This window comes from Elgaria multicarinata, chromosome 10 (genome assembly GCF_023053635.1).
Source record: "Elgaria multicarinata webbii isolate HBS135686 ecotype San Diego chromosome 10, rElgMul1.1.pri, whole genome shotgun sequence".
Classification (NCBI taxonomy): Eukaryota; Metazoa; Chordata; class Lepidosauria; order Squamata; family Anguidae; genus Elgaria; species Elgaria multicarinata.
The window spans coordinates 86,795,045-87,371,760 of NC_086180.1; the positions used below are offsets into that span (position 1 = coordinate 86,795,045).

Genomic DNA, 576,716 nt, shown 5'->3' on the forward strand with positions numbered 1-576,716 from the left:
TCTTATAGATGGAGGGTTCCTAGCACTACCAATCGGAAGGCTTTGAGCAGCTATTTTCTCATTAACAGATTATCTGCAGGAAAAGACAAGACAGATTAAGTGATGGGAAAATATGGGAGGGTTACAAGGAGACATCAGCGATGTCTGGAGCCCCCTGTAAAATTTCGTGAATGAGGCAGGGCAATTGCACAGCCTTGTCCAGAAGACCTTGAGAATTTGAAGTGCTTTATCTCCTTACGACACACAGCCCTGTAAACTAGGCCAGTATTTTTTATTCAAAATAATTATACATGGGAGGCTGAAAGTGAGAGAATAGTGGCTTGCCTAAAGCCACAGTGAGATTCTGCTTCAGGTGAGATTCAAAATGAGGTCTTTCTGGCTGATAGTTCAACCTCTTCATCGCCAAGTGATACAACTTTTAAAAAAGTAAGTGTTGATCTGTGTAGCAGAAATGAAATGAAAAGTGCAACACAGCTACTAATCACGAAGGTGATTGATCAGTTCTAGACTAGTGAGCTGGAAAAGCACCTGGAGCTGCTCAATAGATGATCATTTTCCTTCTGCTGTACATAAGCAGCTTGTTAAATAATAACCATATTTCCTTGGACTGCTCTCTGTGGTCAGGTACAAACACACTTGAGACCATTAAAATGGGATAAAAACAGTTAAGTACCATATGCCTATAGCATCAGAAATATTAGGTTTTATTTTGTTCTTAAATACTTCTTTTTGGTAGCTAGTGATTTTCACACTTTTGCTATAATAGAACTGAGAAAGAAATCCATGCTCTTCACACTGTGATACGAACTTCTCTTAGTAAATCATTCATTTAATTGGGCTGAAGTTTCCCTTCTTTCCTGCTCTTGGCATATCAGGTTTTTCTTAATCGCATACACAATTCATGCTGCTATAAACCCACACCTGTCATTGTGTCTTTGAGCACATAAGAGGGCAGAGGAGGGGAACCTCATCCCCAAGGACTCCATCTGGCTCACCTGGGGTCTCAGTTCAGGCCTCCAGGATTTCCAACATGGATATGGCCCCTTGCCTTGGCCTCATCCCTGGTTTGGCGGTTTCTCAGATTTTGTGCGGTTTTGCCCCATTCTAAAAGGTTGAACCACTTCTTCTAAGGCTTAGTTACTGGCAGGAAATGCTTTAAGCTACAATGTGCAGATATTTTGGCCCTCCGCCTCTCTGCCTTTGGCCCCATGCACCGCTGAAATGCACCCCCTGAGAGCGTCTCCAAAATTAAATTCCCCATCCCTGGAATAGGGTGTATAGCACAGCATCAGTTAGCTAATGTGTATTTTGAGGAACCAAGGACTGGGTTCCAACGACTGGGTTCCAAGAACTGTCCACCGATTGATTGCACAAATGCATGCCCCTCAATTGATTACTCTCAATTACTGATGGAAATGCAAACAAGTTACCTCATTTCCTATTCACAAAGTTTGTTGTGAAGTTAAGAGGTACAAATCCTTTCCTAGTTTTCTCTCTTACCTGTCTTTTCAAGAATCCTCTTTCCCTCTTTAATAATATAGCACCAACGGTATCTCTGTGATATACAAGGTCTCTCATCCATAATTTAAGGACACTCAATATTGATAAACCTGATGTCTAGGTGACTGATTAAAGGGATGGGAGGCTTTTTGCTCGACAGCAACGGATGTAGGATAAGATTAACTAAAATGGACACTGGTAATAAACAGACTCTATTGCTACCTTTAGTTGCAACAGACTCTGGCTGCAACTGAAAGCAACCAACAGAAAGAGCTGAAGCCTTAACATGACATTCTTTCAGAACTCTGTTGAAAAATATATTCTTTTTTTTTAAAGGAGTAATTGATGTTGTTTATACATTCTAAAGCATTTCCAGCAGGTAAAGTAATTTGCAGCCTGAATTGGATTCATCATCATCATCATCATCATCATCATCATCATCATCACCATATTCTGAAATATTATTAATATGTACTTACATATTTAAATAGCACTATCAATGTACATAGCACTTTAGAATTTTACAAAAACAAAAAACACAGGTTTGTACCTTATATAACATCAATACTACCACTATATAGTTAGAAAAGAGGTTCAATTAGCACTTGCACAAGAGAACCCACTGAGTTCAAGGCTGAGCAAGATTTGAACCAGGGCTTCCAGCTGCAAACAAAACACTCTGCCCACTGCCCACACCAAAGATACCAACATACATCCCATATTCCAGTTCTTATAGGCATAGTCTCTCGATATATTGTGTGAATGTTGCCTTTGAACATACTGGACAAAGACTGCAAGAAAGGAAGTGATGAGTGCATCATTTATAACTGGCAAATAGAGGGAGAAAACGTGGAGGCAGTGACAGACTTTGTATTTCTGGGCGCAAAGATTACTGCAGACGCTGACTGCAGCCAGGAAATCAGAAGACGTTTACTTCTTGGGAGGAGAGCAATGACAAATCTTGATAAAATAGTTAAGAGCAGAGACACCATACTGACAACAAAGGTCCGCATAGTTAAAGCAATGGTATTCCCCGTAGTAACCTATGGCTGCGAGAGCTGGACCATAAGGAAAGCTGAGCGAAGGAAGATAGATGCTTTTGAACTGTGGTGTTGGAGGAAAATTCTGAGAGTGCCTTGGACTGCAAGAAGATCAAACCAGTCCATACTCCAGGAAATAAAGCCAGACTGCTCACTTGAAGGAATGGTGTTAAAGGCAAAACTGAAGTACTTTGGCCACATAATGAGAAGACAGGATACCCTGGAGAAGAGGCTGATGCTAGGGAAAGTGGAAGGCAAAAGGAAGAGGGGCCGACCAAGGGCAAGATGGATGGATGATATTCTGGAGGGGACAGACTTGACCTTGGGGGAGCTAGGGGTGGCGACGGCCGACAGAGGGCTCTGGCGTGGGCTGGTCCATGAAGTCATGAAGAGTTGGAAACGACTGAACGAATAAACAACAAAAAGCTAGTGACTACGCAAAATGTGCCTGTGTGTGAGTGTGTGTGTTTAAATCTTAAGAGGACTTGATGTAGTACACTCAGTAGTGCAGAACAGAGCCAGCTCTTTTTGATTAGCAGAGATGCTGATGTCATCTGCCACCCCCTCAGAATCCCCTGTTCCCTCTGAGCTCAGCTGCAATCCTCACCATAGCTGGTGGGGAAAGCAAATTCCCCAGGCAACAATATATAGTTGAGAACTAATCCTGTTGTATTGCAGAGTAATTTGGGGTGGCCTGTTCTTGAATGGACAGTTAAGACTTTGCAAAAGACCCATTGTTAGAAGAGATGAAAACTGCTAGAATTGGTTTCTTAATATGGATCAACACAGTGCATTTTTGGACTACACCACTGAGTACGCCGCAGAGGAAAGAATGTGAATTTTTCTACATCCATCAAATTTCTCAGTGGCATTAGGTATGGCACTATTGTCTAAGCCGGCATTTGCCATATGGGGGTAATATTACTGGCTTACTTTACATGATTCTTGTAAACATTACTGGGATAATGTATGCAGGGCCGGTGCCAGACTATTTTGCGCCCTAGGCAGGTGAGCTGCTTTCACCCACACCTACCCCAGCGTACCTGGGCGTGGGGCGCCATCTCGCCCGCCCAGCCAAAGCGAAACCAGGACGTTGGGCGGGGCGGGTGGGCATGGCTTCACTTCGGCTGAGGGGCACCAGGATGCTGGGGCATGCAGGTGGCTTCAGAACGGCGCGCCCAGAAGCCGCTCTCTCAGAGCCGCTGTGGGAGAGCGGCTTCTGGGTGTGACGTTCGGTGCCCCCCTTACCTTGGCGCTCTAGGCAGCCGCCTGAGTGGCCTCTATGGTAGCACTGGCCCTGAATGTATGTAATGTGGTTTGACTGCTCAAGAGCAAGGTGTAAATGCTGAATATAAAGTTTATACTTTTATATTTAAATACTTAAATCTAAGTCTCACCCTGCATTAGGTGGAATCCTCCAGTTTTGTCCACAATTAATCTTGGTGTCATTGTCTCTGCTGTCAGGTCTTATTGTTGGTTGGCACAGAGGGCTTTGACTCATATAGTGCATGAAGAGACTCTGGGCACTTTGGCTTCTACAGTGAGAATTTAACAGTGCATGCATGCACAGTACTTAAATGTGTAACATGAAAACTGCATTATGCCCCTTTTTATCTTGCAGCTGTTACACGCTGCTCTGGTTTATTCCCCCATCATCACTCTTGAACTCTCTCTACTACTGAAGGTCAGACCCTGAAGTTACTTGTGTTGATGCCATATCTTTCCTATGTTCTTGTGAATATTTAATCAGCCAAGTGAGGGTGGCATTGAGGGCTTTTACAGCAGCCGTTGGAGATGACTGTCTGCAGTATAATCTTCCAGAGGCTGCAGTGTGAAAATGAATCCTTGAAGTGAACTCAAGGACACGGGAGCAGAGAAAAAGATTTTCACTTTTTCAGCCAATTGCAGCACATGAACTAGTGACAGTGAATCTGGTTTTCAGAAGTATTCCTTTTCTGTCGTCGTTCGCACCACCACCAATGGTGTACTCGTATGCTTCCCGCATGACACTTCAGGAATTTTTGCATAATGTTAGACCTAGGCCTCTAGGCTTAAATTTGAATTTGTAGATTGCTTATAACTGTAACTGTTGTTCTCAGATGCTAGGTACTGAAATGGGATTGCGTGCTTATGTTAGCTAGCCAGACTGCCAAAAAGACAATTATAAAGCCGTATCTCAAATAGAGACATTCCAGACTATGTTATCGTAACAGAACAGGCTGTGATGTTCTGAAAAATATAGATATTGAACTGAATAGTGTCTGGACTTACTTTTAAGCATAATTAATGGGAGAGAGGTGCTGTTCCTCCTGCCGCCACCCCCTCTCCCACACAAATGATCTTCTTCATAGAAGGAGATATTCACTCCTCATGCTAGGGCTTGACCTGGAGCCAGGCTGCATTCATGTGGAAGCTCCCCACCCATATGTGCAGTGTAAATCCAGCCATTGAGATTTCCATGGTGATAGCAGGGCTCTTTCAAGCAGCTGCAGGGGAGGAGGCACTCTCACATGTGAACCATGAGAACGTAGGGAAGCCAACCAGCATATCCATTCATATTTGTTTACATGTGACAGCCATTTTATTTTAAACTAAGTGTATGCACACTGCCTCTGTTACATTAAAAGATGTCAGGAAGTCAGATTCCGGCTGGACATCAGGAAAAACTTCCTGACTGTTAGAGCAGTACGACAATGGAACCAGTCACCTAGGGAGGTTGTGGGCTCTCCCACCCTAGAGGCCTTCAAGAGGCAGCTGGACAACCATCTGTCAAGTATGCTGTAGGATGGATTCCTGCATTGAGCAGGAGGTTGGACTCGATGGCCTTTTAGGCCCCTTCCAACTCTACTATTCTGATTCTATGAGTGTGCCTGTCATGACACAGGCCTCACACACCAGGCCTTGACGTACACAAGCCAAGCGCCACCACATGAACAACCTGAGGGTAGGGTAAAACACAAGCTTTCCTTCATATGAGAGGGTAAAGGCTAGAACCTGAAAAGGTTTTACTGTGTACGTAATAAGCCGAAGGTTATATATAAGGTGTTTACGATAGTAACTGTGGAGCAGGTGATAAAGTCAAGCAGACACGTGGTTTGAGGTAACAAAATAAAATAAAATGTTTATTTTTGTCTAGCTGATCTTAGTTACTTCAAATTCAAGTTAACCTGCTTGATCTACTAGTTTTAATAAAGACAGTAATCTTAAGTCTCTTAAAAGCTTATCTCCTTTCACTCTCCACACCACTGACAATCCCAACTAACTAACCAACCACTCCTGCTCTAGACTCTCCCATTTATACTCCTCCCCCTTTCACAGCATCATCAGCCACACCCACTCAGTCCAACATTCTGCACTCACTAGACATACAAAGTCCAGACATACCTAAGGGAACAGAACTGTGGGGTAATGCCGCAGCGCCCCAGAACTTTCTGTGATGTCACAGATAAGGATCTAGGTTCTAAAACTCCATCGGCCTGTGAAGAATTAGATCCTTGTGAATTCCAGTACGAACTGGCCTGAGCCAGACTTCCCAGACCTACACTAATCTGAAGATTGGAAGTTTAGAGTAGTTTCCAATGATAATGTAGCACTGGTGCTTATGATGTTACTAATAGAAGCCAATGCTAGCACTACGTCATTAGCACTAGCACTGCACCATCGTTAGATACTACCTTTAGCTATCCATTTTCTGAATGTTCTGACACAGTTCTTGGCTCAAAAAATGTATCAAAATTCATTTTATCAAGCAGGTGTTTTTTTCGTGGGAGGGGGATCCTTTAAAAATGCACATTTTCAGTGAAAATGGGAAGGATCCAATCCTGCCCAGTAGCTAGCAGAGCTGGCTGCTGACTCTGGTCCCCATGTGCCCAGTTCCACCACTTCCGGTCAACATCTCCTTTGGGAGGCAAGCCCCCCAAATGAACAGAAACACTTATTATTTGAAAGGGGCAGGTCGGCAGAGATCTGCCAACCTGTCCCCTTCCAGAAATGAGTGTTTCTGCTCATTTGGGGGCTTGCACCCTCAAAGCACTAAATCATGGTTCTGCAGGGGCTGCTTGCAGACAAGAAGCGGAGGGGCAGCTGGCCGTATGCAGACCAGGGCCAACAGTCATCTCCGCTAGCAGCAGGGCAGGATTGGATTCTACCCAACACATTTAAAAATATGTATTTTGAGAGAAAAGTTTTACAAAATTAAATATGATTTTTTGTGCAGACTAAAAAGCATTGACAGATTAATGCAGAAATGGGATGGAACAGACCTAGAGGTAAACACATCTATCCATTCCTAGGGCTGGGTTTATGAAGTAGATATTAAGAAATGGTTGAAGATGTGAATGCCAAAATGACCACCCACTTCGGTGATGATATTTTGGATCCAAATGCATTGAAAGGAAATAGATTTTATATGCTTATATCTGCAAATAAGGAGAGTCCTGAACATTAGAATTCAAACATTTTGTTATTCCTCTTCAAGAGTTGTACCCAACCATCAACCTCAAACCTCTGAGAGGGGGCTGCCAAGGAAATTTGCTGTACAAAGACAATGCTGATGTTTCTTTTGCACTTCAAAAGAAACATTAAGAGAGTTTAAAATTAATGATGACTAAGCAACAGCTAGAAGAGGTCAAAGTTATATTAATCAGTTTAACCTTGACAGCTGTTTGGTAATTATACTAATAATAAATCAAGTTACTGGTACCTTCTACTCCCCATACCTTTATATTTTTATTTGTACAGATTATAATCCTATACTAGTGATGTGTGTTTAAATATCACGAAAACAATTAAGCTTGGGCAGGGACACATATCCCACAATTCTGTGCGACTGCTGAAAAGATACGTAATGTATGACTGGGTAGAGAATTTTTCTTCTAAGAATTTCAGCTTCCACTTTATTTTATTATATTTATTTATTACAGTTTTATACCGCCCAATAGCCGAAGCTCTCTGGGCAGTTCACACTTTAGTCCTTATGGTTATGAAGATATGTTTGAAAATGTGTGGACAATGTCTGCTGAAATTTCAGAAGTCAGAAAGGTGGTAGAATATGATTTCCAGTACCTGAGGGCATTCGTTCCTTATTCCAATACTGGAAAGCCAGAATGAATTATCCTAAGTTTTCTAAGCACAGAGTACATGCAGCTTTAGGTAACTGAGTGCAAGATTGAGGCAATGTTCTACAACTTTTATTGAGACCATGAGTATTTATTTATTTATTTATTTATTTATTTATTTAATTAAACATTTTTACTAGGGTGACCATATGAAAAAGAGGACAGGGCTCTGTATCTTTAACAGTTGTATTGAAAAGGGAATTTCTGCAGGTGTCATTTGTATATATGGGGAACCTGGTGAAATTCCCTCTTCATCACAACAGTTAAAGCTGCAGGAGCCCTGCCCTCTTTTAAATCTGGTCACTCTAGTATGGCTCCTGCACCTCTAACTGTTGTGATGAATATATTCTCCATATATACAAATGACACCTGCTGAAATCCCCTTTTCTATGCAACTATTAAAGATACAGGAGCCCTGCCCTCCTTTTCATAAGGTCACCCTATTTTTACCCCCAAAAGACTCCTAGAGTGGCATACATATGATCAATAAAATCAAGAATTCCTGCCACAAGCTTGCAATCTAAAAGACAATGAAAAGATTTTTAAAAAAATACACAGCAGTTCTTAAAGTTAAACAGTAGTTCTTATAATGACCAGCTGGAATGGAGACATTTCAGGAAGAGGAAGGAGCGAAAATGGAGCTGATCTCTCAGCAGAATGGTCTGCTTCCCAAGTTTCCCTTTGCTGTAGTAGCCTGTTGTTGGAGTGGCTGCTGCCAGAGAACAGATGAGGGAGGTTAGGGCCAACAGAGCTGATCCTTCAGCAGAGCTGATGGAATGGCCCTGCTTCATATCTCTCCCCACGTTGCAGCCTGATGGAATATATTGCACCCTGGTTGTAGATCTCTATTATCATTAATTTCACTTTCAATGAATTAATTAGAAATTAAAATTCCATAGGATTGGCAGACTGTGCTGGAAAAGTCCTGTGGATGAATCTGGGGGTTGTACTTCCATGCAATTTCCAGATGTCCAGGTTAATTGGCATGACTCCCATGTCCTCCAGCTCTGAGAGAACTTACAGAACCTGTCAGAACTGCTGGAAATCCCCCTGTAATTCCAGAGAGAAAGCCACCCAAACACAACTCGTTTTTCCCCCACCTGGATTATGTTGATCAACTCTGAGGCTAGTAGTATGATCTCTACATTAATTCCCCCCAATGAAATATAATGCATATTTTCCAGCTTAGATATAAATCAGAGTCAAAGAAGACTTCCCCTCCAATCCCCCTTCCATTCATTCAGCCCCAAGCTCCTTCCCATCCACCAAACCTTTCCCTATTCCCTTTGACCCAGCTTAACAAGTTGACAGAGGCAGTGGTGGTACTCTGGGGACATGCCACGGGGAGAAGCGGGAAGGGATCTTCTTCTTTTCTCGCTTCCTGTGGCTTGGTACCATCCCCAGAACACTGCTGCTGACTGCAGCAGTTTGAGAAGTGGAGTCAAAGGGAAGAGGAAGTGGCAATTGGGCTTGACGGAGGGTTAAAGCGCTATGCAGGCAGCTGGGAGGGAGACAGGATGTACTTCATTCTGGTTGCCTCAACATAGCACATGCGATTTCCTGATTGCTTGGAGGAAGTAGCTTGGTTATTTCAAAGGCACTCCACTGCAGTGGTTTGGGGTGCATGTTGCCATCACTAACACTGGCCTTAGCTAGACCTAAGGTTTATCCTGGGATCATCCCGGGGTCGTCCCTGACTGCTCCCAGGATCCCCTGTGTGTCATTTACAGTAGATGCAAAGGGATGACCCCAGGACGATCCCAGGATAAATCTTAGGTCTAGCTAAGGCCACTGTCTCATCTTTATTTATTTATTTATTTATTTATTTATTTATTTATTATTTAAAATGTTTATATCCCACCCTATATCACTAAGATCTCAGGGCGACGTACAGCTAAAAACATACAGTATAAAACAATAAATATACACAGATAAAAACAAATTAAACCATGATCCAAGTTAATATATAATTTAAAAGCAATAGATACAGTTAAAACAGTTAAAACAATGTGCCAGTGAGTTTAACCATCAAAGGCTTTGTTAAAAAGCCATGTTTTTACTTGGCATCAAAATGCAATCAATGTTGGCGCCAATCGGGCCTCCAAGGGGAGGGCATTCCAGAGTCGGGGTGCCACCACAGAGAAAGCTCTCTCCCTTGTCCCATCATAGCGTATGTGTTGCACTGGTGGGATGCAGAGAAGGGCTCCTCCAACAGATCTAAGGTCTCATGCAGGCATATATAAGGAGAGGCGCTCCCTCAAGTATCGAGGTCCCAAGCTGTTTAGGGCTTTAAACGTCATTACCAGCACCTTGAATTTGACCGGAAGCGTATAGGCAGCCAGTGCAATTCCTTTAAGTGTTATGCGGTCTCTGTAACATGTACAAAGTCTAGCTGCTGCATTTTGCACTAGCTGCAACTTCTGCGTCATCTTCAAGGGCAGCCCCACGTAGAGTGCATTGCAGTAGTCTAATCGGGAAGTTACTAGTGCATGCACTACTGTGGCTAGGTTGTCCCTGTCTAGGAAAGGCTGTAGCTGGCGGATTAGCCAAAGCTGACCCCAAGTACTCCGTGCCACAGAGTCCACCTGGGCATCCAGTGACAATGATGGGTCTAGGAGTACTCCCAAGCTACGTACCTGCTCCTTCAGAGGGAGCGCCACCTCATCCAGAACAGGTCGCTTACCCAATTCCCGGACTCAGGAACCACCAATCCACAGAGCTTATCAGGATTCAGCTTCAGTTTATTGGCCCTCATCCAGCCCATTACAGCCTCCAGGCACTGGTCCAGCACCTTCACAGCCCCCGCTGACTCCAACGACAAGGAGAAGTAGAGCTGAGTATCATCAGCATACTGATGGCACCCAACCCCAAAACCCCTAATGACGGCTTCATATAGATGTTGAACCGCATGGGGGACAGAATAGAACCCTGTGGCACCCCACAGCTTAATTGCCATGGGGTGGAACAGGAACCCCCCAATACCACTCTCTGGAGTTGGTCCCGCAAGTAGGAGTGGAACCACTGTAACACAGTGCCTCCTACTCCCATCTCACAGAGCCAGAACATTTGAGAACTACAAGTTCAACCACAGCTTTTAAAGCTCAACTAAAAACTTTTCTTTTTCCTAAAGCTTTTAAAACTTGATGTTGTGCAGACTTCTACTGTTACTTTCTACTGTTAGTTTTTCCCTACCCTGTGCCTGCTTACCCTTCCCTGTACCTGTTGGCATTCTCTTCCCCTCCTTATTGTTTTACTATGATTTTATTAGATTGTAAGCCTATGCGGCAGAGTCTTGCTATTTACTGTTTTACTCTGTACAGCACCATGTACATTGATGGTGCTATATAAATAAATAATAATAATAATAATAATAATAACAGTAAGATACCATGATCAATGGTATCAAAAGCCGCTGAGAGATCCAGGAAGATCAACAGGGTAGCACTCCCCCTGTCTTTCACCTGGAGTAGGTCGTCAGTCACAGCCACCAAGGCCGTTTCAGTGCCGTGCCCTGGCCTGAAACCAGACTGAAATGGGTCCAGATAATCTGTTTCTTCCAGGAATGTCTGAAGTTGCCCCTCCACCACACGCTCAAGCACCTTGCCCAAAAATGGGGATATTAGCAATGGGGCGGTAGTTCTCACATACCTCTGAGTCACATACCTCTTGGTTCTCTCTATGCATGAAATTCTCCACCTCTTAATATCTCTCTTCTTTTAAAAAGCTGTTTAAAGCTTATGTTTTCTGCATTGCATTTTCTTTTATAAACTTTTAAGCTGTCCTTGATTTTGGATCAAAGTTCCTATTTCCAAATTTCGTGTGCTCCCCTTGCCCTCCCTCCTTTTGCCTTCGCTGCTTTACCCTTCTTATTGTATTAGTTAGTTTTCAATTGTGTGGACCTTTAGGCAGAGAATTGTCTTTTAAAAAATGTATTATACAGCACCTAGTAATTTTAGGTCCTTTATAAATAAAATATGATCATGATGATCCCCATTTATCTACACCTCGGACTTTCTCTGGCCACAATCCTGCAAAAAAGACGCATGCACAAAAGTTCCCATTGAAACCAGAGCATACATCAAACGTTTGGAGGTGCTTCCAGCCTATTGAGCAGACATAGTAGTCATGACTCAGCCAACGTGGAGCACTTTAAGTCCTGCTCATTTCATTGGAAGTATTAAGCACACATTTCAGTCTCCCCTGATGAAATATAACACATTGTGGCACAAGACAGGAAAATCAATGTAAGTGTAAAGATATGCAAAAGCATGAAATATGCAGTTAATACAAAGCTATGTAATAGTGGGACTACCAATAGAAATCTATAATGAATTGCAGATCCATAATTTTAGTGGGAGAGTTCCCATTGAAATTAATGGGACTTAAAAGTACTTAACTTTGGCTAGATGGTGGCCATATTATTTGATGACAAAGACGATTCATCATAAACTGAAGTTGATGGAGAATTACGGATATGCAATTTGTATAGATCACCAGCTGTAGCCCCATTGTTACCTAGTATTATATTAACTGCATATTTCGTTTATCTGTATATCTTTACACATACATTGATTTCCCTGTCTTTTGCCATAACGCATTACAAATCTATATCTCGCTTTGGGTGACCATTCTTGCCTTCATATTCTGCTTCCATATAGAAGGTTTGTTACTGTTAATTCCCGTTATTTAAGGTCTTTCATTTTTAAAGTTCAATTACTTTTACCCGCTCCCTCTGATTCAACCATTGCTGTCCTTTTTTATAACAGAACTTGTTCTCCAGGGTATTTATAACATTCTCCAATCTAGCATTCTTGAGCATCCTATATCCCTACTTGTAAATAATGAATGAGGATATTAAAAGAGCTAATTTGGTTCTTGTCCATCAACTGAACTGCCATTTATCATTTGCTTTTTTCTTTTGAAATTGTATTTGCAATTTTTAGCACACACGTGATAGTTCTGTGCAAATCAAAGTGTTACGAGAAGACAAGAAGAGGTCTTAAAAACAGAGCACATGAAACAATTACCACATGGAGACCACTTTTCTCATGAAACCTGCCACGGTAAGGCAATCCATTCTGTGCAATGGCATAAATATGCCTCATTTCCTGTTTTTTCACTGACCCTGTTTAGACGACATGCTAAGCCATGGTGGTTAAGCATTTTGAGCTATACGTTGTGGCTTAGCGTGTCATGTGAACCATGACTTAGCATGTCATATGAACCATTCCTAACGACAGTGGCTCTTCTCGATCCTCCCAGAGTGCAGGACACGGAATAACAGGCTCAAGTTAAAGGAAGCCAGATTCCAGCTGGACATCAGGAAAAACTTCCTGACTGTTAGAGCAGTATGACAATGGAATCAGTTACCTAGGGAGGTTGTGGGCTCTCCCACGCTAGAGGCCTTCAAGAGGCAGCTGGACAATCATCTGTCAGGGATGCTTTAGGGTGGATTCCTGCATTGAGCAGGGGGTTGGACTCAATGGCCTTGTAGGTCCCTTCCAACTCTGCTATTCTATGATTCTATAACCACGGTTTAAACACACTCACTAAGCATTTGCTGTAAAAAGGTTAGTGGCCTAACCATGGTTATCTGAACACACCCTTTCTGTAAAGCTGCATTAAGATAAATCTTTTAAAGGATGTGTTTTGCTTTTTTGCTAATATTTAAGCCTAAAGTTGGTACTGAAATTTTGCCAGAAGCAAATTTGGAGGTTTCTCTTCAGGTGGAATATTCAAAGAACTTTGAGGAAACTTGATTTTTTTAAAAAAATAAGACAATTAAAATTTCTCAAAGTGTTTTTAATATTCCTGCTCAATCCAGGAGGCAAGTGCTCTGAATGCAAACATAGTATAATCTAGGCCTTTTCACAATCATTGAGAAGAAGAATAGCACACCAAGTTTGGAAATACTATAGGACATCTCAGCATTTAGTATGTTAGGGCGTGGTTACCACTTTCTTTCCACATATTATTTGTTTAAAGTATTTCAATATTGTTCTTTCATACAAATTTCAAAAGCGATTTGCAAAATTAAAACTACCATTAAAACATAAAAAAATAATACACATTTAAAACCAGAACACACACACACACAAAACAAAACAAAATCTGGTAATGGGGCAAGGGCAAAGCAACTGTCAAGATGCCCAACTCTGGGCAGCAACTCAGACGCTGACCTAGACGAGGAGGGGCCATCAAGATCAGAAAGATCAGCAATAAGCACCCTAGAAGAGCTAGACCGGACCAGGCACAGGTCTGACACTGGGCTTGAGCAAGACCCTATCCTCCAAGATCCCCCTACGCACAGTGATCTCCAGAAACAGCAACCTCTGAAGTCCTCAAGGAACTGACTGCCTCTCAGCTAGGTCCCATGTTCTCTACTACTCACAGACTGAGTTCAGACAACATGATAACCAATGGTTGACGGTTGCATTTCCTCTTTTTTGGTACTATGTAAGTGAGGGTATCGACACGGGCTTTTACTCTGAATCTACTCCATTCCCAAGTTGATTGTATTCGATGATGCATGGCCCTCTATGTAGTTAGTGCAGCATTTCTTGCTCGAAATCTTTTCTTTTCTTTTCTTTCAAACTCATCTTGTGATGGATTTTCCTGTCACTGTGGATTCAGAGCAATTTGGGGGTCTGTGTGACCCCAACTACCTTCAGCATGGGATGGTAGAAGCAGCACTGATTGGCCAAACGGAAAGATGCATGGCATGGGGCGTGGGTGTGGTGAGAGCAGAGGGCTAAACATGGCTACCCAAAAGTAACTCATTGCCTTCCATTGCACTTTGCCAAGAACAGGAGTTGGGAGGGGAGCCGGCCCTGCTGTTTTGTAACTGTGCCATTGCAAATGTGGTGCCAATAGCTGCCTTTCCACTCTTTAAAGCTGCACTATTTTGCAACGGTGTGATTGTGTAGTTGTGCACTTTCAATATAGCGTAGTTAGGGCTTTCCTACTCATTTTGATTTTTTACTTTGCACTAATTTGCAGTTCTCTGATGTTTGTGATATGTAGCTTCTCTGATGTTTGGAGTAAAAGTAGGTAGGAAGCTATAACTCTATGACAATTTGCCAAAAGGGGCAAAATTGTGGTGGTAGGGTGTTCTCATAGGGAGCCTTCAGAAAGCGCCCAGGATCATTTGAGTTCCCCCCCTACTTCATGGAAAAGTGGGCAAAATGAGAAAAGGGGGTTGAGCTATAACTCTGTGACAGTTTAGTGGAGATGTGCTCTCATAGGAAGCCTTCAGATCCTGCCCAGGATAATTTGGGATTTTTCCTTCTTCATGGAAAAGTGGGGATTCCCCCCCCCCTCAATATTTCTTTTCTTTTTTTCTTTGTACATTTACGAATTTCTGAATGTGCACATTTTCAGAGTTGCAAACAGGGAATTTGTACTCTTTTCTTTGCAATTACACAATTGTGCATTTGCACTGAATTGAAGTAGTGATGAGAGGGAGGCTGACATTGCAAGCAGGGAGAAATAGCAGAACAGGAGAAATGGGTTGAAGCTTGAATTCCCTGACAGGGACATTTGCGCTAATGGGATGTTCTTATGGGAAGTGAGTCACTAACCTTCCTTCAAGAAATTACTGTTTCTACTGTTAGTTACTTTCCTTTCAGAATAATGTATTATCGGGGGGGGGGTTAAACAGGGGCAGGAAACAAGCCTACCTTATACATGGGGCTGCACCTGCCAACCCAAACATATGTTTATTTCATATGTCTGGATTGTGGGGATTTTTTTTGGGGGGGGATATCCATCATGATGTAACACAGACGGACCAAAACTCCTAATACTGTGGATAATACCAAGATGCACTTTCTTTCCATGGTCCTAAAGATGACATCAATGGCCAGCCTACTGGTTCACCAGTACAGACCAGGAGTAGTAGTAGTAGTAGTTTATTATGGTCACAAGACCAGCAAAGTAAAATAGCCCTGTGAATACAATGATATAAAAGCAATAAGAGTTGATTAAAAATTAAATTAAAAAGAAGTAAAATTGGATCATTAGATTTTTTTAAAAAAAACACCAATTGAACATGTCTCACTCATAATGATACAAGATTTAGCAAGTAAAAACATTGTCAGACATTTAACATCATCCCACACCGCCAGGCGATTGCGGCAGTGCAAAATCTAGCCACCATGGTAGTTACCTGTGGATTCTGGTCAGCCAAGATATAATCTATATAAAATACATCAGATCTCCCCAGGTATTCCTTGTAAAATAGGAGTCATAAAAATATGCCGGAAATCGTGATAGAAAGAACAATACAGAAGTATGTGGCCCAGAATCTCTACCACACTAGGTTCAGAGGGACATAAGCATTCAAAATATGGGGTACTATTGTATTTTCCTTCCAGAAGTGCAGAAAGTAACACAATAAGCTTGGCTAGCATAAACATTTTCCTATATTTGGGGACTGTTAAAATAATCAAGTAGATCGCAGATAAAAATGCCTGCCCCCTATCTCGAAATTCAGGGTTGTTATGTGATCTTGGAGCTGGTTGTCTCTGATGTGCTGGCTTATGTCCCCTTTGTTCTTTGTACGGCCCAGGGCCAAGATGGCCTTTCACGTGGAACCCAAATTACACAGTTTCTCTTCCACCACCCTTTTCCATTAGACTGAAATACATCAGTTAAAGTCAAAGGAGCCAAACCTTGAGGAGTGAATATCATTTTTAGACAAAGCTTTAACTTATATATCCAAACCCGGGAAGACTGAGAATAGTTCTCAGGAATTTTGTTTGGGTGGATTCTATAGCAGCAAAATTACTGTAAACACCCAGTTGCACACCATATAGCATTTGTGTTAACACCTTGGCATTGAAAACTTGTAAGGTTGATGGTATGTGCTGATCTCCTTTGGCATAATAGAAGGAGATTCCATTGTTAGGAAAGTTCTTTTTTGAATGTTTTCTGTCCAGCTGAGAAGAACCACTCATAACCATATATAAAATTACTTTCTTCCTTTTATCAGAGTGGGGGGATAAGGTGGTTATGTGTTGTTTTTCTCCTGAGGAAGATGTTGCTGTGAGTCTTTTTTGTTTGTTTTTTCAGAGCAAGATGTGGTTGTGAGTCATTTCATTTTGGTGGGACTGGGGTTGTAGAAAAATACCTCTGTTTTGTTGTGTTTTTACAATTTATTTGTAACTTGATGTTGTGGGTTGGCCGCACCAGTCACGTTGGCCACCAGCTACCACTACCTCCTAGACTGCGCTGCCCTAAGGTGAATTGTTATGCCCTGTTGTACTCTTGGTCAAGGTCAGAATAAAACAGCAACAATTAATACTCAAAGGCCAATTGAAATAAAATAAATTGATTGATTGATTTTGGAAGATCAATAGAGAGAAGGCTGCATGAACATCTACTAGTTGAGAGTTTCGTTTCATAGTACCAGGGCTGCTACAGAAAAGGCCTCGTTCTTCTGATGAGGGTCTTATCAGAAGATCTTAAGTGCCACAGATGGGCTCATATTGGATAATATGATCGCTGAAATAATTGGTACCCAAGCTGTTTAGAGCTTTAAAGATGAGAACCAATATGTTGAATTAGGTCTGGAAATGAATTGGCAGTAAGTGCAAGTGCTTCAAAACTCTCTCTCTCTGTGTGTGTGTATGTGTGTGTACATACCTGCTAACAACTGGGCTGCTGCATTCTGCCTGAGGTGAAGCTTCCAAACCATCTTGCAGCATCATGTACTGGCTCAGCCTTCCCCAACCTGGTGCCCATATGTTTTGGACTACAACCCCATCATCCCTAACCATTGTTCAGACTGACTAGGGCTGATGACAGTTTACTCCAAAACATCCGGAGGATACCAGTTGGGTAAGTGTGTACTAGTTTATTATAGTAATCTAATCCAGGCATGGGACAGCAGTTATTCAAGCTTTGTTGTCTTCCAGATTTCCGCTGGGAGGCAAAAGACAGATCTAGAAATATTTTGGACCTCAAATCCCAGAATTCCTGACCATTGGCTATGCTGGTAAGGACTTGTGGGAGTTGAAGTCCAAACCATTTGGAGATCTGTCTTTTGTCCCCCATCCAAGACCTGGTAGAAATCTGGAAGACAGCAAAGCTTGAATAACAGCTGCCAGGTGTCCCATCTTCTAGCAGCCAGCATAGCTGCCATATTGATTGAAGTGTCTTGATGGCATTCTGGTTGATGACTAATACCTAGGAGTTCTACAGCACGGCTTGGTCCAGAAATACTCACAAGCTACAAACATGGTCTTTATTGGGGTGTGTGATACCATCCAAAATAGGCAAATCCCAATCCAAGTGGTCTACTGTGTCCCCACTATCGTCAACCCAGCCTTATTTGGACTGATCTTAAGTTTATTCCTCTCATCCTTTCCACCACTGAGCACAGACATGTAATCAAAGAGACTGCACTGCCTCAACTGGGCATGATGAAAAGTAGAAATAGAGTTGTGGACCTAAATTCAGAGGTATTGGCACCACAGATGTATGTGGATGCTGCTGCGTGGGTTAATTAAAACCTTAAAATATTCACTATGAAACAGAGACTGTCTCTACATTAAGGAAAAACCCTAACCCCTTACCAGTCTTTTTTCTCTTGGGCCTTTCTGCACTCACTACAGGTGTGAAGGTGTGATTTGTAATTGAAACTTTCCCCTCTGGACAATGTTTCATAAAGCTCAAGGAAACAGTGCCATTTAGTGGTGAAATTAATCCTGCAATTATTTTAGTTACTGGATTATCTCTGGGGTTTGAATTTTAGTGAGATTTCCGGGGGGGGGGGGGAGGCGCAAGAGATACCCTAGAGGTTGACACCATCATGTAATGGACCTGCAAACCTCCGTGAGTGGCTGATCATGAGTGTGCAATAAATCGCTCATAGAGAGAAGCTCAGAATCAGAAAATGTGTTGGGGAAAATAATGATTTACCTGACTCTTCCCCTGTTCCCCAAGTGAAAACACTAGTTTATTCTCTTGTCACCATCGGGCTCCACTCCTGCAAACCTTCTCCTTTCTGGTGTTCCATTGTTACACCTCAGTCTTCTAGTACAACGGTTATTTCCCTTCCCTTCCAGCTTAGCATGGCTTATTGCCACCTACCATCTGCCTGTATCTTGACATGTCCTTTTCTGTGAATCTCAGCTCCACCATCCACAGCTGCCCAAAGTCCTCCTGCTCCCATAAATGACTCCACTATTTCTTCCTCACTGCCAGATAAAGTTGGAGCTCCCCGCTACACATATCTGTGCTTTCACACTCCAACTCAAAGAAATCTATTTCTATGACTGCCTTTGGGCCAAATCAGACATTACTTTAAATCTTTTTCTAACAGTTACATCTTTTTTATTTTTACTCTAGAGTAGATATGGGGCCCTGATTCAGATCTTAAAAGCCTTTCTGCCCCATACTAGGGTTCCAATCCAGATCAGGGCCTTTGTGTTTACTCCAAATTAAAAATTAAAATATTATCTGTTTTGGAACTTAGATCACATCTATTTGTGATTGAAGCAAAGCCTAAGCATGTGTAATTGGATTTTGTCTCCTCTCTTCCACTGTGTTTCCACTCTGTATAACCTAATGGGATCTGAGCTGGCGGTGACCGAACAAGAAAGAGATCTTGGCATTGTGGTGGGCAGCTCGATGAAAATGTCCACCCAGTGTGCGGCCGCTGTAAAGAAGGCAAACTCCATGTAAGGCATTATAAGAAAAAGAATTGAGAATAAAATGGCCAGTATCTTTCTGCCATTATACAAACCCATGGTGCGACCACACTTAGAATACTGTGTGCAGTTCTGGTCACCACACCTAAAAAGGATATTATAGAGCTGGGAAAAGTGCAGAAAAGGGCAACTAAAATGATTAAGGGGCTGGAACATCTTCCCTATGAGGGAATGTTACATCAACTGCGATTGTTTAGCTTGGAAAAAAGGAGGCTAAGGAGAGACATGATAGAGGTGTACAAAATGATGCATGATGTGGAGAATGTGGATAGGGAGACATTTTTCTCCCTCTCTCAAAATACTACAACCCGGGGTCCTCCCATGAAGCTGATTGGTGGGAGATCCAGGCCAAATAAGAGGAAGTACTTCTTCACACAGCACATAGTTAAATTATGGAACTCACTACCACAAGATGTAGTGATGACCACCAATTTGGATGGCTTTAAAAGGGGGATTGGATAAATTCCTGGAGGCGAAGGCTATCAATGTCTACTAGCCCTGATGGTTGTGTGCTGTCTCCAGTATTCGAGGCAGTAAGTCTGTGTTGCTGGGGAACATGGGTGGGAGGGTGCTGTTGCACCATGTCCTGCTTGTACATCCCTGGTCGATGGCTGGTTGGCCACTGTGTGAACAGAACTCTGGACTAGAAGGACCCTTGGTCTGATCCAGCATCAGGGCTCTTCTTATGTTTTTATGTGGAATTTAGATTATAAATTAGCCACATATTGCTTACTAGGACACTAGATCATGCATAAAGCATTATGTACGTTGATGGGCTTATATAAACAGCGCTCAGCATCTCCTTTACAGCAGAAATACACTTTGGAAGCATTTCTTCTGCAAGTACTACTGTAAGGGATGCTTTACATATTTGTTGGCCTGTTACAGGAATGGATGTGTGCTAGCTTTACCTCAGTTGAAACTTTTCACTCCACTTGGCCGGGCTACGGAGTTTGGCTCTTCCACAACCTTTACAACAAACAGTGGGATTTAGCCTTGTCATTTATGTCAGCACTAGCACGTTATACAAGAGACAAATATCCTTTACCTTGATCGTTTTTGATATGGATGGTTATAGATTGTCTTACTGTGACCGTGCAGTTAACCTGACCTTGAACAACACACTTTCGTATTTTCTTTCTGCCTAATAATTGTGGCACAGCTATTTATTTGGGGGGGGGGGGTTGGGCAGGAAATGGGTGGCTCGTGTTTCTCTCCCCCAGGTCACCCCTTTCAAAACAGATTTCAGACGGAGTGCCTTGCTGTTCTTTCCCCACCTGCTTACACGCTGATTCATTGATGAGGACAAATTTCTGTGTGTAGAGTTTGGCTTACAGGCCCCGCCTCTGACTGAATGGTCTGTGAGGTTGCAGCAGTGTCTGCTGAGGAGGCTGCTGTGGAAAGTGGATCTTTGCCGTCCTGTATCCAGTTGGACTACAAGTGTTCATCACACCAGACAGCCTGTCTATGCAGTTACAGGAGGACCTGAGTGTGACCACCCTGTTCAGCATTCCCCTGCCATTCCAGTATTTGACTTGCATTCTTTTTTTCTTCACCTCTCTAGTCTTTTAAAGGAATCTCCTTTTTCAAATAAATCCAAAGGAGTTTGTCTGGCTTTAACAAGGCAGCTTCTGAAAAGGCAGACTGTGAGAGAAACTGGGACATAAGTTCTCTGTCAGAAACTATTCACTTTTATTAGCAAAACTGTTCTGGCTCTCCTCAGAGGACAACCGTATTGCATAAGATGAGTGGATGTCGAAAACGGTGTAAACGTGAAATACTGAAATTTGCCCAGTATCTTCTCAGGCTAATCACAGGTTCTCTCCATACAGGTAATGACTGTTCTTTTCTTTATCGTGAAATATGTGGTGTGATAATGTTGTACTCTCTTCATTTACAATGCTTACTTCATTGCTCTGTTTTGTGGTAGTCTTTATTTAGTAAAATGTTAGGGAGGGGGGCACTATAACAAATTTATTTATGGGTTGTTTGCTGCAAACTATGCAGGCATCTGTAAGTTGTGTTAAATTATATTTAACCTATAATTACATTCAAATTGGAACCCTGCTGTTGAATATGCAGATGTGTTTCCATATTGTTTGGAGGGGAGTGTATTGAGAAATGTTGTCCATTACGTTTCCCTCTGTTTGGCTTATAAAGGCAGGCTTTAATGTATGAATGATGTTCATGTTATCTTAGTTGGCAAGCAGAGCTGGTTTTGAAATATAAATCAGCTGCTGGATGTTAGCAAGACATTAAAATTCTCTCAGGAAGAGTTTTGAAACGATTGGGTTTTAGAGTATTTACAATCTGTGAAATTTCTGTAATCTTTCTCTTGGCAGGAGAGCTCTTGAAATTGGAATCTTGTAAGGGGTAGGTGTGTATGTGCTTGTGTTGATTAATCTCTGCTTTAAGGTGGGTGAAAATAACTGTGAGTCCAGGTGGCAGCTTTTTCTTTTTAAAAATCCTGAGTTTCAGAAAAGAGGCCATCTATCCTTCTAAATGAGACTTTGGAAAATATACTTTCCCCGTTGTGATATGCATGGGATAAGGCGTTTTTGTCAGGTGACAGAGATAAATAGTATAGCTTATATAATGCTATGCATGTTCCAGGTGACACTAACAGAAACTGCTGTTTTGGGGGCAATGTATTTTCTCTTTCTTGTTAAAATCATCAATTTGAGTTGTGAGTATATAAGCATGAAATTTGAAAGAGGTGTGTGTGTATAGAATTAATATTTATAATTGCATCTCCACATTAATGGAAGAGACCACTGTGTGCCAGGCTATAATGAGTTTGTACATAACGGTTATTATTCTTGAAACCTCATGGCTGGAAAAGATTCAAATCAAATCCCAAGTTTCCTTTTAACTATCAAAATAAAATACTTTATATCACCAGTTGTGTGCAGAAAGGCAAAAGGACTTTTAAAATTGTATGTATCTTTTGTCCCGTATTTGCTAATCTCTCTCTCTCTCTCTCTCTCCCTCTCTCTTTCTTTAGAATGTGGTACACTGGAATGTTTTCATTCCAATGTACAACACGTGTTAAATTACCATCATTGCTGGCATAATATTATTATTTTTTACTTTTTAGGGCATTGATAGCCAAACTAGGATATATCTTCTTGGGTATTTTTATGTATGTTTTATCACATTCCTGTAGGTTGCAGTACAAATTAGTTGTCAGAGTATTTGGAGCTAGAACCAGCAACTTTTGGATCTGTGCTCTGCTGCTCCTTGCGGTGAGCACCCAGGGCTGCCAATTGAAAAGTTCCCAGTTCTTTGATGTCCTTCCAGACCACCCAGAAATTCTGCTGGTCTCCCCTTGATCAGTTAAGGATTTGCATGGTTCTGGGCCAGGCTTGTACTTTGCCGAGTCAGCTTTGTCTTGCTGGTGTCCATCCCTGACTCTTATTCCCTGGTCATTCCTTCTAGTCCCCAGTCCAAGGGATTCATGCCTCCTGTTCCTTGTCCTTCCAGGGTTTTAGACTGCCTACCTCCAAGCAGTGGGCTCAATCCAGCCAGAGTTTAAGACATTTAAAAAGCCCCATTGAAGTAAATGGGACAAAGCTTAACTCTCCTACTGAAATCTGCAGGGAATTGAAAGTGCTTAACTTTGCCCAGATTGTGACCATTGTTTTCAATAGGGTTGACTGGAAGCAGGCACAGAATTTTGCTGTGGGTTATGCTTATTTCAGAGCCTCGTGTAGCGCAGAGTGGTAAGCGGCAGTTACTGCAGCCGAAACTCTCCCCACGGCTTGAGTTCGATCCCAGCGGAAGCTGGTTCTCAGCCAGCTGGCTCAGGTCAACTCAGCCTTCCATCCTCCTGAGGTCGGCAAAATGAGTACCCAGCTAGCTGGGGGAAAGGTAACCGCGACTGGGGAAGGCAATGGTAAACCACCCGGCTACAAAGTCTGCCAAGAAAACGTCAGCGAAAGCAGGCGTCCCTCTAGGAGTCAGCAATGACTGAAGTGCTTGAACGAGAGGTTCCTTTAATTTTTTCCTACGCTTATTTCACAGATAACCTGAAGCCTGTCTTCTCTGCTCTAATTTTTTTTATGCTGTATGGTTTTATTGATTTATCTTTTAAAATTGAATTAATAATAATAATATAATAATAATAAATGACATCACTTTTCTTGAACTACAGCTTGAATTTTAGACCCCAGTCCTACCCTATGCGTGCGCACACACGCACACACGCACACACATGGCAGAATGTAAAGGTGCTGCATAGGAAGTCAGTACAGCTTTGAATTGTCAACCAATCTGTATTTCTTTTCTTTTTTAATTGTGTTTGTTACATAAACAAAACAAAACAAAAATGGAGAGCTTTTACATAGGGTGACCATATGAAAAGGAGGACCGGGCTCCTGTATCTTTAACAGTTGTATTGAAAAGGGAATTTCAGCAGGTGTCATTTGTATGCATGCAGCACCTGGTGAAATTCCCTCTTCATCACAACAGTTAAAGCTGCAGGAGCCCTGCCGTCTTTTAAGTCTGGTCACTCTAATATAGCTCCCGCAGCTTTAACTGTTGTGATGAAGAGGGAATTTCCCCAGGTTCTCCATATATACAAATGACACCTGCTAAAATTCCCTTTTCAATGCTACTTTTAAAGATACAGGAACCTTGTCCTCCTTTTCATATGGTCACCCTATTTTACAATAATCATCATCATCTGGCATCCTGGCACCCCAAAGGAACACCTACCTGGGCCAATGCCACCCACTGATCCACTTGGTATTGCAAAACCACCGAGCTGAACGGCAGCCACGGACAAAGTGGCAAGGAAGGGGCCGGGCTGGCTAACTGGATTGCGGGGGAAGATGACAGGGGGGTTAACCTGCTGCATTTACCTTGCGAGGAGGAGAATCATAGAATCGCAGAGTTGGAAGGGGCCTATAAGGCCATTGAGTCCAACCCTCTGCTCAATGCAGGAATCCACCCTAAAGCATCCCCGACAGATGGTTGTCCAGATGCCTCTTGAAAGCCTCTAGTGTGGGAGAGCCCACAACCTCCCTAGGTAACTGGTTCCATTGTCGTACTGCTCTAACAGTCAGGAAGTTTTTCCTGATGTCCAGCTGGAATCTGATTGATTGTCGCAACTGCAAGCACTTTCTAAACCCTCCTCCTTTCGAATCAGAGCTCTGCTTTTGCTCCTCTGAAGGCCTTAATTGAGGGGAAACAGCAACAGGATAATGTGCTCTAACATCTGTGCTCTGCCTAGACATTCTGCTCCCTAGCGTTCTAAAAATAAATCACAATAAGGAAAAATATTTCTTGCCCTTTTGTGAGTTCCCAAGTTACTCTAGTCTTTCAGATGCCTGTGGATGCCACGGCCATTGTCTCCCCACATTCCCATCACCATTCTTCGTAGACTCAGATCCCATTCATGATCCTGATCCCAACACCATTCTTTTCCCCTCCTCTGAATAAAGATGACTGTCAGAGAATCTCTAAACACAATGAGTGATGTGGCCAAATTTGTCCAGATACGTGGCTTTCATAATACTTCCCTCAGCTAACAGGTCAAATTTCCCCTAATTCTTCTCCAGCTTCAATTTTTAAGTCAAGCTGGAGAGGAATCCCACCCACCCCCCAACGCCAATTTGATTCTGCCAGCTTCCAAACTTCATCTAGCGTGACCATATGGAAAGGATGACGGGGCTCCTGTATCTTTTACAGTTGTATGGAAAAGGGAATTCCAGCAGGTGTCATTTGTATGCATGCAGCACCTGAAGAAATTCCCTCTTCATCACAACAGTTAAAGCTGCAGGAGCCCTGCCTAGCATGACCAGATACAAAATAGGGCAGGGCTCCGGCTGCTTTAACTGTTGTGATGAAGAGGGAATTTCTCCAGGTGCTGCATGCTGAAATTCCCTTTTCTATGCAACTGTTAAAGATACAGGAGCCCTGTCCTCTTTTCCATATGGTCACCCTAATTAATCTGACTTACTAGCAGTGCAGCTCATGATGGTTAGCTATAGAGGATGGCAGTAGCCAGCACACTGCATAAAGCACAGCAGACCACAAGGCCACAATGCGGTCTAGTTTTCAAAAGGCCTATTCACATTGCAGTAGCCATTGGGAAAATCACATTTCCCAGGAGCTTCTATGTCCTATGTAGTATACTAGACATCAGAGACAAGAGCGGGGAGAGAAACCTCTCTCCATCCTTTCTCTCTCCCTGTGGCTTTCCGCCATCGCTGCCAGTGCCCAAACCAGAGTGCCATTGCAGCTTATAAGTGCCGTGAGAAGGAAGGGCGGGGAGTTAAAGGATCGGTGGGGACTTGGGTAGGTAGAAGGGAGAGATTTCATGTTGGCTCAGAAATTAGCTGGGCTACTTCGTGATGTCCAGCTGATTTCTGAGCCAATCCAATGTGGGCCAGAATTGGGTGCTAGATCCACACGTGACAGGAAGTAAGTTCTATTGAAATGGATAGGGTTTGCTTTGGAGTGAATTAGGATGGGCTCCAACAACTCATAAATATGTCCCATTATGTTCAGTGGTATTTATCACTCCTTAATAAGTGTGATTGGGATTGCTGCCTAAGTCTGCAGTTCTGCCCACATTTCATTGGGAATAAGTCTCATGAAGACAAATCTGATCCCATTGAAATCAATGTCATGTTACTCCCAGGTGAGTGTGCAATGTCATTTCAGCTGACTATGAGGGTGTTCCATTTTCTTCTAATCAACTCTAAATAAACTCTATAAGGTGTGTGTTTGTGTGTATGCAGTATCCACCTACCAGAGATTCAAGGACTAGAAGAAAAACAAGGACCACTCCACTTTGTCTAGTCTTGGGATGTCTACTTGCACATTACCAGAGTAGATGTAGAACCAAGTGCTCCCTGGTTTGAGGCAAACTATAGCTTGCTATTTTGTCTAAACAGGCAAACCGTACTCTGCACTTTTCCTGCAAACCAAGACTGGAAACAGGATCAAACTGTGGTTTTCAGGCCAAGCACAATCAAGAGCTAGCTCCCTAGTCGACAGGCTGACTGAAGATGCTTCTGAGTAGTGACCCAGGCTCCCTACTTCTACTAGTTAGCAGTTCCTTATATATACTGGCAAGGGGCGGGGGACACTGGCAGCGGAGAAGAGGTGGGCAAAAACATCTGGATGGGCCCTCAATTCCCTGAGATAAGATCTCCACATTGTTTATTAGTACGGTAAATTTTATGCAGTGCTTCGTAAATAAATTCTTGCAGGTTAAAATTAGCACTAATCAAGATGATGCTTTACTTTCCAAAAAAGGAGAGCAAAATAATAATGTGAAACGTGTGCTTAATCAGTGTTAAAACTCTGAACTTGGTTCTTATCTGATACGTTTCCCCTGAAAACTGTTTCCAGATCACAGAATGAGGTACTACAGTTGTCTGTGAAGTATCAGTTGATCATAATTACCATGAGCAGGCATTGGACGACCTCTTTTGTGAAAAAGCATACATCCCATAAATAGGACACGATACAGCTACAGCAGTGGGATAGCAATGTGCTTTACTTTGGCTGAATTATACCCATAATATACAATCTGCATGTAAATGCTGAATCTCATAAAATGAAAGACAGAGATCCTGAGCAAATAATAATAATAATAACAACAACAACAACCAATAGAGACCATTGTAGAAAAGCCTCCACCCACCACAGTTACAGCTTCCAGGAGAGAGGGAGTTTTGCAGTAAGAAATGCCTGAAACTGCACAAGAAACTAAGGGGCCTGTGGATGCGATGAGGGCAGGGAGATGATGAGATCCTGGACAGGAAGTTGGAATCAGGCCTATGCAAGGAGAAGCCCAGGTAGAATATTAATAGAACTACGTTAAGTGCTGTGCTCTGTGCCAGCTTCCATTCATTTCAATGGGGTTTGCAGAGGAGAATATCCCAGTGCTTTATGCCTTCTTTATATGGCCTTTCAGAGGTATGGTAAACACATCAAAGAAGAGGGGGGCTATGCTCAGTGGCTGGTCCTCACCAGCCCAATCCCTGATGTCTGCTTGTTCAGTGGGATGTCTGAAAAGGGGCGCCTATGTGCATAGAACTTTATGTGCGTAGGCACTCCATGTAATCAGAAACCCTAGGTACTCAATCATGTGGAGTGCATATGCACATAGATGTGTAGGCATCCCTTTTCAGACTTCCTGCTGAAGGCACGGATGTTGAGGTATGGCATCACTGGCTGTGTTTAGTTTACACCTGGGTGGTTAGACCTGTGTCCATGTTTCTGTAGTACCTTTTACATCAGTATTATTCTTTTGCCCCTAAAGTTAATAAGAGTAAGAACGTAAGAAGAGTCATACTGGATCAGACCAAGCGTCCATTAGCCCAGCACTTGTTCACACAGTGGCCAACCAGTGGTCAACCAGGGATCCACAAGCAGTAGACGGTGCAATGGCACTCTCCCACCCATGTTCCCCAGTATATAATGAATTACATACAATAGAAATTAATTAAAGGAATCTTTTAAATAATCTGAATAATGGTTTAAAATGCTTTAATAACAGTAGTTACCTCAAAAAACCACCCGTTAAGACAGAAGTTAAATCAAATAGAATTCTAAGATAATTACATTTTTTCATGTAATTATTCTGGGGTTTAAAATTTTTTAGCTGAGTAAACTAATGAGCAATAGTGAAAGAAAACAATTCCTTGTCTTTTTATCACTGTCTGAGAGAGATGAAATAAAAATACTATTTTCAGTAAGGAAATCTCTCTCCTATCCACCACCCTAAGATGTTGAAAAATAATGTTTTCCTCTCTCGCAGCAGCTGAGAATTTTCATGCCCATCTATGTATCTCAATGCATATTTATCAAGGCAGCTGCTTCCCAGGCTGACAGAAGGTAAAAATGATTGACTTAGTAATGACAGGAGTGAGCAACTGACAGTATGAGGAACATTAACACAGTTGTGTGAATAGTTCATAATCATTTATATACTTAGTGATTTTCAATTCCCCTGCCTGCCCGCCCTGACAGCATCTTTCCTGACTATGAAGGTATTTCCCAAATGACGCCTTGGACAATTTTCTCCATTATGATCCCTTTCTCTCCACAAATGCACACCATTATTTTTGATCACTCCAGAGACAAAGCATACAGAATAGAGGAGATTTGGGTTGAGAATTCCACCCCTTTTTAAACTTTAAAACAGGTGTAACACTAGGGTGACCATATGAAAAGAAGGACAGGGCTCATGTATCTTTAACAGTTGCCGAGAAAATGGGATTTTATCAGGTGTGATTTATATGCATGCAGCACCTGGTGAAATTTCCCCTTCATCACAACAGTTAAAGCTGCAGGAGCCCTGAGAGTGAGCAGATACAAAAGAGGGCAGGGCTCCTGCAGCTTTAACTGTTGTGATGAAGAGGGAATTTCACCAGGTGCTGCATGCATACAAAAGGACACCTGCTGAAATTCCCTTTTCAATACAACTGTTAAAGATACAGGAGCCCTGTCCTCCTTTTCATATGGTCACCCAAAGTAACACACACATACACGCAAGCAACCAATGATCATGGAATTCCAATGTCACAGCTGGTATGGCTCTCTGCAAGAAAAAAAATGCCATGTTTCTGTCATAACCCCACTTTTATAGAGCTCCCTGCCAACAGACTTGCCTGGCTCCTGTTCAGTACCAGGTCCAGGTGTTTTTTAAGGCCCTTGGGCAAGGCCTGTCCCAGAAGTCCCCCATCTTGTGAGACTTCCAGGATGACTTTATCCCAGAAGTCTTGCAAGATGCGAGACCGAGAGCGGGAAAGGCAGGGAGTGGCAGCTCGGACTGGGCGCACTGCATCCCACCACAAAAGCAGTCATTATGCACCCCTCCTCCTATTCGTAGACACTCCCCATGAAAGCTTGTTAGCTCTCTTGTTAAACTTTTCCTACTGGTTCTCCTGAACAGAAGTCCTTCCTGCTGTGGCCACATTTTCTAGTACTAAACCTTTATTGGTGAGTAAGTGTTGGCAGTAATGTAGAAAAGAAAAAAGAGTGGGTAGATTTTTTGCCAAAAAACAGAGTTTTGTGGGAAGTGGTTGCTTGGGATAGGATATGGTTACACTATGCCATTGAATCTAGGCCTATCCAGTGGAATTTTAGGATGTTTTTAGACTGTTTTTAGGTGTTTTAACAATGTACATTTTGTTCTTAATTCAGTTTTATGTATTTTATCTTTACTTTTGTTCCCTGCCTCAATCAAGATGGAGAGGTGTGTAAGAAATAATAATAATAATAATAATAATAATAATAATAATAATAATAATAATAATAATAATATTTGAACTGTTGGTCCAAATTGGTAAAAACAAAGTTGTGCTCTTAACATATATCCAGCATTAGGAAAGAAAATTGTCCTTTACAAAATGTCGCTCACAAGACTATTGAGGCAGCCAAGTTGGCTAGGAAGAACCTATTCATGCCAAGAAAATGTAAAACACCATAGTTTTAATAATGCCCCTCTGTCCTGGGGTGAATAGGAAGGTTGTAACACTCTAATGAAGTGTTAATGTGATATTGCTGCATCTTAATTAGGCCAATGGCATTTTACTCTAATTGCAGTGTCCGAACATCCATTATCCATGCTCTCATTAATTGAGACTTTATTGTAAGACACATGTGCCATGGTGTGCCCTGCCTCCTCTTGCAGAGGCCTTCACGATGGGCACACGTGAGATGGGTTTCTGCTTGTGTTGCTTCTAAACTCTGAAATGTGCGCCCATGGTTGTCACTCTCTCTGCTTTTTGATGTATCTCTTTAACTTGGCCTTTCAGTTGTAAGGTTATGTGTGTGTTTTAAATGATTTACTGTTTTTATTAGATGATGGTGATGATTCTTATGGTGGCTTAGCCAGAAAGAATGTCTAAATATACTAAATAATATTGTTACTGAAACAAATTTGGAATTTGTTTCAGTAATTTCCTTGAGAGGCAAAACACCTGAGGAATTTCTAGGGAAACCAAAAGAATTCCGATAAATTACTAAAATTTCTCAGTAGGATTACACTTATCCCTAGAAGTTAGCATTCTGAACATAGATGTACTATTTTGAAAACAAGCCTTAATAAAAGCATTATTATTCAACAAAGTGCAGTGGGTCCGGTTTTGATCAGCCAAGGTTAAAACATCTGCTAGAACATATTTTCGTCTCTCCTGTCCTGAAAGAGTCTCCTGTACTGCATATGCTCCAACTCAAATATAGCTTTCTTCTTCTCAGTGCCTTACAAATTGTAAACATCATCTAAAAAGATCCCTAAGGGATTATGGATGTGAAAGGGATCTTTTGATATCAATCAATGTACCTAGCTTCTCATCACAGTCAGGTATTATTACTTGTGGCAGATCCAATTTTAAAAGAAAATAAAAGAGTGAAGCCTCTGGAAAAAAGGAACACATGGTATTGCTTGCTACAGATAGCACAAATCATATAGTTTAATTTCTCTACAAAGTGTAAAACAGGTGGCCAGCTTCCAAAAAACCCCAACTCCCTGGACACTGCCTACTCTGTTGGCTTTTCCCATCCAAACTTAAATTGTTCTTTCTGAGCTCTGTGTCACACTCTTCTAATCATTTCCTTTTATTGCTCCACTTTCTTTTCCTCAGGAAAACATCTTAGATATAAATAAAGTTTGGTGGCCAATGTTATGGTACTGAAATACAAGAAACAGTGTTGTGATCAAACGTGGGAGTTACAGATCCAACGTTCTAGTTTAACAGAGGGCCAAAACAGACATCACTTTAAGCTGTGGTCACAGGTAAGGGGAGGTATGGTGATGGGGGAACAATGGGCCAGATGAGGAGAAGAGGGGCTAGATTTCTTACAGCTATCCCCTCTTCTGGTTCTTCCCCCAACCGGATGGTTCCTGGCGGCCTTACAAGCTTGCCCTCGGGTTTGGTGGTGCTTCTGCTGAACGCCAGGTCAGTCCAAAATAAAATCTCCCTCATCCATGATTTGATTGTGGATGAGGGGGCTGACCTGGTATATATCATGGAGACCTGGGTGGGTGAACTGGGAGGGGTTACTCTCACCCAGCTTTGCTCTCCCAGGTACTCGGTGCAGCATCAGCACCGACTTGAGGGCCAGGGGTGTGTGGTTGCAGTGGTCTATAGAAATATGATCTCCCTCTTTAGGCTTCCTGTTCATTCTAGTGCTGGTCTTGAGTGTCTTTATTTTGTGTTGGGTACTCAAGACAGATTAGGGATTCTACTGGTGTACCATCCACCCTGCTGCCTGCACTGACGGAGGTTGTCTCAGATCTGGTGTTGAAGACCCCCCAGGATGATGGTTCTGGGGGATCTCAACCTCAATGATTGTAAGCCTGCAAACTCAGAGGCTTACAATCATCCTATGCAGGGCAGGAGAAGTAACAGAGGTGATCTTTGATTCCCCATCGCCGATCATTGGCCACTCTGGCGGGGGCTGATGGGAGTTGGGGTCCAACATGATCAGGAGAGCTGAGGTTGCCCACCTCTGATATAGCCCAACATTATGTAATCAGACTTGCAGTGGCTCTCTGAGAGCTCATTGAGAGAGGTTTCCCATCACCTTTTAATTGGAGATCCCCACCTAACGATTAGAGGGTTTGGGTGGAAAGGTGAACCCCCTGCACGTTTTGGAGTGGGGGCAAAATTCATTGTTGGGAGGCAAATCTCACCAGACAACATCAGTGCTTCTCTCACTACCTGCCATATTTTTACTCAGAGGTGCTCTAGTACAATGCCATGTGGTTATGAAATGTTGCTCTGTTTGGAGCAACATAGTGAAAAAGATTATAGTGCTCTAGTCAGTGCTGGGAGACATCTTTTTTCTTTTGTAAACTCATAAGTCCCCATCCAAGTTATGCTATGGCAGCTGGTGTCCTTTGGGAGTAGCACTGTTGGGTTCCCTCCAAACACATGCTATAAGAACTGTGCAAAGCAAAAAGAAAGAAAACGTCACCCTCGGATATACCTTCAATTTTCACTGCCTGCGAATGTGGCAATGAAAATAGGAGAGGGGTCAGCACTAGTTGAGCATGGATCCATGATTTTGTTCCTTTCCCAAATTGCATATTGGTTGCTATGGGCTTGAGCAGACATCATGACGTATCTCTGAAACCTGGAACAAAATGTCTGCCCCCAATTTGCCAAGCTATTTGCAGATGATGAATTTGGAATGGCCATTTCAGAGCCCTTTTGGAGAGTTTAATTTAGTCCCCAAATGGCTTAGAATGGTGCCAGGGAATCATTTACCTCTTCTTTCCTTTTGCACAATTGTTATAGTAACCCCCCATACCTTGTAACGAAGAGACTGTTTTGGTATTCATATTCGAAGTCTTCCATTCAATAGAGAGCAGCCAATGTGAGTGCAAACTGTTCCTCCAGAACGTTTATTGGAGAAGAGGTTTGAAGCTCCTCAAAGAATCAGTGTAGTCTATTGTGGGCATCTAATTTAATTGTATGCACTGCTGTTTACAGGAAATTCAGAAGTGAGTTATTACATTAAACAGCTTTTACGTGCAGAAAGGTAGCATTGTCATCATGTTCAGGCCATTTCCAAGTAAAAGGTAACACATTTTCTAATTTGTTTTGTTGTGATGCGTGTTAAGCTATTGAACCAACAAAACGTTTAAAATAATTCCATTCAGCTGATGGCCTTGTGCAAGTCACAGTGTCTTACCCTACACTACCCTTTTACCCTCACTGTTGTGAGGATACAAAGGCTAAAGTTGATGCTGAAATTTCACATATAGCTAAATCCTGAAGTGCTTTTGGGGGTTCATTCTTTAGCAAAATCTCTGAGGAATGTTGAAGGAGTGCAAAAATGAGTTCCGCTAAGACTGATTTTATAGCATTCTAGAATGCATGGATAGCCTCCATGGATATAGGCTCTCCTCTTCAGAAATCTGCCTGACATGAGAGAGGGTGACAAATGTGATGGAGAGGGCAGCACTAGAGTTCTCCCTCTCCTCAGGTGTTAACCTTTACCTTGTTTAGGATGCCTGAGGCCAGAGATCCATCGAGATAGGGACAGGAGTCTAAAGAACTTTGGCTTGTGTTTAATATTAGAAATTAGAAATCATGTGTCTAACATTAGAAATTATTGGAAGAGGTTAAGGGGAGTACTTCAGCTTATGGGAGTGTTGTGGTAAATTCCCTGTAAGTAAATAGAAGAGGAGCCTAAAGGACAGGGGAAAAGGTGTGCAGAAGAAAGCATTGAGCAGGGGGTTGGACTCAATGGCCTTGTAGGCCCCTTCCAACTCTGCTATTCTATGATTCTATGGAGATGTGAAATATCTGGTTTTACATTCTTCTCCTTGAACTAAGAAGAGCTTTAGACTCTCCTAGCTGAAGAAGGATCCTGCTAGGAAGAAAGAAAGCTAGAAAGAAAGAAAACTAGAAATTCCGGACATGTTCAGGCCTCTGACAACTTTTATTTTATATACAATTCTGGAAGTCTTGAGGTTACTCTGATTTAATGGTCTAGATAGATCACACAAAGTATTCATCTCAATTCCTGGGTATACTTTTTCCCCTTTACAAAACATGTGGTATTGGTCACACCACAATATGTTAAACTTTCCATGGCTTTTTTAAAATCCCATTATTTTTCTAATTCTTGCTAATGTGGATTTTTAGAATTTGTAGAGCTTTTGCTGGGATTCTCCAAAGCTGCAAACATATGTAATTTTCCTAAACATTTTAAAAGTGCTACAGAACAAGCCTAAAACCTCTCTCCCAGATCATTGGATTCAGCCATGTGAGGCTTTATTTGTCATCCCATAGTAGCATCCTTTTTTTTTAATTTCTAAAAGGAATAAATGCTACATTAGCCACATATTACTTCTCCGTGTGAACTCTTTCTTTATCCTTCATAATAAATCTTGTGTGTATAAAAGGATCATTCTCTAAATAATTTTTCGTCTGAGTGCATGAAGAATAAATGTCTTTCTAGGTCATCCTGTGTAGCTTCCAATGATTCTGCCCTTTTTAGGTGAAACAGAATCTTACATGATGTACAAGTATATCCACTTAAGACTCAGTGCTATGTCTGCATTTTCTTTTTTTGTTCTGTTACAGACACAGTGTGGAAGGGAAGAATTGCCAGGATCCCATTATCAATCAGGGACAGAGGAAGGAGGATTTTTTTTGCTTACCAATATGCTGTGGAAGTCATGAATAGGAGTAGGTAGGGCAAGCCTGCATAGTCGCCAGCAAGCAGTTTGGCAACAGTGACTTCCTTGGCATATGAAAACAAGCTGTAGGGTACAAGGCAAGTCCCCTGGACTGCACTAGCCAGAGGGATCCATGATGCAAAGAAGGTAGTGATGCTGCCACCCTTTCATACAAAGGAGCCTTAGGGCTTTGCTAGACCTACCTTAAAATCCGGTGGTGAGGAGGGGCCAGCCCGTGCAAAATGTAGCGCGGGCTGTTGCTCCTATCCACATGTCAGACATGATGGGGTAAAGGAAAGCCCTGTTGCGTCCTCCATTTTGTTTCACTCTTAAAGGGCCGGGTGCACAGGAGCACACCAGTGGCAAAGGTAGGCATTTTTGTTTTTAAAAACAAGGTTCCCCGCTCCCCCGATTCCCCCCGTGATCTCCAATCAGCCTGATACTGCGGGAAATACCAGACCAAAAGTGGTGCCAGTTATCCCAGGCCAAGGGAGGGTTACCCCTGCTTGAGCCCGGGATCCCCTGTGCGTCATCTGGATGCACAGGGGCGGGCCCAGGGCTCACACCGGGCTAACTCGTTGTCTAGCAAGAGCCTTAGAGTCCTGTCTCATAATCTTTTAAATCTCTGGGTTAATTTGGCATACAAGGCGGTGGGTAAGTTGTTTCCGTCCAGCTATTTCCAGAGATTTGGGGTGGGGTGGGGTGAGGAATGCAACTGAAACCTGCCTTTTTTCATAGAGGTATGTTTGGTAAAGTTTTGTGGGGTGTGGAGGGCTTACCGATATGACACAAGGCAGTAGAGGTTTTCCCTTCCACCACCACCACCCCTTTTAAACAAAACAATCATAGCTTTGCAGCCCATTGGCCATCTGGCTGACAGAATACCCAGATGGGAATTCCCAGGAGCATTGTTGGTTAAATAAATAAAATATCAAAGAAACTTTATCTTCAGATAGAAATGAAGTAAATAGGAAATTGTTGACAGACTCATGCCTTTCTCTATGTGACTGATGGTGGTAAAGAAAACTGAAAAGTATAGGATCCAAAGGGGCTTCTTTGGGACCTGCTCTGAAGCAGAACCCTATATAATCCCAACTTTTGCTCCAGCGTCTGCAGTCTCACAGCAGGAAAATGCTGGAACAAACAAGCTTGCCCTAGCCCAAGTGCCCACAGAGCAAGCAATACGTTTCGTGAAAATGAAACTTGAAGGGAAAGTGAAAATGTCATACTGACTCAGAGGAGTCTTCAGTGTTACAGGGAGGAAGTGTAAGAATATGAAGTGTAAAATGCTCTCCATGCAGCTTAATATCTCCACAGTGGAACATGTACCATCTCTTCACATGGTACAACCTGTGAGCTGGTTCCTTATATGGAGATGGTGCATCCCTGCACAAGAGGGATTCATGAGTTCCTCTTCAAAAAATATAAAGTATGGAGAACAGGAAGGAGACCAATGGCTTGTGCACATATCCATGATAGGTTAGATTTATCCAGGATAATTTCCCCCCAGAATCGCTGCCGTTGCATATTTATCCCAAGGTGGATGTGGCCATGTCTTTCCTGTGTCCCATAGTGTTAGGATGGGTGAGAGCGATGAGCAGAGAAGCTTCCTTAATTTGGGCCAGACCATTGGTCCTTCGGCACCGCCTACCTACTCCTACTGGCAGGGGCTTTCCAAGGTTTAAACAAAGGTAATTCCCAGCCTATCTGAGATCCCTAACTGCACAGGATATGCTGTGCTACAGAACTGAGTTTCTAGTTAATCTAGTTAATTAAAAAAAAAAAAAACACCAAAATTGCAATGTATGCGGGACATGGATGTGTCCCTGAAAGATCAATTTCTGGTGTTGGCTTTATTTTAAATGCACATCACAAGGAATGGTTCTATTCACCAGCATAAGCTTGCAACTTAACCCTTGCTGCCATAAATGCTGTATGTCATGTTGGTAAAGGTGCTGGTGTCAGTGCTCAGAAGAGTTGGAAATATAAGCCAGGCTATGTCATTGGGCATTTCCTGTTTCCCAGTGGCATTGCAGCACATGTTCTGTTGAGCTATTGTATGGCAAGGCCAGATAGCCCTTCAAGGTCCCTGCATGTTTAATGGCAAGCTGTGCATTTTAATCTGCTTTTCCCATGCTCAGGAGAACAGCAGGGAGCAATAGACTAAGGGGTACAGAAAGGGAGTGCCGTGTTCCTTTTGGGACTGAACAAGCTCGCTACTTGGATGCAATGTGCCATTAGGTCCACTGTTATGAGCACCTTCACCTATGAGAACTCACTGCCTACTTTGCTTTGCATCACTTCTGTTTCTATGCAACTGTGTCCATTTTTTAACCCTCCCTCCCCACTTCTCTCTGGATGCTCAGATGATCAACATTGGAGATGCATTAAGAATCACTTGGACTTGAGCAGGTATCTTGTCCAAATGTAAGCCCTCAAAACACTGAACTAGCCCTTTCTGGTAATTTCTCCTATTTCCCTCTTGGTTTTCAACAAGGTGAATTCTTTCAGATCTTAAAAGAGGGAGGAAAATACACTTGACACAATTTTGAAGGACTAAAGATTATCCAAATGCATGCAGGTAAGAATGTATTTTCCTGGAAGGGTGGATCTATTGCTATGTGTAAATAAAAGCCATCTAACACGGCTGGTCCGATTCAGCATCTGTCATGTGCTGTTTATTGCACTCTTCTCCTTGTTACTGGCAGAGTTTCTCTTTTTAAAGTACGAAGTGGCTAACTATCTGGAAAAGTATGACAAATTGCCCAGTCATACACACAGCACAAGAGTCTTGAAGTATGGCGATTAACCTTTTTATTTAATTAAGTTTTTTGTAGAAAGGTAATTGAACAACCTGAATTGCCAGATGGGTTTCAGTAATGTTATGGCAGAATAATATGTATACTGTGTATTTTCTCAAGCATTTTGTGGCAAAGACAATATAGATCAATGTTTTCTATGGTGGTTATTGTATTGCAGAACAAATATATAACATTGAGCAGTGAACTGAAACCATCATCATCAACATGTATTGCACAAGTCAAAGGCCATGACAAAAGAGTATAAAATTTGAAAGGTCAGATAACCACTTTGGGCTCCTTGGGAGGAAGGGCAGAATATAAATCAAATAAATAAATAATCAAATAAATATAACTGGAAAGGGGGAAATATAGTGTAGCCATAGGCCCAGGTACCTCTTACAGCCTAACATTATCATTTAATTAAATAACTGTGAGCCAGTGTCAAGCAGTGGACAGCACAGTATATCAGAGCTAGATCAAAGAAACTTTGTTTCGAATCTCTTTCAGCCACCAAATTCAATAAATGAACTTGGGTGAGGGTACTGTATTTCTTCAATTCTAAGACTCACTTTCCCCCCCATATTTACATCCCCCCCCATGTTTACACTTCCCTGTGCCTGTTTGCATTCTCTTTCCCTCCTTATTGTTTACTACAACTTTATTAGATTGTAAGCCTATGCGGCAGGGTCTTGCTATTTACTGTGTAATCTGTACAGCACCATGTACATTGATGGTGCTATATAAATAAATAATAATAAATAATAATAATATAAACATCTCTAAAAACGGGGTGTGTCTTAGAATCGCAGGTGTGTCTTAGGGTTTTTTTTTTCTAATGGTGGTACTGAAATTAGTGTGCATCTTACGATCGATGGCGTCTTACAATCGAAGAAATACGGTAGTAGTGGCTAAAGTTGCCATACAGCTAAATTTCTCTACTGCTAAAGTTGCCATGCAGCTAAATCGTTATAGCGCTAAATCGGTATACCACTAAAGTACCAAAGCAGCACCTGGGGCTTTCTCATGCAGCTCCCTTAGAATCATAGAATTATAGAATAGTAGAGTTCGAAGGGGCCTTTAAGGCCATCAAGTCCAACCCCCTGCTCAATGCAGGAATCCACCTCAAAGCATACCCGACAGATGGTTGTCCAGCTGTCTCTTGAATGCCTCTAGTATGGGAGAGCCCACCACCTCCCTAGGTAATTGGTTCCATTTACCTAGGGTAAATTGTCATACTGTTCTAACAGTCAGGAAGTTTTTCCTGATGTCCAGCCGGAATCTGGCTTCCTGTAACTTGAGCCCATTATTCCGTGTCCTGCACTCTGGGATAATTGAGAAGAGATCCTGGCCCTCCTCTGTGTGACAACCTTTCAAGTCTTTGAAGAGTGCTATCATGTCTCCCCTCAATCTTCTCTTCTCTAGGCTAAACATGCCCAGTTCTTTCAGTCTCTCCTCATAGGGCTTTGTTTCCAGACCCTTGATCATCCTCGTTGCCTTCCTCTGAACACACTCCAGCTTGTCTGCATCCTTCTTGAAGTGTGGTGCCCAGAACTGGACGCAATAGCAGGGCCTTCTCTGCACTTCACTTGTAACTTGCACCTTTTTACTTTTCAGGGCCTAACAACAACTCCTGCTACCACTTTCAATGGCAGTAGTAGCTATAGCAATATAGCAATATACCATGGGAGTCTCCTTTCTGTGGGCACCTGTGGTCCATATGAATTGACAGCCTGCCTTCTGAGCTCAAATTCTTTCCTGACATGGGGAGGAAGGAGTTGAGGTAAAGCTGCTGCTTTAGTATAGTAATGCTTCCTTAGATGTAGCTTACATTGTAGTTCTCTTCTAGCAAATTTGGCTTCACAGTCAAAATAGAAGAAGAAGAAGAAGAAGAAGAAGAAGAAGAAGAAGAAGAAGAAGAAGAAGAAGAAGAAGAAGAAGAAGAAGAAGAACGACAACGGCAAAAGTTCACAATTATTCCACTAGTCACATCAGTCACCAGCATTGTGTCAAAAAACTATACAGAAAACTTTTAGAAACTAGGCCTACGAAAATTCATCCACACCAACATCCAGAAAGCAGTCGTAATTAAAGCATGCTCAATTGTCAGGGAATTCCTGAATCTGTAAAAGGCAGCATGACTTGGCAAAGCCCAAAACGTCTGTCTAGAAAAAACGCCATGAGCGAGAAAGAGATAGTTTGTTTGTTTGTTTGTTTGTTTATATATTACCTGTCTCTCCCACTGGATTGAGGCACAGAACAACATTTAATACAAAAATACCATATAAATAAAATGCATAAAACTGATACAATATTAAAATAATAATTGGACATCTTAAAATTCATCTGGGTAGAACTGCCAGAAGAGACTAGTCTTTATGGTTGCCTTCAACTCAGAGAGAGCATTAAGTTGATGAATCTCTCCCAGCAGGCCATTCCACAGTCTGGGAGCAGCAGAAGAAAAGGTTCTCTGGGTAATACCTGTCAGCCTAGTTTTGGCTGACAGAAGTAAATTCTTCCCAGAGGACCTGAGTGTGGGGGACAGATTGTACGGGGGAAGGTGATCCCGCAGGTAACCTGAACCCAAACCATGTAGGGCTTTAAGGGTAATAATCAACACTTTATACTTCAGTCGGAAACTAATTGGCAGCTAGTGGAGTGATTTTAATGTTAGTGTGATATGGTCATCCCTAGGTGTGCCGGTGACCAACCTGGCTGCCATATTTTGAACTAGTTGAAGTTTCTGAACTAGGTACAAAGGTAGCCCTATGTACAGCGCATTGCTGAAGTCAAGCCTCGAAGTTACCAGTGTGTGCGTTACCGTCTTTAGGTCTTTTAACTCTAGGAAGGGGCATAGCTGGCGTATCAGCCGAAGCTGATAGTAGGCACTCCTGGCCGTTGCATCTATCTGGGCTGTCATTTGGAGCGACGGATCCAGAAGCACCCCTCAAGCTGGGAACACAGTCTTTCAGGGGGAGTGTAACCCCATCCAGAACTGGTTGACACACCTCCAAACCCAGGTTGCGGCCTTTGACAGCAAGCATCTCCATCTTGTCTGGATTCAGCTTCAGTTTGTTTTTTCCTCATCCAAGCATTCATTCAGAGGAGACACACTATCCTTAGCTGACGCTGTTGCTGAAGGCATAGAGAAATATATTTGGGTGTCATCAACATACTGACAGCACCCTGCCCCATGCCTCTGGATGATCTCTCCCAGCGGTTTCACATACATGTTGAACAGCATTGGGATGGATAAGATGGCATGGGGTTTTGTTTGTTTTTTGGCATTTTATTTTAATTGTGCATACCTTTTTTTAAAAAATATAGGATTTTAACAGTTACCAATGAATTTTATCATGACAGTTTCTTTAGGCATGAAAAATAGAAATAGGTTGTGGGAAGCCCTTGGGTTGCTGTTCCAGAGAGGATCTGAGGTGACAAACTAGGCGTTAAAATGTGCCTGGCAAGAGGCAATAGCCAAGCATCTCACTCTCTTTTTATCTCTCACATTAGTGTCTGATGAATGCTCATTTGGCTTCCTGTTCTGCCACAAATGTTGTTTATATCCCAGCAGCTGTTATAATGTTGATTGTGGAGAGATGTTTTGCCTTAGCAGGGAGAAAGTCTGGACGGAATACATGGGATACCACTTAAATCTGCCTTCCTAACATCTTCCATTCCACTGATGCACTAATTTTAAGAGCAGCTGATCTGAGGAGAATTCTTCTCCCTAATGACCAGAATTTTTTTTTTTTTTTTTTGGTCTTCCTCCTCAGGAACAGATGTTCCTGATTCTAGTTAGTGACTTTATTGCTTTCATTGAGGCAGGTAGAGAGACATATTTCCACAGTGATTCAAGGGTTTTTGTTACCTAGTATGTGTCAAGACAGAGAAATGTTTCAAGATGAAGAATGGACTCAAAAAGTAGATGTCGGTTACTGCAGCACGAAATATATATACTCTGTTAAACCTTGTGATCATTTTTATACATTAGAAGCCCAAGGATATACAAGTTTTTGTTCCAAGAGAGGAACAGTGCACACAAAAGAAAATTTAATGACTGAAACCTTTAGAACCTTTTGCCAATTTGCTTAGTTAACTTAAACCCTTCTTTCTGGGTGCTTATTCTCTTCCTTCTTCAACTAGACTAATATTTTTTTAGAAACTTAATAAACGAGTGGAGGGGAAAAGCATCAAAGAAGCTTGATGTGAAAAAGTAGTCCTTAGTGATGACCTACTAAGGATTATGAACACAAGCATATCTGTAATAGTAAAATACTGGCACTGCAATATAAGTTTTCAATGATAGAAGTTCACTCAGCATATAAACTCATCATTTTAGTATTTACAGCACTCCAAGCAAGGGGCAGCTTATGCAGTTTTCTCTTCTCCCAGGCATTTTAACAGCATTTAACAACGTTTAGTTTGTTTTTAATGGACTCCAGAATTGTTTTTAAATGGATACTGTTTTTATACTGTTTTTATGTTTTTTTTTAAAAAAAATGTATACTTTTAATGTTTACTATTTTTAATGTTGTAAACCGCCCAGAGAGCTTCGGCTGTGGGGCAGTATATAAATGTAATTAAATAAATAAATAATAATAATAAATAAATTAGTGTAATGAAGTGTCCGCCTTACTTTGAGCCTACTACTTCAGGCGTGTTTGTCAAGTGGGGTGGGGGAGTGCCTCTTTGAGTCCTCTCCCATTTAAAAAACACAAAAATGCCTAAACACCTGGCATTCCAACACAAAATGGGTTGGAGTTCATTATTGAGCTGACCTTGAGGCTGTCAGGGTGTCCTGGGGCATCACCACAAAGTAACTGCCATGAAAAGCAGTGGACAAGTAAAGACCAAAAGACGAGTTGGTTCTGAGCCCCAACGTATTAAACAACTCCTTTAAAACAGTTTTCAGCATCAACAAAAAACTATTTCACAGAATGCAAATTCTTCTTTTCTCCCACCAGCTAACTTATTCCATCTTTTTTCTGTCTCTTTCTCTCTCACACACACACAGACTCTCTCTCTCTCTCTCTCTCTCTCTCTCTCTCTCTCACTCACTCACTCACACACACACACACACACACACACACCCTATGTATCCCTACATAAACACATTTTCTCTCTCCCTTAACAGTAATTAGCGTTAAAGTGCTGCTTGGACTGTCAGGCCAGAAATAAAAGTTAAAAAGGGTCTGTTGCTGGAAGGGCAGTGGGCAATTCGTTGGGTACTGTTCATTTTATTTTATACTAGTGTTTGTAATTCTGCTTTAATTCTTTATGGTTGTTTTAATTAACTTTTGTTTTAATCTTGGATTTATTGTTAGCTATAAATCAAATACATAGAGAGAAATCAAATACATAAATGTGAATATATCTTTACAGAGTCCACTTACTGGCTTTCCTGAATCTCCTTGGGGGTGTATGTTTCTATGCCTATTCTCAAGAGCCCCCTCAATACAAATAACTAACGTGTGGAGAAGGCAGCTGTATCAGGCTTGTGTAGTCTAATGTTGCTAGTAATTCTTGTGCTGAAAATCTTTCCATTTAAATATCCTTTCCCCATAGTATTACTAGTCCTCCAAAGGACATAAATGAAAACAAGGCATGACTGACCAAAGGAACCTCTCGTGCAAGCACTGAGTCATTACTGACTCTTGGAGGGATGCCAGCTTTTGCTGACGTTTTCTTGGCAGGCCTTATAGCGGGGTGGTTTGCCGTTGCCTTCCCCGGCCGTTATTACCTTTCCCCCAGCTAACTGGGTACTCATTTTACTGACCTCAGGAGGATGGAAGGCTGAGTTGACCCGAGCCGGCTGCCTGAAACCAGCTTCCGCTGGGATCGAACTCAGGCCGTGGGGAGAGTTTCAGCTGCAGAAACTGCTGCTTTACCGCTCTGCACCACACAAGGCTCTAGCTATTGTGAAGCTACTAGCTATCTCAGACACAGACCATACTATGTCATCCCTTGCTAATTAGGCACTATTACTATCACTTCTGCCAAGTCCTCTTAATGGTACATTCAAAATAATTGGCAATCAGGAATCATCTAGGTGTAACCTATCATAGCACAGCACACCCTTGGCCAAGTGAAGTTGCTAGACTGCCAATGTCTTTTACATTTACTTTCCCCTTTGTTTTGTTTTAAATGTCACTTTTTCCTTAAGGGCTTGTACTACTGGCCTACTTAACCTCCCCAGATAATGTCCTTCTGCATTAGCCAGCCATACTATCCAGGTAGTTTATTTTATCTGACAGTGTTGGCAGGTGATTTACCATCGGCCTCTGCTTTTTCATTGTATGTTAGGAGCCAAGCAGATGTGACTGCTACCACAATAACTAGTGCTGCCTATTACACCACCAACTTCTCCCAAACCATTGTACAGAATTTTGCAGAGCAATGGAGACCATCAAACTAGTAACACAGCTTAAAGGATAATTAAACAAAATAATAATAATCACCTTCTGCTAATATTTACATGAAGATTCAACTACGTGATTATATTTTACAGTCTTTCATGACACAGGCAACTGACTTTATTAAGAAACATTTAAAACTTTAAAGATAAATACTTTCTTTGACTCCACAAAATAATCTTTCCCTACAGTAGGGAATAAAAAACTTGCAAGTGAATTTAATTGTTTGTGACAGCAAAGTAACTTGTCAGTTCCAATATTTTGTTGCATAGGAATTCATCTGTTTTTTCCGCCTATTCTTTAGTTGAAAGGCTAGGCAAGAAGAAGAAGAAGAAGAAGAAGAAGAAGAAGAAGAAGAAGAAGAAGAAGAAGAAGTTGAAAATAGAGTTCTTGATGAGAGGATAAAGGAGGAGTGAAGTTGTGAATCATAGGATGGGAGGGTTAATGAAAATATAATTTATCCAAGAATGACTTAACAGTATTTTGAAATGTGTGTGTATGTCTGTGTGTGTGTGTGTGGGTGGGTGGGTCTGTGTGTGCTTATAACGGTGAAGCCTTTTGACACAGATTGGATGAACTGGTGTGATGGCTGAGAATGTTCACTTGCTCAGGGAATTTAAAAGTTGGCTGTTCTAGTTCTGGAGGATTGTTTTCTGTTTGGGTGGGATTAATGCCTGCTGTAGTGCAGGTTGAGAACAAAGAAAAGAACCTAATGGGTTGCCTCTATGGCAGCGGGTTGCTACTGCGATAAGCAAACCCCCATGCTTATGCTGTTCCAGGTGGTGGCAGCAAATCCCAACGCAGCGAAAGCATGGGGTTTCCAGCGGCCAGGCCTGCCCTCTGCCTGGGCGGATGGTGACCTATCAGGAGACACCATCTCCCCTGCCATACCTCCGGCGTGACTCCGGGGTGAGGATAGAGAGCGGGAAGGTGGGTTAAGTCCCCAACGTTTTTTCTTCGCAGCTTTGCGGAAAGTTCCGCAATGACTGCAAGGTGTCTGCTGTGTCATATAATCGACGCAGCGCCATCACGCATCCACTCCGGGGTTTTCAGTGTGTATAGACAGCTCTTAGGATATAGCGCAAGAAGGCTGACGTAAAGCTACAGAGCAGACAATTAACTGAGAAACAAGAACCTGACAGAAGGGTATGTAGAGAAGAGGACATTAAAAAAAAGACAGAGAAGGCTAATGAGCGAGAGAGCTTTGGAAAAAAATCTCAGTGTTTTAAGTCAGCGGTGGTCAACTTGTGGCCCACCAGATGATTTGTCCTACAACTCCCATCAGCCATAGCAGCATAGCCAATGGTAAGGGAAGATGAAAGTTGTAGACCAAGGCATCTGGAGGATCACAAGTTGCCCACCCCTGGCCTAAGATCAGCTGTATGCTGTTGGAAAAGGGAGAGAGGAGTATTGGGGAGGTTGGTCAAGAGGCCCAGTGACTAAAAGAAGTAGGACAAATAGGCAATGATCTCAAAATCACTTATGAGAAACCCTGAACAGTAGAGGTAACATCTGGACCCCCTGTGAAATTCTCTGAATGAGGCAGGGTGATGGTGCTATAAAAGTGTTTTCTGGAAGCGCCCATAGAACTGAAGAGAGGCGGAGGAGCCAAGGAGAGAAGTTGGATTGGGTTTGAGTACCTTTGGCAGAAATAGGGAGAAGGAGTGTTTTTCCACTTGTTTTGTCAACAGGCAATGGTCCTGTTGGGATATTCAGAGGCAATTAACACACCAATGGGTGGGGAAAAGAAATTTATTTAGCTAACGCATCCTAACTGAGCAAGAAAAAGCCACATAATACATTAAAAGCATAAAGCATGTGTCCTTTCAGCTACAGCATGTATGCTTCATGCTTGTTATGCTTTTATGCTATTAGGATGTGTTAGCTAAATAAACTTCTTTCTTCCACCCATCGGTGTGTTCAATGCTTCTGAATATCCCAACAAAACCATTGCCTATTGACAAAACAAGTGGAAAAACAAGTGGGCAGTGAAGGGACATTGAAGGGCTAGGTATTGTGAGCAGGGTGTCAGAAGAGCATGGTCTACAGTAGACCCTAACAGGGAATTTCTTCCAGTTGCAGCTGTCACTGCAGCATTGTGAATTGGCAAACCATTCCTTAAAGGAGCAATGAGGAGCAAAAAGAGTGTGTGTATGAGAGTGCGCACTAATCAGCCAATTCTTCATCTGCAGGCATCTAGTATTGTGTCTCTAATATCTTCTTCTCTCTTGCACATTTTCTCAAAGACAAAACTTTCCTTATATAGCTGCAAATATGTGTGTGTTCCAACCACATCTTTTATCTCTCAATCTTTAATGGGAAATTAGGTTTATTTCTGACCTTTGTGTGCACTTACTTTTTTGATAAAGAGACATTTCTTGTCAGTTGGATCCAAAACGTGCAGCACATGAATGATTCCAGTAATGTAAGCTAATAGTATTACAGGTAATTTAATTTTTGTTGTATTCTCTGCTGGGTAAAATAAGGCAGCCGGATAATCTGTTACATAGGTAAGCCTGTCAAAGAAATTGAATATATATGGGGGGATTATTGAAGGAACTGATAGAAAAAGCTCTTTAAAATGGTATTTTGATAAGTTAATACTACGTCGCATTTCTGCCCTCTTGATAGTATACTGTTGGTTAATTTGGCAGTTGTTAAAGGTCTCTCTTTCTATAATTAGAAAGCCAGTGTGATGTAATAAATTGGGGGCAAGCCCCATTCAGCCATGAAGAAAGCTTAGACAGGCCACTAGCTCTCAGCTTAGTATACCTCACAGGCTTGTTGTGAGAATAAAATGTCATGAACACTACCATGAGCTCACTGGAGAAATTTGGACATTATCGGTTGAGGACCAATATGGTGAAATGATTAGAGTGTTTGAAAACTGCTCAGAGAAGTTCTCCTATCGGGCAGTATTTAAATATTGGGGGGAAACAAATACTAGACTTCAGCAGAGGGACCTGGGTTCAAATCCCCATTCAGCCATGAAGCCCTCTAGATGATTGTGGAAGAATCACCATAGTGGGAGAACCTATATTTGCATGGAGAAGATCTCAGGCTCAACCGCTGGCATTTCAAGGAAGGGCTTGGAAAGATCCCTCTCTAGTCTGAAACTCGGGGGGCGGGGGGACAACTGTCTTTTCTTCAGATCTAAGCTACTTCACAGCATTATTTCAAAATGAATGAGAGGATACCAGAAATTAAAGCCTCCACCACTGATCCTGGCTCACACATAAGAATCTAAGAGCCATGCTGGATCAGACCAAGAGTCCATCTAGCCCAGCATTCTGTTCATACGGTGGCCAACCAGGTGTTGACCAGGAAAAAGTTAGACGTTATTTTCTCAGTTAATATCTGTATCTCTCAATCCTTGAGGGAAAAAAATTACTTAATTGAACTTTAGTTTTGTGTTTAATTGTCAATGTCTCCAGAAAATGGTTCCTTTGCGTACCTGAGGGCCAAAAAGATGACACAGGAGATTTGTGATTGAATATCACAGCATTTTCATTTTGACTGAAAGAAGCTACAGGAACTCTGAATTCAATCACAGCAACAATACTGGAGAAAGGGGGTGTAAGTAACCCTTTTTAAGTAAGTAACCCTATATTAAAAATCTAAATAGCTGCCCGTGCAAACCCCCCCCCCCCCCGCTTTTAGCCCCACATCAGGTAAGGTACGAGTACATACTTTTACAGGAAACATGAAAACATCCAGTTATATGACCTCTGGTGTTTTTCCCTGGTTTAGATCTAACCATACATGGGCTACCTCTGTGAAGGGGGTTCACAAGTACAGTGGGCTGTGGGGCAAAGCATTTAGCTTCTCCCCAGAGGTTGCATGACTTCTCTTGTCTTGAGGGATAACCTCTCCAGTGGAGGTTCCTTATGTGGTTAGAACAGGGTTCCATTGAGCCCTTTGGGTATCGGTCTGTGTGCAGGCACTGTATCCTTGAGTGGCAAAGGTTTGGTATGCTAAATATTTAGATAGTGTTAAGTTTGTTGGAAGCTGCCTTGAGAGCATGGCCAGCCCAAGATACTTTGCTGCCTGAGCACAGGTCAAGATGGCGGCCCCTCCCATTCCATATACAGAATCTGACCAGACTGGCAGCTGAATCTTACTTTGACACTGGAGTCTAAAGTGTATCCATCAATACACCTGACGGCAGTAGGCTAGCTTAGGGAGTACAGAGTAAACCATGTGGCACACAAGGCACTGTGCCCCAAAATCTTCACTGTAATTCTTCAGTGGTCAGCGATTAAAAAAATTATAAGAAGCTTTTCTATGGTTGTTTTACCAAATTGGGGGTGGGTGGGATTATAAAAACAAATCACTCAGATTGTCATGTTGGTTTTCACCATATGGTGACATTTCTCTGTAAGTCAGATCATGTAAGTTTACTCCAAGAAATAACTTTGGAGTCACTACTGCTTATGAACAATCACAGTTGGTGACAATTAGAATATGCAGTTGTTGTAACAATAGACAGGAATGCCATATTCTTTTAATTATAAAAACATGATACACCGATTAGAAACCTAAGCAAATAGCAGAAGCCTACTTGACAGTTGGAATATATATTGAATGTAATTCCTGAAGAATCATCAACCCATGGCCTCATAGGCCCCTTCCAACTCTACTATTGTATGGCAGACAACTCCTGGAGGGATCGGGCCCTCATGAAGACAGGAAAGCCATCTTCAAAACCTCACTAAATATGATGAGATAGATGATAAATAATACTTTTAAATTAACAATTTTAAACCCCTTGTTTTAGACTTTAGAACATTCCTCAGTTCTGGTTTCCCCATCTCAAAAAGACTATTGTGGGACTGGAAAAAATGCAGAGAAGGGAAATCAATAAGCAGGAATTTGGAGGACCATTTAAACCAGGGGTGGGCAACATGCAGACCACTGCCTCCAGTGCAGCCCCCACTGTACCCCTTCCTAAATGTCTGGAGGGGGGTTGTTTTTAGAAAAAAAATGTTTTCCATAGTGTAGGGTGACCATATTTTGGAAACCAAAAAGGAGGACAAAATGGCCGCCCTCAGGAGGCGTGGCCACCCCAACATGCCCACCCCCAAGCCGGTGCCAACTCAACATGTCCGGCCTCCAAGGGGGCGTGGCCTCGGTCACATTTATTTATTTATTACATTTTTATACTGCCCAACAGCTGAAGCTCTCTGGGCGGTTCACAAAAAGTAAATGATAGCAACCAATGAGTAGCAAAAGCACACAACTACTATAATAATATACTAAATACTAAAAAAGGAACTTACACTTATATAAAACCATTTCTTTATTTTTTATAACATAATAAACAACCACAACAGTCATAGTACTAGGGTGATCATATTTGGGAAACCAAAAAAGAGGACACCTAGTGTGTGTGGGGGGGAAGCAGCTTTCTGAGTCCTGCAGAAAGTACGTTATTCCCCCGCCACCTTAAAGAACCCGATTGGAGTGGAGGAGGGGAAAGGATTTCATTCTGCACCACCATCCACTCCAATTGGGGCCTTTTCTATAATGTCCACGAATGACCCACTTTCCCCTTTAAGACCTCAATTGGAGCTCAGGGTGGGGGAATGATGTGCCTCAAGAAAGCATGTCATTCCCTCCTGCCATGCTAATGGCAGCCTTAAAGGGGAAGGTGTGTCATTCCAGGACATTATTGAAAATTATAGAAAATCCCCCCTGACACCATGGAAAGAACAAAAACCAGGACAAATCCGGGGAAATCCTGACAGTTGGTCACCCTACCATAGTGGCTACAGAGCACTAAAAGGGTCAGGTTTAGTTTAATCGCAATTTAAATTTAGTCCTGAGTGCTATGTTGTAATTTGCTGCTGAATTTGGTGGCAAACCAGTGATGATTTTTAAATTTTCCCTCTCCTCCTAGTGCAACCTGTCGGGCAAAAATGGGCACTTAATCTCTCTCAGGTGGCCACTTTCTAGTTCAAAATAAAGATTAACAGACAACGTGACAGAGGTTTATAAAACAATGCATGATGTGGAGAAAATAGATGGTGACAACCTTTTTTTCTTTCTCTCCTGTAATACTAGAACTTATAGTCAGCAAATGAAACCGATGGGCGATAGATTCAGGACGGTAAAAAAAGCGTTACTTTTTAAAATGCAAGTGAACATATAATTAAATTATGGAATATGCTGCTGCAAGATATGTTGATAGCAAATGTGGGAAAGGAAAAGGAGAGCAGATGGAGAGAGAGAAATCTGCTCTGCTCAAGCGCCTAATAGCTTTTCGTAAGTATCCTGGAGGATGGATGCATGTAATGAGTTGGTGCTGTTTTTAAACACCTTCGATGTGCTACAAGGGGATATTTCAGGACAAAGGAAAAGGAAAAACTCACATTTTCTTTTTCACACTTTCCAAAGGGGGATCTACACTACTGCTTTAAAGCGCTTTATAACAGTTTTGACAACTGTTGGGGCCCAGGACACACTGCATATACAGGTTTCAAAACGTTTGCAAAGCGTTTTAAAGAGCTTTAAAGCGCTTTAAAAGCAGTAGTGTAGATCCCCCCCAGATCTCCCATCCCTACCAAATAGCAACTGGCAGCCAGCCCCAGGCCCAAGTCTTTTAGTAGGCCTCCCTCGTCTCAATCTCCCCTGCTGAGAGAACTGAACTACAGGCTCCTGTTTCAGGCTAGATGGAACCCGGAACAAGAGCATTCCTAGAGAGCGGAGATACAACATTTGTTATTGGTCCTACTTGTCAATGGCTACTAGCCATAATAGTCAACTGGAACTTCCATGCGGAGAGGCAATATAGCTTGCAATACCATTTGCCGGGGACAAACAATGTAGGAGGGGTATTCCTTTCCTTTTTTTTCTGCATGGGTAGAGGAATTCTTCCAAAGTTATCCATGGCAGGATCTACACTACTGCTTATAACAGTTTATAATGGTTACGACAATTGTTCAGGCCCAGGACACGTTACATATACTGTTTTCATACCATTTTGAAAGTGTTATATGCTACTTGGTGTAGACCGGCCCAGTATTTCTTCTTGAGTTTTGGAATGTTGAATGTCCTGGTCTTATTTCTGAATTGGAACTGAATTTCAAGACTCATTTGTATTTATGATACATCACACAGAGTGTTTACATAGAGGAACTGTGATGCTAGATTGGATTTTTATTTTAAATGGTGCTTATCTGAGATTGCAGGAAGGAAAGGAGACCGTTTAGGGAAATAACTCTGCTGATTGGGAACAGACAATAAAAACGTATTTAGCAGTGTGAAAAATAAGACTGAAAAGTATCAGCTTAAAAAGCTTTAAGGTCGAGAATGGCCTGGTTCCAAAAAACCAAACAACTACTTCTGTGTGCCTAAGGGCATGAGTGGGTGCATGAATATTGGTGAGCTAAAGGGATGATGAGACTAAGGCCATGGCTAGACCTGCCAATATCCTGGGGATCGCCCCGGGATCATCCCTGTGCGTTCACATGATGCACGGGGGATCCCGGGAGCAGGGAGGGATGATCCTTCCCTTGGCCCGGGATATTGTCCTACCCTCTCTCTTTTTTTCTTTTTCTTTCAACAGTTTTTCCGCAGTCTCCCAAGAGCGTGGAACGTGTGGGTGGGTGTCGTGGTTTGCCCTGGCTCTTCATGGAGCAGGGATTTTTTTTTAAAAAAAAAAAAACCACCTTAATGTTTTTCCTTGAGTGTTCGTGTGCTCAGTCTCCTTTAAAACAAAATGGCGGGCGTGACATCCTCTTCCTCCTAGGACATCGCACGCCACGTGTAGACAAGGGGGAGATCTCCTGATAACCATATTGCGAGATCCTCCCTCCTCTGTCGCGCTAGACCCAGTAGGTCTAGCCATGGCCTAAGGCTGCAATCCCATTAAACTCGGAGGCTTCCGATCATCCAATGCAGTGTGGGAAGAGGGGCAAAGGAAATCTTCACCTGTCTGTCCACTTGTCCTTCATGTTTTCACTACATGGGCTTTTTTGCCCAACTAGCAATGGCGCTTTGGAGAGGGAAAGAAGAAAGCTGGAAGAGGTTCATGATACCTCATATCCTGGCCGCTCCGGTCTCATCCCCTCCCCACCCACCACAATGCCCCCTTTTCCTCCTCTCTGAGGTAAATTTTCTGACCTTGAGGTTACTGCCATGGTTCTTTTCACACCGGTTGTGACGTTGGATCGCCAACTAACCCTTCTGAGGTCATAACACTGTCTCTACCTTGGAGGTGTGAAGCTTCATTGATGCCTTTGAGGGACCTCCCTCAAAACAAAACAAAATACTTTCAGGTGATAGATTTTCCTCAGGTCCACAACAGGGGAGGAAAGGGTTAAATTCCCTCTTCCTCATTGCTCTGATACTGTTAAAATGTTAGTCTCCATCCTAGATGATGCAATTTGTATTTTAAAAATCTTCACATTAGATGCAAAATCTCATTTCAAGTCTAGTTTGTCCTTTGGAGTGAATGAGAAACAACAGTTCTTATTGGAATCAGAAAGAGGTTGGCCATTTAGATCCATGCCAAATGAATTAGGTTGCAGTCTTACAACATTATTCCAAAGCATGCTTCCAGAGTTCTCAAAATCCAAGGGAGATTTTATCAAATTCAGTCCCAGAGCTGTTTCTTTGTTCTCTTAGGAAGTCCTTGAAAATCTCCTCAAAAGTGCCCAAGTATGAGCAGAACCCAAAGAATGCTAAAACTAATGGTCAGTAATAGTAGATTGTTAACTTGAGAAATATTTACATGTTCCCTTCAGTGAACTGCAATAATTAGGTTAGCACATGAGAAAAGTGCAGCTCAACATATTTAGGGGTGGGTCCAAAGGATCCTCTGAAGAAGACTCCTTCCATTGGAAGGAAGGAAGGAAGGAAGGAACAGACCTCACCATCTCCAGCAGTGGATCGGAAATTGATTCCATAGGCCCTCCAAGTCTTTTGGATGCCAGTTCCTATCAGCCCCAGAAAGCATGGCCAATAGTCATGAGTGCTGGGAGTTGTAGTCCAAAACATCTAGTGGGCACCAGCCTGGGGAAAGCTGCCGTCACCTAATTGGAGGCTCTGATTATTATGTGTTCATGCCACGATGGGGAGTCTACAAATTAATCTTATGAGTTGCTCTACTCATACAGCAGCTCACAAAATGGGCTGTTTTTCTGGCTCATAAAGCAACAAGTATTGATTAGTTTTTGAAAACCTGAAACAATAGTCTAGCCTAGCCTTCCCCAACCTGCTGATCAGATGATTTGGACTGCAACTCCCAGCATCCCCAGCCAGCATGCCAAGATGGCTAGGAATAATAGGAGTTGTATTTCAGCACTCCTGGACAGCGACAAGTTCGTGAAGACTGGTCTTTCAAGTCTCAGAATGAAACCTTAGTGAAATTGCAATCCCTCCTTGTGGCAAAGCACTTGCCAAGAAAAGGAAAAGATTGTTCTTCTAAAGGTACACATGTCTTCTTCTCTTCCTATGCCTCCAAAATACCACTAAAATAGGTGGGAGAGGGGAAAAATATTTTACAAAAACAAGCTTTCTATTTTGGGTAGGGTGACCATATGAAAAGGAGGACAGGGCTCCTGTATCTTTAACAGTTGTATTGAAAAGGAAATTTCAGCAGGTGTCATTTGTATATATGGAGAACCTGGTGAAATTCCCTCTTCATCACAACAGTTAAAGCTTCAGGTGCCCTGCCCTCTTTTAAATCTGGTCACTCTAGTACAGCTCCTGCACTTTAACTGTTGTGATGAAGAGGGAATTTCACCAGGTTCTCCATATATACAAATGACACCTGCTGAAATTCCCTTTCCTATGCAACTGTTAAAGATATAGGAGCCCTGTCCTCCTTTTCATATGGTCACCCTAATTTTGGGTCATCCCTTAAAAAATAAAGAGAGTATAAACTATCTTTTATAGAAAGAGCAGCATGGATATACTATTTATTACTCATCTAGCTGCTAAGAACACTAAATGCTGTATAAGCCCATATACAAGCATGTTGTTTAAAAACATACTTTTTTTGCACCTAAAAATGTTCATCTGTTTGTTTTCAAGGACACTTTTTTTTTTCTCAAACAATTTCTAAGATAATTGTCAGTTCTATATCCTTAAGTTAGAAATGTCTATAAGTGCAACATAAATATATATGGCAAGCATTTTCTTGGGGCTTTGTAGTTTATGAGCTACTTTGTAATTATGAGCTACTTTGTAGCTCATAATTCATTCAAGGTGCTAAATCAGCACGTAACTTCCTGACTTTGAGAATTCTGCCTTGCAGCAAAGTATGCAGAATCGGATACCTGAACCTGCAGCATGGATTTATAAATTTGTCTATTTCTTTTTAATTTATGAGCTCAGCTTGTCTTACTTTCACAGCAAAATCCTATATGTGTTTACGCAGAGGTAAGTCCCAGGTAAGCACACTTAGGATTGCAGCCTAAAATACTTTAGTTAACGAGGCCCTTTGTTTTTAATGGGATCTCTCTAGAGAAAGTCGTTGAAGGATCACAGGTTCTTCAGCACAGTTGCCATTAGTCATTTCAGTGGAAAGCTGAAACCCATGCCTCATTAACCAATGCACTTTTGAGATCCATTCTGCTGAGTCAAAAAAGTGAAAGGCTTGAATAAATAGGCAAAATATCATGGGTAGTTTGGCATGCACGTCTGAATTATATTAAAGTATAAGTGCAAACTTCTAGAATTTCAATTTGGAAAATTTAAGGTTGTACTGTCCAGGGGCCCATATTTCTGCTGAGGGGGAATTAATTAGTGAAGAAACATGCTTCCTGATTCCATGTTCATTTTTACACTGCCGGTTTACTAAACAATCTTTTTTTTCCTGTCTCTCTCATGTGGATTTGTTGTTTATTCGTTCAGTCGCTTCCGACTCTTCGTGACTTCATGGACCAGCCCACGCCAGAGCTTTCTGTCGGCTGTCGCCACCCCCAACTCCCCCAAGGTCAAGTCCGTCACCTCCAGAATATCATCCACCCATCTTGCCCTTGGTCGGCCCCTCTTCCTTTTGCCTTCCACTTTCCCTAGCATCAGCCTCTTCTCCAGGGGATCCTGTCTTCTCATTATGTGGCCAAAGTACTTCAGTTTTGCCTTGAATACCATCCCCTCAAGTGAGCAGTCTGGCTTTATTTCCTGGAGTATGGACTGGTTTGATCTTCTTGCAGTCCAAGGCACTCTCAGAATTTTCCTCCAACACCACAGTTCAAAAGCATCTATCTTCCTTCGCTCAGCTTTCCTTATGGTCCAGCTCTCGCAGCCATAGGTTACTACGGGGAATACCATTGCTTTAACTATGCGGACCTTTGTTGTCAGTGTGGTGTCTCTGCTCTTAACTATTTTATCAAGATTTGTCATTGCTCTCCTCCCAAGAAGTAAACGTCTTCTGATTTCCTGGCTGCAGTCAGCGTTTGCAGTAATCTTTGCGCCCAAAAATACAAAGTCTGTCACTGCCTCCACGTTTTCTCCCTCTATTTGCCAGTTATCAATCAAACTGGTTGCCATAATCTTGGTTTTTTTGAGGTTTAACTGCAGCCCAGCTTTTGCACTTGCTTCTTTCACCTTTGTCATAAGGCTCCTCAGCTCCTCCTCATGTGGATACAGAAAAGAAAATAGGAGTAAAGATACTGTGTTCAGCTCTCTTTGGACCCCCAGAATTTTGACCTAGTGCTGGTTGAGCATCCAAGAGCTGAACACAAAGAGCTCAGCATCCGTCGGGCCCAGATCCTCTCCCCAGCTGAAGTCTATTTGTGTTGCAGGAGAACATCTGCTTAGACCCAGGGCTCATCTACACCAAGCAGGATATTGCACTATGAAAGTGGTATATAACACTAATGCTTTATAGAGGTATTGAAGTTCGTTGATAACTTGGGGCCCACTGACACATACCATATACCGCTTTCATAGTGTTATATCCTGCTTGGTATAGACGTGTCATAGGCCCTAACAATTGTCAGTGCACTTCAATACTGCTATAAAGCAGTAGTGTGGCTCCTGCCTTTTATATACTGCTTTCATACCACTTTCATAGTGGTATATCCTGCTTGGTGTAGATGAGCCCAAGGTGTTCTCTTCATATCTCTTATTTTGCTATTTTCAATATTCATACTAAATAACTTATAATTTATAAAGTTACAGAAGGGAAATTGACTATTAAAGATAAAGGGGGTGGGTGGGGTGTCCCTCCATATACAAATGTGTGACTGAAATAATAGCTGTGGAATCTCTTACATTTTTCAGAGTAAGCATTCACTAATATGTTGGATGCACAGCAGCATCACAAAAATAATTTATTTCCTTCCATGCTACAATGCGGTTCAGGGTGAGAATTAAAGGCTGGATGCAAACAAATATTACACCAATTGGCATAGAGTGGCAGACAAATGTATTGACCCTGTTCAGACAATATGCTAAGCACGGTGGTTAAGCATTTTGAGCTAAACATTATGTCTTAGCACGTCATGTGAACCATGACTTAGTGTGTCATGTGAACCATTCCTAACCATGGTGGCTACATAACCACGGTTTAAACGCACTCTCTAACTACTGCAAAAGGGTTAGTGTCATGTCTAGCCCTACTCCCCCTAGTTTGGAAGAAGGTGTTTCAGGTAATCAATCAGAATCACACTCTGAAGTAGAGGAGTCGGCGCCAGACACAGGCCAGCCTGTACCAGTGGGGGAGAAAGCTCTCACAGGTTCTATACCAGCTGGTGGTGAACTCTTTCCAGAGCTTATCTTGTCAAAGGCAAATAATACACAGCCAGTTGGAAGCCAACATTCTTCCGAAGGAAAGAACACCAACAGGTTAGCCGATCCTAGAGTACGCCGCAGACTAAAAAGGGCAGAGCGAAAGGAAGGCGAGAGAAAGTCGGCCCGGCTCGCATCGCATCAGAAGCCACCTCAGAACTAGTCTCTCTGAAGTTAACGCGTCTTGGAAAAAGGCTTTCCATTCTTCTTAAAAGGACAATTGTCTCACTTAGTTTGCATAGTTTTGCCTAGGGGAAAGTTCCAAGAGATTAGACCCTCTTCAGGCGGGAAGAGATGTTTATTGCTTAAATAAAGCGTTGTGGATTTCTCAGCACGCCTTGTTGTGCTACAGTATCCTGGTTGTGCTTTTGATACTGTATTTTGTATTTGTGTTTTTAATAGGGGTGTGCACGGACCCCCCCGCTCCGCTTCTCTTCCAGACCCACGATTTGTGGATTGGGCCGCTCCGCTACGCCCCCGCTACGCCTATGTCCACTCCGCTGCGGAGCTCCGGATCCGGATCGGAGCTCCGTTTTCCCCCCATAGGCTTGCATTGAAAGCTAAAAAAGTATACAACTTTTTTTCTGTTAAAGTTAGAAACCTAAAGTTTGGCACCATGACACCTCATGGAGGTATACACACACACACCAAGTTTCAAGCCAATCCCATCATCCCCTGATTTTTGGGGAATTTTTGGAAATCAGGCACCCCATTCACACCCCTTTCGATAGCTCCGTCAATTTGCACGTTAGAAACCTCAAACTCGGCACCATGATAGCTTATCCAGGGATAAACATGCACACCAAGACTCAAGGCAATCCCATCATCCCCTGATTTTTGGCGGGGCTCTAACCTCTAACGCACCACCCATAACCCCAATTCACACCCCTTTCGTTAGCTCCATCAATTTGCATGTCAGAAACCTCACCTTCGGTCCCACATGGATGCTAAGTTTCAAGCCAATCCCATCATCCCCTGATTTTTGGGGAATTTTTGAAAACCGGGCACCCCATTCACACCCCTTTTGATAGCTCCGTCAATTTGCATGTTAGAAACCTCAAACTCGGCACCATGACAGCTTATCCAGGGATACACATGCATGCCAAGACTCAAGGCAATCCCATCATCCCCTGATTTTTGGCGGGGGCTCTAACCTTTTAACTCACCCCAAATCAAGTCCCATTTTACAACTATGTCAATTTGCATGTCAGAAACCTCACCTTTGGTCCCATGACAGCTTACCCATGTGTTCACATGGACGCCAAGTTTCAAGCCAATCCCATCATTCCCGGATTTTGGGGGAATTTATGAAAGTCAGACACCCCAGTATCTGCAGACAGCTCAATGGGCCCATTTCAAAGGAAATCCCAACATGCGATGAATGGGGAGTAGAGATAAACCTAAATATAAATCTTTTTCCACACTTGAAAAATTGATTTGGAACTTGAGCACAGGAAGGACTTCTCCCCTGAGTCAAAGCAAGACACACAAAAACCATCCCTGCGAGGTGGGCAGGGGAGGAGGGAGGGAAGGCAGGCAGGCAGCAGACATTTCTGGAGGCACAAGGAAGTGAGCCAAGGATAGTTACAAAGCCAGTAATGCATAAAAATGGAATAAATAAATAAATAAATAAACAAAGGAGGGGTGGAATTAAAAGCAGCAGTGTTGCTGAATAAACAACAAGAAGATTTTTTTTAAAAAAAGGCTATATCTGTCTTTTACCAGTAAGAGGGGAGTGGACGTGCCCAAGAGGAGGGGGAATCATCTGCCAATTTGACTGGTCCTGTCTAGGTACCAGTCTTTAAGAAGCAAAGGATCACTTCAACTCATGATAGGCATTCTCTGATTTACCTTTGGAGGGCTCTGATGGCCCTCCAAGGACAGGAGAGTGCACAGGGCACGTCCATGCCCTAGGGGAGCTCATCCCCTTGCACCACATCTATTCAGTTGTTCCCCAAAGTTAGGGTGGGTAGCAGTGCTGTGCTTTTTCTATCTCTTATTATTGGCTTAGTATATGATTTCAGGTTGTGTTTGTGCATTTGGTGGGGCTACTGTTTTAAAAAAAACTGGGAAAAGTCTGTTCAGACTAAGAAAGAGAAGTTCCCAGAATCCCAAGTTACCCATTTTGCCTATCCCCTCCTCCAACTTTGGGATCATGTGATCATGACCGGGAGTTGACTCTGCCCCTCAGCCCTTCGAAAAAGGTATTTTCCCCGCTGTTTTACCCGATTTTTCCAAAAATTCTAGCAAGCGAACCACAGTACGCAGAGAGCTGAGAGTAGGCTCAAAATGACCCCCAGCCACGACTCTCTAAGCACAAGAAGTTTCAGAAAGATAGCTTAAAAAACAACACAGTTATCCCCTATTCTTTTCCGCAATGCAATCCTATGGGCGAAATTTTTCAAAATGGCAATCGGATCAGTCCGCGAAAAGAGAAGCGCTCCGCGTATGGGCACTTCTCCTCGCCATGCTTCTATGGGTCCCCGGTCCGCTTCTACTCCGCCTCTGGGCAAGGCGGAGCAGGCCAATTCACTTCTGATTCTCCGCTTCTAATCGGAGCGGAGCACATCCCTAGTTTTTAACCTGTTATTAGTTTTATTATGGTTTTAATTTTTGTGAACCACCCAGAGAGCTTCGGTATTGGGCGGTATAAAAATGTAATAAATAATAATAATAATAATAATAATAATAATAATAATAATAATAATAATAATAGTAGTTGTTATTGTCTCCCAAGAAGGCAGGAGGTTTTTGAGAAACACATCAGTAAACAATCTAACCATGGCTTAGTGCGTTGTCTGAACAGGCCAATAAGTTGCAAACTGCTTTTCTTAACTGAATTATCACTGAAAATCTATTTTAGTAGAATGAATTTATGGAGAAGGATGGGGCTAGAGTGACCTTATTCATTTTTCTCGATTTCTAAGCAGCTTTTGATACTGTTGATTATGGTATCCTCTTAGCTCGGTGAGTTCTGTGCATTGTTTTACAGTGCTTCAGTTCTTACTTAGGGAGTCAGTTGCAGAAAATAACACCAGGTAACTATGCCTCAGCCCCCTAGCAGTTGGACTGTGGAGTGCCACAGGACACTATTCTGTCCCCAATACTATTTAATATTTACATGAAGCTGCTGGGGGTGGTCATTGTGAGGTTTAGGGAAAGGTGTCACGAGCATGGGAATGATGCTCAGCTCTGTTTCTCTATATAATCTGAACTGGGAGAGGCTGTGTACATCCTAAACCAATGCCTGTCTTGTAGACAAAATGGCTCCCATACACCAGAATTCCAAATCCGAAGCTTGCAGAGGCCTAAATGAGAATCTGGACTGTGAACGTTAGAGGACAAGTCTTTATCAGTCTGAACTGTACATTTTTTTCTTATGCTGGTGGCATGTAAAGTGCATAATTCAAAATGAGGGCCATTATCAAATAGTTAACATGGGTTCTGCACTCATGTAGAACTCCCATAAGCCCCAGATGGTGTGGCCAATAGTCAGGGATTGTGGGAGTTGTAGTCCAAAATTTTGGGAAAGCACCAGGTTGTCTAAGCCTGGTGTGGACTAAATATGTGCAGACTGGGAGCATGCTAGCAAATTGGGACGCTAGCGTGTATGGGGTTTACTTAGAGATGTGAAGGACCCGAAAAAACTGGAAAAATTAGGGGAAAAACTGGTTTTTTCCGAAGCCTCTTTTGGGTTTTTTTCTGAAAAATTGGGGAAAAAATGAAGAAAAAAATGGATTATGGGATGTTTTATTTTAGCATGATGAATAAAATGTTTCAGACAAGGTGTTCAGATATTTACTTCTCCAAATGATTTCTAAAAACTGTACAGTATCAGATTATTACAATGTTTGTGCACCAAGGACAAGCAAGTCCTAGGTTGCAAACTGAGGCTACAACTCTCAAATGCAAGAGGAAGATGCATTTCTGCCTCTAGGGGGCAGCACTGCAATTGAAGCAGAGACTGAAACTACTAGTGATAGCTACAGGTCAGGAAATGAGTCTGATTAAATAATTTGCATATTAATTGAATCTTGGTTCCCCCCTTTTTTCTCAGTTCTTTTTATGGGAATGGGTGCTTTATGTCTTGACACTGGGGGACTAGCAGAAACATAAATAATTTTCTTCGTTACTAATGGTTTTTTTTTTAATTGATTTTTTTGCCTGCCCCCATAAACTGGCAGAACCAAAGAGGTTCCTTACAGTTCAGGTGTTCCTAACAGGCGCTTGTAGCTCCATTTGTTACCAAAAAAAAAAAAAAGGTAAAAAAGTAAATTAAATTTGTAATAATTGTTTGAATACACTGTACTTTTAATATACCAAATGTAATAATTTTATGCCAAACCAACTTGAACACAATTACATTTTATGTTACTAAAGTAACAAAGTGACTTTCAATCTGTAAAAAGTGCTAATATTGCATTATTTAAATTTTCCCGAAAATTTCCATTTCCCCCCGAAACCCCCACCCCCCGGAAAAAAACCCTGAGTTTTTTCCATTGCTTCAAAATTTCTGGAAATTTTACATCTCTAGGTTTACTTTTATTTTTTACATGTTTCGATTAGATTTGGAATGAGGGCGCAGTTCCTATTAGTACAGAATAGAGCTTGGCCATTTTGAACAAACTACTCCAGTACTGTGACAACTCCATTGGTTGCTCGTCACTTTCTGGGCCCAATTCAAAGTGCCGGTGCTGACCTTTAAAACCCTAAACAGCTTAGGACCAGTCTACCTGAAAGAGTGCCTTCTCCCATATGTTCCTGCTCAATTGCTAAGTTCATCTTTGGAGGCTCTCCTCTGATTGGTGCTTGCCGCAATGGTGAGACAGGTGGGTACCAAGGGAAGAGCCTTCTCTGTAGTGCCTCTCCCCAAGCCTTCCTGTCTGTGAAATGTGCCTGGCATCTTCACTGTCTGTTTAGATGAGAAGTTAAGACCTTTCTCTTTCAAGCAGCACTTAATTTCTAATCTAATGTTCTGGTTCCTAAGCTGGCTCTTTAATCGTTTAGTCGTATTTATTGTTTTGATTATTTTATTGTTTTGGTGGGTTTTGTAACCTACCCTGAGTCAGTTGGGCAGCATGTAAATTAAATAAGTAAATAATAAAGTGTGCTTTCAGAAATGAGGTTCTGTTTACCTTTTACCTTTTAAATTGCATGGGACTCTGCAGCATTATATAGTGGTTAAAGTGTTGGACTGAACTGAAGACTCAGGGCTAAACCCCTACTCAGCCAAAAAGCTCATTGGCTGAACTTGAGCCAATCACTCCCACTCTGACTAACCTACTTTGCTGGGTTGTTGTCAGGAAAAATGGGTAGAATGAGTACCATGTGCATTGCCAGCTAGGAGAAAGGGTGGAATGTAAATGAAATACATACAAATATTTTTTAAACTCCTGCAGCATTATGCAAAGTGTATATTTAGCTCTTAAAGCCCTTTAGCTAACACACACTTTAATGTTGCATTTACTTCTTTTGTTGATAAGCAAACACCATTTATAACAAACTACACTATGTCAAGCTATTTATTGTTAAAACTTTTTTATGGCCTTCAAAGATATTCCAGGAGTTTTCCCACTTGTAGATAACTTCCTTTCTTTGCAGATGAAGCTTAAATGACATACTTGACGTTTTGTTGTCATTAGGATTCGGCAGATTGAATTTTATTATTTGCTTAAGGATTTTTATGTGAAATGAATGGCTTTTGTGGAAAACAGTGAGCCCAGGGGCCTTAGTGCTTATAAATTGAATTTATTGATGCACATCTTGATTTAAATTGCTTTCAAACAGAACAGCCCCCTACCAAACCCTAAATAAATATGTAGGACAAGTTACTGTTTAGGCTGAATTTTCAAAGTTCAGCTCTGCTGACCCTTTCTCGCCTTAAATGCTTTCTTGTATCATTTGTTAGTTCATACAGATTCAGTCATAGGATCATAAGGTGACCACACTATGACTGGGTTCGGATGAAACAATAGTCAACCCTTGACTATTGTGTTGACTGTTGAGCCTTTTCACACAACCGTTGGTTGTTTTCTTGAAATAAACAAAGCAAATAATCAATGGTATGCAGAGTTGACTGTCTGCACAACTATCCCTGCAGGTGTTGCATTGGGGATCTCTACATGTTCACAGTCAGGTCTCTCAAGTCCCTTTTTGGGCACAGTAAAAATTGCACTGAGACTAATAATTCACATCAGCCAGTAGTCAGAAATACCTGTAGGAAAATAAGTTTTTAACTCTTGATGGAAAGAAGCCAACAATGTAAGTTGATGGTTTTCCCTAGATAGGATAATTCATAAAGTGGACATCACCACAGGAAATAGTATACTTTTTGCCCCTATTAATTTCACCTCAGTAAACAGGAAAAAATTGGAGCAAGACTGCATTATCAGATCTTAAAGGCTTGTTATTTGGCTATTTCACGTAAGGAAGAAGAAGACCTTTTATGTTAATTGGCCACTGGCCAACCTGACTTTAGTGGAACTGAAATTTAATTAATAATTATATACTTCACCTTCTACTGAGTAAAATATATTCTGTCACTTTTTAAGATAGGATATTGTTTTGTGGAGGGGAATGGTGGAAGAACTGTGGGCGTTTCTTTTCTTGTTCTTGATTCCCTTCTTTATCCTGGATCAGGACCGTTCTTTTATTCATCTACTATTTAAATGTATGCCTGCCCTTTCCACAGAATGATGCCCAAGGGCAGCTAACAGCAAATAAGGAAGAGAAATAAATCCCATTGACTTGACTGGATTCCGTACTTCCATGTGGTTATCAAAATGTTAGCTGATTACCACTCCCTTCTGCCAGAATAACTGGCCCATAAGCAAGGAGAAAGCCAGGTACAGCTACAAGAATTTTTTAAAGAGTACAACAAAGGCCTTAGCTAGACCAGCCTTTATCCAGATGACGCACAGGGGATCCCAGGATTAGGGCGGGATCATCCCTCCCTGCCCCCTTACACTTGGGGCCTGGTTTTGCAGCGGTCCTGGGCTGAGCCCGGGACCGCAGGAGGTGTGGCCCATTGCTGCGGCTTGACCCGGCTCTGCGTGATTACTCGCGTAGAGCCAGGAGCCGCACACAGGGCGCAGCGCTCCTCAGGAGCGCTATGCCCATTGGGGCTAGGGTGGGGGGAGCGTGGAAATATTTTTTTTTAAAAAAACCAAAACCCTTACCTTTCCGCTTGAGCGCTCGTGCGCTGCCAGCCCTTTAAGGAAATAAAAAAATGGCGGGCGCAACGCCTCTCTTCTAGAGGTCATTGCACCTTGCGTGTAAACGAGGGCATGATCTGGCATTATTCACAACGCGAGGTCTCCCCTCCTCTCCCCCGGACTTTACTGTAGGTCTAGCTAAGGCCTTAAACTTATCCCTGTGCTTCAAATAAACAATACATCCCCCAAATTAAGTTCTGCTAATTATTCCAGAATAATATATTTTTATTTCAAAGCTTCCCACCTATCATTTGTGTCTCCAGCTTTGTTGTTTTTGCCATATTTTTTTACCCTCCTGAATTACAGGAATGCATTTTTATTAGGTTGTCGAAATGTTTATTCTTTTGGTAGCACATCAAAGTGATGGGGTATGTCAGAATGTCAGATTTTTATAAACTCTAGCCAGATCTAAAAAGCATTTAAATAATTCAGAACAGAAATGTCCATGTGTCTCAACAGCAGAAAGCTTGCTAGATTCCACTTCAAAAAAAGATGTATTTAGAATGGAAAGGATGGAAGAGTACTGCATCAAGAAGACAGTGTTTAAAGCTCTGTTTCTGTTGCATTGAAAAGAACTTTTAAAAACATAATAGTTTAAAATGCTTTTTATTAAGAAAATGCTTTTGCTTAAGCTTGACTCACCAAGCTAATTGCAGCCCATCTGCTGTGTTTCTTGTGGTGTGCCCAGATGCTTGACTACACCTCTTCTTCCTTTTATATTGTATTTTATATCATGTTTTTATACTGTTGTTTTATACTTTGAATGGTTTTAATTTTTGTGACCCGCCCAGAGAGCTTTGGCTACTGGGAGGTATAAAAATGCAAGTGAGGTGGGCCTATAAATGGCTGGTGGGCCCCTTTAATCTAGATGGTCATGTTGTAATCAGTAATACCTTTGTGGGGCATTGCTGTATGAAATAGATTTATTCTTTGAATTGATCTTGAAATACCACACATTTCCATACATTCTAACTAAGCTGTGTACAGTCTTGTTTGAATACTGGTAAATATGGTCCTACAGTGGTGGCCAAAACTATGGACACTTTTTGAAATTTTCATGTTTTGCAACTTTGCATGCTTATACAAAATGTTCTGCTTCACAAAATTCAAATGTTTATATATCAGTTGAAAGACGTGATTCACGTAATACAACAATCCTGCTTCTTTTCTTGGGTGTCCAATCAACACTTTTCTTTGGTGCCATTGCTCTGTTTATGATGTACGTACGTACACTTTTAATTTGAGAAATACTTCAAATATTCACGCAATCTCCAACTGCGCTTCAGTTACAGAACAAACAGCAAAACTGACTTTCCCCAACTTGGAACATGATGTATCGCAGCTACTGCCATGTGATTGGTCCCCAGAACAAGGACTGTGATTGGCCAGTAGGGTTTGCAATTCCAATCCGCTTCTTCACTCAATCACACCTGTTTGTTTTTAGACTAAAGTAAGCATAAGTTTTTTTGTACTGCAGATATTTGCATTCTGTTTTTTTATATTGAATTCAGCATTAAATTCTCTTTCAATTGATATATAAACATTTGAATTTCGTGAAACAGAACATTTTCTAATAAGCATGCCAAGTTGCAAAGTTGCAAAACATGAAAATTTCAAAAAGTGTCCACAATTTTGGCCACCACTGTATTTGTCTTCCTATCCTTCCCACCACCACAAAGCAACGTTGTCTCTTTATGTTAAATTGTGTGAAAGATGAGGTTTTCGCCAGGTGCAGTGGTTTTAATATATGCATGAACAATGAGAAAATTCCTCTGATCGACAAATATTAAAGTATAGGAACATTGTCCTGCCTTGTGTGTGAATCTTGGAGAAAATGGAGAAACAGGTTCTCAGGATGCAAGAAATTATTTATTTCAAAGCCCAACGCGTTTCGTCCTGTGTTCTTTCAAAAGCCTTCCTCAGGGGGCTGTAATATTAAAAATGCATTAAGTTACATTTGTGGGACAACACATAACATAGAGATATATTTGTATTTTACGGTTAATTAGGCACATTGCCACAGGGGCCTATGCCCATATAGAAGTCTTAAAACTTTTAATATTGCATGAAGGCACCAGGGCCTGTACACACACATATATATAAAAAGCATACAAAATCATATAAAAACCATTTTTAATGTAAGTATAATATACAAATCCTTACTTGTTAAAAGATGTCTGCAGAAATACTTCTAAAAAGGTGATTGTCTCCTATGATATTCAATGGTGACTGAGAAAACTGACATTCAAAAGCCCTCCTTATGTTCTTGGTTTTGTTTTTTTGTAGTGTGTGTGTGGGGGGGGTTGGACTTGGCCAGATTTTCGTTTCTTGTAGAGACAGACGTACAAGAAATGAAATGAAAAGCGAGTCTCTTGTTTCAGGTTGGGATTGAAGGTGAGTCCAAGATCTGAAAAGATTTGAAGTACTGCTGTTCATTCCATTTGAATATTCTGTTATCATGTATCACATTGCAGGGAATAACCAAGGGTGTTAATTCAGATTTCAGTGCACGGTTGAAACTTCAGTGCAGGGTTGAAACGCGGAGATACTTTTGCCAGTTGTTTGGGACTGGACTTGTTGGCTCAACACATTTCCAATAACCTTTTCCCCTTTTGCTGCATCACTCTCCAAGCTTTCATGCCTATACACACCCCAGAGGATGTCTAATCTTGTTACATACTGAAGATGTGATTTGATATGGGGAAGGAAAACATCAGGGGCATAATCTTGGGATGTTTTTGCAAGCCCTGGTCGCAGCATGTTGACGAAGGCAGCACCATCAAGAATGGTCACCTGCACTATAGGATTGGAGAAATTTTCTTTCACAGGTGTGAGTTCGTCCAAACAGTGCAACAAGTCAGACGTTGTTCCTGTTCTCAGACTCCCCATCGTTGACAGCGCTGGGGGATAGGCTTGATTCTCATGGCGAAAGAAGTAATCTAGATCACCATTGCATATCTGGGATGCAATGTAAAATCTATTATTATTTATTTATTTATTTATTTATTTATTTATTACACTTATATATCACCCCCATAGCCAGAGCTCTCTGGGCGGTTTACAGAAATTCTAAAATTGAGATAAAAACAAGTATACAAAATTTAAAATTTTAAGACACAGAACCTACACACATAAAGCATTAAAAACCGTTAAAAAATTAAACATGTGAGTGATTAAGATGTACTGCCATATGCCTGGGCAAAGAGGAAAGTCTTAACCTGGCGCCGGAAAGATAGCAGCATTGGCGCCAGGCAAGCCTCGTCAGGGAGATCATTCCATAGTCTGGGGGCCACCACCGAAAAGGCCCTGTCCCTCGTTGCCACACTCCGAGCCTCTCTCAGAGTAGGCACCCGGAGGAGGACCTTAGATGTTGAACGTAGTGACTGGGGGCCTTGCTAGACGAGGCCTTAGCGCGCTTTGAGACCCGGTTTCCCTGGTGTGCATCCAGATGACGCACAGGGGAATCCGGGCCCAGGCTGCACTGAAGCCTGCCTTAACGCGCCATAAGCGAATTCGCTTACGTCGCGCCTTTTCCGCAGCGCTGGCCTGAGGCCGGGGCTGCGGAACATCTAGCAGGGTCTGTGGCTTTTTGTGGCTACTCGCTTACTCGCTAGTAGCTGGGAAAAACCACGGACTGGGCACAGTGCTGAGCGATGTGCCCATCGGGCCGGGGGGATCCCAGGGGGGGAGATAGGGGGGAAGGTCGGACTGGCAGGAGAGGGGAAGGGCACAGGGCGACACGGGATGACGAGGGAGGGCGACACGGGACGACGAGCTATGGCGAAGGGTGGCACGGGACGACGAGGGAGGGCGAAGGGTGGCACGGGACGATGAGGGAGGGTGAAGGGCGGCACGGGATGACGAGGGAGGGCGAAAGGTGGCATGGGATGACGAGGGAGGGCAAAGGGCGGCACGGGGCTACGAGGGAGGGCAAAGGGCGGCACGGGACGACGAGGGAGGGCAAGACGGGACGACGAGGGAGGGCGAGACGGGATGACGAGGGAGGGTGAGACGGGACGGGGAGGGATGGTGGAGGGCGACACGGGATGGGACGGGGAGGGAGGGCAGGGAAAGAGGGGGCAGGGGGCTTACTTTAAAAAAGGGTGGGGGGCTAAAAAATTTTTAAAAAAACCTTACCTTGTCCAGAATCTTCGGGCCGCATGTGGCCCCTTTAAAAACAAAAACAAAAAACTGGCTGACGCTGCAGGGCTTCCGTAGTCCCTGCGCGTCGGCCATCTAGGAGGCTGGGCAGTGCGCGCTAAAGTTAGCGCGCCGTTGCCCCGCCTCCCTGCCGGCTTATCCGGCCGGGTCTAGCAAGGCCCTGGGTATATTCACATCGGGAGAGGCGTTCCATCAGGTATTGTGGTCCCAAGCTGTGTAAGGCTTTATAGGTCAAAACCAGCACCTTGAATTGGGCTCTGAAACATAAAGGCAGCCAGTGCAAGCGGACCAGAGCAGGTGTTATATGGTTGAACCTTCTGGTTCCCGCAATCAATCTGGCCGCTGCATTTTGCACGAGCTGCAGCTTCCGAACCGTCTTCAAAGGCAGCCCTACGTAGAGTGCATTGCAGTAATCTAACTTGGAGGTTACCAGAGCATGGACAACTGAAGCCAGGTGATCCCTGTCCAGATAGGGGCGTAGCTGGGCCACCAATCGGAGTTTGTAGAAGGCACTCCGTGCCACCGAGTTCACCTGAGCCTCAAGTGACAATGATGGATCTAAAAGAACCCCCAAGCTACGAACCTGCTCCTTCAGGGTGAGTGCAATCCCATCCAGAACCGGTAGAACACACCCCATCCTGCCAGCAGAATCACCTACTAACAGCATCTCAGTCTTGTCTGGATTGAGTTTATGTATTAGCCCTCATCCAGTCCATTGTTGCAACACATTATTATTATTATTATTATTATTATTATTATTATTATTATTATTGTTATTATTTATATCCCACCTTCTCTCCAGTACTGGGGTTCAGGGTGGTTTACAAGATTAAAACATATACAATTAAAACATATAAATATAAATTTACAAAAGTTAAAATAGAATTAAAGCCACTGTAAAATTAAAAATATTTAATTGATTCTAAGAATAGTTTTTGGTAGGCAGAATCTCTGTATCCAGAAAGTTGACTGGGAGTCAAACATGGGGAAGTAGCGTCACCTTCATACCCTCCTTGTGAACTGTATGGGGTTGGATCTGGTTGGATCATCTACATTTTTGGTCTAATCCATGACAAATGCTTTGGCAAGAAATATAGGTGTTCTTGAGGGATAATTACATGTGTTCTGGAATATAGGATGGTGGTAACAACCCCCACCCTTCCTAATAGTAACCCCTGAGGAAAGCTGTACTGCAAATCGCCACCACCACAGCAATTTCTAGGAACACATACAATTAAAGATTTGTAGAAAGCAAGGTATCCCTGGATATCAAGGAAGCAGACAAGAAATGTGGGGAGCTCTGATCGGTTCCACTCTCACAGTCTTGAGGTCACCCTAACCTGTTTGAATATAATTAGCATGTTTTCCTCTGTGCAGGTTTTGTACATGCAAATAATGTGTATTAGTGATTTGAGTTTTGCTCACAGCTGTATAGACGTGGGGCGGAGGAGTTTATGATATGACTGGTCATATTCATGTAGCCTAATTCTTTTTAAACAAATTATTTCAGTCAGCCTCGGTGGTTTGGCAGTGTGCTGTAAATAGAACCCTTTTCTGACAACGTTGGGGTCAGTAGAATCTGAAGCTGCAGTAAAAACAAAAAACTGTAGTAATCTCTGGCTCATGTCTAAAGGGAGTACAAAGCAGCTCTTTCCATAACATTGGGGAGCGTTTGTCATAGCTTTTGTTGCACATTGGCACGGACAGCCGTGACATCTTGTCTGCAACAATGTGCTCGACTACTTTGGCTTCTACTCTGAGGATCTTAGTTGGATTTCTGGAAGTTTGCGATACTCTTAATTTTTTGATCATGGAAACAAATTTGATCCATTCTGAGAGGTGAAGAGTCACAGAAGTCTGAGAAGTCTGTCCTGTCATTATTGAGCATTAAACATGCTTTGCAGTATTGCCTTTCTATGCTATCCAGTCGGTTTGCAATCCCACACTAAACTTCAACTGCTGCTGATGACTGGTACAGTAACGGACACACACACATGCACACACTTCTGAACTGGTGCAATCTATTTGGCATCATGTTACTTGTGCAATACCCAGGATGTTCTGCTGGTCTTTGCACCTGATCCTATATCTGAAGTTGCCAATCCAGCAGCAAATTGAATGAGCCATTAATAAGTGTCAGACTACACGCTATGCTAAACATGTAGTTTAGACCTGCATGCTTATCTTTTCTCCCTTGGGTAGCAGACGTGGGAATGCCTGATCAGAATAGAGGGGGAAGGCTTTTAAAAACAAAAACAAAACAATCCCATGCTGTGATTGCAATGAAAATCCTACTTCTCAAAGCTGTTACTAGGATTTAGAGGGAAGCTGCCGCTGGCGCCACTAAGAAGTTACTTCCCAACACAAATAGCAGGTGGGGGGGACTTGGGTCAGGGGGGTGATCCAAACGGGCGATTTGCCCCTGGATTGCTTTGGAATGGCAGCAGGGGATCTACATGATGCAGCTGCCACTCCGAAGTGATCCAGGGGCAAAGCCCCGAAGCTCCACACTAAAGAAGTCGAGGACTTACCCCGACTTTTTAAGATTGGAGCAAAGCTCCGCGCCTCTGTGGATCCTTGCTAAGGAGAAATAAATAAAATTTAAAGGGGGGGGGATAAATTTATAGATTTATATATTTAAATCCTTCACATTTACAGCTAACCAAAACAACAACACGTCAGGCCCATTTTCCCATTAAACCCACCACTAACCAGAGAAGAGGGGGGCGGAGACGCTCCCAGGTGCCCCGGACCATCCTCGTGATTGCTCGGGTGGGTGGGCACGGCAGCTGGAAACCCTCAACTGTGCTCCTTCCCATGTAGATGCAGAGAAGCATCAGTGCAGCTGCACCCCAGCTCACGCCACCTGTCTCAGCCTTATCGAAGTCCTATAGACAAGGGCAGGATTACTGTACAGGGGAAGGAGGAGTCAAAACCTTTCTCCCACACAATGTTCCAGATCCGTAGCAGGGCTCCCCTCACCTGATACTTCATAACTGTCAGGGCTGCTTTAGGGTGGATTCCTGCGTTGAGCAGGGGGTTGGACTCGATGGCCTTGTAGGCCCCTTCCAACTCTGCTATTCTATGATTCTATAACCACGCAAGGCTAAAATACAGAATGTCTAGAAGTCCAAAGCTTTAATGCAATTGCTTTCCTTAAACAAAACAGAGTAATCTTTATACAGGAAATGGTTATCTAGGTATTTAGAAAATTTAATTGAATGATGGGAATGTAACAATGAACCTTTAACATAAGTGAAGGATTGATCTTGGATCAATAAGAGCAGGGGCATGTAATAGCTTGAGGCGGCGGACACTCAATTCTTTAAAGTGCAGTCATTAAAGATGTATGAAATTAATTCATATCGCTTTATGATAATACACTAAAAGTAAGTACTGATTAAGGATGACCTCGTGGTACTAACTAAATGTTGAACAGACCTCATGTTCTCTCAGCAAGTCTTTGAATCAGATTAATACCCCCCAACTGCTCCAGTTTTCATGGCCTGAGCTTTGTTATTGAGATGAATGGGGAAAGCAGACTGTAGGTGGGTCCACAGCCCCAACACAGAAAGCACTTTTAAAGAAGAGGGCAATCATTCCTAGCGTAGAGGCCAAGGTTCCAGAAATTTAGTCACGCTCCAAAGTGAGCCATTAACATTAACAGTTATGTTTTTAACTGTGTGTTTAATGCATTTGTTTTATTATTGTTTTAATCAACTTTTATTTGTGCTTGTAGGCTGCCTTGAGTGCCATTTTTCTTGGTTAGAAAGGCAGGGTACAAATCAAATAAATTCATAAATAGTGAACACCCACACTTCCAGAAAAAACACAGGAGCCCAGAAAAGAGAATGCCTCATTAGGCCAAGCATCCTTTTTCCAGTGGCCATTCAGATGCTCCAGGCAGCCCACAAAAGCAACTGCCTTTCCCCTGCTGGCCCCATCTCCCCACAAGTGGTATTCACAAGAATATCACTTCTTTGTGAAGAATGTGGGGAGAAAAGGAGTAGTGTGTTTTCCTTCCTCTCTTATTTATTTATTTATTTATTTATTTATTACATTTCTATACCGCCCAATAGCCGAAGCTCTCTGCACGGTTCACAAAAATTAAAACCATGAAGAGCATAAAAACAACCGACAAATTTAAAACACAAATACAAAATACAATGTAAAAAGCACAACCAGAATAAAACCACACAGCAAAAAGTAATATAGGTTAAAATATGAGATTAAAACAGCAAAGTTTAAATTTAAGTTAAATTAGGTGTTAAAATACTGAGAAAATAAAAAGGTCTTCAGCTGGCGATGGAAAGAAAACAATGTAGGCGCCAGGCGAACCTCCTTAGGGAGCTCGTTCCACAACCCGGGTGCCACAGCGGAGAAAGCCTTCCTCCTAGTAGCCACCTGCCTCACTTTCTTTGGCAGGGGCTCACAGGGAAGGACCCCTGAGGATGACCTTAGGTCCGGGCAGGTACATATGGGAGGAAGCGTTCCTTCAGATAATCTGGCCCAAACCATTTAGGGCTTTAAATGTTAATACCAGCACTTTGAATCGGACCCGGACCTGGACTAGCAGCCAATGAAGTTGTAGAAGGACTGGCGTGATATGATCTCGCTGTCCAGTCCCTGTTAGTAGGTGGGCTGCCCTGTTTTATACCAGCTGAAGTTTCCGGACCGTTTTCAAAGGCAGCCCCACGTATAACGCATTGCAGTAATCCAAATGAGAGGTTATCAGAGCATGGATCACTGTAGCTAGGTTATCTCCGTCCAGAAAAGGGTGCAGTTGGTATATCAGCCTAAGCTGATAAAAGGTGCTCTTTGCCACTGAGTTCACCTGTGCCTCAAGTGACAGTTCTGGATCCAAGAGCACCCCCAAACTATGAACCTGATCCTTTAGGGAGAGTGCAACCCCGTCCAGGACAGGGTAAACTTCTCTTGCAAAAATGCAACATGTGGTGGGTGACCCATGTTCTCCATGGAAGAAATGAAGGTGGTTTCCCTCACTATTACAGGAGATGGAGCAGTAGGGAGGTACTACTGGTGCTTCCTGCAAAAGGCTGGTTTATGGGAGAGAAATGAATCCTCTTTTTCCTCCACAGAGAATGTGGGGAAGGAAAGAAGCTGTGGTTTCCCTCCCTTCCCACTTGGCTTTGTAGAAGACAGCAGTAATGTGGTTCTTGCACCTTCTGCAAAGGCAAACACCCATTCTTCCCCCAAGCACTAATAATGGACAAACACCAGCAATGGCTTTGTTAGTTATTGCCAAGAAATGTCACCTTTCTTTCATGACTCTGTACACAGAGTCCCTAGGTGGCCTCCCATCCAGAAACCGATGATGATAGCTTTAGCACAGTCCCTGCATCATGCACTTTCTGGCTCTGCCCTGGACCTCTGCCAAGCAGGTTAGTGCTATGGTATGTGGTTTCGCACTCTGATTGCTGTGCTGGTGATATGATTGAACTAGTAACCAGCAAATTTGTTAACACAGTACATGCGTAGCTATTGGGTTGACTGATTCATTATACCAAATGCTACATATGACAATGTCCTATGCTGAAGCCTTCTGACAAGAATTGGAGCTTGAACCAGGCACCTGAGGCTAGAATGGCCATGTGTCCTCTTTTACAGAGAACAGTTCTCTATCTGAAGGGCTGTCAGAGGATTACACTCTATTGGAAGGCATCCTCTATTTGAAGAGCTATTCTGTCCTAGTACAGTTTAAAGATAAAGAACTAAAATAAAAGAGAGCTTGTGTGTGTGTGTGTGTGTGCTGACATGGCCCCATCAGCACTTAGCACCTGGTAAGCAGCATAAATAGACAAGCAGCATGAAGCCTCCATTTTGTCAGCCCTAATATAAATATCAAAAGCCTGACTTCCTCGGCTTTAACAACCGCTTTTGACAGCAATAACATCTAGCTCCAGCTTCTTTCCAGCCATTATATTCAGCCATAGTGTTTTCTCATATGTTGAAGTCCTTTCCTTTTTTTTTAAAGGCTCTGCTGCCACACTGTGGAGGGGAAAGCAATTCTACACATAAACACATAATAAGTCTGTCATCCGGTTTCAGAAATATGTTGACAATTATACTTTGAGAAGATTCTGTTTGACAAATAAGTGGAACGTCAAAATTTGAAAAAGGCAACATTTCCAAATAATATGGTAGGAAGAGTCAGAAATGATGATATTTGGGTTGGCATCCTTCATGGAAACAGACAGACCAGGATTCTGGGCTGGAAGTGTTTACCACAACAACAAAGTCAAAAAGAGTTGACAACCTCAAAAGGAGATATTCTTTTCAAAAACCAACAAACTCATGCTTCCTGACCCAAGTGGATGCCACAATAATTTTCTACAGGAGCATCAAGGCATGTATTTATTTCAACACTTCGCTAGTGTAAGTTTGGCAAGAAGGGTGGAGGAGGAGGAGGAGGAGGAGGAGGAGAGAGAGAAAATAAGCTTAAATAATTGTATTTCAGAGGGTTCAGAGATGTGGTCTGATTTTAAAAAAGCCTGTAAAATTCAGTGTTTGAGGCCTGCCCTGTCACCATTCCAGATACAAGTCATGTTTAGACCCTAGTGGTGAGAGGATACTTGATTTGAATGGCAATGTTGCTGTATGAAGCCCCAGTCAAATAGGGCCTTAGCTCCGAAGGCATCCATTTGTTATGTACAGATACTTCTCAGCCTTTCCTCCAAGAGACTCACGCCACACAGATCCATATTCAACCCAAGAACTTGTGCATTCATTATGGATTGATGTTAACTGGACATTTTCAGTTCATAAAAGACAAGTTAGATCTGTTTTTCTTTAAACATCCAATTTTGCTGAATTATATGAAAGCATCGTAAGAGCCTGAATAGCTGAAAGCTCTGTCTCAGCCTCAGGTATGTTAAGCATTCCAGTTACACCCTGATAAGGCAAGGTTCATGACTGTGGAAACTCTGTAAGTGCGTTCACCTGAATGTGCTTACAGTGCCCACTTCGGACTTTGCACTCAATGTACAAACATCTAACTGGAAGCTGGGGCCATAGGGACACTTGTGGTGGGGTTTTCATGTGCACGCAGATCCCGCTATACACTGTAGCCCTACAAGTGAGCAGACATACAGGTGAATTGGGCTTATAATAACATGGCTATATGATGATAACCCAGACAATGGAACCAGTTACCTAGGGAGGTTGTGGGCTCTCCCACACTAGAGGCCTTCAAGAGGCAGCTGGACAACCATCCGTCAGGGATGCTTTAGGGTGGATTCCTGCATTGAGCAGGGGACTCGGTGGCCTTATAGGCCCCTTCCAACTCTACTGTTCTATGATTCTATGATCCACCTATTCCACTTGAAGAAGGAATATTTCTTGCCCTGTGATATATCTAAATCAGCTACTGAAGGGGTGCTGCTAGTGGTTATTATGTTTCAATAAGTATCATAAGTATCCACTAGCAGATTCTACTATAGGAGGTACCAGGGCTGCCAATTTTGATGTTAGATATTCACCAGGAATTTTGTATTTGAATATTCACTGAATGTATAACATTGGTATAATGCAAAGTACTAACCAGGAGGGAATCTACACGTCGTACTGAAGGCGCATGCATGCGCCCCCAGTACGCCCCCAAAAGATGGTGTAGATTCTGCCTACCTGCAGCCCAGAAGAGACGGAGGAGGAGGAGGCTGGGGAATCTGGCCGCATCCTTGCCGCTGCCGCCTCCCCGCCGGCCTCCTGCTGCCGGCGAAAGAGCCACCCGGGTCGGAGAGCTCGGCAGAAGTGGAAGCCGAGCTCTCCGACCCGGGTTGCTCTTACCCCGGCAGCAGGAGGCCAGCGGGGAGGCGGCAAGGAGGCGGCTGGGGAACCGGCCGCCTCCTTGCCACCGCTGCTGCCTCCCCGCCGCCGCCTCCCCCCCGCCAGCCTCCTGCTGCCGGGGTAAGAGCGACCTGGGTGGCTCTTTCGCCGGCAGCAGGAGGCCGGCAGGGAGGCAGCGGCGGCAGCAAGGACGCGGACGGATTCCCCAGCCTCCTCCTCCTCCGTCTCTTCTGGGCTGCAGGTAGGCAGAATCTTCACCATCATTTGGGGGGCGTACTGGGGGCACATGCATGCGCCTTCAGTACGACGTGTAGATTCCCTCCAGCATTGGGATAATATTCTTTCCTTCTTTTTCTGGTAAAACTTTGCAGGCTAGTGCAAATATATATTATATTGATGGACTGTGTGCACGTTTATTGGGGGGGCAGCAGGAGGGGAAGAAAACTTTGCAACACTGCCATTCTCAGTTGCCCCAAATTCTGCCATTTTCTTAGAGGATTCCATCCATTTTGGCTTGTTGCCCCTATACCTGGAATGAGTACGTGATGCTACCCCACTCCCACTTCCAGATCCTTCCGCAAAAAAATCCTTGTAGTGTTTGTCTTAAGCCTTTAATCCTCATCGCCATCTGGAAGTAGGATGTTTTAATAACATATACTATATTTTAAATTCAGTTTTATGTATTTTATACTTATTGTTGTTCCCCGCCTCGATCCAAACGGAGAGGCGGGTAAGAAATAAATTTATTATCATTATTATTATTAAGCAATATCAAGACATCCTGGGAGTGCAGTTGCTCAAATAGATCCCTTGGTATCCTTACGTTATCTTGCCTGCTCTGTGTTCCCCATTACCAAAATTTAGATTTTAACCTAGTTGGAGGCAATGATGTGTCTTTTATTTATTTATTGCATTTTTATACTGCCCAATAGCCAAAGCTTTCTGGGCTGTTCACAAAAACAGATACTATACTTGATCTTAGCCAAAAGGCCAAGAACCGAGTTATGAAACTGCACCATGTACGCTAATGGAACAGCATAGATCAGTAAGACTGCATACAGAAGTCGCATTATTGAGCACTGTGCAGTGATCCACCCCAGTGTGACCTAAACTGTACAGTCTGAGCTCCGTACATAACTGCTTCTGTCATAAAATTGCATTCCAGCATTCCACACCATCAGGTTGAGTCCAGAAGTGATAATTCGTTCCACTCCACCAAAGAAATTTATCTTACTATTCTTGGTCCCTTTCTTGGGCTTTACATGGGCCATTTATCCTTCTGAAGACTCAACAACACATTCATTATTCAATACATTCTTCCATTATTCTTTGTGTTTAGCAATTCAGAACTGTCTGTTTGCCTCCCATATATCAATAAAAGCCAAGGTATCTCCAAGGTATCTCATCATACTCCAAGGTGTCTCATCATACTCCCATGTCATGTCACATACACCAACAGCTATTTAGAAAAACAAAAGAACCAGTGAAGAAGAATTTGAGGGGTGTGTCATGTATGTACATTGAAACATAATTATACTTTTCCTTGCTTGCTATACAAAAATGAAAAATGTAGACAGGAAAAAGTTATACATGACTTCTGGAAGCTTTCACTACCAGATAAACATTTCACTGGCCAAACAGCAGTACTACTCAACGTTGATCCAGTCAAATGCTAGGCATCCTCAGCGACTCTTTGCGTCCTTCAAATCTCTTCATTGGCTTCCAATTCACTTCAGAATCCAATATAAACTCCTGTTGACCTTCAAAGCTTTTCACGGTCTAGCTCCTTCCTCTCTCTCCTCTCTCATCTCACACTATTGCCCCGCTCGTGCTCTTCGCTCCTCTGATGCCATGCTTCTCGTCTGCCCAAGGGTCTCTACTTCCCTTGCTCATCTTCGTCCATTTTCTTCTGCTGCCCCTTACGCCTGGAACGCTCTTCCAGAACATCTGAGATCCACAAGTTCAATCGCAGCTTTTAAAGCTCAGCTAAAAACTTTTCTTTTTCCTAAAGCTTTTACAACTTGATGCTGTTTGGACTTTATACTTTTATACTGTTAGTTTTACCCTACCCTGCGCCTGTTTGCATTCTCTTCCCCTCCTTATCGCTCTACTATGATTTTAATAGAATGTAAGCCTATGCAGCAGGGTCTTGCTATTTACTGTTTTACGCTGTACAGCACCATGTACATAGATGGTGCAATAATAATAATAATAATAATAATAATAATAATAATAATAATAATAATAAAGGAATGTTACTAGCAGTGCCTCATCCACCGAATCTTTGACTTCCTCAAGTCACCTTGGCCAATTGCTGGACTGGAAATGTCATCCTGTTTGCATCATGTTGGCAGAATAGATATAGTTTGCCCTTCCAACATTGGGGTTCCTTTCCTCTCTTTTTTTACATGTAAAAGCAGAACATAGACTAAACCTTTGAAGCTAGAAGGTGGTTGTCTTCTTTTTTATAAAATGACCCAAAGCTTGTCAAAAGAGATCTAATTCAGAATACCTTCTCATTAAAGATTTCATAGCAAAATATAGTTGTCTCCATGTTACTGTCAGCCCCTCAAATACTTAAAAGGTTATCACACAGAGGAGGGCCAGGATCTCTTCTCGAACCTCCCAGAGTGCAGGACACAGAATAATGGGCTCAAGTTAAAGGAAGCCAGATTCCAGCTGGACAGCAGGAAAAACTTCCTGACGGTTAGAGCAGTACGACAATGGAATCAGTTACCTACGGAGGTTGTGGGCTCTCCCACACTAGAGGCCTTCAAGAGGCAGCTGGACAACCATCTGTCAGGGATGCTTTAGGGTGGATTCCTGCATTTAGCAGGGGGTTGGACTCAATGGCCTTGTAGGCCCCTTCCAACTCTGCTATTCTATGATTCTATGAATCAATCACTCAGTTAAGTTACTTGCAACCTTATCCTAAACACTCTAATGCCTTGTCCTAGGCCACCTGTTGAATTCATAATTGTGGTAAGATTTGAATTAGGGACTTCCCAGCGCACACTGTTAGCCATGATGTTATCTTAGCTAGGGTGACCATATTTTGGAAACCAAAAAGGAGGACAACATGATTGGCCCCCAAGGGGGCGTGTCCAGCACCAAGGGGGCGTACCCACCCAAACATAGCCTTGGTCACATGTCTGATTTTACAGCACACATATATGACAAATCTGTTCTACATAACATCTTTATCTTAAAATCACTGAAATAAAGAACAAGTGAGAGATTCAATGTATCTGAAATTAACTTCACTCACTCCTACTTTTGTGGGTTTTGCTGTACTTTGAAGCTTTTGCTGTACTCTGTGTGATACATTCTCCCCTTCCCTCAAATATCTTTTCTGACTGTATCTTCACTCATTGCAAGCTGCTGTTGTTGTTAACAGGGTTTGCTACTGGCCAGCAGGATGGCTGGCTTTTTTAATTTCAATTTTTTAAAAAAGCTTGTGTATAATTGTTGCAAGTTTCTCTACTCTAACATTAGGGTGGGTGTTGTGGCAGTGAACACTACTTTGCCCATTCACACTTCTCACTTATATACATTAGCTTCTCAAGGCTTGTGTTTTGGCACCACTACACACATCCAGACTTTGAACTCCTGTCTACTTCCTGCACAAACATGCGACTCTGAGACCCTCTTCCCAATGCCCTGCGTTTCATGCCAGCACCATGGGGCTAAGTTACAATAGATGTCTCTGGGTTGTCTGTGCAGCCTCTGTTGTCTCTCACTCTAAGTCATTGCAGACAAACCAAAGCCTCCAGCCTCAAACAATCTCTCTCTCTCTCCCCCCCACCCCAAAGTCTCCCAATGGTCCAGCTAGGCTGCACACTTGTGGCTTGGGATATTGCTTATTGCAGGTTATTGCTTGATCATGTCTGCTGATTCTTACATCATCATCATCATCATCATCATCATCTCCTGCCTTTTGCCCAATACTTTAAAAACCTCTGCCACCAGCCACCTCCACCTCCATTCCTCCTGCACAACTTTGATGTACTCTTAAAACACTCTGCGTGGCAAGCCAGCCTCAGGGCCAAGCTACAGGTGCATCTGGGTTGCCTTCAACCTCTCTCTGCCTTATGCCAGCCTGTCAACATTTCCAGCCTCAAATAATCCCCCACCCCCCTTCTCTCTCTGCCAAAGTCTCCCAACCGTCCAGCCAGGCTGTGCACTTGTACCCTGTGGCTGGGGGTAGGGCAACAGCTTATAGCTTGGTTGCATCCAGTGACTCTTGTTTTTTAAAAAAAACTCCACTGCCAGCCGCCTCTGCCTGCACTAAAACTGGACTCTGAGACACTCTTAAAAAGGCTCTGTGTGGTACAGCAGCCTCTCAGGTTCAGCTACAGCCATCTCTGAGTTGTGGCTTCAGTCTAACTCTGTCTCTAAGAGATATGCCAGCCAGCCAAAGCCACAAATCTATCTATTTTTCTCTGGTATGCACTTCAAATGTTCTGCATTGCATCCCAGCAGTGCAGTCAGAGCCTAGCTCACAAATGTACAAAGGGAAGTGGAAGGGAAGTGGTAGCGAAGCAAAGCAATGATATGCCAGGTTCCAACATTCACAGCAACAGGGCATCCACAAAGAAGAGAGCCTCTTTCTCGACTGGCACCCTACTGTTGGTCGTGAGAGTTTTTCTCTAAAGATGACCCTTCATCGCTCATGATGTGGAAATTTGAGAAAAAGGCCTCTGGCCCATTCTGTTTTGCTCTGTGGGTGGCTTTGACTGACCTCTCCTTTCCCACATTTTGATTTGTGGATGCCTTGCCTCTGCTGAGCTCCAGGTACCCGACTGCACACCAAATCTGCAATAGGAAAGGTGCCCTGCTTGCCCAGGACTTCTTAACTAAAGACTGGAGATCCCCTTAATGCCAAGGGCTGAAACTGTTCAATGTGCAACACCCCAAAGAGGAGGTTTGACAACCTGAGTTTGAAGGATATGGCTCCAGCAGTTTAAAAAACAATAATTTTAAAATTTTGAACTTCTAAAAAAATCCTTTTAAAAAAAAGGATGAACAGATCTGATTCAAACTTGGCATGGCTAAATCTCTCCTCAAGAGCTATCATGGTGCCAACTTTCAGCCCTTTATCTGTAAAAATGTCATTTTTAAAAAATAATTTTAAAACCTCAAACTTTAAAAAAAATTCTAAAACTCAACGGATGAACAGATCTGTTTCAAACTTGGCATAGCTAAAGTCCTTGTTTAGAGCAATCATGGTGCTAAGTTTCATCTCTTTATCTTTAAAAATAACATTTTTTAAAAAAAAATACTTTTAAATCCTCAAATTTTAAAAAATTCCTTAAAATCAATGGATAAACGGATCTGTTTCAAATTTGATATGGCTAAAGCTCTACCTAAAAGCTATCATGGTGCCAACTTTCAGCTCTTTATTTTTAAAAATGACGGCTTTAAAAATAATAATTCTAAATCTTATATCAACTTTGCTGTGTGGTTTTATCCTGGTTGCGCTTTTTATACTGTATTTCGTAATTGTGTTTTAACCTGTTGGGTGTTTTACTGTGGTTTTAATTTTTGTGAACCGCCCAGAGAGCTTCGGCTATTGGGCGGTATAAAAATGTAATAAATAAATAAATAAATAAAATAAAACCTCAATTTTTTTAAAAAAAAAATCTTAAAAATCAATGGATGAGCAGATCTGTTTCAAATTTGGTGTGGCTAAATCTCTACCTAAAACCTATCATGGTGCGAAGTTTCATCTCTTTATCTTTAAAAATGACGATTTTAAAAATAATAATTTAAAAACCTCAATTTTAAAAAAATCCTTAAAAATCAATGGATGAACGGATCTGTTTCAAATTTGGTATGACTAAAGCCCTACCTAAGAGCTACCATCATGCCAAGTTTCATGACTTTATCTTTAAAAATGACAGAGTTATAAGCATTTTTGTTAATTCCCATTAGATCTGCTCTTTGGCTGGGGAAGATTGGGAAAATCCGAATTTCCTCTCCCTCTCCTGGATTTGTCACCAAAAACCTGGACAAATCCAGGCAAATCCGGTCATATGGTCACCCTATCTTAGCTCTTATTATAGAATCATAGAATAGGGTGACCATATTTTGGAAACCAAAAAGGAGGACAACATGGCTGGCCCCAAGGGGGCGTGTCCAGCACCAAGGGGGCGTGCCCACCCGAACATAGCCTTGGTCACATGTCTGATTTTACAGCACACATTTAAGACAAATCTGTTCTACATAACATCTTAATGTTAAAATCACTGAAATAAAGAACAAGTGAGAGATTCAATGTATCTGAAATTAACTTCACTCACCCCTACTTTTGTAGGTTTTGCTGTACTTTGAAGCTTTTGCTATGCTTTGTGTGATACAGTCTCCCCTTCCCTCAAATATCTTTTCTGACTGTATCGTCACTCATTGCAAGCTGCTGTTGTTGTTAATAGGGTTTGTTACTGGCCGGCCGAATGGCTGGCTTTTTAAAATTTCAATTTTTTAAAAAAGCTTGTGTATAATTGTCACAAGTTTCTCTACTCTAACATTAGGGTGGATGTTGTGGCAGTTTACCTAAAGACTGGAGATCCCCTTAATGCCAAGGGCTGAAACTGCTCAATATGCAAAACCCCAAAGAGGAGGTTTGACAACCTGAGTTTGAAGGATATGGCTCCAGCAGTTTTAAAACACAATCATTTTAAAACTTTGAACTTTTAAAAAAAATCCTAAAAAAAACAATGGATGAACAGATCTGATTCAAACCTGGCATGGCTAAATCTCTCCTTAAGAGCTATCATGGTGCCAACTTTCAGCCCTTTATGTTTTAAAAATGTCATTTTTAAAAAATAATTTTAAAAGCTCAAACTTTAAAAAAAAATCCTAAAACTCAATGGATGGACAGATCTGTTTCAAACTTGGCATAGCTAAAGTCCTTGTTAAGAGCAATCACAGTGCCAAGTTTCATCTCTTTATCTTTAAAAATAATTTTTTTTAAAAAAAAAAATTAAATCCTCAAATTTTAAAAAATTCCAAAAAATCAATGCATGAACAGATCTGTTTCAAATTTGGTATGGCTAAAGCTCTACCTAAATCCTATCATGGTGCGAAGTTTCATCTCTTTATCTTTAAAAATGACGATTTTAAAAATAATAATTTTAAAACCTCAATTTTTAAAAATATCCTAAAAAATCAATGGATGAATGGATCTGTTTCAAATGTGGTATGACTAAAGCCCTTCCTAAGAGCTACCATCGTGCCAAGTTTCATGTCTTTATCTTAAAAAATGACAGAGTTATAAGCATTTTTGTTAATTCCCATTAGAGCTGCTCTTTGGGGGAAAATCCGGATTTCCCCTCCCCCTCCCGGATTTGTCATCAAAAACTGGACAAATCTGGTCATATGGTCACCCTATCATAAAATAGTAGAGTTGCAAGGGGCCTACAAGGCCATCGAGTCCGACCCCCTGCTCAGTGCAGGAAACCACCCTAAAGCATCCCTGACAGAGGGTTGTCCAGCTGCCTACAGTGTATAATTACATATATAATTGTATAATTACATGTATAATTACATTATACGCTGTAGCCAGCAAATCCTTCATATTGTGTAAAATCTACTACTGTATTCAGAATTATGTAAATTATGCTGCAGTAAACACTGATGCAGAAGTTAGAGCAGTACTGAGAGCTCAATTAACCTAGATGTGCAGAGACAATGGGGCTGCACTGTGTTGCATTCCGTCTCTCCCTTTGAAGCACATCTCTGAACCACCCAAAGCATGTGAATCAAAATTAGGAAGCCAGGGAGCACAGCTCTGAAATATGTATATTGCCAACAGATGTGATGCAAGCAGTTAAGGCACTGAAGCCCTGTTACTTAGCTGTAGAATTCTCCTGTATTTAGTTTGCCACAGTTTGTTTGTTTTTAATGCACGCTGTGACAAAGAAATCCTGAATACCAGAGTGTAGCATGAGGAATCAGCTCGTTTGGGGCTGACGTTTGTGAAGATGGGGGCTGTGATGGTGACCTTTTTCATACTAATGAAACAGAGGAACTACAGCAGAGGTAGGGGGATTACTCTCCACTTTTGCATATTTGTAACTGGCACAGAGTGCGCTGTCTACAAAATGTTTTAAAACCGATATTTGCTGGTGTGACTTTTCACAATTGTTTCAATTTTCACTAGATATGGGGTTAGTTGAAGCGTGTGTTCCTAGAGAAGTTTGATTGTTTGGAATCCCAACGGTAGCTGGACTTGGTCGTTGAATTGTAACATTTGAACAAGATTAAAATTCGCAATGGTGCTTTTTACAAAACCATGCACTGATAGGTGAAAAGCCCTGATGCTTTGTGAGTGTTTAAATTTAAACACCACAGCAGCGGCCTAGAGGTTAGGTATCTTAATTTAAAAGACTCTGTAATTGAATTAATTGTTTAGGTCACATGTGAAAGGAAAATAAGGGTAAATGTTTGTATCTCAGATTAGGATGCCATGAATTAAAAGAGCAAAATAAACTGTATTGATGCTATTCTCATCCTTTGATGACAGTTAATTATAATAATGAAACATTTGGGAATAGCAGCTTTATTAATGCATTCAGCTGGCATGCACAATGTTTTCACCTCAAAGTATCTCTCATTCAAATTAAACTATGCTGCTAGCCAACTTAAACTATAAACACTGATTATATCAATGTGAGTTTGCATTTGTGCCCCTTATTCTTCCATTCTCTAATTATTTGAGACAAGGTTTATCCACAGTGCTCTGTTTAGAGCACAACAATAGACATAGATATACCTTGCAAAATAAGAGTTTAATGTGTGATGAACTTTCCTGTAATTTTTTAAAAATTGCCTTTAACAAGTAATTAAGGAAACAGGGTAGTATAGATTTTAAAATTGTTATAGATTATTTGTTGTACCTCATCCTTATAAGCACCATTGTAACTCTGCATGCTGGATTATGGCACTGAAACTTGAGGAAGGTGTTCTGTGTTTTACAGCCTGCTTTCTCGCTAGGCTATAATTTTCAAATCAAAAGTTAAATGAGATTTCAGTTGTAATGTGCTCTTTTACTTGAGAGTAAGTTCCATTGTACTCTAGATAACAGTACAATGGATGTCTAAAAAGATTAAGGTTGTATTATTTAGATATATCGTAGACTCTTGGTATATTTTGATCAACAAGCAACAATGAATTTTGTCTACATAACCCTAGGGTGACCATATGAAAAGGAGGACAGGGCTCCTGTATCTTTGACAGTTGTATTGAAAAGGAAATTTCAGCAGGTGTCATTTGTATATATGGGGAACCTTCTTGTGATGAAGAGGAAAGTGAAATTTCCTCTTCATCACAACAGTTAAAGTTGCTCTAGTATAGCTCTTGCACCTTTGACTGCTGTGAAGAAGAGGGGATTTCACCAGGTTCTCCATATATACAAATGATACCTGCTGAAATTCCCTTTTCTATGCAACTGTTAAAGATACAGGAGCCCTGTCCTCCTTTTCATATGGTCACCCTACATAACCCTCTCTTCCCGGGGAAGCTAGGCTGGCTCCCTCCATGATGGGCTTTAGGAAGCAGGCTAAAACTTTTTTGTTCCAGCAGTCCTTTGGAGAATAATCTGGCCCTCCATCTATGTTAATTTACACGCATTTATCTCAAACAGAGCCCTCCCGTGCACCCCATGCCTCATGGCAAATCTCCCTTATTTTATGGAAATGCGTTTCACCATTATATGTAAATTGTATGAAGAACTTCTTTTAGCACACCCCATTCTTTCTTCCGGTCTGCTCCAGACATCACTTGAGCGAAGGCAGAGAAGGTTTGACTTTATGATAAATTTATGCTCAAACATTTACACATGTTAGTGGAATATATAGGTTAAATAAATAAAACTGACAGTTCTGCAAACCAGCCAGTCACATATTTAGGTCAGAGCATTTCCAAAGCAAACACTGAGTTATCTTAAAAGAATCACAATATTGGTGTGGGAGTTAAAGTACGATGAGTGGGAAATCTTATTAAATGCAAAACTGGCAGCTTAGAGTTTCCAAGAGCAAGATTTAAAACAGTAGTATACAATAGGAAAGAAATGAATCCACAGATAGTATTAACCATTTCTTCTCCATAAGAATGATCTAGCTTGTGAGCAAATTAAAGGAAATTGTAGTAGCAAAAAAGCCTTATTCACCGTGGTTAAAGCCACGGTTTAAGGTATCTTCTGAACACAGCCCGGCTTTCTGGCTTAACCACCATAGTTAAAGCCATGGTTGAAGGTGTCTTCTGAACTCGGTCAATGAGTTAAAAGTGTTTCAGAAAGTAATAGGAATGTTGACATACAATAAAAGCTCTGGACTGGGTTGTGGGGTGAGGTTGTCTTTCCTTGTATATAGTACACATTCCTCTGCAAGAGATCTCAGTTCCTAGTTTACTGTGAATTTTAATTGGCTGTGGAGTTATATTAAATCACTTCATTGAAGAATAAGTCAGTAGTTGTATGGTTAATATTTTTATTTGAGTTCTCAGGCACTTTTAGGAGAGGAACTGCAGCTTGGTAGTAGAGCTCCTCAGAGAGGTCCGCCTGGCGCCTACACTGTACTCTTCATCGCCAGATGAAGACCTTTTTATTCTCTCAGTATTTTAACACTTAATTTTAACTTAAATTTAAATTTTACGGTTCTAACTCTGGATTTTAATCAAATATCAATTTTTGCTGCATGATTTTATCCTGGTTGTGCTTTTTATACTGTATTTTGCATTTGTGTTTTTAACCTGTTGGTTGTTTTATTATGGTTTTAATTTTTGTGAACCTCCCAGAGAGCTTCGACTATTGGGTGGTATAAAAATGTAATAAATAAATAAATAAAATACATGCTTTGTATGTGGTAGGTTCCAGCTTCAGTCTCTGGCATCTCCAGTTAAAACCTTCTGTCAATTAGAGTAAATAGAATCATAGAATAGCAGAGTTGGAAGGGGCCTACAAGGCCATCGAGTCCAACCCCCTGCTCAATGCAGGAATCCACCATAAAGCATCCCTGACAGATGGTTGTCCAGCTGCTTCTTGAAGGCCTCTAGTGTGGGAGAGTCCACAACCTCACCGGGCAACTGATTCCATTGTCGTACTGCTCTAACAGTCAGGAAGTTTTTCCTGATGTCCAGCTGGAATCTGGCTTCCTTTAACTTGAGCCCGTTATTCCGTGTCTTGCACTCTGGGAGGATCAAGAAGAGATCCTGGCCCTCCTCTGTGTGACAACCTTTTAAGTATTTGAAGAGTGCTATCATGTCTCCCCTCAATCTTCTCTTCTCCAGGCTAAACATGCTCAGTTCTTTCAGTCTCTCTTCATAGGGCTTTGTTTCCAGACCCCTGATCATCCTGGTTGCCCTCCTTTGAACATGCTCCAGCTTGTCTGCGTCCTTCTTGAATTGTGGAGCCCAGAACTGGACGCAATACTCTAGATGAGGCCTAACCAGGGCCGAATAGAGAGGAACCAGTACCTCACGTGATTTGGAAGCTATACTTCTATTAATGCAGCCCAAAATAGCATTTGCCTTTCTTGCAGCCATATCGCACTGTTGGCTCATATTCAGTTTGCGATCTACAACAATTCCAAGATCCTTCTCGTTTGTGGTATTGCTGAGCCAAGTATCCCCCATCTTGTAACTGTGCCTTTGGTTTCTATTCCCTAAATGTAGAACTTGGCATTTATCCCTATTAAATTTCATTCTGTTGTTTCCAGCCCAGCACCCCAGCCTATCAAGATCACTTTGAAGTTTGTTTCTGTCTTCCAGGGTATTAGCTATCCCACCCAATTTTCTGTCATCTGCAAATTTGATAAGCATATATATATTAATAATATTAATAATATATTAATAATATTGGGCCAAGTGGACAAGTAGTCTGAGGTTGTGTGTGGCAATTATCTATGCTTCTGTTGTGCTAAGGCCCACTATGAGGTGTGCAGAAATACTGTACCCCAGTTAATAATGTTCATCTGGGGGTGACTCTGCAGTAACTTGATAGAGGAATGGTGGAAGTCCTTGCACTCTACGAATCATGTGGCCTGAAGTATGAACCAGGACCGGCGTTTGAATGCCTGATTGTATGGAGACCAGATTTGTGTGACCTTCCTCTGGTGTTTAGAAAGAGAGAAATGGCTTGAGCTGGGCCACTGTACAATCATGTGCTTACATAGAAGTCTTGGTTCACACCATGTGGCGAAAGGGAGGGATATGTGATGTTCTCTCTCATGCTATTGCAGTGCTACCCTTTTAATCCCATATAAATTGGGATGTCAATGCTCTCGTGCACTTTGCTTTATTTATTTATTTTAAAAATGTAAGATAGTGGCCATAAAATGGTCGTGGACAAGAGGCTTCATTATGTAGGAAAACACATACGTGTGTCTGGCAAAAGCTCCCTGCTAGAACTACGTCTTAGCATGTGGCCTTTTCTGCTCAGAGAAGACTGAGTAGAAAAATAATGGTGGAAGCAAAACTAAGATGGCTACTGTTCTGCTGTTTATCTCCATGGATAGGATTGGAGATGTTGCTGAACTCATTCTACTGGGGCCTCACAATATTTGTCCCATGTATGGTGAGCTTTACAAAGCCCAAATTCTTCTTCAGCTCTGCTTAAAATAAAAGTCAGAGAAGAATTTCCACACAGCACACAATCTCTAAATCCCCTGCCCTCTAAACCTTACTTAACTGGCTGTTGCAGCCATCAATGACAAGCAGCTATGGGAATGAGGAAGAGAGGGAGGCCTTGCTTTCGTACCCTTGCTGGTGCCTGGTGCGCTGCTTACTATGATGTAAGGCCCCTGACACTTCAGTAGCCCAGGAGGCAGCTACATTTCCAAAAACTTGTGCAATGCACCAGGTACCAGTGTGTATGTAAGGGAGATATCTCCCTCTCTTCTCTCTTCATAGGGCTGCTTGCTGGTAGTGGAGCACGAAGTTTTGAAGGGAACAGGAGGGGTTGGGGGATCAGTATTGAGTAGAAGGGCATGGGTTTGTGGTGGGTATTAGGTTGATTTTGATTGGATTAAAGATTAATGGGACTATTTCCCCTTTTAGGGTGGGAGATAGTTTGGCTTGTTTCTTAATCAACCCATTAAGAGCCTGGAGAACTTACCCATTCCTAGTTGTGATGAACGTCTTGCATTTGCTGAGGGAGATGGCAACCCAATTTAGAATTTGTAACTTCCCAGTTGTCCTAACTAGAACATATGTCAAACTTCTGCCCCACAGAGTCATATGAAACGGTAATTATTGTAACTCATGCCGACTCAAAGATATGAAATAGGCCCAATTCGTACATTCTCAGAGTGTCTTGTGTGAGCTCCTGTTACATGTTCTGGTCCCGTGTTGCTTTGGTAATAATTGCAGAGAGAAACCCAATTGTCTTGGACTCCTACCATGTGTACTATTTATATATTCATTAATTTATTATTAATATTTATATACCATCTTATTTGCCAAAATGCCATCAATTATTATTATTATTATTATTATTAATTATTATTATTATTATTTATTACATTTATATACCGCCCCACAGCTGAAGCTCTCTGGGCGGTTTACGACAGTTAAAAATGGTAAACATTAAAAAGTATACAAAATTTAAAAACCATCTAAAATATAAAAACAACAGTATCCATTTAAAAAACAACAATTCTGGGGTCCATTAAAAACAAACTTAACGTTGTTAAATGCTGTTAAAATGCCTGGGAGAATAGAAAAGTCTTGACCTGGCGCCGAAAAGATAACAATGTTGGCACCAGGCGAGCCTCATCGGGGAGATCATTCCACAGTTGGGGGGCCACCACCGAAAAGTCCCTCTCCCTTGTTGCTATCCTCCGAGCTTCCCTCGGAGTAGGCACTCAGAGGAGGACCTTAGATGTTGAGCACAACAATTTTAAACAATAAAACCTTAAAACAATAAGAAACAAGAAAATTAAAAAACTGTGAAATATTCAAATGACTACATAATTTAAAAGGGTAGATTAAAAAGATGCACCTTCACACCCTTTCTAAAAGCCAAAAGAGTGGGGATCAATTGTAGTTCTTAGGGAGCGTGTTCCACTGTTTGGGAGCAACACAGGAGAAAGCTGTTACATGTGTCAAAACATGTTTCTGTGGGTAGCAGGTCTCTCCTGCATATGTTAATAACCAGAGAGGTTCATAACAACTGACAGGTAGTCTGTTATTTTGCCAGATCCTAAGCTAATTAGGGTTTGAAAGGTTAAAACCAACTTCTTGAATTGAGCCTGGAAATTAATTGGCCTCCAGTGCAAGTCTTTCACAGCAGGTGTTCTATGTTCCAGATATCACGCCCTGGGCTATTTTTCCGTCAGTGAACTTGTCTTTCAAGTTTCTGGCTCCCCCAAAAATGAAAGTACAGGAGTGAATTCTGCGTGTGCATTAAGCTTGTACTTTTCCAGCTTCATCTTTTTAAGCAAGGTGCATTTGCTACAATTTGCTAGCGTTTCCACAGGAGGGATTCATTTATCATACAAGTCTGCTTTGAATGAAATTCTATTTAATTGGGATAGCAGGCTATATAGACTGACGTGAGAGGGCTGATTTTTTTTCTCTGGGAGTTGTACCATTAGAGGGCACAATACTTTAATCTGAAACTCTAATATACTACAATCCAGAAGTTTTTCTATTCATAGTAAGTTCCTAAGTGTTTTGAAGTGAAGTTTGTGGAAATTAAAACTCTAGGTGGTAATGTAGTCTTCCTTTAATTTATAATATCTGCAGAGCTCAGAAGGAATGAATGTTAATTTTGCAATTCAGTGGCAGTAATCTCATCGGTTATGATGTAGGCTAATAGTTCTTTAGATATAATATGCTGTATTCCTCAAAGCTTTTGTCTCCACATCTGCACTATAACGAAATTTGCATTTTAATTAAAGCAATCAAATGAGGGATATTAAACCCTGCGGCAAGGAACATGGCTTTCATATCCATATTCAGTGAAGCTTTTAAAAAACACAGTAGTTAAGACTTTTTGAATGGCACTATAGATAAGAGCTATTTTTCTTTATTATTATGGAGTTCGTGTAAAAGATGTTCCATTTTAATTAAGACATGTAAAGCTACAACTTAACATTTATGATGCTATTTTAAGCTTAATTGTAATAGTGCTTTTATTATCAAAAAGCAACCTAGCATTCAGTACAGCAAGGGACTTTTTGCAATAAATAATAAAAATTATTGAATACGTTATAAGAAATGTTTGCCTGCACTATCAATTCAAATATAACATCAAAAATAAAAAAATAAACTATTATAAATAAATTTGATTCCAGGGATTTTTTAAATCTTAACATTATTTTAATTTCTCTCTCTGTCTTGAGTCTCTTACGTATCATATTTTGCATCTAAAAGTTTAGTAGTGATTACATTAGTAGAATACGCTCAGCTAGTCTTCATATTCAATAAGTGATTTTTTAAATTATTTATTGCATTTTTATACAGCCGAATAGCCGAAGCTTGCTGGGCGGTTCACAGGATGGATCCATTAACAGTTTGCTTTGAAAGTTTTCCAGACTATGCTATTCCCTGCTCCAAACCCTGTTGTAATAAGCCAGGAGTTTTGTTTGGTTTAGTTGTCCTTGGTAAAGCCTTTCCTTGGCAGCTAAGATTACTGGACAGCTGTTTTGAGGAGACAACAAAAGTTCCCCTTCTCTAGTAGTCTGCTTTCAGGGAGGGGGAGTGGAGGAAGTAACTGTGGAGTTGCGAAAACTGCAGATACTTCGGAGGTATCATACACTCTACCTTCACTCTCTCTATACATATTTCAACAATCACCAACGGGGTGTTTCTACGACACCACTTCAGTCAAAGCTTTATTTATTTATTTATTTATTTATTTATTACATTTATGTACCGCCCCATAGCCAAAGCTCTCTGGGTTGTTTACAAAAGTTAAAAACAGTAAACATTAAAAATATACAAAATTTAAAACCATCAAAAACAACAGTATAAAAACAACAGTATCCATTTTAGGCAGAAATCCGATACCAGCTGTCTTATGTCCCTCATAACAGCAGCTGTCTCCAACCTATGTTCTGCTGCCATCAATGGGCTTAATTGGTCAGTATTGTAGGTACAAACTCAGCAAGGATCAGGGAGGATCAATAGAGTTCCGTCTGATCGTATAAAGCAACTGGCTCTGGCTTGGTTCCTCAGTCTGAACATCGCATCACTCAGCTGCAGACTGAGCTGCTGTTGGAGTCAGCCTCCCCCAGCCTGGTGCCAATAGCTATCTTCGTTGAGGCTGATGGGTGTTGTAGCCAAATGTAACTGGATGGCATAGGGTTGGGGAAGGTGTCACTAAATCCCAGTGTAGGCAAAACTGGCCTTTGCGAGATGGAAATGATAAATATAGATGGCGGCAGGGCTGGCTTGTCAGGTCCGCCCCCTGTGCTTACCGCGGACTTACCCTGAACTTGCATCTGCCCCCAGCAACACCTACTGGCTTAACCTGAACCATGGACACCACTGCCAGACTGAGACACAACGTGGTGACCTCAGTGGAACTAAAAAAATCGTAGTAAAACCACATTGCAAAAAAAGTGCAGTTTCGGGGATAAAAGCCCGATGTGGCAGCTGTGCCATAGAAACAACGCAAGGCCACAACGTAGGGCCACTGTGCAGCGACGACGGGATAAATAGGCCATGTAGACACACTCACCCAACTCTGAACAGGGTGTGTGTGTGTTTCAGACCAAACTGTAAAACCCAATAACTTGTCAAGCAGTGCAGCGTTCCATACTGCTTGGCTAACATAAGAAGCACGGGGTTACATGAGAGGAGGAGTCTGTACTGGAGCTCCTTCAAATTGTCATATTATTCCAGTTTGGGGGACATGTGAGGTTGGCATGGGAAAAGCTGCATTGTGGGCATCTCCCATGTAACTCCCGTGGTATTACCTTCAAAGCACAGAAAGGAATCTTGCTGCAGCACCTACCAACCCATAGAAGTAATGTCAAAGGTGGCCTTTAATGCCCTGAAGCCATAATCCATTTAACTCTAGAAGGAGCCTGAGATGAGAGACATAAAAGTCACACACACACATGAAATACACATTTAAGGGAAGATCTTAAAAATAGAGAACTATACAGAATAAAGATGAATAAAAACAGTGAACCTAGCATCTTTGTGATATTTGGGATTTCAAGTTTTGATTTATTTGTTGTTGTTTTTTGCTAAGAACATGTATTCAAATCTCCTGGTGAAGCAGATTAGAGAAATAATGCTGGAAAGTGTTTGTCAACAGTACCTAATTCCAGATGGATTTTCTTTCTTGCAGTTGCTTTGTGGAAAAACTTTGCTATGCCTGCTTTTGCATTTGGTTCATCTGTTTTTCGGATGAGCTGTAGAGGGCAGCAAAGAAGCTATGAAGAGCAGTTCTGCATTTGCTAAAAATACAGGCTAATAACAAGGCCCTGCAGCGAGCCTGTCAAGTTAGAAACCGCATGCATGAGGCATGCTTCTCTTCTAAGACTTCCACCACTTGCCCAGAGGCTCTTATGAGATTAAATCACTCTTGGACTGTTGAGAGCCCCAAGAAATTTTGTCTGTTGAAGTTGTGCAATGGTTTTGTAGTGCCTCTTCTGGCTTCAGAATGAAGCCATGGTTTTCTTATCCAGCTGGCCTTCAACATTGCTCACTATTTTAACACTCTGACCGAGATGGCTGTCACAACCATGACATAACCGGCTTGCAGGTTATATCTACAGTTATGGTTGTGTTAAGAACCTAAGAAGTGCCCTGATACTGGATCAGACCAAGGGTCCATCTAGTCCAGACTTCTGTTCACACAGTGGCCAACCAGCCATCGGCCAGGGATGAACAAGCAGGAGATGGTGCAACAGCACCCTCCCACCCATGTTCCCCAGCAACTGATGCACACAGGCTTACTGCCTCAAATACTGGAGATAGCACACAACCATCAGGGCTACTAGCCATTGATAGCCTTTGCCTCCAGGAATTTATCCAACCCCCTTTTAAAGCCATCCAAATTGATGGCCAGCACTACATCCTGTGGTAGTGAGTTCCATAATTTAACTATGCGCTGTGTGAAGAAGTACTTCCTTTTATTTGGCCTGAATCTCCCACCAATCAGCTTCATGGGATGACCCCTTTGGGTTTTAGTATTTTGAGAGAGGAAGAAAAATGTATCCCTAGCCACATTCTCCATACCATGCATAATTTTGTACACCTCTATCATGTCTCCCCTCTGCCTCCTCTTCTCCAAACTAAACAATCCCAGCTGATGTAACCTTGATGGGAGTCACCGTCAAACACATCTGTAGGGCATTAGGTTGAGGAAGGCTTGATTATCCTGAGTGGTGCTGCAGTGGTTCCCCAGGTTTTCAGACAGGAGTCCTTGCCACACCTACTTGAAGATGCCAGGGATTGAAGCTGGGCGCTTTTGCATGTAAAAAGCTCCAAGCTCAGCCCTCTCCGCTTAATCCTAAGTACATGGGTACAGCATTGCACTCGTCTAGTCTGATCTTATAAACATTTATTGAGAAGTAAGTCCCACTATTTTCAATAGGACTTGTAAGACACCTTTCATCTTCATAGAAAGTATGTGCATCTGTTGGCTCACCGGAAAGGTGTCTCTAGTAAGTCCTATTGAGTGTAGTTGGACTTGCTTCTGAGTTAATGACCATAAACACACTCTATCCCAGATCTCATCAACTTCACTCGCTTCGTGGGGGGTTTCTTCACCAGTGTTGGGCCCCCAACAGCACTCAGTGTTGCTTGAAGGCAGATGGCACAACCTGCATTAATAGGTGGGTCATGGGTAGGGATCTCCAAGACTCCTTTGAGAAGCTTTATGTGGCTTTTCAAAATGCTTTTTGCTTCTCCCAAAATTCCGCAGATGTTTCACCCAAATGAATTATCTAAATTCACCTTGAAATCTTGCTTAAGAAGAAATTTAGTGGTAACTCTAGTCCCACTGAATTCAGGGGGCTGTACTTCCTAGTTAGCATGAATATAACTGGGTTGTGACATAGGAGGTGGTGGTTTTTTGTTTGTTTGTTTGTCTTGTGGGGGGGAGCTTTTGTTGGTTCTGTATTTCAAACAGATAAGGGTTATGGACTAGATTCACATTGTAATCTAGCAGTAGTTTGTGAAGAAATTGCTATATGCCAGTTTGGATGCCATAAGGCCACAGGTATAACAAAATGGACTATACTTTGAGATAAATTTTATTTAAATACTGCTTAATGTAATGTATTGAAATTTTAAAAATAAAAACAAAACCCCAACGACTGTCTTATCTTGACAATGATACTTCCTGTACAGGCATGTCCAATCCTGTTCCTCCAAACTACAGTCTTTCTCACAGACTCACATTCACATAGCAGCACCATTCTTTCTGTCCCTAAGATACACTTACTGTATGTTTTGTATATGTCTGAAGAAGTCCATTAGTGATAGCACTCTTCAAATACTTAAAAGGTTGTCACACAGAGGAGGGCCAGGATCTCTTCTCAATCCTTCCAGAGTGCAAGACACAGAATAACGGGCTCAAGTTAAAGGAAGGAAGATTCCAGCTGGACATCAGGAAAAACTTCCTGACTGTTAGAGCAGTACAACAATGGAATCAGTTACCTAGGGAGGTTGTGGGCGCTCCCACACTAGAGGCCTTCAAGAGGCAGCTGGACAACCATCTGTCAGGGATGCTTTAGGGTGGATTCCTGCATTGAGCAGGGGGTTGGACTCGATGGCCTTGTAGGCCCCTTCCAACTCTGCTATTCTATGATGATGATGATGATGATGATGATAATAATGGCCTTCATAGAATAAATATGCGAATATGTATGTAATATATATGCTTTGAGCTCCTGAAATACATTATATAAATGCTAAGTATTATTATTAACCAGCACACTGTGAACTGGTTGCTTTATATGCCTTTACTATTGTTGACTAACACCAAGCAGAATAAAGATTTTGTGGCAGGTGAGAGGAAAGTTAGTGCACATAGAAAGAGAGCTGTGAATGGGATACCTTGATTCAGGATTCAGAGCTCTGTTTGGCACAAACTGAGGGCCAAATTAAATATTATTATTATTATTATTATTTATTTATATAGCACCATCAGTGTACATGGTGCTATATAAATAAATCACATCTATCACACAGCAGATGCATATAACAATCTACAAAACTTTAAAAACAACAACATTTGTTTAATAAAAACAGCTTTTGGAAGCTCTGATTTTGTGAGGAATGATAGGAGAGAAGCTGCTTAACACATTCGCCCTAATCAGTTTTTTCTGCTCAAAATTGCACGACTGCAGGGGGAAAGATATGCTCGCCTGAATCTCTTTATTTGTAGCCTGAGTGAAGATTGATTCTGAATAGAAAACCAGCCAGCGGGAAAAGGATCAAGCAACCACTCTTCCACTCTAACGCAAGGCCTTCCACGGCTGCTTCCAACAGTCAGGAGACTTCCATCTGCTCTATAATATCTAATTTGGCTCCGGCATTTATCCAAGGGATGAGAGCCAGAGTCAGCATAGGCTTCCACAGAGCGTAGAAGAATTCTCCTATTATTATTCAAGACATTTTTCAAATACTGATGAGAGCAGCATAAATTCCATACCCACACACCAAATTCCAGCTATCCCAATCACCTTAGATTTTCATGTTTGTCTGCTCATAATCACGGGTAATTCATTGTCCTGGGGGGTGGGTGGGGGGAATCACAAATTTTAGACTGCCTGCTGTATATGCGTTAGAAATCTAGCCTGTTCGTGCTCTTTTTAATTAATCAGGAGCTGCTGTTCCACTCCTTACTCAGAGGCCATAAGGCCTATTTGGGAGTTTCCTCTCATGTGATTAACAAGCTCTTGAGGGGTAGAACGGCAGAGCCTCACCTTCACGGTGGTTGCCAATGGACATAGAGTAAGCTCCCTTCTACAGAGATGCCCCCAACACTGGGATGGGACAGTAGGTGAGAGCCAACAGGCACCATACCCTCCCGCTATTGTTTATTGTGTGATTCTGTCCATGCCCTATGCAAGCATTCAGCCTACTCACATGGGGGCTAAATGTGGAGAGGCGACATGAAGCATGCACGCAAGCCCTGCCCCCAACACACACACGCACACATCCAATTGGTGCCTGAGCTTCCTGCTTTGAGAAGGAAGGCCTGGAGGGAGGAGGATGCTATGTGTGTTCATGTGAGCAGGAGCCCTGCTTTATCGGGATTTGCAATCACATGGATGCTTCCTCTTATATTCAGGCAGTTGGGGTTTGTGCTTGGTGCCCTGTGGCAGTGGCTGAGGTCCTACAGCTGTGCCAACCTCTTGATTGGGGGGAGGGAGCTTTTGCTTTGCAGCTGGTTGGACAGTTGGCATAACTGGTTGCTACTGGTGAGGAGGCATTTTCACCTCGTTTGTGTGGAATTTTGTTTATTTTGCTGTGACTTGACTTACTGAATTGCGCATTCTGTTGGTTATATCAAGAACAACCTCAGAGAAGGTACTCTTTCTGCTTTATGTCCTGTTTTCTGCTTGTAGTATGTTTGCATTTGGAATTGTGGGCCACGCCCACTGGCCTGCCAAGCCACACCCACTCATGTGTTTACAGCCGTGTCTCTCTTTTCCATCTGGGAAATGTTGGAGGGTGTGGAATGTATCATTTGTCATCTACCCAGAAGACTGATTTGTATTCAGAATGATGTGTCCACAGAAAAGAACAGCTGCTGACAAATACAGCTTTGATTTTTCAAAGAGAATTGGTTTTTCGGAAGAGTGTTTCCTAATTAGACATTAATTGAAAAAAGTGATTATTGTTTTTTTGATAAATGACCATACTACTGTTGATAAGAGTATTATGCTATTTTCAGAGGGGAAACATTCCTCCAGAAATAGCTACAATGGGAGCAATCTTGCTTCCTTTGCACATGGAGAGCAGCAAGAAATGTGAAGTCCCCATTAGAGAAACTGCCTTTGGCTTCTGCTACCTTAACACTTGGCTACCTTAACACTTGGCTACTAGTGCTTTTCATGCGTGCTCTGTCATCACTGAAGTATAAAACTACAGAAAATACATGACCTGCATATAGTTTTGGGATGTGACCACTTGTTGTGAAGTCACATAAGATTACAGTTAAAGAAGGTATTGCTTTGTTAACATATGCATTTTAGGAGGGGTGTGAACTACAGAAAGGGAAGCAGTAGAGTCAGAAGTGTGAACCAGAAGGAATGGTGGAGGATAGAACAATAGCTCTTAGGAAAAGAGGGGATTTATCAAAGGCCTTAGAGGCAGCAATAGCGATATTAGGGAAATTAACTTTCCACATCTAGGTTCTGATAAACACAAGGCTAGATGCTAAATAATGTACCATAAACCCTCTGGCTTTAGATAAGGAGTGAGTTACGAGCCCTGTATAGGTGTTACTTGTGTGAAAGAGCAATGGGGGTATAGTGGGTTGAATTCCACACAAATTCTGAGGTGTGTAGATTTATATTCAACTGTGATAAAATCATTTTTCAATATTGTAAATGTGCGAGTCAGCTTTTGGCCCAAGTAGGGCCTCCAATAATGTTTTAAAGAATTTTTTTTTTGTATAAATGTCATCAAAATTTGTAAGAGCCTCAAACTGTATTGGAAACAAAGTGGTCAGTTTCATAGTATATCATTCCAAAATTTGAATTGTACTGACGGATGGGTGGGTGAGTGTCGCCTGATGTGATTTTGCACATGCTTATATAAATAAGTCTCAGTTCAATCCCATAATAAGTCTCAATCAGTGTGTCAGTTTTTCAGAGAGAGCAATTTTCCATATTCTATTCAGCCAATTAAAATTCTCCAGTAAACCATCAGTGCCTGGAGATTTGCCTGGTTGCAGGTGTTTAATAAGAGTCTATGACCTCTCGTTCTGTTACGGGTTGGTTAAGCACCAATCTATGTTCAGCCTGAATTGGTTTTATGTCCAGGGTGTTTACAAAGTTCTCCATATTCAGAGAATCTGGATTCTCAGATGTATATAAATTCACATAGAATTCCTGAAACATTTTGCTAATAGGCTTAGTGTATGCTGTTGTTTTTGTCCCCCCTCCTTTTTTTTTTTTAGCTAGGATAATTGTTCTAGACTTTAAGGGTTCTAGATAGAACCTTTGCTCCCATATTACCAAAACCATAATAATGGTGTTTCAGATAGATTAGGGAGTATTGAATTTTGCCAATTTTGAGGGCTTTAAGTTCTGCCCATTTAGCTATTCAAGTTTCCTATTTGTTTGTCTTCCTCTACAAGGGTTCCCACTTCCTTTGCTAATTCTTTATTCCTGTTTTCCCATTTTTCTAAAAAATGTTTTTGAGAGGGAGACCTTTTAGATGAACAGCGCTCTCAAAACATCCTTCAAAGTATCCCACAGAAATGACATATTTATTTTATTTTATTATTTATTACATTTTTATACCGCCCAATAGCCGAAGCTCTCTGGGCGGTTCACAAAAACATAGAATCTGTATCACACTGATTATCCATACAGACATTTGCTATGTTTTCAGTAATTTTCTCTTTAAAAGGCTACTTCATGAGCAAGTTTGGATGCAATCTCCACATAAATGTTTTGTCAGTGACATGGGAACAGAGACATCAATCAAATCTATGCCCATGTCATTTAAAGCTGGTAGAAGAGTAGTGGACACAGGTTTCTCTACACCAGGCTTTTTATTCTACAATTTTACAGGGGCTTTGGCCTTCAGATTAAACTCTTGGTTAAACTCAATTCTCCCCCCACCCCCGCGCTGCCCCAGGGGAGTTCCTTTATCTGCAAGTTATATATGTTTCATTATACAGCCACTAGATGGCACTGAAGTTGTAGTACAAATCACCAATTTCTTTATAGCTCATTATCCCTGTTACATATAAAGCTGCAGAAATGGTCACAAAGCACAAGACAGACCCTGAAGGGTGATGACGTCATGTAAAGGATCTGCAAACTTTCATGAGTAAACAATCTCAATCACAGGATAAAAGACTCATGTGAGAATCTCCAAGAGGAGATCTCCAGTATTCTTGAGTATGACCCATGCCTTATTATTATTATTATTTATTTATATAGCACCATCAGTGTACATGGTTGGTGTGTAATAGGTATAATTATGCTCATTCCGCATGCAAAAAGGTTTTTTAGGATGGTGTATACCTTGGGTGGTCAAGATATATTGGCACTTCTATTGAAATTATGATGAAAGAGAGTGAACGTGTCTCCACCCAACACTTATCTCCCCTGTTTTAAAGTGTGCTAGGGTATCAAACGTGGCTGACATGAAAGGAAGATGTGATTAATTTGGGGCGTAAACAGATTTGTGTAAGCTGGAGGTTTGCTAGAGTACCTTCCATGAAAATAAAGTGCTCCTTCTGGAGTCTTCTACTTTTAGTGAGCAATTCTTGGTTAGGATTATAGCCATCTCTTGTGCTTTAGATGACACCCTCTCCTCATGCAATCCACTGATCCCAAAATATCAGGTGAGACAGGATTACTTTGATGCCGGGTGACATTGGGTTTCCTGAAGCATTATAATAGGTCACCACTTCACAAGAACATTTGTTACTCTGCCTTTTAACAACACAGCCCAGGCCATTCACATTCCAGATGTGATTTTTAAACCATCAAGGTGAACGGGGTGGAAGCGTCTGCCTGCAAACTTCCTCCCACGGCGATCTGCTGTTGCCTATTTCTGTAACAGAAACTGTTTGTGTAAAAAGTTGAAGATTAAAGTGCACTTTCTAAGGTTGAAAGGGTGGGCAAGCAGAAGAGCTCTAAGATTGGGTATCCATCTAAGTTGCGTCATAGCCATGCAACCCTCTCTCCCCCCTCCAATGTTAACACCATATTCTAGGGCAAGGGTGGGCAACTACAGGTGGTCCAGTGGCCAATTACACCCCCCTCTGGAACCCACTGTAGGCCACAACCCATCCCTCATCGAAATCACTGCTGCTGAATTATCACCAAAATTCGGCAGCAATTCAGCGGTGGTTAAATGGCTGCATTTTTACTTTAAGGCAAGGCATGAAGGGAGCATGTGCCTTTTTAAATGCACAGTCATGCTTTTGGAAGTGCCAGGGAGTGCAAATTTGCATTAAAACAAGATGTGTGAAGATTTTGCAATGTTGTGGTGATGACTTGTAGGGCAATGCGAGCCAGAAAACTGCCCGGGGGGCTGTATACACAGCACATGGACCATGTGTTCCCACCCCTGTTCTGAGGTCTCCTGTGGGTGTACCTTCAACTAGGAGAACTCTTATTTCCTTACATCATCATGTACCTTTGTGTCAGACAGTAGCTTGTTTGATAGGCTTTGAAGCAATGACATTTTAGTCTTGTTCTAGTTGCCCGGTTCTGTTATAGAGCCTGCTTGAAATTCACAGTGTCACTTCAGATGCTCCTCCTGCTGATATTTTTGCATATGATTTTGATTAAAATATTTCAAAAACATCATTAGGGAACTATCCTTCCACATCATCCATCTTGTTTGCTTATTATGATTTTAATAGTATGTGTGTTAGCCAGACATCTCTAAGCCTGTCAAGTTATTAGTGGGGGGAAAGGAAAAAAAGGTAAGCTATTGTTTAGATAGCAGGTGTATTAATAAAGAGTTGATTGAAATAAGTAAAAGTTTCATTAACTAGACAAGTACAGTTTTCCATCAGTGTCAACCATGAATACCTATTAATGCCGTGGAAAATTACCAGGCAGAGCTGAAATAACAGCAATTATTGAAGGCTTTGTTTTATATTTCTCAGGAGAGTGGCACATAAAATGACTGTGGTTATTTCAATGACATGAGGACTCTCCTTGCTATATAACAAATAAGCTTCAAATTTGATTTCAATTAAATGTTGTGATATGCAGAATTACTATTTCAGCGCTAAGGGATTAATTCGTTTTGACTGAATATGCCCTTAGCCAGGCGCCCCCACCCAAAGCACTAGAACTTAACTTGTGAATGGCATTCTGAAAGCTCTAGTGACAAGCCCATCAAATTGTAGGCAAGTATGAAATCCACAGAATGGCTCAGTTTGCCATTTTGTTTGACATTTTTAAATATGTGAGAAGGCAGAGAAAGAAGATTGAAAAAGTTGCCGCTGATGTCACAACTACACCCTTTAACTCTGCCTTGAGAGAACCTTGTCCTTACTGCTATTTTGGGGGGCTGGAGAAGGCATTTGAAGGACTCTCTCCTAGTAAAGGACTCAGTTTCTCCAACCACATCCTTTTTAGCCACTTCTCCCTCCCAACCTTTCTGAAGGTTCATCTCCTATGAAGCAATGCAGAAGAGAAGTGGGCAGAAGACTAGGTAAACATCTGGAGCATCATTAGACATTATTAATGCTCCCTGGTTTTTGAATACTAGCAATCGATTTCTACCATAAATGGAAATATACCATTAGGATCTCAACAGAAAGCAGTGCAGTTAGACTTTTTTTGTTTTACATTTCACGTCTAATCCCATTCTGGAATCTTCTAACCCCTCTTCTTGTAGGCATCAGAAAAATATAGTGTCCTAAACTCAAAATGTAGATTTTGTGTCAAAACATTATTATTATTATTATTATTATTATTATTATTATTATTATTATTTATTTATGAAATGTAAAATGCAATTACAGATTTGTGTAGTTAAGAGAGTAAGCTGTAAGTCTGCAATTCAACTCCTACTACAGACTTGCACTCAGGTAGTACCCTTAGGCAAGCCAGTATCTCTCAGCTTTATCCCACCCCAATATTGGAGTAATAATAGTGGCCTAGCCACTACACCATACTGACTACAGGATCATTTAAGGATTACTGATGTAATGCATATGATATACTTTGAACACTTAGGAAATGTGCTAATCTATATTAATACTAACAAATAGTTAAATAAAAATGTGATTTGTTGCAAATTTCTGGTGATAAGCTTTCCAAAGATGCACTTTCTAAACTTGTGAATGTTTTTATTTTCTTTAATGGAAGGAAGTCCATTGAATCCTGGAAGTCTTTTTCACCAAGGGGTGTGTGTGTGTGTGTGTGTGTGTGTGTGTGTGTGTGTGTGTGTGTCCAGTGGTTAGACGTTTTCTTCAAACTGTACAACCCACAATGAAAATTAGAACATTCCTGGTGTATGATTAGAGGAAGAGGGTAGTATGCACTAAACTGGCAACCTTTCCAGGTTCGGTCCCCCATAGTTACACTGTCTCAGTTTGAGTGGGAGTGGGGCAGAATTAAACGCAAATGCTTTCCCCAAACTATTGGACCAGGTATCTGTCTGCAACAGGCAGGAATGGGGATGGCTGTGATCATGAAGTTCCTGCCATGAAGGAATCCTAGCCCTCAAAAGAGGGCCCTGTAGCATTGGGTATTGAGACAATAGTTCCAAGAAGATAAACTAATGGGAGGAGAAGTGAATGAATATGGAGCACCAGCAAGTGCAACCTCAAGGCAAAAATCTGAAGATTTGCTTTGAGGGTTCAAAACTGACAATAGGCTTCTCCACATTTTTCTTTAGGACTGCTTGTTTTGGGCTCCCATCTCATTGGTGTCATGGTAGTTTCATACATTTGTAGGAGTTTCCACATGATGGTGTTAGTATACATGGTGTGGCTCTTAAATGTGCCCTGACAGCCATATGGAATCCCAACCATGAGGAATAATTTGTATGGCGTCAACTACTGTAAACATGTCTATATGTAGATGTTTATTTTGCCTCATCCTGTAGGCTCTCAGTAAGTATCAAAAGAGTAACATAGGCCTCATCTGCACCATGCAGGATATTGCACTATGGAAGCGGTATATAAAAGGCAGGAGCCACACCAGGCAGGATATACTGGTATGAAAGCGGTATATGGTATGTGTCAATGGGCCCCAACAGTTGTCAGTGCACCTCAATACTGCTATAAAGCAGGAGTGTGGCTCCTGCCTTTTACAGTATATACCTTTTTCATACCGCTTTCATAGTAGAATATCCTGCTTGGTGTAGAGGTTCACTGACATTTTTCTGCTCATTCTTAGCATAACCCTGAGTCCCAGGACTTTTCTGCACAATCATTCCCCTACTCATGGTTGTTTAGGGGTTATTTAGATGACAATGTGATTTCCCCCCCACCCCCCCACACACATATTTTTGCTTCTAACCAGCATTTTCAGTGAGGGTGGTTTTTTTAGAGCAGGGAAAATGTGGTATTTAATTGTGTAAGCAAAAGGAAGTGTCATTTCCTCTTGTGTATTTGTGCTATTCCGCTATACTACAGTGCCATCTTGAGATAACGTAATAGAAAAGCAGGAAAGAAAACATTCTTTGTGTAGAGCTCTGATCTCAGTTCGGTGACAAGACTGAAAATAGATACAGTGGCTTAACAGCTGATTAACATTGTGTGGGAAAGCTCTCAGGGATCAGCCCAAACCAGTGGACATTATCAAATTTTTGAAAGGTACTCAAGTTTAGATTTCACTGAGTGTAGGGCGACTGTAGTGGGATACATTTCCATAGCTTTGGAAGGAGGGCATTGAAAATGCCTCTGTGTGTACCTTTGCAGTTCAAACCTGATGCATCGGTGTTCCAAGACTTAGCTATTACCCTCAGGATCAAATTGCAATGGAACCTTTTCTTTTTTTAACCCCCATGCAGGAGACAAATTTTGGGAAACAGGCAGCTAGGAGAATGCCCCTGATCGGTGTTCAGTACACTTACTTTGGAATAAAAGAAGCAGGTCAGCTACATGCTACATATTTTATGTCACATGTGGTTTTACTCAGGCTAAGTACTTAGGATCACAACATGGCAAAGGTGTAAAGGAGGGGGAATTGTGTTCGGCATCATCACAGCTGTGGTGGACACTATTCGATATACGCTTGCAAACTGCATTCCACATAGCACTTCAAATCACGTACAGGGAGGTAAGAACTGCATTTTTTTTCCAGTAACAAGACAATTTGATTTGGGTGCTGAGAGAATGCAGTATTACTGTAATTTAGACCATGAGGGCTGAAAGTCAAATTAGCAACATACGTTTTTCTTGCATCTATAAAATGAGATTTGGGGCCCTTTAAGACAAAAAGCACAACATTTGAATAATGTCATTTGCAAATTACTGTAGCTTAAAGAGGGCTATATTGTAGGTCAAATTAACCATTTTCATTTTCTTTAGATTTCATCATCCTCTCTTCCCACCTAGCTCCTTGTTTCTGTATTTAAATTATGGTTAATGTAGAAGACTAAAATAGATAATGCAATTGCCACTTATTCTTTGCTCTCATTGTGTTGTGCTGAGCTATAAATGTATTTAATCTGGACAGAACTGAGGAGGTAAAGCGTAATTTAATAGCAATCAATCAGAGATGGCAAGCTAGTGGGAGAGACGATAGCCCTACGATTTGTAGATATTAAAGCTTTTTTAAAAAACCACCACACATGTTACATTAGTTAAGTTCTGTTAACATTTCTCTCTTGAGACCCACATTTTGCTGCATGTTTACCAGACTTTGGCTCCTTTTTAAAAACAGCTTCACGAGGAATAAAATTATTAAACTATCATGGTAGAGCCAAAGGTGAAGGTGGGCAAAGACAGCCCTGCTATTAAATCAAGAAACTTATGCAAGCCTAGGCTGCCTGAAGTAGAGAAATCAAAAAGGAGAAACCTGGAGACCATTTCATAGCATCATAGAATAGTAGAGTTGGAAGGGCCATCGAGTCCAACCCTCTGCTCAATGCAGGAATCCACCTTAAAGCATCCCTGACAGGTGGTTGTCCAGCTGCCTCTTGAAGGCCTCTAGTGTGGGAGAGCCCACAACCTCACTAGGTAACTGGTCCCATTGTCGTACTGCTTTAACAGTCAGGAAGTTTTTCCTGATGTCAAGCTGGAATCTGGCTTGCTGTAACTTGAGCCCATTATTATGTGTCCTGCACTCTGGGAGGATCGAGAAGAGATCCTGGCCCTCCTCTGTGTGACAACCTTTTAAGTATTTGACGAGTACTATCATGTCTCCCCTCAATCTTCTAAACATGCCCAATTGTTTCAGTCTCTCTTCATGGGGCTTTGTCTCCAGACCCCTGATCATCCTGGTTGCTCTCCTCTAACTAACCAGAGGTGGGAGAGGCTTGTTGTCTTGATGGAGACAAACCCATTCACATGACTGCCTGCAGCATCATTTCTACAGCTTGTGCTGACTTCTGGATGTGGGCATGGAGATAGACAGGTGCTCACCAAGTGCCTGTGCAGACCTCTGTGGACGTTGATATCCTTCATGCTGTTGAAGGATATCATTGCAGAGGGATTTTTACACATGCTGTTGGCCTGCAAATGATCACCTCCACATGCAGCATTGGTGGTAAGGCATCTCGAGCAGAGGGTTGTGGCAATGAACCATTAGTCAGCCAAAGTTCAAAGGTAGGTTATGTTCTTTGTATGCCATGATCTCTCATAGCAGGGCTGAGAAAAGACCCCGGAGAAGCACTGCTAGAACAAACAATACTACAATAATGGGCTGACTTGATATAAAGCAGTTTCATCTGTTAATACATTTGTGTGGGATTGTCAGGTCATATTTAAGTAGCAGCGGTAAGAACAGACCATAGAACAACGGACTGGTTTAAGATTGGGAAAGGAGTACGGCAGGGTTGTATACTCTCACCCTACCTATTCAACTTGTACGCAGAAGACATCATGCGACGTGCTGGGCTTGACGAATCCAAGGCTGGAGTTAAAATCGGGGGAAGAAACATTAACAATCTCAGATATGCAGATGATACCACTTTGATGGCTGAAAGCGAGGAGGAGCTGAGGAGCCTTATGACAAAGGTGAAAGAAGAAAGTGCAAAAGCTGGGTTGCAGTTAAACCTCAAAAAAACCAAGATGATGGCAACCAGCTTGATTGATAACTGGCAAATAGAGGGAGAAAACATGGAGGCAGTGACAGACTTTGTATTTCTGGGCGCAAAGATTACTGCAGACGCTGACTGCAGCCAGGAAATCAGAAGACGTTTACTTCTTGGGAGGAGAGCAATGACAAATCTTGATAAAATAGTTAAGAGCAGAGACACCACACTGACAACAAAGGTCCGCAGAGTTAAAGCAATGGTATTCCCCGTAGTAACCTATGGCTGCGAGAGCTGGACCATAAGGAAGGCTGAGCGAAGGAAGATAGATGCTTTTGAACTGTGGTGCTGGAGGAAAATTCTGAGAGTGCCTTGGACTGCAAGAAGATCAAACCAGTCCATCCTCCAGGAAATAAAGCCAGACTGCTCACTTGAGGGAATGGTATTAAAGGCAAAACTGAAGTACTTTGGCCCCATAATGAGAAGACAGGATACCCTGGAGAAGAGGCTGGTGCTAGGGAAAGTGGAAGGCAAAAGGAAGAGGGGCCAACCAAGGGCAAGATGGATGGATGATATTCTGGAAATGACGGACTCGACCTTGGGGGAGCTAGGGGTGGCGACGGCCGACAGAAAGCTCTGGCGTGGGCTGGTCCATGAAGTCACGAAGAGTCGGAAGCGACTGAACGAATAAGCAACAACATCTATTTGTCTGACAGCTGTCATAACGGCTAGTAGATTATTCTCTGAACCCAGTGTCCAAATCTCACCTCAGCCATGAACTCAGTAGGTGGCAGTCTCACCCTCAGCCCCCAGCTCCATATTTGCATTATGGGGATAATAGTAATGACCTTTCTGGGTTATTGTAAGGATTACTGAGATAATAATGTCTATGCTGAAAAGTCTCTGAACTGGTAGAAAAATGCTAAGTATTATTACATGGTGTATTAATAACCCTTTTTGACATAATGTGGAAGTTCTTTAGCAGAGCTTTGGTGGGTTACAAAGAGATGTCACAAGCACCAGCTGTTGCTAGACTCATCTTCCCTTCCCTTGTAATCTCCTGCTCTGTGTTAATTTTCTTGCAGAGGCCAAACAAGACTTTTGTCTTTCCTACCTTCTCTGCAGGACATAATCAAGCCAAAGGAGCATAATTAAAATAACCCTTTAGTTGAGTGCTCTTTATTCTTATCAGTGATATTTAAATTAATGTGTTTCTCATTAATCTCCAATCAGTGTTCAGGGGCAACATAAGAGCTTTCTAAGATTTTGGGTTGTTCAGTGCCCTTTTAGAATAAACAGTAAAATGCCCAGATGCTTAAAAACCAGAGCTTTTCTGCAGGTTTGTACGCACAGTTGGCTATAATGGGTGAGGCAGATTTTTTGTGCTTCATAGCTCAGATCTGACAGGGTCCTTCTCTTCTTGCACTGCTGAAAGACCCAACACCAGTAATTCCCAGAATGTATTCTGGGACACATTAATGGGAGAGCCAGTGTGGTGTAGTGGCTAGAGTGTTGAACTGGGAGTCAGGAGATCTGGGTACTGCTCTAACAGTCAGGAAGTTTTTCCTGATGTCCACTGGAATCTGGCTTCCTGTAACGTGTTTTGCACTCTGGGAGGATCAAGAAGAGATCCTGGCCCTCCTCTGTGTGACAACCTTTCAAGTATTTGAAGAGTGCTATCATGTCTCCCCTCAATCTTCTCTTCTCCAGGCTAAACGTGCCTAGTTCTTTCAGTCTCTCTTCATAGGGCTATGTTTCCAGACCCCTTATCATCCTGGTTGCCCTCCTCTGAACACGCTCCAGCTTGTCTGCATCCTTCTTGAAGTGTGGTGCCCAGAATTGGACGCAATACTCTAGATGAAGCTTCTCCAGTGCTGAATAGAATGGAACCAATACCTCGCACAATTTGAATTGACTACCTGGTCTGTAGTTATGGAATCCACATGGAATCCACAGTACACTTTGAATTTTAGCAATCTTAGGTAGAGAATAAAATATGCCTGTGAATACACTTCTTTTCTGGACTTTTAATTCCTATCCCTTAATTGCATAAAAAGGCTTTAAATTCACTTGAAAACTTGTCCAGTGGTTCTGATAGCGTCATCTTCCTCTAAAATCAAGCTAAAGACCAAAAAGATGAGTTATCAACTACAAAAAAGGTTAAGGCATACTTCTTCCTTACTAGAGAAACTCCCAGTTTTCTGAATTCTCAATGGTTAGTGATTCCCCATAGAATGAGGACAATTGTTTTTTGGTGAGGTTTTTTATTATTTTTATTTCAGGGCACACGTGTGTAATTTAGATTGTTGGGATTCAGACGCATTACTGTAATAGGAAATTAAAAAGAATATTACAGCGTTATTTAAAATACTTTCTAACAAAAATAGTAGTTTTTGTTAAATTAGAATTTCATTCATTCAACAGTATCTGAAAAATACACTGGTGTTAAGGTTTCCGTAATGTTGGTTTATTTTAATTTAATTTATACATAAAAAAGGCAGTAGAATTAAATTTCTTTAATTGGTTGACAGCCCTAATTTCCCCTACATGTTGGTTGCTTTAATGTCTTCAAAGATGTGTTTTTATAAGATGAGAAATTGCTAGTTCTAGCTGTCTGTTTAGTGCCAGAATGTCAAGCAGACTCTTTGTTTAAAAAAATCACCCCTTGACAACAGCTTTGTTTTGTGTGATGCCAGGAGCCAGTCTCGTGCAATGTATGTTGGAAAACAATCACCTTATCTTGTTAAAACGCTCTGCAATATGACCTGTAAAAGACAGCTTGAGTGGGGAAATGGAGCAGAAAACCAAAATAATATGGATTTCTTTTTTGCAGAATGCAAAATCTAGCTGTCAGGACAACCAGCACCAACATAGATGTTTGCTGCACTGAACATAATGTATATTGAACCAGTTCTAGTATAGCCTCAGGTGCAGAATTCTTGTTAGATAATACAAAGTTTTATTATAGTACTGTTCTCTGGAGGCAATATGAATTAGGGTCTAGTTTGGGTTAGCGCTGTAGAATCATATGCAGTAGTTTTGAGCCTAGCCCCAGAGAGCTGATAAATTCAATCTGAAGTAATGATGAAATAATGAATAATTAGTTTTATACACCTGTTGAAAGAGCCAGGCCAAATTTTTAGGACACACTGAGAAGTCTTATTCTCCAAGCTTCAGTATGTCAAATGCTAGACAACATCTGGGTACACTGTGTTTACTTATCTCTACCATTGACTGTGTTTACTTATCTCTACCAATGTGCAACAGAACTCTGTGAAAGAAAATCCCACTCATTTACCATCTTCTAATCACCCTGCCTGTTTGTGCTAATTAATCTATATTAAATTATCTTGAATATGTGCCCACTATTATTATTTAATAATAAATGTTGTTAAAATTGCTATTTTCCCTATAGCCATAGGAATCAAATGATCTATGCAACCAACATGGAAGGTTGTATAGATCCTACAGTCACAGGAAGTGTTTAATGTCCTCTCCCCCTTGACCTCTGCCTGCTTTGCCACTCCTGTTGCCATTGGTGCCCTGCTCTGATATCACAGTGGCTCTGGGAATCAGTTATATCATAGTGCAGAGGCCCCTAATGTGGCAGGCAACTCCCATGGCACCCATGAAGGGGTCCTCAACTTGGTGCCCGGGCACACTGTCCAGGAAAGCAGCCAATAGACCAGCTAATTAGACAGAGCTACAGACGTGGGCAGCATGCCCAGTCAAGTCCATGAATTCGGCCAAAAACCCAGCAAACAAACAGTGGAGTTCGTCTTCAGCTGTGCTATGAAGCAACACAGTTAACTCTTTAATATCAGAGTGCAAGACTGTTAAACATGAGGCAGAGTCCAGTTCCGTTCTGAGAGTCAAAGGCTTACGAGAGGCAGAGAGAGTCCAAGAAAACAGTCCAGAAGTCCAGGGGTACGAGCAAGTCACGAATTCCAAGGCAGTCCGATGTTCAACCAGGATACAAGGTCACGAAGATCTGAAACAGGAACCAAGAGCTTTCGCCAGGATGCTCAGTTAATCTCTGGCAAAGTTCCTGTTGCTTCCCTGCTGTCTAAATACGCCTCCCTGGCAGCTACAGGTGTTCCCTATTGACCTAGTGTTTAGCATAAATACACAAAGACCTGTGCTGGGCTTCCTTTTCCGCCCTATGCTGCCTAAACAACTGTGCAGGTAAGTTTGTTGCTTCTCCCTCTGTGTCTTCAGAATTGGCCAAACTCCCTGCTGGTTTAATTACCGGCACGCTGTTACTCAACTCTGCCTCCCCTTCATTCTCTGAGTTGGCCCCGCTCCCAGCTGGCACCAGTTCAGCAGCCGTGACACTAGCCTCTGTCTGCACCGGTTCTGCTTCCTCCTCCTCTGAGTCCATCCCCAGAAACTCTTCAGAGGGCCTAACGCACACACCCAAAAACCCCTTCTATTATTCCCCCCCCCATTTTTACATGGATTTGAATATATCCATAGGAATGAATACATATGAAATGCATACAGCTTTCTAGCAATTATACATAGGGTTCAGCTGCAGTGACCAAATATCCAAATAAATATCCATCTGAAGGTGGTGTCTATATACCACCTGTTCAACTGTTGAAAGTGTATGCAGCCATAGACATGATCCACAAATATGGGGCTGTTCTTGAAAATAACGCTGCCAAGTTTCCCGTCCTCTGTTTTGTAATATGTAGTAATGAAATGTAAGACTTGACGGCATTTCCCCGCCTCCCCATCCCGCCCAACCATGGTGGCTTATGATCTGTGGCAAAGGACAAGGAAATGGCCGTTATGTTGCACAATGTCTTTCCAAAACTACATGTTACAGAGGAGAAGAGGGAGAACATTGGGTTTCATCCCTGTGTTATTCTTAATTTCTTAGTCACATCTAGTTAGGCTTTTTTGTGATGTTTCTACTGATAGCCATCAGTGTTCTTCTAAGTGAGGTTTCTAGTCAATGTTACAACTGCATGCACAAATGCCAGATGGTTAGTAAAGAAATGCTGAATATCCAGGGTCTGAGGATCTTTACATCCTGGGGTGGGTGAGTTCCTATATTACTAACAGAGGGGAAATCCGCCAACAGGTGCATAATATATGAAAGTCTGGACCCTGGCCTGGCCTGCACAAAGGCATAATTTGTTTTGTGTTATTGGAGCTGTTATAGTCAATAGTACAGCATTCCCAGTTTCGCCTTAGGGTAAGTTTACAGCTTGTGATCGTCAGTTCAGTATAATGAAAGGTCAGTTCTGTTCAATTGGTTATTAAATAAGTGCTACAGGCTCCTTGGACACCCACTATATTATGTATGTCTTCTACCGAGATCAGGCTTTTAATAAATCTTGTTGAATTTACACTGAGGCTTTCCTCTTGGAAGGAAATGGTCATTTTTGTAATCACAGACTAATAGCACACACTCTATCAACGTGTATCGCTCATCGTGTCATTTGTGGCAGTGGCAGCTACTCTATAAATAGTGTTATTTATACTCTATTAATAGTGTGATTATTTTCATGGCTTGCTGGCACAAACCTGAAACAGAATATGGAGTTAAGGAATCGGTTCTATCATCTTTGATGGAGTTACAATGGAAGCCTGTATATTTCGGAACACCTTTCTCTTGTCTAATTTGCTCACTGTGCTCTAATTGCAATGGATGAAACGTATTTCGCAGTGTGAAAACTATTAGCCCACATCATCGGAAGGAGCAGACGGGATTTAAATAGCTTTGCATAGCCAATAAAAGTAGGCAGGTGCATGCCAGCAGCTTCCTAATTGAAAACTGAAAGGGGAAAATGTGAGTGTAAATGCACTCCCAACTGTTTGCATAAATCTGAATACATTTGCATAGCTTTGGAAGTAGCAAATGAAGAGTGAAAGGCAAAGGGAGGGAATGAATGGAGCAGGTACAAGAAATGAATCCTATATCTCCTCTGTCTTCAGGTATATCCATGTGATGATTAATATAAACGTAGACCCAGCTGCATCTCCTGCTCTGTTACTGTCCATCATTTCCCCACTAGTGATTATCACATTTGAGATTCTCCATTCTATTCACCTGGCTCCATGCTTCTATATAAACTATTGTAACTTTTCCTTCTACCATCTCTTGCACCACAAGGATATTTCAATGCATTTTAGATGTATCATTCTCTGTCAAGTTGTTTTGTTCTAAAAAGAGGGGGCCAGGGGGACTTTTTTGCTGCTATCTTTTTATTTGTTTCTGATGGGATGTTGTCCAATCATAGGCTTAATTCTCAAGAGCTGAATATACAAAGTAAAGTCTCCAATGCCAAATCCCTCCGATGCTTTGAGACACCAGAATTTTTAGCAATGGACTTCAATAAAGAAAAGCTATTTTATTACTACCCTCAGTGATAGGACCTAAAGGGAGAAGAAAAAGCAGAACTTTTCTTTATTAGAGAATATACCTAAAATTAGGGATAGGCAGATTTGCATCTTCACTTCCTACCTCCAAGTCTGTTTCATGCCAGTTCCATGCATATATATTCAATTGATGGATTTTTAGCAGGTTTTTTTTTTTAAAAAAATGTGCATTTTTGTGTGCATTTTTCAAATGTTATGAATTTTTGTGCACATCTGCTAAGGCATGCTTTTCTGAATGGACACATTTTTCTTTGCAACTTTTTAAATCTGTCCATTTTTTTTCAGATATGTGTTTCTTGTTCTGCAGAACACATTGCAAGTTCTGAAATGTACGGATTTTCAAGCACAAAGTGCATCCAGTCCCCATCAGTTTCTAGGTGATGCAGAAAAGAGAAATCTGCAAAACAAATGGAGTTGAAATACACTTTATGTTGAAAAACTGATGTTATTCATGTGCAAATCTAACTGGTAACATATAATAAAAACATATATAAAATCCGAATTTCACATTAAAAGTTAATATAAGAACATGTGAAAAGCCATTCTCAGTCAGATTGTTGTTGAACCACATATCCAGACCATCAACACCTTTGTTGCTCTTGAGAAACATCCATGTTTATTAAATTCATGAATGAAATTAGAGAGATAATGTTTCTCTAACCCTATTTGAAATTGAATAAAACCACGAATTTCCACCTGATATTTCATTCCAAATCTGAATTAAACTTTCTGTTATGTCTAGTGAGTCTGGATAAGAGATCTCATCTCTATTTTGCCATGTAACCAGGTGACTTTGGGCGATGTCAGTAAAGATGTGGGCATCTTATAGCTGGAAATTTTCTCAAAACATCTTAAATTCCTTTATAGAAATTACAGCACAATTACTGTCTGAAGCAAAGCAATTTATGCAACACATTAGGAAGGACCAGGATTATGAAGGTAGATAGACTATATTATTTGAGATTACAGTTGTGCATGTTAAATGACTGAAAAGTCCCATATAAAATCTTCCTAAACGTAGAAGCCTTCTCGTGGAGTAGGCTAATTTAAGGCACAATCCTATTCATGCTTAGGCAGGAAAACATCCTCAACACGCAACATTCCCCAGAGTTGTAGGACTTTTTTCTGTCTAAAGATGCATAGGATTGCACCCTTAGATTTTCCCCCTCTCCTTTATTTGCCTGTTTTTGATGTGCAAGGAATTTTGCACCCTGAACTGGTACAATCAGCATCATGTGAGGTTACTGATCATGCATGCATGAATGTGTTTATTTATTCAGATCGTAGTGTATAATAAAATCATATTTCCAGAAAACATAAACAATAACCTGAGGGAAGCACAAACTGAAATATAAATATGATTAGTTACTGTAGGACAGTCAACTATGTATGTATCTAAAACATTCTGAAGCATCTTAGCAGTTGCAAAGGCAAGAGACACATTTTTTTTCCAGAACATTGGTATCTCTGTTGGCTAACCAAAATCTTTAAAAAAAGTAGTTTGACTAATAGGCCCTTCGAATGAGAAAATATTTGGATCATATTCTTTTATATTGGGCACTGCAGTTGGTAATGTTGTAGGCCTTCAAGAACCCCTGCAGTACAAATGCAGTGTCTCAGATCATTTGGAACTTTTTTTTGTAGTGACTGTCCAAAACTGAAAGAGGGGTCTGCTGCCATTACAGACCAGTCGGGGCTGTCATGACTGGACATTTGGTGAAATTCAACTATTTATATTCACATTTAGAGTGAAATTTAATCATATAAGTCCATGGGCAACCTCAACAGCATTTCACAATAGGTTGCATAAAAGTGTCTTTCAGTCTATTTTAAGCTGTGTCTTACTTATTTTTGGTTCCAGGCAAATAAAATATTCTAAAGGAAACCCATAACATAACTTTTAGTATATTTTCATCCCATACTTTTCTAATATGTGTATGTTTATTACAAAGTTGTCTGTTACTTTTCAGATAAATAATTATTACCATGCAGCTTAGCTAAATTTATTTATTTATTTATTACATTTATATACCGCCCCACAGCCGAAGCTCTCTGGGTGGTTCACAAAAGTTAAAACAGTAAACATTAAAAGTATACAAAATTTAAAAACCATCAGAAACATAAAAACAACAGTAAAGAATTAACTATTTCTTCTTGTATTTAGATATGATATGGCCTTTTGCACAAAATAAATAACTTTAAAAAAAATTAACAAAGGAGAGATGAAGAGAGTCTTGACAACAGAACGACAATTTGCTTTCAAAAATCATATGAAAGGATCCTTTCGTGTCTCTACTATTTTTTAAAATTTAAAGATCCCCATGAGGCATTCTATCAGGTTTCTTTGAAGACAGAAGAAAATAAAGTTGAATTCTTTTTGTGAATTCTTCATCTCTTTTGATATCATTTCTTTTACAGTAATAAGCTAGTCCACTTTGAAATACTGAGTCAGGACAAGCAGTCTGAGAGAGAGCCAAGAAGAATAAGAGCATCACAGAATTTTAGAGTTGCAAAGAGGCTTGGTGGTCATCAAGCCTGACCTGCTCATTTCAGGATCTGCAATACAAAGCAACTACAACATCCCTGGCAGATGACCCCTGATTAAATATCTCCAGTAAATTAGAGCCCCTCACCTCCTAAGAGTCTATTTTACTCTTGCACTGCTCAATACTAGTTTTGGCTTAACGTTCAGCCAAAACTAGTATTGCAAAACTAGAACAACAAAGAAAACATTTGTTCCACCTTCTCCTTGACAGCTCTTCAAATATTTGAAAACCATTATCATGTCCCCTCCTTATCTTCTCTCCTCCAAGCTAGACATACCCCCTGCATATTTATTTGTTTGCTTGTTGCACTGTAGTAATGATATTGTTTAGTTATAAGCCGTACCGAAAATGGAAGGAACGTTCAAAGTTGCGCACCAATATTCTCTCACAATTTCCTGGCTGCCAGTGCAAATAAACACACAAGGTAACATATTGTTTGATTTAATTTATAGACCATTCGTTTGTCCAAAGCAGGATCTCAGGGTGGGATACGCAAAAATCTAATATTCGGTGCAATGAAAATAGCATAAAACCTGAACGTCAATTCAGTAAAACTGAGAGATGTAAACATTATTTCAAGCAACTAAAAAGAATTATTTAAAAATTATTTAAAATGCTTGGTCAAATAAAAGTGTTAATCTGGTGCCAAAAAGAGTACAGTGTTGGCCCCAAGGTATTTTCCTGTTAGAGGGTATTGCAGAGTTAGGGTACCACATCGAAGGCCCTTTCATAGATGAAAAAATGTACTTCTCTTAAAAGTGGAATAAAGGGTCTCCTCTGATGATCATAAAGCTATAGGAGGAGGTGCTCCTTTCAATATAAGGCTTTAAAAGTAAGCACCAGCTTTGAGATTGCCCTGCTCACAAATACCCTAATATTTTTCCTTGCTTGTCTTTAAATTTTCATATCAAATATTCAGGCATTTTATCACTGATTTATGGTTTAAACAGCAGGTTTGTACCTGAAAAAGTCCTGATTCATTTGACTTGAGTGACATTTGGGGAAATGTTTCTAGCACCTTATTTTATGCTGGGAAATTTTCAGAAGCTGCTATTTAAAGTGTTAAATTTTCAACTAGTACGTAGCATCTATATCTATATCTAATCTGTGGAGTTATTTATTATCCTCAGTGAAGATGCTATTCCCCCCACCCCACCCCACAAAATATATGCCTTTCCTCCTATTGCAATGGCACAGTAGAAATAGGGTTGTGTGTATGTCACAAAAAAAAAACTATTAAGGCTCAACTAGACATAACCCAGTTTGGCTTTTGTGAATTCCCTATTAAGCAGGAACAAGGGAGATTTATATTAGGAGAAGTTCTGAACTATTCCTCACCCATACTGTTCTCCTCCACCATTTTTCTCCCATCAGGCTTCTGGTCATGGAGCCTTACTAGGAAAAAATGATGCAGAGAAGGATTTGAAAAGGGCTATTTTGGCTTGTACTGGGAGTTGTAGGCCAAAACATCTGGAGGCCCACAGATAGCCCATCACTGAGCAAAACTGCATTCCGTCTCCCCCAACACTTGCTTGGTTGGGAATTGCCAGCAACCTATGTCTGATATATATGTCTGCCACTGTTACATCTGCTTTGACCCTTAGATACCACCCCAAAGAACATGAAAGATATAACACTGCCAGCATGTTATTGTGAGAGAGGTACAATCTGAGAATTAGTGGAATGATTTAAAAGAATCTACTCCTGCCATTTATCCCGGGGTGGTCACAAGGTTGTCCCTGCGCATCCAAGGCCGTAGCTAGACCTAAGGTTCATGACAGGATCATCCCGTATTCGTCCCTGTCTGAGCGCTGGATGCCCTGTGTGGCACTTAGATGAACAGGGTTGACCCCAGGACAATCCTGGGATAAACCTTAGGTCTAGCTACGGCCCAAATGACACACAGCTGATCCTGGGGTGATCCTGGGACATACACTCAGTTCTCCTGGGATAGCTGGGACTGTTTTTATCAAAAAAAAATTCTGCCATCTCGGGACCATCCCGAGGTCCATGGGCAGTGTGGCTCTCCCTCCTGGGGTCCTCCCTCTTCCCCACAAGTATTAGGGCTCAGTAAATGGGCATAGAGCTGTGCGGGGGGAGTTTGGGGTGAGGGGGAGTGCATTTTCCCCATTTTTAGGATTGCACTCAGCATCTTCCAGTGACAAGTATGTGGGGTTGTTGTTGTTTTTTTTAAAAAAACACCTTTCCTTCACACAAGTTCGTGCCCACGCAATTGTGCAAATGTTTCCCCTTTTTTTTAAAAAAAAGTCACCCCAGACCATCCCTTTTTACTTCTGGGTCAGCTTGCTGGCGTGTGGTCCCTGAAGGATGATCCCAGAAGTGGAAATATCTGTGATCATCCCTCCCCACTGGGCTGAAGGTGTAGATGAGACCTTAAACAGCCAAAGCAGGATGACATGGAGTTGGTTCTCCACAATTAACCTTCAGACATTGCTTGGCAACCACACCACTCAATTGTGGCAGCTTTCCATCCAGCTCTCACCTGACTCTACTTTCTCAGTCCCTTCCCCATTTCTTAGGTAGGGAGATAAAGATTGTCAGTCCTCCTTCAGGCCCAACCCATGCTCAAAGTTGTGAGATTACTGAGTCTCTCTCCATCAAACATCCCTTCCAGCACTGTCTTCAGACAGCAGACCCTAGAGATAGTAGGGGAGACAAGCTGAAACGCCCAGCGCCTTGATGTTAGTCTTTCACTAATAAGCGCCTTAGGGAAACAAGCTGATTTTAAACTGGTTTCTGATTCTGAATTGTTTCCCTAAACTATATTTAAAATTGGGAATTCCAGGTTCAGGCATAACGGCAAATCGGACTAATTGAAAATGGAAGTAAAAGCTTCCACTATTGCAGCTCGGTTACCCACAACCAATAAGTAAGAAGTGCCAACGCTTCATTTTTATATTTAAAATGAGCAGATGAAAAGACCCTTTAGGTAATGAGTACTGGTCTGTTTATTCCATATATGTGTATCTATGTTACTCAGCTTAGTTAACTAGATGGAACGTGTGTGTGTGTGTGTGTGTGTGTGTGTGTGTGTGTGTATAGTTATTTATGTACTAAGGTCTATAAGCATATATCCAAGTGCGGCTGGAGGGCTGCTGCAAAGCCTGAGAGTGTTTGTTTGTCCTGCCCACTCCTACAGGTACTAAAGGGACCAGGGTGCTGGAGGGAGATTGGCTGGAGGGCTGCTGCAGAGCCTGAGAATATATCCAAGTGCAGATCAGTGGAGGGAAGCCTTTGGAAAAACTCTCAGATGTGTATGGCATTAAATATGTGATGGAGGAGCCTGCAGTTAACACTTTTCAGTGCTGAGCCTTTAGAGAAACTCTTGACTTTCTCATAACTTCCTCTCCCTTGTACTCACTCATGTATTCCTTTGATCTCATACCTGCAGGATTTGCAACAGAAGTGTCTTATTTTTTGATCTCTCCAGTTTAACCTCTTGTATTCCCACTTGCTATAAACTGGATATATCTTCTAATGCTAGCATTTTATAAACATTGCTTTGAAGCACATTTCTTGCCTTCTGAGAAGATACTTTTAATATAATCATCTATAAAGACCCAATACTGCAATTAACAGAGAAGTTCTTTGCCTGGCATTCTATAGCAGCAGTTGACTATGTATGGCAACAGTTCTTAATTCTGTGTGTGTGTGTGTGTGTGTGTGTGTGTGTGTGTGTTTAATACACTTGCAATTCAATGTCTGTTAAATTACTGCAGCCAAGACCCATCTTTGACCACATTTGTCCACAACTGCACAGGGAATTGTTAGGGAGAACCAGGCTTTATATGGAAAGCAAAGGTACCCAAGTTGGTCCATTAGGGTGCGTGTGTGGGGACCCCATCCAAAAGCCTTGGTTGGATAATACACTTCCTTGCAACAATTAAAATATTGCAAAGTAGCAAGCAAGCTTTTGAGTTCCCTGAACTTTTCTTCAGCCTGGAAGTAAAACAAATCAATTGGGGTGGAGATGGGAGAAGAGAAAAAGTGGGGTTTGATGCTGAAGCCTGTTCTTCGAACAGCACAGGAGCTGTTAGGTGAACATAATTCGCATGTGTTAGGTGTAAAATAGATTTCAGGTTGAACCAAGGGCTACTGCTACTGAGACAAAAATGTTCCCCATTTCTTTTGAAAATACAAAACCTGCAGTTACTTTAATCTGTCTCTGTCATTATGGGTGCCTTGTGTGGCAGAAAGCAGAAGTGAAGAGAAACGTGGTAGTCTTTATATTAGGAAGGCTGGCAATTAATTTTAGATGGTGCACTATGAAAGAAGCCAAACCAAGTGATATCAGCTAGTGGGTGATGTCAGGAAACTTTGAAAGTTAAGTCTTAACTTCATGTGGTGTATGAATATAAATGTATATAAATACATCAAAGGTTTGGCCCACTTCAGATGCTTATGTGGAGCAGGGGAGACCAAATCTAATTACCCCTTTTGCTGTTCTACCACCATACGTTTTCCAGTGGCAGTGGTGACAGCAAGGCTTTTCTTGGTGGCTGCCAGTTGATGTAAGTGCTGCTGCTGTGAATTATGCTATCCTATTTCTTCGATTCTAAGACGCACTTTTCCCCCCATATAAACATTTCTAAAAATGGGGTGCGTCTTAGAATCTACGATGATGTGATAGCCACATAGTAGAGGCAATGGGGAAAGGGGCCACTCATCAGACGATCGGTGCAATCCAATCCATATACTGACTGGTTTTTCTTTGAACAAAGTGGATTCCCAGAATTACTTGGGTCTGCTTTCATGTGGGGTAAAGCAAATGGGTCAGTTCATACGATCAAATCAGCCCACCGTGGCTTCTTTATATGCACTGCTGAGCTAAATGCTTACGTGGGATAAAAGTGAGAGACACTTGTTCCATTGATCAGTGTTGATTTTACATTGAATTTGATTGATTAGGGACATGGAAAATGTGTGTGTGCGAAGGTACTTCTAGTGCTTTGTATGAAAGTGTGTTACCAGGATATTGGGGCATTTGCTTTTCTTTTTATAGTATTAATTTTAAAATATTTTGTTCTTGCCTTAGTGTGCTTGATGTGGTTAATGACAACATGTAAAGCAACATATATATCAAACAAACAAAACTACTGTAAGGTTTAAGCTTGTGTTTAGCAATATCACCAGCACTTTTTAATGTTTTATAAGGGGTGGCTCACAGATTGGACATAACAGCAGGGATTCCCCTTACTCAGTGTGTCACTTGCCCTCTTCATTGGGAGGGTGAGCAGCATGCTAAATCCTTACCCAGCTGAAGGCACCAGAAAGAGGAGCAATCCCCAGTGCCTCAGCCAGAGAAAGCACGAGTGTGCCAAAACTGGGAGCGAAGGGGACCATTTTGCATCAGCCTGGGTGGAGTGACACCTAGTCAGCTCTGCTTAGCCTGCTCCACGTCCTCCCCAGGTGCTGGATGGATTCCCTGGCCAAGGATCCCTGCATAGGGTGAAGCTGTCTCCTTGGCTGAAGCACCTGGTGCACAATTAACCCAACGACTTGGCCAAGAAAATGGAGCTCAAGGCTTAGCTTTGCCTGCCCCATTTCCTCCGCAGTGTGAAAAGGTGTAGAGCAGGCAAAACCACCCCAGCTAAGTGGCCAGATGGAGTTGCTGGATGGAGGTCGTTGCATTTTCCACAGAAGAACAAACTACTGTCATAGGGCGTTACTAGATGAGGCTCTAGCGTGCGTTACCTTCCGCAGTCACGTCGAGGCTTCCAGATGACGTTCACGAGGATCTGCCATTATCCTGCGGTGAAGCCTCTTTCTCCCGACTTTAAAAAAGTGAGTTCTAGTGCGCCTTTTCCTGGCGTCCCACGGTAATTCGGAGTACGTGTGGGAGGATGTGAGGTCACTGCGGTCCGCACTGGTCAGGAAAAGGCATGCTAAGGGGGAGTGGTCAGCGGCTTCGGTCAAGCCGCGTCCGCCATTTGCGCGCAGTCCGCCAGCTGGGGCAGCGCGGCGGAGCGGCTTTTTTTTTTTACTCCCCCAGTGACAGTTTGCGCAGGAACGGAGGAACGGAAAAGTGGCTGGTGACTCCTTGCGGTGGGCAGCTACCGTGGCCGCATAATGGTGGTGCTGTACGCTGCCTGTTAGTGTGGGTACCAGGCTGGCAGAGGGCAGAGCTGTTTGTGGGCTGCTGCCATGGCTACGGCCAGATGTGGGTTGGCTCCTTGGGATAGGGCACAGGGCACAGAGGCGGTCATCACCGCCGACACCTCAGAGGCATGATGGGAGATGTAGGCACAGAGTGCCCATGCAGACGATTGACCTCGGGTCATATTACACCCGCCACGACCCCCATCAGGAAGTGAGCACATCAATGTTGACCCTCAACAGCACCAGCAGCACTTCAGCTGGCACTGCCACTGCCGCCGCCGCTGCCGCCGGGGCCGGCGGCGGCATCGCTGATGGCTGCGCAAGTTTGTGGTCTTTCGGACGTGCGCAAACCGTGCAGCGAGCGAAAAAAAACCCCACGGCAATCAGGCCGGTGTGGCTGCGCAACCGTGCTCGCGGCGGCAGCAGCATAACCGGCGCAAACTTCCGCCACAAATCGAAGGCAGGTGTGGAGCATGAGGCGTCACGGCTGAATGGGAAAATCCGCTTTCACCGCTCCTCAACGATGGAACACCTGGTAGGTCTAGCAAAGCCCATAGAGAGCACAGCATACTTGTGACTAGAAACAATGTTCAGTTAACGGGGATGCTACGAAATTAATTTTGGTATCTAGGAAAATGCATGTCATGATGTATGTTTTATACACATGTAGCTTATGTCAGCTTTGATAGAGCAGAACAAATAAAAGACTTTGGGCTCACCTACACCGAGCAGATATTCCACTATGAAAGTGGTATATAAAATGTAAGAGCCATATGACTGCTTTATAGCGGTATTGAAGTGCACTGACAACTATTGGGGCCCATTGACACATACCATAGACCACTTTCATAGTGTTATATCCTGCTTGGTGTAGTTGTGTTATGGGCTCCATCAGTTGTCAGTGCACTTCAGTACCACAGTAGTGTAGATCCTGCAGTGCACTTCAATACCGCTATAAAGTAGTAGTGTGGCTCCTGCCTTTTAAGTATCGCTTTCATGCCACTTTCAGCGTGGAATATCCTGCTTGGTGTAGATGAGCCCTTTGTCACAAGAATGTGAGGTATTTATTGTTTCTAAAATAACTGTAAAGTTGTTCATTTGTTGCATAGGAGCCAGATGCCCTTTCTAAAAGTAGCAATTACATTAGAGGGACATCACATTTCTCAGCATTAGTTGTTTTTAAACAGGGAAAATAGGGTCTTCCCCTCTCCTGAAAGTGCTGCCATCTCTATCGTAACTTCTCTGTGCAACATGGTTGTTTTAATGTCACGTGAACCTCATATTTATTTAGCAAATGTATATTTAATTTATGTTTATATTACTTTTGACATGATGGTGGTAAGCCATAAAGCTTCCCTGATGAATGGCCAAGGAACCTAATGAGTTTCCTGACTATGTGGGCAATTGTCCCCAGGTCTCAGTGGTCTAGATCTAACACTCTCTCCAAGTGACGAGCCTGGTGTTGACAAGTGATGTTGGAGAATGAAGTCATGCTATGTTAATGGCAAGCTGATTGTAATCCTTTTTAAGGAGGTCGCTCCATTAAATGACGCATCTGAGGAGCCCTGACAGTCCTTCTTCACTGCCAGTGTGGCCATGGGATTTGCATCAGTAAAGGAAAGGGTGGGAGGGTTCATAGCCCCTCCCCTCCCAGCCGTTTTCCCACTGAAATACCTTACCAATTGCTTTTACTCCCACTAGGGTTCTGGTCCTGTGCTTTCACAGCTTCAATGGGTGTGAAAATCTACAGGGGTAAATTCAGCTGGTGCAGGGGGTTCAGGGAGAAAATCAATTAGTAGGTGAAGAAGAGTTAACAATCCCCTTCCCTCCTTTCATTTCTTTTTTATTTATTTATTTATTTATTTATTACATTTTTATACCGCCCAATAGCCGAAGCTCTCTGGGCGGTTCACAAAAATTAAAACCACAGTAAAACACCCAACAGGTTAAAAATCTCTTCGATGGCTTTATAGCCATTGGTTTATAGCCATTGGTTTATAGCCATTGGTTTATAGCCTTGGTTCAAAATCTCTTCGATGGCTTTATAGGCCTTATTTATAAAGCCTTTATAGGCTTTATAGCAACAGTGAATATAAAACACTTTAAAAACTGATTAAAAACATAGCATACATGATTAAAACATCCTTAAAACATTCTAAAACAGTCCAGAGAACAGTCCTCTCTTTGAAAGGCTGTCAGAGGATTGTCCTCTATCAGAAGGCCTGCTGTCCACTTTAAAGATAAAGAACCATAAGAAGAGAGAGCAGAAGAGGGACCGTGAAGTTGACTATCAACACCTTGACAGCAGTCCGAAGAGGCTGTCACCAGGTCACCTGGTCATACTCTTCCCGGCTGTGAAATTATTTTTCTGTTTAAACTATAATAATTATCTCCAAATTTGCATGTATTTGTAGAAATTAATATATGCAAATTTTATGCAAATCAGTATAATCTTTTGTCCTCCTTTTTTTGTTGATGCATAATTTGCTATCTTATTACAGACTAAAACAGTAAAATATCTAGAATCAAGTATTTGGCTAAATGGAACTTTCTGCCTGAATAAGGTAACAGCTGTACATTTAACTCTATTTCCCTTTAATTCACCCCCTCTTCTTCCTTAGATGTAACTGTCATTTTTTGTACACACACAAAGATAAAGCATGTGCTGCACACAGCAAACAGATTTTCTGTTTTCAGTTCAAAATCCTTTGGTATTTCTGGATTAAAGAAAAATTAAAACGAGACCCAGTGCAGATCTACAACTATTTATTTCTTTTTGTCTTTAATCCTTTCCGTCTAATCCTCTAAGTACACAGTTTAAGAATTGTCATGGTAAACTATAAATACTTCAGTGCATTCAGTCAACATGAGATTTAAAACTTCATTGTGGGATAAACATATCGGGACATTCTTTGGTTATAGAATGTCATGTTTCAGGATTCAAACTGTTAATTTGTGGTTGGCATTAAAGCATACAGCTGCTTTTCAAAAGAAACACACACATTTCTATACAGTATTACTCCCATAAACTTATCTTGAACCCATGGTTTATTTAGAATTTTAGCAACTATTTGAGCAGAGACAATCTCACCTTACCTTTAGCCATATAAAAGTTCACCTAGCATGGAGCCAGAGAATGGTGGACTTCGAAGGAATCCTCAAATCGTTATGATTCGTTTGATTTTATGATTTAGCAGGCATATTCCTATCATTTAAAGAGTAGGTGGAATTTGCTACATGTGTTATGGATATTAACCAGGACCTAACAAGGCCCATGCAAAGTACATCCATTGAGATGCTGATGTTTTTCCCTTTGGAAGGCAGCACTCACACTTTATGGATACCACACTGAAAACTTTCCAGCTCTTGGAAGTGGGGTGGACTTGCCACCAGAAGTGGGAGGTTGAGAAGTCCCCATATCATGTGCAACCTTTTGGATACTTGTTAATATCAAGAGTTCATCTGGAAATGAGTGTGGTGTGTTAAGTTGCAGTTTCTATTTTATTTACAATTGCCTGGTTAGTACATAACCCCAACCCATATTTTGGGTTGCTGAATTCTGGATTGTCAGGATGCGTGAATTGAACTGCATTCCAAACCGTGGTTTGTTAACTACTAACAACCCAGAAAGAGAACCATGGTTTGTTGTGAGCTCTGGATTATTTAGAACATTTTATTTTATTTTATTGATTGCATTTCTTTATTGCCCAATAGCTGAAGCAATTACCTCTGAACCCAGAACAAAACTTGACATCAAACTTGATCACAATCTTCTACATTGAGATCCAAACGGGACGAAAGAGCATGTAGCATAAAATGAGCTATAATAATTAACATAGTAAACGGAAATTTATTCTAATATAAAATATTTTCCTGTATCATCTTTCGTGCTTCCAGAATTAATCAGGGATTTTTAATTCCAGTATAACGTTTTTTCAAGTTGTCCCCAAATACAGACACAAAACATAAAATGCTTCCTTTTCATGAGGCATTGATAAAAAGCTTTTATCTCTGGACACTGGCTATTTAAAAGTTCAAATGTGTATCATCAGAGCATAACTTCTGGGGCTCATTTATTAATTAACTTCTGTAAACTGTCCAGAGAGCTTCGGCTATGGGGTGGTATATAAATGTAAATAATAATAATAATTAATAATAATAATAATAGAAAAGTGAGTTCAACACATAACTTTGATTTTATATTGGATGTCAATGTGGTATAACATCCTGGCTGACATTGGCTTAGTTGCTACCTGAATAACATCCAGACATCAGTTTCACAAAGCCATGAAATTCAATAAAAAGCCTACAGTTTACAAAACAACGTTAAGGCTCTACAGTTTTCAATCAAGCAGCAAAAAGCAGGGAAATTGGGAGTTAAGGCTCACAAGCCTTAACGCCACATTCTCCCTAAGGAGGCAGAAAGTGCTAGTGAAATTCTCATTCTCCCAAAGCAGAAAAATGTGAGGACAGAATGGAGAATATGGTATGCAGAGGTGACTGTGGGGTTGTGGAAAATAATATAATTAATATTGATATAATTGATATAATTAACCTACCACTTTAAATCATAATACGAACCTCGTGTGGAGCAGAGCGGTAAAGCAGCAGTTTCTGCAGCTGAAACTCTCCCCACGGCCTAAGTTCGGTCCCAGCAGAAGCTGGTTTCAGGCAGCTGGCTCAGGTCAACTCCGCCTTCCATTCTCCTGAGGTCGGTAAAATGAGTACCCAGTTAGCTGGGGGAAAGGTAATAACGGCCGGGGAAGGCAACGGCAAACCACCCCACCATAAGGCCTGCCAAGAAAACGTCAGCGAAAGCTGCCCTCCCTCCAAGAGTCAGTAATGACTCAGTGCTTGCACAAGAGGTTCCTTTCCTTTCCTTAAATCATAATATGCATTATTCATGTGGTCATTATTTCAAAATCTTTGAAAGCTTTTTAAAACAATTTATGAGAAAAGTTTAAAGGCTTATAAAAACTTTGAAATGTTTCAATTATTTTCACAATTTTGCTGTGCGGGAGGAGGAGACACATCACTTTGACCTCTATTTTTGACTGTTAGTCTGAAGCTTTTGTGTGTCACATCAGCACCCGTTGTATTGAAAGTGACTCAGACAGTCTGTTTACAATTTGCTTCCCAATTCTATTCACATCACTGCATAACTCTCCTTGAAAATGTATTATCCCTCAAGTGAATAGATTTTAAACTAGTTTAAGTATCACGGCTTTCCCCCAAGGACCTTGGGCAATCACAGTTCTGCACAGATGCTGAGGATTCTCTAGATGACATCCCGTCAGATTTAGGAAAGCTAGTAGTTGGGCTGGGATGCAGGTATGCCATCAAGCCAGGAAGCACAGATCAGCAGTCTGAGAGCAGCTCAGACTAAGCAGCCCACCAAAGTGAAGAGCTTTGTACCATAACATTTATAGGATCAGGTGGAAACTTATTGGCTCCTTGTGTTACCTTGGAGAAGGGCTGTAGCTCAGTGATAGACAGAAGGTCCCATGTTCAATATCCAACATCTCCAGGTTGGCTGGAAAAGACTGCTGTCTACTGTCCTGGATTCCTTTCTGGAACCTTGGAAACTTCTGTCAGTCTGTGTACCAGGGATGGGTAACCTCTTTCACCTCAAAGGCTGAATTAAATTTCAGAGAAGCTCTGGAGGGCCACATTCCAGTAGTAGTAGGGCTGAAGGCAAAAGGGGTGGGCCCAAAAAATACAAAAGATTCCAGCACATTTTAGGGTAAAGCTTTTACTGCCGGTAACTAAGCCTTAGGAGATGCATTTCAACCTTTAGAATGGGGAACAAACTGCACAAAAGCAGAGGAACCTCTAAATGATCGGTGGTTGAAGGGAAGGGAATGGGACCAGTGGCGTGGTCATCTGTGGAACCCTGGAGGACCAGATTGGGACACAAGGAGGGTCAGATTTGGCCCCTGGACCTAAGGTTTCCCAGCCTGGTGTAGACAATACCAAGCGAAATGGACCAATGACCTGTCTTGATATACGGTGGATACCTGTGTTCTATGCTTAGTCCTACTAGTAGCTGTGATAGTGTACTCTACCCATCCATAGCAATGAGCTGAAGCATAGCAGAAACAGACCAGCAGCTCCTTCCTCTAGCAAGCTATCACGGTGATGTAGTAGCACAGCCTTACCCAATCTGATGCCCTCCAGAAGTTTTGGACAACAACGTCCAGCATTCCTGAACGTTGACCATGCTGGCTGCGACTGAAGACAGCTGAGGTCCAAAACATCTGGGCCGGATCTACACTACTGCTTTAAAGCGCTTTATAACAGTTATAAAGCGCTTTAACTGCTTTAAAGCGCTATAAAACTGTTATAAAGTGGTTTAAAGCAATAGTGTAGATCCTGCTCTGGAAGATACCATGTTGCGGAAGGCTGGTATAACAGGTAAAGTGCTGCTGCTAGGGTCCATGGTTTAAGATCCCCCAATGTCTTACAGATTCCCCAAACCTATTATACATCTACAAATCCATGGAAGTTAAGTTATTTGCAGCCCATTTATTTACAGCCCACAACTAAACATGTTTGTTCACTTTGGTTTATTCAACTGAAAGTCCTACTGGTTTCAGGAACACTTTCTAGAAAGGATCTTTAGGATTGCGTTCTGGTGTTTTACAAGACAGCTGCATTTAGCATGTCATATTATTAGTGAGGCCTGTGTAACTTTGAGATATTATAGTAGTATTTAGTGGAAATTAATATTTTGGGGTAGTGCCCTCAAGCAGGTAGAAATCCAATTTCATTGGGACAGTCAAGGCTATGATGCTAGCCATGGGAGCCACTTCCTTACTTCCTAGATTCCTTACTGGTTGGAAGTGTAAAATTCTCTTCCCTCTAGAGGATACATGCACAATGTTGTAAGTTACCTCTTGGCAAACAGTTGTCTGAATATTTGCATATAGCTTATACAGTAGCTTATAGAGAAGCTTAGAGTATTGGTTTTCAATAAAGGAATATTTAAGATTTAATCATAAACTTCTTGACTATTTGCATGTTCCCAGTCATCCTTTGATGCGAAGCCTTTTAGTCCCTCAGTATCCAATGCCAGTCCACATATTAGTTAGCTTCTGTTACCCAGGCAACTGGATATCCACAACAATGCTACAGTATCGGCACTGCTGGCATAAGAGGGAGGAAGAAAGAATATTCCCAGTTGTGCAGCTATCACTTCAAGACGCATCATATTCTCCAGGGGACGTTTGCTGGATGACCTCTTGGGCCCTGGGGCGACCGGTACTTTTCTCCACACATGGCTGTTGTTGTGTGTCAGAGTGATAATGAGCAAACGGATAATCCTGACAGGCCGGAGTTTATCCGGCTGCCACTTCTGGCCTCCGTTAGTGTAGATCGAATGCATTCACACTCTGTCAGTCAGGCATCCGGTCTCTCTCTCTCTCTCTCTCTTTTCCCCCCTTCCCTTGCTGCTGTAGATTTCTTAATGTAGTTTAATGGCTTTACAAAGAAAGCCAGGCAGACGAGTTCTTTCCTCAGTGGCTGTGCCAGACCATGACCTAGCTCAACATGAACCTGGAAGGGCTTGAAATGATAGCCGTCTTGGTTTTGATTGTGCTCTTTGTTAAGGTGTTGGAACAATTTGGGCTGATTGACTCTGGCTTAGAAGGTAAGAGAGTGGCTTCTAAACTTATTTTTCGTTTCGCTAGATCGTGAATCTTGAGCGACATTATGAAGGGAACCTGTTAATAAGACTTTTACGATGCTACCTGAGTTACCCTCGGAGCAACACCTACACCTGATGCTTCTCTCCCCCCCTCCTCCCCCGTTCTTGCAGCTGAACTGTGACAGACATTGAAAATATTCCCAAGTGTTTTAGGGGAAGAGGGATGTAGTGGGAAGAAAACTTTAGAAAAGGATCCTGATAATTGTATTACCCAGGTTTTGTAGAATTTGTATTAACAGGATTCCCACCCGCCCCCAATTTTTTAAATAACAGCAGCATATAAATTGTGCTATACTATTATAGCTCATAACATAGTGTGAGAGTGAAAGCTGTGGCAACTATCTAATCATTCTGCTTTGATATTGTGTACAGTAGTCATTAAAATGTTTAAACTTTGGTTGAGGAAAAATTATAATTGGCTGGCCAGAGTCATTTAACTGCATATTTTCATTGCCAAGTGTTTGATTTGTAGTGTGTCTTATCCTTATCCTCCTTAGAACTGAATTTTCAATGCAGAACACATGTGTGGAAAAAAGAGTAGCTTTTCAGAGTTTTAGTTTGAGTATAGCTTTGTCTGTTGTAATACAAGTTGGTAAAAAGTTGATCTTTTTTGTTTTGTTGAGCTCCATCTTTTGCATAGTTAACTCAGCCCAGAAACTGATTCTTAGCCTAGCATATAATGTAGGGAGATGCATTTTTGGTACCAAGTTCTTGCAGATATTGTGTATAATACAAGTAGATACTGTGTATAATACAAGCTTGTGGAATATTTTGAATGCATGTGAAATGCCATGGCATGCATTCAAAATATTCCACAAGCTTGCATTATACACAATATCTGTGCACATGACATCAAGAATCTGCTCTGTGAGTAGATTAAGGTTTTATAGTGTAACCAGTAAAAACAAAAGCAGCAAAATGTAAGTTTGCTGCTTTGGCTTAAAGTAATCCTGTTTATATAACCCTTTAAAGAAATGTAATCTTTTCTATAAGAAATTGTACATGAGAGAAAGTTCGCAGCAGGCTGTGTTTTTCTGTTCTGTGCTGTGCATTTAGGAAACCCACATATAAACAGCATCACTCAACTGCAGCTTGAGTGACGATGGTGCCTTCAATAATTTTGGTACCCAGCACATTTCTATAAAGCAGATTATTTGGGAAGGCTTATGTGTCCATTAGAAAGAATGCTTCCTATTTTGGTATAAGTAACTGGGTGTTTACTTTTGTGTAGAAATTTCTATCACCTGCCTTCATTTCACTAACATAATGGACTATGACAAGCCCATTGATTTCCTTCAGAAACACCGTGTTAGAAGTTAAGTACATCATGAGAATTCAGATGTGTAAATAACTGTACTTACATTTTAAATTAGGCTGATCTGTTTTTGTGTTGTTGATTTAGGTGTGAACAGTTGCAGTACTCCTTCCAATGTGTTTCCATAGTAGATTCGAAAAGGTGGCTTTCGTTGTTTGTAGGAGTGTTAAGAAATGGCACACTGACGTTGCTTTGAAGAATTCTGTACGATTGCCAAGTTTGTTAGGCAGCTCAGCTGAATGCTTTTGCTGGCTGTGTTTCTAGTATTCCCCTGGATATGTTTCGCCTCTTCTTCTTAATGATGTTCTTTCTATGAGACTTCCAGCTGAGGGAAAGCTTTGGAAGGAATGTTTTCCTAACACATTCTTGAAAGATTTAGAACTAGTGGAAAGATGTCTGGGGGAGTTGGAATGTAATTTCAATGTAAAATGCATTACATTTAGTAATAGAATTGTTTCAATCAGTATAAAGCAAAGAAGAATAACAGTCTTTTCTAGAATGTGTTCTGGAGATGCCAATTTTACTTTCCCCCCCTTCAAATTTGAAGCTTAGCCTACCTGAATTTAGTAAATTGAAAAATTAGGACAATGTGGTTAAGATATAAAGAAGATAACTTATTAGGACTATGCATCCAATACATGTGTGTGCTTTTTGTGCAAAACTTTTGAACTTTTAGAGTATATATTCATTTGTAATCACTTTTTATTTAAAATCGATCAAATGTTGAACAATCAATCCCTCAAATATTCTTCATATATATTATTTCTTCTAGATGTCAGTTGGTTGAAATAAATATCCTCAGGGTAAGCTTTCTTAATAAGAACATCTGGTCTTGAAAAGCAAGAAGCTTTGTTATGGTGCTAGGGTTGGGACCCAAATCCATTGACCAGCCAGTTATTTTCAAGAACTTCATGTACGTGCAGCTTATTGCCACATGCGTTATGACATCTTGTGAGAGCAGTGGAAAGAGCGAGGGGGCCTTGCTTCCTAGCTCTGCAAAAGTCAGTGGGCTTGTCTTGATGAGGGGTTTGCCCCGGAATGGATCCACAGTGGCGGCAGGTCAGTTATATGAGCCAGCGTGGTGTAGTGGCTAGAGAGGCTGGGAGTCAGGAGATCCGGGTTCTAGTCCCCACTCAGCCATGGAAACCGACTGGGTGACTTTGGGCCAGTCACAGACTCTCAGCCCAACCCACCTCACAGGGTTGTTATTGTTGTGAGGATAAAATGGAGGAGGAGAGACGGAGGATTATGTATGCTGCTTTGGGTTCATTAGAGAGGGGAAAAGGCAGGATATAAATGCAATAATAAATAAATAAAAATATAAGCTCCCTAAGTTGGTTTGCCTGGCACCTACACTATATTCTTTCAGACGGCAGGTAAAGACCTTTTTATTCTCTCAGTATTTTAACAGTCTATAAATTTAGTTTTAATTTTTCTGTTTTAAACAAGGCATTCCCCCCAAGCTCTGAATTTAAAAAGTTGGAGACTTACCACAACTTTTTCCTCAGAGCAAGGCGCAGACTCGCATTTGCTGTCTGTCGCCTTGCTCTGGTGTTACAGCGGAAGCGTGGCCGGGGCAATGGCGCTCCCTGATTGGGTGCCATCCCCTGGGGAGGGGGCAGTCCAGCAAGCCGAATGGCCACTGGGCCGCCTCCACAGACCTTGCGTAGCTTCCCATAAAGAAACAATAACTAATACAAAAGTTTTTTAAAAATTGATCGCAGGGCACATCGGGACAGTGGGCAGGTGGTGGTCCATCTCCGTGCTTCCCTATAACTGCAACACTACGCAGTTAAAGAGGTTTATTTAAAAATAACAATTGAGCAATGTCTTCCTCCTACCCTCAAAGAGTAGCGCGTATACAGTAGGGGATGAGAGGGAGGTGGCGGTCCGTCTCTGCGGCTCCCTATAACTGCAACGCTGCGCAGTTAAAGATACAATTTTTAAGGGGGAAAAATAAGCAAGCTGCTCCTCCTCCCCTGTAAAGATGTGATCTGGCGGTGGCAGGGAGAGGATGACGCAATCACCATATTTGGTTGGAAGGCAGCCTCCTTCTTCTCGCAGCAATTCTGAGCTCAGGCCATTAATCTCTCTCTCTCCCCCTCTTTCTTGCTCTCTTTAAGAGGCTCTGTCGTCCTCACTGGTGGTTGGTTCATTTTCTTCCCTTGCTCTTATCCGTTTTGCACCACCACAGCCTCAGTGGAACCTGGCTGGCTGGGATCTTTCAGCGTGAGTCCTGTGCCAGAAGGAATACCCAATCACAGCAGGCAGGGGCTGGAGCGAGAAGGAGGAGGGGGAGTCTGAGACCTTGCAGCCCCCCTCTCCGGGGAGGGGATCGAATCAGGCTGCAAGAGGGTCTGGCAGCCTACCATGCATGGGCGCTCCAAGGACTTCCAACCCACCCTTCTGCTGTCAACTTGCAGACTGGGTGTGTCAGAAATTGACCAGCGTTGAACACTCAACCCTGCATTAGCTCTTTCGTGTAAGGACAATGCTAAGGAGAGCAAATGCGGGGGTTTCAGGGCTCGCAGCCCTAATGTGCCGCTGTCAAGACACCAGGGTCATGCATCTTCTTTTTAGGAGCAGGTATTCCCCTGCTTTAGTACTGTCCCTGGAACTTCTGCTTTCTCCCCTCCCAGAACCTACCTTCTCCTCCTTGCTCTGTGCTGTAACTGCAGGCACAACAGAAATTAAGGCACACTTAATATGATTTAGGCTCAATCCTATATATGTTTAGACAGAAAAAAGTCCTACAACTCAAGTTGTAGGACTTTTTTCTGTCTAAACATGCATAAAAATAGGATCTTACGTTATATTATGTATATATTTTTATTGGGATACCTGCAAAAAAATTAAAGACAATTGTATGTACTTACATTGTTTAATTTTAGGGGGAGGGGGAGGAAACCAAGGTACTGAAAACTGCCGACACGTTAATTAATTTTAGCAACCTGAAGAACTGTGCATGATATGTTGACAACTATCATCTATTTCAACAGAATATTTCAACTCTCTTCCACTGACATTGTTGGGACACCTTCAGTTTCACTGTCACTACCTATTATTTCTAACTTACACTGAGACATTTATGTATTTCAGTGACATGTAAGTATTGTCTCATTGAAACCGTCAAGCTGGCCTAATATTGTATTTGAAATTGGCATCCATCATTACCAAAGAACTTATGAAATGGAAATTTTAATGCAGAAAAATAAAGCACTGGAAAAATGTGAGGTGGGAAATTTTTCCATGGACATCACCGGCACCAACTTCATTCAAAGAAAAAACTGGAGTGTGTAAGCAACTGGGTGAAATGTCAACCCATCACAGATAACAAGCCACAGTGGGTTGTCATGTCCACCAAAGTTTGACTGCTTACCGCAGGGTGGGTTGTGTTTGGACAACAAGCTACCCTGAGAACCCATGGCTTGTTCTAGAAGTTGTCAATTGAACCTAGCTGAGCCAACTCACCTTGCCGTTCAGCAAGAGCAGCAAAACTGGGGTCATTCTTTCCGTTCACATCTGCCCAAGTTGCTTTAAGCTTCCCTCGCAGTAACTGCAGCAATAATTCTTCCGAATGGGAGCCTCAAAAAAGCAGGGGAGCCTAGTTTTCTCTTAAAGGACTTGCTGAAGACACTGGAAAGTATGGGATGGAATCAGGGCACCCACAAGTGTCAGTTCAACCCTTAAAATCTTGCTAAGTGACTGAGCTTGTCCTTTCTCCCCAACTGCTACTGTCAAACCGTGCACAGATTAGCCTATATGCAGTTTTCTTTGTATAGTTCATACTGCACCTGGTTCTCTTTGACAGCTGAAACATACAAGGATATTGCCAGGGCAATGTTGCACATATCTGACAGCTGCAAGTGCATACTTGCACCACTGTGAAAAACCAACAATAAAATAAAATAAAAATAAATTAAGAAGACATCTCCTGTGGTGAAAAATATTATGGTCCCATTTATGGAAATGCCTAGGAACATATTCTTCTTTCAAGCTGGGGCAGGGGATGGGATGGACACACATGGCAGGTTCTGTCGTGCAGGACACTGGGATACCAGACAGAGGATTGAGGGGGAAGGAGGGGGAGAACAACCCATGGTGAGCCTGATAGTTTGTCAGGTTCACCATGGGCTGTTCTGGAAAGAAAAAAACCACAGCATAATTTATTTGCAGGCTGGTCATGCAAACATGGCCAGTGAGTTATTCTCTGCAGTAGGCCCAGTCAAATTCACTGTTACAGAAGACCCATGTTTAATGATATTTCATAAGCATTGTAATCAAGGAGTAGGATCCAGGGTCTGTCTTCTGCAAGAGGAAGGGACTTTGCATGAGAGGAAGGACTCCATTCACAGATGGTCCATCCATTTGATTTTGGGGGATCCCCCACACACACCACAGCTCACCCCCATTCTTCTGTGTAGCATTTGTAGCAACTGTGTCACAGAAGCCATGCCTCCCCCCCCCTCCATCCTTCTGTCATGCCTGTTTTCATGTTATGACATTACATGGTCTCCCACTGCATGTGATTGGTCCGATGTAAAACGTTTTGATGTCAGGACAAAGGTAAATTATTCTAGACATGAGATGCGGAATGGAAATGGGGATTAAATGTGTACTTCCCACTTCCAACATCTGCCATGCTTTTAATATAACCTATAGCTCTAGTATGACTGTTGACTTCCAAAACTCACCAGGTGGTGAGAATCATAGAATAGTAGAGTTGGAAGGGGCCTATAAGGCCATCGAGTCCAACCCCCCGCTCAATGCAGGAATCCACCCTAAAGCATCCCTGACAGATGGTTGTCCAGCTGCCTCTTGAATGCCTCTAGTGTGGGAGAGCCCACAATCTCCCTAGGTAACTGATTCCATTGTCATACTGCTCTAACAGTCAGGAAGTTTTTCCCAGAATCAACCGGAACTAGGTTGTCTGGAGAGGACTGAGTGATAGATTCTGCAGCCATTACTCATCAAGCCACAAAATCATATATTCCTGATGAGCAGTGGTTCTGGCTTCTGGTACATGGTGGAATGAGCTCCCCAGAGAGGTCCGCCTGGCACCTACACTGTACTCCTTTCGTCGCCAGCTGAAGACCTTTTTATTCTCCCAGTATTTTAACACTTAATTTTAACTTAAATTTAAATTTTACTGTTTTAACTCTGTATTTTAATTTTATATCAATTTTGCTGCGTGGTTTTTATTCTGGTTGTGCTTTTTATATTGTATTGTGTATTTGTGCTTTTAACCTGTTGATTGTCTTGCTATGATTTTAATTTTTGTGAACCGCCCAGAGAGCTTCAGCTATTGGGCAGTATAGAAATGTAATAAATAAATAAATAAATAAATAATGGTCAGACAACCTAGTCATACTTGATTAACTACGAACTTCCCATTTCAATGCGAAAAGATGGTTGTCTGAATCAATCCATATATTTCCCAATGTCAGGGGTCAGCTTCAGCATTGCAATTAATAGTTAGGATTTGTAGTTTATAGCAAGGATTTGATCAGAAGTAGTCTGGAAGGGTCTGGAGCCTATTGAAGCTCTGTAATGTCAGAATCTCTGTGAGTTTGTCTCTGTCAGCATTCTCAGAGCAGAGCCGTGTGGTGGGTCAACTTAAAGGGGGCCAACATGACTGTAAGATACATCCTCCAGATTTGACAGACAGTGGCCTTTGGCCTTTCAGCAAGGCCCTTGTCCAAACAGGGCATATCTGCTCAGCCCCGCAGTGCTGACGTTTCAATCTGGGTGACCTTTCTGCAAACCCCTTCTCACCTCTGTCAGGTTCTCATGGAGAACTTCCAGCCTTCCTGTTTGCCAAGGCCATATAATATTCTATTATTATTATTATTATTATTATTATTATTATTATTATTATTATTATTTATATAGCACCAACAATGTACTTGGTGCTGTACAGAATATACAAGTAAAACAGCAATACCCTGCCTAGAGGCTTACAGTCTAAAATCACATTAAAACATATGAAAGGGGGAAGGGGTTACACAAAACAGAAATAAAGGACTAATCATAGCAATGAGAACAGTAAATCAGGCTAAAATACCAAAAGCTATGGAAAACAATGCATTTTAAAATCTAAAATGGAACTCGTAGTTCGTAGATTCTCTGGAAGAGCATTCCAAGCAAACAGGGCAGCCAAAGAGAATGGGTGAAGCCGGACAAAAGAGGTAGAAACTCTTAGGCAGGAGAGCAACATAGCATTTGAAGAACGGAGGATACGAGGGGGATGGTAGAGTGAAATGAGAGAAGAGAGATAAGAAGGCGTAAGACCATGGCATGCTTTAAATGTCAGCAAAAGAAGCTTATATTGAATTCTATAAGGAATTGGAAGCCAATGGAGAGATTTCAACAAAAGAGAAACATGCGATGAGCCAAGAAAATAATCTTGGCTGCAGAATGGTGAAGAGAGACCAAAGAGGGAAGATGAACAGAAGGAAGACCAGTCAAGAGAAGATTACAAAAGTCCAAAGGGGAGATAACCAAAGCGTGTACAAGAGTCTTAGCAGAAGATACAGATAAGAACAGACGGATCCTAGCAATGTTATATAGGAAAAAGTGGCAGGACTTAGCTACAGCCTCGACATGTGAGGAGAAGGAAAGTGAAGAATCAAATATAAAGCCAAGACTACGAGCTTCTTCCACCAGATAAAGTGTGACATTATTAACTGTAACAAAGAATGAAGAGTGAGGGGACGGTTTAGGAGGGAAGACAAGCAATACTGTTTTTGCCATGTTTAGTTTTAAATGACGCTGAACCATCCAGGCTGAGATGTCAGACAAACAGGCTGAGATCCTAGCCTGAACGTCAGACTAAGTTCAGGAGAAGAGAGATACAATTGTGTATTGTCTGCATACAGATGATATTGGAGGCCATGAGAACGAATAAGATTACCTAAAGATATCATGTACTGAGCCCTGTGGCACCCCAACTTGAAGGGGAAAAGAAGACGAGTGGCCATTAGCACACACACTAAATGAGTGACCTGCAAGATAGGAGGCAAACCAGTCATAGACAGATTCGTGGAATCCAAGGTCACATAGGGTAGCCAATAGGAGGTCATGATCAACCGTATCAAAGGCTGCAGTAAGATCCAAAAGAATAAGAACCGAAAACAAGCCTTTAGATTTGGCGATAAGAAAATAATTGGTAATCTTAGTAAGAGCTGTCTCAGTAGAATGCAGAGGATGGAAGCCAGACTGAAAAGGATCCAAGGCTGAAGAACTAGAAAGAATATGAAGACACCGAGAACAAACCACTCGTTCCAAGACTTTTGACACTAATGGCAGCAAAGAAATAGGGCAATAATTAGCAAGAGAAAACATGTCGAGAGAGGATTTTTTTAGAATGGGAGAGACTGAAGCATGCTTAAAGGCAGAAGGACATGTGCCAGAAGACAGAGAAGTGTTAATAATGTGGAGCAGGTGGACGGTGAGGAGGGTGACTCCTCCAACCCCAAGCTCTGCTTTGAGAACACTGACTGAGATAAACTCACACAGATTCTGACATTCCACAGTCTCAGTAGGCCCAGATCCTTCCAGATTACTGCTGATCAAATCCTAGCTATTAACTACTAAGGGAAGAAACCCAGCTGTCTGAACACTAACGCTAGAATGGACAAACATCTAGTTAAAATGCCCAGAAGACCCTAGCTACTAGAAAGAAAATATTCAGAATCTGGCATACTTTCAAGTCTTGCAATTCCAATATTAATTCAAAAGCAAACTTTGAACTCAACATCTAAATTTCAGAACTAAAATGTATTGTTAGCATTTGAAATTTGACTGAATGTGACCTGTTGGAATTCAAACTTTTGATGATAAATGCTAACTATTTCTTGAAAATACTGATGAATATTTGACTAGCAAATATTCACCCATCTAGAAAAGAAACTCAGACAATATAAATTTGTGGAAGAGAATTTTGAAAATAATTACGGGGATTCATTATGGTTCTGGTTTATATAGTACTACTGACTTTAGAGAATTCAGATTACTGGACACAATCACTTTAATTCATATATGAGCTTGCTTCCTTTATGAAATTTATTTGAGTTCCATTAAATCCTGTAGACGTCAATGGAATTTGTGTGTACAATTTTACTTTAAATTTAGGTGTGTAATTTGTAAAAGTCACATACTTGTTTTAAAGTATATCAGTTATAAAGTATGGATCACAGAGTGCTTTCTTAATATATGTGAGCGACCCGAAAGCATTTTCAGGCACATACTTGCATTTGGAAAAGTCAATGTGAAACAGGATGCAGCTAGTTGTGACCGCAGTGATTGGAAACAATGCTCAGAAATCTAGCTGTATCCATGTAAACCTTGGTTATCACATGCATTGGGGGCTGTTGGTGTGGGTGCTCCTCTGGCTAAGCTCCAGACTGTCCTGGGTGTAGAGAACCTAGGCTTTGTGCTCAGCCTAAAGACTGACATTCTTACTGTACTAAATAGAGATATCAAACTGTCTTGCTTTGCATGTGACTGAACTATTACTCACAAGAAGGCATCTTCAGCTAGCTGACCAACAACCTGCTGCCTCCATGGCAGAACCCCATATGCTCCTTTTTCCATTCAGCATTCTTCTTCCCTCCGTGCCCCATATGATGGACCAATTCTTGCATTTGGAGATTTTGGCAGATGGAATCACACCCTGAACTTCTATAGCATATAAAGCTAGCATGTTAGGGAATAGGTTTCAGCCGTGAAGTCTGAATCCCTATGTAGCTGTCATGGCTTTCCCCCCTCATTTTTTACTCTAGAGTAAGAGTAAGTGGGCCCAATCAAGATAGGGGGCTTTTAAGATCTAGAGTAAAAATGAAAAAAGAGACATAAATGCTAGCTAAGGATTTAAAGTAATGCCTGTTATGACCCTTAGGTTTCACTGTGTAGAAAGTTTTGTTTGTTTGTTTGTTTACCTGAAAGACCATTTAAATATTGACTTCCTCACCTCGACATATGGTGCATCCAGCCATGCCACTTGTCAAATTGTTTTATCTAACATTCACACCAGTGCAATGTACGAAGACTTATTGTGAGTATTTGATATGGCAGAAGAATTCATTATATTTTTGTGCACAGTTCCTCTGGGGCCCAGAAAGTGGCAGTAGTACTTTATAGCTAAATGTCTTGGAATAATAGGGGTGAATCATTAGAGTATGATGCTTCTGCAAAATTCCAAGGAAGTTTCTAAAACCATAATATTTGTGGTTCAATTAGTAGCCCATTGGGAGGGTCTCACTTTAGCAACACAGAGCTGAGAATTAACAGTCACTGAGATCAAAACAAAGAGATTTGTAGAAAATACTGAAGGCACAACCCTATGAATATTTAGACAGAAAAAAATGCCTACAACCCCCAGCATATTCCCCATGCTGGGATTTGTAAGTATATTTTTCTACCTAAAGATGCATAGGATTTCATACACACCCACCCAAAAAAAACCAACCCAATGCTTTTTAGCTGCATTCCTCTCTCCATCATTGGAATTTCTGCAAAATGAATTATAACACCAAGTCATTAAAATATGTAATACAAAGTCTATTTTTAAACAATGCCACATATATTGATCCAATATACAGAACTTCTGCAAATGAGATATTGTCCTTGTTCAGATGACATGCTAAACCCTGCTGGTTAAGGGATTCTGGTTAAGCAGCAGGGTTTTTGCTAAACCCTGGTCACTTCGTAATCACAGTCAGACTGACTTCACTAATCGTGTACTACAACAGGGTTAGCGGCCGTAACCCTGGCTTAAAGTGTTGTATGTGATCTCCCTGGGGCTTGTGGGCCGGTATCATAGAGTAAGAGTGGCCTTAATAGGTTAGGATGCTCTAGCCAGCAAGCTGGATCTCCACTGCCGATTGCTGCCATGCTTCTATGGCCACACTGGGCGCCATTTTGCTATCTTTATGCTGATTCCTATGTGCTACATGCACTTCGCAAGCCCATCTATGGTCCCGCATCGATTAATTGCTATGCTCCCTCACGTATCCAACTGAAAGGCCTTTGGAATCCCCTCTCACTGATGTGCCCTCCCCCCAGGGCCTGTAAAATTACTATTCCTAGCCATCAATTGCTGATCAAAATGGCTGCAGGGGAAAGGGAAAGCAGCCGTCATGTTCGTAACTGTCAGCAAAGTAAATGGCAGCAAGTGTCCTGGCTGGTTAGAGAGGGGTTAGAGAGGGGGTGGGGATCTCTGTGAGGGGATCTACACGTCGTACTGAAGGCACTTGCGTGCGCCTCCAGTGCGCCCCCAAAACAATCGTGTAGATCCTGCCTTCGAAGAGACGGAGGAAGAGGCGGAGGAGGAGGCGGCTGGGGAATCCAGCTGCGTCCTTGCCGCCGCCCACCTCCCCGCCGGCCTCCTGCTGCCGGGGAAAGAGCCACCTGGGTCGGAGAGCCCGGGTGGCTCTTTCCCCGGGAGCAGGAGGCCAGTGGGGAGGTGGGCGGCGGGGGCGGCTGGTTGAACAGCGTGTGTGTGTGTGAGAGAGAGAGGGAGAGAGGGAGAGAGGGAGCGGCAGCAGCAGCAACCGGGAGAACTGGTAATTTATGCTGTCGCCAATCACAACTCCAAAATACCAACATCTCCCGCCTTTTAAGGGAAATGCCCCTCTTTTTTGACCCCCCACACACCTGACACGAGCAAGGCAATCCTATATACATGTCTACTCAGAAGCCCAATTGGGTTCAACAGGTTTTACTTGCGTGTAAGCGCGCTCAGTATTAGAATCCCGAGCTGATCAACAGCAGCTGGGAATCTCCCCGTTGAGAATTGAGGAGAATAGAAAAGGCGTCTTTTCCCGCCTCTCAAAGGCAGGGTCTATACGTGGAGCTTCGGGGTGCTTGCCTGCGCCTGGAGTGCGCCTTCGAATCGACGTGTAGATTCCCTCTGAGTCAACACATTCAGCATAGTGTTGAGGAAACAGGAAAGTATAGAATTGGCCGCTCAAGCGCTTCTACCGCAAAGGATGCTGGGATTTGGGGTAGAGCATTCGGAGGACCTGGGAGCATAGCTGAATGATTTGTGGTTAGCATGTGGTTTAGGAAATCGGAAAACAGGCCGGGCTTATGGTGTTGTGTGCAACAGCATTGCGTGCGGTTAGTGCAAACCACAGAGAACCACAGTTTTGCTAAGCACAGCCCCTGAAATATCATCTGAACAAGGCCTTAAAAAGGCTCTGCCATTTTAAATGGGAATAAGTGTTTACAAAGAAATGTATTATTGGCAGATAAACTGGCTCTTCTTATGTTCTTATCCTATTTAAGAGAAGATGTGTAAAAGAAAAAAATACTTCTTGTTTAAACATAAAGGAAGGGAGGAAAAGCACTGTTTCTGCAAAGATTAGATATAGCTGCACAAAAGCTGTAAAAAGGGAATAATAGCAAGCATACTTGTACATGCTTACTGAGAATTAAATCACACTTTGTTCAAAGGGGCTTATTTCCATATAACGGCACAAGTTTTGGCCTTATTCTTCTACCATCAATCTGTTTTTGCATTGAATAGCTGATAGTTACTAACTTTTCAATCATGCTCTGCAGCTGTGTCTTTAAAAGTGTGTTAATGCACAGATATTAAAAGACACTGATGTTGATCACCATGTTGTGAGTTATTTTACCTGTGGTCTTATGTGAATCAAGCTGCTCTTAAAGGCACAAAAACTGTATTTTTTCTGAACAGTTGCAACTCCAGCTATTGTCTAATAGGTTTTATTAACAAGCATGTTATACTTATGTTTTATATATCTGTGAACTGTTTTGTCAGTATCACAGTGGAAGCTATGCCTATGTTAGATGGTATTATTTATTTTATTTATTTATTTATTACATTTTTATACCGCCCAATAGCCGGAGCTCTCTGGGCGGTTCACAAAAATTAAAAATTAAAATGTGTTGGGTGATGAACTTTTATAAAGAAAAGTGACCTTATTACCACTTTCTAGCAAATGTAATGCATAAGTGGAGATGAAGGAGCCCTATGAAGAGAGACTGAAAGAACTGGGCATGTTTAGCCTGGAGAAGAGAAGACTGAGGGGAGACATGAGAGCACTCTTCAAATACTTGAAAGGTTGTCACACAGAGGAGGGCCAGGATCTCTTCTTGATCCTCCCAGTGTGCAGGACACGGAATAATGGGCTCAAGTTAAAGGAAGCCAGATTCCAGCTGGACATCAGGAAAAACTTCCTGATGGTTAGAGCAGTACAACAATGGAACCAGTTACCTAGGGAGGTGGTGGGCTGCCCCACACTAGCGGCATTCAAGACAACCATCTGTCAGGGATGCTTTAGGGTGGATCCCTGCATTGAGCAGGGGGTTGGACTCGATGGCCTTGTAGGTCCCTTCCAACTCTGCTATTCTATGATTCTATGTCAGACTTCAGCAGTCTGTGGTTGACGCTGATATTCTGCTAACAATGCCACAATCACTATGTGTGATCCAAACAGCAACCCACTAGGATCATCACAATGCTCTCCCCACACTGTGATCTCCATGAATCATCCGTACTGGATAAAAAGCACAGTTTGTAATATGACTTGCATGTCATTCTGTTTTTCTAGGGATTATTATTTTGCATTCCTTTTTCTTGATGCCCACAAGAAGGATAGGCAGGTTCAGCTAGGATTTAAATCTAATGTATTTAGGAGGGGTTTTGTGCGATTATTTGTTTGTTTTTAATCATGATGTTTTGTAGAGATCATTTTTGCTCTCCAGAATTTAATTTTATGTTTCTGGTTTGTTGGAAGTCTTCCAAAGCTTTAGAGGATAACAAGCCGCTTCACATTGTGTAAATATCTTCATTTGATCAATAAACAAGCAAAAATCTGCCTGCTCTCTCTGGATCACCAATAACCTAGTTGGATATTTTTCTGGGGGGAAAGTGCCCTTTGCAACTATGTGAAGTTTTACCAAGCTAAAGGAAATATCTCCTAAATGATCAAAATGTATCAAGGTTCCGTCTCTTCTTGTCTCCTGGTGCCTAAATCATAACTGGCAGATATATTGCCAGGATTCGATCATTTTTGTCTGTCTCTTCTGCCAAGACTCTTGTTCATGCATTGGTTATTTCTCGGTTGGACTACTGCAACCTTCTTCTCACTGGCCTTCCTTCTTCTCACATCAGTCCGTTGGTTTCTGTTCACCACTCTGCTGCTAAGATCATCTTCTTGGCTCACCGCTCTGACCATGTAACTCCACTTCTGAAATCTCTTCATTGGCTTCCAATTCACTTCAGAATCCAATATAAACTTCTCCTGTTGACCTACAAAGCTTTTCACTGTCTAGCTCCTTCCTATCTCTCCTCTCTCATCTCACACTATTGCCCCGCTCGTGCTCTTCGCTCCTCTGATGCCATGTTTCTCGCCTGCCCAAGGGTCTCTACTTCCCTTGCTTGGCTTCGTCCATTTTCTTCTGCTGCCCCTTACGCCTGGAACGCTCTTCCAGAACATTTGAGAACTACAAGTTCAACCGCAGCTTTTAAAGCTCAGCTAAAAACTTTTCTTTTTCCTAAAGCTTTTAAAACTTGATTTTGTTCTGACTTTATACTATTAGTTTTACCCTACCCAGTGCCTGTTTACCCTACCCTGTGCCTGTTTGCATTCTCTTCCCCTCCTTATTGTTTTATTATGATTTTATTAGAATGTAAGCCTATATAAATGGTGCTATATAAATAATAATAATAATAATAATAATAATAATAATAATAATAATAAAGTCTTTTGGTGTGTGCTTTGCAAAATGTTTGTTGTTGAAGGTTTCAGCACAATGAGCAGGCATCTCTCAGAAAAGCCTGTTTTAATTCTACTACATGATATGTGGACCTTTTAAAGAAACATTGCATACACTTTTCCATTTCTCCATGGGATGGATTCCAGAAGAGTGACTATGTTAGAGGTTCATCAGGCGAGGCCGATGGAGTTGGGATATGGAGGAGCTTTCTAGACAAGGGCTGCTGTGGGTTATTTGTTCTTTTCTTTTTATTCAAACTACACAGTGTTCTACAATAAAATCAAATAAAAACAGTAAAATAAAATAAAAGCAACAATTAAAATACAGGAGAAGTACATCATAATTCAGGAGCAACAGACATACAAGAGCAAACCCAGCTAACCAGGGATAGCTCTCTCAAACAGCCAAATACGCCAATTTGTTAACAGTTTCCTTAAAAAGCACCAAATGTTTGCAAGGATTGATTTGGTCTCTCTTTCTGTGTCATTTTAAATCCAAGAGCTGGAGCTCTTCCGGTTATCACTTTTGCCCCCAGTAGACAGCATATACAGGAAGAATGGACATTCTTCACCATCCTTCAGTCTTCCCTACCCTGGGTGGCAATGGCTTTCCACAATTTCAACCATTGGTCTTTTCCAAGCAATGACCTTCTGCGTATGGAGCATGACTCCATTCCTGAGCTACAGCCCTTTTCTCAAAGAAAAGGAATGATTCCCCACCTGTCCTGCGTCAGCTCCGTCACACATTTTTCATCCAGGCTTCTGTACGGAGCCTGTGTTTGTGAAAGCTGTATGTGGAATCAGTACTCTGCATTTTGCAGGCTACAGATAGCGAGGGTAACACACAATAGAAGGTCAGATGAATACATGGTCAAAGGTGAGTCCAGCAGGTGCAATTCCCCCTCCCCACCCTCCCCCCATGTAAAATTGACAAATGCGCCATCTGCATAGGACAACAGTGGTGGGTCACAAATTTTATTTCTTACCAGGCTTGTTCAACAGAATAACACATTTACTGGCTTTCACACAGACGGCCCCATGTTTTTCAAGAATCTTTTGGTTTTTTCCTTCTAAACTATAGATTATTTCAGCCCAAATTCTACTGTGTTTCATTAGCATAGCCTATTAGGAAATGGTAGTAACTGATATATTTTTTCCTATTGAAATATCCATGTTAGGTTTCTGACCTTTTTCATTAAAGTCTGAAATGATTAACAAGGGTTTATCCTCATCTGCTTTTGCCTCATTAAGTAAAGGATTCAGTTTTAAGCTGTTAAATATGATACTTTGAAAGATAAAACAAAGTATTGGGTTAGTAAAACTCTCATTAAATGATGCCTTATCTGCGCGTGAACAGGCAGATGGAGAAATAGAGAAGGGTTACAAGCATCAGAGAAGTATAATGACCAAAGGTGCAATCGTATGCATGTTTACACAGAAAATTACTTTTTTAAGGATTACTTTTTTCTATTTATGCATAGGATTGCATTCTTAAAGAATAAGCTATGAGAACTCGGAAGGGCCCAGTTCAAAGATCACTTCACTCAGCCACAAACCCATCAGGTGGCCTTCCATCAAACCAAACCCACGGTCCCTCTCAGCCTCAGCCCTTACCCATCCTATGGGAATAATACTTCTTGTCTACCCGTGCAGACTTGTTGTACTGATTTTTAAAGTAATGCTTGAAAAATACTTGAAGCACTTCGTAAATTGCACTATATAGATACCGAGTAACAATATGACTCCTTAAATTGAAAAGGTAGTTATCTAAGGCCTTAGCTAGACCTAAGGTTTATCCTGGGATTGTCCCGGGATCATCCCTGTTCATGTAAATGACACACAGGATATCCCAGGAGCAGGCAGGGATGACCCCTGGACGATCCTGGGATAAACCTTAGATCTAGCTAAGGCCTAAATGATATTGTCACCGATTTGCTCATTTCCTCCCTCTCTTTGATTTTAAACCTTTTTCTTAACATTGTGACGCGATTCTAACCTATTGTTTGTGCTAAGGTATGCTATATGAGTCCAATGTATTACAGGGAAACACAGCAGTGTTTCCCTGTGTTAAGGATGCTCAGTAAAAAAAGCATTCCACCATGTTAAAAGGAGTTATTGGGGGGTGGGTCATTCTAGCATCCTAAAATGAAAAATATTTCACCAATCTTTCTGAAACGAAGTCCTGCCAGAAAGAAATTCTGGTTTTACATACCCTGCGCGTTTCAAGAAGATTGGTGAAATATTGAGGGCAGGATGTCACTTTAAATGACAAAAGGGGGGAAGCCTCTCTGTTCCAAACTGGCATAGAAATGCTTCTGGGCTGGCGACCATTTTTTTGCGCACTAAAAGCTCCGAATTGGGAGCCTAACGATGCAATCCAGTTGTAGGAATGTGTTGCCCTATCCTCCCCATTGATAGAACGGTCTTTCTTTTTTCAAAAGACCATTCCATCAATTTTTAATTAATTTTTTAAAACCCCTATGTTTCCCTATGGGGAATCTGATAAGGCAACGCATGTGCCTCAGATTCCCTGGAGGGAGGGGGGGAGAAGCAGGGAGAGTGCGGCCTGCGCTCAGCCGCGAGAGATTTTCTTACCTGCTCCATCGTTGCAGTCCAACACCTTTGGAGGGCACTAGGTTGGGGAAGGGCTGCTCTAAACAAAAAAAGAAGTAGGTGGCTCTAAGTTGTTCATCATCAGTTTTCCACAACCCCACAGTCACCTCTGCATATCCTATTCTCCATCCTGTCCTCATGGTTTATCTGCTTTGGAAGAATGAGAATTTCACTGGTACTTTCTGCCTCCTTAGGGAGGATGTGGCGTTAAGGCTGGTGAGCCTTAACTCCCAATTTCCCTGCTTTTTGGTGCTTGGTTGAAAACTGTACATCCTTAACGTTGTTTTGTAAACGGTAGGTTTTTTGTTTATTGAATATGTATACTCCATCAGCTGTGAAGGATGTGCATGTGTTATAATCATATTGTGTGCGGAGTACCCCTATCGATAATCAACTGTGGAGTTGACTATTAACCTACCATTGACTATTGTATTGTCCGAATGCAGTCTTAATGTAATTATATAACCTTACATACTTTATGGTCTTTCATGCATGCATATGTTGAATAAATGCAACACAGGCACATCTGTAACAGACATTATTTGCTTAGTTTATAAAAGACTTCCTCCGTTTTGAAAGATTCTGCTACCATAAACATCTTTTCCTTTCTTGTCAATGCCTTACAATATAGGAGAGTTCCGGAACATGTGGGGATAGTAATACTATGTTGATCTGTGAATCTATTTTACTCTTTCATTAGCAAACAAAAGGTAATGACTTACAAACCACCTTTTGAGTTATTTTCTTTAGGCTACTTATGTTGGCCCTTCTGAGAGAGATCAGTATTGAGAGGAATACTGAAAAATCATAGAATCATAGAATAGCAGAGTTGGAAGGGGCCTAAAACGCCATCAAGTCCAACCTCCTGCTCAATGCAGGGATCCACCCTAAAGCATCCCTGACAGATGGTTGTCCAGCTGCCTCTTGAATGCCTCTAGTGTGGGAGAGCCCACAACCTCCCTAGGTAACTGATTCCATTGTCGTACTGCTCTAAAAGTCAGGAAGTTTTTCCTCATGTCCAGCCGGAATCTGGCTTCCTGTAACTTGAGCCCATTATTCCATGTCCTGCACTCTGGGAGGATCAAGAAGAGATCCTGGCCCTCCTCTGTGTGACAACCTTTTAAGTATTTGAAGAGTGCTATCATGTCTCCCCTCAATCTTCACTTCTCCAGGCTAAACATGCCCAGTTCTTTCATTGTATGACAGCATACAATGTCAGAAAAAAAAATTATGCATAAATGGATGTAAAAAGCTAGCACTGTGTAGCAGATAGAATGCTGGACTTGGACTGAGGAAGCCTGGGTCCAAGTTACCTTTCAACCATTAAGCTCGCTGGGTGACCTTGGCAAGTCCCTTAGACATATCTCACAGTCTCTCAGACTAACCCATGTCATCCATTGCTGTGAGCAACAGTAAGGGTTGTTAGGCTAGGGGTATTGCTCTGAGGTCCTTCACGTACCAATATATGGTTCGGTATGATGTCAAAACAGGTATTAGAGGCAGGCTAAAGGAAAGTACTAAGAGCTGAATATTTACACTATGTGTTAAAGAAATCCATATATTGATGTGTGCTATTAATCTTTGTTATATGCATACAGAAAAGGTAGGAATGGATATAAACTTTTTTTTAAATGTCAGGATTCACCTCTTGAGTATCTTCCACATTTAATAAAGCTAAGTGCCTCTAAAGTACACATGAAGAGCCTTTCCATTGCCACTTAGTAACAACCATCAGCCTCCACGCTTGTAAGTTTAACCTTTTAGGTTAGGAGTATTTTTTTTTATTTTCAGAGGTTCAAATTACTGCATGACTCTATTAATAAAGAATCTACAGAAGATAATAATTGAGGACATTACAAATACTCCCACCCACCTCCAAACATTAAAGAGACTGTTGGTACATTCCATTTAATCAGAGGCAGGAATTATTTTTAGTTTGATTACTGGATCACAGTTTCTCTCCCCCCGCCCCCCACTTTCAATATGTTGTATTGAAAGTTGCAAGATGGATGAAAATGTTTAACCTCCTTATTTGTGTCATACTAGGTCAGGAGTTACAGGGTTTTTTAAAAGAAGAAGAAGAAGAAGAAGAAGAGGAGGAGGAGGAGGGCAGGCAGTTCTCCATATCTATTTCTGACTAGCAGTTTTAATTAAGCATTTGTGCCAAAGGTTGATTGTATGTTAATCAGCTCAAACAAACCAGAACTTGAGAATCTTGAAGCGCATCTAAAGGTTTATTTTTAGATTCAGAGTCAGGGATGAGGTGAAATTAAAATTCTGTATCTCAGCAGCAGCAACAGAGTGATATTTTCCACTCCGGAGACATATTTTCCACTCTGTGAGTTTTGGGTTTTGGCTTAATAATGGTCCAGTTCACACATCACGACTACCCACAATTGTAGGTTGTTATGCATGATGCATAAGATGTATCTCTTTTGGGGGGATTAAATAGCAGGGTGGAGGTGGGAAGTCAGGATTGGGGTCATGGGGGTTAACCATTTGCCCTTACTGCAGTCACAACACCAACACTCCTGAAGCTGGTATTTGCCATGAGAGGAAAGTTGCTGTTGGCACCAAGTTCACAGCAAATAGTGATGAGTATTGGTTGGGACTACAACATGGAGTAAAAGGTCTACCGCACCTTTACACCATGGTCCTGATCCTAATTATTGCCCACATAACTGCTATTTAATAAACAAATAAACAAACAAACAAACACATGAAATGCTTCATTACATTTCACATACCATCAAGTTTGGCCTCTACTTATTTTCCCCTTCAATCTACAGTTGGGTGTTGGGTGTATTTATGGGTACATTCTAACTGATTCAGGGCAAGCATGAATCCAACATGAACTGAATAGGTTCATCAGAATATTCTATAACATGCAGGAGTTCCATAGCAGAGGCCCTGAGGTTCCTCAGCAGGAAGGTTGATGTGGTAGGAAAGGAAAGGAACCTCTCGTGCAAGCACTTGAGTCATTGCTGACTCCTAGAGGGACGCCTGCTTTAGCTGACATTTTCCTGGCAGACTTTGTAGCGGGGTGGTTTGCCATTGGCTTCCCCAGTCGCAGTTACCTTTCCCCCAGCTAGCTGGGTACTCGTTTTACCGACCTCGGAAGGATGGAAGGCTGAGTCGACCTGAGCCGGCTGCCTGAGAACCAGCTTCCGCTGGGATCGAACTCAGGCTGTGGGGAGAGTTTCGGCTGCAGTAACTGCCGCTTACCACTCTGCGCCACATGATGTGGTAAGGCTTCCCTAAATCCCTAAATCCAGACAGTATGGAGAAAACAGACCAAGTCCAACAGACCTATCAGCAACCATTATATAAAAAATACTTTCCAGGAAGGTGTAAGCCCTAATCAAGCATTATGAACGCATTAGGCTTACCCTCTATGCCTTTGACCTCCCCATCAGAGGACTTAGAGGATGGGGCCAGTGCATAAGGACTTCAGGGGCAGGGGCAGTGCAGTCTCTTTAATAAGTGTTTGTCTAAGTTGGCTAATTGTTGGACGTGTCACACAGCTAATGCTTCCTTTAACCATACATTCTGGCAATGCCCAACAGTTGCCTCTCCTGGGGAGGAGATTATTATATGGATAAACTTTGTATTGGAAATCTGTTTAATATTTACGCATGTACACATTCTTTTAAATTAGCTTAAATTAAATTGCATTGTTAAATATCTTTTATACCGGCTTAAATCAGAAGACTGTGTTTAGACTGTGTTTCACCACCACCACCCCGGTCCCAGAAAGATGGTGCTACAAAATATCTTGGGCACAATGAAGGCCAAAACTTTATCAAAGGAAACAGAATGGGAATTAGCTGTGTATCAAACTATTAAGTATGACTCTCAGCTAAGTGGGAAAGAGGACTCTGCAAAGCTGTAAAATCCTTCCAGCCTCCTTGTAAGTACTCTGATAAGTAAGTAGCTTTGTGGCCTTTGGAACCTAAATGCAGACCTAACCACAAATGTTGCTTCCAGTGACCTCACTCCTGCTATGGCTGCAAAGGGGAGGTACACAGAGGGAGAAACAGCCTTTCCCCAGACCTTAGGTAAGCCCTGCACAAGCCGAGCATTTCAGCAAAATTCTTTAACGCAGCTCTAACCTGTATGTTTATGCTGCATGTGACTTCCCACCTTTGTCTTTCTAGTTTGTCTGCTTGTTTATATCAGATTTTTTTAAGTCACTTACCTATATTGACTATAAGAAAGGGAGCTTACATCTTTACAACAAATACTAATAAAAAACATTTTTAAAGACCCCCCCCACACACACACATATCTAAAATCATATACATCAAGTGGCAAAACGATAGCAGCAGGCTAAAACCAATTTCAAAGGCAACATGATTTGAAATGCTTGCTGAAATAAAACCATCTAGAAGTGGACATTGAAGAGACCTGATTAACTTCTCTCAAGAAACTCTTCAACACTCTGGGTGCCACAGTTGAAAAGACCCTTTCTGTTATGCTAATAGAGGAGGGATACAAAGAAGAGCCTTAGAAGTGGAAGCGAGTGAAATAAAGATTAATAAAGAATGAAGTTTGTTTATTTATTTATTTTTATACCACCCAATAGCCGAAGCTCTCTGGGAGGTTCACAGAAATTAAAACCATGAAAAGCATAACAAAACAACCAACAGTCTAAAAACACAAATACAAAATACAATATAAAAAGCACAACCAGGATAAAACCAGGATATCAGTTTTTCTCAGAAACAGACTCTTTGGATCTAAGGACATGGCTACGGTTCCATCCTGAAAGTATGCTGTCTGGCCACTCAAGCTAGTACTGTTTCATTTGATGTGCATTAAGAATTTCAATTAATTTGCACCTCATCAGCAAAACATAAAACAATTCTGAAAGCTATGAATATTTTGCATATCAGCCCAGGTGATGTTGCCAAACCAAACCAAACCAGACTAAAGCAACCTGTCAGCTGTCAAGCCATGACAATCGGTGAGGCACAATTCACAAAATTCACCATCTGTGTCTAAAAGCATTTTCACAACCTGTGTTTAGATTTGCTTTAGGCATAAGCTTTAAAGCTCCTCTTTAAAAGTTACTGACCTAATGTACGATGTTGCAGTTGTTCTGCTGATACCATATGCTTCAAAACGTGGACAGTGTTTAAAACTGAACTGCTGATTTGCTGAAAAAGCAACTGAAGCAGATTATGCAAAGCTAATTGAGCAGAATCCATCATTTGATAGTAAAGCTGTAATAATTACAATGACTATAGGATCTTTAATACTCATCTCTAAACCTTCAAGTATGGCTTCTCAGCTGTGGAAGCCCTACTTAAGAATGATTTGCAGATGTGAGTAAAAATGGGAATAGTGTTCTCTAACTTTTTGTGTCCCCAAATACATGCAAAGATATTTCAGCAGTGGAATTCCACATTTCTTCCCACCGATCAGTTTAGGTTAGATGGGTGGAACTTTGAGTCTTATATTTACATGCTTTATTGACAATGCAGCAAATCTTACCAGCATAACAATATTTAGCAAAGTAGTGAAAGAAGAGAAGTAAGGGTTTGCCTTGTTGCAGTATCAGGGATGGAGGGCAGTTTCTCTTCCATGGCAAAAGTGTAGTGCTGACTTTTCCTCATAAGAGTGTAGTTGGGTACATAGTGGGGCAGTACTAAAGCTGTTCTACCTGGTGGTCTTGTCATTTCAGAGCCCAAGCAATCTAAGCTGCTACCTTTTGCCAAGCCCCATCCTGGATTTAGTTTCTTGGTTGATGCCCTGATCCAGAAAAGCAGGTACTTCTCTTTGAAGTCATCCTGATCTTTGGAAGCAGTTAGATTTCCTTTGAAGCCCAGAACAAGGCTCCTCCCAAGTTTATTTTTAAAATGTATAAACTGCCCTTCCAGGATTCCACAACATCACAAACCAACAAGACCATTTTTAAAAAAGATCAACAACGTACAATTACACAAGCTCAGAAGAAAGAGAAGGCTCTCATCTCTGCCATGCTGAGCTTCGGGGTCACATGCCAAAAGGGAGAGGAGCAGTCAGTATTAGACATCTTTGGGATTTCTCAGTCAGTGCATGTGTAATGTTTATTAGACTTTGCACATTTGTGACAGGTATTGCATAATGAATTTGAATCTGCTGGTGTCCCTGATTTATTCCTTGGTACTGGAATATTTTGCACCTTTCTCTGAGTCATCAAATGATTTGTAGTAGCTCTTTATCAGAAAGCTAACTATACTTTCCACAGCTAAGAACATTCTCTCATGTGTTTATGTAGACATATGGCCTTTCCTATCCAAAGAAATCATGATCAAAGTTGTTCAAAGATAGATTTATTGAATCTTGCTTTTACTGAACTGAATCTGTGGTGCATTCTATTTTGCCTATGATGTTGAGTGCACTGTACGTGGTTCATGATGTGTATAACTGTGCATGAATATGTCCTGGCGTGATCTTTCTCTGGGGTGGGGGGAAGGGGAGGCCAGGATTATGCAGATCAGGTATCTACATCACCCACTGGATTGTAGCATGTGTGTGTGTGTGTCTCCGTTTCTGTTTGTGGGAATACTTTTGTGACCATGGTTCAACTGCATATACAGTATTCTTCAAATGAGTGTATGAATTGGTCCTAGTGAACAAAATAAGGGAGATACTGAGACAGATTATCCTCTCCATAAATATTGGTATAAAATACATAAAGGGGAGGCTATACTTATTGATTGATTGGGAAGCTATATTTCCCAATCAATCAAAATTCTAGTCTCCCTCTCTCAATCTCCACCAAATAATCACATCACAACCTGGTTAGTACTGAGTGGCTTCAGCAATTACCTAAGCCAGTTCTTTTGACCATACTATCCCCATCTCAGACTACTTGAAGACAACTTCCCTTCCCTTCCAGTGTTCCCTTTCCTGATTCAGATAAGAGGCAGGAGCACAATCAATGGGTATTGCTTTCATGTCAATTGTAAGACTTAATCTGACTTCATTTTGTAGCAGGTATGATAGGTATGGTATTCTTATTTTATATGTGTGGTTCAAATATGCTCATGTAGACTGTGCAACTGCTTGTGAAAGATTTGTCCTCAATAAAGAATCAAGCAGATGCACTAAAGTCTTAATAGAACAGCATGTTTATACCATTCATCCTGTTTCCCCTCGTTTTTAAGATCCTGCAGTTTTGATTGTTTGGGTTACAGTCTTGGAGGGGATCTACACTAGTCAAGTTAGAACGTGTCTTACTGTTTTTAAGTGTGCGTTCAGTTTGTGATGTTTTATTGTTCTCCGGTTTTTATTTTGAACTTCTCTGAAATCAGTCATTCTATTTGGTATGATGTGGCTGTTTTCATCGTATTAAATGGGTTTCCTGTAGTTCTTAATTAGCCAGTCGCATTCCTGGGGGCATGTTTATGTAATTTCCGTGCCCAAAGTTGGAGCCGTTTTTTCTTTCAAGCCTCTTTTTTGCAGCCACTTCCAGTTTCACTTTTGGGAGGCTGCTGGCTGGATTGTTTGTAGGGGGAGGTTTGTCTCGGAGAGACGAGGAAGTGGAAGGGAAAATTACAAACAGATTTCTTTTCTTAGTGTGGCCAAAAGGAATGCATTCCCACAGAAAGAGAAAAGTAAGTAAACGTTTTAAAAACTGCTACGTTTTAAATAGTTCAAAAACAAAACATTCAATGACTGTAAAAACATTTCATATACGAGTGTAGATCCCCTCCTGGTGTCTAACTCTATGACTACTGGGGAGAATCATAATTTATTATGGATTGTGAGAAACACTTTTCACTCTCATTCCACCCCAGCACTGAATTGCTCATATCTTGGACTTTAATGGTACACTGGGAAGGAGTCTAGTATCTGCTTCTCAAACAGGGCGCAATCCTATGCATGTTTTGACAGAAAAATGCCCCACTACTCCTAGCATGCATCAGCCAGCACTCTTCACAGGCTATAATAAGCATTATGTATAAATATAAATTATGATATATAAAAACTATTAGATATGCCTGAATATGCCTAAAATAATCACACATGTCATCCAAACTGAAATGATAAAATAGCCATGCCATAGCAGCTATAGGTGGGAGTGCGTTTTGCATGCTCCTCCACATAAGAAACAGCAACTATCTAGCCCAGCGTTGTTGACACTGAGCCTATTTGGACATCATGATAGCTCAGCATGGCTTATTTTCCCTGTGGGGGCTGTCACATTGTAAACAGAGCAATTGTCTTCAGATGGATTCATTTGGGTTCAGCAACCAGGAGTGGCCATAACTCAGTGATAAAACATACACTTTATATACAGAAGGTTCCTGGTTTAATCCCCACATCTCCAAGTATGGCTGGAAAAATTCCAGCCTAAAACCCTAGAGGGCTGCTGCCAATCAGTGTCCCGGTTTGCATGACACGACTGCTCACTGTGGTTTAATTTACCCACAGGGCTGTCACATGGGTTACTTGGCTTGCCATGGCTTGTGTCATGTGAAACAAGGCAATAGGGTTAGACAACCCTCAAATAACCCTAAAACAACCCATATGTTATTTGAGTAAGCCTCAAATTACCCCTGCTGCCTGGATTGGGCACCTGTGGACACCATGCAAAAACTGCACCACAGGTGCCAGGCACAATGCAATAACCCCTGCAGGTAAATTAAGTTGTCATATCATGCAAACCAGATGACTTATTCTATTTTAGGCTTGTAGACTTGAATAAAATTGACTTTTAATGCTTATGCTAAAGGTATTACCTTTTGAAAGGCAGGACTGGGTAACATTGAAGATTTACACCTCTCTGGAGTATAATTCTGTCATTTTTACTATAAGTAGGTCTGTAATTGACACACAGTAGTACTTCAGCATTAATTACCAAACCCTTTTACAACTGCAAAAGAGTACTTGTAACCTTTTGCAATTTCAGGCCATTTTTCCTTAAGTATGATCTAGCTTCAACCTGAATGATCCTTGTCAAAAGCAAATGAAATTCTAAAGTGAGTTAATACTTTAAAAATAATTCCATCATGTGGTGCTAGTCTCAGTTGAGAGAACTGTGTTTTCACTGAACCTCTGGTTTTAAGAGAATCTTAATTTAAATTTAACATTAAATGCTTTCTTACTTATACAGAATAGACCAATCATTCCATAGCTGTCCTAAAGTTAAAAGAAACACTTTTTTTCAACTACAACTGATGCATGAGGGACAATATAAAGACATGGAAAAACGAGAGAGAATAATCTCAGGATGGTGAAAACAAACGTATTGCTGAAAAGCCCGATGTATTTCGGCCACTTGCTTTTTATCAGGCCTTCCCAATGTCCGTTAGTCACCATTGCAAAACAATTTGTTTTTAATAATTTCTGCAGATGTTGTATAGTAGGGATGTGCTCCGCTTCTAATCGGACCGGTGAATTAGAAGCGGAGCGGGGGGCTTCGCCTGCCTTTAAGGCGGAGGTGAAGAGGATTGGGGGGCCGGCGGAGCGTGGCGAAGAGGATCGAGATGAAGGCGGATCCTTCGCCTCAATCCGGAGCTCCGCCGGAAAGGTAAGTGGGGTTTACCGGGCCCTGCTGCTGTCGCCCATGCGGCGACAGCGGCAGGGCCCCGTAAAACCCCCCCTCCTCTCCCTTACCTGCGTCCATCCGCGGTCCGTTGGCTTCTTCAATTGAGCCCGCGGTTCAACCAGGAAGTCTAGGCCACACTTGCGGCCCATACTTCCTGGTTGAACCGCGGGCTCAATTGAAGAAGCCGACGGACCGCGGACGGAGGCAGGTAAGGCCCCCCCTCCCCCTTGGTCTCTTACCGGGCTCTGCCGCCATCACCGCACGGGCGGCGACGGCGGCAGGGCCCGGTAACCCCCCCCCCGCCCTCCTCTCCCGGCCTTACCTGGTGCCACTCCCCTCCACTGCGGAGCTCCGATTCGTAGCCGGAGCTCCGCGGCGAAGAGGAGCGGAGTATGGGCGGAGCAGCGCGGAGCGGAGCAGGCCAATCCGAAATTTTCGGATCGGCCCGCAGGGCGGAGCAGGGGGTCCATGCACACCCCTATTGTATAGTCTCTTGTAACTATACAACTAATTTTGTAAACTAATTTTGTAATTTTGTAAACTAATTTTTCAGGAATAAATTAGTTTACAGCACCCTGAAATTATTCTTTTTGTGTGTGTTCATCTTGGATGCCCACTTTGCACACCAATGTAAAGATATGCACATGCATGTGTTCCAATTATTTTTAATAGAGTGAAAGAATAACAAGACGACCATCTGGAACTCTACTTCTTCATACCCCTGCTCTCTTTCTCTCTCTCCTTCTCTGTTATAAATTATGGATGCCTGCACCTAGGTTGAGTTAGGTGTATGAGCCTCTTGATGACCAATGGGCATTTTTGCACCTGAAATAAAATGTCAAAGTGACACTCTCTATAATTCATTTTCATTTAATGACACACTGGTGCAGTTCAGATGTAACAACTGGCCACAGTTTGTCGTTATATAGCAAACGATAGGTTGCACAAAAAATAATTGAGCTCAAATCAAAATCCTAAATCAAGATCAATCTGTGGTTTTGGATCTTGGTTTAATGGTAAACTATAGTTTGCAAAGAAAGAGGCATAAAATGGCAGTTAATGGTGAATTAAAAACAAGACCTGGAAGCTTCTATTTTCTGGTAATATTTGTATGTCTTGTCTCATATTTGCTCTAAATCTTTTTTACTATTTCACTGTGTGGGTATTGAAATTGGCCAAAGAAAAAAGTATTATCGTTGAGGGAGAAGGTGAAATCTATTTCTCTTTGGAATGAAGGCTTACAATTATGAGAGCAGGTAGCAGAAAATATTGCCTACACTTGCACTGCTGTTTGAAACAAGTGCTTTGTTTTGCTCACAAAAAAAGGTTTACTCTGACTTTATAAACTACACTCCCTGGAGATTAGAACATATTACTATAAATTTTGCTGACTGTATTGGTGATTATGGTTTATTGCATGTTGTGCATGCCATTCTTTTAATGGAATTGCTTAGAATTGAAAGTTGGCAGTTGATGGGAGTTTTAAAATATGTCCTTTTCTCTGGCCAGAAGGTCTGGCTTCATGATTCAGTGGTCCCCTAGGCAAAAGATCATCAATGAGCTTCCTGAGTTAACAAAGGGTGGAAGGTGAAATATGCAGACAGTCCATTGCCCAAATGACTCATTCAGATCAAGGTTTGCCTTTCAAGATTACGTGTTATCTTCAACGTCTATATTTGATTACACCATAAATTCTTGTATTTTCTCAGATACAATTTTCTGCCAAACAACATAAATTATATTATTTATAATTTATGTTGTTTGGCTGAAAATTGTATCTGATAAGCACATGAGAAAATATAATTTAATATAAAATATAATTGTATCTAATAAATTATATTATTTATAATTTATGTATAAGATGTTTTTAGGGCCATTGTGAAACATACAGAAAATGAATGAAACAATGGTACATTAGGTAGATCATGGAAGTGTACAGTAGATACATCAAACAGATGTATTAAACAACTGCTTAGGGTCACACAGCCATCAGTTCCTCAAGGAAAGGCAGATTTTTTTAAAAAAAAAAAAGTTTTGAAGGCCCTCTTAAAGGTCTGTATTGAAAAGCCAAATGAATGTCAACTGGAAGGGGGTTCCATAACTGTGAGGCTAGTACCAAGAAGGCCTTTTCTCTCATGCTTGCCAACCTAACTAGTTTTACCAGTGGGTATATGAGTACAGAATTAGGCATCTGATCCTTTCAACTGAAGGCAGCAGCATCCTAAGGGAAAACAATGACATATGGTGACTTCATTTGTAGATTTGTCCATCCTTCTCTGGCCTGTTTAGTGCGTTGCCCACAAGGTCCTCACAATTGCCCTACCATAACACCCTCTAGAGTAGAGCTGGTCGCTGAAGATTTAACATCAGTAGATGCCAGTTGCTCATAATTATGGTTTCTGTTGTTGTTCTTCATTGAAAGAAATTTGATATGCATCCTTATTGTAGAATAATTTACCTATGACAGTTGAATGGGCTCTTTCAATGCCATGCATGTTCTTTCTGATCCCTGTTTCCCCATATGCCTTAAATCAACTCCCCAGATAAATAATAAATGTGCTGCCATTCTTTTGAATGACATCTCCTAATAATAGGATTGCTAACAATGCAAACAACCTTCTAGCGCCATGTGGGAAAGCATCCGGAAGTCTTTGTTGGCATAAAATGTTTACACAAATATGTAGTTTTCCCCAGTGTAGCTTTAAATAATTAATCCATAAGAGCCCAACCTGAGCAAAGCGCTGAATTAAATTAGCTGTTTATACAGTCCTGTCCTAAAATCCTTCCGTTGCTCGTTCTTTTAAATTCACATTGAATAAAAAGTAAAGAAACTTTCTCTAACCAGATATTGACAATCAGCATCTACTAAACGATTCTTTTGCTGCACGAAAGGTAACTTCCTTTAGTCCACTGCAGCAAAAACAACATTCTGACAGAAGAGGGTTCTGGCCCGTGAAAGCTTTGTTATTTTTCTCTCTTTAATTCAACAGTTTTAAACATCTGAAATGTAACAGTGCAGTAAAATAACTCGCATTCCAAAACTTTTAATCCATAACAAATTCATCCCTCCGTTCCTCAATCCAACCAACCTTTTCTCATAAAGCTGTGCTGCCCCTTTAAATGTTCTTCCACCCTCCCAGAACCCCAACCTCAGGATTCCCAAACCATCTACACTTAACTAAGTGAATAATTTGATTAAAAATAGTGGAGTGAAAAGAGTACAGCCAAAAAAAAGGGGGGCAATTTTCTGAGATTCTCTGTGAGCTTCCCCAGTTAAACAGAGGTTCTACACTGCCTGTCAATCCCTAAAGAGGTCAAGGAAGTCCTGCCAAGTGTCTTCAAACTTATCTGGATTTTCTCTTTTTATATAAATCACTTTTTCATCATTTGCTGCAAGGGTAAAGAGATCACAAGACCATTGATCTATAACTCGTCCCATTTCGGCCTTCCATTTTTCCAAGGTAGGCCTCTTGGCCACCAGCACTGCCCTTTGAAATTTGGGGTTTGCTTTAGGTCAGGTGGGAAACATTTTTGAAGTCGGGGCCTCATTCTCTTGGGAGAAGTGTCTGGAGGCCTCATAAGAATGGGTGTGGATGCCCCTTCTCTCTCTCTCCCTCTGTCCCTCCCTCTGTTTCTCTTTCTCCCCTTGATTATCTATTCTTTTTCTCATGAAAATGCCACACACAACATCCATCCACACACCCCATGCAAACACCTTCTCTTCTCTTTCTATTCACAGTGGCATGAAGGTATGGAAGAAGCTGGGGAGGGGGGCGGTTTCAGGGCTCACAGGTGCATATAGGGAAGGAAGGAGCTCCATGAGGCCCAAGGGCAACAGATGAACCACAGATTTAGGCTGAAGACCAGACATAAGCCAAAACCTTTTTCCAGAACTGTTGCCCAAAAATTGGGGTTCATGCTCCTAGGAGGACAGTCGGATCTCCCACTAAGAGGCACAGAGACTTCAGACCAGTCCAATGCAATTTTATTACAGTCAGCTGAGCGGGTGAGCTCTCACTTAGCTCGTGCTGTGGAGAGTCACACCTGAAGCATACAAGCTCCTCCATTATATAGCTTAAGCAGACAAAGGCATTCCTAACTGACATCTCTACCTAAGCGATGCCCCATCTGCGTGAAGCCAGATGTCCTAGGTAGGAGACAGACTGGCTGGAGTCGGTTTGAGCCAGAATAGCAGTCACATCTCCTTCACTCAGGTACACTTACTAATTGGATGGATTTATGACATAGCCCTCGATAGGGCAACACTAGAATGTCAGCTCATTAACACCTCCAGATACCTACCAGGCTACATAGCATTCCTTTGGCACACATAAGCGCATCTTAGGATGAACTCTTACTGAACCTAAGCTCAAAAAACCTGCACTGACTCGGTCAACATACTCAAAAGGCAATGCAGTTTAAGCAAAGATGGCCCCGCTTTGGCTAGCATAACGGCACTATCACTCTGCATCATATGATATAAAGCCCGCTCCTGCTGCACCACATCTCCAGCGATCGTCTGAAGAGGTCAGTCTAAGGTGCCAATGTAAGCAAGACTCCAAGACTCTTTTCCCCCCTGAGTAACTACTCTCTGGCTTTTTAAAATCCATTTATTTGCTATCTTGCAACTGCTCTGAAAAACCTGTAATTTGGATTACAAAGCAATTGCATGTCAAGATTTACTCTACTATATTAGTATACCTTTGGGTTGCATATTACAGAGATGGAGTTTTCCCGGACTGGATTTTAATCTTTGTAAGCTGCCCAAAGAGCTTTAATTATTTCATTGGTTATAAATAAAATGAAATTGATTATAATTACAGAGATATCTGGTAAAATCAACTGTTAATTTAAGAAGGGCACAAATGATTATTTGTTTGGTAGTTATCTAAGAAAGTAACTACTAAATTTAATTTAAAGGTGTAGAATTGTATAGCCTTTGTGCATAAAAAAAAGGGCAAATAAAAATGTCCACAAAACCCCCTTTTAAATATGCTTAAAATAAGCCAATGGATTGGCTTCATATTTTTTTTACTAAAAACTTTATTTGGAGATCTATGGGCAGGGACCAGTATTATTATTATTTTATTTATATTATTGTATTTTATTAATTTATTTATTGTACTTTTAAACAGCCCAATAACCGAAGTTCTATAGGCAGTGTACATACAGTACACACATACATTAAAAACATACAGTAGTAGGATTAAAATAAACAAAAACCAGCATGGAATAAAATGAAGATGAAACCAACAGCAAAGACTAAAACCACTATAAAAACATAAAACCAAATTGAAAACAGTAGTAAGAACTATGGTGAAAAAAAATTGCCCTCTGTCAACCTTATCCAGTTGATAAGTTACAACATATTTATAACTGTTAAATGGGGAAGTCCTGAAGGTGCCTGAGTCTAATTAATCTTGACACTGCTAATTGCAAATATTTCCCTTTTCAACCTGACCGTTATGTTTTTCCCCTTATAATGCACTTAATGTCTTGATTATAAGGAAATCACTGAATTGATACCTTTTTGAGAAACATTGGCCAAAGCAGGAACCCACACAACTGAGGCCCAGAGGTCTGATTGTCTGGGTCAAGATATAAACACTTTTGGTTGCCACATTTTAGGAAAGGGCAACCAAAATGATCAAAGGGCTGGAGAATCTTCCCTATGAGGAAAGGTTATCATGTTTGGGGCTCTTTAACTTAGAACAAAGGCAAGTAAGGGGGGACTTGATAAAGGTATATAAAATGATGCATGGTGTGAAGAGTGCATAGGGAGGAGATTTTCTTGCACTCTCATAACACTGGAACCTGAAGTCATCCAATGAAACAGAACAGCAAGCAATTCAGGACGGACAAAAGAAGTTCTTCTTTACATACGGCATAGTTAAACTATGGAATTTAACCCTAAACAACTTGGGACCAGGATACCTGAGAGAGCGCCTTCTCCCTTACCAACCTGCCCGGTCACTGAGGTCATCCCGAGGGCCTGCTCCTGGTGGTTCCACATAGATCCAACCTCCAACTCGAGTCCACCAAGGGAAGAGCCTTCAGTGTGGTGGCTCCCCTCCTGTGGAATTCCCTGCCTCTGGAGGTCAGGCAGGGGCCAACCTTGTACTCCTTTCGGCGCCTCCTGAAAACATCTTTATTCCAAGAAGCCTTTCCTTAATATGCAGCCTTGAATCTCTGTTTTTGCTTCTTTAAAATTTTGTTTTAACTGTTTTATTCTGTTTTTATTTTCATTTTATCTTGTACACCGCTCCGAAATTTTTCAATGGGGAGCAATATAGAAATATTCTAAATAATAAATAATAATAATAATAAATAATAAATAATTTGCTACCACAAAATGTGGTGATGGTCACCAACTTAGATGGCTTTAAAGAGATTAGGTAAGACCCATTTGTATATACTCAGTGGGATCTCAGTTCTCCAAGTATTGGTCCTTCTGTTGTCAGAATCACACCACCCACCCACAAGGTATCTTTTACTTATACAGTGCTTAGAAAATTTTAAGTGCTTTACAAGTGTTAAACAACAATCATTAGACCTCAGAGACACCGTGATGCAAGCTTGTGAAAAGCCAATCAGGAAAGCTTATCCTAACAAGAGCTTTCCGTTCATTATGTGAACGAAGGCTGAACTGGGTAGCTATGGCTCTGCCTGGTAACAAACATATTAGCATTTATTGGAAATTACACTTTTGACTTTATATGACCCTAGGGAACACCAGTAAATACTTCCTAGTGATGTAGATGACCAACAGGGTTAAACAAAGAAAAAACAACTTCGGTTTTATTCTGGTTGTGCTTTTATACTGTAGTTTTAAGGTTTTATATTTTATATTGTATTTTATGCTGTATTGTAAGGTTTTAATTTTTATGAACCTCCCAGAGAGCTTCAGCAATTGGGTGATATAGAAATATAATAAATAAATGTGTAAAAAAAAAATACATGCCTATATCAATTTAGACTGTTTTGCAACTTTCTAAAATACAATTTTGTCTTTTTAAAATGGAAGGTAGCATTTTCAAACTGGCTAAACCTAGAAATCAGGAGTAAATGAAGTGGCCTTTGCTATTGTGTCCTCTCTTAAATGGTTCCTTCTCAAATGAGCATCACCCCTTTTGGTGTCACGCCCTTTGGGGACATCAATATCTATTTTGGGCCTGGGGGATATCCACCCCGAAAATTAGAAAACATCTAATTAATCCCCAAGATATTTATTGCATCAGATGGAAGTGATGTTGCTGCAGACCTTCCACCATGATGTCTCAGGGAAGCAGCAGGTAAGGGAGCAGAGTTTAGTAGATTTTAAAACATTGTTGCCTGCTCCTCTGTTCTCCTGGCTCCGTTGCTGTTGTTTGCTCATCATGCTGAGGAGATAGGTTTGCTATGCCATGAAGCCCCTCAAATAATCCAATACCTAGAAGTAGCCACTAGAATGCAGATATCACACTGTTCTATGGGCCACGGCTATTCCATTGGGCCACTCACCAGGCTCTCTCTTCCCCCCCCCCCAAAAAAAAATCCCTCAGCTAGCAGCCAAGACTGGGGAAATAGAAAATAACTCTCAGTTAGTGATATTCCTCTTTCCAAATGATACTTCAGGTTATAAACCACAGGCTAAAAACAGTTTCACTCTCATCCTTTGGCTCATACCTCTGCCTAAGTGTTTGTTTTCAGCTAGGGTGACCATATGAAAAGAAGGACAGGGCTCCTGTATCTTTAACAGTTGCATAGAAAAGGGAATTTCAGCAGGTGTCATTTGTATGCATGAATCACCTGGTGAAATTTCCTCTTCATCACCACAGTTAAAGCTGCAGGAGCTATACTAGAGTGACCAGATTTAAAAGAGGGCAGGGCACCTACAGCTTTAACTGTTGTGATGAAGAGGAAATTTCACCAGGTTCCTCATATTTCCAAATGACCCCTGCTGAAATTCCCTTTTCAATACAACTGTTGAAGATACAGGAGCCCTGTCCTCCTTTTCATAGGGTCACCCTATCTTCAGCACCTGGAGGAGAGGGGATGCAAATCTAGGGTGACCAGATGCACCGGGAAAACCCGGAGACCTCTGGCAAGATGAGGCATCTCCGGGGCAACCGGCTCTGGCCCCCAAAACTCCGGGACAAACATGCGCCACCCGGCATGTTCCCTAGCCCTACCCAGCCCCGATCTGGCCTTGTATTTGGCCTGCGCAATCAGCCTGAAGCTGGAGTTGGAGCCGGGGCTGGAGTTGGAGCCAGGGCAGAGCTGGAGCTGGAGCCAGGGCTGGGGCTGGAGTTGGAGCCAGGGAGGGGCTGGGGCTGGAGCTGGGGCTGGAGAGCCGGAACCGGAGCCGGAGTTGGGGCTGGAGCTGGAGTTGGAGCCAGTGCCCCTGTGAGACTGGAGCGATGAGTTTTGCTGGGCTGTTAGCCCGCCCCTGTCCTCCTTTCTTTCCCCTGGAATTAGAAGCTGTGGAATATTGTTGTCGCATAGGTAGGATACGTTTAATTTTACCTTCTATTAAAGACAAAAACAATGTTCTTATAACTGTGACTGAGAGGGCAAAAAAAGGATAAATTTAAAAAAGGAAGACAGAAAATTGGTTGATTTTCGGGACATGCCCAGACTTGCTCTCTTCAGCCAGCATTTCTTCAGCTGCCATAGGCACTCATGAGGCTTGAATTTTTGGGGGGCCATACCAGCTTGCTTGCTTGAGTCAGCGCAGCCCACCTTGTTGTCCAGCAACTCCCTCCCAGCCACAGCATGCCCAGGTCTCCAAAAAGAGGGCATCTCTTCAAGTAGTGGTTTTAAAAGTTGCTCAACTATATAAATTGTGTGTGTGTGTGTGTGTATTTTGGACAGGCATGTTTCTCTGCACTTCTGGGAATTGCTGCTCTTGTATGTGTGTGGGGTTTATTAAAGTAATTGAAGTCCAAATGAAATGCCTCTAGCTGCAACCTATAGTGGAGGGGGTAGATTGGATTTAATCGCTGGCTGCATTGATGAAATAAATTGTCACTGATTTTCTATACATTCTTTGGGAACTGGTTTTGATGAATTAATTGGGTGAGTGTGTGCTGGGAGTGGGCTTGCCTTGGGTGTATTTTAAAACAATTATTAGTGGGTGAGCATGTTGGTGTGTGTAGATTTGCATTTTACTTTTTAGCCCCGGTTGTGTGTGTATGTTTCTCGTTTGTTTGGTTTTTGCCTTAGTGCATGTGTGGGATGCTGCTGCTCACAATGCTTTGGGAGAGTAGATGGGTGTGTTGTGTTTTTAATGGTGTTTTTTGTTTGTTTGTTTAGTTTGCCTTGGGTGTGTGTATGCCTGTGTGGATTTATTATGTTGATAAACGTTATTTTTCCTTGTGTGGGTTGCTGTGGTTTATTATTATTTTGCCTTTCATGAGTGTGGGCTGGATTTTTGTTGTGCTCCTCCTGACCCCCAGTTAAGTGTGTGTGTGTGTGTGTGTAGGTTTATTTGTTTGTTTGTTTGTTTTTAATTGTCTTAGGGAGGGTGGGTTTGGAATTGCCATAAAATGATACCTCAGTAAAGTTTTCCATTGTATTTCGTTGTAACTGAATGGGAATATCTGAAAGTTGTTTTAAGAACATCTGGAATGATGGGGCAGTTGCCTCAGTAAAATCAGTATAATATATTGGAGATATCTGGTTTTAGTAGTATTCATGTCAGCATACTAGTTGCATTTAATCTGCAGCTGCCATACACATTTGTCTAACCAATAGCAAGAAGATGAAGACAATGGTGTATGAAAAAATCCCATGAAAAAGAACAATTGGTTGTATCCAATGTTAGTCTTAGACCCATTGAAATGAATGGAATTTAGACTCTGAATACAACCCATGGTTTTGAAAATCAGCTTGTTTGTCTTTTGGCATGATTTGAAAGACAATTGCTCTACTCTGCAAGCATGGGCTACTCGTTCAGCTATACTAAGTCTCCTCTCAGTAGCCATCTGTACTTATCTTGGCATGTTCACTTTTTATTCTCAATTATCTGTGAACAAACTGTTGTTGTGGCATGGTAGCTAATGTCTCAAATGTTGTACCAGAATCGTTCTGTCCTAGTGAGATAGAGTGCATAGCATGATTTGGCCTGACTTCCTTGAGTGTGTCTGGACCTCCTAGGCTCTGAAAGCATCTTTCTGGAGAGCACCTGTTGGTGGCATGAGCCACGAGGCCAGGTTCTGTGAGTGCATGGTTGTCCTTGACAGGAGAGGCTTGCACTTGCTACTGTAAGGTGAACAGACGTGAAGAGGCTGCAATCCTGTATTCATTTATCTGGAAGTAAGCTTTATTGAAATCAATGGGACTTGTTTCTGGGTGGGGATGCCCACTTAGGGGCTGTTCATGTTGGTGGGCACACACCCTTGGGGGTTGGACAAGTTGGTGGACACGCCCCCTTGGGGCGGCCATGTTGTCCTCCTTTTTAGTTTCCAAAATATGGTCAGCCTAAAATAGCCTCAGTTAGGTATCTCAGAGATGGAATGGGCCCTCTTCCCAGCACATTCCAAAATGGCATCCTCCACATGCAGTCTAAAGTGCTGCAGACCATTCTGCTACTTCAAATCTCCTCTGCCTCATTCTGTTCATCTGTACATCAGGACTTAGGAAGGATTGGGCAGTGAGGACAGAGGGACAGGCCCTCTCTGCTGTGATGTTTGAGAATCCCTCAGCTTATTCATCTTTATTGTGTTTTAGAAAAACCTACTTGTTCCAGTAAGTGTGTGGTGGTATTTAATGTTTTTGTGTGCTGCTGCTGATTTTAGATGGAATTTTAAGATTTCTGGCTATTTTTTTCTTGTTTTTTTATTAACTTTTTAATACTTTACATATCACCTTGGAAACGTGAAAAGCATTAATACACTGTGTTGTTATAAAGTGACAGTGCAATCCTACTCATGTCTACTCAGAAGTACAACCCATTGGGTTTAGTTTTGCTTACTCCCAAGTAAGTGTTTATAAGATTGCATCCTCAACTATTTTATGATCTTACATTTTGAATCATTGTGTTATTCAGAATATGTTGCTGAATATAGCAACGCTACCGTATTTCTTCGATTGTAAGATGCCATCGATTGTAAGACGCACACTAATTTCAATACCACCAACAGAAAAAAACACCCTAAGACACACCCACGATTCTAAGACGCACCCCGTTTTTAGAGGTGTTTATATGGGGGGGAAAGTGCCTCTTAGAATTGAAGAAATACGGTATTACAAATGTGATTAGTATGATATCTCATCCATTGTAATGGATGAACTCATCCTTTGAAATGTGATAGCCCATCCATTCTAATGAGTCCTTATTATTGAACCAGTTTGCTAAGAGAAATAGGGAGGTTGGCAAACATTTTTGTTTATTTTTTAAAAATCATTTTGATTTTATTTTTTTCACCAGCAGAGAGCAGCAATGTTATGCCGTGAACTTCAGATAAAACATTCAAACTTCTCCGCAAGTTAAGCTATCCTTCCCTCCCTTTATACCCAACTGTATATAATGTAAATGTTGGCAGTGAGTATTCACAGTTTGCTGAGAGGATGAATAGAGAAGGTCAAAACATCTGTTGGGCTAACTAATTTAACTGAATCAATTAACTTTAAATCTTGTTGTAAGGCTTCTTGGAAACTTAAGATAGAGAGTTGGGGAGAAATAAAGAAATAAATAATATTAGTTATTTATTACTCTGTTATCTATTTCCATTGATTTATTATTAATAACTAATAACTAAGTATTACTCTGGCTTTTTATAGAAGTAAAAGAGAGACAGATTATAAGATAGTGTGAGAGAGAAGACAGCTGTTTTTAAAAAAGAGATAATAGACTTAGGCCTCATCTACACCAAGCAGGATATTCCACTATGAAAGCGGTATATAAAAGGCAGGAGCCACACTACTGCTTTATAGCGGTATTGAAGTGCACTGCAGGATCTACACTACTGCTTTATAGTGGTACTGAAGTGCACTGACAACTGTTGGGGCCTGTGACACATCTACACCAAGTAGGATATAACACTATGAAAGTAGTATGAAAGCGGTATGTGGTATGTGTCAATGGGCCCCAACAGTTGTCAGTGCACTTCAATACCACTATAAAGCAGGAGTGTGGCTTCTGCCTTTTCTATACTGCTTTCATACCGCTTTCGTAGTGGAATATCCTGCTTGGTGTAGATGAGCCCGAAGTGAATCCAAGACAAACTCTGATCACGGGTTCACAAGTTTATTCAGTGATTAACCTGATTAATTTAGTGGACAGCTTCTTAACAAACCAATTTTAAACAGATTGATTATGAATTCAATATGGAGATAGCACTACTGGAGATTTATTTATTTATTTTATTTATTTATTACATTTTTATACCACCCAATAGCCGAAGCCCTGTGCCATACTGTTGCTAAACAACAACAACAGAAAATATTACAAAATGTTTTATATTTGCTAATGCTCTGTGGTGGAGATCAGGGTCTAATCTACACCAAGCAGGATATTACACTAACACTATGAAAGCAGTATGAAAGTGGTATATAAAGGCAGGAGCCACACTACTGCTTTATATTTATTTATTTATTTTTATTTATTTATTTATTTGTTGCATTTATATACTGTCCCATAGCTGAAGCTCTCTGGGCGGTATTGAAGTGCACTGACAACTGTTGGGGCCCATTGACACATACCATATACCACTTTCATACCACTATATCCTGCTTGGTGTGGCTCCTGCCTTTTATATATCACTTCCATAGTGCAATATCCTGCTTGGTGTGGCTCTTGCCTTTTATATACCACTTTCATAGTGCAATATCCTGCTTAGTATAGATTAGGCCCAGGTCTTTGAAAGAAGGCTTGTTACATTGAGAAATCAGGAGAAATCTATGTCACCATTTGGCTTAATTAGTGGTAGTAGAAAAACTGGGAAGCATAATACTGACCTTTTTGCATGGTGAGTCATATATCATTTAGGCGTGGATAAAGCACTGGACTTGATAAGAAAAAAGTGTTTTTATTCTCAATTAGATAAGGACGTTGAGGAGAATTAATGCTTGGATGATTAATATAACCTGGGATTTTATTTTTATTTTATTAGCAAGTCTGTCAGCTTAGTACAAAGTAAGGTACCTTTGGATACAATATTTATTGATTTTCTGTCACTGGAACTTAACTGGAAAGGGCTAAGCCACATACTGGCAATATCCAATTCTGGCTTGGATATTGTGCGACCATTATTTTGTTAGCCATAGTTAACCAACCAGATCAAGGAGATGTGTATCACGTGTGTGTGTGTGTGTGTGTGTGTGTGTGTGTGTGTGTGTGTGTGTGTGCACTAAAGTATGAAGTACTAAGGTTCAAGAGCTGGCAGGGTCTAGCCCCCACACCATCCTCAATTCATGAAGCAGCAGGTACATGGTAAGGGGACCAGGTAAGGGGACCAGCAATCAGTCAAATTTAGAGGGTCTAATTGGTTTCCCTCAGCAATATGTTACTCATCCAGAAGGAAAGCAGCAAATATTGACATCACAACTTTCAAACAGCAACTTTGGCCTTAGCTAGACCTAAGGTTTATTCCAGGATCGTCCCGGGGTCATCCCTGTTCATGTAAATGACACACGGGATCCCAGGAGCAGGCAGGGACGACCCTGGGACGACCCCGGGATAAACCTTAAGTCTAGCTAAGGCCGAATTCTCCAAGATCACCTTGGAGGAGGATTCTGGTCTGTGGTATTAGTGTCCTGGTTTCAATTATGTAAAGGGGTACACACCATCTCATCCTTATATGAAATAGAGCATAGTTATCTCCAATCTCAGATTGACATTTGTCAGGAAGAGTTCTTTGGAGAGCTCCCTACACATGAGGAGGGATCCTGGTCAATAAGTGGGCCTCTGTGCATGTAGGAGTTCTCCATGCCTTCATCTGTATGTGCAAAGAACTCTTTCTGATAATTGACAAAAGGATGTTCATCAGGGAATTGTGCTGTGGTGCACAATGATGGCAGTGGGTAGAGCAGTTGTGGTGTTGGCCAGGGCTAGCTCTCATGGCCACGTCTCCATTCTATGTGTGGAGGGGATCATATGTATTCCATTTTAGAGTTCCTCTTTCTCAATACAGAGAGTAAATAATTGGTGCCTGACCGATAAAAATCCATGGCTTTCCTTTTCTTAAACGTTTCACATTTCTTCGTTATCGGCATCAGTGAGTTACTAGCACTTGCTGTTCCTTGCTGATCCAAGTAAGGAGATTCAGATGTGCAAATCAGATGCACAATATAACCTCTGAAAGAAAACCATAATTCGAACTGATCTCTAACATCTGCTCAACTTGATAGTGAAGGTACAAATAGCATTCTCAAGGGACTCCTCTCATTTCACAGCAGAAATCTCAATGGGGCAGAACTTGGGAGAAAAGGATCTTCAGTGGCTGTTTCATTATTAGATTGTACTATTTTACATTTCCCTAGAAGTTTAGGTCTGAAGTTATTCTAACAGCAATTGTTACATTGTTTACCGTCTTATCAAATTAGCATTTTTTAAAATCTGCAATATAGTGTGATGTGCCCAAGGCAGTAAACCAATTAAAACAGAATTCATAGCTGACATGATTGATCATTTTTACTAAAGCTCTCTCTCTCCCCCCCCCCCCCCCCGTTTGAGGAATTGTGGCACAAAGCCCAAGGAGCTTTTAGATCTGTGCTGTATTTGATGGGATTAGAAAAGTATTCTCAAGCTAACGAAAGTATTCAATATGAGTTTCTATCTTGGCTAAAATAAAAACCAATGTAACACAATAATCACTTTAGTACAGGTCATATTGATATCTACTTTAACATTTTGTTCTCCGTAGCATGATCTGCACTTCATTAGGAAAATCATTCTCAAGAGTGATTTGGAAGTATTTCTTTTTTTTTTTTTAATAATTTTATTTTTCTACAATACTTAAACATACACATTACATCCTCTCATAAAGAAAAAACAACAACATACTACATAATATTGAAACGTTGAATACGTAATATCTTATCTAAATACATAATCAAAATTAACATAGAAGTGCACCCCCCACCTCGGGATCTCATTCCTGATTCCAGAATCTCATACTTTCTTCTGCTGGTGGTTTCCCACTTCCTTTAGAAAACACAAATATTAGGAACTGTTTCCAAATTCCTTCAAAATCATTTGATTTAGCTATACCTCTTCTCCATTTAATATTACTTGTCAATTTATCATTAATAGCTATATCCCATACTTCTTTATACCATTCTTCAATAGAATATTTCTTGAGCCGTCTCCCTTCCCACCCATTATACCACCCTACCTCTATTATTGGGGCTTGATGATGATGATGATGATGATGATGATGAAGAAGAAGCCTAAATTATGTTGTTGCATCTGTTCTCTCTTTTAACCTGCAAATACATCACCAACAGATTTTGTGGTGCTCCCCTTCATTAGCTGGAAAAAGAGAGCAGAAGAGTGTTGACCAACAGTAGGCTAAATCTCATTTCATAAACGAGCTACACCATGTGGGACCAGATGGGACCATGTTAATTCTTCTTGAGCGTGCCATTTCCTCACTGTGGATGGTAGCTTAGAATCATTTTCTAAGCTAGCTACTATACCTAAAAAGCAGTTCCACAAGTCCTAACCTGCAGGAGAAACAGGAAGTGCAAGAAACCTTTTTTTCTGTGCACTTCTCTATTGTGCTCTCTTGCTTCTCCCACTGTTGGATATGTGTGACCTTCATTTCAAGCCTTTCAAAGAAGTGTGAAAACAGAAATCACCAGTTACTCATGCTTTCTGTTCACCTTGCAAGTTTCAAAGTCTAAAGCTGCTATTATTTGTGGGGGGTGGGGGGTAAGCTTTCTGGAAACAGGTTTTATTTTTCCTATTCCTATTCTAAAGTGTTTTCTTCTTAGGACGGCTACAAAACTGAGATGACCCAGATAGAGAGTAAAACCAGGATTGATTTGGTATGGGGTTAGAATGGCCATGTGTTCTGCTTTACAGTGGACAGCCCTCTATTTCAACATGTCTTCTATTTGAAAGGTTATCCAATCCAAGTTCAGTTTAAAGACAGAGAACCCTAACAAAGGAAATAAAGAAGCATAAGTAGGGCTTTGAAGTTGCCCATCAACAGTGAAGCAGGGACAACAGACTGAGCAGGCACACAAAGCTCCTTGTTATAGTCTTCCCCACTGTGCTGAGATGTCTTGAATTTTTAATTGTTATAGCCTTAATCTATAAATTTGCATTTATACATATACATATACATTTTTATGCAAATATGTCCTCTTTTTTGGGTCTCTATGTGGGATTTATTTATTTTACCCATTTATTAGTTGTCTTTCAATACCATAGATTTCCCAGTTTAGGTGAGGGCAGGGGAGACTGGGGGAATTGAATATTCACACAGAGGAGGGCCAGGATCTCTTCTCGATCATCCCAGAGTGCAGGACACAGAATAACGGCCTCAAGTTACAGGAAGCCAGATTCCAGCTGGACTTCAGGAAAAACATCCTGACAGTTAGAGCAGTACAACAATGGAACCAGTTACCTAGGGAGGTTGTGGGCTCTCCCACACTAGAGGCATTCAAGAGGCAGCTGTCAGGGATGCTTTAGGGTGGATTCCTGCACTGAGCAGGAGGTTGGACTCGATGGCCTTGTTAGGCACCTTCCAACTCTGCTATTCTATGATTCTGTAATAGTGTGTGTGTTGGCAAGCCCCCAGAGAACATGTTGAGGTAAGGGTTGGTTTGGTACAGTCCCACAGTGCTGGGGAGACTGGCAGCTGGCCAAGGAAATCCTCCAGCCATTCTGGGGTCAAATTCTCTCAGAGATGGTCAGCTTGTGTCAAGGGTATACTAATGTGGGGAGCTCATTCCTGCATATAGGAAATCAGATGTTCTAGAGAAGGTTAAGTGCCAACCCTTCTGCCTCACATGCCCATTTTCTATATTAAGAGAATGTTTTATATGGAGATGCATTCAGTTGTATAAGCCCAGACATAAGTGAATCACCTCAGTGAAAACCTGGCCAAAAATACAGAGCCTGAAATATGCTGAGGCTTTCATGGGTGTGACGGTGACAAGGCACAGGGGTGGCTTTGTGCCTGGTTTGCAGAGTGGGAGGTGGCAACTATACACTCCCTTAAGGCTACAATATTTCATATTACAGTTAACAGTCTTACCAGTTGAATAATGTAATAAAGTTGTAGCCTAGTTATACTCCTCTTATGGGACCGTGACTTCTTTCAAGAGAAGGAATACATGCATTAAAACTATTTTAGCATACTTTAGGATTGTCTTTAGTATCTTAATTTTGGCAGGTATCAAACATGAAATTGCACCAGCTCCTGACTGTCAAATATTGAATACTAAGTACATTGGCCTCTGTTGACAATCTCATAGCACTGGCAGGAATATATAAGATGTCAAATTATAGCACAAAACATGTACATTGGCAAAGAATGAATTCTTTTCTCAATTTATCCCCCAAATCAGATAAGCTCAACACCAACAACAAAAACATCAATATAAAACATATTTTGACACCCTCATAGTAATTAGCTGTAAGAACTCTGATTTAAGTTATTTTGGAATCAGTTCAACTGCTGAGTTGTTACAGAATGTTTATGAACATTCAAACTTATGAAAACGTTTTTAAAAAATGGCAGAATACAAGGACTGAGGACACTATGTGAACAAAGAGAAGGTATTATACATAAAAATACAGATCCCTGAAAGTTTGTGAGTTCCCCAGCCCCCTGGGTATATGTCGGGCTTCAATGGTTTTTTTGGGTTTTTTTTTTTTTTTTACAGCTCTTCATTTCTCTCCATACATAGCAGATGGAGAACAAACTATTTTTTAAAAAAGTAAAAATACAGGATGAATTATTCAAAATAAGAAATGCAAATTTAAGTTGCATAATATTAAGGTTACAGAATTTAGCTTTTCCTAAAGCAGAATATATGAGTTTCCTTGAGGTAAGATTGTCCTTGTTAAGCACACATTACATGTAGTTCTTATCTGACTTGATACATGAAAGGCACTTTTGAAGACCTCCTCTCACAGTATTTTCAGATGAAGAAAAGCACAGATTTTAGTGAATCAGGGCTTCCGACTGTGATAATCTAAGAAAAAGATTCAGTGCATGGGAACGTTACATAGGAACCCAAGAGCAGGACTGGTGTCTCAGATCATCTACTACAGCTTCCTGTTCCGAATAGAACACAGCCAGGTGCTTCCAGGAAGCCTACAAAAAGAACTTGGATTGGTGACCACCTTTGTATTCATATATCCAAAATTACTTCTTTTCTTGGAGCATCAATGTAACGTTTGCAATAATTTAGCCCAGGGACACCCCTAGCAATTCATAAAGAACAGATGGAGCCTCACAGAGCAGTTGAGAAATATTCATTGCTGCTGAGAAGTGTGCAGTTTTATAAAAACATCAAAATAATGAACAACATTTCGACAAAGGGGCAGGAACTTGCAACAACTAAAAGAAAATCTATGGCAGATTTTGATCCTTCTGTGATTATGATAATGAACATTAAGGGGTGGGGATGTCCTCCCTATTCACTTTAATATCCCCTGCAGACTAGAAAAACCACTAAAGCCTTTAAAAAGAACAGTATTTAAAAGGCTAAGTAATACACAGAGTTTTTGCTGTATTGTGCCTACCTTCATGCAACCCTTTGACAAATGCTTTTGCTTGCTTTCATCTTTTTTCAAATATGTCTAAACCAAGAAAAGCATACTCACTGACAATCATTCCAGCTAACAAATCATTGCCATTTCAAATTCAGCTAAGGACAGGAGAATTGCTTTGTTTATTTAGAGCAGAGGTAAGAAACAAGATGCCCGTGGTCACCAGTGCATAGTCAAACACTTTTCTTGATGCTGACCAAGTTGATCTACCTCTCCAACTTTTAAAAATTAACATTATTATTATTATTATTATTATTATTATGGCACCAACAATGTACTTGGTGCTGTACAAAATATACAAATAAAACAGCGATACCCTGCCTAGAGGCTTACAATCTAAAATCACATTAAAACATATGAAGGGGGGGAAGGGATTCACAAAGAAATAAGAGAAAAATCATAGTAATAAGAACAGTAAATCAAGCCAAAATACCAAAAGCTATTGAAAACAAATGAGTTTTCAAATGCTTTTTAAAATCTACAATGGAACTCGTGGTACGTAGTTGCTCTGGAAGAGCATTCCAAGCAAACGGGGCAGCCAGAGAAAATGGGCGAAGCCAGGCAAGAGAGATAGAAACTCTTGGGCAGGAGAGCAACATAGCATTTGAAGAACGGAGGGTACGAGGGGGATGGTTTCATTCAACAGTTTCATTCAAGCAGCTGGAATTGCTTCAAAGCAAAGTGAAGGCCCCCAGCGCCTGCCATCTTCCCTTCCCATGAACACCTTGGCTCAGAGACATTCTTAGGAAACGAAGAGGGTGCGTGGGTGCTGGCCAATACTATCTCTGTTGTGAGTCCAGCCATTAAGAAAACATCTCTTGTGTTAAATTTTGGACCCAGTCAGGCATAAGTAACATCCCTGCGCTAAGTTTGAAAAAGAACTATAGTAGCCTTGACCAACCTTTTGTATGCACAATCTTTTATCAGCACAGACTTCTCATTGGCCCATTCCTTGAATCTCACCCGAAATCACCACTTTGAGAAAAAAAATGTATAAAAGACTTGTCAACTGAACTCAACAGACAAACAAAAAAGGATGTGTCACAATGCAACACTGGGTTGCAACAGAGCTATGTTTTGCAAAGACTAGCATACTTAATGCATGAGAAATGGCTGGCTGTCTCCGGTAGTTCTGCAAAGTTTTGTGAATCCTGATCTCTACCTGCTAAGATTTGCAGTGATAGAAGCAGCATGCCCCAAGTCTTCATCCGTTTTCACCTTGAAAAGCTTCTCTCGTTCTCCCCTTGCAAAGGCTTCAATGTTGTACCATTGTTCAGAAACAGATGGGCCGTTTCTCATGTATTAGATATGCTAGCCTTTGCAAAACTCCTGTGTTTCAGTGTTGAGACAATTCCTGAAGAAAACCTAACCTGGCGGTGGGGTGGAATCTATATGATGGTGCTTTGCCTACTGCCTACTGATTTCTCCCAAATCCTGCAGCATTGCTGCTGCAAATTGGCATCAGTTGGTTACATGGCAGGAGTGACCAAGGATTCCATCTCATAGTAAAAGTTTCCCTAACCTTTGCTAGGTGTTTAAAGATGATTCTTCACAGACATATACCTTAGGGGGCCCGAGCAATGCCGGGTATATCAGCTAGTCTCATAGTAAAAGTTCTCCTAATCTTTGCTGGGTGTTTAAAGGGACACGGTGGGGTCAAGAAAGCCTCCTCAAAATCCCCTTCCTGACCTTTTTAACCTCAGGAATTGCTGCTAAGGCTGTAATCCTAAAGCTAGTTTATACTTATCCCATTGGAGTCAGTGAGGCTGGTAGCAAAAGCAGCAGGAGAAGGAATTCTCTTTTTTTGGCATGTAATTGGTCATTGTATCCAAGATCCACTGAAGGCAATGAGCTTTTATTGAACAATTTAGTGATATCAGACAAGAAATACAATGGATAATGAGGAAACTATAAGCCATCTCTTTCAATGCTCCACCTTTCCTTTGATTAATAGCCACTATTTCTGTAAGGTCAAGGTGCAATTCCTTCTAGAAATAGTGAATTTATTATAGATTTAATGGTAATATAACATTCTCTGATTTTATGTTACACAGATTTCTTTATGGTACAAAATTAAATCTACTGAAAATATAATTGTGACATATATCCATTTCCCCTTTGTTTTCAATCAGTGTTTTCAATGACATTTTCCTTCATCTCTTACCTTCATGTACTGTTAAATAAAATCAGTTTAATTTCACCTCTTAGCTATAAAAGTGGGAACAAAATGTAATAAAGTCATCAGCCTGCTTCAGATTTCATTGTTAAATCACTTACAACTAAACTTTTGAAATTTAAATCTTTTTCAGAGAGAAAAAGATGAGCCATTAAAATTTAAAATTACCTTAAAACATGAATTATTTAAAATGTTTCTTCCTGATGTTTTTTCCTTCGCTATTGATTTTTAAACAATGTACTTTCAGAAATGAGGCAGTTTAAGAGATAGCTAAAACTGAAGAATGCCACATGTCTAATGGTTGTCATGTTACCTCTGCATCATAATGAACAACCAGGTTCAATGGTCCATGGCAGGAGGGGACCTGTGGCCCTCCATATAAACCAACTCACATCAGTTCCAGCCAGCAGAGAATCATAGAATAGCAGAGTTGGAAGGGGCCTACAAGGCCATCGAGTCCAACCCCCTGCTCAATACAGGAATCCACCCTAAAGCATCGCTGACAGATGGTTGTCCAGCTGCCTTTTGAAGGCCTCTAGGGTGGGAGAGCCCACAACCTCCCTAGGTAGCTGATTCCACCGTCGCACTGCTCTAACAGTCAGGAAGTTTTTCCTAATGTCCAGCTGGAATCTGGCTTCCTTTAACTTGAGCCCGTTATTCCGTGTCCTGCACTCTGGGAGGATCGAGAAGAGATCCTGGCCCTCCTCTGTGTGACAGCCTTTTAAATATTTGAAGAGTGCTATCATGTCTTCCCTCAATCTTCTCTTCTCCAGGCTAAACATGCTCAGTTCTTTCAGTCTCTCTTCATAGGGCTTTGTTTCCAGACCCCTGATCATCCTGGTTGCCATATGACCAGGGCATATGATCATCCTGGTTGCCCTATTGGCCATGCCCATCCAACAACATTTGGAGGGCTACAGATTCCCATCTGCTAGTCTATGGGATAGATTAGATTTTTCTTCTTCTTCCCAATAGGGTATACTTGTGATTGGTTGTTGAGGGTAACAAAGGCCATAAACCAGTATATTGTTAGATGTGCTTAAATGTGCTTAAATCCAATGAAAGCCCTAATTGGCTTAAGACTTATTGGCTTAATCATGCCTGCCATTCTGCTGGTTTTAATGGAATGCCATGTGGCGCAAAACCTCTAGGACTCATCCAGTCTCATGTGCCCAAATTCTTGTGAGCCAGGACTTATTGGGCCAAAATTCATTAAAACACACACACACACACACACTTGAAATTTCCATGCAATCACATTTAGATATGCACATAAGATACCTTTGTTCCTCTAGCTGTGTTTACTGCTCCCATTTACTGCTAAAAAATATAGACATGAGGTTTGGAATCTTGTTGTCTATGGTTCTCAAGCTATCCAACTTAAGGCCTCCTAGGATTTCTCCCTATAAGAAGACACACAGCGATAGGCATACCGGCAGTTCCCCCTCCCCAACCTGGTGCCTTCCAGACTATATTTCAACTACAACTCTCATAATTTCTGGCCCGCATGACCATGAGAGTTGCAATTCAACATGTCTAGAAGGCACAAGGCGGGGGAAGATTATTGTCATGTCTAGCCCCTGGGTTGGAAGAAGGTTTTTCAGGTGATCAATCAGAATCAGACTCTGAAGTAGAGGAGTCAGCACCAGAAACAGGCCAGCCTGTGCCAGTGGGGGAGAAAGCTCTCACGGGCTCATCACCAGCTGGGAGTGAACTCTCTCCAGAGCTTATCTCGAGCTTATACACAGTCAGTGGGAAGCCAACATTCTTCTGAAGGAGAGAGCACAGAGAGGTTAGCCGATCCTAGAGTACGCCACAGACTAAAACGGGCAGAGCAAAAGGAAGGTGAGAGAAAGTCTGCCCCGCTTGCATCATGTCAGAAGCCACCTCAGAACTAGTCTCTCTGAAGTTAACGCATCTTGGAAAAAGGCTTTCCATTCTTCTTAAAAGGACAATTGTCTCGTTTAGTTTGCATAGTTTTGCCTAGGGGAAAGTTCCAAGTCAGTAGACTCTCTTCAGGTGGGAAGAGATGTTTATTGCTTAAATAAAGCTTTGTAGATTACTTAGCAGGTCTTGTTATTGTCTCCCAAGAAGACAAGAGGTTTTGAGAAATACAACAATTAGGTTCAAGAAATTCAACTCAGAGAATGAAACAGGTGTATTAGCCAAGTATATATATAACAAAACAACAACAACAATTTTCTAAGTTACATATTTAAACCTTATACACACCCACCCATATTTAATCAGAGTTAGCAAAACTAAGTTCTGGTCCCAATTCAGTCTGGTTTAAACACAGTTGACATCACATTTCTCAGACAGAATATGAATTAAGTAATACACGTCCTGTCCTAAATGTCAAGTTGCCTTTAACACAATTCAAATGCCCTTTAGTTAGCAGAGTCTTTCTTGTAAAGTTCATGGAACAACTTAAGATTTGTTTTATATTTAAAACTTAAATTTAAATTTTGCTGTTTTAATTCCATATTTTAATCTATATAAATTTCTGCTGTGTGGTTTTATCCTGGTTGTGCTTTTTATATTGTATTTTGTATTTGTGTTTTTAGATTGTTGGTTGTTTAATTATCCTTTTCATGGTTTTAATTTTTGTGAACAGCCCAGAGAGCTTTGGCTATTGGGCGGTATAAAAATACAATAAATAAATGAATATATAAATATATTTTAATCCACAGCTAAGCAATTCTCAATTCTATCTTGAGTTGAAAAAAACTTTCTAAAAACACATTCTGGTTAACATATTCTTTGTATTTACTTCATGCAAAGTCCAACTGAATTTCACAGATAATGCTAAATGCACATGTCAATCTTTATTGGAAGTTAAATGCATAAATGGGAGAATTATATGTATACAGATCCACACTCAAGAATTGTTTGCAGCTTGTTAAAAGGATGCTCCTTTTCAATGGTACTATTGAATATTCTCAGAATTAAATATCCTTTAAGTTATCTCAAACGAGGAGATAAAAATCACTAATAAAATTTAGGTTAAGGATGTTTCAAAATCACGTTAATTGTTTTACATTCTTAGCATAAAAAACATGGGTGCTGTGATAATAATAACCAAGTCTGATCAAGCTATTTAATCATAGAATTCCCAATAGTTTTGATGAAACGTTGTCTAAATTGCATAGCCTACTTTGAAATATTTAACCTAGAAATATAAATTTAGCTACTTAGGCTGCAATCCTATACACGTTTACCTGGGAATAAGTCCCATTGAACTCAGTGGGGCTTACTTCTCAGTAGACATGACTAGGATTGCTCTGCTAGAGTTGAAGATAATGAGTGGAGCAGGTAAAAGTATTCTGACTACCACAGTAAGCAATTTAATGCCAACACTATTTAACATACAGCTTTTTTGTATTCCACACTCTTGAAAAACAGAGATGAAAGCCAAACCACACCTAACAATGGAAAATCTGTGACCAGATCTTCTAACAGTTTTTTTTTTTAAATGGTGAGGGGGGGCAATTCAGATTGGGGCTGCAGTCCTTGGAGAGTACTTCTCAGTTCCCCCTCACGAAGTAAAGAGCGGCTTCACGGGGGCAATTCACACGGGGAAAGCAGCACAGAGGAAAGGGTTAAATCCCTCTCCCCAAGGAGTGTGGCTACAATCTGAATTACCCCCTTCCCCCATGACTGCATTACAAAACACACATATGATCCAATCATGGCTCTCCTGATGTCTCAGCTACTTTTGCCCTAAAGTTGACAGAAATCTCATTAAAAATAAAAGTATAATGGAAATTAGTCACTGATATGAGAGGAAGTAAAGAGGTTGACTCAACAAAGAGTAAGAGTTAAAAATATTCCCTGCACACGGTAACCCTATAATCTGTAGTGTACATGGGGGGGGGATTGCCCCTTTTTGATAATGAAGAAGATTGAGTATCTGGGTCCGGCAGAAGGACCCAGCAATGAGCAGGGGGTTGGACTCGAAGGCCTTATAGGCCCCTTCCAGCTCTACTATTCTATGATTCTATGACATAATATTGTAACAGACCTCAGGTTCCTAGATATGTAACTAGGGCCGAATCTACATTACTGTAGCTCTAACGTTTTAGATAGCTCTGGATGACATCAGTGATCACGTGATGTGTTCCTTATAACGTTATTCAGAAAGGTTTTGTACCGTTTTACCTTTTGTTGTAACGCTTCTGCGTCATTAGACTTCTTTCAATGTGCTCCGTTGTTACAATGTCTTCTGTGTCGCATTGCGAAACTAATGTCACATGATCCCTCACCGGGCTTCCTGTCTGATGTAACTTCTTCTACGCACCTTCAGTAACCATTGTTAGAACTGGTGAATGGAATGTGTTAAATCTTTCTCGTTTTTAAAACATTATTTCCGTGGCATTACATGCAACCTACCTTGGGTAAAAACTTTTTTTTAAAAAATAAATATATTAAAGGATGCACATATGCGCATCCTTAATTTAATTTAAAAAAAAAGTTTTTACCCGAGGTAGGTTGCATGTAATGCCACGGAAATAATGTTTTAAAAATGAGAAAGATTTAACACATTCCATTCACCAGCCATCCCTACACTTTCCTCAAGAGACAGACAACTCTGATAATCCACAAACCATTCTCTCTGAAGAACTCCCGCCACAAAGATTTGAAATTAAGAGCATGTGCAAAAAGGAATGTTAGCTAGAGAGGTGCGGAAAATACAAAAACAAGGAAGTGTAAGGTGCAGAGAAAGGACAGTCTGGGAACAGTGTGCTCCGCAACAATGTTAAGTAACGCTACTGAGCAATGGTATACAAGGTAGCAATACAAGTTACAACGTTACAAAGGCTCAAAAAATAGATATAAGCAGAAGTGTAGATCCACACTAGATCTAAACAATAAGGCGAGACAAACACATTTTAAAAATAAATAAACAAAGGCAAGGCAAGTACAGAATCTACTTAATAAAGAAAGGGGAGTCTAAACATATAACACTGATGCCAGCATTTAAATAAATACAGTTTCAGCAAATGGTAACAGTAATACAGTAAGTCTGTTGTGGTCCTGTTCCTCCTTTCCCCATCCTCCGGAGGTGTCCCTTCAGAAAACACACAAAACCCTAAAGTCCTGTTTTCTGCTTCAGTCAGGCCTGACACAGCACAGACCCAGGAACAGATGCTTCTTCTATTCACAGTAAGTGCTCACTTTCTCTGTTAGATCTGCTACTCTTGGTTTTCTGCTGGCTCAGGTGCTAATTCTTGACTTTCTCATCTGTTTTTATTTTTTCTCCCGCGAAGACTTTCTTTAGCTTCTCTCTCAGTCAGCCATGACTCCTTCTTCTCACTCCTGCCCATCTCCATCTCCCACCAAGATGGGGGATACTTGGCTCAGCAATACTACAAACGAGAAGGATCTTGGAATTGTTGTAGATTGCAAGATTGTAGATTGAATATGAGCCAACTGTGTGATATGGCTGCAAGAAAGGCAAATGCTATTTTGGGCTGCATTAATAGAAGTATAGCTTCCAAATCACGTGAGGTCCTGGTTCCTCTCTATTCGGCCCTGGTTAAGCCTCATCTAGAGTATTGCATCCAGTTCTGGGCTCCACAATTCAAGAAGGACGCAGACAAGCTGGAGCGTGTTCAGAGGAGGTCAACCAGGATGATCAGGGGTCTGGAAACAAAACCCTATGAAGAGAGACTGAAAGAACTGGGCATGTTTAGCCTGGAGAAGATAAGATTGAGGGGAGACATGATAGCACTCTTCAAATACTTGAAAGGTTGTCGCACAGAGGAGGGCCAGGATCTCTTCTTGATCCTCCCAGAGTGCAGGACATGGAATATCGGGCTCAAGTTACAGGAAACCAGATTCCAGCTGGACATCAGGAAAAACTTCCTGACTGTTAGAGCAGTGCGACAGTGGAATCAGTTACCTAGGGAATCATAGAATCATAGAATAGCAGAGTTGGAAGGGGCCTACAAGGCCATCGAGTCCAACTCCCTGCTCAATGCAGGAATCCACCCTAAAGCATCCCTGACAGGTGGTTGTCCTGCTGCCTCTTGAATGCCTCTAGTGTGGGAGAGCCCACCACCTCCCTAGGTAACTGATTCCATTGTCGTACTGCTCTAACAGTCAGGAAGTTTTTCCTGATGTCCAGCTGGAATCTGGCTTCCTTTAACTTGAGCCCGTTATGCAGGGGGTTCCTGCATTGAGCAGGGGGTTGGACTCGATGGCCTTGTAGGCCCCTTCCAACTCTGCTATTCTATGATTCTAAACTGATCCAGCCTCTGCTTCCCAGTTTCCCCCTGAGCACTTTCCCCGTTTGTCTTGTAACTTAAATAAAATAGAATACATCTGACTATAATGGGGAAGTATAGTGCCTGCTCAGTCAGCTGCTGTCCATGGGCTCACTGTTGATCAGCAACTTGAGGACCCCTTTCAATGCCTTCCTTCTTACGGCTCTTTATCTTTAAACAGGCATTGGACTGGGCAGCCCTTCCAATAGAGACCACATTTAAATAGAGGTCTGTCCTCTGACTGCCCTTCAAAAGTAGGACTATCCTCTGCACAATAGGACATATAGCTATACTAATGTGAAAGCCCAAACAAATACTGACAGTGAATATAGGCTCAAGTTTATCCTCTCCCTACCACTCCCCCCAAAGCAGAATTTAGCCTAATATAAGGCCTCGCCCTCTACGTTCAGACCTCTAGCAAGAGTTTGCTAGGCAGAAAGAATGGCGGAGTAAAAGAAAAAAAGAGGAGTTGGCAGAAACATTGGGGTGGGGAGAAGAGGGGAAAAGCGAAACAGGCTGGCCCCAGCACTTTTAGCTCTGACCCCATTCACTGCCTCGCCCCCAAATTACTCCTGTACACAAAAAAGGTTTGCCCTCCTCTGGCCCAATTCATACAAACAGAAGACAAGGAGCGTCATCAGACTAGCATGTTATAGCACGCCACTCATGGTTGTTCACAGATCCTTTTGACTCTGTCTGCCTCCCATGCGTCTGCCGCTCCTTCTTCTTGTTTTTCCATCACAAAGGAAAACCCAGAAAATCACATTTTTCCTGGCTGTGACGAAATTTGCCACCATTTCCTGCTGGGTGCAGGAGAAGCAGCGTGAGAAAAACACCCACTGAATGGGCCACGTGGTCGTTGCTTCCTCCTCCTTTTTTCCCCATGTGAAGAAAAAGTAAGTTGCGCATCCCTATTGTGGGACACAAGAAGGAGGCAAAGCGACGGTAGGGCAACACGATTTCACCCATCTGATGACGCTCAAGATGGATAACATGGGAAGTTATAACTGTTCCTGAATTGTATCACAGTGCAGATAGCAGGTCACAGGGGGTGGGGTGGAGATTTGTCCCAGTTTTCGGCACTTGGTTTTGTTTGTTGTTGTTTCTTTTACACAGTGAGGTCAAATGCCAGTATTCAAACTGCACAAAAGCATTTATCAGATAGTTGTCACTGCCAAAAGCATTGTTGCTTCAGGTGCTGATTGAAGTTGTTTCCTGTAATGCGTGCCTTGGAGTTCCACGCCAAAGCAAGACTTACTGGGTTGCATTCATCAGTGATTTCTTTGTGCACTCTGGACAACAATGCGCTGTTCAAAAAGGAAACAACTTTGGCCTTAAAATGATTTCCAGTTAAAGGAGGAAAACACGTTTAGGTTGGTTTCATTTGCGATAAATGTATTAAATACCCATGAGAGAGAATGGCTGGAATTAATTAAATATTCTCTGTACAGATTAGACAAACCGGCTCAGAAAACATCTTAACCTCAGATGAAGGTACTTTGGTGGTGTATGTTTCAAGTGGTGTTTGCAACCAACTTAAGAATCAGGCAGGGGTTATGTAAAATAAAGTTTTTTATTTAACCAGGCATGCTTCTAACTCCTCACACAGGCGCTGTAGGCATGACGCAAAAGCTCACCATCGATTATTTAACCCATGGTGAGGCTGCAGTGCATGGAGGTTGCATGTGGCTGCCATTTTTAATATGTAATTCCAGCTCAGGGGTACACTCATTTATTATTATGGCAACCCTGAATGGGTTTTAGCCAGGGGTTATTATGTCACACGAGCTCAGCAAGCATGGGCTGTGCTACGGTTCAACCATATATGGTCAGAGGGGGCAGATCATTCACTTAGACACAAAAAAATTATGGGAGACAGTAGTTGAAAATAGAGAGTAGGAGATAATTTCTGCAGAAAGAATTGCAGAGTAGGAATATCTCATGATTCCATAACCTAACACAGAATAACTTTGCTCCATCTCAGATGTGCCATGGAGGAATAGCATGGCCACCTTTTCCAAGCAGAGTGTGCTTACAGTGGTTAGTATAGCTTTAGAAATTACCTAGAAGTTATTTTGAAATTAGTTTAGGTTGGTATAGCAAAAAGTTAAAAAAAAACAAAAAAAACCCACCATGTTCTGTTGGCTTTCTATTAGTCATTACTCAGGCCGTTGCTAGACGAGGAGTTAGCACGGTGTGAGGCCCGGTCTCCCTCCTGTGCATTCAGATGACGCACAGGGGATCCCGGGGTCAGGCCAGGCTAAGTCCTCACTTGAACCGGGATAAGCGGATTCGCTTATGGCCCAGCTTTTCCGGGCCATAGAAGGTCTAGCAGGGTCTGTGGCTTTTCCAGGCTGCTCGCTTACTCGCAAGTAGCTGGGAGAAGCCACGGACTGGGCACAGCGCTGGAGCACTGTGCCCATCGGGCTGGGGGGGGAATCACGGACCGGGGGGCACGGAGGGGGCCTCAGACATGACGAGCAGGGACAGGGGACGGGCATGACGAGCGGGCAGGGCCTGGCGGACGAAGGACAGGGAACAACCATGGCAGGCGGGGACAGGGCCTGGCGGACGGGGGGGAAGAAGGGCAGGGACAAGCATGGCGGATGGGGGATGGGCACGGGCGAGCGGGGGAGGATATGGCAAGCGGGGGGAGGACAGGTGAGTGAACGGGCAGGGGGGCATCAGGTATTGTGGGGGGAAATCAGGAGCAGGGGGAGCGGGGAACCCTTTATTTTTTTTTAAAAAAAAGGACTTACCTTTCCGTTGGTGCGCTCCTGCGCACATGCAAAGAAAATTTAGGACGCGATGGGGCTTCCCCTTACCCCATCACGTGTTACGTCTAGAAAAGGGCTACGGCGCGCGCTAGGTGCAGCGCGTCGTCACCCCAACTCCCGACTGGATTATCCGGTAGGTCTAACAAGGCCCTCAGTCTTCTTCTTATCTTCTTATTGTATCATATCTAAATAAAAGGAAGTGTTAGTTTGTATGTCCTTGACGGACTCAAAAATTGTACATCTGATTGTTTCAAAATTTTTAGGATTTGTTCTACCTCTATCATGAATGGTTTCTGGCATAATAAAAATGTTGATCACCATCTTGAACTAAAAAAGGCGGGAAACCAAGATTCACATTCAGCACTCCGGCAAGCAGATTTTAAGCACACAACATTCATGGTTTTTAGACATTAAAAAAAAAAACACCACTCCGCAAATATTGGGGTGGATGGGGAAAAGACCATGTTAAAGAATGAAAAAAAGAGCAAGCACAGTTTGAAACCAGGGAATTTTAGTAGGCTGAGTTATAGGCCTGCCCCCTCCCCTCTTCTTTGGGGCAGCTCCATCTAAATAAATAGATAAGGGGATGGAGTGGATAAACGCCTCCCCTCAGGGGACTATAGGGATGGACCATCACAGGCACCGTGCCTAGGCATCCCAGCCAACAGGCATGCCTTCAGACAGGCAGGTCGAGCACAATATGTGCAACTCTGCATTCGGACATCACGATAACCCATACTGAGTTAATAAGCTATGCACAGTAGCTTATTTTGAAATAGTCCACGATTCTCAGCCACATGAACAAGCTAATTAGCTATTGTTTGTAGCTTATTAAGCTGGGTATAATTTGACTCACCACCACCTGCCCCTTATCCTGTGGTGCAGTTTCACCTCTAAAGCACTGGGTATTTACAGTCAGGAGGCACCCGATCCAACATCAAAACCCTGCACACCTACTCTCCAAAGAGTGAAAATCCAGAATGCACCAAAAAGGGGATGGCAGCTATAGAACCTTGGGGGGGGGGGGGGGGTTGCAGGAAATAAGCCACATGGATTAAAATATCATGTTGTCCAAACTCAGTCTCTGTATAAACCCAAAGGCAATTCCAACCTGTGTGAAGTCGAGTCCATTCGCTAGTATTGCATATTTCAAACGATGGTATCTGCTAACAATCTGCTTCTAAGAAGTGTAAAAGTATATTATCACAAGGAATTGTCTTTGAGATCTAGGTGATGGAGGCTACTCAAATGGAAATGTATTGCTTTCTCAGAGTCTCCTATAAGCTGCACTGATCTGTCCTTAATCAATTGCGTCCAGTTCTGGGCTCCACAATTCAAGAAGGACGCAGACAAGCCAGAGCATGTTCAGAGGAGGGCAACCAGGATGATTAGGGGTCTGGAAACAAAGCCCTATGAAGAGAGACTGCAAGAACTGGGCATGTTTAGCCTGGAGAAGAGAAGATTGAGAGGAGACATGATAGCACTCTTCAAATACTTAAAAGGTTGTCACCCAGAGAAGGGCCAGGATCTCTTCTCGATCCTCCCAGAGTGCAGGACACGGAATAACGGGCTCAAGTTAAAGGAAGACAGATTCCGGCTGGACATCAGGAAAAACTTCCTGACTGTTACAGCTGTACGACAATGGAATCAGTTACCTAGGGAGGTTGTGGGCTCTCCCACACTAGAGGCATTCAAGAGGCAGCTGGACAACCATCTATCAGGGATGCTTTAGGGTGGATTCCTGCATTGAGCAGGGGGTTGGACTCGATGGCCTTGTAGGCCCCTCCCAACTCTGCTATTCTATGATTCTATGAATTCTGAAGCTTTATAGGCAGACCTATTGTGTGACCTTGAATGATATTGTGAAGTCATTATCATGACAATTTGTCATGACAAGCACAATCAATTTTTTAAATGTTTTCTCCAAACCTGTGGCCATATAAAAGTGCAAATGAGGCAAAAAGGTGTTCTCTATTAAATAAGAGTAGGCAAGATGGAAGTACATGGGTACCTAATTATTTGCACTCTTTCTGCACAGGTTCTGTGTATGCTCTCCGCATCTGTAAGGGAAAGGAGTTGTAAGTATGTCAGTGAGTAACATAATTTGGCAGACTGACATGGTTCTTTTCTCATAGGCATTACCAGAATAAATCATGGAGAAATGACTCCTACCCCACTCTGCTAACTTGGATCTAAGACCTCGTCTACACAAAGCAGGATATTCCACTATGAAAGTGGTATGAAAGTGGTATATAAAAGGCAGGAGCCACACGGCTGCTTTACAGTGGCATTGAAGTGCACTGACAACTGTTGGGGCCCATTGACACATACCATATACTGCTTTCATACCGCTATCGCCTGCTTGGTGTGGCTCCTGCCTTTTATATAACACTTTCATAGTGCAATATCCTGCTTGGTGTAGATGAGGCCTAAGAAAGGGTGAGACCTGAGAAGGCTTTTCCCCCCTACAATAATTTTGAATCACAGCAGTGTCCCAACAGTATAAGAGTAAATACTTTTCTAGGAATGTCTTGTCTTGTCTCTGAGTTGTCCTTTGCAGTATGATAGGCCCTAGATGCCTTTACAGCCTCATTTTAGAAGCTTTGGCTAAAATGTGGCCAAAAGGAGTGGATTTGCTAAACTGAGGGCAGTTCTAGACCTATCCCACTCCTAAACTCCAGAGAGGTTTTTTTTTTTAATCTGTATAATTTAATATCTATATTTGCAATTGTGTTTAATCTGTGTTAACCCAAACAATAACCATATGGGGCCTATTTCATTCCCAGTGAGGCAAAGAATGTGATTAACTCTCCCACTAAAATAAAGAGAACTTAAAAGTACTTAACTTTGGCTAGAGGCTTGCCCATGTATATCAAAAGGGAAGATTTACAAACCTGCTGGCTGTTTGGAACACTTATCCATAATAGTAAATAAGCGCTTTTCACTTCAGGAGCAGAACATCATAGATATTCATGACAGTCCTCTTTTTTAGTTTCTTCATTTGCTAAGGGAATAAAGTATTCTTGCTTAAGAATCCACAAAATTCAATAAAAGGAAAATACACAAATATGCTTTTAGCTCAATATGAATATGCTTTTCATACTGAGATCTCTGTTTGGATATTTCTTCTGGTTTCTTATTCACTTAGTTACAGCTGGACGTTTGTGCCTAAACTTCCTGAAAACAAATATACACCATTTTATTCCCCTGCCCCCTTATTATTACTTTTTGTTTGGATCAGAGCTGAGCTGAAACAGGAACTTTTCACCTTATGTGGAACACATCCCCTTTTGATGACTTTTCAGGGTTCTGCAGACAAAACTGTTTGCAGTCTTCATTCTGAAGTGGGTTGGTGAATGTCTTCATATAGCCAAATCTGGTGACATGGGCATCATTACATTACCATGGTCACATCTTCAACCCTGGTTGACTGGGATAACAAGTGGAAGAGGCAAGTGGAAAGTAGCGCTAGAGCACCAGCAGACAGGTGCAAAAAGGGTGAATTCTGGGATGTTCAGAGGGCATTTCAAAACACCAATATTGTGCCTACAATATTCACTGGAGAACATCCATGCAACATTGATTGATATGCAATAAAATTGACATGTGAAGGCATTCCCTTTCAGCCTTTATTGCTATTCTCTAGGTTAGCCCCAGAAAGTTCTAGTTGCTGAAATGTAATGTCAACATTGGCCTGGTGAGTGAGACAGCATCCTGGTGCACACTGCCTGATCGCTGCTGCTCCAGCAGGAAGCAGCTAGCATGGACTTTCTGTCTGTGATTGCTTATCAGTACATGTGAATTCAGAACTCTGGCCTTTCCCTTCCCAAGCAAACCAATGCTAGAGCCCTTGTTTTGTTGTTGTTGTTGGATTATGATTCTGGCTTGTTGGGGGAGAGACAAGTTGGAGTTCTGAGTTCGCACATCATGGTAAGCAAATCATGGTTGGAAGGTCCATGGTTGTGATCAGGCAGCATGCACTAGCATGCTGGTCATAAAGCCATGGTTCCCATGTGCAAACTCACCCACTAGAGCACTGAGTCATGTTTTCTACGCTTTGAAGGAGCTGAGGAAAAGGTTTGTTGCATGGCGTGCAAACCTGGACACTCTGGGTTATTTGTGAGTTAAACAAACGAAAGTTAACCTAAAACCTAATTGTAGGACTAACTGTAGGTTAACTTTGGCTTGTTTAACTGACAAACAACTAATAGATGTGCATGTCACAGAACATCTTGCAACTGGGCCAACCAGAGATTGATTATGTGAAGAAGAAGTTGCTTGTGCAAAACACACAGCTCGACAAATCATACGCTAATGAAACCATGATTTGTTGCCATTATGTGCAAACCAGGTCAGTGACTCTGAAGCACTTCTTTTTCTGGCCAGACAGAAAAAGGCTCCAGCCTGCATTTTACAATATGGAACTGAAGAAAGCTTTACTGAAATGATGCCAATTTATGACAACATATCAGATCAGAAATTTACCAAGCTACCACTAAGGGAAAATGAAAGAACAGTTACAGCAGTGTATCAAGGTTAAGTTATAATTTATTGGAAATCTGAGAGATGTTGCATCTCATTTACTTATAATGCAGCTTAGTGTATACTATTGCAAATAAAGAGAGAAGCATTTCTTAAAGCATTATTCCAAAAAGCAGGGGTAAGCTATTGGAAGACATATGTGCATCTCAGTGTGGGATGTGGAGGGTGGGGGAATTTCTATGAGTGATTGCCTATTTTCACCATCCAAACTTGGACCAACAATATGTTTTATTACCAACAGATGCACCAGCCTTTCTCTTAAGCAAGTTGTGCAACTCAAGGAAATGGCTGTCTTTAGAATTTAGTACTTCATCTGGCTTTCAGTCATCACAAAAAATATGCAATCCTGTATTTTAGGGACCATCTTTTCCATGTGCCTGGAAGAATGAGATGCCCACCAAGCGGTGGTAATGTGTAGGAACATTTAGAGATAAAGATGAGCTATAGCTGAGTGGGTGGGAAAGGACTAATTCCAACTTCTTCACTTCCCAGTTAGTGTTGCCTTTCTTCTCTTTCTTTTGTCCCCTGCTTCCTTTCTCTTGCTTCATCCCTTGGAAACTTCCTCTTTGTCCCTAGTACTCCAGGAGGGGATCTACACTAGTATATGAAACGTTGTTTTTACAGTCATTTTTGAACAATTTAAAACATAGCAGTTCTTAAAATATTTACTTACTTTTCTCTTTCCGTGGGAATGCATTCCTTTTGGCCACACTAAGAAAAGAAATCCGTTTGTTCTTCTCCCCCCATGTCTGCCAATTTCCCCTCCCACTTCCTCTTCTCTCTGAGAATCCTCCACTTACAAACAATCCAGCACGCAGCCTCCCAAAAGTGAAACTAAAAGTGTCTGCAAAAAAGAGGCTTGAAAGAAAAAAACGGCTCCAACTTTGGGCACGGAAATTACATAAACAGGCCCCCAGGAATGCGATTGGCTAATTAAGAACTACAGGAAACCCATTTAATACGATGAAATCAGCCACATCATACCAAATAGAATGACTTATTTCAGAGATAAAATAAAATAAAATAGAATAAAAACCGGAGAACAGACAATAAAATGTCACAAACTGAACATCATGTGGTGAAATACTACCAAACGCACACTTAAAAATGGTAAGACATATTCCAACTTGACTAGTGTAGATCCTCTCCAGGTTCTGCGTTGCCACTTCATGGATTGCTGGTTGTTCCTCACCATGTCCATCCTTGACTATATGATCCCAGACCTATTGAGGATGATAGTCTTGCTCTCATGTAGCCTTGCACAAAGTTGTTATTGTGGTTTATTATTTTTGAATTTCATGGTTTCATGTTTGTTTCACAAAGTAAATCATTCTGAATGAGATGGCAAATAAAGATGAATTGCCAGCATGCAAAAGAATTTCACAATATTTCCCCCCTACTCCATTAGACATAATAATACCGGTTTACAAACATTAAGAATATTCCTTTTCAGATTTGCTATTCATCTAGGTCCTTCTCAGCACCAGGCATGAGAGGGGCATTTAAATTATGAAACAACAATGGTATCAGAAGACTGAAACAAATTGAATATCCCCTTGTTAATTCAATTCAGACTTGAAACTTGAAAGATGTGTCACATTAAAGCTTGTGTAATTGTCTGGTGGAAGTAGGTGAATAGCATTAATTCTCAATTTGATCTAATAAATAAGCTTAGGGAAACCTAAATGGAAATTAATCCCCCTTTCATGAAAAAGGCCATGGGCAGGATTCCTTTTCTTGTAATAGCAATGCACGAAAAAAGACTTCTTTCCACTTGCAGTCCCAGTTCACTTTCCATTGAATTATATGGCCCAAAAAGAAAGATTTTATGGCTCTGGTTTTCACCCAGTGTGACTTGCAGCATTGTTAATCATTCTACTGGCTGCAACGTAATTGTGGGTAGGTAAGTAGCGTTTTTGGGATATCAACTGTTGGAGAAATTTAAGCAATGAAAGTTGATATACTGGTTGCCTAATCAGCTAATTTATTAATTCACTGGGAATGTTGAAATGTGCAGATGAATACAGAATTGCCTCCACCAGTTCTTATTTGAATAATACTATGTTTCTCCTTAAATTCATGCCAGCAACTCCCAGGAAAGAATTAAACTGCTCTCGAAGCAAAATGTTTCCTCTCTCCCTATGAAGAGAGACTGAAAGAACTGGGCATGTTTAGCCTGGAGAAGAGAAGATTGAGGGGAGACATGATAGCACTCTTCAAATACTTAAAAGGTTGTCACACAGAGGAGGGCCAGGATCTCTTCTCGATCCTCCCAGAGTGCAGGACACAGAATAACGGGCTCAAGGTACAGGAAGCCAGATTCCGGCTGGATATCAGGAAAAACTTCCTGACTGTTACAGCAGTACGACAATGGAACCAGTTACCTAGGGAGGTCGTGGGCTCTTCCACACTAGAGGCATTCAAGAGGCAGCTGGACAACCACCTGTCAGGGATGCTTTAAGGTGGATTCCTGCATTGAGCAGGGGGTTGGACTTGATGGCGTTATAGGCCCCTTCCAACTCTACTATTCTATGATTCTATGATTCTTAAGCAGTCGTCCCGTCCCCGTCCCCCCCACTGGCAGCAATTCAGAATTGTGAAAATACGTGTGTGACAAAGATGTGGTTAAAATAGAGACAGAAAAATGCAGCAATTTATGATTTGCTGGTCAGAAGAATATGATCTTTTCAAGGGTCATTGGAAATGACCAAGTCCCATCAGAGTCAAGAGTGAGGAGGAAGCAAGCATTTCTGAGTATGATACAAGATGTAGAAGCATGAATACCTCATTTCAATGTTGTGCTTTACTCCAGAGTAGGCCATCTTTTAGTGAACTCTGGTGATTCAGATCCCTGGTAAGTCCTTTCCTTTCCCTCCATGGTTGTAGTCATTTAGAACAAAACTGCAGTGGGCTGGCATGTTAATGAGGAGGAAACAAAATGGTGGGCAACCCCAAGTAGCATTGCAATGAGACCACCATGTTTCAAGTAATTCAAATTGGTCAAGATGTATTATCCTTGGAGAGGATGGGTGGAGAGAGTTTCTTCTTGAAATGCGATGATACAGCTGGACAATGTTTTCTACTACCTGTTGGGTAGTAGAAATCACTGTTACTGCAACAAACTGAAAAGTGTGTGTGTGTGTGTGTGTAAATGCCGGGTGCATCCTCCACCAGTTCATCAACTTCGGTTAATAGATACTCACAAAATGCACATAAAGCACATATTGTGCAGCACCTTTATTGCTTATTGTGGCCTTTAACTTTTCTGACATCTCCTAAAAGAAAAGGTCTGCTGATTTACAGTTTCCAAACAGGTTTGTACCAAACTGATGCTGTATCATAGTGAACTCTTGAATCTTCCAGTGTTTTATTTAAAAAGCCAGCATGAAACAGCTCATGTAGCACTTTTCAAGATTGGTTTTACTCGAAGCTGCTGGAGCCTGTGACCCATCCTGCTTGAGAAATTGTTTCTAAACCTGGGGAAACAAAAATATTAAGTATTTTTTGTGCCTTGCACAATTATTTAGTCCTTGTTTATTGCAAAAATCCAAGCATTCACTAGAGTTTATTGGAAAGTTTTATCATTGCCAATAAAACCTGGGGGAGATTAGGAGCTTTGATGGAATAGATAAAACTTAAAACTTTATTGAGAAAGCTTGATAATATTGTCTATATTATTTCTGTTAATATTGCAATTGTGTTCAGTCATCTCAAATAACCAGGAAAACCTTGTTGAGGCTGACATTCTACAATGGTTTACCAAGAGATCACGGACATGATCTTGGAAGTGAATAGCATGGCGTGATTTCTCAATATTGGCTTTTAAACAGGTTGGGCTCATAGTTCTTTGCCTTCCATAACCAACAAAGGCATCTTGCTGGCCTGTCTGAATCTTAAGCAAGCTATACAATTCACCCAGAATGTCAGCCAGGCAATGTGAATTGTAAGAATTGGGAATTTTACAAAAGCATGGGCTATGCTCAGAAGCTAGTCCCTACACAACTTGTGATTCACCAAGCTGAATATCAACCAAAGGTGGAGTACACCTGGGCTCAATAAACCTTTGCTTGCTATTTGCCTGAAGTGGCATCAACAGGTCCTGGCCGGCTGCAAATATACAGTTCAAGGGTTGATTGAGGCTTGGTGGGTCTGTCTTAAACAATTAAAATTGTGTTTTCTCAGGATAAATCACTGGTAAATTATGCCTAATGAATTTAAATGTGTGGTCTGCAACAAGTTGTTGGAGGTACAATTTGAGAAGGGAGTGCGTAGAAACAACTTCCAAGGCCTGTGCTGGAACTCTTGTTGAAACAGACCCCAATCCCACAAAGTAACAATTGTGTGACATTATTGTAGGGTGACCATATTTGGGAAACCAAAAAAGAGGACACCTAGTGTGTGTGTGGGGAAGCAGCTTTCTGAGTCCTGCAGAAAGTACGTTATTCCCCCGCCACCTTACAGAACTCGATTGGAGTGGAGGAGGGGAAAGGATTTCATTCTGCACCACCACCATCCACTCCAATTGGGGCCTTTTCTATAAAGTCCACGAATGACCCACTTTCCCCTTTAAGACCTCAATTGGAGCTCGGGGTGGGGGAATGATGTGCCTCAAGAAAGCATGTCATTCCCTCCTGCCATGCTAATGGCAGCCTTAAAGAGGAAGGTGTGTCATTCCAGGACATTATTGAAAATTATAGAAAATCCCCCCTGACACCATGGAAAGAACAAAAACCAGGACAAATCCGGGGAAATCCTGACAGTTGGTCACCCTACATTATTGGTTATAGGGTAAATTCCTTGACAGTTTCCATCCTGAAGATAATTGTGGAGAATAGAGTTCACATGGAGGTTGTTTATTTTTAAACTATGTCTGGTTCTTTGCTTACCAGAAAGAAAGAATGGTAAAAACTGGTGCCTACTTTGGAGAGGGGTGTGTAGTATTTATGGTTTCATATATCTGAAGAACTTCCTACAGCCAGCATACGAAGAATAACCTTTATTTCAAGTGAGTCACGATACATACAAAAACTGCCTCTCCCATGTCAGGTGAATGCATTTATACAAATCACTAAAACACTCACTCAAGTCAATTAACCCAATCAGCACACAATCATTACAGGGTGGTGGTGGAACCCTGCATAATCTGGTATAACAGTGTAATATGTTTCAAAACTGAGAAATCTTTGTGGTAGGTGATTGGGGGATTTACAATATAGTTTGAAATTAGAAGGAGATATTTGGATTGCTAAATTGATTCCTAGTTGAAATGGGCCTAGGCTGTTTATATTCTTAAAATAAGTTAGATAAATTTTGTAACGTTCCAGAAAGTGTTCTTTTTTGATTCCTCATATGGTAGCTGTGTGTCCATTGGTGGATATGCAGTAGGGAGTTAGGAGGAACATAACACAACACAAACCTAAATGCAGCTATTCAAATATGTTTTAGATATTTCCAGCGCAGTCCTATACGTATCTACCGAGAAATGTGTCCCACTGAACTCCAAGATTATTCTGAGGGGCCGTCTACACGGTGCCACTTTCACTGCTGATTCCTCAAAAAGTCTACAGCATTGTAGTTGTGAAGTGACAACCACCACAATACATGTGCAGGATTGAACGTGGAATATCCTGCCCTGAAACTTTGCATGATCCGTTACACAGCTGTAATGGATATTGTTGTTTTTATGCTTTCTATGCTTTTAAATTTTTATATTTGTTTTCAATGTTTACTTTTGTAAACTGCCCAGAGAGCTTCAGCTGTGGGGTGGTATATTTATTTTATTGATTGATTACATTTCTATACTGCCCAATAGCCGGAGCTCTCTGGGCGGTTCACAAAAATTAAAACATTCAAAGTATAAAGCAACAGTATAAAACCACACTATAAAATTCAGTATAAAAGCTTGAGCAGATAAAAACAGCAGCAATGCAAAATTACAAATTTAAAACACCAAGTTAAAATTTATTTATAGACTGTTAAAATGCTGGGAGAATAAAAAGGTCTTCACCTGGCGTCTAAAGGCATATAATGTAGGTGCCAAGCGAACCTCCTTAGGGAGCTCATTCCACAGCCGGGGTGCCACAGCAGAGAAGGCCCTCCTCCTGGTAGCCACCTGCCTCACTTCCTTTGGCAGGGGCTCGTGGAGAAGGACCCCTGAGGATGACCTTAGGGTCCGGGCAGGTACATACGGGAGGAGTCGTTCCTTCAGATAGTGTATAAATAATAATAAATAATAATAAGTGTAATAAATAAATAAATAAATAATTCCCCCTTTCTGCTCAACTCCGAGCAGTGAAAGGATGCCTCCGCACACCTACACAGCCTCTCTCAGTTGTGCTCCTTCATAGTTGCGAACCTTTGAATCAACAGGCTTCAGCAACTGCACAACTGCAAAATAGTGCAACAGTAAAGAGAGGAAATGCAGTGATTCAGCCCACATTTGCAACTGTGCAGTTTCAGAACAGCAGGGCTGGCTCCTCTCCCCACTCCTGTACTTAACAAAGTGCAATGGAGGGCAATGACTTCCTTCCAGATAGCCATGGTTTAGCCTTCTGCCCCACGACATCCCCACCCACGCAACTTTCCCTTTGGCCAATCAGCGCCGCTTCCACCAGCCCACTGAGGACACACAGACTCCCAAACTGCACTGAATCTTCAGTTACAGGAAAATCCGTAGCTGCGCAGAGGGGCATGCAGCATCTGACATGATTGACTTGGGAGGTGGAGTAGAACCAGAGTAAAAGCTCTGTGTAGATGCCCCCAAGATAAGTGGCTGTAGGATTACAGCCCCAAGACATTAAAATATTAAAAGAATATAGATTTTAATAAAATTAAAAATAAGTGCCAAGCCACACAGATGCTTGTCAGTTGTCTCAGTGATTTTGTGCTCATTGACTGGACCATGGGAAAGCTGGCAGCAGATTAATGGGCAACCAGGTAGAATGTTGGCTGCATACTTTTCATGATATCTCCGTAAGTAAAAGACTGGAGCTTTACTTTAAAAAGTAAGGAATGAAATCTGAACATTCAACAAAGGGGCTGGGAATATCACACTGACAGTATAGCACTTCTATGGCTCTGGTCCCGGATAAATGGAGATGACAATGCAGGCAGGACTTTTCTTTGTAGTGCACAGAATTCTGCATCTCAGTTTAGGAATTCATAAGTGCTCTTTCCCACATCTGCCTTGATCTGCCATGGGAGATATGCATGTGGAAACAGCCTTCCATGTGCATAGGGAGGTTGTGGGCTCTCCCACACTAGAGGCATTCAAGAGGCAGCTGGACAACCATCTGTCAGGGATGCTTTAGGGTGGATTCCTGCATTGAGCAGGGGGTTGGACTCAATGGCCTTGTAGGCCATCGATTCTATTCTATTCTATTCTATTCTATTCTATTCTATTCTATTCTATTCTATTCTATTCTATGATTATATGATTCCTGCAATGGGCAGGGGGTTGGACTCGATGGCCTTGTAGGCCCCTTCCAACTCTACTATTCTATGATTCTATGTGCTTCCACATTACAGGCTCAACAGGGACCCATCTAACTTAATAATAATAATAATAATAATAATAATAATAATAATAATAATAATAATAATTTTTTCTTACCCGCCTCTCCATTTTGATCGAAGGGGGGGAACAACAGTAAATATAAAATACATAAAACTGAATTAAGAACATAATATATATTGTTAAAACATCCTAAAAACATTCTAAAAACATCCTAAAATTCCCCTGGATAGGCCTGCTGGAAGAGATCAGTCTTGATAGCGTTCTTGAATGCTAATAGACTGTTAAGTTGGAGAGTCTCCTCCGGCAGGCCATTGCACAGTCTGGGAGCAGCAGAAGAGAAGGTCCTCTGGGTAACAGTTGTTAACCTAGTTTTTGCTAGCTGAAGTAGATTTTTCCCAGAGGACCTGAGTGTGCGGGGTGGATTGTATGCGAGAAGGTGATCCTGCAGGTAGCCTGGACCCAAACCATGTAGGGCTTTAAAGGTGATAACCAACACTTTATACTTCACTCGGAAACTAATTGGCCACCAGTGAAGAGATTTTAAAACTGGTGTAATGTGGTCACCCCTAGGTGCAGCAGTGAGTGGAGGCATCTTTTTATGTGCTTTGTGCTGCGCCAGGATGATCGGTTGTAATACACATGCCTGCAACTAGAGATGGATGTATTTCCATTTCAGGGGGTGTACAATTGCAACATTTAAAAGTGTACACATTTAAGAATGTAACATGAAAAAGAGGGTCATGTTTAGAAGCTTATGTGTTATACAGGTACATTCACTGGAGAGCCAGGATTGGCTGCAGCTTTCTACCAAATATTGTACACTTGGTGACAAAGCTATGTTTGTTGCCACGTGATGTGTGGAATGGCCCTTAATTCCTAACTCCACTTCCTGAAATTGCTGTCTGCTTTTTGATTCCAGGATTGCAAATTTCCCTGATAAATAGCATGCTTCTTTATCCAATTTTTCAGAAAATATGTTTTGTTATCAGAGAATTTTTGGAGAGCTGGAATTGTTGGTCGAGTTCTTCAATAGGGATGCCAAAATTGTCCTTACAGCATTGTTTTTTGAAAAATATTTGTGCAGTTTTGACAGTTATGTACTTGTCTCTACATTTCAGATAAATAGATTGAAAGCAATTGGAATATAACAACTGAGTCAGTCTAAAGTCCATTCTGATTGTCGCAACAGGAGGCTAATCTGTTCCTCCTTTTTTCTTGCTCTCTTGGCAAAGCAACAGAAATACTAAAGCTTTTATGTCTCTGACATACCTTCCTCATTGTTCTTACTACTTCTGGTTTTCAAAGGAGAAACTGAAATGTGTACCATTCCTCCTTTTGTGTTCCTGATCAGTTAATGTCACTCTAACCTGTATCAGGACAAGTGGTTTTTTTTAATCTTATCCAAACTGTATTCAGATAGACAGAACTTTGAGAGAGCCTCAAAGGTCCTCCTTCCTCAGTGGTGTCTGGTTGGCAAAATAGACTCTGTAAGTAGCTGGTATTTTTCTAGTATTTTCTAATTTGTTCTGGTATACTTCTTTCCTTCCCTATACCAACCGTGTTAGTAGACGAAGTTAACCACAGTGTTGCGAAATCCAGAACTGGAGAGACCTCATGTACCTTTGAAGTTCCATGGAAGTTGACATCCAGTCCCGTGCATCTTCTGCTTTGACCCAATGCTGTGTTGGGGAAAGCCACCTGTGCTGAAGTTCTGTGGTCCCACTTGTTATAAGAACAAAGGTTGAAAATAAAACATCCTATCAAACATAGTTCATGGACAGGAACCTGTGGCTCTTCAGATTTTGAACTACAACCCCCATCATGCCTGACCATTGGCTGCGCTGGTTGGAGGTAGTGGGACTTGGAGTCCAACAACATCTGGAGGGCCGCAGGTTTCTCCCTCCAGCCATAGTGCAATCATGGACCCTCAGCCAAACTTACAAAATTAAAAGCTTAACATTCAAATGGATAAAATTCAAATCAGAGTTCAATACGATTGCAACAAATAGCAAGTAAACTGAGGTACAGCAGAAATCCCATTAAGAACAAGACAATATGAGTTCATGAATAATACGTGATGAAGTATATGGGATTTTACAGAATTTACTGTATTTTAAAATGTTGTAAGCCCTCATGGGAGCAGGCATCAAGCCTGCCTGGACAACTCATATACTGGCCTAGAAATTTATTTTTTTGAATCCTAGATCTGTATGAGGATTTCCTGTAGCACATGCATATGCTCAAAGTTCATATCTGCTTGGCATTATCTTTCACATAAAATGAATCCTGGTATCAGACGTAGCTTCAGAGGCTAAGCTCTCATGATGCCTGGTTCAACTTAAATCCTGAAAGTGCTGTGAGTCCAGCCTTTACACATAACCCGACACTTAACAGACTTGTTATGAACATGCCTTGTTAATTATTTAATAAATGTATATGTTGAAGCAAATGTCAAAAACAAGTGAGGCCCAGTGAAAAATGCCAGAAAGATTTGTGTAATGATATTTGGTTTTGATATTTAAATCCATGGCAGGAAAGACCTCCTTTACTGGTAAATTATGGAAATGAAGATGACATTTGGACACTTTCTGAAGACACTGAGATGACTTTGAAGTTTACTGGTAAATATCAGAATTTTCTGACATTTCCCTCTGGCCCTTTAAATTTTTTAAGATCCGTAGTAAGGGTCAAGTCATTCATCATTTTTTGTGACTTATTATGCCATATATTTAGGAATTTTATTAAAGCTCAACTAAAAACTTTTCTTTTTCCTAAAGCTTTTAAAACTTGATGTTGTGCAGACTTTATACTGTTAGTTTTACCCTACCCTGTGCCTGCTTACCCTACCCTGTTTGCCTTCTCTTCCCCTCCTTATTGTTTTACTATGATTTTATTAGATTGTAAGCCTATGCGGCAGAGTCTTGCTATTTACTGTTTTACTCTGTATAGCACCATGTACATTGATGGTGCTATATAAATAAATAATAATAATAATAATAATAATAATAATAATAATAAATAATAATATATGGTATAGTAAATGTCCAAAATGTGTTAACTAACTACAGAAGAGACTGTTGACAATTCTTCATGACTGTAGTAACTGTCTGTATACAACACTAGTAACTGTTGACAACAGCCATTAGGTAATTATGACCCTGTTCAGACAACACACTTAAGCCATGGTGTGTCATGTGAATCATGACTTAGCGTGCCATGTGAACAATGGTAGCTACATAACCACAGTTTAAACATGCTTACTAAGCATTTACTGCAAAAGGGTTAGTGGCCTAGCCATGGCTTAGCATGTTGTCTGTACAGGTCCTATATCAACATAGTCTTACAATTGTTGACAGGTGCCATATTTTGGGCACACACTGTAGCACGTGGTGTATTAAACAGATTTATTAAATCTCTTTATTTCACCTAACTACCCTGATGCTTATTTTATCTCCATTGTTTTGAATGGCCTCTGGGTGATTCTCCCCCCCACACAACACTTTGTAGAATGGGATCTATCTCCCTATCCTGTATAATGGATGCCAGGCTTCAGCTAAAGCAAATGTAAATCTAAATGAGTTTTACATGAAGAAGTCAAGACGAGCCCCCCAGCAGACAGCCATGTTTGAAAGCTTTTTTATTATTAAAGAGGGAGGGAGGGAGGGAGAGAGAGAGAGAAAACATCATATATGCAATATTTATTTGTTCTACCTGCTTTCAAAACAACCTTTGCCAGCAGGGATCCCTTTTCTCCAGCTACACTCAGCCCAGCACAAACTTTTCTTCTCAAGCACGATCCACAGAGATAGGAATGTGTGTGAGAGAGGAGTACAAATGATTTATTGTTTATGAAGGTGTATATGTCAGTGCACTGTGAGGTACAAATCAACTCTCCCAGGAAAAATGGTTGTTAGTAATACAGTGCAGCCAAAAGGCTGCCAAAGGGCTTGCCTGTGAGTTATACAAAATATTTTCCCCTCCCCAGGATGTAGTATATTCTCATTTCTATTTGACCTTTTAAAACATGTTTTTGTTATATAAGATGTAACAGTGAGCTCAGTGGACAGCTGAAATTTTCCTGGTTTGGTGAACTGATCTTGATACAGATAAAAAAAAAAAAACAGGGGAGGGAGAATGAGCCCCATTCCTCTTCTCCCCCCTCCATTTATTATTTTTTAAATTTACAGGGATGTGCGGAGCTCTGCTGTGCTCCCGGAGGTCCACCCCGTTCCCTGTCCAGCCGATGGCGACCAATCAGGGGGCGCCATTGGCTGTGACACGCCTCCGCAGCCAAAATAGTTGAGGGTAAGTGCCCGATTTTTTTTCAGTGGAGTTTCTGGGGTTTGCCCCTGGATGGCTTTGCAGTGGCGGCTGCATCATGTAACCCTCCATCAAGACAAGTCCCAGGAAGCCTTTAGAGGAGGCAGGAAGAATTGTCCAACCCTCTCTTGCATATTGGTGTAAAGTGGCTTCCTTGCTGGGGAAGTTCATTCCCCAGCAGTTCCCGTCAGGAGTCAAAACCCATTGCTGATTCAGTCCTGATGGTCAGATGGAATGGGTTTCCTGTTGGTGCTTTGGGCAAGAAAAAGAAAGAAAGAAAGAAAGAAAGAAAGAAAGAAAGAAGGAGGTAAAGTAATCAGCCAAATGAACCTCCCCTGTGGTCCTCGCTGCTGTCATCAACTGGAAGTTTATTTTCCTGACTGCTTGTACGGTGATTGCCCCTTCTCCCCTGTGACTGTGTTACTTCCCATGGCCTTGCTTGCTGACCTATCCAACCTCTCTACATCGTGTACTGTGGTTAAGGCAATTGAGCATGCGGAGAAAATTAAGACAACACATCAAGGCTAAGCCAACAACAAATTTATATTTTACTAAAAGTTTTGAAACACCGCAATTTCACTGTTACTGTGATGGTTTTTCTATTGAGGAGGGGCGATCTTAAAGCTGTTTTAGCAGTTAACTATAAAAGTAATTAGAATACAAAAATCATATGGAAAAGCACATTGATCTAAACTTAGTCATTGGTTCCCTACTTATGCCAAGTTATACCAATAAAGACATTTCACCAGATGCTGCATACATACAAATGACACCTGCTAAAATTCCCATTTCTATACGGCTGTTGAAGGTACAGGAGCCCTATCCTCTTTTCCATATGGTCACCCTAGTATTAAGTTTCTATTTCCCATAACAAACTAGTTTTCTCTCCCCACTTACATTTTAGTTTCCTGGGTTAACCTTTTAAACCCTTTGGCAAGAACAGCCTCTAAACAGCAAGCAACCATTTTACAACCAAAAATAAAATAGAATCATAGAATAGTAGTGTTGGAAGGGGCCAATAAGGCCATCGAGTCCAACCCCCTGCTCAATGCAGGAATCCACCCTAAAGCATCCCTAACAGATGGTTGTCCAGCTGCCTCTTGAAGGCTGCTAGTGTGGGAGAGCCCACAACCTCCCTAGGTAACTGGCTCCATTGTCGTACTGCTCTAACAGTCAGGAAGTTGGCTGAATACAAAATGGCTGAACAATTTCATTCCTTCACAGAATCCTGGTGAAGAGAAATTCATCATAATTTTCTGTTGCTTAAGTATATATCTATTTAGCAATAATGTGAGCTTCAGGATAACACCAATTACTATTCTGGGACATTATAATTCCAGGGAATGTTTCCTGTACTTTTGATAAATTAATAATTAATAATTAGTTAAGTTATATCTAATATTACACTCCAAAATAATTGGTTGAGTTGAACAAAATTATCTATGTGCCAGTTTTACATTTCTGGACATTTTTAGTATGCTATATTATAAAGAGTAGAAAGATACTCAAGGGGTGTGGCTCCTTGGCATGCATAAAGTGAGAAAATTACTCCCATCCTGCTTGTAACCATAATTTGTACAAAGTAAGGCATCCTACTTGAAACTGAAAACACATTTGTGTGTAAAACCCTTGCAAAATATTATGAACAAAGAAAAGGATCTTGTACTTTAAAAGAAGACCAAAGCCATATAATTTTATCTTTAGGACAGAACAGGATACTTAGTTATTTGGAAATGAAAACCGAAGATTGTAAGATGAATTTGCCATACACTCAGTTTTCTGTTAGTTTCAAAACTAACAGAAGATTGCTAACAGAAGATTGCTTGCAATCTGACAGTCTCTGTGGAAATAGTATAGAAGTAAGGGCAATCAATTTAAAATTTCAGAATATTGTGATTCATTAGCTGTTTCCCATTTTGGGGGAGAAGGGGTGATTGTGGTGGAGTAACTATTTCATGATGAACTATCCTCCCATGCTGGTCAATTTAGGCTTTTATGTGCCCTTCTGTCACTTAGAAAACCTTTTATAGTACCATTATGCAAATAGATGCTGTGCCCTCAACCTTGGCAGTGTATTCAGATACAGCGGAAGTGAGTCCAGGTAATGGCAAACTGGAATCAAATAACTGAGAGAAATGGCCAAATCCAGCTAAAGTTAGCCAGACAATTTATGTGACATTGGGGGTTCTGTCACTGCCCCTTGCAAGGACTTATGGATGTGTAGGATTTATGGCAAGCCCAGGACAAGGACCATCAGTATGCACTGGGAACCAAGGCATGGACCGGGAACCCCTGGGCATGGCCCAGGGCAGATTGCCCCAATTCTCACCGCTCTAGGCAGCCATGGTCATAACTAGTGTCAAAAGCAATTCAGCTTGAGTTAGCTGTGAGGAATTTGTTCTACTGGCTTCAGTGGGATTTAGGATGCAATTTTATACACCAGGGATTGACAAATTAATAGTGCTGTATGTCAGGGTATGGCCATGCCTTCATTTGGTTCCTGGTCAATGTACTGCGTAGCCAGTGTGTTGCTTGGAACCCTTCTTCACATTGCACCAGCTTCCCCCCCCTCTAACCTGTTCTGTGTTTTCTTACTCTCTGTACATAATAGCATTAAGAATGTAAGGAGGTGCATTATGCTGTCAGATGTGACTAGTCCATCTAAGCTAGTATTTTTCTTTCCTGACAAGCAATGACTCCCCAAGGGCGCAGGCTTTGGTCTTTCTCTGGTCTGCTAACTGAGATATCACTGTTTGAACCGGAGAACTTACATGTGTAAAATAAGTTTTCTACCACTGAGCTGTCCCCTTCCATATGGAGAATACCTGTAAATCATAGAACCATAGAATAGTAGAGTTGGAAGGGGCCTAAAAGGCCATCAAGTCCAACCCCCTGCTCAGTGCAGGAATCCACCCTACAGCATACAGAATAAAGATTCTCCTGAAGTGTTTTAAGAAGACCATCCAGTTTAGTCACAAAGGCTGCTAAACTTTTCCCATGTTCTTTGGACTCACCAGTTTCCTCTAATCTTGACATTTGAGCACACTTTTTTTTAATAAATGTTATGGAAACTGGAACATGAGCCTTGTCACATCCATCGCTGTATGAGATTCAACATTTGCAAACTGATAATGTACTCAGATGTTTCTCCAATATAGTTGACATAATTGGACTGGAATAGACTTGAGATAACCACAGGTAGCATTATTCACTGAAATGAACACACATAGGAAACTGAGAACATGAACAGATCTACATTTTCACTCTTGAGATGAGTGAGTATTGCAGTAATTTGTTACATCTGTATAGTTTTTAGACCAAGGAACAGATGAATAACCAATAAGAATTAACTAGTACAACTGAATGAAATGGGAGAATTCTAAGCAGACATTGTTTCCCAAATATCCTCTTAATATTCTAATGCTAATTATGCTCAGCAGTTTCTGTTATGCATATCTTAGCTACAATCCAAAGAACCAAGTAGCTAAAATACAACTTTGCAAAACCCAGGGGCACAGGGTGTTCCAACCCCTCCCAATATTTGTGCAGATAGGACCCACTCGCAAAGAACACTATATTCATTAAATAAAAAACCTACAGTTTACAAAACAACATTTTGGAAGGCTCTAGAGCAGCCTTCTTCAACCTGGGGTGCTCCAGATGTGTTGGACTGCATCTCCCAGAATGCCCCATTCTGGGAGTTGTAGTCCAACACATCTGGAGCGCCCCAGGTTGAGGAAGGCTGCTCTAGAGCTTTCAACCAAGCACCAAAAAGCAGGGAAATTGGGAGTTAAGGCTCACAAGCCTTAAAGCCACATCTCCCAAAGCAGATAAACCATGAGGACAGGATGGAGAATATGATGTGCTCTCGACTCCCAGTCCAACACTCTAGCTACTACACTACATTGAAGTGATCTTGCTGCCGCTGAGAAATGTAGAAATGGGGAGGAGGGGGTGTGCCTTGATGGGCACAGAGGAAGATGTCCAGGGGCACTTTGTGCTCGTGAGCGTCATGCTGTCTATTCCTGGTGTATATGTTTGTTTTGCATTTATGTGCTATCTCTCCTTCCGGTCTTTCCACACAACCCTTGTGCTAGCATCAACCCATCAGGGCCGGATCTACACTAGTCTTATAACGTTGCTAATGTCCCTTTCTAACGTGGTTCTCTGTATTGGTTCTCTGTAGCTGTAACGTTACTGCAGGGCACATTGTTAAATCCTTTCGTTGCTGGGTTTGCTCTGCCCACTGCCTGCCTCATTCCTAGCTAGCAAGTCATAAGCACACACAAATCCCTCCCTCCCAAAACATCTTTAAAAAAGTCCCAGAGAATTGCTTGAATGCATAAGAGCCAGCCACTTTGCTGAAGCTAAGCAGCGTCAGGTCTGGTGAGAATTTGGATGGGAGACCAAATTGAAAAGTTTTAGCAGCAGCCGCATTTAAGCCCCGCTGGTCATGAGTTTTGGGCTTTGGACCCTTGTTAATTTTCCTGCAGGGAGCTACAGCTCCTTTGCAAAGAGGGGGGAAATGTTTTTTAAAAATTATAAAAAATCAACCGATGACCCAATTTGATTCAAATTTTAAGGCAGGATGCATGGGAGTACTTCACAATAAAAGCAGATTCTAAGGTGGAAAACCTCTGAGTCCGTTGCATACAATTGTCAGTGATTGCACAGTATAAGGCTGGTGTGATTTATCTGCTGTAGCAGATAAGATAGCAAACGGGGTGAAGGAAGGAGAACAGGAAGTGGGCGGAGCAAACTCAGCAGCTCTGGGTTGCGAGAGGAGAATTACCGGTAGGACAAGGCACATGGATCTGCAGCCACGCTGGAACTAAGAAACAGAACCTGTAAGTATGACTCATTTACAACGTTGGAGACCCAGGGTCACGTGACGCTATGCGTCACAGTAACCCATTCAAAGCGTTAGAATAACACCAGTGTAGATTCCCACCAGGTAGCTGTGTTAGCATCAACCCATCAGGTTTTCAAATAGTGCTGCTGAATGTGAAGTTGATTTGATCCTGGATGAGAATACTGGCCTGATGAGTACCACTGGGACCTGGCTTGGGAGATGGTAGACGTGTAACTTCCTCTCACTTTTGCCCACTTGGTTTTTCAGTGCAGAAGCCCTCTAGATTTAATGGACAGGGAAGGGATGCAGCCCTGGTCTATTGGGATTCCCTTTTCTTTTCTAGATGCTCTGCGGTGCAGTTTGCAGAGTTATTGTGCAGGAAATTGAGCCTTCAAGGCAGAATTGGGATTCCGTCGGTGCACCACTCACCCTATCACCCAACAGTCTCCCTGCCTGAGCCTTAGTGGTTGTTTCAAGCAAGTTTTTTTGAAACGCTCAGGCTCATTGTTAGCCATTTTGTGTTTTTATAGTATTTAGTATGTTATCTTTTTAATATTTTAAAGCCATAGAGTATTCTAATAAGAAAGAGGGCTAAAAACATTTTGAAGAAATAATAAATAAACAGCTACACCACAGCCACCTTAACAGGTGCAACCACAAGTCCATTGCCTTACACTCATTCATACACTCATTCTAGTCTTCTGTTCTTGGCAGGAAGATAGTGACCTGCAGGTGGAGGCAACTACATGTGGTTCCCATGCTTTGAACAGATTTCCCTCTGGTTAGGCCTCGTGTGGCGCAGAGTGGTAAGTGGCAGTTACTGCAGCCGAAACTCTCCCCACAGCTTGAGTTCGATCCCAGCAAAAGCTGGTTCTCAGCCAGCCGGCTCAGGTGGACTCAGCCTTCCATCCTTCCGAGGTCGGTAAAATGAGTACCCAGCTAGCTGGGAGAAAGGTAACTGCGACTGGGGAAGGCAATGGCAAACCACCCCACTACAAAGTCTGCCAAGAAAATGTCAGCGAAAGCAGGCGTCCCTCTAGGAGTCAGCAATGACTCAAGTGCTTTGCATGAGAGGTTCCTTTCCTTTCCTTTTATGGTTTAGGCTAGGGATGTTGTCTGACCTCTGCAGGGCTGGGAAGGTCTATTAAGATAACCTGCCCCTGGAAACTGACAGATCCAAATAATTTCCTCATGTCTTTGGGGGATTCTCCTGACTGTAAGAATCAATATGCAATTGCTCCTAGAGCCAAGCCATCGCCTTGGTTAACTGAGAAGTTGGAAGTGTAACAAGTGGAGCAACAGCAAGAGCACAGCTTGTTGACAATTTAGACCAGTGGTTCCCAAACTTTTTCAGGTCACCGCCCCCTTGGTTCCACAAACTCATGCCCAGCGCCCCCCTACCCTACACTATAAAAATCATTATTCGGAATAGTGGTTTTCAACGACCCACCAAGGAAGATAATAACAATAAAATTCAAAACAGTAACAATTAATTGAATACTTTATTCAAAATCCAATTGGTGTGCCCTGTCATGCTGGCTGCAAACAGAGGCGTTCGCTCTCGTTTCCCTCCCTCCCTCAGCAAGCCTGGGGCTGGTGCTTCCCATTTATTATTATTATTATTATTATTATTATTATTATTATTATTATTTATTTATTTATATAGCACCATCAATGTACATGGTGCTGTACAGAGTAAAACAGTAAATAGCAAGACCCTGCCGCATAGGCTTACAATCTAATAAAATCATAGTAAAACAATAAGGAGGGGAAGAGAATGCAAACAGGCACAGGGTAGGGTAAGCAGGCACAGGGTAGGGTAAAACTAACAGTATAAAGTCCGCACAACATCAAGTTGTTGTTTAGAGGGGATTCTAGGAGTTGAAGGACTTTTTTCTGTCTAAACATGGATAAAATTGTGCCTTTAACTTATCATGTCACAGTAGCATGAATACAGGAATCAAATAGGATTTCCTTCTTCAGTGGAACACACTTACTTAGGAGTAAGCACCATTTTGTTATAGGAAAGGATAATGTATTTTAATTAAAATTTTAAAATAATTATCTGCCACCTGGTACAGAGTTTTCCTATGGAAAACCTGGCTGGGACTGAAGTAGAGGGGCACTAATTTTACTGTACCTATTGTCTTTAAATATGGTTAAATATCCCACAGTTACCTTGCTATTCTATTTCTACAATTCATTTTCTCCTGTTTTTTCTTCACCCTCTCTTCGTTTTCAGGCTGAATCCTATGCACATTTACCTCAGAGTAAGTTCTATTGATCTCAGTGGGGCTTACTTCTGAGTAGACATACTTAGGATCATGTTGCAGCTCCGTTTTTATGGTGACACAAGATACACGCATACCATGTTTACCAAAAGAACGCTTGAAAAAAAGGGGGTTGGACACCCTGAAATAAGCAAGGGCAGATAGGAATTGTTTCAGCAAGCATTCTGGAAAAAGGTGCTGCTGAATCTTCTTTAGCCAGGAAGGACCTGGGGAATTGCAATTCTCTCTCCCTCTCCCTTTTCTTTTCTCTCCCAATCCTGTTGTAGTCCAGATTTTTTGGGGGTGGGTGGGAGCACACACACAGACACACAGCATCTCTCTCTCTCTCCAACCCCCTCCCTCCAAGCCCCCCCCCCCCTCTCTCTCCAACCCCCCCCTCCCCGCAAGCCTCACAATAGCTGCCGGGCTGATTACGACAGGAGGGCAGCAGCTCAGAGGGGAGATGGCCCCAATCTGCAACTCCTGACAGGGGAAGGGAGCCTGGTGATACCTTGCAGCAGCACAAGCAGTCCTGCTCCCCACCCAGCCTGCCGGCTGACTGCTGTTCTTGGCAGCTGCTCTGCCGGCCTCCACGTGCCTCTTCCTCTCTGCCGCAGGGCTGCTGCTCCCACCTTGTGCAGCAACTATCGCGAGAGGTCTGCTGGGGCATCTTGTAGGAGGGAGCAGCTCTGGCGGAGGGAGCGAGCAAGCAGGCGGCGGTGGTGGCTCCAGCAGGAAAGAAGCCCTGGGCCCTCCTAGGCAGGAGAAGAGTGGACAGAGCAGCTGAATTCGCCGCTGTTTCCTGCTCTACTGCCTCCTGTGGGCGCTTCCCCCACCCCCTACTTTTGGTGGGGCCGCTGTGGGCTTGAGATAGGAGGAGAGAGTGGCTGCGTGAGTGAGAAAGTCCTTCCTGAGCAGGAGCGGTGTGGGGAGAGCAGCTGAATTTGCCGCTCTTTCCTGCTCGGTCCCTGGGTTTTAGGCCCTTCTGGAGAGACCACCTCGAGCGCCCCCCTGCCAGCGCCCCCCTGCCTGCCAGCGCCCCCCTGCCGTCCCTTTGCCTCTTAACGCCCCGCTATGCAATCCCACTGCCCTCAAGGGGGCAGTACCGCCCACTTTGGGAACCACTGATTTAGACCAAATCCAACTAAACATTGCTTAGAGCCTATTTTAGGGCCTAATCTTTGGTGGTAACAACAGTGGGGGGAAACTTCTGTGCCACTATTGTGTCTTCTTGGTCCTGTCCAGTGGACCTCTTCCGAGTGGTTAGAAGTGTGTTACATCTTGGCTAAGTAGAGGATGGATTAGAACTCTCAGTGCCCCATTGTGAGCAATTTGCCAGATAAAATTGCTCATATCTGGTCTGTTTTAAGTCTGATAATTATTTCAGAGTTGGTACTGGTTGGCACTAGTATTCTGTCTAGTCATTTTTCTATACTTACTTTGCAGTTTGTGCAGCCTGTGGCTCTTAGAGAGGTGAAATCCACCATATGTGTGCTTGATCTCTGACCACCTTAGCTTGTAAAATCAGCTAGAACAGGCCTTTTGGAGTTTGAGTTGCAGGCAGGCCTGGTGTTACAGGTTGGCATACTGAGGCCCCGGGGTTTCAGGAGGACCCACTGCCTGCGGACAGCTACACACTAAACTAGTAGTTAATTCAGCTGTGGAATACATATTCCCAAATCAATTTATATAGGACTAGCTAATATGCCCGGCATTGCTCGAGTCCGTGAATAACGTTTATAACATTGATTTGATATTATAAATTTCTATGCAACTTATTCATCTTTAGGTTGGTTGTTGTTGCTTTTAGTTTGGTTAAGTTAGTAAATTGTTTTGTTAGAATAAAGAGGAAATGGTGTTAATAAGAACTGTTATTTAAATTAGAGCTTCGTGATAAACCACATTTTTTGTTTTACCTGAAAAGCCTACACTTTCCATCATGGCTTGGCTGGAGCAGCCATCTAAACTTCAAATACAATCAGGACACACAACACCCTTTCCTCCAGCTAAAAACGATGCAAACCTAAAAATATGTTTTCGAAATATACCCGGCACTGCTCAGATATCTGATTAACATACTTACTGTCAACGATGTCACGCTTACTCCGGTCAAGGAAGCTCGTAGTCTTGGCTTTATATTTGACTCCTCGCTCTCCTTTACTCCTCACATCGAGGCAGTAGCTAAATCCTGTCGTTTCTTCCTGTATAATATTGCCAGGATTCGACCATTTTTGTCTGTCTCTTCTGCCAAGACTCTCGTTCACGCACTGGTTATCTCTCGGTTGGACTACTGCAACCTTCTTCTCTCTGGCCTTCCTTCGTCTCACATCAGTCCGCTGGTCTCTGTCCACCACTCTGCCGCTAAGATCATCTTCTTGGCCCGCCGCTCTGACCATGTCACTCCACTTCTGAAATCTCTTCATTGGCTTCCAGTTCACTCCAGAATTCAATATAAACTTCTCCTGCTGACCTTCAAAGCTCTTCACGGTCTAGCTCCTGCCTATCTCTCCTCTCTCATCTCACACTATTGCCCCGCTCGTGCTCTCCGCTCCTCTAATGCCATGCTTCTCGCCTGCCCTAGGACCTCCACTTCCCTTACTCGGCTTCGTCCTTTTTCTTCTGCTGCCCCTTACGCCTGGAACGCTCTTCCAGAACACTTGAGAACTACAAACTCAATCACTGCTTTTAAAACTCAGCTAAAAACTTTTCTTTTCCCTATAGCCTTCAAATATTGAGTTTGTTCTGACTCTATACTGTTAGCTTCTCCCTACCCGGTGCCTGTTTACACTTCCCTGTGCCTGTTTGCATTCTCCTCCCCTCTTTATTGTTTACTACAACTTATTAGATTGTAAGCCTATGCGGCAGGGTCTTGCTATTTACTGTGTTATCTGTACAGCACCATGTACATTGATGGTGCTATATAAATAAATAAATAATAATAATAATAATAATAATAATAATAATAATAATAATAGGGAAGTGGATCTACCACCTTATGGTGCTCGGGGCCCCCTTTGTCTGTGAGGTAATCATCTTAAAGTAGCAGCCTGGTGCCAGGCCTGTGAGTTAACCTCTAAACAAATTAAATTCATTTCCCCTTTTCTCTTACCCTCATGGCAACCCTGCAAGGTAGGCCTGTCCTAGGCCTGTGAGGTAACTTTAAAACAAATTAGTTTCTTTTCTCTCTCTTTCTCTCTCTCCCTCAACACCTGGCCAGGTCCTCCTGGAAGCTGTCATCATGATTTTCCTTGTGCCCACAGAAAACAAAATCTACAACTCCCAGCATGCCTTTTGCCCAGAGCTGTGACATCCTTCCCTTCTGCTCCCAATGGAGCCTAGGTAACAGAGGCAGCCAACCCAGGCGCTCTCCCTTCAGGCCCAGGATGGTGAGTCACTTCCAGATAATGGCTCCCAAAGCCTGATAAATCTTCCCTCCCACCCATGGTATGCTGGGAGTTGTAGGCATAAGCCTAGCTCCTGAATAATGTGTTAAATCTTTGAACACCATCTGAGGTGTGGTGGAAGACAACTGGGGAGCAGGCCATCTTAGTCGTGGCACCCTGCTTAGGGATTTCTTTTTCCCAGCCTGGCTTGCCTAGTGATGGCTTCTAAATGCGAAGTGATTTTTTTAAAATAAAATAAAATTCCAAGGCCTTTTAACTTGATGAGATTTTTTATGTTGGTTTCCCCCCGCCCCCCGTTATAACTAAACCACAACATTCCAAGACTGATTCAAGAATTACTGAATAAAGTTTATGATTTTTATGGAAAAAATTGACTTTACTATTGAAACAGAAGAGTGAATGGAGGAATGACTGACAGCTGAGGCTAGAATGGAATGGTGGGTGGGGTGAGTGGCAGTTGGGGAAAGTCAGTTAGAAGGAGAAAAAAGGCAAATAGCGAGAGGTCAGGAAAGTGGCGGCCGAGTTAGGACTGAGAGATAGTGATGACAGTGCTACACCTCCCAGCATGCCTTTGGCGCCCTCAGGTGCCCATGTCCTCTGAGAGACGCTTTCCTCCTCTCGTGGCTGATGCTACTCCTTGACACAGCATAGAGGAGTTGCATCACTAAGGAGGGGAAGTAAGCAGTTGTCAGTGGACATGCACAACTCTGGGCAAGTCCTACTGGGACTGCCTCAGCCCACACTTCTCACCCATGAAGTGCTCCATCAGAAGCCTGTACTGAAGGGCCAGGACTGGGCTGGGCACTTGCCCCTCTTTGTCAAGCCTGTTTCTGGGCATGCGCAGAGTGCTTCCCTTTCCTCCTTCCTTCCCTCCCATCCTCTTAAGGGTGAAGGCTATGCATGTGCTTCCCTCAGTTTCTGAGAAAACCAATATCAGGATGGGGTGCCTTTGAGCATGTCCAGAGTTTGGCCTCTCAAAGGCACACTGTTGTATCTAGTTATGATTTTAAAACCACACATGGCAGGTGTGAGGAAGCACTGCAAATGGATACAGCCCATTTATGTGGGTTGTTCCTTTTAGTGGAATTGGGTTGACTGACTTTTGGAATCACAATGGCCACCAAAGGCCAGTAAGTCTGGCCTCCTACCTAGTTTTTTATTAAATTCTTTCAAAAAAATGCTTAAACCCCCAAAATTCATGTTTTTAGATTTTTTTTCTGATCCATGTACACGAAGTCCTGTCTGGGTGAACAACATTAAGGCAGTACCATACGAAGTAGGTAAACATTTGGAGACGTACGTGATACACACATACTTTCCGCTTTATCGGTAGAGATTATAGTCCCAAATCAGTCTTGTGATTCTTCACTGACTATCTTTCTTAGTCAGTTAGTGGGTGAAATAATAAATCACTCTGTGGTAGTTTTCTTATCAGCTATTCCTTTACTGATAGAGGAAACAATTTTCAGTCTCAGAAGTATTTTTATTATTAATATGAACCTAGAATCTGGAGCAGCATCAACCTGAGTAAATATAGCTTTTCATCTCTCCCTTGTGGCATGTCACTATTGCTTGTCCTAGTCTGCCTCTCAGGACTCTTTTGAGGTAAAGTGAGATAATTCCATGTATATCGAATCATTTTGCTGTCTGGTTTGATGATGTGTGGTTTTTTCTTTGACAATGGAGAGTTTGATCATGGACAAAACCTCTCTTAAGTTAAAAAAAAAAAAGGAAAGGCCAAAAGATGGAAGTGGTGTGGTTAGAGGAAGAAGTGATATAGTACGCAGTGGTCAGTACAAAAAGGGGTGTACTGATAACTCTGTTGCTCAGGACCCAAAAAAATCTAGAGCTAGCCCTGATTGCAGAAGAGGTAAATGTCTTTGAGGGAACGTGACTTTCCGATCCTCACCTCTGAAAAAAGAGTCTTTCTCCTTCTGATTTTATAACTTTTGCCCTGTTTCTAATCTGCCTTATTTTTATTTTTTTAGTAATGTGCTAGAGCCCATGGCACAAGTTAGCTTCAGAGTTTCTTGTGTGAATACAGATTATTTGGATCTTTCCAGTCTTGTTTCTGGAATGATTTTGGTACCTTAGCTATTCTGGTAAATTACCTGTGCCAGCAGTTAAACAGGCTGGGAATTGCTCCCCACTGAGCGTAGACTTCGGGGCAAACACAGTTTTGCCTCTGTGTAAGGTGTCAAAGGCCAGGACAAAGCCCCATTTGCATCACATCAGTTTGAATCCTTGGTTACAGCGTCAGTACGTCTGCAGCTAACACCTACTAAAATCCAGCAGCCAACGTATTCTGATCATCACAAATGAAAAAGCGGTGAACTGATTCGATGATTAATCTGGTATTTGACAAGCTCCAAAGGAGTGTTCATGTCAGCTAGAGCTGAAGTCTGAGGCATGAGTCTGCAAGCCCTTGATCAAACCGTGCTGCATGCTCTCTCTCGTGCAACTTCCCAGAGAGGCTTCCTTTTTTTCTGAACTGACATAGCAAATTCTCGAGTTCTGAAACGAATGCTCTCCTGGCAGCTCAGAAGTGAGAGCGCCTGCTGGATACAATGCCATGTCAAGGGATGGTCCATCCACTTCAGCTCTCTGAGAAGAAACACTGGGATCAAACAGCATTGAGATGCATGAAATGAGGGGCTTCACTTAAGACTTTGCCTCCACCTGCGTGGTCAGTTAATTTCCTCAGCCCATTCCACCACGTCTGCAACTTTTGTGTGTGTGTGAAGCAAAATACTGGTAAAATCCTCTCAACTTTCCTTCAGATTGCAAACTGGCTTGACAGCTGACTGGAATGATTTGTTTGCTCGAAGAATGTTGACTTTAGAATGGGAGTCCGAGGGTCTGCAAACAGTGGGTATTGTTGTGATTATATTTGCGTCTCTGAAGCTGCTCCATTTGCTTGGACTGATTGATTTTTCAGAAGGTAAAGTGGTCGCTCTGGTTTGTGCTCTTTGTAGGTAGAGAGTCTCTGGTCTTCTCAGAGAGGCTGTGTAAGTACGTTAGCTGTCTTGGGTGTAAAATCTGTTGTTAATACCATTTTGCTAAGCAGCTTATGATTTAATTAACCTATGGGCTATAAATCTTGCTTTTATTGCCCCTATTCTAATCAGTGCAGTTTTAGAATATTACCTTTTACAGAGAACCAGTTGCAGGGAATGAGACTGAAAACAGCATGTATAGGCATCCATCAGTCAGAACAACCTTTTCAAGCTAGTAGAAAAAGTTCATAACTGAAAAGCTCTCTCTGCATATAGATTGTTGCTTTGTAAAGTAGGCATATTTCTGTTTCCATATTAATGTTAATACTATTCAGAGGTTTCTTCCACGCACAACTGATTTCTAAAAAAACCCTTTGTCTGCATTCTACTGCTTTATCACTTCAGAACAGGAGGAGAACTGTAAGTCTGGTATTAATCTGTCTAGATCAATATTTTAAACCACTTCCGAACACTGGTTGTCATCGTGTAAAAAATAATATTGGTTTACATAGTATTTAGTTTATTTCTGTAGGAATGGCCACCGTATTTTTAAGCAAATGTTCCTCTTGGTTTCACTATGGAGGTTGCTTAATTACTCTGGCAAATTGTGAGTACAAAAAGTAACACCTAATAATGTATTACACTTTTTCATTGTTATTTAATCTGATCTTAAAAATTAAAGCATGCACAAGTCAAATTTATCTCTCTGGTGTTGTGGGAAACTGAAACCATTCAGTTTTATAATGCATTAAGGCCGCAATTCTACACACATAAGTGTCCCACTGAATTCAATGGGGCTTACTTTTGAGTAGACTTTCTTAGAATTGCATTGTAAGTCTCCCTCCCAGGCACTGCCGGTGATTATACTACAAGTTGCACATGCACAGAGTATGCCACAAATGTCTAAAGTTATAACTCTTCTTGTTTTCTTCTCTTTTGCATTATAGGATGGTTGTTGTTATTTTACTAATGGTAATTTGTATAATCACTTCATAAAGTGAAGTTGGCAGCCTTTCACTTTTTAAGACTTGTTAAATAATTCAGCCTTTAAATTGCAACTAGTGTGAATTTCTAACAGTGGCAAGAACCTATCTTGTCACTAAAGACTATGCTTTTATAGAAAGCTTGAAGGAATAGGTATTTTATAAAAGCTGATAAATATTCATCTTCGGCTCTGTTTTGTTAATTATTCTATCATACGGTGTTAAATTTAGAGATATGCAATATGACATACAGTATGAAAAATGACAGATACACAATATCAAAATCTATCATTTGAAGGGGGGAAACCTTTTAGAAAAGCTTTGTATTAACTATAAGAAATAGTACAAGTAATAATTTAGTGGTATAAACATTGGAATGGTAGTGCCAGTCCTTAAACAATTTATTCTAGAGCAGTAACCACAATCAAGATAGTAGGGCTGTTCTGGCTATAGTATGGAGGCTGGGGCCTACACAACATGTAATTGTACTAGATTAACAATGGCTATGACCCACTATCCCCTTGGCCCAGCCATGTACTAAGGACAGGAGCCCAGCAAGTAAAGCTTGAGATAAGTATCTATCAGGGGAAAGCCCTACGTCTGTTCATACATCTTGTGGTAAGATGCACATCAGTATGAATCAGGCTGTTATATATGCTGAAACTCAAGCTGCAGAACTGCTGGCTGGCCATAGCCTGGGTTTCTGATGTGCAAATGAATGCTTAGTAGGCTTTTTTTCTTCTTTGAAGCTGAAAGGTGAGCTAATGGCTCCTGCTAAGTCAGTCTTTTGCCTCTCTGACCTAAACTGTTGAGTGAATGAACTCTTGTGCTCCACAGAATATAGTGATTACAAGGAAGTGAATTAACCCTATCCTCCCCACCCCCCCACAAAGTAACTGTATGTGCACTCAAGGCCTCTTACAACCTTAAATAAAAAGTGATGGAGGACTAATCTTATGGCCCCTGGTCAGAGTTTGGGGTGGGGACATAGGGTACTTTGGATTCCTGGATCTGAGATTGGAGATGGTGCTCTGACGTTGGACTCAGGGATCCAGGTTCCCTTTCGCTCTCCCCCTTGAAGCCATCTCAGAACGAACTGCACTGACTGCCTCTCTGAGCTCGCAAAAGCAACCTCAGAAAGGAAGGGAAAGTGTCAGTGGACGGGGAGAGGAGGGGACTGAGGAGGCTGCCTTACAGATAAGATGGAGGGGAGACATGACAGCACTCTTCAAATACTTGAAAAGTTGTCACACACAGGAGGGCCAGGATATCTTCTCGATCCTCCCAGAGTGCAGGACACGGAATAACGGGCTCAAGTTAAAGGAAGCCAGATTCCAGCTCGACATCAGGAAAAACTTCCTGACATTTAGAGCAGTACGACAATGAAACCAGTTACCCAGGGAGGTTGTGGTCTCTTCCACACTGGAGGCCTTCCAGAGGCAGCTGGACAACCATCTGTCAGGTATGCTTTAGGGTAGATTCCTGCGTTGAGCAGGGGGTTGGACTCAGTGGCCTTATAGACCCCTTCCAACTCTACTATTCTATGATTCTATGATCCTCAAGCCTGCCCAGCCTCTTTATCCCCCTCTCTGATGTGTTCCAGCTAGACAGGCGAAAAAGCCCATCTAGCCAGAATACGAAGCAGGAGGAGCACGGAGATGAACATTGCCTCCGCTGCTTCTCCTGCTCTGCCTTGGATGGCCTTAAGCCATCCTAAAACAGTAACAAAACAATACAATAGATACTGTGCTATTGCCCAAGGAAGAAACATCAAGATAAAAGCTTTTACTGAATAAAACTGGATAAAAGCTTAAGCAACTACATAAAACCAAAAACACAGCAATTACACTTGAAAAGATACAAGACTGACTAAACGGAATAAGTGTAACTGTATTTTTGTATATATTGCAAAAAGTGCTAACAAATTCTGTTGCACTAGTGTAAGTGACCTCTCGTGCAACCCAGTAGTAGCTGTCACAGTGGGATTCCCTGGAAAACCCATCACACCAGCTAACACTATTGGCATTGTACTACAGGTCGCTTACTCTAGTGCCAAGTAATTTATGTTAATGCTTATGTAATATAGGATACTGCCCAAAGTTGCCTACCATTGTTCTAGTCTATGATATAAAGCTTAAACAGTTGAACAGTTTGGGGGAGAGAAAAGTAGCCCAGTTAACATTTCAAACTTCTCTAGTTATGCTTACATAAGTCTGACAATAGCTCTAACTGTATGATTTCATGTCTGATTCTTGTGTTTGTTTGTCTGTTGTTTGTTTGTTTCTTTTTATGGATCTATGGATCGCAATAAAGAAAGTAGTAGTTACATAAGTAGAAACACATGAGAAGATTCATTGGGCAGTCAACATGCAAGTAACAATTGTAAGCTCTGTCATCTAACCAGCTTCTTACTTTCATAATAGCAAAGGAATTGTTTCCTTAAAGCAAGTTTATAAACTTTTGATAATGATGCTTTAGAATAATTTGGAAGGAAATATTGCCAAGTGGCAAATATCACAAGCATGACCACCACCACCAGTGGTTTGCTACCAAAGATTACTACTGAGAGCCAATATGGTGAACTGGGTGGAGTGTTGAACTTGGACCTGAGAGGCCTGGGCTCATCCATTGATTTTACTGACCAATCAGGGGTTGCTAATCGCCAAGCCATGCCTCTGTCCTGACTCCAGAGGACAGCAACAGATGGCGATGCGCCATCCTCACTGCGCTCTGGACAAAAAAGTTGGGGTAAGTCCTCAACTTCTTTATTTCAGTGCTTCAGGGGAAAGCCCTGGGATGGCTCTGCAGTGGCTTCTGCATCTTATAAACAACACAGCACCACTGCGGAGCCACCCTAGGGATTTCCCCACATCTAGACAGCCCCCCCCCCCCCCCAGCTGCCAGAAGACTGTGTGGGAAAACCATTCTGGAGACAAAGGGCCAAAACACACATTACTGTAAATGTATGTCTAACAGTGATGTTGTCTTTTCATATTTACTCTAGAGTAGGTGCAGGGCCTCTGATCTGAATCTTGAAAAGCCTTCTTACTATCTATACTAGGGTCCCAATCCAGATAGGGTGCTCTGTGCCCACTCTAGAGTAAAAATAAAATAAATACATGACTGCTTAAACACACATCTAAAGTAATGTCTGTTTTGGCCCAGAGCTCCAACAAGGATTTTTCTGACACCAGAGCCATTATTTTGGCTCCACTAGAACCTCCAAAACAGCTCCCTCTATGAGGTTAGAACTCCAACCTGTTAGAGGGGGAAATGAATGCCTTGGGGACATGCCAGTCAAGAGGGAGGGAGTGGCTGAGGATATAAGGGATCCTAAGTTCTTCCATCTCTTGACCATGCCCCTGTTGCAGGGAAACATTTAGACCAGTGGTTCTCAACCTTCGTAATGCCGCGACCCTTTAATACAGTTCCTCATGTTGTGGTGACCCCAACCATAAAATTATTTTCGTTCTTCTCTACACGATCCATTGTCATGGGATGGTTTGCTAATGAAAATACATAACAATAGCTTTAATAATACAAAAGATGATACATGACATAGTTCAGTCAATACAGTTTCCTAAGACCATCGGAAATATGTGTTTTCCCCTGTGAAAGGGGTCCCGATCCACAGGTTGAGAACCACTGATTTAGACACATTCAAGAATACATCTTAAACTGTCTCTCCCATCTGTAGATGGAAGAAAATTACTGTCAGCCCCAGCTCCCTCTTGACTTCTGCCCTGTCATCAAGGGTTGATAGGGCAATAGAAAAACAGTGAAGCTGAAACTTAAGGGTATACTTCCTTTTCTATGCAACTATTTTGGCTCTGGAGTGTTAAGGCTTTTGGTTAAGCAGCAGGGTTTAAGGTGTCTTGTGCGACGTGTTTTGCTAAACCCTGCTCACTCACTAACCACAGTCGGACCGTCTTCAGCAGGGTTAGCGGCTCTAACCATGTCTTAAACTGTTGCATGCAACAGCATGGCTTGTGGTTAGTGCTAACCCTAGAGAACCAGTTTCACTAACCGCAGAGCCTGAAGTGTTGTCTGAACAGGCCCACTGTGAAACAGAATTAAAAAAGGGAAAGTATTAAAGAAGGAAGATGTATTTTATTTGTTAAATTGTATGTTATCTCACATTACTATCAATACCTCAAGGAGGCATTTCTGTTTTAGATTTATATGGAAAGCCACTAAGGAGCAGTGGTTGAACATGTTTCATGTATATCATCTACCTGATTACACAGAAGTTCAGGCATGTTGATAATCCTCTTCGTTAATGACTGGGACTGTAGCTATCATGGAGGGGAGAAAGCTGCCAGAACATGACAATAATATTTCAACTAACGGCTGTCAGTTTTGCATGTTTGATGCTGATCAACTGTCTTTGTTGGGAAGTTGAATTCGTGAGGAGAAAATGTATAATTGCATCATAATTGTGGGATTTGATTCAAAGGTTGTAATCTTTGTGGGTTTGAAAAGCACAAGTGTTCTATAATTCCTTGAAAAGCAATACTTCTTAATCAAAAGAAAGTGGGGGAGGACCATATGCTAGTTTGTATCAGTTCTCATTAATTTGTAAGGGATCAAGCTAAGTTGGTGATAACCTGTTTGTTCTTTTCCGTGAAGAATTTCTCAATAGTGTGATATATTCTGCTATAAATCACAGTACTAGTAAAATTATTGGCTTATATTACACATTTTGCTATTATCTAAGCAAAAATATTGGATTGGATTGGTTTTTAGTACCTCTGGTGCTAAGAAATGTCAAAAGAAATTTCTTTATTTTTATCTGAAATATAAAATTTTTAAAATGTTCAAAAAAAACTTTCAACCAAACTTGTACAATGCTCAGCGTTTCAGATCCGGAGATCCTTCCTCAGGAGCTGTACAATGAAATAAATTACTTTTTGAAGTAATTATAAATTTAAAACCTTCTAGATATTTTTTTTACAAAACTGCAGTTGTGTTCATTCTGTCTCCATCAAGAGTCAAACTGTTTTGTGATGCTGCTGATGGAGACAGAATGAACACAACTGTGGTTTTGTAAAAAAAAATCAAAAAAATCTAGAAGGTTTTAAATTTATAATTACTTCAAAAAGTAATTTATTTTGTTGTACAGCTCCTGACGAAGGATCTCCGGATCCGAAACGTTGAACGTTGTACAAGTTTGGTTGAAAGTTTTTTTGAACATTTTAAAATTTTTATATTTCGGATAAAAATAAAGAAATTTCTTTTGACATTTCTTAGCACCAGAGCTAATAGCCTCTTTTTCTTATAGCCTTTTCGTGGTGCTTTCCCCCTCTTTTTTCTCAATTGGTTTGGTTTTTGCAGCAGGGCTCCTGTAATATGGTCTAGTTCACGCATAAACCATGGAGGAAGTGGTTAAATGGTTCCAGGATTGTAGAAATTCAAATTTCAGAAGTGTGTGTGTGTAACATAACTGTGAATCCTCCATATAAAAAAACTCATAGGGCAGTGTACAAGTGATGTTGCACTACCGGAACTAGGTTCTGAACGGTGTGCCTGAGAAGAATCCAACTAAAGTTACATTTGTACAAGCATGGTTATGCAACCCATTGCACAACCAGTTGTGCATAAGTCCTGTGCAACCTGTTGTGTGTTGTGTTGTGCAGGTATAATGGGCAACCAGTGGTGCAACAGAAAAATTCAGTTCCACTTCGCTAATGCCATTTGAGTTTGCGGAATGGCACCATTGGATACTGCCCATAAACGCTCTTTGCATATTTCTGACACAAAGGTAGGGTGACCATATTTTGGAAACCAAAAAGGAGGACAACATGGTCGCCCCCAAGGGGCATGTCCAGAACCAAGGGAGCGTGCCCACCCGAACATAGCCTTGGTCACATGTCTGATTTTACAGCACACATTTAAAACAAATCTGTTCTACATAACATCTTAATGTTAAAATCACTGAAATAAAGAACAAGTGAGAGATTCAATGTATCTGAAATTAACCTCACTCACTCCAACTTTTGTAGATTTTGCTGTACTTTGAAGCTTTTGCTATACTCTGTGTGTTACATTCTCCCCTTCCCTCAAATAACTTTTCTGACTGTATCTTCACTCATTGCAAGCTGCTGTTGTTGTTAACAGGGTTTGCTACTGGTCCCAGATCTGTTTCAAATTTGGTATGGCTAAAGCTCTACCTAAAAGCTATCATGGTGCCAACTTTCAGCTCTTTATCTTTAAAAATGACAGTTTAAAAAAATAATAATTTTAAAACCTTGTTTTTTTAAAAAAAATCCTAAAATATCAATGGATGAACGGATCTGTTTCAAATTTGGTGTGGCTAAAGCTCTACCTAAATCCTATCATGGTACAAAGTTTCATCTCTTTATCTTTAAAAATGACGATTTTAAAAATAATAATTTTAAAACCTCAATTTTTAAAAAATTCTTAAAAAATCAATGGATGAACGGATCTGTTTCAAATTTGATGTGGCTAAAGCTCTACCTAAATCCTATCAAGGTACAAAGTTTCATCTCTTTATATTTAAAAATGACAATATTAAAAATAATAATTTTAAAACCTCAATTTTTAAAAAATTCCTTAAAAATCAGTGGATGAACGGATCTGTTTCAAATTTTGTGTGGCTAAAGCTCTACCTAAATCCTTTCATGGTGCAAAGTTTCATCTCTTTATCTTTAAAAATGATGATTTTAAAAATAATAATTTTAAAATCTCAATTTTTAAAAAATTCCTAAAAAATCAATGGATGAACGGATCTATTTCAAATTTGGTATGACTTAAGCTCTTCCTAAGAGCTACCATTGCGCCAAGTTTCATGTCTTTATCTTAAAAAATGATGGAGTTATAAGCATTTTTGTTAATTCCTATTAGAGCTGCTCTTTGAAAAAATCTGGATTTCCCCTCCCGGATTTGCCATCAAAAACCCGGGCAAATCCAGTCATATGGTCACCCTACACAAAGGGGCAAAACATGTTGAAAGGAACTGCGAGTCACAGCTTTAGCCCCGCCCCCAGCTACATGCAACTCCTACTAGTTGTGGCCTTGCTGTTTATGCATTAACGGGAACATCTAAGGCAGGAAAACCTTCATGCATAGACCTCTAGACGTAGAGGCTTTCCCACTTCCTGTAACCTTGTGTGATCGAGGTCCCAAGATCTGGGGGAATCCTCCACATGTAGAAGTATATGCTCAAAAAGTGTCCCTGCCTCCAGACATCTACAGTAAAGTATGAAGGTAGGTGTGCGGTGGGGCTAAAGGTGCAACCCTGAAATGAGTTTCAAAATACTTTGCCCCTTTATGCAAGTAAGACGTAAGGCTCTATAGAAAACCAAATGTCAGTGAGATGTGTTCTACTTGTAGGTCAGGGAATGGCATACAATTCAGTTTCTCTAGAAATGGGGTATATTTGAAATTTTCTAGAATGATAAATATAATGGCAATACAAGACCCTGTGCACTTTTTCATTGATCGGAATGCTATGTATTACCCGTTTCTCTTTAAAAACCCCACTGTATACTGTTTATGAAACTTACTAGGCAATTTTATTCTGTATATTGTTGGTCAATGGTCTTTTATGGGTTTTTTTTAAAAAATGATGATCCAATACAAAGAAAGACAGAATAAAGGGAAAGGAAGGAACATGGTCAGGTGGGCTACCAGGTCAAGTGAAGAGGGTGGAAGGAACACAGTTTGTTCTCCAACCATATTCAAACCCAATGATTAATACAAGGGCCCAGGCAATGCTTTCTTCACAGTACTGGTTGGGAGGGGGCAAAGATGTTGATACAATGCAAGAATTGGGGAAGTGGATATCATGGAGGGAAGGAAGAACTTGCATCTTTACTGCCACACATCTTTAGGGAGGCCGCTTTTCACTGAGGATTTCAGTTCTAGTGCGTGTTGAGATCAGGAAATTAGATTCGATGAATGAGACATATGATGTGCTGAACATTTGTTAAATATGTTTGTTAATTAGGCCCAGCAAATTCCTCCTCGGGGTTCCTATGTTCTATATTCTAAAAAGCAGAGTGGATGTGCCAGTCCAGGCCTGGTTGAGCTTAACCACCATGGAATTAAGGCTTTAGGGTGCAATCCTATGCATATTTAGACAGAAGAAAAGTCCTACAACTCGCAGCATGGGTGTCTGCGGAGTGCCAGGAGTTGTAGGAGATTTTCCTCTTTAAACATGCATTGGACTGTGCCTTTAATTGTATACTTTCTACAGATCATCTTCAGAAGCCAAAACATGTAGTTCCTGAAGCAGCTGTTTGTTTCTGGTAGGAGAGAGCAGCCAGAGAATGTTGTGAACTCATTCTCTTGTAGTCTCTGGCTGGGTTCTTGTTGTTGCTGTGGGTTATCATGTTGTCTAAATGCAGCATGTTTTACTCAGGGTGGGTTATCATATTGTCTGAATGCAGCACGTTTTCCACAGGGTTGCTCATTAATCATGCAATGTGGCTTTTTAACCTAGCCACTTTGGAGAAAACATGCTGTGTTCAGACAACATGATAAGCCATAATGGGTTAGCATGTTGTGTGAACCTAGCTACTATCTGCTCAATTAGTATGGAAATTCTGAAAGAACATTCCTTCCTTTAGAATATCCGAGCTGGGACAAATGCTGGAAGTAGACTCACCTGTCCCGTGTCTAAAGCAGCTATCGGAACTGACAGCAATTCCAGATCTACAGAGGCTTCGTTCAAGCACTGCCTCATTTAGAAGTGTAGATGTGAACTGGGCTTCAGGATTCAGCTTTTCTCTTTTCCCTTATATGATCCAAAAGTAGGACTCATAGACAAGATCCACAGGCCACCACTTGACTTTGCACCAAAAACGCTTCTCACTTGTGCTTCTCTGCTTCTGTGTGACATGCAAACTGGCTCTCAGCATTATGATCAAGGCAGCAAAGCACTTTATTTGTAGCCTTGCAAAATGTTAGTCCCCCTTGTTATGGTACAAAGCAAAACCTTCAAAACTATCCTGTAGCTATTTGAAATGTCATCATGAAGGGCTAAAGATACAGCAAGCAGACCTTGAGTTTACAAACCCTAAAAAATGCAATTGGGATGTTTTAATTAAGATGCACCATGTAATCCAAAGCTCTATGGCTAAATTGTCTTAATTAACTGTGTGATAAAGGTCATTGTCACTTCCAATTGCACAATAACAATGGATATCGATATTTATTAAATCAAGTTTGTACTCTCTGGTCTTTAAGTATTGAACAAAGATAGGGTGACATCATATGCTTTTTCTCTAACTTGCTGTTTCATTTAAGCATATTGAGCACTCTGAAGCAATATCCTTACAGAACAAAATCAACTGAAAGCTTTGGGGTTTTGTCTGATTTATTTTAGTTCCTTTATTTTGCTAATCAAATTGGGTTGATATTTGTTCCACCAATGTACAGTTTTATAGAATTAGAAATGAAAGATAAAACTGTTCAAAGGTTGAAATCAATCTTTTGACTAGGAATGGTGCCAAACTCCATCTCAACTAGAGCTTGGGCCAACCTCAATTTAGGCTGTTACTAGACCACGGGTTAGCGCACAGGGGATCCTGGCCTCAGCCAGGACTCGAGCCGCCCTGGCACCGTGCTAACAGGAACCGCTTGTAGCGCAGTTCTTCCCACGGTCCCGGCCTCAGGTCGGGCTGAGGCCGGGACCACGGGCGTGTGGACTGGTCCACCGTTTTCCCCGACTACTGCACTTATGCACGAGTAGCTGGTTGGAGATTCCAAGGTAGACCTGTTCAGGGCTTAATTCCAGATTTAAGCCACCATGCCCCTCACACGTAGACAACTGACCCCACTCTAACTCCACCATCTTCACTGAACATCATTTTCATGACCGTTTTTGTTGAGCAGATGGGAAGAAGTGCTCAGAAGGCTGGTCTGCGTGTCATTTTCTTTATGTGACTTAGGGCCTTGCTAGATGGCAGGTTAGCCCGGTGCGAGGCCCGGGCTCGTCCCTGTGCGTCCAAATGACGCACAGAGGATCCCGGGCTCAGGCAGGGCTCAAGCCGCCCTGGCCCCGGGCTAACCAGCACTGCTTTTGGCCCGGTTTTTCCTGCAGTCTCGGGCTGAGCCCGAGGGTGTGTAGACCATTCCACCGCTTTCCCCGGCTACCGCATTTACACGGGAGTCCCCTGGCCTCCATTTCCCGCCCGCCCCATGTCCCCTGGCCTGCGATCCCGCCGCCGCTGCATCCCTGGCATGTGATGCCCGGCCCTGCCATGTCCCCCGGCCAGGCATCACAGGCCGGCGACATGGCAGCGCCAGGCATCACAGGCCAGGGACGTGGCAGCGGAGGCCAACACAGGCCGGGGACTCAGCGGTGGAGGCCAACACAGGCTGGGGACTCGGCGGCAGCAGGATCGCAGGCCAGGGGACATGGGGTGGGTGGGAAATGGAGGCTGAGAACATGGGGTGGGTGGGAAATGGAGGCTGGGGACATGAGGGGGCGGGAAACGGAGGCTGGGGACATGGGGGATGGCAGGAAATGGAGACTGGGGACTTGGCAGCGGCAGGATCGCAGGCCAGGGGACATGGGTGGGTGGGAAACAGAGGACATCGAGAGATCGGGGGGATTGGAGGCCAGGGGAAATCATGGGGAGGGGAAATCGGGGGAAGGGGGAGCAGGGGATCCAATTTTTTTTAAAAAAAACACCTACCTTTTCCGGTGGTGCGCTCCTGTGCACGTGGCCCCTTTAAACTAAAAAAAATGGTGGACGTGACGGGTCCTTCTAGCAGCCCGTCACATCTTACGTGTAGATAGGGGCGACGGCCCCCGCTACTTTTTGCGCGGGCTGGCCCCTCCTCCCACATGGATTCCCCAGTAGGTCTAGCAAGGCCCTTAGGTGCAGTGATACTGTATCAACCTTTTCCATAGCGAAGAGCCTTGAATGCTACAATATTTGAGAAACAGTCATTTGTTAAGATACACACTCATTATAACTGAAACGAACTGTAGGTTAAGAATTCACCTCCTATAATTTTTGCTGCAATAATATTTCAAATTGGGTTAATAAGCACTGAGACATTATACCTGTCATGTTTAAATAAGTGAAACAAACCATATGCCCTTTATTCTGAGCAGCAATTTCACTTAGAAGCTATTTTTAACTAGAAAAGACCATTGGCATATCAGTAGCATGCATTCTTAACAGGTGTAGCTCTCTATTTACAGTAGTTCTTCATCACCAAATCGCCTTGAAGAAATAATAGTAGTTTTTATTTTTAAGGCAAAGTTGTAGGTGAGCAAGATAAAATGCCTTTTGCTGCCAAAAATACAAGTCATGGTACAATGATCAGGTTATAATAATAAAGATAAGGGCGAACTAAGGAAGTATTCACAACTAGATATGTTTGCAAACATTTCAATGTATTTGTTTGTTAGTATAATTGGAGCCCTTTGCCAATCTGAAATGGTGATGATGTGAGACTCAGGCTTAACCATTTTAAATCAGTCCCTTGAGGGCAAAGAGAAGCAGCTTTTTGTCCCTAAAGAAATATTGGCTGCATTCAATAGAGCTGGAATAGCACCAAGCTCTGAACAAGGGCACTACCATCCTGTTTATAGGCCCTTGGCCATAAGAAAAGTGCTGCTGGATCCATCTAGAATCATAGAATAGTAGAGTTGGAAGGGGGCTATAAGGCCATCAAGTCCAACCCCCTGCTCAATGCAGGAATCCCCCTTAAATCATCCCTGACAGACGGTTGTCCAGCTGCCTCTTGAAGGCCTCTAGTGTGGGAGAGCCCACAACCTCCCTAGTTCACTGGTTCCATTGTCGTACTGCTCTACTTGTCAGGAAGTTTTTCCTGATGTCGAGCTGGAATCTGGCTTCCTCTAACTGAGACTCTAGTCCAGTATCCTATTTCCAGGGGCCAGCCAAATGCCTCCAGGAAACCCTCAAGAAGGAGATGGAGGAAATATGCTCCCATGCCAATCACTGGTTCCCAATCACTGGTATTGTCGAGGTAGCTAAGTTTCTCTTGTTAGAGAGAAGACAGCTGGAAGATTTTAGTATGCGAAGACACAGCCAAAGACAGCGAAGATAACCAGAAACCACAAAACACTTGAGTTCTTCAATAACATTTACTGAGGCTTAACTTAGTTTGATAAAAAAATATATTTACAGCATACGTGGCACATAACACAATACTCACAGTAACAGCGTATACACAGGAGAGAAGTAAAATACATTCATGCACTAAGCATATATATACAACAGATTACCTGTGCAACCAATTAAGCCAATAATTGGCAATCAAGTCACCCCACTAAAAATGCCCTGTCAAAATCCAGGTGGCTGACCTTGACAATTAACAGCCTTCTGTAGAATATTCTTCTATGGGCAAGCCTAAAAGTGTGGATAATGGAAATCCTATACCGGACAGGTATTTGGTGGCAACACTCTCCCTGAAGTTAGAAGTTCTACTCAGCCCTCATGGCTAATAGCTGCTGCCAGCCCTATTCTCCCTGAATCTGTCTAATTCCATTTTAAACCATGGATTTCGTGTATTGCTTTTGTGAAGCAGTAACCTCCTGGAAGATTGCACTGGGACCTTTACCTGGTCCTTCCCCTCATCTGATCTACCTGGAACTAATTGTTGTTGGAGTCTCACTATGGGGCAGTCTCTTCCACACCTTTTTCAGCACACTTATTCAGCTCTGCTGGGGCTGTAAAGTTTCCCACAGTGCAGAGGGATAAAAGGTATGTCCCCACTGTCCTGCCCTGCCAATAAATCATCCCATTCATGTTCAAATAGAAAATAAATACAAGTGTAGTTTGGTCATGTTGAATTCTGTAAAATCCACATCAACTGCAGGCAGAATCTTCCCCGTCTGTGAATCTTCAGAAAGCAAACTGCCTAGGCTAAGGAGGGATAATAAGTAATACATCTTAGCTTGCATTTTTGTGTGAAGACATCTCTCTCCCATCAGATGTTGATACAAATTTAAACTGTTTCATTGATTTTTCTCCCCACTGGCCATTTTAACCTATTATTTCATGATGCCTTCTTCAATAAACCCTATGCTTCCTTGCCTGAATGAGAGCAGCAACATTTCATATTAACGTGTTCACCCATGTCCCCACCTGTTTTCTAAGAGAAGGATTAAAGAAGGAAAGTAATCACTTGTGAAAGCCACATAAGGTTGTGTGTAGCATTAGGATACATGGTGAGCCCTTTCACAGGAGAATACTGCTAGAAGCCGCTGTGTCTTTAAAAGAAACACATTCATGAGTAGAGATATGGAAACTCCAAAATGCGAGGTGCATTCGGAATGTTTGAAATTTGCCTCCCAGACCATTTTGGATCAGATGGCAAACTATCTGGGGTCTAGCCGAATCTTAAAATATGTCTGAATAAGCTACAGTTCCTGTTGTGGCATTTCCTGGAGACTTCTATGTCTGTAATTATACAGGGTATGTATGTATGTATGTTGGGGAAAGGGCAGGGCTGGATTAAGACCTGCTGAGACCCTAAACCATATCAAGATTCGGAGGTCACACACTAAAATCTTAAAATCTCTTCACTGGCTGCCAATTAGTTTCCGGGAGAAGTATAAAGTCTTGGTTATCACCTTTAAAGCCCTACATGGTTTGGGTCCAGGCTACCTGCGGGATCGCCTTCTCCCGTACAATCCGCCCCGCACACTCAGGTCCTCTGGGGAGAATTTACTCCAGCCAACAAAAACAAGGCTGACAACTATTACCCAGAGGACCTTTTGTTCTGCTGCTCCCAGTTTGTGGAATGGCTTGCTGGGAGAGATCCATCAAGTTAACAGTCTTCCAGAATTTAAGAAAGCCATAAAGACTGATTGCTTCCGGCAGGCCTACCCAGCTGAATTTTAAGATGTCTTTTTTAATGGTGTGCTGCTTTTAATGATGCACTAGTTATATGTTTGAATTAGTTTTATGTACTTTATGTTGTTTTTAATTGTGTTGTACAAATATTATTATTATTATTATTATTATTATTATTATTATTATTATTATTATTATGCAGAGGGAAACATATATTACATTATAATGAACGGGTACCACCTGGCATTAAGGGGTGTTTGCAGTTAAACAGTTTTAGATAGCCTTCTCTGAAGATGTGCATAGAAGGACTAAAAAAGTAAGTTGATTTACACTTCTTTTAAACTGGCTTTAGTTTGCACTTATTGCCTCCAATACTAAATACTGCATTCCCATGCTTTCTCTCTATAAGGCATTTCTGCTGTAAGTTACGCCAAACTTCCCAACGTATTTAAGCCAAAGCAATTTCATCTTAATTATCTCCAACATATTTAGAGGCCCCTCATAATATGAAGCCCTAAACTATGGCTTGCTTGGCTTATTCCTAAACCTGGCACCAGGAGAGGGGATGGCGGTTGCCAAAGTCCCTGAGGCCTCGCATATAATGATTGCGTAATCACTCTGCAACTCTGAGGCTAAGGGCCCAATTCAATATGGAGTTGTATACACTTCATTGTTATTCTGGACTATTTCTATAGCAAATTTGGGTGGTTATACCCATTGTTAAGTCAAACAGGTAGTTTGCACCAAGGAAAGGAAAGGAACCTCTCGTGCAAGCACTGAGTCATTACTGACTCTTGGAGGGTTGCCAGTTTTCGCTGACGTTTTCTTGGCAGGCCTTATAGCGGGGTGGTTTGCCGTTGCCTTCCCTGGCCGTTATTACCTTTCCCCCAGCTAGCTGGGTACTCATTTTACCGACCTCGGGAGGATGGAAGGCTGAGTTAACCCAAGCCGGCTGCCTGAAACCAGCTTCCGCTGGGATCGAACTCAGGCCATGGGGAGAGTTTCGGCTGCAGAAACTGCTGCTTTACCGCTCTGCGCCACATGAGGCTCTTGCAGCCTTAAAGAAAGATAAATAAGATCTGTGCTGGAATGTACCACAGGCCCATCTAGTCTAGGCTTCTGTTTCCATTAATGCCCAGCTAGATGTTTCTGGCCATCAGACTGGAAAAAATCAACTTATATCCCCATACCAAAAAAGGGAAACACTAAAGAATGTTCAAACTATCGGACAGTGGCACTTATTTCACACGCCAGCAAGGTAATGCTCAAGATCCTGCAAGGTAGACTCCAGCAATTCATGGAACGAGAATTGCCAGATGTACAAGCTGGGTTTAGAAAAGGCAGAGGAACTAGAGACCAAATTGCCAATATCCGCTTGGTAATGGAGAAAGCCAGGGAGTTCCAGAAAAACATCTATTTCTGTTTTATTGACTATTCTAAAGCCTTTGACTGTATGGATCATAACAAACTGTGGCAAGTTCTTGGGGGTATGGGGATACCAAGTCATCTTGTCTGCCTCCTGAGGAATCTGTATAACGAACAAGTAGCAACGGTAAGAACAGACCACGGAACAACAGACTGGTTTAAGATTGGGAAAGGAGTACGGCAGGGTTGTATACTCTCACCTTACCTATTCAACTTGTATGCAGAACACATCATGCGACGTGCTGGGCTTGACGAATCCAAGGCTGGAGTTAAAATCGCAGGAAGAAACATTAACAATCTCAGATATGCAGATGACACCACTTTGATGGCTGAAAGCGAGGAGGAGCTGAGGAGCCTTATGACAAAGGTGAAAGAAGAAAGTGCAAAAGCTGGGTTGCAATTAAACCTCAAAAAAACCAAGATTATGGCAACTAGCTTGATTGATAACTGGCAAATAGAGGGAGAAAACGTGGAGGCAGTGACAGACTTTGTATATCTGGGCGCAAAGATTACTGCAGACGCTGACTGCAGCCAGGAAATCAGAAGACGTTTACTTCTTGGGAGGAGAGCAATGACAAATCTTGACAAAATAGTTAAGAGCAGAGACACCACACTGACAACAAAGGTCTGCATAGTTAAAGCAATGGTATTCCCCGTAGTAACCTATGGCTGCGAGAGCTGGACCATAAGGAAAGCTGAGCGAAGGAAGATAGATGCTTTTGAACTGTGGTGTTGGAGGAAAATGCTGAGAGTGCCTCAGACTGCAAGAAGATCAAACCAGTCCATCCTCCAGGAAATAAAGCCAGACTGCTCACTTGAGGGAATGGCATTAAAGGCAAAACTGAACTACTTTGGCCACATAATGAGAAGACAGGATACCCCGGAGAAGAGGCTGATGCTAGGGAAAGTGGAAGGCAAAAGGAAGAGGGGCCGACCAAGGGCAAGATGGATGGATGATATTCTGGAGGTGACAGACTTGACCTTGGGGGAGCTAGGGGTGGCGACAGCCGACAGAAAGCTCTGGCGTGGGCTGGTCCATGAAGTCACGAAGAGTCGGAAACGACTGAACGAATAAACAAGATGTTTCTGGAACGGTCACAAGCAAGGGCATGAAGGCAACAGCACTTCTCTGCTGTTTGTACCCCATAATTAAGAATTGAAAGCTTTAATGCCTCTGAATTTAGGGATTCAATTTAGTAATTGATAAACAACATCCTTGATTAATTTGTCTAGGACTTTGTAAAGCCGGCTGCCTGAAACCAGCTTCCGCTGGGATCGAACTCAGGCCGTGGGGAGTTTCAGCTGCAGAAACTGCTGCTTTACTGCTCTGCGCCACACAAGGCTCATTGTTTGCACCAATGCTACTGGAAATATTCTGAAGGGTCTTAAGGACTGGGCCCTGGGATGAATCTAAACATTGTTTTACTGATTTAAGCCTTTAGAAGCAACTTACATATATGTTTTCTATATATACTTACGTAAGAGTAAGTCCCCTTGAATTCAGTGAGTGAGTCTCAGACCCTTTCTACACCTAAGGATTATCCCAGGAAAATGGAGGGATTGTCCCTGCCTGCTCCCGGGATCCTGTGTGTGTCATTTGGATGCACAGGGATGATCCTGGGACAATCCTGGGGGGAAAGGCAGGTGTAGAAACGGTCTCAGTGAGTAGATATGCACAGGATGTGCTGCTGGTGGTCTTCCATCCAGTCCCCAATCAGCCCCACACCTAGTTAGCTTCAGCAATAGTTCAGAATCAGGTGCTTCCAAGCATTTCACTGGGCTATGAACAGAAGTCCCCAAGATCACTCAAATAACATCTAGAGTTCATCTGCCTTTGGGTATTTATCCCACATAGGTCCCATCTCTAGGCTGATCTTCTTTTGCTGATGTTCTAGACTGATGTCCGTGGGAGAGAGAGGGTGAAGCCTCCCAACAGCCCTTTGTCCTCAGGCCCTTGCCTTGGAGTAGACAGCCCTTCTCCGTAGCCATAGTGTAACTAGCAGTTGTAAAGCTGGCTCCAGGCAGTGGCAAATCTGGGCATTTGCCAGGGATCTAAGGACAGCAAAGGGCCTATTTCCCCAACGACATTTATTTATTTATATATAGTAATTTTGTCCAGCTCCTCAGCCAAAAAAGGCTCCCAGAGCAGCTTACAATTAATCAGCAAAGAAGGCAGCCCATACCCCCAGGCTTACAATCTAAAAAAAAGTCACGACACTCAAGGAAAAGGCAATGGGGAGGCGAGAGGAAAAAATAGTGCTAAAAGTGTTGGACTGGGAGTCGGGAGATCCGAGTTCCAGTCCCCACTTGGCCATGGAAGCTCATTGGGTGATTTTGGGCTAGTCACAGACTCTCAACCCAACCTACCTCACAGGGTGGTTGTTGTGAGGATAAAATGAAGAGGATGTACGCCGCCTTGGGTTCCTTGGAGGAAAAAAGGTGGGATATAAATGCAATAAATAAATAACATTAATTAATTAAGTAGAATTAATTAATTAATTCTGGTGGAATGGCCCTGTTCCCTCCGCATATCTCTCAAAGAAGTTCAGTGCAACTGGAGTGGGCCCTGATGTCCCATTTGTCTGCTCCTGTCTCCCTCCTCATTTTTACCCACAGGGTCATTGGTATCAGTTAGCCCTCCAGGTTGGGGTGGGGGAGTCCAATTGGAGCAGGGCTTTATTGACATTCTTGCTTTGCATGGAGCACCCTGGAAGGTCACAGTTGGTCAGAGGGAGCATGGGAAATATTTTGGTTAGCCATATCTTGTCTCATCCAGAGTAAGAGGGAGACAATAAGAATGTTCTCTGTTGTTGCTTATTCATTCAGTCTCTTTGTGATTTCATGGACCAGCCCACGCCAAAGCTTTCTGTCGGCCGATGCCACCCCTAGCTCCCCCAAGGTCAAGTCCGTCACCTCCAGAATATCATCCCTCCATCTTGCCCTTGGTCGGCCCCTCTTCCTTTTGCCTTCCACTTTCCCTAGCATCAGCCTCTTCTCCAGGGGATCCTGTCTTCTCATTATGTGGCCAAAGTACTTCAGTTTTGCCTTTAGTATCATTCCCCCAAGTGAGCAGTCTGGCTTTATTTCCTGGAGTATGGACTGGTTTGATCTTCTTGCAGTCCAAGGCACTCTCAGAATTGAGGGTTCCTAAAATCTTAGAGTCACCACTGACCACTTAACAGTTACTTTGAACATATTGAACTCAACATGTGTTAACATTTTAAGTCAATGTCTGCATATTCTTCCTCGAAGCATTAATATAAACTGGGTGTCACAATTAGCAATTTGTTGATTAAAATAAAAAGATTCAGGACGGAGTTAGAAGAAATTGCAATTTGTGTTGTTTTGCTCTGTTGAGTGATGCCATTGCCTTAGGCTTAATGGATAGATTTCTGAAATATTTCCAGTCACACCATCTCCAGACTTCCAGAACTGATTGTGAATGAGCAATGGCTGTCACACTGAAACTGCTAAATCCAGGCGCTCTGGGAGAGAAATTGGTATATTTGTGTTCCAAGGGCACGTAAAGGATAATTTATTATCTACGAAGATCATGCATCCAGCTGTGAAAATTTGTTGTACTGAATCCACTTACATTTATAACATCTTTTTTTCTTTTGTTAAATTACTAAATCTAACTAATCATTTCTTTTCTTTTCTTTTGGAGGAATGAAATACTGAAAATTGCTGCCCATAGCACAAACACTTTGTTTAGATCCTATCATTAATTGTGGGGGAAAGTACTACTACGGGGAAATAATCTTTACTTTAATATAATATAAATAGCATAGATTTGATAAATGCTCTCTTTGGAAGAGAAAAAATCCTTGAATGAATGCAAGAATGTAAAGGATTGCGAAATAGCCAAAACATTTATTCTTTGGATTGTATATTAGATAATTTGCTTAAGTAATAGTGGTATTTTGCATAAATTATACAACTATTCCTGCATAAATAATCCATAGTTTCAAGCCAACACATTCACTTACTGTATTATGATGCATTATAATATTAGCTGTAAGGGGAGAGATTTTGAATGTGTATGAAGGCATTTTCTAGCTTCTATGGCAAGAAAAAACCCTATACATAATAACTGTCTTTCTGAGCACTTATTGTTGTTGTTTATTCGTTCAGTCGCTTCCGACTCTTCGTGACTTCATGGACCCACGCCAGAGCTTTCTGTCGGCCGTTGCCACCCCAAGCTCCCCCAAGGTCAAGTCTGTCACCTCCAGAATATCATCCATCCATTTTGCCCTTGGTCTTTTGCCTTCCACTTTCCCTAGCATCAGCCTCTTCTCCAGGGTGTCCTGTCTTCTCATTATGTGGCCAAAGTACTTCAGTTTTGCCTTTAATACCATTCCCTCAAGTGAGCAGTCTGGCTTTATTTCCTGGAGTATGGACTGGTTTGATCTTCTTGCAGTCCAAGGCACTCTCAGAACTTTCCTCCAACACCACAGTTCAAAAGCATCTATCTTCCTTCGCTCAGCTTTCCTTATGGTCCAGCTCTCGCAGCCATAGGTTACTACGGGGAATACCATTGCTTTAACTCTGCGGACATTTGTTGTCAGTGTGGTGTCTCTGCTCTTAACTATTTTAGAGGTCGAACTTTTTTTTTAAAAAATGCTTTTTTAATTAATTTTTCAAGTAGCAATTTGATGTCATGGTTCACACTGTATTTTTATTAGGACTACCATTACCAAATATTCTTCCCAAAGGGTAACTGTCACCTCTGTCAAAGAGGAGTTACTGCCCTTACCCCAAATGTCTTTTTATCATTCCATGGTAAACTATTACATACTTGCCATAAAGATGAACCAAACCAAGCCACAGACCAGAACAGCGATGATATATGATGAGATGGAACCTGTGGCACACTGCAAAAGTTCCTGTCCCTACAGGAATCATGAAAGTATTGGGGGGGGTTCTCAGGAGAGAAAGAAAAAAAACCCCTCCAGGATACTCTTATCATTGTAAGGGCAGTTTCTGCTGCCCACATTGGGAACTAGTGGTTTCTGAAGTGATCAGGAATGAGCAGAAATATTTATTTCTGGAATGAGGCGGGTTAGTGGTGCTCAGAGGAGGGAGCTCTGCTGATAACGTCCCATTCTGGAAATGAGTGTTTCCATTCATTTTCAGGGTTGCTTTAGGAAGGACTGAGCCTCGTGTGGCGCAGAGCGGTAAAGTAGCAGTTTCTGCAGCTGAAACTCTCCTCACGGCCTGAGTTCGATCCCAGCAGAAGCTGGTTTCAGGCAGCCGGCTTGGGTCGACTTAGCCTTCCATCCTCCCGAGGTCGGTAAAATGAGTACCCAGTTAGCTGGGGGAAAGGTAATAACGGCCGGGGAAGGCAACGGCAAACCACCCCGCTATAAGGCCTGCCAAGAAAACGTCAGCGAAAGCTGCCCTCCCTCCAAGAGTCAGTAATGACTCAGTGCTTGCACGAGAGGTTCCTTTCCTTTCCTTTTTAGGAAGGACTAGTTCCTATTGTGCTAGCGGCTCGTCTTGTGGGTACAACGGAACAAGCGGAGGCACAACAGCAGTATTGGATTCTGCCATGTTTGTACACATTCTAGAAATATCCTTAACACAGGAGTACAATGTTGGGCCCTTTCACATATTGCATAGCAACATGCCAGTTACAAAATCCATGCTCAACAGGGAGCCACAGCAGCCCTAAAGTCTCCGTCAATTATACCTGTATGATACCTCATTTTCAAACTCTTGAGTAAACCATGCACATACCCGGAGATGGGTGTGTGAAAAAGCCTCAGTAAGTAAGTAAAGACATTAATTACTTATGTGTATTTGCATGTATTATGTATGGTTTAATTTATGAGTACTCCTCCCGTGTTTCCAAAGCACAAATATGCTTAATGAAAAACAAGTTGACATCGTTGTTCTCTTGAAGCTCTGGTTGTCTGATATATATTTTTAAAGATCTATCTATTTAATGATAAACAGCATGTCTGTCACTTTGGGTTGCTCTTGAAGAAGAAAAGGCATACAATTTTAATAAATAGCTCTGAGTCATTTCTGCAGCATGTTTACTAAATTGTGCATATGTATTCTAGTATGAAAAATGTATAGTTCTATGGTTGGCTACTTTCCTAGATTGTTGCAAAAGCCCGTAGTGTTCCCACTTTTAGAAAAGAACATAAGAAGAATTCTGTTTCCAGCAGGGATCAGCCTGGTGCTTCTGGAAAACCCATGAGCAGGACGTGAGGGTAATAGCCAGCCCCTGCTGCTGTTCCCCAGCATTTTTAATGGTAGCTATTTTTTTCTGTTCCAATCTGTGATCCCTGCAGTTTAGTATCAAATACAAAATATCTACAATAGTTGCTCACGGCACATAGATAATGAGAGCTGTGAAAGAAATAATGACTCCGTAAAGAGGAGAGAAATTTTATAGTTACAATGACATTAATATGCTGTGTATTTGTCTAGCTTCCTTTTTGTAACTTTGCATGATCAGTCTGGCTTGGGAACTGTTTCTCCTAATATAACTGCTAAAGCCATAGTTGCAGGGCCGGTGCCAGACTATTTTGCGCCCTAGGCAGGTGAGCTGCTTTCACCCACACCCACCCCAGCGTACCTGGGCACGGGGTACCATCTCGCCTGCCCAGCCAAAGCAAAGCCAGGACGCTGGGGTGGGTGGGTGTGGCTTCAGAATGGCGCGCCCGGCCGGAAGCCGCTCTGGGAGAGCAACTTCCAGGCGCGTGTTCTGAAGCCGCCCACCCCAGTGTCCTGGCTTCCGAAGCCAGGACACTGGGGTGGGGAGGTGGGCGTGGCTTCGCTTCGGCTGGGGGGTGCCAGGACGCTGGGGCATGCAGGTGGCTTCAGAACGATGCCCCCAGAAGCTGCTCTCTCAGAGCCACTGTGGGAGAACGGCTTTTGGGTGCGGCGTTTGGTGCCCCCTTACCTTGGCGCTCTAGGCGGCCGCCTGAGTGGCCTCTATGGTAGCACCGGCCATGCATAGTTGCAACGTGCATGTAGTATGTGGGGGGGAGGGGTGTTGCATATGCACAGGAAAGGACCTACCCACATGGTGGTAGGATTTGTGAAGCTCAGTTTTTCGGTGATCTGGCATTCAGTGATCCTATCACTCATTGGGATAGGAAAGTACACACACACACACGGAAGATCCAGTGCGTGGAGATCAGGTGTGGTGAAGGGCCAAGGCCATCCTGAACTCCCAGGCTTACAGCAATATGTGCTTTCTGTCAATTGGTACAGGTGTCATGGTTCTGACCAATCATGTGAAATATATTGAGACAACCAGCTTTTAAAATGGAGCACTTCATGTGTCTGGGGTCTAGCCACTACTGCAATCCACATAGAATGATAGCGTTGAAAAGGATCTTGAATGTCATCTACTCCAACCCCCATCTCAGTGTAGTGTAAGCCACAGGTAAAGCATTCCTCTTACTCCTCCTTTACATCTCCCACACAGGCTTTCGGTTAGTTTTGGAATCCTGAAATAAAATAGTGTCAGGGATAGTTAAGGTACTCGCTGTGGGTCTTGTACTTTTTAGCAAAGATTTAATTACAAATAATCTGGAAAGCTTTGGGCTTGTTTGGATTCTGGAATGTCAGAATCTGTGTGAACTGATCTCTGTCAGCGTTCTCAAAGCGGAAGGCACCTGCTTGCCTCAGCCTTGCCGGAGAAGCTGCCTGTGAGCTGCCTGTCTGATAGAGAAAGGGTGGGGGGTTGCAGAAGGGTTGCCTAGATGGCCTTCTAGGCCCCTTCCAACTCTACTATTCTATGATTGACCTTCCCTTGAGTTCAGATCTGTGGAGATGGTAACGGGGAAACTACGTTGATGGGGTTCATGTCACGGACAGTGTGGTGCTTCTTCCCTACAGAGAAATAAAAATGTTGTGCCTCGCAATCCGGGTTCTGCATCAAGAAAAGCTGCATTTTGCAACTTGTATAAATTTTGCTTGACCTAAGCAAGTTGGCAAATGCAGCTCGCACCAAATTTGTATTGCCAGTGTATTCATTGCCAGCAAATTCATACGGCATGTCCTATTTTGCATAATCTCATTTGCAGGATTTGTCCCACCCACATTTTGGATAAGCTCCCCCACCCCCCACGGCTTATCTAGTCCAGTGTTCCGTTCCCACAGTGGCCAACCAAATACCTATGGCGAGCCCACAAGCAGGCCGCAACTCCAATAGCAATGTATCATGTGTGCTTCTCAGCAACTGGTATTCAGAAGCAAACTGTCTCTGATCCTGAACCATTAATAGCCTTTCTCTTCCATGAATGTGTCTACTTCCCTTGCTGGCCATCGCTCCATGTTGTGGTAACAAATTTCAAAGTTTAACTAAGTGCTGTGTGAAGAAATAATTCCTATTATCTGTCTTGAATTTACCACCTTCACACCGGATGATCCTAGTTTCCTCTATTATGCACTGAGTGTCAATGAATCCCCTTGTTATCTCTGATTGGAAATAACAAAATTATTCCACTTTGTGAAACTCACCCTCCCAGGGGCGGAATCCTTTATTATCTTTGATCAGAGATTGGAGATAACATGGGGATTCCTCTCCTCAAGTCAAGGCCGTGGGGATTGGGGAGCAGAGGAGTGTCCAGGAAAGGGAGGGGCCCACAGAGGGTGCCCACAGTTTGGTTCCTCTCCAAACTGGATTGGAAAATCTCCACAGGTTGGATTATGCTTGCAGGTGGGAGGTTTCCCTCCACTGGCCTCTACTGCAATGCACTCTAGGGTGCTCACTGGGACATGCTCACATAACACCTGTGTTAAAAGTACTTCACCCGCTGCTTATTTTCTACTAAGCCACATACAAGGTTATGTTATCATATAAAGTCCTAAATAGCTTGGGACCAGAATACCTAGCAGTCCACTTTCCCTTATATATACCCAGGCAATATTTAAGATCATCAGAAGAGGCCTTGGTGGTTATTCCAAAATGAAAGGAATGTTGCCATGAAGACCCTTCTCTGTAATGGCACACACATGCACACCTGGAAAAACCCTCCCTCATGCAGTTTGGGAGGCAGAAAATGCAGCATCTTTCAAACATCTCCTAAAAATGCACCTTTTTACCCAGGCTTTCCCTGTGCTGTAAGTAAAGTATTTGTGCCACTCCATTTTGCTGTTCCCTAAACAGTGTTTACTGCAACTCTTTTAGTGTTGTGCTTTTAATATAGTATCTACATGTATTTTAATATTTTTGAATGGCTGAGGGGTTTTAATGAGGGTTTTTTAAAACAACGACAACACCCAAAACAAAATAAAAGCAGTGATTCTCCCCCCTGGAATAGCAGCATACCTACAGCCCTGGTCCATGGGTTTTGTATTTCCTGGCTGGCTGGCAGCTATTGCAACTAGGTACTGTAGTAGTGTGTGTGTGTGTGTGTGTGTGTGTGTGTGTGTGTGTGTGTGTGTGTGTGTGTAAGGGCTGAGACAAAGAATTTCTTCTCGTAGGTGGGGAGAGAGTGGGCATAGGCTATTTGGTGCACAGGTGTCAAACTCCACGTGTTGTGTCCCAACTAGGGGGAGAGGGGAGCGTCTAAGCTTAGTTCCTGGAACTGGAGGAAGATATGCATGAAACAAATACGACAGGGCCATCAGCCTTGAACGGTTGACTTTTTAGAAGCTGAGGTGGGGCTTTGGACCGTGAACAACCTTATCTGGCTGGAAAGCCCAGGCTGCCTTGTGCCAAGTGAGTGAGGCTAAAAGGCAGGATAAAAAATGTTTATAAGCAACATGAATAAAACCAACCTGGCTAGGTTCTCTGCAAAAGCAGCACGGATTTGGGAAGTTTTAGAGGGCAGTGATGCCATTTAAAGAAAGGGGGACCATAGCTGTGTATTTATATAAACTATTTTGTACGTGTATATCCCTTCTGCCTCACTTTATATTGTAATGCCAGTTCTCTATGATGTTAACTGTGATTTTGGGCTAAAACCTACTTTAGGTTGCCTTAAAAATAAACAATTATAGACTCCTGAATAAAACTAAGTAGCTTTATGGGCACTTTGCTTTTCTCTGTCTCTCCTCACTGCGATTGGTCAGTAACCTTTCCTGCCCCTACATAAACTCCCTTTCTTGCATCTTTTCTTTATGCAGCATCTTTTCTTTATGCAGCAAAGCTCCTACTAGACACAGCTCACAGCTCACTGTCTCTGTGCTCTAACCTGCTGTTCCATCTCTTTCCCCAGCGAGTCACTTCCTTCTGTTATCTGCCCGGGCTGACATTAGAACTACCCTCTGACCTATGGTTTTCTCTCTCCCCTTGGTCAGATACCTCAGACTGAGCAACCTACCATTCAAGGTCTGACCCTGTAAAGAACCAGCTCCTTCTTCCCCATATGCTCCAATTTCCTACTGCAGTCCTCAGGTAAAACACTGTCCAGTTTTCCCCTTGTTAATGTCGTCAGCAGCAGCTTCTTCTTCTTCTTCTTCTTCTTCTTCTTCTTCTTCTTCTTCTTCTTCTTCTGATTTTAACCCCCTTGCCAAGGACTAGAAGAGTTAAACCTCTTGCCAGCGTGCCATTTCACATATTGAGTCAGCTGGGGCTTATTTTGAACTTCTGATAATATCTTGTAGGACAATGATGTATTCTAATGTGTTTTTAACCAAAAGACTGGGTTCGGACATCACGATAATCGATAATCCATGATGTTGTTTATTTAACCCATTATGGGTTATCATGTAATCTGTTGGGAGGTTTTGTTTTTTGTTTTTTTAAAACCTTTGTCTGCAGAGTGGGTTATTTAACCGATCATGGCTTATTGTGTTGTGCGGCAGTCACAGTGGGTTATCTACAGAGTCACTTAGTAAGAGCGGTCAAAACCACTGCCACCACTCTCCTCCGGCTGCCAGGCCTCTGTTTTCATGATCTGCTTAGCAACGGCTTGTGTTTGCAGCCCGACCCGGCCCTAACCCTTCCCCTGGCAGCGCACTCTGCAACCTTCCCAAGTGTCAAACACTGTCTTGGTCAGGTGGTGGCAGCTGTGCAGGTTGTCATTGTACCTTGTTTGCATCCTTACCAGAGGATGCTCTTTATGACGTTTGGTCCCGATCCTGCAAACTTCCAGCTCTTTAGAGCCTACACCCCATTGTCGGAGTGATGCTTGAAGCGCTGAATTAACCTCTCCCCTCTCATTGGGATGTTGTGGAAGGTTAAAACAGGCTGCTACGATTTTGTCAATGGGCGAGACAGCGGTATTGCTGGGGTAGGAGGACAGGGGATGTGGGGATGGCTCAGGTCTGAGCGTGTGGAGCATAAAAGTAGTTTGGTTTCAAAATAAGCTACTGTAAGTAGCTTATTAACCTATTATGGCTTAAAGTGGCGTCGTCAAATGCAGCCACCCTCGGGAGAGGGCAGATCTTGTGACATGTGTATGCACTAGAGAACTAGAGCATTCATGAATGGGGTGGGAGGCTTCAGGAGGTGGTCCTTGTCATGGGAATTAGTATGCCTCTATATTCTTCGTCTTTGATATTGCGGACATTGGGTACGTTTACATGTCCTGGCAATCCAGGAGGGAGTGGGGAGGATCTCATGGTATTATGCTTGTGAGATCCTCCCCCTCAGTCTACAGGCAGCGCGTGATGTCCTGGGAGGAAGAGGACGTTGTGCCCGCCATTTTAAAAAAAACGGAAATGAGCACAGGAGCACTCCAGTGAAAATAGTAAGTTTTTTAAAAAACAACAACACCTCCTGCTCCCCCCAGCCCACCCCCGATGGGCATGGAGCTCCTGGGAAAATGGAGAGATCATCCCTCCCTGCTCCCAGGATCCTCTGTGCGTCATGTGGACACACAGGGACGATCCCCTGGATATCGCCCCGTCTAGACATGCCCATAGTTTCCTCCAGTTGCGAGACGCAAAGGGTAGGGGATGGCTTCCCATCAATGGATGACAAAATGTTGTTTATGGATGCCCATCTAAAGACTGAACCAGAGTTGCTAGATTATATTTATTGATTGCCGTATGTACTATTTTTCATGAAACACAAGATAGGCAGCAAATTTGTTCACTCAGAAGTGTCAACTTCTGACACTTAAACAGTTATGTTAATAAGCAATTAGATTCAGTGATGTTGAAAGTATTTTTGAATGTGGTCCCCCCACCCCCAACACATTTTGGCTTAAATTAACAAATGAGCACTTGTTTGCCTTCTGGATATTATTAACCGGAGAATTTTTGAAGATGTTGTCAGGTCATTATTTCGTTCTTTGGAAAATTGCCTTCTTCCTCTATTCCACCTTGATAAATCTGAGTTTGCCGACTTTCTAATTGGTTGTGTCTGTTTCCCAGATTGTCAGGCTTCTTTCATTCCATTGCCCGGTCATTGACAGAATTGGATTTTTCTCAATTGCCTGAACTTGTGTGTGGATTGAAAAAACATCCTCGTGTGAAATGTAATTAAGTAATGAGAGAATATAACTCACATTCATGATGTGTAGAGAGCTGAAAATACACCTTAACCTTTGTGTTGTTTTTCCTTTTCTTTCTTTTTTCTTGCCTTTGTTTTTTTCTTTTCTTTTTCTTCCAGATATTTGTATTTTGTGTAATGTCTTTAAGTAATGTTTTTATGTTATGTATGCTTGTGAAACAATAAAAAATACTTATATAAAAAAGAAAAAAAATCCTCTTGTGCAAACCCTACCCCCCAAATGCACAAATCCCCCCAAATGTGTGTACCCTTAGGGAGGGGGGATGCACATTTTTGGAAGGCTTTTGTATTTTTTGTGTTTTTGCACAGCTAAATTTGCATACAATTCTGGAATGTACAAAACTGGTCTGCAGGTCTGTGGAATCCATGCACTACAGCAGCCCACTTCGGAATTCACGGGTCTCTATCACAGGAATCTGATCTCATTTGAATCCATTGTGGATTTCTTCTACATCCCTATTTGTGGACAGACCCTTTTTTTTGTGGGGGGGGATGAAATGCCTACCTCTGCCTTCCCCAAGCTGGTGACTTCCAGATGTGTTGGACTACAACTCCCAGCAGACTCTCCAATGCATCTGGAGGGTACCAGGCTGGGGAAAGCTGGCCTAACTCATGTACCAGGTTATGGGTGGTGGTGGTGGGGTAACCATCAGGTGCATCATAGTTCATGCCCATTTTTTCCATCTTCACCAATATTCTGTCTTTTCCCAGCAGCTAGAGAAAGGTGACATCACCAGGGCTTCTGCAGTTGCCAAGGCAGTACTGCTATTTTGGACTAGGATGTTACCTTAAAGAAGACTTTCTAAGAGGGCTGCCATTCTTGAAGGCATGTTTCTCTCTCCCCAGCTGCAGAAAGAGGACAAATGTAGGCAGTACTGATCTACATTTTGCTGCCAGTGTCAATGGACAAGATGGCGCCTACCCCATCCCCTGTAATACTCATAGAAACTGACCAGACAATTACATTTTACTACTAGGCAGCAGGTGCTGAAGGTGCCCCCCCCCTGCCACGGCTTACGTCCTGAGCCCTCTGGCCATTTCCATACTTCTGAGCCAGCACTCCAGTGGAGGGAGGAAATACGCAATTTCTCCAGCCTTTGGGAAATTGCATTTCCCACACACACACCATATTAATGGGGCCCTTAAAGGCCCTATTAATGGTGGTGGCCGCTATTAGAGTGGAGGGGGGAAATACATGATTTCCCCAGCCTTGGGGAAATTGCATTTTTTCCCCTCCTGCGACAATCATGGCCTTAAAGTTCCTCTTTAAACCTTGCATGATTGGTGCAAGGGGGAGGCAAAGTTCACTTTTCAGTGCCTCCAGAAAGTGTGCTTCGCCGAGCACTTGGCTGGCTCAGCTCCCCAGAACAGGGCCAGCTGGGGAGGGCTCGGTGAACTCACAAGTCAAGTGTCCCATGGGTTCTGCACTCCCTAGTCACAGTACATCACGGTAGGTCAAGGCCAGCCAATTCATTATAGGCTTTGGGCTGCTCTACACAAGGTTTTTATTCTGCGATTGGGATGGGTTACTCGTGGAAGTTTGTGGGTCCATGACATGATGTTGTCAACCTCCAGGGGACTCTCTTGCTTTGTGACTATTTCTGCAGTTTTCTCAAGGATAATGAGCTATTTAAAAAATGGTGATTTGAATCTCAACGTGTAATGACAGACTTGCGCTCTACCAGCAGATATACTACAGAACCATCTAGTGGCTGTGTAATGAAACATAGAACTCGGACATAAGGAAAACTCCAGGAAAAAAGGAGGAAGTCCATTTAAAGTTCCCAAACTTTTTCAGGTAACCGCCGCCTTGGCTCCACAAACTCATGCCCAGTGCCCCCTACCCTACCCTATAAATATCATTATTGAGAATAGCAGTTTTCAATGACGCACTAAGGAAGATAATAACAATAAAATTCAAAACAGTAACAATTATTTGAATATTTATTCAAAATCCAATTACATCTTTTCCCTCCCTCCCTTGGCAAGCCTGGGGTGGGTGCCTCCTATTCAAAGGGGCCACGCTCCTCTGGATCCTGCTGGTCTGGGTGCCCAGGCTGAGCAGAAGAGCTGAGCTGAGGAGCTGAAAATGAAAAAGGGGCCGTGCTGCGCACAGCACCTTTAGATAGGAAGCACCCGCTGCGGGCTTGCCAAGGGAGGGATGGAAAAGAGAGCGAACACCTCTGTTTTGTGGGGCACACCAAGCAGGGTATGTCTCTTCATTAGCGTTTTGGTGCTTTTTTAACATTTCAATTCACCGTTAAAAGGACTCTTCTTAAACGGTATTAATACATGTGTGGATTCTTCCCCTATATGGCTTGGGACCAAACTACCTTCTCCCATAAAAATGTCCCTGGGTTTTAAGACCTTCTAGAGAGGCGCTTCTTGGAAAAGACCACCTCGAGCGCCCCCCCTGCCACCCCTTTGCCTCTTAGCGCCCCCTATGCAATCCCACTGCCCCCAAGGGGGCGGTACCGCCCACTTTGGGAACCACTGATTTAAAGGACTGCTCTTAATCCTGCCAAGAAACTGGAAGCAGAAACCCTGGTAAAGTTGTGGGATACAAATCCTGGTGTAGAGAAGCCCATTGTCTAAGCCACTTCAGGCAATCAGGACTGTGGTTAGCTCATTGTGTGCTCAGCTGAGCTGCAGAAAGATGTCTTAGCAAAGGCTGGCAAGCCTGGTCTTCAAGTGGTTCCTCTCCTGCTGGGTGCTCAGTGTAATTTATAAAGGGTCCATGGCTGATGGGTTGGATAAGCTGGAGGAGAATAGTGCTCAGAGGCAGAGGTTAATGGAAGGGCTGTGCCTTTGGGCTGGGAAGGGATAGAACAGGGTGCCAAAGACTCCCCCCAATGTGGGCCAGCCTGTGCCTTCATCTGAATCTGGTTCCTCTTCAGGGACTCAGAACCAGTGGACATGTTTGTCTATAGTTTCCATCTCCCAATGCAGAGCAAGAGGAGAGAGAGAGAGAGCGCCAGCCCAGGTCACACACGCCAGCAGATATTGTGTCCTCACAAGATGCATGCTGGCGCTGCTTCCTAGCGGCATTTGTTCCAGCAGGTAGTAAGCAGAGCCAGGTGGAGTGATGAGTGAGTGGCAGCGAGAATAACTGTGTATGGTGTGTGGCCTGCCTCTCCCCCCCCCCCAAATGTAGCCTACTGTGCTCAGGTGTTGTGGAGGATGCTGTCCCTTCATTGCCAGTGTTGAAGTCCGATTTAACTGTCCTATTCAGTCAACTTCTGGCTGAGGTTATAGCAAGAGGCATCTTGTCTTTCACCAGAAGTAAGAACATTTCTTGGGCGAGCCCTGGACATTGACGATGGGACCTCTATTGCACCTGAGGGGAGCAGCTCCAACCAGGAGTCACTCAGACTACTGTTAATATGCCTAAGAACCCAGCACTGGCAGTTATAGAGTTACACTGGATTTAAAGACTCCAGCTCCAACAAAAAGAAGAAAGAAAGAAAGAAAAAACAGCAGCAGGAGATCCTGGAAGGAAAACCTGACATGAACTGCTGATATTGTTCCTCACGCACAGATCTTATTTGTGTCTGTTTGATTAGGACACCAGCCATCTGTTGTGAGATATTGTGGCATCACAACATGGCAATCTTATCACTACAAGCTGTTATGAGCAGTATTAGTGAGCATCCAACACAAAAGAGCTGTGATGGATGATAACATGCATTCTGTTCAGAGGAAATTAGATTTTTTTTTTAGTATAGTACTAAGGAGAAACATTATATATATAAAAAAGTCCAAGCGTGATACCAACTAACTGCTTTTTCCATCTGTTACTCCAAAGGAAAGAAGTATTTATTTTTCTCTAAGTCACAATGGAATGCAATTTTAATAACTGAAAATGTATATATTAGCTCACATGAGCAAGTGTGGTGTTGTTTTAATTGGAATGGAAAGCAATTTGGAGTTAAAAATGTTTCTCTTTCCTTACTTTTCATTCTGAGTGAAGCAACATGAAGGGTTGCCTGCAGTTCCAGCCTCAGTTGTCTCATATTCATATTGAACGGATATTGTTGCTGCTTAGTCCCAGTTCTTCTGCAATGGTGAATAAAGAGGATGCCAAATAGCCATGGACCATCTATGCTCTGGCTGGTTGGTGCAGAACCTCTTCCATCCCCAGGGGCCAAATTCCATTTTAAAGACGCTCTCGGGGGCCACATTGCACTAGTGGGTGGGGCTGAAGGTAAAAGGCCCCCCAAAATACAGCATATTTTGGCTTAAAGCTCTCATTGCCTGTAACTGAGCCTTAAGAGAAGCATCCCAGCCTTAATGAATGGGGAAGAAACTATACAAAAGCCAGGAAACCACCAAACGACTAATGGTTGGAGGGAAAGGAGCCAGGTCCATTTGGGGAATCCTAGAGGGCTGGAGTGGGACCTCAGGTGGGTTGGAGTTGGCCCCCGGGCCTGAGGTTCTGCACCCTATCACAAGGTCTTAAGCTGACTCTTCTCTAAGAGAGCACTCATCCTGCTTCATAGACCCAAGATTTTTAAAAAATATTGCCCATAGATCAAAATACATGGGTATGCCACCATCTGGCAGAGAAAGGCTCTCTTCCCAGGTGAAGAGAACCCCCAAAATGCTGTTGCTTGAACAGTATGGCATAGCAGATCACATACACTCCAGCATTTCTCTCTACTTACAACATCCTCTACTCTAATTTACATAATATATTGACACCCTCCCTCAGGGTGGTACTTGGCCTGAGAAGGCTTTATGTGATGGGCCTTGTGTAAAGGGCTAGTGATGTCGCAGTATGACATAAGGATGGAGGAGGAGCCCTCTCCTCCTCCTCCTCCTCCTCTTCCATCCTTATGTCATACTGCGACGTCACTAGCCCTTTACATAAGGCCCATCACATAAAGCCTTCTCAGGCCAAGTACCACCCTGAGGGAGGGCTAATTAAAACCTTTTCCCTAGCTATGAGGGAAACAGGTTTAATATAGGATCTCTCAAAATATACTGTGGGAATACTCTGGTGTGGGTGTTTAATAACTGTAAGGCAGGTAAATAATGCCAAGGTGACACGTGGTATTTGGTAGCTAACAAAATAATAAGTGTATTGTTATTTTAGAAGCTTTAAATAAAAATATAATATTTTCAATCCTGCCTAATCTAAACTCTCCACACACCAACCACTTCACTCTTTTCACACCAGTCCTAAATCCCTAGAATCCAAACTCTTCAATAAACAACTCACTCATCTCCCAAACTCACATCAACAACTCCCAACACTCTCCTTATATACTCCTTCCCACCACCACCTATTACTTCATAAACCACACCCACTCAGTTCTAACATTTCATACTTACCAGACATACTAATCAAGACATACAGTATGCAAGATAATAAATTGTGGGGTAACGCCACACATACTCACTTATTCTGCAGCAGCCCTCTGTGATAGAGTACAATTCTTTCTCTCTGTTTTGACATGGACATTTTGGGAGACTTTGGAAGGCTTGTACAATGTATTCAAACTCAATGATCTCTGTAAGCCCATGCACAGACCACATTCAGGGACCAATACAGGAATTGTGCAGGCTTTGCAGTCAGCACAAGGGAATCTGTGGTGCCAGCACTACAATTACCTTGCCACAATGAATACTCACGCAATTCTCACATGGCACAAGCTTGTGGTATGCCATCCTTGTTTCCTTTGGAAGAAGGATGGGAGACCATTGTCATAAATAATGGAAAAGGGAGAACAATTGGTGCATGGATGTTGAATTCCTGATGAAGACGCTTGGAACTGGGCTGTCCTGTTGAGAATATGGAAGGAGAAAGTCCTCTCAATGTATAGAGACACTCTGGATTAAATTGTTTAAAAACAGACTGCTATGCAGAACTGGAGCTAGTTGGTGAGGTTAAGGCAGGGAGGAGGAACCTGTGGCTCTCCAGATGTTTTTGGACTACAATTTCCATCATTCTCAACCATTGGTCATGTTTGCATGAGTGGATGGAAGTTGGAATTCAGCCACTTCTGGAGGACCACAGTTTCCTGCGGTTAATGAATGGTTCTATGGCCATCAGGGGAGTGGGGGTTCAAACACTAACATCTTGGCTGTGGAGTACTCAGAGTGTTTCAGTCATGGTGTGTTGGACTTTCACCTGAGAGATCTGAACTGTAGTATCCCTTGACCTGTGACCCAGTCTTGAGCAAGGTGCCATCCATAATTAATCCTTTTCAGCTGGACAGCAGGATATAAATATCCATGTGAATAAAAGCTCACCTTCAAGTAACCACATTAAAATTGTAAAGCACTTTGCAGATTTCTAAGTGATTAATAACTATACATTGCTAACATTTTACATCAGATTATGTGTCTGCCAACTACTAGTAGAAGACCATTGAATGCCAAAAGACCTTGGTAACAAATCTGCTAGGAGTAACGCAACAGTGACGTTTTTATGATCGGGGCAAAATATAATGTGAACTTTTGATATTAGTCTTGCCAATCAGCACAAATAGACATCAGCCTGACATTTTAAATCTTTGGTTCTTTTATTATTTTGGCTGTAAATCCAAATGTGCTGTGACTCTGGGGTCTAATCTTCATAAAATATCAAATCATATCTCATTTTAATTTTATTTCCCCTTCTTGTCAGTTATTTCATAAACTTTTGGAAAACAGCAACCTTTAGGCCAGTGGGAGAACCACGTCCTGCTATTGGCTCCAAAGAATTGGATCTGCAGGAAGTCCTGCTGGGTTGGAAGTGGGACTGGTGCTCTGATCAGTGGATACTTCTGGGAAATCAGTAAGGAGGAAATGAATAGGAGCGTCGTCTCCTTTATACGGATAAAGCTGAAATCCTAAAATACTTTCTAGGTCTGAAGTGTATAACCCCATGAACAAAGTGGGACTTACTCCTGAGTTACCGTGTACAATTGCTTTCTAATATTCATATAATCATAGAATAGCAGAGTTGGAAGGGGCCTACAAGGCCATTGAGTCCAACCCCCTGCTCAATGCAGGAATCCACCCTAAAGCTTCCCTGACAGGTGGTTGTCCAGCTGCCTCTTGAATGCCTCTAGTGTGGGAGAGCCCACAACCTCCCTAGGTAACTGGTTCCATTGTCGTACTGCTCTAACAGTCAGGAAGTTTTTACTGATGTCCAGCTGGAATCTGGTTTCCTTTAACTTGAGCGCGATATTCCATGTCCTGCACTCTGCAAGGATCGAGAAGAGATCCTGGCCCTCCTCTGTGCAACAACCTTTCAAGTATTTGAAGAGTGCTATCATGTCTCCCCTCAATCTTCTCTTCTCCAGGCTAAACATGCCCAGTTCTTTCAGTCTCTCTTCATAGGGCTTTGTTAATGAATGATTTTTACAATTAAACACTGTAAGCTTGATGAGAAAAACACTAAAGCAGCAACATTTGCTTCAAAGTCCTGCTTGCATTACCCTGAAGGAGTTATGCTTTCCTTATTTCATAATGCAGATATTTTCTTGCTAGTAGTTTAAGTAGTATCTTTCTTTGGGGTCGGGGTGGTGGCTGTTTCTCATAGGAAGAGAGATGTGACAACATTATGCTTTTGAAGATTGAGTTCGAAGTTCCGAGATCCTTGCATGCAACAGTTCTCTGTGAGCACTCTACTTTGTACAAGGATTTTCCGTGCCAAACATATGCTCAGCACCCATGATTTTGACGGCTCCAATCATATGGTGGAGTGGAAAAAGGGTGTCTTGAATCTATCCTTTGACTATCTCCACCTGCCCAGATGTGGCCTTTTGTTTTAGGGGTGTACCTTTTAATTTATTCAGTACAATATTCAACTAATTCTTCAGCAGATTCGTTAGTGTAGACCAATTGTAACTGACGGGCTGAGAAAATTAAGGGTGCACTTGTTATGTTTTGCTTTTTGGTTCTGATGTGCTGCTGTAACAGGAGATCAAAATATTAAAGATGGCATTTCCTTCAGATAATGAACAGTAGCTTTTGGTTTATTAAGTTGCAAATTGTCTCACACTCCTTTTAGCATGCTTACATTGAGATTTGGTCATATGGACACTTTAATTAAATGTAATTGATTAATCAGCTAGTTACTAAAAAGGCAAATGATTAATCAGCTAAAATGTTTTAATTGATTGGTAGCCTTTAATCTCTTCACAGCAGACAGCACTTACCATGGGTTCAGCAAATTATGTGCAACACAGAAGTATTATATGTGATACCTCCTGGTTCCCCCGACCTCGCTTGGCAAACTATGTGGATGCATTGTATTCTTCCTCAGGATTGGAAACCATGGGCCACTCGGGATTTTGAAATGTGAGGAAGAACTCTACATGCATCCAGCTGTACAAATGTAGGGCATTTTCTCATTAAAGGTGCAAGTGTGGCTGCAGTGGTCATGGCCAGTGAGTGAATCAGTGTTTAGGAGCCCAGCCAGCCATTAGGCACAATTCCAATCTCTCCCCACATATTGGATAAACAAGTGTCTTGCTATGGCTGGATCAGGCTAAGTGCTAGGGCAAATGAAGAGGCATGCCCAGTAGCAAATAAGCAACCAGGCAAAAGTGCAGCATATTTAGATCAGTCCAACAAGAGGGCAGTTCAAGCCAGAGTAGTCAGGAAATAGGCAGAACTCAGTGTTACCAATCAAGAAGGAGAGTTCCACGAAAAGTGCTTGAGGTTTGGCCAAGATAAGCAGTCCAACAGAAATGCGGTCCAAGGAGCAGAATCAAGCGGCGGTCCAAGGACAGCAGCACAAAGGACCAGTCACAAAGTAAAGCCTTGGTAACAAGGAGGTGCTAGAGCTGGGAGAAAGATGTTGTTTCCAGCAGCCAGGAGGTTTCAGTTGAAAGATTTTGTAGCTTGAGCTCTTAGACCCACTCTCTCTCCCCCCCACACACACACACAGTCTCAGCTGACGTTCACCACAGGTCATCTGGCAAAAGTCCTACTCAAGAGGAGGGCCTTAGTGCCAAGAAGCCCTTTACTCTTGAGGAGTCTTTTTCTGAAAGCAGGCATTCCTTTATCTGACCATGGTCTTAGCCTGTACTTTCAGGTACCAGTGCTCTCAGGGGCTGGGTGGTGGCACAACATTCCCCTCTGACTTGGGAGCAAAGCTTTCCACTTTTCGAGGGGAAAGATCTGAAGTCCTCTCTCCTTGGGGCTGATCTTATTAATCAGCTCCAAGGTCCCATTAAATGGCTCATTCCCCCAAAATGTCTGGCTCAGGAGGCTCCAAATTATCCTCTAATGAGGATTTCTCCAGGGTAGGCATAACAACTAGGGAGTTGTCTAAACTCATGGAAATCCCCAGGGTGAAATCCATACTGGCAATGTTTGAAACACAAATAAAAGTTTTGGGACTGATCGCAGGAGCCCCGAAATCCCAAAGCTGCTGTATTTAATTACCTGTATTAAAAAGTGAAAGACAATGTTTAAACCTACAGGAATGTTTAAATTGAAACACATAGCAGTTCGTCTCACATGCGCACATGTACCGGCAACTTTGGGCCAAAGGGGAGAAAAAACCTTCCTATACATAGCACTAGTTCGTTCATCACACATGCGCACGTGTGCATCCAACTACGGGCCAAAGAAGAAAAAAACCCTTCCTATATTCATAACAGGAGTTCGATTGTCTCACATGCGCACGTATACAGGCAACTTGGGGCCAAAGGGAGACAAAACCTGCCTATAAAAAACTCTCGATCCTTCGTCTCACATACACACGTGTACCGGCAACTTCAGGCGAAAGGGAGAAAAAAAATTCCTATACATAGCATGAGTTCGTTCGTCACACATGCGCACGTGTGCATCCAACTACGGGCCAAAGAAAAAAAATTCCTATAAACATAATGCGGTCGTTCGTCACACATGCGCACGTGTGCATCCAATTTAGCTTAGAAGAAAAAAAATTACCTTTCGAAAATCGCCAAGATAGACTGTGCGACGAAGAAGAACTAGCTCCATTGCCAAGCACACTTCAACGAAGACTTCGCCAACTGTCGAGTGGCCAACCCTAAACTGCTCTGCTGCATTTTAATAGAACCCAGGGTTACCCAGCTTCCAATACCAATGGCAACATGCTTTGTGACAGAAAGTGGCTCCCTCACGGCCGTCTGGTTCCTCTGTAGTGCTGGAGTAAGCTCAGCAACGATTTCAAACAGCGTGGCTCGACTCATCCTGAAGCTCTCGATCCACCTTTTATCATTCCATACTTTCAGAACTAAATTCTCCCACCAGTCCTTGCTACTGGGACGGACCCAGTAGCATCTGAAAACAGCAGGGAGATGAATGAACTCTGTGCCTAGCACCAAAAAGTTGGTGTCCTGCTCAAGCTGCTGAAAGAACAGCATCCTCCGTCTGCGGTGAATTTTGATGGTTTTTCGGAGTTGCGCCCGGTGATGACGGTACTCATCCTCGAGCACAGACAGTGCTCGAAGAGCACATAGAAGTAAATTGATAGAAACAGCCATGGTGCAGAGTAACTCCGTTTGGCTATCCATGGACTCCATCTTCTCCACAACGAGCACAACAACCCAAACAGGGAATTCTGGGATTTGAGGGATTTTAAAAAGGGGGGGAGCAAAGGAGAACGTCACAAGCATCCACCAAAGCCAGCCTCTAAGAAACGCCTACTTGCAACGGAAGGGACAGGAATTGAGAAGAGTGTGAACAGCTCCAACAAAACGAAACGAAAGAAAAAGCGCATGAGGCAGTAAAGAAGGACGCGCTTCATTTAGGTACGTATTAAAAAACTTCACAACGATGTGTAGATCCCCCCCTGGAAATGGCTAAATGTAAGTCCAAAGGACTCTACCGCCTTCTGAATTTCTTTAAAAATGGGCAATTGACCAAGCAGGAGCAATTGATAGAAAAATTAGGCCAGGAGAGGGGACAATGGATAAAAATCACACAAACTCATGTCTTTCCCTCTCAGTCAGAAATACAAACAGCAGCCACCAGGAGTCTAACGGCATTTGAACAGGAGGTAGTGGGATCATAGAATAGTAGAATTGGAAGGGGCCTACAAGGCCATCGAGTCCAACCTCCTGCTCAATGCAGGAATCCACCCTAAAGCATCCCTGACAGAGGGTTGTCCAGCTGCCTCTTGAATGCCTCTAGTGTGGGAGAGTGTGGGATATAAAGGAGCAACCAAATATATATCCAATTTATATCACTGGATACTGGCTCAGGAAATTGGTACAAAAGTTTCATCTCAGATGGTGTGGGAAACAGATTTAGGAATTCAAATAGAGGGGAAAGACTGGAATGCCTTGTGGGACAAATGTCCATTTAAAACAATAGCAATCAAAAATAAGGACTGAATGTTAAAACTGACCCACAGATGGTATCTCACACCTAGGAAAATATCATTGACGAGCCCAGGGACATCCCCAGAATATTGGAGGGTAAGTTTGGGCACAGGAATGTATATACATATGTGGTGGCCTTGCCCTAAGGTAAACAGTTTTGGGAAATCAGTGTTTTAAGAGATTAGCTCAATAACCAGACAATGAGTTCACCCATCTTCTCGTCGAGCCCTGCTAAATCTATATAGAGGACCAGATTGTAACTTGGCAAGTAAGGAATTAATAAATCATCTTCTGCTAGTAGCTAGATGGTTGATAACCAAGCACTGGAAAGATGGTAAAGGGCTCCAAATTGATAACTGGTACCAGAGGTTATGGCAGATTGCTCTCTTAGAGAAACCGGCACAAAAATTAAGGATAATACAAGGACAATTAAGTGAAGGGGTATGAAGGAAATTTATGGACTTTGTGAATAAGGAAGAAGATGGGAGAACACCTCCATCGGCATATACAGAATTATGGAAAGTATAGGATGGGGGTGGGAAGGGAATTAAACATCTTAAGTAAGTTAATGGTTAATAAGACTAAATCCAGGCGGATCTGTATTGAAATCTGTATGAACTGAATGTTCATGTATGATGTAATATTTGACTTATGACACCAGAACAATTAAGAAAGAAAGAAAAGGAAATCCCCGGGGTGAGTGTGCAGTGGCGCTGCATCAATTATATGATGCAGCAGCCACCCCGCGCCACTCCAGGGCTTTCCAGCAAAGCTGCAGAGGAGAAAAGTCGGGGACTTACCTTGACTTTTTTCTCCGGAGCAAGGTGAGTACAGCACATCCACCATCTATCCTTGTTCCAGAGACTTGGCGGAGACATGGCCAAGCAGATGGTGACCCCTGATTGGGCACCGGCCACCCAGGCAGGGGGCGGGGCGGTGAGCATAATGGCCACCGGAGAGCCTGCACTGCCTCCCTTCATCTATATTACTCGTCACCAGTGATACTGTGGGGTTTGGCAGCGGAGCGGTACCAACTAGGCACTGTGAAGACAGGCCCTAGTAAAGGAGGGCATTTGAACCCACATTTCTGTACTGTTAGTTTAGAGCCATTATTAGCTGGCACTACTTTTAGAGAAAATTACAAGTAATTCCGGAATAGGCTGAAGTTGCTTCTACTTAGAATGAATGTATTTAACATTGCCTTTATCAGCACAACTTTAACAAATGCTCATGGATAATCCACCTGCAAGGCCTACTGAATTCTGTATCTTTCTTTTTTTCTTAGGAGAGAGATGTCTTTTATGTATTTTAATTTGGGATATTTTTAATTTTCAAGAAGCTGATGAACAGAGTTCTTTTCATTAAAACTGACAAGGCAATAAAATGTGGCACTATAGATCTGCCTGTTTTGTCAGTACTCATAATCTCATCTGCAATTTAAGGCCATCCTAATGTAACCTCCTAGGAAGATGTGTCATAGAAAACAGGTTTCAGGAGTCAAGGCAATATAAAATAAATCTGTTGAACCCCTTGGGTCAGGAACTTTCCACCACATTATGTACAATAAATTCTAATTAATACCACTCTGAAGCATGTACTGTGTGTGTGAATAATATGGTGAGGTGTTGATAAAAGGATGACTTGAGGTTTAACCCTTGACCTGTTGTTGTAGTTCCCCTGTCAGCATGCTGCTACCAGATACCTCATTTCTCAACTTGTTCATTTGGTGAAAGGAAAGGGGAACATGTTTTTCTACTTGGCTGTTATGCAGGAGTGCCATTTCAAGATTTCAGAAGGGGGCGAGCATATCAGTTTCAGTGGAAGAGGGCAAGATTTTCAGCAACGTTGAAGGACTCGCTCTTGGGTATATTTAAGATTAAATTGCAAAAGCCCAAACCACCCAACAAACTAGGGTGGCACTTATGAAATGTCAAAAAAGAGGGTAAAAGAGAACAGTGATTTGCATAACATTTGCATGTGCTATATGAAAATTTAGAAATATGTGAATTAAAATAAAAATAGAAAGTCCAGCTCTTCCTTCTGATGGTTCTTTACCTTTAAACTGGACGTGTATTGAACAACCCTTCAAATAGAGGACACCTTCAAATGGAGGACAGTTGCTGTAAAAGAGGATACATAGGCCTTAGCTAGACGAGGGGTTATCTCGGGCTGATACCCGGAATCGTCCCTGAGTATCCAGATGACGCTCAGGAGATCCCGGGCTCAGGCAGGGATCAACCCTCCCTTGCCCTGGAATAATGGGCAGCACTTTTGGCCTGATTTTTCCCGCGGTCTCAGGCTGAGCCCAAGACCGCGAGCGTGTAGCCTGTTCTGCCGCTTTCCCCAGCTACGGGAGATTACTCACATGTAGCCAGGAGAAGTCGAACACGGGGTGCAGCGCTTTTGGGGGCAGGGTGGGGGGAGCAGGGAAAACTATTTTTTTTAAAAAAAAATCTACTCACCTAAGCGCACGAGTGTTCATGCGCATCTGGCCTCTTTAAAAAAAAAAATTAAAATGGCAGACGCGACGGGTCATTCCTTTAGCCTGTCGCATCTGATGTGTAGACGAAGGTGACAGCCCGCGATAATTGCATCGCGGGCTCTCCCCTCCTCCGTTGCGCTTTTTAAGGTAGGTCTAGCTAAGGCCATAGCCACCCTCAAAGAAAACCCATTCCTTTAAAGAGATTCGGCCGGTTTGCATGATCAAACAGGCCGCTGTTGCCTGCGCTGGTGGCCATTTTGAACATTCAGCACCCAGCCACGGAGACCCTTGCATAACCCTCGCATAACCCATGGCTCCGAGGTTGTATGACACAACAAGCTGTGGCTGGACATTGAATATGCAAATCCCATGTTTTGATCGTGCAAACCAGGTCAGTGGATTGGAATGTGTTGTTTCTACCTCATATTACAGAAATGGTCTCTAGACAGGCTAGCACCTAGGCCTATTTCTTAAAACAATATTCAGTGGATAAGCCCAGTGAATTGAGCTGAAGTACTGCTGTGTACCTGAAGCCAAGTCTAGTTGGGGAGGATGGGAGGGGGATTGTGGAACAGAGCCTTCTCTCTTGAGGTGCACAGGCTGTGGAACATTGTACACCAGGAGGCCCATTTGGTCCTCTCCATTCTGGCTTGTTTCTATTTATGTTTTAGTTTGATATTTTGTTATGTTTTGGAGGTGTTCCCCCCCCCCAAGAAAAGTTGTGAGAAAAATGCTTTTAATGAATAAATCTGAGCAAAGTAAGTTGCTGATTTTATTCAACTTTGAAGACGTTTGCATGGCTGCACTTGCAGCAGTTCGTATCCCCTTGTTGATGGTTAGTTCTTTCGGGCAGAAAACATTTTTCACGTACTTTGCATTCTAAAATAATTAGTAATAATAACAGTCTGACTGTGATTGATGGTGGCAGGGTATCAGGACAGCTTTCAAAATCAAACAGGTTCCCATTTTTCTAATTATAGGATATGGGTTACGTTATCCATGTTATTTATTAATTCAGCCCAGTGAAGCAAATAATGTTTTTGTTCATATAAAACAAGTGGGCTTATTTGTTATGTGTGAATAATTATTAGTGTCATTCTCTTATCTTGGGAAAAGAATAGCACTTTATAAATTCTGTTTTATTCATGCTTGCTAAATTTACCACGGGAACCTGCCCAGGCATTGGAAGCCTTCTCCCTGGTGCTCCTACCTTCAGAGGTGAGTCAGGTGGGGACCAGAGAGGGTCTTTCCAGACATGGAATGGCCTTTCCAGAGAGGGTCCACCTAAGGTCTTCTTTTTTAACCATCAGTCACCAGTACAAGATCTTTTTTATTTGCCTGAGCTTATAGCGATAGACGAACTTTTGAACAGTTTTTTCTGTTGCTGTTTTATGGCAAATTGTTAATAGACAGATGGTTAATATGCTCTTGCAGCCTTAAAGGTTTATACTAGTGGTCAATAAACCTCAAAGAGATCAATAAACATTTTCCCATGTCTTCAGAGTTGTTCCTTGTAATATGTACAAGTCTACTCAGTTGTAGCATTTTTGTAAACTCCTGACCTATTTTGTCTCATTAGAAAGTGCATTATTTATTTATTTATTTATTTATTTATTTAGAATTTGGAGCAGTTCCAACCCAGGCTTTACTTAGAACTCAGGGTGAAATTACGCATTATGTTAATCACTAGCATGCAACTGACCCCTTTTTGTTTTTGTTTTATTCACAATATATACTGCTCCATGGCTAAAATAGATTCTGGAGTGGTGCACATAAGAATAAAACAATAAAAAGAACCAAAAAACCCAGCAATTTTTTTAAAAAAATTGTTGTAAACTAAGTGCACAGGGCCCTGAGCCAGATTGGGGCCGTTTCTATTTATTTATTTATTGCATTTCTATACCACCCAATATCTGGAGCTCTCTGGGCGGTTCAGATTCTACGCCTGCTTTTTTCCAGGGATTGACCCGGGATCATCCCTGTGCATCCAAATGACACACAGGGTATCCCAGGAGCAGGCAGGGATGATCCCTCCATTTTCCTGGGATAATCCTTAGGTGTAGAAAGGGCCTGGCTGGGGTAGCTGTGCTCTAAGAAGGGAAGTTTAAACCTTTTCCCCACAGCTGCTTGGTTCTTGAAATTCCACTCCCCCACCCACCCCAAATTACAGGGGTTACAAACAGAACAAATGCCTCCACTGACATCAAGTTGACTCCACTGGCATCACACACGAGTTTCCAAACTAGTTGATGCAGTTTGGAGCCAGGAGGAAGCAGTCTGAGGGACAGTTATATGGCTTCCCCTTCCCCCGTGCTATGGGGCAGCCCCCACTCAAGGCAATAGAGTGAACAGATTTTTCCCTCAGGGGGGCTATAGGGCTGCACCATGGCAGCAGCAGTGACTTCACCCAAACGGGGTGGGTCTAATGTGTCCAACTCTGTGAGCTGTGAAAGTTTGCTTGAAAGAAGGCTTCTCTGTATCAAACTAAGGGTTATTTGGTTAGTTGGTGACTATTTTTGGAATTATTGTTGAGTCTGATGCCTACACACATCCTAATAGCCTCATCCGACGAGCGTTTTAATGCACGCTCGTTATAGGGCACTCACGAAATACTTACATGACGTCGTCCGCCTCTCGCACATCTTGCGCCCCTTCTGGCAGAAGACGCGGCGCAAAAACCATTAAAAGTCCGGTTGGAGCTCTCCCCTACCTGATTCTATGGTGCTAATTACTTCCTGTTTTCAGGAAGCAATGTTGCAGCGGCGACAGAAGAAACGACGGGAGCCGCTCATTGACGCTCGTCAGATGAAGCTTTAGATGTATGGCTATGGGAGCAATCCTATGGCCCCTAGGCAGAGTCTGGGAGGCCATAGGATATTTCGGATTCCTGGATCTGAGATCAGAGACAGCACTCTGATCTCAGACCCAGGAATCTGAGCTCTCTGCCCCCTCCCCATCGCAGCCGGCGATGCGCCTCCCACTCTGCCCTGGATACTCCTAACCCTCTGAGCATCAAGGGCTGATCCCATAGGATTGCGCCTACATTGCTTTCTTAAATCATACACGTTAAAACAAACTTCATAAGAAGAAAGCTTTCCCCTGGTTTTAGAATACATTGGTGGAATCAATTTTTCCAGTGGTGTACTGTGTATAAGGACTCCACATGTTTTTTAAAATAATAATAATAATAATAATAATAATAATAATAATAATTATTATTATTATTCTCAATTAATATTTCCACACTTCTGTGATACCATTCACAAGCAACCAAGTAAAACTGATTAAATGCATTCCAGAATGCTTGTGAACAATGCCAACATTTAAAAGCAATTTCCAGAGCTAAAGTAACAGCATGAATGGATTTAACTTCTGTTGTGATTACAGGAAGCCAGATTCCTTTTAATCAAAACTTTAACAAAACATTTTTAAAAAAACTGTCCAAGGAGTAAGAAATTTAAACTTTGGGTTTATTAGAGATGCAAGAGACTAAGGTATTCAATATTTTGTCCCTGATGTAAAGGTTCCAGGATACAGCTTTCAATTAAGTTCCAAAGCTCATACAAATGGAATCTCTTGTGTCATAAAATATAAGTTTCAAAACAAGTTTCTGACAAGAATTGTGAGTGAGAGCAACACAATACATTGAGGTATGCAGAGCCGGCCCCAGTTTTGCGGGCCCTGGGTAAAGTGCCCTTGTGGCCCCGCTCCTGTGCCCCTGTCCTTGGAGTCTTACAGGCTAGGGGCAAGTAACAGCGATGCTGTTAGTGGCAGGAACTGTGGCCTGAGAGGGGCACTTTGCACCTTCAGCAAAGGCGTAACTATCGTCGTCCCCTCAAAGCCCTAAAGTAGTGCCACTAGACTGGAAACCATGGAGAGGGATTCAACTGATGGCACCGTTTGCTCCCTGCAGTCACTCGGTACTCAGCAAGGAGAAAATGGATGGATTCCAAGTAGTTGCTGCAGTGCTGCAAGCAAAGGAGCCGCCTGTTTAATCCCTCTCCAGTGCCCCTGACGTAGCACCACACCCATATCGCAGGCACTGGGGAATTATTAAAGACACAGCTCCTTTTCTTCAGCCTCCTGGTGCTTTTCTCAGTGCTGGACATGCAGTGAGGAGGGGGGAGAACTTAAAGAGACCCACATGGCCAAGTAGAACTGGAGCAGGCCATTTAAAATTTCTTTCCCCTTATTGAGGGTCGAACTCTCAGTTAATTATGTGGCATGTAGTTGAACCCTATTTTGTCTCTATGTGTGCGTGCAGCCCTGATTTGGATTGAGACCACTGTGCACCAGGAGGGAAGGGTAATACTGCCCCCAACCAAGCTGTTTGCGTCCCTACATCTGCCCCAATCGATCCAATATGAGGTTTGTCTGCTTGTTCTCTGAATATTCCCTCAAACTGAACCATTTTGCAGTAAAGCTGGTAGATTTGAGTTAGTCCAGACACTGATGAAATAGTCTAGGGGCTCATCTACACCAAGCAGGATATTCCACTATGAAAGCAGTATGAAAGCGGTATATAAAAGGCAGGAACCACACTACTTTTTTATAGTGGTATTGAAGAGCACTGACAACTGTTGGGGCCCATTGACACAGACCACACATCACTTTCTTACTGCTTTCGTAGTGTTATATCCTACTTGGAGTAGATGTGTCACAGGCCCCAACAGTTGTCAGTGCACTTCAGTACCACTATAAAGCAGTAGTGTAGATCCTGCCTTTTATATACCGCTTTCATACTGCTTTCATAGTGGAATATCCTGCTTGGTGTAGATGAGCCCTTGGACCTTGTATTAGTCCTACTACCTCAATTGGAAACAGGTAGAATTGAGCTGAGTGTGCACACCAGGGGCTCATCTACACCAAGCAGGATATTCCACTATGAAAGCGGTATGAAAGCAGTATTGCTTTATAGCAGTCTTGAAGTGCACTGCAGGAGCTGCACTACTGCTTTAGAGTGGTACTGAAGTGCACTGACGACTGTTGGGGCTCATGACACATCTACACCAAGCATGATAGAACACTATGAAAGTGGTATGAAAGCGGTATATGGTCTGTGTCAATGGGCCCCAACAGTTGTCATTGCACTTCATGACAACTGTTGTGTGGCTCCTGCCTTTTATATACCACTTTCATACCACTTTCATAGTGGAATATCCTTGTTGGTGTAGATGAGCCCTAGGTAATTTTCTGTGCATGCTGTCTATTGGTATCTTGAACATTTTGGTAGCAGTATGCTTCTCTGCTCTGTACTGAGTACATCCCTGGAATATTTCAGGTGCCTAGAGTCGAGCTGTAAATAACTTTGAGCATCATCAGATGGGGTGGGAGGGGGAATCACATTTCTCACTGTCACTTTCCCTCTGCTTCTGTCCCACAATACTTCCTCTTTCTTCATTGCCCATTCATTGGGCATTTTTATCACACTGCTTTTCCTGCACACAGCAGGAAATGGCAGCACATTTTGCTCCCCCCCTCCCAAAATTGGATTTACTGGGGTCTTATTTGTGATGGAAAGAAGAACAGAAGGAGCGAGCGACGCACGGGAGGTGGACAGCATTGTCAAAAGGACCCGTGAACAACCATGAGTGGGCAGTAACAAGCGTGCGATAAAATGCTCCTTTGATGATGCTCTTTGTGATGACCAATTATTGCAAATAGTTAACTGGAAGACAATTCATCTTATTACTGGTGTGCTTGTCACATACCAGTAAAGCTGTAATGCTGAAACAGCCATTAGTTTTGTAAGCTGATAGAGGTTTTGCTTACCGTGATGTATGTATGTATGTATTTATTTATTTATTGCATTTCTATACCGCCCAATAGCCGGAGCTCTCTGGGCGGTTCACAAAAATTTAAAACATTCAAAGTATAAAACAACAGTATAAAACCATAATATAAAATACAATATAAAAGCTCAACCAGATAAAAACAGCAGCAGTGCAAAATTACAAATTTAAAACACCAGTTAAAATTTATTTATAGACTGTTAAAATGCTGGGAGAATAAAAAGGTCTTCACCTGGTGTCTAAAAGCATATGATGTAGGTGCCAAGTGAACCTCCTTAGGGAGCTCATTCCACAGCCGGGGTGCCACAGCAGAGAAGGCCCTCCTCCTGGTAGCCACCTGCCTCACTTCCTTTGGCAGGGGCTCGCGGAGAAGGACCCCTGAGGATGACCTTAGGGTCCGGGCAGGTACATACGGGAGGAGGCGTTCCTTCAGATCACCTGGCCCCAAGCCGTTTAGGGCTTTAAATGTTAATACCAGCACTTTGAATCAGGCCTGGACCTGGACTGGCAGCCAATGAAGCTGGAAAAGGACTGGCGTGATGTGGTCTCGTCGGACAGTCCCTGTTAGTAACTGTGCTGCCCTGTTTTGTACCAGTTGGAAGTTTCCAGACACAAACTGACATACACACTCACACACACATACATATTTTTTTGTTTCACTCTTATCTCTGGTCAAACAATTTTTGCAGGTTTTTGAAATTATGCTACAAAAGCCTGCAGAAGCCAGCCTACCAGAGGCAAAAGTGGGATTAAGCGCGCACACAGGGTGAATCAAACTGCCTTCTGTTTTCTCTAAACAACAACAACAACAAAATCTCTTTCCAGACAGTTTCAGAAGATTGTGAAGGTATCAATTAATCTTTTACAAACTATCCTTTAGAAAATTCAGACTTGAAACTAGCTGGTAGTGTGGGAACTGTTGGTCCATTTTCACACCATCAAAAAATAGTCTATCTTAACCCTCACTGCTGCTTCAATCATCAGTGGTGATTTTATGATATTTATTGATTCACAGGAGGCAGAATGTCTCTAAAGAAACATTAGTTGCCTTCTTTGTCCAGTACTCTTCTGCAGACATATTCTCGGAAGGAGATGCCATAATTCAAAGCAATGGCATGGAAACAGAACAGGACTGTAAATTGTGGAACATGAAGTCTACTCAATTTCTTTTGTTGAGTAAATAAATGGAAAGGGTGAATCATCTGCAACTGAAATAAGAGAGGGTAGAGGGAGCAGAAAAAGACAATTATGTGTGTGAGTGTGTGTGCGCGCGTGGGTGAGTGTATACACGAACAAACACAGAAGGCTGTTTTGTCCCGGAATCAAGGAACCAACTATTTGGGTTGCTGTTAACAAATATAAACCATCTAACGTTTTCTAAGTGCTATTCAGAGGTAAGACAAGACACTCCCTGCCTGCAAGACAACACTCCAGTTGTCAGTGCACTTCAGTACCGCTATAAAGCAGTAGTGTAGATCCTGCAGTGCACTTCAATACCGCTATAAAGCAGTAGTGTAGATCCTGCAGAGCACTTCAGTACCGCTATGAAGCAGTAGTGTAGATCCTGCAGAGCACTTCAGTACCGCTATAAAGCAGTAGTGTAGATCCTGCAGAGCACTTCAGTACCGCTATAAAGCAGTAGTGTAGATCCTGCAGAGCACTTCAGTACCGCTATAAAGCAGTAGTATAGATCCTGCAGAGCACTTCAGTACTGCTATAAAGCAGTAGTGTAGATCCTGCAGTGCACTTCAGTACCGCTATAAAGCAGTAGTGTAGATCCTGCAGAGCACTTCAATACCACTATAAAGCAGTCGTGTAGACCCTGCAGTGCACTTCAATACCGCTATAAAGCAGTAGTGTAGATCCTGCAGAGCACTTCAGTACCGCTATAAAGCAGTAGTGTAGATCCTGCAGAGCACTTCAGTACTGCTATAAAGCAGTAGTGTAGATCCTGCAGTGCACTTCAGTACCGCTATAAAGCAGTAGTGTAGATCCTGCAGAGCACTTCAGTACCGCTATAAAGCAGTAGTATAGATCCTGCAGAGCACTTCAGTACCGCTATAAAGCAGTAGTGTAGATCCTGCAGTGCACTTCAGTACCGCTATAAAGCAGTAGTGTAGATCCTGCAGAGCACTTCAATACTGCTATAAAGCAGTTGTGTAGATCCTGCAGAGCACTTCAATACCACTATAAAGCAGTCGTGTAGATCCTGCAGTGCACGTCAATACCACTATAAAGCAGTCGTGTAGATCCTGCAGTGCACTTCAATACCACTATAAAGCAGTTGTGTAGATCCTGCAGAGCACTTCAGTACCACTATAAAGCAGTTGTGTAGATCCTGCAGAACACCTCAATACCACTATAAAGCAGTCGTGTGGCTCCTGCCTTTTATATACCGCTTTCATAGTGGAATATCCTGCTTGGTGTAGATGAGCCGAATGTGTTGTTACTGCTTTGCAGTTGTTTTGTCCCCACCACCACCACACACACACACTTCATTGGCTGCCACTTAGAGGATGGAGCACTCTCAGTGCAACTCAAGCACACATTTTGTTTACTGGACATTATTAGGGAAGGAGGAGATGTGGGGCTGCTTCTTTTAGCAGTAGTCACACATTCCCCACAACTCTCTAGTTCCACCCCCCCACCCAAATGTTATTAGTAATATTTAGCATTCTGAAGTGCATCACATACAACTGGCTTATAAAGCAAGTCAGAATTATTACCCCATATTGCATATGGGGGCCTGGATGCTGGGAGAAAGAGTTTGCTTGATATCACCTATGCAGTTTCTGGCAAAGATGAGATTTGAATCACAGACATCCTGATTTATAGCTCCGTCTCTTAGACATTATGCTACACAAACTCTCTAAGATACATTATGCATATTGGCGTCATCTCCCTTGCTTTCTTAAGCACAGTTAAGAATTCCTGTGAGTAAACTAATTACAAAGGCAATCTGACGTTTACCAGCCAGATGTCTTCAGAGCCAAACTGTGATATTAAATATATTGCTTGCAGAAACATCAGGCTTTTTAAAAAATAAAATAAAACCAGGCACAGGAGAGCATGGTGTAAAGTTAGAAGTCAACGGTTTTTCCCTGCCTCTCATAATACTAGAAATTGGGATCATCTGATGAAGCTGAATGGTAGGAGATGCAGGACAGACAAAAGGAAGTATGCCTCAAAACAGCGCATAGTTGAACTATGGAATTTGTTCCACGTTCTGTAGTGACAGCCTCCAACTTGGATGGTTTTAAAAGGGGATTAGACAAATTCAAGGCAGATAAGGCTAGCAGTGGCTATGACTCCGGATGGTTACGTATATGTTATCTCCAATATCATAGAAAATGTGCCTCTGAAGGCTGGTTGCTGGGGAACATTCGTGCGATGGTGCTGTTGCTTTTATGGCCTGTTGTGAGCTTGCCATAGACATCTCATTGCCGTCACCGTGGGAACAGAATGCTGGACTGTTAAACAGTTCTGATCCAACACGGCTCTTCTTTACTTTTTAGTTTTAAGGGAATAGTTTTCTTTCGTGTTGTCTTTCCCCAAATATATCAATCAGTGCATGATATGTGTTTAATTTCTTCCAAAACTTTAACTTCTGAAAGAAAAGTTGGAATAATCTCAGCGAAAATAAACATGATTACACAGACAGTAGTCCTTGACAAAATCTTCAATTTCACAATACTATCAGCTTTATCTGATAGGCATGCTACAAATGTATGGCTTTAGGTCAAAGTCGTGATATTGTCAGGAGATCATAGGCCTTAAAGATCAAAGAGGAGATGAATATATGGCAAAGGTTTATCAATTCTGATGCATTGATTCCGAAGATAGGCGTCCAAGGCATTTTAGGGTTCCCTGGAGCAGTTGAAAGAAAACACTCATCTAAATGATTGCTTACTTTAGTTGGAACAGTGGACAGCCTTGTGGCACTTTAAAAATGAACAAATTTATTATGGCATAAACATTTGTGAACTAGAGTCAATTTCATCATATGCATGAAGTATTATCCTTAGTCAGCAGGTTTAGGAGGGGGGAATGGAAACAGTGAGGTCAGATGGAAACGAAGTGCAAAAAGAAAAAAAAACATCAGTGACAATTATGTTAAATTGTAATATTATTTAAATTATCTGTCATAATCTGCAGTTGGAAAATGTAAGGCAAACTCTGGTAGGCTTCCTTTCCCCATAAATCCAAGCTAACACTACATTCCATCATCCTTCTCATTCCTCATGGTATTGATCTCTGGTATTTCAAAGATATTCATTTTTTTTTCTTTATTACAACTAAACAGCCAAATTGAATCTTAATTTAGTCTGTACTTGAAAAATCCATCAAGAACTGTCATTATTATCATGAAATGATACAGGGGGAAAAAGCAAGGAATTGGTGTCTGTCAAAGAAAGGCAAAAAGTACCAGCTGGTTATCAGAGCTCCTGGATGAATGGCATGTGCAAATTGTTTGATGCGGCTCAGTAGCAGAGCTTTAGACATCATAGGGGACAACAAAGTGGATTTTTGTTTTATTATTAAATCACCATCCAATTAAAGCAATTATGGAGATGTCTGTCAATATTTTGCCATTTAATCTTGAAAAGCACACACAGACACTCAGACATCTGGCTCTCATTTAAAGATGAGTTAATGCCACTGCTTGCATTTATGTATTTATTGTGCCGGGCCAATCCACTTCTTAAAAAGTGAGCATTTGTACAAAGGCCTCCCAGGTATGGAACAAAAGGCAAGAGGAAGAGATTTTGTTGTCTTCTTGATGTGTCTCAGCTGGGAACTACTTGGTGGTTCCTTGTGCTCCCTTTCTCCAAATGCAAATGTTTGGTATGCAGCATGCGAGTTTATACTTGAGGAATGTAACAGCCCTGATAATGTATTTTCTAGGTTTCCTCTATACCCAGAGCAGCACCAGACACAGCATTAAAGAGAGACTTATGAAGCTCTTTCCCTGTTCAGCTGCCAAAACGACATCTCCTGATATTCAAAGCAAGTTTTTCTCTTCCCATTTGCTAAATGTTGGTGTTTAGTTCTGCACGTGTTACAAAGTGTGTTTTAAACACAATTCTGCTAACTTTCCTCTATTTAAAAAAACAAAAAAGTCCGCTTATGTAACCAACCATATGTTAGATATTTGTTGAATAACCTTGAAGTATCTGAGGGCCCTACAATATCAAAATCTGAACATTATGGGCTACTGTGGCTTAAGTTCTGTAAAGTGCAGCTGAACTTGATAGAACCTACAACAAGGGGCTTCCAGGATTTTCTGTGAAGCTGCCAGGTTCTGCGTTTTCAAACCGTGTTTTGGGGAAACCTCAGGACCTTATCAGTGTTCTTCAAATCAAAAGATCAGTAATGGTGAAATGTCTTCCCCAAAAGTCATCTGCCCAATCCTGAAATGTAGAGATTTTAGGTGTGGTCTAGGCCACGAGCCTCTTAGGTGTGCTCTAAAACAGTGGTTTTCAACTTCAGATTGGGGACCTGGTCACACCTTTACCCAAAGATGCATTATGGGACCAACTTCTTAACCATAAGCAGATAACTATTGTTGATTTTTAGTGTATTTTTAGCATGTTTGAGGCCACAGTTAAATATAGCAACAGTGGACCTATTGAAGAACTAACTAGGGTTGTGGAATGAAGGCAAGTTTCAGCTCGGTCCCCACTTCAGAAAGTGGGCTGATTCAGCTCAGACCATTTGGCGCATGGCCCACTGTGACTCAGGACCAAAGCAGAACCTTGAATTGGATAATGCAAGGCTTCGTATGTCTCGCTAATGACTTATATAGAGGAAATTATCAAACAGCTATAACTTTTTTGTAAGAATTCGTTGGAATCTGTTAGCGCTTTCTGCCAAATACCAAACAAATAGATGCAGGGGTTGTCGTGCAAGGGCAGCATTTACAGTTTAGGGATGCTAAAAAGGAACTCACGTCTCTCCCTGTTTGTTTTGTGAGGAAGTTGCCCGTAGGTAAGCAAATATCAGACAGATTGGTGCAGAGGTTAGGGATTTATGATGAAGAAAAATAGTTTTAGGCTTTTTTTAAATTTTCTCCTCAGTTGACACCGACTGACTGACATCAGTTGATCCTTCTACATGCCTCCCAAAAGCACTGTGAGGGTCAAACTACATAGTACGTTAACTGTATAGAATGTAGCTGAGGCGATCTTTTTTCTTCTTTTCACTGTGGAGTTAACTGTGCTCCAAATTCAGATCGGGACTAGCATGCACTGGGACGGGACAATTACCCAACTTCCATTTGCTTCCCAAAATTTTACCACATACCCTGGATGGGGATTTAGAAAAGAAAGAAGTCTCAAAATCGCAGTTGGAGACTGGTATGACTTAAAGTTTCTCCATATAATAATAATAATTTTTTTAAAAAAAATTCTACACAGAAAACTAGCACGTCAGTGAGACAGTTAGGATAGAAACCTTCTTGATCTACTAGTTTTCTATGTGCAGGAATTATGTGTGTGTGTTTGTGTTCATAACACACACAAACTCTCTCTCTCTCTCTCTCTCTCTCTCTCTCTCTCTCTCTCACACACACACACACACACACACACACACACAGAGAGGAGAGTTCAGTCATGTGAGGGAAGTGGTATGAAGTCTGCCAAATATCAAACCATCTGGGTGAGAAGTAGGCTAAAATTGTCAGTAAGTGTACAATGAGTGATGGACTCTACAGTCAACCATAACTGGAATTCTCGTGGAATTTTCCTGGCTTGTCCAAAATATTTTGGCTTCAAGGATTTTGCTCTGGCTCAGCTCCTATTCTTTTCAGAAGGTCTTCAAAGGAGAGCTTCCTAGGAGATGGTGCCAAGAGCATCAAAAATATGAATGCGCATGTAACCCCTATGGAGCAGATGGTTTAGTCCCTTGGGTGGGGCTCTCACTCAGATGGAGGGCTGGAGAAGAAACAGCAGAAAGAAAGATCCAGCTCTGCTGAAAGCTGAGTGTTTGAGAATTCTGTTTAATTATAAGCCCTTATCACCTTGTATAAGGTAAATTGAAATATTAATTGTGTACAATAGCATTTCAAGGGGGTGAGGAATCATTTTTATATTGATATTTGTACTAATTATATTATTGCAGGGCTAATACTCTGAACTGTTTTGTTGCTCCCTGGAATTTTGCCTTGGGATATAAAAGTTGAAAAAGTCTACAAAAAAGACTCCCAGAGTACTCGGCATACCACGCAGGATTGAACTGCAAGCAAGAAATCCATGTTTGTTAGTGTTGTTGTTGCACAAAGGACAGATTATGGCATATTTCTGTGTTTGAATGTTTACTAAAGACATGTTTTGTTATACATACATACATACATATATATATATATATATATATATATATATGTTTTCTTTGCAAGTTTGTTCTGATTAAGCCCCATAGAACCCACACTAGGAGGTTATATGCACACACATGCGTGCACACACACACATAATAATGATAAATATGGCAGATCAAATGTTTATTTTAGGCACTGAGGTTTTCTGAAGACTGGATGGAGATGTAGTAATAAACTTTTTGTGAGCATTCCCAGTTATTGTTGTTTTCAGTAATGGGGTTTACTCTCCACATCCCACCCACCCCGGATGACTGCCTGCACTGCCGCAGGCCAGGCCCAGCCGCCCGGGACTGGCAGTGGAGGAAACTGCCTTCCCGCCCCCCCCCCCCTGTGCCCCCGGGATGGCCGCCCGCATTGCCGCGGCCCAGGCCAGGCCCACCAGTAGGATGCCCTCCACGAATGAGGCGGAAGGCATCCTACCGGTGGATGCTGGACATGAGTCGTCGTGTTCCTGGTCCTGCTGCTGTTGCTCCTGTCCTGGTTCCTCCAGTAGGCCTTATTATCCCAGAGGGGGTCCAGACTTCTCCAGTGGGTATGGTCAGGCTACTTTTCTTGGGAGACTAGCTTTTAAAATGGTTGCTCTAGGGTGAAAAGAACCTAGTCTATGTTGTTTACATCTTATTATGGCGTTAGAAGAATATACATTATGGACAGATCCTGCTTGTTTAGACTTAGATGTGTATGGATGTGTATAGCACAGATTGGAAACCTATGCTTACGAAGAACAGAATATGCAGAGATGAAATAGCCATTTAGTTGAATGCTAATTGGATGTCCTTTCATTTAATTAGTTCTGACCTGAACAAATTTTAAGTTATAAATTAGCGGAACAGAAACTTGTCAGCTAAAAAAACAAACAACCCTGTGACACTGAGCTTGCGTGGCAGGTTCTAGCAAAAGTTCAGTGGCTGTTTATCATGACCTGAAAATTCAGGACTGTTGGCCTCTTGAATATTGAAAAGTATGCCACTTCCTTTGTAATAAGAAATGGGAGATTTAATATTCAAATGCAAATTAGCAGTATTCAAAATGTGCAGATTATAAAAAGCCTTTAATTTTTAATTTGTAAGATCTTAATATTCACTGTGCTGTCCATAATAAATTGTTTTAACCTAGAGATGCATTTTAATGTGCTTATGGAGATTACAGTCCACAAATGACTAATGCTCATTCCTAACACCTTACTTACAATCCAGCACACAGAATTAGAGCCAATTTACACATTATTATTATATTATTATATTTATTTGTATCCCGCCTTTTGCCCAATACTGGGCCTCAGGGCGGCCTTACAAAATTTAAAACATATACATTTTAAAACCTATAAAAAGAAATATACAAAAGTTTAAATAAATAAATAAATTATATGTATATATATAAACATTGAACATTTAAAATACACAACAATTTTACAAGTCCTTAACATAGACGAAGGCCCAGATTACTCTCCAAAGGCCTGCCGGAACAAAGACGTTTTTGCCTGCTTCTGAAAGCATATCAAGGAGGGAGCCAGTCTAGCTTCCCTGGGAAGAGAGTTCCAGGGCAGTGGAGCAGCCACCGAGAAGGCCACATGCAGGACAAACGTGGTGAGGCTGTTCTTGGTCTGTACCATTTTGTGCTGCAGGTCAGGGGAGGCATCTGAAAGCTCTCCTATGAAACAGGTTCCTGCCATATAAGAAATTAGCACTTGGGGAAAAGGCTAAGCTAGAACTCTGACAGGCTAACTCTTCATGTGTAGAGATTTTTTATTACAAGGCAATTCAGCCATTAAAATATGGGTAAATTCAACCGAAGTCCTACTTAGAGTAGACCCATTGAAATTGGTCTATTCTAAGTAAGACTTAGGTTGGCTTTTATCCTATATTTGTATTTTCCTTATGAAGTTTAGCCCAAAACAATCTTCCTTTTAATAACATGATCACATATGTTAAGAGGCAAATTCTATATTGTATTTATTTCAACAAGAAGAGACACTGGGGAAACAAGCTCAACTTTTGTGTTAGCAGCTCTAATGGGCAGGCTGTGACACCCAATCACATATATTTTTCCCCTGACCAAAAGCTGACTTAGACCAAGTCTGAGTAAGGACGGACTGCCTCCAGATGTTTTCTCACTCGAAATCAAAACCTCCAATTACTTTTCTTGTACAGGTGAAAAAGATCCAGGTATTCCGAGACCTTGGAGCTCTCTGTCAGTCAGAGCAGAAAGCACTTAACTGGATAGACAAATTGCCTGACTTGACGTGCGAAAGAATATGGATCATCAATTCAACTAAAGTTACTTGTGAATAAGGCCAAGTAAAACCTCTCAAATAGCAAATAATAAAGCTACATCTGGACTGTACCACCAGATTGCAAGCGTGGGATCACATAGTGGAATGCTCCCCTATGGGGTAGAGGGGGGGGGGTCCTGAATATAGAAATTAGCTTTTCAAGGAGAAGGCTAAGCTAGAACTCTGTTTCCAGGCATCTACTTTTCTGCATGCAGGGATTTGTGGTAGGGGTTTGGATGAGAATTTCATCAGGTGAGCCCTCACCAGCAATCTGAATTACTACAGTCCATCATATCGGCTGTAAATGAGAACAAATCCTGTGTCCCATTGAAACTAGGGTAGAAAAGTAACTTAATTTCTGACGCTTTCAATGGGACTCAATAATGGCAAACATTAGGTCAAAGCCTAAAGTTTAAGTTTTCAACGTTGTTACTTAATTAGTTCATTTGTGAGTAAGTTTAATGAAGCTGGGCACATTGTAATGTTTGTTAACCCTTTTTCTCAATACCAAGTAAGACATTGTCCATGTTTGTGTGATGTATTGAGTTTTTGTTTTGATTCAGATTACATTTCTGTAGAAGGATCAGCTATTACCCTAAAACAAGGTAGGAGATTTATTGATGTTTTTGTCTCTGGGTTCTTAAATAAATTGCACTCTGAATGCTGACTTCTGTTTAAGTATATTGCTGGCATCAGAAAGAGGTACTATCAGAGAACAAAACAAAAATAGTTGCAGTGTTTTGTTATGTGAAGGCTTTGGGGCACAGCGTTTCTGAGCTATCTAATGTTAACTCCTCGATGGAAAAACATTAATAAAATCTATGTTTGTCAGGCTTGAAGCTTAGTTTTTGACAGACTGAAGTGGAGCCTTGTCTGACATGGGCAGACACTTGTCCAGCTTTCCCCAAACTGGCATCCTTCAGAAATTCAGTACCTCTGGAGGGTACTATGTTGGGGGAAGTTGGATTAGTCACAGTGGCCAGAGACAGGAAATGGGGCCAAATTCCAGGTCCTCTGACCGAGCCATGCCCATGTGCCAACAGCTTGGGTTGGCGCAACAGCTTCCAAGAGCAGCCTGGAAAGAAAGGAACCTCTCGTGCAAGCACTGAGTCATTCCTGACTCTTGAAGGGACGCCAGCTTTCATTGACGTTTTCTTGGCAGGCCTTATAGCGGGGTGGTTTGCCGTTGCCTTCCCTGGCTGTTATTACCTTTCCCCCAGCTAACTGGGTACTCCTTTTACCGACCTCGGGAAGATGGAAGGCTGAGTCGATCCGAGCCGGCTGCCTGAAACCAGCTTCCGCTGCGATCGAACTCAGGCCGTGGGGAGAGTTTCAGCTGCAGAAACTGCTGCTTTACCGCTCTGCGCCACACAAGGCTAAGAGCAGCCTACTCTTTATCAAAACACTCTTAAGATCCCAGAGAACCAGCAGCTTCAAGGCCGCAACAGGGAGTAAGCAAGCTAGATCCCATGAGAACTTCTTACAGAGATCAGCTTGCAGAGACATCTGACATTCATTTCCAGAATTTTTCTTAAAACTATTTTTTTTTTAAGGGGCATGGAGGGGTGAGCTTTGTGGGCGCCACTCTGGGAACCCCTTCAATAGAGTGTGAGTGTTGTTGCTCTAAATGAGAAGTTTCTCACAATTTATTATAACATTTGTACCCTGCTACTATATCATCAGGATCCCAGGGCGGCGTACAGATAAAATCAAACCGTATAAAACAATAAATAATGCACAGTGCTAAAAACATATTAAACCATTAACAAGTTAAAACGGTAGAAAATTTAAAAGGAATTAAAAACAATTAAAATTATATGCAGCTTTAGCCCTCAAAGGCTTTGATAAAAAGCTGTGTTTAACTTGGCACCGAAATGAACCAGCGTTGGCACCAGTCAGGCCTCCAAGGGGAGGGCACTTCATAACTGGGATGCCACAACAGAGAAAGCCCTCGCCCATGTCCCAACATCATGTACGTCTCACGTTGATGGGATGCAGAAGAGGGCTCCTCAACAGTTCTCAAATCTAAGGCAGGCATATGTAGGGAGAGGCGCTTCCTCAAGTATTGAGGTCCCAAGCTGTTCAGGGCTTTGAATTCCAACCAGAAGCATATAGTCAGCTCGTGCAATTCCTTTAAGTCTGGTGTTGTATGGTCTCTTCATAATTTTCCGGTCCGCAATCTAGCTGCTGCATTTTGCACTAGCTGCAACTTCCAAGTCATCTTCAAGGGCAGCTCCATGTAAAGTGCATTGCAGTAGTCTAATCAAGAAGTTAGCAGCGTATGCACTGCTATGACTAGACTGTCCCCCTGTCCAGGAAAGGCCATAGCTGGTGGAATCAGCTGAAGCTGGCCCCAAGAACTCCAAGCCATGGAGTCCACCCATGCCTCCAGTGACAAGGATAGATCTAGGAGTACTCCCAAGCTATGTACCTGCTCCTTCAGGGTGAGTGCAATCCCATCCAGGACAGGTTGCTTATCCAATTCCCAAACTTGGGAACCACCAATCCACAGAGCTTCCGTCTTAGCAGGATTCAGCTTCAGTTTATTGGCCCTCATCCAGCCCATTACAGCCTCCAGGCACTGGTCCAGCACCTTCACTGCCCCAGCTCACTCCAATGACAAGGAGAACTAGAACCGAGTATCATCATACAGATGGCACCCAACCCCCAAACTTCTTATGGCCTCACCCAATGTGGAGCTGGCTTGGAAGGAAAGGTTTGATAGAAACAGGGATGTCTCCAGGCTTGTGAGGTCATCTGACCATCTTCAGGCAATGAGATCAGCTAACAGGTTAGTACTGTGGCCTAGAGGGCACCATTGACACAGAGAGCGGAGTCTATCTGGGTGACTGAGGAACCAGAGTGCTGGTGAGTGATGATGCAGGAAGTTGACTCTTGCAGGTCCATTCAAGACCTGCCCCTCATTGCCCCTGCTCCTGCCCCCACAGTTTACAAACTCCCAGATTTGATGACTTGTGTCATGCTCAGGGCAGAACATGTTAGCTGTATTTCCATTATTCCTCCTTCTCAGGACTTCCTTTTATCCTGTAAAGCAGCTTTGAGTGGTTTTTAGGTTAAGTGCCTGATAGGTGGGGATGGGAGGACAGCTTTAATTCTTTCCTACCCAGCTGTTTGTCAGGTCGAACTTGTGCCCCTGCCCAAGGGATAAAAGATTCAGGTCCCCTGTCTTTTGCCTCTTGGGGAGAAAAGCAAATTGTTTAGAAGAAAAGTAATGGACCTTTCTCTCTCCCCGCCTTTCACAATATGCACTCAACCTGAATCCCAGCGCAACTGATTTACATGGTTAAAGAAAACCAGGAGCGGGGGAGAATAATGTAAGGTGTAGTTTTGCCCTCAACCAGCTTTGAAAAAGTGTGTGGTGTGCATTGATGATATTCCCACAGCGTGTAGATGCTCCATCTAATTTCCATTTCCATCAAATGTTCAGCCATTAAGGCCAGTGATCTTATGAATACTTGGGAGTAAGCCCCATTGAAGACCTTGGGATGTCTGACTAAGCATTCATAGGATCAGGCTGTAAATCTGACTAATGATTCATAGGAGAAGACTAAATGACCCACTACTTTTGTTTTATCTGAACTGACAGCTCCAACAGAAGAAAGCTGGTTGTATGTGATTCCTTTTGATTTTACTGATATTTTTAAAGTGCTTAAATGTAGACACTCAATATTATTATTATTAACATCATCACTGCCACTATCATTTAATAGGGATGTGCTCCGCTTCTCCTCGGACCGAAGAAGCAGAAGCGGATCGGGGGGGCTTCGCCTCCCCTTAAGGCGGAGGAGAAGAGGATCGGGGGAGCCGCGGAGCGTTGCGGAGCGAATCGAGGTGAAGGCGGATCCTTCGCCTCGATCCGGAGCTCCGCAGCAGAGTGGCCCCCAGGCGGATCGAGGCGGGGTGGAGCGGGCCCGATCCGCAATTTGCGGATCGGGCTTGAAGAGGATCGGGGGGTCTGTGCACACCCCTATCATTTAATCCTGGTAATGGGAATTGGGTGCAGATCTGTGGTAAATGTCCCATGGCCAGCAACTGAAGGCCAAATTAAATGTTCTTCAAATCACGCATATCAGTGCTATGCATGATTGGCTTATTTACTTCAGTGTAAGAATGCACCATGCTAATTTGGATCAGGACCATGGTGCTCCAGATCCTGATCCAAATTATGGAAGATTTAAGCTCCCCCTCTTTTCAACCCAAACTTCTACCCCGTCCACCCCACGGAGGGGTAAAAAAAGAAAGAAAAGCATCTCCGTTTCGGGAATGAAAACGGGGCGTGGTTAGAACGTAAATCCTCCCTCCCAGAGCGCCATAGTCCCAATTTGAATCAGGGCCATGCGTGCTTTCACTGAAGTAAATAAGCCAATCATGTATAACTCTATTACGGGTGATTTGATTTTGAAGAACATTTAGTTTCGCTGTGAGACAGCTTTCAAAGGGAATTAGACAAGTTTGTGAATAAAACCATTAATAGCTATTACTCACGATGGCTATATGTTACAACAAGATCAAAGGCAGCATGTTCCTGAATACCAGTTGGAGGGAACAAAAGTGAGAGAGGGCTGTTGCCTAATATCCTGTTTGAGGGCTTCCTACAGGCATCTGATTTGCCACTATGGGAAGCAAGATTCTGGACTAGAGAGGCCTTTGTTTCAATCCAGCTGAGCTATGCTTATGCTCCCTGGTCGAGCATCTCTTTGATGTTTGGACGCACAGAACCAAATAACTTGGAATCCTGTATAGCAGTTTTCACCTTTGGCACACCCTGGCCTTTTGCGGATCAGAGCCAGTTTATGATGGTTGCAATGTCTGCTCCGATTGTAGAAACAGGATTCAGTGGTAGTGGTGGGACTCATTGAATCATAGAATAATAGAGTTGGAAGGGTCCTATAAGGCCATCAAGTCCAACCCCCTGCTCAATGCAGGAATCCACCTTAAAGCATACCTGACAGATGTTTGTCCAGCTGCCTCGTGAATGCCTCTAGACAACCATCTGTCAGGTGTGAGCTGGGGATTGGACTTGATGGCCTTATAGGCCCCTTCCAACTCTACTATTCTAGGATTCTGTGAGTCCCACCACTACCACTGAATCCTGTTTCTACAATCTGAGACTCAAGGGACCCTTGTCCACTCCATTATCTAGTTGTGCTCCCTACACTGGTGTTCCAGCTCTGAAAGCAGGCGATATGCTAGTTCAGTGGTTCTCTACCTTCCTAATGCCGCGACCCTTTAATACAGTTCCTCATGTTGTGGTGACCCCCAACCATAAAATTATTTTCGTTCTTGTCCACACGATCCATTGTCATGGGATGGTTTGCTAATGAAAATACATAACAATAGCTTTAATAATACAAAAGATGATACATGACATAGTTCAGTCAATACAGTTTCCTAAGACCATCGGAAATATGTGTTTTCCAATGGTCTTAGGCGACCCCTGTGAAAGGGTCGTTCGACCCCTAAAGGGGTCCCGACCCACAGGTTGAGAACCGCTGTGCTAGTTGATTCTGAGGTTTACACGTGCAGTGGGTGCCCTTGATCCAATAAAAGCTATCACCCTATCTGCTATATATCTTTTTCATCCATAGGCTTTTTAACGAGTCTTGACTTACATAAAGGTTTGCCTCTGTACCTACTACCTTTATTTGATTTAAGTTCACCTTTATGTACTGGGGTTGATTCACACATGCATCACTTGAGGACTGGTAACTCAATGTATGAATTGCCTCAATTGAAACATAGGAACATAGGAAGCCGCCTTATACTAAATCAGACCCTTGGTCCATCTGGCCCAGTACTGTCGACACTGACTGGCAGCGATTCTCCAGGGTTTTAGGCAGGATTCTTTTCCTAGCCCTACCTGGAGATGCCCGGAATCAAACCTGGAACCTTCTGCATGCAAAGCAGGTGCTCTACCACTGAGCCACAGCCCTACCGTACATTTGCAGTACCGTGAAGCGATATGAAAGTTCTGTTTGTGGTGATTTTTGTGATGGCGCATTTATATATTGCTTCATGCTGTGGTGAAGTGATGAACATCTATGGGCGGACTGGTCCTAGGATTTCAGCTGTTTTACAGGCCCATTCATATTTTCTATTATTATTATTATTATTTATTTATTTATTTATTTATTTATTTATTTATATAGCACCATCAATGTACATGGTGCTGTACAGAGTAAAACAGTAAATAGCAAGACTCTGCCGCATAGGCTTACAATCTAATAAAATCATAGTAAAACAATAAGGAGGGGAAGAGAATGCAAACAGGCACAGGGTAGGGAAGCAGGCACAGGGTAGGGTAAAACTAACAGTATAAAGTCTGCACAACATCAAGTTTTAAAAGCTTTAGGAAAAAGAAAAGTTTTTAGTTGAGCTTTAAAAGCTGCGATTGAAGTTGTAGTTCTCAAATGTTCTGGAAGAGCGTTCCAGGCATAAGGGGCAGCAGAAGAAAATGGACGGAGCCGAGCAAGGGAAGTAGAGGCCCTTGGGCAGGCGAGAAACATGGCATCAGAGGAGCGAAGAGCACGAGCGGGGCAATAGTGTGAGATGAGAGAGGAGAGATAGGAAGGAGCTAGACCGTGAAAAGCTTTGAAGATCAACAGGAGAAGTTTATATTGGATTCTGAAGTGAATTGGAAGCCAATGAAGCCAATTGGAAGCCAATGAAATATATCCTTCCTTCCTAGTATGGCTTTGTAACAGGAGTAAATTCCATTGATCTTAGTGGGAGTTACTTCTAGGCAGGCACACGTAGGATCAGGTGGTCTTAACATCACGAATATGACTAAAAGTGCAACCCTACATATATTTGCTTAGAAGTAAGTCTGATTTAGTTCAATGGGACTTACTCTTAGGGATGGATGAATCTGTCAATTTCAGTTTCTCTCAGTTTCTCATTTTTCAATCTTAAATTCAGTTCTCCAACTTCAGAAAATATTTTTAAAGTTGTCATGAAAATTTGTATGCAGTTCTGTGCACATTCCTTTTCATACATGGATTTTGACTAATGTACACATTTTTGCAAGCAATTTTCCTGGTATAATGCATTTTCATGATCCCCCCTCCCCCACCCCCGGTATGCGTGTTTTAATTGGAGAGCTCAACTGCAAAATTGGGAAAAGTGCCAGTTTTAAAGTATAACCCAGTTTCAGTTTGCATCGTGGTTCAAAATTACCAAGTTAGGTAAGCTCATATTAAAATGCAAACTGAACAAATTTCTCCCCCGTCCTTACATTCTCAGGTGTAATTAATAATATATGAATAATTAAATGTGCTGATGGACCACTTCAGCTTGGACTCTGGGGACAATATACAACGTGATTCATATTTGCACTTTGAAGGGCAGATGCCAAAGTCTTGAGTGGATTGCAGCTAGGATCTCTGTATCCGGGTTGTAGAAGATAAGTTTGGCAAATGGATTTTTTTAAATTATAGAATTATAAATATTAGGAGTAGAAAAAAAAAAAACATTAGGTAGCTGTAACCAACCACTCCAAGTAGTAGAATGTAATTTTATTGAAGATAAATGTTAAGTCTACATAACTGTTAAGTGCTGCCTCTATGTTGATGAGCTTGTTGTTTTTAATTATTGTCCACTCTCAAATCCCCTTTGCTTCGTTTTATTCATCATTTGTGCATTGGAGAACTGTTCCCATATGTGGGTTATTCCTGCTGACTTTTCGTTCTGATTGGTCTCACAGACAGTGTAGAAGATGAAATGGAAATGGCCACAGTGCGGCATCAACCCGAAGCCCTTGAACTCCTGGAAGCACAAAGCAGATTCACCAAGAAGGAACTTCAGATCCTGTACAGAGGGTTCAAAAATGTAAGTGGTGCTCGTTGACTCTGCCACAAGCTCAAGTAGCATCAAATTCATAAAAATTAGGAAGCGGGTGAAATTTGTATGCTGATCCCTTCTGCAAAGCTGCCAAGAAACTACAAGGTGGCTTTGACCTGCCATCAAGATATTAATATACATAGGGATGCGACGTGCTGGTGGTGATACGATCCCTGGCAGTGATTGGCTGAACTGCCCTAATGTCATAATGGAGGGGTGGGGGCAGAGGGTGTCTCTGGAAGCTATTGGATAAGATGCTCAATAAGGCCTAGGAAAGGAGCAGTAAAAGAAGCAAAAGTCTAGAAATGGAGGAAGCAGGAACCTGAGAAGGCAACAGGCTAAAGAAACAGAGCAGTCTAGGAAAGGAGGATTAGAAGAGGGTGTGATCCACAGAAAGGAGAGGAGAACTAGAAATAGAAAAGTGTCAGTTAGAAAGAAAACAGCCATGTGGGATAGACAGGGAGGAGACCTGCATATGGTCAGGCTGTAGCGGTGAGAAAGACGGAAGTTCACTTATTGCTTTGAAATTGCCAGACAAATCTTTAAGTGCAGACCTCTAGTTTTCCTGTCAGGTGGCCTTAAAGGCATCTAACTTTTGATTCTGGAAGATAGCACTGGCATCACCAAAACAACTTATCATTGAAAATGACCACTGAATGCCATCTTATGATCACTTCACTGCAGCAAGGACAATCACGATGACTGAATTATATTTATTCAAGTCCCAAGGCTATTAATCTTGTCAAGTTAGGATGAAACCACTCATTATATATTTGCCAGAAATATTGTGAAAGTGAAAGAGCTTGACTCATAGAGCTTTTAGAAGTATTTTCTACTTACTGTTCATGTCACGTCTGTGTCACAACAGAAGAGATAAGCTTATCATATGATAAAACCTCTGTTCAGATGCACCAAACTGGGTATTAAGGTATGCTTTGCAGCAACTTCAAAGACCCAAATCAAACTCCAACAAAGAGTGTGATTCAATCTTACTTTAGCATTTATAAGTCCAATTTATTTCACTAAGAAAGTTGCACACTTTATTAAGTTCACCAAAGTTCACCTGCGCTGCATTGTCCCTGCCAATGACACATGTACAAAGAACCATGGTGACAGCAGAGCAAAGTTAAAATATGCGGTAAAACAGCACCGTGGAAATGTGCAGCTTTGGGACAGATACCACAGCGTGGCTATGAATTGGCGGCTGAGCCGTTTAAACGAAGGTGAGAAACTTCGCAGTCATGATGGAGTAAATACTCCATATAGATGTGCCCATGGTCTGCAATTCCCATCATGCTTCCTCATTGGCTATGCCAGCTAGGCCCAGAGAGCTTCGGCTGTTGGGAGGTATAAAAATGCAATAAATAAATAAAAATAAATAAATAGGGCTGATGGGAATTGTAGGCTAAAATGTGGAGGTATAAAAGGTGCTGTCGTTACAATCTTTCCAGGGGCAGGTCAAAACATCTTCATTTGCCCAGGCATTTTCAACTGCTTAAGTTGTTTGGTCTGCTTTGTTGTTTCAGCTGAGTAATTTGGGGGGATTTAAAGAAGTTTTTACATCGCAATTGGATAATAGGTCCTCAACTCCCCAAGCTTTTAAGGCTGCCCCCAGTCTTTTCCACCTTCCCAGTCTTCAGTACCATTGCTGATGAATCATTGCCAAGCTGCCATCACAGTGGGAGAGCTCCATTTTGTAACTGGCTTCCTGTCATCTCCACTTGCTGCAAAATGAAACTGTGATTGCTGCAGTCATTAACCTTTCAAACCAATCGCTCTGTGGCATGCCTTGTACAAGTGGCACTTCACAGTAAATGGCCCAGACTATCAAGTATGCGCCTGGCATGCAGCCTTTCTTTCTCTTTTGGGCACTGATAAGTTCCTCACAGCTAAAAATGAAAATGAAAAAAAAAAATCTTTTATACCTCTATATATTTCCCTCCCCCAAGTAGTTAGTTAAATAGGACCCTTCCAAGCAAATTCAACCCCCTAATTCTCTTCTTAGCAGTATAAACTCTGTCACCTTGATCCGGCTTCTGTAGTGTACTGTCCTATGTTCGTGATGCTGCAAATACATGTGACTGAAGACTGAAAGCTGCATATCTTTTTTTGTGTCTAAGGCCATAGCTAGACAGGGTGATATCCAAGGGCGATCCCCGGGATCGTCCCTGTGCCTCCACATGACACACAGGGGATCCCGGGATCATGGAGACATGATCCCTCACTTTCCCCAGGATCTCGCCCTACCCTTTGAGCCCACTTTTTCCATGGGCTCAGGCTGATCCCGAGACCGCGGAACATGTGGGCAGGCGTCACGGTTTGTCCTGGCTCCTCATGGTTACTCACAAGGAGCCGTTACCCATGCACAGGGTGCAGAGCTCCTCAGGAGCTCTGTGCCCATTGGGGGTGGGGTGGGGTGGGGGAGCAGGGGAAAATATTGAAAATTAAAAAAACCTTACCTTTTGCGCACAAGTGTTCGTGCGCTCTTCTCCTTTAACAAAAAACAAAACAAAATGTTGGGTGCGACATCCTCTCTTTCCGAGGTCATCACGCACCACGTGTAAATGGAGGGGGAGATCTCATGATAAAAATATTGCGAGATCCTCACCCCTGCATCGCGCAAGACCCGTAAGTCTAGCTGAGGCCTAACTCTCTCCTAAATATGTAGCATGTTCCAGAATATCGTCACGTTTTCATCAGAACTCTGAAGTTGAGAACAATGCAGTGACTGGATGTAGAAGCTGAATTGCGATAGCAGGGAATATTTTTACCCAGGGTCTTTCCAATGCTAAATTTCAAATCATAACACGCATGCATGTTTCCCAGTGGAGAAGTGCATAGAGATGTACTTCCCAGTGTGGCACTGCGATGTGGCTTCATGCATATATTCATGCCCATCCAATTTTGAAATGTATATTGGTTCTAGCAAAACCCAGTGCAAACCCAAGTATCAAATGTGGCAGTTTGGACTGTCTTCTAGTGTTTCTGTTTAGGAGATTTTGCAGTTGACCCATGCTTGCAAATAATTTTATAACATTATGGCCTTGCCCTTTTGTGAATATGGCTAGCTTTACTTGGACTAGAATATTGGTCATGGAATTTGAGTATCGTGAATATTTCTTAATGATGAACTATGTAATTTATATACGTGTGACCCAGGTGTTGTAAGTTCTTCTAAGTTTGTGTGTGTAATTGCTTTTGAAACCAATGGGTGGATCATGTTAGTAAGAAAATAGTAAACATTAAGAAAATAGTAAATCTAAGGAGCAAATCTTTCCCTTTTCAAGTTATCAGTAGTTGGCATTGACGAGTAGATCATGACTGCTTGGAAATACTAATTCTTCCATTCCAACATAAAAACACACTGATATGAATGCTGAATACTGAATTCTCTGGGTATTCATTACAACTGGGTCCAGGGTAGGCCTAGTTGAGCCTTTGACCAGGACCTACATACCAGCAGGGGCCCAATGACAAGAGTCCCCTGGAGTTGCTCCTCCTCTTACCATTGCAACCTGCCTCTCACTCTGGCTCAGGAGGAGGAGGGGGAGGAGGACCAGTAGATGCCGCTGCCTAGCTGCTCACTGGCTCTCTGCCTGTTGAGTAAACAAGTGAGAACAATGATGAGAAAGAGGAGGAGGACCAATAACAGCTAGCGACAATGGCAGTGAGAACACAGACTCACTGAGGAAGGAGGCCCACTGATGGTACCTTAGAGCTAGCACTGACTGCATATGTCACTTGAGTACATCCATTTTTGGCCAGGCTAAGTTTTGAGGAGGCATAGCTGTATGTGTTTAAGCTATTGTTGGTTATTTTCATGCCATCTTTAAATAATAAAATGATACAGCCAATAGAGAGAGAGAGAGAGCCTTCTTTGTGGTGGCCCCCCAACTGTGGAACAATCTCCCTAATGAGGCCCACCTGGCGCCGACATTGTCATCTTTTTGGTGCCAGTTCAAGACTTTTCGCTTCTCCCAGGCATTTAGCAATATGTAATGAGCCTGGGTCTGTTTTTTTGGCTCATCTTTTCTAAAGTTGTTACAGTGGTTTTAATTGTATGCGCATTTTGCATGTTTTTGTTAAAAACATTGTTAAAAAGATAAACAACAACTAAGCAATAATTTATTAAATAAAGGAGAAGGAAAGGAAAGGAACCTCTCATGCAAGCACTGAGTCATTACTGACTCTTGGAGGGATGCCAGCTTTCGCTGACGTTTTCTTGGCAGGCCTTATAGCGGGGTGGTTTGCCGTTGCCTTCCCCGGCCGTTATTACCTTTCCCCCAGCTAACTGGGTACGCATTTTACCGACCTCGGGAGGATGGAAGGCTGAGTAAGAAGGCAATTCTGGCTTGGGGGTTGAGAGTGAAGAAAATGTTCCAGAAGCAAAAGTGGGTGCAAGTGCAGTCTCTCTCTCTCTCTCTCTCTCTCTCTCTCTCTCTCTCTCTCTCTCTCTCTCTCTCTCTCTCTCTCTCTCTCTCCTCTCCACCCACCTGCGTGTGCCCTGTGTGACTACTAAAGTGTTTGTAGCAGCAAATTTTGTACAACCTCTCTGAACTCATGGTTCTGCTACATTAAGCGTAATTACAGTTCCTGCCTCCCTTGCTGTTCTTAAAAACAGCATCATCAGATCTCCTGCTTGGAGTGATGAGCGTGCACTAAAAAACCCAAAAACTGGATTCTCCCAGCAGAGTAGGATGTCCTTGGGATTATTATTTACGTCCGATTGTTTGCCAAATTATTTATTTACAGTTTTTTAGTTGCTTAATACATTTAGAGCTTCTCAAGTTATTTAAATGAATGTGTATTGGTACATACACATATAATATAGGTACATTATTTTTAGAGCAGTGCTACCATTTTGGAAGCATCCTCACCACAAGCCTGGCCCAATGCATTTCACTGCCTGAGGCAAAGGACAAGATGGCGCCCCTTCCCCATTCCATGTGCGAAAGCCAGCTGGACTGGCACTTGAATCTTGCCCCAACACTGGTGATGGAATAGTTCTCCACCGCATCTGAGGAAGCTGGTTTGTTTAGGGGCGTTGGACTATTGTGTGGGTGTCCAGGACAGGTTGTGTGGCCAACACAGCTCTGTCCTCCAATGGAGGGGAACAACTGGAGGGTTCGTGAGGAACAGCAGAGAGGCTACCAATGCTGACCCTCAGCAGCTGCTGACTGAGGCAAGCCCTGCTTAACTATGTTCAAGTCAAATGCACCCTTCGTCTTCAAGGCTGAGCTCTTTTAGGAGACAGTTCTATGTATCTGAAGCAGAAGCCAGTTGTTAGCAGTACTGATTGATTGTCCTTCCTGATGTCACTATGAACCCTTCCCCCAAATACCCAGAACACCATTGAACTTTTTTAAAAAAAGTTTAGATGGTGGATGAATGGATAAGCACACCAACATTAATTAACATTAAAAAAGGCACCAGGCAATCCCTCCTTAAATATGGGGAGTGGGGGAGAGACTGAATGGCTGAGCCAGCATTCAGTTCTTTGGTATATCTGTCATTTCCCTTGCAGGGTCCCCTGCATAGGTGAAGAACTCTTTCTATATTACATCTCTCTTTGCCCTCCAGCAGCTAACCAGGCATTAGTAGAAGGAGTTAATAGTTTGTAAAGTTAAATGGGGTGGACGTGAGCCAGGTTTCTTATGTAGCTCTTGTACTTAGTAAGTAGTCCGATTGTAAAACCTTGTTGGATGATGTGTTGGTGGGTAGGAGAACATATTGCTTTGTGTTTATGACCTGCCTTTAATAGGAAAAAGGCTCAAACTACTTTTCAAGTATAAAAAGAATGTATCCTTATCTAAGAAGCATTAAAGCTTTGTTGTTGAGTGTTAGAGGAGTGATACAAAGTGGGGAGAATTGCCCCAAGGGCTCAGGGAGACAGCTTGACTGTGTTTTTGTGAAATCATTCCGAGCTGAATGATGGCGAATCTGCTTATTTAGAGGGCCGTGTCAGCCATTTAATTCTTCTTACGCTTTTCTGGAGGCATTAGCAAAGTAATGAAAAGCTGGGTGGAATTATGGCTATCTTCAGCAAAAATATTGCTGAATGCACGGTGATGCATTCATCCCCCGCCCCCATCTCACAGGTTTTGCAGGTTTTTAGAAAGACCTGCAAAACCTGTTTGATCAGGGTGGGTGGGGAAAATGCGTGTACCTTGGGCAATATTAGCTTTATAACCCATCCTTCAAATATCTGAACAAGGGTTGTCTATACAAATCCTGTGTAATTCAGAAGAATAAATGACATTGTTTTCTGAAAAGGGAAAGGAACCTCTCGTGCGAGCACTGAGTCATTACTGACTCTTGGAGGTACGCCAGCTTTTGCTGACATTTTCTTGGCAGGCCTTATAGCGGGGTGGTTGGTTTGCCGTTGCCTTCCCCGGCCGTTATTACCTTTCCCCCAGCTAGCTGGGTACTCCTTTTACCGACCTCGGGAGGATGGAAGGCTGAGTCGATCGAACTCAGGCTGTGGGGAGAGTTTCAGCTGCAGAAACTGCTGCTTTACTGCTCTGCGCCACACGAGGCTCATCTGTTTTCTGAATCAGGCCAATTTTATGAAAGTATCATTGCCTGCATTATTTTCTGATTGTTTCAAGTCATGTAAAATGTCTGTCCTATTGTGAAGGGGCAAGAAGGGGAGTTTTCATTGCGTAACTGCTAATATGGGAACAATATGGGGATGGTACAGATAATAACTGTACGTGGGGCTGCCTCTTAAGATTACTACGAAGCTGCAAGTGGTCCAAGAAAAGCCATCGGGAGCATCTCTTGCCAAGTCTTAAACGTTAGACATTGACTCAAAGCACATTAGTGGACCTCCACCAAATATTTCCGTCCTGCAAGCATCCGCGCATTATGCTTGCATGACTGATTGTACAAGTGTGATGCATAATTGTTTGTGCAACCAGTTGTGCAAACTGTTGAACAAGCGTGATGCTCAAACGGTTGTGTAATCATGCATGCACAAACGTAAATTTACTTGGCTTCTCCTCTTGCAGGGTTCAGAATTTAATTTCTGCTAGCACAATGTCATTTGCACCAGGAGGATAAGACAGCTGGATACTGCCCTATATATGTCAAAAGGGCAGACCTAGCTCAAAATCTGCACCCTACACCATCCCTGCATACATGTTCTGGAATATTACCTCAAATAATTAAGCAAAGTGTTTGGCTTATTGCCAGCAATAGAAATACTCTTTAATTCTTCAGTTTGGCTGCAGTATAAGCACACACAAACAACAAGAAAGGAAGAATAAATTTTATGGAAGTAGTCAGGATATTAAACGAATAGCACTGTAACGTCTCCCTCTCTCTCCCCTGATAACAGCAGATAATTGAAGTTTTTAAAAACTGGTGTGCAGCATAATTGAATCAAGCACAGGTAATTAGACAAAAGTGGAGGGGAAAAATCCTTCCTGATAAATCCTACCTCCTCATAAGCACATTCTCATATATAATGTATATTCTTGCAGATACCAGGGATAATATCACTAAAACTATATTAATTCTGGTCTTAGAGCTGAAACTCTCATGAAATTACTCAATGCTATATCCTCATAACACTTAATAATTTGGAACATTTACAGTTCCTTCCAACTGAGGATCTCAGGGTTCCCTGACACATAATGAATTGGGGCTCACAGCATTCTTGCAAAGCAGAAAAATATTTCAGTTAATAAAATAATTAATCTTCATTTTCACCACACATGCCTTTTTCAGTGCAAACTTTGGTGAAATTATTCCTGCTGAAATGATATTTTAATTGCTAAGAACTGTGCAGATTTTGCCCTAAGCAAATTGAAAACTATAACTAGGGGGATTTGGTAGTTAATCAGTGTGAACAAAATGAAAATGAATGAAAGGGTGAAAATAAGCAGGCCTGAAAGAGCCGATCCCTTGGGTTTGTAAGGACCAATTGAAATTATTTCCCCCTTTTAAAAATACCCCACAGCAATGGTGAGAAATTACTGGATGCTGTCGGTATTTAACCAACAAGGCCAAACCCCCAGAACGGAAATATTTATTTTTAATAGCTGCAAGCTTTAATCAGTAGGTCAGTCCTGGCTTTGAGTTACACGTGATGGGTGGAATATTATATTTTGAACACACCCTTCACGCAGTAGGGAAATCGAAGTTATGCTGGTGCTGTGAATTGATATGGGTATATTGGGCTGTGCCACAAGTCCCTTGTGCTGGCAAAACAACAACATCATGTAACGGGGAAAATTGAAGGTATTGAAGGTGTGGTACGTGGGGAGGCACAAAGCACGTTTGGAGGCTTTCTCAGGGACGACTCCCGCTGCCACCCAGCTAAAGCTGATTAAGGGGTCAAGCACAGTTTTAAGTGGTGAGGCTTAGAGCTAAAGTTAACACTTGTCAGTTTTGGGAATCTGTTTTGATTCTGGCGTGCTGTAGTAATAGTTGTTGAGAAAGAAAATGTTATACGTTTTTTACTTCCATGCTGATAGGTAGAATTTAATTAACTTGTAAGTTAACTCAAATATGCACCTATATTGAGAGTTTGTGGTGGTGTAATATTTATTTATTCTGTTTATTTAAGTGATCACTAATATAGCACCTACAATATTTAATGGGTTAATAACACTACTTTTAAGTATTTCCTCAAAGTTCAGTAAACCTTTAATATCATTGAGAATTCAGCATACATTTAATTTTATTTTAAAAGGGGAGAGAAAGGAAAAAAGAGGTTCATATTTTTAAAATTTTGTATCATCTCTGACATAAATAGGTTAGAAATAATAATTTCTGAAAATACAAAGTTTGATTGGATTCGGATGTCGTGATTAAATAAACTTCAATGGCATTCAGGAGAGGTTTTTTTTAATACACAATGTATTATTTTGCCAAAATAATCCACTCTGATAACCCATGGTCTGCAGAGTGGGTTATTTAACCCATCATGGATTATCGTGTTGTGTGGTGGACACCATGACTCATTTTGGTTGCCTACAGAGTTGTTTGGCAAGAGCAGTCAAAACCGCTGCCTCTACTCTCTTCCGGCCAGCAGATCTCTGTTTCCATGATCCACCCAGCCACTGATTGCACTCGCAGCCCGACTCAGCCCTAACCCTTCCCCACTGGTGCGCTCTGCAACCTCCCCAAGTGTCAAACATCATTTCGGTTGGGTGGCAGCAGCTGCACAGCATTGTCCTTTTGCCTTGTGAGCATCACTACCAGCGGATGCAGTGTATGAAGTTTTGTCCCACTCCTGCAAACTTCTATGGAGTTATAGCAGCCACCCCATTTTTTATTATTATTTATTTTTGGGGGGGGGGTGAAAAGGTGCTTTCGCTCGCATGTCTTTGTTAGTATACAGGGTTTTCAATGGGCCTAGTGTGCATCCCTGCTAGGAGATCCTGTGTATGAAGTTTGGCCCTCATCCTGCAACCTTCCAAGAGTTTATCTGTGCCATCTCCATTTTTGTTGCACCCAGGGTTTTCACTCTTTTGTGGAGGGTGAATGTGCATCGGGTGCCTTAAAGTTATGGAGAGGCTGTGTATGAAGTTTGGTCCCAATCCTTCATACTTCCAGTGCTTTAGAGCCTCCACCCTCTTCTCGGGGTGATGCTGGAAGCACTGAATTAACATCTCCCTGATTGGTGCAGGGTGGGAGGCAAAGTGCATTTTCAAGAGGCCCCGGAAAGTGCATTTTCCCTCCCCCCACATGCCCATCAGGGCCTGAAAGGGCATCTTAACGCTTCCATTAAGAGACCCTTTCAGGCCCCCATTGGTGCTGGAGGGGGGAGGGGCGAGGGAAAGTCCGCTTTCCCCCAGGCACGCAAGCATTAAGAGGCCCTTCCAGGCCTGACAGGAATGGAGGGGAAGTTCTTTTCCTTTCTATTCTAATGGTGGCTGCCATCAGAGTAGAATGGAAAACCCTTCTCCTCCTCCCCCCACACTCATTGGGGCCTTAAAAGGCCTTTTAGACCCCTGTCCTGCAGCAGCCATGGGGCAAAAATCTGCTCAATGCATCTGTCAGGGCCCGGGAGGGCTGGACACAGGGACGCCCGGCCCCTCGCAGGTTTTTGCCCCATCACTAGCTGTGATATTGTCAATGGGTGAAATAGCGCCATTGCTTGGGCAGAAGAACTACAGCAGGACAGGGGGCGTGGAAGGGGGATGACTCAGATTACACACAGTACCTTATTTGACTGATGGTGTGGAGGATAGCAGTAGCTTATTTTCAAAATAAGTTACTGTGAGTAGCTTATTAACCCATGACCTTTGAGTACTCGAACTGGCTAGAACATAGCAAGGTACGTACCATAATGTAGGACTTGGCAAGCCATTTTTAAAGTAGTTTTTTTCCCCCTTCCATCTTTTGTTACTGTTAGGTTTCTATTTTTAAAAGATGAAATCCTATCTTGTCCTGGAAGGTCGTGATCCCGTAACAGAGACTGCGAGTGGAAGTAATATTACTAGCTATAATGAAGGGGCTAAAGTGCCTGGTAAAAAGCCTGATTTTTATTTTATTTTTGGTCTTTTCATTAAACCAGGTTATACAAAACTGGTTTTATGATCATTTTGGTGTCCGGAGTTTCTGTTTTTACTTGGTGACCATAGAAGAGATAAGCCTTTGACAATTCTAGCTATTATCAGAATTACCTAGATATATACCGTATTTCTTCAATTCTAAGATGCACTTTTTTCCCATATAAACATCTCTAAAAACGGGGTGCATCTTAGAATTGCGGGGGGGGGGGGGTTCTGTTGGTGGTACTGAAATTAGTGTGCGTCTTACAATCAATGGTGTCTTACAATCGAAGAAATACGGTAGTTGCTACCGGGAAAATAAGCACATCATTTCAAAAATAACAAGAAGTGTTTACCGTTAGTCACAACAGACGTTGTATGCTTGGACTTGCAAACTTGTTAAAACAACAGCTTAAAGAACAGGAAGCAAAGATGGACTTCCTGCAATGGACGGATGTAAACTGTGGGAACCCACTAAGATCTGAATGGGATCAGTGCTTTTTAACTTGTTCATGAATAAGCAATGAGCTGGCCATGTAACTATATGGTTGCTTAAAGAGTTTTTATCTGGTTGAGCTTTTATATTGAATTTTATATAATGGTTTTATACTGTTGTTTTATACTTTGCAAGGTTTTAATTTTTGTGAACCGCCCAGAGAGCTCCAGCTATTGGGCAGTATAGAAATGCAATAAATAAATAAATAAATAATAAATAAAATGTTTGCTGATGACACCAAATTATTTAGGGTGTTTAAAACAAAAAGAGCTAGTGAAGAGCTCCAAAAGGATCTGATATACCTTGGGGCAAAACATCCTAACTATGTATATGCTGTTATGGTTGGAACTCATGCTGACTGACCAGGAAAGGGTTCTTGGGGTCATGGAGGATAGTTGAATGGAAATATTGACCCAGTATGTGGCTGCTGTGAAAAACACAAATTCTGTGTTGGAGGTCATCGGGAGAATAAAAAAGAAAACTGTCAGTATGCCTTTATAGAAAATCTACAGTGTGACCATGCTTGAAATACATTTCTGATCGCTACACCTCATAAAGGACATTGTAGAGCTAGAAAAGGTGCATAAAAGAGCAATTGAAATGATGACGTTGCTGGAGACACTCCGCTGTGAGGAAAGGTTACAACATTTGGAACTATTCATCTTAGAAAAAAGACAAGTTAGAAGAGACATGATAGAGATGTATAAAATTATGTATGATAAGGTAAACGTGGATAAGGAGACTTTTTTTCTCCTCTCACATAATACTAGAAGCCAGGGTTATCCAATGAAGCAGAATGGTGGAAGATTCAGGAGACAAAAGGAAGTACTTCTTCACGCACCACATAATTAAACGGTGGAATTCATTACCACACAATGTAATGATGGCCTCCAATTTGGATCGGTTTAAAAGGGAATTGGATAAATTCATAGGGGTTAAAGATATCCATGGCTACTAGTAATGATGGCTACATGTTAGGGGTGTGCACTTCACCCTGGAATTATCTCGTAACCGCAAATATCCACAGAGCATTCGATCTTCCAGAGCGGAGATTGGCCGCTTCCAAACCCATCAATTAATATCAGAGTGGAGACGTGCTCAATTGGAGCTTCTAAAGTCTCCAACTGTTTTTCAGGTGTCAATGCTGTATGTGTGTTTCTCAATTGAATATCTCCATATTTGGAAGACGCTGAGTGGGGTGAGGGGCAGCTTTGATATTGACATCTCTGGCTAACCAATTAGGAATTGCCACAGCGCTGTCTGTGACCATGTTCTCCCCTAATTGCAGTGTTCGGTGGAGTGGGAAACATTAACTGGCTGCTTATTCTGGCCGTGGGGAGAGGGAGCACGTTTCTGCTCGGGCTCAGAGAAGTCAATCATCCACATTTCCACAGTGTGAAAGTGCTGCTGGGCTGGCTGGCACTGTGAGTGAGGAAGCTTCTACACCCAAGTCAGGCACAGACAGACCCTTTATTTCAGTTAAACTATTACTCCTGTTGGCTGGCTGGGCTTCCAGTGGAGTTAGGGAGGGGGCTCCATCCAATAGACCTGGAGGACACTAGGTTGGAGAAGGCTGGAGTAGAAACTCTGCATCAGCAAAGTATAGGATAAAAGCTCCCTCCATAAATGCACAGGGGTGGATTAGTGTGTGTGTGTGTGTGTGTGTGTGTGTGTGTTTAAGGGAGATAATGGTTTGAGGAGGAAAAAATTAAAAATTCCTTAAAAATCAAGGCATGAATATATCTGCTACAAACTTGGCATGCCTAAAGCCCTCCTTGAGAACTATCACCATGTCAAGTTTCATCTCTTTATCTTTCAAAACTACGCAGATGTAAGCATTTTTGTTAATTTCCATTTTAAAAATTCCTAAAAATCAAAGCATGAACAGATCTGAGACAAACTTAGCATGGCTGAAGCCCTCCTTAAGAGCTATCACCGTGCCAAGTTTCATCTCTTTATATTTAAAAATGAGGGCACGGTAAGCATTTGGTAAATTTCCATTGACCAGAGCAGTTATCCAAAAACGGGCGGTTCTTTGATGGGTAATCTGACAGGGTGGAGTGAGGAGATGTGCTCTGAAATCAGAGCAGAGAATCACCTCAACAGAGCTCTGGCTTGAATTTCAAGGTGGAGAAGACCCACTTTGCACACCACAACTATATATTCACTGTTCACTGTTTTTAACTTTTGTAAACCGCCCAGAGAGCTTCGGCTATGGGGCAGTATATAAATGAATAAATAAATAAATAAATAAATAAAATATTACCTCCAATATCAGAGGCAATATGCCTCTTAATACCAGTTTTTGGGGAACACGAGGAGGAGGGTTCTGTTACACTCACATTCTGCCTGTAGGCTTCCCATCTGGCCACTGTGGGAACAGAAAGCTGGACTAGATAAGTCTTTGGTCTGATTCAGCAGGGTTCTTATTATGTTTTTAAATTGCTGCAGCTGCTGCTGCTTTACCAGGGAGCTGTCTTCATGGCACTGGGTTGGTACTGCTCCATCACCAAACCCCATGTTTTTGCTGGTACACGGCAGCGGAAACTTGTCCTAACGAGGAGAGGCAATGCAAGATTTCTGGCAGCCTCCACCAGCTTCCAGCAACCAATAGGAGGTTGCCTTCCGTCCGGGAACACCCCTAGAATGGCTCCAAGTGAGGCAGACTGGCTGGAAAAGTCAGAGTAAGTCCCCGACTTTTTAGCCGCGCGTCTTCACCTCTTTGCCCCAGGGTGGCTTCGAATCTGTGACTGCATCATCTAACTGATGCAGCGTGGATTCGGAAACACCCCCCACCAGGGAAACATCAACATCAAGACAGCTGCCAGAAGTAATGAACAGTATTAAAGAAGTTGAAACAACAACAACAAAAGAAGTCCCATATTTCTCATGAGCAGAATGTCAATTGAGGAAGGGCCTGAGTATTACAAGAACACCTGGTGTTCCCTGTTAGTGGAAGCTAGGTCACCTGGGGCTCATCTACACCAAGCAGGATGTTAAACAATGAAAGCGGTATGAAAGCAGTATATAAAAGGAAGGAGCCACACTACTGCTTTATAGCGGTATTGAAGTGCACTGCAGGATCTACACTACTGCCTTAAAGTGGTACTGAAGTGCACTGACAACTGTTGGGGCCCATGACACATCTACACCAAGCAGGATAGAACACTTTGAAAGTGGTATGAAAGCAGTATATGGTCTGTGTCAATGGGCCCCAACAGTTGTCAGTGCACTTCAATACCACTATAAAGCAGTAGTGTGGCTCCTGCCTTTTATATACTGCTTTCATACCTCTTCCATGGCTTGGGACCGCAATACCTGATGGAACGCCTCTCCCGACATGAACCTACCCATACACTGCGCTCAACATCTGAGGTCCTCCTCCAAGTGCCTACTCTGAGGGAAGCTTGGAGGATGGCAACAAGGGAGAGGGCCTTCTCAGTGGTTGCCCCCCGACTGTGGAATGATCTCCCCGATGAGTCTCACCTGGCGCCAACATTGTTATCTTTCAGGTGCCAGGTCAAGACTTTTCTCTTTTCCCAGGCATTTAACGGTATTGAACAACGCTAAGTTTTTTAATGGACCCCAGAACTGTTGTTTTAAAAGGCTGCTGCTGTTTTTACTGTTGTTTTTATGTCTCTGATGGTTTTTAAATTTTGTATACTTTTAATGTTTACTGTTTTTAGCTTTTCTGAACCGTCCAGAGAGCTTTGGCTGTGGGGCGGTATATAAATAGTCTGCTTGGTGTAGATGAGCCCCTAGTGTTAATGATGGAAAATGGATTTTGCCACCATGATAATATCCCACCTACAACTTTACTTTTCCTGATCAGAACAAATAGCCTTTCACTGATGTGGGATACCATAAAGGGGTACCTTCATGGACACTTTGGAGGGGGAGCCAAGCCTGCCCCCTGGTGACTCCGTGAGAAGCAGGTTTTGCCCTTCCTTAGATGTATTCCAGATTGCAGCCCAGCCAACACCATTGCTGCGAGTCCTTTTTCTTAGTCACACTAGAATAAAATATGACAAAATGTTAGGAATGGAAACAGAAACTTAGGAAAATTGTGCTGATTTGGCAAAGGGCAATATTTCTGAGCAATGTTTGTGTTGGTTGCTTATTCAGAAAATAAAATTGATATTTTCAGCTCCTTTAGGCAATTTCATTAATGTAGCACCGAATATGCTAATCATCTGCTCTGTAGTCAAAATCCAAGTGGGGTTTTCTGTCTGCAGAATTTGCACAATGAAATTCCAACCCCTATTCTAATCCCATGTATTAGAATAATAAATGAGGGGCTAATAAATGGATACATTTTCTTTTATTCTTACTTATTGTCCTTCCACATAGGTAACTATATGGTTGCTTAAAGAGTTTGCAGTGTAGAGAGGTTGGGTGCCGAAATACTGAATATTTTTGTGGCTTTTGTTTTAAAAGGGGGCTTTTTTGAGCACGTTGCTGCCCTCTAGTGTCTCAGAATTTTGACAAATTTCCAAGAAAAGCAGATTCTACGTCTTAAAGAGATTTTCCACACCTGATCCTGGTTTGCTGGTTTCTTTCAATATATGAGTATGAATGTCTGCTTGCGTAACTGACCACTTGGGTACTTTAAAGGCATTAGAGCAAACTGATCATGTTTCCCCGTGCCAGATAGTACCCAAACAATTAACTGATAAAAGCATGATAAAGCATGCCTTTATTTATTTATTTATTTATTTATTGCATTTGTATACTGCCCCATAGCCGAAGCTCTCTGGGCGGTTCACATAAGATAAAACGCTCCATTGCACCGGGGGTTAACACGCTCCCTACCTTCGCTTCTCCGCCGGTGTTTTCCTTCCTCAGTTACTTCCTCTTTTCAAAAGAGGAGGTACAGAACGAGCACGAGGCCCGTTGAGTCTGCTGTTCTAATGATGCTGCTTCTCCTGCACACAGCAGGAGAGAGCAGCAATTCTGAGTTTTAAAAAATATTCGACTTAATGAGGTTTTTTTTGACATGAAAGGAAGGCCAGAAGGGGTGGGCGCGCGCGGGAGGCAGACATCATGTGAGGGACCTGAGCAAACTCCGTGAGTGCCCAGGAATGAGCTTGCAATAAAATGCTCGTTGGATGGAGCTTTAATATACAGCAGGGGCAGGCAGTGTGATGCCTGCAAGCACATATAGGTGTTCTCAGACACCTTCCTTGGTGCCCACCAAGATAACTTATTTCTCCCTATATACTGGGAATGCTTTAAAGTGAAGCGGGAACCCTCTAGTTGATGCCATCTTAATTTCCCATGAATACCTCTGGACAGATTTCTTGTCCTTTTTGACCAACCATGCCCACTCATTGTAGACATTTTATGGTTGTGCCAAGGACAGTCTCTCAAATTTCCAGCTGTGCCTATGAACCCAAAAGGTTGCCTACCCCTGATATATAGGATTGGATCCAGAGATCCAGTTAATAGAATTCCACTCAAGGAACATCCCACTCATGAAAGTGGGGAAAGTGATTTTTGCTGATTCCCCCGCCCCCTACTCTTCCAGAACACCATAGGAAGCGGCAAAGGAGGGTGCAGAGAGAAGGGGGCATTGGTGAAAATTGCCTCCTTCTCCATTCCATGAGTTGGAACCTCTACAAGATCGCCATCTTATTCATGAAAGGCATATTCTGGATCCAAGCCATTGTAAACTAGATAGTAAACAATAGATACTGCATAATGCATACACAGGCTCACTGGTTGATTGATTTTTAATTGGATATTTTAATGTTTTTATAGGTTTGACTGTATATTGCGATCTTATGTAACCCAGTGATACTTTTGGATTGAAATCACTTACATACATATATATTGCAATTACAGCAAAGTGAGGGTAGGTGGTGTCGCTTCACAGCATGTTATATATATTTTCTAGCCCCCTTTGGGGGGGGGGTGTCAATGGCAGTAGAAATTTGGAATATAAAAGTGTCCGAAATATCCTCATCAACCTTTGTTCCTATATCTCAGTCACCTCAACAGCTATCATATTGTGGTGTGTTCTGCATCTTTCCTGGGCCCTTTGAAAATGGACACACAGGTCAAGGTGGGGTCAAAACTTGAAACATAGACTGGTGCATGCCACATTTCATTCTGAGATCTCAGTTGTGTTACAAAGGATGCTAAATGGGCGGGTTAAACTAATGGACTTACTCTGCTCAGCCAATTATCTTTCTGGTATCTTAGAGCGAGTATATCATATTTTTTCTGAACATTGTAGTCAATAGTACAACTTCTCCTAATGCATAGAATGTGGGGCTGTTCTGGAATATAAAAATGTTGCTAATGATCATCGAAGCCCACTGTGTGCTGCCTGTTCTTTTAAGGCACTACAGGAGATCACCATGGGTTATCGTGTCATGCAAACCTGGCAAGGATGGCTTATGCAACGAAGGTTAAACAACCCTCACATAACCCATGGACTGTTTTAGGGTTGTTTAATCCTTGCATAATCCACCCTCACCAGGCTTGCATGACACGCTAAGCCCATGGTACCCAGCTGCCACAGTGTGAATATTCAAAAGAGTGTTGCAATCCACCACGCAATTGCGGCGATCATGTGAATTGGCCCATCAACTCTGCCAGGAGACAAGGGACCAGGCATCAATTTTCTTTGAGGAAATGGTGCTTCTGCTGGCCGTGGCTCCCTCTTGGCAGGAAAGGTTTTATTTTGTGTGCTACGTTTTTGAAACCATGAATTTCTCATGGACAAATCCTACATGGGCATATTATTCATATGAGTTCTTTGCCTTCTCCATTAGGAATGTCCCAGTGGGATTGTTAATGAAGAGACCTTCAAAGAAATTTACTCCCAGTTCTTCCCACAGGGAGGTGAGTACTCTGTGGATAATTAGTCTTGTTTGCATGCACAACCAATTGCTTGTAATTGCTTTGAAATCTAGCCTAAACAGGTTGTTGTTCTAGTTAATTAAGCCTTTCATACTTCTTAATGGGTGGACAGAAGTACTTTGGGGCTTTAATTAAAGACTGAGCATAACTACTAGCAACAGCTATTTACAAAAGCGCAATCTGCAATTTGTTTCTTTGTGTAGATTTTTAGTCCGGTCCATCCCAAAGGCTCTGGGATAGTAACAACAGGAAATATCAAATTCAGTGACATTTCTCTCTCTTTTCCTAATTAATCCTGAGGCCCGAATGCCACCCCAAGCAGATAGTGGTTTGCAACATTTTGGAAGGCATGGCCCTTGGTCAATCTGCAGTGGAGAAGTGTACTAAAACCAGGGTTCTCCTCAAGCCTGGTATAAAGAGGGTGATGGCCACAGGCCAGCTGGCACGGTGGCTAACAAGCCACGGTGGCTAACAAGCCACTCTGCTTGTACTGGCTGAATTTGCATAATTATCCTTGCCGACAAAGCTTCTCGTGATGTAGAAACCCGGTGAGGGTGGCTTATTGAGGTGGGTCCCAAACCACCCAGACCCCATGGGCTGTTTTAGAGCTGTGGGATGGTTTCTTAGGGAGTCACCCTCCCTAAGTCTGCACAACATGGTAAACTGTGCCAGTGAGCGTAATTATGGAAACCTGTCCGGCACATATAGTGGCTTATTAACCATCCTGGGATTGTGCGAACCAGGCGCTTAGCATGTTCTGGTTGCTGCATTCTGTACCAGCTGCAGTTTCTGAATTGTCTTTAAGGGCAGCTCCATGTAGAGCCCATTACAGGAATCTGATCAGGGCATGTTCCACTGTCCATGAATTTGTCTAAGTTGGTGGCTATCATCACATCATGCACAAAAACATGTGCTGTGATGTGTGTTGGATGGCAGTGTGACTGTGTACACAGAGACGAACAAGAAACAGCCGCGTGTTTCCTGTACCGTGTAGTTCTGCCCATTCTTTCAGTAACATCTGACCTGGCCTTCTTTATGAAATCTGTTGGACTGGATTGGTGAATGTGTGGCCACTGTGAATACGCCAACAGTGAATATTCACTGTTGCCACCTGTCAGAATGTTAATGTGTCATAATAGTTATGATTACTGGCTGCTAAAGACAAACCATGTTTCATTACAAAATCCACCCCCTTTCTCTTCTGATTTATATTCCATATTTAGTGGGAGAGAAATCACGTTAAGTGGCTCTAATTAAAAGCTTAAGGACTTCATCCTCCCTTTAATCACTGTTGTCTTCACAGCCTTGGATGTTTTACTGAATAAAGACTGTGCAAGTCAGGTCTGTTACAGCTGGAAATCTTTATGAGTTTTTACATTGTGTGGGTTAAAAGGTTTGATCATTTCCAGTGGCAGAAATCTGAGAAACAGCATAATATAAAATAGCTTTTAACTCATTTCTAGTTTTTGTTTTTAAATCACCAGGTACAAATAAATAGGGAAGAAGTTATAAGAAACTAATACCATGTAGCCAGCTAGCAAACTATTTCATTCTCTTGCGTATAACATTGTAAAATCAGGAAATCAGGGGCACTATTTAGGAAGAGGGTGAGTCAATCTTTGTCTTTTTTTTTAAAAAAAAATGTGATTATTCCTCAGAGTGTAGCTGTATCTATAGCCAAGTCACATGTTTTCTACATGTTAACAATTGTTTTAGGTATGCATGCCAAAGACACAGATCTCTTGGTTTAAAGCAGATTAACTTTGTTTATTAAAAAATTTGTATTATACAAATATTTGTAAGTATGTGTATTTTACAAATATTTATAATTATTGGTACATCTTTCTATTCTAAAATGGAACTCTCAAGGCACTGAACAACCATTCTAAAAACAATAATCAATAAAGCAACAAACCTTACAACCCAAACAAAAAACCCAAACAAAATTCATCAGTCTTGATAACGTTGGTGTGTTTTTTATGAGGTGTAAAAAACATCTTAATGTACAGTTGCTTGATGGATCGAAATTTAACCTTGAATGTTTGCATGTAGAACTTTTGTGCCTTATTGATTCTTGTCTCTCATAAAATCCTTTCCCTTCCTTCAAATGGTCATAAATATGCCCTACGTATCTTCCATAACACAGTGCATTTTATAAAGTACATTTCTGAACACTTTGAACATTTAAAATGCAGTATTATTACTATTATTATTAGGTACCATTCAGCAGAATCATAGTACTTTTAAGTCTCATTTAATTCAGTGTCAGTCTAAACCATGTGGTTGAGCAACGGTCTTCTTAGAAAGTTGCAGATCTATAAACAATTCTTGTGTAATATTCCAAATCTATGACACCGGTTGGATTGAAGAACAGATTCTGGAGCTTACATAATGACCCTGTACAGATGACATGCTAAGCTACAGTGGTTAAGCATTTTGAGCTAAACACTAAGATTTGGCATATCATGTAAACCATTACTTAGCATGTTGTGTGAACTAGGGTGACCATATGAAAAGGAGGACAGGGCTCCTGTATCTTTAACAGTTGTATAGAAAAGGGAATTTCCTCAGGTGTCATTTGTATGCAGGAAGCACCTGGTGAAATTGTTAGTGATACAGGAGCCCTGTCCTCCCTTCCATATGGTTACCCTATGTGAACCATTCCTAACCATAGTGGCCGCACAACTACAGTTTAAACAGACACACTAACCATTTGCTGCAGAAGGGTTAGAGGCCTAACCATCGCTTAGTATGTTTTCTGAACAGGCCCAGTGTAAAGTTTATGACTTCATGCTCATTTGGGAGAGCAGTGGTTGAGCACCTGCTTTGCCTACAGAAGGTTTGAAGTTCAATCCCAGGTAAGGCATCACCAGGTAAGGATGGGAATGAGTCCTGACTGAAATCCTGGAGAGCCATTGCTGCCAGTCAGTGTTGACAGCACTGAGCTCCCTATTCTCCATAAATAAGAGTAACTGATGTCCAGCTTAGGTCACTTGGTCAGTTTTTGTAAATATTTCATCCAATATTTATTCAAAAAAGAAAAGAATAATTGGTGAGGGTGAAGAAACGTCTAAACTTAATTTAACGATACAGAGTTTTAAAAAACGCAGTTAATATAGCACAACCTTGTTTAAATTGCAGATTCTACAACATATGCACATTTTCTGTTCAATGCATTTGACACAGATCACAACGGATGTGTGAGTTTTGAGGTAAGGCCAACAATTTCTTTCGGTTCTTGTCAACTGTGGTCTAAACACCACCAATGAGTTTTGTGATTACTAGTTGCCATACAAAGAACTCTGTCTATAGGATAATAATGATAATGATTATAATAATTAGAGGCCGAAGTCCTATTGATGTTAATAAAAGAATTAAGCATCTGTTCAAATCTGCCCATTGAAATAAATGGGACTTAAAAGTTTTTTTTTCTTGGGCTGGATCTAGCTCTACGCCAGTTTTCCTACGTATCATTACGTTATCTCAGTATCCTACACAACAGTGCTGTGATGTTGGCCAATATTATCACTCCCATATTATAGATGGACGACCTGAACACCTAACTGCATGTTACAAGTGTAACGAAAGTCCAGTTCGTGAGGAGGTGATTTGGAGCTAATATAAATATGTGTTTGAATTAGTGGATAAGGAACCCATGTTGGCCAGTATACTGCCTCTGATACTGAAGTAGCCATCTGGACTAGTAGCCATTGATAGCCTTATCCTAAACGAATTTGTCTAACTCCCTTATAAAGCCAACCCAACTGGTGGCCATCCCTGTGTTTTGTTGTGCCAAATTCCATAGTTTAACTATGAGCTTTATGAAGTCCTTCCTTTTGCTTATCCGGAATCTCCCACCAACCAGCATCACGGGATGACCCTGGGTTCTAGAATTATGAGAGAGAGAGAGAGAGAGAGAGAGAGAGAGAGATATGTCTCCCTATCCACTTTCTCATGCTGTGCATAATTTTGTACACCTCTATCATGTCTCTCCTTACCCTCTTTTTTTCCAAGCTAAACAATTGCAGCTGTTGTAACCTTCTCTCATAGGGGAGATGCTCCAGCCCCTTGATCATTTTAGTTGTCCTTTTCTGCACTTTTTCCAGCTCCATAATATCCTTTTTTAGGTGTGGTGAAGTTCTGAAGCCTCCACCCCGCCCCCTCCTGTGCGTGCGCGCCCACTCCTGGCTTTGAAGCCAGGACGCTGGCGGGGCGGAGGCTTTGAAGCGGCGCGCCCGGAAGTGGCTTCCTGGCGCGCCGTACTGAAGCCTTCGCCCTGTGCCCACTCCTGGCTTCGAAGCCAGGTCGCTGGGGTTGGGGGGCGGCGGCTTTGGAACAGCGTGCCTGGAAGCCGCTCTAGGAGAGCAGCTTCCGGGTGTGCTGTTCGGCACCCTTGTTTGCTTGGCGCTCTAGGCTGCTGCCTGAGTTGCCTCTATGGCAGCGCTGGCCCTGGGGATGACAGTTTCATTGAGCCCCCCCCCACACACACACAACCCCAAGATCTCTTTCTTGCTCAGCCACTACTAGCTCAGATCCCACCAGCTTATACTAGAAGTTGGGATTTTATTTTATTTTTACTTTATTTTATTTACAATATTTATATACTGCTCATCATTCAGGAATCTCAGCACTGTGGACAAACTGAATAAAAGAACAAAAACATAATAAAAACACAATTAAAAATACGTTTTTAAAAGAACAAAAGTGCAATAAAAACACATCTGGTCATTAGGGGAAGGCCCAATGTTCATCATTTTATACTGACATTGAACTGCATTTGCCATTTTGATGCTCCTTCTCCCAGTTTGAAAAGATCCTTTGGAGCTTGTTGCAGCCCTTTTGTTTTAATTTGGTATTATCGGCAAACTTGGCCACTTCACTGCCCATTCCTAATTCCAGATAATTTATGAATAAGTTGAAAAGCATCAGTCCCAATACAGATCCCTGTGGGAACTCGCTGTTTATTTCCCTCCATTGGGAGAATTTACCATTTATTGCTACTCTCTGCTTTCTGTTCTTTAACCAGTTACTGATTTGTAAGAGGACCTCTCCTCTTATTCCATGACTACTAAGTTTGGTAAGTTTTTGGTGACGGACTTTGCCAAAAGCCTTTTGGAAGTCCAAGTAAATAATATCCACTGAACCACCCCTGTCCACGTGTATATTGACATTCTCAAAGAACTCTGAAAGGTTAGTGAGACAGGATTTACCTTTGCAAAAGCCATGTTGATTCTTTTTCAGCAGTGCTTGCCGTTCTATATACTTATTAATTTTATCTTTAATAATGCTTTCAATTCATTTAACCAGAAAAGTTGTTAAACTAACCAGCCTGTAATTTTCTGGATCTTTCCTGGGTCTTTTAAAAATTGGTGTTACATTGGCCATCCTCCAGTCCTCTGGTACAGAGGCTGAACTTAGGGAAATGTTGCATATTTTTCTTAGAAGGACTGCAATTTCATAATTGAGTTCTTTGAGAACTCTAGGATGGACACCATCTGGGCCTGGTGATTTATTTGCTTTCAATTTGTCAAGAAGGTTGAGAACTTCATCTTTTGTCACTACTATTTGCCTCAGTTCCTCAGACTCCCTGAAAACATCAGTTCAGGCACAGGCATCTGTCCTGTATCTTCTGCAGTGAGCACCGATGCAAAGAATTCATTCAGCTTCTCTGCAATCTCTCTGTCTTCCTTAACTCCATTGTCATCTAGTGGTCCAACTGTCTCCAAAGCTGATTTCTCGCTTCTGATATATTTAAAGAATTCTTTATTATTGGCCTTGATATTGTTAGCAATATGCTCTTCAGAATGCTTTTTTGCATCTTTTATTGTCTGCTTACATCTCCTTTGTGCAAGCTTGTGCTTCCTTTTGTTTTCCTTATTCGGGCAAGACTTCCATTTTCTGAAGGAAGTCTTCTGTTCTCTAATAGTATCCCAGAATACATCTCTTCCTACCAGACATAGTTTTGAACCCCATGTTGAATCTGCTAGATGCATAGACAATGTGCCTCGGATGTTAAGACAGGCAGCTTTACTACTAGCACCAAGAAAATGGGAAGGGATCATCTCTGTGGTTGACACAATGACAGAAAATGGCACCAATGATGTGTGTCATGTAACTGTTTTGCCTGTCCAACTCATGCAGTTGTGACATGTAGTTATTTTGGATAGGCCATTTGGGTAGCATGTGCCATAATTGCAAGGTTTATTGTTATTAGTAGTAATTCACAACTCATGCTTACTGCACTCTTATTCTTGTGCTATGTATTGCGTTAACGGCCCAATAAGTTTTTCATGTTTAAATAACTGAGGGGTCAGATAGATCCCATATCATGTGTTTTTGTCCTTTACAGGGTGTGGCATTGTTGACCCTGACAACTTATGTGCAACTATGTTGTTTTCTAAAAGTAAAAAAGGAATGGTCTCAGTAAAGGCATGCTTTTTCTTTTCTTTTTTCACTTACAAATGGTGTCATGCTTAAAGACTTCACACAGTATTTTATTTGTGTGGCTTTCTTGGGGTATATATAAGCCCAATACCAGATTGGTAGCATCATGTTTTCGATCAATAAAGGGTAATAATTGTGTAAATAAGTCTGTAATGAATCAAAACTAGACTTTTTGCTGCATAAAACAGGGGTAGTTCCTGCCAGAAATAATGACCCATCTCAGAATTTTAAAACTTTTGGTGGCAATATGGTGATAAACCCCTTAAGTCTGTGATCCGAAGCTCAGTCACCTACACGTAAGCCGTTTTGACATCAGTGGAATGTTCTTCTCTGGATAAACATTCCTAGGATCAGAGATAAATCTGCTGTGTCGCTGGGGTGGAAAAATAATTTCTGCCTATTTGCTTCGGATGACACAATTATATTGTGCTGAACTGATAGAAAAATAGGTGTTAAACCTCTTTATATCAATAGAGTCATAATTGTTTAGCTGTTTGAGGTGTTGCTTGCAGATTCTTTTCATTTGGAACAAATTTCTATGGAACATATTGCTGGGTTTATACTGGAAGACCTATTTGATCGCAGTCAATTCCCAGGCCTATCCCTGGCTGTGTGTAAGTGGAGTCTCATGTCAAAACAGCTTTGGGGAAGCTTGGAGTGTTACCAACCAGGAGAAAGATTGAGGCCTTCATTTGCACCTTTGGCATTTTTGCCTCTTTTTCTTTCCAAGGTCGGAAGCAGCTCAGACAGAGGGTGGTGGCACCAGAGCTTCAAAATGAATCCTCTTAATCTCTCCTATGTCATTTTGCTGATTTCCCACGTCGGGAGCAAAATCTAAGGAAGTGGGCAGTTTGTCATCTTTTTCTTATAGCTTAAACTTTTGTTTTGTTTTGCTGCTTGTAAGCGAAGTTGTGTAGAGAGCAAGAGATTCCAGAAAGAATATGAATCTGAAAAAGAAAATAAAGGAACACACACAGAGCTATTTTTAGATGTAATCTTATTAGTGTGCCAGCCTAGGGCATAACAACCATGTACCTGTGCTTTTCTTTCCTATCACAACAAAACAGCCACATGATAAGTAGCAAAACTTTGTTGAGCATTAAGCCGTTATTGCATTATAACTACAATGTATAGATGCATCCTAAGGCCTTTGACATTTCAGTTTATGTATTTCTCCAAAAACCTTTGCTCTGTTTTTTTATTAAAAGTGAAAATAATTTTCTGAATATAGCCTGTAAAAGAGTAGTCAGCTGAAGAAAGTATATAAATACTATTTAAATAGAATGTGGAATGGCCATAGGAGGAGGATTTTGTATGTGTTGAATTTCCAATTCTGTCAATGTTGTCCACTCCATTTGTGTAGTTTGTGAGGCTTGCATGATCTGTGTGAGGGATATAAGGCAAGTCACAGATAAGGATAATGGGCATGATCCAACCAAAGTTAAGCACTTTCAATTTCCACTGCTTTTAAAGAGAATTATTTAAGTGCATGCCTGATTCCTCAGTTGAAATCAGTGAGATTGAAAAGTGCTTAATGCTGGTTGGATCATGGCTGATATTTTTATCTATTTATTAAGCTATGTCTTGTTCTAATTTAGGAAGTTCAGAGCTGCTTACCAGAGCATGCTCAGGACCACACCCACTTAGCTTCAACAGTGCTATAGGACTGAATCCAGATTTACGCGGGTTGAACTGCGTTAGTGGGAGTGGTCTTCTCCCCTTCCTTCCCATGGCAGCCCCTTCAAATGCTACACAGAGAGTGAAGAGACCTTGCTGAAGTGAGCTGTGGGGTGGCATAGGAAGCCCGGATCCCCCAAAATTAGGTGTGTGTGGGGGGTTCTATGAGTGGAGGCTCACAGAAGGCAATTCCTGGACCCTGCCCCAAAGTATTGGGTGCTCCCAGTCATTGTTTGTGGTTACGGCGTCCGTCTAAACAAGATATTAAAGAGTGTAAAGCATAGATACAATACCGTAACATTGAAATCAGTGGGGTGTAATCAACGTCACATAATCCGGGCACAATTCAGTTCTTTTAATTATCATTGATTTCAGTAGAAGACTAAAGGATGTGTTTAAACCCTTCATCACTATAAAAAATGACCATACCTTTCTAGTATCAGGACAAATGTATCCAAGAAAGCCATGCAAATAAAAAGCCTGGTGGAAATTATTAAGTGTGACACCATGCACAAGTGGAAAAAAATCATGCCTTTATTGAGACCCTTGCATTTTGCAGCAAAACAATGTAATTTCACATTACTCATCAAAAGCAATAATCCCTGACAAAATAAGGTACAGAAGCCTTCCCAAATGGTATATAGGGTCCGATTGCAGTTTTTTAAAAAAATTAAATTAACATAATTTAATGTAACTTGTTGCACAAGAATAGCACTGCAGTTATGGTTAATTGACAACTTCCTGGGTTATTGCTGCGTGTCAATGAGGAAGGGGCTGTGCAAGGAGAGAGCGGGCAGGTAAAAGGCTTGTGTATATCCTGGCTTATTCAGGTGAGATATGATCATCCAGATCAGGCTATGTAACTTCCTGTTACTCATCCTAACCAATTTTTGCTGCTTTACCAACAGATTAGTCTTCTTTTCTCTCTTCCTATAAGATCTTCAGACCAAACTTGTTGGTGCATGAATGCATTTCACAAATCAGTTTTTACAGCTTAAATAGCAGCTGTTTGGATCAGAACTGTGGGGAGCGCAGTTTCCTCCTGCTGTAGTTCCAATAAAAAATTGCCCCCAACCTTCTATTTCCCAACTTCTCTCTTAGGGTGAGCAGCAGCTTATGTGTCTGTGTTTGTGCAGGAAATCATTACAATTGCAGCATGGGGGAAAGGTTTCAAAACCTGCCTCCCTCCACATCACAGTCTGAGATTGGATAGTTGCTCTTTTAGTGTTAAAAAAAAAAACCAGATACATGAAATCCATTCACTCATTTCCCGTTTTGGCTGATTTGGATAGTTTATCACTCGGAAAAATCCCCAAGAAAGACAGAGGCTGAAATCCAAAGAGTGGCTGAGCTGCTAGCCACGTGGAATCATTGCAGTTAAATCACAAACTGTGTTTGACTGGCTGCCTAGTTCTGAAAGTGGTTACCCGTTTGTCATGGAGGGAGCGGGGGGTGGGGGTGGGGGCTGCTGAGAAAAATAACACTTCCCGTTCCTTCCCTTGAATACTATTATGTTTTCCTATTAGTGAGCTTAAGGATGTCAGAAGTTCATGGCCAACTCCTAAAACTATTAACTGCAATCATTGTTTTGACAAGGACTTGGGGATGAGTCCAACTTTGTCCTTGCGCTTGTGATACTGCTGAGGGAATGGGATTTCCCAATCCTCACCTTCTGCATGCAGACACCCCCCCTCCCCCAGCACACCATCTAAATCTGCTCTGGAGGTTGGGAGACCCTCTAGAAATTTGGAAAGTGCACTGGGGATGTCTGGGGGGGGGGAGAGAGAAGCAAAAGTCCGATTCCTCCAGCAGTATCTGTTCCATCGTTGTAACATCAAAGTTGGATCCAACCCACAGAGTATAAATTTCCTCTAGAATAAGGAGCTGGAGGGCAGAGTAGGAAGTTTCTTACTTTGAATTCTTGTCCTTTGTATCTCCTGGAGGGAATTCAAGAACTTTCAGGGATACCATTTTCCCAGAGCAGCAGGAGGGGGATCCGATCTCATAATCTTTTCCTGGGGAAGGTCTACCTTATCCTCCCAAACTGGCCCTGCTAGTGGAAGCGTAGCAGAGTTTTTGATGAGTTCCATTGTGTGAACCTTTTTCCATCTTCAAAAAAAAGGTTGGTTTGATGTTCTCCTTCCTCCTGAACAGCAAGTCGGCAAATGAATTCTGGAGAAAGAGGCAGCAAGGTGGTGAGGGTTCCTTCTGGCTGCTGTCAGGGCTCCCTCCAGGGAGTGAACACTCCCCATTGGCTTGTACCTCGGCACGGTGGAAGCCTAGAGCGGCAGACACACGGCAGCTGGTCTTCCCAAGGTCCTGGGAGCTACAGAAGCTGCTGCTTTTCTGTTATGCCTCCAATTGCCAGAATCATATTTTTTCCACCTTCCCGAATTTGCACAAATGTGCATAACCTTTCCCCCCTCCCCCCATGTGCATTTTCATACTTTAGCCTATGGGTGCAATGTACATTTTTGATGTTCTTTTAGTTTACATATTTTTCTGACTAAATTTGTGTTAAAGTTAAAAAAATAAAAAAAAGGGTCCTTAAGTCCATGGAATCTGTGCAACTTGGGAAATGCCTGTCTGCTGGTGAATCTGCCGGTCATTTGATCCCATCCACGATACTTGTCCACAGAATCCAGATCTATATGAAATTTAGAATACGCACAGATGATCCCAAAGGTGGATGTTAAATACATCCCTACATATATAAAGTCTGCAAAAGAACTGTCGACCCACTTTAATTGGGCTCTGGAATTAACTTCTGTTTGCTGTAAGATATGAGATATATAAGTTCCCAGTAACTCACTCATCACTTTTATCCCTCCTAGGATGGAACTTTATTACTAAACTATATTGCTAAATTAATTAACTTGTATATTGCTAATGCAAAAGTGCCAAAGACAACTACCATCTCATACAAAATCAGATTTCAACATAATTAAATGTATGCTTAGCTATAAAACTAGCTAATTTTGCTACTTGCAAGAGAGTTTTTCCATGCAAGGGAGAAGGCACAGCCACCAATGGCCCTGTTCAGAAGTCACCTTAAACCACTACGGTGGTTAAGGCTTTTTTTGTTAACAAAAGAGCCTTCACCACCATCACTGAACAGGACAATTCTGTTTGAGGAATAGGGTTTCACATGACAGCCGTATGAACTGGTTTTTGTAGTATTGTTATGTCAGTTTAAAAAAAATATTAAATCCACTTTTCTTTCTTTTAGGATTTTGTAATGGGCCTTTCAATTTTGCTCCGGGGCACAGTGCAGGAAAAACTCAACTGGGCTTTTAATTTATATGATATAAATAAGGACGGCTATATCACTAAAGAGGTAAGGAGTCCATTTCACTCTTTTAACTTGAAAGCTCTTGGCTTGGACCCAGGACCTGCCTCCAGAAGGAGGCTGCTCATGGAAGGTGTCTCTGCCCAGTTTTCGGGGGATCCCCCCTCCCTCCCCACATCAAAGCTCACCCGTTTCACCAGAGTTCCCTGATTCTGTGTGCAGCATTTTCAGGGGATTGGATGGATTGATGTGGGAGAAAAGACCACTTCCATCAGCCCAATTGTACATGACTTGTGTGTTTAAAAAAATATGTCAAATGTCCAAATTTGAATATACTGATATTTTGCACCAAGTTTAAAACAATTAGCAGTTTATCAGAATGTCACATATACATAATTACAACAATGACTTTCAAATCAAAAGGCTGTACAAATACACAATACCTAAGTCCCAAACGCATCTCGACCAAACTGGTCCTCTTCAGTGGGAAAATATAAACAGTCCTTACTAAAATAATGTTTTCATGATGTTAAACTTCCTACATGGAACTCGTAAAACAAAATACACAAACTTGGAATAATATCTCTCACCCAAATAATCGGATAAATGTAATCCAATAAAAAAACAATTTACCAGTATTATCTATACAAACTCTGTAATCCTCGTCATGCAGCTGGTAGCTGAAAAAAGGGATAAATAACATTCCCTCCTACATTTTGAAACATGTAGAGAAATAAAACAACCTTGTATTATTAATCTCACAGGTAAAAAACTTTTGTTTTTCTCCCACCAGGAAATGCTGGATATTATGAAAGCTATATATGATATGATGGGGAAATGTACTTATCCTGTTCTTAAAGATGATGCTCCAAAACAACATGTGGAAACCTTTTTCCAGGTAGGATTCATCCACTCATAGTAGGAAAAAATGCTGGTCTTAGGAACATCACATTGGTGATTTTTATTGCTAGGGTAAAGAGATTGGCTGTTTCCTTTACTGAGCAATCATATTTACCCCTTCCTGCCCGTTTCTTTTTTTGCCTTACCTGTATTGGGGGGCTTTCATCTACTTGGATTAGATGTTTTGAGACTTATAAAACCCTGCAATTGTCAAAGGAAATATGAGCTTTGGCTATGGGGCGGTATATAAATGTAATAAATAAATAAATAAATATGATAGCTAATGATCTTGTAGTGACTGAACAATGTGCAGGGTCCCTGGCCTGCGAGTTCACGGAGTGCTGCCTGGCTGGCCCTGTTCCAGCACAGCCCGGATGGTTGAGTGCTTGGGCAATATGTGCACTAATGGCACGCTGGGGAAATTGCACACTTTACGGAGGCCCCGGAAAGCGCACTTTGCCTCCCTCCCCCCCATTCCATGCCTATCATGGCCTCAAAGCCCTCCGAGGGCCTTTGAGGCCATGACTGGCGTGGCTGGGGAGGGGAATGCAATTGCCCCAACCTTGGGGAAATCGTGTTTCCCCCCACCACCATCAATGTTATTAGGGCCTTTAAGGCCCCCATCGGCCAGGCAGGAGGGAGGGGAAATGCAACTTCTCCAAGGTAGGGAAAATTGTATATTTCTCCCCTCTGCATTAATGGTGGCCGCCATTAACACAGCAGGGGGAAAGGAGGACAAAGGGTGCGTGCAGGTCAGGGTGGAAGTAAGTGCTGCTCAGACCTGCAGTCCCCTTTGTCCTACAGGAGCCATTGGGTGAAAATCCACCCAGTGCAGATGTTGGGGCCTGGGAGGCAGAGATTTTTGCCCCATTGCTACAACCTTGCAAGCAGCTTCTTTGGGTTGGCGTTATGCTGCAATTTTCACACAGTCTTCGTTTCAAACAGTAATGAAAAAAGGCAGTCTTTACAAGAGGATGACATCACTTAACCAAAAATTTCTTCTTTGACAGAAAATGGACAAGAATAAGGATGGTGTAGTTACCATAGATGAATTCATTGAAAGCTGCCAAAAAGTGAGTAACTGATTTTATTTATTTATTAAACTTATATACTGCTCCCATAGCCAGGGCTCTCTGGGCGGTTTACAGAAATTCTAAAATTGAGGTAAAAACAAGTTTAAAATTTAAAACTCTAAAACACAGAACATACACACATAAAGCATTAAAAATGATTAAAAACTAAATTACATGTGGGTAATTAGGATGTGCTGCCATATGCCTGGGCAAAGAGGAAAGTCTTAACCTGGCGCCGGAAGGATAGCAGCATTGGCGCCAGGCGAGCCTCATCAGGGAGATCATTCCACAGTCTGGGGGCCACCACCGAAAAGGCCCTATCCCTTGTTGCCACACTCTGAGCCTCTCTCAGAGTAGGCACCCGGAGGAGGACCTTAGATGTTGAACGTAGTGGCCGGGTATATTCACATCGGGAGAGGCGTTCCGTCAGGTATTGTGGTCCCAAGCCGTGTAAGGCTTTATAGGTCAAAACCAGCACCTTGAATTGGGCTCGGAAACATACAGGCAGCCAGTGCAAGCGGACCAGAGCAGGTGTTATATGGTTGAACCTTCTGGTTCCCGAAATCAATCTGGCTGCTGCATTTTGCATGAGCTGCAGCTTCCGAACTGTCTTCAAAGGCAGCCCTATGTAGAGCGCATTGCAGTAATCTAAGTTGGAGGTTACTAACTTGGAGGTTGTGAGCCATGGGGAAGTGAAAAGTCGATTACGAAACTGATGTGTTAAAACTTTGCACATACAATATTTCATAAATTCCTGCTGTACTTTAAAAACACATTTATTACTGCATAGATTAATACAGTGGGAGGGGACTTGTCGGCCATCTAGTCTAACCTGCTGCAAGAACGTGTCAAGCTTGAAAGAGCCCAGCATTTCCCCAGGGCAGCCTCAAAAGTAAATCCAACTGAGCTGAATAATAGCTACCAGTTAAGCATGCGTAGAATTGCAACCTAGGGGTTCACAACTGCACAGCATAGCCAAATTTAATACCCATAGCACCGCTCCTGACATTCCTCACAAAGTTTTCTCCAGAAATTATTTGCAATAGATTGTAAGCAAATACTATTGGCAGAAGTCTATGCAATGACCGCAGTTTTCAAACGTGTCACTAACAGAGCAAAGTTACATATATTTATTCAGAATTAAGTCCCATTATGACACATTCCTGGAGGAGAAGGCTCTCAATGGCTACTAGTCCGGATGGGTAGGTGCTACGTCTAGTATCAGAGGCAATAAATCTATGTGCACCAGTTGCTGGGGAACATGAGCGGGAGGGTCCTGTTTGGGGATTCCCAGTTGACAGCTGGTTAGCCACTTTGCAAACAGAATGCTGGACTAAATGGCCCCTTGGACTGATCCAGCATGGGTCGTCTTATGTTTGTATGTCTCCCTGGTAAGTATATATAAGATTGCAGCTTAAACATCTCTAAACTTACATGCTTTCCCCTGCTTGCCACTTTTCCTCGTCAGACTGCGAGGCAGAAATGTGTCCATCCACTTTGCCCTACCCCATTTGCAGGTGACTGAAGATAAAGGTCAGCTGCCATCCGTTATAGTCTACTTTCAAATTCACAAAAATAATGGAAAATATTTAAATGAACCCAACAGCACCTTCCCTTTACACAATAATTTGTATAATTGTATTGCTGGTACTGCTGCTCCATTGATTCATACATATTAATACTGTTTTTGTTCCTATCACTAAGTTCTATGTGTTAATTGCAAGTGTAGCAAAGGATATTTTGTTTTGTTTTTCTGAAATAAGTCACTCCAGTAAATAAATAGGCTATGCACTGGGGGAACAAAGTGGCTTTTAAATGAAGAGGGGAGTTGCACCATCAGAAGACGTGCATCTTTTTGGATGCTGCTATGGGGACAGATAAACCTAATGGTCAGAGACAAAATAATTAAAAATCCTACTCAGAACACCCTCAGCCCTTGGGCACACCTAAAGGATCACAATCCAAATTTCAGCTGCGTATGAATACATTTTTAAGGTATGGTTTTCACCCCAATAAAGAGAAATTATTGTTTGCATAAAATAACTATAGACATTTCTGACTTATTTTCACTTTCAGCTTTCAATTCTCTTCCTCATATAATGAGATGATGTGTTTTTCCTACAGGATGAAAACATAATGCGTTCCATGCAACTCTTTGAAAATGTGATTTAACCTCATGCAGTTCTCTCTTCAATTAATGGACAATATGAACAATTCTGCAGCAACAAATCCATAAAGCTGTTGCCACTTTTACCATAAAACAGGATTGCTCAGCTTTACACTGAGATGTGTATAATGCAAATAAGCTTTGTTTAATTAAAGCCTTCCTACTGAGACTGTATTTTTCCACTAGTTCAGGTAAAACAGTCCTGTTCAACAATGCTCTTGTAGTTGTTCTGAAAGCCTCATTTGATTCAGAGATCAATCCAAAGAAAACAACAAAAATGAATACTGCATTATTGCCATCCCAACCTTGAAAGAAGAGGTCCTGGAGAGATGGAAAAGGGCAGGATATGTAACTAATTTTTATTAAATAGTTTCTAGAATATAAAACTGTGATTTCATGCCCCCTTTTTGTATTAACGCCATTTTACACTATTCTCAGTGATAGGTCATTACAGCCAATTATACTTTGAGTACAACTGACTATCCTATGCATAGCTGGGATTTCTACGGGGAAGAGTACGGCTCTGTTCCAAGTCCCCTCACCACACACAAGACATCACACCAGCCCATTACTGAAAACAGGAAGCCTGAATGCATCTAAGCTGCCTCTCTGGAACTAGTGGTCCTTGACTGAGGGGAGCAGCTGGGCAAACATATAGGAGGCATCTACAGGTCCTCTGCTACCCATAATGACATGAGACACTGCGGATTTGTCAAATATGCACATGTGTGCGCATAACTGTCATGGGGCAGAGGGAGAACCAGAGGCCATTATACTATACAGAGATCCTGGTCATGTGGGGAAGAATTGTGCTCTCAGTATCTTGATGCAGTGACCGGCAATTTATTTATTTTTAAATTCCATGATCTACTCATTTTATAGAAAAAGTTCTTTTTATAGTATAAAGTTTAAATGAATGAATGAATTAATAGTTGCCTATGGCAAACAGCTTCTGTCCTCGACTACCAGTTGAATTAAAATGCAGCCAGAAATTTACATAACGTTTTATGCCCCTAAATAAAGGACATAAATTAGTTTACTCGTACTAGATCTTTAGTTGAATAAAGCGAGAGTGAATTTAATTACTGCGTTCTGAGTACAGGTTTGGCCAGCTAATTCGTGCGGAAGGAGAGAATGCTCTGGAAGGTTCCAGGATTCACTGCTCAGGAAACATAGCTGTATATGGCCATGCCTGGTGACAGACACCCGTGTCAAAGGATGTGTTTCCCTGTTGCATACTCAGAGTAGCGAGGGAACTAAAGTTTATTAACACGGCTATTTAGAAGCAATGGATTACAATAGTGGAGAAGGTGCAAGTCCTTTCTTTAATGGCCATGATCCATTGCGATTGTATATAACGAGATGGAAGGCTGTATAATGCAAAGGAAGCTGGCAGACCAAGGGAAGAGTGAAAAATTAAGGGAGCATTTGTTTGTGTGTGGCTTATTCACATGCACGCAACACACATAAGTAGCAGGATCAATGAGGCCTTTGGAAGTGACCGGGGAGGAAATGCACGGGCCAAGAGGGGAGAGGGGAGCAGTATAGGCTGGCCCAGTCACTACCTTTCTCCCTGGGCTCCAACGCATTGAGGATGGATCGTAACTTATAAGAAGTCATGTTTGCCCCAGCATCGTCACACAGATCATTATTAAATTACTGTCTGTCCAGAAGCCTATAACTACTGGTACAAGACATATGACAACCTCAATTATGACATTTCTTCACAAAGGATCTGAAGAGCTTAAAGATGTACGAAGAAGAATGCTGCAAATTATTTTTGCAAAAATAAAGCAGGCATCTATTCTGGTGTAGAGATGGAAGAGGAAAGCATGTTAAAGGCTGCTCTGCTATCACCAGTGTAGGAATATGAGTAGTACAATACATGTACACCTGAAATTTGCTGTAGTCTGTTTGTGAAAATTAAATGTGCACATTTTATAATAAAACAAAAACACAGCTCTTTCTTGTTGTTTTGTTCACTTTTTAAAAGAACATCTGTGAAGTAAGTGTTCACAAAACATATTTATTATAAGTTTAATACTTGAAGCACATGTTGAATGCTTTAAGTTATCCTGTAATACTTAAAATCTATGTTTTTAATGCAAGAGTTAAGTAATCCTAGCATGTTAAACGTTTGCACTAAGACAGATCTCAGTGTCAGTGAAACATCCTTTATACATTTTCCTCTCCAGAACCTATAGAGAAAGAAACATTCCCCTAATCTGAAAGTATAAAAATAAATATATCTTTGTGACTTAGCAATGACTTGATATCTGCTTAAAAATAAATTAATAATCCAGGCAACATTAAACACTTTCAGGTACTATTAGCTTTAGGACATGCTTACCTTTCTTCTACCAAACAAAGTGCTTAACTTTGGCTGGATTACGTCCTCAATTTCTAGTGCATCACATTTGTTAAACATATCCTATACCTCCATTTAAGAACATGTAAACACAGCAAGTAAGTATTCATATTTCCTTGGTAGTTATTATTTGATAAAGATGGATAACCCCATTAGTAGTATAACAAAGTAGACAGAATGATTAACAATTCCTGGTAGAAGTACTGAAACAACAATAATGCCACTTCTGATGTTTCTCATAATTAAATGTCTTGAATACATTTTCATTTTAACATTATCTTTTTTATAATATTACTCCTTTATTTCCCTGATAGATAGAGAACAGTGGAAATCTATCACCAAATAGTTTCAAACAGCTTCTTCATCACTTCTCTCTTCAGGAGGAAATTGAACAATACGTTGGGATTTTAGATTTGATAATAGTTAAACTTTCCTGTTGATAAAATGAAAATTGAATATAATGAGTACTAGGTTTATAATGAAATAAAGTTGATCTAAAACCAAAATTGATATAAATGACAGGCATGCAACCTGGAGCAACCACACCCATAAGAAAAACGAAAAAAAGACTTATGAACTCCAGTCTTTCTCTTGAACCAAGCAAAACATTTAGCTCCAGTTTGGTGTACATATTCTTAGCGTGAGAAAACATAATGCAAATGTGTGAAAAGGAACTCTGTTCCCCTTTCAGAGCACAAGTGTAGGCAGCCCTTTAAGAAAACTCAAAGCCCACAGTTAGTTCTACAGAAGAGGAAGCAGAGGGCTGTATTATTCTCTGCCCCACCCCCATCACACACACACACACAAATTAACTGTTGAGTAGGAGTTTTTTTTAAAAGGCTCTGTATGCACAGCTCCAGCTGAATCAGAGTCAGAATGTTACATCACCTCAAACACAATGATTTTCATCGGAATCTGTGCAAAGTGTCCAGTAACCAATTGCAGGGAAAACCAAACAATTCCCTGCATATATGAACTAGCCCATACTTGGTGCAATTACTGAGGTTTATGTTAGACTGAAGTCCTTCCATAGAACGTCCATGGTTGTGGCAGTCCTAAGAGGCCAGAGCGCCTTGGAGTCTTTTGTCATGTTTAAGGTTGATCCAGTATGAGCCAAGCATAAAATTAATTCAGTGGTTATGGATGCTATTTCAACCACTCTGTAATTGGGGTGTAATGTCAATATAATGTAACGGCTGTTCCAATCCTGCCAGCTGTTCTCCCACCATGGCATCAGTGCTGGTGGGTTTCTCTAGAGCAGCCACGCACCTTCTCCTTCCATCATCACGTGTGGCTGGAAGCCGCAGCCAGGGAGCTCTTGCAAGACCCGCACAGTCTCACGAAACTCATGCGAACTCCCACAAGATCTCGTGAGACCCACAAGACTCTCACAGCCTCTTCTTCTGGGCACGAGGTTCTCTTTAGAGTGATGACAAATGTAAAGGTAGGGGGGGTCACAGGGTGGAGGGTGGGGAGGATTGCAGCGGCCCGTCTTCTTTCTCACCTCAGATGGCGAGAGACCTTGCGCTGGGCCTGATGTGAGTGCTGAGAAAACAGTAATGTAGATGGGACCTAGAGGAAAGGTATTTGTGTACCCTTACGAGTACCTGCATCTCCCCCACAAAGAGATCCAAGAGCAATTCACTCTTGCGCATCAATCCCACATCATTTCCAAGCCACCTTTCAGTATATAAAGTAACTAATTCCATTGGGTCAGAGAAACTAAAGCTAACTCGATGCAATACTGACCAGCCTCTAGAGCAGCATTATAGCCGTGTGAACCGCCCAGAGAGCTTCAGCCATTGGGCGGTATAAAAATGCAATAAATAAATAAATAAATAAATAAATAGCACGCCTGGAATTAACGCTACCAAAGCAGTGCCAACAAATCTAAACCTAGGCTTGCTGCAGTCGATTCAGCTTACCTTTCCACCATACTGTTCCAGCTTTTGTAAAGCCTCTGTAGTTTGCTCTTTGAACTTCTTGCTCATCTGTCTCTTTGAAAGCTGTGGTAAAAGTAAATGCTTTCTATTTAAATGTTGTCCCGGTATCCTCCCTTGTCTTAATTACATGCAGAAATTTGTAATGAGGCCTTGCCTAGACTTCCACAAGCCGTGATTTAACTCATTGAGTCCCACCAGCAACACCTTGATCACCCTGAATTTGCTGCCTGCCTGGGCTTGCAAAAGGTGGGGTAGGCCACAAAACAAACATCTGCCAGGCCACAAAACATGGCTGATAGTTTGGCATGTCACAAGTTGTGCAGTCCTGATCTAGTTCAGGAGTGTCCAGATCCCAATATGCCTCTAATGCAAGGGTGGACAGAACCTAGATATGGACCTAATGGTAGATCTCTGGGTGATTTACAAGAGTTCAACAAGGATTTCTGACTCCCAATTATTTAACAACAGCAGCAACAAAATGACTACACACACCCCTTTGAACTATACCACCGAAATAAAGAAAACTTGGAGTAACTAGGAGTGGGTTTTTGTGTGGAAGAACTGTACTCAAAACTAATTCCTGGGCTCAGGGTTCTATAATTCAAAGCGTGTGTTGTTTGCATTAGGCTCCAGTTGGTGGATCTCAGGGTTCTAACAAAAAAGTACATCCCACAAGCCTGAAGTCTACTCACACCGACTCATGCAATCTATCACATACTGTAACCTGAATCCAAATGTGTCTCAAGTTCCAGAAGAAATGCAGGAAAGCAAGTGCTAAATATTGTACTCACACTTGAAAGTAGATGCTTCAGATAATCATTAAGCGACGGGCCAACAACAGCACTTAGCTGCACTAAAGCATTCAGTCCCCTTTCAAATACTTCACCATCGGAGTGGGCCTTATAAAAAAGGGGGAAAGAATTAGCCCAATATGTCCATCTAGTTTAAGAATTCTCTGCCAAACTGCATGTTCCCTAGGATGACAGTTGCTTGACTAGACTAATAATTAGCCCACAGAGTACAGCAAAGTGTGCATTGTTGCATCCAAAATGATAAAGGTTGAGAAGTGTTCAGCTTGCAAGCCTTGCTTTTTTTACTTGGAAGTAGGTCCCATTAAAATCAATGCTGCATGTGACTTCCTTTGATATACTCACAGCACAATCTCATGCACGTTTACTTGAAGTAAGTCCCACTGTGCTCAATGGGGCTTACATTACTTCCTAGTAATGTGAAGCCAAAACCATGACCCTAAAATCTCCTCATTACAAGAATTTTTGCATTCCTGCAGCTACCAGGAAGATTAACACAGAGAAGAATCGACACATAGGTTGGCTACATATTGGCTGTGTTCGGATGACACAATAGTCAACCCTGTGTCAACAGTCAACTCCACGGATGACTATTTAGGGGGTACTCCCCACACAATGTAATAGTCATTTGTGGAGTTGTCTATTAACACAAAGTTAACCACACACCCTCTCTGTCCTTCCCACCAAATAGTGCTGGCTCCCATGAGAATCCCCCTTTGTGCTGGGTCTCCCCAGTCAGGACCTGGCATGAAGGGGAATTCTCATGGGACGTGCTGTCCTTGGGTGGGGCACCGTGATTTGTGTCACCCCACGCGCTTCCTGGGACGTGAATGTCCCATCCCTTGGTGGGGCACCAAGAATGGAGAGGGCGGGGCGCAAGCATCTCTCCTGTGGCTGTCAAGATGGAGAACAGAGATGCAAGGATCTCTCCTAGAAAGCCACAGGAGAGATCCCTGGGCCCCATCCCCGTTGTCCCCAAAGTGGTGGAGAACAAGAATACGGGGTGGGGGTGGGGCACAAGGATTGCTCATGCAGCTCAAAAGCTCCCCATTTGCCACCACTTTGGGGAGAACGGAGAGGGCCACAGGAAATATGCTTGCACCCCACCCTCCCCATTCCCAGCAGCCCACCCAGGGCCAGGACATGCACATTCTGGGAAGTGCATGCAGAGGTGCCGATTGTAACTCCCCACCTAGGGGCCACCACGAACGGCAGCTTCAAACAAGCTTCCTGGGACAGCTGACACATGACTATAGAGCCCCACTGGGCAAGAGCAGCAGGGGTTTCTGCCTCTCTTGCTTCACAACTCTGTAGACCTGTGAAATAGTCAACGGAGCCCGCCACACAACACTATAATCAACGGTTGTGCAGATAGTCAACTCTGCACACCACTGATTATTTGCATTGGTTATTTTGGGGAAATAACCAACCATGGTGTGGAAAAGGCTCACCAGATGATACAATAGTCAAAGGTTGACTATTTAAGCAAGAGTTAAATATTTAATCAACTGTTGAATATTTAATCAACTGTTGACTATTGTGTCGTCCAAACCTAGTCATACTGATTTATAGAGAGCTAGACACATAATCAAACCACTTTATGGACACTACTCAGGAAACATCAGAGGCCCCAAACACAATCACTTTTACACAGGGATGTCTGGAACCCATACTGCAAATTCAGATAACCAAGGCTCCAGTAACATGTTCTACTTGCTCATCCTGGCCTGTGTTGGCTATCAGTGAGTAATGAAGATAAAAATTGACTTTCCATTAGGCAAAAGTACATTTTTTTTTGCTCCGGCCTTAAATACTTACACTTCAAAAAACTATATTGCCTTTTCAGGTACTTCTGTACCACTGCTCATCTCTCCATATTTGTTCTATGGGGTTCTACTTCTCAACATGAGTGCATTCACACACACACAATATATATTAAAAATGGGGTTACATCCTGGATTTACAGAAAGTGTCACAGTCAGCATTTCTGAAATCTTAATCCCAAATGATTCAGCACAGTAAAATACCATAACTGGTACTCTCCCATGAATGTAAGAGCCTAATTAGCCTACAGCCACCATAACAGGACTTCCCCTTTTCACTATGCACTCTTTCATCACATCTCCTGGATCAAGTCTACTCATTCATTGCTGCCATGGACACTTTCACCTACTTCCCAGAAAGGCAACTTACATACCTCACAATGTATGTAGTGGTTGGGCTTTTAATACAGTTTTAGTGTGCTCGGGATAGAATGTTTCTGATTGCACTTGGAAAGAAGGTAAAAACCTTTCACTCCTCTTATCTCACATTTGCAAATCTACATTGGGAGCTTCTGGGCAGGGATCATGCATTGTACTCCTGTACAGAACCAAGCAAGCTTTAGCCACTTCTGTTATAAATAATCAAATTATGATAATGGTTGTCCCAACCAAGATATAATATAGTAGGTTACCCAATACTGAAAATCTGTAGGACTCAGCGGGATTAAAATCCGATGGAGAAAGATCAGTTGAAGTAATCTGATTTTCCATGCAGAAACTTTCATTTAACATTTTGATAACATGCGCTAGAGACTGCAACCATCATCAAAATTCTTAAATAACACAGTAAGATGTTCTTAGATTTCACAAAGAAAAAGAGACATACCAGAGCAGTTTTTAACACTGGAACAAGCCGGGGCAACAATGGAATGGCTTTCTGAGCAGCACCTTCCACCAAGAGCAATTCTTTAAAGCCTTCCTTGGATACAAACGTATGCGGGTGCCTGGTCTCCCTTAGCCCCTGCCACAGAATTACAACATGACATTGATATGTCGCTGCCCCCATAGTCATACATTAAAACAATTTAAAATTTCCTCAAGCAATAGCATATGCTACTAGAGTTTCATTACAGACATTCAAAACACACTCATGCCACCTTGTGGTGACATCAAACATAAAAAATAAGCAAGCTTTACATATCAAACCCATTTTGAAAGCCTGCACAAATTTTGAAAGCCTGTACAAATTCTACATTCAGTTTGACATACTGCTGCTACAGCATTAAGTTTACATTTTCAGAGTCATCACATGGGGGGAAACCGCGTTTGCTTAACGTTGCTTCTCCGCCTGCACGTTTGTCCCTCGTTACATTTTCTTTTGAAAGAGGAAGTAAACAATGTACTCGTGGCCCATTCAGTGGGCCGTTTTGATCATGCTGCTTCCCCTGCACACAGCAGGGAATAGCAGCAACTTTCGTCTCAAAAAAGAAGTTGGACTTACTGGGGTGTTTTTTTGTGGTGCAAAGGCGGCTAGAAGGGGCAGGAGGCGTGTGGGAGGCAGACAAGATTGGGCGAGGGGCCCGCAAAAATCTATGAGCACCCAGTAACGAGCGTACAATAAAATGCTCACCTGACGGAGCACTTTATGAGATTTAATAATTGATTTCACTCACACTCTAGGCAGGAGCAGAAGAAATTATGAATTCCAAAATGTGTCAGGTAAGTCATTGGGGGGGGGGGGGGCTAGGTCAGATGTGGAATTAATGTAAAAGTTCAACAGGATATTGTATACTCAAATAGCTCTCTGACTGAGATACAAATGAATACTGCTCAAACAAGGATACAAGCAGGCACATTCAGCCCTGAGCAGGAAAGACAGAATATGCTCCTTCTGGACATAAGGTAACAAAACTGAACAATATGTTGGGAAGGGTGTTTTATTGGGTAGAATATTACCAGGTTGCTATATATTGGTTGCTTCTGGATTACATATATTAAGAACAGCTTTCACCAAGGTTTTTTTTTCCATTTTTCTTCAAAAGACTACTCACACATGCTTTCCCCAAATTTCTATCAATTAAAAACAAAGCTTATAATAACTAATGTCATGGGTTTAAGGTAGTCCCAGAGTCCCATTGCACTTTGAGCAAAAACAGCCAGAGAATTACTGCCATCTTTGGAAACTGTATTATCAAACAATATAACATAAAAAAGAGTGGCATCAACTTTACTTTAAATAATAAGGGCAAAAAAGGTTTACCTCTGCTAAAGTTATGAGAAGAGGATCAAACTGAAGGGTTTCAGGACGACAATCCCACTGAAGTTTGTGTTTTACAGAGCCATGAACTAACCTGAAACAAATCAAAATTTTAAATATCAATAGTGAAAGACAAGGAAGTATTGATAGTTGCCCTTTTTACTTCACACCAAAGATTCTAACATATTGTTTCCAAAGTATACCTTAACTGCATGTGTTTAAGGTATACTTTGTATGACCTTCCACTACCCTATTAAGATCAGATTTCGATGCTACCTTATAAAAATATCTTTAAGAGACTCCAAATAAATAAGTTATTTTTTCCACTTTAACACAATTAAGTCTTATTTAAATAACAACAGAGACAAAAGTTTTCTACTAATAACCATTATAGAATAACAATGCAATGTCTAGTAATATGCAGTTCAGACATTTTATAACAGCTGCAAAGATTATTGATTTCTGTTATTATTAACAAACAACTATCGCTACATATATTCTTAATGAAATATCAAACACTCATGTTTTTATTAATAGCAGCATGTTAAATTACTATCTTAACCTTTGTAAACTGCCCAGAGAGCTTCGGCTATGGGGCGGTATATAAATGTAATAAATAAATAAATATTATTGGCATGAAGGATTGAACTTCCAAGCGGGAACAAGGAAGCCTCAGTGGTGGCTCTACAATCCCTGACCAATTTACACAGGTGTCAGCTGCTTACATTGGGAACGAGGGATACGGGAGCACAACACAAAATTTCTATGGACTGCATCCCAAATGTCAGAGGCTTCACAAAATGTATTACAATCACTAACAATATCTGAATGATGGCTGTAATGCTAAAATACCTTTTTACAATTTTGTATGTATGAAAAAAGTATGCAAAAGCAGAAATGGAGCAGAAATATAAATAAAAGGGAACTGAAATACTCTTATAGTCCTGCTATTGTGGCCACCTCTGTACTTGTTTGCTCTTTGATGCTTATCCACATGCAGCACAATCCTTTGCATGTCTTCTGAGAAATAAGACCCATTAAGTTCAATAGGTTTTACACCAAGGTAAATGTATTACAATCTTAGCAAGTGAAAAGCATAATTTAACGCTCAGGTGAAGCTGTGATCCAACAAGATTAAGATGCATCCAAGAATAAAACAAATTTATTTAGAGTCGAACTCAACGTGAGTAATTTGTGGTTTGTGACAAATTTATTTATGTATATTATTTATATTCTACTTTTCCATAAATCATGCCCAAGGCAGCTACCAATTATAATAAAATACACAATTTAATAGAATAATGAAACAATTTTAAATTGTAGCAAAACCGCTCAAAGAATAAAAACTAAGAAACAGTTGATATAACTGGAATAACAGAAGAGCAGATAAAATACTAATAAAATATAAAAAGTAACAACAGCATGTCAAAGAAAACGAAACATAAAAAGTAACAAGAACATCATTTCAAAGAAAACAATAATAATAATAATTTTGCAAGTCCCATTGCAAATCCCATTATCCCTTCCTAAACAGGGATAGTATCACACAGCAATGAAAATCTATCCATGATGGGGTGAGTCGAGCCTCTCTAGGGAGAGTATGTGAGAAGGTCTGTTTACAAAGATGCCTGTTCCCACCATTTGATGGCTACAATATCATGACTGCTCTGTGTGGATGAGCAATCACAGACCAAGGTCCAGAGACAGAACGTTCATATCACCTTACACGCCATGCTTTGGAAGGGACGTAAGCATGCAACTTTCAGACCTGGGGCACTTCCCTCCCCACACCACATTCTGGGGGATGTGTAAAGCAGAGCAATAAGGTGGTGCAGGTTTCTGCACCTGCAATGAAGCATGTGATGGGAGAGCTCTTATTCTCTGCAGGCAGAAAAAGAGAACTGGTCCCCTGACCATTGGATTGCAGCCTAAATGGTACACCTGGCAACTGAATGTTGTTCAGCTGCACTATTTTTATTATTTCAACAGCAATACTCGCTTGATGATATAAAGCCTATTGCTTTAATACATTAATTTGGCTCACCCACCTCTGGCCCCCAGTGTTACCTGCAAGGAATGCCCCCTTTGGAGTAAATGGCAGCAAAGGCAGTCGGAGCTCTTGACTGAACACCAAACTATAATGAAAAGTTGAAGATGTGTTACACAGTTATAAATATTAAATTAGCAATAATATTAACAACACTACACATGCACATTCCAGTCAAAGTTAAGCTCTTCACTCCTATTTAATCAACTTTAAATCCTTTCCAGTGAAATCAACAGGACTTGAAAATGCTTAACTTTGGCTGGATCGTACCTTACATTTCATGTTTTACAAAACAGCATATCTAATGCAGGACGTATATTACAGAATAAAAGCACAAAACAACAAAATCAGAACACAAAATAAAATTAAAGAGGGCAGGCAACACAGGATTTATCAAATGTTTGGGGCAGCTTGGAAAATAATGTAATAATAAGCAGGAATGCTTAATTGCAATAATTTCTTATCTTACCAAATACATAAAAGAACGGTATTTATGAAGTGATTTATGCACTTTATTATTAATTTTTAAAAGGAATTTTCACAGCTTCTCCAGCAAGGTCAGAATGATAAAACCTGGGGAAATTGCCATTATGCCATCTTGTAATTTAGCATTCGCCATGTCACCTGAGAGGGGTACCTTCTCCCATTAAATCCGATCATGACAACCACCAGGGAAAGAGCTCTGTGAACAGCCCCCATGAGGGACAATGTGTGTATTCAGCTCTCTCATTTTCCTATCAATGAAGCAGCCTGTCCTAATTCCATCTCCACAAAGGTCAGAAAACAGAGAGGTAGCCATAACAGCAGGAAGAAGAAAGGAACACAAGAAGGCTACAGTAGTGTGCAAAGGCTGATTCCATTGCCCATTAATAAAATAAACTTCCAAAAACAATCAAACATTCATTGTTTTTTGGATAGTTGAGTGAACACACTTTCCCTCAAATTAAAATACTTAACGTACTAATCGTTAGAATCTTAAGAGGATATTGAGGTTTTGCTATGTGGCTAACACAATGTTTAAGATTGAGATTCAATTATCTCTGAGTTGTTCATGTTTCCATCTTCAAGAGAGGCAACCTGTAATATGTTACTGCATTTCTTTCTGCAAACTGCTTCTCTGCGTCCAGGAAGAAAACACTTTTGAAACATGAATGACTGAAAAATTACCTCAAATGTGCTAAGTAGGAGAACAATTTCCCACAACAAACCTGGCTCTATTCTGAAGAGGATTCTGGTCTTTTTCAGAGACTGAGTTTTATTAAGACTGAATAACAAAAGGACAATGTAATAGGTAACTGTTGAGGGCTGTCCCAGAGACAGGAAATGATAGGTGATTGTTGCCAAGGCGACTGCACAGTGCATTGCTTCAGCTTCCAGGTAGGAACTGAAAAGCTGGCAAGAGAGAAAATCATACCTTTCCTTCCTTATGTTATGTTTGAAACATGGGTAGCGGATGTGAAGATCCTGGGTATCAGGGTAAATCCAAAATAAGGGGACTTTCCTCGGCTTCAGCAAAGCTTTACTGGCTAGAGTCCACTTAACGTAGAGCAGAAAAAGGATCTCTCAAAGCCAGGTTTACAGGATGGGTTAGGCTATGTTTATCACAGCAAGATGCCTTTCTGTAATTTCCTGGAGTTCAGTGATTCAGAGGTGTAAGAACAGGCAATCAACTAGGAACTCAAGAACATAGTTAGGTGTTTGCCAGCATGGCTGCTTCTGAAGTCACTTGAAAACAATAGATAAGAGACTCATTCAACACAGAAGTGCTGGGGCAATTACAGCCTTTGATTACAAAGACTCACAAAAGAATAAAGATTGTCTTGAGTGGGTTCAAGAGAGAGAGAGAGAGAGAGAGAATTGTTTTGTTCCTGCTTAATAAAGGATCTAAACTTTAGGTGGAGTTTAAAATACTTCTTGCAAAGCTCAGTTGAAATCTTAGGCTTTCATAACCAATCGATAGGCAATACAAACCCTATTCAGGTATTTGCCTGGACACTGAAAAGCTAGGAGGTTCCCCTACACAGAGACACCTCTTCAAACTTTCACACATTGAGCACAAAAGCCTGGAGAGAGTTTCTAAGCATGTATGGCTGAAATTGTTTAGAAACATTCTGCAACTGGAAACTCTAATAAGGCAGGGAGGTTTCTAACTGCATTCAGCCCAATGTGTACAGAAATCCCCTCCAGTCCTTTGCACTGAATGTGTGAATGTTTGAAGAGAAGTCCTCATATGCAGGGATGTTGGGAGGCAAGGATTGGGTGCACTCTCCTGCCCCCTATTCACTTGTGGGATTTGTGTGTTCAAACAAACTAGAGTGATGCTTTGATTAGATTAGGAACCAGAGGAAGACTGGCGACTAATGATTTCAGGATGTTCCACACCTTGTGCGGGGTGCAGCAGGGTTGGCATCGTATCTATCCTGCAACCTCTACGCACATCCTGGGTTGCCGTATACATTTGAAGTACATCCCACTGCGTCCCATGCCAGGTTCGAACAGCACACCAGCCTGCGCTGCATCACAAGGGATTATGCAAATAGTGGTCATGCGCGCAGCATGGAGAGGGGCGGGGGGAGAAGCCACGGTGACTTCTTCCCCCTGCGCCATTGTCCAAACTCAATCTTAGAGAACAGTTGTAAATATCTGAAAATTCAAACATTCAGTGATAAATTCCCCAAACCACTAATTGCTGCCAGCTAGAGGCCAAACATTATCTTCATTTCCACATTTATCTGTAAAATACCAACATTTACCAAGATAGGTGGAGGATGTCCAGAATTTTGAGGAAATAAGTTATTTGCCAGATTTTCCAAATAGGATTTTCCAAAATTCATTGCAAATATGATAAATTCAGTTGCTCTGGTATAAATAGTTTAGTCACAAGGAAAAACTGAGAGTATTGTTTATTTGATTCCAGGATGTTAAAGCAGTTTTCCCCCCAGATACATAGATTTCTGTCCCTAAGGAGCATAGAATGAATGTTTCAAATTATGAAATAATTCAGTAGCCTCAAATTGTTAATGCCTCACCTTCCTTTTATGTAATGATGGTTATTATAATCCTATCCACAAACAGCAAACTCATTTTGAACACAGCCAAAGTGGCCCAATCCACACACAAAATTGCAGAAGAGGGGGTGGGTGGGTGGTGGAATCCAGCCCAATGAGGCAGGCTCAGTGAGCATGGAATGCAGAACGCTTGGGAGGAATAGAAAACCGGAGAGGTAGGTAGAATGGAATGGAGTATCCTGCAAGTGCTTGGCGGTAAGTGCAGGTTCCATTAGTTCATTTTAATTTGGATTGTACACAATGACCTTTAAAAATTTAAGTATTTGCCAGTAAACAACCATATTTGTCCTATCGCAATGACATCAACATTTACAAGTGACCACGCAAGAAAAATGGTCTTGTACTGTAAAAGTACAAAAATCAAAAGGAGCAAGTCCATTCTTTAAAATCATACAGGGGTTAACAGAACAATCCTATGCATGAGATCAATGGAACGTACTCCCAGATAAGTGTGCGTATAGCAGGGCCCCTCAACCTTTTTAGGTCAGTTGGCACATTTGGAAGTTTGAGAGAGGGTTGTGGGTCTGTCTGGTTTGAGAGAGGGTCATTCGTCTGTCTTTACACATTACTCGCAGAAAATATGGGGTTACGATCAACCCCATCACAATGCAAACTCTTTAGATTATAACTATACATACCGGATCAATCGTTTTGGGATTAAGTCTGTCACTGGGCCGGGGCTGTGGCTTAATTACAGAATCCGGAGAAGTAGATGAAGTAGACAATGTCTTCCTTTTCTGTGTCACAGACTTCTCTTTCATGTGAGAGCCTGAAGAAATTCTTTTACCAATGCTTTCTGTAATATAAAAAAGTGACACAAGAAGACCCCACAGATGAATTCGGAGAATTTGCATTATTAGTTTAAAATAATGAAAAATAATCAGATTGAGAAAGATAAATAAAATACAGCCCAGCTAAACTAAACAGTAAAGACACATACCAGCCACTCCATTTTTCAAATGTGTGCCTTCACATTTCTTTGTTTGTTGCATACCTCCTTGGGACACTTTCTGAGGTCACCTGTAGCAAAGAAAAGATGATGCTGGTTGGTTTCACTCCGATTTTTCTGTTCAGTAGCACAACTTCTGAAGCAAGTGTTCTAACAGAGGACAAGAACAGAAGACAAGAACAACATATGGAGCTACACTACATTCTGTATCGGGAGCACTATTTTTCTAGGGACATTTGAGGGAATTATCACTAACAGATAGATCTCTTGCAACCTTGCACATTCTAAGCAGCACAGAGCTATCTATAAACAATGCCTAACATCTGAACTAAAATTGGATTCACACTTACACACGATAAAGGTTTTCTCTCCCTCTTCCTCTTTTATAACATTAGAACTGACGATCACCTAATGAAATCACAAAGCATCATTAAATGGAATTCACTGCTACAAGATGTGACAATGACCAGATGGTGCTCAAAAGCATTAAACAAATTCATGGAAAATAGGTGTGTATCAATAGCAATTAGCCACAACTGCCTCTGAATATGGAGAAAAAGAAAACCAAGAAGGCAAGATGGCTGTCTGCTGAGACACTGGAAGTAGCCCAAGAAAGAAGGAAAGCAAAAGGCAACAGTGATAGGGGGAGATATGCCCAATTAAATGCAAAATTCCAGAGGTTAGCCAGAAGAGATAAGGAATTATTTTTAAACAAGCAATGCATGGAAGTGGAAGAAGACAATAGAATAGGAAGGACAAGAGACCTCTTCCAGAAAATTAGAAACATCAGAGGTAAATTCCAGGGAAAAATGGGTATGATCAAAAACAAAGATGGCAAAGACCTAACAGAAACAGAAGAGATCAAGAAAAGGTGGCAAGAATATACGGAAGATCTGAATAGGAAGGATAATAATATCGGGGATAGCTCAGACGGTGTGGTCAGTGAGTTAGAGCCAGACATCCTGAAGAGTGAGGTTGAATGGGCCTTAAGAAGCATTGCTAATAACAAGGCAGCAGGAGACGACGGTATCCCAGGTGAACTGTTTAAAATATTGCAAGATGATGCTGTCAAGGTGATGCATGCCATATGCCAGCAAATTTGGAAAACACAAGAATGGCCATCAGACTGGAAAAAATCAACTTATATCCCCATACCAAAAAAGGGAAACACTAAAGAATGTTCAAACTATCGGACAGTGGCATTTATTTCACATGCCAGCAAGGTAATGCTCAAGATCCTGCAAGGTAGACTCCAGCAATTCATGGAGCGAGAATTGCCAGATGTACAAGCTGGGTTTAGAAAAGGCAGAGGAACTAGAAACCAAATTGCCAATATCCGCTGGATAATGGAGAAAGCCAGGGAGTTCCAGAAAAACATCTATTTCTGTTTTATTGACTATTCTGAAGCCTTTGACTGTGTGGATCATAACAAACTGTAGCAAGTTCTTGGTGGTATGGGGATACCAAGTCATCTTGTCTGCCTCCTGAGGAATCTGTATAACGAACAAGTAGCAACAGTAAGAACAGACCACGGAACAACGGACTGGTTTAAGATTGGGAAAGGAGTACAGCAGGGTTGTATACGCTCACCTTACCTATTCAACTTGTATGCAGAACACATCATGCGACGTGCTGGGCTTGACGAATCCAAGGCTGGAGTTAAAATCGCAGGAAGAAACATTAACAATCTCAGATATGCAGATGACACCACTTTGATGGCTGAAAGCGAGGAGGAGCTGAGGAGCCTTATGACGAAGGTGAAAGAAGAAAGTGCAAAAGCTGGGTTGCAGTTAAACCTCAAAAAAACCAAGATTATGGCAACCAGCTTGATTGATAACTGGCAAATAGAGGGAGAAAACGTGGAGGCAGTGACAGACTTTGTATTTCTGGGCGCAAAGATTACTGCAGACGCTGACTGCAACCAGGAAATCAGAAGATGTTTACTTCTTCGGAGGAGAGCAATGACAAATCTTGATAAAATAGTTAAGAGCAGAGACACCACACTGACAACAAAGCTCCGCATAGTTAAAGCAATGGTATTCCCCGTAGTAACCTATGGCTGCGAGAGCTGGACCATAAGGAAGGCTGAGCGAAGGAAGATAGATGCTTTTGAACTGTGGTGTTGGAGGAAAATTCTGAGAGTGCCTTGGACTGCAAGAAGATCAAACCAGTCCATACTCCAGGAAATAAAGCCAGACTGCTCACTTGAGGGAATGGTATTAAAGGCAAAACTGAAGTACTTTGGCCACATAATGAGAAGACAGGATACCCTGGAGAAGAGGCTGATGCTAGAGAAAGTGGAAGGCAAAAGGAAGAGGGGTCGACCAAGGGCCAGATGGATGGATGATATTCTGGAGGGGACAGACTTGACCTTGGGGGAGCTGGGGGTGGCGACAGCCGACAGAAAGCTCTGTCATGGGCTGGTCCATGAAGTCACGAAGAGTCGGAAGCGACTGAACGAATAAACAACAACTCTATATATACAAATGACACCTGCTGAAATTCCTTTTTCTATGCAATTGTTAAAGATGGTATCATAGAATCATAGAATCATAGAATAGCAGAGTTGGAAGGGGCCTACAAGGCCATCGAGTCCAACCCCCTGCTCAATGCAGGAATCCACCCTAAAGCATCCCTGACAGATGGTTGTCCAGCTGCCTCTTGAATGCCTCTAGTGTGCCTCTAGCCCACAACCTCCCTAGGTAGCTGATTCCACCGTCGCACTGCTCTAACAGTCAGGAAGTTTTTCCTGATGTCCAGCTAGAATCTGGCTTCCTTTAACTTGAGCCCGTTATTCCGTGTCCTGCACTCTGGGAGGATCGAGAAGAGATCCTGGCCCTCCTCTGTGTGACAACCTTTTAAGTATTTGAAGAGTGCTATCATGTCTCCCCTCAATCTTATCTTCTCCAGGCTAAACATGACCAGTTCTTTCAGTCTCTCTTCATAGGGCTTTGTTTCTAGACCCCTGATCATCCTGGTTGCCCTCTTCTGAACACGCTCCAGCTTGTCTGCGTCCTTCTTGAATTGTGGAGCCCAGAACTGGACGCAATACTCTAGATGAGGCCTAACCAGGGCCAAATAGAGAGGAACCAGTACCTCACGTGATTTGGAAGCTATACTTCTATTAATGCAGCCCAAAATAGCATTTGCCTTTCTTGCAGCCATATCGCACTGTTGGCTCATATTCAGCTTGTGATCTACAACAATTCCAAGATCTTTCTCGTTTGTAGTATTGCTGAGCCAAGTGTCCCCCATCTTGTAACTGTGCATTTGGTTTCTATTCCCTAAATGTAGAACTTGGCATTTATCCCTATTAAATTTCATTCTGTTGTTTTCAGCCCAGCACTCCAGCCTATCAAGATCACTTTGAAGTTTGTTTCTGTCTTCCAGGGTATTAGCTATCCCACCCAATTTTGTGTCATCTGCATATTTGATCAGCGTTCCCTGCACCTCCTCGTCCAAATCATTAATAAAAATGTTGAAGAGCACTGGGCCCAGGACTGAGCCCTGCGGCACCCCACTCGTTGCCTCCCCCCAGTTACAGGAGCTCTGTCCTCCTTTTCATATGGTCACCCTAAATAAATATAAATAAATTAAATTATTGAAGCCAGTACAGCTCAGTGCCAATTGAACATGGGATTGGGTTTGTGTACTAGTAAGAGCTACTAATACTAACGCCAGCCTGCAAATGGCAGCCTCTTCTTCATTGGAAGTCTCTTTTCCCTTTCCTTTAGGCACTCTGCACATACTCAGGGAAGAAGTATCTCTCCCCCACCCACCCCCCGTCCGGATAAATTAAAGCAGCATTAAGCATTTGTTAACACTTGCAAGCTGGAGCTTTGAACTACAACTCCCAACAGCCCCAGACAGAATGATAAGCGCTGTAGTCTACAACAACACCTGGAGGGCGCCAGGTTGTTGTTTTAGATGAAGCGGGTGGGATGAGGAGGAACCTGCGGCGGCAGCGCAACGTACTCGGGCCAAGCGGTGCTGCGTCGGCGGAGGGATATCAGCGCGCCTCGAAGGCCGACGCAGGGGGCATTATTATGGGCTCCGGCCAGAGGAGCGGGGCGCGGGTGGTGGTGGTGGTGGTGGTGGTGGTCCCCTTTCCATCCCCCATCGCTTACCGAGTCCTCCAAAGGAAGAGACGAAGGCGAGCGAGCGGCCCCGTCTTGCTCCGGTGCGGAAGGCAGGCCGGACTCGCAGCTTCCAATCGGTTGCTAAGGCAACTACGGGCAGCGAGCAGGCCAAACTTCTTCGGAGGGAAGTGCCTACCGCGTGCGCGGCCTGCTCTCCTCCCTGGCCGGGCAATCCCAGGCGCGCCCAGCGGGAGGGTCTCCTCGCTTTCCACACCAGAGAGATCTGTGGTGGAAGGCGAAGCGTTTAGGCCGCAAAACCTACACGTGTTTAGGCCGAACAAAGTCCTGCGCTTCCCAGGCTGGGGAGTTCCCCCCTCTCTTATCATTATTATTATTATTATTATTATTATTATTATTATTATTATTATTATTATTATTTATTTATATTATTTTATATTATTTATTTTTGTGAACCGCCCTAATTTTTGTGAACCGCCCAGAGAGCTTCGGCTATTGGGCGGTATAAAAATGTAATAAATAAATAAATAAATAAATAAATATAGCACCATCAATGTACATGGTGCTGTACAGATTACACAGTAAATAGCAAGACCCTGCCGCATAGGCTTACAATCTAATAAAGTTGTAGTAAACAATAAGGAGGGAAAGAGAATGCAAACAGGCACAGGGAAGTGTAAACAGGCACCGGGTAGGGTGAGGCTAACAGTATAGAGTCAGAACAAACTCAATATTTAAAAGCTATAGGGAACAGAAAAGTTTTTAGCTGAGTTTTAAAAGCTGTGATTGAGTTTGTAGTTCTCAAGTGTTCTGGAAGAGCAGCAGACCAGCGGACTGATGTGAGACGAAGGAAGGCGTTCCTATTATTATTATTATTATTATATTTTATTTTATTTTTAATTTTATTGCATTGCATTGCATTGCATTGCATTTATATCCCGCCTTTTTTCCTCCAAGGAACCCAAGGCGGCATCCTCCTCCTCTCCACTTTATCCTCACCACAACAACCCTGTGAGGTAGGCTTGGCTGAGAGTCTGTGACTGGCTCAAAGTCACCCAGTGAGCTTCCATGGCCGGGTGGGGACTAGAACCCGGATCTCCCAACTCCCAGGCCAACACTCTAGCCACTATACCACACTGGCTCTCTAAACATGCCTAGGAATATGCGCCCTTAATAGCTTTATTTTGCTCTCTCTTTTTTTATTATTATTTACTACATTTATATTGTCAAAATGAAGGAGGGGGGGAACTATGCGAATCCAATAAAAAAGAAGAGATAGTCTCTAGTGTTGGAAAATAGAAAAAGATTTTTATTTTTTGTTACATATATCTTTAATCTTTAAAAATTGTGTTGTAAAAGGACTTTTTTCTCTTGTCCTCCTATCCTCCCTTCTCGCTCCTCCTTTTTCATTTGCTTTTTGCATATTTTAATGTTAATGTATATACCATTTATGATAAAATTCAATGTAAGTATTTTTTGTGAACTGCCCAGAGAGCTTCGGCTATTGGGCGGTATGAAAATGTAATAAATAAATAAATAAATGTGTTGATAAAAAAGTTTTTTGTTTATTTCTAACTCCTGAAGAAGGATTGGGAGATCCGAAACGTCGAGCTTTTTATACAATTAGTCCTTTTACAACAATAGATTGAAGATATATGTAATAAAAAATAAAAATCCTTTTTCTATTTTCCAACACTAGAGACTATCTCTTCTTTTTCATTGCACCCTATTATATACCGCCCCATAGCCGAAGCTCTCTGGGCAGTTTACAAAAGTTAAAAACAGTAAACATTAAAAACTAATATACAAAGTTTAAAAACATAAAAAGCATAAAAACAACAGTATCCTTATAAAAACAGCTGTTCTGGGGTCCGTTAAAAACAAACAAACTCAGCTCATGTTGTAAAACGCTGTTAAATGTCCACCGCTTCTCCTCCTCTAGAAATTGCTGTAATTGGCTGCATCCTGCAAAGGAGCCATAACCGGACTGAACAACGCCTTTTTCTTTAGTTGTGGAAGTTGATTCTGTTCTCGAGGAAGCTCTCAAGCTAGTGACTGTTATTGTGGGTTTGTTTTCATGTTTGGCTCTGTACATTGCCTTGGGGACCTTATTAAGGCAGAAAGGTAATTGATAAATATTGTAATAAAGAAAAGTAAATAAAGGTTGTAATAAAATAAATAAAGGTTACGTTTCAGGTGGTCAGGGTTTGACCTACCTTATACATGTTTACCCAGAAGAAAGGGAATTTGCCAAGCAAGAGTGCGCAGAGTGCCCTTACAAAGGAATCTTATACTCAGAGAAATAAGACTTGCTGTGTTCAATCACTTACTTCAGGGAAGTGTGCAAAGGATTGCAAACTCAGTGTTAAAAAACAACAGTATTTATTATTTAAAACATTTCTTGGCCGCTTTTCAGGGCAGAAGCCTTCACAAGGTGGCTTATAACAATAAAATACATAAAACAGTTAAAATACTAAAAGGAATAAAAACAATCACAATAAAATCGCAATTAAAAACTATAAAACCAGCAACAACAACAATGGTAATAGCAACAACAGTACTCCTATCCCAAGGAGGCCACAGTAAAATAAAATGTTTCCAAGGCCTTTTTAAAAGCCTGCAAGGACAGTGCATGGCAGATCGCCAATGGGAGGTTTTTCCACAGGTGGGGCCATGGCAGAGAAGGCCCTCCTGTGTGCTCACCCACATGATTGCTCTCACAGGTGGACAAGTGAGAAGGGCCTCTCTGATCTTAAAGTGCAGGCAGGACAATATGGGTGAAGGCGGTCGTTCAAGTAACTTGGTCCCAAATTATTTAGCACTTTAAAGTTCAAAACCAGCACTTTGAATTGGGCTCGGAAACACACAGGTAACCAATTCAACTGGTGCAGTGCAGGCATTATGTGATCACATCACCTCGCCTCCACCAATACTCGGGCAGCCGCATTCTGCACCAACTAAAGTTTCAACTGAATCATCTTCAAAGGCAGCCCCACATACACCGCGTTACAGTCATCCAGCCTCGATGTGACTAGTGCGTGAATAACTGAGGCAAGCTGGTAGAATGCACTCCTGGAAACTGCAGCCACCTGGGCTTCCCCTGTTAGCTCCGAGTCCAGGAGGACTCCCAGATTGCACACTTGGTCTTTTAGGGGGAGTGCAACCCCATCTAAGGTGTGTACACCTTGGATGCTCAACCCCCTTGCACCCAAACCCATCTAAGACTAGTTGTAAACCTCCATCCGAAGTTGTTGGTTTCCCAATCCACAGTACCTCTGTCTTGTCTGGATTAAGTTTCAGCTTGTTCATGCTCATCCAGCCTGAAACAGCCTCCAGATACTGGTTCAAGAGTTCCACAGGCTCCCAGGGTTGAGCAGGTACAATCAAGAGGTAGAGCTGGGTATCCTCTGCATACTGATGACACTTCAGCCCAAACCTCCCGATGACTTCCTCCAGCAGTTTCATGCACTGTAGATGTTAAAAAGCAGGGCCGGGGGGACAAGATAGAACCTTGTGGTACCCCACAGGCTAATGGCCATGGGGTGGAATAGAAGTTCTCCAGCACCACCTTCTGAGAGAGCTCCCTCAGAAAGGACCAGAACCACTTTAAAGTCATGCATCCCAAGCCCAAACCAGATAAACAATCAGAAGGATACTGTACCATGTTCGATGGAATCAAAAGCCACTGAAAGGTCCAGAAGAACTAAAAGAGTTGCACTCCTCCCATCCATTCCTGGTGTAAGCTATCAACCGCGGCAACCAAGGCTGTTTCCGTCTCATAACCAGGCCTGAAACCTGATTGGAATGGATCTAGGTAAACAGCCAGCCCTGGATTAAACTTTAAACCATATAAGCATGTGCTTCAGGCACCACGGGAAGGGGGGCACCACAGAGCACCGGTACCATAGTTGTAGCCATCTAATTTTAAGGCATTCCAGATTCATAGAAAGGGCCTAGCGGCATATTCTAAGAAATTTTTGCATTTGCATTTTCCCCCTTATAACAATTTTATTTAAAATATATATGCATAAAACAGTGATGGACATTTGTGTTTTTTTCTGTTGCCCAAGTTATAAGTAGGGAATTGGCTTATATTGCTTGCTGCCATTTAGTATTAAATAAATATAATGAAAACAGTTTATATTTAATATAGTTGTGTGTTCTGGCGTGGGGGATGTTCTGGCCTTGAAGAAAACTGTTTTTATTGTCTTATTTCACCTCCAGCACTTATTGAGTCTTAATGTCTTGGCAGCTAAGCCATGGAAAGGCCAAGGGGGCACCATTATTGGGCTGCGCTTAGGGCATCAGCTGGCCTTAATCCAGCCCTGTAAACAGCTTAGTGTTGTGAGGCCACCACACCCTCGAGCACCTTGCCCAAGAATGGCAAATTTTACACAGGACGATAGTTATCTAAAACCATGGGATATAAATTTGTATTTTTCAACATGGACCTCACCACAGCTTCTTTCAAAGCTGTGGGGACCTCATAAGACCTCAAGGAGGCATTTACCACCTCAGAGGTCCAGCTATCCAGCCATCCAGCCCAGCTCTGGCAGATTTCAAAAGCCAGGATGGACAACGATCTAAAGAGCAAGCAGTAGGCCTCAGTCTCCCAAGCAGTTTGTCTACATCCTCAGGTTGCACAAGCTGAAAGTTATCCATAACATGACTAGATGGTGCAGCAGCCCCATCCATTTAAGACTCATCCAGAAGACCTCCCCCTGCCCCACCGGCGATGTGCCTTTCAGCGTCGGAGCCATGGGAACAGAGAAGGGGTGACTCCACTGCCCTTCTCTGTTGCCATGGGCCTGACGCTGATGGATGCATCATCGCTGAGCCACATAGCCCCTCAGAGGGATGACGTGTTTCGATGATAGCACCTTTGCTGGAGTAGAGATCGAGGGCCGTGACATGTAAGGAGACCAGCCCTAAGCCTCTTCTTTCTGGTGGCAGGGAGGCTTGGGGTTGGTCTTGCATGTGAACCACCCAGAAAGTTTTGTGAACCACCCAGAGAGCTTCAGCTATTGGGTGGTAATAAATAAATAAAATAAATGTCAGGACACTCGATTCCCCGCTCCGATGGAGGCCCCTCTTACCGACAACCGAGGCGCATCACCTCCCCTCACAGGAGAGACACAGCACCCTGGTTACCTAGCAATGGCAGCTCATGAATCCCTTCTCCTGTCAACAGGAGAGAGGGCTGCCTCGAAACTTTTCCTCTAGCCCTCTCTCCTGTTGACCGGTGATGGGATGCATCCACTGCCAGGGAGTCTCCCAAAGGTGCACACAGGTTTACCGCCTGTCACGTGGACCATTTCCTCTCTGTTAACTAATATGTCATCCAAACACACCGATAGAATCCATCCAAATTGAAGCATTTTCAACCCACATTGATTTCAATGAGAGAGCCCCTATTTCACAGTGCAGTCTTATATGTGTTTACTCAAAAGTAAGGCCCACTGAATTAAATGGAGCTAAGTAAGTGAACATAGGATTGCAGCCTTAATCTCCATCGTTTAAATCATTGGAACAGAATGGATTGTATGGCAGGTATCCCTTGCTTCCCATCAGGCTTTCCCCATCACAGAGAACGGGGTAGAGCAGAGTGTGAATATGTGTGCTTGCCCTGCCCCCTCCATCGCATCCAGCCCCTCCGGGTGCTCCAAGAAATGCCATCCTGCCACGCCCGGCATACTACTCCATACTGTAGGACAGCTTGGGAGTATTAAATAGGTTAATCGGTTCATGTTCATAATTCGGTCACATTTGATTTAGGGCGGTAGGTAAGGGCATTCTGAGAGGGGTTATGGGGTGGTGAGCATTCGCAGGGACCGTTGAGGTGAGGGGTAACTCCTGAGACTCCCTGTTTTGAGCCTAGCGGCCTGGCAGGGGAGATAAGGCTTACCTCTGAGGCTGACCCTCCTCTCTCACGCAGAGCTTAGGCGGCCTGTGCTGGAGCGACACCGGAAGGTCTCCCTACCCCGTAAGGGGAAGCCCGTGGGATGGCGAAGTCCCAGGCGCCAACCCACAGGTGGCGAATGGCTCGCCCAAATGAGGAACAGGCCTGTCAAGAGGCCTGATTGACGATGCCCTCTTAGGATAGGCATTTCCCACCCCCTGCAGATCACTTAATAAAATGTGGCCCAGTTTAAATCCAATACTTGGTGTTGTCTCTTTATTTCTTGCCTCCACTCTCCGCAACAGGCTTTTATAACACCTTTGCCTGGTCTCCTTCATGGAAGTTGACCGGGGTCCTCGTCCTCCCGTGTTTTGCCATCGTGTCCGTCTTTTTCCTTACCAGAATTGTTTTTATTAAGGTGGAAAAGATGGAATTGCAGCACAATGCCTTCTAATGGTAGCAACAGGAGCGCTCCCTCTGGAACCACCTGGCATAGTCTACATTTACGTCAGAAATTGATTTAAAAGAAAGCCAGTTGGAGTCTCATAAGGGAAAACCGCTTTCACTGAGGCCATACTTCAGAAAAAGAAGGGAAGCAATGGAAGGTCCTTGGTTTTTATTTTATATTTGTTTTATATTTTCTTCACCTGATGGTGGTGCTGATGCACTATCTCATTCCTTTCCACTTTTCCCCCTCATACCATTCAGTGTAACTTCTTGGTCGTTGCTCAGCTGCTACTGTCAGGTTCAAAACAAAAGGCGATTTTAAAAATTAATTTACTTATTGAAAATGTAAGATAAAGTGTCCAGTAGCTCAGATGGGGCATTTCAGACAGGCTATTTCCTTCAGTCATTTTTACCCATTTCATCCCAGCTCAGAAAAAAAGTGCAGAAAATATTAAGAGCAAATATTACAAAATTGTGTGCCCTTTATATAGAGAAAGCTTAGTGGCAGAATAAATTTATTTATTTTATTTATTTATTTATTACATTTTTATACTGCCCAATAGCCGAAGCTCTCTGAGCAGTTCACAAAATTAATTATTTAGCATTATAGATGCGCCAGCAAGAACCAAATGGTAATCTATAATTACATTTTCATTTCTAAAAATACCAAAGCTATTTTGGGAAAACAATGAAGTGCCAAAAGTTTTGATTTTCTTTTAAATACACTAGTTTCCTCCTGTTCACAGGCAAATGTAAACTTCCATGTTCCTCATAATAAAATTGTATTACTCATGCTCTCAAGAGAGACGTTCAAGGGATGCCTTTATCAGGTCAATTTTTGATGAGAATGCCTTGAACACTTTTGTAATATCTGTTTATTTACAAAAGAGTGATAGATAGGAAGCACACGTGCAGGTGGTGCTACCCAAATGTATTAATCAGAAGCGTCTGTATTTTGGGTCAAGACCTGTTCACACATCCTCAGAACTAGCCCTGCTCTGGATGTCCTTGTCCCTGCTGGCTGCGGACTCTGGCCTTTCATTAAGCAGACTTGGATGGGGAATCTTCACATATTTGACGGAATGTTCTTAGAATCCTCCATTTGATCTGCCTGATCGCAGAGGAAATTATGTGTGTTGAGCTGATTGTGCTAAGAGCCTCCCCTTTAGACCTTCCTACTCAGTGCACGGACGTCTGAGGCTGTAGCCAGCAGGGACAAGGAGGCCAGAGGTGGGGCCAGTGCCCGTGGCCTCCAGCCTTTCCCCGCATGCTCTTGGTGGAGGCCTGAACAAGGTTTCACTGGGTGACTTGTTCTAAAGAAATAAAAGGCTGCCCTTGGTACTAGGGCAAACGCACAAGCTCTGTTGACTAAAAAAAGTTAATAACACTGCTATAACTGTGAGTTATTTTAAAGAGAGAGAAAGAGAAAGAACAGTTTCTACTAAAATACTCAAGAGCAACTTTACTGCAACCTAAAATGGCCTCTTCCGGCAGGCCTATCCATTGGAATCTTAGGATGATTTTAGAATGTTTTAACAATGTATATTATGTTTTAATTCAGTTTTATGTATTTTATATTTACTGTTGTTCCCTGCCTCGATCAAAATGGAGAGGCAGGTAAGAAATAAATATGATGATGATGATGATGATGATGATGATGATGATGAGTGGTTCCTGTTAACTCTTGCATACAAAATGTAAGCATTGAACTTCAGTTTAGATTAAATGCTCTGTGTTTTGGGGTGGATTTTGTGTGTGTGTCTGTATTTTAAAACTGGTGGCATACAAATATGGCAAACATGTAACACAACAGGTAATCTCAGTGCATACAACCTGGGAGAATAATTGTGTCGCTACTTGTATGAAAACGTTCATGTTTACAGAAAATGTAACAGGATGCTGTTTTTTACAAATGCCATAGGTTTGAAATCACGGCTTAATCAAGGGCTTATCTCTTCAACACTGCATAATACTCGGCAACAGTAACACGACACTAGTGTTCTGATTAAATGCAGAAATTGTATCTGTATTTTTAAGAACATGTTTCTTACACATATTCAAACTGTTTAGATGAATGTAGTTACTGTTGCCTTCCCCCCTAATCAGTTCTCGTTTCCTATTAAATACTCTTGAAGCTTTCGTTTAACTCTAGATCGAAATGCCATTTTCCTCCATCCCTAGGACTCAAATGAACGCAACAAGTAAATGTTTGGGAGTGGGGGAAGGGGCAGAATAAACCTCATAAATATCTTGCTTGATTTTGGAGCGCTCCACCAGCTTTGATCTATAATGTAGTAACGTGTCAGGCACACCAAAGAAGTTTTATGTGCTGTAAAGAAGAGAAGTGAGTAGCTTCATGGTTAATTGATTTAAAGGTTCTACAGAAGGTGTGAGATCAAAGAACAACTTAATGGTTTTATGTTACCCTAGAGATGTTAGTCCACTTATATGAGGAGGCTGACCTTGGGCAATTAGTTAACAGGATATTCTTTTCCCAAATCAGCTGCTCTCATTCCGATTTTATCTGTGCAGCTTGTGTACACATTTACTTCAAATACAGGGTGCCCTTTTCCTTGTATTACTCTTGCAGTGCTACGTAGCAGGTTTTATTCTATTGCTAGCAAAACGCTCATCATGATGACATATACAGCGTGTATATTGCAAGAACTCACTCTCTTTCTGTGTATGTATTGTATGTATATATGTACATTGGGATTCCTTTCAACAGTGACTGTAACATCCAGCTTGAACTTTACTTTACTTGCATTGATACTAGAGAAAGTAAACAGGTGTGCTTGAGGACACCGGCGAGTAGGCTCTGAAACCAAATTTGTTCCTGTTGTGATAACCGTGTCCATTCATGTGCATAGCCTTATCCTGGTACTGTATCCGGGTCATGCTAGAGCATGATTTAATATTGGGAATGGCTTTTATAAGCATTATGAAGTGCACTAAACTGGCCAGGGCTTTCTCCGCTGTGGAATGAGCTCCCCAGAGAGGTCCGCCTGGCGCCTATTTATTTATTTATTTATTTATTTAATTACATTTATATACCGCCCCACAGCCGAAGCTCTCTGGGCGGTTTACAACATTTAAAAATAGTAAACATTAAAAGTATACAATTTAAAAACACACACACACACACACACACACACACATAAAAACAGTATAAAACAACAGTATCCATTTAAAAACAACAATTGTGGGGTCCATTAAAAACAAACTTAACGTTGTTAAATGCTGTTAAAATGCTGTTAAAAATGCCTGGGAGAAGAGAAAAGTCTTGACCTGGCGCCGAAAAGATAACAATGTTGGCGCCAGGCGAGCCTCATCGGGGAGATCATTCCACAGTCGGGGGGCCACCACTGAAAAGGCCCTCTCCCTTGTTGCCAAGAGTACACTGTACTCTTTTCGTCGCCAGCTGAAGACCTTTTTATTCTCTCAGTATTTTAACACTTAATTTTAACTTAAATTTAAATTTTACTGTTCCAACTCTGTATTTTAATCTTATATAATTTTTTCCTGCGTGGTTTTATCCTGGTTGTGCTTTTTATACTGCATTTTGTATTTGTGTTTTTAGACTGTTGGTTGTTTTATTATGGTTTTAATTTTTGTGAACCGCTCAGAGAGCTTCGGCTATTGGGCAGTATAAAAATGTATTAAATAAATAGAATTTATTATCTCCACCTGACAGAATACAATTCTCATCATTAAGGAGAGATAATAATTAAGGCCAAACTGCCAAAGGGACAATTCATTAATTGTGTTGGACCCATCTCCCAAATGAACCTCACCCACGTCCACAGGAGCTGATGGAACTATCTTGTAATTAAACATGGTGTCTTGAAGCCATAAGTTCTGACCTCTTTGGACTCAGATCTTAAGGGTAGTCTCGAGTCTTTCACCATTTTTCAGCTTCCTAATTCCAGTGAAGATAAGATCAACGTACAGCAGACTGCCCAAGTTGCACCTGCAACAAAATATTGTAGCGTATCCTTACCTCCTATCAGGAGTGTGCTTCTTCAGGGTTCTAGCCAACAAGAATGCCCTCCTCCAAAATACTGTAAGTTGTAAGGAGCTTAAGCAAATATCCCACCCCTCCTATCTTTTTCATTTTTTTTTTATTCCTATGGACACTGAACTTCCTTCGATTACTGAGCATGCTTAGTCCTCACGAGGTGGAAGGGTTTTTTGCAACTTGATTTTGTGTTTTTAATTTTTTGTATTTCCGCAAACCTCAGGCTTCCCCTCAGCCTGCTGATCCCTCTTTGTTTCTAAGGAGTTGAATTTTTGTTCCATTTCTGTCAGAACTCACCTGAGTTTTCTATTTAAGAGGATGATATAATATTAACGTATGAACAGAAGGCTAATAAACAAATTACAATGGAATAAAGGCCACTGTATTATCATGACAATAAATAAAAAATCTATTTTTTTTCTGTTCTCTCTCCCAGTGTTGTATTATTTAATTTTTCTCTTTTTTTGTTTTGTGATGTATTCAAGAAAAATATTTAAATATTGCAAAATTAAAATTAAAAAGTTTTTTTTTAAAAAAAAAGACGACATTTCCTTCTAACAACGGCAGTAGCTTTTATTTATTAAAGTATAAATCATTATATACTTTTATATTTTAGAAAAGCATATTGAAGCATTGGTCATTTGCGATCTTAATTAAATTCAAGTGAGTTAATTGATTCACTTAAATAAAAGGCAGGTGCACAACCTACTAAAAACTCTGCAAGTGGCTGAGAGTACAACTTTGTACACATCATATTAATCTGGGTATAGACAGATGTTTAGTGAAAAACAGGTATAGATACAAGTCCCCCAAAAGTATCATTTCTATTCTTGAAAACTATGTGTGACACAATTATAGCAGGCAAGGACTGATTATTGCCACTTCAAAGATTTTAAACAAGGTAGAAAATACAACCCCTTCATAAATATCTTTAAGAGATAAGGCAAGTCTCAAGGGAGGATTTAAAGACCTGTGAATATGCTCTAGACCTCTCTTGATAAGCTGGGCAGGATCAAGCACTGTCACATCCCCAATTAATGAAGAAGAATGAATACATGGGGGGATAGCAAGGACACCCCCATGGGGTACTTTTGAAGGGCCCTTATGAAAACCAAGCTCTTTGACTCTCAAAGAAAGGTCAAGTGTGAACTCTCATTCAGAGATGTTTCTTTTGTTCAAATGCCTTTATTTCTTTTAATAGTGATGAAGTCATTCAGAAGCCACTAAGGTTTTGGATGTTTGCCTAACATGTCTGGACCTCCTCTCATCCATCCTTCCCCTTCTTCTTTTTTTCAAGTCACCTAACTTGATATTCCGGGGCTGCTTTTCACTCTGTTCCTCCTCCTCGGCTTTCGATATTATGTTTCTCTGCCCCATAGCATTTTCAGTCTTTTGTGAAATAAAAGCTGCACTGATTCTTACACTGTAAGAGCAGGCAACGAACAACTGAAAAATGCATGCCAGAGTTTCATATGACTCTTTTTAAGGGCAGATGGCACTGAGACTTATATTCAAACACCCATTTTGGGTGCAGCTTATTAGAAGACCAATTCGAGTAGGCTGCCTCTTCCCAAACACTCTGATTACAAAAGATTCGATTTAATTTCTCCATAGTTAATCTACTAAAATAACAGAGGCAAATTTCTATCTGTTATTTCTGCAGTGTTTTTATTCCTTGGGATTTATGCAAAGTTTTAATATTGTTTATTGTACATTCCTCTAAGCGCCTGCCATGAGGAGAGTGCACTTTTATATAAATAAATGAATTCTGTCTCTGATTCCCCCCAACATCTTCTCTAGAGGAAAAAGGGAGAAAAAAGATATAGCTGCTAGATAAGTTATACACAATATAATTTACGTTCCTGATGCACTGTTCCCTAACCTGATGCCCTCCAGTTGTATTGAAACACCCAGCATTCCTGACCTTTGGCCATGCTGCCAGTGGCTGATGGGAGCTGAAGTCTAAAACATCAGGAGGGTTCCATGGTGAGGACAGTTATCCTAAAGCAACGAAGTGACTTTAAACCTGCAAAGCCTGATTAAAAAAAAATGTGTTTTTTTTTTAATTTCCCACTAAATTTCCATCTTCTTTCTGAACACCCTCCTCCCTTATTTTCCCATGGCTTCATAATTTCTGGAAATTTTACTTCTCTAGGCTACACATGCCAGAGTCCTGACAGATCATTTCCTGAAACCTACGCAACAAAGACAGCAGTTGTCAGCAACATGTAGGCCTTCTGAAATCTAGACCTGCTGTTAACCTTGGCCCGTCTGAAGAGCTTTTTCTTAAAGAGAGGTTGTCTGATTTTGCAGCTGCTGGCTCCTACATAAAGGCAGAGAGGACTTAATCAGAGAGGGGCTCTCTGAGTCATCTGGTAAAGCTATATGCTCTAGCCTAGAAGGTCCTGGAGTAGCCAATAATGGGTAAGTGGATAATTTCTCCTCCGCTCCGTCAAGGCCAGAGAGCATGGCACCTCTGGTTGTCATGTGAGGAGATAACTGTTTGGACTTGTACTTTTTTCTGAACCTGATAAAATGTTTTTTTTAAAAAGAAGTGTCTGTATTATCTGCATGTGTTGCACCGGTTCTCCATTGCAGAACGCTGTTTGACTCTGTCACTGCCTCCACACGGCATACACTTCTCTAGCTAAAGTTTTGATTATAAGCTCCATCCGACGAGTGTTTTATTGCACGCTCGTTATTGGGCACTCACAGAGTTTGCTCAGGTCCCTCACATGACGTTGTCTGCCTCCTGCACGACTTCCGCCCCTTCTGGCCTTCCTCACGTGACAAAAAAAAACCCTGGTTAAGTCCGATTTTTTTTTAAAACTCGGAATTGCTGCTCCCTCCTGCTGTGTGCAGGAGAAGCAGCGCCATTAGAACAGCGGACTCAACGGACCTTGTGCTCATTGGGTACTTCCTCTTTTGAAAGAGGAACGAACTGAGGAAGGAAAACACGGGCAGAGAAGTGAAGGTATGGAGCGTGTTAACCCCCCGGTATGACATGTGTTTGTTGCATCCAAGTAGATAGGTTTTCCTAATTCTTTTGCCTTCTGTTCCTCCATGTTCCTTCTGTGAAAACTTGGCTCTACAATTTAGGATCCTTGGGGCTTCTGGCTGCATTTACTGCATCAATAAAAACATTCATAGTTCTGTTTGTTCTGACTTGCATCCTTGCCTCTGTTACAGCAGCAGCTTGTGCAATCTTGATTGCCTTTTCTATAGCCAGATCAGCGTCTTCCAGAAGGCATTTTTGCAGTTCCCCATCTCCCAAACTATCTGATCTCTAATTAATGACCCAGTGTCTCAAAACTACCAGATTAACTTATCAATTCAAACTCAGTAAAAATAATTATTTGATTGATTTCCCCTTCTTGCTACACCTTGAGGCAAAACTTGTATGTTTCATAAGTTTTGTTGTTCTTGGGTATGCAATACTCCTCAAATTTGTTTAGACCTACTGAAAAACTAGCCTGTTTCTCTTGGTTTAATTGCACAGCATGCTATTGGTCAACAACCGCCTCATTCTCTGCTCTATGCAGAAAAATCTTTCTCATCCAGTCCTATGGCTTGCATGTAGATGATGAAGGGCTGCTTAAATCTTTTCTAGGATTCTGCTGCATTGCCTGTGGGCTTTAACTCCCCTTGGGTCTTGAGCGCTCCCTCCTTTTACCTCAGTTTTCTGAGTCTCATTTTCTTTTCTCCCTACTTTTTGTTTTTTCCTAACTTCACTCCTGGTAGCATTCATAGTTCTGTCAGAGGAGATAGCCAATGAATTATTTTATTAATGAACTGTATACAAAAGCTCATCTTTCCAAGAGCAACTTTCTCTTTCTGAAACCCTGCCCCTGGGCCCAGCCTCCTAACCAGCTTCGAGAGGGGTGCTTAAAGGTCCTTGGGCAAAATCCAATATATGTTGGGACGGTGTAAAAGCCGGAACGGAACGGAACAGGCCGGAACAGCCCCATTATATTAAAAAACCATACCAAAAACAGTGGCATGTGTTAGCAACACTTGAGAACAATATTTTAGTACTAAAACCATACCAATATTATATCACTATTAACCCCAAAACTCCCAAAACGACGTCTGGAACAGAATGGGATGGCCGGAACGGCCACTAGGGAACGAGCGATACCAACCAAACTCACCAGTCATGCATAACTAAATGGCAGGGATGCAATAAGCCACAAAAGTTGCCCCGAAACCATGTTCAGATACCCGTTCCGGGCAAAAACACGTATTGCACAAAACGGGCCGTAACGGCAGCTTCCCAATGAGATAAGTGAACCAAACTCACCAGATGCACATAACTAGGTGGGACAAATATAGAAAGCTCCAAAAGTTGCCCCCAAACCACGTTCAGATACCCGTTCCGGGCAAAAACGTGTATTGCGCAAAACGGGCCGTAACAGCGGCTTCCCAATGAGGTAAGTGAAACAAACTCACCAGAGGCACTTGACAAGGTGGGGCAAATATAGAAAGCTCCAAAAGTTGCCCCGAAACCACGTTCAGATACCCGTTCCGGGCAAAAACACGTATTGAGCAAAACGGGCCGTAACGGCAGCTTCCGAATGAGGTAAGTGAACCAAACTCACCAGATGCACATGACAAGGTGGGACAAATATAGAAAGCTCCAAAAGTTGCTCCGAAACCACGTTCAGATACCCGTTCCGGGCAAAAACGCGTATTGCGCAAAAACGGCCGTAACGGCAGCTTCCCAATGAGATAAGTGAACCAAACTCACCAGATGCACATGACAAGGTGGGACAAATATAGAAAGCTCTAAAAGTTGCCCCGAAACCACGTTCAGATACCCGTTCTGGGCAAAAACACGTATTGCGCAAAACCGGCCGTAACGGCAGCTTCCCAATGAGGTAAGTGAACCAAACTCACCAGAGGCACATGACAAGGTGGGACAAATATAGAACGCTCCAAAAGTTGCCTCAAAACCACGTTCAGATACCCGTTCCGGGCAAAAAAGTGTATTGCGCAAAAAGGGCTGTAACGGCAGCTTCCCAATGAGGTAAGTGAACCAAACTCACCAGAGGCACATGACAAGGTGGGACAAATATAGAAAGCTCCAAAAGTTGCCCCGAAACCACGTTCAGATACCCGTTCCGGGCAAAAACGCGTATTGCGCAAAATGGGCCTTAACGGCAGCTTCCCAATGAGATAAGTGAGCCAAACTCACCAGATGCACATAACTAGGTGGGGCAAATATAGAAAGCTCCAAAAGTTGCCCCGAAACCACGTTCAGATACCCGTTCCGGGCAAAAACACGTATTGCGCAAAACGGGACGTAACGGCAGCTTCCCAATGAGGTAAGTGAACCAAACTCACCAGATGCACTTGACAAGGTGGGGCAAATATAGAAAGCTCCAAAAGTTGCCCCGAAACCACGTTCAGATACCCGTTCCGGGCAAAAACGTGTATTGCGCAAAACGGGCCGTAACGGCAGCTTCCCAATGAGATAAGCTTTCTATATTTGTCCCACCTTGTCATGTGCCTCTGGTGAGTTTGGTTCACTTATCTCATTGGGAAGCTGCCGTTACGGCCGTTTTTGCGCAATATATATATATACACACACACACACACACACACACACACACTTTAAAAACCATCAGAGATGTAACAACAACAGCATAAAAACAGCAGCATCCATTTAAAACAACAATTCTTGGGTCCATTAAAAAACAAACTTTGCGTTCAATGCCATTAAATGCCTGGGAGAAGAGGAAAGTCTTGACCTAGCGCCTGAAAGATATCAGGGCAAGGATTTATCTGAACAAAAATAATATTACACTAGCTGATTCTCTCCTTAAAGTAGACTAATATGTGAGCATTAATACACACAGCAAGTAAGATTGCACCTTTTATTGGATGTTTCTTCACTTAATACTGGAAGCACACTTTCAGGTTATGCTAAATGCTTCTTCAGATGTAGGTTATGAGTTTGAAACTAAACATCACACTTGGATAGTCAGGCTGATGGTTACTTAGTTGCAGAGCATTATGTGCCACTTAGTTGCAGAGCATTATGTGGCACAGGGATAACCTGGTGAGTTCAAATGTTATGCTTGAATATCATGGATGATGTCACAATCAGGATACACTTTAAGTTCTGGCAAAGTGTAAGACAGTTTACAGTCAGACTGAGTCTGAATGCAGTAAAAATGGGTCTTCGTAACAGGTATTGAAAAAGGTTTATTTTGGAGCTATATTAACTTTTACTTAGGGCTGGTTTGCAGATTGGATTTCCAATTCATAACCCACCAAAGCTAAGGGCAATTAATACACATTTTAAACACTTTTCCCATCAAAGAGCCAACCTTATATGAGAGTGGTTTGGTGAGATCCACAAAACCATATTGAAGATTTAAATATGGTTAAATATGCATTGTGATCTTGGAAAGGCAGACCCACAGGATAATATCATTTTCTGTTTTATATTATCATATAAGGAAGACTTTTCCGAGACTTCAGCTGAAATGGTTATGAAATTCACCTTTACAGCCATACTCCAAGCAATACAAGGGAAGTTACTTAGTCATGGTCTGCCTATAATTGTAGGTCTTCAAAACTACATCCATACCGTGACACTAATTTATTTTATCCTCACTGTGATCGTTATGGTGATAGTTTAATACTTCAATTCTTTGTATTGAAATGGAAGGGGTTCTCCTACTGGTTGTATAGGACCACGTATTTGACAGAGAAGAAGCCCATCAATGGAAGCTTCCTAAGGTTTTAGCTAACATTGCTGCCAAGGGGGGTTCTGAGTGCTAATACAGAGACTTCACTCTGGGGCCTCATCTACACCAAGCAGGATATAGCACTATGAAATCAGTGTGAAAGTGGTATCTGAAAGGCCGGAGCCACACCAAGCAGGATATAGTGGTATGAAAGCAGTATAGGGTATGTATCAATGGGCCCCAACAGTTGTCAGTGCACTTCAATACCGCTATAAAGCAGTAGTGTGGCTCCTGCCTTTTAGATACCACTTTTCATAGTGGAATATCCTGCTTGGTGTAGACGAGGCCTGGATGATAAGGGAAGGCTGGAATAAAATATGGTGCAGCAATCAAGAGGGGTCTCCACTAGGGTTGTTGACAGCACCCAACTGGGTCCTGGAGGCTAACGGACCTCCCCCACGTCTGGCCTTACATTTGGTTCTGGAAATCCTTTGTGGAAGGGAGGGCCAACTGGTTAGCATCAATTTGGTGTTGGTGCTAAGTAGCAGCGTTCTGTCTTTCTTTCTTTGTTTCCACAAGCTGATATGAAATTTTGAAAGAAGTTCTTGATCTACTTTCATTGCACAAAAATGTCTTATAACATTTCTTTGGGTTACAGCAACTCTCATCACAACTCTGGCATTTTACACATGTTTCATTTTGCAACACTTCTGCAGGTTTTTCTCTTCGTTAAGAAGGCTAATGAACTGGAGGAGTCCCCATGTGTATCCAAAGGATGATTTGGGTGTATCTGGTGAGGATCTAAGTCTTGTACTTCTGGTGTCTAAGGATTGGCTTAGGCAGAATTGGGGTTTCATACCTTTGAATTTCTATTCCATCAGTAGGAAGTCTCTTTGGGATAAGATTTGATACGCATCCAGTGCTTTATTAAACTAGAAATCATACCTTTTGACTATATTCCACATCATCTGAACACATCATTGCCCTGCACTGCTGTGGGTGGCTTCTGCAAACATTAAGGCAGGAGCCACACCAAGCAGGATCTAGTGGTATGAAAGCAGTATAGGGTATGTGTCAATGGGCCCCAACAGTTGTCAGTGCACTTCAATACCACTATAAAGCAGTATTGTGGCTCCTGCCTTTTAGATACCCTTCCAAAATTCAGCTACAAGTGCAGATTAGCCACTGAATTCTGCCTCTTGGAACAGAGGGAGTCTGTACATGCCAAGAGACACTGTTGTTGTAAGGGAGCCTTTGTGTTTCGTCAGGCTTTTTGAGGAAGAGAATCACTAAGCCCAGAGAGGACACCAATGGGCCCCACCTGTCCATTCATTCACCAATTTAGGATTGCCATGTTTCAGACTTTGCCTGAGATTGAATCCAGGGGCAGGGCTGTATCATTCTGATGGTGACAAAATTAAATTGCAGGGATAGCCCAACAAACTTGTCCATTTTATGGAATAGCTAGGCAAACTTTTGGGGTTTGAGTGCTGTACTGGCCCTTGATGAAATGTTCAAGGGCTGCACGAGTGAGCAGGGTTGATGGTGAGAATGGCAGTGGTGGGTGGGGTAAGACCTACAATTCCCATTCATTTCTCACACACTCATGAATTCTCTCCCTCTCTTACGCACACGCACACGCACACGCACACGCACACACACAAGATCACTGTTTCCCCACTGCTAATACAAAATTAAATTGAAGGGTGGCCCAGACTAGGAGTGGGCACTGCTGGAGCCCCAATGCCCCATCATCTGTCCAAAGATGACATGTATTGGTGCCAGGCCTGGCTGTGTCACTACATTCGGTATTAGCTGAGGCTTTGGAACAGACTTCAAGAGCAGCCTTCCATGAAAGGGGGATAGCAGCCCTTAAGTTCTGAAGGTAGAAAACATGAGAGTTATGGGTCACAGGCATCTTTTTAAGGTAGGAGAGATCTAAAAAAAGCAAGAAGTTACTTGTTACTTGTTACTTATCCTTCTAGAAAAGGAGGTAGAAGTGCACATACGAGACATGATAAGGACACGCTGTCCTGTTGAACAAGAAGTCCTTGAAGTGTTTTCTGTAACTGATCTGTTAGTGTCACTTGCTGTAGGTCTTTTGTTTTCTCTTTCTTCCTAGATGCACAGCTGTGCTTTACACACCTCCAGAATTTGGGGTCAAGTAACACCCACACCTTGGCCCATTCTAACCTCAGCCTATGGGCCATGAGGATCACTCAGCCTGTGGTGGTCTTAACGAGTGCGTGCAACTACCTGCAGCAGTTTTATGGGGTACAACTCTTCTTAATCTTTTTAATATGGTATTTCTACTTGCATACTGGGCAACACTTTGGCCATAGCTAGACCTAAGGTTTATCCCTGGATCGTCCAGGGGTCAAACCTGTTCATCTAGGTGACACACAGGGGATCCAGTGCTCAGGCAGGGGCGAACCCTGGATGATCCCAAGATAAACCTTAGGTCTAGCTGTGGCCTGAGTTTCTGAACAACTCCTTGCTTTTTGTAAACCTTGGATGAGTGTTCCTTTCACAGAAAAGTATTGGTTGATTCTTTGACCTACAAAGAAAAGACAAATTACACGCTGGCAGAAGAGACTACCAGCCACATTGGCAGCACAATCCACTTGCTCTTTAGAAGCTTTGTTTTAAATTCATTTTTGTGACTTTACATTTGCATACAACCCATTTTGGGGATGATCCCCTTCAGTTCAAGGGGACATAGGCCTTAGCTAGACCTAAGGTTTATCCCAAGATTGTCCCAGGGTCATCTCTGTTCATGTAAATGACACACAGGGGATCCGGGGAGCAGGCAGGGACGATCCCAGGATAAATCTTAAGTCTAGCTAAGGCCATATTGAGCTGGGGCACTATTATTTTATTTTAACACCCACTTCCATTGTTTTAAAAAACGTTTAAATGTCTTGTTTTTATTCTTAGGCTCTAATCCTAAACATGGCTACTGTGGGGTAAAATGCATTGATCGTGATGGGCTTACTTGGGCATGGGATTGCATGGTTAGACCTTTCTTATTGTGGGGTTTTTGTTTTTGTTTTTTAGCAAATAGAAATCTTGGATTTGGTGTTTCCCCCTCTTTCTCTCTTGGAGACACGGGGACACACACACACAAGCAAACTGAGAAATTATTGATTTCATTTGAATTCTTACTCATTTTTAATCCTATGCAGATCGCACCAGTACACCGGATGCGCATCAATGAACTTCTGCCATCTTTTATCAAGTCGGCCAGCGAAATAAGTGGCAATTTGGCCATGAACCTGCTCCATCTTGCCATGGAGGACATTGATAAGAAAACAGTGAGTATCGCAATGGCAAGGTTGGACATTTATATGTAGTCTGGCCTGTTTGGAGATTCTGTGAAAAACGCATGCCTCCTCATTCCAAAAATGCAGTCTCACCAGTCCAAATTGTTTGGAGGAACATGCATACGATTTGGTGAGCCATGCACTGAGAGAAACCAGGGTTCTGCTTCCACATGTTCCTATGGCTATGGTGGCCCCTGGATGAATTTAAAGAACTTTGCAAGGAGGTTCGCACAGAGTCCATGTTAATATTGAGAGTTAATGTCACACTGCTTAATTTGTGACATTAACTAGCTGAGCCCCCACACCCATTAATTTGATGGGTGTGGGGGCTCAGCTACTCTGGTTCACTTGTCAATCTTCTTCATAATCCCAGATCTGTGTATAAGGTGTTGTGGGAGGGGGTCCTTGGCGGGAGATAAAAGCCATGCCAGTTACAGGCCAAAAAGCACTCTGTGCTTGCTTTCCCACCTCCTACCCCTTGTTTTCATAAGGCCCACTGATATTGGAATGCAGGTTCCCAGATTGAGCCCTGCTTTGATTTAAGCCCTATTCCAAACATTGCCACTTGATTAACCTGTTCTGAAACTCCTCCCCTTCTTCCTTAGATGAAGCCTATGCAACTTGTGACCCACTAAGCTTAATGTACCCCATTTGCCCTGTATAGTGGCCCATGATGAGCTTGAGAAATCTCCTGAACTTGCTGCCTGCCTAGGACTGCAAGCAGGGAGGCTGCCAAGGTCCTGATGCGGTACAATACATGGATGGTGGGGTTCCATTAGCTTGATAGATCCAAAGTTGTGAGGCCTGCCTTAGATGGTTTCCAAAAGGGTATGCCGATCTCTCTTTGTGCTGTAGGATCTTCAGAATCTGTACAACGATGCAGCTGGAGCCATCGTCGAAGCTCTCTGGAGCTACATCCCAGCAGAAGTCCTCACCAAGCTGCTGGAGACTTTCCAGGGCCAGCTGTTATCAGATCGCAGCTCCTGGAAAGTGCTCAGGACACTTGCCTCCAAAGGTAGAAGAGGGTCTCCCACCATGTCACTTTGATGTTTGCAGGAGCACAGATTTCGTATTACCATAACAGCAGCAGTGAATCTCTTCATATGTGTGCAGCTCACTGAGGCCTAGGCCTAATTTACCCCAAGCAGGATATTGCACTATGGAAGTGGTATGAAAGCGGTATATAAAAGGCAGGAGCCACACCGAACAGGATATAGCACTGTGAAAGCAGTATGTGGTTTGTGTCAATGGGCCCCAACAGTTGTCAGTGCAGTTCAATACCACTATAAAGCAGGAGTGTGGCTCCTGGCTTTTATATACCATGTTTATTTATTTATTTATTACATTTTTATACCGCCCAATAGCCAAAGCTCTCTGGGCTGTTCACAAAAATTAAAACCATAATAAAACAACCAACAGGTTAAAAGCACAAATACAAAATACAGTATAAAAAGCACCACCAGGATAAAAACCTCGCAGCAAAATTGATATAAAATTAAAATACAGAGTTAAAACAGTAAAATTTAAATTTAAGTTAAAATTAAGTGTTAAAATACTGAGAGAATAAAAAGGTCTTCAGCTGGCGACGAAAGGAGTACAGTGAAGGCGCCAGGCGGACCTCTCTGGGGAGCTCATTCCACAACTGGGGTGCCACAGCAGAGAAAGCCCTCCTCCTAGTAGCCACCTGCCTCACTTCCTTTGGCAGGGGCTCACGGACAAGGGCCCCTGTAGATGATCTTAAGGTCCGGGCTACATATGGGAGGAGGCGTTCCTTCAAATAACCTGCCCCCAAACCGTTTAGGGCTTTAAATGTCAATACCAGCACTTTGAATTGGGCCCGGACCTGGACTGGCAACCAATGAAGTTGTAAAAGGAATGGCATAATGAGATCTCACCGGCCAGTCCCTGTTATTTATTTATTTATTTATTTACCAGTGACCAGCCTGGCTGCCATATTTTGGACTAATTGAAGTTTCCGGACTAGGCACAGAGGTAGCCCCATGTAGAGCGCATTGCAGAAGTTGAGCAAATAGAAGGAAGAATCAGTGGGTAATGCGAAGAAGCCTTTGCCATCTTCAATTGGATCTTCCATGACCCAACTTTTAAAAGGAACTAAGCTTCTAGTTCTTATTGTTAAGTATCTTAGTTGGATAAAATGAAATCAGTGTGGGAGAAAATGACAGAAAGCTGGCAAAGAGAAGCTAATTCATGCAAATTCCTGCCACGGGTATCTAGATTAGATAGATGTAATACGCTCAATGTGGGCCTGCCTTTAGAATGTATTTGGAACGAGCAGCTGGTTCAAAAGTAGCTGCTAGATTGTACTGGGGCTGGCCATGTGGAGCATACAAATGCTGATTTTACATGTTCTTTGGCTTCTACTTGGTTTGCAAGCCCATTCAGTTGCTCTAAACATGCTGGGGCCAAGATACTTCAAGGACTGTCTTCTCCCATAGGAACCTGCCTGCCCATTAATATCTCCCACAGCAGCCTGCTCTGTGTTTCCCTCACTGTCTGAGGGTCAAGGAGGATTTTTTTTTTTTTTTACTGCTGCTAACTGCCACATGGGGGTGTTTTCATCGGAGGGCCCAGTTGGGGAGAGAAGAATTAAACCTCCCCACACACTGCAGTTCCAATCCAGTTGGCAGGGAGTGTGTTTCCTCTGAAATAAATAAATAATAGAAGGGGGGAGCAGCACACTAGTGAGTTAATGTAACGTGTAGTTTAACCCTGAAGTATAGCGAGTACTAACATGGGACCCCATTTTTTCACAGCCTATCACATTGTTTTGGGTCAGTTAAAGCTCCCAGACATATTGTAAATGGGAGGTTTCATGCAGAGCTCATTTTAGTTATTTTACAAGTCAGGCATGTTATTTATTTGATTTGCCAGGTCTGATTTAGAAAGAAAACCTCACAGCCATCTTGTCCAATAGAACAATATTCCTAACCAATGCATTTCTTCTTCTTCTTCTTCTTCTTCTTCTTCTTCTTCTTCTTCTTCTTCTTCTTCTTCTTCTTCTTCTTCTTCCACAGAACTTTTAGAGGAGGATTCCTCAAAAGCAGAGGAATGGAGGAGCAAACTGAAGAGGGTAAGGAAGGATCTCCACCTCTTGCATCTGGGTTGCTTTCGGCTGGGTTTAACGTTGACATCAGAGAACAAAGCATAGAATTGGGAACTTCGTGGTTCTCTCGACATGATGGTCGATTTAATAAATTATTCTGGAAGTTATGCCCAGGATGGGGCCCATTAATGGCAGGGAAGCCATATTGATGTTACACCCAGGGCAGATAAAATGTTTGCTTGTCTTATGAGGCAAAACACATGGCAGGTGAAACTTCTGCCTTGCAAAACTATCCATCTTCATCAGTGGCAGCTCTGCTTTGATGGACTCCTGCATCTCCCCAGCACTGTTATCTGAGGGGTTCCCCCCTTTGTGCCAGCATGGCATGGCCAAGGACTGCTGATCAGAATGTGGAGCTCTGAACTAGGCTTGCTGGGTAACAAGACCTGAGATGATAGAGAAGTGTCCCTGTGTAACTCATGCCCTCCTGGAGGCCTACTCTGACTAGAACCTGTGAAGTAGACTGTGGCATAGCCAGAACCTGTCAGCCTAAGCATGGTGGTAGTCGGGAATGACTATTTCAGTGTCAGGGATACAATGGCCATCCTCAGAGCACCTTGACCTGAGATTGGAATCCAAAATAAAAGAGAGGAACAGAAGATGACAGGGCGCAATGGAAAGGAATGCTGGATCAAGCCTGTTCGGACAGTGGGAGGGTTAGACATCCATGAATGGTGAAAGGCTTGATTTCTTTTCCAACAGCTTGGCGCCAGATCCCTTCACTACCACCAGGAGAAGGAATTATCTGGAATCCTCCACCAAGTATTCAGGGAGGAGGGAAAGACCTCAAGGGATTCTGCCCTGCCAAAGGTCAGTGGAAGCTGTCTAAAGTTTATGGTGACCAAGCTCACCGTAAAGCAAGGTGGAATAGTCCAGTTTGGAGATGTCTTTCTAGATGCAGAGCCAGTATCTGCTTCTGTATTTTCTTTTTGATAATGAGGTTTGGTCCAGAGTGGCAGGGAGGTGTCTCTCTTTTTGTCTTTTTCTCTTCACAAATGAACAGGGGTACAGACTAGTGCTAATACAGCATGTTTAGACTATGACTAAGTTTAAGTGTGTGACATTGACATGACACGGAAGTCTTGCTCATTCATTCCTGCCTCCCCGTCCCTCCCCTCCTTCTGTTATCTCCCCTATGTCAAAATAAAGATTGTATATTGACCAAAACCTGCACTTTGTAAACTACCATGAAGATGTAATGGTGGTACAATAATAGTAATATCCAACTTTCTTTAGGGCAAGATGAAATCATGAGATAATGGAGTCTATCTACATTTGCTGTCCCAATAAATGCAATCTTTGCCACTCCTTCTTGCAGCTCTTCCTGTACCAATATTATGGGGCCATTCTCCATGCCTCAGGAGATCATGCCCTCGTGGAGGAATCTCTGAACAACCTCCTGCAGTCATTGCTGACGAAACCATCAGATAAGGAGGTGAGAGGAATACAGCTGTCAGGCTTGGAACCGTGATATTTATTTTTAGCTCTATTTAGCATAATCATGATTATTAAAGTGTTACATTGATACATGCATTGATACATAACGTTGATCCATGCATTGTATTAATATTTTACAACGTGAAACCATCCTGCACTTTTAGCTTCTTGCCTTCCATCCTGGTATGATTTGAAAAGGCCCTCAAAGTGTTGCTACAGTGACCCTCTCGGATTGTGACTGTAAATTCCCGCAGCAAGCGGGAATTTACATCCTTTGAGATCCCTCCCCCTTCGGCATCCAGGCACCTGATAAGAGGGAACTTACTTCACTGCCAATTAAATACTCCTCCTGCTTCCCCATGTGTGCACATTAGCAGTCCGCCCCTTAATCAGACCTGGGTATTTAATGCACTTCCCTACCTGCACTACAAAGGAATATGTCTCTGAGCAGATCATAGGCTGAACAGAGCTTGGAAAGGAAACCAACTTCCCTCATACTTTGGAGAAGAGAATTTCTTGTTAGAATATGGGGAAGCATAGCAGGGGAGATCCACAGGCTTCTAGAGTGTTCTGTTTTCTCAGCCTTTGTGGGATGCACGATGAAATTATGAATGTGCGATGTCTCGAAGATATCGCGCATTGAGCAGGGATCTATGACCCCCATTCACAATGGAGCTATAAATGGAGCCCCGTGTCCCTTTTCATTCTGTATTTCTTGCCCTGGAGTTGGAGAGCAGAAAGGAAGCACACCCTGGCTTCCAAAATCCGCCAGGCGACTGAGGGACACTGGGAGGCTGCCTCTCCTGCTTCCCAGGAATAACACCATGCCAAGGGGGAGACCAACCTGACCCATCCTTCAGCCAGAGAAGGAGCGGTTGCAGGGAATTCTCTCCTCCCTCCTTGCCAGAAAGACCACTCAGCTCCTACTGCCTGTAGCTCTGCAACTACAGTATCAACAGAGAGAATGCTCTGGTCCCATCCATTGGCCAAATAGCCACCAAATAGTATTTGAGCAAGAACCCCAGGGAGAGAACACCCGCTTGGCCCAATGTCCATTTAAATGCCACTGCTATAGCTCAGTGGTTTGTTCTGGCCTTGAAAAACAATCTCCCTCCTCTTTACATTTTCCCTCTACTCCTTGTCTCTATTGTCTCTTTACTTTGCAACCTAATGGCAAGAACTGTCTCTCTTTTCAATTGTTGTGGACCACTTTGGGAGACAATAATTTGAAAATACATCAGATAAATGTTTTTCAGACTCTCAAGGAAATAGGAATCAACTGAATAACCCCTGATTCTTCCTAGGGCATTCTTTCTGCCATCGGGCTTATTGCATCTAGCCATATCGAGTCCGTTTTCAAAGTCCTGAAGAAGTACTCTTCAGAGGAGGTCCTTTCAGCAGAACCTCATCAGGTATCATGTCAGAAAGATAATGCATTTGGGAAGAACTGTGAGCCAGCACACTAAGCATGTGCGAGAAGTTATGGTCTCTCCTCACTCACTGAACTGGGGCTCTGTACATCAGGGGTGGCCAGAAGATAGATCTCCAGATGTTTTTGACTTCAGTGTTTCATGGAGATCCATGTTCTGCTCACCCACCCCCAGCATAAATCAGGAGCTTCCAGGACAAACCTGACGACTAATCATGTATCATGATGGCCTGCCTGATGCTTGTTTATGTGGTCGTAGCCAGGCAGGCAAACCAGCCAGCCTTTGGAGGGCTTTTTAGCAGGATGACTTGAAGGAGCTTCAAAGTGTGCAGGCACTGGGAAGTTCATTTGTGAATTGATGTAACATAGGGATATCCTGTTCGTGGTATTTGATCCCTGATGGCTTCTTCATACTTGCACATAATTGTCGATTAACATCACTATACAATTTGATTAGCTAGGGAAGTTCTAAGTAAAAAGTCACTTTTACCAGTTAAGGCTGAAATCCTATACTAGGGATGTATGAGAACTTCCTTCACCTGTGAAAATGTGAGGAAAGCACCCTGAATGCAAACTTGTGCATTCTTGAGCTTGCCATCACATTTGGAAGGGTGTATCCGTTTTGAAAAATGCACACTCTAACATGAGCATTTTTCAAAAAAGGACACATTTTTACACCATGGTTAATGTGGTGGGGGGGCATTTGCATTCTTGCTTGAATAAGTGTACATTTTCCCTGTTCGGAGATGTGCTCACATTTACGTGAAAATAACTTCCCTGAGGCTTACTTCCGAGTAGTCATGCATATCTGCACCGTAAGCTTTTCACATCTTCACATTACAAAATTCTGACAAGTTTCTTAATAGCACTAGAGGGACTTAAAAGATATTCTCTGTCTATTCCACTTAGGATAACATCCAGAACATACTTGTGGAGTCTATTGAAAAGATTGCTTCAACAGTAAGTGTCAATTTGAAGGGATGGTTGCCTGTTTGACTCAGCTTTTACGGTACCAAACGTATTTCGATAATCCTTATATTTTAAAGTTTGGGATACCATGAATTGCCATTAAATGTAACTAGACGGGATGGCTTCTTAAGAGGAAGCCAAGGACTGGGGAGTGATATGAACTGTACAATAAGCGGGCAGTGCTGTGAAGTCGTTTTTCAAAACAGGCTCTTGGATTTGCACACCAAAAATCATTCCGATTCATTTCTGTACTAATCTGCAGGATACAAATCCATGGCTTGTTTTGTGTGTGGATTATCCAAAGGTGCACATGTATGCATTTGCTCTCCCCATCAGATAAAGCGACAGTGCACGTATTTGCCCACATGACGTGCCTTTTGAAACATGCACAATTTGGGGACAGATGTTTTTTAATTGACGGAACTTTAGCCCAGCTGCCAAAGAAAGTGCAGATTTCCAGTTACAACTGCATTCTGGAATGCGTTTTGGTCTGAGGGGTGTGCCAACTGGATAGGTCTGCAGTAAAATGGAGACCCAATTAAATTCTCATCTAGCCCTAGTGGCCAGTGCAGTTGAACCCACATGAGAACTAATGCTTTTTCCTTCATAACTCTTTCTCCAGGAAAGATACGGAAGCCTTTTCCAAGTTCGGCCCTTTAAGAACATGAATGAAGAACACCAGTCTTGAAGAGGGATTGATGACCTGCAATTATTTAGGCTGTCAATTCAACTGGGGCTTCTCTCTCTCTCTCTCTCCTTTGCTAGACTTACCGTTAAATCTGCAACTGAGGAGGGGAAAGCCCACGATGCAACTATCCAGACATCACGTGTGGTGAGCTCAAGGAGAGAGCAGTCACGTCTGCCATTTTTTTTGTTTTCATGCGCACAGGTATTGGTTTTTTAAAAAAATTAAATTGATTTTCCTGCTCCCCCCACCCTGCCCCCGATGGGCACAGCACTCCTGGGGAGCACTGCACCCCGTGCGCGGCTCCCAGCTACCTGCGAGTAACTGCGCGGGGCCGGGGTCAATCCACAGAAACGGGCCACACCTTCCGCGGTCCTGGGCTCAGCTTGGGACTGTGGAGAAATCGGGCCCACAGGCCTTTGCTAGACCAGGCTATATCCCTGGCGTATAACCGGGATCACCCCTGTGTGTCCAGATGATGCACAGGGGATCTTAGGCTCCGGCAAGGATCAACCCTGCCTGGCCTCGGGATATAGCCCTACACTTTGGGACTGCTTTTTCCACGGTGCCGGGCTGAGCCCGGGACCGCAGAAGGTGTGGCCCGTTTCCGTGGCTTGACCCCGGCTCCACGCTGTTACTCGTGCGAGGCTGGGAGCCGCGCACAGGGCGCAACACTCTCCAGGAGTGCTGCGCCTATCGGGGGCAGGGTGGGGGAGTGGGAAAATCAATTTAATTTCTAAAAATAAATTACCTGTGTGCACGAGCGTTCATGCGCATCATCCCTTTAAGAAAACAAAAAAATGGCGGATGTGACGGCTCTCTTCTTGAGCTCGTCACGCGTGACGTCTGGACTAGTGCAACAGCCCACGATAGTTGCATCGTGGTCAATCCCCTCCTCCGTCGCAGATTTAACGGTAGGTCTAGCAAAGGCCTCTCTCTCTCTCTCTCTCTCTCTGACACACGCCTGACTCCAAGCAGTAGCACAGCCTGTTTTTTGAAGTGATGACACAATGTACTGCATGTATGAAAAAAAATATTAACATATTGTACATTAAAAAATATAAAGGTTTTATTGACTTCAGCTTCATTCTGTTTCATTATTACTGTTGGATCCTGGATTGGATCTGGTTTTTCTTTTTCCACTATTTTTCCAATTACCTGGAGACCTGAAGAAAATGAGGAGTCAGCAGAACATGCAATTCCCTCAAATGTCAAGGTGTCAGCTGGACAGTTATTGAATTGAACACCACAGGAGTTAACAGAGGCCGGATCAGAGTTAGAAACGCAGCCAGAACAGAAAGAGGAGGCGGCATTTATCCCCCCTCGCTCTCAGAGAGCAAATAAAGGAGTCCCGCCAAAGCGGTTTGCCTCTGAAGCCTTTAATATAAGCTTTGAGCCGAATTCTTACGCAGATGTACAAAGATTCGGTTCTTTAGAAAGGCAGAAATGGCTAGAAGCCATGGAAAGTGAGTTGAAAAGCCTAAAAGACAATGAAGTTTTTCAAGAAACAGTTTTGCCTCCAGGGCAGAAGTCTGTAATGTGTCGATGGGTTTTTAAGCGCAAACAGTTAGAGACAGGGGAAGAAAAATTCAAAGCCCGACTTGTCGCAAGGGGTTTTAATCAAGTTAAGGAGGTAGACTATACCTCAACTGTAAAAGCAGAAACTTTAAGATTATTTTTAACTATTGCAGCAAAAGAAAAGTTAAAAATTAGGCAATATGATTTCCAAACTGCATACCTGAACGCCCCAATTCAGGAAAAAATATACATGAGAAAACCTGAAGGTTTTGAGTCAGATGACAACAAAGTTTGGTTCCTGAAGAAAGCAATTTATGGCCTTAGACAGAGTGCCAGGTGTTGGAATTCTGTCCAAAACACCACTTTGGTAAGTGAGATGGGATTTGAAAGGAGCTGTGTCTGTACACAAAGGGGAGTGGTCAGAATGATAAAGCTCTCATGGTTTTTGTTGATGATGTTTTGATTGCTTGTCCTAGTGATGCAGAGGTCCAGAAAGTTGCAAATCAGCTTGGAAGCAGGTATAATTTGAAATCCTTAGGTCCAGTGAAGGACCTAGGAGTAGAAGTTAAACTAGCAGAAGACGGAGGTTTTTTGCTCAGTCAGAAGCAAAAAATTCTAAAGCTGCTAGAGGATTTTGGAATGCAGGATTGCAAAGGGGTCAAAAGCCCCATGGAATTGGATATCCAGAAAAACCTGCAAGGAGAAAGTTTCAGTGATCCAAGCCTGTATCACTCTGTGGTGGGTATGTTATTGTATTTGGTAAGCTGGTCAAGGCCAGATCTGTCTGCTGCGGTTGCTATCTTAAGCAGGGGGGGATCCGCACGTCACTCCCAGAGCGCTTCTATGGGACCCCAGTGCACCCCGAAAACGATAGTCTGACTTCCCTGTAAAAGAAACGAGGAAGAGCCGTCCATGCCGCCGCCGCAGAGAGCTCTCCGCCGGCGAGGAGAGCTCGGCAAAAGCTCGGTGAGGAGAGCCCGCCTTCTTTTGCCGAGCTCTCCTCATCAGCGGAGAGCTCTCCTCCTCCTCCTCGTCTTCGGCGGCATGGACGGCTCTTCCTCGTTTCTTTTACAGGGAAGTCAGACTATCGTTTTCGGGGTGCACTGGGGTCCCATAGAAGCGCTCTGGGAGCGACGTGCGGATCCCCCCCTGGTTCATTGCCAAGCCAACAGTGCCTGCTTGGCATGCAACCAAGAGAGTGTTAAGTACCTCAAAGGCACCTTAAATTACAGTTTGAAGTTATCTGCTGAGCCAGATAAAAAGCTCTTGAGTTATGTGGATTCGGATTGGGCAGGCTGTATAGAAGACCGGAAGTCAACGTCTGGAATTGTGCTAATGTTGGGAAAAGGACTAATCTCTTAGAAGTCCAGAAAGCAGGCTTTTGTCTCCAGATCTTCCTGCGAAGCAGAGTATGGGGCACTGTCAGAGTTGTGTGGAGAAATCACTTGGCTAATGCAATTAATAAAGGATTTCAAAATCCAAATTGAAACGCCAATCACAGTGTTCTGTGACTCCCAGGCATGTATTGCGTTGGCAAACGCAGACATGTTCAAGTCAAAATCCAAACACATTGCTATTAAGTACCAAAATGTGAAAGAACACATAAGTAGTGGAACTCTGAAGTTGTGTTATTGTGAGTCACAAGAAAACTTTGCTGACATATTCACAAAACCTTTAGGAGCTACAAAACATAGGGAGATTTGGGAAACACTAGGTTTCAGGCAGGATGAAATGTAAACGTCTGTACAAGTGTTGTGTTGTAAAAACTGTTGCGTAAAAATCAAAAGAACGGGTGTTGGATCTTGAAGAAAATGAGGAGTCAGCAGAACGCGCAATTCCCTTAAATGTCAAGGTCTCAGCTGGACAGTTATTGAATTATTGTATGGCAGCATTTTCATCAATTAATCAATTAGTGATTGCATGTTTTCATGTTTCTTATTCTTCATCTTACCCCATCTTGATGTATGCTGATGTGTATTGATCGTCTGTGAGTATTTGTATATATGCTGCCATAACTAAATTATTTCAACTGTCACTAAAGGGTTTGCTTTTAACTTACAAAGAATCCTTTGCCTCATCGAGTCTTTGCTGCGTCCTAAACTGAGAGCCGCTGCTACTTCTGCTCAACTCTGGTTCAGAGTGTGATTTCCCAACAATTACGTATATTGGTTTTGGTATTTTCTTGTTTTGGTTTGCTATGCCTATTGGTTTTATATCTTTTAGGAATTATTATTATTTTTGCTCTGAACCACCTTGACAACTAAAGAATGAATGAAGGGATGCATACATTATATTTGCCCAGGAATGAATTGAAACAGCAACTACAGTTGCTTTAATTTGCTTAACAGCCCACTTCACATGCATATGGAAGAGGGATCCTTCCCATTTAACATAAAAAATAATTTAATTATTGCGGCTGATTTTCCATTTTAATTCTGTGTTCTCCTAAACTCTTAAGTTACTTTGAAGCTGTTGCTTTTATTTCAGCTGGGCTGAATATCACACCCTTCCCTTCCACAGGACCATTTGTCCCCTGCAGAAGGGGGGAAATGCCCTTAACTTGGGAGGGCAGGAGGGAATTAAATCAAATCACTTTCTGCAGTGCTTCCCATATAACTTTAGACACCATACTATTTCATTATCAAAACACGTGTTGGTTTAAGACCAGGGTTAAGGCTACCTCATGTTGCTCGAGTTTTGCTAGAGAAATCCTGGAAGGTGACCTCTTCCTGTTTGTTACTTCCCTCAGTAGCTGCAGGATGGGTTACTACCTCTGTTCTAGTCTGGACTAGAGTGTTACCTGTACCTTTAAGATACAGGTAGATAAAGACTAAACTAACACACCTGTCTGCAGAACTGGCCACCATTGAATCTGTTCAATAGAGTTGCTTGGGATTGAGGGTTGAGCTCCTTAATTAACATTTGGCTGTTAATTTGATCATGTTTCTGAAACTTTGTATTTGTTTTGCAGCCAAACTTCCTGGGGTGGGGAATTAATAAGTTTCTGGGACAGAAAGATTACTTAAGGTGTTTCAACTTTCCCTTACTCCCACCACATTGCTTGTGAATTGCAGCGAGTCCTAACAGAAAAGTCTCTGAGCCTTATCTGTTGCTATTTGCCAATAACTTTGTCTTATGTATGTTTTTTGGTTTTCACAGATTTAAAGATTCAGTTTGAAATTTGGCTTTCTGAAGAAGCCAAAACTTGGCAAAACAGGACTGAAATGGGTGCATGTTATACTTTGCCTATCTTGTAGAAAACCTGTGTTCAATGCACGCTCTCATGTTCTCTCTGTCGCCCAGCTGTTAAACCTCATTGCTTTTTGCACTTTATTTACGTCTTCATTTCATACTGAGTGTCTAGCATGTTTTGTGTAGACTCGTTCAATTTACTATTTTCTGTTTAATTGCATCATTCCTATGTTATGGTTTGTCACGCATTATAATATTGTTTGTAGAGTTGTGTGCTCTTTAGCATTTATTTTTAATTGCAAATTCAACTGGTGCCCCCCTTTTATTGGACTGATGATTGGTTCTCAAGCCAGAAACGGGTGGGGGAGGAGGACACTGGAAACTCTGTGCTCCCTCCTTGGCGTGAGGATTACCAAGCGCAACCCTGCAGGAGGAAAACTGTGGGCTTTAGGGGCAACATGGTGTCAATGTGGTGCCGTCAAAGCAGCCCTCTTTTCTAGGAAGGAACTTTATTAGTAGTCTCTCCCAGGCAAGCTTTTTCATGTTACTGGGGCGGGGTTGGAAATGACCATGTGGGAGAAGCTCCTCTGCTCTTCTGACTTAAGGCCAGAAGAACAGTTCTTAAAATCTCAATCCTATGAGCTCTTACCTGGGAGTAAGACCTAGTAGGACTTACCTGGGAGGAATAGGCGTAGGACTGCACTGTTAAGTCCACTTCCTGGACATGGATTCTGCTGGTCAAATCATAGCAACGACCACCAAACGTTCATGGAGAAAGCTATCTACGCCCAATGCTGCCCTGTGCTATCCTCAGAAAAGTGGTAAGATGCTATTTTTTTATTTTTTTATTTTGGATCCGTCAGTGTTTCTTCCTGTGTGACCTCAGGCTTAGGTATGGGAGAATGAGCTTTGCCCAAAGAATGTGCTCATGTTCCCATTTGGGGGTGTGAATGGGGCAAATTCTGATGTTTAGCAAACTGAAATGAAATTCTCATACGTCCCTTCTCACCAGATCCACATGACAAGGTGGGACAAATATAGAAAGCACTTTTTTTGCCCGGAACGGGTATCTGAACGTGGTTTTGAGGCAACTTTTGGAGTGTTCTATATTTGTCCCACCTTGTCATGTGCCTCTGGTGAGTTTGGTTCACTTACCTCATTGGGAAGCTGCCGTTACGGCCGGTTTTGCGCAATACGTGTTTTTGCCCGGAACGGGTATCTGAACGTGGTTTCGGGGCAACTTTTAGAGCTTTCTATATTTGTCCCACCTTGTCATGTGCATCTGGTGAGTTTGGTTCACTTACCTCATTGGGAAGCTGCCGTTACGGCCCGTTTTGCGCAATAAACGTTTTTGCCCGGAACGGGTATCTGAACGTGGTTTGGGGGCAACTTTTAGAGCTTTCTATATTTGTCCCACCTAGTTATGTGCATCTGGTGAGTTTGGCTCACTTACCTCATTGGGAAGCTGCCGTTACGGCCGGTTTTGCGCAATACTCGTTTTTGCCCGGAACGGGTATCTGAACGTGGTTTCGGGGCAACTTTTGGAGCTTTCTATATTTGTCCCACCTTGTCATGTGCATCTGGTGAGTTTGGTTCACTTACCTCATTGGGAAGCTGCCGTTACGGCCGGTTTTGCGCAATACGTGTTTTTGCCCAGAACAGGTATCTGAACGTGGTTTCGGGGCAACTTTTAGAGCTTTCTATATTTGTCCCACCTTGTCATGTGCATCTGGTGAGTTTGGTTCACTTATCGCATTGGGAAGCTGCCGTTACGGCCATTTTTGCGCAATACGCGTTTTTGCCCGGAACGGGTATCTGAACGTGGTTTCGGGGCAACTTTTGGAGCTTCCTATATTTGCCCCACCTTGTCAAGTGCATCTGGTGAGTTTGGTTCACTTACCTCATTGGGAAGCTGCCGTTACGGCCCGTTTTGCGCAATACACGTTTTTGCCCGGAACGGGTATCTGAACGTGGTTTCGGGGCAACTTTTGGAGCTTCCTATATTTGCCCCACCTTGTCAAGTGCATCTGGTGAGTTTGGTTCACTTACCTCATTGGGAAGCTGCCGTTACGGCCGTTTTGCGCAATACGCATTTTTGCCCGGAACAGGTATCTGAACGTGGTTTCGGGGCAACTTTTGGAGCTTTCTATATTTGCCCCACCTTGTCAAGTGCATCTGGTGAGTTTGGTTCACTTACCTTATTGGGAAGCTGCCGTTACGGCCCGTTTTGCGCAATACACGTTTTTGCCCAGAACGGTTATCTGAACATGGTTTGGGGGCAACTTTTGGAGCTTTCTATATTTGTCCCACCTAGTTATGTGCATCTGGTGAGTTTGGTTCACTTATCTCATAGGGAAGCTGCCGTTACGGCCCGTTTTGCGCAATACGTTTTTTTGCCCGGAACGGGTATCTGAACGTGGTTTCGGGGCAACTTTTGTGGCTTATTGCATCCCTGCCATTTAGTTATGCATGACTGGTGAGTTTGGTTGGTATCGCTCGTTCCCTAGTGGCCGTTCCGGCCATCCCATTCTGGTCCGGACGTCGTTTTGGGAGTTTTGGGGTTAATAGTGATATAATATTGGTATGGTTTTAGTCCTAAAATATTGTTCTCAAGTGTTGCTAACACATGCCACTCTTTTTGGTATGGTTTTTTAATATAATGGGGCTGTTCCGGCCTGTTCCATTCTGTTCCGGCTTTTACACCGTCCCATATATGTTTAAACAGAAAGACGTCCTACAGCTCCCAGCATTCCCTAGCCAGTTGAGTGGCAGTCATAGGACTTTTTTTTTCCCTGTCTGCACTGTAAACAACATTGCTTGCATCAAATCTGCCTGCCAGGTTTTCTCTTTGCTGAGGCTGGTGAGTGGTACACCAAGGCCCTGGAGAAAAGGACATGAGACAGCCAACAGCTGTATTTACCAGGTGAGTGGGTGGGTGGGTTTGTTTGAGTGAATGTGGGGTATATATATGGGGGGATAATAGCATGCATGTGTGAGGGATATAATGAGGTTTATATGGATGGGAGACTTGTCTCTTTTCTTGAGTGATCTGCTGTACATTGACTTTGAGTTTTCTGCCACAGATTCCCTTGATTTTACATTCTGTGGTTTGCCACACTTTTGAGTGATTTGCTTTGCATGGGGTTTTTGGTTTCTCAGCCATTGATTTACAGATTGTCCTTTGTATTGGAGTGTCTCAACCTCAGTGCTTCCTATCTGTAAAATAAGTGTTTTCTAGAATGTCTTCTAAATATTTAATTCTCAATATGGTGTGTGTGTGTGTGTGTGTGTGTGTGTGTGAGAGAGAGAGAGAGAGAGAGAGAGAGAGAGAGAGAGAGAGAGAGAGAGAGAGAATGAAATGTAGTTTGATATGAAAGCTGGGCTCACCTGCTCTAATTGTACTTCCAATTCTTGCTTTGTGCTCGTGACATCATTGGAAATCTGGAGTGTGTTAAATGTTAATGTTTCTTGTCTAGGTAGCATGTTTGGATGGGTTGCTGCATATACCATTTTCTGTACAGACTAACCTTTGGATCTGTGGAGTCCAACTCGAGCATCAGAATGTCTTTTTTTTAGGATGTGGCAAGTTCCCATATAGCTATCAAAATGCCTTGAATTCAAATTTTAGTGCCTACTCTAGCTCTTCTAACATAGGGACAGAATGGTTAGGGGCTTCTCATATTTCAGGGGAATGGACTAGTGTGACCTGCGTGTGTGTGCACACATGTGCGTGTGTGTTTAAATCTCCTACATATAAACAAAAAGGTCACAAAGACACTATAAATCTCTAGTATTGTCACCTTCTAAAGGAAACTGATGTTTAAAAACGTGATCCTTCCCAGTGCAAAACAACCCAGAAATACATTGTTTGTTGCATTTCCACCCTTCACTTGCTAAATAAATGCTATATCTTAATATGGTTTTAGCGGATAGATTTGAATTTGATAAACCAAATATTTTTTCAGCAAAAGTACTTTCACTACACTTTGAGGAAAGGGACGGTGTGCTCTCTTTTTAAAATTGTGTGACGTACCTGGTTAAACAGTAAGGTTTAAATGATCATGCTCCAACAGGCTACCACAGCTATCCCTCTGGAAATTCTTACAGAAAACCTCTGATTTGAATTAGGGTAATTTTCTACGTTAAGAGCTGAAGCATCTGTGTTGCATGAGAAACTCCCAGGTTCGATGCCCAGCCCTTCCAGATAGCGATAGATAGATGTACTGCATATTTATTCTGCTTTTCCAGCAATTGTTGTTGCCCAAAGCATCTCACATCAATGAAAAAGAGAGACAGAGACCCTGCCATCAGGCTTACAAATTAAAATGTCAAAAAGTACAGGCAGAGGAAAGTGGAGGGAAATGGAAGAGGAGGGTGATCAGCGCATCAAGGCCCACAACGTGGTGGTCAGCTACAAGTGAGCATCCAAACACCGTTTGGGCCAGGCTGATCTTCCTTTGCTGGTGTTCTTGCTTGAATAGCAATTGTGGCTCTTGTTCCTTTAGATGAAGGGTGGGACAAGCACATTCTTTCTCCTTACTTCTGCTGTTTCAGGGCCACTGTGAATTGGAGCGGAGTGTCCTTTCTGGCAGGGAGGTGGAGCTGCTTCTCTGGCTGATGAATGGGCCAGGCTGGTCTCCCACTTGACTTGTTGTTATTCTTGGGGCCAATCTACACCAACCAGGATATAACACTTTTAAAACGGTATGAAAACTGTATATGTAATGTGTCCTGGGCTTGAACGGTAGTCATAACCATTATAAACCGTTATAAACAGTAGTATAGATCCTGCCTTGGTAAGCAGGGGGGGTATACAAACTCCCAGTAGCCCTAGGTCCCCTGGTTGATGACACAAACCAGAGTAATGTACTTCCCTTCTGCTCTCCAGTCCTGGGGCGAGGGCGTTGCTAGACCTACCTGAAAGTCCGGTTGGGAGGAGGGGCGAGCCCACGCTGCAGCTAGCGTGGGCTGTCGCCCCAGTCTACATGTCAGATGCGACGGGGCTTTAGGAAAGCCCTGTCGCGTCTGTCATTTTTCTGGTCTTAAAGGGCCGGGTGCGCAGGAGCGCACCAGTGACCAAGGTAAGTTTGTTTGTTTGTTTTAAAACAGGGTTCCCTGCTCCCCCTACCCCCGCTCCCCCCATCTCTCCCCCGGCTCCAATCTCCCCCATCTCTCTCCCTCGCTCCGATCTCTCCCCCCCCGATCTCTCCACCCCGGCTCCGATGGGCCCAGCACTCCTGTGGAGCGCTGCGCCCCATGTGCGGCTTCTCCTGGCTATGTGTGAGTAAGCCGCGTAGCTGGGAAAAGCTGCAGAATGGGCTAGGCCTTCTGCAGTCTTGGGCTCAGCCCGGGACTGCGGAAATACTGGGCTACAAGCGGAGCCCGTTACCCCAGGCCAAGGGAGGGTTGACCCCTGCCTGACCCCTGCCTGACCCCGGGATCCCCTGTGCGTCATCTGGACGCACAAGGGCGAACCCCGGTGTCAGCCCGGGCGAACCCGTGGTCTAGCAACAGCCTCAGATAGGCCTGGGAAAAAAACCTGTCTGTGAAACCCTAAGAGAACTACTGCTAGTCAGTGTAGACAAGTGCCTTATACGGAGACAGATCCATCTAGCCCCAGTAGTGGCAGAAACTGGCAGCAGCTTAAGAGAGCAGTCTTTACCAGGCCTGCTTCCTGAGATCCTTTGGTACCTGGAGATGCCAAGGCTGGAACCAGGGGCATTTTGCATGGAAAGAATGAATACTGCCATTGACCTATGGTTTTCTCCCCTAACTACCTGCCCATATTACATTTTTGGACACTGAAGTGACTTTGGGGAGCACTCTTATGCTGGAGAACAATAACTTGAGAAATAAGCCTTTGCATCCATCCTTCCAATACGAAGACATTGTCTTTTACATATTACAACATCCATGAAGTTCTCTGTGTTGCGCAATATGCATTATCTACCAATTTTTGTACATATAGAATTAAAATGCAGCATAATGCTTGCCGTTCCCTCTCAACAGAAATTTTGGCTAATGTTCAGTAGCGCTACTTTATTCCTTTGGTGATACCACTGGTGAGCAGTACCAAAGTTGCAATATGTCCATGAAAATTCTTCCTTTAGTTGTTTAGCAACATACATCCTGGATGAGTTTTTATTATAATCATTTGCCAAATTTCCTTTAAAAAAAAAAAAAAAGAGAGAGAGAGCTAAAGACGTTTAATTAAAGGATGTTGAGCAAGTAAAACTTGTTAGAAGAATACAAGTAAGAGATGGCGCTGAAGTAAGTACCTGTTTAATTTACAAACATCAGTAAAGGTACTGATATCAGTCCAAATAAGACAAAGCAACACTGTATTACACATGTACATCTAAATTTTCTTTTTTAAAAAATTGAAAAAACCCTTTTTATAGGGTACCCCGAGATTTACTGAAAAAAGAACACAACCCACTATGAATAATCATTACCAATTCTATGTTGTGATTTAGCAGCAACATGTTAACAAAGGGAAACATTAGGGCAAGTAACGCAGTTTTAATATTTGGGGAAAGTCACAGTTCTTGGCAACACAGCCTCTCTTTAATTTTAAAGGCAAGGAACTCCAAGGGAATATTAGTTTGTAAAGGTCTACTTTCTAGTGTCATTTTCTACACATCATTTCATTTTCTGTAAAGTAATATATAGTTAGGGAGTGATCACTTCTCTACACTTGCCATCTACTGTAAAGACATTTTTCCTCACACATTAAAAGGACTTGAGATGTCACAATAATTTTCTACAATGAAAACTACAATCTGTTGCTGCTACCAGCATCCCATTTCTTCAATGACAGCAGATGATAGGTTACTAAGGAAAACAAATTAACCCAGACCAAATCTATTTACCCCATGAGAACATGCTATGTTAGTCCTATTGCAAATATCCTGATTTTAAGTCCTTTTTTAAAAAAAAACAACAACAACAGGAAATACAAAAATATCAGGACAAATATAAATTAATATATATTAAAGCATTGAAAAACAGTAAAAGGGGTGGCCTAAATGTTAAGTACAGTGTACTTTGATACAATAAATATTTCTCAATAAACTGAATACTGTATAGAGCTGTTCAGAACTCATAGAAACAAAACTCCATATTATACCTAATTTTCCCAACAATAATCTATTTTTTTTATCATCCTCTTAACATTTATATTACAAAAAAAAATTAATACTGGAAGAGGGTAGATAAATGCTTGATTTCTTTTTCTTTCTTTCTTTCTTTCTGCTAACATGCCAACGTAAAAGAATACATCAGGAGATTTTAAGGGTATGGAGTGTCCTCTTCTGTTTGTGAGGCAAGAGCCCTCATTTCCCAACTTCATCATGTATGTCATACAAAATGGACCACATATTTGTTAAACTTTCCGGAATGGATTCTTTTTATCCAACACTCTTCCTTCCATGCCCTACAAGAGACTGATATGATCGTGTCAAGAGAGTAAAACCCAACCCAAAACTTACTGTTAAAGTAGGTTTTTTTTTTTTTTTAAAAAAAAGTCTCTTATTTTGATTGATTTTTCCCCATCAATAAGATGGTAGGATTGAAAGTCACTTGAGCAGAGTGCCTGTATATCTTCAGCATGTTATAAAGAATGGTTGATGTTAAAAGTAGTTAAGTTTCCCCATCACTGTCTGTTGAAAAGTTACCAGGTCTTTATTTTATTCATTTTTCCTTCAGATGTCCTCTTGATTACAAGAAGTCTCAGCTCAAGCACTTGATTATTATTTTTTTGCTGCAGTTGAAGAAAAAAGTCTTTATTCTCATAATAAAAATAAGTCTGTTCTGTATTTTACAATATATTTCAAATATTTCCACTATGAAGCATTAATTAGTCCAGGACATGGTCAATAAGTATACAACATTTTTTTAAAAAAAAACAACAACAACAAGCAGGGCACATGGGACACGTTTAGGAGGGGCACTTTGTACAGCCACACTTCACCACCTTCTCAACCTCGTCCACAAAAGAGGACCCATCAGTGCATTCAAAAGAATATTTCCGCCTCTTGCTCCTCAACGGCCCGCAGCACGGCCCACTTGTGCAGCCTCCTCTGCATTCTAGTCTCGATACCTTCTTGGTCGTCTGGCACGCGGCGTAACCTTGCTGCTTTTGGAAGTAATCTCTGATTCGTTCCCCTCGACAAGAGATTTCTGTAACATGAAAAAAGAACATCGACCAAATGACACACCGTGTAATGATATCAACCTTAAAATGGTGTCAATGAACAGGATAAAATGCTTCTAAATATAGTTTCTGTTTTACGTTTCTTTTAACTTAGAAAATAACGGTTTTGATATACAGGATTACAATTGGATTGCAATTCCAGAGTGGCTTATTTTCAGTGATGATTTATATCTAAAGCATAAATACACTACTATTACAATGACAAGAAAATTGGAAATTTAAATCTTTTTCTTTATTACAAAAATACACATCATCTATTCTTAACAGGATAGCCAGCTGGTTTCTTTTTCTGTTGGGAAGTGCTTGAGACAGCATGCAATTTCATTTATTAGACCTTGAGTTAAATATTATTCAATCTGTTATTTAATAGAAGCTACATTCCACTAACTTCATAAATTGCTGAGGCATAAAATCAGTTTAAACAGGAGACATCTGGTTTAAAAGCTCAGCCTCCATATTCTATTCTAGTCACATTGATGCAAAGTACAAAATAAATAAATGTCAGCTCAAGAAAGAAAGAGATGGTGCAAGCAAGGGAGGGGGGGAAAGAAAAGACAGGAGTAGTGAAAGAGCCTTGATAGACAAGGAGAGAAAAGAACAAGACAGTGGAGAGAAAAAAGTCATCCTGTTTTCATCCATCTCACCTGTATAATTCGCTGTGATAAATCAGTTGAAGATGAGAGGTCAAAAGTAGAGTTTGTGATAAAACTAGGAGCAGAATCATTGGATTTGGCTTCGCAGTTGCAGAAGGCAGAGAAACAATAAATACAGAAAGATATAGCAGGTAAAAGGTGGCAGTTTAAATATAGCAAAAAGTTGCTTCTGAATAAAGAAAAAAATACGTTTGCACAGCAAAATCTTTGTAGGGGGGGAAAAATCTTCCGGGTATTAATATTAAATTCAAGAACCATTTTTAAAAAATATTTTTCAAAATCCTTAAAGTTTATTTTGTTTTTTTTAAAAAATCATTGATATAAATGCTGTATAGTTTGTAGGGGATAACAGGGAAAGGAATTTAAAAGATCCCAAACAAAAATGTACGGTGTGCGTGCACAATTACATTTTTTTATATGTTTTGACATTTTTCCCTCTTACATGAAATGATAACCTGTTGTGTATTTACCTTTATCGCAGCTGTCCCCAGTGTATCCGCTGCTGCATTCGCAATACGGTTTCCCAAGGCCTGAAAGCCTGCATTTACCATGTTTACATCTGATGGACTGGCAGGGGTTAAACAGTTCTTCATCTTCATCACAGAGGACTCCCCCATGTCCCTGCAGGCATTTACAACTGTATGAAAACGCATTGATTGGCAAGCAGGTACCATGCACACATCTACAGGGGGAGACAAGCCCAAGAGAATAAAAATAAATTATTCATCCAACCTAAGGCTAAGCGACATTAACTATAAATGCTTTGGACTGTACTCAAAAAGGAAATTGCTTATAGTTCCCCCCCCCTTTCTTTTTGGATTGCACTTTTTCAAGTAAGACATGCTGAAGCAGTTTGTATTAGACTAATTGGTATGCAAGGTTAGTGCAAGGATGAAGAAGCACAAAGGCCATTATTTTGTTAGTGCTGGAATACTGCCACTGTAGATGTGTTATGGAAGACCTGAACAGGGTGTCACAGCTACCAGATTCTGCATTCCTCAAGCAACCAGGGCTTTTGCATTTGTGTGTGTGTGAAACACTGGTGGGGGAGCAAGGAATGCAAAATCTGGCTGAAAATTACTCAAATTGAAAGAGTTGTTAAAGTTTAACAAGGAAAAAAGAAGAAGAAGAAGAACCGCTTACCTGTAAAATGTTCATTCTCCCCCTCCCCCACAAAAACTTTCATAAGGAAAAAATATGTTCATCAGGAAATGGCAACTCGTTTTGTACCCTTATGGATGCAAGAGCAAGAAGAACTGCCCTAGGTTTTGGCATTCGTTTGTAACATGGTCTAGAACGCCCACCTCTCTTTTAAATGAATCTCTTCTACGTTATGACGTATCTCACAGTAAAAAGGGGCTTTGAATCAAAGTGATTGTGCTATGGACCGCAGACGCTCTGCATGTCTATATCAGGCGATATCCCAGGGATCGTCCCACATGACACAGGGGACCCTGGGAGTAGCGAGGGACGATCCTTCCATTTCCCTGGGATACCGCCATACCCTTTTTTCCTCGGTTTTACCCACGGTCCTGGGACGATCCTGTGGCCGGCTGTCCCGGCTTCTTCTCTCTTCCCCATGAGTAGCAGGAGTCATCTGAGGGAAGGAGTTGGGACGGGAAGAGTCCAGGGCCATTGGGGGTGGGGTGGGGGTTGGCCTTTTTAAAAAACTTTTGCGCTGGAGTGCAGGTGCACTCCAGGTCTTGTCTTTTTTTTAAAAAAGGCAGCTGCGACGTCCTCCTTCCTTCCTGGACATCAGCACCGCATGTGAACGCAGGGGGAGGATCTCACGATCAGCTTATCGCTATATCCTCCCCCCTCCCTCCCGGATCATCGGGAGGTGTAGACACGCCCACTGTAAAGTAAACCTAATGATTGCATTCTAATATGAAGGACAGGTATACCCTGAGAAAGCTCTTTTGAACTTTGACCAAAGACAAGGTGAGATTTAAATTCAAAACCAAACTAAAAACTTAAGGGTAGAAAAAAGGATGTCATTTACTTCCTTTATTGTCATTGACTTAATTATGACCTTCATAAGACAGACCCTTTACATTCAACTTTCAAAGTTGACCAGGAGAAGAAAAAAGACAGCCAATAGATGGCTGTAATGGATTAAGGAAGCTGGAATACACAAAGGTAGGAATAATGCAGAGTGTTGGTTGCTCATTGTTTCCCAGCAAACAGCTGGCAGAAGTAGACTAAAATATAAACCCAAGACCCAGCCCTAACTACACTACTGACCCCAGCTTGTTCTTTCCTTCATTATGCAAGAGAAACATAGCAGGTAGTAACATATCAAACAAATGTCTTCTCTTTTCTACTGGTTGCTTTATTTTTTTAAATGGAGACTTTCAAATGTTAATATTACTATTTGTTAATCCTCCCAAGCTAATAGGGTTGCTATGGACGTTGCAGCTATTTGATATGTTTCTAAAACTTTGTTTGCAAACTTGAAACACTTCATAGCCCATGGATTCCACAGTTACCCTGTAGTGTTCCATATCTCCCCTTCCCCCTTTTCAGTTTATATATAGTATGTTTAAGCTACTATCAGGAGTCCAATTTATCCCTATGGAAACGAACAGAAAAGTGAAGCTACCAAACACCTAAGCTAGAGTCCTTTCGATCCACAGAAATTTATCAAACTAGGATATAGAATATGGAAAATAACTTCACATTTTGCCAGTGTAATAAATTTCCCTTTTTTTGGTGTGGTTATACCACTTCAAGAGCACAGGGGTAGATTTTTGGATTTTTAATTTTTTTTCCTCCCAGTTGAATTTTAAGATGCCTTTTTTAAATAATGTGCTGCTTCTAATAATGTATTAGTTTTAAATGTTTTAATTAGTTATATATATTTTATGGTGTTTTCATCGAATCATAGAACAGCAGAGTTGGAAGGGGCCTACAAGGCCATCGAGTCCAACCCCCTGCTCAATGCAGGAATCCACCCTAAAGCATCCCTGGCAGATGGTCAGATGTTGTACCCTGCCTCGATCCAGAGGGAGAGGTGGGTAACAAATAAAATTATTATTATTATTATTATTATTATTATTATTATTATTATTATTGCATTAAAGGGGTCAAATTGACACCAAGAATGAATTTTATCCTAGGGGGTTAATTCTGCTCCAGGTTAGCTTTATCTTAAGGGAGTTAACGCTCTCGTAGAGCAAGCTTGCAACACTGATTCTTATTTATAATGTTCTATTCAACCTCCACCAGCACCGCCGCTTTATTAGGCTGTTGGGGTATATTGAACCATTCGCATTATTTACTATGAGCCCAGAATTTCACCCAGGCATTTTTTCAGTTTGTTTTGCTCTCTATTCTTTTGTGAGCCTATCCTACTATTTCATCGATGCATCTCTTATGTTTCTACTCTACGGCTTCCTGATACCCGAATAAGAAATTTGTTAACTTTGTATGGCCCAACGTACCCTAACAGTTTTTGTATCAGAATACATTTTGGGAATGTGATATTATTATTATTATCATTATTTATTTATTTATTTATTTATCATTATTATATTATTTATCAATGTACATGGTGCTGTACAGAGTAAAACAATAAAATAGCAAAACCCTGCCGCATAGGCTTACATTCTAATAAAATCATAAAACAATAAGGGGAAGAGAATGCACCAAACAGGCACAGGGTAGAGTAAAATAGCAATTAAACCTATTTTAGTTTTAAACTGGAGTAAATTTTAAATAAACCATTAACTTTATTTTTAGTTAGGACGTTGAAGGGGTCCATTAGATTATTAATATTGGAAAAAGAAATGGTGTGATAGTTAAAACCTGTCATAATGCTCATATGTAAATGCTCAACATTAGAAAATAGTGTTCAACAAGGACTTACTTGTTTCCTAGACAAGGATCGTTGGCTTGCTGATCACACAGAGAGCCAGTCCATCCTCCATCACACTCGCAGGTGAAGCCTGACTGGCTCGTGGCAAGGCAGGCTCCATGGACGCACACCTTCTTATGACAGGGTTCACAGCCTGGGAGGATTCCAACTTGTAGTGGAACATTCCTAAAGTCTTGGAGTTCACTATTGATATACAAATTACGAATGCAGCCATGGAAACTGGTGCCATTGTGCCCTGGGGTTTGGCGCAGCGCGGCAACGTTGTTCTTCATAGGCATGCCTAGAAATCAAGCCACCCATTCGTTACTTGAAATGAGTTACCGTCACTGTGTTTATTATTAACTCACATGTATATACCACTTTCCACAGAGGTGTCAAAGTGTGAACTTAAAACATATCAAAACAGCAATAAGGTATAATAATAACAATGTTAATCAGCAATAAAAAAACACATTCTACTGTGTGCTATGTACCATACTTGGTGGGGGTCACATTTAATGTTGTTGAGATGGGTCTTAAGAAGACATCATAGAATCATAGAATGGCAGAGTTGGAAGGGGCCTACTAGGCCATCGAGTCCAACCCCCTGCTCAATGCAGGGATCCACCCTAAAGCATTCCTGACAGGTGGTTGTCCAGCTGCCTCTTGAATGGCTCTAGTGCGGGAGAGCCCACAACCTCCTTAGGTAACTGATTCCATTGTCGTACTGCTCTAACAGTCAGGAAGAGGCAGCTGGACAGCCATCTGTCAGGGATGCTTTAGGGTGGATTCCTGCATTAAGCAGGGGGTTGGACTCGATGGCCTTGTAGGCCCCTTCCAACTCTGCTATTCTATGATTGTAATGTGGGAAAGCTCACAACCTTCCTAGGTAACTTCAACAACAGAACTCTGGGGGGGTGGGGGTGTCCTCTAATGACAGGTGGTAAAACTTTCCAGAGGGTGGGTGCTGGAACACTAAATGTTCTGCAGCAACTGCTCCTGACTTGAACCTCAGGAGCACGTAGCACCCTCACAAATTCCTCCTACAGAGGCTTGCAGAGATCCAGCGAGGCCATAAGGGGTGAGGTGATCCCTAAGGTAACCTTTCTAAATTGTGTAGAGCTTTATATGTTAATCATAACATCTTACACTTAACTTACTGGCAGCCTCTGCAGTTGGTTTTTGTTTTTTTAGCAAGGTTGTAATTTGCTATTGGAAAGAGGTTCTAGTTAACAGTCTTGCCACGGCAGCTTCTGGACCAAGCCCAAGCATAGGCCCACATAGAATGCATTACAATAATCCAATCTTGAGGACACCAATGCCTGAACCACCGCAGCTAAGCTGAAGACCACTGTCACCTATTAAAATAGCCATTGTGGTGTAGTGGTTAGAGCGTTGGACTGGGACTCGGGAGATAAAGTCTCTAGTCCCCCCACCATGAAGCCCCCTAAGTGATTTTGGGCCAGTCATTGACTCTCAGCCTAACCTACCTCACAGGTTTGTCATGAAGAGGAGGAGGAGGAGGACCATGTAAACCACAACATAATTGTAATAATGAATAAATATACTATAAGTAACTGTGATAAGCTATGGAACATATCACAATTAGCACAGGTTTTTTTTAATAGAATGAATAGTGTATTGCTATCAAATCAACAGAAGTTAATACAATAAAACTGTTAAAAGGTGATACAAGAAGTGAATACATGATAAGAACACAAATTAAAACACTGAAGAGACCAAAGGGAGTTCTTCTTAATTTGTATTGAGGATAAAAATAAATTAAACTGCACTTTCAGTAATATAGTGTCATCCCTTAATCAGAAAGATACCAGAGTTTTAGCGGGTCTTCTGGATAAAGTTAAGTAAAGGGATGATCAACTTCTCTCTGTGCTCCCTATTGCAGTATAAAAGAACATGGCCAACACACTAGTTCTCCAGTTCCACAAAGACAGTCATTTACTGAATGTCCACAAGTATATTTAGACAACGCAGCCCTGCAAAACTACTAAAATAATATTGTTTTCACTTTCACTTGGAGTATTAGCTGAAACATATGACCATTTACCTTTCCCGAAGATTCTTAAGCTATTCAAATCTACAGTATAAATAACTTGTTTTCTTACCTCCTACATAGAGTGGGGAGTCAAAATTCAAAGTGGATTGTTTAGATAAATTGGTGATGATCTTGGGACTTCCTCCATCAATAGATAAAGACAGAATCTGATCCATGGTCAGTAACTCAACTATGTGGAAGTTCCCATCATTGATTGTCTCAACACTGAAACAAGAATAAGGGTGATTTAACTTCTGAAATATTTAAGACATTGTACCGAGGTGTGTGTGTGTGCGTGCGCGTATTTTGTCCTATACAGTTGTGGGGCCAGATTTTTCCAGGCATTTAGCATTCCGAAAACTGCAAAACAAAAATTAAACCAGAACAATTCTCTAGGTGTGCATGGCCTTGTCAATGATCTTCAATCTGTCTCCAAATTGTCAATTGTCATCAGCTGTGTATTCCCTAGATGTTTAAGTATCATGAAATGTGGCATCCCAAAGGACTTCAGTTTCCCTGTTGATTTCAACATAATTACAGATGAGGAAATCAAGATATAATTAAAGTCACCAAAGCACATTATCTGTAGTCTTGAACGGTGAGGTCTTACTATTTAAAGGCATATACCAATGCCAGATTGACTTCATATGACAGACATATTACAGTATAGACATTTACCCAGAAACCAATAACATCCTCCTTGGTTTGCATGTTCCTCTGCCAAACACATTTAGATCATAATCCTTTCTTACCTGTGGACTGCATTTAATCTCAATGGTGGCCTAGTTCAGGTGATAGTTCGGGTACCTAACGTACTTCCCTGCCAGATCTTGCCCTGTCCCTCCCAACTATCACAGAGATGATGAAAGTAGCAACAGAGTGGAATAAAGGGTAAGCACCCCACAAATTCTGGGAAATCATCAGGTGCATCAAGACCAAACACGTGTATTTTGCGCCTCTTCTCTGGAGCCAGTTGCACCAATGGAAGCTTCCCTTCTGGGATGAACAGCAACTTGGAGGGCAAGGGCAGTTTTCATTGGGACTGTAGCATTGGGGAATTACCCCCCCCCCATGAAAATCATGGGGCTTATCTTGTTTTCTCCCTCCCCCCTCACAGCTCCTTTTACCATATTTCTTCGATTCTAAGACGCACCCCATTTTTAGAGCTGTTTATTTAGGGGAAAAAGTGCATCTTAGAATTGAAGAAATACGGTAAAATTTAAAAGCTAGCCACACTAATTGAAATCACACAATGACCATCATGTCTAGTTTGGCTCTAAGATATCTGTTGTTGTAATCATGCCATTTATTTGGCTAGTCAGAATAGCTTGCATCTTTGCTTCTCTTTAGCCCAGAGGTGGACAAGGGCTGCAGAGGGATTAGTCAGGAGCCATTTATGCACATAAACACCCCCCCCCCCACACACGTAAGTACACCCCCTCCACATATGCATACATACCCACTTGCACGTATCATGCACACTCCTCCTCCCAAATCCTACTACTTGCTTTTCTCCTGTGTCTCACCATTGGCAGACTCGCTCTCAGGAGCAGGGCGCCCTGATGGTCCCCCGCTACAAATTGGAATGTGCCGGGGCCAAGGCTTTTTCAGTGGCTGGCCCCCGGTTATGGAATAATGTGCCCCTGGAGATTAGACAGGCTCCCACTCTCAATTCTTTTAAACGCCTTTGTAACGCGTTTTTATTTTCACAAGAGTTTGGGGAGGGGGTGGTTTAAATTGGGGTTGAGGGACTTTAATGGATTGAGGATGAGGGTTAATGGAATTGTCTTAATGTGGGTTGAGGGTTTTAATGAAATTGTTTTATATGTGATTGTAAAGCGACACGATGCCAGTAATGGTGAAGTGGCGCTATAAAAATGTTTTAAATTTAAATAAATAAATACATAAATAAGATTGCTGGGGTTTTGGGGGAAGCTTTAACCTGCATATGGCCCACACCTGATTTAGCTCTTCTAATTCCACATATGTAATACCTATTCTACTACTCCCAACTGTATCAAATTTTCATATATGGGGAATACATGAAAGAAACAGAAAACATCCATGCTTGCAGAGCTATTCTAATCCTTGTGTTGATAATTCCCCTATTAATGGAGGCGAAAGGGAACACCCTTGCAAAAGTGAAGTGCCATGCTCACAAGAGAGCTAGTGAATTTTGGGTGATCTTGGCCTTTGGGAAGCCACCATCCCTCGGTGTCACCAGTACCTTAAAACTTTTGGAAAGCGTGTTTGGTATTCAAAGAACCCGGCACACAAATCCAAGCATAGAGAGGTACATTCCTTTTCCAATCGCAGGCCTCTGTGCTGGGCCAGAGGCTGCAGCTTCCTGTAGGATAAAAGCTGCAAAAGGAGAAGGGGTTCAGTGCTCACGTGGAAGTTTTCCAGTTGGTCCTTTGGATCCCAGCATTTCTATGGAAGACTGAAACAAGTAGGATAATATAGTGGAAGGAACTTTACATCCAACTTTCAAAGTTGACTAGGAGAAGAAAAAAGACAGCCAATAGATGGCTGTAATGGATTAAGGAAGCTGGAATACACAAAGGTAGAAATAATGCAGCGCTTTGATTGCTCATTGTTCTCCAGCAAATAGCTGGCAGAAGTAGACTAAAATATAAATCCAAGAGCAATACTCCCAGAGTCTTTCCAGTTTCTCAAATACAAGGCTCTAGTTTCAATCTCTTCTAGGTTTGTAAAGAAAAAGAAAAACCTATATATCTTAATTCCCCTTTGTGCTTTAATGTTTACGTCAATTCTTTTGTATACAGTAGTCCTGTTTTTATTCAGTGTGATTAAATGCGTGCATGTGGAAAATAATACATTGGTTGCACAAATTATGGTACTTTTTTTTAGAAATATAAACAAAGCATCATAAAGAGGCACAGAGCATTTTAAAGTGCTTTCTTAAAGGAATATTAAGTCTGCTTTATTTTATAGAAAATGCTGGATTTTACAGGGATAATTTTTCTTTGGAATTTATACACCTACTAACATCTTGATTTTTTAAAATAATATTTCTTAGCAAAGTGTTGCATTATTTCCCAGAGAATGATTATAGTTTTTCATTCCATTTCAGGTGAATTATTTGAAAATCCTTTTTTCCCCCCAAAGAAGCAGACAGCAACTTCTAAAATATCTGTAATAGTAGCTGAAATACTCGTCTCGAAGATAAATGTGTGATGGTGGAAAGGTGGCTCCAGGTCTTTCCCTCCCAACATCTTCCCCAGCCCAGCAGCGTGAGCAGATGTTGCATTTGAGTCCTTGATGATCCTCAGGAATTGGGGGGGGGGGGGGGGAAGAGAATGACTGAGGTATATGAATGAATATGGTAAATGCCTCCTGTCTGATCAGTTCTTCTCATGATGCAGCTTATGACTCACTGGCTGGGTTCACACAAAATGCTAAGCAATATTCAGTAGCTGAGTGTGGGTTGTAGTTGAATTGTGGGTTGTTTGTTGAATTGTGGGTTAGCGTGTTGTCTGAACCCAGGACATTTTCCACAGGGTAGCTTGCTAACCATGCAGTGTGGCCTGAACAATCCAACAACAGACCATGGGTTTGAGGCGCCGGGGGGGGGGGGGGCGCGGGATGAAGCCACACTGAATGGTTAATAAGCCACCCTGAGGAAAATTTCTTGGGTTTGGACAATACGCTAACCTACGTTTCAACGAACAACCCACAGTTCAACAACAACCCATGCTCAACCACTGAGTGTGGGTTAGTGTGTTGTGTGAACCTTGCCACTCTTCCCCTCCTTGCAAGAGGGGAAAGGACTGAATCCTTTGCTTGCACACTCCCATCTCTCTCACAGTTCACATTGTTCCAGCTACCAACTCTTGGGGCAAGCTGGGAGAACCTCTCCTTTGTTTGGCCTACTCATATCACGGCACTCTTCATCTAGCAATCAAACTGCTTCTGCGATTGCTGCAATATGAGCAAAGACTGTCCTGGCCAAACTAGCTCATGAGCAAGAGAGACTTTGCTTAATGGTATCTATCTCATGAATATGCATGCGTTCTCTTAAACCACCATTTAATCTGGTTAAAGGAAAAACTGAATTCAGAAGTGCTTCCTCAAAACAATAAGATATCGGCACACTACTTAGGTTCTAGGTCCGATTTCAGTATTCGGTGGCTTGGTAATTTGAAAGACGTCCAAGACAAGCTCACAGCTACAGGTGGCCTTTCACTGTTATTTATCAGCAAGGGATTGTAGAGGCTTGGAAGCCTGACAATCCCTTGATAGCAAAGGCTAATGGCTGCTATTTGCAGCCCGAGTGCTCCAGATTCAGGCTGCAAAAAGCAACTAGGCCCAGTGAGTGGGGAGGGGAGAGCAGGGAGGAAGAAAAACATGGCAGTGGGAAGGTGGGCGGGAGAAAGATCTAGCAGTGAGCGGGGCAAGTAGGGAGGGAGGCTGACGTGAGGGCAATGGCGGGTGCACGGGTGTATGCTCTTTTGCCACAGGTGTTGGCAGAGCTTGCACCAGCACTGAAGACAACCATCCTCAAGGCTCACCAGGGACTCCCCAAAGTCTCCCTGGGTGATGCTGAGCAAGCTGCCGCAAGCTGGCGAATAAATCAGGGCCTTGTAAAGCTTGCCTCATCACTGGAGTGGGCTTTTACAAATCTCACCTCTAAGCCTGGCTTAGGAGAATTTTGCTCGCATTTGAACTGCTGCACAACTGTGTGCGTGTAGAAATGGACTTCTGGTGATTTCCCCTCCACACATGGTTCATGTGATCCGGCCCGGTGATTCTAAGAGCATAGGTACTAAGTCCTGGGAAACGCTGAACTGTTCACACAGTGGTTTCTGGGTGTTGCCTTTTGTAGCATTTGATTTATCCTTAAGCACAAAGGTGGTTTTTGGCAGATAATGACATTTTTCACAGCTGAAACAGCCCTTCATGTTATGGCTGCTTTAACATGGTCCAGTATTAGTATTGCCTGAGTAGGTATGAGAACATTTATTGAAAGGTCCTAAACTCAGGACCTGGGGCCAGGTCTGGTCCACCTGTGGTCCATATTCAGCCCTCTGGGGTTCCCCAGAAGACCATGTTCCCTTCCCCTGGCGACATTATTATTATTATTATTATTATTATTATTATTTATTTATTTATATAGCACCATCAATGTACATGGTGCTGTACATCCTCTTTGCTACAACCATCGATCATATGGTGGTTTTCTGGCTTTTTTGCAGTCTTTCCCCCACTCTAAAAGGTTGAAATGCCTCTCCTAAGGCTTAGACACTGGCTGTAAGAGCTCTAAGCTACAATATACTGGCATTTTTAGGTCCGCCCCTTTTGCCTTGGCCCCACCCACCACTGGAATGCATCTCCCAAGAACTTCTCTGAAACTGAATCTGGCCCTCAGACTGAAAGAGGTTGCCCATCCCTGACTATAATTTTTTCCTATTATTGACCATTTCCCCTGGAAAGTACAGTGTCTTGTGAAATTTCAATCTCAAAAATTTGAAAGCTATATTTTGAAATAAAACATCCTGCTATTTAGAGGGGAAAAAATCAGGCACCTCAAATAATAGAATCTCTTTAAAATGTGGTTTATCATTTCTAGGCTCACCTGTAAATGGCAGATGCTGGATATGATCCTGAATCATAGCTGACTCTCACCCTTCCACGGTACAGTTCCACTGCTATATGATCCCTGTCACCTTTGTACAGCAGGATTCCACTGTCTTCATCTGTGGCAATCTTGTCACAAACCATTTGTTGTTAGAAGACAATGAAATTAAACGGCTTCACTGTAAAGCAAGCTATTCACTACAGCCAACCAATCACCCATAACATTTATTTATTTATATTTATTTATTACATTTATGTACCGCACCATAGCCAAAGCTCTCTGGTTGGTGTACAAAACAGTGAACATTAAAAACAAATAATCAAAAATTTAAAGGCATAAAAACAGCAATATCCATTTAAAACAATAATAAGTATTATTTCGTTTCTTAAAAAAATTGCATTGCTCAGCTCATAAAAATTCTTCTCACTATGTGACGATTAGTGAATTGCAGTTTTATGTGACAATTTCTCCAAACATTAGATAAGCCTTTGCCCTGCTTCAATGCAGTGCCAACCATGAGTGCCACTGTGCCAGGGCCACCATACAGATCTTGGGTTTGCCACAAAGTGGCTTCCTGAAAAGCATAACCCTTCCTCACATCCACTGCTTTTGTCCTGAACTTTCTTATTCAGCCAATTATCCCCCGTTGTTGTGGCAAACACAGTGAGCCAGTGAGGTGTAGTGGCTAAAGTGTTGGACTGGGAGTTGGGAGATCCGGGTTCTAGTCCCCACTCGGCCATGGAAACCCACTGGGTGATTTTGGGCCAGTCATGCACTCTCAGCCCAACCCACCTCACAGGGTTGTTGTTGCGAGGATAAAAATGGAGAGGAGGAGGAGGAGGAGGAGGAGGAGGAGGATTATGTACGCCGCCTTGGGTTCCTTGGAGGAAAAAAGGCGAGATATAAATGCAATGATAAATAATAATAAAAAAATTATTTGGGAAATCCAGCAGGGAAAAAAACAGCTAGGGTGAGGGAGTTGCTGGAGAAAAGCAGCTGTTGAGGAAAGGGTTAGACCACCACCCCTTGCCCCTTCTGCCCTGAATATGTTCTTCCTGCTTTAGGGTGGGACAGTGGTTGATCCATGTTTGTTGCCAAACATATGGTTTGGCCCTAAACACTGTATATGGTAAGTGACATGGAACATATGTCCTAAATTTGGCCTTCTCCTCGTCAGTTTAGACTTACACTATCTCTAGAAGCTGTTAATTACAGATTAGAAATCCACTCCATATACTTTTGGACACAGAGTCCAACATTTTTCTTCAGGAAGCCAACAGTCTACCACGGGGGTTAGAACTCGCAGCCATTATACCAAGCCTATATGTTTATGTTGTGGTGAATTCTTAACTTTGTAAACTGAAAACGTATTACCCACAAAGGTGGAAACAGTGTATACAGTCCGGAATCATCGTTTAATACTACATTTATGCGTTCTCCCTTGTTTATATTCTCTCATGTCTATGACATGTTTTTGTACTTGTTAATCACCAGTAACTTTGTTATATGTTTATTAAATGTTTGCCAAATGTCTATTGATATTTATTATATGACTGCTGACTTGGATAAATCATATTGAGGCTTTTGGTATGTGTACAACACGCTGGGCTTCCCAGACGTAGCGCACTTAACTTCAGGAGTGTTGGTGGATCCTTTCCCTTTCTTTTCATTCTTTCAGTGAGGGCTCCTCCTTATTTCTTTTTGTTTTTGCTAAACCAGGGGTAGGCAACATTTTGGACTACAGTTCCCACAATCCTAGACCATTGGCCTTGCTGACGAGGGTTAGTAGGAGTTGCGTTGCAGTCCAAAATATTGAGAGGGCACAGGTTGTCTAACCCTGACCCAAATGATGTCAGAATCATGATCAGGCTCATTTTAAAAAACCAACACTTTTTATTAGGGTACAGGAGAGATTCACACTAACTAGATATTTCATGATTAGCTTATTATAAAGCATGAAAATAAGCCACTTTACCTGGAGAGTGATATTGGTCTGAGGGCGACTCTTTGCCGAAGGAATTTGCAAGTAGGACTCTTTGTTCACAAAGTTTATGCTGACCAGCTTTTCACATCTATCACCCTGGTAACCTGACAAGCACTGACAGATGGGCTCATTGGCTTTGATGATGCACTGGGCTCCATTTTGACACTCATAGTTATCACATGGGCTGGTGCGAGGCAAGACCATTGGGGGAGAGAACTCACAGAACAGTCCACTAGATGCAAAGGGAGATACAATTACATCAAACACGTTTCTCTCACCCATGAGATAACAGATACTCTGTCATGTCCTAAATGGCTCTCACCTGTACCCTTCAGGGCATTTGCATGTGTAGCCATTCACTGCATCAGTACACTGTGCTCCATTTTTACATTTGTTGTCCTGGCAGTCATCATAGTCCATATCACAGTGTTCTCCTACGTAGCCAGGTGTGCAATTGCATCTATAGAATGGAAAAATACAAGGTAAATGCAATTCCTAACTCCTAAGCAGCAGGCTCAAGAAAGAGAGAAAAGATGGAATAATGGGCTCAAATTAAAGGAAGCCAGATTCCAGCTGGACATCAGGAAAAACTTCCTGACTGTTAGAGCAGTACGACAATGGAATCAGTTACCTAAGGAGGTTGTGGGCTCTCCCACCCTAGAGGCCTTCAAGAGGCAGCTGGACAACCATCTGTCAGGGATGCTTTAGAGTGGATTCCTGCATTGAGCAGGGGGTTGGACTCGATGGCCTTGTAGGCCCCTTCCAACTCTGCTATTTTATGATTCTATGACTGGTGTCATTTCAAATTACTACAAAGTGTAAGCAGTGTTCAGGGAAAAGAATATCTTGAAATTCTGAGATGCGTTGCACTGCACTTTAAATAAAATACTTTAGATCTTAGTGTTGAAAGCTAGTATTATTGACTGAAGACCTTGCTTTGCATGAGAGACCACAATTTAATATTTCTAGGCTTTTTCTTGTTTGCTTCTCTGTCTGATTATATGATATTATATCACATATTAAGACTGTACATCTTGAGGGCTCCCATGAATCATTCTGACACCTCTCCTTTCAACTGGAGTACACACATACTTTTTTCAAAATTAGCAAATATATGAACCTCACTTGGAGAGAGCCAGACAAATATTCCAAGATTTTTTGCTTTGGAGTTATACATTTTTACTTGAAAATAGTGACTGAACCAAGAGTACATTTTACATCAAATTAGCATGAGCAGAAACACATTTTACCATCGAACAAAGATGAAAAAATGAGACAAGAGGTTTAGCTCTGTTACCTATGAAGTTTTAACTCTACATTTCTTTAGAGTAAATGTCAAGATTATTTTACCAAATTTGTCAGTTCCTCAGAAAAAGTTCAGTCTGTGTGGGGACAGGGGAGACGGGACTGTCAAAAACAATATTTTCTCCTTCTAGAAGCATAGCAATGAGGCCAGTCTAGAATTGGACTACTAGGGCTGTGTTACACAGGAGCTGGCTCTCTGATATGTGGACTGTGTGCTGTAGATTTAATTGGTATTATCCCGATACCTTGACTCAAGAATCCATTTTTTTTTCCAGAAGGCACAGCCTGAAAACTACCAGGAATGTTGTGAAAGCTATGGAACCACCGCAGAGCCACAAGAGACACAGAATGTTTCCTCTTTGATTAAAGAAGACTGTTCACTGCAAGTGAACTAATCCATGTGGGTTCTTTTGAACTGGCCAATGAAAAGTCCCGATGGGAAAAATGATCCAGTCCTGAAACGTTCTGTTCAGTTGCCAGAACCAAACCATTGTCCCTTTGCTTTAACCCATCTTGGGTCCAGCCTCAAAGCTATCAAGCTCTTTGTTTTGAATCGTATAACTACCTTGGAGTTCAGGCAGGTAGTCTTTCTGCGTGGGTATCCCTCAAGCTGGCATGTTCTCACTCTGAGAATAACCTGGGATCTGATTGATTCCTCCTGAACCTTTTGTAGTACAATTTTTGGTCCACTCTGGTGCCTACCCCACATTGCCAGGGCCTCTACTTTACTTCCTCTTTTCCTCCAGAGAGATGAACAGTTTTCACTGCTGAACAGTTCTCACTGTTAGAAAGTTTCTCCTAATTTTATTATTATTATTATTATTATTATTTATTTATATAGCACCATCAATGTACATGGTGCTGTACAGAGTAAAACAGTAAATAGCAAGACTCTGCCGCATAGGCTTACAATCTAATAAAATCATAGTAAAACAATAAGGAGGGGAAGAGAATGCCAACAGGTACAGGGAAGGGTAAGCAGGCACAGGGTAGGGAAAAACTAACAGTAGAAAGTAACAGTAGAAGTCTGCACAACATCAAGTTTTAAAAGCTTTAGGAAAAAGAAAAGTTTTTAGTTGAGCTTTAAAAGCTGTGGTTGAACTTGTAGTTCTCAAATGTTCTGGAAGAGCGTTCCAGGCGTAAGGGGCAGCAGACGAAAATGGACGAAGCCGAGCAAGGGAAGTAGAGGCCCTTGGGCAGGCGAGAAACATGGCATCAGAGGAGCGAAGAGCACGAGCGGGGCAATAGTGTGAGATGAGAGAGGAGAGATAGGAAGGAGCTAGACCGTGAAAAGCTTTGAAGGTTAACAGGAGAAGTTTATATTGGATTCTGAAGTGAATTGGAAGCCAATGAAGAGATTTCAGAAGCGGAGTAACATGGTCGGAGCGGCGTGCTAAGAAGATGATCTTTGCGGCAGAGTGGTGAACAGAAACCAACGGGCTGATGTGAGAAGAAGGAAGGCCAGAGAGAAGAAGGTTGCAGTAGTCCAACCGTGAAATAACCAGTGCATGAACAAGCGTCTTGGCAGAAGAGACAGACAAAAATGATCGAATCCTGGCAATATTATACAGGAAAAATCGACAAGATTTAGCTACTGCCTCAATATGAGGAATAAAGGAGAGCGAGGAGTCGAAGATAAAGCCAAGGCTACGAGCTTCCTTGACCGGAGTAAGCGTAACATCATTGACAGTAAGAGAGAATGAGAGATGAGGAGAAGGTTTAGGAGGAAAAACAAGCAATTCAGTCTTTGCCATGTTAAGCTTCAAGCGACGATGAAGCAGCCAAGCTGAGATATCTGAAAGACATGCCGAGATACGATCGTGAACATCAGGAGAAAGTTCCGGAGATGACAGATATAGTTGTGTATCATCGGCGTACAGATGATATTGGAGACCATGAGATTGAATAAGCTTGCCCAAGGGCAACATGTATAAGGAAAACAACAACGGGCCAAGCACCGAGCCTTGCGGAACCCCTACTGAAAGGGGAAAGGAGGAAGACGAGCTGCCATTAGTCAACACGCTGAAAGAGCGACCCGCTAGATAGGAGGCAAACCAGTTATAGACAGAGCCACAAAATCCAAGGTCATGAAGGGAATCTAAGAGAAGATCATGATCAACCGTGTCAAAGGCTGCAGTTAGATCAAGGAGAATAAGAACGGAATAATGGCCTTTAGACTTGGCAGTAAGGAGATCATTGGTGATCTTAGTAAGGGCTGTTTCGGTGGAATGCAGAGGACGGAATCCAGATTGAAATGGATCCAAAGCAGAGTTACTACAAAGAAAGTCAAGACAGCGAGAGTAGACCGCACGCTCCAGGATCTTTGAAACAAACGGCAACAAAGAGACAGGTCGGTAGTTAGACAGAGATAGCCTATCAAGAGTAGGTTTCTTGAGAATGGGAGAGACTGTAGCATGTTTAAAAGCAGAAGGAAATGAACCAGAGGACAGAGAAAGATTAATAATATGTAGCAAGGAAGGGAGGATAGCAGGAATAAGATTAATAAAGACGCGAGAAGGAATCGGATCACGAGAACAAGTGGAAGGCTTCGAAGAGCGCAGTATTGTAGACAGTTCATCCGCAGAGACCGAAGGAAACGCAGAGAAATTTGCAGGAGGAGCTGACAGATGAGGAACAGGAACTGGAAGAGGAGCAGAGCTGGCCAGATCAGAGCGGATAGTTTGGATTTTAGCATTGAAAAAAGAGGCAAAGTTGTTAGCAGACAGAGAGGCGGGGAGAGATGGCGGATTAGGCTTCAGAAGAGAATTGAAGGACGCAAAGAGCCGCTGAGGATGCCTAGCATTTGACTGGATCAGCGTTGAGTAGTACTGCTGTTTGGCCAGTGAGATGGCAGAAGAGAAAGAGGAAAGTACAAATTTGTAATGGACAAAGTCTGCCCGGTCCCTGGTCTTACGCCAAAGGCGTTCAGCTGCCCGGGAACAAGAGCGAATTTTTAGCCAAAATCTGCTTCCCTGCAATTTCCACCTATTGGTTCTACTCCTGCCCTCTAGAGCAACAGAGAGCAAGGTTGCGCCATCTTCTGCATGACAACCTTTCAGATACTTGAAGTTCATGATTGTGTCTCCGCTTAATATCTTCTCTTCTCCAAGCTAGACATTTAAGCAGCTCTTCCTCAAAGGAATTGGTTTCCAGACCCCATACCACCCTGGTCATTCTTCTCTGGATGTGCTCAGTTCATAATGCCCTTCTTAAAATGTGGTTTCCCCACCCACTGACCCATTTTATTCTACGGACCTCCTAATGTCTGTGGCAGAATTTAATAATTTCCAAAGTGGGATTAGATATCCATATCTTGAAGAAAGCTAGTTTTGTTGTGGAACTCGCTGCTACTAGGAAAAATAGTAGCTGCAGCATTAATTCAACTTCTATAAATATGTACATTATTTATGCTGTTGTTATTACACTGTGAGGGTGGGAAACCAAACTGTTAGCCTTTTTTAAAGTATAACTTAGAAGTTAATATTCTGAAATCTGGCTTTCCTAAAGTCTTTCTTGATACAGCCTCGCTATATATGGAACAATATTTCTTTAATGATACCCTAGGATTGCTTGCTTGAGAGGGAGGGAGAGAAAAAGAGAGGGAGAGAATTGTGCCTTCTAATGATGCTGCTGCTTGCATTTATATCCTGCCTTTTTTCTTCCAAGGAACCCAAGGCAGCATGCATCCTCCTCCTCTCCATTTTATCCTCACAACAACAACCCTGTGAGGTGGGTTGGGCTGAGAGTCTGTGACTGGCCCAAAGTCACCCAGTCGGTTTCCTTGGCCGAGTGGGGCCTAGAACCCGGATCGCCCCACTCCCAGTCCGACACTTTAGCCACTATACCACACCGGCTCTCCAGAGGTGATAATGGTCTCCAGAGTTGCTTATTCATGCTGCCATTTTCTGTGTCCTTGCAAGGAGCCATTTCTGCTGCTAAATGTACAGGCCCCAGGGGGCCCCAAAAGAAAAGGCCCTAGTTTTAAAAGCTCCCGAAGAAGAACAGTCTACTGTTTGACCAAGAAGATATGTGAGTAAGTGAGTTATCCTTAATTTATAAGAGGTTATTTATTTCACTGTGATTTTGTGTTAAAAAATTCTTTCATAATCCTGGATATTTATTGAGTAGTGGTAAATTTTCTGAAATAATAATCAGCAGTGCTGGTCTGGGAGGGTAAGACAGCTCCTTCTCTCAAAGAAGGTGGTTAAGGAATCCTCTCTGAGTCTCTGGCGAATTCCTGAGTATTGTGCTTTACCTGTAACATTGCTAAAATACGAAAGACTGTAATACAGGAAGCAATTATAAGTTACTGATGAGTCTGACACAATTATATGAGAACCAAGGCCTGGCTCAGCATTTCTGTTATGCAGGTATAAATCCTAAACAAGTTAAAGATTTCAATTAGGGCATCGCTTGCGGGTGCATTCCCCATGAATAAAAATGCAATGTGGCAAGTGACCAATGTGCTTTCCACAAAACTGGCTTATCTGATCATTAGTGAAATTCCTTCCTACTTTTATCAGCTGTAACACATTACCCATCCTCCATTCTTCCAATAAATTTCTCTTTGTTGAGGTGCACCATGAATTGGCCCAGCAAGACAAATGCAGGTCCCTAACCATGTGGTTGACGATACCCCTTGTTTTGACAGCCCCAGGCAACCTACAAAAACAGGTTTATCAAAGCCCAGTATTGGCTTGCATACATGGCTACTGGTGGGCTTTGTTCGGGTTGCTGTAGAAGCCTGTTCTATTGCTTTAGCACCAGTGTCCCCACTTCTGATTTCCCACTCCAGTTGTAGCCATCTCTAATGACTCAAAGAAAGGGAACAAATCAGTGAGAAAATGAACGAGGAGGAACCATGCTTCTCAAAAGACTGGCTCCACTTCATAGGTGTAGGTTTGCATGGATTAACAAAGGAAGGTTAGCAATTTAAAAGAGAAACCAATGTTTAAATGACAACTCACAAGTGGCCTAATGTAATTTTGGCATAACAAAACGAAGTAAACAAAGCAGGTGCAGATCAGAACAGCAGCTTTCCCAAAAGTCCATGAAAAACTACTTTTCAAGTGCATACTAATTAATGATAATAAGGATGTCAATTTAATTAAAGATTAGCTTTCCTGGTGATGAACCTCATTCTTGTATAATGGGTTTCAATGTGTCTTGCTAATAACCCATCTTGTAATTGCAGCTTTATAATCCAGCTTTAATTTAATGTAATTATTCACTTCCTAGTCCAAGAAACTGAAAGGATTTTGTGTGGATTGTTACACAGGATAAAAACTCTCCGTTCTTCATTGTCTGTAGTTAATCCTCACTGCTAGGAAACTGGTCACTGAACAGAGAATCCTCATGTTATTACATGGGGCTCCATGCGAACCAAAGGAAAAACGTATTGAGCCATTATTCTGTGATCACAACTCCTGTGAATGAAGACTGACAGCACAATTCACCCCAATGAAAACAAAGCCCGCAGCCATTCAGGAGAACAAAGCAGTGATTAAAAACACAAAGTGGACTATAAGGATACAGGGCTTACTTGTATCCTTTGGGCGTCAGGATGCACTTTGAGTCATGCTGACAGGGGTTCAGGTCTTGGGCACAGAAATCCAGCTTCTCCTCACACAGCTCACCTGTAACAAAGTATATCCAGTCAGCACAACCAGACCACCAGAGGACCTGAGAAGTAAAATGTATGCACTACTTATTCCTATAGCAACTCTTCGTACAACCAAACAGCTCTTGTAAGCTAAAACACTTGGCAAATGACTATGTCTCACCCACCCCTCTCAGTGTAATCTTGCCTTTCAGACTTTTCTGCAGCGACATTTCTTTATGCACAAAACTGCCATTTCAACTTGTTTGCTTATATACTTGGATTTGCTGGAGGCCATCAATAATAATCAAGTCTACAAGATTCAGACAGACATGTAAGACTGCTCCAAAGAAGTTGCTTAGCAGACTGACAATAAATGTTCCCCGTTGTGCCAAGTCATCAGTAGATCTGTCATCCTACTCATTGACTAATCAACTCACTGAAAATCTTACATCGCAGTTGAGGTTTCAAAACTGTTTAATAAAGTTAATAGTATATCTTGGCTAAAGAGAGTCATGCTTTTTGTCCCACCTACAATAATTTTATACACATCACATCTTAATTCTATATCATTGCAAAGGTGTTCCAAGCCTCTTTTACAGGTGGGTCCCACTTTTACAGCACCCCACATGTGAACTCACACAGGCCTAGTTCACCCTCTGCTTAGTGGGCACTGGAGTTTCTTCTCCTTTGCGTCTTCCCATGACACCCAGAAGCTTGTACATCTCAGAAACATTTGTGTGGGCCAATGACAGAATGATGCCTAGCTACGGGCTCATCTACACCAAGCAGGATATTCCACTATGAAAGTGGTATATAAAAGGCAGGAGCCACACGACTGCTTTATTACGGTATTGAAGTACACTGACAACTGTTGGGGCCCATTGACACAGACCATAGACCACTTTCATACCACTTTCATAGTGTTATATCCTGCTTGGTGTAGATGTGTCACGGGCCCCAACAGTTGTCAGTGCACTTCAGTACCACTATAAGGCAGTAGTGTAGATCCTGCAGGGCACTTCAACATCACGATGAAGCAGTCGTGTGGCTCCTGCCTTTTATATACCACTTTCATAGTGGAATATCCAGCTTGGTGTAGATGAGCCCTTGGAAAGAGAATGATATCTGAATAGGTAGAAACCTTAGTATTGGCTCCATCTACGTTGCTCCACTGTACCACTGCAGGAAGTAGTGACAGGGAAACAGTTTACATACAAAAAGGCCACAGTCAGGTTCATTCAGTGGGTCTCAAACTGAGCTTTAACTATGGCCACAGGTGCAACCACAATATAGCCTCCTCATCAATGGTTCTCCTGACTGCTGATCCTTTCCTTCCCATTGGAACAAATATTGCTCTATTGACTTATATAGAAAAGAGACCAGTGGTAAGGGATGCACACCCGCTCCAGCTCTAGTCTCAAAGGGCCTGAGCATGGACAAGTGTAGCCCCACCCCCAGCAACCAATGGTTTTCTGTTCCTACTCACTTAGCCTTCCTGCAGTCAGCATTCATTGCCCCTTTCCCTTCGCAGCACTGTCCTCCTACCTTCCACTTTACAACTTAGTGGACACACTGGCCTGGTTCAGACAACATGCTAAATCATGTTGCCTAACCACAAAATAGTTAAGGGAATGCATTCCCTAAACCATTTTGTAGTTAAGCAGCATGGTTTAGTGTGTTGTCTGAACCAGGCCATTGATGCTCTCCAGTTGCCATATGCAGCCATTATGACCACATTTGAAAAACCACACTTTATATAGTCACAACAAGCTAATCAGTGCTGAATACTTTTTCACTGGGAAAAACGCTTGACTCGCAAAAACAGATTTTAAATATCTCTGGTACTGATTCATCCTTTTAATGGTACCATTAACTACAAGAGCATTAACTGTCAATTGTCTAGAATTATTGACAAGTATACAGTAAGACAGCCTTCCCCAACCTGGTGCTTTCCAGATGTTTTAAACTGCAATTCCAAAGTTTCCTGGCCATTGGCCGTAACATCTGAAGAATACAAGATTGAGGATGACTTCTGTAAGGTAACAGCTGTGGATCCAGGCACTGTGCAAATAGTTCTATGAGCACAAAGGTGGTTTATCTTATTTTTATTGAACAGCAACCCCCATGTTGCATGTCAAACCTCCTTTGAAACAGAATAGTTTCATAAGCAGTTTGTGATATGACATGAAAGGAGATAAGCAACCCCCCCCCCCACACACACAAACTACAGGACACACACACATAGCCTTTGGAGTGTGATTATACACACACATGTGCGCACGCACACTCACACACACACACAAAGAGAAGAGAGGGCCAGGTAGATCAGCAAAGCAAAAGCAATTCGTATGAACAGTAAATATACTAATCTTTGTTACAGTTGTCACTGAACTCAACCAATTTTCAACAGTTTGGGGTGGGGTAATCAGTAATCCTCTCATGGAAGTGTCTGAATGTTACCTAGGGAGGTTGCCTAGGGAGGCAGTTACCTAGGGAGGTTGTGGGCTCTCCCACACTAGAGGCCTTCAAGAGGCAGCTGGACAAGCATCTGTCAGGGATGCTGTAGGGTGGATTCCTGCATTGAGCAGGGGGTTGGACTCGATGGCCTTGTAGGCCCCTTCCAACTCTGCTATTCTATGATTCTATGTCCTTCATAGACTTGAAATCCATAGATCCAATTGGTATGAAACTTTCATGATTTGTTGCACCTCTATTTGGGATGGTTTTAGTCATAGTGACAATTTAACAAAATAGTGGCCAATCAATGTTCATACAGTCACTGCTTCTATGCCATTTGATTATTATGAAAGCTTCAAGATTTGTTCTACCTCCATCTGGGATGGTTTTAGGCAGAGTGAAAATTCCGACTGCCACCTTGGAAAACAAATGGTGGCTGATTGAAATGTTTGGACACTCACTGCCTCTGCTATTTGATCGATTGTTATGAAACTTTTAGAATTTGTTCTACCTCTATCTGGGATGGTTTAGGCACAGCAAACATTTCAACTGCCATCTTGAAACAAAATGGCAGTGAGTCAATTTTTTAAAGTATTTATACCTTCAATACCATTTTATAGATTTCAACCAAACTTGGCATGATGATTCAGCACTGCAGCAAGCAAATTTAAAACCATATGAAAAGCACTATATAATTACTAGCAATTAATAAACTATACCTGAAATTGGCTGAAAAGTAATACAAACTTGCTGTGCTTGTGGCAATTTTTTTTGCAACCATGTGTACAACTTATGATATAGTAACTTTGTTATCAGCTCTTTTACCTGATTTCTGGATTTCAAAACTTCGTATTAAGTTTGAATTAAAACTGTATTAAAACTGCTATAGATAAACTGGTACAGTAAGCAAAGAAGTTCCGATCCCACCCATAACATACTGCCATCTCCATCTACCCCCCATACTACACCTCCATATACCACCACACAACACACACCCATCCCTCTCCTCAATCAACACACCCCATCTCTCTCACCCACACCACACACCCATCCTATTCAGCTCTATAATACAAATTATTATAAACTTTAACAAGTAATTGCAAAACTGTCAGTTTATTTTCGAGGATGCAATTGTTGTTTTTGCAAACTTAGGCATTAGCAACTTTAATTTGAGATCATTTGGATGTCAAAAGGATAATATTTAGTGGTCGAAATAGAGTGAAAAAATGTATGGTCTGTATTAATTATAAATGCAATATGCTAGTGGCATCGCTTTACTCAAATGGAGCAGGCACAATGTCTCCAAGTCTAGACAGGTGTGTATGGCTTTGTTGTATCAAACTAAGGGCTGTTCCCAACCCGGGTCCATTATCTATTGTATGAATAAAAGAGAAATGAGAGTGGCCAAAGGATCACAGAGATTCTTGTTTGGGGGATTTGTTGGTCCTTCATATTTTAAAATTTTTTCTAATGCTATTGGTGTCAGAATGAGTGAAATGGCTATGTGATGATAATGCCCAATGCTGTTCTAAACTAATCAAAACTGCCAATAGGAGCAGAACCTTTAGACAGCTGAGTGTTGAGGCCTTAGTTCCAGAAATAAAATTATACCATATAGAGACACAGCATGAAGAATCTATGTGCACTAAGACTGCTCTTTAGTGAATTGTTAAAGTAAGATAGGAAGCAAAAGAGCTATTTTTAATGAATAATATGTCATATAGGCAAAGTAGGTTTTACAATGAAATTTTAGACCGCAGGAATACAATAGTGTACTTTTAAGTGTACTTTTGCAAAAGACCACCACCTAGCCAAAATGTATTGTAGGTTGTGGTGTTAAGCCTTGAACTTGGCATTATCACCAATTCTATTAAAATTCTATCTATTTATAGGAAGATATCATCTGGAACTTTGGAGTTTGCGGTCATCAATACGCCGACAATACCCTGATTTATATTTTGTTATCTAAGCTCCACATTTTCTTGGCCTAAATTAGCAACCGGAAAATATGAGTATATAGATTACATTAAACAAACAAGTTCAATCCTGAGAAATATATGCTCCTGTTAACATATTTTGTGATTTTAATTTTAAAAATAAACTTTAAAAAATGCTGAAGCATGAAGAACCTCAAAATTAATAATTTTAGTTGCTTTAACGGTCATAACATGTGTCAATATATCTGTTTATTAGGGAAATTATTGTAATCATTTTGGATGAGTGCCCTGAATGTCATCTTTTGATGGTTGTTTAAGTAGCTGAAACCCATATACCCATGAGGAAACTGAAGTAACAGAGAAAAGAGAAACCAAGGTAATGAAATAGGCTTAAAAGGCAACTAACCTTTTTCCACTTCATTCAGATTAGCAGCTTGCAGTGACAAAGACAGAAGAGACAAAGAGACTTTTACATTGTACTGAAACAGCATAGCACATATAAATTAATGCACAATTAGCAGCAGCAGAAAAGCTAAGTTGATGTAGCAAGAGTGATGGCAAGCGTTTCATTTTTTAATCTACAGCACAACAAAACAAACAAGAGGTTTGTTAGACTCATGATATTTGTGATCTTAATGGCAGGTGATAACGAACAGCAAGAAAAATGGTCAGATAATCTACAGAATGTACACTTAATGATCCTGACATTCAAAAGGTTTACAAATGTGAACATGCTAAGAAAGCCAGACAGAGCTTAAAAGTATACAAGACATAATGTAAGGGGAACTTGGAAATGTTTCACTTCTGCAGGTTTTATCTGTTCTTATGTATTTTTCATGGGTGTATTTTTCATTTTGCAGACTCAGGTCTGCAAAAATTCACAGAGCAATGCCACATTGGTATTGTCTATGCTGTTATTCTTCTGACACAGAATTCTGGCTGCTGGAAGTAAAGATAAGCTGTGCTCTTCAATCCAACACCAGCAGTAGTCAAATGACATTCAAAAATCTACAGTAGACAGACACATAAGATTCATTTTTATTTAACGTTTTAACTGGAAATTCTCACCAGAGTTTTGTACATTTCCGTCTAGAGCAGACTTCCCCCAACCTGCACCTGTCTGGGGAATTCTGGAAGTTGTAATCCAACACATCAGGAGGGCATCAGGTTGAGCAAGGGCTGCTCTGGAGGGCACTGGTGTTTTCCACAAACAAAGTAGAATCTACCAAATCTATCCAGCTAGGATTGCAATGCAGCTGATTCACCATATTTTAAAAATAGTTATTTATGACACTTATATCCCACTCCCACAAGGTCCCTCCACTGGCCCTCCGTCCAAGGAGTTGACTAAATTCACATAATCCCACCTTCAGCAACGCTACTGCATCCGCTTCTTCCAGACTCATCCACAAGGCCTTTAGAGTCACTATCTATATACTGTTAATTTCCAGGTATGTTTTCTCTTGCAGGATGTTAACAATTTTTATTACATAGGATTAGAAAAATCAGTTAAACCCAAACACAGCTGAAAACCTATTAGTAGAACAGAAAGTGCAGCCTTTAAAAGAAAGCAAAAGTAAGAAACAGAGTTCACAACACCCAGCTTTGTTTCTCCTTTTCATCAGATCCAGATGAAGCAATAGCTGTTTTGAATGCTTGTCCGGAACCAGTGATAGTCTTGATGAAGGTGCATAAATTTAAGACTAATCCAATTAAGACAGAATTGATGCTAGCGCAGGGACTCACTGGACTACCTAGCTGGGGAAATGCCAGTCTGAATGGGATCACACACGTCAACAAAGGACCATGTTTTCAGTCTGGGGATACTACTGGACCTGGCATTGCTTCTGGAGGTCCAGAATTGCAACTATGGCCCAGGTTTTGCTGATATGCCAGGTGCAGCTGCTACTGGAAGACAGAGACTTGGTCAGTATCATTCACACTTTAGTTGCCTCCAGACTGAACTACAGTAAGGAAATTTTCTCACCTAACACCCATTTTTCTGGGCCCAATCCATTTTTTCATTTTTATAGCCATTTATAGCCTCAGGGAATGCCTCCTCCTGTATGAGCTCCCCTTCCTACTGGGATCTACTAATAAAGCTTTGCTAAATATTTGATCACATGTGAAGTCTGGATTATCTTCCACAAGAAAAACGGTATCTTCTGTTTCTGCTGTGGCTCTACACCTTTCGGGCATCCTTCTTTGAAAGCTCCATCTTAATTCTCTTTGTGAAGGCAGGCCAACTGTTTTTGTTCTGCTTTTTATTAGGCCAGTCTTGATATGTTATATTTTCACTGAATTGTATCTTTTTTTGTAAACTGCTATGATAATTTTTAATGGAAACGCAGTATAAAATATTTTCAATGAATAAAATGTATCCCTTATTTAAAACCAGACTCCTAACTTTGAAATGAAAGAAACAAATCACGTTATTAAAACAAACAAAAAACACAGCTTGCTTTTTTCTCTGGCATTGTGGGGTCAGTATGGGTGTTGCAAGGGAGCTTTTTGCACTCGTTCCTGGAATTCTGCCACCCTTTGCCACACTACTGAAAGGATAATTTCAAGGAGAGGGTAAAAGGAATGGTAGCACCGTATTTCTTCGATTGTAAGACGCCACCGATTGTAAGACGCACACTAATTTCAGTACCACCAACAGAAAAAAAAGCTTTGATTCTAAGAAGAATAATCACACCTGTTTATTAGAGATGTTTTTAGAGATGTTTATATGGGGGGAAAAGTGCATCTTAGAATCGAAGAAATACGGTAATAAAGAAGAGGGCCCTAGCCTTAATGACCTTCTGAGCAAACTAGACCTCAAAATATGCAGTTATAGTACTAAGGAACTTAGTAAAGTAACACAACACTGAGCTACGCTATGCCCCTTTTGAATATTGACTGTTGAATCCCACACAACATGCACATTATTCCTGCCACACTGATTTTCCAGATGTATAGAGCACCTCTAAAAATACAAGTGGGGAAAACATAGTAAGACGAAACATAAAATCCAGTTTTAAATCACCAGGACTAGCAAAACTTGAGTGTTCCACTTCAATAGGAAATTAATCAGATTATCCATGCCTCTGAAATCTGTGAAAGGAAAAGGTCCAGACATGGCTGACAAAGACCTTAAGAAAAGAAAAGAAAAAGCTACTGGTAAAAAAAAAAAAGGCGGGATGATCAGGGCACCAGTTTGTCGTAAAGCAACACGGAGTAACAACTCAGTTGAATTTCCAGCTGGCACAGAAACAAGGATTGTTTGAATTGATCTTTAAGCTACTTTTGGATTCAGAATAAAATAGTTTAAAGATTACAACCAATTGTCAGCTTTCAGTTATAGCATTCATAGGTGCGCTAAGTTCAACTGTTACTAAAATGTGAAGCAATCTGATAAGACATCAGGAGGGAAACAACAATGTTTGATTTGTCTTATTGAGTGCCATTTTGGAATAAAGAGCTTTATTTGTAATTAAATTTTGGAATAAAGAGCTTTCATTATTAATGAAGCTCCTCCATATTGTTAGACACATCCAAAAGATAAAGGGTTGTAGTAATGGGTGAATTCAATAATCCTCACATAGATTGGATAAATACATGTTCTGATCATGACAAAGATAACATTTTCTAGATTCCCTAAACGACTGTGCTCTAGAGCTATTGATCATGGAACTGACCAGAGAGGAGGAGAACATCGACTTAACCCTAAGTGGCACCCGGACCTAACGTGAGATGCAAGTGTTATTGAACCAACTGGGTTCAGTGACCGCAGTGCCATCAAATTAAATGTATATGTAAGTATAAAATTGCCAAGGAAGTCCAACACCTTCACGTTTGGCTTCAAAAGAAGAAGTAAAAAAGAAAGTTGAAAGAAAATCAGGAGGGACAAATCTCTCCAGAACATGTGCATTCTTGAAACCACGGTAACAGAGGCTCAGCTAGACTATATACTGCAGTTCAGTAAAGATAGTACTAAACCCAAAGGGTCACAAATATGGTTAACAAGCAGAGTCAAGGCAGCTATTGGAGAAAAGAAGGCTTCCTTCAGAAAGTGGAAGTTTTGCCCAAAAAAGGACAAAAAGGAACACAGGCTTGCACAAAATATTTTTTTGTGGGGGGTGGGGTAGAGAAAGGGATTTTGAGGAGCATTAAGATCAACTATTTGGGTCTGTCTTCACTACAAAACATGCACAGTACCTGTGCCTGAACCATTATTTTCAGTCTGCACAAATGAGGCAAATAGTGGTGAAGGCAATTAAGTTCTAGACAAGGGGAAAGTAACCTGGTGCACTCAAGATGTTTAGCCTTGGGACTGCAATACCTGATGGAACACTTCTCCCAACATTAACCTACCCATACAATGCTCTCAACATCTAAGGTCCTCCTCTGAGTGCCTACTCCGAGGGAAGCTTGGAGGATGGCAACAAGGGAGAGGGCCTTTTCGGTGGTGGCCCCCAGACTGTGGAATGATCTCCCTGATGGCCGGGCGCCAACACTGTTACCTTTCAGGCGCCAGGCCAAGACTTTTCTCTTCTCCCTGGCATTTAACAGCATTTAACTGCTAAGTTTGTTTTCTAATGGACCCCAGAACTGTTGTTTTTAAATGGATACTGTTGTTTTTATACTGTTGTTTTTATGTTTCTGATGGTTTTTAAATTTTGTTTACTTTTTAAATGTTTACTTTTTTAACTTTTCTAAACCGCCCAGAGAGCTTCAGCTATAGGGCGGTATATGAATGTAATAAATAAATACATACATTTTAGACTACAACGTCCTTGACCCCTGACCATTTGCCATGCTGGATGGGGCTTATGGGGGTTGTAATCCAAAACATGGTCCAGATAGTATTCATTCAAGAGTTCTTAACAGAGCCATCCTATGGTCCTGGTAGAGTGTCCTAGAGGCCATAGGATATGTTTGAGTCTCCCTCCCAAATGCCATGGACACTGTTATAACTCAGGGTAGGCGGACTCTGTGTTCCAATCTGACTCCTGCCTCTCCCCAACCCAGTTGCTGCAGAAAGAAAAGTAGCAGCTGTTTTCTGAAATCAGAAAAGCAACCCCAGATGAGGTCAAAAGCGGGCATTCTGGTGGGTGGGGAGGAAAAAGGGGAGGCTGGGACAGGCTGTATCCTGTGGCCTCCCCATCTCCACCAGCGCAACTCTGTAGACAGGTTCAAATAGGTGTCTAGATGAAACAAAAGAGGAGGATGGAGAAGTGAAAATCCCCTCCATCGCTCTTCCTGCCCTGGGAGCAGCAGCCTGGCAAGGGCACTGAATACTCCGAAGGTTCCAAGATTGGAGGCTTCTATCTAGCAGGCAGCAATCCCATAGGATTGTGCCCTAAAGAACTCAAATGTGAAATGTTTGATGCAACGTGATGAGAAAGAGGATGAGGAGCATCGCAGATGGTGACAATGGTAGTGAGAAGATAGACGCTTTGAAGGAGTGGGCCATGGAGAGTGTCTTTTGTATAATTAAAGTCTTCTCCAGCTTCCTGAGACTTCTCTTCCTTTTTGTGTACATCTTGGATGTTCACCCACCTTGAACCCTCTTGTCCAAGGGCCTTTAAAAAATTGGAACCAGCACTGCATCCACGAAAGGGGTATACAATGTGTGGCCCTCCAGCTGTTTTGGCCTACAACATCCATCAGTCTAGCTAGTGTAGCCAATGGTGGGAATTGTAGTCCAAAACAACTGGAGGGCCACAAGTTCCCCACCCAATTGATCACTGATAAAATGGCAGATTTTCTCCCACATATTGAATTAGTTATCCATGCTTAACTATTTTAATTATTGTCATGCATGATGTATATTAAAATGAACGATTAACTTTTTCTCTTTTTATGGTCCCTAAAAACCCAAACACACAACCTAGTACATCTCCTAGCACCGTGTCCATCCAGCCCAGTAACTTTTTACATTATGTTTTAAAAAATAATAACTAGCAAAATTAGCTCAAGGCATACTTGACAACTTATTTTCAAAATACTTGACCAAAACCAATCTGTGTTAATTCAAGAAGAATGGTTTAATTCAGGTTGTACTGTGAGTTTGTTGGATATATAGAACTTATAGTGGGATGTGTGTTGGAGAAGACACAGACTTAAACAACCCTCATATAATCGTAAAACATATTATGGGTTATGCAAGTGTTTAAATCTCAAATAACCCCACATGGGTTCAGACAACACAATAAGCCATGATAACCCCAGCCTGGACTTGCACCTTCATAATGTTGGACAGAACACACTGCGGTGTCCTGAGGGTTACTTAACCCACTCTGGGCTGTCATGTTGAATTATCCAGGTCACTTTCTTTAGAAATACTCCCACCCACCGACTCCATCATGCAACATCTTCAGCTAGACACCTTGGTCTAGGGTTTGGTATGCTCAGCCGGGGCCCGCCTTTGACGAGGCGGAATTTCGCAACAATGCTACCTTGGTCAAAATTCACCAAATCTACATATGTAGGTTTTATTTCCATATTTGATAAAGCATCATCTCCCCACACTCAAACTACAAATAATGTTTAAACATGTGCTGCGAGTTTTGAAAAGGGGATTGTAATTTGGTGTAGAAGAATAGCAGGGGTGTGAAAATGAAAGTAAACCTGGAACTGTGGGTGTACACTCATGACAAAATGTACAAAAATGGCTCTTCTGGATCATGACCAATTCTGGGAAGTAAATCCTCAACAATTTCAACAGGCAGCACACTGACCAGGTCCACACGACATGAAAGCCCACCATGGGCAGCCAGCCATGGTGGGTTGTTGTGTTGTCCAAAACCAGCACATTCTTTTTTGGTGCACCTATTTCTCTCCCTTCAGCACTCCTCCCTTTGATAGCTTAAAGATACAAGGAAATTGACAAGGCAAGGCTACATATATACTGGATGGGTGAAAGGAATGGGGGACGATGTCAAAAACCGACCCCATTTTAATACTCTGAAAGCACTGAAAGAAAAAGAAAAAAGGTGGCGAATGAAAAGGTGCAGTGATCAGAATGGGGAGGGGGCCAGGACAAGGAGGCAAAATGGGTTTTGATGGAAAGGTGCCTGGGATATGTGCCAGAGCCGTCTGACTGTCAGAGGGGGAAGGAGGGGAGAATAAGCCACAGCAAGTGTGATTGTCTGTCAGGTGTACTATGGATTGTTCTACGAACAACCCACCCACTGTGGCTTATTCACAGGGTGGCTTAGTGTGACAGGCGAATTCGCCAACTGCGTGTGACCAAGGATTAGTGAAAAACAGGGCTCTTCCTCTTACTGTGCTCTGCTTTTGCAAGATGTGCATTTTCTGATTAAGCAATACTTTTAAGAATCCCAGAGGCAGCAGCTAAACAAAGGGATGAATTAGAACAACCCTAAAAGGCACATTTTGCTAAGTAAACTAGGAGAAAAGGGAATCAATATCACAGTCTGGCATGATATTTAAGAGCTATTAGAACAAGATTTTTTTTCTTTTTCCTACCTGTATATTCAGGTGGACACAAACAAGTATAGTTGTTAATTCCATCTACACACGTGGAATTATTTTCACAATCGTTATCTTCACAATCATCAATATTCACTTCACAGTTTTCGCCTTCAAATCCATCTGCGCAGGCACACCTGTAAAGAAGGAAAATATGCTATATTTTCAAACATGGGCATCATCCAAACATTACACGGGGATGCTTAAAAAGGCATGTACCCATGCCAAATTATCCTCAGGTTTAATGTTTTTCAACTGGAATTCAGACCTTTCCCTTTTCAATAGGAGTGGAGAATTTCAGGCAGGTAGGAAAAATTAACCTCTAACCGCTTTTTCACTGGGCACTTTGCAATTTTTCCATTTCCCTATCCTGCTTTTGATGGGATCCACGTTCTGTCTTTGTGTCTTTGATCTAGTTCTCACTGGGGTGATAAAAGCTGAGTCTAGGTCTTATCCCTGCATGCATCAGGTAGTGGTTATTTTGACATCCAGGTCCCAAGCCATTTAGGGGTATAAAAATAAATACTAGATCTTTGAATTGTGCTCAGAGAGAGAATGAATAGTCAATATTTGAGAAACAGCAAGAAGTGTTCCTTTCGGCTGGTCCAAGTTAGTAACTGTACTTTCAGAGTAGTCTTCAAGGGCTGCTCTACTTATAACACTTTGCAGTAGTAGGTCCTCTCTGCCCAGGAGGGGTCACAGCTGGTGCATCTCCTTTCACTGGTGTCACACATGCCAGTTTGGCATCCAATGACTAGGGTGGATTCATTAGCATCCCCAGAATGCAAATATGATCCTTGGGGGAGAGTGTATAAGTATATAAGCCATGAAGGACAAGGGCTAAACAAACACATTTTAACCTACATCCCCCTCCCCAATCAACCAAACTACAGGAACCATCTAGTCATCCCAAAACAAGGGACCTCAGATGGTTTCAAATACTGAACTGCAGAGTAGCAACATCTAGACCAAGTGACTTTATCCTTGAAGTGCTTAGCAAACAAATCACAGTGGGCCACCATGGGTTCCAAACTGAAGAAGGCCCTGACCCACTCTGAAAATCTCTGCCAAAATGCACTGCACAGATGCAGCAGTATCAGAGTGGAGATGTATCTTCATCACTGTCACCACCACAAAGTAGGCTAAATAAGGAGTGCTTAACCAGATTTCGGTCAGATGTGCTTCAGGTTTTCTGTCACTTGTGTTTCAAAGATGTTGTGGAGGAAATTAGAAACACCTGAAAGCTTGTGAGCCTGAATCTGCTCTTATACACAGACAGGAAAGTGAACCAGAGTGTGAGCTTGGCCTGTCAAAAGTCATAACAGAGGGCAATATTAGCTGCACTCCAAACTGTCCAAACAACACAACTTTGCATAATTAAGATGCTTTGCTTGCTTCTACCTTGTACCCCACCCTGCCAGCAGCATGTGTTGAGCAGTGATACAAAGTTGTTATTGCATTTCTTATTTGCATAAGTAGGATTCAAACAATGCAATTCTGATTGGAAGGTTTGAATCCTTTAACTTAATGGGTTGTTAACTTGAATTATAGCTTGTGTGCTGATTGGGTAGTTTTGAACTATACGCGTGCTGCGATTGGACCAGAAAGCCAGAATATTGATTGGTGGGTTTGGGGTCTGTATTTGTGTGCTGATTGGTATTTTCAAGCCACCTGAAAACTATGAAAGGCGTGTGTTTCTGTATGATCGTGGGTTCTCTCACTTGAACTTGCTCTATGTGCTGACCACTTTTATTGCTTGCAGTAAAACTTCCTTACAGAGACGTTGCCTTGAGACTTCTTGACCCCCACTGAAAGATCCTAAGTATAGGGGTTCCAAATTCCCCAATAGATGTCTCTACAACTGCCTAATTTCTCCCAGTTCCCTGGTAAATCAAAGAATCGAACGGGCAGTATTCAGCTTATTGTATCAACTGCTCAGAGTGACCAGGACACTTGGAGGTTTGGCCTGATCTGATGAGGTTTTCCTATAGGAGGCGAGGCCAACACAGCAGAGAAAAAGGAATCCCATTCCTAAAACCAGCTTCCTCTTTAGAGCTGCTTTGCAGACACTCCCAAAAGAAAAGATTCTGTAGCAGAGAAGGTTCCCTATCTCTGTTCTGAGTATCTCAACTGGACCACAGGACATTGTATTTCCCATTTCTCTTTCTTTGCAGCATTTATGCTGTTTTTCGTATAACTCCTCTGTTCAGGGCCATTATAACTTGATTAATGGTTTAATTTGTTTTTAGCTGTGTATATTGTTTTATTAGGGTGACCAGATGAAAAGGAGAACAGGGCTCCTGTATCTTTAACAGTTGCATAGGAAAGGGAATTTCAGCAGGTATCATGGAGAACCTGGTGAAATTCACTCTTCATCACAGCAGTAAAAGCTGCAGGAGCTATACTAGAGTGACCAGATTTAAAAGAGGGCAGGGCACCTGCAGCTTTAACTGTTGTGATGAAGAGGGAATTTCACCAGGTTCTCCATATATACAAATAACACTCACTGAAATGCCCCTTTCAATACAACAGTGAAAGATACAGGAGCCCTGTCCTCTTTTTTATATGGTCACCCTAGTTTTATATTGTATGATTTTATCTGTACACCACCCTGAGATCCTAGTGATATAGGGCGGGATACAAACATTTTAAATAAATAAATGTCAAGATTTTTTTTCAAATATAAAAGACCTGGTCAGAAAAATCAGAGAATTACTTAAAATTGGTAGGTAAACTGGGAACAATTAAATGAAAACTTTCTTTCCACTGTTGCAGCACTTCTGCAAATACATTACTCATCTGAATATGATTTTCAAATGTTGTAGCCTATTATGGAATGAATGCATGTAGACACATCATGTGTGTGTGGATAGGAGAGCTGAAACCTCAGTACTCAAGGAATGTAGTTTCTTTGGGGCAAAAATTGTATTACCGTATTTCTTCGATTCGAAGATGCCATCAATTGTAAGACGCACACTAATTTCAGTACCACCAACAGAAAAAAAAGCTTTGATTCTAAAAAATAATAAACGCACCCACGATTCTAAGATGCACCCCATTTTTAGAGATGTTTATATGGGAAAAAAGTGTGTCTTAGAATCAAAGAAATATGGTATTTATTTATTTATTATTGGACATTTATTCTGTGGGTACTAGTGGCTATGCTATAAGCTGATACTTAGGACACGCTTATTCACTTGTCCTGCGTACAGCCCACTAACATAACGTGTTCTGGAGTGCTACTTATTCATTTTAGTCATTTGAAGTTGTGATTAAAACATTAATTTACCAAGATATTAAAATGTATCAGATTAATTTCAAATAGAAAGCAATCTAACCTTTGGCCAAAATTAAGATGTAAAAAAAGGAGGATAATTTCTTAATGAACAGAAGGAATTAAGAATGTTTCTAACAAGCTAGAGGAATGGATCAGCATTCTTATTTGAAATTATTGAATCCATTTATTAAAGAACTCTATTTCATAATTCATGAGGTACATCTGGGGTGCTTGTACTGTGTGATTAAATAACTCTAGATTAAAAATGCTCACAGCATGTTTATCCACTGGTGTGCTGGTTTGGCAATGAATCATTAATTTTCTGTTTCACTGGGATTTACATCTGATCATTTACAGGCTGTCTGTTGATATAACGCACAGAACAACAGCTGAATTGTGAGACTTTTCAGCAGGGATCTCGCTAGCTATTAATTAGCATAATAGAGTCAACACCATGTTGTCTTGCCCTGTTATGCCTTGACTCATAACAACGTATTTAAAAACGAAAAACTTCTAGAGCACACTAAGCTCTTTGATGTTACTCTGTTTCCTGAATGCTACAGCCTTAGAAGAGTCACCACAGTGGGTTTGTGTTTATCAAGACCCATCACCTCTTCTCATTACTTTGTGGGATGAAAGATTCATAGCATACACAGACTTACAAACTCCATAGGGCTTCTTTCCTGTGTTTCAAGATTAAAAGGAACCTACCAAAATCCATCCTTTTCGCCTTCTTTTAAGTGACAAGTCCCCCCTTGTTTACAAGGGTTGCTAATGCAGGCATGAATTGGAGCATCACAGTCTTGGCCCTAGGGATAAAACAGCGAAATTGTGAGACTGTATAGGACGAAGGCAAATTGGATTTTCTTATAAAATAGCAAAGATACATATTCCACCTCTCTCTTGATATTCTTGCTTCTCTGTCTCTCTCCCCCCATGGAGAAGCTACAGCTCAGGATCAGAATAGTTGCTTAGAAAGCGGGATCTTCAAGTTCAACTCCTGGCATCTCTGTTAGGTAACCGAGTGTGAAAGACCTCTGTCTGGCTGAGTCCTTGGGCCAAACTACATGTTCTACTTAGTGTAGCTGAGGCTATTTTTCTTTATTTTCATGTAAACACAAGTGGTCCTAGCCTGGACTGGGACTACGGCAATTCGGAAGAAGAGGGTTTAAGCTTTCACCTCACTTCTTTTCTTTTTTATTGAAATTCCACTCGCCCCACCCCCATGGAGCTGGTAAAAAAAAGGGCGGGATCGCCATTGGAATTGGCAGCCAGAGTAGCAAGTACTGGGCTACGTCGACAAATGGGAGGGATCATCCTGAAAGACAGCTTATAAATAATGCTGAATAAATCAATAAAATTAAGCCGCCTGTTCTCCATACCTTGAAACCATATGGACAGGAGCATCTGTAGAAATCTACAGGGTCATTATTACAAGTTCCATCATTTTTGCATGGATTTGACAAGCAAGGACTACACTTGGCAAGAATGTTGACATCCACCATACCTTAAAATAAACAAAAAATCATAGTCACAAACAGAAGCCTATCATTATTTTAATCATTTTTTTTCATTTGAATTGAATCAACAAACCCTGGCTAGATCCACCATTCCAAGACAATCCTAGCACACCCAAAAAGATATTTACATAACATGAAAGTATTCTAGTGGTTGTTGCTCTCATATGAAAACCAGACTGTAAGACTGTAGTCTCAGTTGCTGGCTGACCAGCCTACCAAGAAGAAAATGAGCACCATTGCTGTACACATAATCAAAAGGTTCAGGATGGACTTGAAATATGATCTGTTAAGACTTTTAAAACATGATGTTGTGTTCGGACAACATAATAGACAATGGTGGGTTAATAGTCAACTCCACGGTTGGTTATCGGGGGGGTACTACCCACATAACATGATTATAATCAACCGTGGTGTGGATTAAGGCCAGCATTAAGCTGACTATTAATCAACAGTGAGCTTGATTGACACATCACCTGCCCTCTCCCCACCTGAGTCCTCCTGCTGGTATCCCATCAGCCATTGTGAGTTCTGCTGGCTGAACTTGAACGGCAGCTGCCGCTTTGGTCACTCTTGCCAGGGGACTCTGTAGTCACTGAAAATAATGAACTGTGCGCATCGAAATAGTCATTGGTGCCCAACACACAACATGATAACCAATGGTTTTTTTAAATAATCAACTCTGCACAGTGTTGATTATTTGTGTTGGTTATTTTGGCTGAATAACCAACTGTGGTGTGAAAAAGTCCCGACAGATGACAAAATAACCAACTGTTGACTATTTAACCCATTATTGGTTAACGTGTCATCCAAACCCAGTTATTGTATAATTTTTAGTCTGTGAGAAATTTCTGTCTCCCCTTCCTAATTATGCTTTGGTGTTTTATTTTGTTTTTCATTTTTACTATATTTTAATTGTTTTTTTTTTTTTTTTCATTTTGTTTTTAAGTGAGTCACTTTGTACGGTGCTTTTAGAGCCAAAAAGTGGTATATTAATAATTTGTACTATAAATCAATAATTCACTCAATGCATGCCAAAATGTTAAGTATTATTGGGAATGAGAAGTCACACTTCACCTGGACAGTGTGTATTCTTGTACAGGTTGTATTTGCTGACATAAATATCATGTGTTTTTGAGAGTCAAGAAGGGAGGGAGCAGCTCTTTAAAACCACAAAATAACCATGCTTGAAGAAATGTGAAGTTTCATAAAGTCAGTTTTTCTAGGGAAGGACTGTAGTTTTAAGAATTCAGCACTTTATTTACTTATTGCATTTAAAGCCCGCCTTTTTTCCTCCACGGAACCCAAGGCAGCGTACATGACCCTCCTCCTCCTCTCCATTTTACCCTCACAACAATAAACCTGTGAGATCGGTTGAGCTGAGAGGTTGTGACTGGCCCAAAGTCACTCAGAGAGTAACCTGACTCCCAAGCCAACACTCTAACCAATACACCACACTGCATTTAATCTGCATTTGCCAGAAACATGAGAATTCTATATTCTTTAAAATAACTGAATTTTGAGCAAAATTAGTCACCCACCCACTATATGATCTTTATCCCCTTTCCCAAATTACTGATTTTGCCAATTATTAAAGTAGTTTCAGATCAGTCTCCTCATGACGGTGACGGACCTGTTTAAGCTTGCATCAGACCCAGTTGTGCAAAATGTGAGGGTGAATGGGGCCCTGTTTTTGGAGTAAAGGGGGCAGGCAGGTCGAGGGAGCTGAAACCTCCCTGTAACATTTGCCCCTGGATTCCTTCAGCCAGGACTCAGCTGAAAAATAGAGTTAACATCAGAAGGTAGGTAAGTAGGAGGAGGTGGTTTGTCTAAATCTCACCCCTCCCCTACTTTATACATTAGTTGCATTTTAAAGAAATGGATCTGCAATTGCCAAGTGTAGTTTACGCTTCAGAGCACGCCTCCAATAATTCATTATTTTCGTGAGGGTTGTAAGTAGACTGAATGAATAAAGCGGCTGTATCTGTTATAAACAGCTGCTTCTTTTCTAACCAATCTCATGTTTTTTGTTTCTTAAACAGCATTTTAGGATTTCCCAGAAAGTTGTTATAATAGTGAATATAATACTAGAGAACAATAAATAATAATAACGGAAAATAAGCATGCCATCATGTAAGGTGTCCTCTTTTTAAATGCAAATAGCAGCTGCCTGGGACAACTGCTCAGGACTGGGACAACATGGTTCCAATGAAAATTATTCCTCCAAATTATTCCTGTTGGGTATGGGAGGGGAGCTCCCATTGGTGTCAATAGGATCTTTGTAAGGTTGTCGCACCAAGCAAGGGGGTTTCCCCTTCCCACTCACTGTAGTCCCAGTCCTAATTGGGTCTCCCAGAAGCTGCCATTTTCAGTTTAAAAAGACACACAGGACATTAAATCACATTTTTAATGTCATGTGAGGTTTAGCTCTAAGCTGTCACGAAACAACATGGAGTAAATCATGAAAATGAATCCCATAGCTATGCACAATTGTAACAATGGAGCATATATCATTAGAACGGCGTTACTAGTAACCTTTGCTTGCCAGGTAAAGGAAGATTGACCTGTTCTGTTAGCCTGTAAGTTGCAATTCTATTATAACAGTTTAACAGAAACATAAAGAAGGGAGAGTTGTTGCACCTAGACAGCTTGCTTTGAAAATTATTTAGGCAGGTCATCCCAAATTCATTCATGTCTGCCCAAGTTTGAACCATGCAATAGTTTCACATTCTACATTATCCAAGGCCATAGCTAGACCTAAGGTTTATCCCTGGATCGTCCAGGGGTCAAACCTGTTCATCTAGGTGACACACAGGGGAGCCAGTGCTCAGGCAGGGGCGAACCCTGGAGGATCCCAGGATAAACCTTAGGTCTAGCTGTGGCCCAAGTTTCATCCACCTTTGAATTCCCTCCCCAGGGAGATTTATTTATTAAAACATTTATATCTTGCCCTATATCACAAGGGCCTCAGGGCGGCGTACAGACTTACATTGTGCTGACACTGTTATACTTTCATGACGTGACATAACATATATCTGTATGCTACATCAGGGGTGGGGGTGTTGATGGGTCCAATTTTTACCAGGAAAACAATAAAGAAAAAAGAAGGAGTGCACATGGATGAGATGGCCAAACCCTTTCACCTCTTTAGCATCACCTCCCTATTCTCTGGCCTTAGCTAGACCTACTGGTTTAGCGGGATGGAGGGGTGAAGATCCCGCACAAGGCATTCTATACCGGCATGTAAAAACACGTATGTTCCTTGTACTACACATGTAGTCCTTTAGATCATGGACAAAGAACATTTGCTTTTTAACAAAATGTTAATGATCAAGGAAAGCACCTTTTAACCATGTTTAGTACCCACTATCATGTTAGGCACTAAGCAACACTGTCTGTGCACTAGATGATGACTAGAACACAGAGGAGACACCATCCGTTCTCGAAATCCAAAGAATGTAAACAAGACAAAAGTGACAGGCAGAACACGGAAAGGAAGAGGTTTGCTAAAGGAATGGGAAGAACTGAAATGGGCTCTGAATTTGCAGAGGTACACTAAAGACACTGTGAAATAAGCCAATTCTGAGGAGTCATTTCACAGAGAAAATGGAGATGACACTCTAAACACCTTGGAGAAGTGGATTCAAATTAAATGTATAAAATACAAGTCCTGAAGATAGACATGGGAGAAAGGGGTTTACACAGGGAGGAAAGGAATTTAAGGGAGAAAGAAGAGGTACTACGGGGAGACACTATGGAGTGTGTGGAGAAAAGATTTAAAAAATTAGTGATTGAAGCTGACGTGGAAAGTAGCAAGGAATGTGTGCAACAACTTAAGGAGAGGACAGAAATAAAATGACAGCACAAAATGGTAAACAAACTAAAATAGAGAGAGAAGGGAAAAGAGTGTGGAAAATTGAGCAGAGAGGCACTCGTATTGTCAGTTGCTGTCTAGGGGGAAGCAATAGGGAGATTTGGGCAGCAGATGCACAAAGCTGAAGACTGGAAAAGTAATGGAAAAATAGTGTGAGGTAGAAATAAATAGAGGAGCTGAAGATGACTCCAAGGTTCATGCCTGAAATGCAAAGGAATTAACAATGAGAGCTATAAATAAAGATTTAGGTGTAAATAAATTTACCTTCATAAACAAGGGCAGAAAAAGTTGCAGCAGGAATTGCAAGGAAAACAGTTGGAGATATTTGACAGGACAAGGCGAGAGAGTTGGAGTAGAGAAGTTGAGTTGGACTGGAGGTATTCCAAATATGGAAAAGACACAGTGAGAGCCAAAGACAGAACTGAACAGGACCCAGATGAAAGGTAAGATATAGGAAAAAGGCTTGTCGCTAAAAGAAAGACCAAAGGAAAAACAGGGAAAGGCTGCATGATTGAAGTCTTATGGGGAAGGATTTAAGAGGAGAGAAAAGTCAACACTGTTCAAAAGACCAGGAAGTGGTTGAGAGGATTTCCTGTAACTCTTAAAGAAAAAGGTTGTTGGAAATTTTGGCAATAACTAGGTATGCTTTGGGTTCATCCAAATCCTGAACTAAATAGGGTTGATTCAAAAGATGTCCAAACTGAACTGGGTTCTAAAATGGACCAAATATGAATCCTCCAGAGGTTTTGTTAGTGGTTTAGAGATCCAAACAGTGTGCCTACAAAAACTGATGCATTTCTTCTCAAGCTCTTCATATAAGTAAAAATACCAGGGGGAGGAGAGGGGTAAGGGAGATGAAGGGATATAGTGTTGTGACTGACAGTTACGGCTTCTAATCACATTGGAGGGCTCTCCAATCCCAGTGCTTTGGGGCATAGATGTCAAAGTAATAGAGCACAATTTCAGTGGTTTTTGCTAGTTCTCTCTCCCAGGAACAGGAATGTTAAGCGTTTTGTAGAGTCTGTGGGCTTGTGAAGCTATAGCATTGTGTGCTTGCTTGAAAAATGTTGGTGATGTTGGTGAAGCAGGTGTGCAAACCCTTATCCACTACATCTGATTCTGCTTGTGTAAAGTGTCAGCATCATACGTTATAGTTAAAAGTACCCCCCCTCCCCCAATCTACTACAGAAACTGAATCTTGTAGGTTTCTGATCTGGACGTTAGTCCTGAATGCCATTAAAAAAAAGCCAATGTAGAGAACTCAATGGAGGGAAGAGTCCTTAGAAAGGACAAGAAGAAGACTATACTCACACTTGACGCGTGGGAGTGGGAGGGGAAGGTAGGAAGAATTTTTTAAAAAATTGAGAACGAAAGCAAGTAGTCAAGGAATTGGAAGGCTCATCAATACCAATACTGAAGCTTTCAAATATAAGGAAGGGAAAGGATAGGAAAATAAAGCATCAAAGTCACAGAGATTAGTGAGGAATATAGTGAGATGGTAACATACAGTGAGATGGTTAAATTAACAATTATAATTTAACAGGGTAAATTATCTATAGCTTTAAAAGACCAAAATGTTATTTAGAATGCCAGGGGGTGCATGTGCTATAGCACATAATAAAGACTCATCTATAAAAATTATCCAAGCAAAGAGAGGGGAGACCAATAACAACATGCAGGTCTTTGGAAAAAAGTTTGCTTGAGAAACATAGAGGGGAAGTCAGAAGGTCTTGTCCTGAACAGAAATCCAATTCAGGGCACTTTACACTCTTACCTGGTATAAGAAAACCACAAGGCCCTGGAATCTCTAGAAGCAGGGTGTGGGTTGTGAAATGCCAGAAGTAGAAAAAATTGAAAGTCCATTAGACATGACACCCCAAAAGAAATATTGTACATGAGCAGTGGGTGAATATTCTAGGGAAAGGGTTTCAATGGAAATATGCCCTTTGCTCACCGTACTTCTAATAGTAATTTATGTAGAACATTATACTTCAGAAGGGAATTTAGCAAATGTTCTTGGAAGTAGTTATTTTTATTTTTGATTATACAGTTATTCGCTGGTGCCCTGGTAACAGGATTTTTCATTGACATCCCAGCAAGATTTTTGATTACAAAAATAGCAAGAATTTGTTGACAAGATTTTTCATTCTTCATTCTGGGCTTGTACATAAGGACAAAGCAAAGAATGTCCCCACTCATAATTCCGGAATTCATAGTCATAGCAAGAAACAAGTCATACTCCATCCGATTATTAAAAACATAGATAATTTCAAGTGTCCCACCTCCTGTCTCTTTCTAGAACTGTTATATGACTAACAAAAATTACTTAGTAATAAAGCGATTACAAAACAATCGATTCCACATGGGTATTCCAGACTTAGAAAGGGTAAGGATCCCAAGGAGCCCCAAGAGAACTGCTGTAGAAATTTCCTTTTCCGAAAGACACCAGTTAAGATACGTACTTCTTCTTTATTTTTAATTTTTAAGTAAAACGAATACAACTGAGACAGAATTTAGAACAGTGAATCTCTAGGCATCCTGACATTATCTGGGAGTGCTACTTCACACATTACATTCTTAATTGTACCCCCTAAACGTGTAAAACTGTACTTGTAAATACATGTGTAATCCAGGTACACTCAAACTCTAATTGACTGCAGCTTCTTGTTGAGAGTACACTCATTGGCAACCCTGGGTTTGCCTCCGCAAGATGTGTAAAATTCACTGATTCAGTCAGAGAAAATGTAGTACCGTATTTCTTCAATTCTAAGACACACTTTTCCCCCCCATATAAACATCTCTAAAAACGGGGTGCATCTTAGAATCGTGGGTGCATTTATTATTTCTTAGAATCAAAGCTTTTTTTCTGTTGGTGGTACTGAAATTAGTGTGCATCTTACAATCGATGGCGTCTTAGAATCGAAGGAATACGGTATATATCAGCAATAATCCTTGGTGTTTTACTTCAGCAAAAAACTCTGGTAGGTGCTTTGCCAATTGTCAGCATCAAGAAATTGGATATTGTTAACATTTTGGATAAGAGTAGGAATGTCTCACTTTGGGTTATATGAAATGGGGAGCATCCTGTACGAATCAATCAGCAGCTAAAGCAACTATCCTCGTAGTTAACTGCTACGTTCTGAAATTCTAAAACGTACTTGAGTATGACAATATTGGTTCCCCCACCCCCCAGAAAACCATACCTTGACAAGTGAATTTCTTAGATGGAGTGGTGAGAAGTAACTTGTCCGCCATTTCTCCCGGACCAGCACATCGGGCTATGCCTGGTTCTTTGTATTCTGACTTGACCCAGTCCGACAGCCACTGCATGTTACAGTCACAGTGAAGTGGATTTGCTCCAATGGCGCTGCAGGACAAACAAAAAAAGCAGAACCGCTATTTCATATGCACAAACTCTCTCTTTTGCTCTCCCACAGAGCTTGGGTTAAATGAAAATGTCACAGAAAATACTCCAAAGCGAAGGCTACTGCGTCACTATATTTCAAAGAGATCATGAAGCTTTGGTTCAAAACGGGCTTCAAGGGAACTTGGCGGTAAGCAACTGCCTGAATAATTCATTATAAAAGGTTTCGCTTTAAAGAGCTAAATGAAACATTAGGAAGCACAAACCCATGTTCTCCTCACAATGCAAATGTTGGGTTAAGAGTATTGGCAGGTGGAAATTGGAAAGTAGAGGGTGTGCTTATCTCTTCCTGTGCTTGCAAATTTCCCGAATGCCCTCTCCTCTCCTCTTTAATTTTTTTTTTTACTTCCCCCTCCCCCCCCCCCCAGGAAAGCTCTGAGATCGGAAGAAATCCAGCTGTGCAGAAGAATGGCCGGGGGAGGGCCTATGTAAAGAGGTGGGCACGGGAACATGGTAGCACTTCTTGGCTGCCCTGCAAATCCCTCACCCACTTCATTCAGACACACATTGCCCTTGGGCGCTCTGGGACATAAAAGCAAACTGGAGTATCTCCAAACTAGTAACTTCTTGCTAGGATGTTTGGAAGCAAACCAATTATATTTTGAGGAAACGTGTTCAAAGATGAACATACAATATAATTAGTGCTTCGCTGGAAGTAATTAGGTACTGAAATGAGTAATGTAATGTATGGCCTCTGGGATTGGCTGACCATATCAAGTGTAGTGCAGATGTATTCTGTTCTATAAAAGCGATGTACTGAAAACGGAGCTTAAGTAGTAAAGGTTGAAAGGAAACACGGAATAGAAATCCTGCATTCCCTTACACAAGGGGAAACCAAGCACTTGTAACCTCTCTAGGCAAACAAAGAGCTGGACAATGTTTCACACATTAATTGCTCATATTTGCTATATTCCAAAAAGAGGGGATAAAAAAACCTCTGTCCCTCCCCCAAGTGCTCTGGGGATGAAAAGGAAATATAATGAAAGTAGGTGATGTCATCAGAGAGAGCTATCAAATACAAGGTCAAGAAACCTAAGAATTAGGGAAACACAGATTTCCAGTGTAAACATCTACGCTGTTAGCCAGTTAACGTTTTGTTGCAAACATCAGGAATTCAAATAAATGTTTGCAAAACTAACCATGTTTTGCAAGAAGTCCAAAGAAACCATTACTCTAGAATACGATAATAAACTCTTTTCACAAACCTCAATGACAGAGACTTGAAACAAAACACAATGTCCACTAAGTCGTTTGAGTGGGCGGAGGGAACCTTGAGACATTTGTTAATTTCAATGTGAATTTTCAGAAGGCTTTTTGATCATGCCTAAATATGACATGCCCAGCTAGAACATAAACATAAATACTAACTTATGGGTCAGATTTGAGAGATGGTTGAAAGATTATTAAAAGCATAAAAAGAATCAAACACAAATAAATGTTTACCTATGGCCCATCTCCCATTGGGAGCCCACCAAATAATTTCAGTTGTGCACTCTTTCCAGTTAATTCCGTAAAGTCATGAATATATCGCACAACTCATTGCCCTATTACAAGATGAATTGCACCATTAAACACATTCTTATGATGGGCGCGTCTACCTGCTGCAAGAATACTAGCTAAAAGTGTTATCTATGCATAGTGTACGCACATCACAACTAGTGTTTCCCTGAACTATTTGATACAAATGGTTAGGATAAGGGTGTTAATCTCACTAACTAGTGAACTGCCCAGTCAGAATATTAATGATATTATTGGCTAAATACTCACAGATGGGATAATGCTGAAAGATCATTAAAAGCACCTTCAGGAACAACAGAAATATCGTTTCCATGTAAAGACCTAAGCAAAGGAGAAACATTTATGTACACAGAAGCTGATGAAGCAGTAGTTCTTTATTTGATGGCATCAAATTTAGCACAGTAGATTTGCAGTTTCAGTTCTTTGTAAGCTTAAAATCCTCCCCAAAACACATCTTTATAATTTATTTTTAATCTGTAGATAATGTAGCCTTTGCTCTTAGAAACAGGAACAACATGTTGTGATTGCAGCATGACCACTGCCAGAAGCAGCAGCCCAACGTCTCCCTCATCCCATCTGCCTCATAATGTTTAGTAAGCCCAAACGTGTGGCATTGAATGATCACATTTCATGTCACACACTTGAGTGTTCCCTCCCGCTACATGCGGCAAAGAAAATGGAGGAGGCAGGGAAATTTGCAATATGCCAATATTAGAGTGGAGGAGAAATCGGGTTGCTGCTTTCAGTGATGTCCAGGCGTAAGATGCAATATGGAATTCCAGCCAGACAGAATGTGACATTCTTAAATGGTGAACAGGATTTAATTGGAAAGCCGCAGTGTCATTTCAAATAATGCTAAAACATTCAAAACGTATCCAGTCAAGCTAGCAGTCTACACAGACTATTTCCATGACATGTTCACATTCATATTTACATACTATTAGAGATTTATTGGATGTATCTACATAAAATAAACTTTGCTCTTAACAGAGACATGTTCACTTTTAGTTCTGTTGAGTAATTACTAGATACAGTTTAGTTCTGTCGAGTTACTAGGTTCAGTTTGAAAAAAGCAGGCACAAAGTGAATTAAAGGCTTTCTGCTTATGAGGGCATGCGTTGAACTGTAAAAGAAAGCTGTGGCCCATTTCAACTCTTGACCCAACCCAAGATGACCGTGCTTTGCACTGATGGGCAGAGGAGGGGAGGTAGTCTGGGAGAGTGACCCATTAGTGTGACCTGAAGACTTCCACAACCAGGCTTCAGCACAAGGCATAACAAGAACCCTGTAGGACAGCAGAAGCTGGGCATCTTAGAACGTGTGTTGCTTTTAAAATTTAGGAATGTCTATTATGCAATATAATGGACAACAGAATACTCCACTTTGCTTAACATTAAGATGATACTGTTTTGGTTTCTCTTACATTCTACTTGTGCTTTGGTGCCAAAACTAGGGCAACAAGATGACATGGTATAGATAGTGTGTTTCTCACCCTAATGCAACATAAGTCCATTTTCTTTTTCTGTTTGCTATGATGGGACAGAGGGAAATAAGGAAATGAAATGAAAGGACCACTGCATAATAGGGTGCGAGGCTTGTATCGCGTCTTCTTGCTACCCTGTCCCTCTAACAGGTCAGGAGAGTTGGCAATCCTAGCGCTCTATGTCTCATGATTAAAACTCAAGAATGAAAATGGCATGTATTTCTCTGTGAACTATAGTTCTTACTTTATAAATTGTTTGCATGTAGCCCTGTGAATTATTTACTTATAGAATAACAGCAGTTTACTTACTAAAGCCATTACAGCTTGATTCCATCAGACACCATATCAATTATCCCAATAAGAAAATACTAAGGCTCAGTTTGTATAATATCTGAGTAGGATAGGTGGCACTTCAGATTGCTGAATCTCCCGCCAATCTGATGATTTATGAAATGGCGAAATCACTGGGGATGGATCATGTGGGAAGTTCCCATACAATCACCCCATATAGCCTAGCTCAAATACTACTGGCAGAGGAATATCTATTGCCAGCTTTTGCCATTCATGCTAGTATAGTAATATGGGATGAAGTCACGGGGAAGGGGCAACCACACTGTTTGAGTAACATTATAATTCTGGTCTAATTCTCCAAGTGGCATGCACAAGCAAATGAAGAACAGAACACTACTACTTACAGCAGCCTAAGTGATTTCAAGCCATCAAATGTTCGTGCTGGAATACATCTGAGGCGATTGTAACTGAGAATTCTGAAAGTATACCAAGAATTAATGTTCAAACTATGAACCACAAACCACACAGCTGTAAGTAGACCATTCCAGTTTGCAGATTGCTTTTTTTTTGCTGAAATCACACATCCAAAATCGAGATCAGCTAGTAGCTTATTAAAGATGACAAACACTGTACTCTTTTCAAAGTTTCATTGGTACACATATACACTTACAAAGTAAGCAGCTGGGTCATGTTGCTGAAGCTCTGGTTAGAAAGTGTGCTGATTCTGTTGTTACTTAAATCTCTACAAAAAATAAATTCAAAAATTCTTTAAGTTATAACACAGCTGCTGAAAAAACAAACCCTATTAGTAAATGGAGTATTATTAATGCCTTATTAAAAATGTCATTCAGTTTATATTGCTACATGCAGCTTAAGAACCCAGCAAGCATTGGACTTATATAGAACTAATGCCAAACAAAACACAAATATAGCAAAATAACCAGGGTGGGGTGGGGTGTTGGGTTTGGAATCCAAACCAAACAAGAACCCAAATACAAAAAGAAAATAACCAGGTTATTTCCTGGGATGTAATGGATAGTTCCTAAAAGTACTGCTGTACTACCAATGCAGCAAGCCTTCTTAGAAAGTCTCCTCTAAAAAAGCTAAATAGTACTGTGATTTCTCACTGTTCTCTTACTGTAAATCATCTACCGCTGTATAACCCTGTTCCAAACAAATGATCCCAATTTCTCTTTGTAATTCACTTAAATGCCTTTATGCTCTCTAATACTGTACTTCATCTATATGACAAGCAGCTGCACCCAGCAGATGTTATGGTGCATTTCGTGGGAGTCTGTATCTTCTGGAGTAGATAATGAGGATTTCTGTCTCCTGCTACCTAATGAATTGTGCTGTGATCAGGAAACTAAAAGTACATCATTTCTAAAATGTGCTCTAGAGTTATAAATGTAAAAGTAGATGTTATGTTTACTTGAAATGATTTTGTTTAATGAAAGAGCAGAATTTAAACAACATCAGAACAGAGACATGCTCTGAAGCTACTTACATCAGAGTTAAGTGCTTGTAGTTTGAAAGTTCTTTGGGGACAAGGGTAAATTGGTTTCCATCCAAGTAACTACAAAAAAACCCAGAATGCAATATTATTTAAATGAAATTTTAATAGTCGCTTCCAAGATGACAATATTCAAAAATAAAGCAATAAAAGGCTCATACTAGATACCCTCAACTTAATAAATAAAATACTGGTTTTGCAGCTATAGTTGCCTACATTTTTTTTCTTTTAGGGATATGAAAAACAGGGAATGAATGAGATCAACCACCAATTTAATAGCCAGATGCACACCTGCACACTGGTTTAGCAGAAATAATTTTACCATGGTGAACCATTATTTTCTATTTGATGCAAACACATCTGGCCTGCTGTCCCAAAAGGGTATTAGTTGTATCTCAGTACTGCTTTATAGAGTATAATTATGAATTAAATAATTCTTGCTCAGTGTAGAGAATAAATGAATGGCTATGCTTACGAGCTACTTTTGATCTTAGCTGCAACAGCGAGGCACTTAGTCTTTAAAAATATGCCACAACTGGGTGAATATCAGGACCTGCTTGGGGCAGATAATGGGGGGCGGGGAAGCAGACATCACCATATTGGCACCCCATGAGCCCATGACATCCAATACAGTCATGCTTGAATTCTGGGTGTGTTTAGGACCTACTTGGAGAATGTTTAGAAGTATCTGTTATGCCATTTTTCATTAACTTTGTACAATTACAATTTGTTCTTATTGGAATCTTCTGCACACATATGAACCCTGTTCTGGAAATATTAAACACACTTAATATTCACGCTTGTCAGAACTTTAGTCATCTTGAGCCAGGTAAGCTGAACATTAAGTAGCCTTTCATTGGTGGTCAAAGTTGACACCTTGAGCAAATTTGTTTCATAAATTCTCCAGTATGTCAAATTATAAATCAAATAAAAAGGTCTTTATCTGGTATTGAAAACAAAACAAATATGACTTCAGGTGAGCCTCCCTGGGTAAGATGATGCACCAGTATTGAAAAGGCACTAGCTCTGGTCACTATCTGCCTAACCTCTGAGTGCATGGGATTAGATGAAGGGCCTTAGAGGACATCAAGGCTCAAGATGGTCCTTTAGATACTCGCTCAAGTTACCTAAGGCTTTAAAGATGAACTATTTTGAACTGTTGGCAAATAAAATATGAATTCAGATAAAACAGATTTTTTCTGAATACGAATAGGTCCCATTTGGTTAAAAAGGTTTCTGGTTTAACTATTCACTTGGACAGTCAAATTTCAAATGTGTCCCCCTAACCCCAACTGATTGCTTCATCACATGCCCTAAGGTACAGTAGAAAAAGCATAAGATGTCCAATCTTGGATAGCTTCTGAAGAGCCATGTTCAAACGGTAAAGTACCAAAGTATGAACAAGATACATGAGATTCCCTTCAAAAAATTTTAGCAAACCAGAATTGGGTTCTGGAGTAGCGGGCTGCCCAATAGTGCTACTTACTTGTCAAATGCACTCATAGTCATTCTTGAAACAAACATCATTCCTGGGAGTTTAAGAAAGGAAATTCTTGTACTACTTACAGTTCAGTTACATCTTTTGGGATGCTTTTGGGCAAAGTCTTCAAACCTTTGTTGCTACAACGGACTACAGTATCTAGGCAAGTACATTCTACGGGACAGCGGGAGAGCGGAGAGCAACTGTTGTCATCATTTCCTAGTTCATAAAAAGAAACCTAAATATAAGCTTTGCTTGGCTAAGGGCACTTAACACATCCGGCAGCAGCACAATTATTTTAAGCTGTTCTAGATATAAATGTTCTGCTTTCAAGTAGCTCTGTAAGTAAAAACAAAGTTAAAATCCACTATAACTTCAATTATGTTTTCAACAACAAGCTTCCACTGTATAGGAGCCTATTTCTTTAGGGAAGCCCTCCATCACGCACTTGATGGTACTTGATGGTACTGAAGGAATGGCATAGGCATGTTGTACCCTGCCTCGATCCAGAGGGGGGGGGGTAACAAATAAATTACTATTAATAATAAATTATTATTATAACATGAATGATGCAGGTTTACTGACCATAGTGAGGATGCTTGCTCCCTATCTTGTCCCAGTGAGAGAGAAATATGATGTTATTTGTTTAATGCTAACCCATTACAAACATGAAGCCATTCAAATTTGGGCCAAAAAGCTAGGTCTCCTGGCTGCCAACACAAATAAAGAAACATGCATTGTAATATAATTGCTGTTTATTCGTTCAATCATTTCCGACTCTTCGTGACTTCATACTGTTTTACTCTGTACAGCACCATGTACACTGATGGTGCTATATAAATAAATAATAATAATAATAATAATGTCGCCACCCCTAGCTCCCCCAAGGTCAAGTCTGTCACCTCCAGAATATCATCCATCCATCTTGCCCTTGGTCGGCCCCTCTTCCTTTTGCCTTCCACTTTCCCTAGCATCAGCCTCTTCTCCAGGGTATCCTGTCTTCTCATTATGTGGCCAAAGTACTTCAGTTTTGCCTTTAATACCATTCCCTCAAGTGAGCAGTCTGGCTTTATTTCCTGGAGTATGGACTGGTTTGATCTTCTTGCGGTCCAAGGCACTCTCAGAATTCTCCTCCAACACCACAGTTCAAAAGCATCTATCCTCCTTCGCTCAGCCTTCCTTAAGGTCCAGCTCTCGCAGCCATAGGTTACTACGGGGAATACCATTGCTTTAACTCTGCGGAGCTTTGTTGTCAGTGTGGTGTCTCTGCTCTTAACTATTTTATCAAGATTTGTCATTGCTCTCCTCCCAAGAAGTAAACGTCTTCTGATTTCCTGGCTGCAGTCAGCATCTGCAGTAATCTTTGCGCCCAGAAATACAAAGTCTGCCACTGCCTCCACGTTTTCTCCCTCTATTTGCCAGTTATCAATCAAGCTGGTTGCCATAATCTTGGTTTTTTTGAGGTTTAACTGCAACCCAGGTTTTGCACTTTCTTCTTTCACCTTCGTCATAAGGCTCCTCAGCTCCTCCTCGCTTTCAGCCATCAAAGTGGTGTCATCTGCATATCTGAGATTGTTAATGTTTCTTCCTGCGATTTTAACTCCAGCCTTGGATTCGTCAAGCCCAGCACGTCGCATGATGTGTTCTGCATACAAGTTGAATAGATAAGGTGAGAGTATACATCCCTGCCGTACTCCTTTCCCAATCTTAAACCAGTCCGTTGTTCCATGGTCTGTTCTTACCGTTGCTACTTGTTCGTTATACAGATTCCTCAGGAGGCAGACAAGATGACTTGGTATCCCCATACCACCAAGAACTTGCCACAGTTTGTTATGATCCACACAGTCAAAGGCTTTAGAATAGTCAATAAAACAGAAATAGATGTTTTTCTGGAGCTCCCTAGCTTTCTCCATTATCCAGCGGATGTTGGCAATTTGGTCTCTAGTTCCTCTGCCTTTTCTAAACCCAGCTTGTACATCTGGCAATTCTCGCTCCATGAATTGCTGGAGTCTACCTTGCAGGATCTTGAGCATTACCTTGCTGGCATGTGAAATAAGTACCACTGTCCGATAGTTGGAACATTCTTTAGTGTTTCCCTTTTTTGGTATGGGGATATAAGTTGATTTTTTCCAGTCTGATGGCCATTCTTGTGTTTTCCAAATTTGCTGGCATATGGCATGCATCACCTTGACAGCATCATCTTGCAATATTTTAAACAGTTCAGCTGGGATACCGTCGTCTCCTGCTGCCTTGTTATTAGCAATGCTTCTTAAGGCCCATTCAACCTCACTCTTCAGGATGTCTGGCTCTAACTCACTGACCACACCGTCTGAGCTATCCCCGATATTATTATCCTTCCTATACAGATCTTCCGTATATTCTTGCCACCTTTTCTTGATCTCTTCTGTTTCTGTTAGGTCCTTGCCATCTTTGTTTTTGATCATACCCATTTTTGCCTGGAATTTACCTCCAATGTTTCTAATTTTCTGGAAGAGGTCTCTTGTCCTTCCGATTCTATTGCCTTCTTCCACTTCCACGCATTGCTTGTTTAAAATAATTCCTTATCTCTTCTGGCTAACCTCTGGAATTTTGCATTTAATTGGGCATATCTCCCCCTATCACTGTTGCCTTTTGCTTTCCTTCTTTCTTGGACTACTTCCAGTGTCTCAGCAGACAGCCATCTTGCCTTCTTGGTTTTCTTTTTCTTTGGGACATTTTTTGTTGCCACCTCTTGGACAATGTTGCGAACTTCTGTCCATAGTTCTTCCGGGACCCTATCTACTAAATCTAGTCCCTTAAATCTATTCTTCACTTCCACTGCATATTCATTAGGATATCTCAGTTGGTGTAACAAAATTTTTCCTAAGACTAAACTCAGCAGGTCTTAGGGGACAATAAGTAATATAGTGGATTATGTTCTCTATACACGTTTGATAAGAGTATACAGAGAGACTGTCCAATTTATTTTTATTTATTTTTTAGTTTAATATAATGTCCATCCAGAAAGGCAGAAGGCATAAAGGCATTTCCAGGGGTCTGGAAACAAAGCCCTATGAAGAGAGACTGAAAGAACTGGGCATGTTTAGCCTGGAGAAGAGAAGATTGAGGGGAGACATGACAGCACTCTTCAAATACTTAAAAGGTTGTCACACAGAGGAGGGCCAGTATCTCTTCTTGATTTATTTATTTATTTATTTACATTTATATACCGCCCCACAGCTGAAGCTCTCTGGGCGGTTTACAACAATTAAAAATAGTAAACATTAAAAGTATACAAAAATTAAAAAAACATAAAAACAGTATAAAAACAACAGTATCCATTTAAAAACAACAATTCTGGGGTTCATTAAAAACAAACTTAACGTTGTTAAATGCTGTTAAAATGCCTGGGAGAATAGAAAAGTTTTGACCTGGCGCCGAAAAGATAACATTGGCGCCAGGCGAGCCTCATCGGGGAGATCATTCCACAGTCGGGGGGCAACCACTGAGAAGGCCCTCTCCCTTGTTGCCATCCTCCGAGCTTCCCTCGGAGTAGGCACTCGGAGGAGGACCTTAGATGTTGAGCGCAGTGTACGGGTAGGTTCATGTCGGGAGAGGCGTTCCATCAGGTATTGTGGTCCCAAGCCATATAGGGCTTTATAGGTTAAGAAAGAAGAAGGGGACAGGAGCAGGCAGAAGAAACATCATGGCCTGCTCCTGTTGGACTCTTCCCCCACCCCCACAGGGCAAACTGTCATCTTGGCCCTGTGGGGAAGAAGAAAGAACAAGGGGACAGGAGCAGGCAGAAGAAACATCATGGCCTGCTCCTGTTGGACTCTTCCCCCACCCCCACAGGGCAAACTGTCATCTTGGCCCTGTGGGGAAGAAGAAAGAACAAGGGGACAGGAGCAGGCAGAAGAAACATCATGGCCTGCTCCTGTTGGACTCTTCCCCCCCCCCCCCCAACAGGGCAAACTGTCATCTTGGCCCTGTGAGGAAGAAGAAAGAGCAAGGGGACAGGAGCAGGCAGAAGAAACATCATGGTCTGCTCCTGTTGGAGTCTCTCTCTCTCCTCCCTCCCTCCCTCCTGAACTCCTGTTCCTTGTGTGTCATGTCTTTATTAGACTGTAAGCCTGAGGGCAGGGACTGTCTCTATTTTGCTAAGTGTAAGCCGCTCTGAGAGCCTTTTTTGGCTGAGGAGCGGGGTATAAATATGATAAATAAATAATAAATAAATAAATATTAAGACCAGCACCTTGAATTGGGCTTGGAAACATATAGGCAGCCAATGCAAGTGGGCCAGAATCGGTGTTATATGCTCAAACCTCCCTGTTCCAGCTATCAATCTGGCCGCCGCATTTTGCACAAGCTGCAGCTTCTGGACCGTCTTCAAAGGCTGCCCCATGTAGAGGGCATTGCAGTAATCTAATTTGGAAGTTACCAAAGTATGGACAACTGAAGCTAGGTTATCCCTGTCCAGATAGGGGCGTAGCTGGGCCACGAACCAAAGTTGGTAGAAAGCACTCCGTCATCAGCGTACTGATGACAGCGCACTCCAAAACTCTGGATGACCGCACCCAACGGTTTCATGTACATGTTAAACAGCATGGGGGACAAGACCGACCCCTGCGGAACCCCATACCGGAGAGTCCACGGGGCCAAGCAATGTCCCCCAAGCACCACCTTCTGGAGCCGTCCTGCTAAGTAGGAGCAGAACCACTGCAATGCAGTGCCCACCACTCCCAACTCAGCCAGACGTTCCAGAAGGATACCATGGTCGATGGTATCGAAAGCCACTGAGAGATCAAGGAGAATCAACAGAGTCACACTCCCCCTGTCTTTCTCCCGACATGGGTCATCATACAGGGCGACCAAGGCTGTTTCCGTGCCAAAGCCAGGCCTGGAACCCAACTGAAATGGATCCAGATAATCAGTCTCATCCAAGAGTGTCTGGAGCTGGCCCACCACCACCCTGCCCTTCTTGATCCTCCCAGAGTGTAGGACACGGAATAACGGGCTCAAGTTAAAGGAAGCCAGATTCCAGCTGGACATCAGGAAAAACTTCCTGACTGTTAGAGCAGTACGACAATAGAATTAGTTACCTAGGGTGGTTGTGGGCTCTCCCACACTAGAGGCATTCAAGAGGCAGCTGGACAACCATCTGTCAGGGATGTTTTAGGGTGGGTTCCTACATTGAGCAGGGGGTTGGACTCAATGGCCTTGTAGGTCCCTTCCAACTCTGCTATTCTATGATTCTATGATAACGTTAAACCTTAGTTATGTAAAGACAATTCTGCGTGGAGCTATGGTAATTGCCTCCAAATATTTATTTATTTATTTATTTAAAACATTTGTATCCCACCCTGTATCACTAGGATCTCAGATAAAATCATACAATAAAAATCAATAAATACACACAGCTAAAAATAAATTAAACCATTTATTTATTTATTTATTTATTTATTACACATTTATACCGCCCAATAGCCAAAGCTCTCTGGGCGGTTCATAAAAATTAAAACCACAATAAAACAACCAACAGGTTAAAAGCACAAATACAAAATACAGTATAAAAAGCACAACCAGGATAAAACCATGCAGCAAAATTGATATAAGATTAAAATACAGAGTTAAAACAGTAAGATTTAAATTTAAGTTAAAATTAATTGTTAAAATATTGAGAGAATAAAAAGGTCTTCAGTTGGCGACGAAAGCAGTACAGTGTAGGCGCCAGGCGGACCTCTCTGGGGAGCTCATTCCACAACCAGGGTGCCACAGCGGAGAAAGCCCTCCTTCTAGTAGCCACCTGCCTCACTTCTTTTGGCAGGGGCTCACGGAGAAGGACCCCTGTAGATGATCTTAAGGTCCGGGCAGGTACATATGGGAGGAGGCGTTCCTTCAGATAACCTGGCCCCAAACCGTTTAGGGCTTTAAATGTCAATACCAGCACTTTGAATCGGGCCCGGACCTGGACTGGCAGCCAAGGAAGTTGTAAAAGGACTGGTGTAATGTGATCTCGCTGGCCAGTCCCTGTTAGTAAACGGGCTGCCCTGTTTTGTACCAGCTGAAGCTTCCGGACCGTTTTCAAAGGCAGCCCCACGTATAACGCATTGCAGTAATCCAAGCGAGAGGTTATCAGAGCATGGATAACTGTAGCTAGGCTATCTCTGTCCAGATAAGGGCATAGTTGGTATATCAACCTAAGCTGATAAAAGGTGCTCTTTGCCACTGAGTTCACCTGTGCCTCAAGTGACAGTTCTGGATCCAAGAGCACCCCCAAACTACGGACCCGATCCTTTAGGGAGAGTGCAACCCCGTCCAGGACAGGGCAAACATCACCTCGCCGGACAGATGAACCACCCGCTAACAGTACCTCCGTCTTGTCTGGACTGAGTCTCAGTTTGTTAGCCCTCATCCTGTCCATTAAAGTGCCCAGGCACTGGTTCAGAACAGTCACTGCCTCACCTGGGTTTGATGAAAAGGAAAGGTAGAGCTGGGTATCATCCGCATATTGATGACACCTTAGTCCACATCTCCAGATAACCTCCCCCAGCGGCTTCATGTATATGTTAAACAGCATAGGGGATAAGATAGAGCCCTGTGGAACCCCATAGCTTAGAAGCCACGGCACAGAGCAATAATCCCCCAGCACCACCTTCTGGAATCAGCCATCCAAGTAGGAGCGGAACCACTGCAACGCCCAGCTCAGACAACCTATCCAGAAGGATACCATGGTCGATGGTATCGAAGGCTGCTGAGAAGTCCAGGAGAACCAACAGGGTCGCACTCCCCCTGTCTCTCTCCTGACAGAGGTCATCCCACAGGGCGACCAAGGCAGTTCCCGTTCCAAAACCAGGCCTGAAACCCGATTGAAATGGATCTAGATAATCCGTTTCATTCAAGAGTGCCTGGAGTTGTCCTGCAACCACCCGCTCAAGCACCTTGCCCAGGAAAGGGATATTAGCCACTGGCCTGTAGTTGTTAACGTCCTCCGGGTCCAGATTAGGCTTCTTCAGGAGTGGTCTAATCACCGCCTCTTTTAAAGAGGGCGGCACCACTCCCTCTCTCAAGGAGGCATTTACAACCTCCTGGACCCAGCCGGCGATCCCCTCCTTATTTGATGTAATGAGCCAAGAGGGGCAAGGGGCAAGCACACAGGTGGTCGACCGGACTTGGCCAAGCACCTTGTCCACATCCTCGGGCCTCAATAACTGAAACTCATCCAATAAAACTGAGCCGGACGGCGCTCTGAACGCCTCTACTAGTGGAGCTGCATTAAGTGTGGTGTCCAATTCATGACGAATCTGAGCGACTTTATCTTCAAAGTGCCGTGCAAACTCGTCACAGCGTGCTACCGAGGGTTCAACTATCTCACGCCCTGGCCCAGAGTGTAACAGGCCGCGAACCACCCGGAAAAGCTCCGCCGGACGACACTGAGAAGACGCAATGCTGGTGGAAAAGAACTGCCTCTTTGCCACCCTCACCGCCACAGAGTAGGCTCGATAGTGAGCTCTAACCCGTGTTCGATCAGACCCAGCACAAGTTTTCCTCCACCTGTGTTCTAGCCGTCTCCCCTCTTGCTTCATTGCCCTCAGCTCAGGTGTATACCAAGGAGCTGACCGGGCTCTGCTCAGAGGGAGAGGGCGCTTGGGCGCGATCTTGTCAACCGCCCGAGTCATCTCTGCATTCCACAAAGCGACCTAGGCTTCGACAGGAGCATCGGCCATATCAGCAGGAAAATCCCCCAGAGCCCTCTGGAATCCATCGGAGTCCATTAGCCTCCGGGACGGACCATTTTAATAGGCCCCCCACCCTTGCAGAGGGGAAAGACCGCCGAGAGTCTAAACCTCAATAGGAAGTGATCCGACCATGACAAGGGGGTAGATGTTAATTCCCCCACTTTCAGATCACCATCCTCCTGACCAGTCGAGAAAACCAGATCAATCGTGTGTCCTTTTACATGCGTTGGGCCAGTAACATGTTGAGACAGCCCCATGGTTGTCATGGCAGCCATGAACTCCTGAGCCGCTCCGGATACAGCAGCCTCAGCATGGAAGTTGAGATCCACCAGAACCACCATCCTGGAGGTCCTCAACACCAGGTCCGAGACAACCTCCGGCAGCTCAGGCAGGGAGACTGTTGGACAGCGGGGTGGACGGTACACCAGCAGAATCCCTAATCTGTCTCGAGTACCCAACACACAGTACAAACACTCAAGATCAGCACTCGACTGAACAGGAAGCCTAGAGAGGGAGATTGTATTCCTATAGACCATGGCAACCCTCCCTCCCCGGCCCTTGAGTCTGTGCTGGTGCTGCACCGAGTACCCAGGAGTACCATGAATCAAGTTAAAACCAGTATATAATTTAAAAGCAGTAAAAACAATTAAAACAGTTAAAACAATGTGCAAACTTGGTGAATTTAATTAGCTTCCCGACGGTCTGTCTTAATACAGCCTCGAAAATGTTGATGAATGGACAGTTAGCATATCCATTCAAAGAAGCTTTCCTAGGCACCAGGGGCCTTAACTGTGGTTTAGACATTGACTAGATCGAAATCAGTTCAATATCAAGATCTCTAGCAAGTGTACAAAAAGCAGCATCCCGCTTTTGGGAGTTTAAGGGTGAGCTGCAGGCTGTAGAGACCAAATGAGAAGATGGCAAATTTGACATTCTGTTATGGGAATTTAAGAGCTGAACTTGTTTTCTTGGCTTGCCACTTCTGCACATACACAGCAGAGATACCAACAGGTAGAGCCAGTACTTTCTTTAGAAAGGAACTTTGTCCCAGTGAGAGACAGGGAGCAGACTTTCACCACTCCACTTCTTCCCCCACTCCTAAAAGATCAGAGGAGATACCACATTAAAACTGCCACAGGATCTCCAGTTCTGTCATTCTTTCCCCATAGGGTGGGAAGGATGGGAACAGGTGAGCCTAAGGCCATTTCCTAATCTCACCTGAGAAACAATCCTATAAAATAATGTCTGAAGTCTCTCTGTGTGTATGTGTGCATTGGTGTGTACGTCATACAAAAATATGGCTGGACCACATAAGAGAGGCCTTGTTAAAGCTGGTATTTGCCCCATTCAGACAGCACCATTAGACATGCTGGTTAAGGGGTTTTGGTTAAGCAGCAGGGTTAATGGTGTTCTCTGACATGCGTTTTCCTTAACCAGGCGCCTCCGCTAATCACATTGTGGTTGGCTTCACTAACCCTGTTCTGCAGTTAGGGTTAGTGGCACTAACTTTGGCTTAACGTGTTTTATGTGATGCAGCTGTGGTTAAGGGGCCAAAATCATAGAGCTAGCAGTATAGAGCGGTTTAAATGGCCTAAATCGCGCAACTGCCGGCTCTCTTAGTGCAAAGGCTGATGGGATATGAAGTGCGGTATTCGGAAGATTCAGGCATTCATCTAACTGCTTTGTGGTTACTGCGTGGTTTAGGGAACCGGGAACCGGACAGGGTTAACGGTGTTGTTTGCAAGCGTATGACTTGTTGTTAGTGCTAACCATAGATAAGCATGGTTACGCTAACCACAGAGTCCTTAGTATCATCTGAATGGGCCCATTAACATCTACAGCAATGATTCTGAGGGTATCCATTCTGATACCACCTCAGCATGGAAACGGCTCTCATGCGTCTGCTATACCAGAAGTGTCACATCGGAGGGGTCCATGTCAGTAGTCATGTTGCTAGCTCCTTTCATGCGACCTTTGACTTCTGATGTTATTTGGGACAGTGCAAGAAGACAACACAGATCGCACTGAAAGACTGCTTTAAACGCAGCAGTAATAACAGATTGAAGTTACTTCATGCAATACTACTATGACTACTTTGCCCCAGTCAACATGCAAGCGACATTTCTTACCGTCATCACAAGTGAAATCCTGAATGGCAACATCCTGGATAGGAATTTCTTTGAGAAAGTAGGGTTTCTGGCAGCGAGGGTTCCCTGTTACGATGCGCTTTTTCCTCAACCATTCTCCCAGCCATGCTAAGTGGCAGTTGCAGTTGAAAGGATTAGCTAGGAGGTTTCTGATCAGCACATGCAGACAATACACAGAAAACATTTTTAAAAAAACACCTTCACAAAAATGGATACCATTTTTGCAATGAAAAAAGGCAGGGTTCCTTTTGCTAACTACTCTCATCTCCTCACGTCTCTGACCATACTTGTGTATTTTCCATCCCATAAACACAAATTCCTCCCTCAGAACAATTCCCTCATACCCCAACCAAAGTTCAGGACAGCAATTTCTGTGTCTGAGCTGAGAAAGCCCTGATACATCTTATTTAGAAATAATTTAGAGGTGTCACAGATCTGACTTGCTGTCAGGCTATCTACACACGATAACGCTGTAATTTAATGTAGAGATGAAGGCTGATTACGTTACATTATTAGCTTTAACCTGACAACATCTCTTTCATTAATTTGCCCCCTCAAGATTTCCATCTTTTATTTGCTCCAGAGAATAGGTTTCCCATCTACACTGACAGCTAAGTTGATTACATGCCAGTTATAAAAATGAATTTACTTCCAGAAGTCTCAGTGCTTTTGGCATCTTTTTGGCATCTCCACATTTCAGCAGAGGCCTTTTGACAATTTCATTATTTATAAACATGTCATCTTAAATATGCATGAATTAGTCATTAGTTGTAACTTGTCACATTTTAAGCAAGAAGAGGATTAAGTATGTTGGAAATTACATTCTTCCTGTACCAATTCCCACCACGGAAACCTGAATTGTTAAAATGCCACATTTCTTACTGTCCTCTTCCCCTGCCCTTCCTATCTTCATCTTTTCTTCCACTGAAGGCAAAATATGTTTAAGAATAGGCTCTGGAAAAGTACATTTCAAATATATCCATTTAGGATGCAATCCTATGCAATCTTATCTGGGAGTAAGCTCTATTGAATAGAGTGGCACTTACCTACTTCTAAGTAAGCCCACATACAATGCTCTGTTACTTGTTTGCCAACCTAAAACTGCAACCTTGTTAGGAAAACAGCACTAGAGTTGTCAACTTCTCTAGCTCCCCCTCCTCCCAGCCGAAGCTGGCTCCTAATACCAACTTGACATTTCCTGTTACCAATTTTCTAGCTGTTGTTAATGCATGGGAACAAGGACAGTAAAAAAATGTTGACAATTCTATGCTACTCAAGGGCAATTATCACAACCCATGGCTTTAAGTCATGAGGGTCAGGCACTCAAAGCCATCTCATTAAAGTGGATACCCGTATATATCAGTGGCAAGGGTTTCAGTACTAGAACTGATTTATCTTGAATTGCATGTGAAGAACAGTTGAAAATCCAGCTTTTCTCACCATAGTGGTGCAGTGAATAAAAAACGACACATCCCAAAATTATCCTTTCTATGCAGCTATTAAAATGTACAGATGCTTGGCAACCCTAACTTTCTTGTGCTACAAAATGGCAGAAAACTTTTGCAGCTCAAATGGCCTATATCAGAGGACATTGTGTTTATATCTGAATATAATGCAAATTAAAACAGTTTTGATAGTCCCTTATCATCATGAGACTTTGACCTTGGTCCAAAAAGGCTTCAATTCTCCAACAAAAGGAAAAAAGCTCATACAACAACACCACACTCCACACTCAGAAAACTTCCTTCCTTCTCTCTGCTATCAAACCATATAGGTCCTATATCAGGAAAAGCTGCATAGTCTAAATTTGCCAGTTATCATTAAAGTTGCTCATTTATTTTCTTCTTTGGCTATTTTGTCACGAAGAAAATGCAGCATGTGAGAACCATGCCATTTGGCTGATTCAGCTGAAGTGGCAGCCTGGATCAGGGGAGATCATTACTGATAGGAAGCTACAGATGCATCTGTGGGGAACTGGTTCACATTCAACCATTTTTCATATAAATACATCTCCAAGAATAGTTTAGACGCTATGCATAGAGTCCTTTTCAAAAAGTGTGAACCAACTAATATTAGCATCGGTTGCCAACATATTTTCACATTTTTTTGTGCACCTGTTAATTTGATTTTTAGCATTCTGTGAAAAGCATCACACACAGAATTTTCCAAGCAATCCTGGCTGCATTGAGTTTGTTAATTAGTGGAATCTTTATGTTAACAGTAAGATTATATTTAATATCTACCTATCTAAAGAGAAAAAGCACATAAAGGATTGGCTGCAAATGCAAGAATAACTTACAGTGTAGACAGGGAATGGAGAGTGTCAAAGGCACCGGGAGCAATTGTAGTTATTTGGTTATCATACAAGGACAGCAGTCGGACAGAACTCAGGCCTGTGAAACTGTCGTTACTCACACAGCTAATGCGATTGCTCCTTAGCATTCTGAGGAAAAATATGAACACAAAAAGGAAGTATCACACATCACATCTGTCTACGTTTCCTTATGTTTACTAAACAGCATATGATACGATGACTTGTGTTTTCCACAAGTAATAAAGTTTCTAGCAATAAATATTGCAGTGCATTCAATTTATTCTATTTAAGGACACACAGCCATGTGTCCTTAGTTAAGGTTCGACAGGAAAAAAAGCATTCCACTACCATGATAAAGGGGTAATCAGGGGGTTGGTCATTCTAACATTCATAAAATCAAACATATTTCACCAATCTTACAGAAATTTACATGTGCCAGAAAGAAATGTTGGTTTTACATAACCTGCAAATTTCAAGATGATTGGTGAAAGATTGAGGGAAAGAGGGCAGTTTAAATTAGAAAAGGAAAAATCTCCTTCAGCCAAAGTATTTGTTAAAAAAAACTTGGCTTTTTTTTTGTCTACCCTTTGTGATCATATGAGGGCTTACCTAAAATCCTGATGATTTCATTTTCCACTGATCTTATATTTGATGGAATTTGATATTGTTTTTAAATCGATATTGTTTTTTATGCTTTGGATGGTTTTAAATTTTTGTATATCTGTTTTTAATGTTCATTGTTTTTAACTTTTGTAAACCACCCAGAGAGTTTTGGCTATGGGGCGGTATATAGATGTAATAAAATAAATAAATCATTCAACAGAGAAACCCAAATACTCAGAGCCACATCTGGTTGATATCCCACTTCAAAATTTGCTGCATTTGTTCTATGCTGCCAAATGTTTACACAAAGTATCCAAACCAGTATTCTCAGAGATTAACTGCAAATAGACAAGGTACATGATTCACCATATTTATTTATTTTAATTGTTTATTTATTTATTACATTTATATCCCACCTTTTTTCCTCCAAGGAACCCAAGGCGGCGTACATAATCATTCTCCTCCTCTCCATTTTTATCCTCACAACAACAACCCTGTGAGGTGGGCTGGGCTGAGAGTCTGTGACTGGCCCAAAGCCAGCCAGTGAGCTTCCCTGGCTGAGTGGGGACTAGAACCCGGATCTCCCAACTTCCAGTCCCACACTCTAACTAGTTCACCACACTGGTATAATGGGAGTAAAAGCAAAGCATGCATCCATTTCTACGAGTTTGAATTTTTTAAAAAATAGAAAATTAATAAAGGAAAGGAAGTGTAGCATAAACAGAAAGGTGGAGAAAGCAATAGACTTACAAAGTTTTGAGACTGTCTAGTCCTTTGAACATTTTCTGTCGAACGTTCTCCAACCGATTACTGGTGAGCAACAGCTCATTTACACCAGATGCGCCTTCAAATGCTCCTTCTTCAATATCAGTGATTTTGTTATTGCTCAGATTTCTATGGTAAAGTCATAACAAAGAGAATTAAAAGCAAAAACGTTTTGGATAAGATGATCCATATAACAGTGACTGAATGCAGGTATAACAATAAAACTTTAAGATAGCTATAACCATTGGTTGGGATTTATTTGGAATTGAGATAGCGATCCCAGAAAGGATACAGAAAGAAAATCTATTTTTAAGACACTGCAATAATAAAGTGAAAACATTTAAAAAACATTAGATCTTCCATAACAACATCAATTAAATTCTGATCTCTGAATATTTTATTGTCTATTAGGAATCCCATTATTAGCATCAGGAAACTGCCTGAGCTATTCCAAAGAAAGAATCAGGTGATTCCAAAAGGGGATTTTGAGGGGCGGGGGTTTGGCATGTCAGTGTACTGATTCAGTCAGTTAAACAAGTCAGATAGAGACGATGGGCTCATCTACACCAAGCAGGATATTCCACTATGAAAGCGGTATATAAAAGTGAGGAGCCACACTACTGCTTTACAGCGGTACTGAAGTGCACTGACAACTGTTGGGGCCCATTGACACATCTACACCAAGCAGGATATAACACTATGAAAGCAGGTATATGGTCTGTGTCAATGGGCCCCAACAGTTGTCAGTGCACTTCAATATTGCTATAAAGCAGTAGTGTGGCTCCTGCCTTTTATATAGTGCTTTCATACTGCGTTCATAGTGGATTATCCTGCTTGGTGTAGATGAGCCCAATATGCCGATCTCTGCTAGCTGAGCAAACAGAGTCAACAGGGTGACACTGTTCCAATCAGTCATGGTTGATACGCTGTTGATAAAACCTGGAATTAAAGAACATTAAGGAAATTTCACAATTTTTCCCCAGTACAGGAAAATTTGGAAGGATATTATCGATACAAAATACTTGGATAAACTATAAGAAATGTGCAAACTTCAATGAGCCTCCCTTCAGTATGCCAATATCATTAGTTTTTAACCTGCCACCATCCCTTCTCTTTGGGAGATATGAAGCTGCCTTATACTATGTCAGATCATTGCTCATATCTAGCCTGGAACTCGGAGTGGCAATGGCTTTAAAGGGTCTTGGGCAGGGGCCTTTCCAGGTCATGTGAGATCTTTTCAGCTGAAAATGTCAGAGATTGAACTTGGACTTTGTGCATGAAAGCATGGCGCTACCATTGACCTATGGCTCCTCCCCACCCACCCTGTGCTTGCATATATACTGTTGGAGATAACGGAAGAGAAAATATGGCTGAAACATAACCTAATCAACCTATGCGAATGTTCTGCACTGAACCTTTGAGGTTGAGAACTTCCACACTTTTGAACTCTGCTAAGATACTTCCTACCTCTTCTAAAGGAAAACTACGAAGTCTACCTAAGCAAGACAGGATAATAGATAAACCTACATTTTGCGCAGTTGAGGAAGCTTCTTAAAGATCCCTGTAGCCTCCAACACTGTAAATTCATTGTTGTTGAGTCGCCTGTACAAGGAACAGTATAATGTGTATTACAGCTAGATGCAGAGGTTAATGTATAAACATTAACATGTATGAACAGGAATAGCCATTTAGACAAGAAACGGCTCACAACTCCCAGCATTCTCCAGCCAGCCATGGATTTTTTTCCCTACATTGCCTGTTACTTAATAATAATCATAACTTCATTTCAAAGAACTAAGGACTGTATAAAATGCAAAAACATAAGGAAGTCACTCCCTGTAAGTTTACAAGGAACAAGAGAGTCAGGCAGGAATAGCTTTAGGTGCCGTTTTAAAAGCCTGGTTAATACACATAGCTTACACATAACTTTTGTACCTAGCCCATGAATATGCATACTCCATAAGTTGAAATATATACACATTGACAGGCCACTGTACTCACTACTCAATTAATCAGTCAATATCATTTGCAGAGCACACATGTCAACCTGGCGATATGTAAAACGTGTTCGCACCCCCCTTGCCTCCACATGAACGTGCATAATAATTAGCACTTGTGCAACTTTCCACTGAATCACATCAATGACAATCTATGCACACATATGATTTTAGCAGGCCTGTTTCCTGAACATATAGTTTATTTCGGAATAATTAGATTGAATCTCAGCAGCGTACATGCTGTGATATAGAGGCAGTAATTTCTGTGCAGCATGTAAGCGGCCGTTTCTCAATCACTTCTGTGACTCAAGGATGCGAAGGCCCATTAACTATAATCGGAATCACAAGCAAACAGAACTGCATACTAGGAACACAAAATAATTATAATAATGCAGAAAACAAATATAAGCAGCTGTAATTCAGACCTTCTTTTCTCTTTTAATAAGACACTATTTCTCAGTTACAGATTCCGCAAAGGCATTCATACCTACTGGCTTTGGCAATCTGAAAAGGTTCCTTCTACCTTACTCCCAGGCTTGCCCTCTCCCTCTGGGACCAATCTGTGCAACTGAGAGACCGCAGGGAAGCACAGGAAGCTGCTCCCGATGCCTTTCTGCTCCCTTCTCCCCACTTCAAGAGTTTGAAAACAAAACAACACACCCAGGGCCAGCATCAGCCACCTACTGAGGCACACAGCTTGCAGGTCGTCCACGGAAATGCTCTGGAGCCTCCTGGTCTTCCTCCTCCTTGATCTTATTGGCTATTCACCTATGCCTCTGAGCATGCGAACAAGGGGCATGTCTACACCTGCCAGATATCCCGGGGTCGTCTCTAGGTCATCCCTGTGTGTCCCTATGACGCACAGGGGATCCCAGGAGCAATCCGGGACAGCCAAGGACTTCCCCCAGGATATCTGAGACTGTGGGTTTCTTGATATTTCTGCAGTCCCGGGACCATCCCGAGGAGCGCAGGCGGTGTGGCCGCTGCTCCTGGGTTGTCCCTTCTTCCCCGCAAGTAGTGGGGCTGGGCATGGAACTGCACAGGGAGGCTCCATGCCTGGGAGGGGGGGCCAGCAATTTTGCCATTCCTGGGATGGCAGGGTGTGTGTGCCGGGGTGGGGGGGGTCCTTACCTTTTCGCTGCATGACCAGCTCCTCTTAAAATAATAATAATGGTGGCCGTGATGTCCCTCTTCCCTTCTAGGACATCACACGGCCATCAAGATGCTGGGGGAGTATTGCAAAAGCAGGTAAGTCCGCAATCCTCCCCCGTCCCTCCCTCTACATGCCCAAGGACAAGGGAGAGGAGAATGAACAGCATCTTCTACATCCCTTTGGTTTTTTTCTCTGGATTGGGCCCAACGGAAGAGGGCAAACGAGTAGGTGGTAGTGCCTTGGCCTACAGGGAGGGAGATCCACTGAGGGTATTTTGTCCGTGGGTCCCCAAAACCTGGAGTTGGCACTGAATGCACCCAGTGGAGAGATTAAGGCTGAAACTGGTCTTAGACTTAAAACGTCAGCTCTCTGTGACATCATGAACTGCATGTAACTGTCTGCCAGTTAGATTTTTTATAAGCACATTCATCTGAACATGCTTACAGAGCTCCTGTGACCGGAAACCTTGATAAGGCGGGATTCACGATCATGGAAGCTCTGTAAGTGCATTCAGTTGAAAATGCTTATAGCGCCTTTTCAGAGCTTCGCACATAATGCAAGAATGTCAGACCGGTAGGTGGGTGCACAAGGCCCACATCTCCTTCCCCACTTTGCTCTGCACACAAGCAGCAAACACCTGCATAGGACTACAGTAGAACATGAAAGTGCTAATATATAAGGTCCTTTGGATGTAGGGTGCCTGGTTCATAAACAATGGGTTGTTTTAAAGTCTCCTATTGATACCCAGCAACACATGGGGCATTTGTATCATTTGGTCATTCTGATTACTCAGTAGTGGGGAGGAGACACTTACACATACATAACCTCCCCCCCACAATATTCCTGTGCATTCAAAATCCACATGTGTGTCCACCTCCCCTCCCTGAATTAGCTCTATTTGTGTGCATGCAAACACCGGCATACATTTGCTAACTGTGCCTAAACTGATCATATTTTGCACAAAGCCATCTTGATTACCATTGCTTATTAGACATTTGCCTTTCATTAACATTTTTTGTTGTGCTCCTGTGTGTTGTGTGTATTTTAAAAACAACGCCAAAAAACCTGTGATAGATTAGATGGTTCTACAGCAATCTGTCTGTCCTTTATTGAGAGTGGACCAATGGGAAGAGTGGACCAACGTGCAGCAAAGTAGACCACAAAAGATGCAGGCTAAACTAGGGAAGAAAAATTCTGACCTTTTGCTTATTGGTCCATTCATACTCTTACGTTACATATTTATAAACACTGCATGTTTAATTCCTTTAGTTAATCTCTTTAGTTCTTTCAAAATACAGCACACAAACCTATCTTATTTCAGTGACTGCTAATCTGAGGAATTACTGAAGGTATTCAAAAGAATTCTTATAATTGTATACCTTCCCCCATCTCTATAATTATGCTCGGTTTTCGTAAAAGCCATGCTGAGTTAAGTCGTCTGCTTTCCTTTGAAGGTTTTAGGTAGCAAGCACACAGCATTCCTCTTCTTAAACAATTATGGGGAGAAGAATGCAGCAGGAGGAGGAAGAAATGTCACAGTGTATTTGGTAATGATAGACAACATCCCCTGGGTCCAGTGTGTAATTGGCTTGATCTTTCTCAAATTTCTCAGAGAATTATCTGAGATCGACAATGGCTTTCTGGGAGTTCTCAGAAAAAAGAAATTCTCCAATGCTGCCCGTGTTCCGTCATCATTCTTTCCTCCCTTCCCAAAATTACCTTGTCAGCTGGGGAAAGTAAACAGTGGCAAGAAAGGCCGGCAAGAACATGTTCTTACATCCTCACGTTCCAACCTTCCCCACAGTAACAGGTGTTTCTGAGAATGCTTTGGAGTCACTGCTGCTAGAAAACTGTGTTTTGAGTTCCACCTGGCTTAATCTATTGAACAAGGCAGAATAATTCCCAAGCTTCCTGGTAGCGATGGCTGCCCTGACATACGCCAGAACTGGAAGTGTATATTTGGGTGGTGTCAAGCTGAGCCTGTTACAAACAAGCAGGTCTGAACTTTGGCGGGGTTTGGACTCTGCTCCTAATCGGCTCTAGGAGAAGCAAATTCCTGAGTTTATTGCACTGAACTCTCCAACTATGACAGCAGCAGCAGCAGCAGCAGCATGACTACTTTGCAGACTCTTTTTGCTTCCTTCAGCAAAAAGCTTGATTAGACGAAGAATGTATGGGATTTTTCTTAATGCGGCAAGATGGAATGGGATAGGAGAGGCTGGACGAGGGAGAACTTGTGCTGCTAGGTAGTGCTGGTGGGACAATGAGAGAGGTGAACTGACAGCTCAAGGCAGGTGAATATTATTTATTATTGCATTTATATCCCACCTGTTGTCCTCCAAGGAACCCAAGGCGGCGTATGTGATCCTCCTCCTCCTCTCCATTTTGTCCTCACAACAACAACCCTGTGAGGTGGGTCGGGCTGAGAGTCTATGACTGCCCCAAAGTCACCCAATGGGTTTTCATGGCAGAGTGGGGACTAGAACCCGGATCTCCACCTCCCAGTCCAACACTTTAGCCACTACACTACACCGGCTCACTGTGTTTGCCACAACAAGTGGGGATAATTGGCTGAGTAAGAAAGTTACTTAGCCACTACACCACACTGGCTCTCACACTGTATTTTGGCAGTAGATGCCACAGCAAAGCAATCTAGAGAGTACCAATGTAACATATGCCTGTTATTAATATTAATGAATCTTTGTTTTTTTAAAATACAAACTCCCACATGTTGACTGACTTATTATGCTACCATTATTAAATCAATTTCCTTATTACATCTTGTGTAGTGGGTTGAGAGAACCAATAAGTCATACTGGGTATCTCTGGAACCCAGAGAGAGGGAAAGGGGTGAAGCTTGGGTGTCAGTGGGGACAGCTGATTCAAGTGAAAGTACGGCCATAGCTAGACCTAAGGTTTCTCCCTGGATCGTCCAGGGGTCAAACCTGTTCATCTAGGTGACACACAGGGGATCCAGTGCTCAGGCAGGGGCGAACCCTGGATGATCCCAGGATAAACCTTCGGTCTCGCTGTGGCCTAGGTGTTTGCTTCTCATTTTCTAATGTAGAAGCTGGACAATAGAACCTGGGCAGGAATGCTACAGCCAGCTTTTTGTGTTCCTTTCTACACTAAACTTGAAATTTATTTTTCTTTTCCCTTAACCAAATACTTTAATTAAAATAAAAAACTTACAAAAATGAAAATACATGAACTGAAGCTGGTAAAGTCTGTAACATTCCAAAAAGCAAGAACAGAAGCAGTAACGTTGTTATCAGTAATATTCAAACCGCACACCCGTTGAAGCTCAGACTTACAGTTCTGCTGTATACTGAGGAATGTGGTCAGGAATTTTGCTGAGCTTTTGATTGGAGCAGTCAACTGTTGTCCCCTCACAACGGCATTTTTCAGGGCACGCCAGGTCTGCAAAGCAATCTCCACTTAGCTTGGATCTGTAGTCTTCTGTGCCTGTGTACAAGCAGAATAAAAACACAGGTCCTAAGTCAATTTAGGGGGAGATGAAACTAATTTCTCAAAGAAGAAGAAGAAGAGAAAAGGGACAGATCTGCAGTACAGACAAATGGATAATTTGGGGTATGTTTTGTGATAATGAAGGAACAGTAAGGTTTAAGAGTGGGTTAAATTTCAGAGAGCTTGAAATTTGCTGGGGAGGGCATAACAGTCACATAGTGGGATAACATTAACTGCTTGAGCTTTTCTCAGCTGTAGTTTCTGCTGATTAAGGTGTCATCCAATCTATTCCATTTTACAGTTAAAAAACAGAAAACAGCACTAATTCATGTTCTACATATCTTATCCCAGTTTCAGAATTAAGTAGATCTCTGAATCTCATTTCATTACCCTCCTTTATTCTTCTGTTTTACTGACCACAGCCCTCTCCATAATCTCAGAACCATAAAATTTAAAGCCCTACGTTTCTTCTTCAATTTTTTTTTTAAAAAAAGAAGTGTATTATCCTGATTTAAGCCTCAGCAGCTTGCCATGCTGTAGAAAGCTGCGTGACGTTCCATGGTGCTTGACAGAACCATGTTTTACTCATACCTCGCAACCACATGGTTAGATCAAGCACAACAGAAAATCTCGCTAAGTTATCACAACTTCATCCACTTAGACCAAGGAGAAGAAGCAATGGGAGAAAGAGGAAAAGAGTGGGAAAGTAATGCAGTGGGAAACTGCTTGGGACGGCATTGGCATTCTCCTTACAGGATGCCCACTGTCACTGCAACACAGCTTAACTAGAAATGACACAAATGTGGACTTCAGGAAGAACTATTACTTCGCCATTCTTCACAAGTTACAGAATGGAGAGAATATCCTATACATATCAGGAAGAAACATCTAGCAAGGACTTATGGGTAGGCAACAGGAAAACAAACAAAACAAACTCAAACAACCAGTAAGTTCTTCCTGGATGAAAAGTGCAAAGACTTGAGACTGCAAGTGGAATTAGGATCAGGATTAGGAAATGTATTGTTGTTTAGTTCACACTCGGAACTTTACTTACAGCCCAAATGGTGAACTCCTGAAATAGGAAAGACAGCCAAGGAGGAAAGAAAGACAGAGTGATCCCAATGGCAAAAACAAAACAAACTACCCAGAAATAACAAAACTCGTCTTGATTGGTCTACCGTGCAAATATATGCTACGTCTCATATGCAACAGTGTTAACATACTAAAATATCTTTACAGAAAGATACTATAGTTTTAGGGCACTTCCACAATCATTTGATAAATCATTTAAAAAATATAATCAAAAAATGTTGTGGAAGAGTTCCAACTACGCAAACATGGCTTGGATTGTTCAAGGGTATTGTATTCAGCACCCAAACAAATTCATATTCTAGTGTTATTTGTAACAGTTCTATGAAAAGCTTATTCCTGGGTTATTCACCTTCTTGTTAAATAATCTATAATTTTCAAACATAGTTTAGGACCTGAGTACCTTTCATATGGATTAGAATTATTAAATATTTAAATGTCTGCCTTCAAATTACCAATTAGGTATGTGTGGACTAGCAAAGTATATTCAGTATTTATTTATTTTTTTAAAAAAGGAGATAGAAATTACCTAAGAGCAAGATCACAAGTACTTTGTAATACAGTGGTTCCCAAAGTGGGTGGTACCGCCGCCTTGGGGGCAGTGGGATGGCATAGGGGGGCGCTAAGAGGCAAGGGGGCAGCAGGGGGCCGCTAAGAGGCAAAGGGGCGGCAGGGGGGTGCTCAAGGTGGTCTTCTCTGTACCAGGAGTTTCGGTTACAGAAGAAAATTTCTGATCGCTATCCTGCAATATGGAGGGTGGTTCAGAAGCTCCTGGTTGCATTCCCAACATCATATTTAGTGGAATGTGGTTTTAGTGTGGTCTGCCTACTTCTCTCCAAGCAAAGAAATCGACTCCAGATTACTAAACATGTTGATTTAAGACTCATGTTAAGTGACTTTAAACCAGACATTGGGAAACTGGTATCACTTCATCAAGCCCATCCGTCACATTAAGAATTTACAGAATAGTGAGGTACTCTACCCTAGTTACTAAATGTGATATCTAATAATCTTGCTAAATGACTATCAGACTTTGAAAAGATGATATCACTGGATCAAGTTCATCAATTATGTTTAATTGAATAAACTAAAAAAATGTAACTGGATTTTGAATAAATATTCAATTAATTCTTACTGTTTTGAATTTTGTTGTTATTATCTTCCTTAGTGGGTCGTTGAAAACCGCTATTCTGAATAATGATTTTTATAGTGTAGGGAAGGGGGCACTGGGCATGAGTTTGTGGAACCAAGGGGGCGGTGACCTGAAAAAGTTTGGGAACCACTGTTGTAATACATCACTATCGCCTCTTTTTATAAAGTCATCCATGCAAGAATCTTCACTTTATAATTTATTTTCCCTACTAAAATATGTCTGGCTTATAATGGGGTGTTATGAATTATGGTAGTTTTGCATCAACACTGCACCATTTTTTCAGGTGGGTGAAGTGGTTTGCTAGTAGGAACCACCAGTCATGACTATGGGGCAACTTGAAGGGGGAGAAGGTACTTCCAGCCATAACCAAGCCCAAGCTGGGAGACAGTGGTGAAGGCATGGGGGCATCTTGGCCAGCACTGTGGAAACATACAGTTGCTGACTAGCTACCTGCCTTCACTGGTACCAGCACACCGGCAGTGGCTAGCCAGTCACCAACTGTCTACTTACATGACGCTGATGACTGCTCCATTCTCCACTTCTATCTCCTAGTGATTACTAATATTGGTGAAAATTAGTGGCAGCTGCTGGTTCCTACTACTTCTTCATGTGCTACACTGATTCAAGGAACAGAGTGAACATATTTTTTAAAAGATACAAAAGAACAGTGTCATAACTACATTAGAAATGGCTCACTGAAGACTTTATCTGTTCACTAATTAAAAATGATTATTTTTCTTGCCATAAAGTTATGAGTTTTCATTTTGGAATTCTGATGATCCAACATGTTTATAAGTAATCGCTGATTCCCGAATTACATTCTTCCAATTTGTAGCTGATGCAAAAGAGTAATTTGTGGATCCCACATGTGAACAGATCTCTGATCTTCGGGATTCATAAATTTCTAGAACTTTGATGTGTGCCCCTTTTCCCATGCGTTATTCTTTCCATGTTATGTTTCCCCCCACTGTATGTGAATGCAGAGGTGACTGCCATGCATTTAAAAATGTAATATACGAATCACTTCTCAGGTTGACTTCTGGTCCTTTACAAGAATAAACTTGTATCATAACCAAGAATGGCAAATGACCAGTCTTGTCTATTTTCTTCTTTCTGCACTCAGAGTAATAGAAATGGGGCATAAAAATTCCTCATATGATCACCGCAGCTAAAAGAAAATCTGCTACATGACAGTAAAAGCAGCATAGGTTAAACACACCAGCTTAAATGGTTGCAGTCAAACCAATAGATAAATTACAGCGCACACAGAACACTGCAGACTGATCATGTACCTGAATGTGCTTAAAAGAACAAGTCTCATTGATTGCACACTCAACTATTATATAGTGCTTTTTTCTAGACAGTAAATTATAATTGAATTTTTTTTTGGCTGGCAATTCATGCATCTGTGGTTCAATCAGAAGCTTCATTAGACCTTTGAGCATTTTTGCCAATCAATTATTTATACCTGTTAGGGACACTATAATGTAAGCGGATGACTGTGTTGGTTTGGTTTTTTTCCCCTATTAGGAAAGCACAGTACTCATTTGTTAGCGGCAGGAAAACAGAAGAAAAAAAGGAAACACGTCTCAAAGAGCTGGAGCCAACATCAATCATTCATGTGGATATGTCAAGATATGTCAAGAGAATTAGCAATTAGTTTAAAGCATAGTATAAGTGTGTTAACGTTTTAATTTTTGTTTCTTTCATCAAGAAGTATTTTTCATACAAGACATCTGCAGCCTTTGGATGCTTGTGCAAAGAACATAAACATAGTTTTGCTTGGCATTTTTGTGATTTCACAACACAGGGATCAAAGGTCATAGGTGAGCAAGCAACAGTTCAGACAGTCAGCAGGAAACCAAGAGTTTAGTGCATAAAAGCAAAGCAGGAAAGTATTTCGTTTGAAAGGGTGTTTAGGTTCTCTTAGCTCTTTGATCATAGCAGGGTTCTCTTCATTTAAAAGCAGCTCAGTAGCTACATTTAATGAACAGAGGTGTTAACAGTAAATAGGATATGCAAGATAGGTACAAAAGCAGACAGTGCAACCTAGCAAGTGTAAATCAAGCCCCATCTGAGTAGTTTCTGTGCTCAATGGTGAGTTGGTTATCAGGAGCTGCATGCAAAGCCCATGTACTGGGAAAACATAAACTAGAAAATTATTACTATTCTAAGAGGTTTCCACTAGGGTTAAAATGCATGCAACCATTTTTTAGAAAGTTTAAAAAAAAAAGTTTTTGGTGAGGGAGGAATAGGGGCCTGCAGTTAGTCATTTTTACTGCAGAGCCAAACCTACCTGGAATGAAATACTGTTCTTTAGCTAAATAAAAAAGAGAAAAAAATAGAATATGCACCTGAATGTCAGCAAGCAAAGAATTAAGTCTATTAGACTGAGTATGGACTAGAGTTAATTATAGGTAATTGTGAGGGGAAAACGTGTATTCAAATCAACTGCTGATGCAATGTGACTAGATATAAATATATTTGCAGCCAAGATCAGCTGCACTCTTCTGGTATTTACACTAAAGACAGAATTAACTGCAGAATATGAAATACACCTGGAACAGCTGGACACCAGATGACAGAAGTTAGGCTTTAGAAACAAGCAAGTAGGAAATGGAATAAGATTAGGAAAAGCAAACAGTACATTTCAGCATGATATAAGCTTCCCTGTGTAATATGAATGTCATGTTTTTACATTCTGCGGGTAGATTTTGTTTTTTTTTAAGGTTTTACTGATATTCCTGATATACTGGAATATACTGATTTTTAGTTTTTAAAAAGCAGCTGACAAGAGGGATACCTGAGAACTGTATTAATCACAAAGCACGAGGTATACCATTTCTTCACACATAATTTGTGTCTGACCGAGGTAGGAGCATGTGTGTTAACTACAGGAATGCTGCATGATAAAACAGCCTCAGTCCACAGTTGCCACAATTGTGAACTAATTCAGTCAAGAACAAGACTGCTTTTTTGTTAAAGCCGTCTGCAACCACTGGTTCTTTTTTTGGGGGGGGGGACGGAGGAGGGGGGTTGTGCAAGTTTTTTTGGAAATGAAAGAAAAGTAGCAGCTGAACTAAGGAAATTACCTGAACAGCGAAACTTCTTGCTTTTGATCTGGCCAATCCTTTTGTTTGCCAGACGGCGGGGGCTGGTGCAGCGAGCACCGCTGGTTTCAATAGGGTTTGTGTGGAGATAATCCGCCAACCACTTCAGATGGCAGTCACAAATAAATGGGTTCTGAGCCAAATGCCTTTCACAAATAAAAAGAAAAGAGCGTCTTTACATGTTTGGGGTTGGTCTCTGCAGTTCCCAAAGTTTTCTTGGTCTATTTGGGAACAGAAATCAAAAGCCCGAAGCACATAACAAATAGACAATTCTAATACATACAGGGTTTGAATAGCTCGTAGCGGGGAAAAGGTGCCCTTCGCAATGGTTTGAAGCTTATTGTCGTATAAAGAGAGAAGGTTCAAGTTGTGGAGGTCTTGGAAAGCATCTACCCTCAGGCAATTTATCTTGTTAGCGTTTAATAATCTGTGAAACCAAAAAGAATTATAAAACAAAGTAAGGATTGTTTTATTGTTTCTTAAGCTTCAGTAGTTCAACAATCTTTATTGCAGTAAGTTCATTTTCTAGGATTTCACTCATGTAATATAATTTACAACTAATTTAAGCGTAACAGTCCTGTACCCAGCGCACACAGTAATATATCTACTTCTTTAAAATAAAATTTCAGTATCAAATGTACATTGCATATATATGGGAGTATTTATTTGAAAATGAATATATGGGGAAACTAGATGGGAAGTTATTAGCTGTGTTCAGATGCAATCCTCAAACATCGTTCAGCTTTAGAAGAACAAGACTACATGAATCTCGGTCTTTCTTTCTATCGTGCAGGCACGAGGAGATCTGACGCTTCCATTTTTTATTAATTGCAATTTAGCATGCCATCTGTTATATAACCTGTGGTTTGAAGTATGCTTGTTACAATGAACCATAGTTAAGATTAACTACAGTTTTTCCAGGTTTGCATGACATGACAAACTGTGGTATTTTGAAATCATCTTCTTCTTCATCATCATCATCATCATCATCAAGAAGCCAGATTCTGGGTGGACTTCAGGAAAAACTTCCTGTTAGAGCAGTGCGACAATGGAACCAGTTGCCTAGGAAGGTTGTGGGCTCTCCCACACTAGAGGCCTTCAAGAGGCAGCTGGACAACCATCTGTCAGGTATGCTGTAGGGTGGATTCCTGCATTGAGCAGGGGGTTGGACTCGATGGCTTTGTAGGCCCCTTCCAACTCTACTATTCTATGATTCTATGATCATCATCTAAAACAGAAGTGAACGTTTCTGAACTTTCCTCTCAGCTGCCATAGGGAAAGGGTGAATGCGAGCCAGAGGGTTTCTCATAATGGTAAAATTATGGATTAGCATGATATCTGAACTATGACTCATCCCATTAGATACAGCATTCTGACATTGCCAACAAAATCATGTGAGTGGGCAAACAAGACCAAAGGCTGTAAGAACAAAGAAGGAAAATGGCAAAGACAAGGACTGTATGGAAACAACATGAATGTTTTCACAAGGGCTAAAAAAGGGATCACCCAACACAGCAGTTACACACGCACACATCTTTCCTCTTTCCCTCTCCTTCCTGCCTCAGCCTAAGTGAGTTCTTTCAGCTCAACCGGAGTTCCTTCAAACACAGGACAGATCCATGTGATGTGACTAGGATTTTACATTGTAATATAAATGTAGGTTGTGTTTCAAAGCCATAAAACCAAACAGAATCTCAGGTTGTGGCAGCCCAGTAGCCATGGGTTTAGCCCTCAATAGTTCCTGGGTCCTCGCAGGAAGCACGCCCTCGCCCCAACCAAGCAGAATCCAGCAATTCTTTCATATTGTTACATCTCTTCATTTTTGAGAAAGCAAAGGCTAACGTTAAAAAAAAAAAAAAGGTAAACTGGAACAGTCTTTCAGGTGTGCAGGTCTCTTAATAACTCACTCACTTCAGGTGTGTCTATGTTCAGTGTTGATGATATCCTTCAGCTGCCATCCTTTAATCTTCTTTCCTCTGGACTTAGGTTGTGCCCTTGCCACAGTCTCTTCTTCTGCAGTCATCTCCCCTGGACTACCCTCTGGTCAGCATATGGCAAGGATTCCCTTCTTGTCTCATCCCAAAGGACCCTCTGCTAATTACATGCTTGCCCCTCATTCAAATTCATTGCCTCACCTGATTCTTCTGTTGTTTTCCTTAGAAGTCTTCTGTTATGTGTCGGTATTTGTCCGCTGTCCATCTTTACTTTCTATGATCACGGATTATCATGTTGAATTACAATTGCATAGGGCTCAGACAATGTGTCTCTTGGCTCTTAGCTTGGGAGATCTCTTGCAGATCCCTTATAATACAGGTCCTGTCTTTGATGCTGCTGTCTCTTCAGTTCACCAAGGGATTCTCCTGTATCCCCTGCCTCCAACAGCCTCCTACTTGTTGGTAAAAGTGTCTTTCTTCTTTAACATTAACCTTTGTGCTGGACTTGAGTTTAAGCCTTGGGATAGAGTTTTCCAATGATCTAGAAGTGCTTCTGCCACTTTTGCTTTTCTCAAGAGTTTCTTAGGTTGTTGTTGTTGTTTTTTTACTGCTCTGTCTGTCTTGTCCGGCCACCTGCCTGTGTCTGTCTTCCCCCACACCCCGACTCCATATCTACCTGGCCCTAACGGTCCTTCCTTACAGTCAGGAAGTATAGGAGAAAGTGTGTCCCTGGAGATCACCTGTATTTGGCTGCCTGCCCTTGTAGGACAAATAATTTATGGATAATAAATCTAATTAAACAGACCTTATATTACCTTGACAGGCTCCTACTTTCTGTCTCTAACTGGGTCCATAGAGATGTGGTTTTTCTGATGCTGCGAAGGACCCAGTCATTTTACACTCTGAACAGTTACTCTACAAACAGATGCTCAAAGATTCTATTTTAAACATTGATTAAGACAAGTGTAAGACAATTATAGAAAGAAATTGATAGCAGGATATTTGTTGACAAAGGTTACAATAGGAAAAACAAGAAACAAGACAAAGCACAGTGCATACATTACCAACACAGATTTCTGCCAGGAGGAAATCCACCCAGTATCTTCCTGTTACTTTTGTAGTTTTACACTTGAACATGATATGTGATGTGATTGCTTACTGTACTTTGATTGGCTACTGTACTCTTTTAATCCTGCCTCCTTGTATTTATTCATATTGGATGGCATTTTGCTTTTACTTATACAGTTCTATAGAAATTTCCCAACTTGTCCTTTGTATTTTTGACCTGTCTGGGATATGAACTACATTGAGCAAGAATCTTTCTTGCAATGTTCTCTTTTCCCCAGATCAAAAGCAAACTTTGGTATGCCTGAAATGACCATTGCCTTAAAATTGCCTGTACCCTATTGTTCTGAGAGGGATGGGATGGGAGACAAGGTGGGGCCAACAGCGGTGGTAGCAAAGGGAGGCAGCATGGTGGCAGTGAGGGAAAAGCAATTTGCCATTTCACCGCCTGAGGCAGGGGCTTCAGTCCGCTTCATGGGAGGGCCAACCCTGTGAAAAAGCCCATCTAAATAGTAGAAATATAAATAAACAGTATTTTTAAAAGATTTGAATTCTGAAAGTGTGTGTGTGTGTAAAGGCAACTAACCAAAGCAGGAAAATGTCATTATTAATACTCAAAAACTACAGCAAATGTGAAAAGGTTCACTTGTAATTAGAAAGAATAGAAAGGGAAAATACTCTAGGAAAGGGTCATAAAGAGTTCTTTCAACTTGAAAAGATTGATATTCCCTTGCACAAAGCATTTTCAAAAGTTGATATAGTCCTTTGTACAAACCACCTTTAATATAAAAAATCCCTTCTTTGTGAACAGAAATAAAACCAGATTTTAGTAAATGAATACTCACAGCAACTGCAAAGAGAAAAGTCCTTCAAACAGGCCTTTGGCAAGTTCCGTGATTTTGTTTCCATATAGAACACTGTAAGAAATAATCCAGAAAAGTGATTGATTGGAAACAGAAATTAATTTATCTAGAAATCTATAAAATGATATGCCCTGGACACAAGCAGAACAAAGGCTTCAGAATTTAGTGATTATATTAAAAACAACACTAACATACCTGTCAACAATCAATAATCAGTAGTCTCACTGTGGAGTTAATGTTAATCTCCTTTCATTTTGCTTTTGTTCTGGTCAGTTCCACTCAATGTATCACAATATTTTCATTGACTTTTCCTAAATAATGCTATTAGTAAAGTGAAGTAACTGTCCAGGAAATGTGCTTGCTAGAAAAAATCAAAACTCTGTGCAAGCTGATTAAAATAAGTTGTGTAGCACTTAGCTACTAGATCAAAACATCTGTTTATAACACCAAAGCACTTTTGCAAAGTTGATCAGATAAGGGTAAACATGAAATTCAAAATTTCCAGTTCTAAAATGTAGCAAGCAGAACATCAGCTTCTCTGTGAGCAGGCTCAGATGAAATTCCTCAGTAAGAATTTGGGGTAGAGTAATGCTGCCCTAATCAGGCCAGCACAGACAAAACAGAGGTGCTTGCTGTCAAGGGCTCTGACCTAGGTTTGGAGGTGTGTCAACCATTTCTGGATGGGGCTACACCCCCCCCCCGAAAGACTGTGTTCACAGTTTGGGGGTGCTCCTGGATCCGTCGCTCCAAATGGCAGCCCAGATAGATGCGACGGCCAGTAGTGCCTACTATCAGCTTTGGCTGATACGCCAGCTGCGCCCCTTCCTAGAGTCAGAAGACCTAAAGACAGTAGTGCATGCGCTGGTAACCTCAAGGCTTGACTTCTGCAATGCGCTCTACATAGGGCTACCATTGTACCTAGTTCGGAAACTTCAACTAGTTCAAAATATGGCAGCCAGGTTGGTTACCGGTACATCTAGGGGTGAGCATATTACCCCAACATTAAAATCACTCCACTGGCTGCCAATTCGTTTCCGGGCAAAGTACAAAGTGTTGGTCATTACCTTTAAAGCCCTAAATGGTTTGGGTCCAGGTTACCTGTGGGATCACCTTCTCCCATACAGTTCGCCCCGCACACTCAGGTCCTCTGAGGTGAACTTACTTCAGTCAGCTAAAACTAGGCTGACATCAGTTTCCCAGAGGACCTTTTCTTCTGTCGCCCCCAGATTGTGGAATGGCCTGCCGGAGGAGATTCGTAAAATTAACTCTCGGTGTGATTTTAAGGCAGCTTTAAAGACTAGCCTTTTCCGGCAGGCCTATCCAGATCAATGTTAAATCAAGAGTTTTTAAGATGTATTGATTCCTGTTCTAACGTTGTTCACCGCCTCGTTCCAAAGGGAGAGGCGGGTAAGAAATAAATATATGATGATGATGATGATGATGATGATGATGAAGATGATGATGTGACTGACCAAACAGACTGCATTCCACCGGCCTTGTACAGCAACTCATCAGAGGTTCAGTAAACATCCTGTTTTGCTGCCTGACAAAGCTCCTGTGAAAGCTGCAACCTTACTAAAAAAAAGTGTAGCTACCTAACCCTGGACATATTTATTCAGAATGAGACATGCTCCTGCATAAGGGTCCATAAGACTGTTAGATAAAACATTCATTTAACAGCAATAGAATGCTAGGTACATGGTCATTGCCAAGGAGGTCTACAGTTTTTAGGTTTTGATCCTAAACGTTTGTGCTTCGGTGGGATTTATTTCCAAATAAATGTGATTAGGCTGCAAACTGAGTTTGAGAAAATGCCATCTTATTAAAATCAATACAATTAAACTGAATCATATGCAAGTACATTGTCTTCATGTGTTAGGATATCTGAATCATAGAATCATAGAATAGCAGAGTTGGAAGGGGCCTACAAGGCCATCGAGTCCAACCCCCTGCTCAATGCAGGAATCCACCCTAAAGCATCCCTGACAGTTGTCCAGTTGCCTCTTCAATGCCTCTAGTGTGGGAGAGCCCACAACCTCCCTAGGTAACTGATTCCATTGTTGCACTGCTCTAACAGTCAGGAAGTTTTTCCTGATGTCCAGCTGGAATCTGGCTTCCTTTAATTTGAGCCCGTGTCCTGCACTCTGGGAGGATCAAGAAGAGATCCTGGCCCTCCTCTGTGTGACAACCTTTTAAGTATTTGAAGAGTGCTATCATGTCTCCCCTCAATCTTCTCTTCTCCAGGCTAAACATGCCCAGTTGTTTCAGTCTCTCTTCCTAGGGCTTTGTTTCCAGACCCCTGATCATCCTGGTTGCCCTCCTCTGAACACACTCCAGCTTGTCTGTGTCTTTCTTGAATTGTGGAGCCCAGAACTGGATGCAATACTCTAGATGAGGCCTAACCAGGGCTGAATAGAGAGGAACTAGTGCAATTGAAACTGAAACTGCAGGGATGTGGCTATTTTCACCCACCAGACCACTCCCCTCCCCTGTGGGCCTTGCAAACAAGCTAAATATGGCCCGGGACACCATGTTTTTCATTAAATTTTGGGGGGGGGGAAATTGGAGTACAGGGGCAGCATGGCCACATGCATGTTGCCCACCCCTGTGTACTAGCCAGGAGCATGAGCCAAAGGAAATACATGTGGCACAGCATCTAAAACTCTTTAGTTTCCTCCGCAGCAGTTCCAAACTATTTGCTTCAGTAACTATTCATGCATAAATTACCTTCCTTAAGACAATGTCAGGGATGCCTAGTTATGAATCCATCACACTTTCTACAAATTTGGGACTAGGGTTTTGCACAACATCCACAGCTCGCTATGGCTTATTTAACCATCACATGATCCCCACTGGCAAAGTTTGCACAACACGACAACCCATGGTCAGGGATTGAATATTTAGGTTGGCGCCTACGTGTCATGTGAACGGTCTCACTATATACTTATATATCAAAGTATTGGTTTCTGCCCAAACAGGTTTCTTGTGGATGAGTTCTTTTACACATAATATTATCTGAAAGGCTGCAATCTCCCATTCAAACCTGCCTGGGATTTAAGATCCTCTGAGGAAGCCCTTCTCTCAGTCCCACAGTTCTATCATCGGTTCAGTGGAGATGCAAGAAAGGGCCTTTTTGATGGCTTCTCTCCAGCTCTGAATCTTCCACATGAGGAAGGCAAGGGCCATGTCTAAACCAGGCGATATTTATTTATTTATTTATTTATTGCACTTATATACCGCTCCCATAGCCAGGGCTCTCTCGGCAGTTTACAGAAATCCCAAGGATATCCCAAGGATTGTCCCGGGATCGTCCCTGTGTGTCCATATGATGCATAGGGGATCCCGGGAGCAGGGCAGGATGATCCCTTCATTTCCCCAGGATATTGCCATACCCCCCTTTTTTTGGGTGTTTTTTCCCATGGTCCTGCAACGATCCCGAGGACCATGGGTGGTGTGGCTGCCCATCCTGGCTTTTCTCCTCCCCGTGAGTAGCAGAGGTCATCAGAGGGAAGGAGCTGGGAGAGGTGGAATCCAGGGCCATCAGGAGTGGGTGGGGAGTGGGGTTGGGGATTTTTTTTTAACTTACTTTTTTGCTGGAGTGCAGGTGCGCTCCAGCTCCTGTCTTCTTTAAAAAAAAAAAAGGCGGGCGTGATGTCCTCCTTCCTCCCTGGACGTCACGTGCCATGTGTGAACCCAGAAAGAGAATCTTGCGATCAGCATATCGCGAGATCCTCCCACGCCCTCCCCCTGGTGTGGGCATGCCCTAGGCTTTCCTTACTTTGCTGACAGGCAAAGATGTTTTTATTGAGGAAAGCTTTTGGCATATACACTAACTTGTTCCTGAAGGGTTTTTTAATTAGTTGGTGCTATTTATTTTGTTCATTGTTGTGTGTTTAACAGATTTATTTTTATGTTATGTTTTAACCGGGATTTTGATTTACCATATTTCTTCGATTCTAAGACGCACTTTTCCCCCCATATAAACATCTCTAAAAACAGGGTGCGTCTTAGAATCGTGGGTGCGATTATTATTCTTAGAATCAAAGCTTTTTTTCTGTTGGTGGTACTGAAATTAGTGTGAGTCTTACAAACGATGGTGTCTTACAGTTGAAGAAATACGGTAATCTGTATTTGATCATTGTTAGCCTCCTTGGGTGCCATTTTGGTGGAAAGGTAGGATATAAATTTAATAACAAATAAAATAAATAAATGCCCTGATTGCGGGCTACTTGGAAAGGCTAGCCAATAATGGACGGAGGATGCGGAATGAAATAGACCTTTGTTCTAATCCAGCAGGGCTCTACTTAATGGAGTTCTGATGTCACTGAACTTATTTCATAATGTCAATGCCAACAGACTAATATGTACGTGTCTGATGATATAAAAACTAATCACTACTTGAACTCTATGAATTCTGGGAATTTTGTATTTCTTCTAAGAGATTATACTGATACTTACAGTGAATTTAGTGAGCGCAAACCCTGGAATGCATCTGGTGCTGCCTCTGAGATCTGATTATTGCTCAGATCACTAAAATGAGAAATGAGATTGCATTAATTTTAGTATACACATAATGCTGTCAGGCTTCATCATTGCTGAAAAGGATAAACAGCTATTTATTTCAATCTCATCAGGCACAGTTAATGGATTTAATCATAAAAGCCAACTAATTAGCTTTTAATATTATTTAAAAACACAGTTCAGTATACCACACCATCCAGAAACAATGGCAAACATTTTGGTAATAATTTAAAGATTTAATGCATTTTATATATTTGGGGTGGAAAAAATTAGATTAGTAAAGGAACTAAATGTTACACTTTCAGTGATATCGTAATGAAACGCAAAGACTTAAAATAGATTTTTAAAGGATTATTTTTGTCAACTGCTCAACTTAAATATTCAGTGAATTCATTAATAAGTTGTCATAAGTGTCAGTTTATTAACATGACAAAGGAGCTATGTAGACTCAACAATCAGACACAACCATATCAACTAATCTGTCAGCTGTCAGACATTCTTAAATACTCATACGTTGATGGAAGGTATTTTGTATAAACCATGACCTGCTTTTTTTTAAAAAAAAAAAATACAAATGTTTTGATATAAATTCCAAAATATTTCTTACTTACATTCTTCTAAGCTTTTTATATGGTGAGAACGCTCCAGGGGGGATGGCCTTGATTGAATTTTGCTCTAACCGTCTAGCGAAGGAAAAAATATAATACCATTGAAAACCCTAAAACACAGCACAAGAGGGCAATCTAAAATATGTATATTTCCTGTCAGTATCAATGAAAAGGAATGCATTTTAAAAACATAGGTAGGGTGTTGTTGTTTTTTCCATTACAGTGAAAGATTACGCCATTAGTAACAAGGACCAGCAATTGTTTTCATTTTTAAACATTGAAAAAACAGTCTATCATCTTGACATGCGGGGTAGTGACTGTTTAAATTAAGCACTAATCTGATTTTACATATGTTGCGTATCTGGGACATTTTATGTTACAACCAGCAAGAAAGAAACTAAATAGTCTGTATTTGCTTACCAGAGGGAATCAAAAGGATCACTCAAGCAGCAAGCAAGACATCCATGGCAAAGTTATTATACTTCAAGTAATATGGTCCCAAATTCCTGACTTACATAAACTGTGTATTTATGGATAATTAAATTGATAACAAAACTGAAGCCTTTCCTCCCTAGACAAGTATTAAGATGCAATTTTTGCCTGTCCTTTTCTAATAATGATACGGTAAGTTACTTTCTGATGGGTCTTTAGTATGCTGACTCGATGTTCCGTATGTTCTGGCAGACTGCCAGAATGATGTAACCTTGTTACAGAATTTGCGATGGGAAATACTGTAGCTTAACATTGCTCCCGAAGTACAACAACATCTAGGTCAGTGGTTCCCAAACTTTTTCAGGTCACCGCCCCCTTGGTTCCACAAACTCATGCCCAGTGCCCCCCTACCCTACACTATAAAAATCACTATTCAGAATAGCGGTTTTTAATGACCGACTAAGGAAAATAATAACAATAAAATTCAAAACAGCAACAATTAATTGACTATTTATTCAAAATCCGAAGCACCCGCCGTAGGCTTGCCGAGGGAGGGAGGGAAAAGAGAGCGAATGCCTCTGTTTTGCACCCAGCGTGGCGGAGCACACCAAGCAGGATATGTCTCTTCATTAGGGTTTTGGTGCTTTTGAAACATTTCAATTCACCGTTAAAAGGACTCTTCTTAAACGGTATTAATACATGTGTGGATTCTTCCCCTATATGGCTTGGGACCAAACTACCTTCTCCCATAAAAATGTCCCTGGGTTTTAAGACCTTCTGGAGAGATGCTTCTCGGAAAAGACCACCTCGAGCCCCCCCCTGCCAACCCCTTGCCTCTTAACTCCCCCCTATGCAATCCCACCGCCCCCAAGGGGGCAGTACCGCCCACTTTGGGAACCACTGATCTAGGTGATCCAACCATTCCAATTTTAGCAAGCCAATCTATTTTACAGTCCTAAAGATAGAGGAAAGTTCTACCCAGGTAAGTGCAGGGGGTGGCTTGCCCACATAGGCGAACTAGGCAGTCCCCTAGGGTGCCAAGTTAAATAGGGTACCCAATTTGAGCGGGGATCCAAATTAAGCAAAACAAATAAAATAGCGCAGATGCCATCATTTCAATTCCTGTGCGCGTACAGAGGAAATATGACCGAGGCTGTGGAAGTGAGCGAGGGACTGATTGGGGATGGCGGGACAACATCAAGCTGCCTGCCTTTGGGACCCAGTCCTCCCTCAGGTGACGTGGGGTGGTATCCTCCTCTGCTGCTGCTCCCAGTTGGAGGCAGGGATTGAGAGCCCTCCTGGAGAGTAGTAGCTTCCTTCGTCCTTGGAAGGCTGAGCCAAGGAGCTGGCGGCGCCTTTTTGGCCATAACTCCCTGAGGATGCAACCGGGACCCTTCTTCCAGGATTGTGCTAATCTCCTTTGTGGTTTTTATCAGACCCTCTGTGCTGATACAGGGCTTAATAAAAATAAAAATACACACACATTCCAAAGATGTGCAAGGGCAGGGGCAAGGCAGGTTACCTCTTCATTAAACGGAAAATCGGGGCAAAATGTTTCCCAGTTTACCAAAAACCAACTGGCCTTGGGGTTTGGTCTGCTGATTGCACGGTTTGCCCAAGGTGCCAGTTGCTGGCAGCTAGTCTAGGGCCACCCCTGGGTAAATGACCTGACCTAGGGCTTCTGCAGGTATGCTGATTGTAGATTCCCCGCCTGCTGTGGCATTCTTCAGGGGATACTGCCTACAGGACTCCAGTTTCTAGCATGCCCCTTATTGGACAGTTCCCTGCTTCAAGTGACAGCTGCAACAGTAAACAACACATAACATCCTATATCCAATGTATAAAGACCAACACTAACTAGGAGGTAATTCAGCTTTTTGGGATGGTGAGGATGAGACTCAGAACAAATATCAAAAGTGCAGATTGCTAACTCTTGTCTTCTCAGAAGCCTTATGGTGTTTCCCATTTTTATTGCATAATAAACCTGTATTTGTTTCTTTTAAAAAGTGAATACATTTTAGGAATATGAGCCAACAAAATAAAAAGAATCATTTGATCATATCTGTTTATATTTGATATTCCCATAAAGCTGGTGTGAAACTGAGATGGAGAAATTCTTTTCATCTATGCAATTTGAACATTTTTTAATTTATTTTTACTGTGAACCATCTAAGATTACCATTTTGATACAATGAACATTTATTGCTTATAGCCATGGGCAAATGATACAAATGAAGCAAAAAATGTCAGAAGCAAAGACATAAAACATGAGTAACTGAGTTTCTCAATTCTCATTTAACATAAAAAGCATAGTTAAAATAAATCTTTAATAAAACTTCCAGTAATTACTTTTGACTTAGCTTACTCAGATTAGTGAATCACCTTTGCAACTCACTAACATGTTTTTCAAGGTATTTGATCAATGTTAATGCAACTTGATAGGATATATATTTATACTAATCTGAAAGTACAAATGCCAATATGTCATGTATTGATCGCTCAGTACATTGAGACACACTGTAAGATAAAAATTTAGTTCTGGGAGAGTCATAGAATGGACAAAACAATACATAGGCCCCATTCAGAAGACACCTTAAACCATGGCTTTAACCATGGTGAACAAAGCTTAAAGCCATGGTTTAAGGTGTCTTCTGAACACAGCTTTGCTTTCTGGCTTAACCAGCATGGTTAAAGCCATGGTTTAAGGTGTCTTCTGAACACAGCTTTGCTTTCTGGCTTAACCACCATGGTTAAAGCCATGGTTTAAGGTGTCTTCTGAACAGGCCCCAAATGGGAAGTCTGTCTCCATAGATACATAATGTATCCCTCACAGGAATATGTTGGTACATGCCTTCCCAATAAGCGTTTGGTATCTAAGTTCTGTGACGGCTTCTTTCAACTGTGGAAAAGTGTTACTCCGTAAATAAATACTTTTGATTATCTTGTTTTATAATGCCAAATCATTGAGAAGAACAATTATTATCACTCACTTTCCTATCCTGAAGTGTGTGGTAGCAAGTAATATGCTCACCAAGTCCAGGCTGAAAGTCATGTACAACTAGGTTACGTTTTTGACAGCTATCATCATCCCCAACTGGTATGGGAACTGTAGTCAACACATCTGGTGGCACCAAGTTGTAGGCATGTGCAGCTACAAAGGAAGCTGCCTTACACTGATTCAGACCACTGGTCCATCTGGCCCAGTACTGTTTATTTATTTATTTATTTATTTATTTTATTACATTTATATACCGCCCCCCAGCCGAAGCTCTCTGGGCGGTTTACAACAATTAAAATAGTAGACATTAAAAGTATACAATTTTTTTAAAAAAACATAAAAACAGTATAAAAACAACAACAGTATTCATTTAAAACAACAATTCCGGGGTCTCTTGTTGAGACAGACTGGCAGCAGGTCTCCGGGGTTTTTTCCTGCCCTACCTAGAGACACCGGGGTTGAACCTGGGACCTTCTACCACTGAGCTATGGCCCCTCATGAAAAGCTATGGTCCCTCATAATACTCTAAAGCAGTTGTACATAATACGCTCACCAAGTTCAGACTGGAGTCCATGTACAGCTACATACTCTATAGATGTGTTGGACTGCAACTCCCATCATCCTAACCATCACGACAATTGGCCATGCTGGCTGGGTACTAGGGGGTTTGGAGTCCAACACATCGCAAGTTCACCAGGGTGGGGAGACAGATATCGAATATTGTACTTGGGGATAATACAAGAATTTTCTTCCAAAACCTCTTCTGAAGTGCTCCCTTGCTGCTTCTCCAGATCTCACAGCCACACCACTTTTGGCCAACTGCTTTCCCTACATATGTTTTTAAGGACAGGTCCTATCAAAAAAACATTTTCAGGATTTGGTGGATAGTACTTTATTTTAACCATTTCAAATGGGTTTTCTAATTGAATCTTGCATTACAATAGATTAATAATAATAATAATAATTTTATTTGTTACCCGCCTCTCCCTCTGGATCAAGGCAGGGCACAACACAAATGTAAACACCATAAAATACATATAACTAATTAAAACATTTAAAACTAATACATTATTAAAAGCAGCATCTTAAAATTCAACCGTGCAGGCCTGTGGGAAGAGATCAGTCTTAATAGCTTTCTTAAATGCTGATAGACTGTTAAGTTGACGAATCTCCTCCGGCAGACCATTCCACAGTCTGAGAGCAGCAGAAGAGAAGGTCCTCTGGATAACAGTTGTCAATCTAGTTTTGGCTGACTGAAGTAGATTCTTCCCAGAGGACCTGGGTGTGCAGGGCGGATTGTACGGGAGAAGGCGATCCTGCAGGTAGCCTGGACCCAAACCATGTAGGGCTTTAAAGGTGATAACCAACACTTTATACTTCGCCCGGAAACTAATTGGCAGCCAGTGAAGAGATTTTAAAACTGGTGTAATGTGGACACACCTAGGTGTACCGGTGACCAGCCTGGCTGCCATATTTTGAACTAGTTGAAGTTTCTGGACTAGGCACAAAGGTAGCCCTATGTAGAGCGTATTGCAAAAGTTGAACCTTGAAGTTACCAGCGCATGCACTACCGTCTTTAGGTCTTCCGATCCCCAGATTTCTAAAAGTGGGGTGGCCACACATTGTGCAGATGCTAAATTTAAGCATTAAATTTAGTGCTCTGGAGTGCTTAAAGAATCAAATTTAGACAGAGGATGAGCTAAATTTAAATCTGTGTTACAAATTTTAGCAGCAAACTACCCATGTTTAAAGGTTGTTGTTGTTTTTCCAGGCACCGCACAAGCTGTGCAGTGCTCTCTGGGATGTGACCCATGGTGTGTGTGTGTGTGTGTGTGTGTGTGTGTGTGTGATTGTCCCTTGGATCTCTTGCAGTTGCCTATCCCAGACTTCTAATTCATGCCACAGATAGACTAGAGCATAAAAGTTACACTCAACAGGCTCAAAGATAAGGTTGTAGGTTGATGTGATATTATAACCAGTTTAGCACCACTGCTATGCTAGATGTTGTATGGAGCATTGGAGCACAGAAGGGATGTGGGCTCTTCCCACAATGCTGGAATGCCATGCCTGTTTGGGGGATTATTTCTTCTTCCCTGTCTTCTGGTGGGAATGGAAAAACTTTGCTGGTTTTGCTGTTGGTTTTAGAAACTGGTTATCTAATGATCTTTCAATTAAAATGTGTTTTTGATTATTGTTTAATTTTGTGGACAAGTTTATATTAAGATGTTTGTTTTAAATTTTACATGAGTTGCCTAAAGCATTGGAGAGCAGTATAAAACTGTTTTGAATTAAAAAAAAAATCAAACTGTCTACATTAGAACGCTGAATTACATTCCATCTACAAATAAAATAATTATTAGAATTTATTGATGAAATATTGTTCTATTCAAAGTACAGGAAGGGTTATATATTAAAATAAAAACAATACAAAATAAATAATCCAAATATTATAGAAAAAGATGGTTAATTAAGTTGCACCAGCTAGTCAGCCCATGGAAAGATCTATCCAACAGGCAATTTTTAATTGGCAAAAAAGATTATCTTTCTCCCTGACAATAGTGGCTAGTCCAGCAGCAGAGAGGGAGGGAAGTCTCCCTCTTCTCTGTACTGAATGGTGCTATGGTGGTATCTCAGATGCAGGGACCCTAGAAAGTATATTCTTCTCAGGCCTTTGACATGCTGCTAAAACAAGGTTTGGTCCAGGCACCAGAGGAAGGAAGGAGGGAGGGGAGGGAGGGGGAGGAAAGAGGAAGAAGATGAGACAGAGACCTGCCACTGTAGCAGCAGCCAGGTACATGGGCAGGTAGAGAGGAGAGAGTTTTCCTCCAGTTAAATTTCAAGGTGGAGAAGAACTCAAGGGACATAATGTTCACCTTGAATTGAAGGAGAGCATTACGAGTTACTAAGGTTCATATTCCAAATCATGGAATTACAAAGCCCCACGTTCAGATATGCAGAGGTCACACTGTTGAGACTTTAAAGGTAATAACCAGCTCCTTGAATTGGGCCTGGAAGCTAACTTACAGTCAGTACAGATATGGAAGCACAGAGGTAACACACAGGGTCTCATAACAAAATACTGTAGTGTATCCCTGGTGAGTGTCCATTATCTGAAACTCTGGCAGACCTGGTTAGAAAAAGCAAAGTTAGCATTGAAAATATGAGGGTAGCTCCCAACCAACTCCAGAGTCTCCTGGATGAGACCTGTTAACTGGATCCATTTCAGTTGCGGGTTGGGCTGGGTTTTGGCATGGAAACAACCTTGGTTGCCCTGTATGATGACCTACACTGGGAGAGAGACAAGAGGATTGTGACCATATTCATTCTCCTTGATGTCTTGGCAGCTTTCAATACCAAAGAACATAGTGTCCTTCTGGGGCGACTATCTGAGTTGGGGATTGGGAGATACTCTTAGGCAGTGGTTTCAATTCTACTTGGATGGCCAGCTCCAGAAGGTGGTCCTTGGGAGTTATTGCTCAGCCCCAAGGTCAACAAAGATTTTGCTATATATTCACATTATAAACTAATATGAATTCATGTTTTTATACAAAAATAACCTTGACTGTTGATCTATCAGTGTTTTAGTGTTTTACTATCTCAAGTCAACATGCTGTACATGTATCTCTTGAAAACTACCGCTTTAACTATAGGATCCTTAATTTTTGGCAACTTTCCTCCCACATCTGTATAGATGTTAAGAGAAGGTCTGCTAAATTACAAAAGACTCAACACATGTGGCAAGAGAAATCAGAAGCTACCTAAGGGAGGACAATAACTATTGTTGAGGTTGGTATGAGAAGATGAAAGTAGGAATAAGGAAATAATAGCTGGTAGTCATAATAAATAACCTCTCAGATTGTCAGCTGTTCCTTTCAGTGGCAAATGTACAGCATAATAAACCCATGTATAGATAAACTTACAGGCTGTTCATGATAAATGATTGGTTACAGTAGGATGCGCTAAATGATTTTCCTTAGAAAGATAAAAAAATATTAATTATAAACCCACATAGAAGTTTGGTATTAATTACTCTTTGTCCACATTTTGAGCAAATAAAAATTATTTTCAAGCTTTGTTGTTCTCTAATCTCTTTTATCTACTGATTTTCATGTAGCAGAAAGTTACATCCATCATTCTATGAAAATTCTAATTAGATATGAAGAGTGGAAGGAAATTTGCATTTTACTGATAAAAATCACTTTAATTAAAAAGTCCTTGTTCTGAGTAGTGCCTCATGTTTCTGCAAAATTTACAGTACTTGAGGAGTTAAAAGTGTGTTTGGGAAGGTAGGGCTTCCAGAAAAACATGGCAGCTAAACTGTAACATATTGTGGTAGCCTGTAATGTATTGAAAAGTTTTCCAGTTCTGGTTTGGAGGCAAACTATGGCTTGCACAAACCATAGTTTGCCTGGCTTGGATGTAGCAGTAATGGTTTGATCATACTTCTAAGTTACAGAGCAGAGCACACAGGGTAAGCACCAGGAAGGGAACACAAGCCAGAAGGCCATTCACAAAATGACCAAACTTGTCATTATATGCAAACCAGGTCTAGATCTACTCCATCACCTTGTGACTTCCTTGGAAAATGTCATTGGGCTGAGGAAGCATGATGAATTAAGTACTGTGTTGGTGCACTTCCACCCCACTGCCCAGATCTCTCTCCCTGAACTGATCTCTCCCCTAGATTGTCCTAGGGGTGGTGTTGAAAACTCTCAGGACAATTCTCTTGCCAAGGCCTTCTCTGAACCACAGAAATGGTTTCATCTCTAACTATATCTGGTTCCATCCATGTGGCTATTTGCACACTCTAGAATATCGGTGTATTGAAAGTGGTCTGAGGGGGGAGGAATATTATATAGATCCTTTGTCACAGTCAAATCTTTACCAGATGGAGTTTAGGCTCACATGGACTCAAACTCAGCAGTCTATGGAATCATTTAAAATGGTTTCCCCCCAGAAGCTGGATGGATGGCACTCCTGTCTGTCCTCTTGTCAGTCTTGGAATATGGAAATGACTCAGGGAGTCTACACAACCACTTGCAGAAGCTCTCTTCCACGAGTTAGAGCCCAATTGGTCTCCTTGTTCTCAGAGCCAATGAAGTAGCACAGACAGAGGCTTGAGTGACTGTGGAGGAAGCCCTGAATATGCATGACGGCTCTGTTGTAGCGATAGTGATAAAGAAATCATATTTCTCCACTACAAGTGCATCCAAATGTTGAGTGGCACCGTACTGAAAGGTTAAGGACTGATTACATTCTGGCCTGCAGGACGATTTATAGGATTTAATTGGCCCATTCTTAACCATTTGCATTGCAGAATATGGATATCATTTGCATCAATTCTGGTTGGATGCCACATTAACCACAGATGTTGGTCTGGATCTGACTGTGATTTTCACTTGACTTTTTTTGGATACTTCTCAGCATGTGCAACCCAAGAAAATGGACAAAATTTTACCCACAACCAGAACTCCTTGTCTGTGTACATTCCAGCTATATATCTGTCAGAGAGTGACAGGTCAGCTGAGGCATTTAATTCCTTAATTTAAAAGATTTATAAGCCACCTTCTAGAGAAAAACCCTCCCAAAGTGGTGTACAAGTTTAAAAACATAAAACAATGGGTTGGATCCAAAGTCACATGAACGGACTTCCATTGCGCCAATGGGACTTCTGCAACAAGACTTCCCCGTTCTCTTCTCTCCCTGTAGCCCCCTTCCCCCCCCCGGTGCATACTCTAAATCTGCTCCAGAGGGTCCTTAACAGAAATTCAGACTCCAAAACCAGTGGGAACCTCAACTCCACTTCTACATTTGGAATGCAAGGACAAAAACCACCCTTAAGGCAAGGAAGCAGGGACCCCTTACCTCAAGGCATGTCTCCTGCACATCCCACCTACCTACACGCACTGTGGTGAAACTGTTGTGAGTAAATATACCTCCCCTATTCAACAGATAGTAGTAGCATTTTCCACAAAGTAAGTATGCATTATGCAAAAGGGCGGCAGACCATGAGCCTTCAAATGTAAGTTAGCTCCCACCATCCACTGGTGAAGGCAATGCAGACCACACTCACCTTTATTGGAGAACACAAAGCACTATACGCCAATTACTGGTACTGCTGACCAGATGCTCAGTCCTCCCTGTTCTTGCAGTATTAATTGCTAAAGAAAGTAACTGGAGACAGAGATCTAGTGCAACTTCCTACATGCCCTTGGTTCAATTTGTCTTAATGACTATACTATCTACCACCCACATGTGAACCACCAGGCCTGGGCAGCAGGTGAATGAGGGTGAGACATGAAGACTGGAAGAGCATCTAGGTGGCAACACTCTCATTCACTTGTTCACCAACTTCTTCTAAGCACACCTAGTCAAAATAATTCTCTATTGCAGCTAACAGCCATCAGTTCCTGGCTTTGCAGAACCATCCAGGTAGCCCCCCAATGGGTGCACAGGCCAGGATGTTCCCCATTCCCACATAGGGCATAATATACACAAAACCTACAACAAAAACTAACTACAGGAGTGATCAATGGGAATCCAGCTGTTGCCCTGTGGGGTTTACACTCATTGGTCCTCCCAGGACTGATGAGAATTCCTAAATGTCCTTTGCTGATTAGCCCTGTCTAATGTAGTGCTGCGTGGACTAACAGAGATCTCAAACACATGTCTGATGTGAGGCCTGGAGCTTATGGCTCTATGTGTCTGTTGCTGCCCTCCTCTCCACGGCACCATAGATAGGGCTTGTGCAGGTGCCATGGTGGAATCTCCCTGGCCGCCTATTTGTGCATTGTGTGTGAAAGCGTTGTGTACTTCTACTGTGAAGGCGGATGTCACAGGGGCATTCTGCCACTACTATGTCTTGATTGGTGCCTTCAGTGCATGCATAATGTAGGGGTGTTGTTGGTGTGCTTCACTGGGATTGGTGGGTAGTGTTTTTGTTGTTGTTGCCATGGATGTTGTCACAGCGTCTTGTCAGCATTGTTAAGCTATAGCTTGCTTTTACTTTGGTATTATTTTGGCTTCTACTTTGCTGTGATCTCAACTATATTGCACTAATGTAACTGTGGCATAGCAGCTGCTGGGCGGCAGGGCGATTCGATTGTCCTGCTTATGAGTTTGCTTTTTATCATTCGCAAAAAGAAACTTCTCTAACACAGTGTGTGTGTGTGTGTGTAATCAGTACACGTAGCAATAAAACATGGCAATAAAAATGACAGCCCATCTTAGCAGATTTCCTGTCTGCTTTTAGTGTAAATGGCAAAAACAAAAGTCAGAAAACAAAATAGATTTTAGAGACGGGATTCACTGCAGCTCCTCAATCTAAAACAGTGGTTCCCAACGTGGGCGGTATTGCCCCCTTGGGGGCGGTGGGATTGCATAGGGGGCGTTAAGAGGCAAAGGGACGGCAGGGGAGCACTAACAGGCTAACAGGCAAAGGGGCGGCAGGGGGGCGCTCGAGATGGTCTCTCCAGAAGGGCCTAAAACCCAGGGACCGAGCAGGAAAGAGCGGCAAATTCAGCTGCTCTCCCCACACCGCTCCTGCTCAGGAAGGACTTTCTCACTCACGCAGCCGCTCTCTCCTCCTATCTCAAGCCCACAGCGGCCCCACCAGAAGTAGGGGGTGGGGGAAGCGCCCACAGGAGGCAGCAGAGCAGGAAACAGTGGCGAATTCAGCTGCTCTGCCCACTCTTCTCCTGCCTAGGAGGGCCCAGGGCTTCTTTCCTGCTGGAGCCACCGCCGCCTGCTCGCTCGGTCAGAACTGCTCCCTCCTACAAGCTGCTCCGGCAGACCTCTCGCGATAGTTGCTGCACAAGGTGGGAGCAGCAGCCCTGCAGCGGAGAGGAAGGAGTATGTGGAGGACGGCGGGCGGCAGAGCAGCTGCCAAGAACAGCAGTCAGCCGGCAGGCTGGGTGGGGAGCAGGACTGCTTGTGCTGCTGCAAGGTATCACCAGGCTCCCTTCCCCTGTCAGGAGTTGCAGATTGGGGCCATCTCCCCTCTGAGCTGCTGCCCTCCTGTCGTAATCAGCCCGGCAGCTATTGTGAGGCTTGGGGGGAGGGGGGGTTGGAGAGAGAGAGAGATGCTGTGTGTCTGTGTGTATGCTCCCACCCCCCAAAAAATCTGGACTACAACAGGATTGGGAGAGAAAAGAAAAGGGGGAAGGAGAGAGAATTGCAATTCCCCAGGTCCTTCCTGGCTAAAGAAGATTCAGCAGCACCTTTTTCCAGAATGCTTGCTGAAACAATTCCTATCTGCCCTTGCTTATTTCAGGTTGCCCAACCCCCTTTTTTCAAGTGTTCTTTTGGTAAACATGGTATGCGTGTATCTTGTGTCACCATAAAAACAGAGCTGCAACACGATCCTAAGTATGTCTACTCAGAAGTAAGCCCCACTGAGATCAATAGAACTTACTCTGAGGTAAATGTGCATAGGATTCAGCCTGAAAACGAAGAGAGGATGAAGTAAAGACAGGAGAAAATGAATTGTAGAAATAAAATAGCAAGGTAACTGTGGGATATTTTACCATATTTAAAGACAATAAGTACAGTAAAATTAGTGCCCCTCTACTTCAGTCCCAGCCAGATTTTCCATAGGAAAATTCTGTACCAGGTGGCAGATAATTATTTTAAAATTTTAATTAAAATACATTATCCTTTCCTATAACAAAATGGTGCTTACTCCTAAGTAAGTGTGTTCCACTGAAGAAGGAAATCCTATTTAATTCCTGTATTCATGCTAGTGTGACATGATAAGTTAAAGGCACAATTTTATGCATGTTTAGACAGAAAAAAGTCCTTCAACTCCTAGAATCCCCTCTAAATGAGAAGCACCTGCCCCAGGCATGCCGAGGGAGGGAGGGAAAAGAGAGCAAACGCCTGTTTGCAGCCAACATGGCAGGGCACACCAATTGGATTTTGAATAAAGTATTCAATTAATTGTTACTGTTTTGAATTTTATTGTTATTATCTTCCTTGGTGGGTCATTGAAAACCACTATTCTGAATAATGATTTTTATAGTGTAGGGTAGGGGGGCGCTGGGCATGAGTTTGTGGAACCAAGGGTGCGGTGACCTGAAAAAGTTTGGGAACCACTGATCTAAAACATGGTCACAGATGTTGACACATTTCTTACTAAGTCTAATATCTGTCTGTCTTTTAAGAAAGAAAGAGATCTCGTGTTCTGCATCTTATCTTGGGAAGCCTTTGGGGTATTGTACAGAAGGGCATCCATCCCTCTTAACAATGTACTCCAAAGCATTTGCATGCACAAAATATTGCTTCAAATGTTAGTTGCAAAATAATATCATCAAAGTCCTATTTCTGTCCTTAATGTCTAGCAATAATAATAATGTTCTTTTGAAGTGCTGTTCCAAACTGTTGTTCAGGATTCTTGTTGCCTCCTTGTTAAATAAATTTGGCTGACAGTGTACTCAATATCTATGTTATGGATTTTGTAAACATTGCCCTACAGCTTGACTAATTTTTAATATCCACACAAACTGTTCTATCAAACAGTACCTCAAGGGACTGGTTGGTAATGACACAAATGCCTCCAGTTGCATTTTATCAGTAAAAGAGACAAATGCTGTCATTATAGAGTTAGACAACAATGAATTATCTTTATTTAGCATAAAAGTTTGTTTTAACAAGGAAGTCGCAGCTTATCTTCTGACATTTAGGTACAGCATTTCTCTGAATCTTCCAGGGCGCTCCTTTTTGGGCACCATGTGTTAGAGAAAGCATAAAGAAAGGGCGAACTGCACCATGAACTGCTGAAAGAAAATATTGCCCTCTCCTTAATACATGAAATGAAGTACATGGGGTGGAGGAGTTTTATCATGGTCAAAGTACACTAACAATACTGCCCACAGCATTAAAAGTATCCTCTAAATATCAGATTTACAATAATGCTCACTCTCTTTCAAACTGGAAATGATTGCAACGTATGCAAATAAGATTCTTCCATGTACCATGAGTATGCAACTGTTTTTGCAGAATGTCAAAATCTGTCCAACAAAACAATTTTGTATATGTTGGAAATGTATAGAATTGCAATGCTTTTGTAACCAACCTAAAGAGTGATGAACAGATGCATTACCCTCTGTCTTTTTTTTTTTTAAAGTGTGTGTTAAGGAATTGTTGCAGAAGAGTTTAGACATGCTGGCTTTCGGTACACATGAAAAAATGCTTTACATTTTTCTTGATATCACCTTGATACCTTGGCTCAGGAATCCCTTTTGTTCCAAACGAAGGAACAGAACCTATTTATTTATTTATTTATATTTCTATACCGCCCAATAGCCGAAGCTCTCTGAATTAAACTCTTATTTCATTCACACCAAATACTGTTATTCGAAAGTTATGTTACATTTCTCTAGATTCCACCTGATCACTGTATTAACTAGTGATGACAAATATTAAAACAATTGGAAGCATAAGCGTAATAAGTAAATGCAGGGCAAATCCTGTTACGTACATTTCAGTTATGGTCTCTGGAAGATTGGTTGGGATTTCAGCAAGGCCTTTCCCCCGGCAATCGACAATGTTGTTACTACAGGTACATGCAGCGGGGCAGTGCAAGACGCTGCAGGAGGGAGCCATAAAAGACTGATGACCTGGAAACAGTAACAAATTGCTACTTCTAAAACTGCAAGAATGTTATTAATGAAAACCCTACGTGTTTCCCCTCCACTCCCCAACTCCAGAAAACACATTTTAAAATGCCTTAATATAAAACAAAAGCTACTTTGATTAGACCAGTGGTTCCCAAACGTTTTCAGGTAACCACCCCCTTGGTTCCAAAAACTCATGCCCAGTACCCCCTATAAAAATCATTATTCACAATAGTGGTTTTCAACGACCCACTAAGGAAGATAATAACAATAAAATTCAAAACAGTAACAATTAATTGAATATTTATTCAAAATCTGAAGCACCCGCTGCAGGCTTGCCGAGGGAGGGAGGGAAAAGAGAGCAAACGCCTCTGTTTTGCAGCCGGCGTGGCGGGGCACACCAAGCGTGGTATGTCTCTTCATTAGTGTTTTGGTGCTTTTGAAACATTTCAACTCACCGTGAAAAGGACTCTTCTTAAACGGTATTAATACATGTGTGGATTCTTCCTCTATATGGCTTGGGACCAAACTATCTACTCCCATAAAAATGTCCCTGGGTTTTAAGACCTTCTGGAGAGGCGCTTCTTGGAAAAGACCACCCCTTTGCCTCTTAGTGCCCCCTGCCGCCCCCTTGCCTCTTAACACCCACCTATGCAATCCCACTGCCCCCAAGGGGGCAGTACCACCCACTTTGGGAACCACTGGATTAGACAAAACAAAATACTTCGATAGCTTTCACATAGTCCTAGTTTGTGGGCTCTCCCACACTAGAGGCATTCAAGAGGCAGCTGAACAACCATCTGTCAGGGATGCTTTAGGGTGGATTCCTGCATTGAGCAGGGGGTTGGACTCGATGGCATTGTGGGCCCCTTCCAACTCTGCTAATCTAGGGTTTTATGATTCATATAACACTAATCCATTGCTTGTTGCCCTACCAACGGTTTGTCTGGCAGACAATTGAACAAATTGTGGTTTGTTTTCTAAATCCCTAGATTGTTTGTTTCCCTCTTCCTTCGTCCGCTCCCTCCCTGTATCCCAAATACTTTTGTGGCTCCGTAGTACTGGCACTCAGAGTGCCTGATTTATTTATTTATTTAGCACAATAGCCCAGCACCTCTGTACCCTGGTGAAATAACCCATGTGCAAACAATGGTTCTGGGTTCACATGAAATAACAATACAATGTTCAAAAACCCCATGGATTCTCTTTCTGGGTAGTTTGTGAGTGTGGGTAGTTCATACATCAAGGCAACACAGAATTCAACAACCCATGGGTTACAGAAACCATGCATTTGCATTATGTGTGAACCAGGTCTACAACTAAAACCTGGGTGAAAGTAATTCAGATTCCACCATAACGTATCGACCTCTTGAGTAACATAATAAAGCTTTTATAGGGAACATTCTTTAGCTGTTAAATGAAGGCAATAATCTATAATTGCCAATGTATAGTCTTTTTCTTACCACCATTGTTTTTAAAATATTTTTCAAGGGAACACATGGAGAAAGTTCTGAGCAGAGATTAAGCACTGCAGTGGTCAAGTAGGAACTGAGTCCTGAAGGTTGGGAGTGGCCTTACCACCAAGACTCGTATTGCCCAGCTCCAGAAGGTTCCATACTTTGGTCTATGCATGCGCAATACCCACATGTAGAATTTCATAGAAACCACAAAGACTGCTTCATGCTATTAATAGTAGTTGAAGCTTTCTTGAGCAATCTTTTGCACTTCCACAGACCTTTTGGCTGCGAAATGGGAAGATACTCCTATTTTATATACACGCTTCAGGGGAGTGTGATGTATCAATGTTTACTAATACTTTAATTGATAATTAAACAGGTTGTTATATTTAAATGAACTTGCCTTCTTCCTCATCTAGGGGATACGAACAGACAAAAGTAAAGAAAAACGTTAATAATAAATCGTTAGTTACTTTACTGTTATTTCATTACAAGCACACAAAAATGCCACAGACATGGTAAAAGGTGCAAAATGTATTCCATACAAAATGCTGGAGCAAGAGGTTCAACTGTGTATAAATGTCAAAGATTCAATTTTTATTTCACCAAAACAAATGAAATAAATAGATGGGTTTATATTATAACCTCATATGGCGGGTTTCCACACACCTATGGAGGGTGCAGCTGGTTGTTAGGAGAGACGGGAGATGTTTGTGCACCTCCAATATTCACACCCAGTCCACCCTCTTGCTCCAGTACAAGTTACTCATGCTCTGGAGTGCATGTACAGTGCTTAAAGGGAAGTTTGAATGAAGATATGGGAGGTGCAGGTATGCCTTCCCTTCGCTCAACTTCCAGCCGTGCTGCCTGTGTTTGCATAAGCAGAGGAGAGGATGACCACAGCTAGACCGAAGGTTTATTCTGGGATCATTCAGGGTTCGCCTCTGCCTGAGCACTGGATCCCGTGTGTGTCACATAGATGAGCAGGTTTGACCCCTGGACGATCCAGGGATAAACCTTAGGTCTAGCTATGGCCGATGATAGCACTATGAGTGGATTGAACACATGATGTTTTGTGCACTGTTAGTGAAGCGTGTGCCACTCATGCTTTTTTCCAGGCTGTTCTTCTCATGCACTACATCAACAAACCGCTGCTTTAATAATATCGATGTTCTTACCATTGCAGACGAATTCTCTTTTCTGAACTTCAGCTACATTGTGACCCCTTAAGTGTGATGGGCCCATGCACTGAGTATATAGGCCAACCCGAGGACGCTGGCGTAGCCAATCAGATAACCAAGCCAGATGGCAATCACAGTAAAGGTTGTTGGAGTGAAGCCGGCTGAACAAAAAACAAAACCGTAAATGCAGAAATCAATACATTCCAGTGAATAAAAATGCGTTCTCGGAATGGCAGGTTATTACCGTCTACATCTGTAATGCTATGCACATTTAGTTGGGAATAAATCCCATTGATTTAACTTTTCTCGATTTCATCAATTTTATTTTTTCCAACATCTAAACAAACATCACACAACATACACTACATAACAACTACAATTACACTAAAAACATTTAGGGGTGAGGTTAATATATATATATATATATATATATATATATATATTCTTCTTTTGCCCTCTTCATGCCAGAAATGCCCCTTAATTTCTCAATTGCCCTTCCACCTAATTTACATACATTAGATTCATAAAATTGTTCCCTTTCCCCCTGATTTAAAATCCACAAATAAAACCATCATTTTTCTCTGTCTCTTTCAAATATTCTTTCAAAGGTTTCCATTCTAACATAAATGAGACTGTTGACCTTTCTCTCATTATCGCCATAAGTTTTGCCATCTCTGCCAGTTCCAATACCATTGATTTAACAACTGAGTAACCATGCAGAAGGGATCTGGTTAATAGAAAGTTACTATTAAGATATATTCAAGGAGCTAGAAATGTGGGTAGTTTATTAAATAATTAAATAACTTATTAATTAACATTTAAGCAGCCAAAACAACTTACATAAGTAAATAAAACCACTCAGCTTTTACATTTAATCGAATATTAGGTTTGCTAACCCTTTGTTTCCTTTCCACTAAATGAAGAAAACAAAATATATAAGTATTTGTAAAAGAAAATATTGCATCCTTTAGTTTGTATCTGTGAAAGAAAACCAAAGCACTAACAAGGAGATGGCATTATTATTATCTCTTTTTTCACACTCATAGTTTTTTTCTAGATTAACATGATGGGTTTTGCCAATGCATGCTGTCTTTTACTGATTCAGGAATTTTCTATTGAACATGTTTTATGTATGACTTCTTCTTCTTCTTCTTCTTCTTCTTCTTCTTCTTCTTCTTCTTATTATTATTATTATTATTATTATTATTATTATATTTGTTTTCCAAATTTTCCCTACATCTCAGATACCAGTGTCAGTCCCATAACTGCATCAGTTAATTAGTCAATAACTGGTTATTAATTAACATTTAAGCAGCCAAAACAACTTACATAAGTAAATAAAACCACTCAGCTTTTACATTTAATCGAATATTAGGTTTGCTAACCCTTTGTTTCCTTTCCACTAAATGAAGAAAACAAAATATATAAGTATTTGTAAAAGAAAATATTGCATCCTTTAGTTTGTATCTGTGAAAGAAAACCAAAGCACTAACAAGGAGATGGCATTATTATTATCTCTTTTTTCACACTCATAGTTTTTTTCTAGATTAACATGATGGGTTTTGCCAATGCATGCTGTCTTTTACTGATTCAGGAATTTTCTATTGAACATGTTTTATGTATGACTTCTTCTTCTTCTTCTTCTTCTTCTTCTTCTTCTTCTTCTTCTTCTTATTATTATTATTATTATTATTATTATTATTATTATATTTGTTTTCCAAATTTTCCCTACATCTCAGATACCAGTGTCAGTCCCATAACTGCATCAGTTAATTAGTCAATAACTGGTTAAATAATAATCACTACCACAGCCATCAGTTTAAGAAAATATACTTTAAAGTTGAGCTGGAAACTCGAAAACCTGAAATCTACCCTCTACTGGATGGCATGCTTATGACGCCACTAGTTTTTTGCTCCATCTATTGAGCTGGGTTTTCACATTCTTTCCTGCCTAACAGAAAGATCTGTTATCTTGTAGCCTCCAATCTTCTCAGGCCTTTCAGGTGAGAAAGTTTCATACTTTAGCTGTAATGTAAGATGTGTGTGTGTGTGTGTGTTGGAGGACGACATGGAGAAACTCCCGCTGAAGATCCTAGGAATGTTTGTAGTGAGGTGGGCTGCCTTCAAGGAGGATGGATTACTGATCTAAGTGAAAAGAATGCCCATGGAAGGACTAGCAACAAGTCCATTCACCACCTTCCTCTCCCCAAAGTCCAGAAGCAACTCTTCTATCTGAATCTCAACCCTAGGAAATTCATGGGTAACATGACAAGCTATCTAATGATGAAGTCATCATTGTCCCACACCGAAATCTGGGACAACAATTCTGGGAAATTTAGGAACAATCTCTATTGAAGATATGAGTATTTTTAGGTATAACTAATCACCACAATAACTGTTTGCAGTGACCTTTTAAATAGCATATATCCATTTTCTGCTAAACAAGACAAAACAGTTCACACATATTTTCTCTTCCAGCTCTTTTGGTTTAATCAGAGAATAGGTTGCTTTTGGGTCTTAGAGACCCAAACTCAAAACAATGCTTGAAATTAAAAACAAAAAACAACAACTAAATAGCAGTGAGTGAAGGGATTAATACACCTCTTTCTTGGCAAGGACCTCAGCAAAATGCATGGCTCCTTGACAAGTAGTAAAAGGCATTTTCTCTGAGATAAGATACTAGATAAATATATCCATTAAATTTATCAGAATTTATGAGAATAGGGTTTAAAGCTTTCCTCAAACTAGAGAAATATGGATGTTGATGTATAAATCAACCCTTACTTTTTAAATAATCCATGATGGCACAGAAGTATTCTTCTGCAGATAAGACCAGAGTAATTGCATAAAGTTAAAGACACTTATAAAAAGGTGGACTAAGTAACATTGTATAGAATATGGATTCTTTGATGCAAGGCACAAGATTAATGAGAAACACTAAAGCCGTCCCTTGTGTATAAAGTCTGAGCATGTAGAGATATACATCAGAGTCTACATGTATTGTGGTGTATGTGCATGACCTGGAAAGAATGGAGATTAAGTATGGCGAATGGGCAGAACCACTGGAATTCTTGACTCCCCTGTGCGTACATTTTTACACACTTTGACCATCTGTACAAGACCATCTATACTAGTCAGTAAAGCCTTGGAAGCTGGTTTTTAGACTGGGAAACCTGGATTCAAACTAGACAAGGTAAGTAGGAGGTCCATGTTAATGTCACAAACCTTTTTTTGAACCTTAAAAATAGTCATGGAGAGGGTTAGGCCAAGATGGCTGCAATGGGATGAGGAGACCATAACCTTTTTTCCAGTGCTGACATAAATCTCCCCCTCCCCTGGTCTGATATTTGTACTGGGTGGTAAAATTGACAGGAACCCATTCGGTACCTGCATATTTTCACCTGTGGAAAACAGCCCTCAGTGCAGCAGGCCTGACCTAATCCACCTGTCTCCACCCCTGTGCTGTGAGGACATGAGAACGACAAACCTTTGTGTCTCAATCCTGATTTTCTCAGTATTTAGAGACATCCAGCAGTGAGCTTCAGATAATGTCCTAAAATACCTTTACTTAGCTATTTTTAAATAAAACATCAAATACATTGTTATTTGTAATCAATACTGACTAGAATTTGTTCAATTATGTTTCTCAATTGCCGTAAGAATAATCCATATGCAAGATTCAATACCTAAAAATCTGGATTTTGAAGTAAATGCTGACAGGACCTTTAACTATAGCACTATTGGAAGATGTTGTATTTTTTATTAGAAAGAATTTGGAAGATCCATTTTAATTTAATTAGGCCTGCCAGAATTACAGCAATAAACGCTTAAAGATTTTACATTTATCATATCTGACAGTCACAGGTTCTGCTGTGATCTTAAATGAAACATGACCTATTCAATCTCTCAAAATATCTCTCCAGTATTCCAACTAAATTTTAATTATTCCAAATTTCAATATAGCGCAGGATCAGATTTCTTCTTCATGGTATTATCAACATTTGTTTTATTATGATTTTATTAGAATGTAAGCCTATGCGGCAGGGTTTTGCTATTTTATTGTTTTACTCTGTACAGCACCATGTACATTGATGGCGCTATATAAATAAATAATAATAATAATAATAATAATAATAATAATAATAATAATAATAATATTAATCACAGTTTCTGAAAAGTCTATTGATCAGGATGTCTGGATGACTTCTGGGTCAGCCAAATTAAAACACGGTTTGTGGCACAATCACATTTCTGATCACTTTATTTATTAACATTTTTATACCGCCTTATCTGCTAAAAAGCCATCCATTTGGTGTACAACCATTTCAAAGAATAACACCTTGAAACAATAAAAACAAGAACATTAAAATGGTTAAGGTGCAATGCTGTGATCCTTGGAAAGGGTCCTAGGGCCCATCGGATATTTCACATTCCTCCTTTTGAGGCCGTGGACACTGCTATGACGTCGGTAGGGGGAATCCGATATATCCACTCCCTGCCCCTGCCTCTTGCAGCTGCCATGGAAAAAAACCCTCACAGCAGCTGCTTTCTAAGGTGGCATCAGTGATTTCACACGACCCCATAGAGGTCCAAAAGGAGGCACGCAGTGGGCAGGAAGGCTATTGGGCAAGAGAGAAGAGGCCACGGAATGACCTCCCTGTCGCCCAACCTCAGAGGCCCGTCTAGCTGTGGTTTGGGGTGTGTGTGTGTGTTGGAGGAGGAATGGAAGGCAAAAACATCTCTGTCATTCCTTCCCTCTGCTGGCAGCAATCAAACAGGACACAGGATTTTTGGTGGCTTTTGGAAGCCTCCAATTTCCTCGGAAAAAAACTTAACATTATCAAATCTTATAAAGTATATATTTTAAAGGGATAATTTGAAGAGATGTATCTTAGCACCCTTTTTTAAAATCCAAGAGAGTGGGGACTAATTAAAGTTCTTGAAGGCACACATTCCATAGTTTGGAGAAAACATAGGAGAAAACCCTTTCACATGTGTCTGGCAAATGGGCCTCTGCTGGTAATGGGACCCCCAAAAGGCTCCTGCAGATTTATGAGGTCTGATCTGTCATCCACACTCACAACCCCCTAACTTTATTAACTTCCCATTTTCCATCTGTGCCATTAGGGGTAACCTAAAATGCAACAAGGGAGAACCTTAGTATTACCAAATGGTCAACCCAAAAATACAGGCCCTGACACATAAAACTGATGAATGGAAAAATTAAAATGGTCTTCTTTAGAGAAATTGCACTTTCATCACATTCTGAGTAAAGTACCATAACTACTTACAAGGTTCTGAGTTTGGGCATATGGTTGAAACTTGCCACTGAGAGCCGCGTGATGTTGTTGTTGTTGAGAGTGCTGTAAAATATTAAGGACAAGTACAAATGTCTCAAATCACACACCAGTTCTCTCAGTATTCCAAATATACAAAAATATCTGACAAATATTTAATTCCACTACTCCAGACATGTCTACAACAACAACAGAATGCGATATCTATTACTTTTATTACTTATATTTAAGGAGTCCAAGATGGCATACATGATCCTCCTCTTCTCCATTTTATCTTCACCACAACCCTGTGAGGTAGGTTAGGCTGTGGCTCAAAGTTGCTTGTGAGCTTCAGGGTCAAGTGGGAAATAGAACCCAGGTCTCCTAAGTCCTAGCCCAGCAATCTAACCACTACACCACACAGAAAGTGGCACCTTGTGTCAGGTATAAGTCTTCAACAAGGTCAGAAGCCTTGTCGATTGTAGGCAGATTTATTAGGAATATGTGTGGCCACGTTTGGACTAGCTCCCTTGGGATGGTTGGTTAATCCTTTCAAGAATTCCCTTTGTGATTGCCTGAAGCATGGAGCCTAAAGCTTTCTGACGTTCATTCAGCTTTAAGTGTTTTGGGAGTGTGTTAACAGTTAAGCCTTTCACCATGAGATTTCCTCAATAAAAAGAAGCCTCACTGATGTGAGTGTCTCGTGTCAGTTTGCCAGCACGTGTGAATGCCAGAGGGAACAGGCACGCACATGACACCTTGCTTTTGAAAGCAAGATTAGGAACACGTTATTTCTGTATTTATATTACTTGTTAAGAGATCAGCAGGAGCAGTTAAGCAACCCAGGGATGCTGCATCCGAACCTGGACTTCTGGATTTTCTCTTCCATGACAAGCCAGAGAAACAACCCTAGAACAACCATGAATTATTTTTCTGGCTTGTCAGGGGAGAAACAAGCCAGAGATCCAGGTTTGGACAGAACACCTGCCATGGGAGCGACTGGCCTTGTTCATACAACCCACATTTTAAAGAAATTGTGGGTTGTTATGATATGCAAACTGGGCCCATAAAATCAACAACTCATCAATAAGTATAAAAAGCAAATAAAACCAATCAGAATGCCAGAATAAAAGTAATACAAATTAACTAAGTTAAGACAAACCAAAACCTGATCTAATTTTAAATGTTTGATTGCTGATGGAGCGGAGGGTGGAGAGGAGACCAGGCAGATCTCTCAGGGCAGGCAGTTCCACAATTTGGGTACTGCAAGAGTAAACGCCATCTTGCACATCCCCACCCTGTGCTTCACAAGGTGGTGGGATGAACACATATACCTCACTACCTGATATTAGAGGTTGGTTAGTTTATTTTTCGGGAGATTGTCCTTTAGATCAGTGATGTGCTGGCTTCAGGCTTATGGAATCCACTTTGCTTTATATTAGAACTCTGAGATGCACCAACCAAACCAACTGCGAAACAGTGCCTCAAGGGAGAAGAATTCGTTAAAAGGAGTAACAGTAGTTTGTTTTCAGCCTGAGAAAATTGCTCACAGTTCTTTTAGACAAAAAAACCAACTGCTGTATAAACAAAGGAAGTGATGGTGGGACCAGAATAATTTAGAAAAAACTTATTAAAATAAAAAGCTTTTATTTGTCCTTTTTAAACAACTGGGAATCAAGAAGTCTTCTCGATCACACTTGAAATCTGTAAATCATCCAGAGATCTCCCAGTAGATCTATCATCCCCTACTCTGCTTTAGATAATCCGTTACTAAGCTATTTAGGCATTTAAGGATAAACAGCACTTGCAGTTGTACTTTGGAAATGGTCCAGAAACCAGTGGATACATTATAATAATGGCATGATATTTTTTAAAAAACCTGCCTGTGGTCAGAAGTCTTGCTGTTACATTTTGAACCAGAAGTAGTTTCCAGACAGTACTCACAGGCAGCCTTGGATAGAGTGCATTATAGTAGTCCAATCTCAAAATAATTGACGCATGAAGGACCACAGTCATGTCTCTAATTTCCATAAACATTAATAAATGATAACTATGTTTTGGCATTCAGCACTTAATATTCCTAATTATTAGTGCTGGAGAGCTTAAGCCGATCAACACTAGTCTTAAAACAGGCATGGAAATATCTAGGTATGTGTAGTAAAATGCACTCTAAAAGGGATTTGTTCATTTGTTTAGGCACTCCCTAAATAGTTAAAGGACAGATAGATTAAAAATAAGTACAGAATTACCCGATCAGCCTTAATAAAACCCAAGGTGTGTGTGTGTGTTTAAAAACACTAATAAAAATATTTATACCTTGATCACAAACATTTGCAATGGTTCATTGACCTGCAACATAAGATAACGGTAAAGCAAACAGCAGGGCCCGTTATAGGTACTTATCTGCTGATGAGGCAAATATTTTGGATGGGTCACAAATCTACTTTAAAATTTAAAATGTATCATAATTCTTCTCTTCTCCTACCTGCCCCAAGAATATTCCAGGAAAGTGTTTCAAGGGAACCCACAGAAAATGATTCACAGAACCAGGGGACCATAAAGCTACTTACCTACTTGCCAGAGGCAAGCACCTTGATCATGCCTAGGGATGGGGGAGGAATTCGTATAGTTGGCATTTCAATGTGAACTTACCCAATTTTGCACTATTGAACTACTATACAAACCAAAACTCATTGGGGTTCTCCAATCAAAACATGGGTACACAATGTGTATTGTAGGGGAAATAACACTTAAAAATGCATTTTATTCAGAAAATTGTTTGCCAAATATCTGTGCTAGGCAAAAAATGACTATTAAGAGAAATGTGCACAAAAAGCCTTCTGAACGAACTAAAAAAAGACATTCTCAAAGTTCCAGATGAATTGAATTTAGGACTTGAAAAACTAAGAGAAACCAAAATTGTAAAATTCGTACATCCCTAGCCCTAATGCAGATATCCAATAGGACTTTTGCAGGGATCAGCACCTCTAGAAAAAAGCCCTGTGAGAATGGGAATAGCATCCTCCTCCTTTTTCCTCTACAGAAAATATGGGAGAGGAAAGAAAAAGCGATTTCTCTCCCTTCTCTCTGAATTTTGGCAGAAAACTGACATAAGCAAGAGAAAGAGTCCCTGTCCTAGCATGAAGGGTAGACTAAACATTCTGGTAAGCACATATAGGCCATGGCTAGACAAGGGGGTCAGAGGGCGACGATCTCACGGTTTTATGATCACGAGATCGTTGCCTTTGCCTACACACAGCACGCAACATCGCGGCTGCCATTTTGGATTTTTTTTTTAAAGGAAAAGGAGTGCACAAACACTTTAATGCAAGGTAAGGTTTAAAAAAACACAAAAAAACTTGCCCCCTCCCCACCCCATCTTTGATAGGCACAGACCTCCGTGCCCCATGCCCAGTTCCCGGCTCCTCGCAATTACTCGTGAGGAGCTGGGACAATCCGCGATGCCTGGCCACACTTTCTGCCGTCTAGGGATCATCCCAAGACCACAGAAAAAGTGGGGGAAAAGGGTAGGGTGATATCCTGGGCCAAGCGATGGATCATCCCTCCTTGCTCCCGGGATGCCCTGTGCATCATGTGGATGCACAGGGATGATCCCGGGGCGATCACCAGGATATCGCCTGGTCTAGCCACAGCCATAGTGGAGATAGATTTTCCCACTGTTATGTAAGATCACATGCCCCTAATCTGGATCAGATCCTTTTTAAACACCCCTAACCCTGCAGGTGTTTGTGTGGAATTTTGCAAAAGAAAAATAGGGTGGGAAGGTTTAACCCACTCCCCTTCCTGGAGCGCTGTGGGACTGCATGCACTTACAGGGGAGTAGGAAAGGTTAGCACACAAAGCTCCACTATGTGTGCTTACCCAAATGTTTAGTTTGGCCCCTAGTAGGGCCGGCCAAACTTCATAAACACCTGCACAGACTTATTATGATATAAACCATTCTAGAAACAGTAGGCAGGAGAAGTGTCTCAAATCTAAAAGAATGCCTTCCTCTTTGAAAATGTAGATCTCTGTATGAACCTCCAAAGAACCTACACCCTGAAAAGCATTTCTTAATATAACACTTTAAAATGGCCAAGCCTGCAGTGGCATAGAGGGAAGAAGGAGGACTAGCCCATAAGTGGGAAGAATGACATCTGAGTGGGATACAGAGTTGCTCTGATTAAACTATGGGTTTGAAGCAAAGATGTTGGCCAGGCATATGCTTGGCAGCTTGTAGAGATAGGAAGGGGAACAAATTGGGAAAAGGTAAACTGTATGGGTTAGATCCAGTGGAGGAAGTACCTTCCTCCAGGGCCAGCCCTGCCATGCAGAAGAGGGTGAAATGGTTTCCATTTCAACCATTTGGTTCCTATTCAGCTGACTACTATGCTTGTGTCCACGAATGGATTTTCTCCCAGAACATGTTGGCTAGGAGTGATCCTGATGGAATTTGTCCTTCTGCAGTGTTCAGCTCAGACAATACATATGTGTAATCTGAAGCTTTCTTCTGGGCAGGCTCTTGGCACGATGCATCTAAACTGCTGTTTGGGGCAAGATTAAGTATTTCAGTCTGTGGTGGAAGGGTGGCGATGGTATAGCAGAATGGAAAGGGGTTGTTATATGAAGAATCCTGCCTTGGAGTGGGATGTTGGACATGCTAATGTTCTGATTCCTACTATCACTGTGATGTTAATAATACCACAATAGAGGGATGCCTGTGATGCTCCAGGATGGCACAAATGACATTCCCAGACTTGGACTGTGTGCTTGTACAGCAAACCTAATTCAATAACACAGAGAGTCTTTGCTCAATTAATATTAAATTCCTGTAAACATGACGCAAGTGAAAGATGAGAGGGCTGATGCCATTGCCAACACTTTTGCTCTATAATCCCTTTTTATTAGAAGAACATGGAGAACAGTTTCAAAATATTATTTGGGTTTGCACTTATCAGTGTCACCAAACTAATGAGAACCACATTGCAGCTTAATAGTCTTTGAAAAATCTAAACTTCACTGTTTTATTACTATGCATGCAAAATGCGTTCTCTCAGTACATTTTGTAAAAAGGAACAAAGTGTTCTTGAAACACGCAAGACTCGTTTACCAGTGCCGCAGCTGGAATGGTGTTCTGCATTTCCAATTAATTTTAGTGCTGATTGTTCTGTGAATTGCTGGTACAATATGATGGAATGTTATCCCATATCTGCTGAAATATTTTCCCTAAATATAAGCTATCTCCTATATGATCTTGAGTAATGTAACAAACCCAAGACAGAGTAGATAAGACCAAAACTATACGTATACTCTGAGAAGGCACATCATTTTGCCATTAAAACAGATGTGAGTTTTGCGAGAACTACAAAACTTAAAGTGCCAGATTAGTCCTGCTAAAGTCCATGGGATTCTCCAAGACAAGTGTTTAGTGAAAACCTATTTCATCAGTTTTTACAGGGCCAGTTTAGTTCTCTGAACCTGCTGCCCGAACACGTAGCAGAAGCATACGATATATTACATAAGAAACTCTTTTATCAGTTAAAAGTACTTTATTTAATTAAATCTCTACCACCAAACTCAACTCCCCAATATATTTCTATAATATGTTTACACTTACTGGGTCCAAGTAACCTCACACTGAAACTTGTATTTCCTTTTCATTATTTTTAAAATTCATCTGGAAAATTTGACAGCATTGTAACAGTTGCTAGAATTGTTGCTTTTCTCACTGCCATTTTTTCTACTATTTGACTGACACCTACTCAACACCCTCTCCCGCAACATCAGGAGGGGGAAATTAACAATAGGAAGATACGTTTTTGAAACCACAGGAGGGATTCACCAGCGGAAGTACTTCCTAAATACCTTTCAAGTCATCTTTTTGAACTGTCTAAATTTCAGATTGACCGTTTAATAAGATCTCCTGCATTTTCACTCACCGGAAGTATTCTCGCACACTATTATTATTTTTTGGCAGGAATATACCAGTTCTGCAGTTATACCTTAAAAGAACTGTGGGTAAAGTTTGCATATATTTATAGTACACAAAAACCTTACTATAGATTCATACGTATATAAAATGCACAGTACAGTAATGCTGTATTCCTACCAACAGTACAAGTAGTCATATAGAAAACCAAAGGAATGTCACCTCATTTATAACAATGGTTACCTTCAAACTGTTACCAGTCAAAATATTGATCCTTTGTTTCTTTTTTCATCTTTTCTGAACAACATATACAATTGCAAAAGGAACAAAATCTATACAATAGAATTAATGTGTTTCCTTGAATATATATCTTAATTGTTCATTACTTTGTAGACAGCTATGTCCATCTCCAAGCTACATCTAGCTATTCCTGTAATGACGTGTCATTATTTCCTTATATGGTACCATACTGTTTTATGGTGAATTGATCGAACAACAAATAGACTTACCATAAATGACATGAGTACAAGTAGTTTCTGATTTCTTTAATATATATGATACACTAATTTACCAGGGCCTTGTGAAACCACATTGGAATGGTCTTGCTTGACTTATATTGAGTGAGATTTTCAATGGGATAAGTTCTATTGAGATTTAACTACTAAGAGATGAGGTTAAACTTTATATAAACAAGGAAAAGTATAATACGCTTCTTAATACGCATCGTTGAAAAAGGTCCTTACAGATCAATTCTTTGGAAAATGCTGATGAAATAATGTAGAACACATATTAATGGAATATGATCTATTTGCATGCTTAAATAATCCAAATATTTTGACATTAAAAAGTCATCTTTCTCTTTAAAATATTATACTATCTATATTGACATATGTTACTTTGAATAAAACTGTAATAATAATAATAATAATAATAATAATAACGGAGTTATTTTAAAATTGTAGCATTACCATTAACCATATTTTAGAAGTCCAACTGAACAGAGATCAGTTCTCAAATTGGTAAATAATGATCACATTAGTGCTCTCTATCTGAGCTTCTGGGTTCCTTTTACTTAAAAACAACTGGAAATGTCCAGTTTTGAATCTATCAACTAAGTATGAATTAAGACGGAAACTTTTCTCCTATGAAGTAAAGTTATAATTGTTTCTCCTAATTGTTTGGGTTTTTGTGTGTAAATGAAAACAATGAATAGAGCACCAACATGGAGCATCATAAATTGACAGAAACAATACAACACAATCCTATTCATATCTACTTACAAACAATTCAGTGGGACTTGCTCCCAGGTAAGTGTGTACAGAATTGCAGCTTAATTACCTCAAAAGATTTTCTCAATGAACTTGCCATTTGGAGTGGCAGAATATTTAATGATTACATGCTATCATTTTCCCCCCTGGAAATTAGTAGACATTTTATTCATCGTATTTACATTTTATTTTATGGCAACAAGGGATTATTTTATGATTACTGTCACATTTATAACAATGAAAAGCCTGGTAGCAAGGGAAATGTCAGGGTGCTAGGTTGTTCATACCATCAGTTCAGTGTAGATAGGCAATGCCTTATTGGTATGGCAATCCAAGCCCAATTGACTTCTGCAAGACTATTTCACAGTGAACAGCTTGCAGGCAGAGTTCAGGTACCAAAATCAATTGTAAAAAACTGAATATGGAAAGCCACATCTCTTGATAATACCACATGTCCTCCTCCTACAAAATTCATTTTATATAAGCTGATAAAGTATGTGCAAGGCTTTGCTCTGTGTTTAATGCAAAAAGATTATATTTGAATGGTGGAACATAATGGTGTGCAATATGAACAATGGAAAATGGGTTTACGAGAATATATTGAATCATAAAATCCTTTATTTATTTTTCAAGGGAGTTATTTTGCCTTACATGGTTATATCTGGTGAATGTGATGTTCCTGTTAAATATGGAAAATACAGACACTCTTTCTATAAGCTTTTCATATCTTACAAGGTAATATTAGCCTAATCAAAGTGGATTCATTCTAATACATCATTTCATTCAAGCATTTTGACACCAAAGCTGCAGTTACCAGATAAGCTTCTGCATTCATACTTTCGTGTTTAAGAAGTAAGAGAGACAAGCAATTACTTACAGCACTTCCAGATCACGGAGAGCCCTAAATGCCCCATCTTCAATACAGCTGATCTGGTTGTAATCCAGTTGCCTGTTAAATAGATTAGGAGATGATATGTGAAACAGATGAAGGCTGGCAGCATTACGGATAAGAAAGTCTTCTTAAGAGATGAGGCTTGAAAGGTAGGCCACACTAACTGAAATGCACTGCCCAAATACACTCATCTGCTTAAGAATGTCACACGCCATTCTGGTCTTGACGCTGCCACTGAAATCTCTTTTTGTTTCGAACTGCGTGTGCAAAAACACGGCAGCCCTGGGAAAGCTCCAGTAAATAATAACTGCACCTTATATTAAATGCCAAAGGAATGCAATTTCATTACATCAAGAAAAGCTATCCATTAAAAGCTCTCAGCGTCATCTCGCTGAAACAATTTCATTAAGGTAAAGGGCTGTAAATCACTTAATGTCACATGCATCCCCTCAGTGACCTAACAGAATCCATTTATCAGAGAAGCCCAGCTGCATGTTAATTTCTCTATCCTTGGCAAGGAAGAGCAGGCGAGATCCCCCTTAGCTCTGTAAAGGCAGCCGCCTTCCAGATTTCCACATTCTTAGGCATGTATAGGGTGTCTGTTACATTTTCCAATTCCCCTCTGAATAAAGCCAATGCGTATTTTAGTTTCTGAAAACAACCCTCAACATATGACTTCTGCAGTTCTTATTCTTCATGATTCTATGCAGATAAGATGTAATAAAGAAACATTGGAATTCTAGCCATAAACTCCAGCAATGCCTCCCATACATTATTAATCTTTAAGTATTAAGACATGAAAAATTTACACTCTGTTTCCTGAAGATTATTACTTTCTCCAACTCAAAGCGTTACTATAGTGTTTACTGCCTCATTCAGAGTGTGGTGTGGGATGGCAGCTTGATATACTTTTGTACTAAGAAAAACCACAAACTCTTGTTGAAATAAATGAAACCACCATTTCCATAAAGCTAATAAGCATAAGTACTGGCAAAATAAATAAATAAATAAAATCTGAAAGAGATTTCATAGGACATCCTTCCAAACAAATGTGTTTAGGATTGGGGTGACAAGTTTAGTTTTTCTAAATTGTTGGCCTTAATGCTAAATGCTGCTGTTTTAGTTATCTTTTAATCAAGTTGCATACACACACACACACACACACACACACACACACACGTTTTCATCTTTCTATATATTCAAGCAAGTAAAGTAGATTTTCAGGTGAGCATGTAAATATTTAAAAACATCTGTTTAAATGATAGACCCACAAACAATTGATAGAAATCTCACTACCATTAGATCAAGCAGTCCAGTAATAGTCAGGACTGTTATTGGACTGCTTGATCCTAAGCATATATTTATTCTAATGGTTGTAACTTTTAAGTCTCTGACCACCTAGTAATACTGCAGCTTTAGTTAACATGCTTATCTACACCAACACTAAGGTAAAATGCTTTGATTTATGCTGGTTCCACAGGGCATGGCGCTTGGCCCATTGTTGTTTTCTTTATATATGTTGTCCTTGGGTAATCTTATTCCATCTTATGGCCTCCAATATCATCTGTATACTGATGATACACAATTATATCTTTCATCTCCAGAACTTTCTCCTGATGTTCACGATCGTATCTCGGCATGTCTCAGCTTGGTTGCTTTAGCATCGTTTGAAACTTAATATGGCAAAGACAGAATTGCTTGTTTTCCCTCCCAGACCTTCTTCCTATCTTTCATTCTCTATTACCATCAATAATGTTACACCTACTCCAGTTGAGGAAGCTCGTAGTCTTGGGCCATAGCTAGACCAAAGGTTTATCCCTGGATCGTCCAGGGGTCAAACCTGTTCATCTAGGTGACACACAGGGGATCCAGTACTCAGGCAGGGGCGAACCCTGGAGGATCCCAGGATAAACCTTAGGTCTAGCAGTGGCCTGAGTTTTATATTTGACTTCTCACTCTCTTTTACTGAGAGGCAGTAGCAAAGTCCTGTCATTTTTTCTTATACAATATTGCCAGGATCCAATAGTTTTTGTTTGACTCTTCTGCCAAGACTCTTGTTCATGCTTTGGTTATTTCTCGGCTGGACTATTGAAACCTTCTTCTGACTGGCCTTTCTTCTTCTCACATCAGTGCAATGGTTTCTATTCACCACTCTGTTGCTAAGATCATCTTCTTGGCTCATCGCTCCACTTTTGAAATCTCTTCATTGGCTTCCAATTCACCTCAGAATCCAATATAAGCTTCTCCTGTTGACTTTCATAGCTTGCCACAGTCTAGCTCCTTCCTAGCTTTCTTCTCTCATCTCGCAGCCACAGCATAGAAGGGACCCTTGGCTTAGCTCTACGAGGCGATACTGGAATATGAATTTTGAGAAGCCATGATCCATCTAATGTTGAGGGGTGGTGCCAGATACAATCAAGGACCATAAACACTTGTTAATATTCTCACAATCCAGCAGGAAGTTGTTCTGTGCAAGCCCCACTGAAATAGGAGCTGTACAAGGGCACAGTAGTGCTTCCATTCACCTTGCGCAAGAGAACATCAACTGGATTGTGTCCTACTTTTTTCAGTATTCTCCTCTGCAATGTATTACTTGTCTACTAGGAACAATCATTTTCTAGACCCTGCAGTTAATCATTTTGGTGCAATGTTTGTGTGGCAGAGCATTAAAAAAATATATTCTTGGGCGCATTCCATTTTAACTAATTAAAGGCATTTAACAATTAAGCTAATAGGCTTTTTATTTTAAAGGGCCAAAATAATATCTCCAGTACGGTTCTCTAACCTCCGGAGCAATTTATCAAAGCCATTTAAATTAGTACGATGGCATGAAATGTTATCCCCCTGACACAACACAAAAGAGAAATTGTTTTGAGACAAATTGGTAAAATCTTTTAATGCCATCAAATTTGCCTAATGCAGTCTGCAGGTTAATCTGTAAAAGGGTGAGTAGTATGTTGGCCCATATCTTATTATCCTTAGCTGTCAATGTATAAATCAGCACTGACACAGCTCCTCCTAAATCATCCATATTATACACAAAGGGAAAGATTTAACGGCACAGAAAGCACTCGAGCAAATCTTGTCCTACAAGAACTGAAAGGCAGATTCCTTTTCCTAAACTGGCAGGAGTTCAGGTGTGTCTGAAAAAAAGTTGGGGATCTTTCTTTTAATGATGCCCTCCAAACACTGCTGTGGTTAAGTCTGGATAGCAGTTTTCAAACTTGCAGATAAGTTGCTTTCTCACATAGTTATTTTTCTGTCCACCCTGGGATAAAACTTGGCACAAACTCCTTTCTTGGCAGCAAGGCTGTTGATTAAAATGTAGCATTTCCTTTTTGTTTCATATGCTTCAAGGTAGCGTGGAGTAGTGGCAGCAGATTTTAAAAGACTACTGAAAGCATAGTAGTTAGGAAGAAAATTATTATTGCAAGAAGTCAATAATTGAAGTTTATTATTGAAAATTTGTCAATGAATGTGAAGAGGCACCCCTTTTATCTATCAAAACTGCTATCTTTTACTAGGCAGACAAAATATGTTTTATGATAATAAATGCAAATATTACAAAAAAATTAAACAAAATACTGTTCATTTGGGTCAATGTGGTAGCAAAGGAGTTGTAAGAATCAAATTTCTGGCATGCCCACTAGAATGTTCAGTGTGCGCATGTCTTTCTGAATATATTTTTTAAAAATCCTTGTCAATTCAATAAAGTTTATTCAATTAAAAATGCAAATACTATTACTGCAAGAATGCTAAAATTAACGCTGTATGGAATTTACATGTGAAAGAGTTTACCAGATTCTTATAATGCATATTTGGAAGCAAAGAAGGGAACAATAACAACAACCTGTTGCATTGTAATGAATGGAAGCAGATGGAGAAAACTAGATTCCATGGGGGAAAGTAGGAGGCGATGGGCCGGCAAGTCTTAGGGCTTTGCTAGACCTACCTGATAATCCGGTGGTGAGGAGGGGCCAGCCCACGCTAGAAGTAGTGTGGGCTGTCGCTCCTATCCACACATCAGACGCGATGGGCTGCAGGAAAGCCCCGGCACGTCCGCCATTTTTTCTTATTTTTAAAGGAGCCGGATGCGCACGAACGTTCGTGCGCTTAGGTAAGGTTTTTTTTTAAAGTTATCCCCGCTCCCCTCACCCCTGGCTCCGATCTCCCCCCGCCCTGATCTCCCCCAGCTCTGATCTTCCCACCCACCCCCTGGCTCCGATCTTCACCCCCCACCCCCTGGCTCCGATCTTTCCCCTGCCCCCTGGCTCCGATCTCCCCCCGATCTCCCCACCCTGCCCCGATCTTCCCCCCCACCCCCTGGCTCCAATCTCCCCCCCCGCCCCTGGCTCCGATCTTTCCCCCTGCTCCTGGCTCCGATCTTCCCCCCCGCCCCCTGGCTCCGATCTCCCCCCCGATCTCCCCACCCTGCCCTAATCTCCCCACCCACCCCCTGGCTCCAATCTCCCCCCCCCGCCCCCTGGCTCCAATCTTTCCTCCTGCTCCTGGCTCCGAACTTCCCCCCCGCCCCCAGCTCCAATCTCCCCCTGATCTCCCCACCCTGCACCGCATCCACTGCTTTTCCCGGCTACTCACGAGTAATTGCAGTAGCCGGGAAAAGCAGCAGAATGGGCTACACGCTTGTGGGAAATACCAGGCCAAAAGTGGTGCCCAATATCCCAGGGCAAGGGAGGGTTGACCCCTGCCTGACCCCAAGATCATGTGCGTCATCTGGATGCACAGGGACGAGCTCGAAATTCACCCTGGGCTAACCCGTGGTCTAGCAAAGGCCTTAGTCAAGTCATCTGCAGGAGTAGAATCCAGTCTTTCTGCAGTCTGTAGACCAGAATAGAACTGGTAATATAGCAGTTTTATTTAATAATTTAAAAAATCCTTTAGCTTTGTGTGCTTGTACTGAAAGAACTTGTGTATACATCTTCTCTGCAAAAATCTTAATAGCCAGGGGAAACAGTCCAGAACATGTGGAGATCTTCACATGTAAAGAAACCAGCACATGGGGCCCCTTTCTCCAGTATACAGAATGATCACTATGTTGGTGAAGCACGAACAGCTAGGGCTGGACCTTAGGACCAAAGTTCAGGGCCCTGCAGCCCACGAGGCTCCCAAATGACCACCCAGCGAGTGGCAAATGACGCAGGCATCAGAGAAGCAGATGCAAACTCTATTTTATCCCTGTAGTCATGTTAGTGCTATGATTGAGATGAGTTTAAATGTAAAATTACACACTCTCAGATTTTTTTCATTAAAGTCAGGTTCTGAAATTACCTAGCTGTACCACTGAACAGCATGTGCACAATGTGCATATGTATCGTGTATTTCCTACAGGACAGGTTGCAGATTTATAATTTTATCTGCTGCCGTTTTTCATTTCTGTTTTATATTGTTTTTATGCTTTTAATTGATACCGGAAATAGGGTATAAATAGACATAAAATAAATAAATAACATGGTTTGACATAAATGAAAATTGCCCCAAGGCCATCCAGCGAGCTTCATGGTTGAGCCATGAACCCATTTGAACCCACACCTCCGTGGTCCAAGTTCAACATTTTATTCTCTAAGCCAGACCACACTCACACCTGTGGACAAGCATGCATCAGAAACTCAATTCCTTATCAATAACTGGTAGACAGATATGCACACCGAAGGGGTGTGTGGGTGCGGGTGTGTACGCATGTGTGGGGTAGATTAAGCACCCTCTGTCCCCTACCACTCCATATCACTCTCTAAAAGTTACTTTTGTCTAGGAAAAACAGCCATTCATATTTTGTAACACATGTATGTTTCTTCTTCAGTTGCTTAACGCTATCCTGAAAGATCCAGAAGATGCCCATATTTATAGCATCATCTGAATTTTGGGGAATTCTGCCCTTGGAACCATCACTGCAGCCAGTCTTTCAGGAGAAAGAAACAAGTTAAGTTTGGTTATACAGGTTTCATCTGCTCTTTGAACTACTGTGATTATCAGTTAAATATTTATCTCCTTTTCCACTGCCTCTCAAATATTACATATACACACAATAAGAGTTTGATATGCCCTCTTTCAATAATTGCTGGGAAATGCCTGGAAAAAAACTTGTATCCTTCAGCCTTTAAGGAGTTTCATGAGTTTCATTTTTTTGAAAGTAACGCAATAAAATTCAGTTTCAGTTCACATATTGTAAAGATTTCTCATGACCTAAGCAGGTTATCATTCTTGAATCTGATCTGCATTTTAAATATCTGTGTCAGAGAATCACCTTCAATCTTTACAAATTATCAAGAAAAGCCCTGACAGCTTTCCTTCAGGATTGTGTGCGGAATGGGGATCTTTGCTCCTATCCTCAAAAAGCATTAGGACATCCATCAGATCTTCTCCTGTTGTCCCACAATTCTTCCCCATAACATTCAGATCAATAGAGCTTTTTGAAAAACTTTTGCATTGCAGTTGTAGCTAGTGTACTACCCCGGGATATCTGGTAGGTGTAGACAAGCCTTAAGTGTTTTATTCGATTATCCTATTTTGTATCTTTTATTGTTTGCTGTTACAGAGATATATAAATGTTGAAAATGAAGAGATAGAGAAATAAAATAAATTTTGCTCTCCTTACTCATTCTCTCTGTGGCTTTTGATACCACTGAACTTATTTTTTTAGATCAGTTTCAGGGGATGGGTACTCCTGGATCCGTCGCTTCAAATGACAGCCCAGGTAGATGCAACGGCCAGGAGTGCCTACTATCAGCTTCGGCTGATACGCCAGCTGCGCCCCTTCCTAGAGTCGGAAGACCTAAAGACGGTAGTGCACGCGCTGGTAACTTCGAGGCTCGACTTCTGCAATGCACTCTACATAGGGCTACCTTTGTGCCTAGTCTGGAAACTTCAATTAGTTCAAAATATGGCAGCCAGGCTGGTCACCGATACACCTAGCAAGGACCACATTACACCAGTTTTAAAATCTCTTCACTGACTGCTAATTAGTTTCCGGGCGAAGCATAAAGTGTTGGTTATCACCTTTAAAGCCCTACATGGTTTGGGTCCAGGCTACTTGTGGGATCGCCTTCTCCCGTACAATCTGCCCCACACATTCAGGTCCTTTGGGAAGAATCTACTTCAGTCAGCCAAAATTAGGCTGACAACCATTACCCAGAGGACCTTCTCTTCTGCTGCTCCCAGACTGTGGAATGGCCTGCCGGAGGAAACTCGTCAACCTAGAAGTCTTTTAGCATTTAAGAAAGCTGATCTCTTCCAGCAGGCCCACCCAATGGAATTTTAGGATGTTTTTGGGATGTTTAAATAATGTGTACTATGTTTTTAACTAATTGTATGTATTTATACTTATTGTTGTTCCCTGCCTCAATCCAAATGGAGAGGCGGGTAAGAAATAAATTATTATTATTATTATTATTATTATTATTATTATTATTATTATTATTATTAATGAGAACTGTACTTCAGTGGTTCTTTTGCTACCTACAGGGCACTATCTTATTCCCAATGCTATTCAACATCTATATGAAGCCAATATCTATATGGGAGAAGTCATCTGGGGATTTGGAGTGAGGTGTCATCTTACTCTATTTTTCCATATCATCTGAATCAGGTGTGGCCAGGCAAGCACTGGATACTTTGATGGGCTGGATGAGGGCCAATGAACTGAGCTTGAATCCTACCAAGATAGAAGTACGGTGGGTGGGTCACAGGTTCAGGAAATTGGTCAATTGCCTGTCTTGGATGGATCTACGTGTCCCCTGAAGGATTAGATGCATAGTTTGGGGGTGCTCCTATATTCATATTTGCCACTTGAGGATCAGGTGGCTTCAGTAGCTAGAAGTGCTTCAGCTAGCATGCCAATTACAGCTGTTCCTGCCCCCTTGATAGCTTATCCACAGTGGTACAGGCACTGGTAACCTCAAGAATGGAATAGGTAAGGCATTCTATGTGGGGCTACCTTTGGGCTTGGTCTGGAAGTTGGAGCCGGTGCATAATGCAGCACCTATGCTGCATTCTGGGACCTTCTTCTGACAACAAGCTTGCTAAAAGAATTGCATTGGCTGCCAATAAGCAACCGGGATAAGTTCAAGGTGTTGTTGTTAACATATAAAGCCCAAAACAACTTCAAACCAGGTTACCTTAGGGGCTGCTTCAGCCCTTAAGTCTTTGCCTGATCTTTGCATACATCAGAGGGAGCACTTCTGAGAGTGCCACCTCAGGAGCACTTGCAGTAGACTATTTAGCATTGCAGCTCTGACAAGATGATCCCCAACTCACATCAGAGAGGTGTTAGTGCTTGGCTTGAGAAGGGTGTGCTAGGCAAGGCCTTCTGTATAAGGTCGGTGCCGTCGCATATTTAGTGGGAGTGGTGGGATACGAAGTAAATTTCTGGTCAGTTGCTGTGACCACGAATTACAGGCCCCCACAGTTCTGATGCTTGAATGTCTTCTTAAAACTCATCTCTTTATATAGCCTTTCCCTGAAGTGTGAACCAGCCAGTTACAGTTAGTAGCATATAATAGAGTGCACAGTTTTATTGCTGATTTTTATTTTTATATTTATTGTTGTTTTTATGCCATTGTATTTTATGTTCACTGCTATAATTCCTTTTCAAAAAGCAGTATATGCATTTTAATATTAAGAATAAGAATAATAACATTGTTGATAATTGAAAAGCAAGAAAAAATAGGACCAATGCTAATTCCAGATCAAAAAAACAAATAGAGTGTTCCCCAAAGAATAAGGAACTCCTCATTCAGGCGAAAAGAAGTAACTACTGTCGGTGTTGAAATTATACTGAAAACGCATTGTATTATAATAGGAAATAGGAGTGTAAATTACTTAAATAATAGAAAATGATGCTGTGATGTTTTACTGTTCAGTGTTAAGTTTGCTAAATATAAAGTATTTTATATAGAGTTCCAGAGTTTAAAAGGTAGTACTCACCGTGTGTGTGTTGCTGATTGGTAAGTATGAGGCATAAAAGGGTTAATGAGTGCTGGATGAAGGTGAGTGCTGATTGGATGTTGGTGGGGAGTGCCTGGATTGGCTGTGTGTGAGAGGGGGAGGAGTCGGAAGACTGAGCTGAATAAAAGAAAACTGCTTCTTAGATAAAAGGTAGAGAGAGAAAGTTTTGGGTTAGAGTTAAGAAGGGTCTGTGTGTTATATTGTGAAACGTTTAAGTGAATGAACCTAAGAAACCATTACGCTCTGTGCTTGTAACCATACGCTTGTTAACTGAAGGAAACCAATACGCTTTGAACCTGAACAATCTTCTTGTTAAATAAATATCGTTTAATTAATCCTGGTGTGGACAGTGAAGTACCTGGGAAAGGGTACGGGTGAAATCTATGGTGGCAACGGAAAGGAGAAGGTTGGGGCAAAGGTGTTGATCTGGGCTGCTGTGGGGCCTAAGCTGAAGCAGGCGCGCCACAGAGACAGACGTGGCATCTATAGTCCTAACTTGTGCACCTGAGCTGGGTCCTTTGGAGTCGCAAAAGTAGTGAAGTGATCCAGGAGGATACCCAGTGGAGGGTGGACATCTCTCCCGTGGCAGCAGGTGGATCAAGAAGGGTCCAGGGACACGGGGGACCATCACAGATGCGGTTTTGTAAATAAATTGTATCATTTTCTTGAATACGTTGTACTGAATTAAGTCATACTGTTCAGTTGTACTGAATCAAGCCCTTCCCACACATGTTCTATCCTTTTGCTACTCCTTCCCTCCTCACAATGCAGCAATAAACCAGGATATTTACAATTCACCATAGATTTCCATTATGGCTGAACTGGAAGCTATAGTTACGAGGTTGAGAACAAACCAGGATCATAAACCACATTTTGAAGTTGGTTTAAGATCCTAATTTGTTCTGAATCTTGTAACCATTTTCTGGTTTGTTCTATTTCCTGGTTTGGATAATGGTTAATTGAAAGCTATGTAGGTCTTCTTTATACAGTGGCAAGAAACGCCCTAAACCCTTGCCCGGCATAGCTTGGCAGGGTGGGGCTGTTGTGGGGGGTGCGTGAAACGAGGCGCGGAGGCTGTCAATTGACGGCCTCCTCCCGGGCCCACGTGACTCGGGGAGGGGCTAGGAGCCTATTCAAGGGCTGGTGCTTCTCCCCGTCTCGCCTTGGCAACGCGGCTCTCGGCAGGAACAGACACTGCTGAGTTTAAACTCAGCGTCTTTGAGCCCAGCCAGGAGCCAGCACGAGTGTGGAAAGGGTGCTGTTGGCGCCTCTTGCTTCCGAGTCGCGTGCACGCATGCCTCGGAGTAGCTGGCTGGCTGGCAGCGTCCTTAGCTTGCCGGCCAGCAGCGTCCTTGAGCCCAGCCAGGAGCCAGCGCGAGTGGGAAAAGGGCGCGGTTGGGCTCTACAGCCACGCCTCTTGCTCCTGAGTCGCACGCGCGCACGCCTCGGAGTAGCTTGCAGGCCAGCCCAGGGTTGTTGAGGAGCAGGAGCGGCCCAGGAGCAGCAGACTTCGGCGTCTGGCCTTAGATAGGCCCAGGTTTGAGAGAGGGCCGGCTGGTCCTCCCTGCCCCCCCCCCCCGCCACCCATAGGCGTTTGTAGGGGGTTGGTTTTCTTGTGAGGAGACGTGTTTCCCATGCTATATTGGAACTATCGGGGGGATTAAATTACAGAGCCTGGCCTAGGCCATAGAGGGGAGGGCTTGTTCTTGAGCCCCCCTTTAAGTAGCTGGGAATATCCTTTGAGAGTGGGTGGGCCCAACTGGAGTTGAGTTCTGGGTGCCAGGACTTGAGAGACCTAGGGTGATTTGTTTGAGGCCATAAAGCGCAGGCAAAGCCTGCAGGCCCAAGGGGTGGGGACTTAGCATTTGCTTGATAGAGCCACGCAGAGCTGTTTGAGGCCTGCACTCAAGCAAAGCCTGCAGGCCCAAGGGGCAGAGCCTCAGCCTGGTAGTCAGGCCACAGCAATTTTGTTCCCCTTCTGAACCTTTTTAATTATAAAGGGAATAATATCCTATTATAGAGTATAGCCACGTGGGGTTTTGTGTGAGCCTTGGTAGCCTGGCCTATTGCAAATTGTTCCCCTTTTGAACCTTTTAATTCTAAGGAATTAATATCTTATTTTTGAGTACAATGCCTCCCAAGAAGGGCATAGGGGGTAAGAAGGGCAAAGGGAAGGCCCCTGCCCCACCATCCAAACGAATCAGAACTGTCATTGAATCATCCTCGGATGAGGATGAGACACCAGATATTGCAGCTATGCTTGCTAAGGTGCAAGCCATTGAGCAGAGCAGGGGGATTAATCCCCCATTAAACACTACTGTGCCCCGGCCTGAGGTAACTACACCTCGCCGCCCACAAATCAGAAAACAGGCTCAAGATAAACTTTGGCTTTCTCTTGCAGCACGCATAGATGCAATTGAGGCCATTCCCACACCTCCAGCAACACAAGGCAGCGACATAACAACTGTGCCCACTGCAAGTGCTTCGCAGACCACGCAGCCTATGGCTCAAGCAACACCTGCAATAGCCAGCACTTCAAATCCAAACCCAGCATTGCAGCCTCTACTGGTACAAGGTCAGCAAACACACACAATCCCACAGAACATATTTCAGCAGTGGGGACCTATCCCTCCTTGGAGTTGGCATCCCTGGTCCATGGGAATGGGTTGGCCTCCCATGCAGGCTTAAGGCCTGGTACCCCAGAGGAATTCAAATGTTCTGACTTCTTATGTCACAACTTTGAACACGTTGTCCAGTGCATCCAATCCTACATCAGTGAATGTGGCACCAACTGCTGATGCTATTACCAATGCTGTGGTGCCCCCAGCAACTGGAATCATAGGTTTAGGATCATCTGACAGTGAGACTTTGGGCTCTGGTAATTCAGCTCCTGCTACTACTCCTGCGGAGGTGGATGCATCAGCTCCAAATAGCACAGCAGCACTGACCCCTTCTTTAGTTGCAGCAGATACAGCCCAATCAAATTCTACAGCAGCAGCATGTGCAGCTGTATGGCAGGGCCCAGCTGGGGCTGTTGCCTCAAAGGCAAACACTGGCATGCAAGTCATTAAAGATATTTATGCTGGAGCGGATATGGACGTAATTCCTTCCGGAAGTACTTCTTCCCCACTTGGTTTTCATCTCTTGCCAGCTACAAAGTTGCGGCTGGTAGAATGATTGGTCCGTTCATCACCACCCCCAATTCCCAATCTACGGGTGTCACCATTGGGCATTGTTCCCAAGAAGACCCCTGGGGATTACAGATTGATTCATAATCTATCTGCTCCAAAGAGGAGATCAGTAAATGATGCTATACCAGAACACCTCTGCACAGTGCGTTACACTTCCTTTGAGGAAGCGGTAGCCATTGTGCGCCGGAATGGTCCGGGAGCCTTGATGGGCAAATGCGATATCAAATCTGCATTTCGCCTATTGCCCATAAACCCCAAGGATTTTGATCTTTTGGGCCTGTATTTTCGGGGGCATTATTTCATCGACAGAGCGTTGCCAATGGGCTGCGCCATTCCATGCTCCATGTTTGAGAAATTTAGCTCCTTTTTACAATGGGCGTTGCAGTATCGAACGGGTAAGGTGGACACTACCCATTATTTGGACGATTTTCTATTCGCTGGTCCAGCTGACTCTGGCCAGTGTGCTTGGCTTATGGAGGAATTCAAAATGCTAACAGAGGAGCTGGGTGTCCCACTGGCGCACAAAAAAACGGAGGGCCCCCTTGCCACGCTAATTTATTTGGGAATCGAATTGGATTCCATCCAACAGTGTTGTAGGTTACCCGCTGACAAACTGGGCTCTCTTAAGGAGTTGCTACTGGCAATTCGAGGGTGTAAGAAAGTGACCTTACTGCAGATGCAGCAGCTGGTTGGACATCTCAACTTTGCCTGCAGAGTAATTGCTCCAGGCAGAGCATTCATACGCCATCTTTGTAATGCCTTGCAAGGCATTTCCTCCCCGCATCACAGAATCAGAATTACACAAGCAATGTGCAAGGATTTAAGCGTTTGGCTTTCTTTCCTCGAGGAATTCAATGGAATTTCTTTCTGGCGTTCTGAGCGGTAATTAGAAGCTGAATTACAAATACATTCAGACTCCTCTGGTGCTTTAGGTTTCGGTGTCATCTGGGGTGATCGGTGGTGTGCTGAACTGTGGCCTGCCGATTGGAGCACGTCGGGCATATGCAGAGACTTAACATTTTTGGAATTTTTTCCAATACATGTAGCTGTGCATCTTTGGACGAGCGAGTTAGCTAACTCCTCTGTCCATTTTTGGTGCGACAACCAGGCCACAGTTCAAGTAATCAACACCCTGTCATCGCATAACCCCAGAGTAATGACGATGGTTCGTGCGTTTACTTTGTATTGTCTGCGGAATAATGTTTTATTCCGTGCAAGACATATCCCAGGTTTAGACAACTCCATTGCTGACGCTCTTTCGCATCAGCAGGTCGAGAGATTTCGGAGTCTGGCTCCATGGGCAAGGCAGATGCCGGAGATCATGCCCGAGGCCCTCTGGGAGATTGGCAGAGTGAGATAGAGATGGCCATGTGGCACTCTGTGGCCCCTAGCACCGGGGCAGCGTACAAGAAGGCAAGTAGGGAGTTTCAATCATTTAGAAATCTCCTTCACCTACCACAAATCTGGCTCATTCCAGTAGAGCACTTATTGCAGTTTTGCGTTGAGGAAAGAAGGAAAGGATTAGCACCACGGACTATAGGGGGCAAGCTAGCTGCCCTCGCCTTTTGTGCAAAGATCCGTGGCGTAGCCGACAACACCACAGATTTCAGGTTAAGGAGGACCCTGCAAGGGTGGGCTAGGGCTTCTCCCAAGGTTCCAGACACTAGGAGACCTCTATCCCCAAATATATTAATTGGCTTAAAAGCTATTTGGCCATCTTTGTGCTCAGCCCCTTTTGAGGCTGCTCTTTTTCACGCTGCCGCCCTGACTGCCTTTTTTGGTGCCTTTCGCATTTCAGAATTGGTTGCAGCATCAAAGGGGGATGGCACAACACGGGCCTTTCAAATTACAGATTTGCAATATTCACCTCAATTGGTAACTTTAAATCTGAGAAGATCCAAAACAGACCAACTGGGCAGGGGAAAAGTTATATCCCTACATCCCTCAACTTTGGAGGAACTTTGCCCGGTCCGTGCCATTAATTCTTTTATTGCTTTGCGGGGCCTAACACAAGGCTGGTTGTTTTGCCACCAGGATTTATCCCCCCTGACTAAGTTTCAGTTTTGGGCCATTACAAAGCGGGCACTTCACAGTTTGGGCTTAGATTCACAACAGTTTGGGACACATTCCTTTCGAATCGGGGCTGCTTCTACAGAAGCAGCAATTGGTCTGACTCCTGAAAGAGTACAGGTCGTTGGCAGATGGCGTTCGCAGGCTTTCCGGTCTTATGTGCGCAGATTGCACCACTGATTGCGTTAATTGTGTTTTACATAGTTCCGTTTTCTTCCTAGATTGGTGGGAGCGCCGAGACCCGGTTCGGGTTCTCATCTGCGGGCACAGTTTTGTCTTCTGGGCCGGAAGGAGGGCATCCTGCACAAATTTTGGTACACAGTTGGGTTTGAGCCGAATTGCCAACGTACAATGGTTGGGCAGGTGTGGCATGCGGTGGGAGCACCTCCTTCCTACGTTATTTCAGCAGCGTGCATTCTCCCCTATCCCACAGGTGCTTTTAGTGCACTTGGGAGGAAATGATCTGGGCCTGCTCAAGGGCAAGCCCTTAATTCTCCAGGCAGCGGCCGATTTCCATTTGATCAGGCAACGGTGGCCGGGAATAGTTATAATTTGGTCTTGCCTGATTCCCAGGTTAAATTGGAGTGCTAGTGATCCCAAGGCTATTGAACGTGCTCGTAGAAGGGTAAATAGGGAGATTTACCATGAATTAACTAGGAATGGCGACTGGAGCATTCAGCACCTCGCAATCTCTCATGCGTGGAGGGAGCTTTATAGGAGCGATGGAGTCCATCTTTCGGACCTCGGCAACAATCTGTTTTTGATGGATTTGCAGAGGGCCTTGAGCGATATTATTATGAGTGTGTGGGGAGGAGACGACAAAGCATAAGGCTTGTCGCCCCCATTGGCAGGAATGCCCCCATTGGCAGGAATCTTCAACTGGCGAGGGACGGTGAGCACCTGGTGGTGATTGGTAAATACCTGAGGTTCAACAGCTGCGAGTTCTGTGACCCAGCTGGGGAAATAAGGATTACCTCTGAGGCCAACCTTTTCTCACCCACTCGCGGTTACCGTGGGGGGAGGGTGACACGGAAGGCCTCCCTACCCTGGAAGGGGAAGCTTGGGGGCGGCAAACTTTAAGACGCCACCCCTTGGCTGAGAATGTCTCGCCCATTTTCAGTTAACAGACATACTGTATGCCGTTTTAGAAGAAGATGCCTGCTTAGGTTCCCTACTGCAGATCCATCAATAAATGTGGCCCTGTTTAAAACCCAGCTAATGTCTCCATCTCGTTATTTCGCACACTCCACACTCCACAAAAAGTTTGTGAACCCCTTAGGATTGTCACATATTTCCATCTAAAATGTTGTTAGATCTTGATCTAATAAGGAACAATAGATAATGTGATTAAATAAATGACACACAAATATGATTCAAAGTTCAATGTCTGTTCTGAAAAAAATGTAGATCTTTAGATTCAGTAATTGATGGCATCTGCGTCAGCAGCAATGATGTCGAGTAACCATTTCTTGTAACTATTGGTCATTCTCTCACATTGGTTTGAGGATTTGGTTCATTCCTCCTTACAGAACTTCTTCAACTCCATGACATTTGAGGGTTTCCTTGCACGAACAGCTCGCTTCAGGTCCAGCTACAACATTTCAATGGGGTTTAGGTCCGGACTTTGACTAGACCATTTCTTCTTCTGCAGCTTTTCTTTTGTAGATCAGCTTAATTACTTAAACACCTGATTCTAATTATTCCTTTTTAATTGAGCAGAGGCAACCAGACTTTTACTTACTTTTGCACATACCCTGACTGTTAGGTACTGACTGTTTGCCTAATTTATGCATCGTTTCATTTCACAAGACCCGAAAACAATTAATATAAACCCTACTGGATATTTAGGAAAAGACTGGTTTTGATTTACGAAAGCTATTATGGTAAAACTATAGAATTTCCGTAATTATCATTAGGGTTCACAAACTTTTTTTTTCACGACTGTATATGGTGTCTGTGTGTGTGTGTGTGTGTAAATATAATATAAATAAATGTATAAACTATATAGAAGTAATGAAATAGTGTTATCTGAAGAGTCCCCATTTTATAATATTAAATTTATAATAAAAAGTCAATTAAAATACTTACAGATTTTTAATATCTACAGCTCCACGAAAAGCCTTCCTTGGAATGGCATGAATCTGGTTTTCACTGAGATCCCTAAGAAAAAAAAAGACAATACTTAACTATAAAGGATCTTCTGTAAAGGATCTTTTTATCTCTTAAGAACAGGTATTTCAAGTTAATCTAAATCACTGTAATTCAATCAACAATCTAAATTATACACATTTCCTTAGAATAAATGATGTGCTATCAACTACAGAAGAGCAATCACTTAAAAAAAAAGAAGATTGTTAAGCTTCATAGCAATGAACAGTTCCTTTCAAAAAAGTTAATTTGCACCATTCAAGGCAATCCTTAGCCAGAATTGCAGAATTGAAAAGAATGGACGTTTTTAAGGCTTCTCAAATGCACATTTTTAAAGCTTCTCAAAGTTTTCAAACATTCATTCAAGGTTTATAATGTTTTCATTGTAAAAAACCAAGAAACAAAGCGGAGGAAAAGGTTTTAAAACAGAATGAGAATAAAGTTGGTAGAGTATCAATGGTAGGTGTATATTTCAGTAAGCTTTTTGAACCATATCACTTGCAATAAAAAGGAAGAAGAAAGTGCTATTTTACTGATTATTATTTTTTGCATTATGTATATACACAACGAAGGCACAGCTTAACTTATTTTAGGACTGCATGGAAATTCAAGGAACAGATTAGTGATGTGATTTAATTTCTATCAGATTAAGTAGCCCTGCAAATAGAAGAAAACTTAAAATTAAATGCCTTGGGTTAAACAGTTACATCAAAGCAATTTTAACTTAAAAATATCCATATTTGAATGCATCTTCTGAGAATGGCCGCCACCATACATTCACTTGTAACGAATCTTAGCCAAACACCTCTAATACAGCAATGCTGCAATTTTATGCAGGCTTAGCTGGGACTTATTCTCACTTAATTCAGATGTGTGTAGAATTGGGATATGGTAGTTTAAAAATAAGTACACACACAACATAAAATGTCATTTATTGCTTTCATATACCACTTTTGCCAATGCACTCAAAAACACTAAAATACAAAAACCAGAATTATAAATCAGTAGAATTGTGCTAGTGAAATGGATACATAAACTCCTCATAAACTGTACCTTCTTCTAAAACTTCAGGACCTGCTCAAGTTTCCCCCTGCCCCCAGGTCTAACTGACATCAACTTCCCTGAATGAGGCAGCAGCTGGTAAGAGGAACATCAGGGTCTGCTCCAATTGGACACTCCCACCCCGGAGATGAGAGGGCAAACAGAGACATTCCACTAACCCTGGTGAAAGTCTACTTAATCCCTCCTTCTTCCCTTTTCTCTGCATGCCAAGTCTTTTTAGATTGTAAGTATTTGGATGTGAGATGCCGTGGGAAAGAATAATTGCCAGAAAAGTGGTAAAAGTATGCAGTAAATAAATAAATAAAAATATCTGGAGAGACTGGGCATTGAACTTGAGAGTTTCTCATGAAACACACATGCTTGCTTCAGCTCTGAATTCAGAAAATTAACCTATTTCAAATCTATGGTCTAATCCTCAAACAACCCCTACTGCCTGGGTTTGAAGACATAAGAAACCATGGCAACCCACTGCCAGGAGTTGAAGATTCAAAACGGCCACCAACATGTGCTGAGACCCACCGTGGCTTATTTAAACCATGGTAGGCTGTGGTGATTGTGCAAACTGGGCCAATGAGTATTTACAATTTCCCTTGGGAGAGTGCCATAAGTACAGGCCTGTCAGTTACTTAAAGGAATGCCTTCACGTATATTAGCCTGCCCACACCTTGAGATCAGAAAGAGACGCCCTTCTCATTTGCTCACCCGTGAGAGCAATGAGATGAGTGATCACACAGGAGAGGGCTTTCTCTGCAGTGCCCCATACCTTTGGGGGAAAAACTCCTGTTGGAAGTCCGCCATGTTCCGTCCTTGCAGGCTTTTAAAAGTACATTGATGGTGCTATATAAATAAATAATAATAATAATAATTTTAAAAAGGCCTTGAAAACATATGATTTTACCATGGCCTTCTCAGGACATTACTGTGGTTGCTGCTATTGTCATTGTTGTTGCTGGTTTTGTTGCCTTTCATTGTTTTTAATTGCTATTCTATTGTGTCTATGTTTTTATTGTTTTTAATATTTTATGTATTTTATTGTTTGAAGCTGCCTTGCAAGGGCTTCTGCCCTGAAAGGCAACCAGGAGCATTTCTACACCAGGTTCCCCACCCCCCTTACGGTTTTCCCTGGATAGTCCCTGTGTACAGGAGATCCCAGTTGCAGGCAGGGATGACCCCTCCATTTTCACAGGGTAACTGGTTGCTCAGTTATCCTGATTTCCCCCAAAGTCTCATGACCATCCTGAGGACCGCAGCTGGTGTGCCGGGTGGTCCTGGGGCCTGAAACGGACAGGGAGCTGCGTGGGGTGGCTTTGTACCCATGGTGGTGGTGGTGGCAGCAATTTCACCATCCCTGGGATGATGGGGCGGGCGGGCACGGGTTTGTTTTGGGTTTTTTGTTTTACCTTTTTGCCCTGCATGTGCAGCTCCTCTTCTGTAAACCTCGACAGCAGGGCTTTCTCTGCAGTGGCACCCACCCTCTGGAAAACCCTCCCTCATGAGGATCGGGAGGCGGAAAATGTAATATCTTTGAAACGTAAGGAAATGTAATATCTCCTAAAAACATCTCTCTTTAAACAAGCCTTCCCTGGACCATAACTTATTCTGGTTTTATATGATTTTAAAGTTTTAAATGGGATTTTATGGTTTTAGTTGTAAACTGCCCAGAGAGCCTAGGCTGTTGGGAAGTATAAATATGTAATAAATGAATGAATAAATAAATAAAACAAAAAATAGCGGCTGCAATGTCCCTCCTTACTTCTGGGACGGCTGTCTAGACACTGGGGGAGGATTGCGGAAGCAGTTAAGCCCATGATTCTCCCCCTCCCTCCCCTCTACACTCTTAGGTGCAGTCATGCCCCAAGACATGTTTTAAGTTAAATACATACATACATACATACATACATAAAAGTAAGCTTCCAATTCTGCTCTACAAGAACAACCAGAGCAAGACTGATCTACTCAAATCAAATTGGAATTACGGTACTTGGTTTTGTTTTACAGTGACAAGTTTTCCTTTCAAGACTAATTAAGCAACACTGGTTTTTATGTGAATATGACTTCTTTTGCATCCTCAGAGAAACTGAATCATGAAAGATTTTATAAGAAATTAGTGAATGAATAAATATGGATAATACATAGGTATTATCTATTCTGTATTTGGATTAATGATGGACTACACAAGTTACTGGATAACAGCATATATTGCTATGTAGCAGTAGTGACAGCTTACAAACAAGTGCTCATTAGAGCAACTTATAGGTAGAATAAAATGGAAGAATTACTGGATCTTACACAAGATTTATTGAGCGTACATATTTAGGTGATTCTACTGTGAAATTAATAGCTGCATTTTAAATCAGAATGCTATATTCTGTATTCAAGGAAGAAACTCCTAATTGAAAATGCACTGCAGATTTCTGTATGTATTTTTTTTTTTATTAAAACTTATGCAGAGCATATTAGTGAATCACATATAATGCACCAGCTCTTTGCAAATGCAGCCAGTTCTGCATTGCGGCTATTTTATTACTCTGAAGACTTCTAGTTGAATGTGCCATTTAATTCTCAAAGCACAGAGTGCTATTATTTTAATTGTATAAATGGAAATTGCTGTGTGCAATAACTATATCATGCACTTCTAAGGTTGTATCAGGGTTCTTTCCCCCCCTGTATAGCTAAACCATCATTTATGTTAAGGCAATAAATTTTCTGTAGAAGGCAAAACTGCCTCCAAATTTAATTACCGGTAATTTTATTTTTCCTCCATGGTTTAACCTCTCTTAAGAGTCCGATCAGTTGTATCATAAATCTATAAGGATATCTAATACTTTATAGAAACTGACCATGGAAGGAACAGTGTGTCCCTATTTTTAGTGCTAAGAGGTGGAAATACAGATGCAAAACCTACAAGCTTTGAACACAAATTAATAAACCACAACAATTCTTACTTTAGCTAGTCCCAAAAAAGATATCACATTTTTGCCAGAGACAACAGATATAAATCAGCATTAACTGCACAGTAACACAGAGGACTGTTCCACTGCAAATCTCTCTCTTCTTTGCTGGATTCCACCCTTCAAGGCTTGCCCACATTCTGGTGGAGAGTGTGTTTGATCTAAACATCTTCAGAAATATCCTGTGGAGCTCCTTTCCTGGCTAAACGTCAGAATGTAGGTGAAGTGAATAATAGGTTTAAACTCTTCCCACACACATACTCCATAAAAAAATATCCTGCATTTTGAAATCTAACATGTCAGCGAGCCCACTAGACTACAGCTGATCGTGAATGCCAGGTACATAGGAAAGCAGCAGCCATTGAGGGCTTTTTCCTGGATGTTGGGGCAGTGCATGGCTGGCTAAAGAATGCTAGGAGTCGAAGGACATTTTTCTGTCTAAATATGCATAGGGCTGCACCCTTAATTATATATCTTCTTTCCCTCCTTCCTAAACATTTTGTATTTTATTGCTTCAAATACACACAGTTCCGGTTGTAAATCTGTATGATGAGAAATGCCCCAACTCAGTTAAACTGAAATTACTCAAATTCAAGATTAAAACAGATTTAAATCGAAATACCATTGCCACAGAAAATCACTACCCAGTGCTAAGGTTAAAGTGGGAAATGTGGAAGCTGGCCCCCTTCTCACATTGTTTTTAAGCTAGGACTTCAAATTTTCTTATAAGAATGAATAGCAGCCATTTATTTAGATGAAGTGAAGTAAAGAGGACAACCTGTTTTCTACCTACTCTTATCTGCTTTGTAAGCCCCATCCTAGGTTCCATTTTCTGGTGTGTGTCCCCTTACACCAGCCTGCAACCCCTGCCAATTTCTCATGCTGGAATCCTTTTGCCTCCAGGGTACCAAGAAAAGGTGCCCCATGCCAGCCAACAACCCAACCCAACAATTAACATGCTATTGTCATCACTAGAGCCAGCAAGTGAATTAGCCTGGAGAAGAGAAGATTGAGGGGAGACATGATAGCACTCTTCAAATACTTAAAAGGTTGTCACACAGAGGAGGGTCAGGATCTCTTCTTGATCCTCCCAGAGTGCAGGACACGGAATAACGGGCTCAAGTTAAAGAAAGCTAGATTCCAGCTGGACTTCAGGAAAAACTTCCTGACTGTTAGAGCAGTACGACAATGGAATCAGTTACCTAGGGAGGTTGTGGGCTCTCCCACCCTAGAGGCCTTCATGAGGCAGCTGGACAACCATCTATCAGGGATGCTTTAGGGTGGATTTCTGCATTGAGCAGGGAGTTGGACTTGATGGCCTTGTAGGCCCCTTCCAACTCTGCTATTCTATGATTCTATGATTCTATAAGCAGAGGAAGAATTCAGCTTCCGGGTTGTCTTAGGAGCTGTTGAAAGGTGAAACTCTTTTAAAATGGATGGGGGGGGGACACTAGTGCAGCTTATTGCACTCATTTCAAAAGCTGAAGAGGAGAGAGCTTGTGGCTCAGCTTTTCTGTTAGACGTGAAGACCAAGGCAACGTGTCAACTTACATCCCCCACCCCCGCAAACGGTGCTGAGCCAACTTTGAGGACTGAAAGATGGCAGTAGCGGTGCCCAACTCCTTTTCTCACTGTGCCTAGAGTCGTAGGCAAATCAGCCTTATACCTCATGCAATTCTGTGTAGCCCAAGCTCCGCCCTTCAGAAAAGGTCAGATATCAGTGACCCGGTGCAGCCAGTGATGTCAGAGGTAGCAGGGCTCTTCCACTGCCAGGGTTAGAAATGGGCAGTTGAACATTTTTGTGATTCCATTTCTTTTTCCAATCCATTTTTGGCAGCCCCATTCAATTTGTTTCCGTTCTATTACTGTTTCATTCATTTCTATATTGATTGCGATGGACACCTACCCAGCTTTTTTTCTCAGGCCAATAACTTTGGGGCTGGCGAAATAGCAAGAAATTGAAGAAACTTTAATCAATGACCAATTAGTTGATTGATTCATTAATCCCAACTCTCAGCTGCTATTCGCGTTTCTCCAAGCTTGAGGCATACCGGCTATTTTTCATTTTGGAGGCTTCTACCCCACAAAATTTACGGGTTTCAGCCGACTCGGCGTTGCGTTTTTTCCATAGAAGCTGTCGTTTAAACAGGACAAAAAACCGGAGGTCTGTCAAGTTCATAACGCCGATAAGAACAAAATAATAATAAACATAATTGTGTATTATAAATATATGTATAAACAGTACTACACTGATGCCATTACCAGCACTGTATTGTGTCTAAAAACTGTGAATGAGGTATATGTATTTACTATTAAAAAATGATTGTTTCAGGAGTAAATTTCATGCACAGTTTTGTTAGGCAACTAACTGTTTGCCATTGATGACCATGCAGGTGGATGCATCAGGTATAGTTGTGAATAAATAAGGTTAATGATCACATTCTATCACTGTGTGTATATTATGTAGCAGTGTGCTTTGGTCATTCTCTAAACATTAGATTATTCATACTACTGCCTTGCTTTTTTGAATACTTTTAAGATATAAACACATTCCAGATAATCTGTCTATACATATGCAATATTTTATACTAATTTACATTTTTCATTGCATTGGCAGCCCAATCCTATCCAAGGGCTTTAACAACTGTAGCACAAGTTGCACTGTAACAATCGATGTGGAAGGCAGTTCAACTCTGTTAGGGTTAACTTTAAATGAGCGAGTAAAACTCAAGATGGGAGAGGCAGAAATTCATTTTGGCTTGCTCCCGTTTTTATTTTTGACCTGCTTTTGGCTTGTTTGAATTGGGAAAGGGTGCATTATAAAAGGGGAAAGTGCACATTTCTCAAAACTGTACACTTTTCCTATCTAAAGTGTCAAAATGCTTTTAAAAAAAACATTTCAAAGTGTGCATATTTAAAAAAAGTACATTGCATAATACATGTAGCTCTGTTTGAGAACTGTGTGCTCTAGCAAGACAAAGAGATGGCTGTCAAGGTCTTGAGAATTTTGGGTTAAAATAAGTTGTAAAAGAGCACCAGAGTTCAAAACTCCTGAAGAATACTGATGTAGGGACTTTTCCCAGTATAAATTTCAAACAATGATGTGGGACTGAAAATTTCCCAAAATGATTTTTTTCCAGTGCTTTATTTTTCTGTGAAAAAAAATCCATCTCAGAAGTTCATTAGCAACAATGAATGGATGTCAATAGCAAAATGCAATATCAGGCAAGCTTGACAGTTTCAAAGTTGTAATTAATATTTTTCAGGTGATTATCCCTAGTAAGTATGTGAGACAATACATATTTGTTACTGAAATACATATATGTTCAGTGTGACATGGGACTAATTAGTAGTGACAACAAAACTGAAGGTGACCCAACAACCATAATGGAAGAGAGTTCAACTGTGTTGAAATAGGAGTGTGGTTGTCAGCATATCATGCACAGTGTTTTGGCTTGCTAAAATTAATTAGTGCAGCCTTCACCAACCTGGTGCCCTCCAGATGTGTTGGACACATCCCCCGTGTGCAAAAGTGTTCAGTAGCTTTGTTTCTTTCTTACATTTAAACGGTGCAAAGGAAGCACATGCTACTGTCTTTACATTTTAATAAAAATATCTACATAATATAACATTCAAATCACATTAAGGGCACAATCCTCAATCCTGAGCCTCTGAACTCAGAGGTTTACGAGGATCTAATGCAAAGCAGTAGGAGAATGTTGCCTCATGTGTGCCTCCCGATCTGCATTTTATCTAGATAGACCTTTTTGCCCATCTAGCTGAGGGAAGGAGGAGGGGAGGCCTCAGGAGACAGCATAGCTCGGCCCCTCCCTTCTATCCTTCCCAAATACCCCCTTTCTGCCCATGGGGCAGTGGAACATGGATTCCACGCCTGAGTTCAGAGTGCTGTCTCCAACTCTGGATCCAGGAATCCAAAACTGTCTAGGGCCTGTAGGTTTGCTCTATAAGTGTGATATAATTTATCCCCTCAAATATTTTAGGTCACATATCTGTGATGTATTGGGTCAAAAAAATAACATAGGGTACTTTTGTTTTAACTTTGTTGTTTATTCCATTTCATAAACATGCTACATTAAATCACTCCGAAGTGATTTTCCAATGCAAATGACCTTATGCAAATGACTATAGTTTGCACCAGGGAAAATTCAAAGAATTTCCCATTCAAAGTTTTCTGGAAAACCCACATTAAAGGCTGATATGCAGTGCAGAGTCTTCTCTCAGCAATGTTCTAGGGATGAAGGGCCTTTGTGGTTCTGCAGGGACTACAGAACTGAATCTTAAACCTGTTTCTGAGGTTTTGGAGAGCTTTTAAATTCCATTTTGCAGTTTTATAGTGGAAAGTTGGTAGAAGAATGCAAATCCTTTTATTTATTAAAGGTTCGTATTTAATCTTGGAATAAACTAAAGCATCGAATTAGCAATTCTCAAGGCAAGAATCAATTCCATCCTGCAATGCATCCAAAAACGCACTTACAGTAATTTGTGACGAAGGTGCAGCATAATATTAAGCAGACAGAAAATATTATTCATTAAAGGAAATTAATTTCCTGAGCAGATTCACCACTCATATTGCAAAAGCGAACAATGGTTCAGCATAACAAATCTTAACTATAAAAATAAAATGGAAGCACATCAGGTCCTCACATATACTTTACTTGAGCCCCAGAAATCATGCTTTGAGAGGGACATGAGACCTTCATTAGTTACCTTTCTAATGTATAAAATATGCAATTCTGAATAACTATTAATGAAGGACTTAAGCATTTAATCCCCTCATGGAAATTCTAGGCATCTTTCTTGGTATGTAAAACACATTTTCGAAGAAACTCTAGGTCTTTTCCTTGTGGAGATGTAAGAAAAATGTGCAGACTATTCTAAGAAAGCGCTCACTATGAAGCACTTGTAAGTAAGTCTACGTTTCTAGAATATTGGTACATGTAAAATTAGCTTGTGGAATTCACTACTTCAAATGTGATGGGACCAGCTTAGATGGGTTTTTTTTTAATGAGACTAATTCGAGGAGGAGTCTTTCAATGGGTATTACATGAGATAGTTAACCTCTGTGAATAGAATACACCCTAAGTATATGATACTGTGAACAGTCAAATAGGAGAGAACTTTCATTTATTTAAAACATTTTTGTGTTGCTTCTCATCCCCAAAGAAAGGCTCCCAGAGAGTCTTACAATCAATAAGTAAAATGCAGTCCTTGCCCGCAGGCTTACAGTCTAAAAAATATGGCACGCAAGGAGAAAGAGATAGGAAGGGAAAAGGAAATAAAAATTCAGCAGGGCTAGTGGAACGGCCCTGCTTCACCTCTTATCTCCTGGCGGAAATGGTCCCTGATGTTTTTATTTTATTTATTTATTACCTTCATATCCTGCCTTTTTTCCTCCAAGGAACCTAAGGTGGCATACATAATCCTCTTCCTCTCCATTTTATCCTCACAACAACAACCCTGTGAGGTAGGTTGGGCTGAGAGCCTGTGACTGGCCCAAAGTCCCAGTGGGTTTCCATGGCTGAGTGGGGACTAGAACCCAGATCTCCCGACTCCCAGTCCAACACTTTAGCCACTACACCACACTGGCTCTTCCCTCTCACCTGCTCCTATCTCTCTAGCTCCCTCTTCTTCCCCACATTGGAGCTGATGTTAGCTTACCCTTTGAGTGGGGAGAGCAGGGAGCCCAAATGGAACAAGACCCTGATTTCCCTTCCCTATTGCCTTCAGGTTTTACTTATATGATTCCCAGAAGCACATGGCTAGCAGTTTTTAGAAAGTCTGAACAGATGGAACTATCAGGACAGTTCTTATGTTCTTATTTATATTTCTCCTGTTTAAATTGTGGTACCCCCCCCCCCTCAGTGTCTGTATTCAGCCAGAATTCCAGAGCATCTTGGCTTATCACAGATGAATCCTACTTGGCTACTCTGAGCAGAAGGACAATTTCACTGGATTTTTCCAGGGGGAAGAGAAATTCCCCAACAGTTTCCCCCAGGTAGACATCACCATTGGCAAGGGTTGTAGAACAGCTTCTTTCTTTTCCTATGGGTTTTTTGCATTGCCACTGCAGTTTTGCATCCGGCTTCAGGGAAAGGATGAAGCGAATGCTGTGCCAAAATCTTTTCCTCTAATTTCCTGGAACTTTTCTTCTCCCATGAAAGAGGCCTTCCACTTTTCTGCCTATTTTCAGGGCATTTTTAAATTTATTTTGAATGTGTGTGGGTGATTTTTTTTTACTTTACCTAATCACTGTGAGGTGGCTGAGAGTACTATATGTATTTTTCTTTCTATTGCACACCTCACCATTACTCTGCAATCTCCCAGGCTGCCTGCACTTCCTGATATGAAAAAGCCTTATGGGAGGGATAAATTCATGATGTTTCCCCCTGGGCGGGAAGTGTGGGAAGCCAAAGAAGTTACAAGTTGTCAGAGAGATGATTGTATAATGATAGACAGGACACTCACCCATACTCCTGTCATCTCATAAGTACAAAAAACCTGAGCCAAACCTATGAGAATTTCTCCGAAAATTCTTCTCCTTTGAATTTCTTTTTGAAAGCAATTTCTTTTCTATCAAATTGAATGAGAATGGTCAAAAAAATTGTGGCAGAAATGTTCAGCACAGCAGTAGTTTGAAACAAGTATCCTGGTCATCACTTCCCTAACAAGGCAGGGTGAGAAGCCAGGCCTTGAAGTTGACTTGTAATTCCTGATCTGTTTGGAAACAGCAAGCCAAGAGCCAGGTTAGGATCTAACACTATACGTTTTCATTTTGGCAAGTCCCTGGTTGCTGAAGACACTCCTGCTGGTTGGAGAAGCTGAGTGGGAGGGATCAGTCAGAGTGCACCACCAACATGCTTGTTCATGAAGGTTAAGCCAGAATGCGTTGGAGTCTTGTTATCATTTTGTGCAAACCCGACCATTGTACCCTGAAGGAACTTACCAAGCTGATCATGTGTGTGTATATTAATGAATCTTAAGAAGAAAAATGAACATTTGACAACTAGAAGAGAAAGAATTGCAGTGTCGCTCTAAAGTGTGTCCTCAATGCAGTTATTTTCAACGAAGTTGTCCTTGAAATTCTTAGTAATTAAAAAAAAATCTGTCTCTGACAGAAAAAGTCACATTGGCCAAGATGGCAGAAGTAGCTGAGTGACATCTATTGACTTCTTGCTGTCAAGCCATTGTAATAGCAGTTCCCTTGAAGATTAGTGAGATAAACACCACAACAGAGGAAGTGTGAGATACTATTGATCCATAATTCTAGCTAGAACATGGATAATATGTGCTATCTTTGAGCTCCATGGAATGAAATGCACCATAACATGTTTCAAATTTAATCTATTCCAGCAAAACATTAGGATGTTCATAGGCTTCGATCCGGAAATGTCATCATTATTCTAGCAACAGAATAATTGAGGGGGTTATATTTTGTCATGATCAATATTTGTTTATTAGCTTAGGATGATGTTGGAACTTCTTGTTTAGCTGCTCAGGTAATGTTTTAATTCTGTCCTACTTTCAGAAAAGGGTGAGAGAGAAATTCCATGATGTTTAGGATAGCCAACAACTCTAAAATGTGAACTATTGGAAATTTTAACTATATATCAATCACTTGTACCACCAGTAATCCATGTCTAATCAATTTTGACAAACACTAATACGGAGTATAAATCCTGAAATAAATGGACCTAGTTCATTATTTCAGTTGGATGAGATGACAGAAACATTTCACAGCATTTCAAAGGCTGTGATCCTACTAAGCCTGCAAGGCAGGTGTACATCCAAGACGAACACAAAAAGGGAGAAAAGTCTCAAGATGCTGTAAAAGAGTTTATTGTACAAAAGCCCAAATGTGTTTCGGCCTCTTGTTATTTTAAGGCCTTCTTCAGGGGGTTGTTACAATGTCTGCAGAAATTATTAACAACAAATTGTCTTGTAATGGCGACTTAATAATTTCTGCAGACATTATAACAACCCCCTGAAGGCGGCCCTAAAAAAACACAAGAGGCAGAAATGCGTTGGGATTTTGAACAATAGACTTTTCTTCAGCATCCTGAGACTTCTGACCCTTTTTGTGTGGTCCTACTAAGCCATTCAAAGCCACGGTTCTTGTTCCTAAATAAATGTTTATATGATTGCACCATTTTACATTTATTGATTTGAGTTGCGTTTATATTTATTCTTATAATCACATTTGTACCCTTTCCTTCCTCCAGGGCATAGATGGGGTTTGCCCATTTTGTTCTCACGACAATCCTGTGAAGCAAGCTTGACATAAGTAGTCGGCATGGCCAAGCACAGGTTGAGGCTCTCGACTGACTATGGATATTCCATCTCCTTTCTTAAAGTTTTCTAAAGCTAAACAAGCTGGCTCTTTCACATAGCCAATGAAGAGCAAGGGTGGGCGATAGCCATGGGTGTTTTTTTTAAAGTAGGAGGCACTGCCTCACAACCTGCCTGGACTTTCATGGCCTTTGGTAGATGTAATGGTTCAGAGGAGTAAATGCAAGGAATAAATGCCAGCCCTGAAACTGCAGTCTTCCCCCATTCACCAGAATGTGACTTGCATCCTCACAGGCCACAGCTCGACCTCAGGTTTATCCTGGGATCCTCCAGGGTTCGCCCCTGCCTGAGCACTGGATCCCCTGTGTGTCACCTAGATGAACAGGTTTGACCCCTGGATGATCCAGGGATAAACCTTAGGTCTAGCTATGGCCACAGAATCAGCAATGCGAGTGCTGGAGAGCTCAGTCAAGTGGCAACACAAAATTTCAGTGGCTGAGAATGACTGAATGGAGGAAGTGACAGCCACTTGAGATAGGCTGCTTGTAGCATTTCCAATGGGTACACCTAGGTACTGAGGGACTCTGTAAATTCTTTCCTGAGGCACACGTGCATGCGTGCACACACACAGCTGATCTGCTGGTAGTACTTCTAATGGATACACATACTGTACATGCTCAGGGACTCTGTAGGGTTTTTCCTACACACACACACACACGGGGCTAACTCTAGTTTGATCGTAGGCCACTGATGTCCCTCAGGATCCAGTCTTGATCCTCATGCTATTTCATGTAAAAGTCTGGTAACCTGAGGTACATTGTCACCAATATGTCAATAACAAAGAGATCTATTTCTTCTTTTCCTCCATCGCCACAGAAGCTGCTGGTGTTCTGGGAATGGTCATGGACTGCATGAAGGCTGACAGATTAAGACTTAAAACTAGATAAGACAGAGTTGCCCCTGATCAGGAGTCATATGGAGACTGGAATAAGAATTCAACTTGTATGGGGCGGGTTGGAACTGAAGAACCAGGTTCACAATTTGGGGATGCTTAGGTGGCACCTGTAGCCAGGAGGGCCTTTCTCCAGCATATTATATGCCAATAGTAATCATTCCCAGAGGTGAGACCTGGCATGAGACATGTACCTGAGTTACATCTAAATTGGTCTACTGTAATGTGCTCTGTATGGGCTAACTTTGAAGACTCTTTGGAAATTGCAATTGGTCCAGAAGGCTGGGTATGTGCACACTTAGAAAATCACATTACACTTGTTCCACAAGGGCTGCACCAATTTTTTTTTAATGGACAATTCAAAATGAGCTTAAAAGCCCTAAATGGCTTAAATCCAGAATACCTTCCTCCCATACCAGTGTGTCCAATCCTGAAGTCTTAACGAAAACTGCCTTTTGTGTTCTATGTGGAAGCTAGACTGATGGAGATGAGTATTTCTTAAATTGTGGGGGGGATAGGTTGGCCCTCTTTCTTGTAATGAACCTTTTTCACACACTCAAATCAGGCATTCATAAAAGGCTCAAGCTTTTGCAAGTGCTCAACTTACAAAATTTCAACCATGTCGGGAGTCAAACAATGCATCGATACCAAATAACACCAAAGTATGAAACCACGTGTCCCCAGCTAAAATCCAATATTTTATCCTCATCATTTAGAAAATGTTCTCTTCAATCACACTGATCTAAGTAACCATTCCTCACTTCTGTTCTGACAATAAGAGAACCCATTCTCCACTGAAGTTTATAAAGCTGTTCGGGCCAAATTCTTTTTATATCAACTTCAATAACACACGGCAGAAAATCTGAATTTTCATATAGTACAATCTATGAAGGCACGTCAGTGAGCAAGTGGCTCCTGTAACTCTCACATTTGAAATATAGTCTTAGCAACTACCTCATAATGAGTGACAGTTACATATCCCAGGACTCCAGTCAGGAATGTACTTGGTTTAGAAACTTAAAACCCTACATGCAAACCATTGCCATAGCAACACTAACAAACCACAGTAGAAAGGAGCTTGAACTGGAAGGATGCTGCTAACGCTACATGGAAATTAACCTTGGGTCAGTATGACTGGGGTTACAGCAAACATGCAGAATCAAGTTCAAATTCAACAAAATCAGCGTACACAAATTTGGAGCACTGGGAGATTGATTCATATTTAATGTGATATGAATCAATCATATCTCCCTCCATATTTAGAAAGTACAGGTATTTAGAAATATCCCCCTCCATATTTAGAAGTACAGGTTTTTATTTTATTTATTTATTTCATTTCTATACCGCCCAATAGCCAAAGCTCTCTGGGCGGTTCACCAAAATTAAAATCATGAAGAGCATAATAAAACAACCAACAATTTAAAACCACAAATACAAAATACAATATAAAAAGCACAACCAGGATGAAACCACACAGCAAAAATTAATATAGGTTAAAATATGAGATTAAAACAACAGAGTTTAAATTTAAGTTAAATGTGGTGTTAAAATACTGAGAAAATAAAAAGGTCTTCAGCTGGCAAATTTGGAACTGGCTTAGAATTTTGGCTTAGAATTTTGTTTGTTTGTTTTACTTGCTCCTTTCAGTGGTGCAGTTCAGTTGTAATGCACATTTACACATATCTTAATTGCACATCCCAAGTTCACCAATCCAGAGAAGGAGGTCTGTGTAGCAAAACAATGCCTAATATAGATCTTTGAGCTTCTTGTGTAAAGCACGGGATACTGAAAAATGAAATACAGGGACTAACAGACACACATGCATGCATGCACATAGTATACAGTTTACTCACTATTTGTGACACTATGGTTGATCTTAATAGAAATATCGCCCAACTCAGAAGCCACTTACCCGGCACCAGGACATCTCACCCAAGGTTTCTTCAAACCTGGTACCAGCCCTGTGAATGCTACATTTCAGTTGGGAGCTGAAGTTGACAAGACATTGCTTATCGCAACTTGAATAAAGGCACATTGTGGTAAAACATAGCACACATTATCAAGAGTTCTTAATCATGTGGAGTAACTCCACCAATGGAAGTGGTGCTCCTCTTCAGGCTGTTGCCCTACACGAGTACGGGGAGATGGAAATGTGCAAGGAGGAGGGGGTGGGATTAGAGCACTCCTTTTTCTTACTCATTCATTCATTGTAAGAATGTAAGAAGTGCCCTGCAGGATCAGATGGAGGGGAGATCCATCTAATCCAGAACTCTGTTCACACAGTGGCCAACCAGCTGTCGACCAGGGACCAACAAATCAGGACATGGTGCAACAGCACCCTCCCACCCCCCATGTTTCCCAGCAACTGGTGCACACAGGCATTCTGAACACCGAAATAGAACGTGTAGTATGGCCAGTGAAAGAACTAAATATACCCTGTGAAATGTAGCCTTCCATACGATGCCTGGAGCACAGTCCTTAGAAGCTGCTGTAGAAGGTTGAAGGGTTTTGAGGAGATTCAGGGAATGTGAAGCTGGGGGGCAGGAAGCACCATGTATTTATTTCAGGGCCCTGGCATTCTTCCCACTCTTCCCAGGTAAGACAACAGAATACAAAAAACTCCCTCCCCTGCCAGTTACTGTGCTTTTAGATAGTAAGCCATATGGCAGATTATCTTTTGTTTTATTCTGTACAGCACCATGAACATTACTACATGGGGTTGTTCCACAGCTTATTCTTTTCAATGGCATTCCCTTTTCAATTAAAAATCATGTGGTCACTGGGATTGTCTTGATGAGGGGGTTGCCCCGGGATGGATCCACAGTGGCGGCAGGTCAGCTATATGATGCGGAGCCCTCCCAAGGCATTCCCCCCAAGCTCCGAATTTAAAAAGTTGGTGACTTACCACAACTTTTTCCTCAGAGCAAGGCGCAGCCTTGGTGCTCCCTCATTGGGTGCCATCCCCTGGGGAGGTGGCAGTCTAGAAAGCCGAATGGCCACTGGACCACCTCCATGCCGCCATGGACCTTGCATAGCTTCCATAACGAAGATCACATCACGCCAGTCCTTTTACAACTTCATTGGCTGCCAGTCCAGGTCCGGGCCCAATTCAAAGTGCTGGTATTGACATTTAAAGCCCTAAACGGTTTGGGGCCAGGTTATTTGAAGGAACACCTCCTCCCATATGTACCTGCCCAGACATTAAGATCATCCACAGGGGCCCTTCTCCGTGAGCCCCTGACAAAGGAAGTGAGGCAGGTGGCTACTAGGAGGAGGGCTTTCTCTGCTGTGGCACCCCAGCTGTGGAAAGAGCTCCCCAGAGAGGTCCGCCTGGTGCCTACACTGTATTATTTTCGTCGCCAGCTGAAGACCTTTTTATTTTCTCAGTATTTTAACACCTAAATTTAAACTTTGCTGTTTTAATTCTGTATTTTAATCCTATATCAATTTCTGCTGTGTGGTTTTATCCTGGTTGTGCTTTTTATATTGTATTTTGTATCTGAGTTTTTAGCTTGTTGGATGTTTTATTATGTTCTTAATGGTTTTAATTTTTGTGAACCGCCCAGAGAGCTTCGACTATTGGGCGGAATAAAAATGTAATAAATAAATAAATAAATAAAAATCAATAACTAATACAAAAGTTTTTAAAAAAATGATCGCAGGGCACATCGGGACAGTGGGGAGGTGGTGGTCCATCTCCGTGCTTCCCTATAACTGCAACACTACGCAGTTAAAGAGGGTTTTTTAAAAAAAAATAATTGAGCAATGTCGTCCTCCTACCCTCAAAGAGTAGTGCGTATACAGCAGGGGACAGGAGGGAGGGAGCGGTCCGTCTCTGCGGCTCCCTGTAACTGCGATACTGCGCAGTTAAAGATAAAAGTTTTAAGGAAAAAAATTGAGCAAGCTGCTCCTCCTCCCCTGTAAAGATGTGATCTGGTGGTGGCAGTGAGAGGGTGACGCAATCTCCATATTTGGTTGGAAAGGCAGCCTCCTTCTTCCTGCAGCAATTCTGAGCTCAGGCCATTAATCTCCCCCACCCCCGCTCTTGCTCTCTTTAAGAGGCTCTGTTGTCCTTGCCGGTGGTTGGTTCATTTTCTTCCCTTGCTCTTATCCGTTTCATACCACCACAGCCTCAGTGGAATCTGGCTGGCTGGGATCTTTCAGTGTGAGTCCTGCGCCAGAAGGAATACCCAATCACAGCAGGCAGGGGCTGGAGCGAGGAGGAGGAGGGGGAGTCTGAGACCTTGCAGCCCCCTCTCTCTGGGGAAGGGATCGAATCGGGCTGCAAGAGGGTCTGGTAGCCTTCCGTGCACGGGCGCTCCAAGGCCTTCCACCCCACCCTTCTGCTGTCAACTTCCAGACTGGGTGTGTGTGAAATTGACCAGCACTGAACAGTCAACCTTGCATTAGCTCCTTCATGTAAGGACAGCAGTAAGGAGCACAAACGCAGGGGTTTCAGGGCTCACAGCGCTGATGCGACACCATCAAGACATCCCCACTCTTTGAAGAATACAAAAAAACCCGAGACAGGGGCATGTGGTAAGAAAGCGGGGTGTGTGTGGTTTCTTAATGTAGAGAACACTACAGTCAAGGTGAAATCAGGCAGTGCAACAAGTGATATCTCACACAAAACAAACTTCAGATTTCAGCAACCTACTTAAATTGCCCTCTCATTTCACAGAACCTAAAGCCTGCGATTATCAAATGCAGATATACTTTGTGCTCCATTCACTTGTGCGTACACATACCATGCTCTTATTTATTTATTTATTTATTTATTTATTGCACTTATATACCGCTCCCATAGCCAGGGCTCTCTGGGCGGTTTACAGAAATTCTAAAATTAAGATTAAAACAAGTATACAAAATTTAAAATTCTAAAACACAGAACATACACACATAAAGCATTAAAAACCGTTAAAAAAACTAAACTTTTGTCATTCTAAGAATGTAAAATGTAGCTCCTAAATACAACAGGAAAATGGAGGCATGTGTTATTCTAGTTCAGTCTGTATTGTATGAGAGCATTTCCATAAACGAAATGATAAACTGCTTTTGAAATTCTAGAGTCACAAAAGTAGCTTGTCATGCAGGGCAGGGGAAAAAAACAAATTTTGTAATGGTTGCTAGTGAGTAATAGCCACAGATATCTCTGGATTACAAGGCTGTTTATCCCCTCACTTTGAGGTCACTACTACAATTGCTGTCTTTTACACTCAATTAATCTTAAGTCTTTTTAACTGGAAACATTTTACATTGTAGCATGTTACTTTTTCAGATACGCACCAGCCAAGTCCAATAATTTAGAGGAGATAATACGGGCATATTCAACCTTGTTTTGTATCACCTGTGCTATTCCCCACATTTGATAGCATTAATCTGCTCAGGAAAATTGTAGATACAGGTTTATCCCTAGGGAGTTGCTGTGCAATGATGGAGGAATCCAACTGCACTCATGTCTCTTATTCATATCGTACTGCACAAGACTATATTTCTGCAACTTCCTGCCACAGTTCTTAAAGAATGTTGAGATGACTAGCATGTGATGAGATTTAATGATATAGAAACCTAGGACAAAGTACTTTCTAATGGATAAATTCCAGTGGTTGAAAAGTTCCATGAATTAATTGATCTTCTGGCAAAAAAAAAAACAAAAGGAAAGAAGGAAAATTAAATTACATACTGGAATTTTTTCATTAGGGGTGGATTTGGAAAAGTAAAGTGGAAAAAGATGGAAAGCTTTGTACAATGATAAGTGGCAGGTGCGCTGCGTTCCCTGTGCCTTCAAATCACATCAATAAGTGTGATCTGTCAAAACAGTTAGTGAAATGCATTTGTTAAAACGCTTCCCAATTTATTCAGCTTCCATGAAGAAATGTGCTATGATATTAGTGAATTCATAAAAACACTGCCATAAACTTACTGTCTCAAATGGCTGTATTTTCTAAAGAGTCACATATTTAATGTGCCTAAGAAAATATATTACATTATGAAGAACTTGTGTTCCGTTTCCTCACACTTCATTTGTCAGTATAACATCCTACTTGTTTAACCAATGTTTTTTTTAAAAAAAAATCATTGGAACAGCTGTTTCTGATGCCTCATTTTACAGAAATCTTTGTGATTCAGGTCAGTCATATTTTAATGCTGTACGATGTGTCTTCTGTATTTTGAATGTGGATGTCCATTATTATTAAACACTGAACGTTCTATCAGGCCCAGCATCAGTTTCCAAACTTAAAAACTCACAAAGTGAATTATCTATCGTCCTTCAGCCTCAAATTATGATGTAGTACATGATCACATAACCCAGCTGGAAGTTTGACTTGTTTGACTTCAGTAACTATTCATGGACCCGGGCATATCAGCTAGTTTGCGACAAAATTGCCCCACTTTGGGTGTATTTGCCTGGTAGATGCCTGGGTTTTATACAAGTTTCCTACTATCAGATAAAATTCTTATAATATCTTTGGCAATGGCAAAGATCCTGGCTGTAGCAGAAAAGACCAGAAAGCATCTGGTGAAATGACAGCTTGACTTGCAGTCTTGAAAATTGCCCCTGCAGAAGTTACCTGATGTTACTTTACATTGTTTTGTATCGGTAATTTTGTTGTTTTGTATAGTAACTGTAACGGAACCTACAACACTTTCAACTTTGGTCTATTGATATAATATTGAATTAATTGTTTGGATCCCAGCTAGAAAATATATGTACTATAGTTAAACCTTTTTGTATTTACAAAATGACACCTTTGGTCACCTAGTGAAATCCACATACCTGCTCCCCTGACACAAATCTTCCAGCACCGGTACACATCCCATTAAATCCTCACACATATCCAGAAACCAAGCATATGGTTAGCATAATCGAAGTCACACCTGGTCAGAATCTGCAAATCTATAATACGCTTCCCCTCCCTCAACTGACTTAAGGTTGGCTTGGAATTGTTTGACTAATTATAGTAGGGTTGATGCCTGCTGCAAAACCACAGGCTCACATCAGTGTAGTGTAGCAAGATTGTAGACTGTGCTCATTTAAAATGGAGACAGTTGTACAAAGAACGTTCTGCCATGAACACTTTCCCATGAAGCTGTCATTTATCAGATATTAAAGTGTAACAAACAATCCTTCCTACTGGTTACTTTCTTAATAATCATTTAACTCTATACTTAAATCATAACAAGACTCACATATAGGCCAGGATTCAAAGAACTGCACCGCTAGACCTGAGCACCCAAGTGGACTTTGGACATAGAATTCCCTGACATAAACTCTCCATGCTGAATGACAATGCCTGCTTAAAATAGAACCATTTCAAATGTTTGAGATATAGTACAGGGATGTGCCATTCATAGGAAAATCCCAAACATGAGATGTAACAGACAAACAACAAACAGATATATTTCATTTCATTTATTATATTTCTATACTTCCCCATAGCCAAAGCTCTCTGGGCAGTTCACAAAAATTAAAAAACCCACACCATTAAAACACATTATACAAAGTACAAAAAGGCATTTATGTAAAAATCATATAAACAGATAGCACACACACAAGGCCGGCGCTGCCATAGAGGCAGCTAAGGCAGCGGCCTAGAGCACCAACCAAAGGAGGGCGCCGAACAGCGCGCCCGGAAGCTGCTCTCCTAGAGCGGCTTCTGGACGCGCTGTTCTGAAGCCGCCGCCCCACCCCCCAACCCCAGTGTCCTGGCTTCAAAGCCAGGAGCAGGTGCGGGGGCGGCTTCAGTACGGCACACCTGCCTAGGGCGCAAAATAGTCTGGCACCGGCCCTGCACACACACAGAGACAACATGTATCTAAAAACAATTTTTAAACTATGAGCCAAAGATGATCCACAGCCCAATTAAAAGTCGTTACGTGCTGCCAAATGCTTGAGAGAAGAGGGTAGCTTTATCCTTGCACCAAAAAATAACAATGTTGGCGCCAGGAGACCTCGCTGAGAAGATCATTCTGGAACTGGGAGGCCACCACTGAGAATCCCTTCCCTGTTTTTGCCACTCTCTGACCCTCCCTCAGAGGATGCATCTGGAGGAGGGCCTTGGATGCTGAATATCATGTATAGGTTGGTTCATAAATTAATGGACATGTCTGCTGTATATATAAACTCGGAGCACTGACTTGCAATGCCCTTACAAGTCTTGTTTTAACATTCCTTTAAACAAGATAGATAGATAGATTGAATATATGTTTAGTTTTGATAAAATGATATCATAGATCCTTTTAATGTTAGACTGATTGCAATTATAACACACAGCAGTATTTCTGTAGAGTAAAAATATCAATATTAATTTTAACTTGGCAAAATCATTGTTTTGTATTGTACATAATGGAGTTGAAAAGCAAACAAAATTTTAAAATGTAAGGAATTTAAAATAAAAACATCCAAGTTAACAATAGAGTTAGGAGTTCTTTTTTTAAAAAAAGCGATCATGTTTGCTACTGTGTAAACCTGAATTCTATACTATCTGGTTTTCCTGTGGGATACCCCTCCCTTCCTCCTGCTTTATACACGCACCAGCACCTATTCCATTTCAGCTGAATAGAGCAGTTCCTGTTGTTTCTTGCAGAAAATGATAGAAGACCACAGCAATCGTGTAACAAGGTAAGGTCAATCTGTCTTCTAATATTCTGAGCATCTCTGATCAGTCTTAACCAAAAACAAAACAAAACCAAGAAAACTTTGAAGTTTTTCCATACTCTAATCAACAAACTAGAATTGTCCACAAAAGAATTTGCACAATATACAAGAGTTACTTTGGAGAATAATATGTATGTACTTGATTTATATTTCTGATTCAAGGGAAGAAGAAAAAGCAGGCCCATCGATGCACAACTGTTTTTGCTTTATTAAAAAGTAAGCAAGAATTTTATTCTTTGACTTCTTCATATTATTTATTAATTTTTTATTTATTTATTTATTTATTTATTTATTTATTTATTTATTTAGAATATTTATATACCGCTCCCCATTGAAAAATTTCAGAGCAGTGTACAAGGTAAAATGAAAATAAATAAATATTAGACATTGATAACAACTTGTCTTTGCACTGTGGGAACTTAAAGCTCACTTCTGGATGTCCAATATTTCTCTGTTCTGAAATGTTACACCACACTTAACTTTGCAGTTATTTCTAAACCAAAAGAAAAAAATCTAGCTTCACTAGAATACATATTTTGACTGTGAACTCAAACATGGCCACGAGTTAGCACTTAGGGTTCATCTACACCAAGCAGGACATTCCACTATGAAAGTGGTATGAAAGCGGCACATAAAAGGCAGGAGCCACACGACTGCTTTATAGTGGTATTGAAGTGCACTGACAACTGTTGGGGCCCATTGACACAGACCATATACCGCTTTCGTACCACTATCACAGTGTTATATGATATCCTGCTTGGTGTGTTTGTGTCACGGGCCCAACTGTTGTCAGTGCACTTCAATATCACTATGAAGCAGTAGTATGGCTCCTGCTTTTTATATACCACGTTCATAGTGGAATATCCTGCTTGGTGTAGATGAGCCCATTGTGTTAGATATGGTTCAAGTATGTTATACTGTTGCAGTCCCTGTAACAACCTTGTGCTGTAGGTAAATATTATAGGCCGAGGCTTGTCTAAGGCCACTTAGTAAAGCAAGATTAAAACTGGAGACATCCTGATTCTTAGCTGCACCTCAGCCACTTTGCATGCATGCATTCATAATGAATTTTGCAAGGACAAAAGTGGTCTTAGGATAGCCTCTTCATCCCGATGGTTCACTTTCACGAGTCAAATATATGCTGTCAAAATTAAAATGTACACATAACATTAGCTTAGATTTTCAACTACCGTATTTCTTCGATTGTAAGACGCACACTAATTTCAGTACCACCAACAGGGGGGGGGGGGAAACTAAGACACACCCACGATTCTAAGACGCACCCCATTTTTAGAGATGTTTATGTGGGGGAAAAAGTGCATCTTAGAATCGAAGAAACAGGGTAGTTGAAATACACTTTGAAAACATTCTGTGCTTTAAATTCTGGTCTTAAAATGGAAACAAACTACTTCAGTGTTTTCATTGCATTATTATTCCACATTGCTTGATGACATAAGATAGAAAGTTGCATCTAAACACTTGTAACAGTTTTCTCAGTGTCCACAAACATTTACAACTGTTCAGTTAAGTCTTTTTCCTTGACACTTCTGGTAGCTGGGCCCAAAGAATCAAATTATCTGATATAATGAATGAATATTTTCGGACTTTTTCATAATGTTATAATTGATTGAGGCCCATGCAAGAGGTCTTATCTAATTTCACATACATTTTCTAACCCATTTTGTGTGTCATTTTTCAGAAGATTTTTGCCTGCTATATTGTGGGGACAAACAAACTAATTATCTTGTTTAAATCCCTTTGAAACACATCTAATCCTATTAGTTATAAGAATGTGTGAATGCTGATTGCACAATTTTTAAAATTATTTTACAAAGAAGAGGGTTGGATGAAGGGAAGAATCCAAAGTGGCATAATTCATTTGACCAGTACTTGCAAGCAAAGGCAAGTTCCGTACAAGTACGGTATATCAAAAAGAAGAAAAGATTATGGTTTTTGTGGATAGTTTACTTTGTTACCTGATAATATTTGGACCACAAGATACATTATTAAGCCCTACCATTTGAATTTGTCTTGCTTTCTTTTCGTAATCAGCATTTTATTGGAGGATGACAATAATACAATGTCACAAAGAAGCCATACCAAGTACAGGAAATGAACTAATGTAACAGAATTCTATAGTTCCTTCGAGTTCTGTCTCCTTTCTTCAAAGAATCCTCACAAGCCTTATTAAAAGCTCCTTGCACTCTCTCCATCTGGTGAAGCTACTGGAGCTGTTGCCTCCTGTGGTCCAATGCTGAGTGAACTTTAATCACTTTTCCTATTTTATTCACACTAGGGAAGGAGCCAGGCTGCATTAAAAAAGAAGAAAGAAAGAAAGAAAGAAAGAAAGAAAGAAAGAAAGAAAGAAGACAGAGAAAGGAGAGAGAGAGAGAGAAAGCTAAGGTCACAGTTGATGTTAAAGAGCATGAAATTTATCTGACTTTCATAAAAGATGAGTTTGGCTCTTCAATTCCCACTTTTGCTAAGCCTGCTGCTCTGGGGACAGCTATTCTCTCTTCCCAAAACAAATATTTGCTTCCAGCGTGGATGGATGGTGCTTCCTAGGAGCACTCCTTTTCTTTCAAAAATTGTAAGCCCAGATGTTTCGACCCACAAAGAATACTTGTAGTCTTGGGAAAGAAAGTTAACTCTATCATTTAGACACAATGTTTTGGAATATAAAGTTTGTACAAATGTAAATAAGTACAATTTTACATTGGTTACCATAGAAGCAACTTCTTTGGAATTATTTTATAGGAACTGACAGATTCACCTCAGTCTCTTTTCAAAACCGCAGTGCCAAAAATTAGACTTCATTCTAGCTGAAAAAATTAATTACTTCTTTATTGCTTTTCTCCAGTTGTTACATTCTCAATTTTTAATCATTTAACTGTGTGTTTTTATTTATTCCATTTTTATACCGCCCAATAGCTGAAGCTCTCTGGGCTGTTCACAAAAATTAAAACCATTCAAAGTATAAAACAAACAGTTTAAAACATGATATAAAATACAATATAAAAGCACAACCAGGATAAAATCAGCAGCAATGCAGAAATACAAATTTAAAATACAAATTTAAAACAGCAAAGTTAAAATTAAATGTATAGACTGTTAAAATGCTGAGAGAATAAAAAGGTCTTCACCTGGCATCTGAAAGAATATAGTGTAGGTGCCAGGCGAACCTCCTTAGAGAGCTCATTCCACAACCGGGGTGCCACAGCAGAGAAGGCCCTCCTCCTGGTAGCCACCTGCCTCACTTCCTTTGGCAGGGGCTCACAGAGAAGGACCCCTGTGGATGATGTTAAGGTCTGGGTAGGTACATATGGGAGGAGGTGTTCCTTCAGATAGCCTTAGGCCTTTAAATGTTAATACCAGCACTTTGAATTGGGCCCAGACCTGGACTGGCAGCCAAGGAAGCTGGAAAAGGACTTGCGTTATGCGGTCTCGTTGCCAGTCCCAGTTAGTAACTGTGCTGCCCTGTTTCGTACCAGTTGAAGTTTCCGGACAGTTTTCAAAGGTATCCCCATGTATAAGGCATTGCAGCAATCCAAATGAGAGGTTATCAGAGCATGGATAACTGTAGCTAAACTATCTCCGTCCAGATAAGGGCACAGTTGGTATATCAGCCTAAGCTGATAAAAGGTGCTCTTTGCCACTGAGTTCACCTGTGCCTCAAGTGACAGTTCTGGATCCAAGAGCACCCCCAAACTATGAACCTGATCCTTTAGGGGGAGTGCAACCCCATCCAGAACAGGGTGAACATCACCTAGCCAGACAGGCCAACCACCCGTTAACAGTACCTCCATCTTATCTGGATTGAGTGTCAGTTTATTGGCCCTCATCCAGTCCATTACCATGGTCCGGCACTGATTCAGAACCTCTCCTGGGTTTGATGAAAAGGAGAGGTAGAGCTGGGTGTCAGCCGCATATTGATGACACCTCAACCCACGTCTCCGGATAACCTCTCCCAGCGGTTTCATGTAAATGTTAAACAGCATAGGGGATAAAATAGAGCCCTGTGGAACCCCATGGCCTAAATGCCATGGCACAGAGCAATAATTCCCCAGCACCACCTTCTGGAATCAGCCATCCAAGTAGGAGCGGAACCACTGCAATGCAGTGCCTCCAACTCCCAGCCCAGACAACCTATCCAGAAGAATACGATGGTCGATGGTATCAAAAGCAGCTGAGAAGTCCAAGAGAATCAACATGGTCGCGCTCCCCCTGCCCCTCTCCCTCTATCTGTGTTTGTAATCTGAAACCATATTTACTCAGCCTTAGAAATAATACTTAGATATGATACTTAGTGCCAAATTAGATGTAAATGGGGGAGCTACCTTTGCTGTTAACATATTTTGGCCCATTCATGTATAAAGCATATAACTAATCTTTACATCAAAACGTTCACCCAGGTGATAGTACCAACCTTATACCACTGGTTCTGTTGCTTCAGGCACTTTCCTTCCAGCCCACCCCAACCTGAAGGAGCCCAGCTGGGGTCCAAAGTGCCTGAAGTGCTGGATCTCTGCTGGCTCAGATTCCAACACCTGTTTTGATGTTAAAATTAGACCTTGTTTATATCATAGGATCATAGAATAGTAGACTTGGAAGGGGCCTATAAGGCCATCGACTCAAACCTCCTGCTCAATGCAGGACTCCGCCTTAAAGCATACCTGACAGATGGTGAACAGGACAGACAGATATACAAACCTGGCTGCCCCACAAAATATCTATTATTATAGACTAGTTAAAATAGGAATTCTCATTCTTATTGAAACAATAAAAATTACACCAGAATATTATGAAAAAGCCACATCTTATATTTCAATGTTCCCTGATCATCCGCAAAACCAAATGAGTAGGTTTCCATTGGATGCTTCTGTCTAGAAATACGTATTTCAGAAATTGGAATGGTTTCCATTCACTTGCTTACTAATTGCATGATCCTGCACATTTTTACTCAGAAGTCAGTGCAACCTAAAACATCTAAGAACAAAATGGTGCAAAAATATACATCTGTTAATGAACAGAAGGTCCTATTATGCAGTTTCAAAATGCAGAGAAAACCTGGGAGAAACAGAAATAAATTATATAGGCCATTAAAGAAAGGTCAAGCTAGAACAGAATTGTATGAGACAGATTTCTTTCTAATAAAAGATTAGGCAAATGATAATATAGAATGAAAAGTGGTTCTTATTCATGGACCATCCGCTCTGCATGCCATAACCCAATCTAATCCCCAATTGATACTGACAACTGCAATGACAAGGCCTAAATTGGAGTCATAAGTGGGAGTAATGATAGACTGCCACTTCAGAATGTCAGCAATTTCCAGATTAGAATTAATACCACACAAATGCTCTTCTGTTAAGCAAAGACTTCCCAAAAGCAATGGGAGCACTTGTTTTAGCCACATTGCCTCCTGAAAAAGTAGCATGGAGTCTGAGAACAGTGAACCGTCAACAGCAAAGACTAGCAGTCTGTCAGAAAGCCAGAGAAAAGAAAGCCGATATCCCTGCATTTTTTATTTTGTCCACCTAGGGGCACTCAAAGGCTTAGAAATGCTGTAAAAATGCATGTCTTCATTGATCATTATTCCTAAAAGAAGCAAAAATCATGCTTCCCAAACACCACATTATGTTAGAGTACTTAATCAATAAAGTTCTTAGATATTTACATTCTTCAATCTGGTACTACATTGTTGCACACCTTTTCTTTTTCAGATGTGTATATTTATCCTCCAGTCAATTTGTAAGAAGCTGCCTGTTCTAGCCTGCAAATGATTTTCTCATAAGAGGAATGTCAGAGTTACTTCGCCATGTTAATTATGCCCCTCCCCCTCATAATTTTATTTCAGTTACTTTTCTGATGTATCACACAGTCTTCTCAACATGATTAAACCATCTCTCATTTCAACAGTGGAGGAGGGGATCAAGTAACTAGAAGCATCACTATATCAAACTTGTGCTCCACATCAGAAGCTTATACATCAGAGAGCTATGCCAGTGGATGAATATAAATTGCTCCTTTAGAAAATAGTATTGTTTTTATTATTAAAACTCCTGCCATTTATGTCTAGACTATTATGGTTGGAAGTTATTTGTTTATGACATTTACATGCTACCCCATAACTAAAGTTTCTTTGAAAATCTCTCTCTCTCTCTCTCTCTCTCTCTCTCTCTCCACAGTCCTGTGAAAAAGAAAGTACACCCTCTTGGAATTGTATGATTTTACATATCAGGACATAATAACAATCATCTGTTCCTTAGCAGGTCTAAAAATTAGGTAAATACAACCGCAGATGAACAACAGCACATGACATATTACACCGTGTCATGATTTATTTAACAGAAATAAAGCCAAAATGGAGAAGCCATGTGTGAAAAAGTAAGTACATCTTATGGCTCAATAGCTAGTAGAACCACCTTTAGCAGCAATAACTTGAAGTAATCGTTTTCTGTATGACTTTATCAGTCTCTCACATCGTTGTGGAGGAATTTTGGCCCACTTCCAGGCAAAAATGGGTATGATCAAAAACAAAGATGGCAAGGACCTAACAAAAACAGAAGAGATCAAGAAAAGGTGGCAAGAATATACGGAAGATCTGTATAGGAAGGATAATAATATCGGGGATAGCTCAGACGGTGTGGTCAGTGAGTTAGAGCCAGACTTCCTGAAGAGTGAGGTTGAATGGGCCTTAAGAAGCATTGCTAATAACAAGGCAGCAGGAGACGACGGTATCCCAGCTGAACTGTTTAAAATATTGCAAGATGATGCTGTCAAGGTGATGCAAGCCATATGCCAGCAAATTTGGAAAACACAAGAATGGCCATCAGACTGGAAAAAATCAACTTATATCCCCATACCAAAAAAGGAAACACTAAAGAATGTTCAAACTATCGGACAGTGGCACTTACTTCACATGCCAGCAAGGTAATGCTCAAGATCCTGCAAGGTAGAGGATGGAGCGAGAATTGCCAGATGTACAAGCTGGGTTTAGAAAAGGCAGAGGAACTAGAGACCAAATTGCCAATATCCGCTGGATAATGGGGAAAGCCAGGGAGTTCCAGAAAAACATCTATTTCTGTTTTATTGACTATTCTAAAGCCTTTGACTGTGTGGATCATAACAAACTGTGGCAAGTTCTTGGTGGTATGGGGATACCAAGTCATCTCGTCTGCCTCCTGAGGAATCTGTATAACGAACAAGTAGCAACGGTAAGAACAGACCACGGAACAACGGACTGGTTTAAGATTGGGAAAGGAGTACGGCAGGGTTGTATACGCTCACCTTACCTATTCAACTTGTATGCAGAACACATCATGCGACGTGCTGGGCTTGACGAATCCAAGGCTGGAGTTAAAATCGCAGGAAGAAACATTAACAATCTCAGATATGCAGATGACACCACTTTGATGGCTGAAAGCGAGGAGGAGCTGAGGAGCCTTATGACGAAGGTGAAAGAAGAAAGTGCAAAAGCTGGGTTGCAGTTAAACCTCAAAAAAACCAAGATTATGGCAACCAGCTTGATTGATAACTGGCAAAGGTTCCGCCACAGCATTTCAATCGGGTTGAGGTCTGGACTTTGACTGGGCCATTGCAACACCTTGATTCTTTTCTTTTTCAGCCATTCTGTTGCAGATTTGCTGGTGTGCTTGGGATCATTGTCCTGTTGCATGACCCAATTTCGGCCAAGCTTTAGCTGTCGGACAGATAGCCTCACATCTGACTCTAGAATACTTTGGTATACAGAGGAGTTCATGGTCGACTCAATGACTGCAAGGTTCCCAGGTCCTGCGGCTGCAAAACAAGCCCAAATCATCATCCCTCCACCACCGTGCTTGACAGTTGGTATGAGGTGTTTGTGCTGATATGCTGCGTTTGGTTTTCACCAAACGTGGCGCTGTGCATTATGGCCAAACTTCTCCACTTTGGTCTCGTCTGTCCAAAGGACATCGTTCCAGAAGTCTTGTGGTTTGTTCAGATGCAACTTTGCAAACCTAAGCCGTGCTACCATGTTCTTTTTAGAGAAAAGAGGCTTTCTCCTGGCAACCCTTCCAAACAAACCATACTTGTTCAGTCTTTTTCTAATTGTACTTTTAAGGGTAAGGTGAGGGTTAATCGGACCTTGGGACTGGCATGTTTTTTAATGTATGAATTTTATGGTTTTTTTATGGTTCTTTAGGAGGGGAGATAAGAACCAGGCAGCTGCGTGAGGGGGAGCAGACCGGAGCCAGGCTGATTGTAACTGTCTTGTGTCCTTGAGTGATTAACCATCCCGGGCTGAAGTGTGAAGAAACTCCACACATCAAAGCCGAAGGGAGGGGGGAAGGAGTAAAAAGAATAGTATAAAGACCCCCCTGTGAAGGGAACAGGGAGGCGTCGGCTGAGGCTGTTCTGGGTGACGTATGATTTTGTAGTTTTAGTTTGCAGCTTGCTTGTGCTGGGTTCTTATACTTTTATGCATGTTTTATTAAGTTTTATTCTGCTATCCCATGTATCCTTACCCTTTTTCCAAATAAATGGTCTTAAACCTCATTTGTGTGAGCCATGAGTGTCTGGCCCGGGGATCCTCCTCCCTCCCTCCCTCCTTGACTCCTTTTCCTTGTGTGTCATGTCTTTATTAGATTGTAAGCCTGAGGACAGGGACTGTCTTTTTTGCTAAGTGTAAGCCGCTCTGAGAGCCTTTTTTGGCTGAGGAGCAGGGTATAAGTATGATAAATCCTTAAATAAAGAAAGAAAGAAATCTGTGCTAAATCCAGTCGAGAAGCCAGCTAGTTGCTGGGCGCTCGTCCTTTACAGTACTGTCATGAACTTTAACATTTAACATGCTCACTGAGGCCTGTAGAGTCTGAAATGTAACTCTTGGGTTTTTTGCAATTTCTCTGAGCATTGCACAGTCTGACGTTGGGGTGATTTTGCTGAGACGTCCTCTCCTGGGAAGATTGGCAACTGTCTTGAATGTTTTCCACTTTTGAATCATCTTTCTCACTGTAGAATGATGGACTTTAAATTGTTTGGAAATGGCCTTATAACCCTTCCCAGATTGATGGGCAGCAGCAATTGCTTCTCTAAGATCATTGCTGATGTCTTTGCTCCTTGGCATTGTGTTAACACACACCTGAATGCACCAGACCAGCAAACTGAAAAAACTTCGACTTTTATAGAGGTGGTCATACTTGCTGATAATCAGTTAATCACGGGCATTTGATTTGAAAACAGTCCGGAAACTTCAACTGGAACAAAACAGGGCAGCATGGTTACTAACAGGGACTGGCTGATGAGACCACATCACGCAAGTCCTTTTCCAGCTTCATTGGCTGCCAGTCCAGGTCCGGGCCTGATTCAAAGTGCTGGTATTAACATTTAAAGCCCTAAACGGCTTGGGGCCAGGCTATCTGAAGGAACGCCTCCTCTCATATGTACCTGCCCGGACCCTAAGGTCATCCTCAGGGGTCCTTCTCTGTGAGCCAAAGGAAGTGAGGCAGGTGGCTACCAGGAGCGGGGCCTTCTCTGCTGTGGCACCCCGGCTGTGGAATGAGCTCCCTAAGGAGGTTTGCTTGGCACCTACTGTACATTATATGCTTTTAGGCGCCAGGTGAAGACCTTTTTATTCTCCCAGCATCTTAACAGTCTATAAATAAATTTTAACTTGGTGTTTTAAATTCGTAATTTTGTATTGCTGCTGTTTTTATCTGGTTGAGCTTTTATATTGTATTTTATATTATGGTTTTATACTGTTGTTTTATACTTTGAAGGTTTTTAATTTCTGTGAACCGGCCAGAGAGCTCCAGCTATTGGGCGGTATAGAAATGTAATAAATAAATAAGCAGCACCTGTCTGCTACTTAGCATCTTAATTCCTATGGAAGCAGTCAGGGTGTACTTACTATTTCACTCATGGCTTCTCCACTTTGGCTTTATTTCTGTTAAATAAATCATGACACGGTGTAATATGTCATGTGTTGTTGTTCATCTGAGGGTGTATTTACCTAATTTTTAGACCTGCTAAGGAACAGATGATTATTATGTCCTGATATGTAAAATCATACAATTCCAAGAGGGTGTACTTTCTTTTTCACACGACTGTATATATAATAAAAATAATATTTAAAATCAAAACACAGAATACACATTAAATAGCAGAGAATAATATCAATGAAACAATCAATACAGCAAAATTGGAAGCAACATAATGGATTTTACTTAAAACATAATTACAAAGAGCCATTAAAAGTTTAATGCCAAAAAGAAATCAGAGTAGGTGCTAAATGAACCTCTCCAGGTAGGGCATTCCATAACTAGGGTGCTATCACTGGGGGAAAAGAACCAGCCCTGTTCCTGGTAGCTACCACCTCACTTAATTTGACAAGGGTAAAGGGGCCATTTTTCCAACTTGCTAGGGCTTGACCCGATTCGGCAGTGGTTCCCAACTGGTGGTCCGCGGACCCCAGGGGGTCCACGTAACCCACGCAGGGGGTCCGTGGCACCATTCACATATTCACCATTCATTTCTGGAGTCCACTGATGACGAATTCCTACCAGAAGTAAAATATAACATCACTGAGCACCTGCGTGATTTAGCGACTAGCTTCAGAGATTACTTCCCTGCACCTAATCCTGAAAACTCGTGCATAAGGAATCCTTTTGAATATGGTGATGTGCAACTAACAACTCTGTCTGCAGAAGAGCAAGATGCACTTGTTGACGTGACTGGTGATGGTTCATTGAAATCATTTTTCAAAGAATATAGACTGGACCAATTCTGGGTGAAGTAGTTATAAGTAGTTAGGTGAAAAAGCTTTGAAACATCTAGTTCCCTTTTGTTCCACATATCTTTGTGAACAACATTTTTGACATTTTGTTATATGAAGAACAAGCATAGAAATTGGCTCGATGTTGATCCAGATTTGAGATTAAAAGTAGGAAATATTGAACTGGATGTGGAAGGGATTGTTCGGGACAAAAAGAGGCATGATTTCTCCCATCACATTTAGGTTTAGTAGCTGCTAGACAAGTCATAATTTGTTCAATTGTAAACTAGACGTTTGTAAAATTAAATTTGTCTTTATATTCCTAACTAAATCATTGTCATTTTTGCGTGGTAATATCACAAATACCACAAATTTTATGGTCTGTTTTTTAGTATACCTAAAATCCTTTGCTTTTTAGGGGCTACCCCTTATTTCCTCCAAAAAAATTGCTTTGCACAGGTAACTACCATAGAGATAACAATTTTTTCAAAAGTAGGGGGTCCATGGCTTCGCATTTGAAAACAAGGGGTCTGCAGTACTTAGCTAATTGGGAACTACTGCTATACGGGGTACATGGAAAAGGGCCTCTGTTTGGGCAGAGGCTTTTGCCAGTTCATTGTGGCTATCTCAGCCACATCTCTGCTTTTAAGCAGGTGCCCGGAGTTGGAGAATTTGCTAGCAACAATCTCATCTTCACTGCCCCAAATTCTCTTTGTTTTGACTTACTATCATTTAAGCCTCTTCACTTAGACTCTCCATCTAATTTGAACTCTCGTCTCTTTGAACTTTGTATTGTTAAGAACCTGTCATGAAAAATCCTACTATACTTTTCATAGACCTTGAATTCTTGTATGTGCAGAATCAATTAGCCAGAGTGCTTGCTAGCCTGGACTGATCCTGACACTTAGACTTTTCTATGCCTTGGACCCATGCAGAATGGAGATACCAAAGTAGACGCTATGGTCACTGAAATGTTGCATGTGTGGGGTTACTCTAGATTTACTCTTGAACCTGTCTTAACTCTTAAATTTAAAAGGCCTTGACTTGTGTACAGTTTCAATGAAGATTTCAAGGTTGAACTTAACCTCTCTGTGTGTGGATTTGTTTAGGTCTTTTTTCAAGAATCCTTGTCTTGGATTATCTGAGATGAATTATGCCAGGAATCGTCTGCCCTATAGAATTGTCACTAGCCATATGACTTTTGAAGAATGTAACCTTAAGCTTTTACCATGGGATTTGTTACAATATGAAAGTCTCACTAATTTGGAGGGACCTGTGTCAGAATGCCAGAGTATATGCTTGGAAGATGACAAGAGGAATACCCACTTTATTTATCCATTACCTTTCTACACCACCCCATAGCCAAAGCCCTCTGGGTGGTTAACAAGAATTAAAACCTTAAGGTATAGTATAAAACAATATAAAATATAAAAGCTTAAATCTACAATGTAAAGTAAAACCAGAATAAAACCTAGCAACAATGCAGAAATTTTAAACAGCAGGGCTAAAAGACTAGAATGCTAAAATGCTAGGAAAATAAAAAGGTCTTCAGCTGGTCCTGAAATGAGTACAACATAGGTGCCAGGTGAACATCTCTAGGGAGCTCATTCCACAGTCGGGGTGCCACTGCTGAAAAGGCCCTCTTCCTGGAAGCTGCCTACCTCACTTCCTTTGGCAGGGGCTCCTGGAGAAGGACCCCTGAAGATGATCTTAGGGTTCGGGCAGGTACATATGGGAAAAGATGTTCCTTCAGATAACCTGGCCCCAAGCTGTTTAGGGCTTTGAATGTTAATACCAGCACTTTGAATCAGACCCAGACATGGACTGGCAGCCAGTGCAGCTGGAAAAGTACTAGTGTAACATGATCTCATTGGCCAGTCCTTGTTAACAACCTTGCTGCTCTGTTTTGTACCAGCTGAAGTTTCCAGACCATTTTCAAAGGCAGGCCCATGTGTAACACATTGCTGTAATCCAGACAAGAGGTTATCAGAGCATGGATAACTGTAGCTAGGCTATCTCTGTCTAGATAAGGGCGTAGTTGGTATATCAGCCTAAAGTGATAAAAGTGTTCCATGCCACTGAATCCACCTGTGCCTCAAGTGACAGTTCTGGGTCCAAAAGCACTACAGTCGTTTGGGGGAGTGCAACCCTTCCAGAAAGGGTTTAACATCACCTAGCTGGCCAAATCCATCTTGTCTGGATTGAGCATCAGTTTATCGCCAATCATCATGTCCATTACTATGCCCAGAGACTGATTCAGAATGGTCACTGCCTCATCTCAGTTGATGAAAAAGAAAGGTAGAGCTGGGTGTCACCCTAGAGAGACTTGTTCGGAACCTTCTTTATGGTCATTTCAGCATCAGGTAAAGACATTTTTAGTTGCCTAGGCCTTTTAAAAATCTGTGACTTTAATGTTTGGATCACTGTTTATGTGCTGTTTGTTTAGTCATCAGGTTTATCTCTCTGCTCGGGGGTAAATAGTCTGCTGTAATTTATTATTTTATGATATTGCATTTTAATATTGTACTTCATCATTTTATGTTATAAGGTATTCAAAGCCCAAAGTTATTGGGAAACCTATAAAAAATTGGGAGGTGACCCATTGTGACAGAGTGCATGCTTTGCATGCAGAAGGTCCCAGGTTCGATATCCAGCCTGTCCAGGTAGGGCATGAAAAGATTCGTGCCTGAAACCCAGGAGTGTCACTGCCAATCAGTGCTGACAATATTGGGCTAATTAAGTATAAGGCAGCTTCCTAATTTAGTAATAAATAAACAAACAAAATTAACTCTCCTTCCCACACCCACCTATCCTTAATACAAACATTATATTAGTCAGCTTTTAATGCTAATTGTAGAGTTCACTAGAAAAATAAAATGTTATATATTGCTTCAATACACTTTACAGGTTGCGCAGTCTAACAGCTTCCTTTCTCCTCCTTCATTGATCGGTTACTTGATTAGCAGAAGGCAACCCTCCTGCATTCCCACATGGCCCAGCTTCACTTATTCAAATTCTACGAAAATTCTGAAGTGTTCTAATAACTTTTAAAAGAACTTTGACCAACAGCTGTTATTAACTAGCTTTGGGCGAATGGACCTATACTGACAAGCACCTCATGTATTGAGGTTAAAAATTGCTACCATATGCTTTCAACATTTTAAGCCCACAATATAAATACTTTCGTATCTTCTGATTCTTTACATGTGCAAAACTTGTTCCATATAATCTTAACTGATCACTATCACCTAACAATCAGGTACCTTTAAGATTATTATTAATAATAATTTTTAGCTCTATAAAACATACAGTTTTACTTGTTTTAGAGAAGGGTCCATATCGGTAGTATTTGTTTTGCAGGGGAACATTCCATTTTGCCAGCATCTGAGAGGCTCCGGCCCAGCACATGCTTTGCATGCAGAAGGTACCAGGTTCAATCTCCAGGTAGGGTTATGAAATAATGCCTAGTGGTAGGAACAACTCTGATCAACATATCACAATCCAGACTCCTAATTTTATCAAAGTACAAAGCAAATCCATGACACAGAACTTTAAACCTATGCAAAACACAATTGTCAAGGAAGTGTTTCAACTTAAGCAGAGACTGCAGCTTGTTTCACTGAATTAAGGAATCAAGTGTCTAGAAAATACAATGATCCATTGTGCACACACTCTTCCACACAGGCACAATAATTCATATGGTGTTCCACACACATACACGCTAACATTTCATATACACAGTCTCACTCCCATCCCTACACGCACACATGCACTGCTTATACTCCACTACCGCTCCAAATTGAATTTGGTCTGCTCCAGCTGCAGGCATCTGGGGCTAGCAATCTGAGGGGTCAGTAGGGCCTGGCCTGACAATGCATGCTGTTTCTGCTATGGTATCATCACGGCTGCTAAGCTGACTGGGCCCTGGAGTGGGCAGAGAGACAGAGAGAAAACGCCTGCCAGGCTTCGTCCCACCTTCATCACTGTGCTTTCAAGGCTAAGACACGGCTGCAGTAGCAGCAACAAGCTCACTTTCACCACCATGCTAAAGGAAGGGAGGTCCTAGGCAGGCAGCATCAAGCATGGGACATGGGATGGGACAGTGGTTGTCATGCACAGAGCTCACTTCTAGGTCTCTCTCCACATTCTGCATGCACAAAACCCAAGACTTGAAAATTGGGCAGACAACAGAAAGCAAACTTATGCTTCCCTGGCAAAAGAACCTCAAAAAATTCCCATCCCTATAACCAACAAACTCTTCCAGTGCAACTGAATGTCATCATGTGTTCCTCTATATTAAAGAATACATAAATCCTATATTGAAAAACAAGCATATCTAGCATAGCTTTCTCCCCATTTCCTGACATACTAACTTTTCTATGGTGAGGGATTTGGGGATGTTTGTGAGGGGTGGGTTTTTTTGTATGCAGGTGGGTATGGAGGAGCATTCTGTCATGTTAGCTCCCTGCAGTCTGAAGTGGGACAGCTCACACACAGGTTTTCCACCCTACGTGGGACTAGATCAGATAAGTGCCATCATATGAATTCACAAGAGATGTTCTCCAACAAAATAATTAATCCAGAACTTAGCCATCAGTGTTTTGTTGCCACCCATGAAAACATTATACCTAGTCATATGTTCCCATAGACTAATAATACTGTCAGCTATTCAGAATATTTTTGAGCCTCCTGTATGTCTAACAAGGAAATAACATTCTCTAAAAACATCAGGTGACTATGATTTGGCTTTTTTCTTTTTTTCTTTTTTCAATCTTTTAAGAAACAATTAGTTTATAGCTCCCAGCCATTCTTACTATATGTTAAAAATAAACGCTGCAGTACATTCATGCAAAAAGAAAATCCTTGGAGGCTTAAGCAGCCATCCCTGCATCATTGCAAGTGATAATTATACCTTGGATCTGTTCAATGTTACAGTAATTGCCCTCACATTTCACATTGAATATCAAAAGCCATGTGATGGTTTAAACTCAGTTCAGCTTTGTGACAAAAGCTCAATTCTTGAGCAGCCAGTAGTAGTTCCTGTATAATCATTTGCACGGAGTTGCCTCCCACGACTTTGTTTTCTGTTTGTAGATTTGGTGTTTAGGAACAGTGCGCAAAACAAAAATGCACCTTCAAACAAGAAAGAAGTGTTTTTAGGTTCTTTCCAGATATTATCAAAGGGATACAATGCCTATAGCAAGATATTTCTTGCCATATGAAAGCTAGAAACGATGCCAGAGTTCATATTTACCTGGTTCCGAATATTAATTCTTCCCACATGAAATGCTTAGCTGCTTTAGGAATCATTTCTCCAAGATGTGGCTTGGAATGTTAAACTGATCTTCTGAACATTTTGCAGGTGAGCCAGGAGCCAGGAGCTATGAAGCTTTTCAGGGCACTTCAGTACTTATCAGTAAATCAGGCATGCCCATTAACAGTGCAGTTCTAGGGTAACCCTTGGGCAAGAAAGTCTCAGAGGACCCCACTTCCTGAGTAGGCCGGGCCATCTCCTCACTGGTGTTTCGGCTGTAGGGGCGGCCGGACAATACAGGCAAACTAGGCAGTCACCTAGGGCAGCGGTCCCCAACCTTTTTGGCACCAGGGACCGGTTTCGTGGAAGACAATTTTTCTACAGACCGGGGGGGGGGGGTTTGAGGGGATGGTTTTGGGAAGCCACGCCCGCCCACTCCAGCGTTCTGGCTTCGCTTCGGCTGGCCGAAGCAAAGCCAGGACGCTGGGGCGGGTGGGCAGCTTCGGAATGGCGCGCCCAGAAGTCGCTCTCCCAGAGTGGCTTCTGGCTGGGCTCACCATTCCAAAGCCACCTCACCCCAGCGTCCTGACTTCACTTCGGCTGGGCAGGCGAGATGACACCCCGAGCCCAGGTACGCTGGGGTGGGTGGATGGGTGAAAGGTGGTCTAGGGATGCCGGCAGGTGGTCTAGGGATGCTCCTAGTCTGCTGCCTATTTGCTTGCCTCTCCTTCTAGGTCCAATCAGCACCACTTCCCAGTGAGACAGACAAAGAGCAGGGAAAAGACATGTGGGGATTACTGCCTCTTCTCCTTGCTTCTCCCTGCTAACACATGCAGAAGGCAGGTGGACAGGAGGCAATGGCAGGGAGGAGGAAAAGGACCAGGAGGTACCAGCGACTGGCAGTGGGTCCCTGACATTTCCACCCCCCTGGTATTAGCCCTGCACCTTAAGGTGTTCCAGAGCTCCTTGCAGCTGCTTGGGACATGTAATTTCTAGGATGCCTGACAAGCCAACTGAGTGCTCTGGTGCCCTGGAAAACTACTTATTCCAGGGTTCTTTGCACATGGGATACTGATTCCAGAGAGTTTGAGGGTTTACAGTAAGATCTCTCAGTTGCCACTTCTGCCTCCAGGTAAGTTTTGGGTGGGGGAAGAACGTTCAGATGCACATGGCCTGATAATACCACAGCTTCCTTAAATTTCAACAGGCTTCAATGGTTTGCATGCCTTTCTTACAAGTCTTATTAAGTGGTTCCTCTCTTATTGCATTGTGTGAATAAATATAAAGAGTAAGGAATAGTAGAATCATAGAATAGCAGAGTTGGAAGGAGCCTACAAGGCCATCGAGTCCAACCCCCAGCTCAATGCAGGAATCCACCCTAAAGCATCCCTGACAGATGGTTGTCCAGCTGCCAGTAGTTCTTACCTATAGATATTAATGTGTGGTAATGTATATCTATGAAGAAAAAAAGAAAAGAAAGGAACCTCCCGTGCAAGCACTTGAGTCATTGCTGACTCCTAGAGGGACGCCTGCTTTCGCTGACGTTTTCTTGGCAGCTTTTGTAGCGGGGTGGTTTGCCATTGCCTTCCCCAGTCGCAGTTACCTTTGCCCCGGCTAGCTGGGTACTCATTTTACCGACCTCGGAAGGATGGAAGGCTGAGTCGACCTGAGCCGGCTGCCTGAGAACCAGCTTCCGCTGAGATTGAACTCAGGCTGTGGGGAGAGTTTCGGCTGCAGTAACTGCCGCTTACCACTCTGCGCCACACGAGAACTAAGTGTCATATACTCAGTAACTTCTTTCTACATAGCTGTATCTTTAATAAGTGAACGCCAATTAATTTGGGATGTATGTAGTGGAAGAAAAGAGTGTGTTTGTTTTTACATGTATTTGGATGTAATAATATTGGAGTACAGACACAAAAGCAAATAATATGATAATTTGAGGTCATTATTTGTAACTACTTTCCTAACATGCCACAGCCAGCCAGTAACAACCTGAATGGAGACTGTGGGAAACTAAGTGTAAAAGGTGAAAAACAATTACTGCTTGTCTCTGATAAGAGTCATCTGGACTGCATCAGAAAAAGAAGCAACCACTCCCATTGAAACGAAGGCAAAGCTGTTGCATACAATCTCATACAACCATGTGTTAATACAGTCAAGCAGTAAAACCTCTTTATCTGTGGTTGCTTTGATATGCCATGTTACCAAACCAAAGGAGATTTATCAACTGCAGGGAGTTTACTTCTTTCCTGTACGTAACAGAAAAGTTAATGTATTTACTAGTTGTTCTTTAGAAAATGCTAAATGCAAACATATTGTGGAAACTAATGAAGCTTAGTACTAATGGTCAACTTTAAACAATGCTCATCATCCACAGTTTTAAAGTACTTTTCTTGCATTAGCAAAATGCTCAAAAATCTGTAGCTCAAGAGATCATTATTGTACCATTTCACAAAGAAGCAAAGACAAGAAAGCTTCAAAATCTGCCTCCCCTGTTTCTTCTGCATACCCAACCACCCAGTGCCCTCATAACAAATGTCCTGTAAATTTCTTTTAGTAATTTACAGTCCAATAATGCATACCCTTAGCAATAGAAAAAAATAAACATAGCCAAGTAACTGCCATCTTCCATAGGCTACTTTAGAATCTCATGAACCCAACACGATCGTTGTTAATACTTTTTAGGGCACAATCCTATACTTGGAGGCTTATGAGTATCCTATGCAGAATGGGAGGTGCTTCTTTCCTCCCATCTAGCAGGGGAGGAAAGGAGGCTTGTTCCAGCTGGTATTCGCATGTCCCTAGTTTCCTTCTCTCCCTGGCCCCGGGAATGCCTCCTTTCCCCTCCCGTTTGCAAGCTCGTAATAGCAGCCAGCATGGTTCTCTCTGCGCTGAGTGGGAGAGGGACAGAGCAGGGAGCCCTGTCTTTGAGCTCAGATCCAAGAAACTGAAATATCCTTTGACCACCCCCAGACTTTGGCCTTAGCTAGACCTAAGGTTTATCCCGGGATTGTCCCGGGGTCGTCCCTGTCCATGTAAATGACATACAGGTTATCCCTGGAGCAGGCAGGGACAACTCTGGGATGATCCTGGGATAAACCTTAGGTCTAGCTAAGGCCTCGGTCTAGGAGACATAGGATTGCTTTCCCCATTTTGGTATTAATGATTTTATTCTTAAACTATTTATTTGGCAATTATTCAACTTCAGTTTAAGTAGCCAGAGTATTGCAGAGTATTAAGGGGTTCATAAAAGTCTTGTCATGTGTGATATCCTGATCTTCAATCTCAGAGAGAGCGCGCGCGAGAGAGAGAGAGCACAGATGCATATATCTTGTATGTACATAGCTCTGTCCAGAGCTTCTGATCAATGTGTGGTGGTCTGAAGGTTTCCCACCACCCACATGTACATATCCACAGGCAACTATAAAACTCAAAACTCATGTTTGAAATTTGGTTCCCTAATGCTAATTTGTTTCATATGTTTTGGCTGTGTCTGAATTTTCAAAAAAATTCTCAAGGTTGGGTTTACCAACAAGACCCTGGCAAGTATAGGAATCAACTTTCAATATGATGCATTATCTTGTTTATGTTCCAGAAACAGTAAATATATCTACTAAAATGTTAACTGCTGCAAAATGATAATAGCCCGGCATTCGAAGAAATCCACAGTCCTCATGAAGATGAATGGTTGATGAAGGTCTTAGAAGTTGTTAGGATGAATAAACTGGCAGATATATGGAAAGCAAACAATTTGTGTGTCAGGCTGGGAGGAGGAATCACAACTATTTATATTACTTTGGAATAATTATTGTGAGTTGGGAAGATTAGATTTGGAAGATAATCAAAATGAATTCTGATTTAGTTTTGTTGACTTTCTCTTTCTATGAATAATAAAAAGATGGAATGAGGTCAATTTTGGGGGAAATAAAATTATGTAGTTGTGAGCTGGATGCAATGCAAGGGGAATCCTCATTACTTAATAATGGGAAATGATGTGCCTTGTTTAAAAAAGAAAGTATGTCACCAGCAAACTTCATTTCTCTTTAAAAGTCTCATGAAGACACTTTTGATAATTTAGGGCATGCTTTTTCTCCTAATTAAAGTCTTATTGCACTTCCTCCAAAAATTCAACATAGAATCCATGTGAATATAAAAAGGTACATCAGCCATTATGACTTTCTATGAAATATTATCCTTATCTTTCCACAGACAGACCAAAACAGCCAGACTTTCATGATAAATATACTCTTTTTGGACAAGGACGTGGTATCTGTGCTAAGGGACGTGGTATCTGTGCAACTTCTAACTGTCATGGATGATCCTGATTTATTAAGATCCATTTCAATCTTGTTTCCCTCCCAATTTTGGCACAAAATTGGGAGGGAAACAAGTTTTGGTCACCCTGATTCTGTGTTCTCTGCTATCAAGGCTATTCCCTGGATTTGAGTGCATGTGCCACTCACAGTTGGCAGATCTTGATAGATGTGGTGATAGTGGAGGAGGAATTTTGACCCCATTATTTTCCTTGGTTGCTTGGGGTCCCAGCAACACATGCTGAAGAACATGGGAGGATGGCCACCCTGCAAATAAGCCATGGTGGGTGGGTTGTTCACTGAACAACCCATGGTAGTCCTGACAGACGATCAGGCTTGCCACGGCTTGTTCTCCCCCTCCTTCCCCTTCACTCCTCAAGCAGGCTCTAGCACGTATCCCAGGCACCTCTGCGGCAATGAGGTTTTACTTGGCCAGATAATTCTCTCGCAGTCTCGCTTGCATGTTATTGACACTTGGCTCCCCACACCCCGATTCTGTCTTTTTTCCTCCTATTATTTTTTTTAAAAAGTCTTACTGTCGTACTTGCGGAAGTGTACAGGTATGACTGGCAGTTCCCAGGGATATCGCACTATATTTCCCCACATTCTACTGCTCTGCCATGATTTTTGCATAATTTCCCCCATTCCAGCAATGCCCTAGCTTATCTCATGTCAAAAACAGGTGACCGGAGCAGTTACTGCAGTAACTGCTCTGAAAAGGAGCCACAAAAGGTGGCGAACAAGTGGCAGTCCCTCCAAAGTGCTGTTAGGGCATGTAGGAGGGCAGTCATTGGTGAGGAAGGCTGGAGGTGGCACTGGCGAGATTGTGAGGAGCAAAATGGGCTTTTTTGGGGGGGGCATTCTTGCCAAATGGCTCTATTGCCAATCCTAGCAACCCAATATAAAATAGCTCTCTTGGGTTTGCCCACCATGACAACCCACCATGGGTATTAACAACCCTACAACAAGCTATGGGTTTTCATGGTGGCATGTTCACGAAAAGTAAGCCACCCTGCAGAAAACGTGCCATGTTTGGTCAATATGAAGACCCACCATGGTGGGCTTGCCAAAGTGGGTTATTGTGTCATGCGAATCCAGGGCTGGATTCAGACATGTTGTCTGAATCTAGCTGTGCTAACCATGGTTTGTTAACCACAAACAACCCATAAAGAGAACCCAAGATTTGTTTTAGGTTGTGAATTATGGTTTGTTATCATATCTGGGTTTAGAAAACAGAATATTTATTTTTGCATTTGTATCCTGCCTTTTTTCCTCCAAGGAACCCAAGGCAGTGTACATAATCCACCTCCTCTCCATTTTATCCTCACAACAACAACAACCCTGTGAGTATTGTGTTATGTGAACCCAGCCTTTTATATCATTACATTGTCTACGCTCCATTTATAGCTTCATCAGATTTCGTTTCTTTTAGACCATATTAACTGATATTTTTAAAATTTTCTCTTCCTTGTTTGGGCCTGGCATAAATTGTAAGATAATTAGGACATCTAAGTTTTTATGTCTAGCTGATCCATGAATAAACCCCAAAGGGCATGCTATGTGGCTGAGTATCTCTGAAAATGCCTATAAATCTGAAGATGTATGTTCTGCGGAGGGGGGAAACTGGGTATCGAACCTCACACTTCATATGAACATGAACAGAGCCTCTGATGTGTGTAAACGGCTTATGATATCCATTCACTATGCATGGCTAAGTGCTCCAGAAACAAAAGCCAAACATGGCTCTTGACAGTATCAGCTTCTTAATGATTAACATCAGACTAACCTCAAAGCAAAAGGTGGTAGAAAACTGCCAAGTTCAGATTGGTCTCATGCAGAATACATGAGAATCCACCAATACTTTCCATTATTTTTTACCCAAACCATATAACCCACCCAAGGATATGGAGTTCAGCCAAGGTCTAAGAAGCTGATCCAACTTTCAATATTATTAATTTTTTATTTTAGTCTAGTTGAGACAAATAAATAGAAGAAAAACTTCATTGGCATCTTAAATATGTAGAAAACTAATTGCACTGAATATTTTTGTACAAAGGAGAAGGTGTGCTCATTTCTGATAGAACTGACAAAATTAAAGTAAGAGCTGCCCAGAATACAACTTGTGGGCTTAAAATGTAAGAGAATACAGTATGTGAGAAATGCTGTATTCACTGAGTTTTGAAATTATATATACTTTTACTCACTGAAAAGGGAGGCGAACATCTTGTTAGTTTCAACTCTAGCCTTATTCTTTGCAATCTTTGCACGCACACTTCTTTTAACTTAAACAAGATGTTGTGCATTATCTAATCCACAGCCATGGTGAAGACAATCTGGAAGTTGCAATCCAACAACAGCAGGAAGCATTAGTGAGGCACGCTATCCTGAGAGTGTTTTAGCCTGGAGGACTAACTTCACACATGGCAATAAATACCACAATAAGGACAGAGCATATGACAATGGACAAATAGAGATTGAATGTCTACTAGAGATCCCATCACATGGAGGTCATCTTAAGAAGAACTGCCAGAGATCCATGGTTAGTCAATAAAAGACACATGTAGCAGGAAATTCGCCGTATTCCATAAAAATGAACAGTTCCACAGGATATTCATAACATATATATAGTGTGTGTGTGTGTGTGTGTGTGTGAGAGAGAGAGAGAGAGAGAGAGAGAGAGAGAGAGAGAGAATCAACTAGCGAAAGGCAGGATGTCATTCGCATGGTACTTGACGAGTGTGCTCCTAAAGCCTAGTCTCAGCTGCCATGTGAAGGCTGTTATGATGTCTGAATTGGATTTTGACCAAATGATAGAAAGGGGGAATCTTGCAGTTGCTAACCCACTTGATCTCATTTTTAATAGTGAATGTTTGTCTTCAAAAGATAGGCTAGTGTCTATTGGAGGGACTTTTCAGTGTGATGCCTTGGTCGTGGCTCACCCACACTGGTGCCATCACTTATCATTGGGTGTCAAGTAGACGTTCTCTGAGATTTTAATATTACTTAATACTAAATGACTGTAATCATTTTACAGGATTTGTGCTGCTAGTTTATTGGTGCTTATTTTGTCTTAATTTTAATTTTGTTGTCTTTTTCATTGTAGTTAGCAAGCTCAAATGCTAACCTTTTCAAATAAGCAAACAAATAAATTATCTATCCTTGCATGGCATTTTTTAGTTCAGTACCCTTTCTTTCCCATATTCCAGGCATGATGAGCCTGAGGCATCACCACACTAATATAATAAAATTGTATTGTGTTTTCAATATAGTAGACTTTTTGTTTTCCAGCTGTGTTCCAGGGAACCACGGGGTTTCTCAGAATCTTATCAGAGGTTCCTACATAAAAACATAAGCAGTGGTGGTCTTTGAGAAACAGCTTGTTCACCATCATCTATCTTCCCTTCCAATATATAGCTCTGGGGAAACTGTTGGATGTATTCTAGGTTATACTATCAGTATAAGGAAGGTAAGGGACAAAAACATATTACCTTCCATTTGTAGCCTACACCAATGAGACTTTTTTTTTATGATGTTCTTAGGCATGGGGTGGACAGATCGAGGGGGGGTGGTTTACTGCTAGAGAGGAAAGGGATAAACCTCACTGAGCTGTAATCTTGATATGTGCCTCCAATTAAAGAAAAAAGCAAAGACATAGCCACAGGCTTCATAGTAAAAGTCATGTGTTCCCAAGGTGAAGCTCACTAGGCCTGCTCAGTGCCACATACTGTATGAAAAGTGTGCATGACCAGGAATATGAGCCAGAATTGTCTACAACACGTAGCATTTCCCTGAAAAATTAGTCAACATGGAAATGGTACCCTGAAGGTAGAAATTTAGATAACCAGTGCAGTAGACCACAGAGTATCTGAATTTTGACCGCATAATGTTCCTAATTAGCCATACTGGGTTCTCCCTATGTAGTTTCATATCACAACACAACTTTCCTTAATGTTCACTGCTAATTATTTGATTATTTTGGATATTTCCCAAGCAGCACTAGAAGTAGAACTTAGTATAGTGTATCACAGTACACGGATTTAGAAAACTTCTAAAACTTAACTTGCCGACTCAAATTAGCATCTGAAAAATAAATGACATTAATGTGCAAGCCTGACAAGGCAGCTGACAAAGACTAATTAAGACCGAGTGCCTTGCTTAGGACAGAAAAGAGCAAAACAATGGAAACAAACACCTCAGGATTTCTAACAGACCCCTGGAGAGGCAAAATGTAACAATTAAAGGATGTGAATAATTGATAAGATAAAAAAACCCAACTGAATCATAATTAGATTCACACCCTGAAAGATGGGGGGGGGGGGCAGAATGAGAAATATTTTGTTATAAAATGAATAACAGGATAGAACTGTATGACATTCACTGATTTACAGTGGCTCAGGAGAATTCAATCATCTATGGAGAAACTTGTGAGGTACTGGTTGTTGTTTTTAATAACGGCTAGCATTCTGAAGCACTAGAGTAGAAGCATAATAATAATAATTCTTATCCGCCTCTCCGTCTGGATCAAGGTGGGGAACACACAAGTAGTATAAAATACATAAAACTGAATTAAAAACATAGGTCGTTGCTAGACGCATTAGCGTGGTGTGAGGCCTGGTCTCCCTTCTATGCATCCAGATGATGCACAGGGGATTCTGGGGTCAGGCCCTTAACCCGGGATAAGCGGATTTGCTTATGGACTGGCTTTTCCGCAGCACCAGCCTGAGGCCGGGGCTGCGGAAAGTCTAGCGAGTTCCATGGCTTTTCCCGGCTGCTCACTTACTCGCAAGTAGCTGGAAGAAGCCACGGACTGGGCACAGCGCTCCATAGGAGCGCTGTGCCCATCAGGCTGGGGGGGGAAATCACGGGGGGAGATGGGGGCCGGGGGAAAGACTGACCCAGCAGGAGAGGGGGGAGAAGAACGGGCATCGGGGACGGGGGAAGAAGAACGGGCACGGGGACAGCCATGGCGGACAGGGGACGGGGGAAGAATGGGCACGGGCATCGGGGACGGGGGAAGAAGAACGGGCACGGGGACAGCCATGGCGGACAGGGGACGGGGGAAGAATGGGCACGGGCATCGGGGGCGGGGGAAGAAGAACGGGCACGGGGACAGCCATGGCGGACGGGGGGAAGAAGGACGGAGACAAGCCTGGCGGATGGGGGGAGGACAGGTGAGTGAGCAGGCAGGGGGGCATCAGACATTGGGGGGGAATCAGGGGCAGGGGGAGCGGGGACCCTTTATTTATTTTTAAAAAAAACCTACCTTTTCCGGCGGTGCGCTCCTGTGCACATGGCCCTTTAAGGGGCGAAAACCCGGAGCACACAACGGGGCTTTCCCTTGCCCCGTCGCATGTTTATGTCTGGAAAAGGGCGACGGCGTGCACTAGCTGTAGCACGCTGCCACCCCTCCTCCCAGACAGATTTTCTGGTAGGTCTAGCAAGGCCCATAGTATACATTATTAAAACATCCTAAAAACATCCTAAAATTCCACTGGATAGATCAGTCTTTATGGCTTTCTTAAATGCTAAAAGACTATTAAATTGAAGAATCTCCTTCGGCAGGCCATTCTACAGTCCGGGAGCAGCAGAAGAGAAGGTCCTCTGGGTAATACTTGTCAACCAAATTTTGGCAGACTGAAGTTGATTCTTCCCAGAGGACCTGAGTGTGCGGGGCAGACTGTATGGAAGAAGGTGATCCCGCAGGTAGCCTGGACCGAAACCATGTAGGGTTTTAAAGGTAATAACCAACACTTTGTACTTCACCCGGAAACTAATTGGCAGCCAGTGAAGAGATTTTAAAACAGAACTAGATGTTGTAATTAGTGAAATGTTTGAAAATATGTTATGTAGCAATTAATGCTGTAATAGGGAAAAGCAAAGTAAGGGGAGGGCAGATACTTTAAATCATTGTAGACTATGAAGATACTTGTAAGGATTACTACAGAAATGAAAGTGAAGCTCTTTAAAGCACTATAAAAATATTAATGTCATGTCATGTTCAGAGTGTCAGCATGAGCTAACTTGTATGCTGAAGTTAATAATAAAACCTTTACACTAGAAAGAAGAAAAGGCTAGCAACTCCAATTGCTTGGTTCTTAGTTGCAAGATGGGACAGTTCCCATTTCAGCCATGCAACCAAATAAAGTGATAAATTCCAGACCAGAGTGTGCCCCAGACAGTAAATATAATACAAGCAAGACACTTGTAGAGAAAGTAGTTTCAAATTACTCTAGAAATTACTCCATAATGGCCCATTAATAATACTTTTGAGAACATACTTTTGATTACGAGAAGGCACTGATAACAGGAACACTGCATACACTGCATACACTCACAGTAAGACATACATTTCCTGATCTCTTAATGGTGATTAAAAGACCAGTAGGCTCGTGCACTCCTTCGCCTCCTTTCCTATTAAACATGATGCGTAGTGTTATTACTCCACAGTAAACATTTTTTTTGTTTATTCGTTCAGTCGTTTCCGACTCTTCGTGACTTCATGGACCAGCCCACGGCAGAGCTTTCTGTCAGCTGTTGCCACCCCCAGCTTCCCCAAGGTCATGTCTGTCACCTCCAGAATATCATCCATCCATCTTGCCCTTGGTCGGCCCCTCTTCCTTTTGCCTTCCACTTGGTGGTATGGGGATACCAAGTCATGTTGTCTGCCCCCTGAGGAATCTGTATAACGAACAAGTAGCAACGGTAAGAACAGACCACGGAACAACGGACTGGTTTAAGATTGGGAAAGGAGTACAGCAGGGTTGTATACTCTCACCTTATCTATTTAACTTGTATGCAGAACACATCATGCGACGTGCTGGGCTTGGCGAATCCAAGGCTGGAGTTAAAATTGAAGGAAGAAACATTAACAACCTCAGATATGCAGATGACACCACTTTGATGGCTGAAAGCGAGGAGGAGCTGAGGAGCCTTATGACAAAGGTGAAAGAAGAAAGTGCAAAAGCCGGGTTGCAGTTAAACCTCAAAAAAACCAAGATTATGGCAACTAGCTTGATTGATAACTGGCAAATAGAGGGAGAAAACGTGGAGGCAGTGACAGACTTTGTATTTCTGGGCGCAAAGATTACTGCAGACGCTGACTGCAGCCAGGAAATCAGAAGACGTTTACTTCTTGGGAGGAGAGCAATGACAAATCTTGATAAAATAGTTAAGAGCAGAGACACCACACTGACAACAAAGGTCCGCATAGTTAAAGCAATGGTATTCCCCGTAGTAACCTATGGCTGCGAGAGCTGGACCATAAGGAAGGCTGAGCGAAGGAAGATAGATGCTTTTGAACTGTGGTATTGGAGGAAAATTCTGAGAGTGCCGTGGACTGCAAGAAGATCAAACCAGTCAGCTTGCTTAAATCCTGATTTCAACCTAGCTGTGTTATGTATATTCTCAGTGTAGCAAAAGAAAATTTACACCAGGATTAACTTGAGGTAATCATGTAGGAGGAAGGAGTGTGCAAGTCTGTGGAGCACTCCCAAACATGTCTGGGAAACATGTCTGCATCATGCCATTTTTTGTAGTTTATTCGTTCAGTCGCTTCCGACTCTTCGTGACTTCATGGACCAGCCCACGCCAGAGCTTTCTGTCCCCAAGGTCAAGTCTGTCACCTCCAGAATATCATCCATCCATCTTGCCCTTGGTCGGCCCCTCTTCCTTTTGCCTTCCACTTTCCCTAGCATCAGCATCTTCTCCAGGGTATCCTGTCTTCTCATTATGTGGCCAAAGTGCTACTACCACTATATTGAGGCTCCTCCCTGCCCCCGATGCAGACCAGTCAGATATCAGAAGAGCAAAACTATTACTATAACTGCCAAAGAGGGGCATACAATAGACCTGCTTTCTTCTTCATTGATCAGTACTTATAAACATAGGACATTATGCAAGATATCATTCACAGTCATTGCTTAGTACACAGAAAAGAAGGAGCTAGCCAACTTATTACCTACTCATTTACCTGCATAAGGGTTATACATTTATTTTAAAGATTTACTTTAAAAGAAAAACAAGCACTCTAGCTAATGCATTAAATGGGCATCAATCGGTAGGGCTAGACCCTGGACAATACCCAGATTTCCAAGTTATCCAACGGAATTCTGCTATTTCAAATGTTGGGAAGGAGCAATCAGGTACACACCTCACTGCTTTAAGGTGGCCGTTTACACTAGGATGATGTTTAGAAAACCAGCCTGATGGAAGAAGGGGAGAGTCCCAGAATTTTTTTAAAAAGTATTTATATTTTTGAGACCCACAGGAAGGAGCACACCCTGCACAGGTTGTGTATATCCCACAATTTCCCAATCCTGCTCTAAAACATCAGTTTGAGATTCAATTTTGTGGAGGAAAACTGAGTCAAATCCAACCAATGTTGAAACCCAGGCTGTAGCTAGACCTAAGGTTTATCCCAGGATTGTCCTGGGGTCAAACCTGTTCCTCTAAGTGCCACACAGGGCATCCAGCACTCAGGCAGGGACGAACCTGGGATGATCCTGGGATAAACCTTAGGTCTAGCTATGGCCCCAGCCTCCCTTTAGTATCGGGCAGGAGAGGGACGGGAAAAGAAACCACACCTGACTATCTCCACTAAAGAAGAGACTTCGAATGGAAACAACAGGGTAGAATGTTGGAAGAAAACCTGAAACATTTCTTTGCATGCCATGCCACACTTCAACATGTCTTATTTAAGCCATAACACCCAAGGGCACCATTTTGAATTTTCAACCACTTACCATGGGAAGTTGTGTTGTGCAACCCTGGCTGGCAGGAGTTATGTGAGGTTTAAACAAACCTAGAACAGGCCACCAGCATTGTGAGGGTTGATTTATCACCCCATAACAATTTGCATAACACCCACTGGACAGGTTCGCATGACACAACAACCCAGAGTCACAAACTGAATATTCAGGATGGAGCCCATGGGCGCTATGCCTCATCATGGCTTAAATAATCCACAATGAGCCTCAGGGTGTTGTGCAAACCCAGAACATTTCACAGATGAACCTAGTGTTACTCTTGTGCATTTACAACACACCAAAGGTAAATGCATAAGTACCCAATCACACTACTTTATTTACCGTATAATAGCCCATCTTGCCTGGCCACAAGATTTTGAGAACATTAAGTTTGAGAATATTAAATAGAATGTTTAATCTTTCAATGAACCTAGTTGTAATTCTCACAGAATAACAGAAATTCACACATTCACATTTTCTATCTGGAATACAGGGAGTCATGAGGGAAGGGGTCGTGGTAGGGGAGCTAAAGCACTATAATGAATGTGTGTGCATACTAACAAGCTTATTATTTTAAATGCATATTTTGTTTTTAAAAAAGTTATTAAGGCATCCCAAAAAGAAATATAAACAAAAGGGATGTGTGAGTTTTTTACCAGGGTGAGGCAAAGGCACCAGAAAACAGAGAATGTACCTGGCAATTAGGGTCAGTGGAAGATTATGCTAAAATGGTTTTGTTGTTGTTAAGTTTCCGTTGCATCTGTAATGTTAAAGAAATGAGTGCAAAGAAGGTGGGGGTCTGGCTCTACCCAGTTCATCCCTAATCTGTGGGTTCAAGCAGTCTGGGAAATAAGCAAGGCCAGTTTCACTCTGTATATTATGTGATGCCATATCAGTGAGTCTGTTGCCCAATACAAGAACAGCCATACTTGTAGCATGGGGGGCAGGAGGGCTCTTGTTCCAGCTGGCACAACTCCATGGAATCTGGCTGTTATTATTTTTGAATATCATTGTTTTGTTTTATGAGTTCACAGAACTCTACCAAATCCACTAAGAACGAATACAGGGTCTTGGAGGTACAATCTAAGTAACAGGAAGAAAGGGCAGGATTGGCATAAGTGGTTAATAAGCTGATCATTACACGGAATAACGGGCTCAAGTTACAGGAAGCCAGATTCCGGCTGGACATCAGGAAAAACTTCCTGACTGTTAGAGCAGTATGACAATGGAACCAGTTACCAAGGGAGGTTGTGGGCTCTCCCACACTAGAGGCATTCAAGAGGCAGCTGGACAACCATCTGTCAGGGATGCTTTAGGGTGGATTCCTGCATTGAGCAGGGGGGTTGGACTCAATGGCCTTGTAGGCCCCTTCCAACTTTGTGATTCTATGATTCTATGATTAAATAAATAGCTATGAACATATCTGGGGGAATGGGGTGGAGAGCTGTAGAAAGTGAAAAAGAAATTGAAAAACACAAAACTGTTCTGAATTCAAGCCAAAGCTTGCCATATTCCACTAACACAACATTTATATACTATTAGCTGATATGCCCGCATTGCTTGAGTCCGTGAACATATAACATACCACTGCTATAGAACCACATAGAGGATAAAGCAATTTTCAATATCTCCAGCTGAAGAAATTTTATATATGGAATGTCCTGAAGGAATAATAACAATTTGTATTGTTCATGACCATGAGTCATAGTTTGGTGGCAAGAGAAGACTCATGGAGGTCCCACCCAAGGCATGCTGGGAGTTACAGGCATAATCCTTGTGGTTTTATTTTTTATTAAATTCTTTAAAAAAAAATTAAAATCCAATTTAAGTATTTAGATTTTTCTGGTACATTGTACTTTTGTACATTGTCAATTTGTTACACAACATATTAATAGATACAAATAAAAAGCATGAATAACAATTGAATAAACATAGAATAAATTCAATATTACAATGAAATAACAAGTACAGAGTAAAATCAACAGACCAGAAAAACAATAAATGTAATATAGACTACTGATGCTGGTCATAGCAACGTGGCTTAAATTCGGTTCCAAGGGGGTGAGGAGTTCTCACTAGGCTAGATTGACACAGCAGGCTTTCTCATCCCTCCTCCAGAGGCTGGTAACAGTAAAAATGGAAAAGCTGGGGGCTAACAATCGTGGCAAGTCCTCTTCCCCAGCGTCCTAGGTTTTCCGTCTTTCTATTTATTTTGACATCAGGCACATCCAATATTAGTTCTATCACAGATGATTCAGGACTTCTTTTTCTCCTTCACAAAGTTATTTTAACGTGATCCACACAGAGGACAGTCTTCTGAACATACTGTGACTCCTAACGCACCACACACCTAGAAAATCCTGAATATAAACAAGACTTGCCTGGAATTCACCAGGTAGAAGCCCAGATGAAGCAACTGGAAAACCACACAACCTATAAAGCGTCGATAGTGCCTATGTGAAACAACCCTTAATTTATCTCCAAACAAGCAAACGAAAACCTCTTCTAAATATTCATTTATCGAGAAGGGGATACCCAGAATTCTTAGTCAGCAACACAATCCTATGTTTCTACACAGGACTAAGTTCCCTTAAGTTTAAGGGGAACTTAACAGCCTCCAGAAACTTGGTGATGCAGGTTTTGTTTTATTTGTTAGTTTGTCCCTCATCCTTACTGTTGAAATGAAATTTTGCTACTATTTACATAGTGTCTGAATCAAGAATTTAATAGCGTGATATTAGAAGTCTATCCTGTAGTCTGAGAATGGATTCTGTTCATACAAGTCATGCCAAAGGAAACAGACCATTTCACAGACTACAGACCACCATGTTGCCCCATGTAAATAGAGATCCAAGATTTCCTACTTAAAGACATACAGCCAGGAAGCATCTATTTACTATAAGATTCCTAGTGAACTAGTAATGGATTGAACCTTTAATGTATAACATGTTTTTTTTTAATATCATCTTTGACCTCAAATGCATTTATTCTTGCAGGTGTTTCCCCCCGCCCGCCCCCCCCGCCCCCCCACCGGCATAATTTTGCAAGTTACATGAGGAAAACACTTATAAAACAGACCAGCAGTAATCATGCTGGTCTGTTTTGGGGACTGGGGACAATCAATTACCGAACAATTTCTTCTAGTCACCTGATATGGAGAATGGTGAGATGCTGAGTGTGTAACCATCATCAAAGCAAGACATCTCAATTTTATCTGCAAGCTATTATAGACCCTACTGCCAATCTCTAGTTTGTACATCCAAGAATCTGATAAACACAAAATGACTCAGCTGACAAATCTAATCATAGATTTTTTTTTAAAAAAAATTGTCCAATATAGTTTTATCTCCATTCTGTATTGCTCCTTGAACATCTATTCCAGATTTTCACTCCTTACCTCTTCTAGGCTGATGAAAATTTCCACTACTGCTAATCCAGTAACTGATTAAAATTTCATCATTGCATACCTCTCAAGACTTTTTTTTCCATCTATTTTTTTAAATCCCATTCTAGATAGCTTTGTGTTGCTTTTCCAGTACTTGTCTGACAGCCAGAAATCTACTGTTGAACATCAATTCTAAAGCAGTGAAAACAGCTTCCCCCCTTCTAATACTCTCTCCATATGGTGGTGTCTAAATCACACTGTCTGAATGTTACCTTGGCGGGATGAGCCATTCATTGGTCTGGAGTTACTTGTCATAGGGAAGTCTAATATTACCACTCCAAAACACATATACATAAATGAAAGTTTGCAAGGATGGTGTGAAAGTAGAGGGCTTTGTGTGGTGAACAACACTGGAGCAAAGGAAGAGAAGGAGCTGAACGACTACCACCTCAATAATTATTTTCAAGGCTAAACAGATTCCTAATTCTATATCTTAAACAAAGTGTATTTTTTTAACCGTACCTGGAGATGTCAGGGATTGAATCTGGGCCCTTTTGTATACAAAGCATGTTCTGTACTACTGAGTTACAATCTTCACTTATAGAACAAGTAATAGGGCAAGCTACATAATGCCTTCGTTCCACTAATGTTCAAAATTACTATTATTTGATATATATTCGACCAGTCAAATGTCCAACCCTATTGAGAACTATGAAATAGTATCATGTAGCTATGTATGATGGTCACTCTCAAAGTATAATAGGGGCATCCCTACAAACAGAAGAGCAGTTAAGCCTTAAATTGTGTACTTTGAGTTACAAGTATAAAACACGACATACTTATATGTCGACCCTTACTAAACATTTTTACTGTGGATAAGTAATGCCCCCCAGAACAGGAGACTGACAAATTTCTTATTTTGTCTTTTAGTCCACAAGCCATGACAAAATTGCTTATCATATATGTATAATGCTGAATGCGATTTTTTCAGCAAGGTCTACACCACAAGAAATGGAAAACAGATGGTAAAACTACAGCAATTAAACTATTTTGGGTGTAATCATTTGCATTTAGGCACTAGACACTGTCATGCATATTGCCACCATGCCAATAATTGCCAAAATATATCTAAATGAATAAGGAACTAGGGATGTGCACCAAAAACTAGAATGGCATCTACATGTCAATAATACCCATTGTATTCAAAACTGCATAAGGATCTGGGGGCATGCACCCCATAATAAACTTTGGTCCGCCCCAAATCATACCTTCAAACTTCCAGAGGAGTGGCCTTTACAAGACACTAAAGAATCTTATCCAGCCCAACTCTTCATTTAGGTGCAAGACACTTACAAGTATAAGGAGCTAAGCTTGGGCCACCTGCAAAATAGATTCAGGGCCCTGGCAAATAAATTTGGGGCCAGGGCCCCATGGACCCAGACCTAGCAATGCCTCTGGTGTGTTATGACCTCATACCTTGCTAGGAAAGGCAAAATGTTAGCTTGGGACTCATGGAATATTTTCCCCAAAAGTCACCATTGTATTTCTGACACTGGAAGAAGCCCCAATGTGGTGCTCCTTGGAAGGTTTGTCGTATGATAGAATGTTTGGATTCCACAAATTCAATGAGGCAAAGCAGCATTCATTTTCAAGAAGCTCACAATCCCTGGACAATATCCCACTAACAAAAATGTCTCACAGGCCACAGCTAGACCTAAGGTTTATCCTGGGATCATCCAGGGTTCGCCCCTGCCTGAGCACTGGATGCCCTGTGTGTCACCTAGATGAACAGGTTTGACCCCTGGATGATCCAGGGATAAACCTTAGGTCTAGCTATGGCCTTAGACAACACACAATGTGTGCAATTAATCAGAGAAGGGGATAGTTCCAAAATCCTGCAGACTGGAGTTGGGAGAGGAAAGGTAGATCTCAATGACAACCAAAGTGGACAACTCTTGGCCAACCTCAGGAAAAGCGTTATGAACCAATTCATTGTAATGGTAAGAAGACATCCAGAGGAATGCACTATGCAAGTGCTACAGTACCATCCTTAATTGCACTGCCCGTTGCAGGACAGAAACTGTTTCCAGGAATAATTAAGCAAGAATAACAGTTGTGACATTTTATTTATTTATTTATACTTTTGTATCCAACCCCATATCACTGGCATCTCAAGGCAATGTACAGATAAAATCATACAAACAATATAAAACAATAAATATACACAGCTAAAAGCAAATTAAGCATTATAAACATTATAAACTTCACAGAGTAAACTTCTGTCATAAACAGAACACATACCTAAGTTTCCAGTTGAGATTTATTCAAAAAATAGGAAGATAATCATTATCATAGTTGTTCCCAGATTCCTTGATTTCAGAGTAGGCCCTACAGATGTGCACGCAGTCGCACACACATATCCCAATATTGGCCATTTAGGGCTCATCTACACCAAGTAGAATATTGCACTATGAAAGCAGTATATAAAATGCAGGAGCCACACACAGCAGGCTATAGCGGTATGAAAGTGGTATATGGTATGTGTCAATGGGGCCCAACAGTTGTCAGTGCACTTCAGTACCACTATAAAGCAGTAGTGTGGCTCCTGCCTTTTATTTACCACTTTTATAGTGGAATATCCTGCTTGGTGTAGATGTGGCCATAGTCTTAGGCCTTAGCTAGACCTAAGGATTATCCCAGGCAAATGGAGGGGTTTTCCCTGCCTGCTCCCGGGATCCCCTGTGTATCACTGTACAGGGATGATCCCAGGATATAGGCCTGGTCTAGCCATGGCCATAGAGTCTTTAAGAACAGTTTGGGCTAAACTTAGGGGGAAAACTCTGGGATTTGCAAAGGAGGTTGTCCGGTAGCTCCAGAACACAGCTTAGCACTACCACACCAACTGGAACTGCATAAATATGAAACCTCAAAACAGGCAGAATATTAAATTGATCTCATGCCAGTGACTGCTTGAAAAGTGATTTCCCCTTCTAATAGACAGAAAAAAACCTTACATTAAAAAAAAAAAGGAAAGTGAACAGGCTGAAAGGGGTTTTGCCAAGTGCATTGTTAAGAAACTTCTTTGCTAGACACATGCATATACAGTATCCCCATTCTCGTATTGATGGCTCTGGCAAGTACAGTAATCTAACCTTTTGTTCATAAGCAGAACCTGCCACTTTTATGCAACTATTGGGTTATAACCATGTTGGTTGTGACATCAATTCTTTTGTCTAAAAAATTATAAAAACTCAAAAGAGTTTTGAACAGAAAAGTTTTCAGTTTGCTTTCTCCCGTGGCTTGACAGGTTTAATTCGAACAAGTCCTTGCCGCTAGACTCAGATTATTGATACCCTTGGCAAGAGTATCATCCAATCTCACCCTGGAGAAAGGCAAACCCAGCACCCTGGTTGCCCTTGGACAATCACCAAAAGGGCCCTCCAAAGGAAGGTATGGAATACTGCAGTTCTGCCACTCTCCCTCCTTGTTTTACTAGGTTAGTCTTAACCTGGCTGCTTTAATCTGTGCCTAGAACATGGATCGCTAAGAGACTCATATTTTTCTGCTGATGGTTAGACCAAGGAATTCCACCACTCCCCAGCCTACAGGATAGGGCCCTGCAGCTCAGGAGAAAGTATTTTTGAACTTCCACTTACCTTCAGAAGTCTTTCTACAAATCACAGCCTCCAAACTTTCTTTCTTATAATATGCATAGCTTAATTGGATCTACTTTTAAACAGATTTGGCCAGAGCCCTAACATTTAGTGCATTCTCCCCTGACCAGCTAGTGGAAAGAATTGTGACTGGGACACCACAGCACACCCCTTTGTGTCTTCTCATTATTCTTGTCCCTTCTAGTTGGCAACGTTTTCTGGAAAAAGCGGTCAACTATGAAACCTTACAGTTAATTGGGTCTGGCTAGTAGAGGCTTGAGAAAACAAGAGGGAAATACACAAAGCACTGAAAAAGTGATCCTCAGGGCTCATCTACACCAAGCAGGATATAGTGGTATGAAAGTGGTATATGTTATGTGTCAATGGGCCCCAACAGTTGTCAGTGCACTTCAATACTGCTATAAAGCAGTCGTGTGGCTCCTGCCTTTTATATACCTCTTTCATAGTGGAATATCCTGCTTGGTGTAGATTTATTATTTATTTATTTAATTACATTTATATACCGCCCCACAGCCGAAGCTCTCTGGGCGGTTTACAACAATTAAAAATAGTAAACATTAAAAGTATACAAAAATGTAAAAAAAATAAAAACAGTATAAAAACAACAGTATCCATTTAAAAACAACAATTCTGGGGTCCATTAAAAACAAACTTAACGTTGTTAAATGCTGTTAAAGTGCCTGGGAGAAGAGATGTGCCCTTAGTATTTACTTAAATAAGCCCTTGCTCCCCGTCCTCTTCATTATGGTGACTGTGGGCCTTGCTAGACCTACCTGTTAATCCGGAGAGGAAAAGGAGCGAGGCCACGCTGCAGCTAGCGCGGGCCGTCGCCCTTTTCTAAACGTGAAACACGACGGGGTAAGGGAAAGACCTGTTGCGTCCTCCATTTTTTAAAAAAACTTAAAGGGGCCATGTGCGCAGGAGCGCACCAACGATAAAAAGGAGGTTCCTCGCTCCCCCTGCCCTCGATTTCCCCCCACACAATGTATGATGCCCCCTCGCTCGCTCACCCCCTCACTCGCCCATCCGTCCGCTCGCCCCCCCCACTCGCTCGCCCCCTGCTCGCCCCCTCACTCGCCCGTCCACCCCCCCCACTCGCCATGTCCACACACACACCGCTTGCCATGTCCCCCCCCCAGTTCACCTGTCCACCCCCCCGCTCGCTCGCCCACTCGCCATGTCCAATGCCCCTTCCGTGATCTCCCCCCCAGCCCAATGGGCACAGCACTCAGCTTCTCCCAGCTACTCGCAAGTAAGAGAGCAGCTGGGAAAAGCCATGGAACTAGCTAGACCTTCCTCAGCCCAGGGCTGCAGAAAAACCGGGCCACAAGCGGACCCGGTTATCCCGGGTCAAGGGAGGGTTTAGCCCGGCCTGACCCCGGGATCCCCTGTGCGTCGTCTGCACGCACAGCAGGGAGCCCGGGCCTCGCACCAGGCTAAACCCTCGTTTAGGAAGGCCCTGTGCCCAATCACACCATCTTGCCTTGAAAAATGCTCCTCTCACCCCTATCTTCCTCTCCACTTTTGATGCTCAGTCCCAAGACTCTCCTTTTCCTTCCCAAGGGGGTTGGGGATCCCAATTTTCTTAATCTGTCCTTCTATCTTCTCACCTCAGCAAACCTTCCTACTGCAAGTTGAACAGTTAGCACATGCCTGTAGCCTAGTTTTAAGCTTCGGAATCAGGTTCCACAAGAACCCAGCTGATTTCACCACAATCCAAGTTCGTGCTACAGGTTTAAATGGTTTATTAATCTCTGCAAATGCTTTACCATATCTGCTTTCCCCTAAGTAATAAGTGTACATTTTAAATTCTTGTTTAGACTGAATAAATAAATATATTCTCCATTGTTTGCAGAAAGTTGTGCATATGTTTGGGCTTTGTTTTAGTTTTCCATCTTTGCCCCAGACTATTGCCAAAGTCAAAAGACCCTTAATGGATGTGTATCTTGAGAATGGGCACACATGTTTCAAAGAACACATCTGATAACTTATTTATGTCCTGAGCTGTATTAATTTGCATCCATAACAAAGCCAGCTTCAAGTTTATTTTAGGGTTATAAACATTTGGTGTTACTATTAGGTCAGTGATGGATATAATATGATTTTTCAGGCAGGATCTTGTATTATGTAACAATTTTCTAGTCAATCCTTGCATGTATATTTATTTAATGAAATGTGACAAGATTTCATATTATATTGCAAACATGCACATTCCGTTTTTGTATATATACATTCAATTTAGATACTCTTACCAAATTTTATTGGGACCTTACAATCGTCACTGGTAATATATATTCTCTTGACATAGAGAATACTCATTTATAAACTAAAAGGTAAAAATGAAAAATTATTTATTTGAAAACAGGAATAAATATGATTTAAGAAATGTTTAAGCATTATCACTGCATGTCTGTAACATTGGATGCTTATAACTAAAGTGCACAATTTGGTCAAAAATACTGGCTTAACTTCTCCCCTGAACGGCACAAGCAACTGTCCAGGAAGATGTGAACAGTTAGATTTTTTTTTCTAGGCCATCTTAAGATCCAGATATTTTTATTCAGATGATAGCAAGATGATTTTGTAGTATATCAACCCACCTCAATTCTAAGCATTTAAAAACGTTAATGCTGGTAATCACAAAAAAACTCAAGAACATGCAGGGCACCTAAGACTGGCCCATTATCAGCATGCGCTGCTGTGCAATTGGAGAAGAGAGCCAAGGCAAACCGGAGAATCCTGGAAGGAAGGGCTGTGGCTCAGTGGTAAAGCACATGCTTTCCAGATACCAGATTATGAGAAATGTAGGGCAGGGAGTGTGACACAGGCCTTTGCTAGACCTACCGGAAAGTCTGCGACGGAGGAGGGGAGACCCCGCGATGCAAGTATCGCAGGATGTCACCCTAGTCTACACGTCAGGCGCGACGAGCTCAAGGAGAGACCCGTCGCATCTGCCATTTTTTTTAAAGGGATGAAGCGCTTGAACGCTCGTGCACCAAGGTAAGGTATACTGTTAGTTTTACCCTACCCAGTGCCTGTTTACCCTACCCTGTGCCTGTTTACATTCCCTTCCCCTCCTTATTGCTTTACTATGATTTTAGTAGAATGTAAGCCTATGCGGCAGGGTCTTGCTATTTACTGTTTTACTCTGTACAGCACCATGTACATTGATGGTGCTATATAAAATAATAATAATAATAATAATAATAATAATAATGTGTGTGTGTGTGTTTTTAAAAAAATGAGTTTCCCTGCTCCCCCCACCCTGTCCCCGATGGGCACAGCTCCCGGCTCTGCGCCGGGCCACACGCTTGTGGAAAAAGCCAGCCCAAAGGGGTAGGCTATATCCCGGGGCCAGGCAGGGTTGATCCCTGCTTGAGCTCGGGATCCCCTGTGCGTCATCTGGGATATAGGCTGGTCTAGCAAAGGCCACAGCTTCTTTTCTTTTAACTAAATCTTTCTTTCTTTTTTGTACCATTGTAAGTGGCAACAGCAGCAACTGTGTGGCAGCTTCACTGCCATTTTGCATCCTCTACAATGCTCCTCACCTACTGTTGTTCTGGGGGATTTGGGGTGGTAAGGAAAGGTGGCCACCACCCCAAAAAGTGATGAAGAAAATTTGGAGAAAATTTCTATGGGAATAAGAAAAGAAAAATATTAGAAATTTCTGAGGGGGAAAAAATGTCTTCTGGGGATTTTTGACCTACCTGTAGCTGTCATTCTTCGGGGTTCAGCATCTTTCACAAGGCCTTCTAAACATTAAATTTATGAGGGTTTATTGTGGATTCTGGACAGATAAAAGGAAATATTTCTTCATACAGCACATAGTTAAACTATGGAATTTGCTAACACAAGATGTAGTGAATTTGGATGTCTTTAAAGGGGAGTTAGATTAATTCCTGGAGTAGTAGTAGTCCTAGTAGTCCTATCAACTATGTGCTACCTCCAATAGCAGAGGCAGTAAGCATAGGTAGATCTGTTCCTGGGTAACAGGAGTGGGAGGGTGTTGTTTAGGGCTGTGCGCTGCCTCGGATCCGAAACAGATCAGGGCAGTTCGGGTGAAAGCCGAGGTAGGCCGAAGCCAAAGCCAACTGGCTCCGAAGCTTCGGGCTGCCTCGGCGTTTTGGAGCCGTCCGCGCCCCCCACTCATGTCTTGCTTGTCGGTTCCTGGTCAATCACTGTATGAACAGAATGCTGGAATAAATGGACCCTTGCTCTGATCTAGCGTGGCTCTAATGTTTTTATCTTGCCTCTAATGCAAATGTTTATAATAACACTACTTCCTTGAAAGACATCTGAGTGTGGGGCAGTGCTGTATCGAGCTTCAGAGAAGACGTGAAACTAGTGCTTTGTCAAAATCTGCCCTTCAATTTCCTGGAAGTTTTCTTCCCCAATGAAAGAGGCTTCCATTTTTTCTGCCTCAAATTCAATGAATGTTTACATGGTATGCCCTGTTTCTCTTACCAGCTATTATTCACATGAATCATACAATTCATATGATGATCATATAAATCATATACATGAAGTGCACAGTGGGCACACAAATTGAAGTTTCCCCATATCTGTATAGGACACCCCTGAGTTAAGTTGTGAGAAAATTTACGTATTCCATGGATGGCAGGTTCATTCCTTATTTGGGTTTCCTACCCTGGATTGCTGCCCATTCCTTCAGTGGACCATAATGGCTCACTGTAAATATATGCTGGTTTCTTCCTGGCAGGCTGAAGCAGTTAATAGAATATTAAGATCTAATTCTGCCATTGACAAGTGTGAATGAATTAGCATTAATTTCATTTATAAATCAGCAATACTAGAACTCCTTGCATGAGATACATCCCCCCTCACCTCCCTTCCTCTAAATCTCCCTTCTCTGAAGTCTCAGTAATGGGTTTGCTGGAACTTTGCTGAGCTGCCCTGAATAAAACGTTTTATATGGTGTATTGAAGCTTTGTGCTTTGCACCTGCACGAGGCCCCCAACTTTCAGAAGGCCGTGTAATTCAAGTGATTGTATTACTGAAGTTAGTGATCTGTGTCAGAATCACAGCAGACTTCTTCATACTATGGTCTCTTTTTTGTTGTTAATTAAGACAGTACCCCAAAAGAAGTTACTTATTCAGTCATGAGCGCTGAATGCTCCCAGTTGGCAGTCTTTTGACAATTCAATTTCCCTGATGGGATTCGAAAAGGAAATGAAACAACAAATTGTGCTCCTGATGATCTAAGCAGAAGCTGCTATTCCACAGGGAGTCCTGCTAGGTCAATTAGTTCATCATGCTAACAGAACAGCAATCCAGAAACCAATGCTATAAAAGGCAGAGTTCAAGGGCTCCACTGAAGATTCTCTGCAGTTGCTATTGTTTAAAAATGGCCTTTGGTTTTGGTAAAAGTAGGCTGAAACAGTATACAAAACACAGGAAAGGGTTAAAAATGTTAACTGCACTGAACTCATTCACATGGGTTGCCAGACAGCAACTCATGTTTGCACTAATACATTAATAAATACGCACGCACACACACACAAAGACCCCCCCTTTAAACTAGAGAAAAGGATAGTTCAATTCTAAGTTCAATTCTAAGATTCTAAGCAAAATCAGTGTGCTATCTATGAACAGTTGAATTTGTGAGTTAAACCCCACTTTGGTGATATTATTTTCTCTTATCACCTTAAGAAAATAGCCTAATATAGTATGCAGAAATATCCCAATGAAACGCAAATATCTCAAATAAAAATAAATACGGTACAATTGTGACAGTTTAGGGTAAGTCTTTTATTCAAAATAATAATTCCATTTTTAAAGACTACTTTGATCTTTCTCTGTCTACAGTCACAAAGGTACCCCATAATCCCCCAAATCTGTGAATCTAATTGTAAGTTCTGAGGAGAAGCAAAACCGAAGGATTCATTTAATAAGGTAGGAAACTAGGTGGATTACCTAAATGTTGTCCTTAATGTTCTAAAAGACTTTAAAAGCCCTCTTCCTTATGTCTCATTCACAATCTCTATGGTCAGCCAAGAGTAAATTCTTGCCAGACTCTTTTTTGTCTGAATTATGGATGAAAGGGTTGAAGACAGGCTTCCCTGTTAATTTTCCTACAAAGATGCACGAAAGCTGAATTCTGAGCAACTTACAAGTGTGATGTAAGGGAGTTTCTTATGTGTGTTTCTCATACAGCATGGGATTCAGCTCACTTGCATAAGTAATCTGGTGTTATTTATTCTGAAAATACCTTACTGCAGGGTACCTGTTCTTTGTAGGATAGAAACACGGCAAAACAGAAACATAGCGTAGCCATTGTGTAGACTGCCTATCTTCTCAAAAGCTAGCCCAAGGAATGATAAACTGGAAAAGCCCTCCAGAGACAGCTATGATAGTGACCACACACTTCCAAGAAATGTGCTATACTGTGTCGTTGTCCCCTGCAGTGGGACAAATCAGGAAAATACACTCTCTTATTACAGAGTGCATTCCATAATCCGTTGGCACCCTGATTATGGAATGCTTGCTACAGAGAGGCTTGCCTGATAGATCACCAGCTGAATATGAGCCAACAGTGCGATATGGCTGCAAGAAAGGCAAATGCTATTTTGGGCTGCATTAATAGAAGTATAGCTTCCAAATCACGGGAGGTACTGGTTCCCCTCTATTCAGTCCTGATTAGACCTCATCTAGAGTATTGCGTCCAGTTCTGGGCTCCACAATTCAAGAAGGACACAGACAAGCTGGAGCGTGTTCAGAGGAGGGCAACCAGAATGATCAGAGGTCTAGAAACAAAGCCCTATGAAGAGAGACTGAAAGAACTGGGCATGTTTAGCCTGGAGAAGAGAAAATTGAAGGGAGACATGATAGCACTCTTCAAACACTTAAAAGGTTGTCAAACAGAGGAGGGCCAGGATCTCTTCTTGATCATCTCAGAGTGCAGGACACGGAATAATGGGCTCAAGTTAAAGGAAGCCAGATTCTAGCTGGACATCAGGAAAAACTTCCTAACTGTTAGAGCAGAAATACAGGAAACCCATTTAATACAATGAAATCGGCCACATCATACCAAATAGAATGACTTATTTCAGAGAAGTTCAAAATAAAAACAGAACAGACAACAATAAAACGTCACAAACTGAACATCATGTGGCAAAATACTACCAAACGCATACTTAAAAATAGTAAGAGACATTCTAACTTGACTAGTGTAGATCCCTTCCTATAGTCAGTAGGGATAACACCACAGGTGTGCTTTGTTTAGCTCCTTATGGATTCCATAATATTCCTGAATAGCGCATGCACACACACAGAGAAGCCTTTAGTATTTTACAAAAGTCTGCTCGCTTTGGCAGCACATGTACTAAATTGGAATTTTGCAAAAGTCTGATTCCTTCTCTCTGTAGTCCTGCAGACTAAGTAGTGTATGTGGAGGCATAGTCTATTTATTTATAGGAGGAGACGATTTTAAACAATGCACAGTATAGCTCAAAACTTGGTATATGAAAATATTTATTTCAAGGGCTGGCTGGAAATTATATCCTATGCTACAAATCTTCCTTTACTGAAGGGAGAAAAAAGAGTCTTGTGGCACCTTAAAGATTAACACATTTATTATGGCATAAGCTTTCATGGCCTGGAATCTACTATATCTGATGCATCACATATATTCTAGTTTACAAAATCATATGCTATAGTAAATGTGTTAGTCTTTAAGATGCCACAACACTTTGTTGTTTTTGCTGCAACAGACAACACCACAACTACCCTTCTAGAAGTTGCTTCTGAGAAAAAATGTAATGAAATGCTTCCAACAAGTAAGTAAAGATACCTATGTAATGTTTTAAGAAAAAATAAAACAAAATAGGATTCATGATTTTAGGCATATCTCGGTTTCACTCTTGTGTGGCCCAATCCCCTGAAACAGATGTATTGTTCTAGTGCAGTGGTTCTCAACCTTCCTAATGCCGTGACCCTTTAATACAGTTCCTCATGTTGTGGTGACCCCCAACCATAAAATTATTTTCGTTGCTACTTCATAACTGTAATTTTGCTACTGTTATGAATCGTAATGTAAATATCTGATATGCAGGATGTATTTTCATTGTTACAAATTGAACATAATTAAAGCATAGTGACCACAAAAACAATATGTAATTATATATTGTGAAATATTTATTTCTAACTACAAATAAATGAAATGTCTCGGTTCCTAAGACCATCGGAAATTTGTGTTTTCTGATGGTCTTAGGCGACCCCTGTGAAAGGGTCGTTCGACCCTCAAAGGGGTCCCGACCCACAGGTTGAGAACCGCTGTTCTAGTGGGATGAAGATAAGCAGTCTGATCACAGCCTGTTCCATGCAGAGCAATGCTTGTCTCAATCTTCCGTTCTGCTGCCTCTCCCACCCCATTTCTTCCTTGTGTGCGACTACAAGGAGGTGAGCACTTGCCAGACCCTAGCAAAGTGTTTTTCTTGACCAGGAACTTCCAGTCCAAGAATATCTGGCAAGAAATTGATATTATGCACGTCATTTCCATCTTGGAAGGCCTTCTTCTCCCTAGCAAAAGTTCTGGAGACTGATAGGCCATTCGCCAGTAGGAAAAGATACTCTGCCATGCCCAGGGAGAGTACCCGCTTCCTCTTCCGTCCCATGCTGTGCCCCAAGGATGGGACAAGGAAATAGGAGGCACTGGCAAAGATTGCTTTGAAAACACCCCCCTCAGCTTTTTGAGAGCATTTGTATTAGTGCTGAGATTAGCAACCTGCCCCCTTTGTTTTTTCTGCCTCTTTCACAGGGAGGGGAGAAATTCAGAGAATTTTCTCCTAAAGAAGGGGACAAGATTTCCACATAACTTTTTTAAGTGTAGCTGGTTGCTGAGGGCTCTTCTTCCTATGGCCATGGCTAGACCAGGCCTATATGCTGGGATTGTCCCGGGATCATCCCTGTGCATCCAAATGACACACAGGGGATCCCGGGAGCAGGCAAGGACAACCCCTCCATTTGCCTGGGATAATCCTTAGGTTTAGCTAAGGCCTATGTTTAAGTTTTTCAAAACAACAACAACAACATCCCCTTCCTCCTGCATTTTGAAGAGCCCAGCAGTTCTAACCTATTGGAGACCAAGTAACCTCACCCTCTCCAATAGGCATCTCATAAGAACTCCTGGGCTCCTGAAAATGAGGGGGTGTTTTTAAAATAAATAAAAAGAAAGAAGGTATGTGAGAAACCCAAGGAGAAAATTCTCTGAAATTCTCACCTCTCTCAGGCTCTTATGCTTGAGTTTTTGTTTCTCCACCACCACCCACCACCCACCCATACCTGAAATGCTGAAAATGGCATGGTCAAAAATTTCAGCACAGCACTAATTTGTATATCAAGCACTCATGAAAGCTTGTGCCTTTGTGAGAGTTCTGCTGGTACACTAAAAAGGCTCAACAATTTTGGTGCAAGCGGCAGGAAGTTCAGGCATCCCCACCCTGAAAAGTACTTATGCCAGCATTTATTCACTTCATGTAGTTTTATGGGCCCAAAATCTAAGTCTTGTTACCCATTTACTCCATGCATTTATATATTGCGTTCACATGACAGGCCGCAGCTTGTGGCTTATTTAAGCCGTGGCACCTACAGGTGCCATCCTGAATATTTAACCCCTGACTGTGGGTTGTTGTGTTGTGTGAACCCAGCCAGCAGGGGTTATGTGAGGGCTAAACAAGCTGTGGCGTGTCATGTGAATGGCCTCATAGGGTGGGAAGAAGTACTGTGGCCACAGAACATGTCTCAAACGAGGGTGGATGGATAAAAATCATTGGTTTTTTTAAAAAATAAAGAAAATCAGATTTTTTATTTAAATTGGATTTTTTTTTAATAAAATGCTTTTTGAGGAAAAATCTATCTAAAGATAGTTTTCTACTTAAGATACATTATAGTCTAAAGGTTATTCATCATGAAATAAGGATTAGTTTTTAATTATGTAGCATGAAGCTGTTTAAATTTTTTTGGTAAATGAATTCCATTAATCCATTCGCAATGTCATGCTCTTCCAGAGGTTTCTGTAAGATTATTTTTCTCCTTCCAATAAAATACAGCAGAAACGTTGTCCAAATATTAATGATTAACCTATTAAACTGGAGATAGTTCACCTTGCAATAATTTCATAATTATCTATCTATGATGTGTTTCTAATAGTATAACCAAATCAGTATTTTTTTATATAACTGTAAAACTAATCTGAAAAGTTGCTATTCTAAAAATGAAACCTTCATCTGGTTGTAAATATTAAGATTATATCAGCAAGAATGAGTCTTTGGTAACTCTGAGTTGTGTAAAATATAGTGAGGAAGAGTGCACTTTTGGGGGGGGAGTCACGTGATTAAATCGAGTCTTTCTGAGTAGTGATTTAAATTCTGATTTAAATCAAATCCACCCTGTCCCAAACTACACACATTCAGTGCACACATGTAGGACTTTCATAGGAACCCTGCACAATCAGAATTCTTGACGGCATGTACAGGACTAAGGGGGGATCTACACTACTGCTTTTAAAGCGCTTCAAAGCGCTTTGAAAACGTTTTGAAACCTGTATATACAGTGTGTCCTGGGCCCCAACAGTTGTCAAAACTGTTATAAAGCGCTTTAAAGCAGTAGTGTAGATCCCCCCCCTAAACCCATAAAACTGTATCTTCATTGGGGTCCTTTTCATACATTCAGCTGAATTCACATAGGTTGGGGACAGTCAGAGAACAAATGAAAAGGGCTTCAGTCTTGTATTAGC

The 576,716-nt window shown here is 41.8% G+C and overlaps 3 protein-coding genes and 1 pseudogene across 10 annotated transcripts in view; 1 reads left to right on the top strand and 3 right to left on the bottom strand.

The window, feature by feature from the left end:
• The first annotated feature begins 21,115 nt into the window (after positions 1-21,115).
• KCNIP4 (potassium voltage-gated channel interacting protein 4) lies at positions 21,116-316,404 on the top strand. Of its 6 annotated transcripts, none has more exons than XM_063135277.1 (8): positions 21,116-21,203; positions 281,871-281,995; positions 299,788-299,857; positions 303,017-303,087; positions 311,226-311,333; positions 312,079-312,183; positions 313,196-313,258; positions 315,383-316,404. In XM_063135277.1, exons 1-8 carry the CDS (start codon positions 21,116-21,118, stop codon positions 315,428-315,430), a joined length of 678 nt encoding a protein of 225 aa, XP_062991347.1. In that variant the 3' UTR covers positions 315,431-316,404. The 6 variants fall into 6 exon arrangements, with proteins under 6 accessions (XP_062991347.1, XP_062991348.1, XP_062991349.1 ...); XM_063135278.1 differs by lacking the exon at positions 21,116-21,203 and adding an exon at positions 83,510-83,704; XM_063135279.1 differs by lacking the exon at positions 21,116-21,203 and adding an exon at positions 201,038-201,077.
• Positions 76,550-76,666, bottom strand: LOC134405213 (U2 spliceosomal RNA; annotated as a pseudogene).
• Positions 316,405-317,388: 984 nt separating the features above from the next.
• Positions 317,389-334,823, bottom strand: PACRGL (parkin coregulated like). The gene is made up of 9 exons (XM_063135155.1): positions 334,757-334,823; positions 330,621-330,700; positions 330,319-330,476; positions 326,633-326,700; positions 324,569-324,659; positions 323,195-323,329; positions 320,528-320,635; positions 319,719-319,799; positions 317,389-318,226 (listed from the first exon to the last, which is right to left on the bottom strand). The coding sequence occupies exons 2-9, from the start codon at positions 330,670-330,672 to the stop codon at positions 318,170-318,172; spliced, it is 750 nt and encodes a 249-aa protein (XP_062991225.1). The 5' UTR covers positions 330,673-330,700; positions 334,757-334,823; the 3' UTR covers positions 317,389-318,169.
• Positions 334,824-373,742: 38,919 nt separating this feature from the next.
• Positions 373,743-576,716, bottom strand: part of SLIT2 (slit guidance ligand 2) — a 317,811-nt gene continuing 114,837 nt past the window's right edge. The window contains exons 5-39 of one of the 3 annotated variants that reach the window (XM_063135273.1): positions 507,847-507,918; positions 491,522-491,593; positions 483,463-483,534; positions 478,169-478,332; positions 475,398-475,536; positions 461,494-461,565; positions 460,820-460,891; positions 456,344-456,415; positions 452,783-452,926; positions 452,482-452,645; positions 451,686-451,709; positions 448,202-448,219; positions 446,994-447,144; positions 442,057-442,131; positions 440,515-440,658; positions 439,147-439,290; positions 436,830-436,996; positions 427,069-427,201; positions 425,497-425,565; positions 424,660-424,731; positions 424,394-424,465; positions 422,465-422,536; positions 420,477-420,640; positions 413,265-413,389; positions 412,594-412,691; positions 408,603-408,742; positions 401,533-401,559; positions 396,673-396,766; positions 390,148-390,285; positions 389,817-390,057; positions 387,839-387,969; positions 382,313-382,467; positions 380,199-380,487; positions 376,801-377,012; positions 373,743-375,643 (exon numbers count right to left, since the gene is read on the bottom strand). In XM_063135273.1, coding sequence (XP_062991343.1) covers positions 375,402-375,643; positions 376,801-377,012; positions 380,199-380,487; positions 382,313-382,467; positions 387,839-387,969; positions 389,817-390,057; positions 390,148-390,285; positions 396,673-396,766; positions 401,533-401,559; positions 408,603-408,742; positions 412,594-412,691; positions 413,265-413,389; positions 420,477-420,640; positions 422,465-422,536; positions 424,394-424,465; positions 424,660-424,731; positions 425,497-425,565; positions 427,069-427,201; positions 436,830-436,996; positions 439,147-439,290; positions 440,515-440,658; positions 442,057-442,131; positions 446,994-447,144; positions 448,202-448,219; positions 451,686-451,709; positions 452,482-452,645; positions 452,783-452,926; positions 456,344-456,415; positions 460,820-460,891; positions 461,494-461,565; positions 475,398-475,536; positions 478,169-478,332; positions 483,463-483,534; positions 491,522-491,593; positions 507,847-507,918 — 4,240 coding nt within the window. In that variant the 3' untranslated portion in view covers positions 373,743-375,401. The remainder of the gene's footprint in view (positions 375,644-376,800; positions 377,013-380,198; positions 380,488-382,312; positions 382,468-387,838; positions 387,970-389,816; positions 390,058-390,147; positions 390,286-396,672; positions 396,767-401,532; positions 401,560-408,602; positions 408,743-412,593; positions 412,692-413,264; positions 413,390-420,476; positions 420,641-422,464; positions 422,537-424,393; positions 424,466-424,659; positions 424,732-425,496; positions 425,566-427,068; positions 427,202-436,829; positions 436,997-439,146; positions 439,291-440,514; positions 440,659-442,056; positions 442,132-446,993; positions 447,145-448,201; positions 448,220-451,685; positions 451,710-452,481; positions 452,646-452,782; positions 452,927-456,343; positions 456,416-460,819; positions 460,892-461,493; positions 461,566-475,397; positions 475,537-478,168; positions 478,333-483,462; positions 483,535-491,521; positions 491,594-507,846; positions 507,919-576,716) is intronic. The other 2 variants (XM_063135274.1, XM_063135275.1) reach the window with 2 other exon arrangements.

What these genes read in the sequence shown, in the direction of transcription:
- KCNIP4 (XM_063135276.1), top strand. Translation starts at nt 216,132, where the DNA reads ATGTTGACTTTAGAATGGGAGTCCGAGGGTCTGCAAACAGTGGGTATT. An exon ending in TGTACAGAGGGTTCAAAAAT is followed by an intron (nt 281,996 to 299,787) that starts GTAAGTGGTGCT and finishes CTTCTCCATTAG; the next exon opens with GAATGTCCCAGTGGGATTGT. An exon ending in TCATTGAAAGCTGCCAAAAA is followed by an intron (nt 313,259 to 315,382) that starts GTGAGTAACTGA and finishes TTTTTCCTACAG; the next exon opens with GATGAAAACATAATGCGTTC.
- PACRGL (XM_063135155.1), bottom strand. Translation starts at nt 330,672, where the DNA reads ATGCAACAAACAAAGAAATGTGAAGGCACACATTTGAAAAATGGAGTG. An exon ending in TTTGAAAAATGGAGTGGCTG is followed by an intron (nt 330,477 to 330,620) that starts GTATGTGTCTTT and finishes TTTATATTACAG; the next exon opens with AAAGCATTGGTAAAAGAATT. An exon ending in ATCCCAAAACGATTGATCCG is followed by an intron (nt 326,701 to 330,318) that starts GTATGTATAGTT and finishes TTTTCATTATAG; the next exon opens with TTTGGTGTTCAGTCAAGAGC.